This window comes from Dendropsophus ebraccatus, chromosome 4, assembly GCF_027789765.1.
Source record: "Dendropsophus ebraccatus isolate aDenEbr1 chromosome 4, aDenEbr1.pat, whole genome shotgun sequence".
Classification (NCBI taxonomy): domain Eukaryota; kingdom Metazoa; phylum Chordata; class Amphibia; order Anura; family Hylidae; genus Dendropsophus; species Dendropsophus ebraccatus.
This window is the reverse complement of record NC_091457.1, coordinates 83355385-83932100: the sequence shown is the minus strand read 5'-3', so window position 1 is coordinate 83932100 and position 576716 is coordinate 83355385. Positions and strand designations below refer to the sequence as shown.

General features: G+C 42.4%; 1 protein-coding gene across 2 annotated transcripts; it reads left to right on the top strand.

The window, feature by feature from the left end:
• Positions 1–194700: 194700 nt before the first annotated feature.
• On the top strand, positions 194701–531885 carry CHST8 (carbohydrate sulfotransferase 8). Of its 2 annotated transcripts, XM_069968555.1 has the most exons (4): positions 194701–195048; positions 307801–308038; positions 524156–524193; positions 530522–531885. In XM_069968555.1, the coding sequence occupies exons 2-4, from the start codon at positions 307924–307926 to the stop codon at positions 531653–531655; spliced, it is 1287 nt and encodes a 428-aa protein (XP_069824656.1). In that variant the 5' UTR covers positions 194701–195048; positions 307801–307923; the 3' UTR covers positions 531656–531885. The 2 variants fall into 2 exon arrangements, with proteins under 2 accessions (XP_069824656.1, XP_069824657.1); XM_069968556.1 differs by lacking the exons at positions 194701–195048; positions 307801–308038 and adding an exon at positions 520391–520460.
• Positions 531886–576716: the final 44831 nt, after the last annotated feature.

Here is a 576716-nt window from a genome sequence, read left to right as displayed (position 1 = left end):
CACTAAGCCTGTATATGCCTACGGACGACGCATAGAAAGGAGCATGATCCCATGCTTCCCTGTTCAATATTATGAACAGGATTGCCATTCGGCATACAGAGCAAGATGGCACAGCATGGGGAGGGGGTTTTAATAGCACTATGGGAATCATATCAAGCTATTATGTCTGTATATCCCTATAGATAACACTAAAATAGGAGCATGATCACATGCTCTTGCATGCTCAGCGATATTATAAACAGGATGGCACAGCATAGGTGAGGGGATTCTTATAGCATCATGGGGTGCACAGCAAGCTATTATCAGAGTTCAAAGCTTACCCTTACTAATACAGTAATGCCCTTACTAATACCATTACTATAAGCTGGCCAACCTCTTTAGTGCAAAATATAATCCTGTAGTTAGGGGCATACATTTGAGCAGTATTATAGTAGTTATAGTTATATATAGTTATATTAAACACAATCAGTATATATTCTTGTAAATACAGGGCAATATCATAATATTTATATTCTTCTATATAGAGATCAGTATTTAAGAATTTAGATTCTTGCATATAGGAGGCAGGACACCCTGTAAAGAAGCTGGGATTCCCCTCATTATGATGGGATTCCCCGCTTCTTTACAGGGTGTCCCCCACAGCTGAGAGGAGCAGGAGCACGGCGGCAAGTTCAAATAGCTGCCCGCTCCTGCCTCTTACTGGGGGACGCCCTGTAAAGAAGCCGGCCGCACTGCTCACTGTCAACTGACCTGTCGCTCCACACCCCCCTCCTCCGGCCCGGAGCACTTCCTGTATGCTTCTCCAGCCTGTTGCAGGCCTGTGCTGTTGAGCCGGTGGCCCCGCTCACAAACTCCTTAGCTAATTGCTCCCACTGCTCCCTGCCGCCTCTGCAGACTCTTCTTCACCCTGTAGAGGTGGTGGTGAGCAGCAGGAGCAAGCGGCTAAGGAGCTGATGAGCGGGGCCGCAAGCGCAACAGCCGGGCGTGCGACAGGCTGGAGAAGCATACAGGAAGTGCTCCGGGCATCCCCCCAATGAAAGGCAGGAGTGGGCAGCTATTTAAACTTGCCGCCGTGCTCCTGCTCCTCTCAGCTGCAGGGGACACTGTGTAAAGAAGTGGGGAATCCCGTCATAATGAGGGGAATCCCACTTCTTTACAGGGTGTCCCCTGCAGCTGAGAGGAGCAGGAGCGCGGCGGCAAGTTTAAATATCGGCCCGCTCCTTCCTCTCACTGTTCCCGTACACCTCTAACTGTCAGCTGAACATCAGATCAGCTGAGAGTTATCCCCCTGATTTTGTTTGGATACCGAGCAATGTTCGAGTACCAAGCTAGACTTCAGGGGGAAATTAAGTTTGAATACCGAATTGTTCGAATACTGAGATAGGTATTACTGTACTGTACTTCTACACAGGAGCAGTATTATCGTAAGTATATTCTTCTACATACAGGGTAATATCATATTTATATTCTTATATATAGGAGGCGGCATTATTGTAGCTATATACTTGTACACAGGAGCAGTATTATTGTATTTTTTTTTTACATACAGGGCAATATCATATTTATGTTCTTGTATATCAGAGATCAGTATTTAAGCAATTATATTCTTGTACATGGGCAATATTATAGTAATTATTTTCTTGAAGATTGGCAATATAGGCAATATTATATTATTATTTTTTTGTAGATTGGGGACAGTATTATAGTAAATACATTCTCATACACTAGGGGTAGTCTCTCGATCATCTATAAAACATATTCCCTCTTTGGACATTGGTCTGTTATTCTATGTCCCGAACCAAGCTTTAATAATCATTTTGGGTTCACTGGAGCACATGTGTCCACTTTAGCTCTATTATCCATTAAAAATACCAATTGACATTTTCTTTTCTCATTTTTTCCCAAATGACTACCCTGTCATTTATGACCTGGCTGCTTGATGGAGATTTTGTCCGAAATGACATTAAAATTAATCTGCCATGAATTTATTTGCCATCTATTTCGGATCCAGAGAGCAGCAAAATTCCCAGGAGATCACAGAGGAAGAAAACATCTAATTTAGAAGCCAATAAAGTTGGATAAAAAAAAATTAAATCACAAATCCTTTATTAACTATGACAAATAATGAGGGTAACGTGTCCTGTGATATGCATGGCAGGCCCTGTCAGCGTGGATTTGCACCCAAGTTCATATAATTGGCCAATATAAGCCAGAGAAATCTATTTTTTATAGTTCGTTATTACATGTCTACATGTCATCTGTGACACTCATTCATCTTTAAGACCTTCAATGCCAATATTCTTTTACCATTGTCATTACATAACATGTCAACCAGTTACCACATGTTTCGAGGAAATATAAAATGGTAAATAAACACATAACTGGTAAAGTCTCTGTGTGTGTGGACCAGACATCCACTTATCTATATAAATTGAATAAACACCACATAGAGGGTGCAAGACTGCCCTAAAATAAGACACCAGTCCATCGATTTCAAACATTTGTTCAATATGAAGTGTTACCATTAGATCTTACCTTCCCTATGTTTTTGTTATCATTAGACATTTATTTCATGCCGTATGTGGACAGGTTAACAGAAATTAGCCCTTAAGCAAGCTTTTACTCATAAAAATAAAACTTGGCAGAACTAGCAAATTTCAGATGAATCTACTAATGATCTTACCCATATGGTAGCCTGACATCTGTCCCATAGCAGCAGATGCCGGGTAAAAAGGCTTCAGCATAAAAGGGATTGTACATGTTTTGAAATCCCTAAAAAGCTTTGAACTAACAGGTTTTCCAAAGGAAAGAAGACAAACAAACAAACTATAATTTAATTATATGACAATAAGATAGCAAATATATAAAATATAGAGCATTTTAAAGCGACTCTGTACCCACAATCTGTCCCCCCCAAACTACTTGTACCTTCGAATAGCTGCTTTTAATCCAAGATCTGTCCTGGGGTCCTTTCGGCAGGTGATGCAGTTATTGTTTTAAAAACAACTTTTAATCCGGCAGCGCTGTGTCTAACAGCCGGGGCTTACATTTGTATATGCATTAGGCTGGCACCACCTCTTTGTCCCTTCTCCCCGCACTCCTCATGATTAGGAATGCTCAAGGCAGATTGCTTCCTATTCCCCTTCTGTGTGCATAATGAACATGGGCTGGATTGTTAAGACACCTGTGCAAAGCTGAACAGCAGTAAATGTTCCTGGATCATTCCTAATGCTGAGGAGGGCGGGGAGGAGGGAAGGAGAGGTTGTGCCAGCCTAATGCATATACAAATGTAAGCCCCGGCCGTTAGACACAGCGCTGTAGGATTAAAAGTTGTTTTTAGGACAATAACTGCATCACCTGCTGAACGGACCCCAGGACAGATCTTGGATTAAAAGCAGCTATCTGAAGGTACAAGTGGTTTGGGGGGGGTCAGATTGTGGATACAGAGTCGCATTAAGATTGGTAATTGGCAATGTAGGTTCTGTATAAATCACGGCCATTGCGACAACGTGATTAGTACAGTCCTTACGTTGTGTGAACATGGCCTTATAGTGATAGAAAATAATCATCATGTCGCAACAAATTTTGATTCTGATACTTAAATGCTATGAGTAAAGTAAGAAGAACAAAACAGAATACAAAACTAGAGATGAGTAAACTTACAGTAAGTTTGGTTTCACAAAACCCAAAGATGGAAATCTTCTCCAACCACCGGCAGTCAAAGACTGAGCGTTGGGGATTTTGTGAACCCAAATTTGCTGTAAGTTCGCTTATCTCTTTACAAAACAATATAAAATTATCTTATAGCACAAAGAAGATTGGCATAGGATTGGCGACCCCTGGGTTGCACCCTCCCAACCCATTCAGTAAATGTAAGATGATGGCAACGGATACAGTATATTTATCATGGATTATCAGGGGTGTACACAGGATTTTATCATAAGTTAGAATAAAAAAAAAAAAAAAAAAAATCATACTGTTATTAAATATAGGGCAGTCAGTAATATAGTGCTGCAGCCCAGTTTTTTAAGAATATACAGCTCTGTCTCTTGCGAGTCCCCCTGTGCAGCTATACAGCTCCATTGACCATTAAGATGGCTGACTACACAGTAACACGTGATGATACTTACCACTGTGCCCAGGGCCAGCGTCAGCATGTCCTACAACTGAATGTTACACTCTAAATGACAAAGAGAAGAGCCATTGGCTTACAAGAAGCCACCCTCTTCCCTGACACACAAGAAGATGCCAGTAGACTGTGCAGAATCCAAGGGAGTATGGGGGCCTATATGAGGAAAAGTACCCACTGTGGGGGGAGAAGGGGCTATATACGAAGGGGAATGCCTACCTATGGGGGGGATACAACTTAGCGATACTTACTACTTGAATGCCTACCTGCATAGAGTGTTTTTACATTTTGATCACAAGACATTGCTGCAATTCTAAAAGAAAAAAGAAGTTCAATAAATGTAACATATTAATACATCTAAACCATATAGTTATAGGTTTAATGAAGGTGGCTTATAATATGCTCCCATTAACCCATTTATATCATTTAATGAATGGGTACAAAGTTGTCAACTGGGAATGGTTTTAATCTCCCAGGGACTTATCTAGAAATGCAATCCATAAAATGCTATAAATGTCTTAATGTGATCGATTTGCAGAATATCCAGTAGGATTTTTTATTATGTGCATTAAACTTTTTTTTTCACATTTTTACAGGATTACAGTTTGTAAATAACAGAAACAAAGAAAAATACAAATTTTTTAAGTTGTTGTACTGTTTTAGGACCTTCGTTTTTCCGAAGGAGTAATATCTATCTATCTATCTACTACCCTTTTTTCTATCTATCTATCTACTACCCAAAACTGCGGGGTTGAACACCACTTTGTTTTTACTAACTATGAACATTTGGGCCTTTTTCAACATTGTGAGAACATAGAGCTGAATCCCAGTTAAGGTAAGTTCACACATTTTCTGTAGGTATTTTTCATTACAGCCAATTATGAATTGCCAATATATATTTTATTCTCACTGTATATTCACCTATGTCATAACCAGCTGCACAATGATATGGATTTTCATGCCTCTGTGTACACATAGGACAGATAAAATATTTCAAGGGATACTCCAGTAAAGCTGTTGTATGTCTGGAAGGGGTGTTTTATTTCTAGTCTGACATGTGCTCCCTACTGCCCTCCTGTCCCTGACAGGAACTGTTCTCAGCAGGAGAGGTTTTCTTATAGGGATTTGTTACTGCTCTGTGCAGTTCCTGTTACAGACAGAGGTGGCAGAAGAGAACATCATGTCAGACGTGAAATAAAATACATCTTCCTATATGACATACAGCAGCTGATAAGTACATGAAGTACTTGAAGTACATGAAGTACATAAGTACAATGAAAATATTTAGTAATTTACAAATCTTTTAACTTTCTGACCCCAGTTGATTTACAATTCTGGAGTACCCCTTAAATAAAATGATATTAACTAGCTATTTGCCTTTTCCCTTTCCCTATATACAGGCAGCCTATACCCTAGTCAGTGTGCTTTTTTTCTGTCCTTTATGGACATAACATAGATGGTGCAAAAGATACACTTAAAGGGAAACTCCACATAAGGAAAACTTGTTTTTTTACTAAAAGTACATTAAACGTTATATAGATGTGTCTATGCAATGTATTACCTTATCTGTACGGTTCTGCCACACTGTTAACTGATAGAAATCCAGGAAGAGAAGAGAACTGGCCTCTGTGCCAATCCACATTGTCTCCTGCTCCCACTGCTCTCCCACCTTAGGAGACAAACATACCACGCCTCTGTCTCACATTGTGTGTGTTTGCTGAGCACAGGCTGATGATGCAGACAGGGGGCAGGGCGTGATCTCGCAGGAGGCTTGGCTGGATCCCCCAATCCCCTGAGTGATTTACCATCTCTGACCGGCCAGAAGCAACTTCACTGGTGCAAAACTCTGCAGTGAAAATAGGGCTATGTTCACACATGTTGGAATTTCTTTGCAGTACTGCAGCCGCCAGGGGCAGATTAAAGGAGAAGTCCGGCGAAAATTATTTTTTTATATGTTATTACTTATGGAAAGTTATACAATTTTCTAATGTACATTAATTATGGGAAATGCTCATATACTGCTATTTCCCTTAATTTAGTGTATCAGGAAGTGTTAGAATTATCTCTGAAGCAGTGACGTCACGACCAACGGTGTAATTCCTATGGAGTGTCCAGCAGGGGGCGCTCTATATAGAGAAGTCAATGAGTACCATTGACTTCTATATATAGTGCGCCCCTGCTGGACACTCCATAGGAATTACAGTGTATGTAATGTAATGTAATGCACTGTACTGTTGTGACTTTATGAATACATTTATGGAATACTTTGGGGAGCAAGTGTCCTTGCTCCCCAAAGTATCCCATAAATGTATTCAATGAATACATTTGCAGGGCACCGAGCAGGGAGGGAGAGAGGTGCCATCTACCTCCCCCCCCCTTGCTCGGTGCTGGGAACATATACAAAGCACTACTCCCCCATTATCTACAGATAATGGGGGAGTAGTACCTTTTGCTATCCCTATCACCGCCCGCGCCGCCGCCGCTCACACAGGGGCTGCTATTCATCGCGCCGCTGATTCCCCGCCGCCCGCGCCGCTCCTAACTACCCGCCCGCTCGCTCGCCCGCCCCGTTCCTGGCCGCCGCTCTCTGCTCATGCCGGCCGCGTCAGCCCACCCCCACCCCGGCCGGGAGCACGGCGCTTCCTGGTGTCCCCGGCCGGGGTGGGGGCGGGCTGACGCGGCCGGCATGAGCAGAGAGCGGCGGCCAGGAACGGGGCGGGCGAGCGGGCGGGTAGTTAGGAGCGGCGCGGGCGGCGGGGAATCAGCGGCGCGATCGTAAGTTTGATGCCGGGAGGAGGAGGAGGGGGAGCGGCGGGGGGCATGAATAGCAGCCCCTGTGTGAGCGGCGGCGGCGCGGGCGGTGATAGGGATAGCAAAAGGTACTACTCCCCCATTATCTGCAGATAATGGGGGAGTAGTGCTTTGTATATGTTCCCAGCACCGAGCAAGGGGGGGGGGAAAGGTAGATGGCACCTCTCTCCCTCCCTGCTCGGTGCCCTGCAAATGTATTCATTGAATACATTTATGGGATACTTTGGGGAGCAAGGACACTTGCTCCCCAAAGTATTCCATAAATGTATTCATAAAGTCACAACAGTACAGTGCATTACATTACATTACATTACATACACTGTAATTCCTATGGAGTGTCCAGCAGGGGCGCACTATATATAGAAGTCAATGGTACTCATTGACTTCTCTATATAGAGCGCCCCCTGCTGGACACTCCATAGGAATTACACCGTTGGTCGTGACGTCACTGCTTCAGAGATAATTCTAACACTTCCTGATACACTAAATTAAGGGAAATAGCAGTATATGAGCATTTCCCATAATTAATGTACATTAGAAAATTGTATAACTTTCCATAAGTAATAACATATAAAAAAATAATTTTCGCCGGACTTCTCCTTTAACTTTACTATGGGCCCCGGGCTGTTCACCAAGCTTGGGACCCCCCAACCCACTGTAACTATGGCGGCACTGACTTATGTCTTTTTCCTCCATAGTGCAGCCTGTAAAGGACCTGTGATGACATCATTGTCACATGATAAGATCCTTCAATATATTCTCTAATGTTACTGCATTGTCTCCTGGTTGCAGTTTTGGCCTGATTTGTGCAAAATTGTGGAAAAAAGCAGCGATTTTTAATGCAAATCATGGCTGAACTGTAGTCTGGAGATAAAACACCACTGAAAGTATAAGTCTGTTTGGGGGGCCATGGGCCCCTCAGAAGCTCAGGGCCCCGGGCTACCGCCCGAAACGGACCTATTATAGTCCGCTACTGGCAGCTGGCACTGCCAATCCCTAACAAGGCATAAACAGTTTATCTCATGTAAGATAATATCAGATAAAGTTCTTATTTTGGGGCTCAACTTCAAAGATAAAAGATGCTTGATAATATCTGCATGGAGATGGAAAAAAAAATTAAATTAAATTCAAAAATTTCTTTACTTTATTCCAATATCAGCGTTACAGGTAGAGAATACATTGTGCTATGTGGTGTTACAGGTAGAGAATACAGGGTGCTCTGTGGTGTTACAGGTAGAGAATACAGGGTGCTGTGTGGTGTTAAAGGTAGAGAATACAGTGTGCTGTGTGGTGTTACAGGTAGAGAATACAGCAAGCTGTGTGGTGTTACAGGTAGAGAATACAGCGTGCTGTGTGGTGTTACAGGTAGAGAATACAGCGTGCTGTGTGGTGTTACAGGTAGAGAATACAGCGTGCAGTGTGGTGTTACAGGTAGAGAATACAGTGTGCTGTGTGGTGTTACAGGTAGAGAATACAGTGTGCTGTGTGATGTTACAGGTAGGGAATACAGCGTGCTGTGTGGTGTTACAGGTAGAGAATACAGCGTGCTGTGTGGTGTTACAGGTAGAGAGTACAGTGTGCTGTGTGGTGTTACAGGTAGAGAATACAGGGTGCTGTGTGGTGTTACAGGTAGAGAATACAGGGTGCTGTGTGGTGTTACAGGTAGAGAATACAGGGTGCTGTGTGGTGTTACAGGTAGAGAATACAGTGTGGTGTGGTGTTACAGGTAGAGAATACAGCGTGCTGTGTGGTGTTACAGGTAGAGAATACAGCGTGCTGTGTGGTGTTACAGGTAGAGAATACAGCGTGCAGTGTGGTGTTACAGGTAGGGAATACAGTGTGCTGTGTGGTGTTACAGGTAGAGAATACAGTGTGCTGTGTAGTGTTACAGGTAGAGAATACAGTGCGCTGTCTGGTGTTACAGGTAGAGAATACAGTGTGCTGTGTCGTGTTACAGGTAGTAACTGTGTGCTGTCTGGGTGGGACCACAATGAAATGATAAAGTACTGCAAATAATTCAGTAACACAATGAAACTGCAATGTGTGAACACAGCCTAGATGTTCTGCAACAGATGAGGGCGGGGAATGGGCAGGGTGGAGGACTGTGATCAACAGCTGAGGGAAAGCATTGCATTCTGGAACCTGTAGTACCAGGAAGTACAACCACACAATACAGAACAACCCCCCCCCCAAAAAAAAAAACCAAACAAACAAACAAAAAAAACAAATGGATTTTTGGTAGTTTCAAAACTGAGATAGATAGGTAATGCTATTTGCTTCTGCAGAAGGGTCATTTTTTTACCTCTACCTGGAGGGTCAGATGCATCATCCAGCCGTACTTGCCTAGGTGCTGATGATGGCCCAGGCTGGCTATTGGCATATTCGAAATTCCGGACAGTTTCCAGATGCACATCTGGAGCTGTCTGAAATTCCGGATGGTCCCATAGACTTCTATAGGTTCATCCATACCTAAATTCCGGACAAAAATATGACAGGATCTATAATTTCCTGAACTATTTTGCAGAACAGACACCCTTTTAAAAAAATACTAAAGGGTATCCGTGCCCAATAGAAGCTTATGGGTCCAGAAATTTATGTGGCTTCTCTGACCCATAAACCTGACACTTCAATCATATGTTAGTTTACATGTGGCAAAATTCCTGCAACATGAGGGTAAGGTATATTAATGATCTATTAAAATCTCATAGACTGTCCACAAATCTGTCCACAAATTCAGATGAAAAATCTGCTGCAAAGATGCTAGATTTGAATTTAACTTTGGCCCACCACTAACCATTTTAGAAGAATGGGGGGGGCAGGTTTAAATGAAAAAGACACTAAGTTTATCTGTCCTCGGGCCATTGTTGTACTGCATGACCGGGCTCCCATACCCCGCCAGCTGTCATCTCCCGGGTTCCAGGTACGTCACAACCCAGCTGCAGGTGTGATTTAGGCCAATCAGTGACTGCAGCAGTGTCCCGCCCTAGTCACTGACTGGCTGAGCAGGGCATCTGTTAGCTGGGTTGTGACGTAGCCGGAGGGGAGCTAAGAAGACAGACGGCTAAGACGCATCGCTGCGCTGGTGCCAGGACAGGTGAATATGACCTCTTTTTTATGTTCCCCCACCCCCAGCCTAAAATTACTTTTTTGCTCTGCACCAGACTTCTCCTTTAAGAAACAATATCTGATATTTAACCTTAAATGTGACTACTTGCCTTTAAGGAATGTCATTATTAACATTTTATGTTGAAAAACAAATCCAGCCCATTACATTCGCACTACTCTGTGTTATGATTGTTATGCTTGTAATCAATGAAACCCAATTTGCTAAATGGAACATCTGCTTCACAAATAACTTGTGTGCATTAAATAGAGGGAAACGACGGTGATTAGCGTATCATCGCTTACAGAACAAGCTCGTCGCTGACAGAACGAGCTATGAGCAAGAAAGCAAGATGTGAGACTTAAACTAAATGAGAAAATAATAACTGAATCTGGCATCTGTGGCCGATACACTGTGGAAATGTGCGGAATAACCATCAATTAATACTGAAATTCACCATAAATAATTATGTTGGGAGAGTTTTGATAAATTATTGTCACCTCAACACTTTTATAAAAGTCACTTTAAAAGTTAATGGAGACATGAATTCTAGGATTGGGTGATTTAGAATTTCCACTGTAAATATTTTATCTAAACCCATAGATGATTTTTACAATGTCTACAGTCATGGCCAAAAGTTTTGAGAATAACACAAATATATTTTCACATGATCTGCTGCCCTCTGGTTTTTATGTGTGTTTGTCAGATGTTTTTATCACATAAAGAAATATAATTGCAATCATTTTATGAGTGTTATATTGACAGAATGAGTTAATGCAGAAAGCTAATATTTGCAGTGTTGACCCTTCTTCTTCAGGATCTCTGCAATTCTCCCTGGCATGCTCTCAATCAACTTCTGGACCAAATCCTGACTGATAGCAGTCCATTCTTGCACAATCAATGCTTGCATTTTTCCAGAATTTGTTGGTTTTTGTTTGTCCACCCGTCTCTTGATGATTGACCACAAGTTCTCAATGGGATTAAGATCTGGGGAGTTTCTAGGCCATGGACCCAAAATCTCTATGTTTTTTTCCCTGAGCCATCATGCTGAAAAAGGCATTGTTGATCGCCAAACTGCGGTTGGGAGAAGTTGCTCTTGGAGGACATCCTGGTACCATTCTTTATTCATGGCTGTGTTTTTAGGCAAGACTGTGAGAGAGCCGATTGCCTTGGCTGCGAAGCAACCCCACACATGAATGGTTTCAGGATGCTTTACAGTTGGCATGAGACAAGACTGGTGGTAGTGCTCACCTCGTCTTCTCCAAATAAGCTGTTTTCCAGATGTCCCAAACAATCGGAAAGGGGATTCATCAGAGAAAATTACTTTACCCCAGTCCTCAGCAGTCCACTCCCTGTACCTTTTGCAGAATATCAGTCTGTCCCTGATGTTTTTTCTGGAGAGAAGTGGCTTCTTTGCTGCCCTCCTCCAGACCAGGCCTTGCTCCAAGAGTCTCCGCCTCACAGTGCGTTCAGATGCACTCACACCTGCCTGCTGCCATTCCTGAGCAAGCTGTGCACTGCTGGTAGCCTGATCCCGCAGCTGAAACACTTTTAAGAGGCGCCCTGGAGCCTTTTTGGCAACAATAAAAACCTCTCTCCTTGAAGTTCTTGATGATGTGATAGATTGTTGACTGAGGTGCAATCTTTCTAGCTGAGATACTCTTCCCTGTTAGGCCATTTTTGTGCAGTGCAATGATGACTGCACGTGTTTCTTTAGAGATAACCATGGTTAACAGAAGAGAAACAATGATGCCATGCACCAGCCTCCTTTTTAAGTGTCCAGTGGCGTCATTCTTACTTAATCATGACAGATTGATCTCCAGCCCTGTCCTCATCAACACCCACACCTGTGTTAATGGAGCAATCACTGAAACAATGTTAGCTGGTCCTTTTAAGGCAGGGCTGCAATGATGTTGAAATGTGTTTTGGGGGATAAAGTTCATTTTCTAGGCAAATATTGACTTTGCAAGTAATTGCTGTTAAGCTGATCACTCTTTATAACATTCTGGAGTATATGCAAATGGCCATTTTAAAAACTGAAACAGTAGACTTTGTAAAAATTAATATTTGTATCATTTTCAAAACTTTTGGCTATGACTGTATTATTCCCAATAGGATAAAAAAGTGAATCTCCTGAGATATATTTTTAGCCTGTTGGGAATGACAGAAATTTCAGAAAACACAGAAAGGCTCTGTCCACACAATGTTGAAATTGAGTGGATGGCCGCCATATAACAGTAAATAACTGCCATTATTTCAATACAACAGCCTTTGTTTTAAAATAACAGCAAATATTTGCCATTAAATGGCGGCCATCCACTCAATTTCAACAGTGTGTGAACGAAGCCTTTCTGTGTTTTTAATCCACTCCTGGTTTTGGTTGCAATATGAGGACCACAATACTGACTGAAATATACGTAGTGTGAACCCAGCCTTAAGTCGCCATAGAGTTCTAGCCTTTAAGCGCACTTTTATTTACATTGGGTAATCCTATGCTCATATATATGGAATTGCACAAACAGCAATTCACTAATATACCTTTATTATTGGAAGTAAAGGTTAGTCAATTATAATTGAGTAGATACATAGCAGAGAATACAGAGCTGCAGTTACAATTGGGCAGGTTTTCTGAGCTGAAGTCTACTAGCACTACCTGCTTGCCCGGTGTCTCTACACTAAGCTTCCTCTGGCTGTTTGCATGCTGGTAATTGATGACGTTGTGCCAGGCACTGTATCTGCTGTAGGAAAAAACTAACTGTCCCTCAAAAAAAGTTCAGCTAATTTACAGTAGGGGTCCATCTAATAAAGCGTTTGTTTACCAAAATATTTTTTCTTTTAAGTCATCTAGTGAGATTTGTAATTTACTTCCATTAAAAAATCTCAAGTCTTCAACTGGACAGTTCCTGACATGGACAGAGGTGGCAGCAGAGAGCACTGTGTTGGACAGGAAAGAATACACCACTTCTTCCAGGACATACAGCAGCTGTTCAGTATGGGAAGACTTGAGATTTTTTTAATAGAAGTAAATTACAAATCTCTGGCACTTTCTGGCATATTTTGTGAACTACCCTTTTGTTGTTTGTTGCAAAGTTTCTAGAAGCAAACAGGAAAGTAAAAAATCTACAGTATGAGGCTGGGTTCACACTATGTATATTTGAGGCTGTATTTGGTCCTCATGTCAGGTCCTCATAGCAACCAAAACCAGGAGTGGATTGAAAACACAGAAAGGCTCTGTTTACATAATGGCCGCCATATACCGGTAAATAACTTCCATTATTTCAATACAACGGCCATTGTTTTAAAATAACAGCAAATATTTGCCATTAAATGGCGGCCATTCACTCAATTTCAACATTGTGTGAACAGAGCCTTTCTGTGTTTTTAATCCACTCCTGGTTTTGGTTGCTATACTGACTGAAATACACTGACTGAAATATACATATATACGGACTGAAATATACGTAGTGTGAACCCAGCCTGATAAGGGTATAAACACACACACCGTATACACAGCGTATTTACTGCTGCGATACGCAGCAAATACGCAACAAATACGCAACAAATATGCAGCAGATTAGATCAAAGTAACTGAACACAGCATCAAATCTGCTCCTGCAAATCTGCTGCAGATTTGCTGCGTATCTGCTGCGTATACGGTGTGTGTGTTTGTACCCAAGAGCCCATTTACACAGGTCGATTATTGGCAAAAAGCGTTCCTAGAAACTCTAATATGGCCAATAATTGGCACATGTAAAAGTATCAGCGAGCGAGCGGAAAATGGCCGTTTGTTGGAAAATTACATCTTTTTGCTATTGGCAACACATCGCTCTATGTAAATGGGAGATGTGAAGCCATTAACATTAAATGTTAGAGGCGGCACAAAAGATACAGCAAACGCTTATTTGTGTCTGTACAAGCTCCCCTATCTGGCAGTGTAAAAGGACCTTAACCTCAAAGCCAATTTTCGTTTTTGCACTTTTGCTTTTTCCACTTTATGTTTAAAAGGCCATAGCGCTTGCATTTTTTCACCGAGAGACCCATATGAGCCCTTATTTTTTGCGAAACCAATTGTACTTTGCAATGACAGGCATTATTTTTTCATAAAATATGCTGCAAAACCGGAAAAAAATAATTTGCCCTCTCAAATTGAAAAAAAAAAGGAATTTGTTTTGCATTTACGCCGTTCGCCCTGTGGTAAAACTGACATGTTATCTATGTTCCTCACATCAGTACGATTACAACGATATTTAACATGTATAACTTTTATTTTATCTGATGGCTTTTAAAAAATTCAAACCATTGTTAACAAATATATGTTCCTTAAAATCGCTCCATTCCCAGGCTTATAGCGCTTTTATCCTTTGGGGCTGCGTGAGGTGTCATTTTTTGCGCCATGATCTGTACTTTCTATCGGTACCTTGCTTGCATATATGCGACTTTTTGATCACTTTTTATTAAATTTTTTCTAGATTTGATGCAACCAAAAATGCACAAATTTGCTCTTTGGAATTTTTTGCGCTTACTCTGTTCACCGTGCGAGATCAGGAATGTGATAATTAAATAGTTCGGGTGATTACGCGCGCGGCGATACCAAACATGTTTATTTATTTATTTATAGTTATAAAATGGGATGATGGGGGTGATTTTGACTTTTAATAGGGGAGGGGATTTTTTATTAATAAAAACACTTGTTTTACTTTTTTTTTTTACATTATCTAGAAGTCCCCCTGGGGGACTTGTATATACACAGCAAAGATCCTTCAGATCTGTGATCCATTGCACTGGCCTGCTGCAGGCCAGTGCAATGTATTGCCGAGATTTTACTTCTACTTAAAAATCTCAAGTCTTCCAATACTTATCAGCTGCTGCATGTCTTACAGGAAATGTTGTTTTCTTTTAAGTCTGACTCAGTACTCTCTGATGACCGAGACAGGAACTGTCCAAAGCAGGAAAGGTTTTCTATGGAAAAACATTTCTTGCAGGACATACAGCAGCTGATAAATATGGGAAGGCCTGAAAATTTTAAATAGAAGTAAATTACACATCTATACAATTTTCTGAAACCAGTTGATTTTAAAGAAAAAGCTTTTCGCTGAATAACCCCTTTAATAAAGGCTATACCTCATTTACAAAGCTTCTCAACTTTTTATATAGATTAAACCTAAACTTCCACTGTTTTCAAAGGCGAACCTAGCCTTTAAACTAAGAATAATACCAGGCAATGAGAGCTTCACAGAGACTGACATAAATGCAAAGCCCTGATCATTCCATAACTATCCCTTCCATAGGGCACAAAATAAAGGCCTACAGAAGATATGGTGAAATGATTCTACTGTAAAGGTCATTTTTTTCATTCATGTCAGCTGGAACAATATTAACCTCGTTAGAATTGAGCTTTTATAACAAGGACATATTTCATCGTGAAAGCACAAACAACACCATTGTTAGGAGAAAAAAAAGTTGCTGCTAGTCAGAAATATCCTCACATTAAACCTATCAAAGCAAAGTCGATCAATATTTCTCTGACGTTGCCGTTTACAAAGAGAAGAAACATTGGTGATATACATCAAGTAGGATACAAGGCCAAAATAAAAGTCATTTTAATTACTGTGTAAATTGGCTCCAGTCTGAGGGAAGAATCCTATTCATTAATTTGCTTACGTCGTCGTGTCACATTGCTCTGATAGTAATCTGACTAAATGTGTAAAAATAGGTGCGCTTACAGCAGCCTTTGTAACTGACCTTCCATCTTGGCATTGTATGGTATCGTCTTACATAATTCTAATTAATCTCCGTCTGGGACGTGAATTTATAGCACCTTGTCTGGTAATAGAAGACATCAGTTTATCTGCATAACCTTGTTCTGACTTAAAGGGGTACTCAGTAGAAAAAAATCAGTCGGTGTGAGAAAGTTATACAGATTTGACATGTCAATTCTTTGAGCGGACAGTGGAATCCGCCCGACCATAAAATGGAGTCTGTGGCACGGGTGGAGATGTGCGCAGGTGCAAGTGGGGACGAGCGGTGAAATCCGCGGCAGGTTATCCTTCCGGATTCTGTAGTGTGAACGCACTCTTAGGCCATGTTCACTTGGCGCAAGACACCGGCTGTTCTGTGACTCAGCCGGGTCACAGAACGGCCGCTTTCAGAGAAGATCATCCCAACTAATGCTGCAGTACTAGCCAGATGATCTTTATTTCTGATGAATGGGGATGCAGGCACATCCGTGTGCGCCTGCATCCCACTTTACCGCTGCACACAAAAGAGCGTGCAGATGAAGCCGCACACTCCACTGTGTGAACTGACATGTCTTGTGCGCCCGCTGTTCTATGTATAGCGGCCGCAGAAAACTGACATGTCAGTTTTTTGTGAGGCCAGAGCGTATAATATGTGTATACCCTCCGGCCGAGATTCCATTCATTCAAATGCAATGTATGTTTTGCATAAATCACGGCCGTTGATGCAAATTACAACAATGGCCATGATTTATGTAAAACATACGTTGTGTGAACATGGCCTTAACGGTACCTATCGCAAAAAAAAATTTAAAAAGTAGTTTTTAACTACTGAGACCCCACTAATCAAAAATTCTGACATATCTCAGTTATTAAAAAAATAAAAAATGACCAGGACTTCAATACCATTGTAACACTAATCAGGTGCATACTCGTGGTGTCCCACCACGGGTGTTGCTAGTCTGTACACCCCTCGCAAAAGCCTGTACTCAAAGTTCAGTGGTAATGAAGTTATGTCTAAGATTTGCTACTAGATGTCGCTAGTATATATATTTGTACTTGTATATTGCACAGCTATAGTGAGCAAGGGGTTACTGTTTATTTGTGATCCAATGAGATCTCTTCCTTTCCTTCACTTATCTCTATCTTCTTCTTTTTCTACACTTTCTTCTCCACCACTCACAGCAGTTATTACATAAAACACAACATTATATAAAACACCCACAGGAGATATGGGGAGTGCAATCCAAAATGAGGTAGCCACTGTAGGTGGTAAACCATAACAGTAAGAACCCCCCATTTCAGAGCAGAGAGTGACAAGAGTGATTGGCAGGGCAGGAGCCAATGGTTTCTCGCTCTGTCGATAGGAGTGAGGCAGAGGAAGTTTAACTAAAAGTGTTTTTTAGGAGCACTTTCAGTTGAAGGACGTGTGCAGCAGGTGCTGATGCAAACTGTGCTCTCTGGGGAGGACGGCCCACTCTATTTCAGGGCCCATCAGGGGATCCCCAGTGGGCCAATCTGAGCCCAAGCCTATACCAGCCGGGTACAGATAAGTCACAAATTGTGAAAGGAAGTTCAATAGTAAGCCAGGGGCCAGAACCAAGAGAGCAATGCCAGAAACAAAATAATGGACAGAAAAATACCAGTAACAGAGATAGATGGTAGCGAGGTACAAAGTCAGGAATGCAGTCAATACTTGAGCATATACACGTTTTAATATTTTCCTCCAGATGCCAGTCAGAAGCCCCAGGTCGCTTGTAATTGATGAGGACAGCTAAGCTTATAAAAATGAGATTTCTTATTTTATTATCTACGTTGTAGACTATCATATGTGAATTGAGGTAATTTTACAAAATTTCAGAATAGCTTACTATAATAGGATTTTTTTTTAGGAATTCCAGTTTGTATCTACCAGCTGAGCTGAGCAAGGTTTGTTTTTTAAATCTTGTAGTCTGTGTCACATTTGCTCCCAAGAGACGATTACTCCTTATTGTTCTGACTTCACCTACAAAAAGTGGTTTACGTAAGGCTAGGTCCAGATAAATAGATTCCGACACATTGCAGTGGCTGGCCAGTAATCAGATCTTATTAGCCGCTCAATAAACTCCATAAAGATGCCATCATTAAGCATGTATTTCCAAGGGAAGACTCTTCTTTGATTACCATCACTTATGTTTATTTCTGCCCTAATTAAAATGGTTCCATGTTGTGCCAACTGAACCTCGCTTTCTGACCTTTAGAATAATACCAGAGTTGGGGCAGAGCAGAAAATAAAAACTCTCAGCTGTGAATTGTAATTCGGAGTTGGTATGAGTAGACTTTGACTAGCCTACGGACCTGTCACATCATTAACTTGTAATGGGCATGTCAGAGCTGAAGGGAAAACAGTGTATTCTTTTGTGAGGATTTAACATTTTCGTTGTCACAGTACGACTTGGATTTTGCAATTCTTTTTTTTTTTCTTCTGAGGTCCTTCCTGGAGGGTCTGCCCTTCAAATCTGAGCTGTGCTTTAAAAATAGTACAAATGGATCATACAGGCCTGACTTTACCTATAAGCGTGCACATGACAGAAGCCTAGCTGAAGGGGATGGAAGGTTTAGGAAGTAAAGGAAGCCTCATTGTGTAAAATAAAGTTCCGCTTGATACCAGGTATAAAGAAAAAGCAATGTCATTATCAAAGATAGCAAGGCCAACCAACATTACTGCCGTCACTTTACCTCCATGAAATGTTTACCTTTTGTGAACTATAGCTTGTATTATAAGCAATTCTCTAATATACATTACTTCTTTACTAACTGTACTGAATAGGGGCAGCAGAAGAGAGAGACATAGGACAGTCTCCCCGAACCCTTTTCTCAGCTACTTTACGTAGAAGGTTGTTGTATTGTTGAGGAAATCTTTCTTAGCACTTTAAATTGTGTTTGGGTATTGTATGTTCTATGTACTGCCACTTTATTTGTCACACTGCTACACACTGTTTAAAGGGGAAATATCAGCAGGTTAACGCTAAGGAGTAAGGTATGTGTCTTACCTTCCTCCTCGGCACCGGTCCCACTCTGTTAGTCGGGTGTTAAACTCCACTCCGGAGGACCTTAAGAAGCACTGCTGCATCATCCGGCCCACCCCTTCTAATGATAATCAATGAAGGGGGTGGGCTGGATAACGCAGCAGTGCTCCTAATGGTGTTCCGGAGCAGAGTTTACCACAAATAACATTGTGGGACTGGCCCCAAGGAGAAAGGTAAGACACATACCTTCCTCCTCAGCCTCCCCGGCGCTATAGGGGGCTATCAGCAGGTTAGATCAATCTTACCTGCTGATACTTCCCTTTTAACAGTATACACAAAAATTTATTGTCAGTTCAGTGGTCAAAGGGAACCTGTCACCCCCCGAAAACGCAAAAATCGAAATTGGCTCTGTCCTTAAGGGGTTAATGTACAAATAGCCAATGGGACACTCCCAAGAAGCCAATCAATAATCAGCTCATGGAATATATGTAAAAGAAATCCATCAAACAGGAAATGGTAGGGGCTGTACACATTAATTTGAGGACCGATGCTGCCCCAAGCACTAACTGGTTAAGGCATCATACATGATCAGAATGATGTTGAATCACATGTGGCAATTTGTAAATACATACATGCACACTAGGGTTATGACTTTTTAACCGTTTAAAAATGTTAATTATCCTGGTGTGTATATACAGTATGTACAGTATTTCATATTTATAGTCTTTTTATGCTTTACATCATGAAGTACTATGATTTTTCATTTCGCTATAGGGCAAAAGTGAAATTACAATGCTGGAAGTTTTTCAATGAAAATAACAAAAGAATACCAGAACACTAACATATGGGCAAAAGTTAATCAAATGCAACATTAGGGTAATTAAAATACTATATAGAGTCACAGAAAGAGAATAACTACTATTTGGGGGGACAGGAGGTGTATTTGTAAGTGCTTCTTTTAAAAGTAGCTTTTTACACAGGCTTATGTCACCCTAAATATATCAATGGAACAAGAGTTAGGGGCAGCGTTCATCCAGCACAGAACCAGAAAGATAAACTTACTCACTGGGTGATAGTGGGTGAAATTAACCTCCACATCACCAGAGAGCCACGTAAGCACATCTATTCATCCATCACGAATGTGATATCCCCTAGGGAGAGCAAGCAAATCCAGACACCTAAGATGGTTCGAAAAGATGGGCAGTAGTCAACTTACAGAAATAAAAGAAAACAAGAAAACCAGTATAACAAACGAATAAGAGAACCAATAAATCTGTTATACCCACTCCATGGGGGGGACAGATAAACCACCTTATCTATATCTCCCTCCAAGCCTGCATGTAACAGATCCACACATAAGTCGCCATTGGTAAACAAATTTATTTCAGGTCACAAAGGATAAGTCCAACAAATCACAGGCAACGCGTTTCGGTGATCACTTATCACATTTTATCAAGCCTAAACAATGTCATCTATTGCACATCTATATATACAGCAATTTACAATCATGTTGATCTGTCGATTGTCCAAAGGCCGAATGAATTGGCGGTCCTGATTGGCTTGGCATTCCAGACTTCTGATTGGCTTGGTCACCTCATACCATGTGCTAGGTAAAACAGCAACTCCATCCCCTGTCCTTTTCAATGCCAATCTGGTGGATGCACTAAAAGTTTACTTTAACCCCTTAACAACCCATGACATATCTCATACATTATGGTTTCATTAGGACGGTTCAGAGAGTGGCCGCACCACGACCCCGCTCTGAACTTCTGCGATCCTGGCTGCTTTCTGCAGCCCGGGACCATGGTTATTAGGACATTTAAACACAGCTGTCAGACATGACAGCTGCATTTAAATGCCCTGTGGTGCCCCTCCATGGTGGTCTAGTGGGGGCGATCGCGGAGGGGGGAATCCCTTCTCCTTAAGGCCCTATTACACGAAACAATTATCGGCTGTTGATGAAGGCCACAGGCCGAAATGCTGTGTCCTCCTTGTTTGTACTTGCATGATGTGACACTGCAATAAAAGTATTCTAAGAACTTGGTGAGTGCCAGGATTTTCCTTTACTAATATTGGCCGTTACAGGCGCTAATCATGTTGTGTAATAGAAGGCAACAATCAGCTGACATTAACAATGTCGGCTGATCGTTGCAGTCGTTTGTCTTTCAACATGTTGAAAGACTAACGACTAATATAGCAACAATCTGCTGTCATCGATCCGTGGAACAGGTGCAGCGGAAGCAGACCGATGCTATCTGCTATGGGCTGCCCGGGTGATCTAGCGATCATTTGCTCCTCTCAGTCGCCCCGTGTAATAGAGGATTTACCCGACCGGGCCTCAGTGTCCCAATGACGCTGATCCCAGCTCGGTAATCTATATATCTGGTCTGCAGCAGACCAGAGTAATAGAGCACTGGTCTAATGGATCAGTGTTCTGTTATGTACACAGCATTGATCTCAATGGGAGATCAGTGCTGTGTATATATAGAAGTCCCCAGGGGGCTTCTAATTAATGTGTATGTTTAAAAAAAAGTTTTTTTTAATTAATAAAAAATCCCCTCCCCTAATAAAAGTTTGAATCACCCACCTTACCCCATTAAATAGATAAAAATAAATGAATAAACATATTTGGTATCACTGCATGCGTAATCACCCGAACTATCTAATTGTACCATTTTTGATCATGCACTGTAAACTGCATAAGCGCCAGAAAATTCCAAAATGCTATATTGAGCATTTTTGGTCGCATCATATCCAAAGTGATCAAAAAGTCGCATATACGTAAGTAAGGTACCGATAGTGAGTACAGATCATGGCGCAAAAAATGACATCTCATACAGCCCCATAGACCAAAGGATAAAAGTGTTATAAGGGTGGGAATAGAGCAATTTTAAGAAACATTTAGTAATGTTCTAATCGTAACACGTTGTAATCATAACAACTTAAGGAACATAACATGTCAGTTTTACCAAAGGGTTAACGGCGTAAACACAACCCCCCCAAATAAAAAAAATAGTGTTTTAATTTCAATTACGCCACACATATAAATTTTTTCTCATATTTCTCATAAATATATTTTACTCGTTGCAAAGAACAATTAGTGACGCATAAATTATGGGCCCATGTTGATCTGTAGGTGAAAAAATACAAGCGCTATGACCTTTTAAACACAAGAAGGAAAAAACGAAAGCGCAAAATAAAAAATTGTCTCAGACCATAAGAGGTTAAACAGGTTTCTGGGCATGGGCTAGACAATTGCGCAAAAATTTAAAGTCGTACATCATAACTTAACACTGCAAAACTAGTTTATGCTTAAAAATAACTTATTTGTAAAGGGCTTTTCAGAGTGAGAAGCATTTGCACAATTACATGATTATGCAAAAATTGGCAACTTTTTAAACAGATTTACACAAGAAACTACACGAACAGCAATAATACATTCCCTCCATAATGTTCAAGACCTTGACCCAAGCTATTTATAACATTGCTATTTATAACATTGCTGCATTGCTGTGTTGTTTAAATTGTATTATGTGACCAGGGAGCACGCTTATTGCCTTCTGAATTATTCTGTCTATATGGTTACACAGTGGTTGTGTTGAGATCATGCAATTTAAATATTGGCATCTCGTCATGAACTTTACTGGTTGCTATGGACACAACAGGTGTATATATCACGTTTGCTTGCCTCGTTGGCATGGAAACCAGCCACCTTCTGAACAGGGATGAAGGACGCCTCCATCTTGTTGCCACGGTGATACAATAAAGCTACTATCCTCTGTGATTCGAAAGACTCATTATTCTACAAAACGAGAATCCCTGTGTCTAGTCTACTGTATGTTCTGTGTGGAAAAGAAGAGACTTTAAAACTTTATAAAGCTTTAGGTTGGCTTGCAGATATATACATACACAAACACACTCATATGGGGGCGGGATGCTACACTAGGGTAAACGTGTAATGGATTATTATGGCGGTTTAATTTTTATTAAATTCTTTTGTAGAAAGAGAAAGAAACTGGATAACCCCAGTGCAGGTCTAGATGTCACTATGCCTCTTTTCTCTTGATGCATATGGCTAATATACCCATAGACCTCAATCACCAGTAAGACACCATGTGAATGAGAGTACTATTTGGCCTAAGTTTGGGTAGGCTTTGTCAGGGTTCTTATACAGTATACTACTATTTTCTTAAATTTTGGCTGTTGATCACTAACATCAAGTTTGTCTGAATTCAATGTCCTCTCAGATGATTTGCCCGCAGTGTAAAGCATGAAGGAACAGCTTGAAACCCAAGACAGATAAACTGAAATTTTATAGAGCAGAGCTAAAACTAGCCAAAAAGCCAACACTACGGGTTACATTTATTAAGGAGTCTAATTTGTGCAACTATTCTAATGGGGATTGGTGTGCATTTTGTTCCAATAGCTTGTGACCAGGTACGTAACTACTACTGTAGCAGCCATAGCGGCTGCTATGGGGCCCACCCTATCATCACCCCGTGGCCCACTCCATCAGGGGGCTCCATGGCCTGCTCCTGCAATACACTGGGCCCCCTATGCTGTCATCATTTACAGCATGAGTTGGCCGAGCAGGCCTCCCGGGATCTACAAATGTCCCTCTAACTGAAAGCAATACTGTTATGACTACACTTCACGGCTTAGTGGTCAGATGGGAGGGGGCCCAATCAAACATTTGCTATAGCACTGCCATAGTGAATGCATCTACGTAAAAAGTCGCAAAAATTGTGCAAATACACTACAGTTCAAATGTTTGGGATCACCCAAACAATTTTGTGTTTTCCATGAAAAGTCACACTTATTCACCACCATACGTTGTGAAATGAATAGAAAATAGAGTCAAGACATTGACAAGGTTAGAAATAATGATTTGTATTTAAAATAATATTGTTTTTACATCACACTTTGCTTTCGTCAAAGAATCCTCCTTTTGCAGCAATTACAGCATTGCACACCTTTGGCATTCTAGCTATTAATCTGTTGAGGTAAGCTGAAGAAATTGCACCCCACGCTTCTAGAAGGAGCTACAAGAAGTTAGATTGGTTGGATGGGGGCGTGGCTTAGCGATGTAGCTGTGAGAACGTGCTTCACAGGAGCTCCGTTCCAGCGGCCGCCTGCAGACACAGCTGCGGATATAATTACCGGCTATCTGTCATGCCCAAACCTCCGGGCACCCCTGCAGACCCCCTGTGCCGCCCGATGACAAGGTCTGCCACCTCCACCCCCGGCATTGACCGATTTTTCAGGCTGTCCCCGGCAGCACAGCAGACCTCCCAGTGCAGCAAGATGGCGCCGGCCTCTTCCTCTCAGCGCGGGACCGAGGAGTCTGCTCCCGAGGCTTCCTCTGTGGTGTGGAGTGACCAGCTACCCTCCGGCTCTGCTGATGTGGGGTCCCAGGACTGTCATCTACCTGCTCGGGGGTCCCCTTCGACGTTGGGGGCGACGGGCATAGACTCTTCTGGACATGTGCTGCTGGACTCACCCTCCGCCATTGTACACAGTGAGTTACAATTGCTCCGCAAGCCTCATACAAGCTCTCCCCTCCAAACAAGACCTAGACCAGGTTGTGCAGAGGATAGAGGCTGCACAGCAGCAAGCTTTAGAGGCTGTGAGGGAAGATGTGTTGGATGCCCGTACCATGTCTGCTGAAGACGCCATAACTGCCCTCACCTCCCGAGTTTCCTCTCTGGAAGCTGAATCCTCCCGCTCTAGGAGCCGCTTACAGGCCATGGCCCTTTTAGTGGATGACCAGGAGAACCAAGGGAGGCGTAATAACGTCCGGCTGAAGGGTCTCCCTGAACGTGGCCCTCAAGATGAATTACTTTCACGGGTCCCTGCCATCTTTAACCAATTACCAATCGCCCCGCAGACGCAACTTATGTGATAGACCGGGTGCACCGGGTGGCGAGAGCTCAGCCTGCCGATGGGCCGCCCAGAGACATTTTGTGCCGGCTGCATTATTATGTGGACAAAGAGGCCATCCTAAGAGCTGCAAGGGACTACGGGGAGATAACCTTTGAAGACACCGCTATCCGTTTATTCCCTGATGTGTCGTCCCGCACCCTTTCTATGCGCTGATCCTTACAGCCCCTCTTGGTGGCCATTCGGGAGGCAGGAGCCTCGTATAGATGGGGCCATCCTTTTCATGTTATTGTAAATAAACAGGAGAACACGTTCTTATTACGCTGTCCGGATGATCTTCCAGACCTGTTCACTCTCCTTGGGATTCCACCGATTTTGGTTCCTGATTGGCTGTCCCTGGATCGTCTACAGCTGCCTCAAGGCCGATGCCGGCGCTCGTTCCCGATGGAGGATCTGCTCGTGCCATCACCCCCACTGGACTTTAACTCTGGCCCAGACTTATCCTCCCCTATGCAGAGAGAGGCCTGACCGCTGACTCCCCTCAGGGGTCTCAAGGACATCCATCCTGTCTGACTGAAGGGTGCCCCTTCTGCGCGGTGTTTGTCTGTGGGGTTGTCTGTGGTGGGTGTATGAATCTTTATGGCTGAGGTTTATTGTTTCTCTTCCATGTTTACCCTATTTTATGTCATGTCCCTGTCTGGTTTATATGCTCCTTAAAGTATCTCTGTTAGTGACCTCGCCTTACTCAATTATGTTTCACTAGCCGTAATGTCTCCACCCAGGCTCCACCATATATACCTCTTGCTTATGATAGCTAAATGATCATTTATGGTTTCAATATTCCGCTAAGTATTGTGCCCCGTGGGGCACTGCCCCTCCCAGCTTTCTGGGGGGGGGTGCAGTGTTCCTTCGGAGATTGTTCTCGCCAGTTATGGCGGTCGCTGGACACGGCTCTCCCCATGGTTTTCTACGCTCTACCTTTTCTTTCTCTTCCCGGGGACCTCGGTTAGGTGGTCTTTGGCAAAGATTCTTTCGGGCGTTGCCCACCGTCTCCTCTTACTTGTTTTCTTCTGACTGTTGCTTCTAGTGTTCTCCTTTTGCTTTTTCCTTTTTTTCCCCCTCCTCTACCTGTCCTGGGTGGTGCGGGATAACTGGTCTAACCCTCCCCCTTACTTTTTCACAGGCTTTCCCCTTTCCCTTTCTCTTTTACCTCTCTCTACCCTCCCCTTTTCCTACTCCGGTCCCTAGCTTTTCCCTTTCCCCTCCCTGCCTCCCCCCTTCCCCACGTCTGGCGGCATGACTTCACCCCAGATTGATCTCCGGGTGGGTTGTTTGAACATGAAGGGCCTGCATGACCAGGGCAAGTGCTCCATTTTAGCCAATTTTTTGCGAAAACAAAAATTACACGTAGTCTTTTTGCAGGAGACGCACATGATGGAATCCCAACCAGTCTCTATCTCTAATGTATATTTTCCTTTGCATACCACAGCTTCTCTCCCACCCCGAAATCGTGTGGGTCAAGCATTCTGATATCCAAATATCTTCCTTGGGAATGCATGGACACCAGGAGGGATGATGTGGGTAGGATGGTGCTCCTTAAGGGACGCATTGCTACACATGTCTTTACATTCGCCTCACTCTATCTACCCAATGTGGGACAGGCGCAAGCACTGGCCGCCATGCTTGACTCCATGGACGACTTTGTGGAAGGGACCCTTGTGGTGGGTGGGGACTTTAATGTTGCTCTTGACCCGTCGGTGGACACGTCGTCTGGGTCCTCACACCTTAGCCTATCCATGCTATGCCGATTCCGACAGACACTGCATGACCACCGCTTGGTAGACATTTGGCGACTTGGACACCCATCTGACAGAGACTACACCTTTTACTCTCCGGTCCACAATTCTTATTCCAGACTTGACTATTTCTTCCTTCAGCATAGGGACCTCCCCCTGGCTAGGGTATCGTCCATTGACAGCATTACCTTTTCTGACCATGCTCTAATCACACTCACGCTCGACCTCCCCCCCTTGCGGGCCTCACAGTGGCAATGGAAACTGAACTCATCCCTCCTACAGGACCCCTCGGTCCGGATGGATGTACAAAACTCGTTGGAGAATTATTTCCAAGAAAATTCTTCTTCCGAGGTTTCTCCCTTGACACTGTGGGAAGCACACAAGTGTGTGGTACGAGGTGTGCTTATAAAGCATGGCTCCAGACTGAAAAAGGAATACACAGCTAAAACTAAAAGACTACTGACTCAATTAAAAGATCTTGAGGTGGCGCAAAAGAGAGCACAGGACCCGGACATGACTACCACATTGCTGGCCAAGAGAGAGGAGTTGAGAGCACATTTACAACACAAGGCAAAAGCCACCCTCTCAAAGTGTAGGCATTATTACTATGAGCATGGCAACAAGCCGGGGCGGGCGCTGGCCCGCACTCTCAGAGCACAACAAGCCAGATCCTACATACCCAAAATAAACTCCGCTGCACAAGTCCCCCTACACATGCCGGCTGATATTGCAAGTGCTTTCAAGGATTTTTATGCCGCATTGTATCACATTGATGCTTCAAACCCTAACACACCAGGCTTGGGCTTCCGAGAACGCATTAGACAATATCTGCTGAGTTCGGGTATGCCACGGCTTGAGGTTGAGGCGGTGGAGGCACTGGAGTCCCCCATAATTAGCAAAGAGCTCGCCCTGGCGGTCAAGGAATCTCAGACAGGCAAAGCTCCTGGCCCAGACGGGTTTACCCTGGGCTACTATAAATTGTTTCTTGGGAAACTGTCCCCACATTTCTTGGCTGCCTTCAATTCCTTGTCCGCGGGGGGGGGGGGGGGGGGGGGAGTTGCCTCTGGACACCACTCGGGCACACATTGTGGTCATACCTAAGGAGGGGAAAGACGTAACACAGTGTAGTAGTTACCATCCGATTTCTCTTCTTAATGTCGACCTGAAACTATTTTCTAAAATCCTTGCCTCCAGACTTGTTTCTGGGGGAGGTGATTCACCCTGATCAAGTGGGCTTCATGCCCTGTAGAGAAGCCAGAGACAACACCATCAGGGCGATTAATCTTCTTCATGGAGCCAAGTCCCGGGACCTTCCGCTCATGGTCCTCTCCACCGATGCTGAAAAAGCATTTGACCGTGTGAACTGGTCTTTCATGTCGGAGACGCTCTCCTATATTGGCCTGGGACGGGGCTTCCTGAATTGGATTCTCGCGCTTTATCACATGCCATCTGCTAGGGTCGGGGTGAATGGCCTCCTCTCGGGAGACTTCCACATTCGGAACGGTACTAGACAGGGATGTCCCCTGTCGCCCCTCATTTTTATACTCACCTTAGAACCGTTCCTTTGAAGGATCCGTGCCAACACTGATGTGGGAGGGGTCCCGGTGCGCGACACCATCCACAAAGTTGCAGCCTACGCCGATGACTTACTTTTTTTTATCTCTAACCCTACAATCTCCCTACCCTCTCTCATTAATGAGATGGACGTCTTTTCCCGCCTCTCAAATTTTAAAGGGAACTTTGGCAAGTCTGAGGCACTGAATGTGGGCCTTCTGGATCGGGTGGTGTCTGCTCTACGGTCCTCTTTCCGCTTAAGGTGGGCGTCTGGCGCCCTCAAATATTTGGGCATATTCCTCCCCTCTGATCTTAGGAAGCTCTATGAGCTGAACTTTCCCCCTCTCCTGTCCAGTATTCAGTCTAGTTGCTCCGAGTGGTCCAGAGGCTATTTCTCCTGGTTCGGCTGCTGTGCCATTCTGAAAATGAATATTCTCCCCAAGCTCTTATATAGATTCCAGTGTGCCTGTGTCCATCCCCCCCTCCTTTTTCAAGGCCCTGATATCCCTCCAAATAAAATTTGTATGGAATAACAAGGCCTCTCGGCTGAAGAGAGCCCTACTGTGCCGCCCCAAGTCCCGCGGGGGGGGGGTGGGCCTCCCTGACATCCGCCTCTACCACTTAGCTGCTTTGCTCACGTTTGTGGTGGACTGGTGCAGACACTCGGCCTTTAAGCCATGGGTTGCGCTGGAGCAGTCCTTTGCCAGCGCCCCTCTCGCCTGTTTGCCGTGGATCCATTTGTCGGGGATGCCCTCCCACTTTAACAGAAAGTCGGGATGATCCTGATTTGGGGGAGAGATCAGGAGAGAGTATGTTAAGGATAGTGAGTGTCGAAGCAGCTCTTTGTCCAAACACATCGCTTCAAACGGCGTCCTGGAGGAGCCAAAGGCAGACGGCATCGGAAGCGAGAGTAGCTTCTATAACGAGCTTCTGTAACGAGCTAGACTGTTTTCAGATGTGTGAACATGATTGCACAAGGGTTTTCTAATCATCAATTAGCCTTCTGAGCCAATGAGCAAACACATTGTACCATTAGAACACTGGAGTGATAGTTGCTGGAAATGGGCCTCTATACACCTATGTAGATATTGCACCAAAAACCAGACATTTGCAGCTAGAATAGTCATTTACCACATTAGCAATGTATAGAGTGTATTTATTTAAAGTTAGGACTAGTTTAAAGTTATCTTCATTGAAAAGTACAGTGCTTTTCCTTCAATAAGGACATTTCAATGTGACCCCAAACATTTGAACGGTAGTGTATATTCACTTGGTACTGACCAGACGTAAGCCTGCACCTGTTTATGCGACTTTTTAAAAAGTCGCAAATGATAAATTGGGTGCTAATCCCGGATTATGTGAACTTTTGGGTAAATATTCAAAACAGGCAGATTAAAAAATATTCACTCTTCAAATACTGGTTCATGAATAGAATTTAGACCAAAATTGTGCGAAAAAGCCAATTATTCACCTAAAAATAGGCGCAAAACCCTTAATAAATTTCCCCCTAAGTACTGTATTAAATGACACGATTAAGATAAGGAAGAGAGTGCTGACCTGTCAGCTGTCAGATCAGCGCTCGCTTCCTCCTCATTCCCTGCTCACTGCCTGTGCTATTATGCGCACAGACAGCAAGCTGTGGAAGGGGCTGCCTGAATGATCCTTAGATTGTCCGGTTGGCCCATTGAAGAGAGCAGTGGTCTGCTGCTGTCGCTCCTATTACACAGGTGTGCAGCAGACTGTCGCCATTGACCATGGTGAACATGGTCTTTTAATAGGGACTATTACACCAATAGCCTGTTTGCCGTGGATCCATTTGTCGGGGATGCCCTCCCTGAGGGCCCATCCGACAATTGGTCCCACATTACTTGCCTGCTCGACCACTATCTGTAGACAACACCTACTACCACTTCCCTCCGGGGCTGGAGGATCCCGTGTTCCGCGCATGGGTCAAACACGGTAGGCTCCGGGTCCTGGACTTCTTAGTTAGGGACGAGTGGATCTCCCCTGAAGCTCTGGGCGAGATTACGGATCCAGTGTCATTAGGTCCCTGGCGTGTACAACAATTCCGCCATTTCCTACTCTCGCTTCCGATGCCGTCTGCCTTTGGCTCCTCCAGGACGCCGTTTGAAGAGATGTGTTTGGACAAAGAGCTGCTTCGACACTCACTATCCTTAACATACTCTCTCCTGATCTCTCCCCCAAATCAGGATCATCCCGACTTTCTGTTAAAGTGGGAATCTAACCTCAATCTGACACTTACCGACTCCCAACGTGACAGGGTTCTTCTTCTGGTCCACAAGTCGTCCATGAACTCAGGGTATCAGAAAGCGGGTTATAAGATTCTTACCCGTTGGTACAGGGTGCCTACCCGCCTGCATGCCATATGGCCACATGTTGATTCCACGTGCTGGCGTTGTTGCACGGGAGAAGGGTCTCATCTTCATATTTTTTGGATGTGTGTTTCTTTGCGTCCCTTTTGGGACTCGGTCTGCAATCTGATTCGGAAAATTACCACTTTTCCCTCAGAACTACCTCCTGCACTGTTCCTCCTGCACCACTGCAATATTCCGATCCGAAAATACAAAAAATCATTGCTTTGCTTTTTGGTGATGGCTTCCCGCGCGTGCATCCCCCTTTACTGAAAAAGGACCAAAACCCCACCGGTGTCTCTCTGGATCTCCAAGGTGAATGACCTAATGCTAATGGAGGACCTTACGTCCTCCCTGACGGACTCGAATAAGAGGCTCACTCAAACTTGGATGGCGTGGATAGAGTTCCGTAGTACGGCTGAATATGCCGCCCTTCTCGGGAGCTCAGACTAACATAGACAGCATGGTCCTCATCCTTGGTTGGTCCTCTTTTATTGGACACTGTGGGGGTGGCGACCTTGGGGTGTGATTTAGGCCCCTTGACCGCCGGCGTGGTGGAAGGGAGAGACATCTCCTTCCCTCCCCTCCCTCCTATCCACTTCCCCTCTTTTTGCCTTTGTCTTTTCCCCGTCTTTCTCCTTTCCCGCTCTCTTTGTCCTTCCCTCCCCTTTGATCCTTCTTCTCTTTCTTGGCCTTCTGGCCCTATCTTTTCCTTTTAGATTCTGGGGGCGTCCCTTCCTGGTTTTAGGGAACCCTGGCTCTGCTTTTTCTTATTCTTTCCCTTATAAAATTGGGAGATGCGGGGGAGGCTGGCGACACCTGGTGTGTTGTGTGTTCGATTTACTACCCCGTTATTTTCTTTGTTTTCAGTATTTTGTTATGTGCAACTGTTCTAGATTTTCTTGATTATGTATGTATATTTCCAGTTGCCTTCGGGCGCAAGTGTTTCTCATATGTCTGGACGCTCCGGTGTGTTGTTAGTGTTCCCTGCTCTTTCTCTAAATAAAGAGTTTAAAAAAAAAAAAAAAGATTGGTTGGATGGGCACTTCTGGCGTACCATACGGTCAAGCTGCTCCCACAACAGCTCAATGGGGTTCAGATCTGGTGACTGTGCTGGCCACTCCATTACCGATAGAATACCAGCTGCCTGCTTCTGCTGTACAATTTGGAGGTGTGTTTAGGGTCATTGTCCTGTTGTAGGATGAAATTGGCTCCAATCAAGCGCTGTCCACTGGGTATGGCATGGCGTTGCAAAATTGAGTGATAGCCTTCTTTATTCAGAATCCCTTTTACCCTGTACAAATCTCCCACCTTACCAGCACCAAAGCAACCCCAGACCATCACATTACCTCCACCATGCTTAACAGATGGCGTCAGGCATTCTTCCAGCATCTTTTCATTTGTTCTGCATCTCACAAACGTTCTTCTTTGTGATCCAAACACCTCAAACTTGGATTCATCCATCCACAACACTTTTTTCCAGTCTTCCTCTGTCCAATTATTAGGAAGAGCTCCGCACTCACCAAGTAGATTATGCTTCTTTATTGTAGTGTAGCAAACATATGGTACAAGGACGCGTTTCGGCCAAGCATGGCCTTCATCAGCTTAGGGGTGTACAATGCAGTGAGGTCATCAACAGGTATATATACATAACAAAAAACGGCAAAGTATATGGGCGGGGCCAACGTGATGACGTCACAAAGTGGGCGGGGCCCAAACGTTATGACATCACAAAGTGGGCGTGGCCAACGTAAAAACTCCAGGAAGTAAACAATATGCGGAAAACATCAATGGGAATGGGAGGGGAGTAACATAGTAAACAATGGGACATGTGTCACATGATAATAAAGAGTATACACTGCAAGGAAGTACATATAAACATAAACAAACATGTTGCTAGAGACGGCAAATAATAATATCTTAAAGCAGGTCAAGGGGGAGTGGTACAAAGCGGGCCAGTTGCTCCGATCGCAAAGTGAAGTTCATGAGGGAGAGCCGTGTTACAGCGCTGCTGTCAGTGAACGGAGTGTGTCCGTCGGCGCATGGGCATGGGTGCGCGGATCGGGCTGCTTGTGACAGTCAGCTGCTCTGCGAAAACAGGAGATGCGGGACATCCATATGCAACAGAGGAGTGTGGATATGCCAATGTCGGGCTCAGTCTTATGGTAAGTAGAGTCCTGGTACCGCGATGGAGCTGGTAGTCACCATGAAGAGTTCATAAATGTTCCGAGGGCTACGATCTGCTTTAGGATGTGGAGTAGGACGGGGGACAAGTGTGGCGGACACATAGGAGGCGGTGCGTCCACCTCAAGGCTATAAGTAGAGCACATATAGATACATAGTAGGCGTACCATATAGTAAACAGCAGTATATACAATATGTACAATATATACAAGAGTTACAATAATATACGAATAGGCATAACATGTTGTATACAGGCCATATGTAGGACAGATAAAGATACTAGATAGCTAGAGGATCACAGCAATTACAATAGTAAGATAGGCAAGGGGTCGTACCTGGTACATCATCAGCTGAAAATCATAATAGGGTCGAGGGAGTCTCAAGATGCTTGGAGTGCCTGTAAGGCAGAAAGGAAGCAGTTAGGTATATGAGAATAAGTTAGGAGATGATGCTAGATAGCTCGTATTCCCTGTTCAGCCCCCTGGGAGTGAGAGTTTGCAGAGTGTGTATCCAATATGCTTCTCGTTTTTGAAGCAGTTTTTTGAGATTGCCACCCCTCTTGGGTACTCTAACTTGTTCCAGTACCTGGTATTTCAGTTGAGCTATAGAGTGGCCCCTTTCTTTGAAATGATGTGGTAGTGGGAGCAGTAGATTCTCACATCTGATGGTGGACTTGTGCTTGCTAATGCGGTCACGGACCATCTGCATGGTCTCCCCAATATACAATAGGCCGCATGGGCATTTAATACAATGTCTGTCCAATGTCTGTGTTCTTTTGCCCATCTTAATCTTTTTCTTTTATTGGCCAGTCTCAGATATGGCTTTTTCTTTGCCACTCTGCCCTGAAGGCCAAAATCCCGCAGCCGCCTCTTCACTGTAGATGTTGACACTGGTGTTTTGCGGGTACTATTTAATGAAGATGCCAGTTGGGGACCTGTGAGGCGTCTGTTTCTCAAACTAGAGACTCTAATGTGCTTATCTTCTTGCTTAGTTGTGCAATGCGGCCTCCCACTTCTTTTTCTACTCTGGTTAGAGCCTGTTTGTGCTGTCCTCTGAAGGGAGTAGTACACACCGTTGTAGGAAATCTTCAATTTCTTAGCAATTTCTCGCATGGAATAGCCTTCATTTCTAAGAACAAGAATAGACTGTCGAGTTTCAGATGAAAGTTATCTTTTTCTGGCCATTTTGAGCGTTTAATTGACCCCACAAATGTGATGCTCCAGAAACACAAACTGCTCAAAGGAAGGTCAGTTTTGTAGCTTCTGTAACGAGCTAGACTGTTTTCAGATGTGTGAACATGATTGCAAAAGGGTTTTCTAATCATCAATTAGCCTTCTGAGCCAATGAGCAAACACATTGTACCATTAGAACACTGGAGTGATAGTTGCTGGAAATGGGCCTCTATACACCTATGTAGATATTGCACCAAAAACCAGACATTTGCAGCTAGAATAGTCATTTACAACATTAGCAATGTATAGAGTGTATTTATTTAAAGTTAGGACTAGTTTAAAGTTATCTTCATTGAAAAGTACAGTGCTTTTCCTTCAATAAGGACATTTCAATGTGACCCCAAACATTTGAACGGTAGTGTATATTCACTTGGTACTGACCAGACGTAAGCCTGCACCTGTTTATGCGACTTTTTAAAAAGTCGCAAATGATAAATTGGGAGCTAATCCCGGATTATGTGAACTTTTGGGTAAATATTCAAAACAGCCAGATTAAAAAATATTCACTCTTCAAATACTGGTTCATGAATAGAATTTAGACCAAAAATGTGCGAAAAAGCCAATTATTCACCTAAAAATAGGCGCAAAACCCTTAATAAATTTCCCCCTAAGTGCTGTATTAAATGACACGATTAAGATGAGGAAAAGAGTGCTGACCTGTCAGCTGTCAGATCAGCGCTCGCTTCCTCCTCATTCCCTGCTCACTGCCTGTGCTATTATGCGCACAGACAGCAAGCTGTGGAAGGGGCTGCCCGAATGATCCTTAGATTGTCCTGTTGGCCCATTGAAGAGAGCAGTGGTCTGCTGCTGTCGCTCCTATTACACAGGTGTGCAGCAGACTGTCGCCATTGACCATGGTGAACATGGTCTTTTAATAGGGACTATTACACCAAACAATTATCGGCCGGAACAGCCAGAATTCAGCCAAGTGTGGCCGATAATTGTTTGGTGTAATAGGGCCTCAACCTCCTTTTTGCAATGTTATATTTACTCAGTTTTTATTACTTCTAAAAATCAATAAAAACTATTGAAAAATAAAATAAAAAAGTAACATGAAAACAATTACATTATATTTACTCTTGCCTTCCTCCTCCCCCTCCCCTCTCCATAGAACAAACAGGACCCGACTGCAAACCCTCACCCTTGGGTTTGGTCAAAGTTTGCTTGCTCAATCTAGGGTTGCCTCCTAGCCACACATATTTAAATAGCTCACAGGCACACAGATGGGAACTGTTTGAAACAGATATAAGAACCGAGGTAAGATGTCCATATCAAAAACACACATGCGGCCAAACCAGGAAAGACATTTTTTGTGATGGTCCTTTAAGTAATCTAAGGTTTTCCTGTTTAGCGGAGTGTAGTTCAAAGGGAACAAGAGTTCCAACTTTGAGGAAATGCCCAAATATGTAATGCTCTCTGACTGCCATCTGAAGCTAAAGTTAGTCTGTATCAGGGCCAGGTCTATATCTGCTAAGGAGATATTAAGTCCCTCTGTCTTGTTGCAATGTTAGGGTATTTTCACACATAGTATTTTGGTTAGTATTTGTAATTAGGAGTGGAGCTGATGGAGAAAAACTAAAATGGAAAGATTTGCACAGTTTTTGTGTTTTAAATCCTCGTTTTGGTTGAAAAATACTAACCTAAATACTGAGCAAAAATAATGTGTGTGAACATCGCTTTAGGCTATATTCCCACACTGTATTTTTTCTCAGTATTTTGCATCCAAAACCAGGAGAGGATTGAAAACACAGAAAGGCTATGTTCACTTACTGTTATATTTGAGTTGATGGCCGTCATGTAATGACAAATAACTGCCATTATTTTAAAATAACGGACGTTGTTTTGAAATAACAGCCCTTATTTGCTGTTAAATGGCGGCTATCCACTTAATTTCAACAGTGTGTAAACATACTGTAGCCTCTGGTCATACTCATAAAACTCCCTTTACAGTATTTGAATATTAGGTGGGAATCACTAAGTTGACCAGGTAGCCTAAGAATCCGAGCAAAAGTATGTTGGTCTCTAATGGCCATATAAGAGGCAGTGTTTTAATGAAGCATAACCTGTATTTCTCTAATGAAAACCAGGAAGGATTGCAGAGCTCCTATACAGACTGAAGTGGTAATTATGTCGGCCTGATAAGATGCTCATAAGGAAGAACACTGTGCTACATGCAAATTGAAATTTCTTTTATGGACTACTAAACTTTAAGTACAAATTTCTGCTTTAAACTAATGAGCGAAGATTTATTCCCTGGCAGTTTCCAGAGAAGCGTCTGTAGTAAGTAATGTGTGCGATAAACCATTGTAAATAGGCTAATCCGGTCACAATGCAATGCTGTGTAAAATAAAAAGGAGCTGAATTTGTTTCACATTTATTTTATTAAAAGCGTCTTCTTTTGTTATTGTTATTTTTACTGGCACAGTTCCTTTTTATGTGATGATGATATATCTTTTCTTTGGGGTCTAAAGGTTGCCATACAGCCAACTGTCAGCTGAACGTTTGACCAAGACTTATCTCTTCTGGCCTCCCCCTACAATTTAACTTCTGGCATGGCTGTACATTCATGAGTTTTCTATGAGGATGGTTAGTTCACAGACAAACAGCTCTTGCACTGGCTTATTCCTCCTATAGCAAAATGGTCAAGCAGCAAAAGTCCAGCATCCAGCAGAATCCAAACATAGTTATATATACAGATGAGCGAACTTAAAGTCACTCTGTACCCACAATCTGACCCCCACCAAACCCCTTGTACCTTCGGATAGCTGCTTTTAATCCAAGATCTGTCCTGGGGTCCATTCGGCAGGTGATGTTATTGTCCTAACAAACAACTTTTAAACTTGCAGCCCGTTCCAAACGGGAGTATCTGTGACCTAACTTTGCACCACCCCTCCGTCCCTCCTCCCCACCCTCTTCATCATTAGGAATGCCACTGAAACATTTTCTCCATGCTGAACATTGCACAGGTGCTTAACAATCCAGCCCATGTGCCAGGCTGACACAGGTGGGGAATAGTAGACAATCTGCCTGGAGCATTCCTTATGATGAGGAGGGTGGGGAGGAGGGACCACCTGATGAACGGACCACACGACAGATCTTGGATTAAAAGCAGCTATCTGAAGGTACAAGTGGTTTGTACCGATTGTGGGTACAGATTCGCTTTAAAGTATGTAAGCCTACGGCTGTATCCATGATTTCCAGGCAGCACTAGGGCTGCATTGATCTTCTCCAGGCTGTGGGAGTTAAATGCTTAGCGATAGGTTCCCACAAACCTAAACTTACTGTAATCTTTTGGGGAGGGAGGGGAGGGGGGTGTCACATTTATAAAGCATAGAGCATGAGCCACTATGAAAAATTTGGAGCATATCTAATCTGTCTATTCCGAGTTTATTCTTTCTAAGCTTTGCAATGAATTACTAAATGTGCCCCATTGCCTTTTTCTTACATGGAGCAGGTTTCCCATTTGCAAATCTGCTTGGAACATTTGCCAAATCTGCATCCTATGTGAACATACCCTTTCACAGTCTTTGAGTTCTAATCAAGGAACTCACCATGTAGAATATATCTATATGCGAAAAGGCAAATGTATTTTGTACATCAATGTTTCTTTACTAGTGGCTCAGCAGACACTTGTGGCTTGTGACCTTCACTTTGTGGTTCCCCATAGGAACTCTTAAAGGGGTTATCTAGGACTAGAAAAAAAACAGCTTTCTTGCAAATACAGCACCACACTTGTCCCCAGATTGTGTGTGGTATTATAAGTGAACACCATTCAGTTCAATTGAGCCAAGCTTCAAAACCACCAAACTAAAGTCAAGAGCAGTGCTGTTTCTGGCAGAAAGCGGCCATGTTTTTTTAAACTTGGATAACCCCTTTAAGTATTTGCAATGGTTGCAGAATGATATCCAAACAATATTGCAGACATTTTCTAACCTTTAAACGGTGCTTATTTGGATGGTATTATACCTGCAAATGTGTCACACTGAAATTCCAAGATATCTTCACATTTAGGCTATGTTCACACACTGTAAAGTAAAGGTAAAATATGGTTGTATTATCATATATTGTTATATACAGGCTCTATGGAAGTCAATGGGAAATTGGGGCGGCAGTGCACACACTGTATAGAATACCAGCTGTAATGGATTATGACCATTATTTACCACCTGCTTATGCAAAACGCCGCTATTTTTTCCCATCTGGTCATTGGTTCTATTTTCTTTCAAAACCATAGTTTTCTTTAGCCTTTATTTTACAGTGTGTGAACATAGCTTCAAAGGTGAATGTGACTCCTGACTTCCTCCCAATGTAGAAAATGGCTCACAAGGTTGGCGACCTCTGTTTTACATGAAATACATAGGGTATATAAAAGGACTAGGCCTGCCGAGGAGAATCTTTATTACAACATCATTACTGATAGTAAAACTGTCCTATAAATTGAAGAACTAACTTGGACACAAAAGAGTTTTCGACAGAAGCTCTGCCTGTATCCGTGGCAAGATCACAGTGATGTTAGTAGCCTTCTTGTATCATTTAATAACCAGGCTTACTTTTTATAGAGATAGACTACTTAGTATGCAGACGGGAAACCCTACAGCTCTGACAAGAACATAAAAGATCATTATGTCGGTTTAAGAAAAATAATGATCCCTCTATTTTGCTCATTCTGTATGGACTGTCTCCTAAATTACTTATAACGTTGTGTTATTTCACAATATCTCCAGTATAAAGATTTACAAATTCTTCTACAAGAGGACAACCGGATGCATAAGCGGAAGGTCATCTGGCAACCAAGCTCCTTCAAATCAATAGCATTTGGTAAAAAAAAATACCTTTCCTGGCATAAATAATATGATCTTCTTGCATTACTAATTTCCACAGCTCTGAGAACTTCAAAGAGGAAAATCCTTCTCTATACAGAAATGAAATAAACAAGTTTCTGTAATATCAACCCACTTCCTTCCACCATGAAATTCCAAGCAAGCTTGATGGATGGTCGTATTGTGCCGTGACGTTTGTGAATACTTGGAACACTTGGAAGTGGTTATCAGAAAGTAAGAGGATTACAGCGAACAAGCTTCTCCGCCCACAAGCCAAAGCTTGGGTTTCAGAATTAAAATTGGTTACAGTTTTATTTTGCAGATACTGCGATTTTGCAAGTCAAATCAGAAAGTATATATGAAGTGTGTGGATGGCAGGAAAGTTGATACTTGGATTTAAGATCATCAGAATTATTGACTTCAGGAAGCTCAGATCTTTCGAATATGCCAACTTTGAAGATATGCAAAGGCAATGCACCAAAACACTGGGGAAACCTATCTAGGAACCACTTCCCCACAATAAATAGTAAAATGTATTATTCAGAAACATGGAAAAATTGGGTGAAAACCACTTGAAAAGCTATACTAAAGGTTGCAACATATTGGTTGTCACCCAGCCATAGCAGATATATTGTACTTAGGGGACAGTATCATAGTAGTTATATTCTTGTCCATAGGGGAACAGTATAATAAAAGTTATAATCTTGTACAAAGAGTTCACACTGCGTTTTTGCTGTCCATTATTTCATCCATTTTATGCAACAAAAAAAAACAACTGAAAAAATGGATGCATATGTATTATAAAAAAAGTATCAAAAACAAATCAAAACACATCTTTTTTTAGCATACACAAAAAGGCAGTTGATCAGGGTTTTGTGTACACTAAAAAAAAACGTGTTTTGATCAGTTTTTTTAATCCCTTTTAATAATGGAAATCAATGTAAAAATGATCAAAAACAGATGCACACAAATTTGTAAGTTTTTTTGAACCGTTTTGAACCTATTGTATGTAAAGAGATCTGGACTCTGCTGCAGAGACATCCCAGTTCACTACAACTAGCACTGGCCTAGAGTGATGATGGGAAGCCAGTATGTGTGTACACTATGCAGCACACCCCAGGAACAAGAGACCAGTGGTGGACTGGACACAGTGGGGCTGGGGAGCCAGGAGCAGTATGTCCATGTGTAGGAGAGCGGTGGTGGCAGAAGGGAGAGAAATGGTGGCCATGGCAGTGAGAAAGAGTCACAATGAAATTCTTGTGCATTGGGGGTATCTCTTATATCCTATAGAGGGGCTATTATTATTGTTGTTGTTATTATTATGATTATATTCTTGTGTATAGAAGCACTATTATAACAATTATATTCTTGTACTTAGAGATCAGTGTAATAGTAGTTATATTCTTGTACAAAGCAGGCGGTATTATAGTAGTTACTGGAATATGTTTGTTTGTAGCAGGCACTGTTATAGGTGTTATATTCTTGTACACAGCGGGCAGTATTAAGTAGTTACTGGTATATATTTGTTTGGAGCAGGCACTATTATAGGTATCATATTCTTGTACATAGAAGGCAGAATTATGGTACTTTTTAATATATAACAGTACTAATGCTTTCAACAGGGGGCAGTATAATAGTAGTAATGCTACTAATAAGGTAATGTAAAAGATAATTATGTAGGGCAGCTAAATTTCATTAACCAGCAGGGTACAACTATGAGCAGAAGAAAATTGGAAAAGTTACTGAAGCTGAAGTTTAATTACCCCCCTCCCCCCATCCAAACAATATCTATTACTTCCTAATTCCAGCCTCCGGCATCCCCTTTGCTATATATCTTTTTCCTCCTAAATGACATTTGTTTTGCAGTTTGTTTATGTGTTGTTGTTTTTTTTTTACCACTGACTTAATTTGTTTTCTTCTAGAAATCCTTCCTCTTGGGTCTTCTTAGTTCTTCTGCTACAAAAAGATTACTAATATCTTTTTTTACTAGGAAGTTTATAAGACAAAAACTGTCTCTAATGTTCCTCACTGTTAAACATTATAGCTGTTTTATTTATACATATTTACAAGTTCTCTCCCACCAGTAACGCACAAGCTTTCTATTACTGACATCACTTACTGTCAGACAATGAGTGCTTTAAAGTGAATCTCAACTTCTGCTGCTATTACTTTTTTTTTTTAAAGAAACATCAAATGGCAATTCCATGCTAAGAAGTTATTATCCAAATCTGAACTATTATCTAAATGTTTTATTTGATTCCACTTGAGCTTGATGGGAGATTATTTCTTCTGTGTCTATCTGCCCTGACTGCAGACAGCAATTCCCATAAGATAATATTTGGCAAAAGCAGTGATTTAACAAATGGTACCAGGATCAAGTACGCTGGGTTGTTGTAATTGGGTGCCACAAAGGTACAAACATGGGATTCCCTTCAGCAAAACTGGCTAGTGACAGGTAGTACAATCTGCACCACCATCTGTGTGTCAGATCAGGGTGTACCCTGTTGATCGTACTATCTGTCAATAGACAGGTAGTGGATCTATTGTTTTTACTCAGTATAATACAGAATGGCTGATGACAGCAATCTTCCAGTAGTTTACGGAAACTAGATGACCACTTAATAGGCCATCAATTTTAATAGGGTCCTATATCTGGCACCCAAAAGAGGTTACGGTGCTTGTGCAATCGCCACAGCCCCTACAAGTGTTCAAACTTGCACATGCCATGCTATTAGTAGCAGTCACACAAGGAACTACTGTGTTTTCCAATTTAAATGAACAGAATAATGCTACAGTTCCTTGCACTGCCACTTAAAATCATGGCATGTGCAAGGATGAGCACTGGTAATCATTGAAAAGACTTGGATTCTTCCAAGAAAGCTGATGACTAAAGAGCTGATTAGGACTATGTTCACACATGTTTTTGTGGCCATTTCGCACTCAAAAGGACGTGTGCCCAAAAAACATCAGAGAAACGGCCACAAAAACATAGCCTAGTGAACATAGCTTAGTTTGGGGTGCTAAGTGTCAGACCCTTGCTAGTCAGATTTTGATCCAGCCATCATTTAAAATAGTAAAAGAAATAATCGCTGTATCGTTCGTGCGGCCATTAAAACTCATTGTTATTGGCTTCACATATCCTGTTTACACAGAGAGATTTGCGGTGGATAGTGATAGATTTTATTACCTGTAAAAAGGTCCAATCAGCCACCAAGTAGGTGTTTTCCTGCTCCTCAGCTGATCGCTGACACTTTTACATGGGCCGATTCTCATCCGAATTAACAATTCTAGGAGCACTTGTTACGGATAATCGCCCTGTGTAAGGGTGGGTTCACACTACGTAATTCTCGCGGATAAACTCAGTGGAATTCCGGCAGCTGTTCTATGGGCCGGCGTATTTGCTATCCGCCAAAAGAAGTGACAATTATCTACACAGGAAAAAATTGCATTTTTTCCCTTTTTTTTTATTTTTACTTATGCAACGGACGTTGGGTCTTTTCATGGTCTTTTTTGATAATTTATTCTGAAAAAAAAAAAATCCTTTATGTTTATATTTATATTTAAATATGACACACATTTTGAATCTTGTACAAGCCAACATGTGCCTATAGCCGTGTTAACCCTTTTGCTTTAAAGCAGCCTTATCAGACGCCTTACCTCCATATCTGACAATTCTAAATCATAACGATCTGTGATATTATCATCAGTAGTGACAGCAGATAAGCTGTAGAATAGAAGGCATTCATCCAGGCATCAGAAGGCAACGCTCGGATTGTGAATGAGACTCACTAACTGCAAGGCGCAGAAGTCGGAATTCTTTTTATAGTTTACTGCCTTGGAGGCATCTGAAATAACACCTAAAATGTTCAAGTTTTCAGCGTGATATGTTTTTTATGATATTTCACTGACACTGTCTCTGTCACTTCTAAGTTATCATCACAGCCTCCAAGTTCTTCACTGCATAGGCGACTTTATGAAGCAGATAAATTTGTGAGCAAATAAAAATAAATAAGTAAAAAGTAATATGTCACTTTGATCTTGAAGTTATTCTTGAAGTATTACACAGAGCTATGTGAGGACTCTTTAGACTTTCTGTTTCTGGTGACCCAGATATTGTGAGGATGGGAAGGGATGAAATTAAACAAAAGAGCTGAAACATATTAATTCTGTGATGGAGGGAGACAGGAACAGCCCCGTGGTGTGTGAGGGGATTTGGTCCTCAGAAGTCTTGCTGCAAAGAAGTCTTATGACAAGTCCCTTCCTGATTTATTGTAGTGAATATTTGGCAGCTATTGCAGGTTGTTGTAATAGAGATAGTGGTTGGGTCTTTTTGACATAGTGGTTGCAGTGATGCTGATGTTAACAGTTCCTATTAAACTGATGGAATGCAGTATTAAAAGAAAACAGCAGAATATATGACACTGGGTATATGGGAAAAGTGCTGGCTGTTTTTTGAAAATCCTGCTTTAATTTTTTTTTCCTAAATTGACTGTATTAGAGTTGCCCAAAGATTTGTGACCTATAATATACTAAGAAGGGCCCATTTACATCATCTTTTGCTCCAACGTTCAGAGTATACTTTGGCATAATGGTACTATAAGTCTCACTAAGACCCAGCCCTTCACTAATAGGTAGAATAAAATTATAATCTTAAAAAACGTGTTTTGAAAAATGAGAAAAGGGTCCAAAAAGTTTGTTAAAAACACCAGGCAACCAGCATACCATTACAATCAGTATGGGTATAATATAGACATCAACATGTCTGTTATTGGTATACAGCACAATGTATACACTGTATGCCTTAATTTAAAGTTGCTATTATTGCATAACTTGCTGTTCTCTGGAGCTTGTTAGGTGGTGCCTCATTGTGCCTCGGCATGGACAGCACAGGCCTAATTTACTCGTCATGGACAATGTACCTATTATTGCACACTGAGAAAGTCAAAATCCCTGAACTGAGAGTTCTTGATTGACAGCTCCAGCAGATCGCTATGCACACAGTCAGTCAGCACTGTTCAACACTGCATGTCCCTGTAGTTGGAGGATCAATGAGAAATTGGAATGAAAGCAAAAGGTGCACAGAGGCAAACTTCTGCATGGGCAGATTGTTAGATTAGCAGAATCATGCACAGTGATCCATTCTGTCCTGCGAATGAAAATGGACATCACACACAAAGTCTAGGGGACTAGTGACCAGTCACAAACCATCAGAAGGCACTATCACACCAGTGGGCTACAAGCCAGACTTCCAGCTACAGAATTCATCTGTCTCAGATGCAATGATACCAAAAGGAGGCCATGTGGCCCAGGATTATGGTTTGCTGTAGCATATGGTCAGGTAGCCAGATTTGGTGGAACCAGTGGTAAAGCCATTAGTCCATGTTCCAGAGACAGCCCTTTTTATTTCCATTTCAATGTTGTAGAGTAGAGATGCTAACACTAACAATAGATCACTCAAAAGTTCAGTGGACACTTCTGGGCCCCACAAAAAATCTACATTTCAGAAATGGACTGAACATCTATCATTGCTTTAGAACAAATGAACAAGTAGACTTGACACAGATATAGACATGAGACTGTAGGGTAATAGTAAGATTTTTAACCAGATGTAAAATGTAAATATGAACTGTGCTATATGTTTCTAAATAGTGATTATTGGCATATGGACAATAACATAAGTGGATGCCTGTAACCTTGCACTCCACATCTGTAAATCTCCAATGGTAATTCAGTTTATTGCAACAAGGGCAGTAGGATATGTTTACCCACTGGGTTGTCACATTTTTGGCTTTGACTAAACCTGGGGATGGAGTATAAGGGCTGTAATACACAGCCCGATATTCCGGATAAGCAAGCGCTGACGTTCCCTTACATAGCCTTTTACACTGCTCAATTTTTGTGCAGCCCTTGTTTTGCTGTGAAAAAAAATAAAAAATAAATAAATATATATATATATATATATATATATATATATATATATACTTACTTGATCAAGTTCCCTGATGTCCTCAGGCCTTGTCTGTGGGATTTCTCTGCAGCTGCAGCTCTCACTCAGGCCACTCCCGTCTGGGTCAGTGATTGGCTGAGCGGACTGTCACTTTAGAAACAGGACCAGAAGTGAGAGCTGCGATTACTGTAAATCCCACAGAAAAAGGCTGGAGGGAACGGGAACATGGAAAGGTAAGTAATAGCTTTATTATTTTATGCTATCAATCATTAGCCATCAGCTGCACTACCTATTACATGTAGCAATGTGCAGCCTGCTGTCGCTACTTTTTAAACTTGCCAAAAGACAACAATCAGCCGATGATCACCTCTTCCAGCATAGTATAAATGGTGGACTTGTATAAAGGAAAGACTGAAACTGACTTCTCTTTTCAAATCCTTTCCCAGGCTTTGTATTCAGTGATTGCAATTTGAGGGTACACTGAGTAATTCTGACGGAAACTCTGTTAGGGAATTCTCAGCTCACGCCTGTTTGCGGTCTGCGCCAGGCGCATGCGTCTCCGCCCGTGTCATAGACTCCATTTTATGCACGGGCGGATTCCGCCCTCCGTCCAAAGAATGAATTTGATCATTCTTTGGACGGATGAAAGAATCCGCCCGTGCATAGAATGGAGTCTATGACACGGGCGGAGACGCATGCGCCCGGCGCAGTCCGCAAACGGGCGTGAGCTGAGAATTCCCTGACGGAGTTTCCGTCAGAATTACTCAGTGTGCACATACCCAAAAACGGGAATATGTAAAAACACCTTTTTACATTGTATATGTCCTCTGTTTATGTTCCTGACTTTGGATTCATTCATTTCAAATAAAAACCTGAATGCGTGGACACAGATTTAGCAGATTAATACTTCACGTGAGCCTTGCTCAAATGAATAGCCTTAATAAAAAAAAAAGAATCAGAATATAAAGGCCGTGCTGACGCGCTGTGGTTTCATTGCGGTTCTATCGCTGTTTTGCCCCGATTTTCCAAAATTGTACAAAAAGTTACTGTTTTCCCATGACTGCACAAATCACAGTAAAACCATGTTTTTCCTAGGTAAAACAGCAGCTATGGGGCACAAAGGAGACTAAGGAAAGGAGTAAAAGACTCAAAGGAAAATGTTTGGCTATAAAGATTCTAAAGATTCTATAGTTACTTGTTCTCTAAGTTGTCATTCCCTGGGGAGATCTCATCTAGTTTCCATAGCTGGCACTGATGGGAGCTAATAAGCAAAACTTACAGTACAGATAGTCGCTTAGCCATAGATACACAAAAAAACCCATATTTATTTGGCACTGTTTGATAAAAGGTTATAAATTATTTCTATACCATCAAGGGATCTTAATAGATTTTACTGAGCAAGCACACGTTTAGCAGGCACATCAACAAAGTTAGCTGTAGTGCATAAATGACAATGGACATGCCATAGAAATATATCTTGTAACCTACCTGTGTGAAGTTTTCTACACTACCGTGACATGTTTTGGCGCAGTCTTATCGTCCCCTGACTAAGTCACGTGATGTGACGATAAGCGTAGGGTGTGCAGTCCAGAGCCCCATTTCCGAGCCCTGGGTGATAAGTGATTCATTACCTATATTATATACTGACTCTTTTTGGGATATAGACAATTTTGTCATTAGGGTGTTTCTGTTCCTAATATTGTTGGTAGATTGTTATTTATAAATTTATGGTCTCTTCATGAATTTGTCACTTATTTAGTTATGTGGGCACTTGCACTTTAAACAGTTATTTTTCAAGGGTTGCAGTTTACAATATATGGATTTGTAATGTAATTTACAGGGCTTTGATAGAATATTGTTTTGGTGCTACGGTGGGCACGTCACACATATTTTTACACGTTTCCCCTGTGATGGTTTACCCTTATTGAGTTTTTAGGTGGTTTTAATTGTATGTCCATTTTCTATGTTCTTTTTGATGCATATGTAATAATAAAGTTGTTATTGATTATTCATTTGATATTTGTATGTGGGTGCGCTAGTTATTGTTTCTCTGTCTTTCACTGATGGTATTTCTTTTCACAATATTTCAATTTCGTCCTCCTTTTTTGCTTCATATCTTTGTTGGCTAAGTGTATGGGGCTTTGGTCTTGCTTTTTAAGTTGATTTAATTTGGCAGCTAATAATGATGAAACATCACTATACATATTTAGCCTCTCCATAAGTTTTGACAGTATCTGATCCTGCCTGCTTACATGGCCGAAGCAGGGAAAAGAATTGATCTGCGTAACTCTGGCCACTAAGGAATAAGGTTTAAACCTTATGGATGGGTTTACCTTTTTCGTTAAAGGGAACCTGTCACCCGGCATTGCGGCGCAGATCCCGCCCGCCCGCCCCCCGGTGGAGCCCCGGATACTTACCCTTTGCTGCAAGTCCCACTCCTGGACCCGGTCCCCGGACGGAGATATCGGCACCAGAAGCTGAGCGCGCGCTGTATGCTTATTACCAGAGATGAGTCTGATGCCCATAGAGAATGACTGGAGCTGTCATTCTCTATAGGTGTCGGACTCATCTCTGGAGCGCACGCGCAGGGCTGCCAGCGGCGAGATCTCCGTCCGGGGACCAGGTCCAGGAGCAGGACTTGCAGCAAAGGGTAAGTATCCGGGGCTCCACTGGGGGGTCAGGCGGGCTCTGTACCGCAGTGCCGGGTGAAAGGTTCCCTTTGAAGAGACAATACTTTATTCCACTGACTTCTATTAGAGGCTTTTTGGTTTATTCTCCCCCTCCATAATCTTAGCGCTTTTTCTGTCATACAATATATTTATTTAATGATTTAACTAGTTATATAAACCATAAATGGCGCCTCCTGAGTTTGTGCTCTGTGTTCTTTCCTTCTTGTCATTTAATAAAAATGCTGCTGTTCTGAAACTAGGAGGAGAAAGGAGATCATGGGGAGTTTGTCCTATGTTTCAAGGTGCATCCAGCTGAGATTTATTCTCTTGCCAAAAATATGCTCAGCTTCTGATAAACACCTCATGAAAAGTTTCCCTTTTATTTCACTGTTTAATGGAGCCGACCTCTCTGTACATAACCAGTTTACATATTTATTAGGGAAGCAAGAACATCTTCACAGATGTGCTAAGAGGGAGCTGAGAAAGGTCCTATTCCTATTATGCTTGTCACTTATGTTGCAGATAAATATTTTTTTCTGTCTTTAATTTAGGGAAGAAGCAGGACAGATGTGAAGTTGAGATCAGGGACATGGTGTGCATTTGAAGGGCATAAAGGGAAAAAAAGAACAAGGATTGTTTGAGGATATACTGGTAGACAGTGTATTAGAGGGCCACAGGGTAACTTGCTGTATTTATCTTATTTCTTGTTATGTAAAGAGTAGACCATACATTCAAGCCAAAATATTGAATTTTGACTGAATTAATCAGACATTATGACACACTATCATCTGAGTATCTCGATTTATGATGCAGGCAATGTCACTCATTTAAAAGGGAAATAAACAGCATGTCTACATATTGTCCCACAATTGGAACAGTACCATGCTTGGAACTTTCATTCATGGCAACATTATATAACTTACTTATTAGCTTAGGCTAATTACCAGAGAGTGACCATCAGGGCCGGGACAAAGAGTAGGCAGGGGTAGGCGATGGCCTAGAGCGCAAAATGAGCGCAGTCTGGATTAGTAAGTAATTAATTTATTTACCCATTCATCCAACCAGCCTCGCCCTCACCCGCCCCTGTGAAAACCCAAATAAGAATTGAAATGGCATTCCCTGGATTTTCAACCTAGTCCAACCATACCTCATGAATCAAATACTTGCTATTAGGCATGGTCCAAACGCTCGGCAATGATTCCCGATGTCTGCCCTCTCCGTGGAGAGGGTGGATACAGCGGGAGGACCGCCTGAAAAACTGGGTTACAGCCATAGCCATAGGCTGTATCCCAGTTTTCCAGGCGGTCCTCCCGCTGTAACCTCCCGCTGCACGGAGCGGCCAGACAGCGGGAATCTGATGCCGAGCGTTCAGGTTCATACGAACCCGAACCTCGGCAGTTTCGGACCATCCCTACTTGCTACAAGATGTGCATCGTCATATAAAAGATATATTTACCAGATTGACCATCTGAGACCATTCTGTAAGTATAGCAGGTGTCAGTGGACTTCCAAGGCATGATGACCATTAGAGCTGAGTGAACTGAATCATACGAACTAAGAACTTTGAAAATTTTTGCAATGGTCGCACGATAAAATACAAATAAAAAACAATAAAAAGGTATGCTCACCTATCCGTGCTCTTTGCACCAGGTGACAGAATTGTAGAAAAAACAAGAGGGAGCAAGAGTGAGAGAGAGGATCTGTAAGGACCTAAAACATTACAAGGGTCAGGGTACAGGGAACATGTGATTCGAGACTTAAAGAGAACCTATCACCCAAAATTCACTATCCATATTATCAAAGGTAATCTCTCCCTAAGTCTATCTATGAAGATACAGACTGCCTTTGCAGTCTGTATCTTATACTTTACCTAATCCTCTTCTTCGGTGCAGTAACGCCGGGCACCGCCATCTTGATGACGTCACGCTGGAACGCACCGCTGAAACGCAAGTGACGTCATCAAGATGGTGGCGGCCGGCATTACTACACCGGAATAAAGGATTAGGTAAAGTATAAGTTACAGACTGAAAATGCAGTCTGTATCTTTATGAAGTCTATTTATGAAGATACAGACTAAAATTCACCTAAAATTCACTATCCCTATTTTCAAAGGTAATCTCTCCCTAAGTCTATCTATGAAGATACAGACTGCCTTTGCATTTTCAATCTTATACTTTACCTACTCCTTTGTTCCGGTGCAGTAATGCCGGCCGCCGCCATCTTGATGACATCACGTGCATTCCAGCTGTGCGTTCCAGCGTGACGTCATCAAGATGGTGGCGGCCGGCATTACTGCACCGGAAAAAAGGAGTAGGTAAAGTATAAGATACAGTCTGCAAAGGCAGTCTGTATCTTCATAAATAGACTTCATAAAGATACAGACTGCATTTTCAGTCTGTAACTTATACTTTACCTACTCCTCTTGTTCGTTGCAAGGTCGGGTGCCACCATCTTGATTATGTTACTTGCGTTCCAGGGAGGTAAGGGTTCATCCAAAGAGGCATGTAGGGACAGTGAGTGGGGGAGGTGCCATGTAGGTACAGTACTTACAGGTTGCACCCCTGCCAGAGCAACAGTTTGTACTGGAAGTAGTGGAGCATCCTTAGGGGTCTTGTAAAGAGACAGGGCCCGTGCGCCTACATGCATAAATTGGGATGCTGTGTGCATTGCCTCTAATCCACTACATTTGCTGGGCCAGGAGCTCTGCACCCAGCATAGAGAATGTTAACTGAATGACAGGTCACAGAGTACTGCGTTATTCACCATCAGCATACAGGAGCAGGGAGTTCAGCTTTTGTTGGTGACACTTACTTCAGTACCATGGTTACTGCTCAACACCATATTCTGGAAGAACCAAATTGTGCGAGATTTTGTTGCAGATTTGCCACTGCAAATCTTACTGCTAAAAAAAAATGGAACAGCTGCAATTGCAGACTTTACTGAGGATCTCAAGCTTTTACACAGCAAAATCCACTGAAGGGAAACTACGCAATGAATAATCTACAACATAAAACCACATGTTGTAGATTTAAAAATCCATACTGCTGGACCATAATCTGAATATCTCATACACATGGCTGCTACTAGAATACACTGCAGAATTTCTGTGTGCTAATCCGCACAGAAACTCTGACAGATGTGTCCCTTGTGCATTTACCTATCATAAATACAATGCCAAATAACCTTTGAACTGTAAAGGAATCTTCCATGGACTGTTGAACACTAGACCTCAAGTTACAATATAACAATTCTGTCTACTTATCATTTCCAGGAATCATAAGTATGAACTGTTCTGTTGAGAAAGCAATAGGCAGTAATTACCCCAGAGATAGAAAGCTCTGTTTGTCCTTCTATTCAGTGTCCTGAATATGACTGTTAATGAGCAGTATTCAATAGCCTTCTCCATGGGACAAACAAGGTCAGGCCACATGAAGTCTGTGAGTCTCATATATCTCAATTGGTCTCCAGGTTCAGCTACCTGTAATAATAGAAATGACAAATGGATCTCAGTGGGGATTATAACATTGTCTTTATTAAAGCAGTTTCAATATTTACTCATGTAAAACTTTTTGGAGACTGAATTCACCCCCTTCTTTCTTGTCCTTACAGGACCTAGAAATCCCTGCCTTTCACATAAATACAATCATTCTGTGCTAGTGATTGCTAGGGATGCCTTATCATACATGTGTATACATACATATGCATTTTTGAGAGATGTAAAAACTTTACATTTGTACATTTTTACAATAGTATCTTTTTTCCAATCCTTCTAAAATAAAAGAAGTTTTCAAAATGTCAAAAAAATTGGAGGGGATTTATTACGACCAATGCATCTTTACACCAGTCCTACATAAATCCCCGCCCCCATGTCCAATGCTGAATATATTGAGATACGCATGTCAGTCCAGCCAATCTGAGGCTGTTGTGTAACAATGCACATGAGCTCTGTGCTGGTGTAGATCCTCACCATGATCTGGGTTGGGGAAATGTCACTACTAGGTGTCACATATATGCGTATGCATAGGTGGCGATGAAAAAATGGCAAATGGGACGGTGCACAGAGGAGCTGGGGAACCCCCCTCCCACACACACACTCCACACCAATGCTCCAAAGCTGCTAATTTACATATTTGTTTTTTAAACAATTTCTAAATTTCTAAAACTGCACCATAAATCCAAATACAAAAGAAGATCATTGGAACAAATTTATTCAGGACCAAGAATCTCACAATATGTCTTACAGGTCCTAGGACCATGTTGGCAATGCAAGAGGTTTTTATGTTTTTTTTTTTTAAGAGAAAGAACAATCAGGTATCATTCCCTCTAGAGCAAATGTAACTAGTATTATATGCTAACTTATTTATTTAAATGAAATATTTATCTAATTCCAACCCATTCCACTGCACTGAGCACAGTGTTTGTAATTACTTCCATCTGTCCCATGTCCCCAAAGGGGCTCACAATGTAATTTCACTATGTCATATACACACAACAGGGTCAATTTTATAGGGAGCCAATTATACAAACTCCATGCAGATGTGAACAGTGTTGTTATGTTGTATTAATATATTATAATTAATAACACAATGTATTATATAATGATGATTATTATTACTACTACATTTTGTATCAGATCTTTTATGCTTTTCTATGCCTCTATGGCTTGAGAATATCTGATTTCCTTCTGCACATCATGTTTTCACAGTTCTTAAAGCAGACCTGTCAGCAGGAAAACCGGGTTGTGAATGAACCCATGGCTAGATAGGGCTTCTCATCAGGATTGCAGACATACCTTGGTTATTTCAATATCCTTTCCATTGGTGATATAAAGAGGTATTGTGAGAATCCTGGTGAGACGCTCTATCTAGCCATGTGCTTATTTACACCCCTGGTTTCCTGCTGTCAGGTCGACTTTAAAATGACATTCCAGTTCCAATTAATATTGGTATCAATAGTGCATCAGTCTTAAAGTGATATTGTCTTCCTCTTTCCATATAAGGAATTCTTAGCACCATTCCTAAGTTTATATTATGGACATTTCATCTTACTTCTTGGTGGTCGCTCCCCTCAAAAATGCATATTATTGTTGGTGGACAGTGCGTAGGGCCAGGGCTTAATGGTCGTTGTGCCTCAAATCTTAGCCCATTGTTGCCATAGCCCCGCCCCCTCCATGACGCGATTAGCATCTAGACACCGCCCACTCCACAGCCTCATCAGACTTGGCCAACCTAGAGACATAGCCCTCATCCTCTCTGAGACAGCCTGATCAGAGGCGGCGGGGCCTAGGCCTCTAGGTTTGGCTCATTCCAATGATGCTGTGGAGGGTGAGGGGCCTAAACAGTGATTATATCACAGAGGGGGCGGGTCCTGTGGCACCATTGTGGGCTGAGATATGGGGCATGATGGCCATGAAGCCCTGCATTTTTGAGGGGAAAAAGAAATTCTTTATACAGTAAGATATTAAGATAGGAACAATATAAGCTTAAGAAGGGTGCTGAGAACTCCTGATATGGAAAGGGGATGATAATATCACTTTAAAGGATTTGCTTTGAAAGGAGTTTGAAAAATATATCTTTATTTAATTCTGAATGTTCCTCCCATTAAGCCTCACCATGGAGTAGAGATTTCATGGAAGCTTTCTTTTGTGCTAGCTTATTTACTTTTATGAGCTGCCAGATAAGTGGCAAGAGGGAGATGACAACTTGCTTACAAATGTGGTTGTCAATTGTCATGTCTAGTCAGCCACCTATAAATCTGCATAGGTAGAGGCTTTTTATATCTGACGGGAATTGGCCTTTAAAGCGACTCTGTACCCACAATATGCCCCCCTCCCAAACCACTTGTATTTTCGGATAGCTGCTTTTAAACCAAGATCTGTCCTGGGATCCATTCGGCAGGTGATGGAGTTATTGTCCTAAAAAGTAACTTTTAAACTAGCAGCACTGTGTCAAACTGGTGTGGCCCTTCTCGTCATTAGGAAAGCTCCTGGGCTGGATTCCTCTTCCTTGTCCTGTCAGTTCTGTGGCTTATTACAGTGCATGTGCAGGAGCTTGAAAACTCTGAAGAGGAGGAATCCAGTCCAGGGGTGTTCCTAATGATGAGGAGGGCGGGGAGGTGGAATGGAGAGGTGGCGTAGGCCTAGGGTATGGGTACTCTAGGCCACTCCAGTTTGACATGAACCTGCTAGTGTAAAAGTATTTTTTTTTTAGAACAATAACTCCACCACCGTCTGAACAGACCCCAGGACAGATCTTGGATTAAAAGAAGATATGAGACAGTAAAAGCTGTTTGGGGGGCAGACTGTGGGTACAGAATCACTATAAGGCTGTTTTCACAAAACATATCCCAGATCCCAATCACCCAAGGAAGCCAAAAAAATTGTAATTTTGGCCTCTGTTATATCAGGGTTTACATTTTTCTGTTTGGTGGATCAGTGCAGAACTTAACCCCTTAAGGACCGGGCCTGAAATGGCCTTAAGGACTGGAGCAAATTTTATGAATATGACCTGTGTCACTTTATTCATTAATAACTTCGGGATGCTTTTACCTATCCGGCTGATTCTGAGATTGTTTTCTTGTGACATATGGTACTTCACATTTCTAGTAAATTGGAGTCGATACTTATAACAAATCTTTATGAAAAAACCCAAATTAGCGTGAAAAATTGTGAAAAAATGCATTTTTCCAACTTTAAAACTTTTCTGCTTATACAGAAAATAGTTATACCACATAAATTATATATTAAATAGCATTAGCAACATGTCTACTTTATGTTGGCGGCATTTATTAAACTATCTTTCATTTTTTTAGACAATAGAAAGCGTAAAAATTTCAGTAAAATTTCAAAATCACATATTTTTAGGGACCTGTTCACGTTTAGGCTAGGTTCACACTATGTAACTGTGCGGCTGTATTTTTTATGTGGCTGTAAATGTGCGGATGAAACTACGGCCGTGGGAAAAAATAGACATGCGGCTCAAAACATACGGTCATTTACTTTGAAATCTGGTTCAACTAAAAATAACAAATAAAATCTTAAGAAAGTGATGCAAACACCTCTGGATGCATCTGGGAAAGCAGAGAACACAGTTTACATGAATTGCTATTACCGGGGTTTGCGATCCTCTGCACTAATGCCGATGTCTCTCATGGTTAATCTATTAAAATAATAAAACACATTTTCGTTGTAATAAAGTGCCTTTCGTTGTTCAATAATTAAATTTAAACTAATCCATCATTTTGCAATTAAATATACTGTTAAAATAAATATATATATAAATAAATGTATATTTATATATATATATATTTTTTGACAGTATATTTAATTGCACAATGATGGATTCGTTAGAATTAAATTATTGAACAACAAAACTGAATTTATTTAATCGAAAATGTGTTTTATTAATTAAATATTAATTAGTACAGGAAGCTCCATAAGCCGTTAATTCATATTGCCGGCAAAAGAGCATTCTGTACTAATTATCACTTTACTTTAATGAAAACATCAAATGTTTCTTCTAATTATGTTATCACAATAGCATTATTAGAAGAAACATTTAGAATTATATGTGCGCTCAGCTGATTGGCTGATCGGCTGAGCGCACATATAAAGAGCCGGTCCGCAGTACAGTGACTTCATTGTGCTGCGGACCAGCGAAGAGGACACATCAGGGTGAGTATAGAGCTCTCCCCACCCCCTCTCCAGCACTGCACCCCTCCCAGCAAGGAAGGGGGGGTCAGTTAACCCCTTCCTTGCTGGGATGGGTGCAGTCTGACATCAGTCTGGCCCCCAAGGGGTTAAGGGGGATGCAATACATCCTCCCTTAACCCCTTGGGGGTCAGACTGTAAGCAGCGATCTGTAAAGATGCTGCATACTGTAAGGTGCACAACACCGCTCACAATGATGGGTGTTGTGCTCCTGTTTGTGTGTTTTTTGTGTGTTTCTCCCTTTTTGTTTTTCAGATATCGGTATCCTGTGGATTACGTCGGATTCCGTGGACTACGTCGATGACCAGCGTTTTTTTAATGTTTTTTTTTTAATAAAATGGTCAATGAGGGGTGTGGGGGTGTTTTTATTTGAATAAAAAAAATTTTAAACTTGTGTCTTGTCTTTATTTCTTTACTTTGGTAATAAAAATAGGGGGGACCCTATGCGGTTTTTTTTTAAAATAAATAATTAAAAAAAAACGCATAGGGTCCCCCCTATTTTTATAACCAGCCGGGTTAAAAACCAAACGACAGCAGCCTGGTAACACCAGGGTGGGAAGAGCCATTGGTTTAGGCCCTCCCCAGCCTAAATCTTACCAGCCTGCTGCCGCCCGGTCCAGGTGCGCCAATTTTGACGCTCCGGGACCACTGGCACCCGACTCTTCCCAGTACCCCTGGTGGCATTGGGTACTGGGGTAATAATAGGGGGTTAGTGTTAGCCATTTTAGACCGGATAACACTAGGCCCCAACTTAGTAATGGATTCCGTCTATTAGACGGCTTCCACTACTAAGTCTATAAAGTAAAGAAAAATAGACAAGACACAAGTTAAAAATTTTTTTTTATTCAAATAAAAACACCCCCACACCCCTCATTGACCATTTTATAAAAAAAAAAACATTAAAAAAACGCTGGTCATCGACGTAGTTCACGTAATCCAACGTAATCCACAGGATACCGATATCTGAAAAACAAAAAGGGAGAAACACACAAAAAACACAAACAGGAGCACAACACCCATCATTGTGAGCGGTGTTGTGCACCTTACAGTATGCAGCATCTTTACAGATCGCTGCTTACAGTCTGGCCCCCAAGGGGTTAAGGGAGGATGTATTGCATCCCCCTTAACCCCTTGGGGGCCAGACTGATGTCAGACTGCACCGATCCCAGCAAGGAAGGGGTTAAGTGACCCCCCTTCCTTGCTGGGAGGGATGCAGTGCTGGAGAGGGGGTGGGGAGAGCTCTATACTCACCCCGATGTTGTCTCTTCGCTGGTCCGCAGCACAATGAAGTCACTGTACTGCGGACCGGCTCATTATATGTGCGCTCAGCCGATCAGCCAATCAGCTGAGCGCACATATCATTCTAAATGTTTCTTCTAATAATGCTATTGTGATAACATAATTAGAAGAAACATTTGATGTTTTCATTAAAGTAAAGTGATGATTAGTACAGAATGCTCTTTTGCCGGCAATATGAATTAACGGCTTATAGAGCTTCCTGTACTAATTAATATTTAATTCATAAAACACATTTTCGATGAAATAAATTCAGTTTCGTTGTTCAATAATTTAATTCTAACGAATCCATCATTGTGCAATTAAATATACTGTCAAAAAAAAAAAAATATATAAATATACATTTATTTATATATATATTTATTTTAACAGTATATTTAATTTCAAAATGATGGATTAGTTTAAATTTAATTATTGAACAACGAAAGGCACTTTATTACAACGAAAATGTGTTTTATTATTTTAATATATTAACCATGAGAGACATCTGCATTACTGCAGAGGATCGCCAACCCCGGTAATAGCAATTCATGTAAACTGTGTTCCCTGCTTTCCCAGATGCATCCAGAGGTGTTTGCATCACTTTCTTAAGATTTTATTTGTTATTTTTAGTTGAACCAGATTTCCAAGTAAATGACCGTATGTTTTGAGCCGCATGTCTATTTTTTTCCACGGCCGTAGTTTCATCCGCACATTTACAGCCGCATAAAAAATACAGCCGCACAGTTACATAGTGTGAACCTAGCCTAAGACTATTCCCTAGAGGAGAAGCCTATAAAAATAAATAAAAATACCATGTAGATAAATGTTTTTTTTTTTTTTACATTGGACTCTAAAAGTATTCGTTAAAGTGTCACTGTCGTCATAACTTTTAACCCCTTAACGACATCGGGCGTAAATTTACGCCCTGATGCCGGTAAGGAAGTTCAGAGCGGGGCCGCGCGGCGACCCCGCTCTGAACCGCGCCGGTCCCGGGTGCCGCGAGTAGCCCGGGACCGTAGGTATTAGCGGGCACGGTCCGATCGCCGTGCCCGCTAATACAGTAATCAGATGCAGCTGTCAAACATGACAGCGGCATCCGATTACCGGATTCAGCCGTTCCCTGGTGTCTAGTGGAGGAGATCGCTCCTCCGGGATGTTATCCCGGAGGAGCGATCTCCGTAACTGAAGCCGGCCGGGGACGCGTCCAAGATGGCGCCGTCCTCGGCTCGGCACTCGTTTGTTTCCGGCTGCAGCAGCCGAAAGCAAACGAGTGCCGATCTCATGGATCTCTGCAGCATATCTATGCTGCAGAGATCTCAATGAGAGATCAAAGCACTTATACTAGAAGTCCCCCAGGGGGGCTTCTAGTATAAGTGTAAAAGTAAAAAAAAAAGTGTTGTTAATAGTAAAAAGCCCCCTCCCCTAATAAAAGTCTGAATCACCCCCCTTTTCCCAGGTTATAAATAAAAGTAAATAAATAAATACATAAACAAACATGTTTGCTATCGCCGCGTGCGTAATCGCCCGAACTATTAATTAATCACATTCCTGATCTCACACGGTAAACGGCGTCAGCGCAAAAAAATCACAAAGTGCAAAATTGCACATTTTTGGTCGCATCAAATCCAGAAAAATTGAAATAAAAAGCGATCAAAAAGTCATATATGCGCAATCAAGGTACCGATAGAAAGTAAACATCATGGCGCAAAAAATGACACCTCAGACAGCCCCATAGACCAAAGGATAAAAGCGCTAGAAGCCTGGGAATGGAGCGATTTTAAGTGACGTATATTTGTTGACAATGGTTTAAATTTTTTACAGGCCATCAGATACAATATAAGTTATACATGTTACATATCGTTTTAATCGTAACGACTTGAGGAACATATATAACAAGTCAGTTTTACCCCAGGGTGAATGGCGTAAAAACACATTTCCCCCAAATAAACAAAATGCGTTTTTTTTTTCAATTTCCCCACACTTTGAATTTTTTTCTGGTTTCGCAGTGTACTTTATGCAAAAATTCAGCCTGTCATTGCAAAGTACAATTAGTGATGCAAAAAATAAGGGCTCATGTGGGTCGCTAGGTGGAAAAATGCAACTGCTATGGCCTTTTAAGCAAAAGGAGGAAAAACCGAAAACGCAAAAATCGAAATTGGCTCTGTCCTTAAAGGGTTAAAATATAAATTAACGGTAGAAGTGATATAAAGCAAGTTTGCAATTTTCAATATTCAATATTTTCGGTTTTTAGTTATCATGCTGTAAAACAAAGCTATACTCACCAGAAATCAAGGTCCAGTCTCATGAAGGCAAAATTTTGTGCTGGTCCTGGTTGAAAAAAAGAGACCAAGAAATCCCAGCCAGTACAGAGAGTCATGGCTCAATGAGTCAAATGCCTTCTCTGTGAGTGCCCAGATGATTGTGACTTCCAGCTTTTAGTCTCCTTTATCAGCCTACACAAGACTTAAAAGCTGCCTTCAGGAGACTGGACCTGGATACAATTAAGTATAGCTTTGTTTTATAGCACGATAACTAAAGAAAAAAATCTGCAAATTGCAAACATGCTTTCTTTCACATCTACTGTTAATTTGGATGTTAAAAGTTATAACAACAGTGACCCTTTAAGGAGTCCCCGAGAGATTATGTACAGCACTATGGTATATTGTGGTGCCTTTAAATAAATTGTCAATAAATCAAGTTCAGCCAAACACAGGTCATTCTAAACCCCATTACAATTTTTGTAAGACTCTGCCCACATACCTTTTATGATACTGGTGTTTTCTTATACTGTATAGCAGATAGGTCTTCGGTCACCTCAGGCATCCGCACCCAGGTGTGAATGTCACCTTTGCAACTTTACATAACAATACCCCAGGTCAACAGACTGCATACTCACCAGTACCATAGAGGGCCTCATGTATTATAGCAAAGGTGCTGATATCAGCTTTAAAAAAACCTGTCAGCTATACATGTCTGCTACTTCTCTTACAAGCAACATAAATCATTCTGAAGTTCCACCATACAACCCTAAAAAAATATTTCACTCCAAGGGCCTAATTACAATGCTGAGCAATGGCTGCTTGAATTATTAGCGGTGTAGGCATTGATTCAGTTGTAACACTTGGCGTTTATTTATTGGTCTCAGGATTAGGATTACAATACAGAGATAAAAAGGCAGACTGGAACAGCAATGTGCCTGCCACGTCAAGCAGCGGATGTAAAATTCTAAGGGGGATGCGCGTTATCCTCAATAAAATGTAAATGAGATATGTTGAGGCGCTCAGCTTCAATGCATCAAAGAGCCTGGAATCAGCTGTGGCCACCTTAATACTTTGAGTGCATGGAAGCAGGGAGATGTTTATTTAACAATAAAAGGAGTTGACGAACTGAATGTTCATGAACGTTTAATAATGTCTTGTATCAATTTCTATGTTCCTCAGGATTCTTTCTTTTTCACAGATAAGCAGCTGCATGGTGTCTCCGATGATTTCCTCCAGCCTTGGATATTGATTGGTGATTTGCATAGGACCTCTGCTTGATACACAGCCTTCCCACTGGGACTTCTCTTTACAATCCCCTCTTAATCCATAGTGTTATTTTAAGAATTAAGGAATTATTTATTAGCGTGACACGCAGAGCAGTGTAATACTTCTAAGCCTTCCAAGGTTTCGACTGAACGCACTTTAAGCCAGTCTCTCACGGTACCGTCATTTTTATCTCTGGGTCAAGAGATCAGTCTTAAAATTTTAGGCTTAAAGTCAAAATAACAACTTTTATATTGTTTGTTTGATGTCGGCTCACTTGGAACCAAGCCTCTAATAAATACTTTATCTCATAATGGGCCATAGTTGGTCATAGTTGGCTGGTCCAGATAGGGAACTATGTAAAATATAAAACAGCTAGGACCTAAAACATCTTTCTTTTATACTGTTAAAGTATATCAGCAATTGTCATAAGTTGAAAGGCCAGGATTCCACAGTGTGGCTGCTGCATGTGAACAAAATCACACAGACATGTAGTGGCCAATAGCAGCAGGATTTTGTCAACATGTGACAGCCACAGTCATGTGATGACTAGGGATGAGCGAACCGGCCAAGGTTCGGGTTCGTATGAACCTAAACTATCGGCTTCTGATTCCCGCTGTCAGCCTGCTCCGTGGAGAGGGTGTATACATCCTGAGGACCTTCTAGAAAACTGGGATACAGCCTATGGCTATGGCTGTATCCCAGTTTTCCAGGCGGTCCTCCGGCTGTATCCACCCTCTCCACGGAGCGGGCAGACAGCGGGAATCATTGCCGAGAGTTCAGCTTCATACGAACCCGAACCTCAGCCGGTTCGCTCATCCCTAGTGATAACCGAGCCAAAACTAAAAATAATTGTTAATTCTATTATGACTACCTGTAATCGACATTGATGTACCATTCTAGCTTGGTATCATGGCAAGAGAAGACAAATGGAAGAGAGAAACATATGAAATATCAGGAGGTTTGTTTGTAGTCTGTGCAGACGTCAGCATTATTGCTATATGCACACATTGGTAGAACATTTCTAATCAAAACTAATTTGTAATAATGCAGTTAGTGCATATACCCCTTAAAGAGCAATATCTGCACAATAAAAACACTAAGAAAGTTTTATACCTAGGGACTAGCCCAGGCTTACATTACTCCACCCATTTAATGACATGTCACACCTCTATAGGGTTTATAAGAGAAACTGATCACTGCCATAACACTGCTCGCTTCTGGTTAAAGTGCTCAATATAGTGAAAACCCAGAGCGTTTTAACCAGCAGCCAGCAGTGTTATATTTGTCTGGTCTCCCTAAGATCAGCGATCTGTTTCTCTTATGGCTCTACTCAGGGCAAAATCGCTGCGTTTTTACCGCAATTTTGCACAAATCAGGGCTAACACAGCAGCCAGGAGACAGTACAGTAAAGAGGTGGTAAAGGACCTTGACATGTGACTATGATGTCACCGCAGGTCCTGTATGTACACTGCACTATGGAAGAGGAAGAAAGAAGATACAGGTGTGTGGGAAGGGGGTAGTGACTAAATCCCATGCCGCAAAGGGACCTTGCTGCCGGACCCCCGACCCTAATCCGAGCGTTGAGTATTAGGGTTAGGTTTGGGGGTCGGCTTAGGGTTACGTCCCACGGATTTCTCATGTCTAACCCTCCCCACAGCCCCAACCCTAACCCTCCTGATTAGCACCAACCCCGAGTGTTAGGGTTGTTGTGTGGGAAGGGGATAGTTAAATGTTTGGAGTAACCCTAAGCCGACCCCCAACCCTAATACTAAACGTTCGGATTAGGGTCGGGGGTCCGGCAGGGTCTGATTTTGACTGCTAGGAAGCCCGTAGTGGAGCAGCCAATGAAATCTGTCCGGGGCGGGGCTTGTCTCGGAGCTGTGTGCCCGCCCCTAGCAAGGTCCCTTTGCAGTATGGGATTTAGTCACTAATGTGGGAAGGGGAGGACAATCAGGGGGGTACAGGGTGACGCAAGTCTGGGATGGGGGGAGACACATAAGAGAGTGTCCAGTGTCTATTTAGGGGTCTGGTCTGGTTGTACATTATTCCATACTTAACCCCTTAATAACTGCCCTCTCCAAATATATATCACAAATGTATAAACCTTACCTACTACCTGCAGGGGTAGGGAACCTTGGCTCTCTAGCTGTTGCAGAACTACAACTCCCATCATGTCTGGACAGCCAAAGTTTTAGCTTTGACGCTCCATGTATGATGGGAGTCATAGTTATGCAACAGCTGGGGAGCCAAGGTTCCCTGTGTCAATCTATATAGCACCTGTATCTGTATATACAGTGACCATGATACAAGAGTAATTTTTCTAAATTATTTCTATTTTGAGTTTGGTGATGGAATACCTTACTGGAGGTGTTACTGCTGTTGTCTCCGCTGCTGAGTGGAGTTGATTGAACCTCAGGAAATCCTAGGTTCTATAGAACTCAAACATTCATGAACCTGCCGTATTAGATTGCTGATGCCTTCCTGGACCATGGGGAAGGAGGAGACTGCCCGGGTACCGACTGGAATTCCGGGATTCAGCCTAGGTAATAGCCAGTCTCCTCCTTCCCCACGGACCGGGAAGACATCAGCAATCTAATGCAGCAGGTTCATGAGTGTTCGAGTTCAATTGAACCTACGATTTCCCGAGGTTTGATCGACTCTACTGCTGAGCGTACCTGTGCATTAGAAGACGGCACCATAGAATCACATTACACTGGGTGTCACACTGGAGATAGATCAGGAAGCTTCGCCTCCTAATTCACAGGAACAGAAAGCAGGGAGTGGAGACAACTGCGCCTCCACAGGTACAGACAGCGGGGAGCGGAGACAACGGCGCCTACACAGGTACAGACAGCAGGGAGTGGAGACAATGGCGCCTCCACAGGTACAGACAGCAGGGAGCGGAGACAACGGCACCTCCACAGGTACAGACAGCAGGGAGCGGAGACAACGGCACCTCCACAGGTACAGACAGCAGGGAGCGGAGACAACGGCACCTCCACAGGTACAGACAGCAGGGAGCGGAGACAACGGCGCCTCCTCAGGTACAGACAGCAGGGAGCAGAGACAACGGGGTCTCCTCAGGTACAGACAGCAGGGAGCGGAGACAACGGCGCCTCCACTGGTACAGACAGCAGGGAGCAGAGACAACGGCGCCTCCATTAAGGTACTTAGGGACCAAATTTTAAATGGGAAAAATGGAAGTACTTTAAAAAATGCTGATTGAGCCCAGAGCTGCTTGATTATCATTCTTCATAGAAACATTCCAGGTACACAGTAAATATGACATTATTTATCCCATAGTGTGAACACCACACTAGTGATGCCAGGAGAGATGAGCGAATCGCTCATCTAAACTTCATAAAAAAAATATTATTGAATCTTTGCCCCGGGTGCAGGAGACCCTAGCTACACCTCTGGCTCTTCTGGGCATTGCTCCCACCTAGCCAGAATCCTGCTCCACACCGAAGAGGGGCAACACCCCAAAAAAACTGTCTATGGATGGATTGTTGGCCATGGTTTTTCCCTCGTTATTACATTGACTTATAGGGCCATTTAATATGGTGGGTTTGGAGGTTTCCCTAAAGGAGCCACCCATTGGCTGGGTCCTTTCCCGGAGGGATATCTGGCTAGATGTTAAGAGGACTGTGTGTTCGGCTCCTGGCGGCGCTGATGTGTGCAGCCAAAGCATACATAACAACCACTCAGGCCGGTTGCTAGGGGCACAACAACGGGATCCATAGCAGCCAGACTGTTTTTTACTACTCTTCTCTGCTGTTCCTTGTTGTAGCAGCGTCCAGGGTTTCACTCTACTGGCCAATCAGCATAGGTGTAGTGTGTTTTACTGATTGCTGATTGACAGCTAACACACCATTCAGCTGTCGGTATCTGGGCAGGACCTGGAGCCTCAGCCCCAATCACACCTGGGGTTGGGACTACAGTTTCCAAGTACCTTCCCCTGTTTCCATTCTTTGCCTGCAATAGAGCCTAGTTATCTGGCGTTTCTTGACCTAGCAAATTACTCTGACTTGTACTCCTGATTACCCGACTTTTGGCTTGTACCCCGACTATTCTTTGGATCTTGACTTTGTACTCACATTGATTGGCTGTTACTGACTCAGACCTCTGACTATCCCCTTTCTGTGTGTACGTCTAGTCTATGTTTTTTCAGGTTAGGGAACGCCGCCCAGTTGTCCGCTGCCATTTTAGGGCTGTCGATGCAACTAGGCAGGGACAGCTGAGGCGGGTGTCAGTTCTAGGGCTGCACCTGTCTGTTGTCATCCCAGCCCCCCTACCTGACACTAGTCCTGTGTTTCAAGACTCTTAAATGAGGCTCCACAGGCTCTTTTTTTTTTTTGGGATCTTCAGGGTTTAGGCTGATACACATGGCTGAAATTCTTTTTTGTTCTTTCTGTTTCTCTTTATTTTTTATTTTTATTTTATTTTATTATTTGCTGGAGTAATGGGTCAACACCATGTTTTTGTTGTCTCATGCCTGACATAATTAGTTTATTTCTAAAATATGCCCATTTTTGGAATTTCAGGTCTGGTCATATTACTTGACTACTATGAACATTCTGGTGTAAGCTATCTGTACTAGGCTTTCTCCAGCTGCTCCCACAAAAAATGAATGGCAACATATATGTGCATCCTGATGCTACACCCTGACAGGAGACTCAGCAGGTAATTGTTCTCGAGATTATGAAGGGGTCCCAGCAGTCAGACTTTCCATGATCGGTTATTCCCTGAGTACTGGGAACCACTGTTAGAACCCCTTTAAGGCATAACTGTAGTAAAAAAAAAAAAAAAAAAGTACATTGTATTCACTAAGTTTGATATTGTTTCCTTTCACCTCTTGACAAAAAAAGGTCAATTGAGGACAGAAAACAAAAAAGCTTGCCTCTTTCCTGTTTACTGAGAACCTCCAGAATCTGCCAACCCCATCAGGGCTAACCATGATGGAAATACAATTACAATGATAGATGATGTATCAGCGCGACTTGTATTAATTATACAATTTCCATGCTATGAGGGGCTTATTCATCATAAAACCAGAGTGCTGTACATTTCTCTACAGTTTGCTAAGCACTAGATTTAATGTGGTGACATAGCTCCTAATTATCGAGCACCCACTAATTCATCCTCCATCTGAGAACATTACTGATTATGTCATTCAATTAACACGGGGTATGAAGAAAAGCCAGCATTTGTTGTTTTAATACCTTGTTGCATTCAATAATTACCCCAAACTCAGTCATAATTTATGCCTTGCTTGCCAATGGCAGCGATGTTGATTATGCTAGATCTGGGATTCGGGAAATAAGTGAAACTGCATTGTTAAGTTTTAATTGGCTCGGGTCCCTGGTGATATACAGTAGTGCCACTTTTCTGTTGTGGATTTAAGTAAGCCTGACGGAATGCAAGAGCGGTTTTGACATATGTCACATTTATAGCTTGTTTTTATGCACAGAAAGTACGATTATTACCAGGTACTAGTGTATTGGATGCTAAAAGGTTGCATGTCCTGATTTTACAGGGTTACTATATCCCTGTCTTATATGACCCAAGTACTTAACCAAAGGTTCCTCTTCTTATTTGTATTCTTTTATATATCTACAGCATATTTCTATTTATATCCTAAAACATAGGGAAAAAAAGTTGTTGTTGTAAATAATAATAATAAACTATGTTAAAAAAAAAAATCAAATTTAGTAATATTGGCATTACTATAACAGAAAATTACCAGAGCATAATGCGGAAATAAAAATCATGAATAACATTAAAAGGAACTCTAAAAGGAAGAATGAACCTAATGCGCTGCTAATCAATTTATTAATGTTTGGTTCTGTTTTTGTGGGGAGCATGTTTAAATCACTGTGATTAGCTATTGGCAGTCAAATTCTTTTTTCAGTTATTACATACACACGTACAGTATGCAGCACTGCTGCACACACACAGATCTGCTGAACACACATACACACAGATCTGCAGTAGACCAGTAGCGTAGCTACCATAAAGGCAGACCACCCAGCTACCACCCAGCAACCACCCAGCTATGGGGCCTGTGCACTGGGGTTGGGGGGGTGTGGGGGCGTAAAAGTGTGGTCTGCCTTCATGGTGTTAGCTAGGCCAATATGCACAGTGCCATACAAAACGGGAAAAAAGCATTAGCTGGGCCCTGCAGGGCACTGTGGGTTGAGGGAAGCGCTGATGCCACAGCAGTGCATGCTGTAACAGATGGCATGGTGACACCTGCGCGAGTGAGGAGCTGCAGGTAAATGATAACCCCCCCCCATTCTTCTTAGCGTTTACTCGCTTGTCGACACAAGCTCCCCCCCCCCCCCCAAGTGCCCTGAGTTTTAACCGGTGGCATAATAATGTGTGTGTGTGGAGGGGTGGGCGTATAGTTCGTTGCTATCGGGCCCTATGCATCCTGGCCCCTGCTGTAGACACACTGATAATAATAAAACAGTTGTTTTTTTTTCATTTTTGATGTCGACAACAAAAACAGATTCCTCTATCAGTCAATGGGAACTATTAGTATTTATTGGGAGTTTTCAGCCTTTGGCTTTGTTCACACAACATTACATTGTGTGAACAGCTAATTTTTCGGTGGACAGTGTCCAGAAATAATAGGCAAGTACAATATTTTAAAGTCCGTTCTGGGGAACGGGTGTTAACATAACTGTGTGTGAGCACAGCAGGCAGCATTGCATTGACTTCAGTGCAATGCCGCCCCTGCAGTACGGACGATGATTCTATTACAATCAGCGACCGTTCTTTACCTAAAAGTTACATTGTGTGAACATAGCCTTTTCGTGCTAACAAGCTATTCTTCCTTTTTAAAAATAGACGAAAAATTCAATAAAGATTTATAAAAAAATAGAGACGAGCGAATAGTATTCGACCGAATAGCTATTCGATCAAATACTGCAGTATTCCAAAGGTTCGATTTCGATCAAATATGTGATCGAATATTCAAATCTAAATTAACTTTACTAAAACAGTTAAACAATTATTTAGCTGTTTTAATAAAGTTTACTGCTCCCTGGGAAAGCAGGGAAGCAATATTACAGGGATCGGTATTACTGGGTTAGCGATCCCCGGCAAAAATGCCGATTCCTGTAATAGTTAATATTTAATTAATAAAAAAAAAGTTTCGTTCTAAAAAAGTTATTTTCGTTGGTCAATAGCTTAATTAAAATGAATCCATGCTTTTGCAATTAAATATACTGTTAATAAAAATAAATAAATAAATATGTATATTTATTTATTTATTTACAGTATATTTAATTGCAAAAGTATGTATTCGTTTTAATTAATCCTTTAAGGACGGGGCCACTTTTCGTTTTTGCTTTTTCGTTTTTTCCTCCTTGTATTTAAAGGGAACCAATCACTTAAAAAACGCATGTTAAGCTATGGGAATGTGCTGTAGCAGCACCCAGCACACTTCCCAAACATGCTTTTATACCCACCATCCCTGCAATGTACAAGCCAAAAACGTACTTTATAAACTCGGCGCCCTGTATGTAATTTACCCCCAAGTAGTCCTCTGGGCGGGGAGCTGACGGTCCCTGGGCGTTCTGCAGTGCTAATCACGCGTTCTTGCTGTGCCGCTCATGCGCAGTACAGCGGGTCTGGTCTGCGCCGTACTGCGCACGTGCAGAAAGCCTCAAACTCATTGCTGGAGATCCGGCAATGAGTTCGAGGCTATTTTGCACCTGCGCAGTACAGCGCAGACCGGACCCGCTGTACTGCGCATGAGCCGCACAGCAAGAACGTAGGCGTGCTGACGTTAGAGACAGCGCGCCTCCGATGACGCCGCCACAATTATGCAGGCTAATCACGCCCAGAGGGGCCCAGGGACCGTGACTACTTGCCCGCAGCTCCCCGCCCAGAGGACTACTTGGGGGTAATTTACATACAGGGCGCCGAGTTTATAAAGTACGTTTTTGGCTTGTACATTGCAGGGACGGGGGGTATAAAAGCATGTTTGGGAAGTGTGCTGGGTGCTGCTACAGCACATTCCCATAGCTTTACATGCGTTTTTTTAAGAGATTGGTTCCCTTTAAAAGGCCACTTGCATTTTTCCACCTAGTAATTCACATGAGCCCTTATTTTTTGCGTCAATAAATTGTACTTTGCAATGACAGGCTGAATTTTTGCATAAAGTATACTGCGAAACCAGAAAGAAATTCAAAGTGTGGTGAAATTGAAAAAAAAACCACATTTCTTTTATTTTGGGGGGATTGTGTTTTTACGCCATTCGCCCTGGGGTAAAACTGACTTGTTATGTTACTCAAGTCGTTACAATTAAAACGATATATAACATGTGTAACTTTTCTTGTATCTGATGGCCTGTAAAAAATTCAAACCATTGTTAACAAACATACGTTCCTTAAAATCGCTCCATTCCCAGGCTTATAGCGCTTTTATCCTTTGGTCTATGGGGCTGTGTCAGGTGTCATTTTTTGCGCCATGATGTGTTCTTTCTATCGGTACCTTGATTGCGCATATACGACTTTTTGATCGCTTTTTATTACATTTTTTCTGAATTTGATGCGACCAAAAATGCACAATTTTGCACTTTGAGATTTTTTTGGGCTTACGCCGTTTACCGTGCAAGATCAGGAATGTGATTAATTAATAGTTCGGGCGATTACGCACGCGGCGGTAGCAAACATGTTTATTTATTTACTTTTATTTAAAACCTGGGAAAAGGGGGGTGATTCAAACTTTTATTAGGGGAGGGGGCTTTTTACTAATAACAATACTTTTTTTTTACACATATACTAGAAGCCCCCCTAGGGGACTTCTAGTATATATACTTTGATCTCTCATTGAGATCTTTGCTGTATAGTTATACAGAAAAGATCAATGAGATCGGCACTCGTTTGCTTTTGGCTGCTGCAGCCGAAAACAAACGAGTACCGAGCCGGGGATGGCGCCATCTTGGAGCGGTTCCCGGCCAGCTTCAGTAACGGAGATCGCTTCTCCGGGACAACATCCCAGACGAGCGATCTCACCCACTAGACACCAGGGAAATGCTGCATCCAGTAATCGGATGCAGCTGTCATGTTTGACAGCTGAATCTGATTACTGTATTAGCGAGCGCGGCGATCGGACCGTGCCCGCTAATACCCGCGGTCCCGGGCTACAAGAGGCACCCGGAACCGTGGCGGTTAAGAGGTTAAAGGGGTAGTGCGGTGCTAAACAATTATTCACAAAATAACACACATTACAAAGTCATACAACTTTGTAATGTATGTTATGTATGTGAATGGCCCCCATCCCCATGTTTCCCCCCACCCACGCTAGACTGGGAAGTGTGGTGCATTATACTCACCGTATCTCCTGTCGACCCCCGTCCACCATCTTGGGACAATGACATAGTCTTCGTGAGGCCATCCGTCCCTCATGCCGGCCCCCCTCTGCCACGTCATAACTGTGCTGAGCCGCGATTGGCTGAGCACAATTATGCTCAGCCAATCGTGGCTGAGCTGATGATGACTCGGCAGAGGGGGGCCGGCATGAGGGATGGATAATAATAATAATAATTTTTAATAATTTTTTATTTATATAGCGCCAACAGATTCCGCAGCACTTTACAATTCTGGGGGTACATACATAGACAAAAAATAGACATTACAGAGATATACATATAATTATCCATACATGAGGAGTGAGGTCTCTGCTCGCATGCATGAGCTTACATACTATCAGGAGGGGGTTTGAGACAAAATGGCAAAGTGCATCATTATTCTTATGGTCCGGACATCTTTATAAATAAGGCAGTGCAGGGTGAACCTGTCACCAGCCAATGCCTGCATGCACAGGTCTAAGTGCTTAAATGCTTGGCGTGTGTGTATGTATGTGTCTGTGTGTGTGCGCGCGTGGTGGAGGTGTGTGTGTCTGTGGGTGTGTGTGTGGGGGGGTTGAGGGTAGCAGTCAAAATTAGGAAACCTGGTAAGCCTGCTTGAACAGATTTGTTTTGAGGGCGCGTTTGAAGCTTTGTGTATTGGAGGTGAGTCTGACAGTCTTGGGTAATGCATTCCATAGAACTGGTGCAGCTCGGGTGAAGTCCTGGAGACGGGAGTGAGAGGTGCGGATCAAGGTGGATGTTAGTCGTAAATCATTAGAGGAGCGTAGGGCATGGGTAGGACGGTAGACAGAGATGAGGGAGGTGATATAGGGAGGTGCAGCACTGTGGAGAGCTTTATGGGTGAGCACGAGGACATTGTATTGTATCCTGTGTTTAATAGGGAGCCAGTGTAGTGACTCGCACAGGGGGGAGGCATCGGTATAGCGGCAGGACGATTAGTAAGGAATTGCAGTAGTCTAGACGGGAATGAATCAAAGCGAGAGTTTAATGGATTCGACAGTAAGGAAGGGACGGATTTTAGAGATGTTTTTTAGATGCAGATTACAGGAACCTGAAAGAGATTTAATATGAGGAGTGAAGGAGAGATCTGAGTCAAACATAACCCCAAGGCAGCGGGCTTGCTGTGTAGGGGTTATGGTTGCACCACAGACAGAGATGGAGATGTCAGGTGGAGGGTGTTTAGCAGAGGGAGGGAATACAAGCAGCTCAGTCTTAGCAAGGTTTAGTTTTAGGAATAGGGAGGACATAACATTAGAGACGGCAGACAGACAGTTACTGGTGTTCTGTAGAAGAGCAGGGGTGATATCACGGGAGGAGGTATACAGCTGGGTATCATCAGCATAGAGATGGTACTGAAAACCAAACTTGCTGATGATTTGTCCGATGGGTAAAGTGTAAAGTAAAAAAAGGAGAGGGCCTTGGACTGATCCCTGGGGAACCCGAACTGTAAGGGGAAGAGAAGATGACGTGGAGCCAGAAAGTGATACACTAAAGAAGCGGTCAGAGAGATAGGAGGAAAACCAGGAAAGAGCAGAGTCTTTGAGCGGAGCGTGGAGAGGAGGAGCTGGTGGTCTACAGTGTCAAAAGCTACAGATAGATCCAGGAGAATGAGCAGAGAATGAAGCAGTTCGGCTGGCCTCCCGAAGACTACGTCATTGTCCCAAGATGGCGGACGGGGGTCGACACGAGATGCGGTGAGTATAATGCACCACACTTCCGGGTCTAGCGTGGGTGGAGGGAAACATGGGGAAGGCGGCCATTCACATACATAACATACATTACAAGGCTGGGTTCACACTATGTATATTTGAGGCTGTATTTGGTCCTCATGTCAGGTCCTCATAGCAACCAAAACCAGGAGTGGATTGAAAGCACAGAAAGGCTCTGTCCACACAATGTTGAAATTGAGTGGATGGCCGCCATATAACGGTAAATAACTTCCATTATTTCAATACAACAGCCGTTGTTTTAAAATAACAGCACATATTTGCCATTAAATGACGGCCATCCACTCAATTACAACATTATGTGAACAGAGCCTTTCTGTGTTTTCAATCCACTCCTGGTTTTGGTTGCTATACAGCCTCAAACATACAGCCTCTAATATATACGTAGTGTGAACATAGCCTAAAGTTGTATAACTTTGTAATGTGTGTTCTTTTGTGAATAATTGTTTAGCGCCGCACTACCCCTTTAAGCTATTAAACAACGAAAATAACTTTATTAGAACGAAAATGTGTTTTATTAATTAAATATTAACTACTACAGGAAGCTCTATTGCCTTCAAAACCTATTGCCAGTAATACAGCTGAATGTAATAATTAATACTTTACTTTAATTAAAACAGCAAATGTTTCTTCTAATGATGCTATTTTTTTTATCACAATAGCAACATTAGAAGAAACATTTAGATTTATATGTCCGCTCAGCTGATTGGCTGAGCGGACATACACTCACCGGCCACTTTATTAGGTACACCATACTAGTAACGGGTGGTCTTCTGCTGCTGTAGCCCATCTGCCTCAGAGTTCGACGTACTGTGCGTTCAGAGATGCTCTTCTGCCTACCTTGGTTGTAACGGTTGGCTATTTGAGTCACTGTTGCCTTTCTATCAGCTGGAACCAGTCTGCCCATTCTCCTCTGACCTCTGGCATCAACAAGGCATTTCCGCCCACAGAACTGCCGCTCACTGGATGTTTTTTCTTTTTCTGACCATTTTCTGTAAACCCTAGAGATGGTTGTGCGTGAAAATCCCAGTAGATCAGCAGTTTCTGAAATATTCAGACCAGCCCTTCTGGCACCAACAACCATGCCACGTTCAAAGGCACTCAAATCACCTTTCTTCCCCATAATGATGCTCGGTTTGAACTTCAGGAGATTGTCTTGACCATGTCTACATGCCTAAATGCACTGAGTTGCCGCCATGTGATTGGCTGATTAGAAATTAAGTGGTAATGTGCAGTTGGACAGGTGTACCTAATAAAGTGGCCGGTGAGTGTATAAAGAGCCGGTCCTGTCACACTAAGCTCAGTGTGCCAGGGAACGGCGAAGAGAGAAGATAGAAGAGAGAAGACATCGGAGGGTGAGAAGAAAGCTTCTCCCCCCTGCACTACACCCATCCCAGCAAGGAATGGGGGTCACTTATCACTTAACCCCTTCCTTGCTGGTATGGGTGCAGTCTGACATCAGTCTGGCCCCCAAGGGGTTAAGTGGGGACCCTTACTTAACCCCCTGGGGGCCAGATTGTTCAGTATGGCACCCAAAGGGTTAAGGGAGATGCAATGCATCCTCCTTTAACCCCTTGGGTTCCACACTGTAAGCAGCTATCTGTAAAGATGCTGCATACTGTAAGGTGCACAACACCGCTCACAATGATGGGTGTTGTGCTCCTGTTTGTGCTTTTTTGTGTGTTTCTCCCTTTTTGTTTTTCAGATATCGGTATCCTGTGGATTACAGCGGATTCGATGGACTACGTCGATGACCAGCGGTTGTTGGGAATTTTTTTTTAATAAAATGGTCAACAAGGGGTCTGGGGGTGTTTTTATTTGAAAAAAATATATTTTTCACTTGTGCCGTGTATTTATTTCTTTACTATATAGACTTAGTAGTGGAAGCCGTCTTATAGACGGAATCCATTACTAAGTGTTTTGCTAATTCTTAAGCAAAAGGTTCAGATACGTATTTAGAGAAGGCGACTAATTCAGATACAACGCAATTTTATTAAACAAATGATTAAAAAGATGGTAGAAATCTATAAAAGGATTATATACAGATGGTATATCAGAAACACAATAACCAGGTGTTCTTAGTATGAGAACCATAAAATGGCTAACACTAACCCCCCCCCCCATTATTACCCCAGTACCCAATGCCACCAGGGGTACTAGGAAGAGCCAGGTTCCAGTGGTCCCAGAGCATCAAAATTGGCGCTCCTGGACTGGGCGGCAGCAGGCTGGTAATATTAAGGCTGGGGAGAGCCAAAAACAATCGCCCTTCCCACCCTGGTGTTACCAGGCTGCTGTTGCTTGGTTTTTAACCCGGCTGGTTATGAAAATAAGGAGAACCCTACACTTTTTTTTTTAATAAATCAATAATTTAAAAAGCATTTTTAATTGCATATTTAATTGCAAAAGCATGGATCCGTTTTTATTAAGCTATTGAACAACGAAAATAACTTTTTTAAGAACGAAACTTTGTTTTATTAATTTAATATTAACTATTACAGGAATCGGTATTATTGCCGGGGATCGCTAACCCCGGTAATACCGTGCCATGTAATACTGTTTCCCTGCTTTCCCAGATGCATTCCAGAGGTGTTTGCATCACTTTCTAAAGATGTCTTGGACTTGGTGACCTCCAATTCGTCGAATCTTGATTTCTAGGTCCTAAGGATTTTTCGATATTCGATCAAATAGTCGAATATCGGGAGCTATTCGAATTGAATCGAATATTTCACTATTCGCTCATCTCTAATAAAGAATTAAAAATAATAAAACGAAAAAATTTAAGAAAACTATATATAATTTATAATAATAATAACCTGCTACACTGGGAATGTACTGATCCCATCCTATGAGATTAGTTATTCTCTGTGAGTTGCATGTGAGTGTCTAACACTGGCACATTTCCTGCCACACAGTGCCATACACTGCCTCTGGCAATGACAGGGCAGCACGGGTGACTTCTGCTGGACCTGACTGATCAGATGAATTGTGCGATTGTAACAGTCACACTAGGTAATGAGAGCACTTACCATGAGATAGACGCTGATATTTATCGCTGTCACTGGATGACCTCCTCTACGTCAGTTGGATTTTTCAAGTATATTCTAAGCAGCTGTCTTATCTTAAGTGCCTAATGTATTCAATGTATTTCAATGCACTATTGTATTCCAAAGCTTGTAAAGTCTTATCAGGACTATCTATATATTACGCTGTTTATTGTGCGCAATCAGGAATGTGATAATTTAATAGTTTGCACAATTTTGCGAGCGTTTATTTATTGATTTATTTTTATTTATTTATTTATAAAATGGAAAAAGTGGGGTGAGTTGGACTTTTATTAGGGGACTTTTATTAGGGGGACTTCTATATATACAGCACTCATTTCTCATAGAGATCAGTGCCGTGCATATACACAGCACTGATCAATAAGATCAGTAATACATTGCTCTGGGCTTCTGCAGCCCTAGAGCAATGTATTGCCGAGCCGGGATTAGCATCAGTACACCAAAAATGCACTTGAATGTGGTTAAAAATTCTGCCAGACTTCAAGGCAGGTAATAGGTGGTGATGTGAGGCATCTTATTTTGCAGCAATTTTTCCACACTTGCCTAAAACTTTTACACAGTAATACACATCACTTATATGCCACAGTGAGACTAACTTCCCTGCTTCTAATAGTTGACTAGCGCCATAATAGGGGTATAACTCAGCGCTGACAACAAAACCTACAAAAAATAGCTGAAAACCCAAATAGTATTAATAAAATTACTTTTTATTGGTTCTCAATTAAAATACAAATTAATAACAGATAAAAGAATCAGAACTGGATTGGCAGAGCACATGGGCTATATGATAGGTAATGAAGAGAAATCTGCTAGAGGTTACACAAAAATATATACACTGGGAGCATCATAATACAGCTTCCCCTTAGTAATCAAACAAGCGAGACTAGTAGCATCAAGAAACACCAAAGGATACAATATTCAATACCTCATACGTGTTAGTACACAGAAGCCCAGTGCCGTGCGCCCCGACGTACGTTTCGGCTTAAACGCCTTTATCGAGGGGAATAGAACACAGATGTTGAAAGTGAGACATTTTATTCTGTTATGAAAAAAACTCAGAACTTGATGGAAGCAATAAATAGGACAGCCTCTAATACATTATACCAGCAGCATGAGCCTCCTGCCAGCCAGGGGTGGATTAAAGTCCTGTTTACACTACAGAATCCTGCCTGCTATCTGTTTGAATAGGACCCTTTTCATTCAAACAGATAACTATAACTATGGCAGCACTAGCATTGTACTCATAGTACGGGATATATAACGTTATATTTTACATTTTGAGAAAAATGATTATCAGGCAGCACTGTGCTCACTTTTCACTTTCTAAATTACTTCTATTTTGCATTTGGTGCTTAAATAACCTAACAGAGGTGCCATTGTCTCCGCTCCCTGCTGTTTGTACCTGGGAAATAGGAGGCAGAGCTTCCTGATCCATCTCCAGCTTGAGCCCCAATATAATGTTATTCTATGGTGCAAGGCTGGAGACAGGTGTCATCAAGGGGTTAAAGTAAAAAATAATGTACTACCCCCTCCATCCCAATTCAGTTGACAACATTATTCCAGACCTCAACCAGACCCCTAAATACCCCCTGTCCTCACATATACACTGCTCCTATGACCCTGTTCTCTGTGTCCCTACCCTCACCCCAGACTAATCACCCTGTATCCCCCTATCCCCACCCCAGACTGGTCACCATGTATCCTCCTGTTCTCACCCTAGACTGGTCATCCTGTATCTCCTGCCCTCACCCCAGACTGGTCACCTTGTATCTTCCTGCCTTTACCCTAGACTGGTCATCCTGTATCCCCCTGCCCCACCCTAGACTGGTCACTGTGTATCCTTTTGCCCACCAGACTGGTCACCCTGCACCCCTCTCTTCACTGATCGTCCTCCCTGTCCCTTATCCACATACCTGTAGTTTTAGTATTCCCCCTATAGTGTAGACTGTACAGGACCTGCAGTGACATCACAGTCAAATTGTAAGGTCCTTCAGTATGTTCTCTAATGTTACTAAATTGTCTCCTGGCTGCTGTTTTGCCCTGATTTGTGCAAAATCGCAGTTTAAAAAAAACGAACAACCCTTTTGCAAATAATGGCAGAATTGTAGCCAGAAGATAATACACCACTGAAAGTCTGGGCTTCCAGGAGCTCAGGACCCCGGGCTACCGCTTAAAACTGACCTATTATAATCCAATATTGCTGCCAGCTGTAATACTATACAGTATACAATACTATACAGCCAGGCCAGCTAGGGGGGATAGGTTTGTTAATGTCGCTCCAGCATCACATTGTAGCTGCTATGTGAGGTTAACATGGCCAGCAGCAGAAGCTTCACTGTATAAGAGCATCTTGGTAGCTGCAGGAGACCCTCTTAAAGTTGGGTATTCTGGGAAATTACCAAGTTCCTCCCCTTCTCCAGCACCAGCCCTACCAATACCACCAGACTTTTAAAGTATGCTCTGATGTGCCCTGTGTCCTGTTTTGGCCCAGAGAAGACAGTGTTTTGGATCATGTTGGCATATGGTTTCTTTTAGTTTTAAATTGCATTTGTGTATTGCATGTGAACTGTGTTCACAGACAATTAATTCTGGAAGGGTTCCTGAGCATGTGCAGTGGTCCTGGGGCCTCTACCCAGTGGCCATATTACGTGGTCTGATGTGCCAGGAAAGTGCTCGCTTCCCCTTAGATCCCCCACTCACTGCACTGATCTATTACATGCACTTTTAGGCTATGTTCACACTACGTAAAATAACGGCCATTTTTTTCGCCGGCAAGACTTTTGCGCTCAAAACTACGGCTGTAGAATTACGAGCGTACGGGCTAGTCGTGAAACTACGGCCGTTTTTTAATTTTGCTTCCTAGCATGTTTATAAGCAGGTCATTTACTTTAAATACTGCACCCAGCCCGAGAAACCACAGAGAAAATTTTTTACATCAAAATCAAGTTTAATTCAGCAGATATAAGTTTTACGTTCGCGGACGCATTGAAATCCACGGCCGTTGTTGCAGCATTACTGGCCGGAAATAATTGACATGTTCATTTTACACGGGGACGTATAAACAACAGCCGTTATCTGATACATAGTGTGCATTCAACGGCCATAGTTACATTGCATTGCAGTCATAATAGGGAACCTCAAAATAACAGCCATAGTTTTACGGGCGAGGACTACGGCCGTTGTTTTACGTAGTGTGAACATAGCCTTAAGACATACACGCAATTGATTGAGGTTACTAGGACTTCCAGCACAGGCAGCATCTATAAAGTGACTCTGTACCCACCACTTGTACCTTCGGATAGCTGCTTTTAATCCAAGATATGTCCTGGGGTCCTTTCAGCAGGTGATGCAGTTATTGTTCTAAAAAACTACTTTTAAACTTGCAGCCCTGTGTCAAACTGCCATGGCCAAGAGTATCTGTTCCCTAACTTTGCACCACCCCTCCGTCCCTCCTCCCCACCCTCTTCATCATTAGGAATGCAGCTAGCAGGATTTTCCTATTCCTCTGCAGTGAACACTGCACAGGTGCCTTAACAATCCAGCCCATGTGCAGTGTTCACACAGCTGATGAATAGGAGAATACCTGCCAGGGGCATTCCTAATGATGAAGAGGGGGGGGGGAGGAGGGACAGAGAGGTTGTGCCAGTCTAATGCACAGACACTCTAGGTCACCCCAGTTTGACACAGGACTACAAGTTTAAAAGTTGTTTTTCAGGACAATACCTGCATCAATCGACGAACAGACCCCAGGACAGATCTTGGATTAAAAGCAGCTATCTGAAGGTACAAGCGGTTTGGGGTGGGTAGATTGTGGGGACAGAGTCACTTTAATACACTACCTATGTCAAAAGAGAAGAAAGCAGAGTGTGCCCCTGTTGAGCAGCATCATTGGGAGAGTATGTGGGAAGTGAGTTAATTTTTTTCCATTAAAACTATAGGGGGGTTAACATTATAGAGGCGGCAACACAAAGGGGGTTAAAACTAGATGGGGTTGCCCAGACAGAAGAGGGTAATACTATAAGTATGTAATACTATAGCACTGTATATATCGGGCTGCACAAAGAGGATTAATATTAGATGGGCAGCCTAAAGTGGGTTAATAGTATAAGGGGCTGCACAAAGGGGGTTAATTCTATATGGGGACTGCACAGTGGGGTGTACTACTATAGGGTGCTGCACACAGAGTTCATTTTATTTGTGACTGCACATAGTGGTTAATACTATAGGGGGGCAGCACAGATGGATATAATATATGGGGGGCTTCACAGAAGGTGTTATTTTTATGGGGGACTGCACAGAAGTGGTTCATTCTATGGCAGTCTTCACAGAAGGGGGATAATACTTTGGGGATTGCAAGGAGGGGGTTAATACTATAGGGGATACACAGAGGGGGGATATACTATGAAGGGGTAAACAAATTGGGATTATACAGCGGCTGCACCAAAGGAGTTAATACTATATTGGGTTGTACAGTTGGGATTAACATTGAAAAGATGCTGCACAGTGGAGATTAATACTATAAGAGAGCTGCACAGAGGGGGTAAATACTATACAGGGCTGCTCAGAGGGGGTTCATACTATATGAGGATTGACAAGAGAGCTTAATACTATAGGAGGGCTGCACAGAGCGGTTAATATTATCTGGCGTCTGCACAGTAGGGGTTTATACTATACAAGGCTGCACAGAGCGGTTAATACTATATGGGGCTACACAAAGGTTAGCCTAACTACTATATGAGGGCCTAAAGGGAACAATACAGATGGTGGAATGAGAAGCTTAATTGTTTGGCAGATTCTGTGGAGATGAGTCGAGGCCAGGAGAAGTCTTCATTATGGTCCAGGCCAGATAGCCAGATAGAGAGGAGAAGGAAAAGAAAACTTCACCTGTGATTTACTTGGACAGGACGCCTCTTGTGAGTCACCAGATGTAGCTGCACTGTAATCAATACAGGGCCTGTGTACTGTTGGTCTTATATACTGGACTTGGTCAGTAATAATATGGTGGAAATTTTAGTGAACATGATGTGTCAGTAATATTTGCCCCTTATATACTGGTATTATTGTTAAACGATATTATCATACATGGAGAATTGTCTAACTATTTCTAACTATGTTAATGTTTTATATTTATGTGTGAGGTAAAAGCGGCTATTACTGTAGCTAGTAGACATGCCATGTACTAGGCATGCCTGCTAAATGAACCGGTACCTGATGGCCAGTGTCGGACTGGGGTATCTGGGGCCCACCAGAGGAAATGATCCTAGGGGCCCACCAATGAAGAACCAGTGAGAAAAGACATGTCAGTCAGAGCTAGTGCAGTTTCTAAAGCTGGGGGCCCACCGAAGGATCCTCTGGTCCTCTGGTGGGCCAGTCCGACACTGATGAAGGAGACTACTTACTTGCTGCTCTGGTATTGTGCTACTTGCCATCATTACTAACTTCCCACCATTCCCAATACTTCAGAGGCACTGTACTGTGTCAGAACCACCCTGAGGGGGTAATATAGACACATGTACTGTGTGCAGGGACTGTAAGGAAGGGTGGACATGGCATGCCATAGCATTATATGGGAGGAGTTGTATAATGTAGATCATATACACTATTATACAAATCGCTGTAAGGTTTTTATTATATGAGTGCATGGGGATTCACTGAATCTGTGTGCATTGTAGACACATGGAGAGCACACTGTATAAAAATATGTGCATCAAGTGGATGTCTTTTATATTGATATAATGTACATACAGCTATCTAGTATGCACCCCCATATGTACAGTACAGTATATAGTGCACATAAATCCAGTTAAATCACAAGCCCCGATATAATGCATACAGTATGTTCTGTTTTTACTCAGTGCACTTTATAAGGAAAAATAACATTTTATATTTATTCTTTAGGTCAGCTTAATTATAATAATATCCAATTTATATAGATTGTATTTTGTGTTACTGTCATTTATTGAAATTTTTATTTATTTTATTATTTATTGAATATTTTATCCAGACATGTGAAAAGTTTAGATCATGCCAGGTCTTAGTCCTGGATCACTAAATATGAGCAGTACACAGTGGTGTGCTCCACTCCCTGTCCTAAATGGCTGTAATATGGTAAAATGCGGAACTTGAGCGAACGAATGTGGAATTACAGTGAACGACTAGTGAGCGATTAACGATGATTTTAGGTTCAGATCTAAATCAACGATTAACGACACACGAACAATTTTACCATTTAAATTCGAATGTTATAACGATTTTTCTCACGATAATCGGCCCATGTAATAGGGCTCTTAGTTTCCTCTATAAAAGGAACGTCAGTTCTTTGTCTTTGTTAGTGAGCTTATAAGGCTTATGAGAAAGAGACACAGCCAGAGAGAGAGTTCTTGTTGCAGTGAAGCTGGTCCTGGCCTAGGCCAGGACCCTTGTCAGGAACTAGAAACAAGGTTGATTCTTTTAAGCAAGTAACCTACTCCAGTATGTAGTGCTAAACCCTCGGGAGGGGTAGCCGTCCTCAGAGGACCTCCCACGACTGGGAACCTATTTCTCTATTCTCAGGGAAGTAACCAAAGCTAGGTACTGACCCCCAGTAGGACAAATAGCTGGAAGCTGATGTATCCTACTGACTTCGCACGGCACTTCTGAGAAGTCTCAGAAAGTCTGCTACACCCAGTTTTAAAGGCCTGGAGCTCGTACTACCCAATCTGGCACTTGATGAACTTTTTAGTGAGAAGGCTGTCATATAGCACACAATATAAACGTGAGTACAGGTTTTCTTCTCTTCTCTATGTGTGCCAAGCTCCATCCTGGCAGAGTACACTACTACTTGGAAAAGGCCCCCAAGACGGTCCCCATACTTACTTCTCAAGCTACTTCAACCTTTAGTCTTCTCTTCCTCTGTAACCTGCACCTGCTCTTAAAGTTATCACAACTGTATTGTATTGCACTGAAGTTATTCCAGTAAAGAAAGTTACCCTGGTTAAGCCATTGGACTCTACTCTATTTTTGTGTTGACGCATCTGCATCCATACTTTACACATGGGTTATCCTTTTTTACCTCAAACGCAGTGCCCGTGTGTCCAGGGGTGGGTTCCAACAACACTCCTGGCCACCAAGACAAGTGCCCAAGTAACCCAACAGCCACCTAGCTGCAACACCACCTAGCAACTACACTGGCATACGGTAAACACATACATACACACACACACACATATATATTCACTATATCCACCGCTGGGAAAGATGGCACATTAACCTTACATTACAACAGATTACAATAATATAAAAAGTAATTGATAAATTAGGGTCTCTAACAGCATTCTGGTCAGCTCTCATAAAATGTTAACACTAAAGCTACTGAAAACAGAAATCAAGCAGCAAGAAAATGACATCTACAGAATACAGAAATTAGCATTGATTTGGAAGGGAATTTAATGATCACTTATGGTTAGTACTTAACATTAAAAATTGGTATATGGATTCATTATCCCCTTATCAACCATTCCAATTTTCTTATTTCCTTTTTGCGTATTCCTTCTTATGTTCTAAAAACCATAACTATCTGTACTACATCAAGAACAAGATATATAGAAACAAAACAATAGCTTGTATAACTGGCTTCTGCTCCAGGGGCAGGCTGGTGCTCCCGAAAAGGCCGTGCACAGGAACTGGAAAGCGGTTTTTAACCCCTTCACGTCAGCCATCTGTATATATACGTTCCTATTGCACATGCCCCGTGCAGTAGGAATGTACATATACGTTCCTGACTTGAGGGGGCTTTGTGATGAGAACGGGATCGCTGCAGGGACAGCGATCCCGCTCTCATCTGTGTACAGCACCCCAGATTAGCTATAAGCACTTCACTCTATCCGTAACAATTCTAGATTGTCTGTAACCAGCACCTTGTCTGTATGACCACCGCACCTTGCATCTGACCACCGCACCTTGCCTCTGAACACTGCACCTTGCCTCTAACCACCCCAAATTGCCAGTGACCCCCTCCAGATTGCCCGTAACCACGCCAGATTACAGGTACCCACCTCAGATTACCTATTAGCACTTCAGTTTATCCGTAACCACAGCAGGTTGCCTGTAACCACCCCAGGTTGCCCGTAACCACCCCAGGTTGTCCGTAATCACGTCAGATTGCACGTAACCCCCCAGATTACCCGTAACCACCGCACGTTGCCCGTAACCACCCCAGATTGTCCGTAACCACCCCAGATTGTCTGTAACCACCCCACGTTGCCCGTAACCACCCCACGTTGCCCGTAACCACCGCACGTTGCCCGTAACCACCGCACGTTGCCCGTAACCACCCCAGGTTGTCCGTAATCACGTCAGATTGCACGTAACCCCCCAGATTACCCGTAACCACCGCACGTTGCCTGAAACCACCGCACGTTGCCCGTAACCACCACACGTTGCCAGTGACCCCCTCCAGATTGTCCGTAATCACCCCAGATTGCCTGTAACCACCCCAAATTACATGTAACCACCCCAGATTAGCTATAAGCACTTCACTCTATCCGTAACAATTCTAGATTGTCTGTAACCCCTCCAGGTTGCCCGTAACCACCGCAGGTTGGGCATAACCACCCCAGATTGCCCGTAATCATGCCAGATTACATGTAACCCCCCAGATTGCACGCAACCACCGCAGGTTGCCTCTGACCACCGCACCTTGCCTCTGACCACCGCACGTCACCTCTGACCACCGCACGTCGCCTATGACCACCGCACATCGCCTATGACCACCGCACCTTGCCTCTGACCACCGCACGTCGCCTATGACCACCACACGTCGCCTATGACCACCGCATCTTGCATCTGACCACCGCACCTTGCCTCTGAACACTGCACCTTGCCTCTAACCACCCCAAATTGCCAGTGACCCCCTCCAGATTGCCCGTAACCACGCCAGATTACAGGTACCCACCTCAGATTACCTATTAGCACTTCAGTTTATCCGTAACCACAGCAGGTTGCCCGTAACCACCCCAGATTGTCCGTAACCACCACAGATTGTCCGTAACCACCCCAGATTGTCCATAACCACCCCAGATTGTCCGTAACCACCCCAGATTGTCCGTAACCACCCCACGTTGCCCGTAACCACCCCACGTTGCCCGTAACCACAGCAGGTTGCCTGTAACCACCCTAGATTGTCTGTAACCACAGCAGATTGCCCGTAACCACCCCAGGTTGCCCGTAACCACCCCAGGTTGTCCGTAATCACGTCAGATTGCACGTAACCCCCCAGATTACCCGTAACCACCGCACTTTGCCCGTAACCACCGCACGTTGTTCGTAACCACCACACGTTGCCAGTGACCCCCTCCAGATTGTCCGTAATCACCCCAGATTGCCTGTAACCACCCCAAATTACATGTAACCACCCCAGATTAGCTATAAGCACTTCACTCTATCCGTAACAATTCTAGATTGTCTGTAACCCCTCCAGGTTGCCCGTAACCACTGCAGGTTGGGCATAACCACCCCAGATTGCCCGTAATCATGCCAGATTACATGTAACCCCCCAGATTGCACGCAACCACTGCAGGTTGCCTCTGACCACCGCACCTTGCCTCTGACCACCGCACGTCACCTCTGACCACCGCACGTCGCCTCTGACCACCGCACGTCGCCTATGACCACCGCACATCGCCTATGACCACCGCACGTCGCCTCTGACCACCGCACCTTGCCTCTGACCACCGCACATCGCCTATGACCACCGCACGTCGCCTATGACCACCGCACCTTGCATCTGACCACCGCACCTTGCCTCTGAACACTGCACCTTGCCTCTAACCACCCCAAATTGCCAGTGACCCCCTCCAGATTGCCTGTAACCACGCCAGATTACAGGTACCCACCTCAGATTACCTATTAGCACTTCAGTTTATCTGTAACCACAGCAGGTTGCCTGTAACTACCCCAGGTTGCCCGTAACCACCCCAGGTTGTCCGTAATCACGTCAGATTGCACGTAACCCCCCAGATTACCCGTAACCACCGCACGTTGCCCGTAACCACCCCAGATTGTCTGTAACCACCCCACGTTGCCCGTAACCACCCCACGTTGCCCGTAACCACAGCAGGTTGCCTGTAACCACCCTAGATTGTCTGTAACCACAGCAGGTTGCCCGTAACCACCCCAGGTTGCCCGTAACCACCCCAGGTTGCCCGTAACCACCCAAGATTGTCCGTAACCACCCCAGATTGTCCGCAACCACCCCAGATTGTCCGTAACCACAGCAGGTTGCCTGTAACCATACCAGATTGTCTGTAACCACAGCAGGTTGTCCGTATTCACCCCACGTTGCCCATAACCACCCCAGGTTGCCTCTAACCACCCCAGGTTGCCTCTAACCACACCAGGTTGCCTGTAACCACCCCAGGTTGCCGTAACCACAGCAGGTTTCCTGTGACCACCCCATGTTGACCGTATCCACCCCAGATTATCCGTAACCACCCCAGATTACCCGTAACCACCCCAGACTGCCCGTAACCACCCCAGAGTGCCCGTAACCACCTCAGACTGCCCGTAACCACCTCAGACTGCCCGTAACCACCTCAGACTGCCCGTAACCACCTCTAGATTACCCGGAACCACCCCAGACTGTCCGTAACCACCCCACATTACCTGTAATCTAATTTTTTTTATTGTATTTTAGTAACTGCGCTATTCTAATAACTGTTACTAGCTGCGGTTTTGCTCCAGCAAATTGGCACTCCTTCCCTTCTGAGCCCTGCTGTGTGCCCATACAGTGGTTTATGCCTACATATGGGGTACCGTTGTACTCAGGAGAACCTGCGTTACAGATTTTGGGGTACATTTTTTCTCCTGTTCCTTGTGAAATTTAGAAATTTCAAACTAAACCAACATATTATTGGAAAAATTCAAGTTTTTCATTTTTACTGGCCAATTTTGAATACTTTCCTCTAATACCTGTGGGGTCAAAATGCTCACCACACACCAAGATGAATGCTTTGAGGGGTGCACTTTCCAAAATGGGGTGACTTATGGCGAGATTTTACTCCGCTGGCACTACAGGGGCACTGCAAACCCACCTGGCGCTCAGAAACTTCTTCAGCAAAATCTGCATTGAAAAAGCGAATTGGCGCTCCTTCCCTTCTGAGCCCTGATGTGTGCCCATACAGTGGTTTATACCGACATATGAGGTACCTTTTTACTCATGAGAACCTGTGTTACAAATTTTGGGGTACTTTTTTTCTCTTGTTCCTCGTGAAATTGAGAAATTTCAAACTAAACGAACATATTATTGGAAAAATTCGAGTTTTTCATTTTTACTGTCTACTTTTGAATACTTTCCTCTAATACCTGTGGGGCCAAAATGCTCATCCTACCCCAAGATGAATTCTTTGAGGGGTGTACTTTCCGAAATGGGGTGACTTTTGGTGGGGTTCTATTCTGATGACACTACAGGGGCGCTGCAAACGCACCTGGTGCTCAGAAACTTCTTCAGAAAAATCTGCAGAGAAAATGCTAATTGGCGCTCCTTCCCTTCTGAGCCCGGCTGTGTGCCCATACAGTGGTTTATGCCCACATATGGGGTACCATTCTACTCAGGAGACCCTGCGTTACAGATTTTGGGGTGAATATTCTCTCCTGTTCCTCGTGAAATTGAGAAATTTCAAACTAAAGGAACATATTATTGGAAAAATTCGAGTTTTTCATTTTTACTGTCTACTTTTGAATACTTTCCTCTAATACCTGTGGGGTCAAAATGCTCACCACACACCAAGATGAATTCTTTGAGGGGTGCACTTTCCAAAATGGGGTGACTTATGGCGAGATTTTACTCCGCTGGCACTACAGGGGCACTGCAAACCCACCTGGCGCTCAGAAACTTCTTCAGCAAAATCTGCATTGAAAAAGCTAATTGGCGCTCCTTCCCTTCTGAGCCCTGATGTGTGCCCATACAGTGGTTTATACCGACATATGAGGTACCTTTTTACTCAGGAGAACCTGCGTTACAAATTTTAGGGTACTTTTTTTCTCTTGTTCCTCGTGAAATTGAGAAATTTCAAACTAAAGGAACATATTATTGGAAAAATTCGAGTTTTTCATTTTTACTGTCTACTTTTGAATACTTTCCTCTAATACCTGTGGGGTCAAAATGCTCACCACACCCCAAAATGAATTCTTTGAGGGGTGCACTTTCCAAAATGGGGTGACTTATGGCGAGATTTTACTCCGCTGGCACTACAGGGGCTCTGCAAACACACCTGGCGCTCAGAAACTTCTTCAGCAAAATCTGCATTGAAAAAGCTAATTGGCGCTCCTTCCCTTCTGAGCCCCGCTGTGTGCCCATGCAGTGGTTTATGCTCACATGTGAGGTACCGTTGTACTCATGAGAACCTGCGTTACAAATTTTGGGGTACTTTTTTCTCTTGTTCCTCGTGAAATTGAAAAATTTCAAACTAAAGGAACATATTATTGGAAAAAATTTGAGTTTTTCATTTTTACTGTCTAATTTTGAATACTTTCCTCTAACACCTGTGGGGTCAAATTGCTCATCCTACCCCAAGATGAATTCTTTGAGGGGTGTACTTTCCAAAATGGGGTGACTTATGGGTTTTTTTCTCTCTGCTGACACTACAGGGGCACTGCAAATGCACCTGGCGCTCGGCACTTCTTCAGCAAAATCTGCAATGGAAAAGCTAATTGGCGCTCCTTCCCTTCTGAGCCCCGCTGTGTGCCCATGCAGTGGTTTACGCCCACATATGGGGTACCGTAGTACTCAAAAGAACATGTGTTACAAATTTTGGGGTGCTTTTTCTCTCATGTTCCTTTTGAAAATGAGAAACTTTAATCTAAATATATATATTATTGGAAAATTTAAATTTTTCATTTTTTTACGGCCTAATGGTGAATACTTTCCTCCAGCCCCTGTAGGGTTAAAATGCTCATTATACCCCTAGATTAATTCTTTAAGGTGTCTAGTTTCCAAAATGGGGTCACTTATGGGGGTTTCCAGTATACAAACCTCCTAAATCAACTTAAAATAAGAACTGGTCCCTAAAAAAATCAGTTTTGGAAACTTTCACGAAAATGTGGTAATTTGCTGATACATTTCTAACCCCCGTAACACCCTAAAAAAGTAAAATATGTTTATGAAATGAAGCCAGAATAAAGAGGACATATTGGTAATGTGACTTAGTAACTAATTTATGTAATACAACTTTCTTTTTTTAGAAGCAGAGAATTTCAAAGTTCATAAAATGCAAATTTTTTAAATTTTTCATGATATTTTGATGTTTTTCACAAAAAACACACAAAGTAGTGACCAAATTTTGCCACTAATATAAAGTGCCATATGTGACGAAAAAACAATCTCAGAATCGCTAGCATACGTTAAAGCATCACTGAGCTATAAGCGCATAAAGTGAGACAGGTCAGATTTTGAAAAATGAGCCTGGTTTTTTAGGTGCAAATAGGCTTGGTCTTGAAGGGGTTAATAAGGACCACACCGATCTATTAAGGTAAAAAAAAACAGAAGCAATGTACCTGATGGTACATTCGCGTTAAGGCTGGGTTCACCTTACGTATATTTCAGTCAGTATTGCAACCAAAACCAGGAGTAGATTAAAAACACAGAAAGGATCTGTTCACACAATGTTGAAATTGGGTGGATGGCTGCCATATAACAGTAAATAACTAATATTTCAGTATAAGGGTACAAACCCACTTGACGTATTTGCTGCGTGAATCAGTCTTAAAAATAAGCAGGCAAAACGCAGGTTGGCTATATACAATTGTTCTGCGTTAAAAAACGCAATTGCGTATTTTTGAAGCGTGAAGCTACATGCGTTTTTCGCACAGGTTGTTAACAACTGATGCTTTGCTAACAACAAGCTTCACGCTTCAAAAATACGCAATTGCGTATTTTAACGCACAACAATCATATAAAGCCAACCTGCGTTTTGCCTGCTTATTTTTAAGACTGATTCATGCAGCAAATACGTCAAGTGGGTTTGTACCCAAACAGCCGTTGTTATAAAATAACAGCAAATATTTGCCATTAAATGGCGGCCATCCACTCAATTTCAACATTGTGTGAACAGAGCATTTCTGTGTTTTTAATCCACTCCTGGTTTTGGTTGCAATACTGACTGAAATATACTGACTGAAATATACATATACTGACTGAAATATACGTAGTGTGAACATAGCCTAAAGGGGTATTCCTCCCAAGGGGTAAAAAATTAAAACCTAGCTCCCAAACCTAGCTGCTCTTACTGACCAAACCCCTCTGAGTTTTTTTGAGCAGTCTCCCATCTTTCTAGCTGCTGCCGTTCCTGAGTTACAGGTTTTTCTCAAAGCGATCTATATCCAAGATGGCGCTGGCCAGGAAACTACATTTCCCATCATGCATTTCTTCTCCTTGATTGGTCTGTGATGTAGCAGAGTGATGATTATGTAGTTCTCTGACAGCAATCTGTGAGCAAAGAGCTGCAGTAGAGGTGTGGAGCTGGCCGTCTCTGCAGTACATGAACACTATGCTGGGAGTTGTAGTTCCTCAGCAGCTATCACTAATAGGAAGCTCTCTGCAGTCATATTACTGAAGAACTACAGCTCCCAGCACAGTGCTCAGCAGGACAGAGAAAAGCCAGCCAATCTTATACTACCGCTATTGCTGAAGTACTACAGCAGCCAGCAAGTGCTTAGCAGTGGAGAGGGCTGGGGGGGGGGGGGGGTTGCGGCAGCCCAATGACAGGGGCCGGGGGTGAGTGTGAGTCTGTGTGTGTGTGGGGGGGGGGGGTGCAATGCCAACGACAGGGGCCGGGGGTGAGTGTTCACAGTTGTGTTCACAGGGGGTTGCGCAGCCAGCGGGATCATCAGGTGGTGCTGTGATGTCAGATGTGTGCAGGCGTCGGGAGGCTGTTACTACTGCAGGCCAGTCATTTGGGGGGGGGGGGGATACATCCAACGGGTGATGATACTAGCGGTTACCGGAGATGCTGTGGTGCATTTGTGTCGGTACAGGGGGAATGTGGGATGGGAGCTGGTTACAGCTAGTGCTGGGAAGCATTTGTGTCGGGAAGGGGGGGAGAGCTGACATGCAGATGTCACTTGATCATTGGCTCTCATTGGTAAGCTGGGTTGGCTCTCATTGGTAAGCTAACCCTGCCCATGAATCATATGACCCCGTCTCCAGCGGAGGGAGGTTAGAAGAGGAGCGTGTCGGAGTAGACCTGGATAGAAGCTAATTTCTTCATCTGAGAGTAAGAATGGCCACTGCAAGCTGAGGAACGGTGCAGAAACTAAAATAGAAGTATATTACAGAATGCAGGTAAGTATACTTCTACATTTTACGAGCTAATAAAAGTTTTGAGGGGAATACCCCTTTAAGTAACCTTTCTGGCACTCTGTTCTGTGTGCATATAGTGTAACAGGAATGATTGCATAGGTGACTGGCAGTGTGCTAGCATTGCTGGTCACATACACAGCTATATACAGTGTTGCTGTACTAACGTTAAAGGTTTGGCACTCGTTTTATCTTCATATGTATTGTAGGCCCCTAGAATTAGTTTCCCTAGTGGACCCAAGGTACCCCAGTCTGACACTGAATGGAGTAGAGATTGTGGCTGCCAGTGGTGCTTGGCCTGAAAGTCTATAGTAAAATGTTTTTTTCTCACAACTTTCAAAGATGAAATAGAAAAATAGGAGGCAGCATTCATTGTACAGTAATTATTCTTGCTTTTATTCACAATCCAGAAAGGGTGCACATCAAGTAGAGACAAAAGTTGACAGTATCAGCTGAGTAGGTGGCCGTTTCGTGAGTACACCGTTTCCTCTGGCTTCTACTTTCCATTTCATCATTGCAACTTGTGTGACTTGTTAAATGCTGCTGTCAGCTTTGACAATGGAATTTTAACAGTTAAACAACCAGGATAAGTGATTTCTCTGAATGACCTATTAGCGGGGGCTGGCAGATGCTGAGTCAGCAGTGTGTGTTTTATTTACATATTTACTTTATTTCACTGTCCCACTATGTCCCAATAAGGTGGATACATGGGGGGCCATCTATAAGGGGGATAACATGGGAGCCATCTATAAGGGGGATACATGGGGGGCCATCTACAAGGGGGATACATGGGGGGCATCTATAAGGGGGATAACAGGAGGGTCATCTATAAGGGGGATACATGGGGGGGCATCTACAAGGGGATACATGGGAGGGCCATCTATAAGGGGGATAATATGGGGCTATCTATAAGGGGGATACATAAGGGGGGCATCTATAAGGGGGATACACGGGGGGCCATCCATAAGGGGGATAACACAAGGGGGGCCATCTGTAAAGGGGAAAACATTGAGGGGCCATTTATAAGGGGGAATACACGGGGGGGGGGCGTATACAATAGGGCATGCACAGAGGGATGCATGTACAATAGTGGTCTACACAGAGGGGGTATGTACTATAAGGGGTATCACATAGAGTCAGCCTACCCACTAAATGAGGACACAAAGCGGCCAATACAGATGTGCAGTGTGTAAAGAGATGAGGATGGTGCCAGAGTGAGGAGCCTAATATGTCTGTCTGGCAGATTCTGTGGATTCGTGGCTTGGAGAAATTCTCATAACGGCCCAGGGCGGAAGAAGAAGATGAAAAGGGAAAAACTCTGATCAGAGATGTCCCCTGTGAGTCACCTGATATAACTGCACTGTAATGTACTGTATATGGTGTACAGAACCTGTGTAGGGCTGGGTCAGCCTCTATATGACTGGATGAGGTGATAGTGATCTGTGTACAGTGGATGTTATTTAATAATATTTTGTAATATTTGTTGCTTGTAATGTGGTACTGTGTTTTATTGGATTTAGTATACTGGATTTGGTCAGTAACAATATGGTGGTGATCGTAGTGGTTGTGGTAGTAATATTTGCCCCTTGTGTACTGGTATTATTGGCAATATTGGTCTCAGTATACAGAATTTGGTTAGTAACAGTATGGCGGTAATATGTATGGTGATAATATTTCCTATATACTGGTATTATTGGTGATATCGGTCTTGAGATATACGAATAGCATTGCTTGGTCGAAAAAGGGGGGGCTCAAGTTGACCTCTTGCACCAGGGCCCAAGAGACATTAGCTACGCCCCTGGTGTGAGTCATTCCTGATAAATTATTATGATGCAAAACTCCAGGGGGTTGCCCTTTAAAGTGTCACTGTTGTTTGTAAAAACTTTTGACATGTCATAGAGAACACTAAAGACTGAGAGAACTGTGTTAGAAAAAAAGAGTCAAGCTCATAACGTAAGTCTATGGAGCCCAACACTTTTTTCTTAGGCATGGTTCACCCTGCATTTTTGCAATTCGTTTTTTTTCCATCATTTTTTTTCAAAAGACGGATGAAAAAAAGGATGCATTTGTGTGCATTAATTTTTATCCGTTTTTCCATTATTAAAGAACGGATCAAAATGGATTCATTTTTGCTTAACATACACAAAAACTTAGTCAACCTAACTTTTGTGTCCGTTAAAAAAAATTGATCCGTTTCTTTATAATGGAAGTCGATAAAAGAACGGATCAAAATGGATGCACACACGTAGTGTGAACCCAGCCTTACACAGATCGAGGAGAGGACACTCAGACACTGAGACCTGGACTGATCAAAATTATGACATGTCAAAAGTTTTTACAAACGACATGTACACTTTAACTTATAGTGGAATACAACAATGCATTCCTAAAAGAATAAAACAACTGCAGCGGCTCTGCTTCATCTATACATATCAGTCCTTTACGTCTGTTCTGATGTTCTGACTGCAGGGTTAAGCCTCGATCACTATAGAGTCAGTGAAGGTTACATAGTCTGCAGGGGGTTAATTAGGACCGGCAGGCAAGGGGATAATCAATTATCAAGCTGATATCAGCCGCCGAGCTCAATATTACAAAATGATAAGTTAAAAGAGGGAAATAAGAATTATGATTGTAATTTTCTGTAAGAGATTAGTCATAAGAAACAATACGCTTTTGTTGCCGTTCACATATAAAATGATTTTAAATAATGACAGAGATTTGAAAGGTTCTAATTATTTTTATTCTCTCGTGTTATTTGGGGAGTTATAAATTATGCCATGCTATTTTTTTAATGGATTTTTTGAAGATTAACATAAAACCCCTTATTTAGTCCTCTCTATTATTTTCCTTTCATTCAATTTATTTTATTCAATGCAAGACACAATAATGTCTTTAAGACAACCCCGCTGTTGTGTGTGCGTCTCAGATATATACAGTAATTATACCAAATGATGGCAAATACTATTGTAAAGAAGCGCCTTGTAAAATGCTAATCTTCCTCCAGGACAATTGGATCTGGAAAACAGAGGCTGCCAATACAGTCATAGACTGACAACTGAAGAGCAGAGATAAAAACAGCCATGGATGTACTTTATATTTGAGGATGATGCATGTCGATAATGTTCAGAATTAGGTAAACAGCAGACAAGGGAAAATGTGTGTGTGAGAGTGTGAGTCCTTTTGTGCTAGTATAATTGCCTTTAGGCCACTTTCACATGGCAGTATTTGGGTCAGTTTTAGAGATTAGCAAATTTACAGTAAGTTCAGGTTTGCAAAAACCCTAAAGGCTTGGCATTTGACTCCCGGTGGCCAGAGATAATGGCAGCATCCCTAGATCCACCTGGAAAACATGGATACATCCATAGGCTGTGTCCATGTTTTGCAGAGCAGCTCTAGGGCTGCATCCATCTTCTCCATCAATCTTCTGTGGAAAATCCAACCCATGTGAAAGAGCCCTTAGGGGTACGTTCAACATTTTGTTGTGAAATCCACAGCAGAAATATGAGGTGTACCTTGATATTTCGGTCACATATTGGCAGCTTGTATGCTGCAGATTTAGACTTTACATACATACAGTAAATTAGCCCTGCGTATCTGCATCCAGGATTTTTTTTTCACAATGTGGCTTTACTATGAAAACAAATAGGATGCAGAATTCATAAGTTTTAATGAAGATTCCAGTATGGAATCCATTGAAAAACTTTGGGCGGGGGGCGTAGTTAAGGCAGGGAGGAGGCACTTGCAAACAGGCGTATATCATGGCATAGATCTACACCTGCTCCAGAGTGCATCAGGCCAGTCGTACATCAGGTGCAGGTCCCAGCAGATATACTCAGAGGCACCCGACTTTCATTAAAGTCGGAGGACTGCATGGGGGTGGGGCTTTATTTAGGACCGGTGTAAGAGTATGCTGGTCTTGATAAATGTCCTCCTATATGTTTTAAGTACTGTCAGCACTGTTAAGTACTGGAGCTGTCATTTAAACACCATATGGCACTATTTTTGTATCTTTATAAACAATGGTTACAACAAACGTGAGTGAATTACATGCACATTTTTGTATCCATAGGAAAAAAGTCCTGGCAAAAGTCCAGGCTTTACAGCTGTCAGTCAGGCCAGGACTCGTGTGTGTAATATAGACACAAAGGTGGAGATTTATCAAAGGGTGTAAAATTTTGACTGGTGCAAACCGTCCACAGCAACCAATCACAGCTCAGCTTACAGCTCTGGTGAAAGGAACAAGGGGCTGTGATTGGTTGCTGTGGGCAGTTTGCACCAGTCTAAATTTTACACCCTTTCATAAATCTCCCCCAAAATGTGCATGCAGTGTGCTTGTGTGAAACCAAGCTAAAACTGTATGGCGGCATCAGCTGTGTGTAGAGGCACAGCATGGCAGTGCTAGTATGATATTATTTTCACTTATGCCTTTTTATTGTGTATTTTTGCTTTTCTTAACTTAACAGAGTTTACATTGAAAAACATAAACAGCATCACAAAACAACCAGAAATAGATCTGTAATGTGCACCGTGGGATAAGATTATATCTCTAGAATAATAGTGAGCCTCAGGAAAATTCTGCATTAAATAACTAATTGCAGAATACTGACAGCTTGTTTTTTTTTTTTTAATATCTTGAAGATTTAATGTTAAAGATGGGCCTCACCCCGATAGGCCTCTCCCTTTCATTCTTTTCTTTGTTATTTAGAATTCTTCATCTTCGTAGGGCAGATGCTTCCCTAGTGAGTATAGATAAATCTAAAGATTATTGTACTGCAAAACCTAATGAAGCCGATCCATGTTCTAACTAATAATAGCTGTACATGGGTAAACAGTATTCCTATGGTGGCTCTTTATAAGCAGAGGAAATAAACAAAATAAATTATTAGTGCTTTATGGTGGATCGACTCCTTCTTATGAAAAGAAATGCTCTGGTAAATGTATTTAATATTGCAGAAAACGTACCGCTATATCTAAGCCTTGTGAGCATGGCCCTCAATTCCATTGTTTGCATTACTGAATAATCTAGTTGCTCTCTAATATCTGATTTTTGTCTGTGTATATGTTTGCTATGCAAATAAATATATATTTTATTATTATTTATATTATTATTATTATTATTATTATTATTATTATTATTATTATTATTTTATTTGACAGATTCTGTAGGTAAAGTATATGGTCCCTTCTGTAACAAAACTAGAAAGTAATGCAGTCCAATTATTAGTTCCATATTGTACTAAATAAAACCAATTTACTGTAGATTGGCAAATAGCACCATTCAGTCCCCACAGATACTTACATAAGTGTGCCCTGCAGTGAAGTTTTAGAACAAGAACAGACAAGTTGAGACCCAGTAACAAGTACTGCGGAGCTGAGCTGTAATACAGGAACTACAAAGCTGGGTTTGTAGCTCACAACATTCAGGTAAAGCTTCAGACTGATTTATAAGGATACAGGAGCCAAGATACAAGCTCAGGTCTAGGTCTGCGCATGACATTCAGACACAAGGGGGGAGATTTATCAAACATGGTGTAAAGTGAAACTGGCTCAGTTGCCCCTAGCAACCAATCAGATTCCACTTTTCATTCCTCACAGACTCTTTGGGAAATGAAAGGTGGAATATGATTGGTTGCTAGGGGCAACTGAGCCAGTTTCACTTTACACCATGTTTGATAAATCTCCCCCAAGGTGCTTACTTCTCAGAGGTGCAAACTTTAAAGGGGTATTCTGCTTAAACATTACTTTTCATATGTTGCTGCCCATGATGAGACTAAAAAATCATTCCATACTTATTATTATCTATTCAGTCACCTTCCCCTAATTCTGAGCTGCTGCTTTCGGCTGAAAGCTGTGTGTGAGCTTTTTTCTCCATCTCCCTTTCCTCCCCCACCCTTCCAATATGGCTGATGTAAACAGCTAGCTACAGGACACTGCAATAGCCCAGATTCATCAATCTGTCTAATGCTACGTTTACACGGAGCGATAATTCGCCCGATCGTACGATTAACGATGTCGGAGTAACGTTTTTTGTTCATAACGATCAGCATTTAGACGGTACGATATATCGTACGGAAAATTCATTTTGGAATCGTTTTGCGAGCCTATCTCACGCATTGGTTAAATCGGTGAACGACCGTTCACACGGAACAATCTGCGAATTTTTTGCGAACGATCAACGACGATTTGAGAAGTTGTTGAAAGATCAAAATGAACGATTTCTCGCTCGTCGTTTGATCGTTCGCAGCGTTTACACGTACGATTATCGTTCAAATTCGATCGTTATCGTGCAAATTCGCACAATAATCGTTCCGTGTAAACTCAGGATAGGATAAAAATGTAAAAGGTGCAACAGAAACCCACAGGTGCAGGGGCTCACCGTATATACTCCTTCCAGCTTACACGATAAACACCTGCTTACTCACTTTTTAATATCTACAGAGCAGATGTTTACCGTGTGTACGCTGGGAGGAGTATATACAATGAGCCCCTGGACCTGTCGGTTGCTGTTGCACCTTCTGTTTCTTTTTGTCTGTACTTTGGCCACATGCAGCGTGGAACCTTCTTTTTTCTAAGATAATGTGTCTGGAAGAAATCAGTCACATTTTTATCAGGAATGTGGCTCTGCACTCCTCTGTTAGGGGTGTGCATCGCAGAAGGCACTGAACCTGGTGTGAACAGGGCTCTGTACTATGTGTTCAGCCACACCCACCTTGCCTCTCAGCCTCTGGCAAGGATAGGGTTACTGTGTTCTCTGCAAGCTGATTCCTGCAGCTGAGCAGTCTTGTGTTTGAGTGGCAGGTGCTATCTGAGCTCCTGTCCAATGAAGATCTGGACTAGGCTCCTTCATCTCATAAACAGTCTGTGTGGCTATTAGTATATACTCAGCTAATGGTGGTTTTACACGGAACGATTTAACGTTCGAATTTGCACGATAATGATCAAATTTGAACGATAATCGTTCATGTAAACACAGCAAACGATCAAGCGACAAGCGAGAAATCGTTCATTTTGATCTTTCAACATGTTCTCAAATCGTCGTTAATCGTTCGCAAAAAATTTGCAGATTGTTCCGTGTAAACATTCTTTCAACGATTTCACCTATGTGTGAGATAGGCTTAAGTGAACGCAAAACGATCACGTAACAATTTTTCCATATGATGTATCGTTCCGTCGAAACACTGATTGTTATAAAACTGATCGTTCTGATCGTTCATTCAAAATCGTTAATCGTGCGATTGGGCGAATTATCGCTCCATGTTAAACCACCATTAGTGTTCTGTCTGTGTCTGGTGTATCTGCTCTGACCTTTGCCTCTTTATTCTCCTGTGTAGTCTGCCGCCTGTCCTGACCTTATTTTAGTCGCCTGTCCCCGACTATTCGACTGTTTACCGATTGTGTACTTTTGTTGTCAGCTGTTACCAACCCAGACTGTTGACTTTGGCTTATTGTGTTTGGTACGTCTGTCTCCGTTTTATGTTTGCACTGCTAGCAGTGTAGGGACCATCACTGTGGTTGCCCGCAGTCGGATAAGACTGTGGTGAGGCAAGTAGGTAGGGACAGTGGGTGGTTCCAGTCAGAGCTCACTGTCTGTCCTGTTCTATACCTCCATTTCTGACACACATAGTAACCAATTAGAGCTCAGATTTTGTATTTCAAAATTAGCTGTGATTGGTTGCTATCTTTCTCGGACAAACTTTTAACACATATTAACCCTTTAACCCCTTAAGGTCAAAGCCTATTTTCGTTTTTGCGCTTTTGCTTATTCCATTTTAAGTTTAAAAGTCCATAGCGCTTGCATTTTTTCACCTAGAGACGTATATGAGCGCTTATTTTTTGCGAAACCAATTGTACTTTGCAATGACAGGCATTATTTTTCCATAACATATGCTGCGAAACCGGAAAAAAATCATTTGCGCTGTCAAATTGAAAAAAAAACGAATTTGTTTTGATTTCGGGGAGTTTTGCATTTACACCGTCCGTCCTATGGTAAAACTGACTTGTTATGCATGTTCCTCAAGTCGTTACGATTACTATGATATATAACATGTATAACTTATATTGTATCTGATGGCCTGTAAAAAATTCAAACCATTGTTAACAAATATACGTTCCTTAAAATCGCTCCATTCCCAGGCTTATAGCGTTTTTATCCTTTGGTCTATGGGGCTGTGTGAGGTGTCAGTTTTTGCGCCATGATGCGTTCTTTCTATCGGTACCTTGATTGCGCATATACGACTTTTTGATCGTTTTTTATTACATTTTTTCTGGATTTGATGCGACCAAAAATGCGCAATTTTGCACTTTGGAATTTTTTTGCGCTGACGCCGTTTACCGTGTGAGATCAGGAATGTGATTAATTAATAGTTCGGGCGATTACGCGCGCGGCGATACTAAATATGTTTATTTATTTATTAATTTATATTTATAAAATGGGAAAAGGGGGGTGATTTGGACTTTTATTAGGGGAGGGGATTTTTTATTAATAAAAACACTTTTTTACTTTTTTTTTTTACTGTAACTAGAAGTCCCCCTGGGGGACTTGTATATAGACAGCACTGATCTCTCATAGAGATCAATGCTGTGTATATACACAGCAAACATCGATTAGATCGGTCATAGATTACTATGGCCTGCTGCAGGCCATAGCAATCTATTGCCGAGCCGGGATCAGCGTCATTCCGACGCTGAGGCCCGGCACGGGCAGAAGAACGGATCTCCCCCCCGCAATCGCATTGCGGGGGGGAGATCCGCCCCACTAGACACCAGGGACGTGAGGTCTGAAGCCTCTAAGTGCAGCTGTCAGGTTTGACAGCTGCACTTAGAGGCTTAATTAGCCGGCGCGGCAACGGGACCCGCGCCGGCTAATAGAGGCACTGCCCGGCTGCACGTGTCAGCCGGGATCAGCGCCGTTCAGAGCGCGGTCCTGGCGGGACCCCGCTCTGAACACCCCGAGCGGCACCATGACGTATCAGATACGTCATGGGTCGCTAAGGGGTTAAAGACCGAGACAATTTTTGGTTTTTGCACTTGTGCAATTTACGATTTGTGTTAAAAAGGCCATTAATAAAAACAAACAAACATTTTTTTAACTGTAACTTGAAGTCTTTGCTAACTACACTGATCTCTCATAGAGATCAATGCAGTACATATGTATTGCATTGATCTATGAGATCAGTGCTCGATTATAATTGGCTACTGGAGCCCATAGTAATCAGGTGTCAAGCCAGGATTAGCAGCGCTGATCGAACGCTGACTGACGGCCGCAAAGATCACCCCTCTGCAACTGCTTGAAAACGCCACCGATGGGGTTTTTAAGCCATTTAAATGCTGCTGTCAGTTTTGACTGCAGCATTTAAGTGGTTAATTAGCCAGGCACTACAATTGGCACTGTTTAGAGCGGGGTCACGACGTTACCCCTCTCTGAACCGCCCTAGCAACGATAGGGTGTAAATATACAACCAATGTCGTTAAGGGGTTAATACATATACACATTTTAATACAATCATACATTACCAAATTGTGACGCTATACTGTGCCCACATAGTCCTGCCATATTAGAGCCTAAATGATACCACTATATAGAGCCTAATGCAATAGTGTAATATGGCGACTATATAATACCAAAACCAATGCCACAAGCTATGAGACGATCCAGCAAACAAGGATATAGTAATTTATACAATTTTTAACAGCTTCACAGGCCAGGACAACCTTCATTTACTGTAAATGTCCTGTGAATTAATGAAGCTTAGGGATATACTAGAACATTTTAAGATATTGGACAGAACAGAGAGAAAAACTGAGGCTGACTGAAAGCGACCTGAAAAATCCCATTGCTATCTGTCCCTGTCCAGCATAGTTATCTGGTACAAAAGTACAAATGCTATAGAGAGAAGTGGACAGAGATGAATGTTATGAGCACAGAGAGGAATAGGCTAGCTGTGGTAAATCTGACTCCAGTAATTGAGGAATAAGATACTGTACAAAGGAGAGGAAACCAGGCATCCGAAGGAGATTACAAAAATAACCTTATGAATTATTAACTTGGTATAACATAACCAGAGAGCAGGTATCTGCCAAACCGTATGTGTCATGTGTCTCCCATCACATATAGTAGATGGTAACACTTTAAAACTGTGCGCAAAATATCAGGATTAAAATATCAATGTGACATTAATCGATTTAACACCTGTCTCTAGATCTATCTATCTATCTATCTATCTATCTATCTATCTATCTATCTATCTATCTATCTATCTATCTAAGGGGTATTAGCAGCACTCTCCTTATTTTCTATGAACAATGGTGCCAGCAAACACGATCTTGACCAAAGATCCACGTAGATAAGGAATGGATAGTTCGCAGCACTCCACTTGAAATTCAAACAAGTGTCTTTATTCCATCAAAACAAGTAAAATTAACAGTTCAGCACAGCAATAATCACAAAGCGATGTTTCTGTGAATCAATCGCCATTTTCAAGAGTTGAAAATGGCGACTTATTTGTCGAAACATTGCCTTGTGATTATTGCTGCAAACTATCTATTCCTTATCTATCTATCTATCTATCTATCTATCGTAAACCTATGTATTTCAAATCTATCAAGTTTTTTTTTTCAAATCTTTTATCTACATTTTATATTTATTTATCTGTATATCTCTCTATGGCTATGTTCACACAATGTTTTTTCAGCTCAGTTTAAAATGACGTCCAGTATTTTGAGTGTAAACTAACGGATGTTATTTAGCTGTCTGGCCTCCCTTTAGTGCAATGATGGGTGTTTGCACATTATTTTATTTTTGGGATTACTAATTGAACTTTCAGTGTGTCTTAATTGAAAAGTCCATTGAATTTAATTGTAAAGACGGAGAAAGAACGGTGGAAAAAGGAAAACTGTGTGTGAACTACTAATAAAAAAAGTCTGATGTTTGAAAAAGATGTCCAAAAATAATGATCATGTTCATTATTTTCATGTCCGCGGCAAAAACGTCCGTTATTCAATACACTGTGTCCATTGGACGTCCGTCTTTCCATTGACTTCAGTGCATTGCCATTGCAGTCATTTAAATTGCGGGAAAAACGGCCGTTATTTTAAATATGAAAATTGGCCACCTTTTCTCTATTTTTGACGTTGTGTGAACATAACCTTAATGTGTTTATTTTTAAAGCTCTGTAATGTCTGATTTTGTCTGTATATGTATCAGCACTATACAAATAAATTTTTGGTGTTATTATGATTGTTATTATTATTACGTGGGCCAAGGAAGAAAATACTCAGTCGGCAGCACTTAGCAAAGCACGATAGTTGACATCTGCCCATCAATTAGATATCAGTGTTCTGATAGATGGGGTCTGTGTCACAGTTATAAGAGTTCAGAAATGTACAAGTAAAGAATGAATATCACGGCACTGACTGAAACTATCCAAAAGTTTTTCAGTATTACTAGGTTATAGATGCAGCTATGGCAGAAACAGCTGTTCTGTGCTTTATCAAGGCAAAATTTATCATGGTTTACACCCCCACAAACAGGTGTTAACCATGCAGAAATTTAAACCTACTCCAGAGCAGGCGTAGTTTTTTGCGCAAGCCTTGCAAGAGGTACAGGCCCCACCAGCTTTACTTAGAGGTGTGGACCTCTAAGGCCAGGGCTACACTGCATTTTTGCATCCGTTTTACTTTCTTGTTTTTACAACATTTAATTTTAACAGACAGAAAAATGTGGTCAACCACGTTTTGGTGTGCATTAAAAAATGTAAAAGACAAAACAAAACAAAAACCTGATCCATCAGGTCTGTTTTTTTATAATGTAAGTTAAAGGAAATTGATGCTGCATGCAACTGCATGAGTTTTTACCATCTGTTTTTCCGTTAAACAGGTACATTAAATGGACATAAAAAATGCAGTGTGAACCTAGCCTTAGTAAACCCAGCTGGGTAAATGGGAGAGTGGCTTTATTTAGTACTGGCATACAAGAGTCTTGATAAATGTTGGCCATGGTACTTACTACTTAGGGTGGTATTACACGGGCCGAGCAGGGCCCGATAATACCTGTAAACGAGCAGCGATCTGCTAGATCGTTGCTCGTTTACTGGACCTATTACACGGCCCGATAATCGTTTGACAAGAGCTGCAAGGACATCGTTACCGATGTCCTTGCAGCCCTTGCTAAACTGGCATACATTACCCATCCACGTTCCAGGGCTGCTCCTGCGTCCGCTTCTCCCGGGGGTCCCGCGCGCTCTCTAGCGTCACAGCAGCCTGTCAGCTGGTAGGCCGCTCAGCCAATCACAGGCCGGGACCGCCGCGGCCTGTGATTGGCTGAGCGGCCTATCAGCTGACAGGCCTCTGTGACGCTAGAGCGCGCGCGGGACGCAGGGAGAAGCGGACGGCAGGAGCAGCCCTGGAACGTGGATGGGTAATGTATATCGTTAGTCGCCGGCCACGCACCGCTATTACACGCAGCGGTGCGCGGTCGGCGCCCGACGAAAATAGGTTCTAAACTTTATCAACGATTAGCCGATGATCGTTGTCATCGGCTGATCGTTGCATTTATTACACGGAGCGATAATCGGCCGAATCGGGCCAATTCGGCCGATTATCGTTCCGTGTAATACCACCCTTAGAGGTGCAAAATATAAGATTCAGAGCCAGAGATGCCCAGGAAAGCATAAACACTGACTAGGCTATATGTGAGTGGCAGCAGTAAGGGTCAACAAAGGCTTTTCTGCTGCCACCTATGTTCGTGTCAGGAACTGCAGGACTTTCCAAGCCCTGGTTCTCACTCCCCTGCTCTGATCAAGCGGGGAAATTTATCAAGGGCTTTGCTACTTTTAGGTGAACAGTTGGATTTTTCGCCCATATTTGGTCTAAGTTCTATTTATGAACCAGCATTCGACAGGCGAATATTTTTTAGATGTGACTTTTTTTTTAATCTGCCTGTTTTGAGTATTCACCCAAAAGTTTGCATAACCCGCCATTAGCACCCAATTTATCATTTGCAACGTTTAAAAAAGTCACACCAACAGATGCAGGCCTACGTCTGGTCAATACCAGGTGAATATGCTTGTGCAATTTTTGCTACTTTTATTATTAGATACATTTACTATGGCAGTGCTACATTTTGATAAATGGCTGTCAAGATATTGGAACAAAGTCACAAACTTTAGAGTCCTTAGTAAATGTCCCCCTACGTGTATACACTTTATACACAGGACTTTTTGTAGGATCCTGTACAGTTCCTACTGAGTTCCAGAAAAATGTAATGGAGCTGCCCTCACCTAGAATCCCAAGGAGCAGCTCATCCCAGCACAGGTAAAGGGCAATACAGAACATGTAGTACTGAACCGTTACAGAGGCGCTACTAAACACTCTATACACCAGTAATACAGGGGTTTGAGAAAAACTCACCTTTATTGGTAAATTATCTAGTCATTTACACATGTAGTAGATTTGGACTTTTTGCAGCCTTGTATGTTGAGTATGGTCTCAAATTACAATAGTCCAGGTATGTTAAAAATTTTGTGACCTAAGGTCATTATAATGTAAGGGAGTCATTGTAAGTCAATGGACCACTGTATTATTACTGATGAAAGTGGCAAAAAAAGATATATAACAATGGGAACTCAATCACATCCCACAGATCCTGAAAATAATACTGATTTATTTTAATGTGGCAATGCATACTGCTGTATAAAAATATGGAGGTCTACAGAGATTTGTTGTTTGCTGAGTCCACATTAAAAACACAGTATGATCTATTGAACATCATCCATTTAAGTGGTTGTAAGGGAAGACACGCTCTATTATAAGGCATCAAACATAGAACTATACTTACTTCTATATAGTATGCTAAAAGCTTTAGTAGCTGCAGAATGAGGCCTTCTGGTATAATTCTTTATTTAATGTTTGCTTTGTTCTACTAGTAGAAATTTTACAATGCTATCTTGAAACAGCTGCCTCATGAAGGCAACCCCAGTCCATATGCCCTATAAGACATACAGTATAGATGTCAGAGGAGTGTCTAACCTCTATGAGCCAGAATAGAGAGTTGCTTGTCCCTTCTGCTATGACAACCCTGAACATCTACGCTTGGATAGTCTATCTTTGGCTAGCATAAAATACCACAGGGCAAATGTATGGTCAGATGCAGTTGTTCAGGGTATTAGAGAGGTTGGACCCATGGCCATCAGTTTCTTCAAAAAAGGGTCTGTCTGCTAGCGATAACACCATTTACTTTGGACTAATTAATAGATTTGGACTAACTGATAAATCTTTAGGGTCTGTTCACACGTACAGACTCGCTGCGTAAAACTCTCACAGAACTCGCATCAAACTCGCATGAAAGTAGCTGCGTTTTTTGTGGTGTTGAAGTTGCCTGTGAAAATCATGTGAAAATCAAAACTCGCATATAAAAATTGCACCAAACACGCAGTGAGAATACATATACATTGACTTGATAGCAATCAGTATCGCTGTGGATTTATGTGCGAGAAACTCACAGCGATAAATACGCAGCGAGTCTGTACGTGTGAACAGAAACTTAATCTGATTATATTTACATAATGATGCACTTATTTTCATGTATGTCTAATAAGCAACTTTTATTATTTCTTTTCTTTTTGGTTATAGTTTGCCATACACAGTCTTCTTCTCCTGGCAAAAAAAAACATTAATAAAAATTGAATTTTAACCTAACAAATAGCATTTTTCTTATTTCTTTGATGCTGATTCTTGGTGACTTTAACCAGATTTATTAGGCAGTAAAGATCTCTTCCTATCTATCTTGCATGGTTTGGCATCAGTAGCAAAAGTTAATTTTCAGAATAATTGATTTATGTATTCTGCCTCATAGAACACGTTATAAATATTCACATTCAACATTATTAAATAATGGGAGCTGTAATAAGCCGGTCTTTCTTTACATCAACATTCATTTGGAGTTTTAACCTGCGCACAGTTTGCCAAGCAGATTGCACGTCACCTAGGTCTGTGTAATTAAATATTCTTAGATGACATTTGTGCTGGTCCACAAGAAGCTGAAAACAACAAGATAATTTCATTTCTTCAAAGTCATCAATTTTACAGGCCGGTTCCCCCTCTCTGGGAGATGGAACAAGAAGTCAACCTTGCCACAGCGACCGCACACTGATGTTGAACAATGCACGTGGGTTCTGTAAGGGGTCACAAGGCCAAGGCTATGACAGTCATTTAAATTCTATGTTCAATGAAAAATATTTAACCTCTTTATGTCTGCAGTATTGTTCCTACACTGAAAGCCCTATTTATACCTAAATAATAAAATAAAATGCAATACAATGCAATCGTAAAAAGAGAATGCAGTTGGGATCTCGGCTACCTAACAACAGATCTGAAGCATTATGGCAAGATATAGCAATTACGTGATGATATACAAGCTTATTATAGTATGCATAGCTTTTGTAATCACGTTGCAGTGCCATATTTATGGAGTCCAGTTACAATGGGGCCCAGGTACCTGAAGAGTCCCAAAGGTCTCATTTTCTCATAAGAGAAAAACAGCTTTTTAAAGGGGCAGTACAATGTTAAACTAAATTATATGGAGGCCCTAGTAAAAATCTTGTGTCAATGCTGAAAAGATTTAAATGGAAACTAACATCAGGTTAGAAGAATCTAATCAGCTGTTACGTTCAGGAGACAGGAGGACAGGAGGTGTTGAGGAAGAAGATAGTTTTCTTACCTTAATCCTCAACACAGTTCTTTATCCTCTGTTTTTTTTTTTGTTGTACCGCCCCCAGTACATCGAACTGCTTCATTAACATATTAGTAAAACAAAGAATCGCAGGAAAACAGCACTGAGGGTGAAGTCAAGAAAAGTCAGAGCAGGCACCATAACCTTTTGTAACTGTCTGAGATGCAATTGCCTCAATACAATGCTTTTTATTGCAGCTTTGATGTGTCATAGAGTTATAGCCAGGGTATTTAGTATAACTTGTACAATTTCTATTTAAATTTTTGTTCAACCTAAGCTTAGGAGTCCAGTGGGAATTCCTGTTAAGGGATGGACTAAGTGTCTTTGTGTGCACTATGGAAGGCTGTCAATATGAAGCACCACCCACTGGCCTCTTAAACCCAGAATTAGCAGGAATTAAAATGAATGAATTACCCATTTAGACTATTTTCCCATATTTTAAATAAGTACCTCTCTACCACTTGCACCACACTGCCAGCCCGCCATACTTTACTGTGTTTTTTTCATACAGGGCCAGAAACATGGGCAAAGACACAGCTCTACGGGGCAGAAACAAAGGGGCAGAGATGCATATTTCTTATGGTGTTTAGCAGGCTTTTCTGGCACTGTTTTTGATGCGTTTTTGTGTGTGGTGCGAGAAATTGCACACCTAAATGCTGAAAACAGCTGCTTCACCCATGAAAAGCAATATGACTGTAGCAGCACGTGGTTCTATCCGTTATTCCATAGCTGTTGCAGGCCGCTCTATCCCGTGGTCATCTGCTTTTTCTTAGTATGCTTCTTCTAGCAGCTTCTCCTGTTCTGGGCTGTTGTCACGGCCGCGGCGGCTTCCCGTGTTCCGGGCCGCCGCCGCGACCTCCTCCTGCCCCATGCAGCCGCCGGGGTCCTTGTGCAGGGACCCGGCGCTGCTGCTAGTTCGGCCCCTGGGGGCGCCTCACCTCTCCTCCGCTCCTGTCTCTCACTGTGCCGGCCGGCGCGCGCGCCCTAGGAGGCGGGGAGGAGGCTGTCTCAGATTTAAAGGGGCAGTGCGCTCCTAATTGGTTAGTTGCACCAATCACTCCCTATATATTCCAGCCCTGCCCCACTACAGGTGTTGGAGCCTCTACATGCTTCCCATAGCGTTTGGCCCAGCTCCCTGTTGTTCCTGATTCCTATCCGCTACCCGGTCCCTAGTCCTTGTTCCTGGTTCCTGCTCCCCTGTTACTCCATTGCTACTGTGTTCAGCCTGTCACCTTCGGTTTCGCCTACAGACCTCTGCCAGCACCATCTCCTGCCTACTGCTCCTGCCACGCCTCGCCTGCCGTCACTAGCAACCAAGCCAGGGGTAGCGACCTGGGGGTCGCCTGCCGCAGCAAGTCCATCCCGCCTTGCGGCGGGCTCTGGTGAAAACCAGCAGCCCCTTAGACTCCGCTCCCTGGTGAGGTTAGTGCCATCGCTGGTGGCGGCCCAGTGGATCCACTACTCCAGGCGTTACAGTAGGCTCCAACCATGGATCCCGGTGAGGTGCCTGATATCCGTGACGTAGCCCGTGTGGTCGCCCAACAGGCGCAGCAGATCCAGCAACTCACTGCCGCATTACAGCAGCATACTACAGCCCAGCGCACACCACCTCCTGCTGCTTTTTCTACACTTCGACTGGCTCTCCCAAGCAAATACTCTGGTGACTCCAAGTTGTGCAGAGGATTCCTGACTCAGTGCACCATGCATATTAAACTTTTAAGTAGTCAGTTTCCCACCGAGCGCTCTAAAGTGGCTTTCATCATCAGCCTATTGGAGGGTAGAGCTCTGGCCTGGGACACGCCGCTGTGGGACCGAGATGACCCTGCTGCTGCCAATCTCCGAACCTTCCTAGTCGAGTTTCGCTCCGTCTTTGAGGAACCTGCCCGTGCTTCTTCAGATGAAACTGCTCTCCTCAACCTCTCTCAAGGGAGCTCCTCTGTTGGCGACTATGCCATCCAGTTCCGTACCCTGGCGGCAGAATTAGACTGGAATGAGGCCGCTCTAATAGCCACCTTCAAGAAGGGCCTGTCCAGTCGGGTGAGAGACGTGCTTTCCGCCCGAGACCTACCTACCTCCCTGAACGAACTCATCCTACTGGCCACCAGAGTTGATACTCGTTTTTCGGAGAGGGAGGAGGAGGTTCGGCATGAACAACGACTAAGCCTGTCCCGTCGCCATCACCAGCTGGCGCCGGTCTTCCAGAACCCTGACATTCCGGTGTCCCAGCCCTCTCCTGAGATTCCTATGCAGGTGGAACGGGCTCACCTGACGCCTGATGAAAGAATTCGTCGTCTGGAGCTGAATCTCTGCCTCTACTGCGGTGGTTCGGATCACTTTCGGCTGAGATGTCCCCAACGTCCTCAAGCGTCCGGGAAATGCTTGCACCTAGGTCCGGTGGGACAGGTGTCCCTAGGTGTGAATGCCACCTTTCCAAGTTTGTCTATGCCGGTTTCCATCCAGACACCCTCAGGACAAAATCACCAGACTACTGCCTTTCTCGATTCTGGGTCAGCAGGAAGTTTTATTGCGGCAACATTGGTCCAAAGATGGCGGCTACCCGTGACCCAACTAGCCAGGCCCCTGACTATCTCCTCGGTCATGGGCGAGATTCTTACCGACCATGTGTACTACCAGACCGCACCTCTAGTCCTCCAGGTGGGTCCTTTACATCAGGAAAAGATATCCTTCTACGTCCTGCCCCATTCTTCTCCCGCCATCCTCCTGGGACTTCCTTGGCTGCAATTACATGCCCCTAAGCTGGACCGGAGAACCGGGGAGATTCTCAGTTGGGGTCAGGACTGTTCCAACCAGTGTCTCAACTCACCTCAGACCAAGTACTTTATGTCATCACCTGACCCCGCCAAGCCTCTATCCGGCCAACCGGCGGAAGACCAAGACTTGGCGGATGCCTTCTCTGCCGAGGAGGCGGACTCTCTACCATCTCACTGGGCGTACGATTGTCCCAAAGACCTCTTTCCTGGTACTCCTTCTCCTCGAGGTCGGGTGTACCCTCTCTCCGTACCCGAGACTGAGGCCATGTCCTCCTACATCCGGGAGAACTTACAGAAGGATCTCATCCACAAATCCACATCCCCTCGCCACATTATACCTCCCGATTGCCTAGTACCAGTCGTCACCTCTACTCTTCAGAGAATACCCCCTGGAAAGACCCATGTTCACCCTGCGCTTCGAAGAAGGATTTTGAAGTGGGGACATTCCTCATTGGAGGCCGGGCACCCTGGAGTCCAAATGACCGGGCAACGGATCTCCCGCCACTACTGGTGGCCCAGTCTGTTCCAAGATGTCAAGGACTTTGTGGCTTCCTGTACCATCTGTGCCAAAAACAAGTCCTCCCGACTAAGGCCTGCCGGCCTATTACAGCCTTTGCCAGGTCCAGACCTTCCCTGGCACCACATAGGGATGGACTTCATCACTGATTTGCCGCCATCTGCAGGAAAAAAAGAGGGGGAGGCCAAAGGGGGGGGGTACTGTCACGGCCGCGGCGGCTTCCCGTGTTCCGGGCCGCCGCGGCGACCTCCTCCTGCCCCATGCAGCCGCCGGGGTCCTTGTGCAGGGACCCGGCGCTGCTGCTAGTTCGGCCCCTGGGGGCGCCTCACCTCTCCTCCGCTCCTGTCTCTCACTGTGCCGGCCGGCGCGCGCGTCCCCGCCTCCTAGGGCGCGCGCGCCGGCTGTCTCAGATTTAAAGGGGCAGTGCGCTCCTAATTGGTTAGTTGCACCAATCACTCCCTATATATTCCAGCCCTGCCCCACTACAGGTGTTGGAGCCTCTACATGCTTCCCATAGCGTTTGGCCCAGCTCCCTGTTGTTCCTGATTCCTATCCGCTACCTGGTCCCTAGTCCCTGTTCCTGATTCCTATCCGCTACCTGGTCCCTAGTCCTTGTTCCTGGTTCCTGCTCCCCTGTTACTCCATTGCTCCTGTGTTCAGCCTGTCACCTGCGGTTTCGCCTACAGACCTCTGCCAGCACCATTTCCTGCCTACTGCTCCTGCCACGCCTCGCCTGCCGTCACTAGCAACCAAGCCAGGGGTAGCGACCTGGGGGTCGCCTGCCGCAGCAAGTCCATCCCGCCTTGCGGCGGGCTCTGGTGAAAACCAGCGGCCCCTTAGACTCTGCTCCCTGGTGAGGTTAGTGCCATCGCTGGTGGCGGCCCAGTGGATCCACTACTCCAGGCGTTACAGCTGTCCTCCTGGACGACTGGTCTCCCACTAGTGGCAGGCATGCGCCTGTTCCCCTGTATTTATAGCTCAGCCCACAGGTTCTGAAGAATTCCATTCTGATCACCTGAGGGTATATATTGCCTTTGCTCAGTTGTTGGTGTGTTCCAGTCAGCAAACCACATCTGTGTTCCCTAGCTATTTGCCTTTTCCTTCCTAGCCCTTTCTAGCCATTGTATCTTTCTCTATTTCTAATTCTCAGCTCAGCTCCAGTCTGATTAGTGCCTTCTCATATGTTTCAAGTGTGACCACAGAAAAAAAGCATCTAGTTCTGTGCTCCTGTACTTCTTCACTATTGTTAGTCGGTGGTCACCAGGGACCTTCTCTGAGTTTCCTGCAGTGAAGCCCATCCTGCCTTGCAGCATGCTTTGGTGAAAACTGGGGACTCCTTAGACTTTGCTCCTTGGACAAGGTACATCAGCACTCCTCGGTGATCCAGGAGATCCACCTCCTCGTGTCTGCTTCATGTATTACAGTGACATTAAAAATAACTTTTTGTATGCAATTTTTATTATAAAAAAAAGTCCCACTAGTGTTGCTGTGGTTTATTTAAAGTTCCGTTTGGATGCACCCGAACTTTATGCCAAAATTTGCCATTGCTTGCTCAACTCTAGTAGAGAGGTATCCCCGTTATGAACTCCAATACAGTGAAACTTCTTCTTTTAGAAGAACACCTCCTGTTATCCAAACTGTTTATGCATAGTGACCATTTTCTTTGAAAAGACCATCCGCATAAGAGACCACTTTTCTATGCAATCTTCTCAAAGAGGTTTTACTGTACCTGTGCTGGGCGTTGGTTATAGCCAGGGGTAGTGGGCAGTAGCATGCTTCACTCCCCAGCTCAGTGCTCAGTCTGACTGATTACAGGATGAGCTCAATAGCCTTGAATGGAGCCCATCTCTTGTATTATTGCCTATGCCAGTCTAAGAAAAGCAGACTGAGCAAATCTGCCAAATCTTTTCTTCAAGTATACTTGTCATGAAGGCCACTTCCGGATCAGTGATGAAGTCCATTCTCCTGGTGGAAGTTTGGGGTTTCCTTATCTATGAATATACATGAGACTGTAGCTTTGGAGACCCGAACTTCCACCCAGAGTAGACACTATAAGGGAGATTTATCAAACTGCTGTAAAATAGAACTGGCTCAGTTGCCCCTAGCAACCAATTAGATTTCATCCTTCATTCCTCACAGATTCTTTGGAAAATGAAAGGTAGAATCTGACTGGTTGCTAGGGGCAACTGAGCCACTTCTACTTTACACCATGTTTGAAAAATTTCCCCCTATAACTTTAAGATCTTGTTGCTTCCTAAAAGCCATCCCTTGTTGTCCCTTTTCAAATCTAGGGAGTGCTGGAAAAAGTCACATTTTTGGGCAAAAATTTGGCATGCGTCATGGTTTGCAACTTCATTAGGCACAGTTTATGCCAAAAGCCATAATAAAGTGATTAATAAATATGGCCTTTAGTTTGAGTTGAATGATTTATTCATCTGGCATCACTTGTCTTAGTGGGGTCACTGCAATGCAGAGCTATTAGCCAGGCTGTTCAAATAATTGTTCAGCGATCCAGGAGCCAGAGCAATGGAGAGTTTGTCACCTTTGTATTTTTAGATACTTTCATCTTCAGTTGAGTGATTTTTAAAAGTATTAACCCTTTATCTGCTATAGGGCACAGTAGTAAACACGCTGCTTTTCTGTGCTTTATATAAACCAATGTCCAACACATTACAGTTACCAAAAGAACTCTATCTAGTCTAGGTACACAGTTTGCAGTGGCGAAGTGTTTGGACTATTGTGCAGACCAAACCATAGTCAGACTGAACCACTAAAAAAACCACTAAAAACACAAAAATTGTCACCACTTTTTTTTTTTTTAGTTAAGAGTCAATAGGAAAAATGACATGTAATACCTACAAGGAGTTTTTTGCTATGGAGTTTTTTCAAGGCAGTTTACTATATTTCAGTGCATTCGCAGTTCTGTGAAATTGCAGCAGTACCTGAACTCTACATTTTTTTCACTGAAACTTTGGCATTCCCCCCCGATAGATTTCTACAGGAGGTTAAAAATGCCAGAAAAAAATGTCATGTCTATATGGATATCGGCATTTATTCCGCAATTCTTAAACGCAAAACTTGGAATCACATGATAAAAAAGTCACATGACTTGTACTGTTCCCCCTTGAATTACATGAATTACATGTCAGACTCCAATAGTTACTTATTTTCACCATTCATTTCTGTTGGGTTGTAACAGTAATCAGCATGTCAAAGCCTGCACTTACTCTAAAGGCAAGTGAATAAGTCTATGGTTATGAGCGAAAAACTTTTTTGCAAATCCAGGTACCCATATCAGATGCTAAAGTTGATGTGTGGCTGAAAAATACCTTACTTAGAATCTTAAATTGTGTTTGGGGATTGCATGTTTTTATATGAACTGCTTTTTAACTTGTTACACTGCTGAACAGCATCCTCTAAGAAAGTGCTTCTCAGACTTTTTGTTCTCTGGTCTTACCCTGCGATCCATGTTAATGCTGGGACCTCACCAACAAATACGAAACGAAAAATCATTCGTATGTGGTTCGTTGATTTAGAGCTAAACCTAAAATTATTGTTAATCGTTCGCTAATCGTTTGGTGTACCTCCACATTTGTTCGCTCAAGTTCCACATTTGTTCACTAGTCGTTCAGTGTAATTGTGCATTGTTCATAGTTTTGCTGGGATCAGAAGGAGTAAACTATCATAGTAACAATCGTAATAACGATCGTAGTAATGATCCTAACTAACGACTATCGTCCTGTGTAATATGGTAAATGATTTCAGGTTAATGATAAACAATCTCGTTTGCAATCATTTATCATTAGTCGTTAAAAATCGCTCCATGTAATAGTACCCTAACACTTTAGTGTAGGGTAAAGGAAAATTTAGGGAGGAAAGTATCCACATCAATGCTGCAATTACTGTCCATGGCACACCACCCATAATGCATCCCCATAAAGTATCTACCCCATTATTTCCACCTAGTAAGCAATCCCATAATAGGTCCCCATTTACTAGTTAATTATAGTGCCACATAGTTTTACGACCACTGGCAAAGAAGTCAGGAGCATGCCTACAATAGAGACACAACCACTCTACTACAGGACCTGTAAAAAGAAGAGGCTAAGCACAATACTGCCTCTTCTACATTCACACATAGATTTATACAGTTAACAGTGTATTCAGCTGGAGCTCTAACAAGGCTACAAATCCATATATACCTAGCTAGCTAAGAAGTATGGTATTCAGGTATTCAGTCCACCCCTTGGCCGAGAGGCAGGGCTATACTTACCTTTCCTGGCTCCCACACTGCAACCTGTATCTATTGCAGACAGGAAAATTGTCTAGTTAAGAGAGGTAACATTTCCTCAAGGACTCTCTTGCATTACTGAACTTTTGTCAGTAAAATTCAGAATTAGTACTTAGTGACTCTACAGCTAATTCTATGTTACTTAGATGACATAACAACAATATCACCCTTACCAAATTTAAGCTGCATACACTACCAGCAACACTTAAAGGGAACCTGTCACCCCCCGTGCCGGGGTGACAGGCTCCCGACCCCCCGTTAGAGCCCCATATACTTACCTAATCCCGCCGGGTCCCGCTTCTGGAGGTGGTCGGGTGACGGAGATCTCAGCCGCTGCAGCCCGGCGCGCGCGCTGAGAGATGAGTCCAACGCTCATAGAGAATGACGGAGCGCTGGACTCTCCTGTCATTCTCTATGGGTGTTGGACTCATCTCTCAGCGCGCGCGCCGGGCTGCAGCGGCTGAGATCTTCATCACCCGACCACCTCCAGAAGCGGGACCCGGCGGGATTAGGTAAGTATATGGGGCTCTAACGGGGGGTCGGGAGCCTGTCACCCCGGCACGGGGGGTGACAGGTTCCCTTTAAGGGCTCCAAAAGCATTCAGAGAGGGGAACTTTGACCATATGTCAGAAACAGTAAAGTTTTACAGTTGTCTCACAGAATGCCTGTGTCCAAAGTCATTCACCTGTATTTTGCACCACTGAAACAGCTTATTTACAGTCTATAAATTGCAACAGGAAGATTGGGTTGGCAACACTACCCTGCTGCTACAGGACACATAAAAGCCACTTCTGCACCTAGCTAGCCTTACATAACATAGCATCAGTTGCCCTCTGTGGTTGCAACATTTTTTCTTAGCTGAAACACATTTTTACAAAATATATAGGTATCAGGCTGGGTTCACACTACGTATATTTCAGTCAGTATTGTGGTCCTCATATTGCAACCAAAACCAGGAGTGGATTAAAAACACAGAAAGGATCTGTTCACACAATGTTAAAATTGAGTGGATAGCCGCCATTTAATGGCAAATATTTGCTGTTATTTTAAAACAACGGCTGTTATATGGCGGCCATCCACTCAATTTCAACATTGTGTGGACAGAGCCTTTCTGTGTTTTTAATCCACTCCTGGTTTTGGTTGCAATATGAGGACCACAATACTGACTGAAATATACGTAGTGTGAACCCAGCCTAAGATGGATACACAATCTGAATCCATGTTGACTGGTTCACTTCAAGCAGAATTTATAATCTCTGTTCTCTCTGGCATTGTTACCCCATATCAGATGTGGGAAAATGAGAGATCTAAAGCTCTGATAAACCAAACCACATCAGCACAAATTCAAGGCTTAAAAGTGTTGGCAACGTTCCTAGTTAGCATTAAAAGAAACAAAAAGGGCAGAATTGATCTATTCATGTTTTATATTGAGCGCCAGTCTCTCTGTATGTGGCTCTTTACAATGTATACAAATGTGCTTGTTGCAGAGGAGAGGCAATGTCTTTAGTGGCAATGGATAATGCTGTGTGGCATTGTGTTGCTCTATGCTGCATTAAAAGCTACAGTGGACTTTAGCATGGGTTGAATCCATCCCTTTCCAACCATCTACATGACACAGACTCTCATGTATTCCATGTACGCCCCTGAGAATCCTGGTGCAGATACAGTAACCATGAACCCCCTCAAATTCATATTTTATTAATTTGTAAGTGATCTATTGTAGCTTATTAAACTTCTGCATTTGCAGAGTGACAAACCAGAGATATATACCACATGGAAACCTTCTGATATCCGGAATACAAAATAACAGCTCCCTCTCCGCCAGTTACGCCGCAGTTACAGCAGTGTTCTAATCTCATTCGGTCTGCTTTTCTATCTACTTTGGCTGTAATGCTGCCAGTCAGATGATACAGAACATGCCTCCAGGTTATTTAGTTTACAATTTGTACCTGAATAAAAACAGAAGCACTTGTCAGCATCCTGCATGGTATAGTAGCATCAAAAGCTCTTGAGTATTGCATTTACATGGACACTGCATGAATACATAAGCATTACTCATATTATTGCTCAGTCCTGATTCATTACAGCAAATAATCTCCCTTCTACTAGAGCAAAGCAAAATATATATTTATATATACACACACATATATATATATATATATATATATATATATAAATATATCACATGATCATATGATCACTGCGCGACTCCGCTCCGGATCCCAGTCAACGCCTGCCGTGGTTTCACTGTCCGACGCCTGTCTCCCCCGAGCCTACTCGGGCCCCAGTCTCATTCGGACCTCCAGTTACCAACCAGACCTACGGGACACTACCCTGCCATCTACAAACAGCTCTCACATATACAGAACCCTGATAAAGGTGTCACCACCGAAACGTCAGATTTATGTCTGTGATTACACTTTATGCAAAAATAAAATTGTGCACAAGAGCACTTGCATCAAAACTACAAGCATTTCTTCTATGATCATTGTCTACACAGTGGATAATTTTCGAAATAAGAATACCTCTATTTTCCACTTGGAATTGAATAACTGAGTGCTACTCCTTACGCCTACACTTACATATATATACAGTGGTGCCTTGGATTACGAGCATAATTCGTTCCAGGACCGCGTTTGTAATCCAAATCCACTCTTAAACAAAAGCACATTTTCCCATAAGAAATCATGTAAATGCAGACAATTGGTTCCACACCCCCAAAATAGTGAATTTTTATTTTGAATAACATGTAGAACAGATGAAACAAACATTTAGAAACAGCAGAATATGTGATATTATAAGTTACTGTACAGTATAGCAATCAGCATATGGAGTATAATGTATAGTAAAGGGCATAAACCTGATAACACAGCAGCAGTTTGTAGATACAGGATGGAACTGCAGATACCCATAAAGCAGTAGCGTAATACAACAGGCTAGAATTACCTCCACAGTCTTGTCCCCCGATGTAAGCCCCAGCCTGAAGTGGATCTGCTATGATTTGAAAGGTGAGGGAGACTTCCTGGGTCAGAGTACAGTGCTGTAGACCCCGCTATGCAGCCCATGCCCCTCACCCGCTCCCCCTCCCACCCAGTACAGGGAGCTCTTTAACCAAAGCAATGCTCTTCAAAGTTACAATTTTGAAAAACTGTGAGCTCTTCTTGCAAACGCTCTTAATCTGAGTTACTCTTAAACCAAGGTACCACTGTATATATATATATATTGCATGGAGGGAGGTCATTTGCTATAGTAAATCAGGACTGAGCAATTATGAGAGTAATCAAATGGGTTAGGCTGGGTTCACCTTGCATTTTTTGCAGTCCGTTTAACCTTTACGTTTTATGAAAAAACTGATACATTTACGGATGCAATTGTGTGCAATCCATTTGAATCTATTTTATTAACCCATTCTCTGCCTGCAACAGAGAAATAAAGTACAAATTATTATAAAATTCAACCAACCCTACTTCTGGCAATAGGGCCCCTTCCCTCTCAAAAATACCTAAGGGCCCTATTACACGGGACGATTATCACGCAAATTTTTTTTATATAGTTCGAATTTAAACGATAATCGTTCTGTGTAATTGTAGGCAACAATCGAAAAGTCGTTTGTATGTCGTTGATTTAGATCTGAACCTAAAATTATTGTTAATTGTTCGCTAATAGATCGCTGTAATTCCACATTCATTCGCTCAAGTTCCGCATTTTTTCACTAATCGTTCAGTGTAATAGCACATTGTTCATTGTTTTACTAGGATCAGATGGAGTAAAAGATCGTAGTAATGATCGCAATAACGAACGTAGTAACAATACGTATGCAATTGTGTGCAATCCATTTGAATCTATTTTATTAACCCATTCTCTTCCTGCAACAGAGAAATAAAGTACAAATTATTATAAAATTCATCCAACCCTACTTATGGCAATAGGGCCCCTTCCCTCTCAAAAATACCTAAGGGCCCTATTACACGGGACGATTATCACGCAAATTTTTTTTATATCGTTCGAATTTAAACGATAATCGTTCTGTGTAATTGTAGGCAACAATCGAAAAGTCGTTTGTATGTCGTTGATTTAGATCTGAACCTAAAATTATTGTTAATTGTTCGCTAATAGATCGCTGTAATTCCACATTCGTTCGCTCAAGTTCCGCATTTTTTCACTAATCGTTCAGTGTAATAGCACATTGTTCATTGTTTTACTAGGATCAGATGGAGTAAAAGATCGTAGTAATGATCGCAATAACGAACGTAGTAACAATCGTAACTAACGATTATCGTTCTTTGTAATATGGTGAACGATTTCAGGTTAACGATAAACAATGTCGTTTGCGACCGTTTATCGTTATTCGGTAATCGTTAAAAATCGCTCCGTGTAATAGGACCCTAAGCCAGAATCAGCTGTGGTATCTAAAGGGTTAAACAGGTGAAAGTAATCATTGCTGCAGTGTAATATACTGTACCATTGACACCTTCTGCCAATGATGCAGACTAATTCTCTAAGCTCATTGGTGGCAGTGTCAGATGCACAGTACATGCCAGTAGAGGGTTAAATGATAACTTTTTAAAGTTATCATTTAACTTCATGTTTAGGAATTGGAGCTTTTACTACTTTATTGGATAGAGCCTAGAAGCTTAATGCACACATTAAGCTCAATAATAAACCAGTCTGCAGTATGCTACTTCTGGTGGAAGTTGCAAGCAGCCAAAATGTTATCATTTGATTCTTTCTAAGGAAATGGAATGAAACCAGAACAGAACCACTAAAAAATATATATTTAAAAATTGCACTGCATTTAGACCTGCAAAAAGAAATTGCACCACATTTTATAATATCGATACAAATTCTACCTATATTTTCTGTCCACTTTATATCAATGAGTTACCCTATGTTACTGCATTTCGTGAAAACTGTGCCAAATCCAGAATTTCATGCAAATTGGTATTTACACTGAGATCAGCTAAGAATGGAACCCATGAGACACTGGTGTTGGACGAGAGGGCTTGGCTCAGAATCTGGCTATGTTCACACAACGTTTTTTCAGCTTAAAGTTACATCCGTCATTTTGAGTCTAAAATAACGCACGTCATGTAGCTGTCTAGCCTCCCCTTAGTGCAATGACTGCTGGTACATTATTCTAGTTTGGGTTACTAATTGGACTTTGGGTGCGGCTTAATTGAAAAGTCAATTGAATTTAATACTAAAAACGGAGAAAGAACGATGAGAAAAGAAAAACTGTGTAAACAACTAATAAAAAACATTCGCTGTTTGCAAAAGACGTTCGAAAATAATTGTCATGATCATTATTTTGACGTCTACGGTGATAACGTCTGTTATTCAATACATTGTGTGCATTGGACGTCCGTCTTTCTATTGACTTCAATGCATTGCATTGCAGTCAGTTAAATTACAACAAAAACAGACATTATTTTAAATAGCAAAATCGGCCACCTTTTTCTCTATTTTTGACGTTGTGTGAACATAGCCTCTCGGTTCTAGTTCATCCCAAAGGTGTTTGAGGAAGTTGAGGTGAGGGCACTTTGTGCAGGTCAGACAAGCTATTTCCCATCAAACGCGGACATGTCTTTATGGACCTTGTTTTGTGCACTGGGGCACAATCAGACTAAAACGGAAAAGGGCAGAACCCAAACTGTTCTCACAAAGTTGGAAGTATACAACTGTCCAAAATGACTTGGTGTACTGGAGCATTAAGATTTTCTGTATCTGGGGCAAAGGGGCCTAGGCCATACGTCCTCCACCAATAGTTGGCACAATGCAGTCAAGCAGCTAATTTTCCTGTCATTTTCTAAATTCAGGTCTGTCCATCAGACTGCAGGATAGAGAAGCCTGATCCTATCACTCAACAGGATGTTTCTATTTCTCTAGGGAACAGTGGCAGTGTGCTTTATACTACTCTATATGATGCTTGGCATTATGGTTGGTGATGTAAAGCTTGTATGCAGCTGCTTGGTCATAGAGAGTTATTGCCATGAAGCTCCTGGGATGCATTGATAATAAGCCCAACTACTGCATGCCAGGAGCTTTATTGCATAGCTCTCTATGACCAAGCAGCTGAGACACACTGCTTCTCTGTGTTAACATCATGGAAAATCAGCCAAGATATCAGGAAGATAACTGTGGACTTGCACAAGTCTTGTTCAAACAATTGGACACAAGTCCAAACAAAATGGGAATGTCCAACCATCATACGGCTCAGGAAGAAGACGGGTACTGTGTTCCAGGGATGAGTGTGTTTTGGTACGACATGTGCATATAAACACAAGAACAAAAGCAAAAGACCTTGTAAAGATACTGGCTGAAGCTGGGAAGAGTGTGTCAGAGTGAAACAAGTATTCTATTAACATAGACTAAAAGGCTGCTCTGCCAGGAAGAAGCCATTACTCCAAAATAAAAAAGCCTGATTAATGTTTGCAAATGCACACGGGAACAAAGACATGTCCTGTGGTCTGACGGAACTAAAATGGATCTGTTTGACCATAATGACCATCATTATGTTTGGAGGAGAAAGGGAGAAGCTTGCAAGCCTAAGGACACCATCCCAACTGTGGAACACAAGGTGACAGCATCATGTTGTGGGTAGAGATGAGCGAATCGGGTTCGGGTTTGAGTCCATCCGAACCCGAAAGATTGGCATTTGATTACCGTTGGCTGCTTAACTTGGATAAAGCTCTAAGGTTGTCTGGAAAACATGGATACAGCCAATGACTATATACATGATTTCCACATAGCCCTAGGGATTTATCCAAGTTCAGCAGCCACTGCTAATCAAATGCCGAAAGTTCGGGTTCGGATGGACTCGAGCACGCTCCAGGTTTGCTCATCTCTAATTGTGGGGCTGTTTTGCTGCAGAAGACAATGATCCAAAGCATACTGCCAAACTGGTTACAAAATGGCTTAAAGGGGTTATCCAGCGAAAATCCTTTTCTTTCACATCAACTGGTGTTGGAAAGTTATATAGATTTGTAATTTACTTCTATTAAAAAATCGAAAGTCTTCCCATACTTATAAGCTACTATATGTCATGTAGGAAATGTTGTTTAATTTTCAGTCTGACACAGTGCTTTCTGCTGACATCTCTGGCCGAGACAGGAACTGTCCAGAGCAGGAGAGGTTTTCTATGGGGATTCATAGAAAAGCGAGACAAGAGTTGCTGTCTCGGCCAGAGATGTCAGCAGAGAGCACTGTGTCTGAATGAAAATAAAACAACACATCTGCATGACATACAGCAGCTAATAAGTATGGGAAGATTTAAGATTTTTTAATAGAAGTAAATTAAAAATCTATATAACTTTCCAACAACAGTTGATTTGAAAGAAAAGGACATTTGCTAGACAACCCCTTTAAGGATAACAAAGTCATGTTGTGGAGTGATCATCCCAAAGCTCTGATCTCAACCCTATTGAAAATGTAAGGGCAAAACTGAAAAGGTAGGTGTGAGCAAGGCAGCCTACATACGGATATTACAAGAATGGCTCAGTTACACCAGTTCTGTCAGGAGGAATGGGCCAAATTACTACCAACTTTGTGAGAAGCTTGTGGATGGATATCCCAAGCGTCTGACCCAATACATTCAGTTTAAGGGCAATGGTAGCAAATGCTAATAAAATGTATGTAAACTTTTAACTTTGTGGAAAAAAATTCAAAATGCCTTAAAAAAATATATTCTGGCATTTGTAATTTTGTTAATCCTAATTGACCTGAAATGAAAAAGGTTTATTCTGATTTCTGATTTTATATGTATATAAGTTTGTTTAATACATTATAATAAATTAAATAACATCTTAATTTTAAATAATATATACTAATATTACTTCATATGATTTTTGCTTTTTTTTTTTTAAATACAGACATTCATTTTAAAGTTACACATATCAAATATTTTCCCATAGCTTCCTTGTTTATTCTTTATATAGAACCTGTAAGACTGTACAGATCAATATGAACCTTCATGTTGATTACTGCTCCAGAAAATGAACTAAACCTTTAATATAATCAATATCCCAAAAGGTTAAAACTTCTATTCTTCAATTGCAAAAAAGGACCCATAGTGTCAGGTTATATTCATACACTGTAAAATAAAAAAGGCCATATATAATATAATATATACTTTAATATAACGCATAATTAGATTTAAATTACCAGATTCTTATACCTTTATAACAGTTTTTTTCAATTTGACTTTACAGTGTGTGAATGTAGCCTTAATATGTGGTATGTATAGTATTGTTTTGCTTAAGATTTTATAAAGAAGGTTTTAGTAGCAGAGATGACAATGCTGTGTGTAATATACGGTATAGTAAAATCACATCCCAGAGATTGCCCCTAAGGCCCCGTTCCCACTGAGCAAAGGTAGCGGAATTCCGCAACAGAATTGTCCGCTGCGGAATGCCGTTAGCCTCCCGCTCATAATGGGAGTCTATGGGAGGCGCGCGCTCCTGCTCTGTATGCGCTGAAGAATCAACATGTTCATTCTCCAGCGCGTACAGAGCAGGAGCGCGCGCCTCCCATAGACTCCTATTATGAGCGGGAGGCTAACGGCATTCCGCGGCAGACAATTCCGTCGCAGAATTCCGCTACCTTTGCTCAGTGGGAACGGGGCCTAAGGCTGGATTCACACATAGGGGCAGATTTATCAAACTGGTGTAAAGTAAAGCTGGTTCAGTTTCCCCAATAAACCAATCAGATTCCACTTTTCATTCCTTACAGATTCTTTGACAAATCAAAGGTGGAATCTGATCGGTTGCTAGGGGCAACTTAGCCAATTCTACTTTACACCAGTTTGATAAATCTCCCTCGTAGTGTTTTGTTGCTCTTCTAAGTAAAATCAAGAGTGGACTTGCAGTGGGCCATATGTACAAGAGGGCGAGCAGGACGATGCAGGAGAGGATGGTTATGGGGTAGTAGTAATGGACTTACAGGGGTACTCTTCTATTATGTCCTGTAGGGAGTAGTGTATTCTCTTCAGTTTGACACTATGCTCTCTGCCGCCTCTGTTGGTGAAAGGAACTGGTCAAAAGCAGTAGTTGGTCAAAGCAGTAGTAAATACCTATAGAAAACCTTTCCTGCTGTAAACAGTTCCTGTCATGGACAGAGGTGGCATCAGAGAGCATTGTGTCAGACCGAAAAAAATGCCACTTCCTGTAGGACATCCAGCAGCTGATAAGTACTAGAAGACTTGAAATGTTAAAATACAAGTAAATTATAAATCTGTATAACTTTCTGACACCAGTTGATTAAAAACAAAAACACTAGAATACCCCTTAAATCCCTGGATAGTTTAGTGGATTTGTTGTTGGCTGAAGGATAGATATCAGGGGGTTGTTGTTAATGGTGTATATTCCGAGCAGAGACTTATGCTGATGAGGCGATACATGTTTGCCATCATCCATTCATGAGACCAACATTTTGATATTCTGCCTGGCAAACCTTTTTCCCATATTTTCATTTCTGTATCATGGGTCATACACAATAGGGCGATGCAGGCTGTGCAGTTCCTTAGCCTAGTGAATGGGAACCCAGAGGCAGATGCAGGATCTGGCCATGCATTCATATGATGGTTTTAAGTGGTTTTAAGTTTTATCTTACACTGTAATTGAGTATACTGTTGGGTCTATGGGACCTACGGGGTCCGTTTATTTGTATGTCCTAATTTCTCTTGTTATTTATAAGAAATTTTATTGGGAATGCGAGTATTTACTAAAATAGACGGACAGGAATTCATACATGTCATCTACAATTACCTGATTTTGATAGAGAACCCATATCCACCAATATGATTAACCATCCATGTAATACAGGAACTAGACTATGTCTGCTACGGTAAGAATTGCTGCTTATTACAGGGTGTCTACTTTGACTAATAGAGGTCAGTCCCGGGCAAGGGACTCTCATCTGTCACCTCCATATGCAATAAAAGGACATATAGACAGGGTTTCCTCACATTGAAAATCCTTTCAATCGTTGCAATTTAAATTTCTCAGACGATAGTTGCAAGAAAGCAGGGATTTCTGTTTTTTTGGGGGGGGTTTTTTTGCACAGTGCTTTTTTTTTTTTTTTTTTTTTCATTTCCACTTTATTTAGACCCTTTCACTGATCACTGTTGTTTCAACATACTTTGCATAAATATTTTTAGCACCAATGAACATAAGTGTAGTTTATCTTATTAAAAAAAATAAAAAATAAAAGCCCTCTCCCTTTTTAGGCTATTTGCTGTACCCCCCCCCCCCCCCATTCATCATTCACTTTGAAAAGAAGGATCACATGCTCCCCATATAAGTTTATGGATGGAGAAGTGGGAAGAAAAAGCTGAGAGTTAGGCTGGAAAGAGCCAGAAGCAGACAGAGATAAATTAGAGAATGTACACTAGCTTACTGAGTGTATTAGATCTAAATCAAGTGTTTTATTCAAAGCTTAAACTGCTCAGAACTGCTCTATAACACCCATGCTGCAGCTGCCTCCAAGGGTGTCCTATAGATATACAGGGGGGTCTGATCTCCTTGTGTGTGTGCGCGCGCGCATTGTATTGGCGCCAATATAGATGTTAGTTTCCTGAAATTACTGGTACACTTTAAGGCTATGTTCTCAAAGGGGGAGATTTATGAAAGGGTGTAAATATACACCTGGTGTAAACTGCCCACAGCAACCAATCACAGCTCCTCTTATATTCTACTAGAGCTGAAAGCTGAGCTGTGATTGGTTGCTGTGGGCAGTTTACACAAGGTGTATATTTACACCCTTTCATAAATCTCCCCTAAAATGTCAATTTTAAAAAACTGCCTTTATTTTTTAATAGTGACTGCTGTTAATAATCTACATGATCATTTTAACAGCCATCACTGTGAAAAAAAGTAATTTGTTTCAAATAAAACATCGGGTGCAGCTTAGCTGGAAATGCTAAGAGCCGGAGCCGCTCGCTTCATAGTGTGCACTGACATTGTTTTCTGCGGACGCTATTCACTGAATAGCAGCCGTAGAAAACTGATATGTAAGTTTTCTGCGGTGCCGCTAGGGATCCTGGCTGGAGTGTATACCATGGGGAGATTAATGAAAGGGTGTAAATATACACCTGGGTGGACAAAATGTCCCCGCAGCTCCAGAGCTCAGGGGATTTATGTAGAGACGCATTGCCTCTACATAAATCCCGATTTCACAGAGCCTCACCGTGCGAAAATTTTGAAACCTACGCCAGCTCTGACCTGGCGTAGGTTTCAGTATCGTTTTTCGTTGCGAAAAATGATAAATGCAGCAGACCCTGGTTTAAACTACCCACAGCAACCAATCACGGCTCAGCTTTCAGCTCTGGTAGAATATAAGAGGAGCTGTGATTGGTTGCTGTGGGCAGTTTAAACCAGGTGTATATTTACACCCTTTCATAAATCTTCCCCCATGTGTATACACTTTGGCTGGGATCCCTTCAACCGGCAGCACTACGTAAGTTCTGTGGAAATCACGGCCGTTGAAACAACAACCGTGATTTCCACGGAACTTATGCAGTGCGAACATAGCCTTATATTGTATTTCTATATGATAGTACGTTACTGCTTGTGAATGTAAAATGCACAAGCCTCAGTTAGGGTATGCCTGAGGTGCATAATGGGTTAAATTGCTAGGATGTAACTTCTTCTGATCTCAACCATTACTGCTGAAGAGCAGCAGTCAATCACAGCCATCCTCCAGAGGATTATCATATGGCCACAGTTTCTGTGCCCTGCATGACCACCACCACACATATACTCTGAGACATGGGGACCCTTTTGGTAACCTACATGTTTGTGATGATGCACAAAAGTTAAGCTTAAAAGGGTTGTTCAACATTAGCAAACCTTGTCTGCTTACCAACCTTGTGTATGGTATTATACATTCCCTAAGCTGCAATACCAGGACAGGACAGGTGTGCAGGGCCGGCGTTAGGGGGGGGCAAAGAGGGCAGTTGCCCAGGGCCCCCATCCCCCAGGGGCCCCCTGCCCCAGTTACAGTGAGTGTTAGGTGCAGGAGTGCACAGACAGCGTCCTGCAGCCTCTCTCAGTGATCCCTGGCTGCAGCTTATGGCTGCTATCAGGGGTCACACAGAGGCTACAGGACGCTCTGCTCCGGAGTGTGTAGCTTCCCCCTCCCTTCTGTACCATGTGATTTCCTCTCTCTTCCTGGTGTGGAGCTGTCGGGACGATAGAGGAGAGGGCTGTAGTGTAAGGAGCAGAACCTCCTGCTGCTGCTGCCATGGACAAGGACAACTACACCCAGCATGCTGTTAGAGGGGGTAAGTATACTGTACATGTAGTGTGTGTATGAATGTAGGTGTATAATGCATGAATGTAGTGTGTGTTACATGTCATGTGTGTAGTGTGTGGGCTGGATGGTTTGGATTTGTATAATGTGTTTTTATGGATGTGTTAGAGTGTGTGTGTATGTATATATATATATATATATATATATATATATATATATATATAATGATGTGTGTGTATTAGCACTGCTGACTCCAAGTGTTGAGGTGAATAGACTGTATATAGGAGCTGCAGCCATTCTCTGGTGACAAAAGGTGATGGTCCCAGCACTCCGAGTTAAAAATATGCAAAATCTTTATTTCATACCAAAAAGTAAAAACAGCTCATGTGCGGTATACAGGAAGAACCTACGCGTTTCGCGCGCATGCGCGCTTAATCACCACCATGATTAAGCGCGCATGCGCGCGAAACACGTAGGTTCTTCCTGTATACCGCACATGAGCTGTTTTTACTTTTTGGTATGAAATAAAGATTTTGCATATTTTTAACTCGGAGTGCTGGGACCATCACCTTTTGTTATTTCCCCACGAATTGGCAGTTGGCCGAAGCCGGACCCGTGCACCCTCTTTCAACATACGAGGATCCGAATTGACCCAGCTTAGAGGTGAGCTGACTACCATTATCTTTTTTGTTATTCTCTGGTGACCACTGAGGCCGCTGATTGGCTGCAGCTCCTATGTATAGTGTATGATGATGTCACTAAGGCAACACGGTGTATTTTATTGAGAAAAAAATAAGGTGGCGGTCACTGTATGGTGGTAATATTGGTCCGTATATAGTGTATATAGAGTCATTATGCAGTGGTCAGTCTATGGTGGTAATATTGGTCTGTATATAGTGTGTATAGAGAGTTATTACCACCATAGAGTGACCGCCACATAATGACTCTATATATACACTATATACAGACCAATATTACTGCCATAGACTGACCGCCACATAATGCATAATGACTCTATATACACACTATATACAAACCATTATTACCACCATAGAGTGACCGCCACATAATGACTCTATATACACTATATACAGAGCGATATAACAGCCATAGACTGACCGCCACATAATGCATAATGACTCTATATACACTATACAAACCATTATTACCGCCATAGAGTGACCGCCACATGATATTGGTCTGTATATAGTGTATATAGAGTCATTATGTGGTGATCACTCTATGGCAGTAATATTGGTCTGTATATAGTGTGTATAGTGTCATTATGCAGTGGTCAGTCTATGGTGGTAAAATTGGTCTGTATATAGTGTGTATAGAGTTATTTCCGCCATAGAGTGACCGCCACATAATGACTCTTTATATACACTATATACAGACCAATATTACCGCCAGAGAGTGACCGCCACATAATGACTCTATATATACACTATATACAGACCAATATTACCGCTATACAGTGACCGCCACATGATATTGGTCTGTATATAGTGTGTATATAGAGTCATTATGTGGTGATCTCACTATGGTGGTAATATTGGTCTGTATATGGTGTATATATGGAGTCATTATGTGGTGGTCATGGTGTGTGCTGGTCTGTATATAGAGTCATTATGTGGCGGTCAGTCTATAGCGGTAATATTGGTCTGTATATAGTGTGTATATAGAGTCATTATGCAGTGGTCACTCTATGGCAGTAATATTAGTCTGTATATAGGATCATTATGTGGTGGTCACTCTATGGCAGTAATATTGATCTGTATATAGTGTATACAGAGTCATTATGCGGTGGTCAGTCTATGGCGGTAATATTGTTCTGTATATAGTTTATATAGAGTTATTATGTGGTGGTCACTCTATGGCAGTAATATTGGTCTGTATATAGTTTATATAGAGTTATTATGTGGTGGTCACTCTATGGCAGTAATATTGGTCTGTATATAGAGTTATTATGCGGTGGTCAGTCTATGGCAGTAATATTGGTCTGTATATAGTGTATACAGAGTCATTATGTGATGGTCAGTCTATAGTAGTAATATTGGTCTGTATATAGTGTATATAGAATCATTATGTTGCGGTCATGGTGTGGTGCTAATATTGGCGTGTATATAGTGTCATTATGGGGCGGTCACTTTATGGTGGTAATATTGGCCTATACATAGTATGTTTTCATCAATAACGGTATGGAGGTAATATTTGGTCCTGATATAGTGATTTTTTTTATTTTATTTTTTAAAACCATGCATATAGATAGTTTTTGTGTTTACACCACTAGCGGCGGTGCTGACATGTAGCGGCGGTCCTGACATGTAGCGGCAGTCCCGGCAGGTAGCGGCAGTCCCGGCATGTAACCTTCTGAATTGACTCAATGTGACTAAGGGCCATAATACACGGAGCGAAAATTGTCCTAACCTGGCCGATATCGCTCTGTGTATATAGAGACAACAGTAATCAAATGATCATTGTCTTTTGGCAAGTGTAAAAATCATTGTCTGCTGATTGTGCGTATAACATAATAAAGCTGGTACTTACCTGATCACGTTCCCCGGTGTCCTCAGGCCTTGTCTGTTTGTTACGGCCAGTGATTGGCTGAATGGCCGATCACTTCAGAGAGAGGACCAGAAGTGAAAGCTGGGACTGGGGGATCCCACAGACAAGGCCTGAGGACACCAGGGAATGTGGTCAGGTAGTATATATCTTCATTGTTCACTATATACAGCAAGGGCTGCACACACATCACTAATTATATATATATATATATATATCTATATATATATATATATAATCTCATCTGGCCCCATCCTCCCCATACACAGGAATGTTCGGCACAGCTGAGCGTTTCTGTGTTCTCTATAGGAGGGGTAAGCCATAGCCAGACAGATCTGATGACGGCTTGTCTCTCTGAGAACAAAGAGGTTGGATGTTGATTTTCCATCAAGCCCAACCCCATATGTCCACTGATATCATGTCAGAGGACTGTACAAAGAGCCCCATTCACTTTACACTGATGGCCGAACCCACCACGAGCAGCAGGTACCACCAAAAAGTGTATGGGAACCTTAAATTGCTGCTACAATATTTCAGCATTTGGGGCCCCACCTTCAACTTTGCCCAGGGCCACATTTAGTCTAAAACCGGCCCTGCAGGTGTGGCAATGTTTCTGGAAGCATTTGCTTCTTTAAGGATTATATGAAAAATTCCTGCCTCCATAGCCAGATAGATGATTATGAAGCAAAAGTCCTTAGCAGTAATCATTGCTAAGCATGTATCGTCTATTACCAGACTGGGAAGGGGGCAGGAAATTTACATTAAATAGTACTTATTTCTTTGTAGTCTATGCTGATCTATATCTTCTGTCAGTCAGCAAAAAAAAAAAATGTTCTTTGTCAGTGCTCATGTTTTCGCAGGATATATGAAGTGCGTGCACATGATTTGTATACATAGTACAGCATCGGCAGGCATGAATACATTAGTTTTTCAAGGCATTGTGAGCAGAACATTGTTCAAACAGTACAGCCCTGAACACCGATGTACAATTTGTTCGTTCTTAGCTTCTTTTGTTCTGAAACTTCAAATGTTTCTAGAAAATAAAACGAAGTGCATTAAGATGGACGCAGTAGAGAGCCCCAGACAGAATTCAGATTTATCCTAACACAAACAGAGAGATGTCTCAAGAATCAATGTCTTGTCATTCCAGAACTTATATAAATGGCAAATAGAATTATAATGATAGAAGACCATGTGTGCCTGGGCTGCTCTCACCAGAAAAACAGATTGAAGTAACTCTTCAATCAATATCAATAAATATGTCTCTGGAATCATAATACATAAAATGTTTAATTTATTGTCATTGCTATGGAAACCTTCAATAAAAATGACCTATTTTTAAGTTCTTTTGAAATTTCTGAGTTGTAAAGCAAACTGGGAGCAAATCGGTAGATAAGTCCAATAATACACAATTCAAAAAGAAACTAGAGACTAAGGCAGTAGAAATCCCTAAACAAAGTAGATGAAAGAGATGGGAATATTGTGAAAAAGGGATGATGGGACATTGACACAATTACACTTGGAGTAACAAGACAGTAAAACACTGACACTTGGAATCTATAGTAGGGATATAATATGTGATATAACAGAACAATGACACACTGACACTTGTGGGATAGATGAAAGACACACACTGACACCATGGGGGAAATCATTATGACAGGTTGACATGACATATCAGGTGACACACTAATACTTGAGGTCCAGTACACTGACACCTAAGGCCCCTTTTACATGGGCTGATTATGTGGAAAATTAATGCCCCTAGGAATGCTCATTACCCATCACTGGCCCATGTAAATGAGCCGAGAAACAACCATTTAATTTAATCTTTTGTGCAGCCACTTGCATTAGCATTATCTTACACACATGCCTGTCAAAACAATCATAAACAATTAATTTAAATGGGCCACCCAAAAGACCCAGAAATCATTCATGTGGCCCAGCCGATTGTTTGAACTTAGTGAAGGCAGTGCAAATGAGTGCCAATCTCGCTGCTGTCTCGCATCAAGCAGTATGAAAAAGACCGCTAGGATGAAAGAGCAAACAATGATTTACTGATATTTGGGGTTCAGCTCTATGACACACTGACAATTGGGTGACAACACAAGGACACACTAATATTTAGGATGACAGAACAATGAGACACTGACACAATACTGACACTTGGGGGTTATCACAATAACACTCACATATTAGATGACACAACAATAACACACTAAGGCTGCATTCACACTACGTATATTTCAGTCAGTATATTTCAGTCAGTATTGCAACCAAAACCAGGAGTAGATTAAAAACACAGAAAGGATCTGTTCACACAATGTTGAAATTCAGTGGATGGCCGCCATATAACAGTAAATAACGGCCATTATTTCAATATAACAGCCGTTGTTCTAAAATAACAGCAAATATTTGCCATTAAACGGCGGCCATCTACTCAATTTCAACATTGTGTGAACAGAGCCTTTCTGTGTCTTTAATCCACTCCTGGTTTTGGTTGCAATACTGACTGAAATATACTGACTGAAATATACATATACTGACTGAAATATACGTAGTGTGAATATAGCCTAAAGGTGCTTAGCCCACCACCACTGGCAGGCTCAGCCTACTCTCTGATATGTATGGCAGCCTCCTGACTCACCATCAACAGATAATGTTGGTGAAAAGAAGGGTTAAGTGTATTGAATGTTTGTTACCCAACACTTTTGTTGTCAATGCCAGAGCAGTTTGGCTGCAGCTAACCCATCCCTACCCATTGAGAAAACATGAATGTTTGGCCGTACCAAACGTTCATGTGTATGGGAAGGCTGATAGAGATAATTGATGGCCGAATAAAGTTTCAGCCAACAGTTATTGAAGGTATATGGCCAGTTTAATACCTGGAATCTAGAACAATGATACAGTAACACTTGGGATGACAGAACAATAGCACACAATTAAACACTGATATTTGGCGTCCAGCACAATAATACACTGAAAGTAAGGGAAATGGACAATGAAACCCTGTCATGTGGCTTGACAAAACAATAATACATTGATACTTGGGGTCCGGAACAATGACACTAAAGATACTTGGAGTCTCAGTGTACCATTGTGTTGGGGTGTCGTTGTCCTGTCACCTTAAAGAGGTTATCCAGTGTGGGGGCACTTTTTTGGGGGGACCAGGGAGGAGGTGGCTGAAATAAAAGACATCCACTCACCTCCGCGGTTCCAGCGGCGGGTCACTCTTCGCGGCGCACTGGTCCCCGGTTCCCGGCCACTTCCTGGTGTCTGATGCCACCCGAGACGCTACGTCTCAGGGCCGCTCAACCACTCAGTGAAGGAGGCGGGATCTGTTTGAAGTCCGCTCGGATCCCGCCTCTTTCACTGAGTGGCTGAGCGGCCCTGAGACGTAGCGTCTCGGGCGGTGTCAGACACCAGGAAGCGGCCGGGAACCGGGTACCGGAGAGCCGCGATGAGTGACCCTCCGCTGCAATCGGGGAGGTGAGAGGACGTCTTTTATTTCAGCCACCTCCCCAGAGGTCCCCCCCCAGAAAGTGCCCCCATGCTGGAGCCCCCCTTTAAGTGCAATATTAGTGTGTCATAGTGCTATCCCCAAGTGTCAGTGTCATTGTTTTAGACACCAAGTATCAGTGTATTATATTGCTGTACCCCAAGTGCCAATGTGCCCTATCACACAGACAGATTATCTGACAGATTTTTGAAGCCAAAGCCAGGAACAGACTATAAACAGAGAACAGGTCATGAAGGAAAGACTGACATTTCTCCTCTTTTCAAATCTATTCCTGGCTTTAGCTTCAATAATATGTCAGATAAATCTTTCTGTGTAATAGGGCACATTGGCACTTGGGGTACAGCAATATAATACACTAATACTTGGTGTCTAAAACAATGACACTGACACTTGGGGATAGCACTATGACACACTAATATTGCACTTGAGGTGACAGGACAACGACACCCCAACACAATGGTACACTGAGACTCGGGGTGCTCGGATAATGGTACAGTGACGCTTACACTCTGATGCTTTGACATTTGGCCACAGAACCTATGCAATGGCACCAAAACAAAGTGTGCCTGTTGTGATGTATGCTGACCTGACCGCCATATCCAGGGATCCGACTACGTGGGGTCGGTTCCATGCATAAGTCCTATTGGATCAGAATGGGGCTCATGCTGATTGAGTCGAACACTTTCATGCTGTTTCTGTGTGCATTGTTGTCATGTCTAACATGCCTATCGCTCAGGTGAGATTTTTTTTTTTAATTTGCCTCGGGAATTAGAATATCGTTTTTCTCAGACTCCAGTTTCTGTATGTCATATTCCTGGCTTACCAAATGACCTGCCAAGAACTGCATATTGCAATTAGCATTGCCCCCAGATGCTGCAATTATAGATATATTTTTGACACTTCATGACAGATGCACTTTAAGAAAAAATGTTGATTCATAAAAAAAAAAAGCTTAAACATATATAAGAAGTTGTAAAAAATAACTGCATAGCAGTTCTCCGGGAAACTGAGATCACACAGACAACTACTGCAATTACTTTTAAAAGCACCGAGGACAAACTACTGTCATACTGCAGTAACCATTTACTGCGATCTTTTAGCTACTGTCAACTAGTGTAGTAATGACACTATAGTAAGCGCACTAATACACAAGGCCCCCTTAGGCCCACTTGCAGGAAGATATTCATAGCTGCAGTGCTGGCAAGCTTACCTATCACAAGGGCAAGGAAATGACTCTGTTCTTATGGGTACAGGATTTATTCATTCTAAGGAAAGATTTTCTCTCTCTTAGGGCCCATTCTAACACCTGCAGTCAGCTGCTATCAGGGTTATGTGGTATAATGAAGGCAACGGCAGGAGTTGGTGATCGGTATCATGTATCCGATTATATATTCTATACTTTTTACTACAAATCCACCGTATTTTGTAGTTAGAACAATACAGTGCTTGCTGAAAAATCAGAAAATTAATAAGCGTCAACAATGTGGCTTAGTAATATTTAATGGAAGTATATCTGTTGGTGAACATTCAAATACTTTAGACCCAGACTGATCAAAACTTTTGTCTCAATGTCTTATCAGTTTTTTAAAATGATAGTGACACTTTAACACTGTTGCTTTGCCTCTCTCAATGCATTAGGCTATGTTCACACTACGTATAAGTACGGCCATTGTTACCATCGGCAACAACGGCCGTACTTTATGCGCCTGTAAACATTGCCTGTTTCTTTATGGGATCCCGGCTGGAGCGTATCGTACACGCTCCGGCTGGGATCCCGTGCGGCGCCGCAAATAACTGAAATGTCAGTTTTCTGCGGTTGCAATTCAATGAACAGCCGGTCTCTGCCCGGATCATCTCGTACTTAAGTACCGGCTGGATGATCCGTTTGGCCGCAGAGCTCTGATGCGGGAGCCGCTCTCTTCATAGTGTGAACTGACAGAGTTTCCTACAGCCGCAATTCATTGAATTGTGGCCGCAGAAAACTGACATGTCAGTTATTTGCGGGGCCCCACCGGATCCCGACCGGAGCGTGTACGATGTGTGTACGCTCCGGCCGGGATCCCATTGAAACTAAGGCATAGTTCCACCCCGCAAAAACCCTGTTTTACGTAGTGTAAACATAGCCTTACACTGCAGCTTTCTTTGACCTCTACATGTACTGTAAGCTCGAGCTTGGCAGGCATTCAATGAATGGATTCTAAAATTCTCCTACAGCAAGGCTAAAATGGTTGTGTGTGTGTGTGTGTGGGGGGGGGGGGGGGAGCCAAAAAAGCCCCATAGACGCAAAATTTAAAACTGGCTGTGTCCCCTAAGGGTTAAAAGTATATTTTCACCTGGGACATTTTTGATGTAAACAGGAAAGTGCTACAAAAACTTGCAAGTGCCAGGACTTATTACACACACTCCCCCAGCCAACACACGATTAAAACATGTTTTAAAGATTTAAAAAAAAAATTATTCTTAGCAAATTATTTGATCAAACAGAATGTGCCATCTTAACACAGTAAGGTGCGTTGGTCCTACTCTTACAATTGCCTCTCATGGGGTCACATTAAGCCTACAAACTGGGCATGAAGGATCTAACTAACCTCTGGTTAAAACACCCACAGGAGATGTGGTGGAGTGCAAGCCAACAGGGGGTAGCCACCCCCTACATATAACACAAACTGCAAAGAATGGCTAGCTCTCCAACACCTCAGTTCACACTATGCAGTTTGCATGCCATCATGGCTGAAATACAGACAGGAGTATGTGCGGCACTTGAGCAAGTCCTGGCACTTGCAGGTTGCTGTTGCACTTTCATGTTTTTGTCTGTATTCTAGCTAAGGCAGTGTGCAAACTGCATACTGTAAACTGAGGTGTTGGAGTGCTGGCCTGTCTTTGCATTGTGTTAAATTTTCCACGTATCCACTGAATATGCTATAAAAGTCTGATAAAAGGAGATACCACCTCTGGGACTCACATGCTTCCCCTGTCCCATTCAGTCTGGTTGCATTTGGTAGACGTGTGGGGCCCCTTACTGTCAGACATTTCTGACATAATAACCTTTTAATCTGATTGTAGAGATGCCAAAAAGCACTTAGTTTCATATACATGCAAGAGCAAGCCTTTATATTCTACTTTGTGTTTCAGCAATCATTTTTCAGTAACGTACAATACACACCAGTAGTATCCCACACATCTTCAAAAGGTGAGCAACACCAAATCTTAGCTACTTTATAACACAATCTGCTGCAGCATTACGCTATGTGCGCCTGGTGCTGTCTCTTTCTTCTTCTAGTACTGCCCTCCTTAGTAACATGGTCCTGCTTTCTACCCATAACAAGATGCTCACATTGCTGCTCATAATGTTTTCTTTCACTTGTAAGAACCGACTTTTTGACAGGTACATTCATGCATAGTCCTGTATATTGATCATCTATGTGTTGTCATAATTATATTTGCAGGTCTAGTGCACAGTGGGATCAAGAATGGCCCTCTGCACCTGCAAATCAATAAATCAGAGAAATAAAAATGTTTTACATTTACAAGTTGATAACAGACAGCAAACATGCATATATACGTACGGAAATTAAAAGACCAAACACCCAAAACACAAATCACCTGAAATAACATAAGAAATATAAGGGTGGAAAAGTCAAGGGTACGCGGAGAGCGGCGGGTACGGAGGCGCGCAAACCCTCCCATAAAGAGACTGCAAGACACTGAGGCAGGTGCAATTCTGCCTATTTTGCTCAGAGTAAAATTACCCTAATGTGGCGGATATCCTAGAATATTGCTTAATGGTGCGTTCACACCTACAGGATCTGCAGCTGATTTTCTGCAGCAGATTTCAGTTAAATAACTGAACACAGCCTGAAATCTGCTACAAATCTGCTGCAGATCCTGTAGGTGTGAACGCACCCTTACTAAGGGTGCGTTCACACCTACAGGATCCACAGCAGATCCGCAGCAGATTTGATGGTGCAGATTTGATGCTGTGTTCAGTTAATTAAATTAAATCTGCTGCGGATCTGCTGCGGATCTGCAGCAGAAAGTCAGCTGCGGATCCGGAAAGTGTGAACGTACCATTAGTGTTAATTCAGATGTGGCAGAATTCCTTCACCACAAATCTTGTTACAAATCCATGTCAGTTCCTCAGCAGAATCCATGTGGATTTTTTTTTGGGTGGGGGTGGGGGGGCTGCACATTTATTGCTTATTTTAGATTCAATGCTATACACTGAAGGGGTCATATACATAATAAAATTCGGATCTGCATTTCTGATAGAATAGGCCTAGTGTGGATTTGTAAAAACTGCACTAGATCATATGCACAACAAACATGCAGACTCCAGCACAACTCACCATACTGAAACACAAGATGCATAAAGAGCCATAGTGTGTTACAATATTAAACAATGCATGTGAACTTGGCCCACCATACATACACATCAAAACCTGACCAACAAGCTGTATGGTAAAACTTTAGTCTTGACTCTTGAATCATGGTTAGGCACAATGCCACCTCCTTAACCTGTATCACCTAGTGTCCACACTCGCCCTCCCCAGCGTAAAAGGGACAGAAGTCAAGGATTCATGTGGTCCCATAGCAACAAAAACTATACAGGGCCCCATGAATTGTGTACCCCCCATACAACACCTGGCTTGGCACAGGTCTCTAGCATTCTTTTGTTCTTCTAGCTGGGATAACATACATAGGGGGACTACTTTGGGCCAGGTAAGTATGTGTATGGGGGTGGGGGCTCTTGTGGCTTGAGGTGCAATGTTGCCTCTGACCACAACGAGAGACTGGCAGGGTAGGAAGCAAATACCACCTTCTCCTGCCCCCTACAGTCCACCAGTGATAATTGATGCATGGACACCTTTTTTCAATGGCAGTAATTGGTGTACCTTCAGGAGTTGCACAAAAAATGTGAATTATTTATTAAAGGATGATCCAGACATTTTTTCATTGTAAACTGAATTGTGCCCACAGTGCCCACATAGCAACCACAGAGCTCCCATAACAGTGACAACCACAGTGTCTCCATGTCAGTGAAAGTCCCAGTGCATTATTGACAGTGAAAGTTCCATTTACACTGTAAAAAGTGACAGGCACAGTGCCCCTTTTTAAGGTATGTTCACCCTAAACACTAAACATTTATACCTTTTTCCTCCTGTTGTCTTTCAACTGGAGTAGTAAAGTCTCTTCATTGTGAACAAGTTAAAAGGGGTTTCTTGCAAAGGTGCTTTTATGCATATGAGCATTAGATTGCCAGCAGTCATGCCATCATCACATAGATGACATGATCACCGATGCTCAAAAACAACTCACATACTGTATGTGCAATGGCAATGATAAATGGGCAGGAGACATGATAATGATGTAAGTGTGTCTCGCAGCAGATCATGCTTGAAACCAATTTTATAAGTTACACTTCCACATAGGAGCACCAGGTTAATGCACATGCAAGTGTGAGAGTATCACAGGATGAAAAAATGGAGGAATTACACCTCCCTCAAGAGCAATAAAATGGTAAAGGCTGTTGAATGCCTTATTGTGAAATGCATAAAGTGTCTAATCACCTATAACACTAGCGAGTGTTAGAGAGGCAAATAAATGTAAAGTGGGGTACTAAGTCACAAGGTTCTAAAAGATCAATAGACACAGTTGTTTCTTTACGTGCTTCTATATAGTAAGGCCAAAGGATGAGTAAGAGGTAACAATAAAACGATGGTACTTTCATTAAATCGTCAATAGATGTAGAAACATTTTATAGCTCACTTAATAAATTGCCCAAACCATTGTCATAAAAGAAAGATACAACATCCAAAGGTTAAATCTAAATGCCCTTTTACATTGGATGATTGGTGGCTGAATGGCCAATTGTTGACCCCTTGTAAGACATAGTAATTAAAGAGTATATGATACTGAAAATAATAGAAGTAAATGGCTGCATGAAATATCCATCATTCGGTTGCACGGCCGTTCACTACCAACAACTCTACATGGTCCTTTTAACAAGTGCCAGTCAACTTTCAGTTAATCGACACTTATAAACCTACATAACCTGCCCTTAAAGCAGAAGTCCGGTGAGGAGAAAAAAAAAATCAGTTCGGGTAGGGGGTAGGGGAACCTAATTAAGAATGTATATTTACCATTCCCTGTGCCCATGCAGCGCCACACTCGTTGGTATTCTTCATCTCTCCCCCCTGCTACATCACTACCCAGCTGACGGATGCCCCACTCAGCCGCTCAATTACTGGGGCGTTACTGAGTGGCTGAGTGGAATATCCCCTACCCTTTCCTGCTGTTCCAGCCCAGTCATGACATACCCTGAAGCCGGGAGAAAATGACCTCTGGTGGGGTACGGGAGCCTGGTGATGCTGTGTCGCTCGGACACAGGTCTGCTAACTATACTTTCTTTATTATGTTTTCCCAACCCACTGCCTGCAGTTTAATTTTGAATTGCATCGGACTTCTTCATTAAATCAATCAATGAGACATATTAATTCCAAAAATATAATTGTTTATTTTTTAGACCAAAACAAAAAGTACCCCAAAAAATATCCATATGAGACTAAATTAAAAACTAGTAGGTGGATGACACTGGGTGAATACAATAAGTAATAGAAATGCATATACTGTGGTTAACCAACATGCAGCTATAATAAAAGTAATCATAATTAACATACAGAAATTTATATAGCTCTATTGCAATAGCCCCATTTCTAGAAAATAAAGTATTAAAATAAGTATTGCACCTGCCCAAAGAATGTCGTGCTTATAAGTGCTACCATGTATGCTCATCTAGCCATACTAGCTTGAAATGGACACTTATGTACCTCCACTGTTAGGACCAGGTATGGCAAAGGCAGTCTGACAAGACGCAGACAGTGAGAGGTAAGCTGATCCCGCCCACTGTCCCTGCCTACTTGTCACAAGACAGTCCTAGGCGACTGTGGACAACCACAAAGACGTTCCCTGCTCTCAATACGTGGAACACAGAACACTGACAGACAAACAAACACAATAAGAGATGTCAGACAAACCAGGTCAGCACAGTCGGGCGGCGTGTTACAAAACAGTAAGCAGGAGAATAGTCGGGATCACTAGCAAGAGGTCTGGGCTGGCAGCAATGAGCAAAGTTGAGGATGGCTATAAAGGTCAGGATTACAGAGCAAGTGCGAGTAAACTCTAATAGTCAGCAGGGGACTGAGGAGTCTACTGCTATTTACCCAGGATCAGGGACTGGGTCCAGCAGCTCATTGGACCAGCCCTGATCCCAGCACCAAGCTCAGCTGAGCAGATCTAGCAGTGCTGTAACCCCTGCACTACCAGAAGTCTGACAGGAAAGGTGGGTGTGGCTGGCAAATAAAAGCACAATTCAGACAGACAGATGCAAAAAGCAGACAGAACTCAGCACTTCATCAGTCACATTCCTAACATCCACCTTATATTCCAACAGTTTCACCCCCTTCCGCTGGGAGTGATGAAGTGAAAGAACAGGGAGAAGGTGTTTTATAGAAAATGCTAGTATATGGCCAATAACTACCCAAAGATGTGTTGACAAACATACCTGGCACTTCTGTGCTCCTGTGTCCGCCAAACATCCCCAGAAACACACTCCTACATCAACGAGAGCACTGTAGCATCGTCATCAATATGAGGTGACAAATACTAGCAGGACCAAAGTGCACATCGACTTAACGGCCAGAGGCGACAAGAAGGTATATTATTAGGGCATATTCAGCAAAAAACTGTGCCCTCACCATATAAGAATGTTCCTATTATTGACTCCTGATTGCCGGATCACCAAAAGGCAGTGCCTTGTTCAGACATCTCCCGCTGCTGCCTCACCTTGCCTACCAGCAGGTACCAGCACCAACAAGTTTGCAGCCAACAGAGGAGTTGTGTGTGGTTGAAGAGTTAACTGATTAACACCTTTTGTACCGATAGAGTGGTTTTAAGTGATCAAGTACTCCTTACCTACCCTATTTTTAGGTTGTAGATTTGGATTACAAGCATGTTCACCGTAAACTATAAGATAAATTCATGTAAAACAAAAGAACATGAAAAAAGTGACATAACTTAAGTGCAAGAAGAAAATTGATGTGTAAATGTCATTTAAAAAAAATCTGATGTATGACAAGCTCACAAAGCAAGAAAATAAATGTAAGCAACCGTGACTGCGCGCAAATAGAAGAATAACGTGCAAGGTGAACAAAAGTGCACAGTAAACATACACATTTTTTCTGCTTTATTTAGTAATGAAATATAAACATAAGAAAAAAATGTTTGTAATGCAAAAATTGTTACTGTAATCACAATATAAAAATAGATTTAAAGTGCATGGAGCAAATCTAGTGCAAAAACACCTGACATCCAGATGATCTTACAATACTAGAATATAAAATGAATATCTTATATATAAAATATATACCACCAAATCTCCAGGGCTACTGCACAAGAAATATAAACATAATGATACCCCCCACTGCGAGAATTTTATTTTAATACCTTTCTCTGGTCTTTTTTACTTCTCCTTCATCTGGTTTTGAAGAAAATTTCTCTGTCTTTAGCCCAACGTCCTGCATACATCCTGTAACAGACTTCCTGTTCCTGTGTACAGGACACTCTAGCCAGGAATGCAGCCACAGTGTAGTGGGAAAGAGATAGAGATGGCTAGAATGTCCTGTACACAGGAACCAGAAGACCCTTACAAGATGTACATCAGAAAGGACATTGGGCTGAAGACAATGCAGCCAACAGTTCAAATCAAAAGCAGAAGGAAAGCATGAAACTCCCTACAAAGTAGTAAAATAACCTTATTTACCAATATATGTTGATTTATTAGACAGTTGAAAATAGGTTTCATCAATAGACAATCAAGGGACAAAAATTAAGTGTCCCATTGATGGTTCAAGTTGCCTTGTACTCCCGTCCATTCACAATTTGCAAGCATAGAACAGAGGGTCCCCCAAAGGTAACGTGGGACTTCCAAGGACCTGTTTGTTACCCTCTTCATGATATTGAGTCCAATTCTTCATCCTCTTGCTTGGTAGTCCTCTGTGGTACCTATAACCTTTGCATTGACCATTGATAAAATCAAAGCAAACCTACTATGTGCAGAGCTTGTTTTCACAAACATTTCAGCACAGTAACCGTGTCATAGTAGTTCTCACTTTACACACAATATAGTAGTCTTTTAATACCCAAACTTTGCCCTTACCACCATGTAAGTGGCAGGAACAGAACTTCCATACCATCTGTCAGTCCTGATCATATCTACAACTTGATTGAATTATATTATTTAGGCAAGTCGTCATAACAAGCTTACCTGAAAAATCGAGGAGAATATGAATTTTATGCTTGTCTTATTTCTATGTATTTTCCTATTGACAAAGTCTGGATGGAATTAATTAACGGGTGTTATAAAAAGCCTTTAACATCAATTATGCATTTTAGCAGGTTACTGTAACTCAGATAAAAGACGGGAAATATAACAGGATAGCAGGATATAAACACACTATGAAATGTAACAGGTCGACAGAATTTTGCTAATTAGTAAGATGTAGCAGAATATGCCTTTTCTTCTAAAAGAGACCATTATCGATGTCATAGTCATTGAATTTGGCTTGTCATTGTACACTAAGAGTATGTTCACATGATGGATTTGGAAGAGAATCCACACTGTAGTTCATTAGAAACAATGGGAGGAGTATTTAATGTGCTTCAACCATTGCCTCCAAAAGTTATACAAATCCCCAATATACACTTATTACGAGAAATGCTAATAAAGTGCTTTTTTCCCTGCACTTACTACTGCATCAAGGCTTCACTTCCTGGATAAAATGGTGATGTCACGACCCGACTCCCAGAGCTGTGCGGGCTGTGGCTGCTGGAGAGGATGATGGCAGAGGGATGCTCAGTGTCCCTCCAGTGTCCTGTGTCCCTCAGTGTCCCCCTGCCATCATCCTCTCCAGCAGCCACAACCCTCCAGGAAGTTAAAGTGACTGTGTACCCACAATCTGACCCCCCCCCCCCCCCCCCCAAACCACTTGTACCTTTGAATTTTAATCCAAGAACTGTCCTGGGGTCCGTTCAGCAGGTTATGCAGTTATTGTCCTAAAAAACTACTTTTAAACTTGCAACCCCATGCCCAACAACCGGGGTTTAGAATATCTGTGCCCTAACTTTGCACCACACCCTCCTCCCCACCCTCTTCATCATTAGGAATGCCACTAAAAGATTTTTCTCCTGTCTGAACATTGCACAGGTGCCTTAACGATCCAGCCGATGTGCCGGGCTGACACAGGTGGGGAATAGGAGACAATCTGCCTGGAGCATTCCTAATGATGAGGAGGGTGGGGGGGAGGGAGAGAAAGGTTGTGCCAGCCTAATACATACACAATCTAGGCCACGCCCGTTGGGCACGGGGCTGCACGTTTGAAAGTTGTTTTTTAGGACAATAACTGTATCATCTGCCAAACGGACCCCAGGAATGATCTTGTAAAAAGCAGCTATCTGAAGGTACAAGCGGTTTGGGGGGGCAGATTGTGGGTACAGAGTTGCTTTAAGCCTTGATGCAGTAGTAAGTGCAGGGAAAAAAATCACTTTATGTGCATTTTCCGTAATAAGTGTATATTGGTTATTTGTATGCAATACTTTAGCCTTTTTTCTGATTACATTATAAGGCTATGTTCACACTGCGTATGATTCCTTCCGTAGTGCGAACCGCGAATATACGCACATAGTTTTGAGGTTGATGCGTTCGCTTGAAAGTATACGATATACGCCCGCACAGTGCACACTACGTATGAGCTTACGGCTGGATCGTATACGGCGCCGTGAAAAATGAACAAGACCATTGTTTGAGGACGGAAATGTTGAAACTTACGGCCGTGGATTTCCTTGCGGTCCCGTACGGAGTACTTATTTCAGCCAAATTGAACTTGATTTTTTGATCCAAAAGGTTCTGTGAGTTTTATTGGGCTGTGCGAAGATTTCCAAGTAAATGACCTGTTTCAGATCGATTCGAATCAAGCTAGGGAAGCATAACTGTACTACGGGCGTATGTTCGCGGTTCGTACGCATACGGCCTCATGTCGATTTTTCCCACGCCCGTAGTTTCAGCCGCACATGTATGGCTCCGTACGAACTACGGACGGACTCATACGCAGTGTGATCATAGCCTAAAGCTGTGTTCAGTTCTAGGCTTTGACTATCAAGCCTATGACCAGATCTCCAGGTTCTCTTGACCTGTAACCATTGTCACTCACAACTTATTACTCGCAAAGTAATACATTTTTTTGACTGTCATTGAGGAGTGAGGGATGGGAAACGATAAGTTGTCTGAACACATATCTGACTCAAAAAGGGACTGTCACCCTTAAATTCCATGTAGCTATTGCCTTATTTATATGGTTGAAAGAATGTACGATAATCCAGCATCTTTGAAATAGTCAATAGTTTTTATTATAATCCAAGTAAGATCGAACACATCACTTAAAGGGGAACTACGGATAAGAAAAACTTGTTTTCTATTAAAAGTACATTAAAAGTTATATAGATGTGTCGATATAATGTATCACCATATCTGTACGGTTCTTCCACACTGGTAGCTAATAGAAATCCAGGAAGTGAAAAAAATGGCCCCTGTGCCAATCCACAATGTCTCCTGCTCCTTCTGCTCTCCCACCTTAGGAGACAAATCTTCCATGCCTCTGTCTCACATTGTCTGTGTTTGCTGAGATCAGGCTGATGATGCAGACAGGGGGCAGGGCGTGATGTCCCAGGAGGCTTGGCTGGATCCCCCTGTCCCCTGAGTGTGTTGCACTGATTTCTCTAACTGTGCAGAAGTGTTCAGTGAAATTAGGGCTGTGTTCACACATGTTGGAGTGTCAGTACTGCAGCGTATTCACAAAAATGATGCAATAACACAAGTAAATGATGCTAAACGGCAGAGAGGATCAAAGCCTTATTGTGGGGCTCAACTTCAAAGATAACAGAAAATTCAGCGTGCTGTGTGGTGTTACAGGTAGAGAATACAGCGTGCTGTGTGGTGTTACAGGTAGAGAATACAGCGTGCCGTGTGGTGTTACAGGTAGATAATACAGAGTGCCGTGTGGTGTTACAGGTAGAGAATACGGTGCTATGTGATGTTACAGGTAGAGAATACAGCGTGCTGTGTGGTGTTACAGGTAGAGAATACAGCGTGCTGTGTGGTGTTACAGGTAGAGAATACAGCGTGCTGTGTGGTGTTACAGGTAGAGGATACAGCGTGCTGTGTGGTGTTACAGACAGAGAATACAGAGTACCGTGTGGTGTTACAGGTAGAGAATACGGTGCTATGTGATGTTACAGGTAGAGAATACAGTGTGCTGTGTGGTGTTACAGGTAGAGAATACAGTGTGCTGTGTGGTGTTACAGGTAGAATATACAGTGCTATGGGATGTTACAGGTAAAGAATACAGTGCTATGTGATGTTACAGGTAGAGAATACAGTGTGCTGTGTGGTGTTACAGGTAGAGAATACAGTGTGCTGTGTGGTGTTACAGGTGGAGAATACAATGTGCTGTGTGGTGTTACAGTTAGAGAATACAGCGTGCTGTGTGGTGTTACAGGTAGAGAATACAGCGTTCTGTGTGGTGTTACAGGTAGAGAATACAGCGTGCAGTGTGGTGTTACAGGTAGAGAATACAGCGTGTTGTGTGGTGTTACAGGTAGAGAATACAGCGTGCTGTGTGGTGTTACAGGTAGAGAATACAGCGTGCTGTGTGGTCTTACAGGTAGAGAATACAGTGTGCTGTGTGGTGTTACACGTAGAGAATACAGTGTGCTGTGTGGTGTTACAGGTAGAGAATACAGCATGCTGTGTAGTGTTACAGGTAGAGAATACAGTGTGCTGTGTGGTGTTACAGGTAGAGAATACAGTGTGCTGTTTGGTGTTACAGGTAGAGAATACAGCGTGCTGTGTGGTGTTACAGGTAGAGAATACAGTGTGCTGTGTGGTGTTACAGGTAGAGAATACAGCGTGCTGTGTGGTGTTACAGGTAAAGAATACAGTGTGCTGTGTGGTGTTACAGGTAGAGAATACAGCATGCTGTGTGGTGTTACAGGTAGAGAATACAGCATGCTGTGTGGTGTTACAGGTAGAGAATATAGTATGCTGTGTGGTGTTACAGGTAGAGAATACAGCGAGCTGTGTGGTGTTACAGGTAGAGAAAACAGTGTGCTGTGTGGGTGGGACCACAATGAAATCATAAACTACTGCAAATAGTTCAGTAACACAATGAAACTGCAATGTGTGAACACCGCCTAGATGTTCTGCAACAGCTGTGAGCGGGGAATAGGCAGGGTGGAGGACTGTGATGAACAGCTGAGGGAAAGCAATGCATTCTGGAACCTGTAATACTGTGTACACCTGATAAACCAGGAAGTGCAGAAACAGAAAATGGAACAAAACAAATGGATTTTTGATAGCTTCAAAAATGAAATAGATAGGTCAGTAATGCTTTATGCGTCTGCAGAAGTTTCATTTTTTTAACCTCTACCTGGAGTTCCCCTTTAATCTGCCTCATTTTAGGCTGCTGCTCTGTTTAGCTCTTAGTCACCCTTCAACCCAATTTGGCCCTTTGACATATTTCTATAATAGAAAGAATGTATGATAAACCAGTGTGTTATTCAATAGCTTTAATTATAAATACATGAGTTCAGCATTGCTATAACTGCTTTGTTTAGCTCTTGGTGATCCTTCAGTCCCATTTAGCCAATTGACAAATTTCTATACAAGGAATAATGTATGATAAACCTGTTTCCTTAAAAGGTGCAATAGCTTTAATTAGAATCTACATACAGTAACATTCAATGCATTGGCATTGTTAAAGTTGACACATTTGATCTCTTGGTCACCTTCCAATTCCATTTTTAAGGTTTCTATAATGCTTATCCACTAGGAGGAGCAGTGCACATTGAGGTTGTGCAGCAATGTACAAAGGCCCCACAGTTCCATTGTTTACGGATACATGGGCTCCATGTGCTGCTATAATTAAAAAAAAAAAACATATATATATATATATATATATATATATATATATATATATATATATATATATAATTTCTCTTGGGGCATCCATTCTTTCTGCTTTGATTCTATACCCTATACAATTTACAGCATGCAAACAATTGTTTCAGGCATAGGAATGATTTACAATGATTTGCCTCTACCTAGGGCCATATTACCAGCTGCTGCTGCCCTAGGCATCGAGCTTGCAGACGCCCCATCTTCTCTCACCAATTAGCATCATGAATTTCTGGTTTCTGAATATCATATTGACATCTGATTAGTCTTAGGCTGCCTTCCCACATTTACTGTATGTCACCACATACAGCTGACGTGGGAGAGTAAAAAAATAAAAACAAAAAAAAGTTGTTTTCTTCACCCTTGCTCCCTGGTGCTGCCCCCTTGCAAGGTGCTGCCTTAGGCACTAGACCACAGGTGCATAGTGGTAAAAGACGACCCTGCCTCTACCACCTGCTCTGTCTGCAGTGCAGACCAAGCAAGACTATGCTCAGTATCATAACAGGGCCTTACTCATGTCATACTAATACTCTGTTCATGGAAAATACCTGCAACAATTAAGGGCTTGCAGAACCACTGGCACAAAAATGACATTTTTATTATTATGTTTAGGGCCATCTTAAAGGGAACCATTCACCCCGTGGCCCCCGTTAGAAACAGACATACAGTGACATAAAGGTCAATATACTTACCATATCGCTCCCGGTCCCGTCCCGGATCTCGTTGTTGACACGGAGAAATCGACGATTCTTCTTCTCGCGCCCATTATGGTAATGAGCACCGCCGGCCCGAAGTCCAGCCTTCTCCCCGCCTCCGACACTTGATTGACGCCGGGTCTTCTTCCTCCTCGTCTTCTTTCTTCTCGCCGAATCCCGCGCAGGCGCCGTGACGGTCGTTTTCGGCGCATGCGCAGTTCACAATTGAAGCCGCTCCACAGCTTCAATGTTTACTGCGCGTGCGCCGATTGTCAGAGCTGAAGTGACGTGCTGGACTTCGCGCATGCGCGGTACACAGGAACGTCACGAGCACGTATCCTGTTTACCGCGCAGGCGCAGAAGAGATGACGAGACCTTCGCAACGGCGCCTGCGCGGGAATTCGTGAGGAGACTGAAGACTGAAGACGTCAATCAAGTTCCAGGAGGCGTGGATGGGCGGCGACGAGAAGAGGACCTCATGAATAAGTTGGACTCGTCCGTCGTTTCCTATGGACGTTGGACTCATCTCAGCTCATTACCATAATGGGCGGGAGAAGAAGAATCGGCGATTTCTCCGTGTCAACAACGAGATCCGGGACGGGACCGGGAGCGATATGGTAAGTATATTGACCTTTATGTCACTGTATGTCTGTTTCTAACGGGGGCCACGGGGTGAATGGTTCCCTTTAAACAGAGATGCCCTAATGAATGTACCAGATCAGTGAGCAGTGAATAAATGGAAGACGTGCCTAATGTATTAAGACAGTGAGCATGAAACACACTGAATACACCTGCAAATGGAGTTTCTAAACTTTGGATTAACTACACCTATTCCAGCAAAGCAAACATAAAATTAAGGCATTGGCTGCACAATTAGTTTGCACAGGAAATAAATGTGTCACATACTTTTAACTCCCCTCCTTATCACCTGCAGTATAACAGAGCCAAGTGTTCAATAAGATTCACAGAGTGTGTCTTGCACTTAAATACGCTGTGCAGTTTAATGGGCCAGTGACCAATGGTAAGGAACAAGGAAAAAATTTAGGGACTCAATTTCTTGACACTCCCAGCAATTCACTAGGGACAAATGACTTTATCTCTCTGTACTTCTGGTTATCCAGCTGCAATTTGGGACTAATAACACTGATGGGCTCTTTTATCCTCTGTGAAGGCTGCAATTAAAGGGAACATTGCTGCACCAAGAAGTCATCTATTGCAGTATGTTTAAAAAAAATCAATAACCTTAACCCATACAGTGCTAGCTGGATTGTTATATGCTTTGCAGTTTAAAGCCTAATGCAATTACAAAGCATATAGCAAGTATTGTAACAAAAACTATTCAAGGTTTGTGTGTGAGGATATGCAATAAAACTGTTACTTGTGTTTGTCAAAAGAATCTTATGTTGTAAATTATGTTAGAGGTTTCAGTAGCGCCGTAAAGGCGCTGATCCCAGCTCAGCATTTAATTGCTTTTGGCTGCATCAGCCGAAAGCAATCCAGTGCCTATCTCAATGATCTATGCTGTATAACTATACTGCATGGATCTCAATGAGAGATCAGTGTGCATATACTAGAAGTTCCCCAGGGGGGCTTCTAGTATATGTGTAAAAAAAAATAAAGTGTTATTAGTAAAAAGCCCCCTCCCCTAATAAAAGTTCGAATCACCCCCCTTTTCCCATGTTTTGAATTAAAATAAATAAATAAACATGTTTGGTATCGCCGTGTGCGTAATTACCCAAAATATAAATGTATCACATACCTGATCTCACGCGGTAAACGGCGTAAGCGCTAAAAAATCCCAAAGTGCAAAATTGCGCATTTTTGGTCGCATCAAATCCAGAAAAATTGTAATATAAAGGAATCAAAAGGTCGCATATGCGCAATCAAGGTACCGATAGAAAGAACACATCATGGCGCAAAAAATGACACCTCACAGAGCCCCATAGACCAAAGGATAAAAGCGCTGTGAGCCTGGGAATTTAAGGAACATATATAACAAGTTATACATGTTACAAATCGTTGTAATCGTAACGACTTGAGGAACATATATAACAAGTCAGTTTTACCCTCACCCTGGTGAGTGGCGTAAAAACAAATCCCCCCCAAATAAATAAAATGCATTTTTTTTATTATTATTTCACCACACATTAAATTTTTTCTGGTTTTGCAGTGTACTTTATGAAAAAATTCAGCCTGTCATTGCAAAGTACAAATAGTGGTGCAAAAATAAGGGCTCATGTGGGTTTCTAGGTGGAAAAATGTAACTTCTATGACCTGTAATTATCAGACAGTTCTTTAGTACTTTTCTTTCAGCTGTGCAATACAAGATCCAAGACAAAGTGACATCAAGTGGCAGGAGCAGCAAAATAGAGGCCTTCAGCCCAGAGCATACTTTACACTGGTATCAAGATACAGGTGTGCTAGAAAAGAGCAGTGGCACACCCCCTGTGGGACACTGCACTTTTGTTTTGTTTTATGCTAACGAAAGTTAGTATACTATTGCCATAAGTATATTTGCAGTGATATTGAGCCTCAGCAGTGTCTGGTCTAAGGGCAGTCATTTGTATTTGGTCCTGCTCCTCATCTTCTGCCAACATCATAATTAAAGGACAACTCCGGCGTCAGCAAAAAGAAAAAAAACAAGTAACAGACACAGATCCCATACTCACCATACCTCCCAAGTCGATCACCATTCAAAAATCCCACCGGCCACGATCCCTGTTAACCCGTATGCGTCTTCATCTTCTTACTCACTTCCGGCGTCCTACGGCATGAATGAGACTTTTCATTGGCTGGATCGCATCACATGGCTTCCAGCTTGCTCGGAGGACAGGGGTCGACAGTAAATTCGTAAGCAGGGCCGTCTTATCCATTGGGCAGGGTAGGCGGCTGCCCGGGGGCCCTTGCGTCCTAGGGGGCCCCCTGCCCTCTGTGACCTGTGATTTTTAGCTTTATAAGACGCACTTATAAAACTAAGTGCGTCCTATAAAGCAAAGACGGCTCCCAAGCAGTGCTGAGCACCGCAAGGAAGTCGTCCCGCCCGCCCCCTGTATTGCTGCTCACTATGCATATGCATAGTGAGCGGCCCTGAGCGACCCCCTCCGCCCGCCCCTTCTATCGCTTCTCAGCTGACAGCTGATCAGAAGCCCAGGAAAGTGCAATGAGCAGCACTTTCCTGAGCTTCTGATAGGCTCAGCTAAGCGGCGATAGAAGGGGCGGGCAGTCCAGGAACTCACCCGTCCGCCGGCCCCAGCAGCTCCTCTCCCGGCAGCGCGCACTCCCGACATCCTCCGGCACAGGCAGCGGGATACAGAGACGCTGCCTGTGTCCTGGATGTGTCGTGCAGCAGGTCACTTCCGGCACAGGCAGTCTCTCCGTACCCCGCTGCCTGTGCCCGGAGGATGTCGGGAGTGCGCGCTGCCGGGAGAGGAGCTGCTGGGGCCGGCGGACAGGTGAGTAACTGGTTTGTTGTTTTGGGGGGTCACTGGCTACTATGGGGGCACTGGCTACTATGGGGGGCACTGGCTACTATGGGTGGCACTGGCTACTATGGGGGACACTGGCTACTATGGGGGCACTGGCTACTGTGGGGGGCACTGGCTACTATGGGGGCACTGGCTACTATGGGGGGCACTGGCTACTGTGGGGGGCACTGGCTACTATGGGGGGCACTGGCTACTATGGGGGCACTGGCTACTATGGGGGCACTGGCTACTATGAGGGCACTGGCTACTATGGGGGGCACTGGCTACTATGGGGGGCACTGGCTACTGTGGGGGGCACTGGCTACTGTGGGGGGAACTGGCTATTGTGGGGGCACTGGCTACTATGGGGGCACTGGCTATTGTGGGGGCACTGGCTACTATGGGGGCACTGGCTACTGTGGGGGCACTGGCTACTATGGGGGGCACTGGCTACTATGGGGGCACTGGCTACTGTGGGGGGCACTGGCTACTATGGGGGGCACTGGCTACTGTGGGGGGCACTGGCTATTGTGGGGGCACTGGCTATTGTGGGGGCACTGGCTACTATGGGGGCACTGGCTACTGTGGGGGCACTGGCTACTATGGGGGGCACTGGCTACTATGAGGGGCACTGGCTACTATGGGGGGCACTGGCTACTATGGGGGCACTGGCTACTATGGGGGACACTGGCTACTATGGGGGGCACTGGCTACTGTGGGGGACACTGGCTACTATGGGGGCACTGGCTACTGTGGGGGGCACTGGCTACTATGGGGGGCACTGGCTACTATGGGGGCACTGGCTACTCTGGGGGGCACTGGCTACTATGGGGGGCACTGGCTACTATGAGGGGCACTGACTACTATGGGGAGCACTGGCTACTATGTGGGCACTGGCTACTATGGGGGGCACTATATGGGGGGATTGGCTACTATGGGGGGCACTATATGGGGGGGATTGGCTACTATGGGGGGATTGGCTACTATGGGGGGCACTATATGCAAAGATGTGGGGGATTTGATGGTGGCGGTTGGGGGGGGGCCAATTCGCACCTCTGCCCAGGGGCCCATAATACTGTTAAGACGGCCCTGTTCGTAAGTATGTTTTTTTTTTTACTTCCGGGGGGGGGGGGGGGGGGGAGGCAGAACGGCTCCAAACAGGTGACTAACATACATTACAAAGTTATATAACTTTGTAATGTGTGTTAGTTAAGGGGGGAAAAAGCGCCGGAGTTGCCCTTTAATTTGTACCATCATCCACCGAATTATCTCTGATTCCTTTTATCTGGTTGTGAGTTGCTATTCTCAAAAGGGTGGTCGACTATGCTTTTGAGTCCTGCACAAAAGCCGAGTACGTCCCGCAAATGAGCAGAACACAGTCACATAATGACTCCGTCCTGCTCATTAAAGTCAATGTGGCCGTCATGTGGCCGTCGGTCAACGTGCGAGATATGAACATACCCTTACCTGCCAGTATTGACATGTGCTTTGTATACTTTTCATGCAACTGTCTGTGTGACATACTTTTACCCAGGAAATTTGACTGGACCCAGGATACTTGACTATTGTAGGGGAAAATAGGGGAATGGGTCAACCCGATTGAGTTCTATGATAGATAAAAAAAATAACTTAAAGTGCCACTGTCGTTTAAATTTTTGGGGCAGAGATCAATAGTACAGGCAATTTCCCCCCCTCCCCTCTCCATAGGTTACACAGGGCTCAACTAATGTAAGAGTCGAGATTTCCTGATAATGAGCAGTGAATGTGAGAGAGGGGGGGGACCTGGGGGAAGTCTTTTTGAATGCAGATAATGGCATATTTGCCTAATAAACCCAGTTACAAAGTTGCTTAAAAACGCCTGTACTATTGATTTCTGGAAGAAAGAAAAAAATACGACAGCGACACTTTAAGAAAAAGAAGTCATATTTAATCACCCCATTCCCCCGCAGTGACCTCTGCTGTGCTTCTTTAGCTCTCAGTCCCATGACCCAGGCATTGCGCCTCTGTATAAATGCTATGAGCTTAACACTGCAGGGACATTTTTAAGCCTGGCGCAAGAAACACCAGACTTAATAAATGCCCCCCCCCCCCCCCGCCAGTGTTCCACCCATGAGCTTCAGCCCAATTTCAATGTATAACTGAGATATGACTGATACTTTGTGATATTTCCAATTCCAATGTAATCCATTGCTTGCTTTGGCTCAAAAATGTGTTTAAAACTGCATTGCTGTTTTGTGTTGTTGTTTTTATGCTGTATGTGAAGTCCCCCCCCCTCCTACCCCCAACAGAGGCATCTATTGACTGCTTACTCCATCTATAACAATAATAACAATCATAGCCTCTATGGCATCTAGTGTGATAATATGTCATTCACAGACCCTCAGCTGGGCCCTTCCCGGAGGGATATCTGGCTAGTCCTGTGTTTTGAGACTCTTTGATTAGGCTCCACGGGCTCTTCTTTTGCATATTCACAAAAAGGCCACATAGCAAAATACACAAATTAGGCCAGTTTAACACTGTACTATAGCAGCACATCTTAGGTACTGTATCCATCAGCATCCCACAAAAACTGGAATACTGACATACATTGTAGCTGCAGTTGGCCCATATTGCTATAACTCAGTGTAAGCATAGCATTTTACTGCGTGTAAAAGTGTGAGCCCTAAAAATGTATTATATGTTGAGATAGACCTTTAGCAATAATCGAGACAACAATCAGCCGATAAAACGGCTGGAATATAATTTCTTTAGGTCCAGACCTTAAATTGACAGTCGCTGACCGTGCATCTCTATTACGTGTAGCCATAAACTGTTCATAAATGACCTGTCTACGCTCCCAGCCTTCTCCTGACCTCTGCTTGCTTCCCAAGACCGTACGCTGCAGCTTCTCCGAGCTGACAGACTGCTCAGGCAATCACTGGCCGGGACCGCCGTGGCCAGTGATTGGCTGAGCTGCCTGTCAGCGCAGAGAAGCTGACAGGCCGCTGCTTATGATGCAATCAGAGGACAGGAGAAGGTCAAGAGCATGGACAGGTAGTGTAGGAACAGTTTAGGGCAATGGGCTACACGGACATTGTTATCCCTTGCTAAACGATAGTCGAGCCATGTAATAGGCTCAGTAAATAGGCTCCAATCTAGCAGACTTGCACTCATTTATATTCATCAGACAGGCCACCAGCCTGTCTAATAGATTCCTTATACCCTACCTATATGTCCCTAATGAACCCAAGTGCATGTCAGGTCATACCCGTCAGGGCAGATGAGCCACTATCTGCTAGAGATCTGCAGCCTTTGGCTATGTTCACACAACGTCAAAAATATTGAAAAGGCGGCTGATTTTGCCGTGAATCAATAGAAAGACGGACGTCCAATGCACACAATGTATTGAATAATGGCCGTTTTTAGCGCAGATGTCAAAATAATGAACATGAACATTATTTTCAGACGTCTTTTGCAAACAGTGGACGTTTTTTATTAGTTGTTCACACAGGGTTGTTCTTTTTTCACCGTTCTTTCTCCATTTTTACTATTAAATTTAATGGACTTTTCAATTAAGCCGCACCCAAAGTCCAATTAGTAACCCCAAACTAGAATAATGTACCAGCAGCCATTATTTCACTAAGGGGAGGCTAGAAAGTTCAATGACGTCTGTTATTTTAGCCTCAAAATGACGGATGAAAAAACGTTGCGTGAACATAGCCCATTAATGGTTGAGGATTGCATCAAACCAGAGATATTCCAGAATGCTTTGTGCATTAGTGCATAAGTGTTAACAAATTAGCCTCTCAAGTGATAACCCCAAAGATTCACTAATACACAGCTGCAAATATACAACCCTATGTAAGACACTTTCAAGACAAGAATCTTATCACAATCTATAAGTCTATGTGTTGTGACTATGTGTCTTTTCAATGTTCAAACCATTTGTTAGGATTATACTTGACTGATGGCGGGATGATGGCTCTAGACAAGACATCAAAAAACAAATCTGCAAGATAATTATTGTCAGGACCCAGCTGTGCTCTCATAACTAAGTACATAGCCTAGGAACTGGGAGCACATTCAATTCATTAGACTCAGGAATCAATTCACCCCAGTACTGTGAACCTGCACTGTGGTTCCTGCTCCTGGCGACAGTGACAATTAGTGGGCCCATTCATTTTCTCTTGGTGGGATAGTATTATATAATAAAACCAGCTAGTACATGCAAGAAAATGACAGAGATACAATAATGGCATCTCTATCTTCATTTTACTTGATTACAAAGGCAATGTCTGAGAGCAATTCCAGGCAGATATCAAAAAGACCATATTCATTTAGAGATGTATGTTCACACTGAACATCACTATAGTGAATGATATTATATTAATTATATTTGTGCACATAGAGTACAGTATTATAATTGGTATTTTCTTTAATTTTGGGGACAGTTTTATAGTTTTTATCTTCTTGTTCAAGGAGGTGGTTTTACAATATTATGTTCTTTAAAGGGGTAGTGCGGCGTTTAACTTTTATTCACGAAATAACACACATTACAAAGTTATACAACTTTGTAATGTGTGTTATTTAAGTGAATTGCCCCTTCCCTGTGTTCCCTGGGGTCGACCCCAAATACGTAAGTATACCGCACCACACTTCCGGGGTGGTGGGAATACGGGAAGGGGGCCATTCACTTAAATATCACACATTCCAAAGTTGTATAACTTTGTAATGTGTGTTATTTAGTGAATAAATATTAAACGCCACACTACCCCTTTAATAAAAGTGACAAGGTAATAGTAGTTACCTTTTTGTACTATGGTAGTTGCTTTTACTTTTTTCACATTTTACTATGTTATGGCATTATCGTAAAATAAATTCAATAAGTCAAGTTTATCCCCATCATTCACCACTTATTACCCCATAATGGGAAAGTTTAAACAGAATGTTAGAAATCTCGAAACAGAAAAACTAAAATATTGCATTGACATAAGTATTTAGACCCTTTACTCAGTACTGAAGCAGATTTGCTGAAGCAGATTTGGCAGTGATTACAGCCTCCAGTCTTCTAGGGTATGATGCCACAAGGTTTGCATACCTGGATTTGGGGATGTTCTGTAATTCTTCTTTGCAGATCCACTTAAAGGGGAACTATGACCAGGTTAGATTAATCTGTCCCTATTGCACAGGAGACGCCTCCTCGGCGCTGTTTCGGTGCAGTTAGTCTTTTGCTCCACATTCTGGTGAGACTTTTAGGAGCACTGGGGTGCCAATTAGGAGCACTGCCCACCACCATAGTGCCAATGAGGCTGCCCCCAGCCAGCCTGCTCCATTCATTATCATCTGGCTGGGGGTGGATCGGCGGTATGGGAGCGGGTAGTGCTCCTAACGGGTGCCCCAGTGCTCCTAAAAGACTAACTGCACCACAACATAGGGACATATCAGCAGGTAAGAATTGTCTAACCTGCTGATAGTTCCCCTTCAAGCTCTGTCAGATCAGCGGTGTACACCATTATCAGGTCTCTCCGGATGCTATCTGCAGTCTGGGACTGCTGCGATCGCCGATCGCTGCACCCGCTAATTAGACATTTAAATGCAGCTGTCACAACTGACAGCTGTATTTAAAGTCTTGTGTGCCCCTATCCCGGTGTCTAGTGGGGGGATCTCCCCCCCACAATGCAATTGCGGAGGGGAGATCCCTTTTTCTTGCTCGGCTCAGCAATCTGTACATATGGGCTACAGCAGCCCAAAGTAATACAGCACTGATCTAATCAATCAGTGCTATATTAAGTATACTGCATTGATCTCTATGAGAGATCACTGCAGTAATAATAAAAGTTCCCCAGGGGGACTAAAAGTTAAAATACAAAAAATAAAATAAAGTTTTTTCAAAAATAAAATTTTTTATCACCCCTCTTTTCCCATTTTATAAGTAAAAATAAATAAATATACTTATCTAAAGGACAAAGCTATATAACTTTGTAATGTGTGTTAGTCACCTGCCTTGGAGCCGTTCCTCCTCTTCCCCCCGGAAGTAAAAAAAAACATACTCACGCATTTACTGTCGACCCCAGCCTCTTCTCCCGCCGCCATTTTGTGACAATGTCGTCACAAGCGGGGGGGCGGGCCTGGTCATCCTCTTCTTCGGCATCTTCCTTTATAATGAATGGAAGCGATTTATAAATTTTTTTGTGTTACATAATTTAATAAAATCAGCAATCCTGGTGTATTTTTCTTTATTCCGTTTACGCCGTTCACCGTGTGGGAACAATAATGTTATATTTTAATAGATCGGACAATTCCGCACACTACGATATGTAATATGTTTGTTTATTTATTTATTTATATTTTTATTTTTATAATGGGCAAGGGGGTCTTTTAAGGGTTTTTTTAATACTTTTCAAAACTTTTTTATTACACTTTTTTTTTAACACTTTTATTTACTGTAAAATATGCAATCATTAGATTGCATATACTGGTCTATGCTATGCCATAGCATAGCGTAAATCAGTGTTATCGGTGATCTATGTATAGAGCCTGCCTGAGAGCAGACTCTTCACATAGATCGACAAACCGACAGGACGGAGGTGAGGAGCTTACCCCCACCTGTCGGCACATGTGATCGGCATGGCTGTGGGGGTCCTGATCACTCAGTGACAGATGCTTGATCTGTCACTGAGCACCTTAAACTCCGCGATTGCTGTAGATCGTGGTGTTTAAGGGGTTAATAAGAGTCGGCTGCGGGATCGCAGCTGACTCTCATTACCTGTGGTGCTGGACACAGATAAGAACGGGATCGCTATCTCTGCAGCGATCTCGCTCTCATCAGAAAGCTTTCGTCAGTGTGGGAACGTATATATGCATTCCTACTGCACAGGGTATGTGCAGTAGGAACGTATATATACGGATTGCTGACGCGAAGGGGTTAAATTATCACATCCCTGGTCATGCATGGTAAACCGTGTAAGCACAAAAACCCGCCAAAGTGCAAAATTGCTGATTTTTTGTGACATCAAATCCAGAAACGTTATAAAAAGTGATCAAAAGCTGCATATACGTCGCCTATACCCAAAAAAAGTACCAACAGAAAGAACAGATCATGGAGCAAAAAAATTACACCTCCCACAGCCCCATAGACTAAAGGATAAAGCATTATAAGAATATTAATAGATCAATTTTAAACACATTTAGTTTTTTTTTAAAGGTTTTAATTCTTTCAAAGCAGTCAGGCAAAATAAAAGTTACATAAATTACGTATCGTTGTAATCGAACAAATTCCTTTTTTTTTCACTGTGCAAATATTTATTTTCCAGTTTGACAGTATACCTTATAGAAAAATTAAGTCTGCCATTGCAATGTACAATTGGTTTCGCAAAAATTAAGGGCTCATTTGGGTCTGTAGGTGATAAATGCAAGCGCTATGGCTTTTTAAACACGGAGAGGAATAAATGAAAACGCAAAAGTGACAATTAGCCCAGTCCTGAGGGGGTTAAACAATAGTCAGACAAAAGCTTGATCATTTATTTCTGAACAAGCTTTTTAGAGTAAATATTCTCATACGATTGTCAGAATATTCCAACAATACTCTTATAAAGTTCCCAGAATATTCCCAGAATTTGTCCTTACGCAGAAGCCAATAATCATGCAGGGCAAGTTTGAACTTTGTTGGCAACTTTGATGGCCAGTACGGACTAAAATGTGTGTGGCTGTGTCTGCAAAATGATCATTTGCTCAAGGGTTATTCAACCACCCACCTACCTTTATCTAATGTCTATGGCCACCATAAAGGAGTTGTATTAAATTAGAAAAACATGACTGCTTTCTTCCAAATACTTCCACATCTGTCCACAGGTTGTGTGTGGCACTGTAGTCTCATTCACTGAAATGGAGCTAAGCTGCAATACCATGGATGTTCCCTTGTGTTTGGAACAAACCAGCCATGTTTTTCTTATCCAGTAGCACTCTTTGGGCTGCACTTAAACATAGTGCTACTGGCTGCAGCTAGTACTTGCAATAAAGAGAACTGCAGATGGGACCTGCACTTACCACTGGGCCCCCGCCTGCCTTTCTCTTTATTGCAAGTATTAGCCGCGGGCAGTAGCACTGTGTTTAAGAGAACCCCCAGTAGTTGCTTCCCTCAGAAAAAACACCAGATTGTTAATGAAAGAGTCAGCGAACAGCGGTTGACCGATCTTTGTGTACGTTTACTATAGAGGATACCTGTGTCAGGTAAACACACACATATATATATATATATATATATATATATATATACACAGATGTTGGTGATTTAGATAATGTCTAGCAAATTGTATGGTGATGCAGAATTGTTGATGTTTTAAAAGTGTATAATCGCTATAATAACAGCTTGCAAATTGCAGAAAAAGAAGGCCAACTAACGTAATAATATAGTAATGACAATAAACTGAGGAAAATACCTCGGATTGTAGTGGAGACAGCTTTACAATTTCAGGTTACACAATAGGCTGCTCCGCTGGAAGTGAATAATGACGTGATTTCTATTTCTTGCTCACAAACAAAATCAAATAATAATTACATACTATTCAGTCTAATCAGCCGGCAGTTGAGATGACACATCTCTTATTATGATGAAAATACTGAGCCGCCGTACCAGGCTGTGGAGCTCAGATACTTTCCCAAACTTATTGTGTTATTAGAGCCATTAGGAAACATTAGTAACAAAAGCATATTCCCTCTGATGTCAGAGCCCCCTACTCCCCCCATCCTCGTATTATAATCTCCTCATTTCTGTGATCCCACACACAAAACCTAATCCCCGTCACTTCAATCTTTCATCAAGCTTTATGTAACAGAGAACCAGGAAAGAGACTTGATCAGTGAATAGACTGCTAATAAAAGTATTTTCCTTTAACTTTTTAGAAAAAAGAAATCTTAAAGGAAAATTCTAATTTTAAACAACTGTTTTCAACATTTCTCAATATGCAAAAACCATTAGCATCTAATTGTGATGCTGCTGGGTATCTGTCTCCAGAGAGGAATGCATTGTGGGAGCTCGAAAGATGTTAAACAGAGCATCAGAGTAGTGATAAACTGTTGTCTGTCGTCTTAGACTCGCGAACATTGGTGGACTAATAATCTCCTTTTGAGTGGTGAAGACAATTTGTATTTATTAACCAGCTTGGAAAGTAATTTCAGTCATGTCCCTTGATGGACTTTATATGAGCTGCCAAGAATATTTAGAATTAGCAGGAGTGCATGGAGGGATAATCTATAATACTGACCTTTAATTGAAAAGAATATAACTAACATAGTACTGCACACCATGTACAAAAATATAATTGCTATAATACTGCCATACTATACACACGAGTATACAATGCATACAGAAAGTACTAAGACTGGTTCCGTTTTTTTATATTTTGTTATGCTTTGGTATTCAATCATCATTCTGCTTTAAATACCCTATTATGAGAATATAAAAACAGAATTGTAGAATTTTTCAGCTAATTTTTTATAAAGTAAAAACGAGAATTTTAGCTCTGACATATGGTAAGTATACAGACACTTTACTATAACACTTGACAATAAAGGGGTTGGCCACTAAAATAGTTCAGTGTACAGTATTAGTAACTTTACTCACTGCAATTACTGACAGCAGCTCCCTGTGTACCTCATACAGCTAATATCACACTCCTTTCCTCCAGGCTGAGCTGCCCTTCTCTGGGGGGAGTCTGTCCATAAGATTGACAACATGGAGAAAAAGGTGGACATGCCCCGCCCCCCACCTGACACAGGTATCCTCAATGATAAAAGCACACAAAGTACACTGAGCCTGTATATGCCTATGGTAAAGACTGTATATGCATATTGGGGGCAAGACTTATATGCTCTTTGAGGTAACAGGGAGCTGCTGTCAGTGCAAGTGCAGTAATTACACTTACTAAAACTCTACACTGAACAATTTTACTATAAAGTGGCAACCCCTTTAAGCTCTGGGGTTGTCCCATTTCTCTTCATTAGATGATTGGAATGATACATATTCTTTACACATAAGGAGGCATGTATATCATTCTTTTTGCTCCAGTATTCTGGTGTATTCAGGGAGACACAAGGACAGGTGAACCCTTAAGCTGACACCCGCCCCGTTGTCCCTACCTACTTGCCTCAGATGCTCTAAATAGCAAACGGACAACTGGACGGCAGTACCTAATCTCACTGAGGTGAAACACAGAACAAAGCAAGACAACACACAACTCAATGAAAGGGAAGTATGGAATCCAAGTTGAAAACCAGCCGAGCAGCAAAGTACAAAATCGTGTCCCAAGGGGTAGTTAAAGGGTCATTAGCAGAAGTCAGGTAACCAGAATACAAATGCAGGGAAATGCTAGGTCAAGTAACACTAGTCTAACTAGGCACTTTGATTTATTGAAAGGTAATACCATAATGCCTGCTTCATAACTGGTAACTTTGGCATGTACATATGCATATATGTGCTGTCAGTTTCTCTTTAAGAAACATTCATTTTTCCTTGTATTTGGCCCACTCTGCAAGATGACAGACTCTGAAGTATCATTGTCATCAGGGACGTAGCTAATGTCTCCTGGGCCCTGATGCAAGAGGTCAACTTGGCCCCCCCCCTTTCCAAGCGATGCTATTGACAGATAGATAAAATCTCAAGACTGATATTACCAATACCACCAGTATATAGGAAATATTATCACCATAAATATTGCCGCCATACTGTTACTGACCAAATTCTGTATACAGAGACCAATATTGCCAATAATACCAGTATACCAGTAAGAGGCAAATATTACCGCCACACCACAACCACTACCATATTGTTATTGACCAAATCCAGTATACTAAGATCAATAAAACAAGGTACCAGATTACAAGTAATAAATATTACCACCGCATACTGACTAACCCCACCGCTGCTACTGAATTATACCACCACATACTGACTAACACCACCACTGCTACTAATTAATACCACCACATACTAACACCACCGCTGCTACTGACTAATACCACCACATACTGACTAATACCACAGCTGCTACTGAATTATACCACTACATACTGACTAAAACCACCACTGCTACTAATTAATACCACCACATACTAACACCACCGCTGCTACTGACTAATACCACCACATACTGACTAACACCGCAGCTACTACTGAATAAAATCCACTGTACAAAGATCACTATCACATACAATCTCATACAGTCACATAGAGGGAGACCCAGCTCTACACAGACTCTTTACACCATATACATTACAGTGCATATAGATTTAGTGACTCACAGGGGACGTCTTCTCTGATCTTCTGATCTGAGTTCTTCCCTTTACATTTTCTTCTCCATCTGCCCAGGGCTGTTATGAGAACTTCTCCAAGCCACAAATCCACAGAATCTGCCAGACAGAAATATTAGGCTCCTCATTCTGGCACCATCCTCATCTCTATACTAACTGCACATCTGTATTGGCCCCTTTACACCCTCGTTTAGTGGGTAGGCTGACTCTATTTAACCCCCTTATAGTATATGCCCCCCTCTGTGTGGTCCACTATAGTACATGCCCTATTGTATACACCCCCGTGTAGTCCCCCTTATAGATGGCCCCCCATGTATTCCCCTTATAGATGGCCCCGCATGTGTTATCTCCCTTATAGATGGCCCCATGTATCCCCCTTATAGATGGCCCCCTGTTAGCCCCCATGTAATCCCCCCAATAGATGACCTTCAAGTTCCCCCTTATAGATGGCCCCCCAGGTAATACCCCTTATAAATGGCCCCCCAGGTAATACCCCTTATAGATGCCCCCCCAGGTTATACCCCTTATAGATTGCCCCCACAGGTAATAGCCCTTATAGATGCCCCCCCCAGGTAATACCCCTTATAGATGCCCCCACTAGGTAATACCCCTTATAGATAGTCCCCCCAGGTAATACCCCTTATAGATGGTCCCCCCAGGTAATACCCCTTATAGATGCCCCCCCAGGTAATACCCCTTATAGATGGTCCCACCCCAGGTAATACCCCTTATAGATGGTCCCCCCACAGGTAATACCCCTTATAGATGGTCCCCCCAGGTAATACCGCTTATAGATGGTCCCCCCCAGGTAATACCCCTTATAGATGGTCCCCCCAAGGTAATACCCCTTATAGATGGCCCCAGTCTGTGCAAAAAAAACAACACAACTCACACAACTCGCTCCCCCGCTGTGTCTCTTTCCTCCTGCAGTCCGGTCTGGCTGTCGGCTGTCGTGCGGCTCCCCGACTCTGTCCCGTCTCCGGCAGCACAAGCATCAGTGAGCTCAGTGTCCACGCTGGGGATGTTACTTCTGGCACGCGGGTGCTTGTTATAGATGAACCCTGCGCCGGAAGTACTTCCCCGGCGCACACTGACCTCACTGATGCTTGTGCTGCCGGGGACGGGACAGAGCCGGGGAGCCGTGCGTTAGCCGGGGGAGCCCGTCCCAGCCTCCCTCTTGTGACCGCAAGCAAAATCCTGCTTGCGGTCACACGAGGGAATGGGAAGGGGCAGTGCGGTGGCAAGGGGGGGCCTCGTGGGACCCCCCCTCTGGCAGCGGCCTGGTCGCAGCGGCGACCGCGGTAGCTACGCCACTGATTGTCATTATAACTTCCAAAATCTAAAGAAACAGGGGGTGTGAAATAAAGAATGTTTGCAATGTACATATTATTATTATTATTATTATTATTATTATTATTATTATTATTATTATTTTTGTTATCATGCAATAAAACACAGCTATACTTACATGTATCCAGGTCCAGTCTCCAGAAGGCAGATTTTCAGTCATGTGCTAGTTAAAAAAACAGACACCAAACACGGGAAGTAGTGGTCATCTGCATGTTCAGTACTGGCTGAGACTGGGACCTCCTGCTTTTGGTCTCTTTTTTTTCAACCAGCACAAGACTAAAAAGCTGCCTTCAGGAGACTGGACTTGGATACAAGTAAGTGTAATTTTGTTTTAAAGCATGATAACTAAAAATAATAAGTTTAAATTGCAAACATGCTTTATATCACATCCCCTGCTGATTTAGATTTCAAAAGTTATAACAACAGTGACTCTTTAAGATCTGTAAAGTTTTGACCTCTTATAAAAGTCTGCAGCTTCTCTTTTGTCAATGCTAATTGTTCACACATTAATGCTTTCAGTGTCTTTTATTCATCATTTTTGATGGGTAAGTAAGCTGCGCACAGAGCTTCTACAATCAACATGCCATACCCTGGACAATAGATCTCACAATCATATTTTTGAAATCATAAAAGCTTGAACTGCAGTCTCTTTGGGTAATTTAGTAGTGGTTACTTGGTAAAGCTCTCCAAGGGCATGTGATAAGAATGTATCATTATATTTCAATCACCTCTGAATCCCCAAAACTGTATTACAGTTAGTAGTTCCTATTTAATTTAAATTGGCAGTGTCACTTAAAAATAGAGAAAATTCCAGTCATTATAATGCTTAATCTTTTTTGAGACATTTCAAAAGTTTTTATTGAACAGGGTTCTGGTGTTCATAACCTCATGATCAGAAGATCATGAGGACCAGAAGAAGCGCTGTGCTAAGTGCTTCACTCTCCAGTTTCTGTGTAATTTCCACCTATAGAGACCATCTCCTGCATCAAGACAGAGATCACATTGAGCCGGGAAGTTTAGTGCTCAGTCAAGCACTTCTCTCTGCTCTAATGATGAGTGGACACCCAGACCCACTTTAGGCTCATCAGTCACATGACTGCCTTCTCTCTGTGAGTGCACAAATGGCCTGGGATACACAGGACTTCCTGTTTTCTGACTGTTTCCTGTTTTTTGAGGAAAAAAACAAAACATCATAAAACAGGAAGTGATGTGTTTTCCATGATTACAAAAAAAAAAAAAAATTATGTAAATTGCAAACTTGCTTTATATCACATTTACTGCTGATTTAGATTTTGAAAGTTATAATGACAGGGACACTTTAAGCATATTTTTGCTTTAATAGTGTTCAAGCCCTGCTTGTAAACGTCATTGGCTATTTATTCTGTAATGGTGTGGCTTCCATCTGGACATGGAGGCATATCTTGTATTGCTCTCACAGTTTCAGAATTCACTTTCACTCCATTTGAGGTTTCAATTTGCAGTTTCAATTTTTCTTCAGCTTTATTTGATTATCTTTACATTTGTCCAATACATGTATCATCTTTTTATGCTTCTCTGATACAGATTCCAGACCTTTACCTTTTTTCCGCTATTAGTATATCATCTGCCATTGCTTTTACTCCAGAGAGTTCATCCAAGGGCTGTATCAATTTCTTCTGGAACACTTCTGGAGCAAGACTTTATCCTGTAGGCATTCTCAGCCATTTCTATTGGTAAAAAGGAAGAAGAACATGCTGTCAATAAACGTGATTCTTTCTCAGTTACACACACCAGTATTCATTTAACTGCACTTTTATTAAATATTTTGATTATACAAGAAATGATGAAATAATTTGCACAATATCTGTAACCAAATTTAAATTGAACCACTTTAGAGAATTCTAACAGTCTCAAATATCCATTAATATTGACTCCTGCAAGGTTTAAAAATGTGTTATATTCAAGCAGCCTCAGACAACAAAGTAGAGGATACCCATTAAGAAATAGAAGGGAGGATCCAATATTAGCTAATAAAAGACACAGCAGGAGTAACAAGGGAGAGGGGAAAAAAATATGTTTTTAAATTCGTTTTTTAGGATGAGTAACACTAGGTTTACAATTTTGGCTATACAGTATTTAGTCTGTATGTTGTAATAGTGAGGAAACACATTGAAATGTATATGATAAATGCAGCCATTGGCTTTGTTCACACATCGTTTTCTATTAGTAAACAACAGACGCTGATTGCAATGGCCTCAGCGTCCGTTCTTTACTGCAGGGGCGGCATTGCATTGAAGTCCGCTGTGTTCACATATCGTTATTCTAACGCCCGTCAATTATTTCCGAACGCTGTTCACTGAACAGCGCCCAGAGACATCAGCTGTTCACACAATACAATGTGCAGCGGCAGCCGTACATTACATTGAGGTGAATGGCTAATTGATTTGCGGGCACATCCGACAGTGCCTCTGTATCGGCTGCAGGAATGGGCTGATCGGTGTCTGGCTATTTAACAGCGTCTGTTGCTATGCAACGGACACTGTAAAACGATGTGTGAACATAGCCATTGATTTACATTGTGTAAAAGATACTAATGTTATTTCTATGTTTGCCTATGTTTTATGGGTATAGGCTTCAGTATGTTTATTTTTGCTGTTCATTAAGCTATTGTACAAAGCCAAAAAAAAAAAAGATTCTTTTATATAGCATCTATTTTCAGCATCCAGTTATCATGTAGGTTTTTATCATTTATATATCTGAAGTTTAATGTAAGCATAACTACAAATGCATTGTGAAACCTTATCTCACATGATAATGAATCCAGAATCAGGTTTTCACATCACATATAGAAAACATACAAGCTTTTGATAGATCTGACAGAATTTCTTCTATTGTAGGCATTGGCTAATTATTTCTTTTCAGGGCCTTGTTCAGTGGCTTAGGATCAATACATATTCTTGTTTATTAATACCATAAGCACTTGTCCAGTCTCTGTTCTTATGAACAGGTGCTGTCATGCTTTTGCTGTACAAATGCTGCAGTTGCTCTATGGCTGGAAACACACATGGCTGTTCTTTAGAAAGTGGATTCAAATGGGATGGAAAATATAAAGGGAGGACCCGTACTTCTCTCTTCTTGTAGGTCAGTGTACTGTGTGATCAGGGGCGTAGCTAAAGGCTGATGGGCTCTGGTGCAAAATTTTAGCTTGGGGCCCCCCCTATGCCATCTGATGAGGCACAGTCAGGCAGTGAAGTTTGTTGGTTTGGCTCACATAGTAACATAAGGCTTGATCAGCAATGTGGCTGACTATGTATCTATCTATCTATCTATGCTCATTATCATCATATTGTTAGGGCCTGTTCACACAGAGCAAAAGATGCAGAATTTCAAGCGGAGTCCCCACAGGAGACGCTGCTTGAAATTTCGCCTGTCCCATTGTCCTCTCAAAGAATTGACAATCAGGCATATATATATGTGTGTGTGTACAGAGTATATGTACTGTATATGTGTGTCTCTATGTGACTATGTCTTACACATACAGTCACATAAGTACATATGGTCAGGCACGTATATACCCATTTAGATACACATATGCTATACACACAAGCACATACATATTACAGTCACATATATACCAATACACATACATGCTGTACACAAAAGGTACGTACATACAGTCCCATATACACATACGGACATAGATATACATAGAGACACATACAATTACATATACACAGGCACATATAGTCAAGCACATATATAAGCATACAGAGACACACAGACGCTGTATAACAGGCACTTACATACAGTCTTATGTACACATACAGTCAGGTATACCCATACAGGGGGGGGGCATGCATGCATACATACTGTACACAGAGGCACATACAGTCTTATGTACACATACAGTCAGCTTCATAAATACTCATACAGGGACAGAGAGACACACACACAGCCACATTATATATATATATATATATATATATATATATATATATATATATATATACTCATACAGACACACACACACAGCCACATATACTCATACAGACACACACAGCCACATATATATATATACTCATACAGACACACACACAGCCACATATATATACTCATACAGACACACCCACCCACACACAGCCACATATATATATATACTCATACAGACACACACACAGCCACATATATGTATATATATATATACTCATACAGACACACACAGCCACATATATATACTCATACAGACACACACACACAGCCACATATATATATATATATATATATATATATATATATATACTCATACACACACACAGCCACATATATATATACTCATACAGACACACACACACAGCAACATATATATATACTCATACAGACACACACACAGCCACATATATATATATATATATATACTCATACACACACAGAGACACATATATATACTCATACACACACACACACACACATACACAGCCACATATATATATATACTCATACAGACACACACACACAGCCACATATATATATATACTCATACAGACACACACAGTTCTTTACACTGAAGCACTTACAAAGTCCTCCTCTCCTGTATTTTCTAGGTACTGTGTGGGAGGAGCTTCTTCTGCAGGGGACAGGACTGCTCTGTAACCCCCTGTATGCTGTATCCTGTCCTCTCCCCACCGATCAGCATGAGATATGCAGCAGCAGCAGATCGTTCCTGTTCCTCCTCCTGGAGCATGTAACAGGGTCGGCCAGGGCCTCCTGCTGCTGCACAGTCAGTGGAAGAGTCTGTCAGGGCCCTCAGCATCTGCTTTAGAAAGCAGGGGGCCTGGGAGGGAGGGTGTCCGCTGCACTGCCTGTGAGGTTTTTAATATGCAGCCTGATTAATGCTGTTCTCAAAACCCGCCTGTTATTATCGCAGCTGATTGGGGAGAACTGTGAGTGACAGGGGGTGGGGAGGGGGAGTCGGCGGGCCCCCACCGGCGTCGGGCCCGGTCGCCATGGCAACCATGGCGACCACTATAGCTACGCCACTGTGTGTGATGCATTCTAGTTTGCTTTACCTTCCAGGTAAAATTATCTTTAAAGGGAATCCGTCAGCTCCCGGGCACTATCTAGGGTGCTGACAGTGTGCTGTAGCTGACAACCCCCAGTGAGCATGGTGCCTATTTGGTAATTTTCCGTGCAGTGGATTATGTACAATCTTATGTCTCCTACTGTCACAGAGCAGTTGTTCATGCCACACTTGTCATGCATCCTCCTCCCTCTTCATGAATAATCAATGCTGCCCGGCCTCCTGCTCGCTCAGCTGTGGCAGATCAGTCCTCTGTAGGCAGGTTATATCTGAAAGAATCTTTCCTCTGTAATGTGTTGGAGCTGTGGTCTAGGGGTAACTCATCTGTCTAGTGACAGCAGTTTGTTCTCTGGTTCGAATCCCCTGATGGAAATTAAATTGATGTCTTTTTTTCCTCCTCATTATTGTTTAATTTTTAAGGCTATGTTCACACACACACACACACACACACACAGTATTTTTGCTCAGTATTTTGCAACCAAAACCAGAAGTGGATTGAAAACACTGAAAGGCTATGTTCACACACTGTTGAAATTGAGTGGATGGCTGTCATTTAATGGCAAATAATTAGTTTTTTTTAAAACAATGTAACAATGGCAACGATATTTGCCATTAAATGCCGGCCATCTGCTCAATTTCAACAGTGTGAGAACATAGTTTTTCTGTGTTCTCAATCCACTCCAGCAAAATACTGACCAAAATACTGAGTAAAAATACTGAGTGTAAAAATAGCCTTAAAAATGATACAATAATGAGAAAAAAAACAAGATCTAATTAATTTCCATGAGGGGATTTGAACCAGAGAATGAAATGCTGGCAGGTCTTTAGACAGGGGAGTTTCCCCTAGACCACAGCTCCAACACATTAGGGAGGAGAGATTCTTTCAGAGATAACCTGCCTACAGAAGACTGATCTGCAATCTGACAGCTGAGCGAGCAGGAGGCCGGGCAGCATTGATTATTCATGAAGAGGGAGGAGGATGCATGACAAGTGTGGCACGAACAACAGTTCTGTGACAGTAGGAGAAATAAGATTGCACATAATCCACTGCACGGAAAATTACCAAAAAGGCACCATGCTCACTGGGGGCTGCCAGCTACAGCACACTGTCAGCACCTTAGGTAGTGCCCGGGAGCTGACGGATTCCCTTTAGGCTATGTTCACACAACGTAAGTCTCCGGACGTAGCGCGTTCCGTGAATAAGCGGCCGGAGACTTACGTAGTTTGCGTACAATGGAAAGTATACGATGTACGGCAGCACAGTTCACACTACGTACGAACTTATGCCCGGATCGTACGCGGCGCCGTAAAAAATTAACCAGACCATTGTTTGAGGACGAAAATGCCGTAACTTACACCCGTAGCGTAACATGCGGTCCCGTACGTAGTGGTGATTTCTTCATTTTGCAAGCTTTTTGTGCCGATCCAAAAGGTTCTGTGGGGTGTCCGGGGCTAGGCGAAGATTTCCAAGTAAAAGACTGCTGTCAGATCGCTACGTAGGGCGCTCAGGAAGCGTAAGTGGACTACGGGCGTAAGTTCGCGGTCCGTACGTAGCCGTCTTTTTTAGGTGAAAAAACGTCTGTTGTTTGATAATGACGGCTGTTAATAATGATCATTATACTAAAATAAGAGCCGTTATTTCACAAACTATGTCAAGTGCTGGGGAATCAGTTGACACTATACAAATAAATGCATTATATTATTATTAATAATAATAATAATAATAATAATAATAATAATAATAAAATCTTACAAACTTAAAGCCTGTGTACAATCAAACCACTTATAGCATCCTGAATAATTTATAATTTAATAGTGGCTTTTTTTTAAATTTAGGGTAAAATGCTACATTTCTGTACTCATCTGCCAATATGTTGATTTATTTACAGGTTATTAGGGCATATCCAGTGTCCTTAGAGGTCAGGGCAGGGCAGAGTCCGGTACAGAGCATTTTTGCATTTGAATCACAATTGCAAGTTGATGGCTTCCTAAAAGGATCCCAGAAGGACATGGTGACACTCTGGGAAGGAAAGCATTGATGTGATCTACTAAATAAAAGTGCAAACAGCTGTTATGAGACATGCTTGTAAAATGTGAGATACTAAGCAGATATTAAAAAGAAAAACTTACAAGACAGTAATAATCAGGTTGTACTAGACTGTATGTCAGAGGTGGTTTTACACATGGAGGGATTAAATGAAAAGTCCGTGGGGGTGTCATGATCGCGCCTGAAAAGGCATCAGTGCCACCCTCTGCTGCGAAGATTAGACCTCTGCGCCAAAAACTGCTATTTTGGCCATAATATTTCATTTATTCTGTGTTTTGTTTGCCTTTGTTTGTGCCCTGTCTGAACTGTGTCTTATTCCTTCTGGTCTGCTAATTGTTTTCCCTGCCCCACCCGTGTCTGTTCTGCTAAGTTTCTTCTGGTCTTGTAACAGTTAACCTGCCTTTGCCTCAGTGATTGACAGCTGGTCCCTCCTATCACTTTCTGGACATGGTTCCTGGTCTCCTATTTAAGATTTCAGCTTCTGCCTGTGCCTTGCCGGTTATTGACTTAGTCTCTGCCTGCTTGTGTGTTCTGTTTTCTGGTTTCTCCTGACTCCTGCTTAGTATTTTTGACCTCCCTTGTTTGCCGCCTGCCCCTGACCTCATTGCCTGTTTTCTGACTACGCTTTTGGATCCGATTTTGTACTTTTGCTGCCAGATTGTTGTGACCCGGACTGTCGACCATTCTTTATTGTGTTTTGTCTGTCTGTCTGTCTTGTCTTTTTGTCCCACCAAGCCAGTACAGGGACCGCTGCCCAGTTGCTGCTCTAGGGTTTAGCCTAGGGGGGCAAGTAGGTAGAGTCAGTGGGCGGGGCTGAGCTCAGGGCTCACTGTCTCTGTGTGTCTGGTGTCACCGGTTCCTGACAGGGGGACATTTAATAAGACCACCGTTCTTGTTGATGGATTTTCTGTGACTTTAGGGACACAGTCACTGCACAACTCTATTCACTTGTATAAATAAGAAGGTTGCACAGCAAGCAGTACAAAAGAGTGCACGGACATTCCTGCTCATGCCACTGGGAATCATTGTGCAGCCCCAGCCCTAGGCTATGTGCACAAGCAGGATTCTGTTCCTCATTTTGTCCCTAATTTTGGTTAGTATGTTTAACAAAAGCAAATAATATATATTCCTCATTAGTTCTGATGTTTTTTACTTACTGTAAGCTATGCGCGCTGTCTACGTATTTTTTTTCCCTATGCTGTGTCGCTCTTGTCCATGGCAGTGGCAGCCTCATTCATACTAGCCCATTCCTGAAGTACATGCTAACAGCATAAGCGCACTTGTAGGTACTCCATGACTCGTTCTTTTACAGTATACCCAATAAGCACAGTATGCACTAATCTATTACGAGTGCCAGTGTTTCCTCGGTGCATATTAGTAACAAGTACACCTAAAATGATTATCCCTATTCTCACATTTCTAGGATCACATGTTGGTCAAACCACACCCTCATGGGTTCACCAATATTCATTCGATGTGGCTGGCAACATTGTGCCACATGTGTTCCTAGGTATGGGAGGACATGGTCTACAGATCCATTTACATGGCAATTAAAAAAAACTGTCTCAGTCTACAAAATCTTTGTGTTTATGTGGTTTTCTCCAAGTCCCATCAATTTAATTAACTCCAGGCAGATTAATGTCATTTATATTCAATAGCTTCTATTTTTTATCAGATATTAGATTCCATGCTGTTTGCTATTTTCAGACATGTCTATATATCCCTAATAAATGATTCCCAGGCTGGTGTCAGGTCCAGAATTATACCCTGTAATGATTTCACTTGAGGCCCACAAAGAGAATCCATCCTGCAGAGCTAACTCATTTCAATGTGACGCTCCCACAATTCCCACTAATTACTGGAGGGCGCAGCAGCCTTGTGTGATACGTATTGCATTCACCATTACAATTAGACTGCTGAGAAAAAATGAAAAATGCAAAGAAGTAGACATGAATGAAAAAGACACAGAAGAGAAAATTGTTGGAACTGATAGGGTTTATTCAGACATAGGAGGTGAGATGCAAGTCTTGCTGCAAGGCCAAGAACCATGTGGCATAAAGCACACATAGCCTTACTGCAAAAGTTTATAGACTCAAAAACTTTATAATGTATTGTTTGGTTTAAATAGTTCATTTCTAAATACTAAAGACATTTTGGGCTATTTTAAATGCGGACAAATGTTACTCCCAAGTCTAAAGTATATTATTAAATCCACTACATGCAAAAAAAATTTTTTTGCTATGACATTTCTGCTTTGCGTTTTGGAGTAGCACATTAGATAATACTTTTCCTTTAGACTTCTCTATGGAACTTGGAAAACACCAGGAAAAAGTTTGCTTTGAGGCTAGTGTCACATACAGTGTCCCTCTTTTATTAAAGAAAAATGGCACTGTTTTCCACACTTTTTGCATCAGGAGGGTTGATACAACTTTTTCCCAAAACACTTATCAATCCATTTGACAGTAAAATGTGACGATCTTGGCAGTTCTCCTTAAAAATACTTGAATTGTGCCCATAAGGTTGTCAAAAGTGTGTCATATTTATGAGCAGGATTGAACCTTTGCTTGGTGCTTAAAATGAACCAAGTAGAAAGTGGTCTGTTTTCCTGCAGTCATCAGCAAGTGCATGGGACAAACCAAAGTTACTTTTTAACTAATCAGAGCAAAGCCAATAAAAATGCCACAGCTGGCACTTGCCATCTTTAGGGAATAGGGAAATACAGTATGAAACGCCATACCCACATTTCAGCATAATGTTCACTTTGATAGTATAATCTTCAAATAGACTGATTTTGTTAACATAAAATCTGCTGTATTTCTGCAGCATTTACCCAGCCATACTCAAAGGCTGGTTTCACACTGCCTTAAATTTTCAAAAAAACGCCAAAGAATGCCTTTTTTTGTAAGAATGCCAGCAGCCAAATGTTGGCTGGAACTCAATGAAAATTTGTGAAATCCTCCCTAGTGTTTTTGAGGCTCTGTGGCAGTTTTTCCAAGCTGCAGCAGGCTGAGGGTGTGGCGTTTTTTTTCTGCAAACTGAGGCGCATCTCCTCCATACAGTTTAATAAAATTCCTTCTGTTCATCTAAGGCAGTGCCTTTGTGTATGCCGTTTTTTTAGTGATGTTTTTGCACCCAAAAAGAAACCTCCAGAGTGTTAAAGTAAACCCCTGGAGGCCAGACTGTGCTCCATTGGGCTGGACTCCTGCAGTTTCCACTCAGCCAATCAGCGACAGCGGTGGTGTCCTACCCCAGCCAGACCCTAGAACATATCAAGCTCAGTGTGCAGGGTCTTGTAAAGAAAGAATACATTTAATGGTTAGTATGAAAGAGGATTCCACCCCCTTCCCACGATACTGGTATTATTAGGTTGGGGAGGGCCAAAATAAATGGCTCTTCCCACCCTGGTACTACTAGACTGCTGCTATTTGGTTTTTTACTTGGCTGGTTATGGAAATGATAGGAACCTTACACGCTTTTTTTTATTTATTTATTTGAAAAAAAATTAAGCATGTAGGTTTCCCATTTTTTCTATAGGCAGCCAAGTAAAAACAAACAAACAGCAGCAGTCTAGTAATACCAAGGTGGAAAGGGCCATTTATTTTGCTCCCCCAGCCTAATAATACCAGCCCGCCACCATCTAGTCCAGGAGCACCATTTTTTGATGCTCTGGTGCTACTGGTGCCAATCTGTTCCCATTACTCCTGTGGTGGTGGGTAGTGGGGTTATAATGTGGGGTCAGTGTTTGCCATTTTCCCGGATGACACTAAGGCCCCACTTAGTAATGGATGCCGTCTATTAGACAAAAATGCTAAGATCAACCTTGCCGTTTATTCTGGTGTTTTTTATGGAGGCCAGAAAAATGCCACACAAAAGTTGTGTGAAACCAGTCTAAGAGGACTAACCTTTTTGCTACGCAATCAGACTGTTTTCACACACATTACAGTTTGATTGCAGTGCTGTACCATTTTCACTGAAAGTACCATACAGTACTACAACAGTACTACAGTAGTTAGCTGCAGAAAGACACAGATGACTGGCACCAATCCTAAATAGTTCAAGCTGAATGGGTAATGTGAATTGTCAGTATAAATGATTGATGATGGTGGTGGATACTCAGGATACTCTGGTAATAGACAGAAAAGTTAAAGACCGGAACTCACAGAGCTTATAGATTGATACAATTTATTTCATAGAAAGCACAGCAAGGGAGAGGGATTAACAGGTACGCTCACTCCTGTTACAGCCTGTTTTAGGCACATGCCCTTCTTCTGTCCAGAATTACATCTGTGTGAGGGAGGTGAATATATATAGAGTGCTAAACTTTTACAAAACAAATGTTCATAGAAACAGTAGTGTTACAAAAAGACATTCAGGTTTCTACAATAGTTTAGACCAATGGCTGCCGCAGCGTTCAGTCTAGAAATCCATCTTGATTCCTTCATTGATAAAAGGTGATGTTGATCTCCACCACTACTAGGGGGATTAACTCTTATGAGTCCCAAAAACTGTAACTGTTAAGTGTCCCCACCGTGCACTGCTTTGACATGGTTATTGTGGTGAGGGACACCCTTGCTGCTACACACTGAATAACAGTGCTCTTTTTGCCATTTTGTCTTTCCAATATAGTCCTTTTGCACAGACATACAATGGCACTAATGACAAAATGCATCTTGCAAGTTATAAAGTCCTTAACACAGCAGTCAAATATAAGCTGTCACAAGCACTTGGTTACTATATTGGCATTGTTTACAACGTACATTCCCTTGAGGCGCTGCTTGCTGTAACCAATTCAGATTATTATTTTTGTGTTTGCCTACTCTTTTGATAGCGTCCCTTATAATTATATTTTTAGGATAAGCTATAATAGGTATGTTGGCCACCAAACCTTATACATTTTGTTGCAATAAAAAACAATGTTTTTTATGGTAGTACTGTATTGAAACTGCGATGTGTAAACACAATCTTAATCTAGAGCTAAACATTATGCAAAATGTAGATACCCCCTCGCCCTATTAACAAGGCATTGATCTGAAGATTAAACCTTCAGTGCATTTAGCTGTAACTAACTGCATTTCATTAAGATCTATGGACCTGGAAGCAATGATAAAGAAGAAGAGCAGTGGGATTCCAATTTCCACTGTTAATTATTTTATTACATGATATATACTAATAAATATGGATAGGAAACAAGATAAGTATTGGATGTAATATTCATTTTCCTTCCCCCTGGAACACTGTCAAAGCCTTATGTGCCCAGCAAATTACTATGTACATATGTTTACATAAGCTGCAAAATGTATGGTTTTATCCTTGATGTATGGTTTCAGTGGTGCTTTATATTATCTAATAGCAGCAGCTGGAGAGACGATCGGGACGTTGCTCTCTGTCAGTAATTGGACTTCACATCGGTGTTTTCCCAAGCAGACAGAGTCTATAGGCATTTTAATGCTGGGACTGAACATATCCCATGCTCATTTCGTAAATATTCAAGATTGAGATCACACTACATTTACTTAATGTACTGTACATTATCCTGCTCCGGAAAGCAAAAGCGATTGTGTCCAATTGATGTCTTTTCCAGTATTGTAAAACAAGGATTATGTCTAGCTCAGAAATTATGTTTTCAGGCATACAGATAGCTAAGTGGCTTTTATTTTACAGACATAATTCTTTATAAGGTGCATTAGAAATGAGCAGACTGTTTGAATTTCTTTTTGATGTGCGGCATAATGCCCTTACAGGCCATATACCTTCCACTCATTTGTTATGGTCAAATGCAAAAGAGGAAGTTACAAGGCCATTTCAATCATAGATGACTACTTTAGAGTGTGTTCCTAGGCTATGTTCACACATTGTTATGTTAACGCCCATTGTTCACTTTTGTAGCTATAAAAAATATGGCAATTTTTGTAAAATTTAAGGAGAATACACAATCAGGTACATAGCTTTGGGTTTCTTCCCTTACTGGATCTATTCCCGAGCACCAGCATGGAGCACTGGAGGCGGGCCTGCCAGCCCCCAGTGTGACGATCTCCCTTCCCTCCTGTGATTCTAATGAAGCCACGTCACAGAGGGGAGGGAGTTTCATCACACTAGGGGCCTGATTTGGGGCGGGAAACGACTGGCACAATGTATAGGAACCAGCGGCAGTTCAAAAAAAGGACACCACCACCAGCGCCAATCCGTTAAGGTAAAAAAACAAAAGTGATGTACCTGATGGCATATTTGCTTTAGGGTAAATTTACACACACTGTATCGCACACTGTGACCCGGCTGGATCACAGAAAGGCCAGTGTTACTGAAGATCATCACAGCCGGTACTGCAGGATGATGTTCCCTTCTGTTGAATTCGGATATGTATCCAAATTTACCACTGCACATAATGGAGCATGCAGCCGGAACTGCACGCTCCATTGTGTGAACTGGCATGTCTGTGCGGCCACTATGCAATGAATAGCAGGCGCAGAAAATTAATATATCAGTATTCCGTGCGACCAGATGGAATCCCAGCCGGAGCGTATACTATGTGTATACTCTCCAGCCGGGATTCCATTTATTCACATACACACTACTGTATGTGTTGTATGAATCACAGCAAATTGCAACAGCCGTGATTTGTAAAAAAAAAAAAAAAAAAGTTGTGTGAACATGGCCTTCCATGTTAAGAATACTCAATAATGCCACAGAGCCCCTGCATAATAAATGTACATTCAGCCTCCCTGTTCCCTGCCCTAATAGACATTAATCAGCAGATTTGGATGTCCTTACTTGCTGATTTTTAAACCAAAAACAGCCAAGAACATGCTTATTAATGTAATGTTTTACTATTGAGTTAAATTGAAATAGTTTAAAAAATTTTGACCAGTTTTCAAAAAGTAGAACCACAGTTTTACAGGGCAAAAATACACTGTTTGGACATGGACTGAAAAGGAGTTCCATAAATTTCTGTAGAAGCTGGAGAGCAGCTGATTCATCACGCACTGTGTTATTAAGCAGAATTAATTAATCAAATACTTTACATTTGTTTTGCATAAACACGAGAACACACCATGCAACTAATTAATCTGCAAGATTATTTCTTGTAACATATCCTGTAGATGGAAGAATCATTCATATGTCAGAGTTTGGTGTGTTTGGTTATTACACAGTGAAACTAAGTGTGATTGGAAAAAAGAGTACAGGTTCTGATGGGAATGTGTCTGACAGTTAAAGGGGTTGTCCGGCGAAAAAAATTATTCACAGAATAACACACATTAAAAAGTTATACAACTTTGTAATGTATGTTATGTCTGTGAATGGCCCCCTTCCCCGTGTTTCCCCCCACCCACGCTAGACCCGGAAGTGTGGTGCATTATACTCACCGCATGTCGTGTCGTCCACGGTCTCCGATCGTCAGCAGTGACGTCTTCTTCGTAAGTTCGGCGGATCTTCCCGAGTGCCGGCCGCCCTCTGCAGCGTCATCCGAAGCTCAGCCGCGATTGGCTGAGCATAACTGTGCTCAGCCAATCGCGGCTGAGCAGCTGATGACGTGGCCGCGTCATCAGCCGCTCAGCCGCGATTGGCTGAGCACAGTTATGCTCAGCCAATCGCGGCTGAGCGGCTGATGACGCGGCCACGTCATCAGCTGCTCAGCCGCGATTGGCTGAGCACAGTTATGCTCAGCCAATCGCGGCTGAGCTTCGGATGACGCTGCAGAGGGCGGCCAGCACTCGGGAAGATCCGCTGGCCTCCCGAAGAAGACGTCACTACTGAAGATCGGAGACCGTGGTCGGCACGTGACAGGTAATGTATAGCGCACCACACTTCCGGGTACACGGGTGGGGGTGGTGGGACACGGGGAAGGGGGCCATTCACAGACATAACATACATTACAAAGTTGTATAACTTTGTAATGTGTGTTATTCTGTGAATAATTTTTTTCGCCGGACAACCCCTTTAAAGTGGTATTACCATCTCAATAAGTTATCCTCTATCCACAAAATAGGGGATAACAAGCTAAATGGTGGGGGTCCAACCACAGGGACCTCCATGGATTTTGAGATTGGGAATAAAAATGTCCTTGGAATGAACATTGGACCAATGCTTCACTCTCTGTGTATAGGGTATGTGCTAAGCTTGGGTCATATTCACAGTCAGAAGATGTGGCTATGACAACTTTTATTTTTTAGGAAAAGGAATGTTGTTTTCCCCTCCTTACTAAGGGGTTGTTTGCTTTATTTATTTATTTTTTTTAATCTCTGCTTATAAGAAAGTTAGCCATGCAACATATCAGGGTCATTTTGCTGATAACAATAAAAATCTATAGTACAAGCAATTTTAAGAAACTCTGTAATAGGTTTTATTTAGCAAAAGAGTTTCCTTCTGTCCTGAAAAAGCTGTTTTCCTAGCTCCCCCCTCACTTAAGAAGAAGAAGGAATTTTGTGTCCATTATGCTCTATAGAGAGTGGAAGGGCTGAGAGGAGTGAGTGAGCACGGAGCAGTCCTGCACAGCACAACACCCTGCAATCCTCTCTCAACAAGTTCCTAGATAAGCACTGACCTTTCTGACCCCTGAATCCAGCGTTTTTGGTGCCCAGAGAGTCTACAAACAGCTGACCTTCATGTCTCCTCTTTCTGCTCCCTGTCAGGAATGTGACTTTGCGCTCCTCGGTCCGTGCTGGGCGACCGAGGAAGCGCTGAGCCTCTGGTTGTTTTTTGTTTGCAGTTCTGTCTGAATGCTGTCTTAGTTTCCCAGCCACACCCGCATTGCCTGTTACACTCTGGCAGTGCAGGGGTTACTCCTTATAAGACCTGTCCAGCTGAGCTGGGTGCTGGGATCAGGGCTGATCCAATCAAGTGCTGGACCCAGTCCCTGATTCCAGATAAAAAAGCAGCAGGCTCTTCATTTCCCTGCTGGCTATTGAGTGTTACTCAGCTAAGCGCTTCAGCTCTCCTGGTTCTGTTACTTCTGTTGCCTGACCTATTGCTTGATCTTCCAACCTGCTTTGTCTGCTGCCTGCCCCGACCTCCTTGCCTGTCTCTGACTCTTCTTCTGCCTTACGTTTTTGTACCTCGCTGACCGCCGTTGCTCACCCGGACCGTAGACTTTGCATTATTGTGTTTGTTTCGTCTGTCTTGTTTTGTGTATCACCTGGTGTAGGACAGGGACTGACACCGTGGTTGTCCACGGCCGTTTAGGGCCGTTGAGGCAAGTAGGTAGGGTCAGAAGGTGGGTTCTAGTGGTTAGGGCTCACTGTCTCGTTCTTTTCCCTACCTACGTCCGGCGCAATTTGTGACACTCCCTCATCTCCCTCGGCCCCTCCACCCTCCATAGGATATAATTGACCCAGCAGAACCCTTCTTTACTGGCTTCTCTGTCATGAAGACTGATACACAGATAAGAAATAAGGGGGCGGGGAGGCTGGGAAATTGCTTTCTGAGAACAGAAAGAGGCTTTTTTGCCTAATAAAACCTAGAGTTTCTTAAAATTGCCTATACTACTGATTTCTGCAAAAAAAAATAAGACAGTTACATTTTAATAATTCTCATTTACAATATGACTACTTTATGTTGGCATCATTTGGTGAGCCTTAGGAGATGAGCTAACCTGAGCATACTCAGGTTCGAACTGGAGCGTGTGGTATTTGATCACCGGTGGCTGAAGAAGTTGGATGCAGATGCATCATCGGGCTGCCTAGAGATACAGCAGTGTCTACTGACTGCAGCACTGCAAGCACCAGTCTCAGCAGCTTCGGCAGGACCCTATGATTCACAGCTGGCTCCTGCACCGTGGGCTAAGCTTGGCGTCCACGCAACAAATAGTTAAAGCAAATGCAGTACATGTATTGCACAGGAAATGAAGGGGTTAATAATCTGAGGCTATATATTGTGTATATATTTTTTATGCATGGTCACGTATTATTTTCTATAGTGTGGCTGGTGGGTCCAGTGCACAACATTTTTTTTTAGGGTTGTGGAGAGGAAGTACATACAGACCTTAGTCTCTGGGGGTGTTTTTAGGTACCTAACAGTGTCTGCAGTTTGGGACAGGAACATAGTAACATAGTAAACAAGGTTGAAAGAAGACAAGAGTCCATCAGGTTCAACCTAGGGAAACTTTACTGTGCTGATCCAGGGGAAGGCAAAAACCCCTATGAGGCAGATGACAATTGCCATATCACAGGGAGAAAATTCCTTCACAGATTAATTTTACAGATCCGCTATATTTTCTATATAAACATAACAATTGCAGGAATACATTTAATGGAGGAATTATGCACATTTCAGCCTAAACTAATAAAATTGTAATGTCATAGGGAAAATATTGATCTACTGGTTGCTAGCTGTAATGGATATACTTGTAATTTCTTTCCAGCAGCAGCAGGGCCTCATTATATTCTAGTCATCTATTACATGTGCTGGGGGCACATTACAATGTACGCTAAACCACCGCCATCAATTCAAAAATCCAAAGATGATGTGACAGTGAAAAGGTTAAAGAAGTTTATCTCTTCAATTTCTTCAACTGGAACATACATGCACCTGCCTCCCTCCTCTCTGGGGAACGCTTCCTTCATTAGATTTGCATTCATTTGGTTGAACAAGACTTTTGTTCAAATAGAGCACATCTGTTTTACAGGTCCGAACAAATGCTCAAGCGCATACATTCTATCATGGCTGAAAAACCAACAAAGATCCACTTATCCAAGTTCTGCATGAAATAGGGAACACAGTTAGCCTATGGTGAGTAGGATGCAATATGTGGTGCAATAGATGCCTATTATTTAGAGACCTTTCCTAAGGATTCTTGGGGAGGATCTACTTATTTGTTGTACTCAGCCACTCGCAATCTCTTTTCTTTTTTGTAATTGCGTGTAAGAAAAAATTACTACAAACTAAAACTAGGGAAACGCCAAGTTAATTACATGTTTATCTGTATTTTTTAAAGTCAAGAACTCAAGTATAAAACACACTTTTTTTCTTGTACTGCATTTTTGGAATTGGTAATATATTTTCCCAAATGCTGCAGGTAAAAGGGGTTGTCCAGGGGAAATAAAAATACTGGGCAGCAGGGGGCGCTGTAAACATAATAAATAAGTGGTACTCACCATCCCTGTCCAGCGCATCTCTGTTGCTTGTTCTGGTTCCTGTGAGGTCACAACACCATAGGAACCGCCAATTGGTGGCCAAAGCAGTGTGCCGCTTTAATCTCTATTTGGCTGAGTGGGAAGCTTCTGTGGAGCCGCAACGTCACCAGAATGTGAACGAGATCAGGGAGACAGGGAGTGGTGCCGCGGCCGCTGCACTGAGCCATGATGGATGAGCGGCACTTGTTTATAATGTTTTTGCCACCACCCATAAGTTTACAGCGTTTACAGCATTCTCCTCCAATAAATCGCCTTTTTTTTCACATACATGAAGGGAAGTCTGTGAATTTCAAGATCAATGAATCACATGATTTGTAAAGGGAAAAAAAACTGCCCTCCATTTAAATCTTTTTTTTTAGTCAGCGTGTGAAGGAGTCCTTAAAGGGGAACTGTATCATCCTAAAATATCTTACTCTTACCTCATGACACTCCTCTGGTGTCCTCCTACAGCATGGGTCTCCAAACTGTGGCCCTCCAGCTGTTGCAATACTTCATTTCCCATCATGCCTGGACAGCCAAATCCAAAGCTTTAGCTGTCCAGGCATGATGAGAATTGTGGTTTTGCAACAGCTATTTGGAGACCCATGTCCTACAGTATCTCAAGGTCCCCTGCTGACCTCTGTCTCCATGGTCAGTAATTGGAAGGAATGCTTCATAATGGATAAAACACTCACAGAACTTGTTCCACAGAGTGGGAGCATTTGGTTTCAACAGTTCCAATAAAGGGTACTTGTGAAGGCAGGTAGTGACTAGTAACAAGGAGTTAACCCATGTTGAGTCAGTGAATTAAAGAGTTAGTATCTGAGATAGAGAAATCGGGCCCAAGTCATGGTCTGATTAATAATGTATGATCGAAACGCATCTGATTTTCTTGTGTATGAAAAATTGGTGTTTTGTCCCCTGGACTGCTGGCTTATATCTACATTTCAACCAATCAGCAGTCCAAAAACAGCTGAGGGTCCCTCAAAATTGCTATCCTGTCAGGCTCAGGTCAAGGTAGGGCTGATATGCAGAATATTTTTAATAAGTTTACCTGGTAGCGAAGCTTGGTTACCCACAATCCTTATAGGCCTTGACAACTAACTTGATTCAAGAAGAACAACTCAATTAAAGATTCAAAGTGTGCCTGTCGTTTAAATTTTGCAGAAATCAATAGTACAGGCGTTTTTAACAAACTTTGTAATTGGGTTTATTAGCTGGAAAATGCATTTTTATCATGAAAAAGCAGTTTGAAGCTCTCCCCCTGTCTTTTAGTGCCCCTGAGAGTTAATTTACAGCTACATCACCAGGCTATCTACTCTGAAGTCAGCACTGACCTCTCTGACCTTTGAATAGCGGCTTACACAGAGCTCATGCTGCTGTGTAATCCTTTGTTCTCTGCTCTCTGCTGGGCACTAATCTCCCTCCTCCCCCTCCCCCCTCCATAGGCTACACAGGGCTCCACTGATGTAAAAGAGTCGAAATTTCCTGATAATGAGCAGTCGATGAGAGAGAGGAAGGAGGGGGGACCTGGGTAAAGTCTTTTTGAATGCAGATAATGGCATATTTGCCTAATAAACCCAATTACAAAGTTTCTTAAAATCGCCTGTACTATTGATTTCTGCAAAAAAAACTAAAACAAAACAAAACAACAGTGACACTTTAAGACTAGAGACTCTAGAGTTAATTATATATATGAGGTAATAAGATTAGCACCACCTTTTTGCCAGAAAGTTCTAGGTTATTTTAAGATGTTAAATTAAGTTACTGTCCACCAAAAGTGGCAGCAGAAAGCAACAAGCAATTGTGTTAAAAGTAAACAGCAGGTTAGAAGACTCCAGATTGTGTTATGTTCCTATAACTCAAACAGAGAATGAAGGCAATTTCCTCGCTTTCATCCTTAGCCTTCTTCCTTCATCCTAACCTGCAGTTAGTTTTCCTTTAAGTAACCTCCTTTTCATCATATGGCAACACGTGGTACAAGACAAAAAGTGCAAATAACTATTATAAAGAGCAGTATATAATCAGGATTTAGAAAAACAGTGATTACACTAGATATGCTTCCTCAGACTATAAGAAACCTTCTGTAGTGGGATACTGAACTTACATAGTATTTTGTTCAGCATTTTTAGCCAAAACCAGGAGTTGAGCTGACCTTAAGAAAAACTAAAATGATAAAGTTTGCACATTTTTCTATGTTCTGGACCCTGCTTCTGTTTTTCACATGAAAATAAAAATACGGAACAAAATGAGGCCCAAAATTCAGTGGTGTAGCATAGGCACAAAGGTCAAAGTAACGTACTACATGCCCCTTTACCAGTGCAGTGAGTGAGTGTAAAAGTAAATGGCAATGCATACAGTGTATTGATTTTAAATGTATTACTACTGCATGACTAAATAATATCATCACACTGTTATTAAATACAATCCACTTTATATACGATCCAGTATCACCTGTAATACGACTGTACAAATAATTCTGCCACACCATGGTCACTATGATTAACACTTTTTTTTTTTTTTACATACTTTATTAAATTTTATAAAAACAGCCAACAATTACAATATGCCATTAGCATCAAATTTTCCAAAAAAAAGAAGAAAATCACCCCATTTCCCCAATAGTCCTCTTACCCACTAAAACCATGGATCAGTATAAAAGACCTGTTGTTCCCATGGAGTCATCTCCGCGGGGCACCCGCTAACCCCGATAACAATCTCGGGAGAACTCACCACTACCTCCACACCACCTCCCTCTTACTACTAATAGCTACAGTCACTAGCCCCGCCCGCGCGAGAACCACCCCCCGGCCCGGGCCCCGCCGGACCTTCGTCCATCCAATATAAGTAAATATCATCCAAAATTATATAAAGTAACTACTATGATTAACACTACATAGTGACAGACTGATACTGAAGAAAATTCACTCTTCACCGATAACATACCTATACCCAGGAAAGAAAACTTCCACACCATGCCCACTACCATTAAAATCACAGTGACTGGATAATATGTCACGGACTGTAAGGTGGGAATGGAAGACACCAGACAAGTGCTGCCCTGGTACTGGCACCCACCCCAGCTGTCCCTGCCTACCTGCCCTGACTGCCCTAGGTAGCAGCGGACAACTGGGCGGCTTTCCCTAACCTAATCAAAGTGTGACACAAAACGAAGAAGAGACAAACAAACACAATAAGGGGGTGGTCAGTGGTCGAAGTAACAAAACAGTGAAGTTTAGAAACAGAGTCCACAGAATAGTCAATAGAGTTTGCCAAGAGAATCAGTCAGAACAGATGCTAGGTCAAGAAACCAGTCACTACTGAGGCTCTATCGCAGGCAAGATACTGAGAGAGGGGATTTTACTTATGGGACCTGTAGTCCCAGCCCCCAGGCATGAATGGGGATGAAGCTCCAGGTCCTGCCCAAATACTGACAGCTGACTAGTTAGTCAGCTATAAGTCCATAATAAGTGAACTCACTATGCCTATGCTGATCTGTCAGGGAATGAATACTGGCCACTGCCACAACCAAGAATAGCAGAGCAGAGCAAAACCTGACATGCAGTCTGGCTGGTATGGACGCTGAGCCAAACACATGGCCCGAGTCCTAACCTAATACCACCATACTGAGGCAAAAAGAACATTAGGTTGAAGCAACAAGGAGGTGGATAACTCCCCTCCATTAGGTAGATACTCCCAGTAGACAGGTAACCTCCCCAGTAACTAGACGCTCCCAGTAGTTACAGGTAAATGTCTCGTCTTCCAGGAAGCCCCTATTAGATCCACTTAAAAAAAATCCCATTCACCTTCCCTCCATGCCAGTGCTGAGGCCAGGCCCTCTTCTCCCTACATGCTAGCGGGACATTGCAGAATACTGTGTGTGCACATAGAGCCATCATGGATCCATTTTGCAATACTACAATTCTGACAAATCCCATTAAATTATGATGATCCTATTAGGTTAATGTTTTCTTTATGCGAAAGAATAGTCTACATAGAAGACTACTGTGTTGGAATGGAAACCCGATAACGAAATAAGTGAACAGTGTGTGTGTGTGTGTGTGTGTGTGTGTGTGTGTGTGTGTGTGTATATATATATATATATATATATATATATTTATATATTTATATTGTGGCTGTTGATGCAGTTTAGTTCCATTTACACAGACAAGCTGCAATACCAGGCATTGCCCATAGGTAAGAGCAGTGTTGTTTCTGGAGAATAATTACTTTCGGACAGCACCCCTAATTGCATCTCTAAAAAGTTAGCTAGCCATTTGTACCACTGACTCAGTAAATACTGTAGCAATTTCTCCCTGAGATTGATAGTAGAGCCCCAGGATACTACATTTCAGATTAAAGACTGTGAGAGATTAGCTGGGCAAATAGCGTGAAACAGCAGTCAGAAACAGTGACACAAAGATACAGATTAAAACGGATTCTCCTGTTTTGTTTTTTTTAGAGCCCAATCTAAAATATGACCTTTACACACAGGCATAATATACAGTACAAAACATACACTGCTCATCAATGAGTAAACAGTAATATTCCCTTACTATGCAGGTGACTTCCTGCCTATCACCTGCTAAACAGGCAAGATGTGTAAGGGGCCTATTCCACGGGAGCGATAATCGTCTGAGTATCGCTCAGTGGAATAGAGAAAACGATCAGCCGATGATCGTGTCATCGGCTGATCATTATTTAGGGCCAGACCTAAAATCATCGGTCCCCCACCGCGCATCGCTACGGTGGAATAGCGGTGCGCGGTGGGTGACCGACGATTTGAGAAGCAGCATACATTACCTGGCAGGACTTCTCCTCCGCTCCGTCTTCCTCCCCTGGTCCCACGGCACAGCATCAGCAGCTTCGGAGCGGCTTGACTGAGCTGTCAGACCGCTCAGCCAATCACAGGCCAGGAACGCCGCGGCCAGTGATTGGCTGAGCGGTCTAAAAGCTCAGTCAGGCCGCTCCGGAGTTGCTGATGCGCCGCGGGACTGGGAGGAAGACAAAGCCGAGGAGAAGTCCTACCAGGTAATGTATGGTGCAAGGGCTGCAAGGACATCGGTAATGATGTCCCTGCAGCCCTCGCTCAACAATCATCGGGTCGTGGAATAGGCCCAGTAAACGAGCGCCGATCTAGCAGATCGGCGTTCGTTTACATTGTTGATCAGGCCCCCATCGGCCCGTGAAATAGGACCCTAAGTCTATTAGATCTCAGGCCTCATTTACATGTCCTTAGTGCAGTAAAGAATTGCGGGCCACACTACGGATGTGCATCTGTTCGGGGTAGATGTCTGCTAAGTGGTGATCTTTGCAGCAATGGGAGTCTTTACTAGGACCTCCCCATTTTTTTCGCCATGAATCATGGCCATGTAACATGTAAGGGCAGAGAGACAAGGCTGGAGGACTCCGGGGGAGCCTGGACAAATAAGATACAGCTTTATTATTTTATACACAAAGCCGTCAGCCACACTACCTATTACATGTAGCAATTTTTAAACTTGCCAAAAGACAACGATCAGCTGATGATCAACTCTTTGGCTGACCATTGGCTTGATTACACGGAGTGATATTGGCCTGATTTGGCTGATTTTAGCTCTGTGTAATAGGGCCCTTACGCTTACGTTTACACGGAATGATTATCGTTCGAATTTTCCCAATAACGATCGCATTTGAGCGGTATAATCGTTCCATGTAAACACAGCAAGCGATCAAGCAACGAGCGAGAAATCGTTCATTTTGATCATTCAACATGTTCTCAAATCATCGTTCACTAAAAATTCACAGATCGCTTCGTGTAAACAGCAATTCAAAGATTCACCCTTTGTGTGAGATGGGCTTAAGCGATCTTAAAAACAATTGCAATAACAATTTTTCTTACAAACTTCCTAATGATTTTTTTTAACAATTTATTCGTCTAACCACTGATCTTTATAAAAACCAAATTGTTGCTTCAAAACCGTTAAACGATCGATTGGGCAAATTATCGCTTCGTGTAAACGCAGCATTAGTCTCACAAACTCCAATTCCTAGTATAGTGTTCTTACAGCTTCTCAGTGTAGACGGCGTGCATCCTTTTAATCAGAGTAATATGAAGCCTCCAGCTCCTGGGCTGCATTGGGCCAAAGTGAGAACCTGGACTGACCGGGAAGAGAATGACGAGTCCCACTACCAACCTGCACATCATTCCATAAACATTTAGCAAGTTTACTTTGCTAGGGATTTCCAACTACTCCTGGATTTCTCATATCTCACCTAACATTCTCTGGATAAGAAATGCACTTTCTGAAACCTACTGTAGTTGAAACATTTGACATTTTAGTGAAATATAGTGATCTCTGACCACTATTCCTGTCACTGTCTGACAGGACATATAGATTAAGTGACCTAATGTATTCACTATTTTATGGTCACTTTCTGCTCAGCTTCAGCTGTAGAAATGAACACACAGAGAAGTACTTAGTTTCATACAGGAGAAGTTTGATGTGTATCCACTGCAGAATAAAGTAAATTTTAAACATTTGTGTAGTTATCCATTGTTTTGCATCAAACGGCAGAACATTTAATTTGAAACATTTAATCAAGAACCTGTAGAGAGAAGCCAAAAGAGAACAAAGACAGGTAGACTTCCTTTGTTCCTCAATATATACTGTAAGGACGGGAATTGCAGGTTTGGTTGCTAAGTGATTGCACAGATGTAAAGTTGCAGGTTTAATGTCGTATACCCTATTATTTAATGTTCTCATAAGGCAACAAATACAATACAGAAAATAACCTGTCTCTGACCAGAAGATAGCCTGTGCCATGGCTTCTGACAGTGGGGTTTATAGCTAAGTATCTGAAACCTATCAGCCCATTTGACCAAACTTAATTTCACAATGTTGAAATTTTGCTGAGGAAGATTAACTATTCTGTGACCCTTAAGGGCCAATCAGGAATAAGCTTTCCAGCTATTGCAAAATTAGGAATGTCCCTCAGCTGAGAGAGAGGCGCACACATTATTTAAAGCTTTAATATTTTGGGGAAAACTATGGGATAATGGCCTTATACTGTCACATATAAAAGTATTTAAAGGAAACAAACTATTTCTGACTTATATAAACATACTAGACCATAAGCAAGGAGAATTCATGCACATGTCAGAGCTGTAATGTAACTGCTTATATTCTAGGGGCCAGTTCACACGGAGTAAAAGAGTTGGAATTCCGTGCCTCTCCACTCAAAAAATTGACATGTCAATTCTTTGAGCGGAGAGGCACAGAGAGAGGAGATGCGCAAGCCCTCTCATAGACAGCCTGTATGACACTGAGGCTGGCAGGATTCCGTGGTGGAGAGTTCCATGGCAGATGTCTGCCTCTTTTACTCTGTGTGAACTGGCCCTTATACTTTATATCAGGAGCTTTGTTATATCTCTACTCAGCATCTATTTTTGAAGAATTAAAAGACTTTCCTGTCCACTACTGGAATTAAACTTTATGGGGGAGATTTATCTAACTGGTGTGAAGTAGAACTGTCTTAGTTGCACCTAACAACCAATCAGATTCCACTTTCCATTCCTCTCAGATTCTTTGAAAAATAAAAAGGTAGAATCTGATTAGTTGCTAGGGGCAACTAAGACAATTCTACAAGTTTGATACCTCTCCCCCTATGTTTTTAAGCCAGTTCTCCAGGGAAAAATACATTTGTTATGACTCTGTGAGATAAAAAAAAAAGCATACTCACCTCCCCTACTTCACATAATTGGAAGATAGAGGGGGGGGGGAGTCGCATTTGTCTCTGTATAAATGTCAGATTCTGACATCATAATGTAATGTGTACATTGTACATAAATAATATATACAGACATGCCAATGGAATCTCCATGGATGCAAATAATAATAATAGTAGTAATAATAGCCGCTTCTTCCTATGCAACATTATTCTATTCCCCTTACATATTTTTTATACAGGGAAGAGCAGATGCCATTAGTATCAAGTGTCATTATTCTACAGTTGTCATCGTTTTGATAGATATAATTAGAATTGATTTCCTCCAAGTCATATCGTAAAGCTAAGACTCCAGTTGTCATCTCTTGGGGGAGGGGGGATAGGACTCTTGGGTTTTAATTTGCAGATACCTTGTTGCAGATTGCACTTGAATTAGAATGATAATGAAAGGGAATGAGGCACTTTTTCTGTTCCTCCTATGCAGTCTCCTACATCTATAATATAGCTCAGGCCTCATGAATTGTGTGATGTTCAGCAGCCAGAAATAGAGAAGATATATATTCTGCTTACAGAAAATTAAGATTATCTGACAGCAAGTATGTGCAGCTATCCCCAGTCCTCTTATGAGAGTGATATATGAGTGAGTAGAAAGGCAAAGACGTATTAAGCATCTCCTGTTGCTATGGTGGGAGTCAGATGAATCCCATCGGAGAGACTGAGCTTTGCTGAGGTTACCATTGGGCTCTGAGAAGATCACACAATCCTGCTGGGACCACTATTCCAGGCATTGCTGGAGGCACTGATAGCTCTTCCTATGCACAGAAGACTTTCCTAGCTGGAACATGGGTGATGAGCTATTTTAACCATAGAAACTGGAAATAATTGTATATTCCTCTACAGGAATAAATATGTATGTACAAAGTATATTGTATTGTAACCTATACTTACCTTAACATATAGTATAGTATGTATATGTGAAGTTGTATCAGTAAGATATATATATATATATATATATATATATATATATATATATATATATATATATATTATGCAGGCTCTTTATTAAATATTAGCATTATGCATCCTAGAAATCTATATTATCCCTATTTAACTGTCACAAATTTGAATTTATGAATTTATTTCGGCATACACCTCAATGGAGAGAGAAGTGCACATGTGACCACTTCTCTCTTCAGTGTCCCTGTGGATGTGTGGCTTGCTAAACAAGAGACAGTGTCCCTACCATATTCCTAAAAGGTAGGGGTCCCAGAGATGGGTCATATGAGTATTTTATAAGTGTCTAAGATTGGGAAGACATGTAAATAACATTATTATAGACCACTGCTGATAATATCATCTTTATCCTGGTAAAAGAAGAGAAGGTAGAAGTATTGTGTGGGGTGCTCCTCTTCAAAAATGCTGAGAAAGCATTAGAATTCACCCTTGCAGAACTGTGTTACCAGTGACTTATTGCGGTAATTAATAACTATATAAGCATTCTCCATAGCAATATTGTACATGAGAAATGCTTTTCTAAATGCCTGGATGTCTGCAGAGATTCTCTGCATAATGTTGTGGGCTGCCTTAAATGGAACATACAATGTCTAAGTAGCTCTTGCCGTAATTTAATTTCCCAATGAGGATTAAAATGTTCCTGTACATGTGTTTGTTGTGCAGAATAGATTTTTCTGAAGACAAACAGTTATTATCCAGTCCTGGGACTAACCAACATGACCAAAACTACCTGGAGGCCTGAACATCAGCTCCAGTGGTGGTTGCTGAACATTTTATTCAGGGGTTGGTGCTTTAAAGAGGCTACCCAGAGATTTTTGTTTAGAATTGTTCTAAGACATGGGCCAGATATAAAAATAACCTGTACTTACCTTCCTCATTCCCTGGCCACAGCTGTTGTCACTGACCCCTGGTCCCACAGCACAGCACTTCTGGGGTCAGGGTTGACATGTGCAATTGCTAATGTGGCCAATCAGTGGTTGAGACAGGATGCCTCTTTGGCTACTGATTGGATAAGCAGGCAATTGTATGTGCCCCCCAATTCCAGAAGTGCTGCATAACAAGACAAGGGGGGCTTTGAAAATGGTGAGTAAGGGAAGTATGGGGTTATACTTCCATGTAGCATCTGCCTGAGCACAATCAAAAAAGAAAATCTCCAGACAACCCCTAAAGATTTTCTTCTCCTCCACCCCCTCCCCACAAGAATTTAGTATATTCAACCATAAAGAATCTACAAGTCATTGCACAAGAAATTATTTTCTGATAAAACTCTGATAGTTACATGCAAGTTAGATGTGTATTACAGAGCTCTTAAAGTGCCACTGTCCTTATAATAAAACTTTTGACATGTTAGAGAGATATGTCAAAAGTTTTGATTGGTCCGAGTCTGAGTGTTCAGACCCTGACAGATCGTGAGAATGAGCGGGGAGAGGACCACACAGCCGTCATAGACTTTTATTATATGATCCTACTTATCATGTGACACAGAGTAAGGAGAGGACTGCACTGAGAGTGGACTTCCCCTGGCTTGTTCTCACAATTGGTATGGGTTTGAACACACATGTCTCTCTTACAAAAGGCAAAAGTTTTTTTTCATAATGACAGACACTTTGAAAACCTTTCATACAGTCCAGACATTTCTGTTACTGAGGATATAACCCAACATTCTAAGCAGTGTCAGATTAATTTCATGTTGATTTTACAGCTACGGAAATCTATGAACAGGGTTTGGCCTCACTGTATAGATGGGATCTCCAACCTGTGGTTCCTCAGCATTTGGAAGCTACTAGTTCCATTTTAGGCCACTACTGGTTGGCTAGGAGAAATCATCTATAGTTTCTATAGCCTTTTGTTACTGTGTACAGATTTATGTCACTGTAGATGTGGCCCACCATTCTAAGCAAAGAGTCAGAATAATGTCATTTTGCTTTTACAACTGAAATCTCTGAGCCATGCCAAAGGGTTTTGTCTCTCCCTATAGATGGGATCTCCTGCCATTGTTTCCACAGAAGTTGGGAAGCTACTAGTTCCAGCATTAAAGGCCATCAGGTTGCCAGGATAAATCAAGTACAGCTTCTATAACCCTTTGTTACCGTGCAGAGATTTCTGTTACTGGAAATCCAACACAAAATATGAAGAAAAGGGCCACTGAAAGAAAGGTTATGTCAGATTTACAGTAACAAAAATTTCCAAGCAGCAGCAAAGGGTTTTGTTCCCTCTGTAAAGCGCTTAACTCCAACCTGTGGCTCTACAGCTGCTGGGAGTTGTAGTTTTCCAACATCTGGTGAATCATAGGTTCAAGTCCTCTACTGTGGAGGAAGACTTTTTGATTTACAGTCTAATGATAGTGGTTTTATATTACTCCAGCTGTTTCATGCTTAACAAATGGTGTTGTAATGCTTATGTATGCTGCTCAGCCATCGGCTAATGTTTCTTTTAGATTTACCTCGCCAATAGCAAGGGTTAGCATTAACTACATCACTTCTCAAAACCCTTATAGTCAGTTGTCGCTATATAAGCAGCAGGAATAATTAGAAAAAATAAGAATAATTACATTTCACTAAGTGTTTAACATTTTCAATAGCCTAATGCTCTAGTTAAGGGGCGACCATCAGTCTATCCAGCTAGAGCTGCCCACATCAGACACACACTGGATGATCGCTCCACTAGTGTCCCTGTGGTATACAGTCCTGAATGTCACCAGAAGACATTGCATAGAAATTCTTCATAATCATTTGATGCAGTTGTCTTGCTGGCCAGTCTCTAAGCTCAGGGCTATTTGTCTTCAACTTGTCCATGGACCCTTACCTGCTCCCCATATTCCCAGATGGTTACAGGGGAATCAATCTAAATGACAACGGCTCATTTACTCACCTGGGGGTCAAATAAAGGACATTTTTTTAATTCCTGGCCAGGGTCCCCTGAAATATTTATCTTGACTAATTATTGGTTATTTATATGGTGCCAGCCTGTTCTGCAGTGCTGTACAGTGATTGTAATATATTTCATATAGTGCCAATTAAGTTGCCGGAAGATTGGTAAGATTGATCCATTTAGTCTAATGGGGGACATATTATGGATCTGTTGACCATATAGGCTGTGTTCACACATGCATTTTCATTGCGTTAATGCATCACTTAATTGCAGTAATTAATCTTTTCTTTGGCGTCCAGCCATCCTTCATTGTGTTAAAGCAATGAAACTACAAAGATTGTGAACATACCAATATGACTTGTACTGCATAGTAATTTCTGTCCTTTGCCTCCTGGTTCTGCCACACAGAACCAATAGTCTGCAAGATTCTTTAAGTCTATGAGCTGGCACCTCAATCGATGCTAACTCCTAACATTTTTTAACTCAACAGTCCATCATATAAAAAATAAAAGGGCAGTATGCCTGAAAGCAGTCAACCACCATGACTGGCATTTACAGTCTTACTATAACTAGGGAACCACAGGGTGCAGATTATTTTATGTCGTTACTCATCATTTTGCTACTGAACTAAAATACTGTTAAGGGACTTCTCAATGGGTGATCATATATTAAACAGGCCCATTATTGCCCCATGTAAATGACCCAACAATCAGTTGATGAATACGCAATTGACCAGAGGTTTACCACCGCCCAATATGTGGTCATTTTGATACCAGTAATTCCTTTAGTGACACAATTTCCTTATCTAGGATTGGGAATGGTACTAAGTACAGTATGTAGTTATCTTGCAGTATATTCCCTAAGAGCACACACCAGTTGATAAATAGAATAATTGTAGCTAAATGAGTAGATCAAAGTCGCTCTCGGGCCAGGTAGCAGGACCTGGGGCAAGGTATTTTGGTACCTTAAAAAGATAAGGTGAATCCATTCTGCTAAATCAATTCTGCTGCAATGATATAGTCCCCCCACCTAATTGTATTGCTGCCCCCCTCAACACTTCTACCCTAGGCACAGGAACATGAGTGCCTAATGGCAAATACAGCCTTTATGTTATGCAGATTCTATAAGAGAATACAGCACTGATCAGACCCAGTCCAAGGCAGAATACATAACAATTACATCCAGTGACTCATAGGAGACGACTTCTCTGATTAGTCAAAATAACAGATAGATAGCATATGTGGGAGTGCAAAGTTGCCTGGGAAGGGAAATTACATGTAACAAATATCTTTTACAGTCCTTCTTAACAGGCACCTAAACTTGTATTTTATTCATAAATCCTTAATGTTAAAATAATTGTGAATGGGTCACAAAAGAATTATGTACAGTACTAAAACCAACAGTTCAAAGTACAGTGCTATTCTATAACTTCATATACTGATGTATATAACACACAATTATATACTGAGGTGCTACTGCATCCACATCTGCCAACCACCAATGACTTGACTACCTCTGAGGTATATAAAATAAGTCCTTCTAAGGAGGATGTGTGTATTCTTTTACACCTATCAGTGGCAGTGCAATATGTAACTGGTGGTTGGCAGGTCATATTTGTGGGCGCTATATACACCCAATATGAAGTTAAAGGGGTTATTCAGCACTACAAAAACATGGCCACTTTTCCCCCTACTGTTGTCTCCAGTTCAGGTGCAGTTTGCAATTAAGCTCCATTTACTTCAATGGAACTGAGTTTCAAAACCCCACCCAATGTGGAGACAACAGTAGGGGGAAAGTGGCCATGTTTTTGTAGCGCTGGATAACCCCTTTAAGTGCAGCCATATTCCATGAAAATTCCAGCTGACTGACAAATCATATTCCTCCTGCCCTAGTGCCATTTTTATCCTTTTAGCTGTACTGATAGCATGACACTGGGTCTCATGAATCACAGGTAAAAAAAATTAAAGGAAAAGAGCTTCCTAATGGTGCGTTTTCACAGACAGATTTAGCTGACAGATTATTGAAGCCAAAGCCAGGAATCAATATGAAAAGAGGAGAAATCTCAGTCTTTCCTTTATGACCTGTTCTGTTTCTAATCTGTTACTGGCTTTGGCTTCAAAAATCTATGAAATAAATCTGTCTGTGTAAACACGCCATAAGGCTAAGTTCACACACTGTATTTGGTATCAAAACAAAGGCTGTTGTTTATTAACATTGCTTGCTTGAATGCAACAGAATGGGACCACGTCCGTGGAGTATACACAGCTTTTGTTTACTACGGCCAGAGAAAATAATTGTCACGTCTGTTTTCTAAAGTAGAACAGCAACCATAGAAAATAGCCTGTTCTCACAATGTAAAGTTCGGCTCCTGGGTGTACTTTACACTGTGGTCAATGGTAATTTGGAGTGCGGGCACACTCGAATGTGGCCACATTCTAATTAAAATCAAATGATGTTCTTCCAGCTGATAGATGTAAGACAGCCGCCATTGTGTGACACTGCTGTAAAACAAGGGCCCATGTTCATACAGAATGTGAATGTGTACAGTATATGCAAAATACTCCTGACTGGTTCCCTTTGAAAAAAATAAGTGTTATTAGTTTATTTTTATCAATGAACAAAATACAAAGTGAATGTACAAACGAGAAACTTTAGATAACTATTTGGTGTGACCCCCCCCCCCCCCCCATTGCAGGTTATCTGTACACAATCTGTACACAGGATTTGATGGAACTCATCTAACAGATTGTTCCAGACATCTTAGAGACCCAAGAAGTGTAGATCCTCTGTGGCTGTACAGTAGTCTTCCTCAGATCCATGTCTCTTCATGTAATCCGCACAGACAAGGATGAGCAGGGTTTTGTGGCCTCCATATCATCACTTCAATGACTCCTTATTCTCCTTGATGCTGAAGGACCCTGTTAAACACAATTCAATATCACTTTTTAATGTAAAATCATTTCACTGCAATAACCCGAATCAATTGCTGTAAATCAGTGTGAATAATAAGACGCTGCATTCGCCGTCTCCGGCCTCAGAGCTGCGATCTGGGGCTCCAGCGCGCAGTACACACGGCCGCAGCTAGAGGGCGCTGTAAGGTAAGTGAGTTGTTGGCGGAGACGCGAGCGGTGTGAGTGCGTGAGGGAGAGGCGCGTCCTCGCCGGCTGGGCTCATCCCTCCTCGTGTAGCCGGCAGGTCCAGGGCAGTGTGTGTGTGTCCTGTCCTGAGAGCGGAGACCCCCAGAGCTGCAGTCACCGGCGGAGCTCCGGGCAGCTGCTACTTGTCACAACTTCAGTGCATTGCAGCAGCCGCCGCCGCCGCCGCAGGGGAGCGCAGAGCTGCACCTCGTTACCTGGCTGCCCAGGATGCCACAGCGGGACCGGGAGCTCCTGTGACTCCCCCGAGGACCGGACACCGTGCTCACCACTGCATGGGACTACAAGCACCTGGCGCTTCTCCCGGCGGCCACCGGACTGCCCTGCCAGCCCTGCACCAGGTGGGTTCGTGCATGCAGCTGGGGGCACACTGCACAGTCATGTTACTTTACGGGCAGCCGTCAGTGCCCACCTGTCTGTGAGCCGGGAACTTATGGAGGAGGGCACAGAGACTGGTGCAGGTGGCATGGAGAAGTTACCGCTCGGTGTGGACACTGCCCATAGAGCGGCACGGAGCGCTAGGGGCGGGTTATAACTGTTCCAGCTGCGGGGCACAAGGTTGGGTGCAGGTCACGTGGGCTGGAGCTCAGGAGTTATAGTGTCAGACACAGAGGGTGCCAGGGTTACCCTGACTATAGGGCAGGGGCTGGTACAGGAGGCATGGCAGCAGGGGGGCTGCACTCCCCTCATACATCCCAGGACCTGTTTCTATATACATTGTAATGGAGGTAGAAGCAGGGCTGTTACCTGCTGTGACCCCCTGTACATGATCCTATGTATGCCCAGACAATAAAGCATTGTAAGTGATAGTTTAGAAACTCCATGATTACTGGTTCTTATTGCTATGGACTGATGTATAGAGCAGCGGTCACCAAACTACAACTCCCAACATGCCCTACCAGCGGCATGCCATTGGCTTGTTTGGACTCCGCAGTGTAGTAGTACAGGTAGTCCTGGAATGTTGCTACGGGGAGAATCACTGAGCACCTGTCTCTTCTTGCAGCTTTTCACAAATTTAATTCACATGGAACACCTGGATACCTGTATAGAGAAATGTTCCCTGTCCTCCGGCTTTCCAGCTGTTGCAAAACTACAACTCTCATCATACAACCAGTCAGAACTGCTTACTATGTAGTGGGAGAGGCATGGTGGTAGTTGTAGTTGTGCAACAGCTGGAGAGCCACAGGTTGGGGGGCATTGGTATAAGAAGATGGTGATTTTACGGACTAGTTTTTGAAGCATAATATTTTCTAGCAATGTAGCATCTTAGGTATAGATTATAGCTATCTTACATGAGGAATAGAATATACAGCGGGCACACAGATTATTTTCTCTCGTTACAAAGACTATACCAACTACCTGTCAGCATAGCATTAGGGTTTATGCTGCTTTTAAGACTTGATGATTTCTATTTATTTCAATGGAGAGTGACCACATGTGTCCTCTATGATAAGGGAAGAGGGACTGTCTCATCTTTCAGACTTACATGCCTTCTAGTTTGACCCTTAGGACATATCATGTGTGTTTTATTGGGTTTGTGTTGCAGTCTTCTATCTCACAAAGAAATAAAGTTTTTAATAGAAATCTACGTACCGCACCATAACAGTGACTTCTGGAGTCTGAGACCCTGACGCCCTCTACCGCACCATAACAGTGACTTCTGGAGTCTGAGACCCTGACAACTAGAGATAAGTGAATCGGGTTCAAGTCGATCCGAACCCGAACGTTCGGTATTTGATTAGCCGTGGCTGCTGAACTTGGATAAAGCTCTAAGGTTGTCTGGAAAACATGGATACAGCAGATGACTATATCCATGATTTCCACATAGCCTTAGGGCTTTATCCAACTTCAGCAGCCACCGCTAATCAAATGCCGAAAGTTCGGGTTCGGATGGACTCGAGCATGCTCGAGGTTCGCTCATCTCTACTGACAACCCCTGTCACATTGGACCACTGACTTCTGGAGTCTGAGACCCTGACGCCCCCTACCGCACCATAACAGTGACTTCTGGAGTCTGAGACCCTGACACTCCCTCTCACACTGGACCAGTGACCTTTGTGAATAAATGTCCGAGACCCAGAAGGAGTGGTGTTGGATGTATTACAAAGTGCTGCAGTCTCCTATTTTTTTTTTTTAAAGTTTTGTTGGAGACGTGAAAAAATTATTTTAAAGTGGAACACCCCTTTGTTTTGTATGTGTGTATTTATAAAACGTACGTAGAATAAGCAGATGGGGTATACCTTCTGTTCTCAGGGCTGTGAGTGATGCTTTCAGCTTTTTCACCAGCTATTGTTATGTCTAAACAATTGGGTTTGTTTGATTATGCAGATAAGGCTATAAAGTTGCCGTTTTTATGTAGCCTGGAACCTTAGGACATTGCCCGGAAATGTCATTTTTGCTGGCCTGGCTGAAATGTGTAATGTGTCCAGTAAGTCGTAAAATGTTACAGGGCACTAAATCAGATGTCTTGTTGAGGGATCGATGTATTCGTGGCCAACAGCAGCTTGTGCTTTTCTTCATTATCCCTTATTGTCCTAAGTAGCACTGCTACCCTAAGGTGAAGGGCAGAATGAAAAAAAAAACAAAACATATATTATTATTATTATATATATTTTTAATTGAGTCATATATCTGTTTCTGGGAAAGCGGGCTGATTTTAAATTTTTTTTATTTACCGCATCTCCTCAATGGGAATAGCATTAGAAGTAGCTATTGTTATCACCCTGCTTACCCAGATACAAGCAATAAAGCAGTCAAACAGGTGTTAGCTGTGTGACAGCAAAGGACAACTTGCAGACTTTTATTTCCTGGTGATTTATATACATCTTATTTAAAAAGCATATTCTCTTTTAATATCCACCTCTCTATGTACTAGGCACAGTGGCGACTGCTACCCATATCAGTGCCTTCTGCTATGGCCAAAGTTCAGTGAAATCAATGACAGAAAATAGGATTTTTAATTAAAAACAAAGCCATGGCTGCGTTTCGAGGGGATTTCCATCCTGTCTCTGGTTTTCCGTATGACAGTTGACTTTAGCAATTAAGGAGAAGTACACAGCGGCTCTATAAGATGTCTGGTGAAAGTTTATAAAGCCAGATCCCCCCGAGGTAGAAGCAGTAAAGTTTTCTCCAACTCCAAGGACCTCATATAACTCTGCGGCTTTGTTTGTTTATTATACCTGGATCTATAGGGAGTTTTGCTTTTAATCCCATAGCCGGGAGCTGTGTATGCTGCTAACCAACAAGTTCTCTCTCTGTGGCCGAGGTCCTTTATTCCTTTCTTCTTTCCATCTCTTTGCTGTAGCACACCATGAAATATGATAGATTCTTATTGGATCATGAGTGCACATTACAAGTGGCAGTCACTGGTGTCAGGTGTGAATTCCCTGCTGGAAATGATAGAATTTTAATGAAAGGCTCACTGACACCTGCTACCTGCAAGCCGAGGTTGCAGAAGACTGACAGATTGGAGAGATCCGCAGATGAATGAGTGGATGATGTGTCAGCTCTTGTGCCTAGTCTTAAATGGGTTATAGGTCGATACAGATCATTTGTTGTAGCCATGCAGTTTTATAACATAAATTCCATGTCAGCTCCTCACTGTTTCAGATCTCTTCTTATTGTCAATGAATATAAATATTCTTATTTACATTGTTTACCGACCTGATCTAGTCTTTCTTCCTGTTGAGTTTGCTGCTGTTGTATCCAATCTGGACTAATTTCTCTCCTGTTACAATGTATTAGCCTGGTGTCCTGGACCTGGTGGCTATGACTGTGTATTACATCAGCATTTCCTGACCTGTGGCTCTCCAGCTGTTGCAAAACTACAACTCCCATCATGCCCTGGCAGCATTTAGCAACTCTGTCGCTAGGTTCTGTGTTATATGGAACGTGAGAATAAGCCCTAGTTCTTATTGACTAATGAATAGGGCAGTGTGCATCCTATAGCTTTCAGGGCATGATGGGAGTTATAGCTTAGCAACAGCTGGAGAGCCACAGATTGAGGAGCGCTGCATTACTTGGTCCGCCATTAACTTCACTGATAGGTGTGTGGAACTACAGGTACATCTTATATAATCTTGCAGATTACCACTGACATAACATCTGGGTGCTGCAGTTTTTCTTCTGTTTAAAAAAAAAAAAAAAAAAAAAAGGCTCAGCGGAGTTAGTGATCCTTCCTTGTCAAAGTTGTCATATTTTATTTTCAACCCCATCAGCCTAAATATTGCAAATATTTAATGCATGTAATCCACTTGCACCAGTTATGTGTGGATGTATGTGGTATTACAATTTAGCTCCATTCACAGCAATACCACACCCAAACAAAGGACAAGAATAGTACTGCTTATAGAAGATAGTGGCAGTATTTTTTAAACTTTGATAAACCCTTTAATTTTATTCAAGAGCAAAGTGTGAAATGAAAGTTCAAATGTGACTGGTTACCATAGCCGACGAAAAATTAGATTCTTTGAGGTATATTGGTAAACCATAACGGAGAGTGTCTACTTGTGCACCACTTTTTTTTTTTTTTTTTTTTAATACCAAGAGCATTGAGTATCACTCCTGTTTTTGGTTTTTTTTATTTGTTTTTTTTGTGTGTGGGAATATCCTAGCCCCACACACTCAAGGTAATGATGCCATGTCAAGTCAATATCCAAAAAGTGTCTCTAATCGGAAAGCCTCTTTAAATGTATGTTTGTATGTTCAGGTTTTTAAAGGGGTGTTTTCATATAAACTATATTGTTATAATTTTAGGACGAATCAAGGTAAATACATTAATCTATCAAACTTGCCCCCTTCTCCTGATATGCTGCTTTTTCCAGGATATTGTTGACAGATCACTGTCTTGGTTATAGATCACCGCCCGCACGCTCAGATTCGTACAAACTCGAACATGCTTGAAGTTCGCTCAACACTAGAGAATACCCCTTTAATTCTCATTATTTAATACAAAGCTAGAAATGGATATGAAAGGGGAAGTTTCAGCCTTTCCTTTGTATCCTCTATGTATGATCTCTCCCTGGTTTTGTATTCAATAATTGCACTGAAGACCATGCCATACCATATTGAAGAGGAGCTACCATTATTCTATGGCCCTTTGGTAAATACAAGCAGCCTGTTGGTTGGTTGCCAGGGGCATCAGTACGTGAGCTCTGTGTGTATGGGTAACTTTACATATGTAGGTGTTAAAATAAAAATAGGTTCTTCTGTGTTGGAAGCTCAGATGGATTATTTATATCTCAAGCTAATTCTTAGAGGGACTTGTTTGAGTCTTGGATATAGCAGGAGAGGGGGCTGGGGGGTTAAAGACTGTAAAACAAATCCCTTGGGAATTAAGTGTTACACAAGGCAGACAATTAAAATCCGTATCCCTGCACCTGATGCTGCGGCGTCTGACCTGTCTCTTCCTTGTTAGTTGTGCTTTCTCCTCCTTGTAGAAGGTGCAGAAGTGAGAGTGCGATCACATGGCTGTCTTAATTATTTATAGGTGCACATCAATCAAGGAGCGCCAATAATTTATTTATACATTGCCAAGACAGACTTGCCGAGTCCAGAGGAGGATGCTCCTTGATCCTGCTCACTCTGTTACACAGCCAAAATTGCCTGCAGATGGGAAATAATCTGTTCACATTTTTGTTAGCTTTTGTTTACTGGGATTATTTATTTTATTTCATTTATTGTTACCTGCTCTTCTGATCATGTGCGTTTTGGCCCTGAGTTTTCTCTTTTATTTTATTTTTTACTGTACACAGGCCCTCATCCCAGGAGAGGATGGAAGAAAGCCTGTCTCTAGATATGCAATGTAAAGCCTCATTCATACAAGTGTATGTGTGTTTATGGTCATATTAAACTATATTTGGAGGATCCTAAGGCTATTTTCCTACAACGTTCTAAAGATTGCAAAGAACGTCCATTGATGTTAAACAATCAGCATTAATGATCATGAACATTATTTCCTGTTTTTTAATAACAACGTCCGTTCTTTGCGATCTTAAATACATTGTGGGAACATAGCCCAGTGGAGTGCATGTAAGTCTGAGACCATAAAGACATATTTAGGGTATGTTCACATGTACCGCATTTGCAGCGGATTTAATGCTGCAAGTTTTGCAGTAAGGTATGCTTTGTACAATTGCAGACTATCGCCCTTCTCGCAGTGGGTTTTTAAGGCAATAGACTGTAATAGTACTGAGCATAGCAACGTATTTCACTGCAAAACTTGCTGTGTGAAATCCGCTGAATGCACCCTTAAATGTATGGATTTAGCATTTCATTCATATTTGTACCAGACTCCTCCTTATAGTGGAATTGGAAACTATAACATGAAGTTATCGATATGGACAAATATATACTGTATGGCTATACAGCGGTGCCTTGGATTACGAGCATAATTCGTTTCGGGACTGTGCTTGTAATACAAATCCACTCTTAAACCAAAGCAAATATTCCCATAAGAAATCATTGAAATGCAGACAATTGGTTCCACACCCCAAAAATAATGATATATTATTCTGAATGTAAAACAGAAGAAACATTCAGAAACAGCAGAATATGTGGTATTATAAGTTACTGTACAGTATAGCAATCAGCATATGGAGTATAATGTATAGTAAGGGCATAACCCTGATAACACAGCAGCAGTTTGTAAATACAGGATGGAACTGCAGATCCCCATAATGGCGAGGATGGGAAACACAAGAGCTGGCAGAGACTGCAGGGAGTATGACGGAATGAGCAGGACAGATGTGGGCACATACTTGCAGCACCATTTGTCTGGAGAGAGAGGAGTTATAGCTATGAAGAGATTACCTCCGCAGTCCTGTCCCCTGATGCACGCCCCAGCGTGAAGTGGATCTTCTATGATTTGGAAGGTGAGGGAGACTTCCTGAGTCACAGTACAGCACTGTAGACCACCTATGCAGACCATTCCCCTCCCCCACTCGCCCTCCCACCCAGACAAGGATCTCTTAAACCAAAGCAATGCTCTTCGGGCCCTATTCCACCGGACGATTATCGTTTAGATTATCGTTAAATCGTTCGAATCTAAACGATAATCGTTCGGTTGAAATGCAGTTAACGATTAACAACCGAACGAGAAATAGTTGATCGCTGTATAAGACCGGGACCTATTTTTATCGTTGCTCGTTCGCAAATCGTCCGCATTGAATAAGACATCGTTCGGTCGTTCGCAATAGATACGAACGCAATAGCGAAGAAAAAATTATCACAATTACGATCATAAGTAACGATTATCGTTCCATGGAAATGAGTAAACGTTTTCAGGTCTTTCGCAATAGCGGTCGTTTGAGATCGTTAATCATTAACGATTATGCAAACGATAATCGTCCGGTGGAATTGGGCCCTTAAGCCAAGTTACAATTTTGAAAAACTGTGAGCTCTTAAACCAAAACGCTCTTAATCCAAGTTACTCTTAAACCAAGGTACCACTGTATTTGGGTTTTCTTGATTAAAGGGAACCAATCACGCTAAAATTGGCCATAAAGCTAAGGAAACGTGCTGGTACATCACCCAGCACGCTTCCCAAACATCCCCCTGTAGCCTCTGTCCCCTGTACATACAGACCGCAAAGTTAGTTTAATAACCTCCAGCGCTCTATGTAAATTACCAGCCAAGTAGCCACAGTGGGCGGGTGGCTGGTTATCTAGTGATGGTCCTGGGCAGGTTCACGCCGACGTCTTTACTATGCTGTGCATGCGCAGTGCAGCCGGAGAAGACGCTGCTTGTCTGCGCGGCGTAGTACAGCAGCGTCCTCACCCACTGTACTGCGCATGCGCAGCATAGTAAAGACGTCAGCGTGGCCGACGTGCAATGCCGCCCCCCCCCCCCGAGTGACGTCAGCATGCGGCGCTTTCCAACACGCCCAGCCGTAACCTGCCCAGGACCGTGACTAGATAACCAGCCACCCGCCCACCGTGGCTACTTGGTTGGTAATTTACATAGAGCGCGGGAGGTTATTAAACTAACTTTGCGGTCTGTATGTTCAGAGGACAGAGGCTACAGGGGGATGTTTGGGAAGCGTGTTGGGTGATGTACCAGCACGTTTCCTAAGCTTTATGACCAATTTTAGCGTGATTGGCCCCCTTTAAAACAGAGAACCAGTTAATGATGTACATGAATTTGGACACACTATGTAAAAAATATATTCTAGTTCTCTGCCTGTGGCAGCACTGTGAGCTGAACATAGCAGGGACAAATTTTTCTTCCTGGCCATATAATATGCACTTTATTCATTATATATTTTTGAACTTCCTAAAGCTTTTATAATATATCTGATTCAGAATTATCTTTTGTACCAGTGGATGTATATTGAGCTCCTTTGTCTGATTATTGTTCAAAGGGGATTTTGGCATTGGGTGTTCACAATCAGTATTTGGGGCCTCATTTTGAGATGTAAATTGCTTCATAAAATAGGCAGTTTTTTTCCCCTTGAATTCATTGACCTCTCATTGCACATTGTTTCTCTTCAAGGTTGTGTTCACATGTACCAGATCGCAGCGGATTTCATTTGATATGGGTTTACATACTCGCAGTGGATTTTTAAAATTTTACTGCAAGTATGTAAACCCTGTACCCCTTAACCTGCCACAGCCCGGTGAACACTTTACCTATCTGCGCTTCTGTGGCTCTCGACTCCATGATATGCCGCTGCTAATCAGTGGCGTCTGCAGGACAGCACACTGATTGGCTGAGCGGGACATCAGGGAGCCAGAGAAGCAGGCGGGAGCACGGACTGGTAAAGTATTAAATGGGCAACAGTTGTTTAAAGGGGACCGGGGTTTACATACACGCAGCTGAATGAAAAATCCACTGTTAGTATTTAAACCTATATCAAATGACAGTACTTGTTAACCTACTCTAAAAAAGAAATTTCTTGCCATGTTTACAAATAAAATTTTAGGAATATGAGGAAAAACAAAACACAATACCCTGTTTCTTGCTATGGTGTTTTTTTAAGGGCAGCATTTCAGTGTGTATACCATTCTGCTTTTTACACAAAAACATTGGCAGTTTTTCCCTTTTGATTTCTATAGGGAGGTAAAAACACCAGACATGTCAATTCTTTGGGCGGACAGCGGAATCTGCCAGAGCATAGAATGGAGCCTATGGCACGGGCGAAGAGTCAAGCGGGAGTGAGCAGCGGAATCCGCATGAAGTTAAACCCAAGAATTCCATAGTATTCATAGACCCTAAGGGGGCATTCACATGATCTCGGCAGCCTGTCCATAGCTTGGACGATATCCTGCTGGAGGCTCCGATACTGTTTAAATGTTCGCGCTTGTGTACTGACACCACCGCGTGGCTTCATGGTTAATTGCACAGCCCTGGTTTTATCCCTATTTACTTAGTAAAAAACCTGGAATCTCATGATAAAAATCACATGACTTGTACTGAAAGAAATGGAGGGGATAAAACGCCAGGGATAAAAATGCCTATAGTAGTTTTAGTGGTTGTAAATTGCTACGTGCTAACACTGTGAATTCACTCATTTCTAGTTTTTACCAATGCATTTTTTTTTCTATTAGATGGACAGCAAAAATGCAGTGTGAACCTAGTCTTATCCCCATAATAGGAGAAAGCAGTTGCGATTTTTCTTTAAAATGTTTTTTGATATTTTATTATTTTTATCCTAAACATGTTTATTCTTCCTCTGAATTGTATATTTTGGCCACTAGGGGAGCTGATCCTTTACATTCTATGGGAAAACTTCTACCTGGTGGATATCATGCAAAATAACTTTGATAGTAAAATATATATTTACTATAATCACCTAATTTATGTAAATGTTTTCTCTATAATGAAATGACTGCATTTGGTAGATGTGGAGTGTAGATGTAACCTCTGGATCTGGTTCATAATATACTGCCTACTACGACTGATACGTTCCTATACAGCAGGGGTGGGGAACCTTTTCCATGTCGAGGGCCAGTCGGGCATTAATAAAATCATTCGAGAGCCGCATACCATGCGCGGCAGTTAGTAGCGTGTTTGCAGCACCCGGGGCAAGGCAAAGTATTGTTCCCCTAGTGCCCCTGCTATTGTAGTTAACCCCCAGTGCCTGTCCCTGGTAGCCTAGTTAACCCCCAGCGATGCCTCTGGTAGGATTAGTTAGCCCGCCCCCCCCCACAGGCATGTCCCTGGTAGCCTAGTTAACCCCCCCAGGCATGTCCCTGGTAGCCTAGTTAACCCCCCCCCCCCCCCCCCAGGCATGTCCCTGGTAGCCTAGTTAACCCCCCCCCCTTCCCCAGTCATGTCCCTGTTGCCTAGTTAAAAAAACAAACATCCCACTCACCTTTCCTCCACTCCCACGCTGTCCAGGTCCTCTTCTCCTGCAGGCGGCGCGCGATGAAATGACGTCATCGCGCGCGGCCCGCAGGAAACGGAAGACGTGCGCCGCTCTAGTGGGGAAGAAGACGGCACAGACAGCATCCTCCTGGCAGCTATCACAGACACGGGAGGATACTGTGTGCGCCGGCTCCCTTCCCTCCAGTGCGGCGCGTGTCACAGGGGAGCCGCGGGCCGCATCGGGCGGTCTCGGGCCGGATGCGGCCCGCGTGCCGGGGGTTCCCCACCCCTGCTATACAGTATGGGGGAGATTTATCAAACTGGTGTAAAGTAAAATTGTCTTAGTTGCCCCTAGCAACCAATCAGATTCCATCTTTCATTTTTCAAAGAATCTGTGAGGAATGAAAGGTGGAATCTGGTTACTAGGGGCAACTAAGACAATTCTACTTTACACCAGTTTGATTAATCTCCCCCTATGTGTCTATATATTAGCAAGTTTCTGATGTGCTAAATAATAAGTTATATGTACTGTAAAACATCTGGACAGAATGTAGGTCTGCATTAATATTCTGCAGGCAGCTCCTACAAGGCATGATCTGGGAATTCATAGTTCTCTAGTACTGCATGGTGTTGACTCGCTACCATTTTTAAAGGGAGGATTTCTAGTAATAACAAAAATGTTATATTGGGGAACTACTGTATAAGGAGTCTTGCACCTGCCTCATTAGGACATGATCAGGGCAGATCCTTAGTTTGTGCTTGCTGTAAAGAAAAGAAAACCACCTGAACACACAGATATAGACACAGAAAATAGAAACCTTACAATAAAAGAACATGATTTAGTATCTGACTTAAAGTGACTCTGTACCCACAATCTGACCCCCCCCCCCCCCCAAACCGCTTGTACCTTCAGATAGCTGCTTTTAATCCAAGATTTGTCCTGCAGTCCGTTCAGCAGGTGATGCAGTTATTGTCCTAAAAAACAAGTAAAATGGCAGTCCTGTGCCCTACAGGTGTGGCCTAGATTGTGTATGCATTAGGCTGGCACAACCTCTCTGTCCCTCCTCCCCGCCCTCCTCATCATTAGTAGAGATGAGCAAATTTGCCGAAGTTCAGGTTGCCCTAACTTTGCACCACCCCTCCGTCCCTCCCCCCCCCCACCCTCTTCATCATTAGGAATGCCATTGGAATATTGTCTCCATGCTGAACATTACACAGGTGCTTAACGATCCAGCCCATGTGCCGTGCTGACACAGCTGACGAAAAGTAGGCTGCCTACAGCATTCCTAATGATTAGAGATGAGAGAATTTGCCAAAGTTTGGGTTCGTATGAACCTGAACTATCGTTTTCTGATTGCCGCTGTCTGCAGCCTCCGTGAACAGGGTGGATACAGCCTTACGCACCGCCCGGAAAACTGGGATATAGACATTGGCATAGGCTGTATCCCAGTTTTCCAGACGGTCCTTGCGCTGTATCAACCCTGTTTACAAAGGCTGCAGACAGTGGCACATGGGCACGGCACATGGGCTGGATCGTTAAGCACCTGTGTAATGTTCAGCATGGAGAAAATATTCCAGTGGCATTCCTAATGATGAAGAGGGTGGGGAGGAGGGACGGAGGGGTGGTGCAAAGTTAGGGCACAGATATTCTAAGCCACGCTCGTAGGGCACGGGGCTGTAAGTTTAAAAGTTGTTTTTTTAGGACAATAACTGCATCACCTGCCGAACGGACCCCAGGACAGATCTTGGATTAAAAGCAGCTATCCGAAGGTACAAGCAGCCTGGGGTGGGCAGATTGTGGGTACAGAGTGACTTTAAACACAATGAGACGTTGCTCTGTTCATATTTTACAAGAGGAATTTCAAGCGGAAATTAAGAGCGAATTCTGCTTCAATTCCTCGCCTATTCCTCAGTGTAAACATATCCCTCACTAAGTACCACTCAGTCTGTCATCTCACTTGTCTTCATTAGCTTTCTCATGTTATACAAAATATGAACAGAAATTCTCTGTGCTGCTCTAAGACTGTCCTTCCATCCATGACCTCTATTTTATTTTCTAAGTAATACGTATATCCCTGTCCAATGCAGCTATGCCCTTGCAAACACAGTCAAACAAGTAGACATGTTCATGCTGCTAACAAAGATTGCCACACTCTACTCCCTAAATGCTTTGTGCTGTTAAAAAAAACCTCTCATTGAGAGATTTTTCAGCATAAATGAGAGATCACTTTCTGGCCAGTAATTGGTGATACCATCTCTGGAGGCTGGTAGGTGATAATGGTTAGTGACAATAAGTCACTACGAGGATTGTGTTAATTGAAATATACGTCACTACCCTGACACCATGTCCGAAACTTTTCCCCCTCCCATTCAAGCTGGAAGCAAATGTATCCAAGCTTTTGCTTGAAGTAATAAATAATTCATGCAGACCTACACTCCATCAAATGTGCATTGTTAATGGCTTTTAATGTGGAAAGTATCTTTGGCCATAGCTGTGATCGCACCCTCTCCCCCGCTCTCTGAAATCGACTATGCAAATCTCTGCCGAAGTGACAGACAGCAGCATCCAGCACTTTGTTTCAAGGGTATTCTTCCAATGAAGAGATTAGTCTAATTCTTGTTCTCCTTAGGCAGTGAAATGGATAAGAGGGTGCGGGACGGGATGTATTTTCCAGTGATTGATTTATACAATTTCTTTTTGTGCTTTATTCTAAATTGGCCTCTAGGCAGCGAAAGCCGAATCAAAATGGGATAGAGTCACAGCTGCAAAGAAAACTTGTCACCTGATGTATCCATGTTATCATTAATCTATCTTTATTTTCTAAGGGAGGACGAGGCGGAGGACTGATAGCAAAATGCATCTTGGCTCACATTGCAGTAACTGTGCTTGGAAAACAGCAACAATGTATGTTTGCTGGGGGAGGTAGTGTAATGTCAATGGCAACTGCCCAGTATCCTACAATTTTATCCTGTTTGATCCTATTGTTTCTCCCAAAATCTTATTCTTCCTTCTGCTATAACAGCATGGTTGGCTGACAGCCATCACTTGTCTGTTGGTGGATTAAAGTGGTTTTCTGGGAATACAGTGTTTTTATATAAGGCAACTCAGTTATATAAATTATACCTTGTTGTCAAAGGAATGCCCTGTCCTTTTGAGAATCTATTCTCATGTAGAAGTTGAATTGCATTTTGTATGTATTTCTGTACTGCACCAGGTACTGGAGAGTGTGGTTTTTTTTTTTATTTGCCTAAAATGCAAGCAGGTGTGTAACATTAAAGTGGTGGCAGGAGGCAGAGGCTTACTCAGAGGCAGAGGCTAATGCTGGGTTTACACGAAACGATAATTGGCCCGATCGTACGATTAACGATGTCGGAGTAACGATTTTTTTCATAACTATCAGCGTTTAGACGGTACGATATATCATATGGAAAAATCGTTTTGCGATCGTTTTAAGATTGCGCACCCGTAGCCCGACTCCACGCTCGCTCGCAGCCCGGCCCCACAGTCAACCGCAGCCCCGATTGCCCCCCCATTAGGGTGCGTTTACACAAAGATTTATCTGACAGATTTTGGAAGCCAAAGCCAGAAATGGATTTGAAAAGAGGAGAAATCTCAGTCTTTCCTTTATGACCTGATCCCTATTTATAGTCTGTTCCTGGCTTTGGCTTCAAAGATCTGTCAGATAAATCTGTAAACGCACCATTACTCTGCTCAGCATACTGGAGGCATGGCCCACTGAAGCTGATGTCGGTGTGTCATGTCTCCTCCCTCTCTTTAGAGGGCAGGATTATAATTGCTAACCCAGCCCATTGAGAGGGAGGACACATTATCCACTTCTCAGAAGGGGGTGGCTAGGAGGAAGAAGAGTGACAGGGGACTGCATCTAGCTGTTTTTTGGCATCGGGAGTGGGTGATTCGAGGTAAAAAGCCGAAAAATGGTGCAGAATACATAATTACTTCATCTTACAAATATATTATGCTATGGGTGGGCTATGTATTAATGTAAAAATGTAAAAATGTTTTTCAGTGGAATGCCCCATTAATGACCCTTAAATTACAAAATATTGTACAATCACTTGATATGTTGATATGGCCATAGTAAAGGTAACTCAGAATGACAGATATAGATTGGGTTAGTACTTGATAGAAAAAAAAAAAACTTTATAAAAAAAAATCCTCTCCTGCAGACATAAAACACATTTTTATTTGCAGTGACAAATTCACACCAAAATTTGTACAATTGATTTACAGTAGGTGCATATTGGCTGCTGTAGTTACATGCTAAAACGGTAAATATTTTCAGCAGTCTTTCGTGTACCTATCCTATGTAAAAGTACACAAAGGGTAAACACACAAGCAGCATGAATGTAGAAAATCTGCCAACGTTTTGTGGAGTTTTTGTTTATCTGTAGAATTTCTTTTGTAAATTGTGTAAATGTAATAAAAGAACAAAAAAAAACAAATGTTGCTGCCAAATGATTCTGTAGTATCTCCTGGACGAGATTTCATTCAATATGAAATCCACGCCACAGGTCAATCCTGGCCTGTTTTTTTACACCACACGTGACATTTTTAAAAAAACTCATAGATTTTGCTACTACTATAAATGGATATCTGCATTGTTTTTGCTTGAGTATGATCCCTAAGTACTGTATGGTTCCTGGCATGCCCAGCAGACAACAGGTCCTGAGAGGGGGAAAATGTTTGACATTCAGAAGGTGTGCTCATCATTCTGCTGCAGACTATTACTCTATCCTTTCCTTTTTATTAGTTCAGTCTTAGGCTGCATTCCCACGTTCCGTGATCCTAACGGATCACGGACGTGGAATGCATGTACCGGAGTCCCCCTGCGCCCGGACAGCATCTGTAATTAGATGCTGGGAGCGGGGGAGACTTTATTAAGCGCGGTGCTGTTACTACAGCGCGGCGCTTATGGATACAGTCTCCCCGGCTCCCAGCATCTAATTACAGATGCTGTCCGGGCGCGGGGGGACTCCGGTACATGCATTCCACGTCCGTGATCAGTCAGGATCACGGAACGTGGGAATGCAGCCTTAGGCCTTAATCACAAAAATAAATCTTCAGCAGCACCAGAGGTAAGAAGGTATGGGTTGCACGTCTCACCAAACCGGACCCAGGTTCGTATGTAGTATCAAAGAAGATGGAGGAGACCGCACATCCAAAAGAAGAATCCACTTTTAATCACACCAGTGCAAGTTTCTATTTTCTAGTCCTAAAACAACCCGCTAAAAATTACGGATTGTACATCCGTAGTACATCTGTAGCACATCCGTAGTACATCCGTATTTCCGTAAATCTGTTTTTAATACTGACTGCTTTATACAAGTTAATAAAGTTGAGTAGGTTAAAAAAAATAGCACCAGTTTGCCCAACCCCTAAAATAAGTCACATGATCGCTTGTCAGCCATTTTACTTTGCCATTTCTGGTTTGCTTTACTGTGAGACAGTTCTGTTAATTATGAATTAACCTATGTCATCCGTATTTTTTGACGGGAATACAGAAATAGGGATGCCAAACATGTTGCAATCCGTAAATTTCAATGAGAAATTCGTAAAAAAATCTGGACTAGGGCATGTACTTTTTTTTTTTTTTTTTTTTTACGGCATTGATTTTCATCTGTTTAATCTACTGATAGTGTGAATAGCCCAATAGACATCAATGTGCACTAACTCTGATACGGAAATACTAATCCGTAAATTACAGGACGTGTTAATTTACATTTACACAGAAAGATTTGAAGCCAAAGCCAGCAAGGGATTTGAAGAGAGGAGAAATCTCAAGCTTTTCTTTATGACCTGATCTGTTTATAGTCTGTTTCTGGCTTTGGCTTCAAATCTCTGGCAGATAATCTGTTAGATAATCTTTCTGTGTAAATGAACCCTTATACAGGTTTGGGTATTAGCCTGCGAATGCCCCTGTGATTTTTAGGAGTCTGGGTTATAAAGCCTTGGTCCACAAAGCAGTACCTGATTTTGCGGCGACTGTGATTTTTATTTTTGGAGCCAGCAGTCTGAAGTAAGAAAAAAAAAATGTAGTGTAAAAAAAAAATCCTAGAGAATAAGAAAAGGAAAAAGCAGCCTTAGTCCTCCTATATGTCTGGTTTGTAAGTGGATTCGCCTGCAAGCTGCAGAGCAAATGATGAACTGTACACATTAAAACAGTTCACAATTTCACATTTTAATTGCTCTTAAATTCAACATATTCATCACTGGCGAGCAGCAAAATAAAGAGAGATAATGTTTTGTTTGCTATAGCCTGAAGACTAATTGTGTCTCGGAGATGGTCGCGCAAGATTGCTTTGTGCAGATCACTAATGCGTTTCTCCAGGATCAGGGCCGTTCTTCAACGTATCAGCCATTTAAAAAATAAATACATTTTAATAAAAGAACCCAAACTATTGTGTACGTTGTAGAGAGGAGATTGTAATTATGTTTACATTTAAATGTCTTTGACCTCTGATATAGATATTAATTTACGCTGTGCGGAGGAGAGGAAAACATCAATTTTAATGCTGAAGGGGGATTTCTGGGAAGGTAATAAATGAACACGCTCAAATTCATTCTAATGATGGAGCGCATCAGCTGAAATTTCTATGTAAATCGGAATATTCCAGTTCCATCTATAGAGGAGCGGGTGATTAAAATAATGTATTTTTTCACTATTATAGTGGTTACATTTTTGTACATTAGGCAGTCGCAGTTATATGTCTCTATACATAGCAGAGAGCCATGATATGGTAGTTATAGTCTTATAGTAAATAGGGGGTAATATTAAAGCAGATAGTGTACGTAGGGGACAGTTATAGTAGTTGTATTCTTGTACATGGTGAGAAGTGTTACAGCAGTTATGTTCTTGTACATAGAAAGCAGTATTATATTATAAATAGTGTTAATGTAATTATATTCTTGCACATGCGGCGCAGTATTAGTTATATTCTTATACGTAGGAGGCAGTCCTATAGTACAAAGGAAGATCCAGTGTCTTAACAAGGATCTGTGCAACTTCGAGACTTTATAAGAACATATGTTCCATAAAGACTTGATAGCAGATACACGTAACATCAATGTGTGTCAGGCACAGGTGCCCCTAAAGGGGTTATCCAGCGTTAGAGAAACATGGTCACTTACTACAGTATGGCCTGTTCATTTCTCTGCAAAGTTGGTGACGGCACGTCACTTAGTAAAAGTCCCTTCTGCTCCCGCGTTGGCGGCTTTTGCTTCTCCAGTCCATGCCGCTAAAGGAATCACCTTTAGCTGGGATCTGGGGGAGCATTGGGAGCCGGCAGCTGCCAGACTAGCGGTGCAGAGGGTTGTCAACATAGAGGTGGAGGGGAAGGATGGAGGGGGTGATCCCTTTAGCGGGACGGACTGGAGGAACAGAAGCCGCCGGCGCTCGAGCAAAGGGGACTTCTACTATGCGATGTGATGTCACCAACTTTGCAGAGAAATTAACAGGTCATGCTGTAGTACTGTAAGTGCAGGAAAAATAGGTGCATTTCCTATAACACTTCTTGGGCAATAACATATCTTAAAATGTATTTTTGCCCGGAGTTCTACTTTAAGCTCCATTTACTTAAATGGAACGGAATTGGAAAACCCCACCCAAACTGGAGACTAGAGTGGTGCTGTCTCTAGAAGAAATAGGTCATGTTTTTCTAATGCTCGATAAACCCCTTAAAGGGGTTATCTTATATTAGAAAAAGCACGATTACCTTTTACAAAAAACTGTCCTTAGGTTGTCTGTGATATTGCAATTCATTTCCATTCACTTCGGTGTAACAGACTGCAGAAACTGCACCCAAACTTAGGACAGGAGAAGTGCTGTCTCTGGAAACTGCATGGGTAACCCTTTTAATCATGGCAGAGATTGTTATACAATTAGAATCTTAAAGAGTCACTGTCGTATTTTTTTTTTTTTTGCAGAAATCAATAGTCCAGGCGATTTTAAGAAACTTTGTAATTGGGTTTATTAGCCAAATCTGCCATTATCTGCATGTAAAAAGCCTTTTCCCAGGTCCCCCCCTCCTTCCTCTTTTTCATCCACTCTGAAAAATCTGAAAATTGTGACTTGTTGCAGGAGACGTCCCCTGTCTGCTCTAGGGAGAGGGGAGGGGGGAGGAGGAAGGAGGGAGTTAGCCGGCAGCAGAAAGCAGATAACAGAGGATTACAGGCATGGAGCTGGGTGACAGCTGTAATCTGAGCTCAGACAGGTCACTGGTGATGGTCAGAACAGATAACGGGTGAGGGATTTGTAGATTAACTCTTTGTTGTCCTGTTTTGGTCTTTTCTTTAGCTCTCTCCATAGGAGAACAATGAAGACAGGGGGGAGAGCTTCAAACTGCTTTTTCATGATAAAAATGCATTTTTCGGATAATAAACCCAATTACAAAGTTTCTTAAAATCGCCTGGACTATTGATTTCTGCAAAAAAAAAAATTCACGACAGTGACACTTTAATTAAACCTTATGTAACTTTAGGTAAATGTTAACCCTTTACATACTAGACAGAATGTAGGACCATGGGATGTTAGATAAATTGAACAACGAAAAAAAAGAAAAATAGCCAACAATAGTTTAAGGGAGCCTTCACAAGTACCGGATCCGCAGCGTGAAATCCGGTACGTGTGAAGCTACCCTAAGGGAAAACCTCATGCCTGTAGATTAATCATGATTTCATAAACATATGGATTAAATCGTTTTTTTTTTTTTTTCAATCATATCACAAAGTGCTAAGAGTAGCACTCTTCATTGCAGTTCACTCAAAGTAATCTGCTTAGATGGGGCAACAAATTACGCAGAAGAATATGCCCACAGTTGTAAGAGGATATGAACTTTTCAGACTAAAATACAGTTTTTAGGAAAACCTAGTTTTTGCCATTACTGCACATTGTATTTTGGGAATGTTTCCTGCACGATTGATGCTAATATCAATTGTGACTGAAATTGCTCTTTAATACTGAGTCGCACTGGGTAATAGAACTAGTGCCATGCTGAGATAGGCAGATGTGTGGGTGAAGAAAGCAGGTTTGCCAGGGCGCCTCCATCATTAAAACGTAAACCTCCAGCAATCCTGATTTTCCGTCCAAGTCCCTGTAGCAGCTTTGGCTGATACATTTACCCCTATTAAACAGTGCTGAGTTCTGCCAAGCTAATGCACTGCAGCACTTTATTTTTTAATAGTCATTACACAGAGAATTATACTTAATTGCTGTGATTCCTAGCGCAATGTGCCAATATGAGAAGTGTATTGTAATAATGGGCTTTTTTCTTTTTAGTGAGTGTATATACCAGCCCCCCTTCTTTTAATTGATTCTCTAGTAGTAGTTTCTGGGAGATTCTGAGGTAAAATAAGGATTTTTCTTTCCAGTAAGGGGAAGAAACTGCAGCTGCCATGAATTTTTAAGAGAGACCAGCTTTGAAAATGCTGCCGTTTCTCCTCTTCAGTTCTTTGTGAGTCACTAAAAATGCAATATGCACGGTATATTCCTGAGCATTTATCACTGTCCCTTTACTCTCTCAAGCACATTATTGAAGGGAAAAAAGCGCATAAACTCACATTGAAGTTTAAATGCCTTAAAGTGCGTCAAGCGAACACACGTCAGTGTTCAGACGCCTTTGCATGTGACAGCTCCAGCCCTATGTAAAGCAGACTGGAGAGATCATTTCTTTATTTTTCGCCTTAAGAGAGAGACGTCCATTGGAGACTGGAGATAAATCTCACTCCTTATATCAGTTATGTACCAGTTTGTCTTCTGATATCTTAGACATATTACAGACCTATTGGAATAGTGAACATGGCTGCTATTGGTAACTTTTATTTCTGAGTTACTTATTACATTGGCCTTAGGTAGCTGGTCAGAGAAGCCATATATTTTCACACTCCTGAGCTATTCTTTCTGTTGCCACGGTACAAATTGTATACTGATTTATTATTGAGATCAATAGATTTTATATAACTCCCTCTAGTGGCAGTTGAGGTTAGACATTTGACCAGATGGCCGTATGTATGAAGGGAAGTAGGGGAGTTGGAGCTCTGTATCAGAAAGCTATAGCTCCAACCTCTAAAAGTTTTATTTATTTTTGCTAATACATTGTGTTAATAAAGGTATATTACTTTGTATAACTTTATTAAAATGTTTATTTTTTAATTTAAACATATACACTTCTGTTGACTGACTATTTGTGCTTTCCACCCGTATGCTGTATATTGTTGTATACAGTGATGGGGTTGAGGCTGCCCTACACGATGAGCAAGTGCACTGTAGTGAGGCTGTTGCACACAGTAATGGTGTCGGGCAGCCCTCCCTCGGTAGCTGTATATAAGAATATACAGTACACGAGGAAATGGGACCCTTCTCTTTATAGCACTGTGCGGAAGCGCCTGAGCAGGGCAGTTCCTGACATAAATGTTTGTGGTAGCTGGGGGGAGGGAGCAGTAAGGGGGGCGGTGTCACCCCTCACTGCTGTCAGTAAATGGGAGTGTATATGTAAATATAACTTTATGTATAGTTTTTTATTAGCAATGTATTTTTAGTCTCCGGAGTACCTCTTTAACTGATTTAGATTAAATTAAATCAAGTTATAAGTAGATCTCTGGAAATCTACATATTAATCCTTACATATTTTAGACATTAAAGTGACTATGTACCTACAATATGCCCACGATCTGTCCTGAGGTCCGTTCGGCAGGTGATGCAGTTATTGTCCTAAAAAACAACTTTTAACTGCTTCGGGGGTCCGGGCTCTCAGCCAATCAGTGCACTGTGGTGGGACTCACAGCGTGATATCCACTGTGGATACGGTATGTGTGAACCCACCCTAAAGGAGAAGCCTGGGAGATTTTTTTTCAAAAGTGCCTGGGGCGGGATGTTAGGGATAAAAAAAATAACATGCACTTACCTATGAAGATTTCTATGGGATTTGCTACTGCTGTGACTATTTTCTATAAAGGTGGCAGCAGAGAGCACTGTGTCAGATTGGAAAGAAAACACCACTTCGTACAGGACATACAGCGGCTGATAAGTACTGGAAAGCTTGACCTTTTTTAATAGAAGTAAATTGCAAATCTATATAACTTTCTGAGACCAGTTGATTTAAATGAAAAAAGAGGCCTGTACATAGGGTATTATAATACATATATTTATATGCATAAGAGCGTATATTAGCAGTAGTATTCTTCAATGCCATATTAATACTGTGTCTATATGTCACCAATCAACAATTTAATACTTTTGCTTGTGTCATAATATGTATATGTGCTGGACTTTCTCCTGTATTGCCATCAGCCTCAGACAGTGCTACCTGTCATGCAAAAATTGTCTTTACCCAGCAGAAAGACAATTATAATGTGATCCTGATTGTAGCTATTGAGGTTGGCTGTATTCCAGTGCCCTGTAATTTATCGTTCTCACTCTTTCTCTCTGGCTTGTGATTTTCACCTTGGAGCCTTCTTACTGAATTCTTCATTGAATTCACATGGAATAATAAAAAGCCATTTAAGTCATCATCTTAAAGAGGACCTGTCACCCCCTCCCCCCCCGTGCCAGGGTGACAGGCTCCCGACCCCCCGTTAGAGCCCCCTATACTTACCTGATCGTGCGCATTCCTGAGATGATTTCGATGCCCATAGAGAATCAGGGATGTCCGTCTCAGTCAGTGATTGGCTAAGCAGGCCATCTGCCAAGATGAGTCCATCTCAGAAGTAGCAGCCCAAGCATTCAGCAGGGGACCATAAGACTTTACAGGGGAAGCCCCAAGGGAGCGAGGTAGGAGTATGTCATAGCACCAGGAGAACAAGCCAGGAGAAAATTTTCTTAGCTGCTTCTCTCCCGGCTGTGTGTCTCACATGACTTAAATGGACGCATAATGTAAATCTATGGGGCCATTCATCTGAAATCTGTAATATTACATGTTGACACTCTGCGATGACAGTAATGTGCTCGTCATGGCCTATTTAATTTTAACTTCACTGATTGTGTAAAAGTCTGCAGTGAAATAAGGGCTATGTTCACACATGCCCGAGTTTCATTGCAGTACTGCAGCATCTTCACAAAAATGATGCAGTAACTCAATTAAAATGATGCTAAATGACACAGAGCAGACACTGCCAATCCCACCTGGTCAAAAATCAAGGTATAAATAATATATCCCATGTAACAGAATATCATATGTCCTTATTAGGGATGGTTCGAACCTGCCGAGGTTCGGGTTCGTATGAACCCGAACGCTCGTCGTCTGTATCCACCCTCTCCACGGAGCGGGCAGACAGCGGGAATACTTTCCGAGAGTTCGGGTTTGTACATAACCGAACCGAAGCAGGTTCGGACCATCCCTAGTCCTTATTGTGAGGCTCAACTTCAAAGATAAAAGATGCTTGATCATAATTTGCACGTGGAGATGAAAAGAAAAAAAATGTACATTTAAATTAAAAAAGTTCTTTACTTTATTCCAATATCAGCATTACAGGTAGTAACAGTGTGTTGTTTGGGTGAGAACACAATGAAATAAAGTACTGCAAATAATTCAGTAACACAGTAAAACTGCAAAGTGTGAACACAACATAGATGTTCTGCAACAGCTTTGGGCAGGGAATGGGCAGGGTGGAGGACTGTGATGAACAGCTGAGGGAAAGCATTGCATTCTGGGACCTGTAGTACTGAGTACAACTGCTCAACCAGGTACAACTACACAATACAGACCAAAAAGCCCCAAAACAAATGGATTTTTGGTAGTTTCAAAACTGGGTTAGACAGATAAGCAAGGTTTTTTTTTTTTTTGTTTTTTTTTTACCTCTACCTGGAGTTCCTCTTTAATCGAGATTAGCTCCAAAACCTGGCAGGTGTGGTGTGATTTCTACAAGGCAGCAGCCATATTGTTCTTATTCTGTACAGCCTCTTTAGTCTTCTTCATGTTCCTCGCTTGTTTTAAAATGACTTTCTTTTGTAGCTATAAATAACCATTTTCTCACACGTTTGTAATGTAACACCTCTCTTTTTTTATAGGAAAGTGTGGACTGAAATATTCTCCTTTTTTTGTTGTACACAAATCGTCATTCTGCTCCATAAATGGTACTGAGCGCTATTTTCGTTAAAGGTGTAAAAACACCTCATGGTACATGTACATCAGTCTGTTTAATCATGTTCGGCATAATGACTCTTTTATGTGCATATATTATCTATACTTACTACATCACACAGGAGAACTGACAGACCCTCCATACTGTACCACAAAGGAGAGCAGACGGACCCTTCATACTGTACCAAATAGAGCAGATAAATCATCTTGTCTGTACTACACAGGAGATATGACGGATTGCCCATACTATACCACAATGGAGTGCTGACTGAGCCTCTATAATACACTCCCTCTATAATAAACTATCCCGAATCCGGCAGGACAGTCACAATTTTGGGGTGATCTCCCGCTGCACTGCACCCCTCGCAGAAGCCCCTGCCCCAGCGTTTGCATCGGGAACTGTTAAGAGCCCTCATTGTGAGGGCTCCTGATGAACGCTCATAGTGACACTGACAGAGCAGGAGCCATTGGCTTCCTGCTCTTCCAGTATGCTTGTTGCTGAAGGCATCATTATGCCTTCAGGCACAAGAGGCCGCTCCCTCCTCCAGGCAGTGCACTCAGAGCAGGGAGAGGAGACACTGAAACACAGCGGAACTAAGCTGCAGAGTTGAGTTTTTTCGTGTTTTTTTTTTTTACTACACAGGGGACAATGTCTACATGGGAGGGGGAGGGATTCCTACAAATGGACAGGACAGTGTCTGCATGGATGGGGGGGGGGGGCTTTCTAGAAGGGGAGAATGTATTTATTTACAAGGGGGACAATATCTGCATAGAAGGGGGGCTTTTTACCAGGGGGCAGTGGCTACATGGGGGGCCTACTACCAGATGACAATGACTGCATGGAGGGGGGTTACTGTCAGGGGGCAATGGATACATGGGGGGGGGGGCTTACTACCAGGGGGCAATGGCTACATGGGGGGCTTACTGCTAGTAGACAATGACTACATGGAGGCTTACTACCTGGAGACAATGTCTATATGTGGGGAAGAGGGGCCTCTTACAATCAGACAATGCCTATATGTGGAAGGAGACTGCCCACAGCAACCAATCACAGCCCCTCTTTCCTTTCACCAGAGCTGGAAGTTGATTGGTTGATTGGGTGATTGGTTGCTGTGGGCAGTTTGCACCAGTCTAAATTTTACACCCTTTGATAAATCTCCCCCATAGTCTATATGTGGAAGGAGAGGAGTTTAACTACTGTATGGGATGACAGAGAGACCTAACTACTATATAGAGGCACAGAGGGGGCTTATCTGCTATATGAGGGCATAGAGAAGCCCAAGTACTACTTGAGGTTCCACATTAGGCTTAAACACTGTATGGGGGCAGAGAGTGAGCACTGTAACAGTATGGAGCAATACAGATGGGGACTTAAAGTGACTGTACCACCAGGCCCAGGCTAAAGCACTGGAGGCGGGCCGACCCACCCTTAGTGGGAGGAAACCCTAGCCCCTCTATGTTAGGGTTCCATTGATTCTAGTTTCAATAGTTTTTATCAAAGAAATTTTTGGTATAAACAATTTAAGAATATTGAACGGAAAGGTACAATCTTACTTTTACATAGATTTCAGTTTACAAGTCTAGAATTTAGAATAGTTCTTTCATAGAATAAGTGGTTAATAGATTTTGTTACAAGTCTCCAAATTAACCATTTAGTTACAATAAGAACATAAAACAGAAAAACAATGACTATATAGCCAAAAGTGGTATGCATTGGGATGCAGTTGAGATGGTATATGTCGTGCATAGGAGAGGAAATAGATAGTAAATTCTAAATCTACTTATGGAGGAGGGTTTATGCAATGAGTGGAATTCATCCATGGGGACCATTCCTCTGCAAATTTACAGTATCGTATAGAACCTAAGGCAATGATAATAAATAAGGCAACGCTCATAAATAAAGGTATTATTGATGGATTCAATAACTTCGTTCAGTTTAGGAGTTTCAGGGTTTTTCCAATGTCTGACCGGTTCGATTTTTCATATAATTAGGAATTTCCAACAAAAGGGTCTAAAACGGTATGGTAAGCTCTCCATATTGATTAACAGTAAAACAAATTGAGGGGACCAGGTAAGTGGGATAGGTTTTACGGATTGTAAGAAATCTCTACATTTTTGCCAATATGAAGTAATAACTGGGCATGACCATAAAATATGTAAAAGGAAGCCTTTTTCAGAGCATAGTCTCCAGCAGAAATCATCATCGTTGGCGTCTATGGTTGCTAGTTTAGCTGGAGTAAAATACCAACGAAGAATTGTCTTGAATGCCGACTCTACGTGTGAACTGCATTTTAAGATATTTGTGGATACAACGGAATGCGCTATGCCACTCAGAGTCTAGAAAAGTCATACTTAATTCTTGTTCCCAAGATTTCAGTGGGCGGGTTTTATTAAAATGTCTAGCTGATTCTAGTTTGCCATAGAGATATTTTAGGCCTTTCCCACCAGAAGAGTAATAGGAGGAGATTGCGGAATCATAAAACCCGAACAGAGGGGGTCAAGTCTTTTAATTTATGACGTATTTGAAAATATTTAGAAATCTGTTCTTGGAAAGTTGTATTCTTTCATTAGTTGGGTGTACGGTCTGAGGAGGCCGTCTGCATATAAATGGGTTACTTGGCTAGGGGTGTTGAGTTACTGTTTAATTTATGAAATAGACGCATGTATGGAAGCTTTAATTATTGGGGATTGGGGTGTCTGACCAAAATGGATGTAGTAGGAGAGATTTCAGTGAAAAAGGCTGAGCATGATGGGCTTCTATGTCAACCCAAGGGAAAGTAGTGTCATTAGTCCACCACTTACGAAGTATGGATACAAGTGTTGTGAAATAGTAATTTTTAAGGTTGGGAACTCCCAGGCCACCGACAAATCGGTTTCTGCATAATATTTGGGGCTGTTCTTGCCCTATTATTGGCCCATACCAATTTACCAACAATCTTTTGGAGGTTAGTGAAAAAAGAGTTAGGCAGGGAAATGGGTAGTGTTCGGAAAAGCTATTCTGCTTCTCTATGAAAGTTCATGTTTAAGAAGGGTTTGTGAATCAGAGTTAGGTTCCATTGATTCTAATGGAGTCACGTCATGGAGGGGCTGGGGTTTCTTCTCACTGGGGGTGGGTCGGCTCGCCTCCAGTGCTTCAGCCTGGCCCTGGTGGTACAGTCACTTTAAAATGTTTGTCAGGAGATTCTATGGAGATGATGTGTCACCAGGAGAAGTATTCATGATGACTAGGCCAGGTGGAGAAGAAAAGAACAGGTGAGTAAAGCTGGTCAGATGGATGTACCTTCATTGTAACCTTTTTATATGGTGTGCAAAGCCTGTGTAAAATTTGCATCTACCTCCATATGGGTTAGTGTATAGCGAGATACTGGTTTTATATAGTGGATGTTGTGTTTTAACGGTATGGGGGTATAAGTCACTATGTGTTGAAGCTGTGGGGATATTTTTTTTTATACAATGGTAATAGGTGATGTGAATATAGGCATGTGGCTATAGTGGATGTGGTATATTGCCGTGACTGTCCCTCTTACCTCCCAGCAAAAGTTGGGAGCTATGTACTGGGAACCTGATAGTGGGTTGTATAATATACTGGGGACCTGATACTGGGGTCTGTAACTCTCCCTTTTGTGGTGGTCTATCTGGAAAATTCTGGGGAAAAAAACAATGGTGACAAGCCTTACACCGCAAACCGCGCCACAGTAGGCCACAGACCACACCCCTTGTTGTCAATGCTAAGCTGTCGCTGGAAAAAAAATGTTTCAAATGTTGGCAACTATGACAAAGTTGAAAGCTACACATGACTGGGAATCTCGGACAGGTGCCCTGGGTTCTCTAGAGGGCCTGCAGGAGGTGATACTTGTCCCTGCTGTGTGAAGATGTCAGGCACAGGTAGGGACTCTGCACTTTACTAAACAGTAAACTGTGTCTCAGTTTGGGACCTACTGCTCTATACTACACCACACAGGAACAGCCAAATATACTACATAGGAGAGCTCACAGATCCTCTATACTTCGCCACCCAACAGAGCAGAAAGATCCTCTATACTACACAACACAAAACCTCTGTGCAACAACATATTCTGTTATTCCTTCTGAAAATGTGTAAATAAATTTGACAGCTGGGTGGCAGCGTTCAACTCATCATAGACCATTGCTGTAAACCCCTTAGTTTTTGTTTTGCAGTGTCCTTGATGCAAAGTGCATACAAAGGGATTATTAGTGGAGGTACACTTTAAAAAAAACCAAGTTCTGAACTTATAATTATAACTTCATTTTCCATTCTTTGTGTCATTAGTAATACAGTTTTAAAGAATGAATTTTCATATAATTTCTTATTAGAACAACTTTAAGATATATGCTTTCCCCATATTTCAGCCAAATGGATGTACTATTTCAACAGCACAATTTAAATATTAAAAGGGAAAGGAAAATGTGTGTTTCATAATTTTGTAATGTGGAATGGGTGATGTAATGCATGTCTATGACAGAATAATGCATCTGTGTAAATGGCCTTCATACAATAACATCACACAATAAAGGTGAATTATGGTTCAAGGTAGGGCTGGGCGATATGGGCAAAAAATAAAATCTCGATTTTTTTTTTTTTTTTTTTTTTTTTTTTTTCCTTTTTTTGCTAAATAAACAGAACATTTTCTCCCTGCAGCATCAGATACTATTTTAATATTTTAGACAACTGTATTGATTTCCAGTGTAACAGAGGCCCCATATAGTATAGGAAATCATGTTTGTGCCTCCATCTACGTAGGGTGTAGTAGTGGAGGTATAAAGGATAAGGGGTGTAGTAGTACAGGTATAGATGAGGGGTGACTGGGGTAAAACTGAAGGGGACTGGGGTGACACTAAAGGGGACTGGGGGGCCACTAAAGGGGACTGGGGGGCCACTAAAGGGGACTGGGGGGCCACTAAAGGGGACTGGGGGGCCACTAAAGGGGACTGGGGGGCCACTAAAGGGGACTGGGGGGCCACTAAAGGGGACTGGGGGCCACTAAAGGGGACTGGGGTGACACTGGGGGACACTAAAGGGGACTGGGGGACACTAAAGGGGACTGGGGTGACACTGGGGGACACTAAAGGGGACTGGGGGACACTAAAGGGGACTGGAGGGACAATGGGGGACACTAAAGGGGACTGGGGTGACACTAAAGGGGACACTAAAGGGGACTGGGGTGACACTAAAGGGGACTGGGGTGACACTAAAGGGGACTGGGGTGACACTAAAGGGGACTGGAGGGACAATGGGGGACAATAAAGGGGACTGGGGGGGGACACTGAAGGGGACGGGGGGGACACTGAGGGAACAATGAGGGGACGGGGGGGGACACTGAAGGGGACTGGGGGGGGGGACACTGAAGGGGACGGGGGGGACACTGAAGGGGACGGGGGGGACACTGAGGGAACAATGAGGGGACGGGGGGGACACTGAAGGGGACTGGGGGGGGGGGACACTGAAGGGGACTGGGGGGGGGGACACTGAAGGGGACTGGGGGGGGGGACACTGAGGGAACAATGAGGGGATTGGGGGGACACTGAGGGGACTGGGGGGTGACTGGTGCAGCTGGAGGTGATTGGAGCAGGAGGGCACATACTTCTCCTCCTCTCACCTCCGCACACATGCTCTCCTCCCGGCCAGATATGGAGGTCCCGAGTCTGTGGAGGAGGAGGCCGCAGGGACTACAGAAAGTGGTGATTGCGGCGCTGCGGGTCACGGAGCTATACAGCGGGAACGGGGGTCTGCACCGAGCCCCCCGATCCCGCTGTATAGCTCCAGGACGAGCAGCGCCGCGATCACCACCTACTGTAGTCCCTGCGGCCTCCTCCTCCACAGACTCGGGACCTCCATATCTGGCCGGAAGGGGAGCGGGACGCTCAGTGGAGGGGGCGGGGGCAGGTCAGCGGCGGCGCTGTCAGTGGCTGGAGGCCGCCGGCACTGCACCGCCCCTCTCCAACCTGGCCACCCAGCATCTTCTCCCCGCTCACCCACACCGCCCCTCTACAGCTCTCCCGTCGGCCCGCACCGCAACCCCCCTTCTCTCAGCTCCTCCCCGGCACCGCAGCCCGAAATGATTTTTTGTGAAAATCGAATTTACGATTTTCACAAAAAATCTAATCGATTTCAACGTTCTGGACGATTAATCGAATTAATTCGATTAATCGCCCAGCCCTAGTTCAAGGTGCAGATTTCCCTAATTATATACTGTATGCCTGTACTTGCACTAGATTTACAATGTTCATATTTACATGATCTTATAATGCAACACCTACGTATGTGTATGGAGAGGAGAATATGCGTTTACCAATACATTTACATCTGTGTTCATTTTTATTTATTTTTTTCTGTTCCTTTTTTTATTTATTTTTTATTTAATTTTTAGTACATTATGAAAGCAGCAATCTTAGCAAGCCCCACACACTGTACATCTGCAAAGCTTTTGTATATTTTTCTCATGTTTGGGTGCGTTTACTCTGGTTCCTCCCACACTTGGGAAACAACCCTTGGCTATATACTGGTGTCACCTTTTGCTGTAATTCTGTACAGGTCACTTTCTAGCAGTGTTCTCCTTTATAACACACAAAACAGAAACTCTCACTCAGCTTAGGATTCATTCACATGTATTTTACATCAGTAACATGTCAATATTTTTCATTTATTTGAACCCATACATTTCTGTGGTGCTATTTACATATCCTGTAAATTTGTGGATCTGCAATCCACGGTGCAAAAAAATAGTATAGTTTGTAATTTGGTCCGCAATTGCGGTACAGACACTCTTAATAGATGTCTGTGGGAGCCTCCACATTTTGCAGAGAACACCTAGGCAATCTGCGAAACCATCCCCATTTTATTTATTTTTTATTGCACAAAATATGAAGCACAATACAGATGCACGGCTGTGTCAGTACACTAGCACGAAATTTCAAACAGTATCGGATCTCCCAACATCATTATTAATCATGATGCTAGGAGCTCCAGGGTCCAGTCCGCAGAACACGCACAGAATTCTGCAGACATGTGCGTAAGCCCTTACTCTGCTGCCATCTTTGCCAAGTTTCTGGGCGGCGGGACCGAGCAAGAATCATGGAATTTTTTTGCCATATCTATCATACCTGTGACTGCTGGACACAGTGTCAGAGAGCTGTGCCCGGCAGTAGTTAAGTTACTGGGGCCATGCCACATGCCCTCTGGGAGGTTATTGGTTATTTGAAAGACATGAACACTTTATTCCACAAACAACACCACTCTTGTCCTCAGTTTGGGCGTGGTTTTGCAGCTCAGTTGTACTGAATGGCACTGAGTTGTAATACCACATACAATCTGAGGACAGGTGTGGTGCTGTGTTTGCGAGAATGTAGCTGTGCTTTTTCTGATCCTGGATAACACACCCCAATATCTGGTCCAGTAAAATAGACCCCAGTATAACAGACTACAGTTTAGCTGCTCCTTTATACTCAACTTCAGAATAACAGTATAACAGAATTCGTTGAAATTGACCATAGTATTTTCTCTAGCATAATAAACCCCAGTATTACAGTCTTAGCGTTATAGACTGCATTATACAATATTATATCTCAAGGATATTAGACCCGGTATTACTGTAATTTTTTTTTTTTTTTTTGCATTAACAGTTTTTTAGTTTTTTTACGTTGCGATAATTTTCAGTGTATTTTATGCTATGATTAAGGGTTAAGGAAAAACTTTAAATGCACTACTTCAATGTACTACTTTGTGTACATATGGATTGTTGCAGTTCTTTGCTCCCCCTGTGCTCTCCTAGCATACTGTGAAAGTTACTTTATCGTCAAAGGGCTCTGGGTAACAAGTGTAGAGAAGGGCTCACAATTTTTCAATGTGTATAATGGTACTTTTACACGGAGCGATAATTCGCCAGATCGCACGATTAACGATTCCGAATGAATGATGTGTTTTTCATAACTATTAGCTTTTAGACGGAACGATATATCGTATGGAAAAATTGTTTTGCGATTGTTTAAGCCTATCGCACACATAGCTTAAATTGGTGAAAGACTGTTTACACGGAACGATCTGCGAATGTTTTGCGAACGACCAACGATGATTTGAGAACTTGTTGAAAGATCAAAATGAAAGATTGCTCTCTCGTCACTTGATCGGTCGCTGTGTTTACACGCAACGATTATAGCTCAAATGCGATCGTTATTGTGCAAATTCAAACAATCGTTCAGTGTAAAACCACCATTACATGTGTATTGTACAGGCATTATGGTGTGATATAGAGTAGCTGTCAGCTGCCCTGTATGATATAGTTATAATATCTCCTGTCTGCTGAAGTAAAGAGTCACTATCAGCTCTTAGTGTATTATCAGCTCAGTCCAGTTTGGAGGGGAGCAATTCCATGGGCCTGTGCCCAGTGTTCCACTTCCTAATATTGTCTCCTACATAGTAGCCATAAAGCAGCAACGTAACATGCTGATTACATATGTAGAATTAGAGATAATAACACTGTTCTTGTGCCTTCTTGTCATCCTGTGTTCCCACTATGATTATGTCCTAGTAGTTGGCCCATGTAGTTCAAAACATATTTCCCCTTTATTTACCATGTACAATGTAGATAAAAAACCTTAATGGAAAGAAACAGATGCATGGTGTTAAAGAGGGAGACATTGTACATCTGTATTTGTATTTCCAATTCTCAAAAAAAAAAATCTACTCATTATTTTTCTTATTTTTTTTTCCTGGCTGTCGTGCCGTTCCTTTTATGTCTCTGTAATGAAAAGTGTATTTCAGCTTGTTAAAGTTTGATATTCTGAACCTTTTGGCTACCATCCAAGTTGAGGAAAAATTGCTCTATTCTACTTCTCCGAGTGGCCAACAGTGATAAAATATAGCTGCCGATGACATTTTTCTTGCGGTTTGGATGTAAAGACGTATCCTATTATCAGCGGTAATTTAATCTATCCCTTTATGGCAATGACCTTCGTAATGGTTTCTGTCTTGTCGTGAATATTATAAAGCAATTTAGTGCACATTTGCATGATTTCTAAAATTGATTTCTCTTTTTTTGTCCTCAGTCAGTCTAAAAAGAGTCAAGACCATCAACCCCCCCCCCTCTAGCACCCTCTTGCTATCGTCATTAGACCACGCAAGTTGAATTTGACAGTAATACTATGAGAAATTAGCTTTTGACGAATTGTAATGAAACTCTATAGCTCCTGCTGTTAAAAATAAATTATATATACTGTATTATGTAGACACATAGGAATTAAACATGCTTCAACTAAGGAATCTTTATTGATGCTCTAATATAGGGTTCAGTTTATTACTTGTTTACTTGGTCCTAATTGCTGTAGATAATTGTAGATACGTACAGTGGAAGGATAAAATTGCAGGTTATTGGACAATTTGGTGATTTTTTTTTTGTCTTTCTTAGTACTCACTGCATAATAAATACCCTTGCCTATGATGTCATGCTGGGACATCAAAAAGAACCTACCAGGGAGTCTGCAGGGTCATTCAAAATGGTGAGGACTGTCCATACTGCTGTTCTACTTGTATAGGGGCATCACTTGCCACTACTAAAGGCCTGATGCACAAGACACAAATGCCTGGCTACAAGAGATGCGAACGTGTCGCAAGTTTGCCCATTTCTACTGGGTACCCAGAGCAGTAGTATTAACAGAAAATCTCTGTTTAGGTTTTAAAAAAAGAGAATATACATGTGCGAATATAAAGGGAATGTTAAAGTATATACTTTGGATATGACAAAAGCAATGCAAATTATAAGTAAAAAAAAAAAGGGAAAAATAATGACACTAGAAACCATTAGAGATGAGCGAGTACTAAAATGCTCGGGTGCTCGATACACAAGACGAATATTTCCTGATTCTTGGGTACTCGTTTTGAGTAACGAACCTCATTGAAGTCAATGGGAAACCCGAGCATTTTTGCAGGGGACCAAAGATCTGCACAGGGAAGGTTGTATGAAAACCCGGAAACCTTAGAAAATGATGAAAACACGGAAATTGACAGGAAACAGCAGAGGCAGCACAGGTGAGGATAGGTATAGCTGAACTGAAGATCCCAGCCAGCAAAGGTAATGTCAGCAACAGGACAAATGCTGCAGCTGCACTACAAGTACAAGCCAGCAGCCAAGAGTAGCAAAAAAAAAAAAAGAATGTTTAAAATTTTTTAATCCCTTAGAAACTAGACTGGTTCTTCATGTTGGACTCCTTCCTAACCCTCTCCCTGACAGACAGCAGCACTCGCCCTAATCTCTTCCAGCCCGCATCTGAGGACCTGATTCTTATATGCCCAAGTCATCTGATCTGGCCAGCCAATCGCTGCTATCGACATGTAGGGTTCCCACTTGATGCTACAAGCTCCCAAAGCCTCCCCTGCATGTTGATTGGCTGAGAAAAAGACGCCAAACATGCAGGAAGAGGAAGATGCCATTGTTTCGAGTATCGCAAGATGCTTGTCCGAGTAACAAGCATCATTGAGTACCCTAATACTTGAACAAGTACTAAGCTCGGACGACCACGCTCGCTCATCACTAGAAACCATATATCTTGTGGGTAGAGAGAGGATCGAGAAAACAAGGAAGAGGAGAAGGAGTAGAGAAGGGAAAGAGAAAAAAGGGGTTGGGGGAATTATGAGGGATTCTAATAGCAAGAGACAGTAATTCCAGCCAATTAAAAAAAAAAAACTGCTTCCAGAGCAAGGGGGCCGCCATCAAAAGCATGGACTTGAATCCATGGGTAAACCTAGGAGGGTATGTGTTGGGGGTCAATTAGGAGTTACGGATTAGTAAATAATAGAGTCCTAGATCAGTAGTAAGACCCTAGTCACAAAGGTAATAACTGCTGGCAAAAATCAAAGATCTAAGTGCAGACTGTGGCCAGGTTGTACAGTCAGATGTGTGGTAGGCTGATACCTCCTTTCTCCTTAGGTCTAATGAGTAAATGGTGTTTAAAGGGAACCAGTCACCATCTTTTCCCACAAAGATGTATATCTATTTGCTCTATTCTTTATGCTCTAAAACATGATGGCGATTAGATGGCATTTTCTTGGTGACAGGTTCCTTTTAAAGGGATTATCCAGTGTTAGAAAAACATAGCCACATTCTTTCAGAGACAACAGAACTCTTCTCTCCAGGTCAGGTGTGGTTTTCAATGAATTCCCATTCACTTCAATGGTACTGAGCTGCAAAACCTGCACACAAACCTGCACCCAGACAAGAGTTGTGCTGTCTCTGGAAGAAAACAGCTGGGTAACCCCTTTAAGCCTAGGGCCACCTGATGACCAACTGGGGTAAATTAGCTTTATATAGATCATAAAGGTCAGGTACTAGTGTTGTTGAACTTTAAACAACAACTGGTTTTCAATCCAGGCAAGAGTGTCAGATGATAAGGAGACATTCATTATTTCAGATTTGTGAGTGTGGACTTTGTAAAAGCTTAAAGGGTTTCTGTCAATAAGAAAATGCTTCAGATCTGCAGGCATTTCTGAAACGGTACTGTTTGAGAGATTTAGACCCACTAATGCCCCGTTTATTATTATTATTATTATTATTATTATTATTATTATTATTATTATTATTATTTATTATTATTTTTTTTTCAAAGCACCCTTGATTCCAGAGCGCTGTACAAGCAATAGGGGCTGACAAACAGAAACATTACAAAATCAAAACACAATGCATGATTAAGGTAAATGGCAGACTGGTACATGGGGATAGAGGACCCTGCCTGTGAGGTCCTACAAGCTACATGTGTCTTCTTTGCTTTAAGACCTTTTGCTCTTGTTCATAACCCACAACCAGGTGGGTCAGGCATGCTTAGTTCAACTGCAATCTCCAGCAAGTTCTGGCAATTGGTCTTTACTAAGGGTCCTTTTAGACATAAAGATTTCTTTGCCATGGGGGCCACAAACAAGTGCTGATCCGCGAGTTTGGCAGCTCATTTGCATTGAGTGGATGGGCTGCATGGATGATACGTTTAGCCTAAGGGTAGCTTCACACGTACCGGATTCGTAGTTTGCAGCGAAATCCGCTGTGAATCCTGGTACAGTGAAGTTCAATGGGTCACATACCTGCAGTAGAATTTTCATTACGCTGCCAGTATGTTACCTGGCCCCTTTAACCCCCCCCCGCAGCCCGTGCCCAGAGCATACACAGCCGCGGCACAGAGTAGGTAATGTATGCTTCGGGCTGCGGGGGGGGTTAAAGGAGCCGGGTCACATACTGGCCGTGGAATAAAAATTCACTGCAGACTCGCAGCATGAAATTCGTCATGTTTTGAAGCTACTCTCTAAGAGGTTATCTAGGTCTCTGGTCCCCAGGCCACTGTTGCATCTTCAGGCCTCACCTCAAGTGTCTATTAATCACTATGCAGCAGCCTGAAGTTACAGCAGTAGCCTGGGGTCCAGAGAGCCAGATGCTAAATCACATGCAGCGTGGCTGGTAGGTATAGACCTCTTGCGATCTAGAAACTGACAGCACGAATATGTACATATCTGTGCTGTCAGTTTCCCTTTATCTTTCCCAGCTGCACAAACCCTATTTACACAGGACGATGTGCGGCTGATAAAGATACATTTTAAAGCAGGTTTCCGAACAGGCAATCATTCGAAAATCGGCATTTGACCGGTCTCAGCTTTTCGCTGTCACTTTTACAGGGGATGTTTTTTGCCCACAGGAGCGTTTCTAGCGATGCTCCTGTCTAATAATCGCCCCTGTAAAAGGCCCTTCAGCCTGCAAGCACGGGATATTGTAGGAAAGCGTGTGCACTGTTGCATGGCAACAGCAGGGCCACAGTTCAGAGAGGAAACAAGGGAGTGATTAAATGGGGAAGAAAAATGGTAAAATGATGTAAGCTACATGTGGCATAATTCTGAGAATTCCAATAGGAGTGCCAGAAAAGAGATACCCGGGGGGAAGTGATGTAAAGATGTAATATCAATAGTTTAGAAATAGTTTGTATGGTATACTTTTGATAAGACCCGGGGTGGATTTTGTCTCAGGAACACCTCCAGGTGCTCCATTTATTAGGGTGAATAAAAGGAGAACCTTTGTCTTGTTCCATTATGTATGGAAAAAGTAGAAGAGAAAGATCCATTGACTCTAACTTGGGCAGAAGCCTGCTCTGTATCGGCACTGGATTAGAGCAGGGGATTAGGAATGGGAACTGCAGAATTTACAGTCCTGCAGTTCTCAAAACGAACTTTGGAGCCAGCAGAGAGGCTTGTGTTGCCCCTTACTGTTATTACTCAACAGAAGTTTATGTAAAACAAACTAAAATACACATTAATATAACAATGCATGAATACTAAGTCATTACGTTCTGGAAAACCCCTTTAACGTTAGGGAGAGCAGTAAATTATTTAGTCACCTCTCTGAAGGGTTAATGTAACTAAGCTTAACATTTTTGAAAACCTTTTGAAACTGAGCAGGTGTGTTTTAGACATTCATGGCAAATCTCCAGAATATTTATACTGTAAGTGTGTGAAGTGGGGAAACATCGTCCATTTCTATCGTGGTAAAACAGTTTGTGTCACATTTTATTCATTTGCCCTTAATTTCCCCAAATGTCTCTAGGTGGATTTTATATTTTATGACTGGTGTTTTTTTTGCTACCTGCTGAGACATGAATTGCATGAAGGACATTGATTATTGACAGCCAGAGTCATTAAGGGATGATCCATGTTTAGATCTGTAGGGAGAGCTAAACTTGCCTGTTTTATCAGTCATTGATTGTCATCCCCATCCATTTGTATCAAGGGTTGGTGATACGGTCTTCGGCAACTAGTTACAGTACATTTGACCCTGCTTACCTAAAGCAACATGAATCATTAGGAGCCCTGCCACTGGAGTTCTCTCTTCACTTAAAGGGAACCAATCACCAAAAAAAAATGCCTGTAACACTACAGGAATGTGCTGTAGCAGCACCCAGCACACTTCCCAAACATGCTTTTACACCCCCTCCCTCTTCCTGGAATGTACAACCTGAAAACTTAATTTATAAACTTGGCGTCCTGTATGTAAATTGCCCCAAGTAATCATCTGGGCGGTGAGCCTACGGCAAGTAGTCGCTGTCCCCTGGGGTTTCAGAGGGTTAATCACGCCCCTCTGGGCGGGATTAGACTGCATAATTGTGGTGACGCCACTGAGAGGCCCCCCCCCTCAACGTTAGTGCGCCTACGTTCTTCCTGCGCAGGTGCAGAATAGCCTCGAACTCATTGCTGGAGATCCGGCAATTAGTTCAAGGCTATTCTGCACCTGCGCAGTATGAAGTGGTCCGGACCAGCTGTACTGCGCATGAGCAGCGCAGTAAGGACATAGGAGTTCCAATGTTAGGGATGGCACGCCTCTTGGTGACAACACCACAATTATGCAGTCTAATCACGCCCAGAGGGGCATGATTACTGCTCTGTAATGCCCAGGGGACAGTGTCTACTTGCCAGGGGCTCACCGCCCAGATGACTACTTGAGGGCAATTTACATACAGGGCGCCAAGTTTATGAAGTAAGTTTTCGATTTGTACATTCCAGGGAGGGGGGGAGGGGGTGTAAAAGCCTGTTTGGGAAATGTGCTGGGTGCTGCTACAGCACATTCCCATAGCCTAACAGGCATTTTTTTTTAGGTGATTGGTTCCCTTTAATGCCTTTTACAATTGGATAAGTTTTACCTACCTATGTTTCAAGCAAGTATAGTCCATTTAAATCTCATGTGATCTATAATATATTTATAATTAATTTCATTAACTAAAAATAACACCTTGACCCAGAAAAACCTCAGAAGTCTTGCCCACTAAGGCTTCATTGCAATCTACTGACCACTGTTTGTTATTGGGAAATCTGTCTCTTTAGTAACAGACACTAAGGGGGTATTCCGGAGAAATTAAATTTTCCCCTATACACAGGATAGGGGAAAAGTAGGAGATTGACCCCTGAACCCCCCAAAGATCTCAGTATTGGACCTTGCCTGCTCTGTTATGAATAGAGCCCCTGGTCGGTACGTGACCAGTGGCTCTATCCATTCCTATGGAGCAACAGAAAGAGCTGAGTATAGCACTCTTCCGCCATACTCTGCTCTTTTCATTGCTCCATAGGAAAAGGGGAAAAGTTACTTTTTCCCGGAATACCCCTTTAAGACAGAACACAGAAAGTAAGGATCGGGTTTAGCTACGGTTATGTGCCTCCAGGGGATAATCACTGTCCCTGAAAGATAAATCAAAGTATCCCTTCCATCTCAGAAGCAGCTTTAGTTCAGTCCATAGTATAGCTACTTACTTGATGCATTGCTGCCCTTTCTTGCTGCAGAGCAGTAGCAAATCTCCAAAGAAAACCTCTCCTGCTCTAGACAGTTCCTGTCACAAACAGAGGTGGTGGGGGAGAGCACTGTGTCAGACTGAAAAGAAAACTTTTTTCTGTTTAATAATAATAGTAAAACATTAACTGTTTTACCATTAACTGCATTACTTAAACACCCCCCCCCCCCCCCCAAAAAAAAAAAAGTGCAGAATTGCATTTTTTTTATCCTAATTTGACCCCATAAATTTATATTTTGGGGGGTTCACCATGGTAGATTGAAAGGTGCCATATAAAGTACACCTGGAAAAAAACAGACCCTTACATAGTCCTGTAGATGGAAAAATAAGAGTTATAGCTCTTAGAAGGCAAGGAGGAAAAAAACAAAAATGCAATGAAATGAAAATTGGTGCAGTCATTAAGGCCATTTTAGGCTCTGTCCTTTAAAGGGGTACTCCGGCACGGATAAAAAAAAAAACAATCATAAACATAGTTTTTACACTTGCCATCCCTCCTGAGTCTTGTCTTCATTTGAATTTCCCGATGTTTGCAGGTCCCTGAACCTCCAGTTGGTGCCTTCATTTTTCTTTACTTCCTGGTTTGGGCTTTCCCATGATGCACTTTGTCTCCTGTGATGTCTAACTGACTCTGTAAAACTGTTAGATAGCTTACATCTTGTTCAGCCAATCAGAGCTGAGAAACCGGTGTCATCTGACAAAGGGAGGCTGGCCTAACAGGGCTCAGACCCGCCTCCCTCTTGATGATTTTATTGTCACAAAATGGCTACCACAGAACAGCCTGGGGTCAACAGTCATTAGGTAAGAATGAGTTTACTTCTTCCTGGTGGGGGATTGAGGGGGGAAAAGATAGGGAAGGGGGCAGAAAGGTGATTGAAGCATATTACAAAGTTATATTACTTTGTAGTGTGTTTCAATTGCTGGGAAAAAGCTTTTCGCTGTAGTACCCCTTTAAGGGGTTAATTGCAAACCGCACCTGAACTGGAGATGAGTCAACTTGTCTCTAGAAGAAAATGGCCATGTTTTTCTAACGCTGGATAACCCCTTTAAGGACGTCTATGCCACATCCTGGATTTACTTGGGAATCTTTTGGTGGTTCTGTCCAATAGAGACTTGAAGGAGGTTGATCCTTCTGTCAGGACTGTGGAATTTATCATTGTCCTTTAAGTTACATGTGGTTTGCACTGTTGCATTGAAGCACTGGGGTTCAAATCTCACAAAGGGCAACATCTGCAAGAAGTTTGTATGCGCTTCTCATGTTTGTGTGGGTTTTCTCCCACACTTTGTCTCAGGAGTGCCAGCCTGCTCAGCGAGTTACTGACTGAGACCGCTCGGTTCTGCAGCCAGTGATTGAGTCGGTTACTCATGAGACTGGTTTGTCTCAGAAGTGGTGGTTGCCGCAGTCAGTGGTGGAGGCGCTGGAAAGGATGCAAGAGGACATTGTGGGATCGCAGAGCGGTAAGCATGACATGCTTATTGTGTTTTCCAATGGGGCAGTTTTATATGAAAGATTTCCTAATGCCGGTTAACCCATTTTTAAAAGATTAAAATGCTGGATAAAAGCATTTGAATATGGTGGATAATATATTAAGGTTAGGGATATACAAATATGTATGTCAAGTGTTTAGCCAATGTGAATCTTACAAAAATCTTTTTCTTGGAGCAGAACCAGCCTCTTTACTGGCATCATGAATCTGTAGCCGCGTTATGGAAACGCACTGTTAATTGGCAGCTAAGAGCCCAGGTTTCCATAATAAAAGCTGCAACAGCTTCCGAGTCATACCGCAGCAGGAGGTGTAAAGGTCAGGCTGAATATTTCTCTCTAATTTGACAGACACTCTGAAAGTATCGCTGATCTCATTTATGGGTAGATAATGCAATGTTCTCCTTCCAAAGTTATTATAGATTTCTCCCCCTCCCTTTTTTTCCCCATTGTGCTAATAAAACTGTAGACTTTCCTTGATTGACAATGGTAACACGATGACCTGAACCCATTAAATCTGTGCCTTACATTATAAATTTTAACGTAACATGAAACATTCTTTTTAATAAGTCGTGGAGAATAACTAGGTCATTATTTTTCCATTTTTCCTTTCATTAAGCAGGTGCGATCCCTACAGAGAGAGATTCATATGTGCATATTTAGTGGATGCCTTGTTTGAATGGACCCTGCAAAAGCTGGGGGGGCTTCTCTGTGGGGGGTTGGAAGATGTTCTGTGTGTGGTAGAAGTTGAGAAATACTGAGATGACACATTGGTTAGTACAGAGACCCAAGGTTTAGTTAATATTAATTGTACTGGTAGCAGCATTTTCCATCCACTAATTTGAACTGGGATATCAATGATTATGATAAATCAATAGCCTGTACACACTTACTAGTGTCTCCAACAGGGATAAGGCCCCTCAGCTAAATAAGAAACAGTAGTATAAATTGCAGGCAACAGACTACAATTCCCATCATGCACTGCTCACATCTACTCCAGGCTGTTCTTTCACCTAACAGAAAGACAAAAGATATCAGCTCACCGCTATTATGCAATCCTTTGGTGCTTGGATCTGCACCTGGCTAGTGCGCTCGTGGAATCCAAAGAGAAGGCAGTTATTTTGGTTTGTAAAGCATATGCATAATAACAGCATAGTGCAGGGATCCACAGATCATCAGCTGATTTGTCTGTGGGGTCCTTGCCCTATGGTGTTCATGCATATGTTTTATGAACTGAAATAAAGCATTCATCTTTGCAGGTGCTGGATCAACTATCTTCATTTGTTTTTACCTGAATTCCCTGATTGCTAAAGAGTAGTGATGAGCGAATAGTGAAATATTCGATATTCGTACGAATATCTCCCGAATATTCGATCCCATTAAAGTCTATGGGAACAAGTATTTTGATTATTGAAAAACATCTATTCGACCACTTGGAGGTAAAAACTGGAAGGGGATTTGAACGCTTATCGAAATATTTTTTGAATATTCGGCGAATTATTTGATAATATTCGATAGATCTAATACCTTACTATTCGATCGAATATCTATTTGATCGAACAGTATTCGCTCATCACTACTAAAGAGCACACCACAGCATCAAACTATGGCCTTCAAGCTGTCGCAAAACTACAATTCCTATCATGCCTGGACAGCTAAAGCTTTGACTTTGGATGTCCAATGATGATGGCAATTGTACTTTTGCAACAGCTGGAGGAACGTGCATTTGAAACCCCTTGATGACAATACAAATCAGCAGTCTGGTATGCGTTGCTTTATTGCAGATCTGCTGATACTACTGTAATATATTTTACGCATGGTCTGTAGAATCCACTCTATAAGTGTTATGGCATGCAGCCGTGTACGTTATCCTGTACTGTGGGCCAGACTGCGCTTTGGTCACCTGTTTGCTCTCCTGCTTTTTCTTAGTGTACTTTTCTTCTGGCATCTTCTCACCTGGGCTGGGCAGGCTTTCTGGGGGATTGGGCTCCCTCTAGCTGCAGCCGTATGTCTGTTCTGTATTTATAGGCTCAGTATACAAGTTCTAGTGAATTCTAGGCTGATCACCCGAGGGTATTTATAGCCATGGCCTCCAGACCTCTAGCTCAGTTGTTGGTGGTCTTCCAGTCAGCAACCATGGCAGTGCTTCTTGGCTTTCTGCCATTTTTCTCGCTTCCTATCGACATTCTTCACATTTGATTCTTTGTTTCAGCACCTTGCTCTCTGCTCAGCTTAAGACTGGCTAACGTCATGACACTGAAATATCGAAGTTTAGACACGGAAGAACATCTAGTCCCAGGCCGCATAACTCCTTTATTCCTATCTGTTGGTGGTCACTAGGGACCTGCCTTGTGGCAGGCTCTGGTTAAAACCAGAGACTCCTTAGTCTTCGCTCCTTGAAGAGGGTACATCAGCACTTCTTGGTGATCCAGGGGATCCACCTCATCGTCCCTGCACCATCCAGTACAATAAGTACTTGGATGGTAATTGTCAAATTACTTTTATAGTCTTCACCTCTTTTTCCAAACTATTTCCTATTTTAGCAATGCCTTTTCTGTTCCATAAAAATGCAAAAATAAAATCCTTTGTGCTCACAAATTGAGCCATTTCTTCATATCTTCAGATTATATGAACGATGTAATAAATGTGGAATCATTCTGAGTGTGCCAAAGAGGTGATAATTTCACTGTGTATATTGTTTTTCTGCTTAATAATGTTTTCTACCGGCAAAATAATTTTTGAGATAATCAGGATTGGAAATGACAAGCAAATTAAAATGCATTTGATTTGTGATCTATAACATTTAATTGCTGCTGCATGAAATCATATTGATGGATTTCTGAGATGATCTGCATTATTGATTCATGAAAGGCAGGGTGCAGCCACGTGTGTGCTGGAGGTAAGCGTCTTGCTTCCATTCACTTTAATATATGTTGCAGTCACAGCCCAATAAGTATGCAGCACGGAGCAGCCATTAAGGATTTTAGAATATTTTTACCCCATCGTAATAAATATCTTCACTGTTCTTAATGGATGTTAATGGAACTGTGTCCTTCCCTAGAGAGCCATCACGGCTTACAACAAATGGATACTTTACATGTTTTTTTTTGCTTTTTGCCAGATAAAACACATGTATTGCCTTTTTTCTCCCGTGTTGACCGTGCCTTGCATTTACATTGATTTTTATTACCTAAAGTTAGTTATGTGTTTGTTTTTTTTTTTTTTATTTGCAAAGACTCTGTTTTGGTGAATGCCCATTATTTTCCTTAAAGCGACTCTGCACCCTCAATCTGACCCTCTCCCCCCCAAACCGCTTGTAAATTCAGATAGCTGCTTTAAAACCAAGATTTGTCCTTGGGTCCATTCCGCTGGTGATGCAGTTATTGTCCTTAAAAAACAACTTTTAAACTGGAACCCCCTTGCCCAACGGCCATGGCCTAGTTTGTGTATGCATTAGGCTGGCACAACCTCTCTGTCCCTCCTCCTTACTCTCCTCATCATGAGGAGGTAGATTGTCTCCTATTCATCACCTGTGTAAGCACGGCACATGGGCTGCATCGTTAAGGCACCTGTGCAATGTTCACTGCAGAGGAATAGGAAAAATGGTGAAGAGGAGTGACGGGAGGGGTGGTGCAAAGTTAAGCCACAGACACTCCAAGCTGCAGCCGTTGGGCACAAGGCTGCAAGAATAAAAGTTGTTTTTTTCGGAAAATAACTGCATCACCTGCCAAACGGACCCCAGGACAGATCTTGGATTAAAAGCAACTATCCGAAGTTACAAGTGGTTTTGGGGGGGACACATTGTGGGTACAGAGTCACTTTAAAGGGGTTTTCCAGCATTAAAAAACATGGCCATTTTATTCCAGAGACAGCGCCACTCTTGTCTCCAGTTGCATTGAACTGAATAAAGCTTAATTTCTACCATTGACAAGAGGTGTGTTGTCACTGGTAAAAAGTGGTCTTATTTTTCTAACGCTGGATAACCCCTTTAGGCCTTGGGCAAACCATGCCTGTTGCTTAGGACACTGTCCCAAAAGTGTATTTTGTATACATATTTTGCAAACTGTTATACTAATGTTCAAGGCGTACACCAACATCAGGTAGAAATAGAGCTCAGAGAAGATGGGGATATAAAATATAAACATGCCACTTTTTTCCATTTTGAAGATAAAAAATGCCTGTTGAAGTCTGTGGAGAGGGATTAAAATATGGGTTCATCCATATGTGTTTAATATTCAAACTATATTGCATCAATATATCAGTATATTGTGATGAAATCTCATCTGTAATATGTCTGTATTTTGAAACCGTATTATGAATATATATATATATATATATATATATATATATATATATATATATATATATATATACACACACACACATACAGATAAGCTACCTGGTGCATCTTCTCCCCTGTTCCTAGTTTATATTCTGTTGACACTACAGGGGTACTGCAAACACACCTGGCGCTCAGAAACTTCTTCAGCAAAATCTGAACTGGAGATGCTAATTGGCACTCCTTCCGTTCTGAGCTTTGCTGTGTCCCCATACAGTGGTTCATGCCCACATATAGGGTACCATTGAACTCAGGAGAACCTGCATAACAAATTTTGGGGTGTTTTTTTTTTTTTTTTTTTCTCATCCTGCTTGTAAAAATTAGATACTTTAAACTAAACAAATATATTATTGGGAAATTTCTATTTTCCATTTTTCATGGCCTAATGGTGAATACTTTCCTTAAGCCCCTGTAGCATCAAAATGCTCATTATACCCCTAGATTAATTCTTTAAGGTGTGTAGTTTCCAAAATAGTTTGATAATTTGCTGATACATTTCTAAGCCCTGTAACACCCTAAAAAAGTTAAATATGTTTATGAAATGAAATTAGAATAAAGACATATTAATATTGGGACTTAGTAACTAATTTGTCATGTGACTTTCTTTTTTTAGAAGCAGAGAATTTCAAAGTTCGTAAAGTGCAAAATCTTCAAATTTTTCATATGTTTTTCACAAAAAAATAAAAACACACGAGTGACCGAATTTTGTCAAGTACCATGTTATGAAAAAACTATCTTAGATTCGCTAGCACATGTTAAAGTATCACTGAGCTATAAGCGCATAATGTGAGACAGGTCAGGTTTTAAAAAATGAGCCTGGTCATTAAGGCCCAAATAGGCTTGGTCACTACGGGGTTGAAGGACCACTCCTGCGCTAATTTAAAGAAATAAAAGCAATCATAAATATATTTTTCACACTTACCATCCCTCCTGAGTCTGTCTCCATTTGAATTTCCCCCTTCCCCAACAAACACACACACACACACACACACACACACACACACACACACACACACAGTGAAACCTGACAGCTATTAGCTCAGTGCTGAGGGAGAGAGGAGGGGGAGAAAGGCAGCAGTCACAGAGGTAAGAGCAAATGACTTAATTTACTGCCTGAGCTCCGGGAGAGAGAAGTGCTTATCTGCATGGAGGAAAGAGGAGATAACAGGATTCATTTACTCACAGAGGCACAGAGAGAGGCACAGAGAGAGGGGGAGGAGGAGGTCCCTGTAACTGCTGGGGAAAGAGAAGGAGATTCATTCACTGACTCTGTAGAACTGTTAGATGGCTTACAGCTTGCTCAGCCAATCAGAGCTAAGCAAGCTGAGTCATCTGACAAGGGAGGCTGGCCTAACAGGGCTTATAGCAGCCTCCCTCTTGATGACATAATTGTCACAAAATGGCTGCCACAGAGCAGCCTGGTGACAACAGTCATCAGATATGAATGAGTTTACTTCACTTCCTGGTTGAGGGGGGAAAAGATAGGGAAAGGGGGGCAGATAGGTGATTGAAGCATGTTACAAAGTTATATAACTTTGTAACATGTTTTAGTTACTGGGAAAAAGCTTTTCACGGGAGTTGTCCTTTAATATATCTTGTTTAAACAAAAAGCACAATCTTCTTGCTTCGTCTAAATGGGGCTATGCAAAATCCTGGGAAAGTACCGAGCTTTGCTAGTCTGACTGTCTCAGTTGGCCATGGTAAACACTGGCAAAATATATATAGTCCTGGGAAAGTATCCATCTGTTTATGCATGCTTAAAAACCATTGTTTATTGTCTATGCATCTTCTGCATAATAGGGGATATGCAGCTTTTGCGGGGAAAGCCATGCAAAAGGTTTCCTAAACTAGAGCAGATCCACAAGATACGGTAAGCGCTTGCATTGTTACAGGTCTGCCAAGGTAGTACTACACCAACTACCTTCCTGCTGAGCTTGTGTTTATATACAGTAATGTAGCTTCAGTATAAAAAATGGGGGACAGAGCAGCAGGTGAAATTCAGGCTTTCCTTGACTCTTAATGGACGATAGGACAAAGGTTAGTCATCAGTTGTAGATGTACTTAAGAACAAAAAAAAAAACACAAAATATCAGATGAAAACTGCTAAGTGAGTGGATTTTTGTGTGTTCGGGGAGGTGTATGATTAAGTTAGTAATCAGATTTAATTGTACAGATTCTTTAACAGCCGCCTATAGCACATAGTTATTATAAATAATGAACACGTTCCATACACTCATGAGCCCCTTGTTATGTACTTTAACAATACTCAGGAATATATTTCCTTTCAAACCTTTAATAAATACTTTCCTTTCCCCTCTGTGATAGACATGACAAGCAGGAATAACTTTTAAATGCAAAGCTGCATGGAGTGTATATAATGAGGCAGCTTTACCTTCTGTACAGAGGCTCAACGCAGTGGGGATTTTTTTTTCAAAATTCTAAGACAAAACAATGTGGCACCTCCCCAATGCAAAGTTTCATAAACAAAGTAACATTGAAGAGAAACATTGTATGCCACATTGTATACCACTGTATATTGGTAAACTGTATAGCAATCAAACTATATTGTGTAAAATAATTTGAATAGGAAAATCTGGGTTACTTGGGTGCATGGGCTTAAAGGGGTGATACAAGGAATGGCCTATCCTCAGGTTAGGCCTTCAATTTTACATCCACCAGGGCCTATACCTGCATTGCTAACAATAGCATTAGTGTAAGTTAATGCAGCATTGTCCCATTTACTAGAAAGGGACAACACTACTGTACCTTGCACCACCACTACTAGGTAGTAACAGTATGATGATGGACGTGCGTGGATTATTGCTGTGAGCTTTAAAGCAGCTGATTGCTGGGAACTGAACTCTTTGTGATATAATATTGATGGCCTATCTTGAGGATAGGCCATCAAATTTAGCTAGTTGTTGAGTTGTGACAAAGAACATCTCCCATACACAGAGATCTTTGTTATCAATGTTAAAGGACAACTCCCGCGGGACCCCAAAAAAAAAAAAAACATAGACACCATACTCACCATCTCTCCGGTGACGATCGCCACTCGATTCGCCCGCCGTCCGCCTCTCCGTCGCCGCCGTTCGCCATCCAGCGATGTCTCCAACTTCCGGGTCCAGGGGATGGAAAAGGCTGCCAGTGCGCTTGCGCACCGGCAGCCTTTTCATTGGCTGGAGCGCATCACATGGCTTCCAGCAAGCTCAGCCAATCAGGGCTGAGCAAGCTGGAAGCCATGTGATGCGCTCCAGCCAATGAAAAGGCTGCTGGTGCGCATGTGCACCAGCAGCCTTTTCATCCCCATTCACTTTGCATGAAGACGCCGAGGAGGAAGAAGACCCGGACCGCCCCCGGCTCTGACGTCGTCGTCACCAGATGCCGCCCCGGAGAAGAGGACCGTGACGATCGTAATAGGTAATGTATACATTCCTTAACTTCCGGGGTGGGGGGTCGAGGGTCCGAAAGTGGGGGAAGGGGGCCAGGCCGGGTATTTAACCACATTACAAAGTTATATAACTTTGTAATGTGTGTTAAATGAGCAAAAAAAAATTTTTGTGGGAGTTGTCCTTTAACTTTCCCTGTGGTGGTTCTCTAGGAAATTTAACTTTTTGCACCCTTATTGATCCACAGTTAGGGCTAACAAGAGGTGCTCAGTAACAGGACACTTTTTATGACTGACTTTTTTCAGGGGTCACTTAAAAATATAGTGACATTGTCACCCCCTTTTTGCATTATGACTTTTCTACATGGGTGTAAAGGGTAAATTTTGCAGTTTTCATACCTTATTTTATATCATAGGTCATGGTGCTTGTTCCAGTAAAAAGCAATGTTTTTTCATCTGCGGATCGTGCTATCTGGGCGGGGCTTCGTGGGCGCAGCACCATTTAGTCCCACCCACATTGCCACCGTAGGTCACCCCTCTGTAACATCATCGCCATATAGGCCCCGACCCCCTCAGTGGCCGTTGGTATGGGCCAACCTAGTGGGGGTGGGGCCTAGATCTTTAGGCCCGCCCTCCCAATGGCTGATGGGGGCTGGGCCTATGTGGCGATGACTCCACAGAGGGGTGGGGCTACGGTGGCGATGATGTATGATATAAAATAAGGTATGAAAACTTCAAAATTTACCATTAACACCTGTGTAGAGAAGTCATAATGCAAGAAGGGGGTAACATTGTCACTTAAAAGTGTAACTGACATTTAATTTATTTTTGCAAAAATCAATAGTACAAGCAATTTTAACTGATCCCATTTTTGTTTTTGCGCTTTCATTTTTTCCTCCTAGTATTTAAAAGGCCATAGCACTTGCATTTTTTTACAGACCCACATGAACCCTTATTTTTTTCAACACCAATTGTACTTTTCAAAGACTTAATTTTTCCATAAAAGTTGCTGTGAAAAATATCTCAGGCCGTTTTGTGTTTATGCTGTTCGGCCTATGGTAAAACTAAAATGTTACCTATGTTCTTCAAGTCAGTATGATTACTACCATAGGCAAGTTATACAACTTTTATTTTATGTGAAGGCTTTTAAAACATTTAAACTTGAAAAAAAAAAAAATGTTCGTAAAATGGCTCTGTTGCCATTATAACATTTTTATTTATTGGTCTGTGGGGCTGCATGAGGTGTCATTTTTTTTCCGCCATGATCTGTTCTTTCAGTAGCTCGCTTGCGTATATCCATCTTTTTGATCACTTTTTATTACAAGTTTTCTGGATTTGATGTTACCAAAAATCAGCAATTTTGTGCTTTGGCATTTTTTTTGTGCTTACCGAGTTAACCATGCAAGATCAGGAATGCCATAATTTAATAATTTGGGCGATTCCCCACACAGCGATACCAATGGTATTTTTCTCAGTTTTCTTTAATGCCTGAGCTTTGTTAGTGAAGTTGACTTTAACTATGTATGCATCACATCCCTTTGTGGGAATTCATTTTCTGGATATGTGTCTATACATTTATGCTTAGTTTAATTTTTTGTGTTATTTTATCACTTTAATTCCTTCTTTGTATGACTGTTCTATGAAAACTCTAATAAAAACTACAGTTATAAAAAGAAAAAAAGCACTTGTACTATTGATTGCTGCAAAGGGACATTTAAACAACAATTACATTTTAAGGGTACTTTTACACTTGGTGTCACTGTCGTTATAGCTTTCAGAATCTAAATCAACAATAGATGTGAAATAAAGCAAGTTTGCAATATATATTCATTATTTTTTTTATTATTATTTTATAAAACAAAGCTCAACCAAAAATCCAGGTCCAGTCTCCTGATGGCAGCTTTTTAGGGTGCCTTTACACAGCGATATTTATCTGACAGATTTTTGAAGCCAACAGGTGGATTCACACTACGGAATTCTCGCGGATAAACTCCAAGGAATTCCACTGTCTGCCTGCGCGCCTTTTCGCCGGCTCCATAGACACCATTCTATGGGCCTGCGTATTCCGCTATCCGCCGAAAGAAGTGACATGTCACTTCTTTTAGTGGATAGCGGAATACGCCATCCCATAGAATGGTGTCTATGGAGCCGGCGGAAAGGTGCGCGACCGGCCGACGGAATTCCGTGGATATTATCCGCGAGAATTCTGTAGTATGAACCCACCCAAAGCCAGGAATGGAATTGAAAATAGGAGAAATCTCAGTCTTTGCTTTATGACCTGTTCTCTGTTTTTATAGTCTTTTCCTGGCTTTGGCTTCAAAAATCTGTCCGATAAGTCTCTGTGTAAAGGCACCCTGAGACTTTTTAGACTGCTGACTAAAAAAAAAAAACAGACTAAACACAGGATGCCTGACCAGTACACAGTGTCACGGCTCAATGTGTCTATCAATCATATGACTGCCTTCTCTCTGAGAGCACACTGATTACCTTGGAAACATGTGACCTGTGTTAAAGGGGTAGTGCGAAGCTAAAAAATTATTCACAGAATCACACACATTACAAAGTTATACAACTTTGTAATGTATGTTATGTCTGTGAATCGCCCCCTTCCCAGTCTCCCACCACCCCCGCACGTGTACCCGGAAGTGTGTGGTGCATTATATATTACCTGATCTGTGTCGAGCCCATCCGCCATCTTGTGCCAAACGTCATCTTCGGACAGACGGACGAATCGCTGCCGCCGTCCCCCCTCTGCCACGTCATAACTGTGCTCAGCTGCGATTGGCTGAGCACAGTTATGCTCAGCCAATCGCGGCTGAGCGGCTGATGACGCTTACATTGCTTACATTCTGCATGCAGTATGTAAGCAAGATTTGGGGGGCAGATGAATGGCAGTATGACTGCTGAATTAAGCTCCAGCTTGTTGTTGTTTTACCATGGAGACTTAGATCTAGTTTTATTCAAGAAGATTTGCAGAAGTTGTTGCTTCATCTTATGCGCCTTGGAGCAACAACTAAAAAATGTTGTGAAGATAAACTTGATCTTTAAAGGGGATTTCCTATCATTTGTGATTCATATTACCAGCTAGGTTCAAGTAAGGTTAGCACATGTCAAAGTTTAGGCAGGGTTCATACCACAATTCTGTCATGCGAAGCACAGATATGCAGGAACCTTGCTATAAGGCTATGTTCACACAATGTTTATTTTCGTAAAAGTACGGCCGTTGTTGAAATCGGTAACGAGCCGTACTTTTTACGGAAATATAAGTTGCCTTATTCTCTATGGGATAGACATAGTATACGCTCCAGCCGGGATCCCTAGCGGCGGCGCAAACAACTGACATGTCAGTTTTTTGCGGCCGCTATTCAGTGAATAGTGGTCGTAGAAAACCATGTCAGTGCACACTATGGAGCGAGTGTCTCCAAGCTTCATAGTGTGCTATGGGGAGTTCTGATGTGGACGCACATGAATGCGCCCGAATCAGAACTTTTAGGCGTGAAAGATCATCCGGCCGGGATGATCTTTTTAGAGACCAGCCGTCCCATGACTCGGCAGGGTCACGCAACGGCCGCTCCAAAATGTTGTGTGAACATAGCCTAATGGATTATGTAACGAGGTCCTGAAAGGCCAAAGTAATACCGAACTGACAGCTCTGTCCGTTTGGTTGGGTTTTACTCTGCCCATTTGGGAGCTCACTGCATCATAACTCATTGTGATGCCTCAAGTTGTGTTTACAGATACGTGTTCAGTCTGTGAGATTTGGCCAGCACTTGGGAGGCTGAACTCTGTTTTTCAACAATGTTTTTTTTTTTTTTTTTTTTTAATTGTGCACATAGTAAACCATCTATTAAATGTCTTATCCATCTACATCCACTATATGTTGCAAAATTAGGTGAAAATTTATACACTTAGGGCGGGTTCACACTACGGAATTCTTGCGGACAATGTCCGCGGAATTCCGTCGGCTGTTTGCCCGCATGGGCACGCGCTTTTCCGGCCCATATGGGGCCGGCGGAAAGGCGCCCAGATGTGCGGGCGGACAGCTGATGGAACTCCGCGGACATTGTCCGCGAGAATTCCGTTGTGTGAACTCACCCTTACACTACAAAATTGTCAAACAGGCTTAAAAAAAGGCACAAAGTTGTGTGCAATGCTTTTTCCACAAAAGACAGAAAAAAGTTTTTGTGCAAATTGTACATTTTTTTTTTGTGCCATGCATTGCAAGCTTTGATAAATTCACCTCAGTAAGTATATACAGGGGTAAATGCATATTTTTTTCAAGTCCTGTATCACACATTTTTACAGATGATGGTGTACGGGATAGTTAAAATATTGATGTAATATCTCTGGGTGTCTATAGTAAGCTATTAATACCTGTAACTAGGCTCTCTCATTGAATCTAGCAACTCTGTATACAGTGATCACCACTTATGATGAAAACTGGTCTTCCAGAGGAGGGGTCTTTTTAAAGGAAGTCATTATGCACAATATATGGTGAAACTTAAAAATCAGTCACAAGAAATCTGGTCTAAAAAGGGAGTGATCTTCTTAGAGCGATAAGATATATCCTGGGGTCTGTTCGGCAGGTGATGCCGTTATTCTCCTTAAAAACATCTTTTAAATTTGCAGTCCTGTGTCAAATTGGCGCCGCCTAGAGTACCCATGCCCTCCTCCCCGCCCTCTTCATCATTAGGAATGCCCTTAGAACAATTTCTCCTATTCTTAACCTGTGTGAAGACTGCACATGAGCTGCATCGTTAAGGCACCTGTGCAGTGTTCAATTACGTGATGAACAGGAAAAAATCCTGCCGGGGGGGTGTACTCCTATTGATGAGGGAAGAAGGGGCGTTGCAATCCTAAGGCATACACATTCTAGGACACACAATTTGAGACACGGCTGCAAGTTTAAAGAGGGTGTACCATCAGGTACATCCTTTTTAATCTGACTCAGGGATAGAACGGCACCGTCACAGGAAAGCCGGTGCCGCGGTCCGTTTTTTGAACCGCGCCCCCGGTTCCCATGGGCCAGAACTAAAGCACAGAAGGCGGGCTAGCCGGTCCCCAGTGGGAGGGAATTCCCTCCCCTCTATGACGCGGCTCCATTAGAATCAATGGAGCCACATCATACAGGGGAGGGGGATTCCTCCCACTGGGGGCAGGCCAGCCCGCCTCCGGTGCTTTAGCTCCGGCTCGGGACCTGTTGATAGAACGGCGCCGTACACGGGAATCGGGCCGCGGTTCAAAATACGGACCGGGGCACCGGCTTCCCTGGGTCAGTTTAAAGAGGTTGTACCTGATGCTGCATCCTCTTTAAAAGTTGTTTTTAGGACAATACCTGCATCACCTACCAAATGGATCCCTTGACAGATCTTGGATCAAAAGCAGCTATCCACGGTTTGGGGGGGGGGGGGGGGGGGTGTCAGATTGTGGGTACAGAGTCACTTTAAATATGTGGTCTTTTGGAGAGGTCTCACTTGTGCTATGGCTCAGGTCTGTGATGTGTTTGAATTATAGACTGTATTTATTTGCATGTCTATTTTGCACCAGAATATTGCCATTGTGATGAATTTTTTCAATTAGCTGTGTATTGGAAATTAATGTATTTATTGAGCAGGTGATGTCTGTGTGAACTCTGTGTGTATTCAGTGTTCTGTCAGCAACAGGAAGCAAACAAAGGTGACATCTGATACTATGGTAACCATTCCATCCACTTTACTCCATACATAACTCAATAATAAAACTGAAGAAGAGAGGCAGTTGGCTCCATTAGTAAGAAAGGCCCTTTGGGACTATTTAAGTCAAATATATCAAAGGTTCTAAAGTTGTTCTTATATTTAAGGAATGAAGAGACGGATAACTCTTCTCTATAGCTGATCCCAGTGACACCTGTGAGCTGCAACTCTGCTATACGGAGGTTAACTTATTACTGTGTGCGATATAACAAATTTGGTTCAGCCATTTCTTATGTTTAGCTTTTTCTTGGAAAGCCAGGAGATTACAGTGCTGAAGGGCATTTATACATACCAGCATTACTACTGTAGGTGTATATGCCATTAAGGAATCTGCGTTGGGCTGGCCATGGTCATCTGCCATGTACAAGTGATTTTAAGAAACTCTATAATAGATTTAGTTAGGCAAAAAAGCCTCTTTCTGTACTCAAAAAGCTATTTTCCAGCCTCCCCCTCTTCACCACTTATCTGCTCATTATCAGACAAAACAATTTTCATTACAGAGGAGCAAAGTAAGACTGGTTTGCTGAATACCATTATAACCCATGAAGGGGGGAGGGGTCAAGAGGGATGAGTGAGCAGAAAGAGGAAACAAGAAGCTGTAGAGTTTGCAGACTGTCTGGGCACATAAGGCGCTGGATTCAGAGGTCAGGAAGGTAGGGCCTTTTTGGAGACTTGGCGATAGAAGATTGCAGGATGTAGTGTTTTGCAGTTCTGCCTTTTCTCCTCTCTGTGCTCACTCATTCCCCCCCCTTAACCCCTCCCCTCTCCATAGACCATAATAAACATAAAAAAATTATTGTTCTTCTGAAGTGAGGGGGAGGTATGAAAACTGCTTTTTGAGTACAGAAGGAAACTCTTTTTCTTAAAACCTATTAGAGTTTCCTAAAATCTGTTGTACTTTTGATATTTATCAATTTCTGAAAAATGACATTTAAATGGCAGTTACGCTTTAACCCCTTAAGGACGGAGCCTAAAATGGCCTTAAGGACCACTCCAATTTTCGTTTTTGCATTTTCGTTTTTTCTTCCTCCAAGAGCTATAACTTTAATTTTTCATCTACAGGGCCATGTAAGGGCTTGTTTTTCAGGAACAACTGTACTTTGTAATGGTGCCTTTCAGTCTACCATAAAATTTTACAGAACCCCCGAAATATTATTTATTGGGGGGGGGGGGGGGATGCAATTCCACAATTTTGGAGAGTTTCCGTGTTTAGGTAATGCACTTTACGGTAAAACTGACATAACATATTTCTCAGTCTGAATACAGCAATATGCATGTTTACATCGCTTTTCTAATGTATTACTGTTTTATTAACAGTAAAACTTATTTTTTTGCAACTAGGAATATTTTAAATGGCCCTATTGTAACTCGTATAACACTTATTTTTTCGGGGCTTTTTAGGGGTAAACCCCGGTAGGGCTTAAATTTACATCCTCTTGCATTAAGGCCCAGGTGCTGAGGGTGTAATTGTACGATCACGGTCATTAAGGGGTTAAATGCTGCTGTCAAAATTTACAGCTGAATGTAAATGCCCTGTAAAAGGCATCCCCAGTGGGCTAGTGGCCAGATCAGCTTCCCACATTGTGATTGTGAGAAGTTGGGCCTCCGTGATGTAATGAGGCTGATTCCGACTCTGAAGTCACTAGAGGCTACCTTCAGCAGCCCTTACTTATTTACTGCTTTTATTCCTATGAGCAATCATGGAATTGCTCATAGGAGTCCCCTTGGGAGACTACAAAAGAGTGTAAAAAAATGTTTTTAGGAATAATTTCATAATTAAAAATCCCATGCCATAACAGTTTTACCCCTACTTTTCCGCTTACAGAATTGCCTGAACTATGAAATATCAGATTCCTTAGTGCCACATTGATGATTTTTGGTCACATCACATTCAGAAAATGTTCACATTTTCAGAAAAGTCGCATAAACTCAACCAAGATAAAAAAAAAAAATAGATCATCTCACAAAATATGACTCCTCAAATAGGCTCATAGACCAAAAAATAAAATCAATCATAACAGCAATTTTTATCCCTTAAGGACACATGCTGTACGGCATGTGTCCGCTAGGGGCATTCAGAGGGGGGGTCACGCCTCGAAATCGCTCTGTATCTCGCTGCTATTACCGGGCACGGGCCGATCACCACGTCTGCTAATTAGACACTTAAATGCAGCTGTCAAATGCACTACAAAAACATGGCACCTTTCTTCCAAAGACATCACGGCTCTTGTCTCCTGTTCAGGTGTGGTTTCCATTTTTTTCAATAGAATGAAGTTACAAAACCTACACCCACACTGAAGACAAGAGTGGTGCTGTCTTTGTAAGAAAGTGGACATGTTTTCGTAGCGCTGAATAACCTCTTTAAAGGGTTTATCCAGTGCTGCAAAAACATGGCCTTGTCTACAGTTCAGGTGCGGTTTGTAATTAAGCTCCATTCACTTCAATGGAACTGAGCAGTGAAACCCCATCCAAGTTGGAGATAACAGTGGTGGTGTCTCTGGAAGAAAGTGGCCATGTTTTTGTAGCACGCGACAACCCCTTTAAAGTCTCTCTGTTGTCCCAGTAAGTGGATGCACATTGAAGGTCAGGCATTCAGATTATGGTTAGCAGGCCTACTGGTCTATAGTAATGTCAGTCCAGGGGATAACCCCTTTAAACTCGCAGTTAATACACCTCTGGTTGAGGAAAAAAATGACGCTAGTAAGCATACTACTTGTCAGGGGGTTTCTGTCTCTAGTAAAAGAAACCCTGACCAAAACACAGGAATCGGGAGCAATGCTTAGCGGCAGGAGAGGAAGAAAACCTGTACTGGATACCTGCAGGCTGAGCCAGTCTGCCTGCTGAAGATGATCCACTAAGCTAAAACAAGGCTTGATTTAAAAGGGGAACTATCAGCAGGTTAGAGGAATCTAACCTACTAATAGCTCCTTATTGCACATGGAGTATTGATAAAGGTATGACTCTTACCTTTATTCTTTGGCGCCGTGCAGTTTTATTTTACCTTTCTGTACTGAAAGGCTGTTTGGAGCACTGGGGGCTGGATAGTGCTCCAAACTGTCTTACCGGAGAGTGCACTACATTATAACTGCATGGGAATGTCGCCAAGGATGGAAGTGATATCTTTATCCTCAGCATCCTGTGCGCAACAGAGAGCTATCAGCAGCAAATATTTCACCTTTTAATCTCTGACCATCTATATAAAGATCAGGGAAACTGACACTTTTTAAAATACTAGTGTTGTTGTGTTTTTTTTTTTTTTTTTTTTTTTTTTTTTTTTTTTTTAAACCTTTATAAATTACAGATATGCCTTAGGGTGCCTTCACACATACCGACTCGCAGCAGAAAATTCCCTGCGTGTTTCTGCTACGAGCCGAGGTCCTGGAAGGCCCCTATCACTACATACAAGCAGTGGTCTGAAAGACCGCTGCGTGTATGTAATGCAGCCGCCCCCGGGACCCCGTGCAGCCAGAGCCAGGTAATGTATGGAGACAGCGGTGCGGGAGCCGAAAGGGTTAAGGGGGCGGCTGCATTACATACACACAGCGGTCTTTCAGACCACTGCTTGTATGTAGTGATAGGGACCTTCCAGGACCTCGGCTCGTAGCAGAAACTCGCAGGGAGTTTTCTGCTGCGAGTCGGTATGTGTGAAGGCACTCTTAGGCTATGTGCACACTGAGGAAAAGGCGAGGAATTCAGCTTGAAATTCAGCTCGAAATTCAGCTTGAAATTCCTCCCGTAAAAAATGTACAGAGCAAAGTCCCATTGTGTTCAATGGGTTTTCTGCTCTGTTGTTCACACTGCAGAATTTCCGAGCAGAATTTTCTGCTGTAGATCTGCTAGAGGAATCCTATAGAAGTCAATGGGGGGTTTAAATTCTGCTTGAATTCTGCCTGAAAACTTTCAGCTACAATTCCTCGAGAATTGCTCAGTGTGCAAGGGCCCTTAAAGAGTTTATACTAAATGTTGGTATCTAATGCAATGTTCCCTGTCGTCCCATTGGCAGCACAACAGATGGGGTGTCTCCGCCCCTGTGAACCCGCAGGACGATAGGAATATTTAATAAAATTACCATAGCTCCTCCCCATCAGGCATAAGTAGCCTCCCCAGCCACAGGCTCAGTGAGTTTTTTTTCGTCCTTGGGCCCGCAGGCGTTTTGCACCAAGGACAGGTGTTTTTGTACAAACCGAATCTGTCAGCTAGTCTGAGGATTCGGCTTTATGTTACCTGGTCTCCCTCTGCCCTGCGGTCTACTGTGCCTTCCCCTCTCCCTCCGGCGCTACTCTGTATAACAACGCGGGGATCCCAGGTATTTCTTTTACAGGTCCGTCTGGCCGGCAGTAATAGCTTGGATGGCGTGTCCCCGCACAGGGGCGCCGCCATCTTTCCGGAGTCCGGAGCGCCGGAAGTGACGTCGGAGCTATAGGTCATAGACTCCGTACACTCCGGTGAGCGGCGCACGGAGACTCGGGATACCGGAGGCCAGGGAGCGTTCTCAGGGGTAAGTGAGAGCTAGCACGAGTGAATCTCTGCAGGTTACCGGAATTGCTGGGGGTAAGGGGAAAGGAGCACAGTCGCAGTGGCTGGGGGAGGGGCTAAGGTTTGGCGCCAAAGCGGCCATATTTAAGACTGGCGTCAGTAACTCCTAGTGCTGTCAGTGATTTGCAGTAAGGAGTGGGTGCTACTGACGAGCTATCAGGATCTGGTTTGTGAAGTTGGAACTGACTTGCGGTATAGTAAGTACACTATAGCTTTTTTCTGCTAATGCTCAGTCTGCTGGATACTTATTGGCATGTATACCCTTAGATGTCTTCTATGGAATCAGGAGGCAGAGGGTCAGGAGGAAGGAAGGCCACTTCCAAACGTAAACACCTAGCATGTAATCGCTGTGGTGAGTAGTGGGATATATATATACATGTATATATATACATACAGATTTGTTGCAGCACAGATTTTATCCCAGTCTTATGGCCCCTATCTTTAATTATAGAGGGACCTCTACCTGATGGTTGGGAATCTACTACCTGCCAGGACTGTCGCCCCAGAGTCTCTGATAAGGAGGAACCAACCATACAGGATGTAGTGACCTGGGTAACGGATTTTGTACAAAAGTCCATTTCTGAACTAAAGGACTCTTTAACTCAGAAACCCAGGAAGAGAGCCAGAAGGGCTCAGTCCTCTCCCCTGGACTCACAGTCGGAGCAGGACTTCAGAGTACTGGATGAAGTTGGACCATCATCCTCATCATCCTCTGAGGAGGGTGATCTTCAGCCTGGAAGGGTCTATTTCCCAGCTGATAAGGCTCAAAAACTGATTAAAGCTGTACAGCTAATCAACCAGCCAGAAGAGTCAGCTGACTCATCTTCTGCAACAAAGGGTTCTAGAGCATTTAAGCTTGAGGACCGTTTATTGGATCTAATGAAGTTTGAGTGGAAAAAACCGGAGAGGGCTCCGGTATTGAGTCGCAGGTTTAAGATGCTTTACACTATACAGGAACAGCAGGCCAAAGATTGGGCTATACCACCTAAGGTGGATGTAGCCATTGCAAAGTTATCAAAGCGCACGCTAGTCCCAGCAGAGGATGGTTCTAGCCTTAAAGAGCCAATGGACAGACGTCTGGAGGTTGCGCTTAAAAGAACCTACGCTGCAGCTGCAGCACAAAACACTGTAGCCGTATCCTCCTCTGAAGTGAGCAGGGCACTCAGAAAATGGTTAATAAAGATTCAGGAAGATCTGGAATCTGGCGTTAAAAGGGATGATATTTTATCCGCATTTAAGCAGACTGACCTAGCCATAGATTATTTGTGTGATGCTTCTGCCCAGCAGGTTAGACTTGCCTCTAAAACCATGGCATTATCCACCGCGGGACGTAGGGCCCTGTGGCTAAGACCATGGTCAGGTGATAACCTATCTAAATATCACCTGTGCAACCTGGAATACCAACCAGGAAGGCTGTTTGGGACAGAGTTGGACAAGCTCATGGAGGAGCTGTCCGATAAAAAGGGCAAGTCTCTGCCGCAAATCTCGAGGAGATTTCGGAGACAATATAGGAGAGATAGATCCCCCCAGAGAGGAAAACAACCCCGTTATTCTTCCAGAGGTAGAGGAGCCTACGCTAGAAGAGGTACCTCAAGACAAGGACCCAAGTCCAACACCAAGAAACCGGACTTCTGAGGACGAAGAATTACCGGTAGGAGGTCGCCTAATGTTTTTTTCGCCAGCCTGGGAGACTGCAATTCAAGACCCTTGGGTGTTAGGCACAATCCGGTCAGGATACGCTCTTACGTTAGACCCTATTCCCCCAGAAAAATTTTTAATTTCCTATCTACCAAGACCTCCAAAGCAGGAGATCATTCAGGAACAAATCCTACATTTAATTTTGATTGCTGCGGTAGAGGAGGTTCCTCCCGCAGAAAGGGGGAAAGGGGTATATTCCCCAATTTTTTTAGTACCAAAGCCTTTGGGAAAATGGAGGCTCATAATAGACTTAAGGTACTTGAACAAGTACATGAGGAAGAAAAGATTCCGCATGGAAACCATAAAGACAGTCAGGTCAGAACTACTGGAGGGGGACTTCATGGCATCCCTGGATCTCCAGGATGCCTATTTCCACATACCCATCTTGCCCGCCCACAGAAGATTCCTAAGAATCGCGGTCACACTCGAGGGTCAGTTACGCCATCTCCAGTTTCGGGTCCTGCCTTTCGGCATCACCTCGGCACCGTTTGTCTTCACCAAGGTGATATCAGCGGTGGTGGCCGTTTTACAGTTACAGGGAATCAGAATAATTCCCTACCTGGACGATTGGCTTATCCTCGCACCCTCTGCAGACCTCCTCAACACGCAGGTCCAGACCACACTTCAGTTCCTCAAACAGCTAGGCTGGTTGGTGAACTTCAACAAGTCAGACTTAGCTCCCTCTACAACAAAGACTTTTCTGGGATTCATCGTGGATTCAGAGTCCATGAGACTCTACTTAACACCAGAAAGAAAGACCAGAATTCAGAATGGATGTCAGTTTCTTCTATCCCCAAGACAGGTCTCTCTAAGGACTTTAATGAGGTTTCTAGGCCTTCTGACATCAACATCAGAAGCCGTCCCTTGGGCTCTCTTCCACATGAGGCGTCTACAGAGGGAGGTTCTCGACCTTTGGGACAGAGATGTCAAATCCTTGGACAACCAACATGCCCTTTCCACAAACACAAGAGTATCACTTCGGTGGTGGAGGCAAGTAAAAGATGGCATGGACATCCGAGAACCAGAATGGGTTACGTTAACCACAGACGCCTCAGGTACAGGATGGGGAGCCCATATACAGGATATGGAGGCTTCAGGTCTGTGGTCAGAGGAAGAAAGGAGTCTTTCTTCCAATTTAAGGGAGTTGAGAGCTATTTACAGGGCACTTGTCCGGTTTGCACCACTGCTGGCGAATCAGGCAGTGAGGATTCGGACAGACAATATGGCGTGTGTTTGTTACATAAACAAACAAGGAGGTACTCGATCCCAGTCTCTTCTAACAGAAGTGGAGAGGATCCTGAGGTGGGCAGAAGAAAGGGTAACAAGGTTATCTGCTGTCCACATCAGGGGAACACAGAATGTGCTAGCAGACCGGCTCAGCAGAGGTCTCACAGTACCGGGGGAGTGGTCATTGAACGAACAGATATTCCAACAGATAGTGGACATATGGGGGTTACCCCAAATAGACCTAATGGCCACAAGAATCAACTCCAAACTCAGCAACTTCGGTTCCCTATACAAGGAGGACAATCCAACCATACTGGATGCAATGTCAATACCATGGTCCTTTCAGCTAGCCTATGTGTTCCCTCCGGTCTCTATGATACCCAGGGTATTAGTGAAGATCCGGAAGGATCAGGCCTCGGTAATAGCCATAATTCCATTCTGGCCAAAGAGGTCCTGGTTCTCCCAACTGATGCTGATGAGCAGGGGGATATATTGGAAACTACCCCTCAGGAAGGATCTCCTATCACAAGGAGCCCAGGTATGCCAGAACCTCAACACATTCGGTCTAGCAGCCTGGAGGCTGGCTCCTCCCTTTTGAGGGCTGAGGGCCTCTCACAAAGGGTAAGGGAGACACTGTCTCACTCCAGAAGTGAGGCTACGAATCGTTCTTACAACAGAATCTGGAAAATATTTCAGACATGGGCTGTCTCTAAGGAGGTTAATCCTGCAGCTCCCACAATTTCCCAAATACTAGAGTTCCTACAGGATGGTTTTGAAAAGGGGCTAAAACCAAACTCTATAAGAGTACAGATTGCGGCTTTATCAGTCTTTCTCAAAAAGAGACTACTACAGGTCCAAGAAATAAAGGACTTTACCAAGGCAATCACAAGACTAAGGCCTACTGTTACTAGGCCTGTAGCGGCCTGGGATTTAGTTTTGGTTTTGAAACAACTGTGTCAGGCCCCGTTTGAGCCTCTGGAAGAGGTGGACTTAAAACATCTAACACTTAAGACTGTTTTTTTGTTAGCAGTAACAACAGCTAAGAGAGTGGGAGAGCTGCAGGCATTGGGGTCTGAGGAACCATACACATCTATATCATCAGATAGAGCCGTGCTAAGATTGCTTCCATCATTCAGACCAAAATTTGCTTCTGTGTCTAATCTTAACCAATCAATTGTACTCCCAGTATTCTCTCCAGGGACTCCTGTGGACGGTGTGGACTCTACAACTCTGGATGTGGTGAGATGTCTGAAAACATACATACAGAGAACTCAGCAATTCAGAAGAGAGGAAAATCTTCTGGTATGCTTTCAAGGTAAAACTCGTGGGAGAAAAGCATCTAAGCCATCAATCTCTCGGTGGATCTGTGAGTGCATTCACATCTGTTATTCCATAGCAGGGGTTCAGAGTCCGGAGTTTACTAGGGCTCACTCCACAAGGGCGGTGTCCACGACTTGGGCTGAAAGATGTAACATCCCCTTAGAACAGATTTGTCAATCGGCAACATGGGCTACCCCACAGACTTTTGTGAAGCACTATAGGCTTGATTCTTTTTTGAGTAGACAGACCGCTTTCTGCAGGTCGGTCCTGAATGCTGTAGCAACGGAGGGCCCTCCCTATGGGGGTTCTTCTTGCTAACTCCCCATCTGTTGTGCTGCCTATGGGACGACAGGGAAGTTAACATTATTATGTTAATGTGTTTTCCCTTAGTCCCATTGGCAGCACAAACGTCCCGCCCTATTATGGTTGTTTAGTAGTTTTTTCTTTTGCATTAACTCACTGAGCCTGTGGCTGGGGAGGCTACTTATGCCTGATGGGGAGGAGCTATGGTAATTTTATTAAATATTCCTATCGTCCTGCGGGTTCACAGGGGCGGAGACACCCCATCTGTTGTGCTGCCAATGGGACTAAGGGAAAACACATTAACATAATAATGTTAACTTCTCCAACCATTGGCTCACCAGTTGTTGTAAAGCTAAAACTCCTTAAGGGGGGGGGGGGATCGATATTCTTTTATCAACAAATACATCTTGTTTAAAGGAAAAGTCCAGCGAAAATGTTAAATAAAGTATTGTATTGTCCCCCAAAAGTTATACGAATCCCAAATATACACTTATTACAGGAAATGCTTATAAAGTGCTTTTTCCCTGCACTTACTACTGCATCAAGGCTTCACTTCTTGGATAGCATGGTAATGTCACGACCCGACTCCCAGAGCTGTGCGGGCTGTGGCTGCTGGAGAGGATGATGGCAGAGGGATGCTCCCTCCAGTGCCCTGTGTCCCTCAGTGTCCCCCTGCCATCATCCTCTCCAGCAGCCACAGCCCTGGGAGTCGGGTCGTGACATCACCAAGTTATCCAGGAAGTGAAGCCTTGATGCAGTAGTAAGTGTAGGGAAAAAAGAACTTTATTAGCATTTCCAGTAATAAGTGTATATTGGTGATTTGTATAACTTTTGGGGGGCAATACAATGCTTTAATAAAAAATTTTGCCGGACTTCTTTTTAACTGTATAATGATTAGAATACCAGCGTCATCTTTTTTTAAAATCAAAACCTTAGTTTTCAAGTTTTCTGCTTCCAGATTTTGATTGTGAATTTGCATGATTTCTATCCAGTGGAGGATGAACCTTCTACTCGTGTGATGCATACACAGTTGCATGGTGTGTTACAGAGCACAGATAACTACCGTCATCCTTCCAACTGATGATTTCTTCTTCACCAGTCCCATCTTAAAAGTTGTCTAGCCCTAGCTTTAGACATAGACAGAGCGTCAAGCACTGCAATTCCTTCCATGATAGACCCTTGGAGGTTCCTCTGTTTCTGTAGAACAGTTGTCCTTTGATCTAGAGCCTGGAGCCTGCAATGCCTTATTTCTCGCCCCGAGATAAATAACCCTGTGATATAATCACGCTTTAATAGAAAACACTTAGCTGTGCTTTATCTAATATTTATAAGACTCATTTTGTTCAGTTTTTTTCTTTCCCCTGATTAAAGAGAAGACAAATACGAGTCATTTATTTCTGCTCTGGTGACTTGTAAATATTTATCTTGCATTGACGCACAGATTACAGCTCTCATTAGAAGTGCTCTAGCTTTCTACCAGCATTGTATATGGGTCTGCGCCTGCGTTTTATTTATGTAAAACACCCACTTTTAATGTTCACTTTGGTGTCAGGAAAGATCAATTGTATTCATAAGACTTTCAAGTGCAACAAAATGACTCCTGACACCAGAACTGAAATGAAAAACACAAAGCAGCAACTACTGATTTCCAAATAAAGCTGTAAGCACAAAAGTTTAGTAATTATCATAAATTTTCTGCTTTTTAATACAAGTTGCAAGACTGTCAACCACACTATTGTTTTCAGCAGGGAAATATACCCCTTTTAGCAACAAAGGCTTGTTTTTTTTTGGAATGAATTTTTAAAGAATGTTTGAATGTACAATTGTTGGTGTCCATTCATGTTAAAATTTTACTGCTAGAACACTCCTCCTTTCTGCTGAAGGTTGGTGTCCAAGATAGTTGAGCACGTTCCACTTTTTTTTTTTTTTTTTTTTTTAATAAAATATATTTTACATGCTTTTTCAGAATAAAAGTTGCTGCACAAAGGGAATTTTGGCTTATGGCACTTTTACACGGAGCGATAATTCGCCCGATCGCACGACTGTTTTGAATGAACAATGTTTTTTTTTTTTTATAACGATCAGCGTTTAGACGGAACGATACATCGTACGGAAAAATCATTATGCAATCACTTTAGCCTATCTCACACAGAGGTGAAATCGTTGAAAGAATGTTTACACTGAACGATCTGCGAATTTTTTGCGACCAACGATAATTTGAGAACATGTTGAAAGATCAAAATGAACAATTTCTCGCTCGTCGTTTGATCGCTGCGTTTACACGTACGATTATCGTTCGAATTCGATCGTTATCGAGCAAAAATGAACGATAAATTGTTCTGTGTAAAAGGACCATTAGTGTGGCACACAGAAGCGGACAGGTAATGACAAAAAAGTAGAGCAAGAGGTTGGCCTTAAACAGTAGCAAGTTAAAACCTAAGAAACACTATTTGGTATTATGGAGAACACAGCGTGCACTTCAGCATCCATCCCCATCAATAGAGAGATGAATCTGCGATCAGTGGCTATGAACCCATATCAGTAAGGGGACTGGTCAGAAAAATACGGAAAATCAAGCCGTGGCAGCTAAAGGAGACTATGGGCACCTAAAGAATTCTGCCTTGCAATACTATTCTGTGAGGGACAAGGGCGCATAATGTCTGCTATAGCTGCCTGGTCATAGTGTGTAACAATAAAGGTCCTCCACTTCTGGAAGAATTTCTTAGCCCTCTTATTTTTCTGACTTTCTTTGTCTATACGGTCAGCTCCAAAAAATTTTTTTGAAATTGAGCTACCACCATTGCGATATTAAGAGGTGTATCCGACAACCAATTATGGAACAAGCACCTTAGTGCCACCAATAAAGCCACACTAGCTGTTAAGAGGCACACATTTCAGCCTCCCCTTCAGGTGGCCTAGCTGATAAAGTAGTGTTTGGGGGGTCTTGGCTAACTTAACTTTCAAATGTATGCTATGTCATCTTGCCAGAACTGGACCATAAAATGGCAATCCCACAGTCCATGCTACATACTGGTAAGGGGAGTTCGGCATTTAGGGCCAGAGGTTATCCTGTCCAGGAAGGAAGTACTGTATGTTGAAACCCGTATAGGGCTCCATGAGCCATTTTGAAATAGGTTTCACGCCACTGCTCATTGATCACACACTTCCGGACTCATGCCCAGCCAGACAAAATAACATCCTCTATCTCTGGGTTATGAGTCAATCTCGACCAAGTTTTAAAAAGGCACAATTTATCCAGTTTTAAGAGATATTTCCGGAGGGCTATATACAAGAAAGAGACAGAAAATTAGCTTTATTCCGTGCCAAGAAGGTTGTCGAAGGCATTTGCAAGTGACTCGTGTAACTACTGGGGATTTGTATAACTCTTGGGGGGCAACACAATACGTTAATAAAAATTTTCGCCATATGTAATGTAAACTGTTTGAATAGTCAGCCGCCACCCGATTTTAGTTCAGGGCCTAATGAAATAATCAACCGATTATCGTTTCATTGCCTGATCGTTGTCTCTATTACACAGAGTGCTAATCAGCAGAGTTAGCTGAATATCGATTTGTTTTATAGGGCACTTACACTGAACAATTATCAGCCTGAAAGGTTGGTAATCAGCCAAGGACAATAATTGTTCAGTGTAATAGGGCCTTAACATGTTGGGTAGATGACAATCTGTTCTTGCAATATAAGGTGCATATTAAATATTAAAAGGCACAGGTCAAATCCGAACCCGAGTCAGGTCTTATTTAATGAAGACAGTCTCCTCCTCGGAATGGGTGGAAGCATCAGCTGAACAGATCTGTAAAGCTGCTACATGTCTTTCATGAAAGCACCAGTGCATTCTATTCTTATAGATATGTTTATTTCTTATTGTACTCTAAAGTTATAATTTGGAAACCACTGAGGTGATTGAGCGGGGAGGCTTTTTCTACTCATCTGTATCCTGTTAAGAGACAAGCGGAGCATGCTCCTGTCATGAACGATTAGCGGTAAGTGAATTAATACTAAGAATACAGTGGTACCTTGGTTTAAGAGTAACTTGGTTTAAGAGCATTTTGGTTTAAGAGCTCACAGTTTTTCAAAACTGTGACTTGGTTTAAGAGCATTGCTTTGGTTTAAGAGCTCCCTGTGCTGGGTGGGAGAGCAAGTGGGGGAGGGGCATGGTCTGCATAGCGTGGTCTACAGCCCTGTACTCTGACCCAGGTAGTCTCCCTCACCTTCCAAATCATAGTAGATCCAATTCAGGCTGGGGCTTACAACAGGGGACAGGACTGTAGAGGTAATCTCTTCATAGTTGTAACCCCTTTCTCCCCGGAGAGAGAGTGCTGCTAAACTTTGCCCACACATGCCCTGCTCATTCCATCATGCTCCCTGCAGTCCCTGTCTGCCCTTGTGTTTCCCATCCTCTCCATTACTGTACAGTAACTTATAACATCACATATTCTGCTTTTTCTGGATGTTTGTTTCATTAGTTTTACATGTTGTTCAGAATAATCATTATTTTTGGGGTGTGGAAATAATTATCTGCATTTCTATGTTTTTCTATGGGAAAATTTGCTTTGGTTTAAGAGTGGATTTGGATTACAAGCGCCGTCCTGGAACGAATTATGCTCGTAATCCAAGGCACCACTGTACTACTTTATTTCACCTGAAAAGAAGGTTGCAATGGGGGACTGAGTAGGGATTAATTTACAAAAAAGGGAGTGGAGTTGTGGGTATTTGGAATGAATTAAAATAGAAGTGGATGATGAGCTTTATGGAGTTATTATTGGAGTGATGATGAGCTATATGGAGTGATTATTTTGTTGTTGTTTTTTTTTCTTGTAATTTTATGTAGTGTAATTTGCCATGCCATACTAAGGCTTATCCAAAGACGGCACTGTTTATATAAATAGACACCTTTACAGCTCACAAGACCTTGCCATATCTTGCTTGCTAAGTGACACCGTCTTAAAGATGAATGACTGACTTGTGACATTTACCTGTGGTTTAGCATTCTGCCTTGATATATGCAGAGTAGCTTGTAGCTGTAGGTTATCATCTAATGTGGAGACTTTGTCATGTATAAGTCTGTGTGTCGCAGACACGTGGAATAATCATAGCCAGAAATTATATCTGCAGTCATTGAGCACTGACATGCTCATATATTATATTGTCACTGTAACATTTGAGAGAAAATACAATTGTAACATGTCAAAACCTAATGCAAACAAGCAGCCAGTGCATTTCACAAAGCTCATCATTCACCTTTCTGGAGACATAAGGAAGTCTGTGCAGTTATACCAGTAAATATGCACTGCAACAATAAAATCTTACTACAGTGTGTGAGTTAAAGGGGCACAAACTACAATCTATTTTCTGATTTGCTTTGCATTTTAATGTGATCTATTGTTCTGTTATTAGCCATTACGGGTTGGAGAGAATCTGACTCTATAGATTGGCACTTAGAGCAGAGCAAGTTCTCGGATTCTCTATTGTCACTCAATGGCCTTATGAACTATATAAAAAGCGTACTTATTTACTTACAGACTCCTAGCCTCTACTGATTGGCATGACATCACATATAACCCTTGGCTTCTTATGCCACTTTATCCCTAACAAATCTGTCTTTTGAATAGGAGGAAAATTTTGTTAGGCATATAAGGTCTTGTTAACCATTGCTCTAAGACTTGCATGTCAAGTAGCATTTGATTTCATAAACCCCTTAAGTGTATAAACATTTCATAGTTTAACCCTTTGATGACCAGGCCAATTTTTATTTTTGCACTTTCGTTTTTTTCCCTCCTTGTGTTTAAAAGGCCATACGCTTGCATTTTTTCACCTACAGACCCACATGGTGCCTACAGACCCACATGGTGCCTTTTTTTTTTTTTTTTTTTTTTGCAATTAACAATTGTATTTTGCAATTACGGACCTAAATTTTCTATAAAATATGCTGCAAGGCCGGGAAATAAATTGTGTGATGAAAATTAAAAGCAATATTTTTCATTTCAGGAGGTTTCATGAAACTGACCTGTTATCTATGTTCCTCAAGTCAGTACGACAATAGGCAACTTGTATAACTTTTTTTTAAATTTGCTTTTAAGGGGCTGTGTCAAATGTGATTTTTCAGTGTGACTTTTTATTAAAGTTTTCCGGATTTGATGTGAGTAGTAAAAAGCAATTTTGCGCTTAATTTAATAGGTTGGGTAATTTAGCACTCTGCAATAGCAAATCCGGCAATGAGTTCAAGGCTGTTCTGCACCTGCGCAGTACAATGCTGATTGGGACCGCTGTACTGGGCATGCATGGCACAGCAAGAATGTGGACGCACTGATGTGATGCGCGGAGCACGGCCCTAAATGATGACAGACTAATTATACAGTTTGAATCATGCCCAGAGGGGCGTGAATGACACACAGGAACACCCAGAGGACTATGATGCCAGCGGCCTAGGTGACTACTTGCGGAGGATTTGCATACAGTGCGCAAAAATAAAAAGCAAGTTTGGGGAATATACATTTAAGGGAGGAATGTTAAAAAAAAAAAAAAAAAAAAAAAGAATTTCTCGGAAGTTCGCTGGACGCTACTGCAGCACATTTCAATAGCGTTGTACCGATATTTAGGTGATCGGCTCCCTTTAAAGGAAGACGTCATGGCTCCAGTACTGGCATACTACTAAAGCTAGGGTACTGTATACAGGTTACCAGAACTACAACTTCCAGCAATACATGTTGCTTGGGCAGTTGGCTCCATCCCTCCCACCCTGCCTAGTCCTTTCCATTTTTTTTTTACTTCCACAGCTGCATGACCATGCTCAAAATGTGAGGGAGACAAAAGGGCCAGGAGGATGGCGCCTCCTGTTATCATGTTATATATAAGGTGTATGCATGAACAAAAGTGTAGATTGGCTCTCACCTTTTAACCCCTTGGACTTTGTGCAGATAAGCCTGCTGTGGAGTAGCTCAGTGTCTGATGAGGCTGCTAGTTAAAGGATCCAGGGAATGGGGCTCTCCCAATGTCAGGGCCCATAGAAATGTGCAGTATAATGAGGAAAAACAGGATTCCAGGATGAATTTCCTGACACTGATTGGAATCTGAAGAAGGGTTTTAAAGGGGTACTCCGGGGCTGATAAAAAAATCAATCATAAACATGGGGGAGATTTATCAAACATGGTATAAAGTGAAACTGGCTAAGTTGCCCCTAGCAACCAATCAGATTCCCCCTTTCATTTTCCAAAGAGTCTGTGAGGAATGAAAAGTGGAATCTGATTGGTTGCTAGGGATAACTGAGCCAGTTTCATTTTACACCATGTTTAAGACTCCCCCCTGAGTCTGTCTCTGTTTGAATTTCCCGCTGTTTGCAGGTCCCTGAAGCTTCAGTTGGTGGCTTCATTTTTACTTTACTTCCTGGTTTGGGCTTTCCCATGATGCACTTTGTCTCCTGTGATGTCTAACTGACTCTGTAAAACTGTTAGGGTAGCTTCACACGGGCGGGCTCGCAGCGAGATTCTCGCTGCGAGCCCGGCAGGTCCTGTCAGTTTCCATAAACTACATACTTGCTGCGGACCGCAGCGAGTATGTAATTGTACCGCGCTTAACCCCTTCTACTCCCGCCCGGCTCCCCCGCTGTAAGCAGCATACATTACCTGTCCTTGCTGCACGGGTCCGGCGTCCTGCTCTCCCGCCCGGCCAATCAGTGGCTGCGGCTGGGCAACACACTAATTGGCCGGACGGGAGAGCAGGACGCCGGACCCGAGCAGCAAGGACAGGTAATGTATGCTGCTTACAGCGGGGGAGCCGGGCGGGAGTAGAAGGGGTTAAGCGCGGTACAATTACATACTCGCTGCGGTCCGCAGCAAGTATGTAGTTTATGGGAACTGCCAGGACCTGCCGGGCTCGCAGCGAGAATCTCGCTGCGAGCCCGCCCGTGTGAAGCTACCCTTAGATGGCTTACAGCTTGTTAAGAAAATCAGACCTGAGCAACCTGAGTCATCTGACAAAGGGAGGCTGGCCTAACAGGGCTTGGACCCACCTCTCTCTTGATTATTTTATTGTCACAAAATGGCTTCCAGGGGTCAACAGTCATTAGGTAAAAATGAGTTTACTTTCTTTCCTGGTGGGGGATTGAGGGGTGAAAAGATAGGGAAGAGGGGCAGATAGGTGATTGAAGCATATTACAAAGTTATATAACTTTGTAATGTGTTTCAATTTCCGGGAAAAAGCTTTTAGCTGGAGTACCCTTCTAAGACTCAGGAAATGCGTTATTGCGGTTTTTATGCACAATTTTATACTGTTTCTTTTGTTTGTTTTCTGTTTGTTTTCTACCAATAAATCAGCTTCTGCATTTAACAATCATGTGAGAGCGTTTTTATGCCAGTTTATGCATTATGAGTAGATGACGTAAATAATTTAATGTCCTTCCCCTTTACTCATTATACGTGTTGCATCTTTAGTGTATGGCATAGATACATCCACCTTTCACATACAAAGGCAGAATTCTTTTCATATCTCTTTTCAACCAAGGCCACATACGTCTGTGCATTTCAGGCTGGTATGAGATGTGTCCTAGTAAAAGACATTTCATACTATTCAGACAGTAAGAAGCAATGTAAAGTCTTTCAAGGTCACCTTATTTAGACTTACTAAAGGTCTTTTGTGACTGAAATGGCTATGAAAAAATCCTTTGCAAATGTTGTGCTCCTGTAGTTTTTGTTGCTAGTGAGAAAGCATATTCCTAGCCAAGTTCCGACAATCATGACAGGAGAGACTGCTGTAATAATATGTATGGGCAGTCACTAAGCAGTAAAGTTGCTGCATTGGCACCTATACATAGCCAACAGTGAAAGCCCTGTGTTGTCTACTCTGTAATGGTGGCACCTGTTACTCTAGCTCAGCACCTATCAAATTAAGCAGGAAATGAGCTTCAGTAACCCACACCAACACTACACAGTAGATGGCGCAGGTCTTCTGCCACTCTTCTCTGGGCATAGGTGTTGATGCCACCCTTTCCTCAAACAGCTTATGGTCAGGGGAGCTGAGAATGGGCATCCTGCCTGTGAGACATTAAAGGGGAACTCCGGGTAGAGGTAGAAAAAAAATGAAACTTCTGCAGAAGCATAAAGCATTACTTACCTATCTATCCCAGTTTTGAAACTACCAAAAATCCATTTGTTTTGGGGGGGTTTGTTCTGTTTTGTGTTTCTGTATTTCCTGGTTGAGCAGATGTACTCAGTACTACAGGTTCCAGAATGCAATGCTTTCCCTCAGTTGTTCATCACAGTCCCCCACCCTGCCTATTCCCCACCCAAAGCTGTTGCAGAACATCTAGGCTGTGTTCACGCTTTGCAGTTTCATTGTGTTACTAAATTATTTGCAGTACTTTTATCATTGTGCTGTCACCCACACAGCACACAGTTACTACCTGTAACACCACCCAGCAGACTGTATTCTCTACTTGTAATGCTGATATTGGAATAAAGCAAAGAACTTTTTAAATAAACATTTTTTTCTTTTCTTTTCCTTTCCACACACATATTATGATCAAGGATATTTTATCTTTGAAGTTGTTTCACACAAAAAGGACTTTATTATTTGTGCAGGTGGGATTGGCAGTGCCTGCTCTTATCCTCTCTGCTGTTTAGAATTATCTATTTGTGTTACTGCATCATTTTTGTGCAGATACTGCAGTACTGCAATGACACTCCAACATGTGTGAACATAGCCCTAATTTCTCTGTAGACTTTTGCACAATCAGCGAAGTTGAAACACCTGCTTCTGGCCGGTCAGGGATGGTAAATCACGCCCTGCCCCCTGTCTGCATCATCATTCTGTGCTCAGCAAACACACACAATGTGAGACAGAGGCATGGAAGATTTGTCTCCTAAGGGAGGAGAGCAGTGGGAGCAGGAGACAATGTGAATTGGCACAGCGGCCATTTTTTTTTTTAACTTCCTGGATTTCTATCAGCTACCAGTGTGGCAGAACTGCACAGATACAGTAATACATTCTATAGACACATCTATATAACTTTTAATGTACTTTTAATAGAAAACGAGTTTTTCTTATCTGGAGTTCCCCTTTAATGGCCTAGCCTGTGGATAAACCATTAATGTTATAAACTTAGGGTTCATTTACACAGAAAGATTATCCGACAGATTATCTGCCAAAGATTTTAAGCCAAAGCCAGGAACAGACTATAAACAGAGATCAGGTCATAAAGGAAAGCCTGAGATTTTTTCCTCTTTTCAAATCCTTTTCTGGCTTTGGCTGATAATCTGTCAGATAATCTTTCTGTGTAAATGAACTCTTAGACAACCCCTTAAACTAAACAGGCAATTACAAGCTGTTTGTGCTAGCCTCTAAAGTCTTGTGATTACAGCAGTCTATGCTCTATTTCACAGCGTATGAGATTGTAGAAGTGGAAAGGTGGCTAGTGCACTGTAAATGTAACCAAAAGTGGCTTCTATCTAGAAACATTTTGTGGACCAGGGCTTACAGGGGATGAGGAGGTGTATTGAGTTATTGTACGTATTATGAGTTCTTTATGCTGATTTCCCCTCTAGAACACACGTCCTGACATAAGGATTGATTGTGCTTACAACAAGGATCCCTGATGTACAACAGCTGGATGCAGGTGCCACAAGCAGGTGTACAGAACAATACTCAAGATTTACTGAACAGCTGCAGCACCTAGCACTTCTTTATATAGATACAATTTGTTAAGAGATGTCAGGATTCTGTATTAAATGTGCTTTGATCAGCATTGTGGAGCTAGGCAAGGCCTTCACTTATTAAAGGGACCACATGATTATGTGATGTACTTGGAGGAAAGCATCTCTTAGTAGATTGTTGTGCAGTGATGTAATTTTTCTTCCCATCCTATGCTGCAGATGTATATAACTGGTAGAAGAGTCATTGAGCCCAGGGACTGATCCCAACCAAAGTTCTCAGGCCTGTCCTATAATTCTCATTAGTGTATGTTATTGCCTTTGACCCTGCCTGTGTTTTGTTTACATGCACAGGCATTAATTCATTGGAATATAGATATTACTATGCATTATAATAAAATTAAGTGAGCTTCATTATAATTCTAGCTAATCTTTATATTATATTGTTCTCTCTGTGAACAGGAAGAAGTAATTTGAAGCAGGATCAGCAGTCCATAATACAGCTGTCTTTTTTTTCTAGCTGGTTCAATAACTCATAAATTCCAACAATCGTAAATAGAAATTTTGGCTTCTTTACCCCTTTCCGCAGAAGGATGTACTTTGTATCTGGTCTGCAGCAGACCAGCGTAATAGAGCACTGATCTAATGGATCAGTTCTCTATTAAGTATAGTACACTGATCTCTACGAGAGATCAGTGTAGTTGTATTAGAAGTCACACAGGGGGACTTCTAATTAATGTGTGTATAATTTTTTTTTTTTATAAAAATCCCCTCCCCTAATAAGTTTGAATCGCCCTCCTTTTCCCATTTTATAAATAAAAAATAAACTTAGTTTGTTATAACTGCATGCATAAACGCCTGAACTATTACATTATCACATTCCTGCTCATGCACAGTAAACGGCGTAAGTGTAAAAAAAATTCCAAAGTGCAAAATTGCTCCTTTTTGATCGCATCAAATCCAGAAAAATTATGGTAAAAAATGATTTTAAAAAATCACATATATTCAAGTAAGGTGCCTATAGAAAGTACAGATCATGGTGCAAAAAAATTACACCTCACAAAGCCCCATAAACCAAATAAATAAAAGCGTCTGGCCTTTTAAGCACGGGGAGGAAAAAACAAAAGCACAAAAACAAAAATTAGCCCAGGAGGGAAGGGGTTAAAGGGTGTTACCTCTAAAATAAAGGAAAAGATGTAAACCCTTGAGTTTTCCCTATATTTCTACTTGTTTAATCTTCTATTCTTACCCTTTTAATTACACTTAAAGGGAACCTGTCACCCCCCTGTGTCGGGGTGACAGGCTCCCGACCCCCCGTTAGAGCGCCCTATACTCACCTAATCCCGCCGGGTCCCGCTTCTGGATCCGGTCGGGTGATGAAGATCTCAGCCGCTGCAGCCCGGTGCGCGCGCTGAGAGATGAGTCCAACACCCATAGAGAATGACAGGAGAGTCCAGCGCTCCGTCATTCTCTATAGGTGTTGGACTCATCTCTCAGCGTGCGCGCGGGCTGCAGCGGCTGAGATCTTCATCACCCGACCACCTCCAGAAGCGGGACCCGGCGGGATTAGGTGAGTATAGGGGGCTCTAACGGGGGGCGTCGGGAGCCTGTCACCCCGGCACGAGGGGTGACAGGTTCCCTTTAAACATGTCTTTACATAAATATGACCTCCATTGTGGCACCTACTAGCATTATCACCCACATATCTTTACTATCCTAAATTGATGACATAGCTGTAGCTGACTTAATGACTGACTTACATAAAATTCTGTAATAACACCTTTATGCGTTCTCATTCAAAAGGCCTCGATGTTTTCCAAGACTGCAATACCTTGTGTTTGCTTTAGCTCTATATTAGGTTCAGTAGAAAAACCTCATATCAGCCCTAAAATGTGTGTACCCATGGAGGTCCTAGATTTTCTAAGAACATTTACATTGAAACCTTTTTTCTTTTTATAATTCTGATTTATGTGAGTTCACATGGCAGCCATTGACAGAAATAAACTGGTGTACCCAGTGGCTAGATAAACTTCATTTGTAGCATACATGTTCAACAATCCCAAACAATTACAAGTACAGCGGCGGCTGTAATTACATTCTTTAGACTGAGCAGCTCATTTTTGCACTTGGCAAGGACAGATGTGCCATATCCTTCCTACCATAGTTTCTCATTTAATCTCTGTGCGCTGTAGAACATGTTAGATTTATTTTTCTCCCTAATTACTATTAACAGACATAGTTATTATAGTGGTCGCTGTTTATATCCCTGGTGTAAGTAGCCAATGTTCTTTGTGGTGAACACAGAAAAACAGTATGAGAAGCACAAGACGTGGGGCTAACATATTGATATCACTGGCTGTGTGTGGGGAGGCAGATATCAATAGGAGTAAAACATTGGCTTTGAGGTTTTACATTATAAAGAATGGGGATCCTATCCTGATTCTGCTTCTATGTCCATATTGTGTGTTTTGGGGAGTCAGGGGAATGTCATTGATCAGAATAGCAACTTCTACACATGTAAGAACTTTGATAAAACAGCAAAGTCTTGCACATCAGTGGAATACGTGGTGGTCAGACTTGTACCTGCGCAGAGGTACAGTATTTCCTGGGTTATTTTGCAGGGCAAGAATGGTTGTGTACCTCCTAGCTCAGTGAGCTTCACATTGTAAGTTCTATATCCCCCATCACTTTGTTTAGTTGCTCTGCTCTATTGCAATTATTCCCCTTTCTACAAAGCATTAAGGATTTATTTATACTTGTTATATGTCATACTGATATTTGTCATTAATCATTATGTATATTCCTAGCATTCTTAAAGGGTCACTGTCATAATGAATTCCTGCTTGCCCCAGGCAGTTCAGCCTGGAGAGAAACAGCACCGAAATGTGATCTGGATTGCTGAGTCTGTGGAGGGCATGTGGGGACTTTTCATGGCGAGACACTTAAAAGGATTGTCCAGTTTTATGCAAATAAAGTGATTTATTATCCACACTCAAGATCTCTTCTTGCTGTCAGTAAATTGAAACTTTTTTTTTTATTCTGACCTAGTTCTGCTCCCACTTCTGTCAGAAGGATTTGTGCTTGTGCCATGTTTGTATCATTTAAAATTGCCTTGTTTTCTGATACAGCGTAACAAACTCTTAAACTGTATAAACAACACTAGATTGGGACTGATACTATTATGGCAGATTATGAAAAACAATAACAAAAATAATAATGGTAGTCATTATCAGGCAATGGGTGTGACATTATAGTCAGGGACGCATATGCCTACTACAAGCTTGTCAAATCCCTTAATTGATCTTTACCGCTATTATTAACTGCGTACTCCTGAAAGCTATAGATACAGTATGTTTGTGTGTGTATTTGTATTGCTAGGGTTGCATAGAAAATGGTTAACAACTCATACTCCCCTAAGACGCTCACTCAGGGGTTCTCCTGTGATGTATTTGTGTTCCCCTTTGAACATTCTGGGTGCCAATTACTGCCTAAAGCTTGGAAGTAGTGGCCAGAGTATGCAGCAGGAGAACTGAAGACGTCACAGGAAGAGGCCTGGAGTATTTGTTGTTTTTTCTGAAATGTCTGAATTGTCAGACAAATTATCAACCCACATGTCTCAAGAAACTCGAAAAAAGGTGTGTATTCGGGGCATCCTAGGCTAATTAATCGTAATAACATAATTTTTCTGGGTTGGCCACAGGTCCTTTTTAAACCCTTGACGTCAGTAATCTGTGTATGTATACATTCCTACTGCACATACCCCGTGCAGTAGGAATGTATATATACGTTTCTGACTTCAGGGGCTGACTGATATGTGCGGTACCACTGCAGTGAGAGTGGCCCCCGCACACATCAGTGTGTCCAGGGTTGAGGAGAATTGGAGGCAGTTGCATTAACCCCTTAAATACCACTATCGATCGTGGCGTTTAAGGTACTCAGTGACAGGAGAAGCATGGTTGCTGGGGTCCCCATTGCTTGTACCGACGGGCGAGGGTAATCCACTTACCTCTGTCCTGTCGGAACGGCCATCCATGCATAGAGTCTGCTCTCAGGCAGGCTCTATACATAGATTGCCAATAATACTGATCTATGCAATGCTATGGCATAGCGTAGATCAGTACATGCAATCTAATGATTGCATGTTTTACTGTAAAATAAAAGTGTAAAAAAAAAATTGTAATAAATTTTTAAAAGTATTAAATAAAAACTCTTATAAACACCCCTCTTAATAAAGGTTTAAAATACCGCCGAAATACACTATGATATAAACATATTATATTTCATAGTGTGTGGAATTGTCCAATCTATTAAGAAATTACATTTTTGTTCCAGCACGGTGAACGGCGTAAACAGAAAAAAAAACACCTAGATTGCTGATTTTTTATAATTATATATCACAAAAAAAAATAATAAAAAGCGATCAAAATTTTTCTGTTACACCAATATGATATTAATAAAAACTCATCATGGCGCAAAAAAATTACACCCCGACCATCCCTGTAGGTGGCAAAATAAAAGCGCTATGGCTTTAAGAAGGTGGGGAGGAACATTGCATTAATTTGACCTGGACATCCATGCATTAATGGGCTTGGTCTTGAAGGGGTTAAACAGTGGCGCAATTTTTGAGACCTTGTCACATTTTAAGCCACAGAGCTTTATGCAGGTCATCTCAGACAAGAAGCACCTGGACACCACTGCAGCCTTTGACTAGCTTGGTGGGCTTGCATTGTCACAATCGCAGAACCCATAGGTGGCTGCACAGTGTTGTATGATACCATTAGTGGTGCACAAGTCAGGGATATAAGAGTAGTTTATGATTTTTAATCTCCCTCTCCCTGGGTATATAGCTAAAAAGTACTCTGCCCAGACAATCCTCCTTATGTGATTTCTGTGCCCCATTGATTTCACAGTTAATGTGGAACAGTTTTTTTTTTTTTTTTTTTCCGTACAAAAATTCTAAATCCTGATCAGGGAGAAAAAAAAAGACATAACAGGTCACTTCTTGACATAGAAACCAGGTTTGATAGCCGGATGCAGTTTAGCTCCATTCTTTGGGGCTAATCTGTGGCAAACCACCTAGTGTACGTATTAGTTCCTGCTGTGGATTTAGCGGTGAAATTTTCCATTGTTATGCAGTAAGGAAAATTGTGTTTACATTCAATTTCTTTTGATATGAGAATGTATCATTTTACTTGTGTCAATAGAGATGCGTTAATAGATAAGCATACGATCGTGTGAGAATGGGTTTGCAAAGTTTTTCCCAGAAGCACTTGGTACATGTGCATGACTTATTATTACTAATTTTCTTATATTCTACTATAGGGAAAATGTTTGCAGCTCTAAGTAATATCAATTCCTAGAGTCAGGTCCTTTATGTGCACATCTGTATAATGTATGGGATACATGCATGGATAGTATGCATTCATCTCCACAGCTGTATGGTAATTTATCCTTGAAACACGAAGTCCCTGTCATGCTGCCAAGGTTACTGTCAACATTCAGTGCAGCCATCAAGATTCACTTGCCTGTCACTTCATGGCTCCCTCTAACTCTGCGGTTATGGGTTGTCGAAATGGCAATGAAGCATTAGAACAGAGGACACTGCTGCATGATTTTTCTACTTTATATGCACTTTTTATTTAATGGTGCTTCTAGGAAGCAGCGATGATCATGGCAAACGGGTGCTAAACCCCAGAGACTACTTGGACATTAAGCAGTCAGGTATCACAAGAGGTATCCAGTTGTTGTTTTTTTTTGTTTTGCAAATATCATTGTGCAAATTTATTATTTTTCCTTGTTCTACTAGACAAAGTTCCCAGGCTAATATCTTGCCCACTTTTTACAAATACAAATGTGCATCAGCATTCCCTGAGCACTAAGGTTAGATTCATGCAATGTTTTTGCATATTGTTTTTTTTTCCCTGTTATATCTGTTTAAAGGGGTACTCCAGCAGGGGGGCTATTTTGGGATCTGGCCGGGAAGGAGGTGGCTGAGAGAAAAGATGTCCACTCACCTCCCCAGATCCAGCGGCGGGTGCCATATCGCGGCGCTCCGGTTCCCGGCCGCTTCCTGGTGCCTGACGCGGGCTCATTCTGCTCAGCCAGTCGGTGACAGAGGCGGGATCTGAGCGGACTTGAAACGGATCCCGCCTCTGTCACTGACTGGCTGAGCGCACTTGAGACGTCGCGTCTCGAGCCCGTGCCAGACACCTAGAAGCGGCCGGGAACCAGGGACCGGAGCAATGCGATACGGGGCCCGCCGCTGGATCCGGGGAGGTGAGTGGATGTCTTTTCTCTCAGCCACCTCCTTCGCGGCCAGATCCCAAAATAGCCCCCCCCCCGCCCCGCTTGAGTACCCCTTTAAGGCTATGTTCTCACACAGTATTTTTGCTCAGTATTTTGGCCAGTATTTTGCAACCAAATTCAGGAGTGGATTGAAAACACAGAAAGGCTCTGTTCACACATTGTTGAAATTCAGTGGATGGCCGCCATTTAATGGCAATTAATTGCAGTTCTTTTAAAATGGCCATTGCTTTGAAATAATGGCCATTATTTGCTGTTAAATGGCGACATCCACTCATTTTCATCAGTGTGTGAACATAGCCTTTCTTGTTTTCAATCCACTCCTGAATTTGGTTGCAAAATACTGACCATAAACTGAGCAAAAATACTGTGTGAGAACATAGCCTTAAACAGATATAACAGGAAAAAAAACAGTATGCAAAAACATTGCAGGAATCTAGCCTTACTGGGAATGCTGATGCACATTTGTATTTGTAAAAAGTGGGCAAGATATTAGCCTTGTTTTCAATTCACTCCTGGTTTTGGTTGCAAAAATACTGTGTGTGATCATAGCCTAAAACATTTTTTTCTCCTTTTTTAAAGGTGTTATGTGAAATGCAAGTTTTATTTAAGAGAATGCCAAAGTTCTATTAGGACCCATTTTTGTGTACAATCCAAGACTATGGCACCAGAGACAAGTGAACATCTTTAACCTCAATGCTCTGTTATGTGCTTCTGTCAAAGAGGCCATAAAAAATACTGTACAACATAGCGCTGCATTTTGCCCCTTAAAATTTAAGATACTTAACCATATTGAAGTTTGGGATCCATAGAGCACTGTTGGTGAAAGAGATCCACCAGCACTGTGTTTGTTTTTTTTTTTTGTTTGTTTTTCTGCCAAAACTGACCTAAATAAAGAGCGCTGGTGTGAACCCAGTATAAGGCTGAATTTACATTGTGGATTTTTTTTTCTGTTTAATGTATATGTTAAAAAGGGCGGGGGGAGGGAAACAGTTTTGTTAACTGATGGCAAAAACAGGTGTTGCTGTATATGGTACTGCAAAAATCTATTTCCGATCCACTTATATTATTAAAAACTATAACTACTTAAAACTGAAGGAACCAAGAGAGAAGTAGGTCTTGTATACAGTTACACTGTAGGGACCCATGTAAGCAAAGTCATGCCAAGTTGGGCTCAATTTGATCAAAAGGTGTATTTGGAACCTCAATTATAGTACATTTTGCACTCATACAATTTAATATATATTTATCTTGGTACCTGCAGGATGCTGCTGCTGCATCTTTGTGTTTTGTCTTCCTTTTTATTGCAGTCACAGCACATTTGCACCTGCTTGTTCTGCTTGTTTATTTCTCTTTGCCAGAAAGTGCTGACTATATGTTTTGCAGTGTTTTGTCTCACCAATAGATGTGCTTTAGTCGTGTGACTGTATCAACCAATGACTGGTGGTGTGCAGTGCCAGAGCCACTGGATAATCTAGTTACATAATTGTGGTCTGTAGCTTATTGATGGTAACATTCATTGAGAACAGACCCTTAGAACTTTGTTAAAGCCATTTTACTGTTTTTTTTTTTTTTTTTAGGTAATTGGTTATGAGAAGTGGCATGATGTGATTGATGCTAGGCTTCACTTTTTTTTTGAACAGTATAGTGTATAGTATTGGTTCTAGATAGTCTTGTAGCTAGGGAAATGCTGACACACAATCAGTCTTTGAAACTAAATCAGAAGGTCTGGCCATTTTCAAAAATTGGCAGGGAGGAATCTAATCATTCATAACTTACCTCTCCCCGTGCCTACAGTGAGTGGTGGGACCAGCCTGGGAGGCATTTTCCCTTGAGTTGTGATGACGTTATGAATTGGGGGATGGGGGGGAATGCTTGTCCCTGGTGATGGACAAGCCTGCTCAGCCAATCAGTGACTGGAGCGGTGACCCACCCCACTCACTGACTGGCTGAGTGGCCAGTGCATTATCTGGGTCGTGACGTGCAGTGCTGGAGATCCCGGGGCAGCGATTTGGGGCTGAAGAGGCACTAGGAGAGGTAAGTTACTTTCACCCTGCCTTAAAAAAAGGAAAAAAAAAAAGGGAAGCCAGACTTTTCCTAGGCAAGCAGGAGTTCTGTGGAGCAAATTTTTGAGAAAGAACCCCTCTAACCTAGACCATACATAAATTTGCCCTGCATCCTAATATCTTGGCCATCAGCAACTATCTCACAGACACATATTTATGGTCTCTGGCACAACCTAAATGCAAAGATTTATGGATGCTCGCTTGCTGCACTCTTATTACATTTCGCTTCGCTCCACTGTAAGTAAACTTCAGTATAAAAACTACATGTTTAAGACTGAAAGCTAATTTATAATACTGCAGCCAAAATTGCTATGTAGTGCCTTATTTTCCCGGAACGTGCGGGCTTTATCATTATCAGCGTGAACACAATTACCACACTTCAAGGTTTCTTGCTGGAAAGAAATTGAGCGTGCTAATACTCTTTCATCATAATCACCCTGACTGTGCAGAGCCATTCATAAAAAGGGGGCAGAAATGTATTGAAATTCAATATTGTTTTAGTCCAAATCAATTATAATAATTGTTTGCATTTTTAAAGTGTAATTTACCATTGAAAAATGAACAAAGATCAACTAACAGTTGCTAACACATCATATTTTCCTATTAGACCGGACTCCAGGCTTTAGGCTTACCCCAGGGTTGAATACAGCTTCTGTAGTTATAACGCATCTACCCAGTATGCGCCGGACACACACAAGTGTAACCAGGGATGTCGGGATACTGTGTGTTCATAGTAGTTTGGTGATGGTAGCTGCTGAAAAGAGCTGCCGGGTATATACAAAAGGAACCATTAAGTTTCATGCACAGTTTTGCAACAAATGAAGCAAATAAAAACAATACTTTGCTCCTTTGCCCTAATAGTCACATATTTGCTTGGAACCCTCCTTTATGTACCTGAAAGAATAGCAGCTTGCCGTGGGTCTAGGAGTGGTCATGATGGCTCCAAACCAAAAGATTTGTCTCTGGGGTGCTTAAAGTGACACTGTCACCTTCTTTTTGCATTCTGACATCTCTACACAGGTGTAAAGGGTAAATTTAGCGGTTTTCATAACTTATTTTATATCATACGTCATGGTGCTTGTTCAAGTAAAAATTCATCTTTTATAAACTGCAGATTGTGTTAAGAGGGCGTTGCCTTGCGGCATTAGCGCCACTTAGTCCTGCCCACAACGCCACCATTGGCCCCACACCCTTGACGCCCATTGGTTGGCCGACGTAAAGGGGGTGGGGCCAACGGTGGCATTGTGGGCGGGACTAAGTGGTGCTAATGTCGCAAGGCCACACCCACTTAATACAATTTGCAGTTGATAAAAGGACACTTTTTACTTGAACAAGCACCATGACAAATGATATGAAATAAGGTATGAAAAACACCAAATTTACCCTTTACACCTGTGTAGAGATGTCAGAATGCACAAAGGGGGTGACAGTGTCACTTTAAAGTGAATCTGTCAGCTGCAGTTCATGTTCCGAACTGCTGACAGGCGTTACCTGTGCCAGAGAGGGTTTCTAAGACCCTATTCAAATTTCTGTAAAATATAGTCCATGAATGGACCGTATACAATGGACCGGAGCTCAAAACTTCTGGCATCATCATTCATTATGCTATGAAACTGTTAAATCTCCCTCTGTGCTACTGTGCTTTGTCAGTACAGTAACTAGAAAGTTTAACTCTTGTTAATGAGTGATAATGCTGGGAGTTCTATTATACAGTCCATGCATGAAACATATGTAACAGACTAGTTTGTAGGGCCTGAACCCCTAAGTTGTTGTGTGGTGTCCCACTACGGGTGTTAATTGTCTTTACACCCCTCGCAAAAGCCTGTACTTCAAAGTAATAGTGGTAATGAAGTAGTACCTAAGTTTTACTACTAGATGTCGCTAGTATGTATATTGTATGCCTAAGTATTGCACAACTGTAGGTAACTAAAGGGTGATTGTTTCTGTGATTTGTGCACCAATGAGAGCTTTCTCTCTTCTCCACCTATCTCCTTTCTCCTTTCTTCTCTTGCACTCTCTTCTCACCCACTCACAGCACATGTTACATTTGCTGTAGGAAGTTGTCTCATGGGGAGAGGAAGTGTAGCCACACTAAGTGACTCTTACTCTGGTTTCTGTAGAGGTAGGACGCAAGCCAGGATGGCCCCTACAGCAGTCAAGCTGGGCCCTGGCTTATGCCAGGTCCCCTGTTAGAGGACAAGTCCAGTGTAGTCTGAGGTGTGGTACAGAACAGACGCACGTGGGAACAGACACCCGTTTCTTGAAAGTAGCACTTGTACACACTATGCAGTGCTAAACACCCACAGAGGACAAAGTCATCCCAGCCCACGCCGAGAACCAGTCTAAAGGTGCAAGACAGTATTCTGAAGCAAGAGGAACTGATCCAGATAGAGTACGTAGGCTTCTAGCAATTTTGCTCTATCTCACAGTGCGGGTGTAATCAGACAACTCTGACCACTCTGCTCATCCAAGGTAACAAGGTCTGGGGCTTGTGTCGCCCTCTAGGATGGGTCGCCCGACACTGGTGGGCAATAGCTGGTGCAAAGATGAAGGAGTCAAAACACGGGCACAAGTATTCTGTCTACTCAAGTATTCTACTTATTCTACTTATAAAGTTCTGGCAGAGCACAGTACTACCTTGGGTTGGGACTCTCTTGACATCCTCCTCTCTACTTCTCTGAACTTACTCTACTTCTCAGCATGCAGCCCAGCCAGCTGGGCTATTCTGCCTCCTAAGCTCTCAGTACAAGTCTTGTCCGTCAAGTCCAAAGTGTGCTATCAAGGCAAGAAAGCCTATTGTGTATCACTGTATCAAGTATTCCTGCAGTAAAGAAGAGTTTATTTATTGTAACTGGACTCTTATCTAAGGTCATCTCCCCTTTCTGTGGGTGGCGGTAACAATAGTCTGAGTGGGTCACAACTCCACTTCGGACCACCGTGATAAACGCCCAAGGGACCCCCAAACAGCCCGGCAGGTTACTGAACACAGGGGAAGGGGTATAGCCAGCTTCACTAAAATAAAAGCAGGTGATGTGAGTTATAGCGGACCTACAGTATGTTGTCTTTCCATTGCTCTTTTTGGGGGGAGCTGGGTACCCACCTTCTCACTTGGGCATTCCTATACTCCTGAATAAAATATCTGCATAGCTTTTGATTGTCACATCTTCTCTGCTGTATAACCAGGCAGATTGCTCTTCAGGAATCTAGCAGAGGAGCAAATAAAAACTCATACCCATTCTCTCATTAGACAGTGGGATATCCACAATGTACGTGTCCTGTAAGGTGTTTCATAGTCAATAATTTTCAGTTTGGAGAATGGGGAACAGCAGCATTTGTTTAGGTTGCTCATCAATATTTCACTGTAAAATGTCTCATTGAGCTGTTTCCCAGTCTCCTGCTAATACCTACTTATATTACAGACAAGGAAATAAGATCTGGGTGCAGAGTGCATGTGGTCATATTCAATGGACCCCCTCCCCTCCTTTTTCTTTTAGAATGCTTTAAATTATACCACACTTTGTCTAATGTTACGTGCTATGTCCGGTGATGACACTTTGGGATTTATTACTCTTTTTTTCCATAGAGCAAATTTAGATTTTAGCATAAAATATGTGCAACATATTTAGCATTTTTTTTTATGTACAATACATGCCTAATGGAAAAATTGCTAAATAATAGGCATGTTTACATGGTATAGCAATATGAGTACAAACACAGTTCTGGAGCATTTATTTTTATTTTTTCCTTAAACAGGCACTGTTGTGATTTTTTTTTTTCTATTTACAGAAATCAGCAGGGCTGTGATCACAAGCAGTTTTGCAATATAGTTACATAGTTAATGCGATTAAAAAGACACATGTCCATCAAATTCAACCAAGGAGGGGACGGATGCAGGGAAGGGTGATATACAAGGAGTGGATGGATGCAGGGTAGGGGGATATATAAGGAGGGGATGGATACAGGGAAGGGGGGGTGGATGATAGGTTCTATACATATGCATTTGTTATTTTGGTCTAAGAACTTATCTCTGCCTGTTGTGAGGCCCTCTACTGTTTTTGCTGTTTGTAGACTATTCCACAGATTCACAGTTCTCATGGTAAAGAAGGCTTGTCACCTCCGGAGATTGAACCTTTTATTCTCCAGTCGGAGGCAGTGCCCTCTTGTCCTTTCAGCAGGTTTTACCCGAAACATCTTTTCCCCATATTTCTTGTAGGAGCCATTTATATATTTAAATAAATTAATCATATATCTCCTCATACCTCTCTTCTCGAGACTAAACAAATTTAATTCTTTTAATCTATCATCATAACTAAGATGCTCCATTCCCCTTATTAGTTTAGTCATACCTCCAACTTTTGCTGGGAGGAAAGAGGGACAGTCACGGCAATGTGCCACGCCTCTATAGCCACGCCCCCATAGCCGCATCCCTCTTACCATTATATAGGAAACAAATATTACCACCAGATCTTCACCGCATAGTGACTTATCCCCCCCATACCATTACTACACCATACCATTTAAAGGAGGAGTCCGGTGAAAATTTTTATTAAACTATTGTATTGCCTCCCCAAAAGTTATACAAATCACCAATATACACTTTTTTATTGTTACACACATCTACACCACACTGACATCTGCCTCCCCCTCTAGTTTTGTGACGTGTTATTTCCCATATTCCACTTTTAGCTATATATTTTTTTATATATATTTCAACAATGTCGAAATAAAAGAATTTGTTATATTTCTAAAAGTTTGTGTAATTTTCTTTTTTCATTTTTGATTGCACCATTAGATGTATTTGGCAGGACTTTCTTTTGAGTTTATGACTTGGTATTGATTTCCTGAGCATGTACAGTGTGGGACAAGTTTTCACTGTGCATGTGTACAGCAGCTACCCGTTCACATTCAGTAACAGAATCCTGAGGATGCTCACATTTTATGGTCAGCTCTCCTGTCACACAGCACCAAAACCTCTGTAACCACACAGTGACATTTTACTGACTATATTGTTGCGTAACATAAAGCATTGTCTCCTGGTAAGCACGTTTAGCTGATAATATAATTAGCCTAAGTTAATTCCCTTCAGTTGACATGCAACCTGCGTAATTAACGTGTCTGGGACAACCATCAGGGCTGTAAGATCACTTCCCACACCCCTGATGTGAACAGAGGAAGAATGCTCCCTCTGTTTTGCCCTATAGATGCTATTATTGCACTGATTGCAGCACCTAACTGTCGCAGTCCTGACAGCCGACACCTACTGTAGATGGCATGGGCATAGCTTCTGTGCCCATTTCATCCAAGGATGTAACTTAGTTCCTGCTGCAATGCACAGCAAATAGGGTCGTACAGTTACGTCTTGAAGGGGTTATAAAAAAAACCAAATAAGTGAGTATATTGCAAAACTGCTTGATCATGATCTTGGTTTTTTAAAATGTTTCACAACCGTGGATCTTTAAACATATTTAAGGGGGGACCCAGCATAACTAGATGGAATATTTTCTTGCCTGGAGCCTGAGGCTGACTCCGCATGAGGAGCAGTTACTGCAATCAAACATTTAAAGGGGTTATCCAGTTAGGTAAAATATATGTTGAGTCATCTCCTTCTCCTGGAGACTAACAATTCATTTCATACATATCTTTACTTTTCCTGTCTCCTTCCATCAGTTTTGAGCTGATATAAAGAATAAAGCTGTTGGGTACTTCTCTGCTCTCAACTTCCTTCTCCCTCCTTCCATTCTGAGATGGCTAATGTAAACAAGTCCCTATCTGCAACTTTGTAATGTCTGAAGGATTAATCACAGTGAGTTCAACAGCAACTTGACCACAGATTAACCCTCCCATTTACAAAGACACTATGAATTTGCAGATAAAGCCTGTCAGAGACATGTTTACATCAGCCATCTCGGAAAGGAGGGGGTTGAGAGGGGAGACAGACTCAACAGCTCAGACACAGTTTTCTTTGTCTTAAGCAGAAAGTAGCAGACTCAAAGCAGCATCTGTAATGCTTTATAGAAAGTCTTCTTTCTGTTTATGGAAACTCCAGCCATTTTCCTTTAAATTATCTGATCTGCATTGACATGTTTAACCTGAAAACAATCCACCCAGCATTATTAGAGGAGCAGAGTCTGTCTCACAAGCTATATTCACATTGTTAGGCATTTGGCATCTGTCTTACAGGCTGTAGTCACATTTAGAGATGTATGCCACCTACCTCATCGTGTGAAGTCTTTTTAAAGGGTCACTATAATGCAGATGCATTGCTATGTTCGCACAATGTTTTTTCCTCTCCAGTTTTGAAAAGAAAAAATTAAGTTCATCATTTTGAGTTTAAAATAACGACCGTCTTTTCGCTGTTTGTTTGCCTGTCAGTGTAATGACGGCTGTTGGTACATTATTCTAGGTTATGTTGCATTTACAGAGGCAGATTTATCTGAAAGATTTTGGAAGCCAAAATCAGAAATGGATTTGAAAAAAGGAGAAATCTCAGTCTTTCCTTTATGACCTGTTCCCTGTTTATGGTCTGTTCCTGGCTTTGGCTTAAAAAATCTGTCAGATCTGCCTGTGTAAACGCACCATTAGGTGGACTGATTGCTCTTGGGTGTGTCTTTAATTGAAAGTCAATTGAATATTAGTAAGAACAGTAAAAGGAAAGTGAAAAAAAGTAAGGGGAAAAAGAAAACTAAAAAGTAGCATCTGCTTTTTGCAAAAGACGTCCGAAAATAATTGAAATGAACATTATTTTGACATCCGCATACAACTTTCATCATTTTTTTGACTCTGTGCATTGGATATCTGTCATCCCATTGACTTCAATGCAATGCAAATCGCAGCAATGTCTTTTTAAATTGAAAAGGCAGCTTTTCTTTTTTTATATTAACATTTTGGGAACATAGCCCTAGAAAGCTGCTGGACTCGTGTCACTTGTTTTATTTTGGATGTCCTGCTTGGAGATAAATTGATGCAGAGGCGCTGTTATATTGTGGCTGTGCTCATACACACTTGTTCTGTGTTTCTGAGCATCACACGTGTTGCTCATTCTCCTTTGGTTGTTTGTACAGCAAATGAGTGGAAAAATACATATAAAGGCTTAAGATAAAGCTTGCTGTTTTTCCCAAATTGCTAACTGCATACTGTGGACTGACAATGGGAACAATGCAGGTCCTTCTGTTAGCGGCCTGTGTGTTTTAGTGTTTTTTTTTTTTAATCGGTTAACAGACAGATCACAGAGAACTATTTCGAGAACAAATAGAGTGAATTCCTGTTAGGGTGCACAGGACGCTGGTGTATTTATACCTGCTGTTATATGTTTACAGTAGAATTAGTAATACAGATTTGACTGTCATTTTCTGTTGGTAATCTGCTCCCTGACACCTTGCCATGTTTGAGGACAAATTTTAACTATGTTCACAAATACTATTTGTCAATCTTTTGGCCAAAAAGAAACTGTGCAAATCTTTCTATTATAATTTTGCAGTCAGTTCCATTCCTTATTTTGGTTGAAAAAATACTAACCAAAAGACTGACTGAAATACTATGTGTGTACATAGCCTTACACTGCATATGTGCTAGATCATTAGGGCATCAGTGTAGTGTTCAGACATGTGATGAATAGGAAAAATCCTGCATTCCTAATGGTGGGGAAGGACAGAGAGGTGTTGCAATCCTAGGGCACCGACACTCCAGGCCATGCCAATTTGACACAGGGCTGCAAGTTTTAAAGTTTTTTTTTTTAATGACAATAACTGCATTACCTCTCGAACAGACCCCACAACAGATCTTGTATTAAAGGCAGCTATCTGACGGTACAAGCGGTTTGGTGGGGTGGGGGGCAGATTGTGGGTACAGAGTCATTTTAAGGCAGAGTCTGAGCAGCCATGCTTGTGACAGGCATAATACACTGCAGTGCAGAATGGAACGACTGTGTAATTTGCCTGTCATCTGGCAATCAGATAGTCCCCCAGTGAAGAAGTCAGACAAAAAAATAAAATGTAAAAGTACAGAAAACACACACAAAAAAGTAAAATAAACACACAATTTTTTAAACACATTTTTTTTTTTTTAAAGATTTACATTCTTTAAAAGCAGTCGAATAAAAAAAGTTATATGACTTGCCTATCATTGTAATTCTACTGACTTGAGGAACATAGATAACATATCAGTTTTTCTACAAGGTGAACGGCGTAAAGATGAAACACCCCCAAAGTGAAAGAAATGGTTTATTTTTTTTTTAATTGCACAGCGCAAATATTTTTTTTCTATTTTCGCAGCACATTTTATGGACAAATTAAAGAGGTTGTCCAAGCAAAATTAACTTGTCCCATATCCACAGTAAGATCGCATGGGGTCTGACCTCCATACCCTCCGCTAATCTCAGTATCAGACCCATGGCTTCTTTGTTATGAATACACCCAAAGGTCACATGCCATCACATGCCATCTTGTGGATAGGGTACTAGTTAATTTTGCCTGGACAACCTCTTTAAAGTGTACCTGTCGTTACACCTTCCAAAATTTAAATCAACAGTAGATGTGAAATAAAGTAAGTTTGTTTTTTTCTGTTATCTGAATTTTTTCCCCTCAGAGAGTCAGAAAACAGGAAGTTACGTATTTCCCAGGCCACTGCGGATATGTAAGCCGGCTCCTTTAACCCCTGGCCGCTCAGGCCCGAAGCATACATTACCTGCTCGGCGCCACGGCTGTAGTGAAGCTTCTTGCTCCCCTTGCTCTCCATCAGCCAATCAGTGCTGCCTTGCACTGATTGGCTGATGGGAAGCGAAGGTAGCTGGTAACTTCACACAGCCGTGGCGCTGAGCAGGTAATGTATGCAGCGGGATCCCGGGGGGTTAAAAGGGTCGGGTCACATACAGGCAGTGGAATGAAAATTCCGCTGCCTGTATGTGACCCATTCAGCTTCACACTACCAGGATCCACAGCGGATTTTGCTGCAAACTCGCAGCGTGAGATCAGCTGCGGATCTGGTACGTCTGAAGCTACCCTTAGTCTAATTTTTTCAACCAGCAAAACTTGTTTTACTTCACATCTACTGTTGATTTAGATTTTGAAGGTTATACCGACAGATACACTTTAAGTCTGTCATTGCAAAGTACAATTGGTGTCTCAAAAAATAAGGGGTCTGTGGGTGAAAAAATGCGATCGCTATGTGTTTTTTAAAAAAAAACAAACCAACACAAGGAGGACAAAACAAAAGTCCAAAAATTAAAGGTGGCTAATGAGGGAATGAGTTAAAGGCTACCTGTCGTTTCAAAATCTAAATTAACCCCTTAACGACGCATGACTAGTATACCCGTCATGCGGCCGTTAAGGGTAAACAGAGAGGGCTCCCGGCGTGAGCCCTCTCCGCAGCCCGCGGTCCCCGGTTGCTATGTGCAGCCAGGGACCGCAGGTATTAGCCGCCGCAGCCGGCTAAATAACTATTCAAACGCAGCTGTCAAAGCTGACAGCTGCATTTGGATAGTACATGTGCACCGTGTCCCTGGTGTCTAGTGGGGGATCTCCCCTCTGCAATGCGATCGCAGAGGGGAGATCCGTTCTAATGAGCCGGCCGGGGCTCAGCGTCGGAATGACGCTGACCCCCGCTCGGAAATCCATTTAGCTGGTCTGCAGCAGACCATTATAATAGAGCACCGATCTAATGGATCATTGCTCTATTATATACACAGCATTGATCTCAACTGTTGGTGAAAAATAATAAAGTGTTTTTATTAATAAATAACCCTCTCCCCTAATAAAAGTCCAAATCACCCCCCTTTTCCCATGTTATAAATAAAAATAAGTGAATAAATAAACATGTATCGCTGCGTGCGTAATCGCCCGAAATATTAATTTATTTAATTCATGATCCATCACGGTAAACGGCGTAAGCATCAAAAAATTCCAAAGTGCAAAATTGTTTGCATTTTTGGTCGCATCAAATTCAGAAAAATTGTAATTAAAGCGATCAAAAAGTTACATATGCGCAATCAAGGTACAGATAGAAAGAACACATCATGGCGCAAAAAAGGACACATCAGACAGCCCCATAGACCAAAGGATAAAAGCGCTATAAGCATGGAAATAGAGCGATTTAAAGGAAAACTTTCTGTAAAACGCTTTAATTTTTTATGAGCCATCAATTAATATAAAAGTTATACATCGTACTAACTTGAGGAACATATATAACAAGTCAGTTTTTCCATAGGACAAACGGCGTAAGAACAAAGCCCTCCCAAAGAAAAAGAATTCTGTGTTTTTTTTCAATTTCACCGTGCATATAATTATTTTCTAGTTTCGCAGCAAAGTACAATTATTGACGCAAAAAATAAGGGCTCATGTGGGTCCATAGGTTTAAAAATGCAACTGCTATGGCCTTATATACACAAGGAGGAAGAAATGAAAACGCAAAAAAGAAAATTAGCCCGGTCCTTAAGGGGTTAAAAGTAATTTCCTTAATTTATTTTAGTTTTGCTTCAAAACAAAGCTATACTTGCTTGTATCCAGGTCCAGTTTCTGAATGCAGCTTTTTAGCCTTGAGCTGATTGGAAACAGTCACGGCCAGTACAGAGTGTCACAGCTCAATGCGTCTACCAGTCAATTGACTGCCTTCTCTGTGAGCTTGCAAATGACCGGGACTTGGTTTTTTTTGTTTGTTTTTTTTAACCAGCACAAGACTAAAAAGCTGCCTTCAGGAGACTGGACCTGGATAGAAGTAAGTTTAGCTTTGTTTTACAGAATGACAACTAAAAAATAATAATAAATATAGTAAATTGCAAACATGCTTTATATCACATCCCCTGTTTATTTTGTTTTTGAAAGTTACTGCGACTGTGCCTGTTCAAGGGCTGGTCCTGAAAGGGTTAATAATAGGGAACATTTTTTTCTGTAGGCATGTTGTATCAGTAGCTGAGCCAAGCAGTCATGGAGCCTTAAGGCCCTATTCCACCAACAGATCTGACGACCGATTATCTGACAAAGATTTGAAGCCAAACCCAGGAACAGATTATAAACAGAGACCAGGTCATAAAGGAAAGACTGGATTTCTCCTCTTTTCAAATCCACTCCTGGGTTTGGCTTCAAATCTTTGGCAGATAATCTGTCGTCAGATCTGTTGGTGGAATAGAGCCTTTAGTGAAAGCAAGTGGGGGTGGGGCAATCCAAACCACTACACTACAAATGTTTACTAAGGGCCCTTTTACACAGAAAGATTATCTGACAGATTATCTGCCAAAGATTTGAAGCCAAATCCAGGAACAGACTATAAACAGAGATCAGGTCATACATGAAAGCCTCTTTTCAAATCCATTCCTGGTTTTGGCCTCAAATCTTTGGCAGATAATCTGTCAGATAATCTTTCTGTGTAAAAGGGCCCTAAGGCCATTTAAATGATGTCAGCTGCATCTAACTGATTAAATAGCCGACACAGCAATCCCTTTTGGTGGCTACTAGTGGCGGTCCTCAGCTGCTTAAAAGCAGCAAGGAGTTGCCAAGTATGGAGCCAGCCCACTCTTAATGACCCCATGATGAAGATAAATGTAATTAAGATGTTAATTTTCCAATGTTCTACTTTCACCTGTGTTTCATATATCTAGGAATGCGACCAAGACACCCCCCCCCCCCCCCCCCCTCATGCATTCTCCAGTAGTCACACAATGTTGATTGGATTCATCAGCAACATTGCGCAGCTACTGGTGGAGGCATACGGGCTTGGTTTCAGATGCATACATTCTTACATATCTGAGAATGCGGCCTTTGAATTTATTTAGGATATTCTTTTGTGATCTAATGATTGGATAAATTGTCTTCAGGTAAATTTAAATCACCGCTGGGAATTCGCTTTCTTTGTCAACTAATTGGGATCCTATCTTGTTACATTGGTAAGAGCATAACTAACGCTCTGTGTAACAAGCTTTGATTTCCATGCAGTGAATAATAGCCCATTTGCTTAAAGCATTTCTTTGCATTAGAATCTTCTTTGAGTTTATAGTTTATAATGATTCTGTTCTTGCTGGTGAAGCTATGAAGTGTCATAGCTTTTTAGCCGAGTTGCGTCAGAGCTGTATTGAGGTCTCCTTGCTACCACCAATCTTCATACAAGGTACGGCCTGAAATGGGTTTTTCCATTAATTACTTTCCTTAATTCTCCTTTAGGTTATGTTCACACAACGTATGTTTTGCATAAATCCCGGCCGTTGTTGCAATTTGCAATAGCGGCTGTGAATTATGCAAAACATATATTGTATTGGAATGAATGGAATCCCAGCCCGAGTGTATACACACAGTGTACGATCTGGCCGGGATTCCATCCGGCTGCACGAAAAACTGACATGTCAGTTTTGTGCGGGCACTATTTATTAAATACATCCGAATTCAACAGAAATGAAGATAATCCGGCCAGCACTGCAGTACCAGCCAGGATGATCTTTAGTAACACCAGCAATTCTGTAACCAGGACGGGTCACAGAATGGCCTGTGTTATACGTAGTGTGAACCCGACCTTAGGAATCAGACTAGACCTTTTTTTGGGGTCAGAAATGCCGTGGCGAGATGCGATTTACCTGCTTGAGTTTTTCCACAGAAATGATGGTGCTTTTCCCCCATAGACTTCTATATGGGTGTAAAAACTGGAAATATCATGTCTCTATAGATATTGGTGTGTTTTATTTTGCATCCCTCCCTTCTTTAATAGAATCCTGGAATCACATGATAAAGATTCACATACAGGGAATGAAATGTGAGGGAAAAAAAAGCCTAAACTAATTTACACCAAAATGAGAGAGTGCCAGAAAGCTCTCAGTAAAACCACAAAAAAACACACAAAAAAAATCTGCTGCTCAGTCAAAAAAAAAAAAAAAAAACTGTGCAAAAGTTGTGTCTGAGGGATTCTGCAGCACTTCATACAGTTTGTCAGTTTTGGTCTCTGTCCTCATTAGGGCTCCCAATCTAAATTTACCTATCTGTATGTTTTTTGGGTGTGGGAGAGAACACACAAACTCTTTGCAGATATTGCCCTTGGTGGGATTTGAACCCAGGACCCCAGCGCTGCAAGGCTACAGTGCTAACCACTGAGAAAGTGTGTCCAATATTATTCACATTTCTATTCATCACAGATTTGAAGATCTTTACCTGTTGTCGACAAATGTGAGCATTCACTAGGCCAAATACTAACCACTTGTGAATCCAGGTTAGACAATTCTCTATAATCAAAATCCACCTTTATTCAGTGTTAGTTGTTTGCTACTATGTAGTTGTGCAGGTACGGGCTCGTATGGAAAATGAATAAAATCCAGTAAGGCAAAACACGAAGACAACAGTACAGGGTTAACCAAACTCCTACAATATTTATTAATAAATTATCAAAATTGTATTTGTTTAGAACATTCAGTTTGCAAGTTGCTGTCCTATTTAATAAACCTGTGGCTTCCTGGTTGTACATGACCTTGAGGTCTGCTTGCCTGAATATATTGAGCATGCATCAACAATTTGCTCTAATACAGAACATGAGTAGTATATGAATGTGTTATAATGCAGAGCAGGAAGGCTCTGGCACATGATTTATAAAGCCGTGTTTGCTGTTCCCCCAACTTTCTCCTTTTCAGAACGACAAGCAGAGATACATTATTGTTTTATTTTCTTTACACAGTTTGAAATAATTTTTCTCACCAAAATAAAATCCCTTCTTGCAAGTTCACAAAATGGAGATGTAAAGTGCCAGGTTTCTAAAACAATATTGTCAAGGTAAAAAGAGAAGGACACTAGGGAATGGGATCTAAAACTTTTATATTGTATGAAACATATTATACACATGCTGTGAAGCAGAAGCACATAGTATTTTTGGAGAAAACTTATTGTAGAAACGTATTTCCCGTAAATCTAAGTATAGCTACATTACTGTGCCTGTGTGGTGTGAATGGGACACTATGGTGTCCTAATTAGAGATGAGCGAATCGGGTTCGAGTCGATCCGAACCCGAATGTTCAGTATTTGATTAGTGGTGGCTGCTGAAATTGGATAAAGCTCTAAGGTTGTCTGGAAAACATGGATACAGCCAATGACTATATCCATGTTTTCCACATAGCCTTAGGGCTTTATCCAACTTCAGCAGCCACCGCTAATCAAATGCAGAAAGTTCGGGTTCGGATCAACTCGAGCATGCTTGAGGTTTGCTCATCTCTAGTCCTAGTATGACAACACAATGTGGCCATTATGCCTGTATGGAAATCTGCATCTTGTATTACAGTACATGTAAGCAGTTGAAATTTCAGGAATGAGGTGATTACACAACTGGTTTGTTCGTTTTATCACTCGTTCAGTGTGTGGAACCCTGAATATTGATCTATTTATCACCTGTCTTGTGGATGGATAATACATTTTAAATGTTGGAGAATCTCTAATACATCATCATCATATTAAAAAATGTACCTTATGTTTCAAATGTCTTTTAGGGGTATGAAAAAAATTCCATGATTTATAGTATGGCTGCTAAGCGGCCAGCCTGTAAATTGCCAGGGCACTTTTGAAACTCATGAGGTTATTTGTGAAATCTTCTCTCACTAGTACAGCATGAATGGATGGTTGACCTAAGCCTCATTTGGCAGAGGAGTTACTAAAATCTGCCTGTGGCTTCACTTGCATGTTGACGGAGTCGTATTCCTGCTCATTGCTCTGGAGAACACAAGCAACTTTGAAGCGACTCTGTACCCACAATCTGCCCACCCCAAACCACTTGTACCTTCGGATAGCTGCTTTTAATCCAAGATCTGACCTGGGGTCCGTTCGTCAGGTGATGCAGTTATCGTCCTAAAAAACAACTTTTAAACTTGCAGCCCCATGCCCAGCGACCAGGGCATAGAGTAACTGTGCCCTAACTTTGCACCACCCCTCCATCCCTCCCCCCCCCCCCCTTTTCATCATTAGGAATGCCACTGGAACATTTTCTCCTGTCTGAACATTACACAGGTGCCTTAAAGTGACTGTACCTCCAGGCCCAGGATGAAGCACTGGAGGCGGGCCGACCCACCCTTAGTGGGAGGAAACCCTAGCCTCTATAATAGGGTTCCATTGATTCTAATGGAGTCACGTCATGGAGGGGCTGGGTTTTCTTGCCACTTGGGGTGAGTTGGCCCTCCTCCAGTGCTTCAGCCTGGGCCTGGTGGTACAGTCACTTTAACAATCCAGCCCATATTGAGTATTCACACAGCTGAGGAATAGGAGACAATCTGCCTGGAGCATTCCTAATCATGAGGAGGGCAGGACGGAGGGATAAATTCTGATGATCTGTACTTTTGATACATTTCCACTTGAAAAGCGGGTTAGATAAGTTACTAAAATAGGGTTTTTTCTGTAGTTGAATCGGCAGACTCAGTTTGAAGTTCCACCTGTCCCATTGACTGAATGATATTCTGAAGCTCAATCTGCAGTCCACCCAAAGATTTTACATGTCATGTCAAGATTTTATGAGTCAATGGAACAGGAGGAACTTCATACAGAGTGTGCCATGCGTGCTTCGCTTGGTTTCCACACAAATTCCGTAGTGTGCACATACCCTTACTAGATAAGTGGTCAAACCAATGGAAACCGCCATAAAGTGTCTCCATATGTAAAATATTGCACTTATGGAGAAAGAATCCTCTTTATTGACAGCTCAATGTTAGCAAAGATGTCAAAAGAGAAGCATTTAGGAGTTTCTGACAGCCTCAAAATGAGTCACCAGTGCGGTCAGGCAGTAGGTAAAGCATGTTGCATGCTTGGCTGCAAAGCTAAAGGTAAAACCAGTAGGAAAAGGAAGATTGTCATTCCGCTGTTTAGATCTCTTGTGATGATCATCTGGAATACTGTGTTCATTTCTGGGGAGATCATCTACAAAGAGATATTGATAAAACAGAAAAGCTAGGCTACAAAAATCCACCTAAGATCTTAAAAAATTAAATGCTCCCAAACCTACAGTATTTGGTCTTAGGGCCCTATTCCACCGGACGATTATCGTTTGCATAATCGTTAACGATTAACGATCTCAAACCGACCGCTATTGCGAAAGACCTGAAAACGTTCACTCATTTCCATGGAACGATAATCGTTACTTATGATCGTAATTGCGATCGTATTTCTTCGCTATTTATTCGCTATTGCGTTCGTATCTATTGCGAACGACCGAATGATGTCTTATTCAATGCGAACGATTTGCGAACGAGCAACGATAAAAATAGCTCCAGGTCTTATAAAGCGATCAACGATATTTTGTTAGGTCATTAATCGTTAACTGCATTTCAACCGAACGATTATCGTTTAGATTTGAACGATTTAACGATAATCTGAACGATAATCGTCCAGTGGAATAGGGTCCTTACTCACCAATTCCCCCCCCCCCCTTCCCATGGTATTTTTAACAGTCTCATGTCTTTCTAGCTGCTGTCATTTCTTAGCTACAAGTTTTCCTAAAACCTGATCCATATCCAAGATAATAAACTACATTTCCCATCATGCATTTCCCTGATTGGTCCGTTTGCCCCCTTAGCTTTCTTTCCTGCAAACCTACTGTCATTACTATTGCACAGTTAACACAGGACTGTTTTTTTTCACTGATTTTGAATTACATCACCCTAGTATGTATTCCCTACTAGCTGATGATGTAGTAGAATTGACATGCTCATGGTATAGCAGAGCTTACATGCGCATGGTATAGCAGAGCTGACATGCGCATTGTGTTCTTATGTGGTGCATAATGGGTATCTGTTTATACTTTTCATGTTACAGAAACCTAGGCTCAGGGACACACAAAAATCTACAGAAGCAGCACTTTCACTAGTGAACAGGTGTATGGAGATGATGTGTTCAAGTCAATAGACAGCTAACCCACCCCTCAGAGGAGATAACATGTCCTTTGTCTACAAAGAGAGGGGGAAAGAGGGAGCAGCGTGTTGTCAGAATGGACACAGAGAAGATGATTATAGATGTACTGAGAAGGTAAGTATGAAAAAAAAAAAACAGGGAAAGGGTATAAGGTTATATATGTATATTAGATATAGGGTGATATTGGAATGGGGAATTGTTTGGAATATTGTTTGTTACCTGGATTTCCCCTTTAATTGCGTATTGTGTAGTACCATAATGCCTTCCCTTACTGCTGCTATTTCTAACAAACAGAATAAAAAATCCTTTTCTCTAGTAGTTAAATGGTAGGTACTTTTTAATTTACACTGTGTAGAAAGTTGCTTCATTTTGCAAATCAACAATAAAAAAAGAATCAATTCAAAGGCGTCCACAGCCTATATGTTAAATTATTATATGAAACTGACATGCTACTGACCAAAACTGCAAATCACAACAAAGTTATTGAGCCCTTATACAGTTCTGTAGGTAGAAAAATAATAAAGTTATTGGAAAGCAAGTAAACATAAGCCAAAAAGCTAAATTCAAGGGGTCTTAGAAGGGTTAAGGGTTTAATCTTGCCACTGTGTTCTTAGTCTATCACACCTTTGTGTTCTGTCCATGTCTGGCTTCCACGTGGACTGATCGTCGTAAGTATTATTTGTGATTAGGGTCTTGTCACTTGGAGGCCACTTAATGCAGATCTAATAATGTGATCTATCAGCTTTTTCTGCAGCCATGGTTGGCATCAAACGTCTTTGTGCCAGGTTTGATATTCCATATTCTTTGCTGCCTAATGATCTCAGCCAGATGCAATCAATTTGCATTACTAGGCAGCTGCTAAAAGGCAATTCTATGTAGGTGGCAGGAAAATCTATACATATTTCAGTTTAAAAAGAGCAAAACCAGCATCTGTTTCATTATGTGTACGTCCTAATAACGTCCTGTGCAAGCCTCTTACAATTAGCAGCTGCCAATAAGACAGACCCTGACATTTGTGGGAGTATTTTTTTTAAACAGCAATCTATTATTATAGAGTGGCTGAGAGATGCAAACTGTAATGTAAGTTAATAGAAAAGTTTGTGTGCTAAAAAAAACACAAAGTTTACAGATGAAGGAATTTACAGTGAAGATTTATCTCCTAAAAATCCTACTTATGTTCTGGGGATTGGCATATCTGGAGTGTGTCCCAATCTTCTTAGTTTAGTGGTAATTTGCAGAGAAGTGAACGCTGTAGGCAGAAATGATACATTGGCCCAAATTTACTAAAACTAAATCTTAGTGCAAACTTGGACAAACTTCAGATGCACCAGATTTATTGCCATGTATCATGTTAATAAAAATGGTGCATCTGAAAACTGTCTAGTTTACGTTTAGATCCACTGTAAGGCTGGGAAAAATGCCACTACAGTTTTTGTGTCAAAGCCACAAGTAGGTTCAAATGGAAAAAAGGGAGCAAAAAACTGCCTTGTGTGATTCCAGTTGGCTTAAACATACCCCCGAAATTGGGTTTACCAAGGCATTAACAGAAAAGTGTTGTTAAGTGTCAGAAACGCATAGTAAATGTGACTGAGTATATAGGACTGATGCAGTTGCTGAAAAGTTTTATTAAAATTCTTGCAAGCTTGCAATTGTAAATCTGGGCCGTTGTGGCAGATTTACTGAAACGTAAATTACATAAATTTTTTTTTTGTCACCTTAATTCATTCTCTTCCTTAATTCATTCTCTTCCTATATTGTGATTCCTTGCTAACCAGTCTTCCCTATTTTAAAATGTGTCATCAGAAAATGGCTTATTGTTTAAAAAATGTTTTTATGTTAAACAGATTATTAGGAATTTTTAATTCTGATTCTAATTTTCAATTTTTCTCTCTATATTATAAAATAATCCTGAGATCTTGCAGTTTTCATTCACACCACTGGGGTCAAAATTAAAGAGGATGGAGCCGCGTCATACAGGGGAGGGAATTCCCTCCCACTGAGGGCGGTCCGGTCCGCCTCCAGTGCTAGAGCACCGTCCGGTTCCGATGCATAGAACGACGCCGTGCACGGGAACGGTGCCTCGGTCTGAAAAATGGACCACAGCATCGGCTTCCCCGTGCCGGCGCCGTTCGATCAGTGGGTTTAGGTTAAAGAGGATGTACCAGGTGGTACATCCTCTTTAAGCTAGATTTTTCTGACAGATTTCTGAGCTTCTGTGGTGAAAAGAAATGGCAAGTTTCAGTGATACAAATATTTATCAGTGCTGTGTCTCATGGTGCTTTACACAGAGAGATTTGTCAGACAGATTTTTGAAGCCAAAGCCAGGGCCAGACTTTAAACAGAGAACAAATCATAAAAGAAAAACTTAGATTTCTCTTATTTTTAAATCCATTCCTGGTGTTGGCTTAAAAAAAAAAAAAAAATCTGTCAGATAAGTCTCTCTGGGCCTCTATTAAAGGATGTCTGTAGCTATATTGCATTGACATCCACTTAAGATAAGTACTTGGAGTATAAGAATGTAGTATCTGACTCAGATGATGAACTCCAGAGCTCTGTGCAGATACACTGAAGCATAACTACTCCAGTTATGCAGGAGAACAGTGTCCCTCCCCTTCATTTTAGTGTATCAGCTTGGGATACATGGAACTACATGCACGCCAACATTTCTCCATCTGGAATTCGCTAGGGTGAACAGTGCATGTCTGACACCACAGATGGCGAGGGATTACAAGTATTTTCTTTACTTTCCATTGTTAGCAAATAAAATTACAACTCAATGATTCCTTAAAGATTTTAAACCATTAATATCCAGAATAGTAAAACACTACTTTAGTCTGACATCCCATAACCCAGCAACACTAGTATTTCGATATATATAGCATAGCGCTCCTTTGAATCTGATAAGAGATGTAGTTTCAGCAGAGGAAAATTTAGTTTATCGCTGTGTTCCTACACAGTATATTTGCTCAGTATTTTGCAACCAAAGCCAGGAGTGAATTGAAAATGCAGATAGGCTATGTTCACGCACTGTTTCAATTGAGTGAATTGCCATCATTTAATGGACGGGCAGCACGGTGGCTCAGTTTTTAGCACTTGCAGCACTGGGGTCCTGGGTTCAAATCCCACCAAGGGTAACATCTGCAAAGAGTTTGTATGTTCTCTCTGTGTTTGCGTGGGTTTCCTTCGGGTACTCCGGTTTCCTCCCAGACCCAAAGACATACAGATAGGTAAAGTGCTGCAGAATCAGTGTGCGCTATACAAATTAAAACATTATAAAAATAATGTCCGATTTAAAATAATAGCAATTATTTGCCATTAAATGACCAAAATTTCAGCACTGTGTGAACATAGCCTTTCTGAGTTTTCAATCCTTTCCTGTTTTGGTTGTAAAAAATACTATGTGTGAACATAGCTTAAAGGGTTATTCCAATCTCAACTACCATAATTAAACTTGTAGGTCACTTAAAGGGGTACTCCAGCGGGGGTGCACTTTTATGCTGGGACCGGGCAGGAGGTGGCCGAGGGAAAAGACATCTGCTTACCTCCCCGGTTCCAGCGGCGGGTCCCGCATCGCGGCGCTCCGGTTCCCGGACGCTTCCGGGTGTCTGACGTGGGCCCGAGATGATATGTCTCAGGTCTGCTCAGCCACTCAGTGACAGAGCGGATCTGAGCGGACTTGAAACGGATCCCGCCTCCTTCACTGAGCGCCGCGATGCGGGCCCCCCCCCCCCCCCCCGCGCTGGCACCGGGGAGGTGAGTGGATGTCTTTTCCCTCAGCCACCTCCTCCCCGGTCCCAGCAAAAAGGTGCCCCACCCACTGGAGTACCCCTTTTAAAGATGAATACTTTAACAAATATGTTTATTTAGTAAACTTTCCACCTGTTCCTGTTCTGCTGTTCTTTCCCTCCCAACAGCTCCCATAGCTGTTAAAAAAATAAATAAATTATATATATATATATATATATATATATATATATATATATATATATATATACACATACATACATATACATATACATAATCTGGCATGTGTACATAGATAATATCTATTTATATTTGAGAGAGAGATATAGCAGGTGTACATATAGTTATAATGTATATTACTAATGTGTGTGTGTGTGTATATATGTATATATATATATATATATATAATAATTAATATCGGAGGGAAAAAGTGCGAACATCAGGAGAAGGAGGCAAGTTTACTAAATGAATGTATTTGCAAAAATATATAAGTTAATAAGCCCTAGATAAGGTATGATGAAAATAAACATTTAGCTTCACACGTACCATATCGCAGCGGATTTGCGGATCCGCAGCAGTCTCCAGAGGTAGTTCTCTGTAATATGATACAGCCTTTATCACTGATTGATATTGATTAAGTAATATGATACTATTAATATCGGGTTACATCAATGTTAACCTTTAGCCACACCAAGGCATTATTGTAGGTACCATTGCGGCACTACCAGTATAACTGGAGATTGGGAGCCGACCTCTTATTATATCAGGCAGCCCTCTGTTTCTTGGCTTGAATTGGCATGAATTGATCCCTTGGATCCCATTTTCAAATCTGAAAATGGGCTCTAAATTCGGTACCTGATCAATCTTTTTTGGATGTTGAGGCAGCAAGCATCACGTGACTGTGTGTGGGCTTTACGTCGCGATGACTGATAGAGGATGCAGGAGAGGCTTACAGTATAAGAAATTAAAGGATTCCTTACAATAGTCTCCTATGGGGATTAAAAATGAGGGGGGGGGGGGGGAGTTTTGTAGAGTAAAAAAAAACACACACACAAAGGGTTAAAGTTCAAATCACCTGTCTTTCCCCATTTCCCAAATAAAGTGTACACAAAATAATCAAATATGTGCACACGTAATTGCCTAAACAAGGCAACAGGCGTTATCCAGTGCTACAAAAACATGGCCACTTTCTTTCAGAGACAACACGACTCCAGTTCAGCTGTGGTTTGCAATTAAAGGGGTTATCCAGTGCTACAAAAACATGGCCACTTTCCCCCTACTGTTGTCTCCAGTTTGGGTGGGGTTTTGAAACTCCGTTTCATTGAAGTAAATGGAGCTTAATTGTAAACTGCACCTGACCTGGAGACAAGAGCGCTGCTGTCTCTGGAAGAAAGTGGCCATGTGGCCATTTTGTAGCGCTGGATAATCCCTTTAAGATATGATAATTTCATATGGTGAACGGCATAGATGGAAAAAAAATTCCAATCAACAAGATTGTGATTTTTTTGTTAAAAAAAGGGGGGGGGGAGGGGGGGGGGTGAAGAATAGTCTGCATTTGAAAAGCCAAAGTGGTACCAATGTAAAGTACAGACCATCTCTCATATAGCTCCATAGGTGAAAAAATAAGTTATAAGGGTCTGAATTGGGTACTTTTAGGCCTATTAATTTTTCGGAAAATGTTTTTAATTTCTTAGGTTCAAAAATAAAATAAAACATATATGAATTGGGTAATTTTGTAATCGTAAACAACCCAGAGAATGAAAATTTGTTATTGTTACTATAAATTGCATTGCGTAAAAATGGAAGCCCCCAAATTTTCCAAAAATGCTAATTTTTTAAAATTTTATCTTACCTTTCTTCTCGCCATGCATTTTATGGTAAAATAAAAGGTTTTGTTACAAGCTAAAGAGTTATGGATTTTAGAATGCAAGGAGAGAAAACCTTTCCTTCCCTAATTTAAGCATGCCCTATTAAATGGAAGCTTATAAAGACTTACATTATGGTCCACACTAGACACAGACAGGGCCGTATTTACCACTAGGCACCCATCGTCTGGTGCCTAGGGCAGCACCTTGCAGGTGGACTGCACCAGGGAGCAGGGGGAAGAAAACAACTTTTTTTTTTTTTTGTCTCCCACCTACCGTTCAGATTTGCCAGTAAATCTGATGTCTTTTCAAAAGGGGGTTGGGGTATAGTGGTATTAGGTCTGGTGTGGTGGTGTTAAATATGACCCCTGGAGCTATCGCCTACCAATCTACCAATCCTGTGGTGAAATTTGTCGATGTTTTAACCCTTAGAGGACCTGGCCAATTTCAATTTTTGGGTTTTCTTTTTTTCCTCCTTGTGCTTAAAAGGCAATAGCAGTTGCATTTTTTCACCTAGAAACCCACATGAGCCCTTATTTTTTGCGCCACTAACTGTACTTTGCAGTGACAAGCTGAATTTTTTCATAACGTACACTGCTAAAGCAGAAAAAAATTAAATGTGTGGTGAGATTGAAAGAAAAAACAAAAAACACTTTTTAAAAAAATTTGGAGTGGTTTTGTTTTTACACCGTTCGCCCTGGGGTAAAACGGACTTGTTATGCATGTTCCTCAAGTCATTACAATTACAACGATATGTAACGTGTATAACTTTGATTTTATCTGATGGCTTTTAAAAAATTCAAACCATTGTTAACAAATATGTTCCTTAAAATCGCTCTATTCCCAGGATTATAGCGCTTTTATCCTTTGGTCTATGGGGCTGTATGAGGTGTAATATTTTTGCACCGTGATGTGTTCTTTCTACCGGTACCTTGATTGCACATATGCAACTTTTTTATCGACTTTTATTAAAATTTTTCAGGGTTTTGATGCGACCAAAAAATGTGCAATTTTGCACATTGGGATTTTTTGGCGCTGACGCAGTTTACCGTGCGAGATCAGGAATGAAATAAATTAATATTTTGGGCGATTACGCACGCGGTGATATAAAACATGTTTGTTTATTTTTATTTATAACATGGGAAAAGGGGGGGGGGTAAATCAAATTTTTATTAGGGGAGGGGGCTTTTTATTAATAACTTTTTTTTTTTTTACACTTATACTAGAAGCCCCCCTGGGGAACTTCTAGTATATCCACACTGATCTCTCATTGAGATCTATGCAGTATAGTTATCCCCCCACTAGACACCAGGGAATAGGCTGCAAGAATTATTCAGTTGCAGCTGTCAACTTTGAGAGCTGCATCTGATTACTTAATTAGTGGGCACGGCGATCGGATCGTGTCTGCTAATAGCTGCGGTCCCGGGCTACAAGCGGCACCCGGGACCGTGGTGGTTCAGAGCGGAGCCCCGCTCTGAACTCCCCTAGGTGACCCGGGACGTACTGGTACGACCAGGGTCGTCTAGGAGTTAAGCTATTAAACATGAAAACGTGATTCAGACAATAATTGTACATGTAGAGAAATGCATATGGCCGAAACCAGACTCCCATTTCTTCATGATGCTAACTGGTGCGTGAATATGGGGCGTCTTCAGGTTTAGTGCCTAGGGCAGCAGCCGCTATTAATACGGCCCTGTGCACAGAAAGAAAAGATGCCTTAGTGACGGAGTATATCACTACCTGAACACATATCACTATGTGTGCTTCATCTTTGTATCTTATTACAGCCACACAAGTTTAAAGAGTTTCGTTGCCACTGATGAGAGAGCCCCCCTCCCCTTTCCCCTCACATATTCTAGTGAATCAGTCCTGTTCATTTGAGATTATTTGTATGCAGGCAGCAACATTTAAGGGAGCCTGGTGGCAGAAAGCCAAGGATTCATCATCCAGCAGCTGAAGCTTTAGCTCAGCATCACCTGCACAGGAAACCCAGATAGAGGAGATGAGGCAGAGAGTGGTTGTCTGTGCTGCAGAGCTGCACTCCCTGACCTACTGAGATAATGGATGCTCTGTCAGGTTGCAAGTAAATAAAACAGTGTTCAGTGTGACTAGTTTCCTTTGTCACTGTATATGCCTGAATTAATTACTGTTTGATCAAGAGTTAATTTGTTGATTCGGCTTCATGCAGTCCTCCTCCTGGGTAGCTGGACCATGTCACTCAGTCGTCAATAATGCTGAGTAATAGAAGACTTTCAGCAGAAAAAGACCACCTGGTCCATCTAGTCTGCCCTTTTAGTATTTCCTTTCTTATTATCTTAGGATAGATGTATGTTTATCCCAGGCAGTTACTGTTGATTTACCAACCACATCTGTAGGAAATTTATGCTTCATTCACATAGAGCATTTGAGTTTTTCATCTTGAAGCAGCATGTTGGACTAATATGATTACACTGTATTTTGGCAGAGGGGGTGGAGACATGTTTAGTATTGTCATGCGTGGAATTGTCACAGGTAATTATATAAGGCTATGTTCACACTACGTAAAACTACGACCGTTGTTGCCGATGGCAACAACGGCCGTACTTTTGGCGCGGTGGAACAATGCCTTACTTTCAGTGGGATCCCGGCCGGAGTGTATACACATCGTATACGCTTCAGCCGGGGTCCCATATGGGGCCGCAAATAACTGACATGTCCGTTTTCTGTGGGCGGAATTCAGTGAATTCCAGCCGCAGAAAGCCCTGTCAGTTCACACAGTGAAGCGAGCGGCTCCGGCCACTTGCTTCACTGTGTGCTATGGGGAAGCTCTGATGCGCCCGCATCAGAGCTCTGCGGCCGGAAAGATCATCCGGCCGGTACTTAAGTACCGGCCGAGATGATCCGGCCAGAGACCGGACATTCCGTGACCCGGCCGAGGTCATGGAACGGCCGGTCTCTTACGTGGTGTGAACATAGCCTAATATTTCATAACTATATATAATATATATAACTTGTGAATGGTGTAAAAAATAACAGTAGAATTTGAGATTTTTGGTCACATCAAGTCAGAATAAAATTTATTAAAAGTGATGAAAAATTAGCCCCTAAAACGGCTCTGGAAAAAATAGTTATATAGGTCAGAAGAGGGCTATTCAGGCCATCATATGTTGCGCCCCTATAGACGCACACCCCATAAATTTAGGTCTCATTTAAAAATACTTAAACGTAACACTAAAATGATCCCTTGTCGGAACGGGTATCGCTGCCTGTTTTGGTCTTATGAATGTGGTGATTTTTGTGTTGTGGTGTTTTTCATCCCTGCCGTTTAAGTTTAATTTTTTTCAATCAATGTAGCTGTCTGGGGTTTTAATTTATTGTTTCACTATTTAAAAACTACAAATAAAAACACTTTAGGGTAGATCCACACTTACAGTGTTTATAGTGGATTTCACGCTGCAAATTCAGCAGCAAAAATTCTTTTCATTCCACTGCGAGGCAACGAAAAAAACAGCATGGCAGCGGATTTTGCTGCTGAACTTGCAGCGGGAAATCCGCTATAAACTCTGTACATGTGAATCTACCCTAAATGTGTGAACGTGCCCTAAAGGCGTTATCCAGTCTTCAGTGTACCTCTTATCCATATAATAGGTGATCGAAAGGGTCTAACTATTGGAACGAAAACAATCAAAAGAATGAAGTGGTCCTGACTACCCCTGTTTGAGTGTATGCAACCTTCTATGGGTCAGGTTAGCTCTGCTTCTGAGCCCACGTGATTACCAGGACATACCAGTAAGTACATCATAGAGCATCAACAGTCCTGCTAGGAGGCACTGGTACTTTCCAGAGCTGAAGGTGTTAATCAGTGGTTTTCTTATTTCAACTAACATAGGTAAACTTGTAGGGCTTATCTAGTTAAATATTTTTGCAAATATTCATGGCATAAAACAAACTTTCCTCCTTCTCCTGATATGCTTCTCTTTTCCTTTCATTATTGACAGCTTGTTGTCAAGGTTATAGGCCACAACTCTGCTCTAAAAACAGTAGTCTGGACGGTGCATATATAGCTATAATATAGACGTATAGCGAGATATGTATATTATAACTAGATAATATATACTCTAGCAAGACCACTGCTTTTAGAGCAGAAATGGATGTATTTATTAATATTTAACATTTTTTACATTACTGTAGTCTCCCTAAGGGATTTCTATGAGCAGTACCATGATTGTTCGTATGGATCAGTGCTGTAGATATCTACTGCATTGATCGATCATTTCTGCACGTTTGCTTAACATGCTGTAGACAGGCCAAAACAATCACCGATGTCATGCAGTCCGAGGGGCCTTACATGGGGCTCTATAGACTAAATGCAAAATTAGCGAGCCATGTAATAGGCTCAGTAAGTGGGCGCTGATCTAGCAGCTTAGAACTCGCTTACCCTCCATGTTGGGACATCTAATATGACCCTTAGCTAAGACTGGTGCACAGGTCTTGACCCCAGTGTACTGAATAAAATACATAAAGGTTTGACATTGTTAGTTTAGTTTGATTACGTTTTTCTATAATTAGGGGAAAACAATTTGACTACATTTTTAGTAATCAATGCAAAATCTAGGCAGCCCCAAAAGGTTCACAAAGTACCTTATTTTCACTTGTACGAAGGACGTATTCAAAGTTTGTTGAACGATTAGTGCTCCTCTACTAATTCATATTCAGTCTCTGGAAACTATAAAGATGAACAGAGAATTCTTTGGAAGCACTGTAAAGCTAATCTGAGATGAGAGAGGAGTCCTCTGTACTCTTACTGTGTCTCACAATGCCCATGTTTAATTGAGCATGGGCGGTAAACTGAGTGAAAGCCAGACGCCCATAGCCTGCAGATTTAGGAACTTAGATGGAATGCAGGAAATCACATTTAGACTCCCCGATATCCCACATGCCAAGTGACTGTGACAAGAGAGCGTGGCTGTTAAGCTTTCTCCCCCCCCCCCCCCCTTCATACTTATGAATTAGGATGTCAGCCCCTGCTGGAGAAAGCTTATCTGCATGAGCTGATCCTGAAAGGACCAAACACATGAAAAAGGAGCGCATCCATTAATTCCGAAGTTGACTTGACAAGTGATTTCCATATCACTTATTGGAATCTAATCCCTAAAGTGGGAACTTTGAAAGGGAAATAGAGGTGTCACTTCTAATGATGCGTGTGGAGGGCGCCAGACGGAGAGGAGACAACATAACAAATCAGAAGGGAAAGAGCTTGTCTATTGGATTTAAAAAGAAGGAATAGTTGCGAACTAAAGTTATAGATGAAGTATTTTTGTTGATTATATATTGATCATAAATAAATTCCTAGAAAGGATAGTTGATAGGCTGTTGTTTGGCACTAAGTACCCTAATAAATGAGGCGTAATGTGTTGAAATTGAACCTATAGGGAATAGGGATACAAGAGAGGGACATTTAAAAAAAATATTTGCATACATGCTTGTTAATTGGATAGCAGAAAATTGTTACCTCCAGCTACTCACATGGTTGACTGTGGCTGCAACTTCTTGTCTGTAGTAGAAAGAAATACACAAGCTGCAGCTCTACCAAGAAAACAAGGTGCAGGTAGCAAACATAAATTCAAATTCCATTTTGTGGGTGGGAAAGGTATGTGTCATTTTACTTGAATGTGAAGGAGACCCTTAGACACAAATGGCACTTATATTTAGCACAACTGCAGAACACCCATATTCCTCCTGTTTCTTCTCTTGATTTGTATATTCTCTATGAGCTCAGGAAGACTTTTGAAGGTGTGTGGGGGAAAAAAGATTATAGCAAAGATTATATTCTCAGGCTGGAAATTAGCTCTGTGTTAATTATTTAAATTCAAAACTCAAAACCTAGAATCCTATTTGAAAAATGGATAATGAGCATCATATGGACTGAAAATTGGGGTGGGGGGGGAGTGCAAAAAATATTTTTCTTTTTTGCATCTACTGTCTGAGTATAAATAATTAAAATAAAAAAGCTATAAATAAAAAGAACATATTCAACATTTTTTGCTTGCCTACCAATTGTTTTGAAATAATATTTTTCAACAGGCATGTTAGAAGTTATTTATAGCAGCGGGTCTCACTGCTCATACCAACTGAGATGGAAAAATATATCCAGAGAAAGAATATGGCGGCTGTGCCATCCACTCCCTGTCTGCTTGCTAATTCCAACAATGTAGCCTCATAGACTGACATTTTCGGAACTGGCCGATCAAGAGAAGCTGGGAAGTGGATGGCATAGCTACCGTGCTCCTCAGCTATATATCTGCGATTTAATAACTTTTGACATGCCTGATGACATGTTATTTTTAATGACTGTGACTCTTTAAACTTTAGGGATTTTGTAAATGTATCTCCTTTTATTTATTCTTAGGGAGGTTGTGATAATGACTGGCAGTGCCTTGCTGATGAATGCATTGTGTTTTGTCAAGGTTTCTGATGGAAGGTAAAATTCAGATTTTACTACAGCCGAAGAGACCTCTCTAGGTGATATGTTCCTGTTAATAAAACAGATATCCAAATGTAGCACTTCTATGATTGGTGTCACATCCATGAGACAAAGTGTACACTCTTGTTTTTCTGTGCCCTTATACCATCCTGCATGTTATATTTCAGCCTCTGATGTATTGATTGCATGGGCGATAACACGGTGACAGGTGAGCTGTACCTGGAATTGCAGCCAGTTCTAATAAGCGTGGTGTGGCTGCACTAATGTGCGTTCTGAGGACTGGGGCTCTCTTACAAGTGGTTTTCATTATCACTCCCATCTTTTCTTAGCTGTTTGATCACATCGCTCAGCTTCAGTGATTGTGTCAGGAGTGACATTTGCTCTGACCCAGTTTTTCTTGTGACATTTGCCGGCGGCCTGGTCTATACATAATAGTAAAAGGGTGGTAGAGGTGAGACTGAGATGAACCACATCTTATAACCAGTTTATTAAAAAATGAAAGCCTTAAATCCATCTCTTCTTGCAAGTAAATGTGTTAAAGCAAACCTCATTATTGGTAATATTTGCTATGCGCTACCTAATCTGGCATTAAAGACGACCTATAGCCTTGATGCTTCACAAATGGCAATTCTGTGTGTTGAATTGGCTTGAAGCTATACACGAAAACACAAAAAAGGGTTGTCTAAAACTATTCAATTGATTGATGAAATCCCTCATACTCATATTATGGCAATCCATTTCCTAGGAGTTAGTGAACTATGCAGTACTTTTTAATTCTTTTACATAATGTACAGTATTGGGCCAGTTTCATAACAGCATATTTTGTGTATATGTTACATCTTTTTTTTTTTTTTTATCAGACTGTAATACAGAACTAATGTTAAAGGAGAAGTCCAGAGAAAATTTTTATTAAGGTACTGTTGTGCCCCCCCCCCCCACCCCAATTATACAAATATACACCAATATACACTTATTACGGGAAATGCTTATACAGTGCTTTTTTTTCCCTGCACTTACTACTGCATCAAGGCTTCACTTCCTGGATAACATGGTGATGTCACTTCCTGCAGAGCTGTGCAGCCTGTGGCTGCTGTAGAGGATGATGGCAGAGGGATGCTCAGTGTCCCTCCAGTGCCCAGTGTACCTCAGTGTCCCCCTGCCATCATCCTCTCCAGCAGCCACAGCCCGCACAGCTCTGGGAGTCGGGTCGTGACATCACCATGTTATCCAGGAAGTGAAGCCTTAATGCAGTATCAAGTGCTGGGAAAAAGCACTGTATAAGCATTTCCTGTAATAAGTCTATATTGGTCATTTGTATTACTTTTGGGGGGGCAATATAATACCTTAATAAAAATCTTTCCCGGACTTCTCCTTTAAAGGGCTTGGCTCCTTTTTCATGACTTTTATAAATAGACATTGATTATTGATAGTATTGATGATAATGATACACACACTTCACTTCTACTCAATGCTGCATTTTGAAGCCCTCTCCTCCCTTGCCAGATGGATTACTTTCCTGTCCATAACATGGCACACTATGGAAGAGCATGTGACCGTACTGCACCTGTTTCCTTGCTGCAGTGTACATCTAGGGAGGAGATTAGGTGCCATGGTATGGACAGGAGAGGCAGCTGGTAAAAGGAGATGTGGGAATGATGGGTAGAGCATCATAATGCAGCATAAAGGGGCAGAAGTGAAGTCAATGTATATAAGTAAGTTACATGTTATTAATATTATCACCACCTAAGTGGCCAACAACTTTTAAAAAACATTGTAATCATTGGTAGTTAGTGGGTTCCTGGCCAGTTACCCTCTCCCCGGCGCCACCAAGCACTGCAGTCTGCTCCTCTCGTGACGTTTCCAGGGTTGGAGGGGGGATCCAGTTTCACCACAAGTGATTTCTTCTGCCCCGATCAGATGACCGTGCTTGTGGTGCATCTGAACCTCTCTGGCCCCAGGAATCTCACAAGAGAAGTGGATGTCAGCCCTGGACACCAGCAGGGAGAAGGTAACAGATTCGGGTTTGGTAAGTATTTTTGCTTCATCAGACGCACTAACTTTGTTCTCCCACTTTGAGAGGGAAAAAAGTGTGTCTTATAAAGTAAAAAAAAAATCCAGTATATTATTGTACATTGAGTCTGTATTATATTTTCTTACTTAGGGGACAGTAATGTAATGGCTGTACCAAAAAGTGACTCTGTTGTTGTACATAAGGGACAGTGTTATAGGAATTATTTTAGTACATGAGGCAGTATTATAGTACCTATATTACTGTGCATAGGAGGCACTTTTGTATCGCTTACATTCTTGTACATGGTGTAATAAGAATTTGTTGACCATATAACTTGTCTTAGACATTTGTAGAGATCTTTTAGGGCTCATCATATTCTTTCCTTGTTTTTGCAGGTGTGAAGCCCTTTGGAGCCCAAAGGGGAAACAATGAGAAGATGAAAGCTAGTAACTCCCAGGAGATAGCTGGCATGGTTTATTTTCCTGGATCAATGCGGAATTGATTTAAGAGGAATAATTATGAGGTTGACGTGCATGTTTTCCTTTATCGTTCTGTTTGGAGTCGCCGGTCTCGTCGTTTTCATTCACTTGCAAGATCCTGAAGAAATGGTCAACCAGCAAGGACTGGCAGCAGGTCAGATATTTATCATTATCTTTATCCATTCCTCGTAGCTAATATCCTCAATAAGCTATTAATTGTCAATCTTATCAGTGGATACCATGTAAAAGATCATTTAAAAGAAGCTTCCATTTTTGTTCCCATGGCCCATAACAAAAACACAGAGTACTGATGCTGGAGGACGTGCCTGTTCATTCATTAGATAAATGTTTGTAATACTTTTCTTCCTCAGTGGAGGCACTGCAGGTAAACGTAACGCTTGTTGCCAGATTCCCAACAGATTACAGCGGGCTGCTGGGGTTCTCAGTAATAGGGACCGCATAATTAACTTATCTTTGGGCACTTTCGTAACTAAATAGAATTGTTTAAGCAGAGACCCTCTTAAATAGTTGTGTTCTTTGGAGTTCAGTGGGTGCATTTTTAGCCAGGCAGCTTTTGTCAAAGGAAAGATTACCTCATTGTATCCTAGGATGTTGTCACATAGCATTTAAAGGGGTAGTGCGGCGCTCAGAAATTATTCACAGAATAACACACATTACAAAGTTATACAACTGTAATGTATGTTATGTTTGTGAATCGCCCCGTTCCCCGTGTCCCACCACCCCCACCCGTGTACCCGGAAGTGTTGGTGCATTATACATTACCTGATCCGCGTCGAGGGCCGTCCGCCATTTTGTGCCAGACGTCATCTTCGGACAGACGGCTGAGTCGCTGACGCCCGTCCCCCCTCCGCCGCGTCACAACTGTGCTCAGCCGCAATTGGCTGAGCACAGTCTTCTTCGGGCGGCCGGCGAACAGCTCCGACTGTCCTGAATGCCGGCCGCCCTCTGCAGCGTCACAACTGTGCTCAGCCAATCGCGGCTGAGCACAGTTGTGACGCTGCAGAGGGCGGCCGGCATTCGGGACAGTCGGAGCTGTTCGCCGGCCGCCTGAAGAAGACGTCACTCGCTGAAGATCGGAGACTGGTGTCGGCACGTGACAGGTGAGTATAGCGCACCACACTTCCGGTGCCATTCACAGACATAACATACATTACAAAGTTGTATAACTTTGTAATGTGTGTTAGTCTGTGAATAATTCTTTACCGCCGCACTACCCCTTTAACATATCCTAAAAGGTGTGTACATGTCTATGGTTTTGCAGTTTTAGGTGAAAAAACAGATGTTTCTTTATAATGACGGATGTTAATAATGATTATTATGATCATAGCTTCACCATCCCAGTGTATTTTCTTTTGCTCTGCCTTTAGTTTAGTATATTGCATTTAGTTCGCAAACCCAAAGCTAAATATGTGCTGCAGAGCATGGGATTTTGGGGGAAAAGGAATTATAGACTAAATATAAATACATTAATTGGTTAGGGATATCCATTAATATTGCTGTATCTAGGACTAAAATCACATTTGGCCCCACTAGAATTTCTCCTCGTCTTGGGGCAACTGGGGGTGCTTCTCTTTGTTACTTTTTGTTTCTTTTGAGGATGGACCACTAGAATGAAACAATTAAATGTGTTCTTTTTGCATGCTCAGCCAGTGCAAGAATCCTGCTTGCAGGGGATCACACAGTGGTTTTCCATACCCTAGGCAAGCATACTTATGCATTCATCGTTTGGCCACCGGCAGATGTCGAGGTCTGTGCCGCAAATGTTGTTCAAAGCTTTGCATACAGTTTTTATAATGTAATATATATGCAAATTATAGTTAAATGAAATAAAACCCAAACTGATGCCATTTGATATGGAATACAAATAACTATTCTGATGCAAGTGGCCTGTGTAAACAAATTTTTACTCCTAAGGTTTTCCTAATAACCCACCAGCTGAACAATTTGTCGCTAGCAATTTATACATGAATTCCCAGGGATTTTCATGATCTCAGGGCACAGTGAATATTCCTTGTATGTTAAAGCATATTTAATGGAGACACATTTCTTGAGGTGATCTTGTAAAGCCATAAAGGCTTTGGTTTACGGGTTCATAGTTTGCATCACCAAGGCCAGGTGGGTTGTAAGGGGAATCCAACTTGATTTATACAGATCCTGTTGAGCTTCAGAGCCAGCTCCAATGGTGGATCTGTGACAGCCAAAATTATCCTACATATACAGGGTGTATTTAGCTCTGAAGCTAGTAGCTGAAGCAATCTAAAATATGGAATTCATTGGCACAGAACTTTGAACCTGAAAACTAAATGGCAAAAACATTGCTTACAAATATGTATATTATTAGCTTGTCTGAATACGTGCAACCATTCTCTTGGTAACAAAACAGATGCATATGTTGTCTGTGTTTCAAAACCCCATAAAGAACTGCCCACTCAGCTATTTCTGAGGTATGGATGGTGTCATGCTTTTGATTAACTCTTCATACAGTGGGGACCGTTTGCTGAGGTGCTGTATCTAAACCGGTCTTAGGTTTTTAATGGCATTAAAGTCTTTTTTTTTTTTTTTTTTTTGATGGACAAAACTATTTAAGGGTACGTTCACACTTACTGGATCCGCAGCTGATTTTCTGCAGCGGATCCGCAGCAGATTTCATTTAAATAAGTGAACACCGCATTAAATCTGCACCATTAAATCTGCTGCAGATCTGCTGCGGTTCCTGTAGGTGTGAACGCACCCTTAGAAGCAACACATTTTTGTGCGTGTTGAGGGGTGGAGGAGGCACAGCAAGGTGTGGAGGGACGTGGCTTCCTCCTGCACCCATTTTAACATGATTTACGCCTACAAATTTGGAGCTGGCAAAGATTTCTGAGCCTGCTGCACATGAAGCCCGGAGCTGTGGGAAGCACAGAAAAAAATCAAAGTGTAAGCCTGTGGCCCTGAAAGGGCATTCTATGCTGTCAGAATCGGCCCACGTTCTGAGCTGTAATTGTAGTGCTACCAGGATGCTCATAATGATGTCAGGCAGTGAACTACTGAAACATATACAAGACAAAAGAAATAGCCTGAGCTAGATAAATGAGATACATGAATCATGCACATCCAAATGATCATAATAAAAATGTCTTTATTGAACACACAAGCTAAAAACAATCTGTGTACAGAAAGTATGACTAAGGGGGAAACAATGCATCCCAACCCTATAACCAGCAACAAAGCAAGTACAATATAACGCACTATAGAACCTACATCCCCATAAATAGATTAAAGCATAACCCATGGATGGATGAGGACCATATGGACGCGCTGCATTTAATATCGAGGAAACTAAAAAACATGAGAAGCGCCATAGAGTGATACCATAAAAAACAGTAGATTTAAAGATAAAGCTGGATCTGCTCACCTTTAAAGTGACACTGTCACCCCCTTGCATTCTGACATCTCTACACAGGTGTAAAGGGTAAATTTAGCGGTTTTCATACCTTATTTCATAACATACGTCATGGTGCTTGTTCAAGTAAAAAGTGTCCTTTTATCAACGGCAGATTGTATTAAGTGGGCGTGGCCTCGCAGCATTAGCGCCACGTATCCCCGCCCACAATGGCACCGTTGGTCCCGCCCCCTTGACACCCATTGGTTGGCCGATGTAAAGGAGGTGGGGTCTAGACCTTTCGGCCAGCCTGTTCCAATGGTCGACGAGGGGGCGGGGCCAACGGTGGCGTTGTGGGCGGGGCTAAGTGGCGCTAATGCCGCGGGGCCCCGCCCACTTAACACAATCTGCAGTTGATAAAAGATGACTTTTTACTTTAACAAGCACCATGACGTATGATATAAAATAGGGTATGAAAACTGCTAAATTTACCCTTTACACCTGTGTAGAGATGTCAGAATGCAAAAAGGAGGTGTTGTACTAAGAGCACAACATCTAGATGCATTATCAGTAAAGATTGAACCTGGCTGCAACTGCCGGTCCCAGCGTCATCCAAGATCCAGAGCCAGGGGATCGTGGATGAGCAAAAGCACATGTGTGTCAACTGCTGGGAGCTTACTAGGTAGGCATGCAGGATCCTTGAGCGCCGATGGATGGCAAAAGCAGACAGTGTTGAAGTAACATATAAATCAATTTATAAAAGAGATGTCTCTTTTAGCGTGAGAAAGGGGTACACCCCAAACACATTGTTTATAAGACTAATTGCATTATATGCTACTTCTACAATGCCTGCTTGTGCCATTCAGCGCCACTCAAGGTTCCTCCATGTCTCCCCAGTAAGCGCAGAGGAATTGACTCTTATCTGTACTTATTATTTTGGACATATCAATGTATTCAAAAAGTGTCTAGTAAATCAACAAGAGAAAATATATATGAATGTAAACAATTAGATATTAAAAACTGCAACATGTATAAACACACAATAGGTGTGGACCACAGGGCAGACTTCATTAGTCCCCCGGGGTTACCATGGAGACCATCAGGGGAACGGACGGTCCTGTGGGACCTCCAATTACGTGGGTATACCCGCGGCAGCCACAGGAACCCCTTAGATGCCACTGTCATGATTTGACATCATTTAATGGATTAAACTACCTGGAGCAAAGAATCCTCCGCTCGGGTTTGTTTCAGGGGGAGATCAGCTGTCACACGCCACAGGGGGGGCGACAGAGCATTCCGATACATGCGCTGTTAAAAGGTGCATGTATCTGAATAAAGCCCATTAGTGACCGCTGTAAAAATACGGATGGGCGCTCACCAAGGGGTTAAACGGGTTTAATATTCATATATTTCGAATGGTCCAGCATTTTTTGTATATAGGATTTTTGTACAATAAAAATGGTTGCAAAAGTGTACTTAACCTTTTAGGTTTGCTGTATAATAATGAAAAATGCATTTTAGGGCAACTGGGGAGAAGTAGGCATTGCTCTGTGGGCTGGCATCACTTGTTAGATCCTAAAATGTGCTCTGGAAGCATTGGCTTGTATAGTATACCTAGTAGAAGAAGCCTGTGTGAGAAATCTCAATACACTTTTGCTCTGTATGTGAGGAAAGCGCAATTTCTCCTCTGTGGATGCATGGAAAGTACCTGACACCCTCCCCTTAAACGCCACTGCTCCTTTTATTATGAAGTAGAATTGTCACTCCTGGAGCTGCTAATTTGGTTATTGCTCAAGTAGAGAAAAGAGAAACATCTCCAGCTGGTAGGTTGAGCCCGAGCGGATTGTGCAGGCTTGTCGAGAAACCTTAAGTAATGCTTACATTACTCTCTGTCAGTAAAGTGCTCTTGACAGTGGCTGTTTGTGTTGATTTGTTTGTATTCATCCCCCCCTCACTTCTCCCAGTGCATCCCATTCCAGTCTAATTGTGATGCCGTCCCGAGCAAGCAATATCCAAGTCATTTTCCACAACATTTAGTTACAATTTTCTTCTGATCTTTCCGGTGAAACAATCCTCTTCTGTTGGCTTCTCTGAGCATATAAACTTTGATTACATTTATCCATAGCGAAGCAATTCTTGCTAAAACATATGCACCCTGCATTCTTGGAGACGTAAGCCCCCTCCTATCTTCCCTACTGATGGATTTCAGGTAAAGATTGTATTGAAGCCAGAAACAAAATGTGCTGAGAGGGGAAAATGCTTTTATTGAAATGTAAGATTTGGGATTGTGGCGCCATAATAACTGCTATTTACAGGGATGTTGACTACTGTGGTACAAGCAACAATGGTTTCTCTAAGCAAACAGCAGTCCCTTTTTTCATTTTCTGGCAAATAACACTTAGCTCTAAGTTCTCATCTGCTTACAGAGATTAATTCATGGATCTAGACACAAAATATTTCACAAATTTCTTAAGATCCCTATCTATACTGGTCTGGAAGTTAGGACCCCCACAAGGGAAAGAGGGACAAGCCATCTCCAAGGAACTATAAGAAAGGCAAGGTGAAGTTGTGAGGTAGATGGCAGATGGTGTAGTAGGTCTTAAGGCCCTATTATACAAAATGATTATCGGCCATTATGGCCAATAATCGTCTTGTGTAATAGAAGGCAACGATCACCCAACATGAACAATGTTGGCTGATCATTGTTGTTGTTAGTCTTTCAACATGTTGAAAGATAAACGACCAGGATAGCAGCGATCTGCTGCCGTCGCTCCGTGGAATAGTAGCAGCGGGAGCAGAGCGCTGCTATCTTCTATGGGCTGCCAGGACGATTTAGCGATTAGCCAGCCAGCCCCCCCATAGCTCCCTGCACCTCTCTGCGCCCCCCCAGCTCTCACCCTCTCGTGTGTAATAGCGGCGGCAACGAGCGGGGAACGAGGAGCAAACGAGTGTTGACAGCACTTGTTTGCTCCTCAGCATCGCCCCGTGTAATAGGGGTTTTAGGGAAGGGGGGGGAAAAGGCTCTTTATAGATAACAGTAATCATCAAGATGTCTGGAGGGAATGCTTGGTAAGACAATAGGAGCAGAACAGCAGAAAAGAAGGTGAGAATTTAGTGGGTTGGAATAGGGCTTAGCCATTAGACAAAGGCAGAGGTCATCCTCACATGTAGAAGCAACCCTTGTTGTCAGAGGAAAACTGTTAATGTTCAGACATTTCCCTGTCTATAGTCTGTTAAAGGGGTTGTCTTTAATTAAAAGAAAACCAAACAGTGTTTTTCAGAAACTGCACCACTATTGCCCATAGACTATTCTATGCTTGTTGTTGCTTTACTTGCAGTTCCAGACACAACCAATAAATGGGAATGGTACAGTTTCTGGGAATAATCCCAGCCTATTTTTGTAATCTTCAATCCCGATTGATAACGCACATTCCCGTTGCTATGTGGTGTTGATTTAGGGGTAAATAATGGGTTAACGTGAGCCTGGATTAGTAAACAGGAAGCGTTTTTTATGCACTTTCCAGTACTGCTAATGAATCAGAGAGAGCCAGGTCGTCCTGCACCGAAAGATCATTACTCATTATTCTGGATTTAAGATCTCACCCTGGATTCCATTTCCTGCAGGACGAGCCTAATGCAAATTGCTTGCATGGTTGAGCACTTGTCCACTTGTCTTGTGTGGTGTACTGTGGACTGGGTAACGTTTTCATTTACAGAGATGAAATTACATGTAAGATAATTATCACTTCATACCTGTTTTTTTCTTTCCTATAGGGTTGATAATCTTGCAGTCTTCCTATACAAGCAGATTTTTTGTCCGCTTACCGGCGCCACATAGATCACATAGTGGCTTAATGCATTTTAAACTACTTTTTTTTTTTTTTTTTGTGTGTGTTTTCTCTCTCAAGATGATGCTATCAAATAATGGCCCAGGGCCAGTTTCTAATCCTGGCTCAATACGTTATCTGTCTCCATTTTAAATTTATAATAGTCTCAAAATGACATAATATGCGAAATTGGCTTTGATACTGAATAGGAAAAGAAGTTGCTCTGAAAGAGGGCTCATCACAATATCAGAAGGGATTTGTTGTGATGAATGTCTCCTCACTAATAATTGATTATTGGTATTGATTTTGGGTTTTTTTTTTCTTTTTGCAATAATTGAAGCACATTCCAACCTAAAATTATTGAAAAGAAGAAAATTATGTTTATTAGTTATATGACCATTTCAGTTTATAAAGGGTTGATGCCCAGCTTTCTTAAACCTACTGAAAAGTTAGGCCATTGAAAAGCGGCGTTCATCAAAACTACATAGGTGGCCTGTATGTCTTGTAACACAAGGTTCCCAAAACAAGAATGGCTTAAAGGGGTGAAAATCCAGCAAAAAACTTTTTCTTTCAAATCATCTGATATGAGAAAGTTATATGGATTTGTAATTTAATTCTATAAAAAAGTCTTCAAGTACTTATTAGCTGCTGTATGTCATGCAGGAAAATTTGTTTTATTTTCAGTCTGACACAGTGCTCTCTGCTGACCTCTCTGGCTGAGACAGGAACTGTCTAGAGCAGGAGAGGCTTTCTATGAGGATTCATATAAAACAGAGACAGAGTTTCTGTCTCGGCCAGAGGTGTCAGCAGAGATTTTTTAATAGAAGTAAATTACAAATCTATATAACTTTCTGACACCAGTTGATTTAAACGAAAAAGATTTTCTCTGGACAACCCCTTTAAGAATCAGGAATTGAGAAGTAAAAATAAGCCAATGGCTTAAAGGGAATCTGTCACTAGATTTATGCTGCGTTAAATAAGAACAGCATAAACTATTGACAGAAATGCTGAACAGATCGGTATATTACTAACATCATTCTGTTCAGCCGTTCTCCTAATATGCAGGAGAATTCTTGCCACACTTCTCCTACCCCCAGCTGCTCATTGACAGTTGACTGCCTATACACAGCATGGATAGATAACTGCTAATCAGCAGCTGGTGGGCGGTGTTTTCTGCTTCTCATGAATATTGAGGACTACTGGGCTCATGCACATTTTGGAGAGAACTACTTTGTTATTTAGGAGGATATCTCTGGATCAGCCGCACAGAACAATGTAAGTGATACATAATTCTGCTCAGCTTCTCTCTCATTAGATTATGCTCCCCTTAGGTCAATATAAACCTACCGACACAGTCTCTTTAAAAGGGTTCCCCAGTGCTACAAAAACATGGCCACTTTTCCCCCTCTCTTGTCTCCAGATTGGTTGTGGTTTCCAACTCTGTTCCATTGAAGTAAATTGAGCTTAATTGCAAACCACACCTGAATTGGACACAAGAGAGGTAGAAAAGTGGCCATATTTTTGTAGCACTGCATAACCCCTTTAATTTCAAATAAGATTTACCATTAATATTATGTTCCAATGTTGAGAAAAATTTTTAAAGATTCCCCTTTACAAACTGTAGTCGGTCATAAATATGACGGTGAACATCATCTCTGTTACCCATAATCATGTTTTGGGGTTTTCCATGAGAATTAAAAGGGGTTGTCTGGCATTTGGTGTTATTTTATATACCGCTGCTGGTGTATATAAAACAATAAACGCCTATGCGTATCTCTCAACGCTCCCTCAGTGTTCTCTTCTGGAGTTGCCGGTTTTCCCCGTTGACTGCAGAGCCTCCACAAACTCTTCTCAGGAGTGAAAGCCCATTTAGCCAATCACTGGCTGCGGGAGCTGTCTTGTCTCAGACAGTGATTGGCAGTCTCAGACAGTTTGTCTTGGAGGTGAAGGCTCCGCAGTTAGTGGGCGACACGGGGGAAGCATGGGGAGCGGGGCGGGAGCAATAGGATGCTTATTGTTTTATATGCAACAGTATGTAGTAAGTATACAGTTAAAGAAACCGAACACCGGACAACCCCTTTACGGAATGCTTTAGGGAAAATCAATTCAACGTCTTGTTATATGTAGTGCAGGGTCTGAGGAGTGGAAAAGGACAGTGATTTTGGTTGTGGTTGAATTCTTGTATCATGTTCTTCCCCCTCAGACCTTGAACTGGACACAACAGTTCTGTGTCTATTTAATACTTCCCAGCTACTTCTCTTTAGAATTTATTTTTTTCCTTTTCTTTTCTTGAAGCATAAAATGGTTCTCCAATGTGATTTTTCCCATATAGGGACCTTATATAGATAAAGATGTTATAATAAACAGATCAGTTGACAGGTAAAGCTCCTTTAATATATGACTAATAGGATTTGTAAGCTTTTAGGACACACAGTTGCCGCTCTTATTCCCAATATTGTCTATAAATATATGTGTATACCTCTGGCCTCTGTAAGCTTGTTTCTTCCATGTAATAACACAGCCACTAAATTCAGCTTTTATTGTCTTTCCTGCATGGCTAACACTGGCTACAATGTTACTGCACTTTATTCAGAAATTGTCTTCAAATGTTCAATTCCCCATGCATGGCATCTACTAACTGACTTCTGCAGAATTACAAACGCCATCTTTGTGTTTTTAGTTATCTTCAGGGTGAGATTGCAAGGTCTTTTCTAATGTTATATTTATGGAAACCGTATTGTACCATAGTTTTGCTAAATCTGAATGTAATACATTGCATTACTTTAGTACTGAGCCTGAGTTAAGAGTTTACAGCTTTAGCTCGGCACTGTCTCCATTTATTATTCTGCTCCTCCACTTGTGAAAGCAGAGCGAGCGATATATGGATTTTCAGAAAGTGTTGCAGATATGGCCAAGCAATACCATGTTTCCCTGAAAATAAAACACCCTCCTAAAATAAGACACCCCAGCTACTCTACCTCTAGCCTAAAGTAAGGCATCCCCCACGAAAATAAGGAACCTCCTACTCTAAACTAGAGCATCCACCTAAAGTTAGGAGCCCTCGAAAGTGAGGCCTTCCCTTGCCACCCTCTGCCGCCACCCAGGACTCTTCTAATCCCCTCGTAGACCTTCACAGCCAGCGCCACAGGCAGCCTGGTCCATGGCCTCTGTGCCCTACGCACGTCCCGCCGCATGCCTGACCCACCGCTGATGCGTTCTTGGTGAGTATTCCGGGGAGGACGTCCTATTTCTCTGCCCCCAGCCGAGGGGAGAGAAATAAGACATCCCCAGAAAATAAGACACAGAGGGAGACTTATAAAAATGGTGTAAAGTTGAGTTGTCTTAGTTGCCCTTAGCAACCAATCAGATTCCACCTTTCATTTTTCAAAGAATCTATAAGGAATGAAAAGTAGAATCTGACTGGTTGCTAGGGGCAACTGAGACAGTTGTACTTTACACTAGTTTCATAAATCTTCTCCATATTGCCTGTTTTTTTTGGGGGGGAAAAATATATGGCACTGTTTTATTTTGGGGAAAACGCGGTAGGTACCCTTTTACTAGACTTTGCAATGCAAAGGCATCCCGCAAAAATTATACGTCATTTTTCAGCAACAATCAGGTCACAGTATATTTTGGGTTAAAATATCCTTATCTATCTATCTATCTATCTATCTATCTATCTATCTATCTATCTATCTATCGGTTTCTCATTGTGACCATGGACATCACATCCCATGCTCTGTAAAGTAACCACACTGGACATGTGGCCTTCTCCAGAGATGACCAGCTATTGATGTAAATGTCATATTATCTGATCTTACCCACCAGAAGATGATGCATCACCAGAAGATGATGTATAACCTGTCTGGTTTTTTTTTGTTTTTTTTTTGCCTCAAGATATTTGTGGGGAGTTTATGAAAAGAAAGTGAGAATCTCATTTGGCGGCTCTGCGTTGTATTTTTTCCTGCATTTTACAATTACACATCTATCACTGAAGACCTGCATTGCAGAGCTGTTTTGCTGTTTTATTTTTGTTAAAGTCTTGGCTGTGCAAAATAGTCAAACTTTACATTTAAGTTGAATGAGAGAGGTTCTCCGTGTTCATGACACTTGGGTGGGCATGCTATTAACTCCGTTTTTATACCCTGACAAGTTTGGTCTTGTAAATCTTCACATCCAGTTTTGTATGTAGATAAATCCCCTCACTGAATGGATTTGGTCTACACTGCTGGTGTTAGGAAGATTTATTATAAGACTCCAGCACATAGCGAAGCACGTAGCAACGGATAACAATCCCCCCCCCCCCCCTCCTTTCAATCCTTTCCTGTTGTTCTTAAACCAGTTTTCTTCACCTAAATCTCTCATAGTTTGCACTGCCTAAAAAGTGTGTGCATAATGACTGAAAGGAGTTTGGAATATTTTCAGCTAATTTTTAATGTACTTACAAATATGCCATCTTGGCAGGTCAATAATTGTAACATACCTGTTTAATGGGTTACTAACCTCTGTGGTGCTTAGTGAGGAAGTCCCACAGCCGTACCCGGTCTTCCCGCTGCAACATCACGGCCCAGGTGAGCAATTGCTCGCTCAGCCAGTCAGTGACTGGGGTGGTGTCCCAACCAAGTCACTGATGTGTTAATGACATCCTTTCATTTCATTCCTAATAAGGTCCCTGGTGTCCAGTGGGTTACTAATAAGAGCCCTGTTCTCATATATTGTGTAATATCATCCCTTTTATGTGGGGTAAAGGACGGAATCTGCTACCTGGAAACTGAGGGCCAAGGTGAGGGCAGTATTAGGCAATGTTCACACAACATTAAAAATAAAGAAAAGGCGGACAATTTTTCTGTTGAACCCTTAGAGGACCTGGCCAATTAAAATTTTTGCATTTTCGTTTTTTTTCCTCCTTGTGCTTAAAAGGCCATAGCACTTGCATTTTTTCACCTAAAAACCCACATAAGCACTTATTTTTTGCGCCACTAATTGCACTTTTCAATGACAGGCTGATTTTTTTCATAGAGGACGCTGCAATACCAGAAAAAAATTCAATGTGTGGTGAAAATGAAAAAAACAACAACACAATTTCTTGCGGTTTTTACGCCGCTCGCACTGGGGTAAAATTTACTTGTTATATATGTTCCTCAAGTCGTTACGATTACAACGATATGTAACATGTATAACTTATATTGTAACTGATGGCCTGTAAAAAATTCAAACCATTGTTAACAAATATATGTTCCTTAAAATCGCTCTATTCCCAGGCTTATAGTGCTTTTATCCTTGGGTCTATGGGGATGTGTCAGGTGTCATTTTTTGCACCATGATGTGTTTTTTCTATTGGTACCTTGATTGCGCAAATACAACTTTTTGATCACTTTTTATTACATTTTTTCTGGATTTGATGCGACCAAAAATGCACAATTTTGCACTTTGGGATATTTTTACGCTTACGCCATTTAAAATGCAAGATCAGGAATGTGATAAATTAATAGTTTGGGCGATTACAAACATGTTTGTTTATTTATTATTTATAACATGGGAAAAGGGGGTGATTCAAACTTTTATTAGGGGAGGGGGCTTTTTATTAATAACAACACTTATTTTTTTTTTATTTACTTTTACACTTATACTAGAAGCCCCCCTGGGGGACTTCTAGTATAAGCAGTCTGATCTCTCATTGAGATCTATCCTGTATACTAATACAGGATAGATCGATGAGATAGGCACTGATTGCTTCCGGCGGCAGCAGGATGTGTGGACAATGTCCCGGAGGAGCGATCCACCCCACTAGAACCAGGGATGGCTGCATTCAAGTAATCGGATGCAGCTGTCAACTTTCACAACTGCATCCTATGACTTTATTAGCGGGCACGGCGATCGGACCGTGCCCGCTAATAGCCGCGGTCCCAGGCTACATGCCGCACCCGGGATCGCAACAGTTCAGAGCGCGTCCCCGCTCTGAACACACGTAGGCGGCCCTGGATGTACGGGTACGTCCAGGGTCGTCTAAGGGTTAAAATAACATCCGTTTTTGCCGCAATTTAACTGACTGCAATGGTAATACATTGAAGTCAATGGAAAGAAGGACTTCCAATGCACACAATGTATTTAATAACGGACTTTTTTTTACTGCGGATGTTAAAATAATGATCATGATTATTATTTATGGACGTCTTTTGCAAACAGCAGACGTTTTTTATTAGTAGTTCACACACACAGTTTATTTTTGTCAACGTTCTTTCTCTGTTTTTACTAATATATTCAATGGACTATTCAGTTAAGCCACACCCAAAAGCCAATTAGTAACCTAAACTAGAATAATGTACCAACAGCCGTCATTGCACTTAGGGGAGGCTAAAGGACGTCTGTTATTTTAGACTCAAAATGACAGATGCCATTTTAAATGGAGCTGAAAAAACAATGTATGAACATAGCCTTACATAGATCTTGGGGAAAAGGTATACCTATTGCCTTGAATTTAGCTGTCCATGACTTCAATATGCTACAAAACACTGTTTTATGCTGCAGTAAAGTGCCCAAGAGGTGTGGCCCAGGCTCCAAGCTCCCTGGACCACATCTCTTTGGCACTTCACTGCAGTGTAAAAGAGCATTTTTTATCAGATTACAGTCACAGACAACTACATGATGGGCAGCTTGTGTATCCTTTCCCAAAGACTCATGGAACAGTGACAGCACTTTGGTACTTACTTTCTAGATGCCAGATTCCCTTTGTCAGGTAAGTTACAAAAGCTTTCCTCTGTGTCTCCTGTAGTGTTTTGTTGGCTCTCTGTTTGCAGATTTCTTTCTGTCATTTTGAACAAGAAGAACTGCACAGTAAAGCATAGGCACTGACAATGGCTTGAGTTTCAGAGCCAAAGATTTCAGACTTCCAGTAGACTATGCAGCCAAGTTGGATTTACCTGAAGTGGCCTATGTCCCTGGTGGTCCAGTGGTTATGCAAGGTAGTGGTATGGCAGCTTTAGTTCTTTACACCAGCTGGTTGCTGTGAAACAACAAGTTCCATCATGTCTCATCACTGTTTATAGAGTTTTAGAGTAACCCAGTTTTCACCTCACCAAACGCTTTTTTTTATATATATATATCTTTTCACAAGCGCCTTTAGTCGAAGTTTGGTCTTTTGTTCCTTGCAACCATCATGTTCTTTATCTTCCAAAGTTTTATTTTAGCTGTATCTGATTCTGTCAGACGTAACTTTAGTACAAGTGTTCTGGAGCAGCCTTTGTTTGCATTATGTTGGAAACTCTGCTTCAGAATGAGGATGTTAAGAGTCTTCTAAAACATAAAGCTGATATTGAAGCAGGAGACAGGCTTAGGTGCTTCTGTTGTGCTCTGTCTCTTGCACTTGTGGAATGAATAGAAGATGTCTGTATCTGTATTTAAAAGCTCTGATTAGCTTCCTTCCTAAAGTGAATGTTCCTGGCGTACTCCAAAGAGCGCCCCCTCTCAGCTCCCCCCCTTCGTGTTGTTACTTTTGCCCTCATTATCTGCCGCGATTGTAGGTTTGGAGAAAGGATGAAAGGAAATGTATTAAATAATTCTCTTAAGCCTTCTTCTCACATTCCAGGAAAGGTGATGTGAAAAAAAAAAAGACATTGTCAATGAAGCACATGAAAGGATGCGGTCTGCCTGTAATGGGGAATATACCTGCAATAGAGAGATTGGGGGGAGCTGTCACTGCTCTGTAGGTAATTATGCTATAGAGGGACATGTGTTGCAGTCCATGAGGGTGGCATCCGACACCTCACATAAAAGAACCCTCCTATTATACAGTATGTCCTCCTCACAGCTTCTCGCTCAGCATCTTTGTGTAAATGTGTCCATAACCGTTCATTCTGTTTTAACATAGGGATACCTTATTCTGGCAACATAAAATCCAAAGATTTTTCCAGTTTGGTATTTGTTTCTATAAAATGTGTATTTTTAGTAACAGGAACAAGTTACGCTTTATGCCCATCTTATAATCCAGCACTCGACTTGTGTCCGATAAAAAGAATCTCAATTAAAGGCCCAAATGAATCGTGGAGTCTGCTACTTAATGGGAATGTATCTCCTAGATGATTATTTTTATTTATTTTTACTGACTAGTGCTAGATACTAAAGCATGTGCATTTTTTCTCATTGGTTTCTGTTTTCAGATTATAATTTTTTTTTTATAATTTCCTTTTTTTATACATTATTATGAGGGCAGCCATCTTTCTTGAGCTGTTTTTAATATTACATTGCTGCGAAGATTCAAGCACTTTCCCCAGCTCCTGGCATATTGATACATGATGCCAGGTGGAGAAAGAGTCCACTACGTGACTTTTCCGTCCATAGGATTGGAGTAAGGTATCGTTACTACACAAAGGCAGCATTAGTGATACTAAGAATGTCTATTCTAATGCATATTAGAATAGATGTTACAACTAGGGAAGTTGTCTGAGTTACTAATGCTGCAGCTACCACTGTACAGTGATGCTTAGCAAGCGGGGATAGCTGTCAGTCACCCCTCGCTCTGCTCCATTGTGCAGAAGATGCAGCGCTGCTGACACAGGCTTCTTCCCCAGTTCTAATGTCTATTCTAATGTTTCTGAAGCCCTGCAGTTCTGGACACAGCCACTGGTGGCAGCAGAGGGGGCGGAAATGTAAAATAATATATATACAGTGGTACCTTGGTTTAAGAGTAACTTGGTTTAAGAGCTCACAGTTTTTCAAAATAGTGACTTGGTTTGCTTTGCTTTGGTTTAAGAGCTCCCTGTACTGGGTGGGAGTGTGAGTGGGGGAGTGGCATGGTCTGCATAGCGGGGTCTTCAGCACCATACTCTGACCCAGGAAGTCTCCCTCACCTGCTAAATCAGTGCTTCTCAATTCCAGTCCTCAGGCCTCACCAACAGGTCATGTTTTCAGGATTTCCTTAGTATTGCACTACTAAGTATTGGTGATATAATTATACTAAGTGCATCAGGTATTCTCACAGGTGTCCTTTGTATGGGATAGCCTCAAAACATGACCTGTTGGTGAGGCATGAGGACTGGAATTGAGAAGCATTGCTCTAAATCATAGCAGATCCACTTCAGGCTGGGGCTTACATCAGGGGACAGGACAGTGGAGGTAATATCTCCATAGCTGTAACCCCTCTCTCCCCGGACAGAGAGTGCTGCATGTATGTGCCCACATCTGCCCTGCTCATTCCTTTATGCTTTCTGCAGTCTCTGTCAGCCCTTGTGTTTCCCATCCTCTCCATTACTGTACAGTAACTTATACTATCATCTGTTTTACATGTTATTCAGAATAATAAATCCTTATTTTTGGGGTGTGAAACCAATTGTCTGCATTTCCAAGATTTCTTATGGGAAAATTTGCTTCGGTTTAAGAGTGGATTTGGATTACAAGCATAGTCCTAGAACGAATTATGCTCGTAATCCAAGGCACCACTGTATGTATGTGTGTGTGTATATATATATATATGCAACGAATTTGGTCTGGGTCCGCGGAAACTACACCACTAGATGCACAGTCCTCCCGGGGTACGGCTCTATCCCCCAAAGTTATGCAGAAAAGAAGGAGATTGAGGACAGTATCATCTTCCAAACGCGTGCTAATTCTTTATTGTGCCAGTTCACATAATACAGTGCAACGTTTCAGCTCGTTATCTTGAGCCTTTTTCAAGCATATTTATGATGGCATCACACAGTTGCCGCAGATTTGTCGGCTGCACATCCATGATGCGAATCTCCCGTTCCACCACATCCCAAAGATGCTCTATTGGATTGAGATCTGGTGACTGTGGAGGCCATTTGAGTACAGTGAACTCATTGTCATGTTCAAGAAACCAGTCTGAGATGATCTAGCTTTATGACATGGCGCATTATCCTGCTGAAATTAGCCATCAGATGTTGGGTACATTGTGGTCATGAAGGGATAGACATGGTCAGCAACAATACTCAGGTAGGCTGTGGCGTTGCAACGATGCTCAATCGGTACCAAGGGGCCCAAAGAGTGCCAAGAAAATATTCCCCACACCATGACACCACCACCACCAGCCTGACCCGTTGATACAAGGCAGGATGGATCCATGCTTTCATGTTGACGCCAAATTCTGACCCTACCATCCGAATGTCGCAGCAGAAATCGAGACTCATCAGACCAGGCAACGTTTTTCCAATCTTCTACTGTCCAATTTCGATGAGCTTGTGCAAATTGTAGCCTCAGTTCCCTGTTCTTAGCTGAAAGGAGTGGCACCCGGTGTGGTCTTCTGCTGCTGTAGCCCATCTGCCTCAAAGTTGGACGTACTGTGCGTTCAGAGATGCTCTTCTGCCTACCTTGGTTGTAACGGTTGGCTATTTGAGTCACTGTTGCCTTTCTATCAGCTCAAACCAGCCTGCCCATTCTCCTCTGGCATCAACAAGGCATTTCCGCCCACAGAACTGCCGCTCACTGGATGTTTTTTCTTTTTCGGACCATTCTCTGTAAACCCTAGAGATGGTTGTGCGTGAAAATCCCAGTAGATCAGCAGTTTCTGAAATACTCAGACCAGCCATTCTGGCACCAACAACCATGCCACGTTCAAAGGCCCTCAAATCACCTTTCTTCCCCATACTGATGCTCGGTTTGAACTGCAGGAGATTGTCTTGACCATGTCTACATGCCTAAATGCACTGAGTTGCCGCCATGTGATTAGAAATTAAGTGGTAACGTGCAGTTGGACAGGTGTACCTAATAAAGTGGCCGGTAAGTGTATATGTGTGTGTGTGTGTATATATATATATATAAAATTATAAATTATAATAATTTTAATTATTATAATTATAATAATTATAATTATAATTATGTTTTGCTTTCATCTTCACCTTTTTAAGGTGCTTGCTTTGTCTTTGATCCACTGCATCACCTGTTCACTAATGAAAGTGCTGCTTCCATAGACTTAGGGTGCGTTTACACAGAGAAATTTATCTGACAGATTTTTTAAGCCAAAACCAGGAACAGACTATAAACAGGGAACGGGTCATAAAGGAAAGACTGAGATTTCTCCTCTTTTCAAATCCATTACTAAATTTTGACTTAAAAAATCTGTCAGAGAAATCTTTCTGTGTAAACATACCCTTACATGTGTCCCTGAGCCCATGTTTCTGTAATATGAAATGTTATGGATCTATCTCTGCTTGCTGTCAGTGAATGCAGGCATATGTACCTGTCTTTGTGTCACAGCTCTTTATATTGTAAATGTTATAGATGTTCTTAGAGTCTGGATGGAACTAGGAGGTTTTCATTCACAGTCAGCAAGCAGAGATCTAAACCTAAACTACAACCCCCAGCAAACAGATGCCCATTATGCAGCACATAGCTACACCATGCGCACATCAGCTTTGCTACACCATGTGCGCGTCTGCTCTGCTACATCATCAGCTAGTATGGAATACATACTGGGGTGATGTGATGCAAAATCAGTGAAAAAAACTGTCCTGTGTTTACTGTGCAATAGTAGTGACAGCAGTGGGCAGGAAAGAAAGGTAAGGGGGCGAGTATGCAAATGGACCAATGATGGGAAATGTAGTTTTCTGGCCGGTGCCATTTTGCATATAGATCGGCTTTTAGAAAAACATGTAACTCAGGAATGGCAGCAGCTGGAAAGACAGGAGATTACATTATTTATAAACCTGTTTACATATCTGCTGTAAATTGTGCAAAGAATTAGGTTTCTAATTTCTCCCTGTGTGAAACTACAAGTACCAGAATGCCATGTTTGCAGTTTCACAACAGCTGGAGAGTCACAGGTTGTAGACCACTGCCACATGTAATATCCCCTCACCTACACAGTGAGGACGCAGGTGTTTGTATTATTGGCTTGGATGTTTGCCTTATCCCATAGTAAATTAGTTTTTTTTTCCTGCATCTCTCAATATACCTCATTGTTCGGGACTGTTGCCAGTGGCAACACACTGCATTTTAATACTTTTCTGACCTACTTCCATTGTTTGTGTGTATGGTTGTCCAGTCCAGCCGTGATCTTCACAGAACATGCACAGTTTTATAATGCAGAGTGAATGGTATTTATAGAGTACCTGATAATACATAGCCCAGCACTGTATAATGCCAATAACATTGCTTTAAGAAGCAACTGTTATGGATATAAGCAATAACCACACAGATATCAGGAGATATAATCACATTATGGCTTTATATGTTCATTCTTTCATTCTTCTATATAGTAACGCTCCCTGACAGTTGTTTTAGTTAAACCAGCCCACAGCGATGAGATACATAGAATGGTAATGCAAGATACTATATATCTACCCCGGTTAGTGACCTGCACCTCTACTAAAATTGTAATTGAAAAAGTGTTCCCATTCACTGACCCAATAGCCTTGACAGTGGTCTTGAATGGAAACAAAAATTACTTTATAAAATTGTAAAACGTTCATTTATATGCTAAATATATTCACAAACACTCAGCAGATGAGTATATGATTGGTTGGATAGAACAAGTATAGCGGCAGCACTCTATACTGTATAAAAAAAATTGCAAACAAATATTATAAGCCAAAGACAAAACACCAATGTGCTACAAAGACTCTGTAAGTGGGATTTGTTTAGGCTTAAAGTGACTGTACCACCAGGCCCAGGCTGAAGCACTGGAGATGGGCCGACCCACCCTTAGTGGGAGGAAACCCTAGTCCCTCTATGATAGGGTTCCATTGATTCTAATGGAGTCACGTCATGGAGGGCCTGGAGATTCTTCCCACTAAGGGTGGGTCGGCCCGTCTCCTGTGCTTCAGCCTGGGCCTGGTGGTACATTCACTTTAACCATTGGGACCCCCTGACAATAACAAGAATGGAGTAATGGTTAAAAGGATGTGCATGCTGCTATTCTTTTCAAATGTTCTCTTCTAAATGTTGGAACTTGGACAGGCTCGTAGAGTTGCATGGAGCAGTAGCATGTCCAACACTGCTCCATGCAACCGGGGGGGGACACATTACCTGTTCTTGTGAATGGTGGTGGCCCCTTGGTTGACCAATCACCACTTATCTGTAGGATAGATGAGTGTATGTAGAAAAATCCTACTAACATAAATTTAGTATGCACAGATACTCACAGATTCCACGAATAGATTCATTTTAGGCAAAATTATTCTAACAGTTTATTATCATTATTGGATCCAAAGGGATGCAGGGATTTCCTTTACAAAAAGAGTCATTAGGTCTTATGATCATTTGGGCCTAGAGGATGCATTGGGGTCTTCGTCCTGTGCCTGCCCTTAGTTGTCATCTTCTAGATTCACCTTCAATCTGGTGACACTGAATGAATTGCAAAGTATCTGAAATCTTTGGGTTGCATCCAACTGAGTTTAAAACTTTTTCTTGTGCACTTTTGCTACAGTAAGTGCTTGCAGGACAGACAGGTGTTAAATATTGAATGAGGCCTTGGTTATGTCAGGATTAATAGAACATGCACCTAGAAAACCAATGCATTTCACAGGAAATGGATTAGCACAGTTTATCTTTATGAGCCTATCAATATGCATCACTGTTATTGAAATGTCCTTTGCGCACCTTTGCAGGGACTACTGGGAAACGGAGACAGCGCTGAAATGAAATAATTTGTCTGCACAATGATGACTGCTGAAGCCATGATCATACTAGGCAAATGTGAATATACAAATGTACAATTAAATCCTGCCCACCCCCTAACAAAATAATGAATTGGATCAATCAGTTAGGACAATCTAGCCAAAACGGAAGACCGTAGAGGAGGGCGGAGGGAGGGCTCAAGGCAAAAGCTGTGTTTTTCAGTTTCACCAAAGGCATTGATGACTAGATAAAAGACACAGGAGGATGGTGGCTGGACTAATACAGTTGGTCTTTAGGTCGCACCCACAAGGGATCTCCAGTGAGGTACAGTATTTTAGAACAGACTGGGTGACAAGAATCAATATACATCAACCAGAAGTTATCATGTGGCTTTTTTCTGCCAGGCATCTACTTCCTATCTCAAAAGCTGAATGGCGGGGTCTGGAGGACTAACTGCTCATTGATAAAAAACAAACATAAATGGACTCAATAGTACAGGCAAGTTTTAATTTTTGGCTTAAAGTATACTTTAAGTGGAAACATTGTTTTTAGTTTTCATTTTCCTTGGGAGTTTCTTGTGCATCTCCAGTACATCAGCCTAAGGGGGTATAACTGTGTTGTGGTAAAGGAGACTGCGGGTTTATTCTTCTCCCATATTTACTGTAGCCCTATACCAAGTAAGACAATAGAGATAATACAGCAGAGTCTCTTATTAGAAGCCATAAACAAACCTGGGCCTGGAGCTTTATTTTCAGACATTGCTCAATGACCAAGCTAAACCACGTTTCAGCTCCAGTATAGCACATTATAGGCGAAAAGTGATGCACAAAAGTTTAACCTTTTAGATTGTCTGGTTTATGCTTCAGCTCTGCCTTTAGCATGGTGAGTTGTGTGAACTCCACCCAAGAAAAGGAGAGAAATACTGCTTGTGTTTTGTGTGCTCTCTATCAGAACATAGCAAAATTAGTGCTTGTATTTGCGATTACAGTATAGTTTTTCCATCCTAGCAACAGGAAACTGTTCCTTCCATGACTTCTACTCTTCCCCCAGTAACCACTTAAACTAGTAAATGGGCCATCATACTCCCTTTACCTGCCATACAGAGTTCTCAAAAATTAAAAGGTACCTGCCATTCTGTTGTGCAGCAGGATAACTCTTCAAAACTCCGGCAGCTCTGCAATTCGCTTCTAAAGTGAGTGTTGTATGGACCTGCCAGAAGCGCCATAGACTGCAAGTGTATTACCTCAGTGACAACTGATTTAGGTATTTTGGAGTCTCGTGATAAACTTTGATTTGGTTAAAGGTTAGCTTAGATTGTTGATCAGGAGAACACAAGAGTGGCAGGGGATGAAGACCGAGCGTTAGATCAATTCCCTTATTTTGACAATGATTTTGCGTTCTGCAACTTGCGTACTGTGATACATACATCTGCAGAAGCCAAATGGTTGAGCATTTCCGACAAAATCCAATTACAAATGATTTTAAGTCAATAGCTTTTAAGGGGAATACATATAAAATATTTAAATCAAACTGTCCACATAGGAAGCAACACAATTAGCAAAACACTCAATAAAGGAATGGTTCTGCAGGTGGGGACCACAGGCCACTTCTCAGTACGCTTTCTGGCTGATGTTTTGGTCACTTTTGAATGTTGGTAATGCTTTCACACTTGTGGTAGTATGAGATGCACTCTACAACCCACACAAGTGGCTCAGGTAGTGCAGCTCATCCAGGATTGCACATCAATGTGAGCTGTAGCAAGAAGGTTTGCTATGTCTGTCAGGCTGAAGGCGCTACCAGGAGATGTAGATGAGGCCGTAGGAGGGCAATAACCCAGATACAGGACTGCTACCTCCGCTTTTGTGCAAGGAGGGACAGGAGCAGCACTGCCAGAGCCCTGCAAAATGACCTCCAGCAGGCCATAAATGTGCCTGTGCCTGCACAAACTGTTAGAAACCGACTCCATAAGGATGGTATGAGGGCCCGACATCCACACATGAGGTTTATGATCACAGCCCAACACCGTGCAGGTTGCTTGGCATTTGGCAGAGAGGCCAGGATTGACAAATTTGGCACTCACGCCCTGTGCTCTTCACAGATGAGTAGGTTCACACTGAGCACAGTGTGTTGCTGCCTGCAACACCCTTCAGCATGACTTTGGCAGTGGGTCAGTAATGGTGTGGGGTGTCATTTCTTTGGAGGGCTGCACAGCCCTTCACGTGCTTGCCAGAGGCAGCCTGACTGCCATTAGGTACCAAGATGAGATCCTCGGACCCCTTGTGAGACCATATGCTGGTGCAGTTGGCCCAGGGTTCCTCCTTATGCAAGACAATGCTAGACCTCATGTCTAGTAGTTGGCGGATGCTTTAGTCCAGTTCTAGGAGGAGATCCCTCAGGAGACCATCCGCAACCTCATCAGGAGCATGCCCATGCCACGTGGAGGCCACACACAATACTCAGCTCTAGTGTGTTTTTCCCACTTTAATTTTGTGTGACCCAAAATCCAGGCCTCCATTGGTTAATAAATTTGTTGTCCATTGATGATTTTTGTGTGATTTTGTTGTCAGCACATTCAACTTTGTACAGAACAAAGTATTCAAGATTTCATTCATTTGGATCTAGGATGTGTTGAGTGTTGCCTTAATTTTTTTGAGCAGTGTATATATGTGTATATATATATATATATATATATATATATATATATATATATATATATATATATATACTCACCGGCCACTTTATTAGGTACACCTGTCCAACTGCACGTTACCACTTAATTTCTAATCAGCCAATCACATGGCGGCAACTCAGTGCATTTAGGCATGTAGACATGGTCAAGACAATCTCCTGCAGTTCAAACCGAGCATCAGTATGGGGAAGAAAGGTGATTTGAGTGCCTTTGAACGTGGCATGGTTGTTGGTGCCAGAAGGGCTGGTCTGAGCATTTCAGAAACTGCTGATCTACTGGGATTTTCACGCACAACCATCTCTAGGGTTTACAGAGAATGGTCCGAAAAAGAAAAAACATCCAGTGAGCGGCAGTTCTGTGGGCGGAAATGCCTTGTTGATGCCAGAGGAGAATGGGCAGACTGGTTTGAGCTGATAGAAAGGCAACAGTGACTCAAATAGCCAACCGTTACAACCAAGGTAGGCAGAAGAGCATCTCTGAACGCACAGTACGTCCAACTTTGAGGCAGATGGGCTACAGCAGCAGAAGACCACACCGGGTGCCACTCCTTTCAGCTAAGAACAGGAAACTGAGGCTACAATTTGCACAAGCTCATCGAAATTGGACAGTAGAAGATTGGAAAAACGTTGCCTGGTCTGATGAGTCTCGATTTCTGCTGCGACATTCGGATGGTAGGGTCAGAATTTGGCGTCAACATGAAAGCATGGATCCATCCTGCCTTGTATCAACGGTTCAGGCTGGTGGTGGTGGTGTCATGGTGTGAGGAATATTTTCTTGGCACTCTTTGGGCCCCTTGGTACCAATTGAGCATCGTTGCAACGCCACAGCCTACCTGAGTATTGTTGCTGACCATGTCCATCTCTTTATGACCACAATGTACCCAACATCTGATGGCTACTTTCAGCAGGATAATGCGCCATGTCATAAGGCTAGAATCATCTCAGACAGGTTTCTTGAACATGACAATGAGTTCACTGTACTCAAATGGCCTCCACAGTCACCAGATCTCAATCCAATAGAGCATCTTTGGGATGTGGTGGAACGGGAGATTCGCATCATGGATGTGCAGCCGACAAATCTGCGGCAACTGTGTGATGCCATCATGTCAATATGGACCAAAATCTCTGAGGAATGCTTCCAGCACCTTGTTGTATCTATGCCACGAAGAATTGAGGCAGTTCTGAAGGCAAAAGGGGGTCCAACCCGTTACTAGCATGGTGTACCTAATAAAGTGGCCGGTGAGTGTATATATACAGTACAGCATTTTTTCTGCCTTGGTAGTTCATATTACACTGAACTAGGTTTTTTTTTTTGTCCAAGCAGTGGGACTTCTAGACCAAAGATGTTTAATGGTATTATAGTATATAGCTCACATTTTGCTTTTCCATTGATCTTAGGAACAACAAAGTAGCTTATGGGAAATGCTGCATACAAATGATTATAGACATGGTTATGTTTTGAAAGAGCCTGAGGCTTTCTCTGCTGTATACTATGGTAGCAGCACCGAATCACATTGAACACTGGGCAGAAGGGGACATGGGGACATATATATATTCAATCAAAAGTCACTGAGTTTGTTTTCATTGTTATCTGACAGTTTTCTTTTTTTTTTTTTTCTTTTTTTTTTATATTTGACCTTAAATTGACATGTCATTGTGTGTACTGACTGTCGCATTGTTGTTGAACTCACTGATGGAGTGAGGGCAACAAAAAAACACAATACTTCCACCCACACACACAGATTTAATAATGTTATATGTTCATTATATTAAATCTCATCTGGAGTTCAGTCTCCAGTTTCCCCTTCTGCCTCTCTATTACTGCGCTTATTTACCTTCTGCTACCAGAGACTTTGTTACATGCATTTAATTGTATTTTACCGGACTCCAGCAGATGTACACTACAGGCTTTATCATTATTTACTGAATAGATTTGCAATTTGTATGTTGGAATGCTAGTACTTATTTATGGATTCTATCTATCTATATCCATATTTTATCATCAATCTCATTTCTGGTTATCACCTATTTATTTATCAATCTATCTATCCATCTGTTTTTTATTTTATATCGATCTGTGTATCTTCTATCTCTCTCTATCCACCCATTCATACATCCATCACCTATCTATCTATCTATCTATAACTGTACATCTATTATTACTATTAAGATTTGCCTCCGATCTATATTTATTATATCCTATTGCCCCCCCCCCCCCCCCTCTTTTTGTGTTCTTTGCTGCATTCTGTACATTGTGCCCTTTTCTCAGCCATTGTGCGCATTGGAGAAATTGCCTTTTTTTTTTTTTTTTTTTTTATGGAAGGCAGCAAGAAGAAAAAGGAAAAAAAAAAAACTTTTGACTGCTTTAGGCCACATGTCCCTTACAAGGTAACTTTTCATGATTTGACTTCATTTAGATTTAGTGTTCTTTTAAGGGCAAACTGTAAATTGTGACATAGGAACCCATGTATAACACCTTTAAATAGCAAAGGTGCTCTTTCATGTACACACGAGAGTCGCAGTAAGTACTATGGTACTATCAAAGAGAAGACAAACCTATAGATGGCGCTGCAGGCAAAATGCATTGAATGTAACCATAGCCATAACATAGCTTTTACTTGGAATGGTCTAGGCGGCTGCAGATATATTTTTAATTCTCCTTGTAGTCTCTTCTAGGACACACACAGTGATGTGTTTTACAACATCAGTGTCCTTCACAAACCCTCCAGGAGGTGAACTTCCTCCGAATCTCCAGTCTTTATCACGTTGCCGTTTCTGTAAGCAAGGATTATGATTGTTTGTGCTCAGGAATTAATGTTTTTTCTCAAAGGTTCTTTATAAGAACAATAAAAATACATTCCACTCGCTTTATATTGAAGTGATCATATCCATGCTTATATATGCAAAGGTTTCAGCAGCTTATCTCAGCTTAAGATATTTGAGATATGGGTTATATCACGGAGGTTTTAATTCTGTCTCTATGCACATTAGTTTTCCCTATCCGTAACCACACTGGAAAATATATGAAGGATACAGCAGCAGCTGTTTGCTAAAAAGATTCATTTCATTAGATTTGAGAAACCTGGCTGCTGCTTTCATAAATAACGCCGCTCTAAAGGTTGGGTCTGGTATTGCAACGCATTCCTATTCTATCCTAAGCAGCAATACCACACCAATTTTCATTGTTTCAATAACTCCAAAATAAAAAATACCAGGTTGTGTTTACAGCTCCAGGGTAGATCTTTGTGTCATCATGGTTACAGGCTACAAACAAATGAAATATGTAGTATGTCCCTGCTGCTGGTCATTCCTTTTGTCTCACCCCCTCTTCAGCTGTCTGTAGGTTGACAAGAAGCAGCAGGAGGGGGGGAAATAACATATGGCTGCATGATCACACTGCATATATAAGCCACAAAAATCAAAGCTTTGGGCAATTATAAAAAAAAAAAAAAAAAAAAAAAAGTGGTTGCAAAAGTACACATATCCTGTAATACTTGACCTTGTGTACTTTAAGTCTTTAACTTTGTAAAGGGGCAATGAATGCACAGTAATCGGTAATAGATGTGTATAGTGATAGATGTATACAGCACACCAATAAACAGCAGCTCCCATCATTCCTGTAATTTGATGTCTCTATGTGTTACCGCTGTCTATACATAGCATCCAAGGTCATCACAACTGAGGGTCATCTGGGACACATCAAGCTTTGCGTGTTAAGACGTCTCTTCTATTATGTTTAGTTTCCTGGTGTTTGTGCCCACAGGAACCTTTAAGCTGTCAACGCAGTCTAATAGGTTGGTATCTATCGCCATTAATGGTTCTCTTGTTTAATATTTAATTTGAAAGAACTGTGAGTGGTGACCCTGCACAGTCACAAGCTTTATTGACCTGTTGTGGGAAAGTAAGGTAAAGTCACGGAGCTTATTTTAAGGCTATGATTATCCTTGGGCAGTGAAGAACTCACAGGATCTTTGGGTCACCAGCTATGGAATAGTAAGGGATTAGAGTGCTGATATGTGGCTGAACTATAAATACCAGTTACAGTATATACAAGCAATGACTGATACATTTTATTGTTCCTATGTTGACCGCATTGTTTTTGTATTGGGTGGGTGTTTAACCTCTTCCCGCTGCCGTACAGTAAAATAACATCGCTGCAGCCTATGCCTGATGCTGCAGCAACGTTAATTTACAATCCAGGATGACACAGGTACAGGAGCTGTGCCTGTGTCATCTGCGGCAAAGGGGCAGACACAGGGACATCAACTTATGGGATCATTATGATCCCATAAGCTGATGTCCTAAAATGACCTGGGCATTGAGAAATCCATGACCCCAGGTCGTGAAAGGGTTAAAGAAGTTGTCTATTAAAAAATCAAATTTTTGAGAAATCTTAAACCCTGAGAAATATAATCCTGACAGTCTGAAGCCACCACTCAGGGGAAGTACCAAACTCAATGGGAGTTGTATAAACATGTATACAGTACCTTGTTCTCCCCACAGTGGGAACGCAGGCAGCCACTATGATGATAATAGTACAAGGGGAAGCATGTCCATGCTGAGGCTAGTAGAATTGTATAATAGGTACTGTATACTACTGAGAAAAGGAGACAGACAAAGCTGATGTACACATTAGACATGCCCAGTAAGTAATTTTTTGATGACAGGCTGACCTATCTAACGTGTATGGCAACCTCCCAGTTCTCCCCCTATGGCAGATGTAAGGGAGGGAAATAATTGGGCATGTTAGGTTTTAACTTCCCGATCCTCTAGTTGGCATGCAGCTAAGCTGCTGCCAGACCTACTCTCTGTTGGGAACATGTGTATGGGGAGAACAGGAGATATAGCTGTCAGCTAGGTGTATGGTCCTTTTTAGTGTGGTGTCTCTTTAATTAACATGGGTACCTACAGTGACACACAGGCAGAACAGAGGTCTTACACCGGCTAAGCTAATCACCTTGAATGTTTTCCTCTTGTAAGGTGATGGTGGTGATAAATCTGGAAGCCTCCTTTCTGGCCTTTATTTATATGTCATCTTGAAGACTTGTCGTGACATTTTAAATCCTCCATAGTTTTCACATTTTTGATGATCAGCTGTGCTCAAGACCTCGGTAAATGTTACGTCTCAGGGAGGCTAATTCCAAAGCACTTGTGAAAATGGTCACAAATTCCACACACTGTTACCTATCCTGTCACTCATGTCTAAGAAAGGGAAATGTTAAAAGCAAACAATGTAGAAACCTCCTGAGGTCCTTTTGACTAAGTATTTCACAGATAGATACATACATTTGATATTTTGTTAGAGGAACTCTTATCACATTTTGAATGTTTCTTATATTTATGTAGCAGATGTATGCTGCCTTTAGAATACTTTGCTTTTATGTTCACTGTTACTTTTCTACTATCCAACAGCAAACACAGGCTGCAGAGATTGTTCCCAAGGCCCCATAACCAATCCAAACCCCACTCTCCTCCGCCATATAATTGATTACAGTGACTTGAAAGTGATACTTTTACCTCTCTTTTCTAGCCATGAATCACTTTTACAGAACCTTCCAGAAAAACAGGCTCCTGACTCCAGCAACCTCCCCACCTCTATACATACTCCCCATCAGTGTTTTCCACACAGTAATAGTGCCTATTTTATGCCCCCATATTATAAGTCCCTTCTGTGTCCCCGTCTAGTAATTAGGTCCTCTCTGTTCCCCTATATAGTAGATAAAGGAAAACGATCAGCTGTTTTGTGCAAATGAACCTGCTGATATCCCCCTAAATCTGAGCACCTCATCTTTCTGGCGCTGGTGTGTGTGTGTGTATATGTTGTTTTTTTTTTTTTTTCTCAAACGCAAATAAGCTAGAGCAATCCCAGTGGCCCACCTGCTGCCTCCAGTAACACTGCATATTTATATATACATAATAAGGCCAGACTTTGACATGCATGTGTAAGAAGATCGCCTGTACGATGACGGGCTGCTGTTTCTGCGCATGCGTGTCAAAGACCATCCTGATTGTTCATATATGAATATGCATATGTAGGCTTCACTGGAGGAGGCAGCAGGCGGTACAGGGGGGTGCTTGGAGGTGATGAGGAACGCCCCCAGTACTCCTAACCAGCACTCCTAACCAGCTTATTCTTATGTTTGCGTTGGATTAAAATTTTTCAAAAGGGCGGGACCTAAAAAAAGACTAGCGCTAGAAACATAAGGTACACAGCTGCAGGGGGATATAGGCAGATTCATTTGCATGGCTGAGAGAGCCATGAATGCCAATTGTTTAAAAATGTAATTCCGCGAGAGCCATACAATATGGATATAACGAAATTAAAAGTAAATGTGTGCATTTTATGTTAGACCAACATTTATAAAGTACAATAAGTCTCTGAATCCTTTTTTTTTTTTTATAAATACCGTTATGCTGTTGCTAACCAATGAAGAATTACTACTTACCATTATTGTGACTTCTGGTGCTGCATGGTTTTGCTGATGGCTTTGTAATTCCCCCCCCACACACTACCTCACCTCACTACACCCCCCCCCCCACACACACACACACACTACCCCACCTGACTACCCCCCCCCCACACACACACTACCCCACCTGACTCCCCCCCCCCCCCCCACACACACACACACACTACCCCACCTGACCCCCCCACACACACTACCCCACCTGACTACCCCCCCCCCCCCCACACACACACTACCCCACCTGACTACCCCACACACACACACACACTACCCCACCTGACTCCCCCCCCCCCCACACACACACACACACACTACCCCGCCTGACTACCCCCCCCACACACACACACTACCCCACCTGAATACCCCCCCCCACACACACACACACACTACCCCACCTGACTCTCCCGCCACACACACACACACTACCCCATCTGACACCCACACACACACACACTACCCCACCTGACTCCCACATACACACTACCCCACCTGACTCCCCCCCCCCCCACAAACACACACACTACCCCACCTGACTCCCCACCACACACACTACCCCACCTGACTCTCCACCACACACTACCCCACCTTACCTCCCCCCCACACACTAAAACACCTTATCTCCCCCCTCACACACACACACTACTCCCCCTCCCCCCCCCACACACACACTACCCCACCTTACCTCCCACACACACTACCCCACCTGACTCCCCCCTCCCCCCCCCCACACACACACACTACCCCACTTGACCCCCCCCACACACACACACACACTTACACACACTACACCACCTGACCTCCTCGCCACTACAAACATACACTACCCCATATGAGAGATGGGAGGATGGGGAGATCGGCTGCCAGGAAAGCTTGGTGACCACATATATGGCTGCCACTTAACTTGCAGTAAATGGTTGCAGAGGCGGAGCAGGAGCATGGGGCCACTGCCGACGACCGTAATGCGCACGTGTTTAATGGATGCATGCCCCACGGCCTGCTGCATCGGCCCCGTGCTCCTGCTCTGTTTTGATTAGAGGAGCACGTCCAGGAGTGGGCGGGAGGTGAGGCTGCAGCTACTGTCATTGCAGTACGGACGGGCGGGCTGAGAGCCAGATGTGGCCATCAAAGAGCCACATCTGGCTTACAAGCCATAGGTTCCCGACCCCTACTTTAAAGGGTACCTATCATTTAAACAAACTTTTGACATGTCATAGCGACATGTCAGAGGTTTGTATTGGTCGGAAACTGGGTGTTGAGAACACCAGTGCACGCTCTGCCTCTTCATGTCCGTCTCACTTCTAAAGTAGCAGTCGATGGAATTATAATGGAGCCCTATGGAACATCCAGTAATAAATGTACCAGAAGTTCCATTTACCGCTACTTTAGCAGTGAGACAGAGATGAAGAGGAAGAGTGCACGCTGCTGCATGCCCCTTCATTTTAACAATCAGCAGGGGTTAATACTGGACCCCTACCAGTATTAACCTCTGACATGTTACCTTGACATGTCAGAATTTTTTTTTTAAAAATTGTACATTTTAAGCCCACGCTGTGCTCCTACATAGTAGTTAAGACCCTTTGAGCTCCCATACATTGTTCGACCCATCTGTGCTCCCACACAGTAATGTGCTATGACCCCCATCTAGCATTCTACCCAGTGTGTCTTTTATATAGTATTAGGTTCCTCTGTGCCCCATATATTAAACACACACCATTCTTCCATATAGTCTTAGGCCTCTGCTCAGCTGACCATAGACAAGTGATTAAAAGAAATATTTTACTGCAATTTACTCATAAACATGCACAATTGACTGGTCTGCTGTTTAATGAGATGTCCCTGTAAAACAGAACACAATTAGTCCTAAAATAAGATTTTAGCTTCATCAAACCTTTTAATTTCTCTCACCCTAATCTATTGTAGCAAATATTCCTGTATCGGGTACTTTGTTACCCCTAGTGATAAGATGTGGAACTGTAAGGGCCAGTTCACACTGAGCAAATTCAGCGGAATTCCAAATTTGCTCTGTGTGAACTGGCCCTGAGTGATGAGCATTTTTTGACAATAGTTTATAATATCCGAACTTTAATAAAACTGTTTTTCATATGTTAATGTGTAAAATGTTTATGCAGATAAAAAAGCTCCAGTCAATAGCTAAACAGGGTGAAAAAGAATCACAAATTCAGTGTAACAGATTGCGATTACATTTGTGTCAAGTTATCTTGTCTAATCTCCACCTCTTACGTCCACGTTCTGTAGTAGATAGATTCATACCTAATGTCACATGCAAGATGGAGCAATGGAGAATACATAATGGTTACACCTATTGACTGGATTAGCAATTCATAGAGCGCATGGGGCACAAATAACTAGGTGTTCGGTCTCTGTCAACACTCTAAGGCATTGATTAAAGTTTTGCACTAAGCTGTCACTCACATTTCCTGTGTAAGTCAGTAGTCGAACGCTGGTAGCTTGATGTCATTGCTCTGACCGCTCCAGCTTCTCTTCATCCTGGCAGCTGCTTTAAACAATGAAGCTGGCACCATGGAATAATCAATTAATCTAACATGCTTACATGGACTGCTTGACTGAGCCCTTTAATTGAATGTTAGCATAGGAACCGTTGTCTTACAGTGCACTGTTTGCATTGGATGGATGTGAAGCTGTGTATCCTATGCAATATTCTGCTGCAGTTGCCTTCTGTGGGAAAAGATGGAGACCATAGAACACATAATATTGGTCTCACCTTGTACAGTAGGTAAGATCAATTGTACAATGAAATAATCTGCAGCTTTTTAGTATGTTTTATACTTCAATTTCTCTCTGTTTAATATCTGTTTGATTCCAGTGAATTAGAACAGTTTTTAAGGCTATTAAAGGGTGATACCATAAAAAAAATCAAATGCAAAAAATCAAAAGCATATACAGTATGTGCCCTTACCGATCCCACCGATTGTTTGACACCATTCCCACCTGTCTACACTGCTCCTAGCCCCAAATGTTTACAAATGATCTCAGTTTTACATCATGGTACCCAGCCAGTAAACTCCCATCATGCACTGCACCTCAGAACCAACTGCCGGGTACCCGTCCCTGTATTGTAGTATCTGCCCAACCCTGGCTCAATCTGCTTCTGCTTTGCACAGTAAACACAGTGTCTATCTATTCTTCTATCTATTCATCTACATAGATACAAAGAAATGGCATTTTGATAATCCCTTTTCATGCACCCCATTGTATCATATTATGAGATTCAAAAGGCGGCTGTGCTTTATATGTCTCTTACTGTTATTTTTTTTTATTTTATTTTACTGTGTGTGAACATGCCCTTAAGTGTAATTCTTTATTTCTCCTGTAGAGGCTGCACTGAGTCCCCTGGCAATCATTTCACCTCTGAGGCATCTGTATTTGACTATATAGCCAGCTTCTGTCCCTCTGCTTGCTTCTAGCTTCTGTCCCTTGCTTCTAGCTGTGCATAAGTACATTATATTTACAGAGAAGCTTACTACATTCATTCTGCCATAGACCTCACAGAACTTTGCCTCCTGTTGGTGAGAAAGCTTTGTCCTGTTTTTCTTCCCTATGTTTTGTGTGTAAAGTCTTTGCACATTTGCAACAACATTGCTGGTGACAAATAATAAAGCAAGTAATGCCCACCTTACCAAATCCCCGTAGTCTCTGCAGTTCCAGCTTTTCCTGTGTCTCGCTGTTCTCTGTACAAGTTCTGAAGCTGGGGGCCCACCGGAATATCCTCTGGTGGGTCAGTCCGATACTGCTTCCAGTTATGGCTGTAGTGAGTTATTGTTGTGGCCAGTGATAACCTGCAGCAGTCATATGTGTATGTCTAGAGGGACTAGGGAGTCCTGTAACTGAATTGGAGGATTATAAGGTATAATTTTTTAAATTATTTTACACCATATTAAGTTGCTAAAAAAATGGTTGCATTACCCTTTAAACTTACAGATTGATGCATAGGCAGGTTTTGAGCCCCACAGTGTGTGTATCCTTGTCTGGTTGCTCAGCAGGCACTGACCGTGTGTTATTATTAAAGTAATGTCAGAGATTCCACAGTAAGTGCTGTAATCATCTGCTGAGGGGATCCTCTGCCTACCCGCTGCGCAGCCCTAACGTATGATTAACGGATGTAATAAGGGTTTCCTTACCGACAACTAGAGTTTACAGCGATTACATGATAACCATAGCTCTTTTTTGTGCAGGATTTTAGGAGCATGATCAGACTGCTAAGCAGCTGTGTGACTAAGCTTCCTTCCCCTGCATCTACTTCATTATTCTTCAATAAGCAGATGTGTATATGATGACTCCAGTAACTACATGTAATCCAGGGTGTATTAATGGAGGTGTTACTGTCACATGGCTTCCTATTCCTGTATAGCTGTAGCAGAGCTGAACCTGTCATTTATCTCCTTGAGGCTGTATAGTGTGTAAACAACTTACTGAGTATATGTGATATAATAAAGTAGATTTGCCTGCAGTTTAGTTGAAGATGTTGTGCAAAAACTGTGCCCAGCTGTATGCGGTTGGGTTTATGCACTGCAGAAAACTGGTAACTGAATATGGACTGGTATGTTTTACTGTTGCAGAATAATTGTCCACATGTGTCTCCATGAAAGAATATCCTGAGATGTTAGAGACAAGCATTTAGTAATATGATGCTCTGAAATACTGATATTACTAAATGCCTAACATTTGTTCAAGATTTCCTAGTTTTTACTACTTTAATTTAAGCAGCATAATAGCACAGTTTAACATACAGTATACTGCAGAAAACATGGTGGGCACAAGATGGGTACCTGCTATGTTTTGTGTTTGCTGCCCCTAACCTCACTTCCTCAACCGCACCACTCCAAGGATTTAGGCGTTTTGTTAACCCCTTAAAGTGGTACTGCAAGCTTATACCTGTATAAAACTTGGCTGTGTCTTCTCTCTGCTCTAAAATTGCTTCATTTTATTGGTGAACATTGTCCTTTAGAAGAGGGGTCAAACTGTTGTGACACAGGGCACTGGAGGCACGCTAAGAATCCCCCTGCCATCATACTCTCCAGCAGCCACAGCCCGCACAGCTCTGGGAGTCGGGTCGTGACATCACCATGTTATCCAGAAAGTGAAGCCTTGATGCAGTAGTAAGTGCAGGGAAAAACACACTTTATGTGCATTTCCCGTATTAAGTGCGTATTGGTGATTTGGGTGATACAATACTTTAATAAACATTTTCGCTGGACTTCTCCTTTAAAGGGAATGTGTCATCAGAAACTAACTTGTTTCTAAATGTTTCATCAATTTTTTTTTATGTTACACATATTTTTTAAGAATTTTTTGTGACATTTTTCCTAATTTTCTATGTTTGTCTATATTGTCAAATAATCCTGAGATTTTGCAGTTTTCATTCTTACCACTGAGCCCAAAACTAAGCTGGGACTTTCTAGTCTGTCTGTAGTGATAAGAGGAGACTGCTGTAGTGATATCTACAGAATTACAGCGACTTGTGACACCAGTAGATATAGAAGACAATAGCAGCTCCCTGTGAAAGAACACATCAAAGGTCACAAAATAAGCTTAGTAACATTTCATTTTCATTACAAGTTGACAGACTCTGGCTATAGTGGTCTATGTCAATGAGGCTTGCTGTAAAGCATGTCACTTAATGCTGTTAGGAACAGCCCAGGCAATATGGCTGCCCCCATAAACAATGTACAAAAAGTGAAATAAAAAAAAAAATACAGTCAAAGTAGAAATAAACAATTTTTGTATCTGACTCTAACAGTAAGAGAAAATTTAGGTGAGACATTCCCTTTAAAAAATTATTCTAGGGGTGCAGTGAGCACATAGACCACCCCACTTGTTTGAGGAAATTTCAAGCATTGGGTCATTGGCTCAATTAGAACACAAGAGTAAGAGTACTGCAAGACGTTTTACCCACTTGCTCTTGTGTATGACCTCAAATGTGATGTAAATCAAAAATAACCTATTAAGGATACACTGGGGAAAACACCATTAAAACATCAACTTTTAATAATACAGTTAAAATAGAAAACCCCCACAAACAATTAATACCACATACGTGGCGAACACAAAGTACAGGTAAGATTCTACAAGGCCACGCACCAACCACGTGGCACTCCTGGACCCTAATCCACACCAAGGTTAATGAATGCGCTAATAAAGGATAAAGATACGATCTGACCCATTCAGTTGTCCAACTCGTTCATGGTGTGTCACTCCATGGTCCAGTGTAAAGCAGGAGTATACACTCACAATTAGCAGGCCTCCTTTTCTCTCCCTATATGCCCCTAAGTACTTGTGTGTGTGTATATATGTATCTACCCCTGCTCGCACAGGGTCCGTCGGGGCACTCGCCCTAACAAGGGCGACCCCTGCCCCGATCTACCCTTTAAATTCCAATCCCTATAGAAACCCTATATCTGCCTGCCGACGTGGCCCGTTTCTATTGGATTTGCCACTTATCAGGGGAATGGCAAACAAAAAGGGAATAACTTAATCTGGGTATTAACCCCTTAGCGACCCATGACGTATCTGATACGTCATGGTGCCGCGGGGGGTGTTCAGAGCGGGGTCCCGCCTGGACCCCGCTCTGAACGGCGCTGATCCTGGCTGACACGTGCAGCCGGGCAGTGCCTCTGTTAGCCGGCGCGGGTCCCGTTGCCGCGCCGGCTAATTAAGCACTTCAATGCAGCTGTCAAACCTGACAGTTGCATTGAAGTGCTTTATGCACACTATCCCTGGTGTCTAGTGGGTCGGATCTCCCCCCCGCGATGCGATCGCGGGGGGGGGAGATCCGTTATTCTGCCCGTGCCGGGCCTCAGTGTCGGAATGACGCTGATCCCGGCTCGGCAATAGATTGCTATGGCCTGCAGCAGGCCATAGCAATCTATGACCGATCTGATGGATCTTTGCTGTGTATATACACAGCATTGATCTCTATGAGAGATCAGTGCTATGTACATACAAGCCCCCCAGGGGGGCTTCTAGTCCATGTAAAAAAAAAAAAAGTAAAAAAGTTTTTTTTATTAATAAAAAATCCCCTCCCCTAATAAAAGTCCAAATCACCCCCCTTTTCCCATTTTATAAATATAAATTAATAAATAAACATATTTAGTATCGCCGCACACGTAATCGCCCGAACTATTAATTAATCACATTCCTGATCTCGCACGGTAAACGGCGTCAGCGCAAAAAAATTCCAAAGTGCAAAATTGCGCATTTTTGGTCCCATCAAATCCAGAAAAAATTTAATAAAAAGTGATCAAAACAGCCCCATAGACCAAAGGATAAAAGCGCTATAAGCCTGGGAATGGAGCGATTTTAAGGAACGTATATTTGTTAACAACGGTTTGAATTTTTTACAGGCCATCAGATACAATAAAAGTTATACATGTTATATATCATAGTAATCGAAACGACTTGAGGAACATGCATAACAAGTCAGTTTTACCATGGGACGAACGGCGTAAATGCAAAACTCCCCGAAATCAAAACAAATTCGTTTTTTTTTTTTCAATTTGACAGCGCAAATGATTTTTTTTCCGGTTTCGCAGCATATGTTATGGAAAAATAATGCCTGTCATTACAAAGTACAATTGGTTTCGCAAAAAATAAGCGCTCATATACGTCTCTAGGTGGAAAAATGCAAGCGCTGTTGACTTTTAAACTTAAAATGGAATAAGCAAAAGCGCAAAAACGAAAATTGGCTTTGACCTTAAGGGGTTAAAGTGCGTAAATAACAGAGTACCTAAATATGATCACAGTGGTGACTACAAAAAAGTGTCATGTGCAGGTAAACAAATCCCCATGCTAAAGTGCTCAATGCTGTAAACTATACAGGGGATCATTAGTTCAGTCTACAGGTAGCCACTGCACCAGACTGCACCTCGGCAGGCCCCGAAGCGAATATAGTGCATCGGCTCATTACTTACCCACTGGTATAGTTTACAGCAGGGGTGGGGAACCTTTTCCATGTCGAGGGCCGGTCGGGCATTAATAAAATCATTCGAGGGCCGCATACCGTGCGCGGCAGTTAGTAGCGGGGGTTTGCAGCACCCAGGACAAGGCATAGTATTGTTCCCCTAGTGCCCCTGCTATTGTAGTTAACCCCCAGTGATGCCCCTTGTAGTCTAGTTAACCCCCAAGTCATGTCCCTGGTAGCCTAGTTAACCCCCAAGTCATGTCCCTGGTAGCCTAGTTAACCCCCAGCAGGCATGTCCCTGGTAGCCTAGTTATTCCCCCCCCCATCAGTCATGTCTCTGGTAGCCTAGTTATTCCCCCCCCCATCAGTCATGTCCCTGGTAGCCTAGTTATTCCCCCCCCCCCCATCAGTCATGTCCCTGGTAGCCTAGTTATTCCCCCCCATCAGTCATGTCTCTGGTAGCCTAGTTATTCCCCCCCCCCCCATCAGTCATGTCCCTGGTAGCCTAGTTGTCCCCCCCCCCCATCAGTCATGTCCCTGGTAGCCTAGTTATTCCCCCCCCCATCAGTCATGTCTCTGGTAGCCTAGTTGTCTCCCCCATCAGTCATGTCCCTGGTGGCCTAGTTATCCCCCCATCAGTCATGTCCCTGGTAGCCTAGTTGTCCCCCCCCCATCAGTCATGTCCCTGGTAGCCTAGTTGTCCCCCCCCCCATCAGTCATGTCTCTGGTAGCCTAGTTGTCCCCCCCATCAGTCATGTCCCTGGTAGCCTAGTTGTCCCCCCCCCCATCAGTCATGTCCCTGGTAGCCTAGTTATTCCCCCCCCATCAGTCATGTCTCTGGTAGCCTAGTTGTCTCCCCCATCAGTCATGTCCCTGGTGGCCTAGTTATCCCCCCATCAGTCATGTCCCTGGTAGCCTAGTTGTCCCCCCCCCCCCCATCAGTCATGTCCCTGGTAGCCTAGTTGTCCCCCCCCATCAGTCATGTCCCTGGTAGCCTAGTTGTCCCCCCCCCCCCCCATCAGTCATGTCTCTGGTAGCCTAGTTGTCCCCCCCATCAGTCATGTCCCTGGTAGCCTAGTTGTCCCCCCCATCAGTCATGTCCCTGGTGGCCTAGTTGTCCCCCCCCCCCCATCAGGCATGTCCCTGGTAGCCTAGTTATTCTTCCCCCCCCCCATCAGGCATGTCCCTGGTAGGAAAAAGGAAGTTTCGGTCTCCAGCTTCTTAAAAAAATCAAAATTTTATTTAAGCGTCATCATCTAAAAATCTCAGGTTAAAAACACGCCGACGCGTTGCGAGGTGGACACCTCTTAATCATGGCAAAGAAGATATGGTTACATTCAAGTTTAAATACCTTATGCATGCTGTGACGCCCTCTGGGGGATAAAACCCCACCTCCGTGGGTAACACCTGATCAGAGGGAACCACATGAACTGTTTACATCAGAAGGGAAAAACAGAAAACATGAGCTGGATCAATATATAAATAATAAATCATTCCTGTAATTTAAACCATGTGGAAATCTGGTATTGAATTTTAATATCCAGAAAGCCTCACGTTTTCTGAGCAGACTTTCCCAATCGCCTCCTCTTTTAGGCTTATTCACTCGTTCAAGGGCACTCACCCGTAGGGTGGCTATACTGCTATTGTGGCATTCAATGAAGTGTTTTGAAAAACCCGAAACGGAACTACGTGGGTTATCAGAACTGCCTCTCCTAATGTCTCCCAAGTGTTCTCCTATGCGGGTTTTTAATTTTCTCACACTCGAACCTATGTATTGTAATCTACAATCAGTACATTGGGCAATATAGACAGTATGCGTGCTTGAACAATTCAAAAGTGATTTTATAACGTAACTTACCCCCGTATTGTAAGATGTGTTGGCTGATTGTTTGGTAACTAACGCACACATACCGCATCGCGGTTGTGCGCATCTGAAAAAACCGGTAGTAGAGAGCCAATTATGTTCCCTGTTACAATTATTTTCACCATTCAGAACGCTCGGGGATAATAAATTACCAATCGTCCTACCTCTGCGTGCAACACATCTAACCCCCGAAGTTAGTACCCGTTCACACTTCTGATCTTGGTATAGCATGGGTAAGTATTTACGTATGATGTTACACACATCCTTGTATTGGGGGCTATACATAGTTGAAAAGGTCAGAAGAGGGTTTTTGATGTTTTTATTGTAGTTGTTGTTAGATTTCTTATTTTGTCTTGTATTAGTTTTAGTTTTAGCCTCTGTATCCTTTTTAACCCTGTCCATCAGATGGTAAGATCTATTTTCTCTTTCTGCTATTAATCTAGCCCGGTCAATTACTTCCTTTCTGTATCCTCTGGCTACTAGCCTCACTGTCAACTCCTGTACATTTTGGTTGTAGCTATCACTGCCTGAGCAATTACGGCGTATTCTAATAAATTCTCCTATTGGGAGATTCCGTGTCACATGTGGGGGGTGACTGCTTTTGGCGTGTAATAAGCCATTGCCCGCACTGGGTTTGCGGTGCAAACTAGTCTGGATGGTGCCATCCACCCAACTCAAAGAAAGATCTAAAAAAGAAATAAGATCAAGTTTGAACTCAAAAGTAAATTTTAAATTAAGTGTGTTAGCATTAATGTATTGTACAAAGTCCTGTGCTTGAATTTCTGTGCCTAACCACACCAGGAGGAGGTCGTCAATGTACCTACCGTACCACCCTATGACCCCTAGATATGGGTTATGGGTGCTGTACAGGACGACCTCCTCCCAGTATGCCATGTAGATGTTTGCCAGAGATGGAGAAAAACTGGCTCCCATCGGACAGCCCACCAACTGAAGGTAAAAGGTGTCCAGAAATTGAAAAAAATTGTTAGAAAGCAAAAACTGAGTGACTTTTAGAATGTAATCTTGTAACAACAAACCGTAATTGCTATATTTTCGCAGGTGGAATTTTAGGGCTTGTAGGGCCTTATCATGGGGTATACTTGGATACAAGGCCGTTCCGTTTCGGGTTTTTCAAAACACTTCATTGAATGCCACAATAGCAGTATAGCCACCCTACGGGTGAGTGCCCTTGAACGAGTGAATAAGCCTAAAAGAGGAGGCGATTGGGAAAGTCTGCTCAGAAAACGTGAGGCTTTCTGGATATTAAAATTCAATACCAGATTTCCACATGGTTTAAATTACAGGAATGATTTATTATTTATATATTGATCCAGCTCATGTTTTCTGTTTTTCCCTTCTGATGTAAACAGTTCATGTGGTTCCCTCTGATCAGGTGTTACCCACGGAGGTGGGGTTTTATCCCCCAGAGGGCGTCACAGCATGCATAAGGTATTTAAACTTGAATGTAACCATATCTTCTTTGCCATGATTAAGAGGTGTCCACCTCGCAACGCGTCGGCGTGTTTTTAACCTGAGATTTTTAGATGATGACGCTTAAATAAAATTTTGATTTTTTTAAGAAGCTGGAGACCGAAACTTCCTTTTTCCTATATTTCACACGGGACACGGCCCGCAATATAGGTCTCTCGTGCTTCTAATTCCGGAGAGCCTCAATATAACTATTACTGAGGTATGGAGAGCTGATACTACCTTGTTGCAATGTCCCTGGTAGCCTAGTTATTCCCCCCCCCCCATCAGGCATGTCCCTGGTAGCCTAGTTGTCCCCCCCAATCAGTCATGTCCCTGGTAGCCTAGTTGCCCCCCCCCATCAGTCATGTCCCTGGTAGCCTAGTTGTCCCCCCCATCAGTCATGTCCCTGGTAGCCTAGTTGTCCCCCCCATCAGTCATGTCCCTGGTAGCCTAGTTGTCCCCCCCCCCATCAGTCATGTCCCTGGTAGCCTAGTTGTCCCCCCCCCCCATCAGTCATGTCCCTGGTAGCCTAGTTGTCCCCCCCCCCATCAGTCATGTCCCTGGGATCCTAGTTAACCCCCAAATAAAAAAATAAACATCCCACTCACCTTACCTCCGCTCCCACGCAGTCCAGGTCCTCTTCTCTCCCAGGTCCTCTGTGCCGGTCTTCTCCTGCAGGCGGCGCGCGATGAAATGACGTCATCGCGCGGCCCGCAGGAGACTGAAGACACGCGCCGCTCTGCTGGGGAAGAAGCCGGCACAGACAGCATCCTCCTGTGTCCGCCAGCTGTCACAGACACCGGAGGATGCGGTGTATGCCGGCTTCTTCCCCAGCAGAGCGGCGAGCATCACAGGGGAGCTGCGGGCCGCGGGCCGCATCGGGAGGTCTCAGGGGCCGGATGCGGCCCGCGGGCCGGAGGTTCCCCACCCCTGGTTTACAGCATTGAGCACTTTAGCATGGGGATTTGTTTACCTGCACAGGACACTTTTTTGTAGTCACCACTGTGATCATATTTAGGTACTCTGTTATTTACGCACTTTAATACCCAGATTAAGTTATTCCCTTTTTGTTTGCCATTCCCCTGATAAGTGGCAAATCCAATAGAAACGGGCCACGTCGGGAGGCAGATATAGGGTTTCTATAGGGATTTGATTTCAAAGGGTAGATCGGGGCAGGGGTCGCCCTTGTTAGGGCGAGTGCCCCGACGGACCCTGTGCGAGCAGGGGTAGATACATATATACACACACACGTACTTAGGGGCATATAGGGAGAGAAAAGGAGGCCTGCTAATTGTGAGTGTATACTCCTGCTTTACACTGGACCATGGAGTGACACACCATGAACGAGTTGGACAACTGAATGGGTGAGATCGTATCTTTATCCTTTATTAGCGCATTCATTAACCTTGGTGTGGATTAGGGTCCAGGAGTGCCACGTGGTTGGTGCGTGGCCTTGTAGAATCTTACCTGTACTTTGTGTTCGCCACGTATGTGGTATTAATTGTTTGTGGGGTTTTTCTATTTTAACTGTATTATTAAAAGTTGATGTTTTAATGGTGTTTTCCCCAGTGTATCCTTAATAGGTTATTTTTGATTTATATGTGATTGCTGTAAGGGGAATTTATTCCAGCATTTAGCTGGATTTGGTATTTTTTTACCTCAAATGTGACCATAAACCGCTGTTTATGCTTACGGCAGGGCTCAGAAGGGTAGGAGTGGCATTTTTAGTGCAAATTCAGCTGGAAATGGTTTAGAGGTCTGTGTGCATTTACATTACCCACATAGTTTGAATACAGTATAAATCTCCCAGAAATTACTCCATTTTTTTAAATCTCTCATTTGTGTTTGCTCTAAAATTAACCCCTCCCGCCGCCCCACTGTTAATTAACGTTGATGCAGCCTATGCCTGATGCTGCAGCGATGTTAATTAACGCTCTAGGATGACACAGGCGTAGAAGCTGCAACTCTCAACTCCAGAGCCGTGCTCCGGTGCTGAGAGTTAACACTATAGATACTGCAGTCAGCAAGACCGCCGCATCTTTAGGGCTCCAGAGAGAGAGTTCTCCTTCTACAGAGGGAGAATTCTCTCTCCGTTGTCCATCGGGGCTCTGCACACTGATCGCAGAGCCCCGATGGTAGCCATGGAAATCAGAAGCCTCAGTTTTCCGGTTTCCTGGCTACAGAAGCCGGCGGGGTCGGGAGGGAAGGCTGGATGCGCGCCCATTAGCTCTGCCCCTCCCCTCTCTCCCCTGCCGCTGATACAAGATAGTAACAGCAGCAGGGGACAGCGGAGAGGGGGCAGACCTACGGACATCATCTTATGGGATCATTATGATCCCATCAGCTGATGTCTAATCACGACCTGGGCATTGAGGCATCAATGACCCCAGTTCGTGAAAGGGTTAAGTGGATTCAGCTCAAAATGACTACTTTCTAGAAGAGTGTGTGAAAATTTTACTGCAGATTTAGCTAGAATAGTTTTAGGGTGGTTTTGAGAAATAATTAAAAAAATTATCTTCGTTAATAAAAATTAAAATGTGATACTAACCACTGTTACGGAGCCTGATGCACAGCTCTTCCATGATCAGAGTTGGCACCAGACATTGCCTGCTTAGCCAGTCAGTGGCCGCAGTAGTGTCCAAACATTTAAAAATCTAAAAAAGTTTAAAAATCTTGTGTCTCCCCGACTTCGGGCTCTATTTTATTGCGGTGGGAGCCCGCGGTTTGGCGAGGGGGACCTCTTCACCCGTTTTGAACTACACAATGGGACTTATTGGGGAGGGCGGTAATGTGCTTGAAATAATGGAATCAGGGAGGACTTCATTGGGTGAAGGGTCTTCTTTTCCTTTTGTGCATCTGTATTTAAGGGTATGGGCCAGGATTAAGAAATTATGTGGGATTAAGGGAGGCTTAGCATGTACACCTATTTGGGGGCATATAGAGTATAGAGAATTTATGGGAGAAGAGATGGCTAGTTTTTGGAAGGTTAGGGGGGTTACACGAGTAGGTCAACTATTTAAAGAAGGGAAACCTATCCCGTTTGAAGTGTTAAAGGCTAATTTTGCACTAAATGATAGTCACAAGTTTTGGTATATTCAAGTTGTATATGCGTTTAATGCCACTCAGTGTAAACATAAGTTTGTTATTGAATCACATGAGGTGATAGAGAGTTTAGAAGGGGGGAGTAGATGTAAGATTCTCACTAAAGTTTATAAATTACTCATAAGGGAAACAAATGTGGTGCAACTTACTAGGGTGAGAACTAGGTGGGAGAAGGCATTGGGCTCAATTACAGACGAAACCTGGAGTCTGTGTGTTAAAAGTGCTGGCATTGCTTCAAGCAGTATGGCGCATAGGGTTATTTTTTTAAAAATGTTGTACTGGCTTTATTATACACCTGAATCCCTGTCTAGGTTTCAGGGTAATGGGATCATCTGCTGTAAGAAGTGTGGTGTTGAGAGGGCCGATTTTGTTCACTTGATCTGGGAGTGTCCAAGGGTAAAGGACTTCTGGAGGGGAATAATACTATATATGGAGAGATGCTTGAAAAGGGCTCTACACTTGACGGCTGTGGAGATTGTTTTGGGGGGAATCATGGATGATGGGGAGAATGGTACTTTATTGTTAAGGGCTTTCGGCTGTGCCAAAGTGCTGATCGCAAGGCACTGGGTGAATGATGATCCTCCTCAATTGAAAGAGTGGATTAATTTAGTGGGGAAAATTAAAAGATATGAGTATATATCCGCCCGGGCCTTAAGGAGAGCAAGCAGTAGACACAAGAAGATATGGGGAAAGTGGAGTGAGCAGCAAAGCTAGGTGGAATGCAACGTGATTGGAGTGGTTTCTTTTTTTTTTTTTTTTTTTTTTTTTTTTTATACCTGTTGTGCCGAATGGGAGGGGGGGCGGGGGGTGAGGGGTAATTGTATGTATTTTGTACTGTACGTATTGTGTATATGGTATAAGTAGTTCACTGTTGAAAATTTAAAAATTAAAAAAAAAAAAAAAAAAAAAAAAAATCTTGTGTCTTCTCCTACCTCTGTGTCCCACCAATGTAGTTTTCTTTCCTTAAAAATAATTTTTTTTTTAGTTAAATCATAAACCTTTTACATAATAATAATATAAATAATAATCCATTTAGTATTTCACTCTAATGGTAATGTTTATGATAGCTGTAATGGTACATTGAGACCAAACGAGGGAACCCTGCGGCCAGTAATAGCCTGGCTGTGTCTGGACGGCAGCCAGGCCAGCAAATTAGCTGGGTCATCTATTGCATTCTCATACTGGTTGAGGGTAGAGACATTAAATTGATGCTGGATTATTGGACTGCATGATGCCGCTTTATCCATGAAATGCAGAGGTCTGAGTTTTGCTGCAGATTGCACAGAACTGTATTACAATGGTATAGCCCCAGCTCCTACACACTTAGTTACATAGTGGTTGAAAAATTACACAGCCATCAAGTTCAACCAAGGTGAAGAGAAGGACGGGTTATGGGTGGATAAAGGGGAGGGGATGTTATTCTATACTTCTACATACGAATTATTGTTATCTTGTTAAAAGTACTGCACTTGTTTAATAGTCTCTTGAAGCCCTGCACTGTTTTGTTGAGATTGGCTCACACACACTTTTATTTTTTATTTTTTTTAAGAAATATTGATACACTGAGTAGCTGGTTTACAGCACTGGTGGTAGCTCGGGTGATGTTTTCTGTTTACTGTGCAGGTAAACATCATGAAGGGTCAAAGGGAGAAGTAAACCTTGGGAAGGATTCAATCATTCCTCACTTCTTCTTTTCTAACTCCCCCTCCATTTTTTTCCTTGCTTGCTTGCAAATCTTTCATGAGGACAGTCATAAAGCCACAAAACAAATTCAGACAGTGGTTGGTGAAACTTTTTGTATTATAGAATTTAAAACACCACATAGTTTTTAAAGCTATTTATTTACCAATAGTTACCAATGTTTTTAACAGCATATAAATATATTAACTATCATCATGGAATGCATGGTGTCACTGACAGGGACCATCCACAGTCACTTTCCCGCTTTGATTGTATGTTTAAGCCACTGTGTCTTTTCACATTGTCCTGAATTTTATTATTAAACTATCCTGCTAATCCATCCCTTACCTCTATATGTCTTCCTAAAGCTTACGGGACAAGTGTGCACCACAAATTCTACCAGTTTGCTCCACCTATAGTAAGTCCTGCACGGCATCCTCTATAAATAATAACACATTTCGTATCTCTGTAACCATACAAATCTACAAAGTAAAGTAAATATTTTGGAAAACAAAAATGGTTCAAATGCTTTTACCTATAATAAATGTTAATACAAATTGAATGCTTAGGTGCACCCTTGGGATCACAGAAGAACATATTATCTGTTTTTGCATATTACATCATTATCTGAAAGTCGGTAAAAATGATACTTCAATTCCATGACCAATGTTTGGGTTTCAGACCAATGATCGCAGGAAAATGTATCACTACAATGTTTGGGATCTTTATACCACTAATATTTTTTTTTTATTGTATGAATGTTGTTTTACAGAACAGCCGCTCAGGTCTGAAGACCATACCACCTGACCAAAATGTATCTCTACAAATCAGATGCTTTTCTGCTTTGACTAAGCAGAAGTGTTAGCCTACTCATGGATGGAAGGCGGCAGAACCTAAAATGCCTCCTACTGATACTACTTTATATCATGTATGGACAATGTCCCTGATATACATGGACATTGTCCATACATATATTACAATGTAACACACAAAACGCTACAGTGTGTAAAGTAAATACCTCCTCCCCAGCCCATCCAAATCACTCATAGTCTGTCGGCAACCGCGTGCTTCATCTGTACTGTAGACTACAAGTCCAAGAGCTTCTTAAGTAGGATCAAACTTCTCGTGGGAGCGCGATCGGCCTTCAGATGCTATTCACAAAAGCTCGATGCGTGTTATAGTTACGTTCATTGTGTAGATACATTGCTCAACTTGGATACATTTTATCCATACTTTACACTGCATACAGTTCGCCGCTTGCACTAATACAAAATGTTAACTAGTTGAGCGATCAGACATTCATTACATGTGCACCAAGTGTAATATGGCTGTTATAGATATTTTAAATTTGTCAAAAGTTTATCTTTATATAAATAAAGTACTTTTTCTAAACCATTATTGCACATATCCCTTAGTAATACCTTATCCTAAGATGATAATGATTAAAGAAATAAATATAAATCAATCTAGTTTTATGACAATCTGTGTATAATTAGTTCACTGACGTCCTGCTCGGCCAATCACTGTGCTGTCCCACCACGGCCACTGATTGAGCGGGACGCTTGTTACTCGGGGGCTGGAGAAGCAGCCAGGAGCATGGGCAGGTAATGCATTAGCTTGTTTAAAGCCCGACAGCTGATGGCTTAAGTAGGCCATAACAGTACAGTGTATTGCAGCAGACTTTGCTGTGAAGCTTGCATCATGAAATCCACTGCAATACTGTACATGTGAAGCTAACCTTATAGGGGATTGTATGAAACTAACAAAAAAAAGAAGACCGCTTTCTTGCAGAAAGAGTGCAACTCTTGTCTGTGGGCTATATCTGGTCTCTTAGTCCCATTCAAGTGATTGAGGCTACCATGGCCTGTAAACAAAAAGTGGTTTCTGTTCTAAATGAGCAGTATTTTTCATACAACCTCTTTAAAGAGAACCTGTCGGGTCCCTGGGACCTCACACTGGCACATGACCTGACAGGTTAGGAGAACAGCATTCTAACGGTCTATATGATAATATGCCACACAGAACTGAAAAATAACTTTAGCGCTTTTCTAGACTGGTATCCAGTCATGTGGGAGGGGATGCAGCAGGCTTCCAGTCACGCGAACTGTGCCCTTGTGTGAGGTCCTGGAGACCTCACACATTGTCTTTTAGTGTGTCACATGGTAAATACATAAATATCATTGCATTGTAAATATAGGGTTTGTGAATTCTTTTTCTTTCCTGTAGTTAGACTTAGCACTATCTTCTCCTTTTATTGTAGGTTCATCTTCCCCCAACAACAGACAGAAAAATGCATTGCATTCACTGTCCTCTCCATCACTAGATATAAACACACATAAGAGTGTACTATCTAATGAGTGATCTGCCCAGCAAAGAGAAGCTCTGAATCACAGTTTGTTTCTCCACCACTGATGGAATAATGGAAGGGGAAAATGCACTGGCCTCTTTCAGTAGCTCCAAATCATTAAATCACCATGTACAAACCCTCTGCAACATTTATGCTTAAAGATTAGGGAAAGCCACAAGAGACAACTAAAACTCTAGCGCTTAAAAGTTTGTCTCTCTGAGAATCTTCTATAAAACCCATAAAAATGTATTTTGTGGCCCAGCTAAAATGAGATGCCAGTCAGGTGATGGATCTCATTCTAAGTCAGTTTCACCCGTAATAGCTGTGATCGTCTAGTGGCATTGTAAGGTTTCGTTTTTTTAACTACACAAATAGAAAAAGGCCTGTTCACCCAAGGTTTTCTATGATGCACATAGGTTCTGGGCAACACTAGATATAGAATAACTCAGACATTCATTAACCACTTGATGTAGAATAAAATTGCTTCTTTTGTTAAAAGGATATTTAGAGAGCAGAAAAAGCTTTTCCTTTTCTGCTCCCTGGCACTCTACTCCATCTGCCCTTCTGTGCTGATACTTCCGTAGATGAGAGGGGAGTGGGAGCATATTGCTGACAATGTCCAATAGCTGCCCGATGTCATAGCGACATTAATAACATATATTGATCACTGCCCGCAATATGCTCCCGCCCCCCTCTTGTCTGCAGAAGTTATTAGAATGGACGGGTAAAGGGGAGGGGGGGGAAGAAATGGAGTGCCGAAGATCTGAAAAGGTAGGACCTTTCCTGCTCTAGGGATATCCCCTTTACTGCACTTTATTATGTATTTTAATTGCTTAGAGCTCACCAGTTTTAGTCCGTCCTTGGTCACCTTAGGCTATTGCTCTTACACGTTATTTTGGTTAGTATTTTAAATTAGTATTTATAAGTCTAAACCAGGACTGGGTCCAAAACGCAGAAAAGCTGGGTTTACACACATTTTTGTCAGTATTTCGTCCTCATGTTGGAGCTAATTTTGGTAAGTATATTGACCCAAAACCAAGAATGGGTTCAAAACAGAAAATTGGTGTTGATCTTTCTATTTTATTTTTTCTCTGTGTTGGTTCCACTGTTGGTTTTATTTAAAATATAGGTAAGTAGAAAGAGATGGTGCACTCACCATTCGTTGCGGTCTTTATTGATTCATATGCGGTACATGGCCTGGGGGGGAGGATGAAGGTGTGCTGGAGCTAGTACTATATGTTTTTATTTAAAGTATACTGCTGCAGATCTGGATTTTTCACCCATTTTTCGTCTAATTTCTATTTATGAACCAATATTCAACAGGTGAATATTTTTTAAATGCGACTTTTTAAAAAACCTGCCTGTTTTGAGTATTCACCCAGAGATCCGCGTAATCCAGGATTTGTGCCCCATTTATCATTTGCGACTTTGAAAAAGTTGCAAAAACTCGTGCAGGCTTACGTCTGGTCAGTACTGAGTGAATATGTTTTTACTTAGATGCACTTACTAGGACAGTGCAAGTTTTCCATAAATCACACAATATATTGGAACAAAATAAACACGAACCAACATTAGACTCCTCAGTTAATGTGCCCAAATGTGTGCATGGCTTAAGGAGAAGCAAGGTCTGAAATAAATGGTGTAATATCACCCTGTTCCCGAAGTGCAATCAAAAAGTCATGCATCCCAAAATTCTACCAATAAAATCTACAGCTTGTTCCAAAAAGATCCTTTATAGAGCTCTGTAAATAAAAAAAAAAATGAATAAAAAAGTTAGATAATAATGCAAAGCAAGTTTTTATTTTTAAGTTTCTTATTTAAAGAGTCACTGTCGTTAACATTTTTTTTGCAGAAATCAATAGTACAGGCGATTTTCAGAACTTTGTAATTGGGTTTATAAGCCAAAAAATGAATTTTTATCATGAAAAAGCAGTTTGAAGCTCTCCCCCCTGTCTTAATTGCTCTCTATGGAGAGGGGAGGGGTGGAGGGACATGAGACACCAAAACGGGACAACAAAGAGTTAATTTACAGCTAGATCGCCTGTACTATTGATTTCTGCAAAAAAGAATGATAGTGAAACTTTAATGAATCCCCTAGCATCTATCATCTAAATTATGCACCTTTGAGCCACTCAAGACAAACCTCTGTTTGTGAAAGACAAGGTTTGGTATCATTTTTGGCCTTGCTGAACGCTCCAGTGTATGGAGAAGACAGGCAATTGGTCAAATAATCCTTCAGCCCACTGTTATTTAAGGTGTATAGACACCTTACGATAACCAGATACTACTTCATTCAATTCTTACTAGCTAACATCTCCTCCCACAAGTTCAGCATCTGTTTGTCAGCACAGGGCTTTCTAACTAAGCCACTGCTCTAAAATCTAACAGTTTGGAGAATAAGAGCAAAACCTCCCCTATGCCTTGCTGCTGCACAAAATGAACACAGTTAAGCATGAAAAAATATACATATAACATTTAGAACTAGATTTGCATTTCCAGGGAAATACATAGTGCTTGAAAAGAGCGCCCCTTTACTAGTGACTTCCTTTTAACTTTAATCCTGGGTGCCGTCCCTTTAAGAGCGACTTGGGTCCTATCCCTTTAAGAGCAACTTGGCTCCCGTCCCTTTAAGAGCGACATGGGTCCCTTTAGTAGCGACCTGGGTCGCGAGCGACGCGGGTCCCTTCGCTCTTAAAGGGACCCAGGGATATTTCGCTCATAAAGGGCCCCAGGTCGCTCTTAAAGGGCCCCAGCTCGCTCTTAAAGGGACCCATTTCGCTCTTAAAGGGACCCAGGTCGCTTTTAAAGGGACCCAGGTCGCACATAAAGGTACCCATTTCGCTCTTAAAGGGACCCATTTCACTCTTACAGGGACCCAGGTCGCTCTTAAAAGGACCCATTTTGCTCTTAAAGGGACCAATTTCACGCTAAAAGGGACCCAGGTCGCTCTTAAAGGGACCAATTTCGCTCTTAAAGGGACCCATTTTGCTCTTAAAGGGACCCAGGTCGCTCTAGCGACATTGGTCTCTTTAAGAGCGACATGGGTCCCATACCTTTTGGAGTGACTTGGGACATGCGTCCCGTCCGTTTAAGAACAACTTGGGTCCCGTCTCTTTAAGAGCGACTTGGATCCCTTTAAGAGCTACATGGGACCCTTTAAGAGCCACTTGGGTCCCGTCCCTTTAAGAGCGAATTGGGTCCCGTCCCTTTAAGAGCGACTTGGGTCCCTTTATGAACGACTTTGGTCCCTTTTAAAAACGACTTGGGTCCCGTCTCTTTAAGAGCGACTTGGATCCCTTTAAGAGCTACATGGGACCCTTTAAGAGCGACATGGCTCCCGTCCCTTTAAGAGCGACTTGTGTCCCTTTTAAGAGCGACTTGCGTTCCTTTAAGGGCGACCTGGGTCCCTTTATGAGCGATCTGGGTACTTATAAGAGAGACAAAATCGTTAAGGACCTTCCATGTATTACATCCACAGGGTGTTCCCTGGGTTGCAAAAGCCTAGCATAGTTCTCCCCTTCACTGCAAACGAATGTCCTGTGGGGTTTATCCTTCTAGCTTGCATACTGTTTCTATATCTTATATCTATGTACGGGATTAACCCCTTAACGACAAAGGGCGTATATTTACGCCCTATTGCCGGTAAGGGCGTTCAGAGTCCCGGGTGCCACTTGTAGCCCGGGACCGCAGGTATTAGCGGGCACGGTCCGATCGCCGTGCCCGCTAATACAGTAATCAGATGCAACTGTCAAACATGACAGCTGCATCCGATTACCGGATTCAGCTTATCCCTGGTGTCTAGTGGGGAGATCGCTCCTCCGGGATAACATCCCTGGAGCGATCTCCGTTACTGAAGCCGGCCGGGGACCGCTCCAAGATGGCGCTGTCCCCGGCTCTGCACTCGTTTACTTCCGGCTGCAGCAGCCAGAAGTAAACGAGTGCCTATCTCATGGATCTCTGCAGCATATCTATATCTATATCTATGGTCTGTATATAGAGTCATTATGGGGCGGTCACTTTATGTGGTAATATTGGCCTATATATAGTGTTTTCTTCAATAACGGTATGGAGGTAATATTTGGTCCTAATTATAGTGATTTTTTTTATTTTATTTTTTTAAAGCAATTCATATAAATAGTTCTTGTGTTTACACCACTAGTGGCAGTCCTGACATGTAGCGGCAGTCCTGGCATGTAGGGGCAGTCCTGGCATGTAGGGGGAGTCCTGGCATGTAGGGGGAGTCCTGACATGTAGCCGCAGTCCTGACATGTAGCGGCAGTCCTGACATGTAGAGGCAGTCCTGACATGTAGAGGCAGTCCTGACATGTAGAGGCAGTCCTGACATGTAGCGGCAGTCCTGACATGTAGCGGCAGTCCTGACATGTAGCGGCAGTCCTGACATGTAGCGGCAGTCCCGCCATGTAACCTTCTGAACTTAGTATGGGCCCTAATACATGGAGCGAAAATTGTCCAAATCAGGACGATATCGCTCTGTGAGGACACTGGGGAAACATGATCAGGTAGTATATATCACAGACAAGGCCAGAGGACACCGGGGAACGTGATCAGGTAGTATATATCTTTATTGTTTACTATATACAGCAAGGATTGCACAGACATCACTAATGATATACTGTATATATACACATAGGGGGAGATTTATCAAACATGGTGTAAAGTGAAACTGGCTCAGTTGCCCCTAGCAACCAATCAGATTCCACCTTTCATTACTCAGATTCTAAGTAGGTGGAATCTGATTGGTTGCTAGGGGTAACTGAGCCAATTCTTCTTTACACCAGTTTTTTAAATCTCCTCCATAGCTTTTGCTGCATCATAAAAGAGCCATGTGGTAGGCTCTCTTAAGCGAGCTCCATTCTACCAGATTGTTGCTCACTTCTGCGGAATATCAGGCCGTGTAATACGAATAATCCTTCAGCTGACAATTCTCTCTCCCATCCGGTCCCGTCCTCCCCATACACAGAAATTTGGCACATCTGAGTGTTCCTGGGTTCTCTATGAGAGGGGAAAGCCATAGCCATACAGATCTGATGGCGGCTTATCTGTCTGAGAACAAAGAGGCCCGACCCCCTATGTCCACTGATATCATCTGTCAGAGGACTGTCCAGAGAGTCCCATACACCTTACACTGATGGCCGAACCCACCAGGAGTAACAGGTACCACCAACAAAAGAGTAAAATGTATGGGGACCTTAAATTGTTGCTAAAATATTTCAGCATTTGGGGCCCCACCTTCAACTTTGCCCAGGGCCCCATCTAGTCTAAAACCAGCCCTGCCCCTTAAATGCTGCGATCTATAACGATTGCAGCATTTAAGGAAGTGATTGACAGGATAAGCACCTGTCACTGACTGATCAGGACTGTAGGGGTCCTGATCACTTTCCCTGACAAGCAGAAGAGGAACGCTCACCTCTGTCTTGTTAATTCAGCGATCTTCTGATGTAGTCTGCCTTCATGGCATAGCATTAATTAGTATATGCAATCCAATGATTGCGTCTGTAACTGTAAAAAATAAGAAGTGTAAAAAAAAAGTTTTTAAAAATGTTTTAAAAAACCCTTAAAAGATAAACCCCCAATAAAAGTTTAAATCACCTCCTTCTCCATTGTAAAAATAAAAATATGTAAAAAAAAACAAAAACTAAACATCAGAATTGTCGGATCTATTAAAATGTAACAATATTGTTCCACGCACATTGGTGTAAACAAAAAGAGTGGAAAAAAAATTAACAAAAAGCAATCATGGGGAAAACAATGGACACCCCAGCCCTATAGATAAAATAATAAAAGCGTTATGGCTCTTATGGGGCGCAAGGAGGAGAGCGTTGCTTCATTGTGGCCTAAACATCTGTGTATCAATGGTCCAAAAAAGAGATGTTCAAAAGGGCTGGTTTGCATCCATCACACATAGGTACACAGGTACTTAGTGAGGAATTCACTAGCACCCCCCCCCCCCATCCGGACCAAGGCCCTGCAGCCTCTCACGCAGCTTAGGAAACAAGATCTGTGAGCTGACGGCCATGATGTCTAGAGAGGATTTGGACGTAGTTGCTGTAACACAGACCTGGTTCAAAGAGTCTAATGATTGGGAAATAGCTATACCGGGATATATTTTGTACAGGAAAGACAGAGCAGAGAGAAGGGGAGGCGGGGTAGCCATTTATGTTAGGCATAGTCTTAAATCTACAGTCATCCAAAATACATATAAAGAGCTGGAGACTCTGGGTTTGCATGCAGTCCAAAGAGGGATCTGTTATTAGAATCGGTGTTATCTATAGGCCTCCGGGGCAAAGTGAGGACTATGATAACATGCTGATGGATGAAATTACTAAAATGTCATTAAAGGGGACATTGTAGTTATGGGTGACTTCAACATGCCAGATGTGGATTGGAATATCCCTTCTGCACTTACATGTAAAAGCAAGAATATAATAGGAGACCCTTACAGGGGCATCTCTAAAACAGCTAGTGAAGTCACCAACCAGAGGAGAGAACATTCTATATTTAGTATTTACTAATGAGGATCGGGCTTCTGAAGTTAGAGTGGAAGAAAATTTAGGTTCCAGTGACCCCCAGTGTTTATGGTTTGACATACAAACTGACTGCGTCCAATTCCATACTACAACAAGAGTACTAGATTTTACGAAGACAGATTTCAAGAAAATGGGGGAGTATTTAGATAAAGAATTAAGAGGGTGGGATAAAACATCGGGAGCGAGCACTCAGTGGGCAGTATTAAAAATGCCATTAAAAAAATGCCATATTAAAGGCAACTAGACTACATTGCGAGAAGTTAGCAAAAGTAAAAGGAAGAAGAACCCAATATGGTTTACTAGAGAGGTTAAGGCCATTGTAAAGGGGAAAAGGCAGCGTATAGGAAGTATAATGAGACTGGAAATGAAGCTGACAGAGAGACGTATAAAATTATACAGAAGGAGGCAAAGCAGATTATAAATGCTGCTAAAGCCTCAAAAGACGAAGAAATGGCAAAATCTGTTAAAGGGGTAGTGCGGCGCTCAGAAATTATTCACAGAATAACACACATTACAAAGTTATACAACTTTGTAATGTGTGTTATGTCTGTGAATCGCCCCCTTCCCCGTGTCCCCCCACCCCCACCCGTGTACCCGGAAGTGTGGTGCATTATACATTACCTGATCCGTGTCGAGGGCCGTCCGCCATCTTGTGCCAAACGTCATCTTCGGACGGATGGCTGAGTCGCTGCCGCCCGTCCCCCCTCCGCCGCGTCACAACTGTGCTCAGCCGCGATTGGCTGAGCACAGTTATGCTCAGCCAATCGCGGCTGAGCATCGGATGACGCTGCGGAGGGTGGCCGGCATTCGGGACAGTCGGAGCTGTTCGCCGTCCGCCCGAAGAAGACGTCACTCGCTGAAGATCGGAGACGGGTGTCGGCACGTGACAGGTGAGTATAGCGCACCACACTTCCGGGTACACGGGTGGGGGTGGTGGGACACGGGGAAGGGGGCCATTCACAGACATAACATACATTACAAAGTTGTATAACTTTGTAATGTGTGTTAGTCTGTGAATAATTCTTTACTGCCGCACTACCCCTTTAAGGAGGGGAATAAAACCTTCATTAGATATATGTCACAGGAAAAAGAATGGTTGCAGCATTACTAAAAGAAGTAATGGGGAGAATACGTTTATTGATGGAGATAAGGCGGTTGCTGACTATTTGAATAGTTACTTCTGCTCAGTGTTCTCAGAAGACGGCCTTCACAATCACAGGATGTCTGGACACAGCACTGCCTCCAGCTAAATGGGTTCAGCTCCAGTATTTTCAGAGGCTGAAGTTGCAGAGGAAACTCTTCTAAAAAAGAAGATAATGGATCACCTAAGAATCAACAATTCGATGGATCCAAACCAGCATGGCTTTACTGAGGGCCTATCATGTCAGACTAATCTCATTGATTTCTTTGATTATGCCACAAAAGTACTGGATGAAGGTGGTGCTATGGATATTGCCTATATTGACTTCAGCAAAGCTTTTGATACAGTTCCCCATAAAGAGCTGATAGAGAAGTTGGAGAAAATTGGACTTAATCCCTGGATAGTTCAGTGGATTTGTGGTTGGGTGAAGGATAGATATCAGAGGGTTGTTGTTAATGGTGTATATTCCGAGCAGAGACTGGTTACAAGTGGTGTGCCACAATGGTCTGTTCTGGGTCCTATTCTTTTTATTTTGTTTGTAAGTGACATAGAAGGTGGTTTGGTAGGTAAAGTTTGTTTGTTTGCTGACAACACAAAAGTGTGCAATAGGGTTGATATTCCTGGAGGTGTCAGTAATATGGAAAATGATTTAGCTTTGCTAGACAAGTGGTCCAAACAGTGGAAATTGAAGTTCAACGTTTCCAAATGTAAAATAATAAACTTGGTTAAGAGGAATCCTCTATCCGAGTATCACATCGGCAGTACTGTGTTGGAAAAGACTTCAGAAGAGAAGGATTTAGGGGTAGTGATTTCTGACAGCCTTAAAGTGAGTCACTAGTGCAACCAGGCGGTGGGGAAAGCAAATCGTATGCTGGGGTGTATAGCTAGAGGTATAACCAGTAGGAAGAGGGAGATTGTGATCCCGCTGTATAGAGCGCTGGTGAGGCCACATCTGGAATACAGTGTCCAGTTCTGGAGACCTAATCTAAAAAAGGACATTGATAAAATAGAACAGGTCCAAAGACGAGCTACAAAAATGGTGGAGGGTGTGAGGCATAAACCATATCAGGAAAGACTTAAGGATTTGAATCTGTATAGTCTGGAGGAAAGAAGAGAAAGGGGGACATGATTGAAACCTTGAAGTATGTTAAAGGACTAAATAAGGTTCTAGAGGGGAATGTTTTTAGTAAAAAACTGAGCTCGAGAACAAGAGGACACAGTGAGAGGTTAGTTGGTTAATTAGTAGATACCTGGAACAAACTTCCAGCAGATGTGGTTGGTAAATCTGCAATAACAGAATTTAAACACGCCTGGGATAAACATACATCTATCCTGAGATAATAAGAAAAAAAATACTAAAAGGGCAGACTAGATGGACCCAGTGGTCTTTTTCTGCCGACAATCTTCTATGTTTCTATGACCTTTGGTCATGAAAAATCACAGAAAAACATTCCACATATTTCTTATTGCTGCTTTTGTACTATACATTAAAAAAGATAAATAAAAAATTGTAAAATCGAAACCCAAAAAACATTTTGTTTTTATTACATTGTCCTCCTCCCACCTCAAATTTTTTATTGTGTGTACAATGTACAAATCATGGCTCTCAGAATGCAATTTTGTAACAATAACAGAAAAACTGTGTTGCCTTGAAGCCTAAAATAGCTGTGTTTTGTAAAAGGGGATTGTCTGGAATTGGAAAAGCATGGCATCTGCACATCCGTCTGTGGGTTATGTAATGGTATTGTAGCTTAGCTCTATTCACACTTAATGGATACACTGAAGAAAAAATAATTTTTAAATTAAGTGGGGAAATTCCCAGTGGAAGCTCGCCGTGGACTCCCACCCGCCTCAGTGTCTCTGTGATGTGTTGAAACATGTCAAAGAACTGACATGTGCGTAACACATCACATTGAGACCCTGAGGCAGACGGGATTCCGAGCAGAGTCCACGGCTCTGGTTCCACTCGGAATTTCCACCTGGTTTACTCAGTTACTCAGTGTTAACAGGCCCTTACCACTATAAAATACAGAACTATGACTCCTGAAACCTTTAAAACCTCATACCATTGACTTTGCCTTGTGTATAGAGTGATGATTAACCCTTAGGCGACCCTGGGCATATCTGTACGTCCAGGGCCGCCTTCATGTGTTCAGAGCGGGGCCGCGGTCCGATCACCGTGCCCACTAATAAAGTAATCGGATGCAGCTGTCAAAGTGGACAGCTGCATTCGATTACTTGATGCAGCCGTTCCCTGGTGTCTAGTGGGGTGGATCGCGATCCACACATCTGTTACCTCCGGGGGTCAGCGTCGTAATGGCGCTGATCCCAGCTCAGCACTTGATCTTTTCCGGCTGCGGCAGCCAGAAGCAATTGATGTGCCTATCTCATCGATCTGTATGAGAGATCAGTGCACTTATACTAGAAGTCCCCCAGGGGGCTTCTAGAATCAGTGTAAAGAGAAAAAAAAAAAAGTGTTATCAATAAAAAGCCCCCTCCCCTAATAAAAGTCAGAATCACCCCCCTTTTCCCATGTTATAAATAAAAATAAACATACATGTTTGGTATCGCCGCATGCGTAATCGCCCAAACTATTAATTAATCACATTCCTGATCTCGCACGGTAAATGGTGTAAGCGCAAAAAAATCCCAAAGTGCAAAATTGCACATTTTTGGTTGCATCAAATCCAGAAAAATTGTAATAAAAAGTGATCAAAAAGTTGCATATGCGCAATCAAGGTACCGATAGAAAGAACACATCATGGCGCAAAAAAATTACACCTCACTCAGCCCCATAGACCAAAGGATAAAAGCTCTATAAGCAGGGGAATGGAGCGATTTTAAGGAACGTATATTTGTTAACAATGGTTTGAATTTTTTTCAGGCCATCAGATACAATAGAAGTTATACATGTTACATATCGTTGTAATCGTACAGACTTGAGGAACATATATAACAAGTCAGTTTTACCCCAGGGCGAATGGTGTAAAAACGAAAAAACCCCAAATAAAAGAAATGCGTTTTTTTTTTTTCAATTCCACCGCACATTGAATTTTTTTCTGGTTTCACAGTGTACTTTATGAAAATATTGCATTGCAAAGTACAATTAGTGGCGCAAACAATAAGGGCTCATGTGGGTTTCTAGGTGAAAAAATTAAAGTGCTATGGGCTTTTAAGCACAAGGTGGGAAAAACGAAAACGCAAAAATTTAAATTGGCCCGGTCCTAGAAGGGTTAAAGAGCACAGCCTAGAGTAAGCATGGGACCACTTCTCACACTTTATGGCTGTTGCCGCTGCCCTTACATTGTAGGATCAACCGGTGCTTCTGTTTACAATAATGATGCCTAATCTGGTTTAACAACTCCCAGGTACTTAAGATCTATAACATGTTATTTCAAGAATCCCCTGCATACAGACAATGTTTATTTCTGGAACATCAGCGATATGACACCTTTACAATGCCAAGAGCTATTTCTGCCTCTAAGTGGCTAAACGCAGACCAGATTTAACATTCAGGAAAATTGCAGCACTGTTTTGTGTGTGTGTGTGTGTGTGTGTGTGTGTGTGTGTGTACACAGCCAATGCTGAGGCTATTTATTTTGCATCGATATTACATGTTTATGTAGGCTGGTAAAATTAAAAGCATTAAAATTCCAGCACCATTCAGTCAGCTTTACAGGAAGCCGTAGCTGATAAATAAGAAGGCAAAAAGTCTCCGCTAGTTTTGCCCAACATTGCTGTGTAAACAAGCTGAAACGCAGCACATTGTAACATACCAACATACTCACCGATTTTGTAAAATATGCCCACCCAAATGTTGCAGGTGATATGATTCTTATGTTTTATTTTTCTTATAACTCTTAAATTTTTGAGTTATTTTACATAGTGTACGGACTGCAAATCTAAGGGTCCTTTTACACATACAGATAAATCACTTGTGAGGGTATTACACTGAAAGACTTGCGAACGACTAAGACCATGTTCCCACGTAGTAAGACACTTCTGGTTCCGTGACCTGGCCGGGTCACAGAACGGCAGGTGTCAGAGAAGATCATCCTGGCCGATACTGCAGTACCGACTGGATGATCTTCACTGCCACTGAATTTAAACTGATGCGCACACTGATTCGCCCACATCCGAATTCACCACTGCACACAATAGAGAATGCGACCGGAACCGCACACTCCATTGTTTTCTACGGCCACTATTCACTGAATAGCGGCTGCAAAAAACTGACACGTCAGTTTCTTGCAGCAACACTAGGGATCCCAGCCGGAGTGTATACAATGTGTAATACACTCTGGACGGGATTCCGCAGAAGGCAGCACTACATAAGTTCCGTAGTAATCACGGACGTTGTTACAATGGCCATGATTATTATGAAACTTACGTAGTGTGAACATAGCCTTAGGGTACGTTTACACTTACTGGAACCGCAGCTTATTTTCTGCTGCGGATCCGCAGCAGATTTCATTTAAATAACTGAACACGGCATCAAATCTGCACCATCAAATCTGCTGCAGATCTGCTACGGATCCTGTAGGTGTGAACGCACCCTTAGGATGATTTTGAAGTCAGCTCAAAAGATAAATGATGAAAAAAAATGTGTTCGGTGTTTGATTGTTGACGAACAATTTAATGATTTATTGAGTGAAACGGCCCGAGTAAAAGGCCCTAAGAAGATAGAGGTTTGTAAATGTCAGACATTATAGCAGAATGTTCACTGAAGAATACAATAGCTTATGCTGTTTGAGTCAGACACAAATGTAGAAGATAATGCTTTAGCATAGCTTAGAAGGATCAGAGTATGTACAGATGACAAACATTTACTCCATTTTATTACTTTTATTACTGATTGGGATGGATTCTGAAGCATTTGAATATATACCGTCAGATATGTTTTTGAGCCGAATGTGCTTTTTTTTTTTCTTCGCAACTCGTGGTATCATGAAGTGAGTGGACTGCAGGTACAAAGTTTTTATCACATATACACTCACCAGCCACTTTATTAGGTACACCTGTCCAACTGCACGTTACCACTTAATTTCTAATCAATCACATGGTGGCAACTCAGTGCATTTAGGCATGTAGACTTGGTCAAGACAATCTCCTGCAGTTCAAACCGAGCATCAGTATGGGGAAAAAAGGTGATTTGAGGGCCTTTGAACGTGGCATGGTTGTTGGTGCCAGAAGGGCTGGTCTGAGTATTTCAGAAACTGCTTATCTACTGGGATTTTCACGCACAACCATCTCTAGGGTTTACAGAGAATGGTCCGAAAAAGAAAAAACATCCAGTGAGCGGCAGTCCTGTGGGCGGAAATGCCTTGTTGATGCCAGAGGTCAGAGGAGAATGGGCAGACTGGTTTGAGCTGATAGAAAGGCAACAGTGACTCAAATAGCCAACCGTTACAACCAAGGTAGGCAGAAGAGCATCTCTGAATGCACAGTACGTCGAACTTTGAGGCAGATGGGCTACAGCAGCAGAAGACCACACCGGGTGCCACTCCTTTCAGCTAAGAACAGGAAACTGAGGCTACAGTTTGCACAAGCTCATCGAAATTGGACAGTAGAAGATTGAAAAAACGTTGCCTGGTCTGATGAGTCTCGATTTCTGCTGCGACATTCGGATGGTAGGGTCAGAATTTGGCGTCAACAACATGAAAGCATGGATCCATCCTGCCTTGTATCAACGGGTCAGGCTGGTGGTGATGGTGTCATGGTGTGGGGAATATTTTCTTGGCACTCTTTGGGCCCCTTGGTACCAATTGAGCAGGATAATGCGCCATGTCATAAAGCTGGAATCATCTCAGACTGGTTTCTTGAACATGACAATGAGTTCACTGTACTCAAATGGCCTCCACAGTCACCAGATCTCAATCCAATAGAGCATCTTTGGGATGTGGTGGAACGGGAGATTCGCATCATGGATGTGCAGCCGACAAATCTGCTGCAACTGTGTGATGCCATCATGTCAATATGGACCAAAATCTCTGAGGAATGCTTCCAGCACCTTGTTGAATCTATGCCACGAAGAATTGAGGCAGTTCTGAAGGCAAAAGGGGGTCCAACCCGTTACTAGCATGGTGTACCTAATAAAGTGGCCGGTGAGTGTAATTCTTAAGGCCCTTTAATGTTGCGTTTACACAGAGATTTATCTGACAGATCCTTAAAGCCAAAGTCAGGAACAGACTATAAACAGAACAAGTCATAAAGGAAAGACTGGGATCTTTTCAAATCAATTCCTGGCTTTGGCTTCAAAAATCACAAGTCAATTATCTCCAACTAGCATCTCTAGTAACACTCAACCAATAACAGGCCCATGTAAAATTATCAGAGATCACCTGACAAACTAGCAAAAAAATTATCAGTATCGGACACACATTTTGATCAATTACAATGCATGTTAATGGCTGCTCAAATAAAGTGATTGTACATTTCACCTGCTCAATTTATTGTGCCTTTATAATGGCCATGCAAGCAAACGCAGATCAGTGCTTTTTTGCGTCTGCACCCTGCCACCTGTTGGACCGCTTAAAAGAACCCTAAGGGTCCCTTTACACACACACAGATTATCTGTCGGGTATATGGCAGATTGTTGCAGCCAAAGCCAGGAATGGATTTGAAAAGAAAACAGATCTCAGTCTTTCCTTTATGACCTGTTCTGTTTATAGTCCGTTCCCTATTTTGGCTGCAAAAATCTGTCAGATAAATCTGTGTGTGTAAATGCAGCCTTAGGAAGCTAAGCCACTGCTATAGGTGTCAGCAATGGCTATCTCTTCTCTCCAGATTCAAGGTACATTCATGCAATGCTGAGCCAAGTCTGCATGTGTATAGTGAGTCTTATGAGAGATTCAACCACTGGCATGTGAATTGTTGGTGTTTATCCAGTCGATGCTATTATAACCTCCATATTACATTCCCACTGACAGGTGTTAGTTCTAATAACATACTTTTATGGATGGGACTTTCAGTAACCAGGAAGCTGGAGATGTGGGGACTGTAAAGGCAAATACACATACATATCTGCAAGGCAATTTGCAGTGGGAAATCTGCACCAAATTGTAAAGATTTTAGTGTTAATTTACAACAGCACATTTCCCTGCAGATTTCCCTGCAGATTTCCCAAAAAGAAGGAAAAAATAATAAAAAGGAATATTTAAAATAATTAAAAACCTAAAAAAATGTAGATTTTTCTGCAGATCTTTGGGCGATCTGCAGTGTAACTATCAGCAATGAGGAGCAGTCAGCCAGAAACTGACTTACTGTGGTTATAATAATTGGCACAACATGGAAACTTCTGTGCTGATAAGAAGGGATTGGTGAGGAGCTTTCAGTCTACAACTTTCCAAATGAAATATAGTGCTATAGTTTTCTTTTCTTTTTGTGAAGAAATAAGAGCTTTGTTTGGGGAGGTGAAAGACTTACATTTTCTGTTCTGTGCCAGTCTGTCAGAGCCGTGAGCACACATGGTCCAAGAGCAACATCCCCCTGAATGATTTGACACGGTCAGAAGCAATCTAGCTGATGCAAGAGGGAACTATTCTTTATTTCTCTCTTTAATATTTGTGAATTTATATTGAAAACGCTCAATCTGGACATCTGCATATTTACTGCCATTTACATATAAAACTTTATTTGTTTTTTTTCTCCCGTGTAGACTTTGAAAAGCAGCTTCTATTCACCATTGTGTCTCTTACTGAGCTCTATCACATACTACTTTTATTCATACAAACTCATGTTCCTCTGTGAAACCCCCATAGCTCCAAAGGCATATGGATGGAAACAGCAGCTCAGCTGCATCAGGTGAGTACGTATGGGAACAGAGCTAGCAGGGAGGGAAGTCTGATAAATATACAAATAGTTTGGTATTTGGTGTCAGGTTGCCCAACCTAAATATGTGATTTTTCTTCTTCACTGAGGTGTCCCATAGAGAATATCAATAATTTTCTTTTGGGAGGAGAGCATGGGAGCGTAATGTAAAGTACTACAGAGCTTTATGCGACATGGAGCGAAAGGGGCTGCTGCACATCACACCTATGGCTGATACTAATGCCGCTAGGCTATGTTTAAAAACCAACACCAGGATATTGGTATGTAATTTGATCAAACCATATTGCCCGATGTACCACATGCCAGTCTCCTGGTTTACATGGGTCCCTACGCTAACTCCAGACTGTGTCGGTCAGCGACCGCCAACCCTGCAAAGCGTGCACATGCAGGGAAGGTAGGCCATGGAATGGCCCTGCAACCCCAATGTCACAGGACCAAACCCAAAATGCCCCCCCCCCCCAAAAAAAAAAAACAGCCGGCACCACCAGCGGAGAAGGCTGCCCTCAAACAACACAAGTATGAATATGGTATTGCACTCACCATTACTGCTGCAGACAGAATGGGAAAGATAGGAGATACTGACAGGTGAGCACAGGTACATCCAGCTAATTTGGGTCATGTGGGTCTTATGAAGGTGAGTGCCAGCTGCTCAGAAAAGGAAAGAAAAATAAAATGGGACATGGAGAGAAAGGAGCTGCTGCACATCACACCAATGGCTGATACTAATGCTTAGTGAGAGTCATGGTGCTTCACTTGAAAACTTTTTGCCCTTGTGCTCTTACCACAATACTGCCCCTGTGTACAAGGATATACCTACTACAATTAATCCCTCTATATAGAAAATTACTTTAATACTGCTATAAAGCTGTCCCATGGTAAATAGATTTGTTTACTATAACACCGCCTCCTATATACTTTCTACCCCTTATGTAAAAAAAGCAGAAATCTAGAAAGAAAGAAAAGCATGAGTCGCACTCACCGAAAAATATTTCATTTATGGTAGATCCCTCAGTCCGTCAGATGGCACACATAGGGGCAGGGAGAGAGTAAGAAACAGTAGCTGCTATGAACACAGGCTACAGCCGTGGTTGGCCATTCCCGCTTAATCTGGCCACCTGGTGAAATGAGAAATGGCTGTAGCCCACGTTTGTATTAGCTACTGTTTCTCACTCTCTCCCTGCCCCTATGTGTGCCACCTGATAGATTGACAGATCTGCAATAAATGAAACATTTTTCGGTGAGTGCCACTCATGCTTCTTTCTTTGTGGCTTGTGTTATATAACTATTATAATACTGCCCCCTCCTGTACATGAATAGAACTACAATACTGCCATGGGTACAAGAATATAACTATAATTCTGCCTCCCAATGTACAATATATAATTTCTATGATGATGTACCCATATAAAAGAACTGCTGTAATGCTGTCCCTATACACACAAATATACCATAATACAAGAGTTACTACTGTAATACAGCTGTCTATGGACAATAAATTGATCTGAATGAGTCAGTTGGCTTGTTGGATGTGACTGTGTCTGCTTTTCTCTATCATCCTTCCTAAGATTCTTGCAATAAGCATTCCGAAAATAACAAAGCAAATCAACATTAAAGTTTCCTTCCATCCTTTTAATTTTGATGATGTGTATTTGTTTTGTGTGGTCTTTATCTCTTTAATATGGAGCAGTCCTGAATTTTTAATGCAGGCATGTTTTTCCATTTGCATTACCAGTAATTCAATATATTTTCTACTGAAATCTCTTGCTCAGGAGAGACAGCCGGGAGTTAATGTGAAGCTTTTGTATTGAGACACACTGAATGCCTTGTGCTACTATGGATACGCTCTCCCTGACCCAGCAAATGTATGAACTTCATATACATCTCACAACAGACAAGACACTTTATTTTCCAGACACTGACTTTTTTCTTCATCCTTTCCTTTTTTTTTTTCCCTTCATGACATTGTTCATCTTTTATCGGAGAGATAACTTGATTTAGTCTGTAGCACAGGGGCCATTTTGCAAAACAAACATACAACAGTTTGCTTCATTCTGCCAAACAAAGGACATTCAGCAATAATCTATGATCGGTGAGCAGGTCGTGCTGTGAAGGTGCCATGACATTCTGCATGATACATCTTGGATAGGACAGGAGTGGAGGGTGAGGGAGGACACTGGATGGGCTTGCAGCTCTATTCGCCGACCTCGAAGAGGGTGTTTGAAATGCGTGCTGGTGACTTTGCTTCCATCATTGTGACAGATGGTGGAGCACGGAGTTACTGTATGAGTCAGTGTTAAGATAAAAACTGTGTGCGTGCTTAAACCAGCTATCAATTATATTGTGCATAGAATTGTTCCCACTGGCACTCCACAGACATGAATGGGGAGTGCAATCTAGGGCCACGGTGACAACGGCAGATGTGCCACTTAGCTCGGCTACCATCCTGAAAAGGACAGCTTTCTGGCCTTGAAGTTTTTTGTAGAATTACAAAACTGTTAACATTTCACTATACCTATATGTGAGATACTCTTAAAGAGTGTATTGCAGACTGGTTGGTTAAATAGGTGACTTTACTTGTTTTTTTTTTTTCCATCCATAGCTGTGGTACAGAACTGTGAACTTTGTACCTTCCTCCAGAGGATACACATTGTGAATGAAAGGTAAATCAAGGCTTTCTTCACATTTCGGACCACAGAGAGAATTCTGGGCAGGTATCCCTCATGTTCCTACTACTACTACTACTACTACTACTACTGTATATTTACAGTGCTGCCTTCTGATTGTAATTCCCTCTCCCACTCTCTTTAGCTTTGTATTACCCTCTGAAGCAGCAGCATTTCAGTTTTAAGTGTAACCCCTTTCTTGCTGGGTTGCTGTATTTTTTTTTTTTTTGCCCTTAGAGCACCCTAGAGCAAAGTCAGCACATCAATAACCCCTTCTCCCTCCACGTGACATCTATAGTCATGTACTATGTACTGTGTAAGGCCATATTCGAACATCCGTAGCGCTGTCTGCAGTCGTGGACAGAACTATGGATGTGCACCTGTAGATGTCCGGATTAGCAAAGACCATTCATTAAGAATATGGCATGGATACCAAACCCACTAGTGACCAGTAACACATACAGGTGTGTGTATGGGGCATTTGAAAAGAACGATTCCTTATTCTGTTCGCATTTGTAGACAGCATAAGTGGATGTGTGAGAGGACCCTAAATAATTCCCATAACAATGGCAGCCTGTCCAGTCCAGTGCACCAGCATTATTGAATACAAGTGAGGAGTAGGCATGAGGAATCTAAACATCACCTTGTCACTAACCTAAAAGCTTAAACTGACTCTGTACCCACAATCTGACCCCCCTCCAAACCACTTGTACCTTCAGATAATCCAAGATCTGTCCTGGGGTCCGTTCGGCAGGTGATGCAGTTATTGTCATAAAAACAACTTTTAATCCGGCAGCGCTGTGTCTAACGGCCGGGGCTTACATTTGTATATGCATTAGGCTGGCACACCCTCTCTGTCCTTCCTCCCCACCCTCCTCATCATTAGGAATGCTACTGGCGGATTGCTTCCTATTTCCCACCTGTGTGTATAATGAACATGGGCTGGATTGTTAATACACCTGTGCAAAGCTCAAACAGCAGTAAATGTTCCTGGATCATTCCTAATGATGAGGAGGGTGGGGAGGAAAGACGGAGAGGTTGTGCCAGCCTAATGCATATACTAATGTAAGCCCCGGCCGTTAGACACAGCGCTGTAGGATTAAAAGTTGTTTTTAGGACAATAACTGCATCCCCTGCCGAACGGACCCCAGGACAGATCTTGGATTAAAAGCAGCAATCCGAAGGTACAAGTGGTTTGGGGGGGTCCGATTGTGGGTACAGAGTCACTTTAAGGCTGGGTTCACACTACGTTTTTGCAATCCGTTTTTTTTCCCAAAAGACGGATGAAAAACGGATGCATGTGTGTGCATCCGGTTGATCCGTTTTTCCATTGAACTCCATTATAGAAAGAAAAAACAAAAAACAGATCAAATCTGATCCGTTTTTTACCATACACAAAAACATAGTCGACTTTATTTTTGTGTCCGTTAAAAAAACAAATCAAAACGGATTGCACACACATGAATCTGTTTTTTCCATCCGTTTTTCATCCGTTTTTTTGCAAAAAACAGATTGCAAAAACGTAGTGTGAACCCAGCCTAATCTAACAAAACTATGCAGGGTTTTAAAAATCTTTTGAGAAGATAGGTTCAATGTATGACTGAATTTGTTTTCTAAAGTGCCTGCCTGCTTGATTCATAAATAAGAATAAGAATATTATTTTAAACATTGTAGCATAAAGTCTATACAAAATAACTTACAGACACTTCATAGAAACCAGATCATAATAGAAGAATGGGCAATCTGCATATAACCAGCATTCTAAGCTCACGGATCAATCTGCCACCTGCAGAACTTGGCATCAATATTCCAGGCATCATAGATATCCTGTTTTAGTATGGTTGCAGGGCTTGTATTTGAAGGCTCATAATGAGTTATCAAATCTATTTGTGAATGCCAAAACAAAATTAGCAATTAATAGATAGAACAGATGAATTATATTAGTATGGGAACACAGAAGCCTTGGTCTGTGCACCAAAGGGGGAGGGGAAGGATGTGGCACACTGAGTTTTGCACTTATCTGTTGCTTTATATGGGAATATGAGGACAACTTTTTGCATTAACTAATATTATGATTATAATGCAATGTCCCAGAGCATGTTTGCCTTTGCTGTTCTGTTATATGTAGTTCGGCACATAGGCATTTGCTGGGCATTATCAGAGGCCTTATTTTGTGTCACAGGGTCTGTTTTCTCCAATCACAGAAGATCAGATTGCTCTATATAAAACCCTGCCAGGAGTCTGAAAGAAGTACTACAAGTCAGCAGTCATGTAAGTGCAGATATAGCTAAGAACTGTGCTGCCAGTGCTAGGATTCCTAAGGGGTCACGCTGATGGCTAGCTTACCCAAAAGTGGGGCATGTGTTCCTGAGTTTGTGACACTCTGTTGCCACAGACAACAAAAGGCATAATGTCATACTCGTGGACGCAGGTACTATTATCATCGCCACACAAGGTGGTCAGAGCCCTTCCAGTTGAGAATCCAAGGGTCTGGATACGTCCCATTCCTTTAAGTATCTCACTTCCAACTAAAGTCAAATTAACTAAAGCACCCAGAGACTTTGGCTTAATATTCTCAAGTATATTCACAGTCTATTCTACAGTATAGAGATATTTACAAAAACTCAGCTCACCCAAGGGATCTCACTCAACCATGTAATTTACTGTATTGCATTGTTAAAGAGAACTGTTACAGTGTGTACTGCTCCTTTAAGAAGAAGTTCCGCAAAGTGACAAGTGCCTCAGCGGTACATAAAATCTTGCCCTAGCTAAGTTCACCTGGCTCCCCCGGGTCACCACAAAGACCCAGACCCAGCTTTCTTAGAGTTCTGAAAGGTACATTTGCACCCAAAGGACCCCTTCACACTGAGTATAACAGAATTCCGCGCGGAGCCCCTACCGCGAACTTCGCTTGGAATCCCGCCTGCCTCAGTGTGTCAATGAGATGCCACGCATGCACCTCTGCTCTCTGCCGCTCTTTGCCCAAAAGAATTGACATGTCAATTCTTTGAGTGGAGGCGCATGAGGCATCGCATTGACGTACTGAGGCAGGTGGGATTCCGAGAAGAGTCTGCAGCGGGGGCTCGGTGCGGAATTACACCACTTTTCCTTAGTGTGAACGTATCCAAAGGCTAGGGACAGATAAGAGTGTATGGGACCTGGCTTTCAAATCGCTTATGATTGTGCATCTCAGTATTTTTAACAATCCACCAGTATATGTGAGCCATAAAATACATTGTTCAGTTCCTGTATGCAATAAAATAGAAAATACTAATCTGAAAGGTGAAAGGGGGCTCTTTTACCTACAGTCACCCTGTGCAAATGCACAGTTTGCATAAATGGTTTGGCCCTGCAAGTTTTGTTTGACGTTCCTGAGGACCTTCATTGTCCATGACTGGTGGTGTGTTTTGACAAGCCCCAGCTTTTTCCCTTTAAATCCTAAGGTCTTGTTGCTCATAAACTCTACTTAGCTATGTATACTATTGAAAGACATTTGATTGTAATTATAATCCCACTTACAGGGAAATCTTTAAACATGGATGATGGGTTATAGGAGAGGAGGAGAGGACATGATTTAAGCTGTTATGGCATTTAGTAATGGTCCCAATCTCCCCCTTAAGTGTAATTTTAAGGGCAAATCAAGAATTTCCTCTTAATGGTGAAATCCTAGAGCAGTGAATATTGGATGGCCAATAAAGTGCTCGTTCTCCTCAATATATTCGGGGCTGTTTGCTGAAGTAAAGGATCTGGTGGAGGGATGTTTAATAGCTATGCATTTACATTATTCATCTATTCAGAGGCATGCTTGTGAATTTAATTTCCCTCTAAAGAGCGTTATTTATGAGGTTAGATAAAAAGTTACTTCTCTGACAATCTCAGTTTTGTTTTTTTTTCTAAAATTCTATGAATTGTATTTATGGGTATAAAGTGATCAAGTGATATGTTTACAAAGCGAAGAGTTTTGGTTTAATTAATTAAAGATTGTTTCTGGAGTTCTGCCAGAGAACATTGTACATCATCCATCTCTGCGCTGAGTCACTTGGCTCCAGATGTCTGCAGTAGTTTTAGTGTTATCTGAAAAGTTTTGATTGCAATAGACCTAGACAAACTTTTGGTTTAGGAGGAGTACATAGACTAATCACACTATCACATACACACACAGCTTTTTGGGCAGATTTTTACCTGTTATTTTTTTTTTTTTTTTTAAGCCAGAAGTGAATCCAGATTAAAGAAGTTAGTCCTTCCTATATTTTTATTTCTCCTAAGTCTACTTCTGGCTTTTGCTTAATCAACAAAATAAAAACTTGTGTGTGAAAGCACACTAAAACTCCAGAGCTGTACTCACAGTTCTGCTAGTTCCATTCACCCCACATTTTCAGTGTAGGTTGCAGGGAAATGCCGGGAGGTTTTATCAATGTCTTCCTTTAGTGGATGCCAAAAAAAGTGAATATACCAAATGCACACAAAGGCAACCAGCAGTGCCCTCTCTTTGGAATGGTGTGTCAGACTGTGTTATTCTACCCAGTTGAAAGTGGAACTGAGCTGCAGTACGATACAGAAACTAAGGACAAGAGTTTCACTCTTTCTAGAAGTAAGGGGCCTATTCCACAGAAGCGATAATCGGCCGAATCTGCCCCATTCAGCCCAATTCGGCCGATTTTTGCTCCGTGGAATAGAGAGAACGATCATCCAATGATCGTGTCATCAGCTGATTGTTCATTTAGGTTCAATAGCGGTGCGCGGCGGCGACCGACGATTTCAGCAGAACCATACATTACCTGTCCGGGGAGCAGGTCTTCTTCTCCCGGTCCCGCGCGGCAGCATCGGCTTCAAAGCGGGGCTGTCTGAACTGACAGACCACTAAGCCAATCACTGGCCGGGACCGCCGCGGCCAGTGATTGGCTGAGCGGTTTGTCAGTTCAGACAGTCCCTCTCAGAAGCTGCTGCGGCCCGGACAGGTAATGTATGAAGCAAGGACTGCAAGGACATCGGTAACGATGTCCCTGCAGCCCTTGTTTCACGATCATCGGGCCGTGGAATAGGCCCAGTAAACGAGCGCCGATCTAGCAGATCGGCGCTCGTTTAAGTCGTTGATCGGGTCCTACTCGTCCAGTGCAATAGGACCCTAAGCAGCTATATTTTCTAATCCTTAATTACCCCTTTGAAGTAATATTGTCACCCACCCCCTCCCTTACTCTACTGTATGTACTGGTATCCACATCATCCGCAAGCCTACATGATATACATTTGATCTATACCTGTATAAAACTTGTCTGTGTCTTCTTTCTGCTATAAATTCAACTTGATTTCATCCGTTGGCAGCATCACCCAGGCGGGGCTTCATGGTAGTTGTGCCCCCTCTTCCAGGAGAGATGACCTAACTGCTGTGAGGCCCCACCTAGATGACACCATTTCTTTGGTGGCCAGTGTCATTTTATCGGTGAATGGTGTCATCTAGTTGGGGCTTGCGGCAGTTGGGTCTTCTCTCCTGGACGAGGGGGCACAACTGCCATGAAGCCCCGGCTGGGTAACGCTGCCACCTGATGAAATGAAGTGATTTTAGAGCAAAAAGGAGATACAGACAAGTGTTATACAGGTATATATTGTATATGCAGCATTTAAGCTTGTGGATGCGCTGAGAACTGCACATAGAGTCAGGGGGTAACAATATCACTTTAAATAAAGTTCTCTTAGGAGTTTTATATATAATGTACTTTGTATTGTCTTACTCACAGGGTTTCCAGTTCTAGCATGTGTGGAATTAAGGTCATGCCAAATTGTGTATAAACAGCAGACAGCTGCTTAGCAAAAGGAAACTTTTGTAGAACTCAAGGTTAACTGTCCATTACCTATGACTGTCTGAATCAGTTATACAGATGTTTGTTGCTTCTCTTGGTTATTATTATTTTTTTTAATTGGCACTTTATTTACCATAGTATGTTTTATGGTATGATGTCGAACCTTACCCTCTTCCTGTCATGGATTTCATGGGTTTTTGTTTTTGCTGTTCAATTTATTTATTTTGCTTACAGAATAGGCTTTCCATGTTCTTAGTATAGCATGTCTATAGGTGCAGGGAATGTAGTAATACTTTGTATCCGTCATAATGGTATTGTTTTGCTATGATTAACAATGTAAAACCTAAATGATTAACAATGTAAAATCTGAAATGCATTGGTGTTTAATTTGTACATATACATGGATGGCACTTTGAAGTGGATTTTTAACATGAAGAAATAAGCTTGTTGTCTTGTAGTCTGAGAGCTGGAGAAGATTTTTTTTTTTTTTTTTGGCGTTCACATGGTGATTACTGAGAGTTGTTTGGAGTAATGTCCTCCATTCTTCTGAAATAGATTATTTTATCAACAAAAGGCCAACAGATGAACTTCTATTTTTTATTGTTATGTAGCGAGTTGATGTGGAAAATGTCTTTATACCCTGTGCATAAATGGAACATATATGGAGGCATACAAAGTCTGTGCATACTGTATTAATTAAAGGAGAAGTCTGGCGAAATTTTTGTATTGTATGGAAGTATTGTATTGCCCCCCAAAAGTTTTACAAATCACCAATACACTTATTACGGGAAATGCTTATGAAGTGCTTTTTTCCCTGCACTTACTACTGCATCAAGGCTTCACTTCCTGGATAAAATGGTGATGTCACGACCCAACTCCCAGAGCTGTGCGGGCTGTGGCTGCTAGAGAGGATGATTTCAGGGGGACACTGAGGGACACAGGGCACTGGAGGGACACTGAGCATCCCTCTGCCATCATCATCTCCAGCAGCCACAGTCCGCATAGCTCTGGGAGTCGGGTCGTGACATCACCATGTTATCCAGGAAGTGAAGCCTTGATGCAGTAGTAAGTGCAGGGAAAAAAGCACTTTATAAGCATTTCCCGTAATAAGGGTGTAATGGTAATTTGTATAACTTTTGGGGGGCAATACAATACTTTAATATGATTTTTGCCGGAATTCTTCTTTAAGGACCTTAAGTAGGCTTGCAGCTAGGAATACACTGCTTTAATTATAGTTAAAACGTGCCTTAGTAGCGTAGAATACAAAATTCTCATTTCTACATTCCTAGGATATGAACCTTGTTTATAGGGTTTGTCTAGATAAAGGCCCTATTCCACAGAACGATTATCGTTCATAAACTCGCTCCAACGACCACTCGTTAACGATCACTAAACAATTTTTTTTTAGCGAACAATAACATATACTGTGAACGATATATGTAGCGTAGCGGTTATTTTGCGTTTGTTACATGGTCGTTTAAAACGTTCGCCGGGGTGATCATGACCATACGACGCACCTACTTTTTTAAAACCTTTTTTACGAACAACTGAAAGATTTCTAATTTTACGAACTGATTAGCGAATTATCTTTCAAAGACCTACGATTTTTTTTCGACATGCTGAAAAACAATTTTGAGCGACAATATAACGTTTTCACCTTTTGTCGTTTGCGCGTTTAAATCAGTTCTACGAATCTATTATCGTTAACGAGCGGTCGTTGGAGAGAGTTTATGAACGATAATCGTTTCGTGGAATAGGATTTTAAAGCTTTGGCTGTGCAGGCATGATGGGAATTGTAGTTTTGTATTAGCTGAAGGGCCCGAGTTTGACACCTGTGTGGTATCGGCTATGGCCAAGGCATTTTGTTCTGCTTACGTTTATGTTGCATTACATTATTATTCTCTTCTGTTGATTATTTGATATGATATAGTTTACCTTTTCAAAGGGGTCGTTCGGGACTTTTCAATAAACTATCAGTACATTGACTTTTGTTGGTGGTAGAGGGGGTTAGATATACTCCTTTTTTATTTTCAGTGCTGCTTGTGTTTTCAGACCTGCGTTGTCTTTTTTTTTTTCCACCGGTGATCCTGATCAGAGGAAGCTGCAGCGGTAAGGGCATCATGGTGTGGAGGAGACCAGGAGCTAGCTACCTTCTGGGTGGCTCATAGCTTTGCACTGTTACAGCAGTAGTGTCCTGGAATCAATTCAAGGGGTTCTTATGTTCTCCCCATGTTTGCATGGGTTAAATTTGGAGTGTACTTTATTGAGGACAGGGACTGTAGTGAGTGATTATCTCTACAGCACTTTGGAATAGACTGCCAGTATAGAAATAAAGGCATTATTATTGTATTATAAAGATCTACAGTGGCAGGGCAGTGCTGCCCGTCTGTAACAAGGAGGTAAGAGAGGCTATTCAGCTTGCTTGTCTGGCACCAGATATCACCATTGTATTTATTGCTAAAGTAAACTTGTGACAGTATGCTGGGTCATTTAAACTCCACCCCAGGGCTGCCAAAACTCCTCCTCACCCAACCCACCTATAGGCTGGCCATTTGTAGTGCGTATCGATTCTTGGAATACAGCTCCTAGCATACACATAATGGGGGGGGGGGGGGGGGCTTAAAAATGCTGCTAGCCACTAAATTATCAAACTGCTGACATGAACTTATGGTAACACATGGTTAAAGTGACTGTATCACCAGGCCCAGGCTGAAGCACTGGTGGCGGGCCGACCCACCCTTAGTGGGAGGAAACCCCCGCTCCTCTATGATAGGGTTCCATTGATTCTAGTGAAGTCACGTCATCGAGGGGCTGGGGTTTCTTCCCACTGGGGGTGGGTCGGCTGCCTCCAGTGCTTCAGCCTGGGCCTGGTGGTACAGTCACTTTAAGAATAAATATTTATATGTACATATATATACACCACCTCATGGCATGACCCTACAGACATATACATAAAGTAACTTGTATTCCATTTAGAGGAGGGTGTGGGGAGCAGGAAGCTTGCAAAGCTGACTCTGATGACAGCACTACCGACCCCTGAGACCCAGATATGATGTCAGCAGCAAGTTCTGTATATACTGTATATAAACAAGCACACATTGGAAAAGCACCAATAGGTAAAATAAGGTAGGAGGAAACAACTAAGGGTGTGCTTACAAATGATGGTCTATCCCAATAATAAAAAGAGGTCAAACAACCCATTTAATGATCACATAGTACATTGTTACTGTCTGTGGATTTATGTCAATTTATATCTCTGCAGCTGGTTTATCCTGGTGACTATGCAGCTCATACAACCAACCATTAACCTCATTTCTGAATTTTTCTATCCGACAGCCCCATGAAAGCTAAGTTACTAAAGTTACTAAATTTCTCACTGCAATTTCCAGTGTGTTCTGCAAAATTTGCTTTCTGTCTCTCTTCCTTCCCCAAAGCAAAAACATGAAGTTCCTGCAGAGGCTCTTTCTGATCCCATAAAGGTTCCGTAGCAAAGAGGCAGCATTTTTCATGAGCTGCTTTGTGACACAGAACGACCCTTCGGGGCATCAGGGATGAAGTGCTGTGCAGGAGATGTTGTTGACAAAGCACTATTACAGTGTTTTATAGACTTGGTATTCAAATCCAAGATTTTTTGAGCTTGAAAAAGAGCATGGCAGAAATGCAGAGGTATTGATCCAAAAATGGAACTTTACCCTTTTGCTTCATATACCTTCTGCTTTCTAAAACACTTGTTAGCAAATGTCTGTTGATTTAGGGTGTGTTCACACGTACAGGATCTGCAGCAGATTTGATGGCACAGATTTGAATCTGCAGCAGATTTGATGGCCCAGAGTTACTTTGCATTGAATCTGCAACTTCAAATCTGCGCCGTCAAATCTGCTGCAGATCCTGTACGTGTGAACGGACCCTTAGAAAATCAGTCTTTGCAACTTTTATAGTATATCTTGGCAGGAATAGAATACTCTGTCAAGTTAATTTTGCCTCTTGATGGCCAGCTCTAAATCTGAATTCTGGAAATCCTTTCATATCTTAGGATCCGTTTCTAGAGCTATATATCAACCGTTTTACATTGCTTTTCGTGTGTTGGAGTATTTACAGATATCAATATCTGGATAGATAGAGATGAGCAAATTTACAGTATTAACAAAGCCGCTCTGCTCCAGATGTCTGGGAAAGCTCGATCAGGTCCTGCAAAAGCAGAAGAGGTTTCCCAGAACTGGATTCAGCTTTTCCAGGCACCCAGAGCGGAGCTGCAAGAGGCGGCACAGAGTTCAAAGTCAGCATGCTGATAAGCAGACTGCTAAGCTAATGAAGTGCTTTGCTTTGCTAGTACTGTAAATTCACTCATCTCTACTTAACTTGCATTTCATATATGTTGTCTAAATTTTTGAGTCCCTGTGTGCTACAACTGATATTAACTGTGAATCCTTATATGAATTGTGCCAGCAGAGGGACAGCAGCAGTTTATATTCTTATGCGGTGCTCTCTTAACATGTTTTGCAGGTACTTGGTGTCTTCAGGGGGGCTGGGCTTTAGTTTCAATTAAACGTTTACATTTGAATAGCCTCCTATTATCTGCTTCAGTCACTGTTTTAGCACATAGCTCCCCCTCTGCCAAATAAGTTTTATAAGTGTCATATTTAGCAGCTTCCCTGACAATGAGCTGATCATCAAATTTCTAGCTGCTTTATCCTCTAGCTTTCAGCCGTCATTAGCAGGCAAATGTGCCAGTGCCCACTCATTATATATAAAATATTACATAGACAGTTATTGAAAGAAGAGGTGATCATGTAATGACATGATTATATGTGGTTCTTCAGAGCAGAAAAGCTGCTCTATGCACTTTTATGTTGCCCATATGCCTTACTAGGCCTCATGGTTAGGATTTCTATTAAGGATAATTTGTACAAAAATGTGCATGGTTTTGTCACAATTTAGTCAGTGTGGTAGTGTTTTTGCTGTAAGCAGAGGCAACAGCTGTCTTTCAAATTGAATTTGAAGATGGTCCGCGTTAGTATGCATTTTTATAAGTGGCTTTTTCCCTAATAAAAAGTTAGCAGCCATTTTGTTAAATTCAATACATTTAAGAGAGTTTGTGCCGTAGATAACAACTGTTTTGTGTCACTGGTTTTTACATATATTGGCTATGTTCACACAGCGTTTTTTTTTTCAGCTCCATTTAAAATGACATCAGTCCTTTTGAGTCTAAAATAACGGACATCATTTAGCTGTCTGGCCTCCCCTTAGTGCAATGACTGCTGTTGGTACATTGTTTTACTTTGGGTTTACTAACTGACCTTTGGGTGTGACTTAATTGAAAAGTTCATTGAATGTAATAGTAAAAAAGGAGAAAGAACGGTGACAAAAGAAAAAGTGTGAACAACAACTAAAAAACAACTGTCCGCTGTTTACAAAAGACGTCTGAAAATATTGATCATGTTCATTAGTTTGGCGTCCGCAGTAAAAACGTCCATTACTCAATACATTGTGTGCATTGGACGTCCGTCTTTCCATTGATTTTAATGCATTGCCATTGCAGTCAGTTAAATCGCAGTAATCACAGACTTTATTTTAAATTTCAAAATCGTACGACTTTTCTCTATTTTTGACATTGTGTGAACATAGCAATTGGGTGAAAATACCACATTGTAGGTAAAACATTATTATGTATTCAGTCATTTCATTCAGGGTTTTTTTTTTTTTTTTTTTTTTTTGCTCCCGTATGTTTATACTCCCTTGGTAAAGGAAGAAATGGTTATTGATGAGCTGGCTCCTCCAGGATACTTGAATGCATTATGAGATTCACACACAGAATGATGCTTAATGTGAGGTTTATGAGCAAGAAAATGATAAATCATTGATTCTGAAACTGGTTTCTTCTCCTCCAATTTGTCACACAGAAAACGCTTATCCAGAAAGATGTATCCAAATGACTGTGTATTATCCGTGTCTCCATACAAAGCCTTAATGACCGTACCTAGCTTTCTCTTTTTCTTAGAATGCTGATTTTGTGGAATAGACACAGGCAATGTAGAATCAAATAGTGCCTCCAGTGGATTGTAAAGCTCACTGCACCCAACACTGGACAACATAGGATTTTATTGCTACTGATGATCAAATGCATCTGCAATGTAAAAAGAAGTTACTTTGCATATAGGCTTCATTGAAAATTTTGTACTGTTTTTTTTGTTTGTTGCCTGTTCCCAGGGAGGTGCATAGGTCTGTATAGCAGCTACAAACAAATCCTTTATAGGTTTGGCCTTAGTTTTAGCCCTTAATATGTTTTTATATAAGGCAGTGTTCCCACACAGTTTTTTTTTCATACAAATATACATATGGCTAAAACCACCAATATAAACCTGAATGCTAGTACACACGCTCAAATGAACTGTATGGGCAAAGAAAACAAGCAAGTATGGGGACACAGCCAGATTAAATTTTTACTCAGATAAACCCTAAAATATGCTGTGAAACAAGAAAAAAAAATTGTGAAATTAAGAAAACATTTTTTATTTTTTTTTATTGGGGGGGGGGGGGGGGTCGTTTTTACACCGTTCACCCTAGGGTAAAACTGACTTGTTATACATGTTCCTCAAGATTACAACATTTTGTAACTTGTATAACTTTTATTTGATGGCTTTTAAAAAATTCAAACCTTTTAAAAAAAATATATGTTCCTTAAAATTACCATGATCACCAGGCTTATAACGCTTATAACGATTTTATCCTCTGGTCTATGGGGCTGTGTGAGGTGTCATTTTTTGCAACATGATAGATACATTTGTAGATATACTGCATAGATCAATGAGATCTGTGCTCTATTGCTTTCGGCTGCTGCAGCTGAAAGCAATAGAGTGCTGAGCCGGCATTACGGCGCAGACCCCGGACAGTAACAGATACGGGTATCGCTGCTCCGCGATTGCGGGGGGGGGGGGCTGATCCCCCCCACTAGACCATCAGGTATGGGGCACAGCAAGTATTTAGATGCAGCTGTCAACTCTGACATCACCGCGGTCCCGGGCTGCATACAGCACCCAAGATAGCGGCAGTTCAGAGCAGGGTCGCCATGTGACCCCCCCCCTCTGAACTCCCCTAGTGGCACCAAGACAATCAGTAATGTCCTGGTGCTGCTAGGGGATATATGGACTGCAATTAAAATGAATATAGTATGACAAATCTACCACTTAAAAACCATATAACAGTAGTAAACATAAGAGCATGAGTAATTATCTGTGCCAAACAAGCAAGTGCTGTATGACAAGTCACAGTGCGTGATTGCAAAGGTAGCTGTGCAATAAAATGTATCAAACAAATGAATTGCTTATTCTCTCCAAAATGAACAGGGTATAGAACCCCACGAGTTTTATTCAGGAAACTTCCTCCAAAGTCTATTCCTACACGGTTATTCCAACCATATTTTGCCCTTGGTTCATTTTTATTTTTTTTTTAGTAGTCTATGGGATCTGTATTTTTTCCGGACGTCACAGATGTCATATCTGTAACGTCCGCAAAAAACACAGATCAAATCTATACAAACTAGTACTATTCACATATTACGGAAACTGATGCAATTGTGGATGCAAATACTGATGATTTTCGATGGATCACAGAAAAAAAATAGCAGGAGGTTTTGCGGCGCAGAAAAATAACTGAATGTGTGAATGAGGCATCAGGCTATCTCTATCGACTCCTCTCTTTTCTCTACTTTATTACTTTAATATCAGAGGTATTAACTCCTTTGTGTCCACAATATGTACTGTATATATACGTTTCAGACCACCTTCAGTATGAGCAGCCCTGTGCACATTAATGTACCAGGGGCTGGGCGTAATGAAAGACAGCAGGGATAAAACTGCTGCCTGTCATTAACTTCTCAAATGCTGTAATCTATAGCAAACACAGCATTTAAGGGAGTCTGTGACAGGAAGTAGTACCTGTCACTGACTGACTGGGACACCCACAGTATACAAAAATGGTTAACCTCATTTTGTAAATATTAAGAAAAAAAAAGGGACAAATCTATTGTGTTAAGGGGGTAACTGTCAATTTAAGGGGTTAAGGGGGTACTGTCAATTTAAATGAAACCTTCATTCACAATTTTTTTTACAGTCTTTGTTTTGGTGTTCAGACCTTCACAATCATTAAAAAAGAGTCACAAGAAGTGAGCGGATGTGCATTACGCTCCCTGGCTCACTGCTTTATCCGACTTATTGCAGCAGTCTGGTTCTATAGAGTCTGTGGAGTCTGCTTGTAAGCTAAGGGTCCTTTTAGACACCCTTCGACCGTAGGGGCCGCAAACAAGTGCCAATCAGCAAGTTTGGTGGCTTGTTTGCTGTGCCTTTACACAGCAGAAGAAATCAAGCAAATGCAGCCCTGGAAACTGACTGCACAGATGTGTATTTCATTTCAGAGGAGGCGGCGAACTAAAGTTACAGCAGCAGCCAGTGGACCAGAGAACCACATTCTGGATCACAAGCAGTGTGGTAAGTATACACTGCTTGGGACCTGGAAACTGACTGCACAGATATATACATATCTGTGCTGTCAGTTTCCCTTTTATCCTTCTCGGCCGCTTAAACCTCTGTTTACACAGGATGATGTGCGGCTGATACATTTTAAATCATGGTCAAAAGATGCGATCAGCCAATAATCAGGCGTTTGCCTGTATTTAGCTGATCACCGCAGATTATTGGTCGCAGGAGCATTTCAAGTGACATTCCGGGCTAATAATCTGCTTGTGTAAAAGGACTTTAAAGGTGCCCATGCACCTTTGATAAAAGTAGACGATTTGATCCAAAAGGGACTTGGCAGAATTTTAATAAAGAATGATTGTTTTAGGTAACTGATGGCAGACTGTTTTTACCTTAAAAGAAGTTGCTGGACAAAAGTTCATTTGTTTAAGAAACATTTTTGGGGGAAACATCTTTTCAGTACTTTCCCAGAATATTCTCAAAATAGTTCCAAGAAGATTGTTCATCTTTGACCAATTTCATTGATGTTGTACAGGAAGTTTAAACAGCTTTAATGGTTAAAGTGAACTAAAATGAGTGGCTATGTCTATAAAAAGTAAAAATAAAGATTGTTTGTTCAAGCAGCAATCCTACCTTTATCTAATGTGTATGGCCACCATTAGATGAGTACAACATAAGAAGCCACAGATCATTCAGTGCCTGACACTGTGCTTTCTGGCGCTGCACAGCAACGTATTTGATTGAAAGCATCCCAAGCATGTCTATCTAGTCTGTGCAATTAACTGCTGTTTATCGTCACAGATGTATAATTTCAAGAACTCGCCGCTTTGAATTGTTACCTCATTAAAACAAGTTTCTAGTTAAATACATTAGGAACTTTTTTTTTTATTATTTCAGAATGTGTTAGGAAATGCTCATTATAATTAATGAGGACCCCCCCAAATCTGTACTTAGTGTTACAGTTGGGCTCTATGGTGTGTGACTAATGAGTCAGTTCAATAGAATTCTTCCAGACAAAGGGTTGACAGATCCTCGAAAATGTTCTTCCGCACTTGACTTATTTCTTTGTTATAGTAGTTTACGCCTATGTGAAAATAATATTGTGAAAGTTTAATAAATCATAATATTTAGTGCAATATTTATGTGCAAAAGGCCTTAGGTTAAAACAAATGGTACTGTTCCCTTCATCCACACAGAAGAGGGAGGGAACATAAAGCCTCATGAATTTTTTAGTAACTACTTGTATTCCCCATGAAATAACAATACAGCACCTGAGGTCCGTGAATGGGGTTGCATCGAGACCCACTAGTTTCTGTAACAATGATTCAACATTTGCAAGGACTACATCTCAAATAGTTTTTTTTTGTATCTGCCGGGCCGCAGTTGCTAGCACTTCTGGGTTGAAGTACAACCCCATTTACTGCAGTCTTTGGTCATTCCTGTTATGCCAAATTTGCCATATAGCCTCAGCCTCAAAGCAGATAGGTTAGAAGAACTAACAAGTTCCCTTTAAATGTTACAGCTACACATGTGGATGCAGCTCCCAAGATCCCCCAGCAAACCACAAATTTTTAGAGGATGGGGATGTAATACATGGATGGCCTGAATCCACAAGAGTGAACACCATTGCTTGTTAGCCGCAGCCCTTGAGACCAAAGCTCTGGGAATAAATTGGAGCACACAATGTATTATAATGTGTGAAGCGTGTACTGAGCTCGCTTCAATAAACTTTATTTATTCAGTCCTGGAGAACTCCTCTAAATGTTGATAGGACTGGGAGCTGGAATACACAGATTTCCGCCTCTGCTATACGCTCACCAGTGTTTTTCTCTTGGCGACAAGTACAGGAGTGAGATTATCTGCCGCCTTTGCCAGGCTCGCTCCATTGTTTTTCTAGGTTTGATTGTTAAGGGGACCTGTTGGGGATTTCATGTCCAGTAACTTTTCAATCAAGCACAGCTGAGAAAAACCTGAAATCTGCCCAGACCGGCTTGATTGCACACAGTATAAGCGCACGGCGGGGGCCAAGCACAGCCAGCACTACGGAACAGCATGAAGCAGACCTGTATGGAAAGTCTGTGATCACTGTGTTTATTGAAATTATGACTTCTATTTTCTGTGCCTCGCTTTGGGAAAGTATATATCTAGTCATATTCCCCACTCCCCTGTAGTCAGCAGCCAGAGGAGTAAATGAATAGAACTTTAGTATCCATTATCTAACCGGTTCATCATGTACTGTGCAAATCACTAGTGAAAAACTACTACAATACATTTTCAGATTATGATGTTTTAAAAGAAAGCTCCAGTTATAAACTTCATTCTCCAGTAGAAACTAACATATAATGTTTTTGTCTCGTGCTGATCTTGTATGTCATAATGTCAACGCCATTCACATCCAGAGCAGAATTCAGCTGTCTGTCACTTGGTGTAGCACCAGCTATACTGTAGTGAAAGACGCATCTCTGACAATAGCTAAGCTGTCACTTTGAATTGTGCACAATGCACGAACCATATACCCCTTAATCTTGAAAAGGTGCAGCCTTCTGGCCAACAGATGAGGGTTCTAAATGAGGGATTTCCATTAATTAAAAGCCTCTATAATAATAATGCTCCCTTTATTATAGACTTGCCAGCTCTTCATGTTAAAAATGGATTATGTCCTGGCTCACTGTATCCCATGCAGCAAAACCTGTGCTTCTTCCTTCTGTGTATAGGTAAATAATGAATGCTTACATTGCCCCTAACCATTGTCTGGCTACCCCATTTTACCTGATTGGCTTTGTGATGTAAGTGGTTTTGTCATCCATGATATTAATGAAGACCTTTTCCTGCAAAAAAAAGACTCTTCGTTCCCATGTTCATCCATCTCCGCACAGAGATCCTGACGTCTCCTAACGATTTCTACAGGGAAATATTTGGGTCTGAAGGTCCAATTTTGTGAGCCGGAGAATATCTTGTATGAGAGCAGAGGAAATCATGGATGACTTGTGATGTGTTCTGACACAATGTGACATTCTGAGAATCTCCATCATATTCTATCTAGAACAGGCTGTGGCATTGAATTCAAAGCTCTATGTGAACCTCTCAGTCCTTACCAGGTTATTGAAGGATTATTTCTTCAGGTTACTGTACTGCTCTTCACCTGCTCAAGAAATCGTAACCACTGGCGTGGAAGGTGGAGATATTCACCTCACTATTTGTATAAAGGTCCATCAGTATAAGAGAAACCATGATCTGCATTCGGTAAAACAATTATATTGCTTATTTTTTTGCACAAATGAGCAGGATTATCATAGTTATATTTTTCTACATCCGGTGCAGTATTATAGTAGATTTCTTCCTATACAAAGGGGCAGTATTATGTAGCTTTTTTCTTGTACACAGTAAGCAGTATTATAGTAGTTATGGATCAACAACTGAAGACAGCAAGGACCAGCACCACTCTGGCCACTCAATCCGCAGCACCAACAGGTAAAAAACATGTGACTTGACAGTACAGCAATATGGATCTAGTACAGCTTTGGGGTGCACCTTAGGAAAAGGGCAATATATGAACTGCAACAGTAGAGACAGTAAAGTGCACTCACTGCACCAGCTGGAAATACGATCCTTTATTTCATGGAATCCACATACACATGGGGGAGGGAAGTGCAGGTTGGCGTCCAAACAGTGAACGACCGTTTTCACGTCACATGACGCTTCTTCAGTCGGAAGAAGCGTCATGTGATGCAAAAATGGTCGTTCACTGTTTGGCCGCCGACCTGCACTCCCCTCCCCCATGTGTATGTGGATTCCATGAAATAAAGCGTTATATCTTCAGCTGGTGCGGTGACTGTGCTCTATTGTCTCTACTGTTGCAGTTCATTATAGTAGTTATATTCTTGTACATTATGAATAGTATTATTGTTTTTTATATTTTGTTCATAGGAGGCAGTATTCTAGTACTTATAGTATTGTACGTAGGAGGCAGTATTTTGTACATAAGATATAGATTTAGTATTTTTGCATCCAGGGTTGTTATATTCTTGTACATAGGTAGCAGTATTTTTGTAGTTATAGTTTTGTACATAGGGATATTATTATTGATCGTATCCTGAGGCTGTAATTCTATAAAAACTAGTAATTGGCAGTAATATAGTAATATGTGTGTTCTTTTTCATCAGGGGCAGCAGAAAATTATATTTCTGCAGTACATTATTTATATCCAGTTTACCCAACCAGCATACAGATGCATGGAAGTGTCAGAGTCACTTGCAGTAAGACAGAAGTAGCAAAGATACGGCATCCGGTGAAATATTCACAACTTTGTTGAAAGTTCATTAAAAGTCCATCAGATAAGCTCAGATGCATAAGCATTGGAAAACCAACTGCATTAGCAGAATTAAGCCCACAATCTGAGAACCTGGAAAGTTATTCCCATTCAGTGATCATTATTAATGAAAAATTATATTCTTTCTCCTGTTGAGGCCATATGAAACACATGACCTGAGTGATAATATCCAGTATGTTCCTCAATTTACCAATTTTCTATAGTGATCGCCTTCCTTGGTCATCTGCTGATTCAATGCCCTGTATTTTTACAGAGAGAATAAATATTCCCATCATGAACTTCGGTAAAGACCATGTGCAAGTTATTGCAGTTGTTATCGTATTCACTAGTGAATTACAGCAAGCACCGTTATTATGCCCTCTTTTTCTAGGTACTAATATAACGCAGATAAGGAATTGCCACTGGAAACAATCATGATATAAATTTGGCTGTAACATTTGACCCAATGTAGGTGTTTTTCCCCCCATACATTTATACTCCTCTTCTAACAGTGTTTTGCTTATATTGCTTAGAATATAACAAAATCTGTAATCTCATCCATAAACGTGTACCTACAGTATGCTCCTTGATATATTCCTTATCAGTGGTAATCCAGCCATGAATTCATTTAGCTGTGACCTTGTGTTATATAGCCACATATAAAACGAATATAGAAGCTATAAATACTACCATTGTATAAATGTAAGGGCGACAACACTGATCTGTACGCTATGCTGTACAGTGTTGTCAGGGTTCAGATCCATTGTTACCCGCCTGCACTGCCTGCTGCTTGGCATATATAAAGACCTAACAATGTGGTGATAATGTCAGAGGCATGACATATAGACTCATATTTATGTACAGTAAGTGAACAAGCAGCCCAGGACATAATCTGTGCGGCAGCCCATCAATAACGATGGCGTGTTCCTGTGTCGCAGCCTCAGATTCTTATTACCAGACAGAGCAGTAGGCAGATAGCATCTTACAAGTATTGTGATGAGGCTGTTTAGCTGCTTATTACAAGCACAAAACAAGGTGCTCCATTAAAGCTTTCCAGCAACCTATTATAAATGCAGAGGCAATTTTTGAGGAATGGCTGCTGGGAAGAGCATTGCGTTTGTAATTCTGTTGTATTCATCACAGGGTTAAAGAAAAACCACTTTAATCCCGTTGTACTACTTGAATTCTCCTCAGTGGGCTACAGAAGCCAGTTTGTCCTGCATGGGATGGACGTCTGGTGGTACAAGGCTCCCCTTTATCATGTTTGGTGGCCTCTAGAAGAGCTTTGTAGTCAGCCCTGCTGGCAGGACCTATAAAGTGCTACCATGCCACCATGCATCTCAACACATTTGGTGTATGTGTTGTAAAAGATCCCAGTGCATACACTAAATGTAGCAATGTTCACCAGATAGTATCCTTATGGCTTTCATCAGGTGCACTAGCATACTTTGTTTATTTGTTGAGTATGTTTAACTATTACTAGAACTTAAGGCCCTATTACACAAAATGATTATCGGACGTATTCGGACGACAATCATCTTGTGTAATAGAAGACAACAATCAGCCGATATGAACGAAGTCGGCTGATCGTTGCAGTTATTTATCTTTCAATATGTTGAAAGACAAATGACTTGGGTAGCGGCGACATGCTGCCGTCGCTCCAATAGGGTTCTGCTATCTGCTATGGGCTGCCCGGACAATCTAGCAATCACCTGGGCAGCCCGCACCCCCCCCCCCAGTACTCACCTGCTCACTGCCGCCGCGTGTAATAGCGCCGGCAGTGATCGGGGAATGAGGAGCAAACGAGCGCTAACAGCGCTCGTTTGCTCCTCTCCGTCAACCCGTGCAATAGGGGATTTAAGTGTGATTCTAGGCCTAGCCTCACAGTTCCAGCAGTACTTCGGTGTCCTGACACAGAGAAGTTCCCCTCTCAGCAATATGCATAAAGGGGGCCAGCTCTGTTCCTTTGCAGCCCCCATACAGAGAAAGGGGAAAGCTTTACTAATTGACTGAGCCAGACAGCCAGCCCCCTTCATACATGTCACTTATATTTGAATCAGTCGGGATTCATTTGGGATTCTAACATTTGTTGGTACTACAGAATATGCATTTCTGGCCTTGAAAAATAACACATCTGACAGAAACTGGACTGATCAGTAAAAACAGGATCGGTTCAACAACAGACTAAGCATTGCTATCATATGTCCCTTATAAATTGAATGATTTGCAAAGTTCTGTGTATACTCTGTTTATTATACCATAAGTAATTCAAAGGAGTTCCCCTTAGAAAAGAATCTCCAGGACATGTATGGCTACTCAATAGAGATCCTGCACACACAAATTTTTCGACTCATTTTGAAACCTAAAATGCCCAGTTTGTGCCCCATAAATGGCTGATTTTGTCCCATGAAATTAATTGAGAACAGACCTTTCGGTACACATGTAATTATGGCAGGTGTAAAATGAAGGACCGTACAAGAGACCTTTGGGCTGTATTACTTTAAATGAGACATCCTTTTTTTTTTGTAACATTTTTAGGCAACTGCTTTGCAAATGGCCTATTGGCGATTGCTGTAATAAAATAAAAATAAGAAAGTAGGAGGTGGTTAAGATAACAGAAAAGCATGTGAAAGTTAGAGATACTTGTTGCCTGTAAAAAAAACAAACAAACAAACTTTTTTTTAGCCTTTTTTGCAGCTCATGCTATTCATATGAAATGGACTAAGCTGCAGCCCCCCAAATTAAGCACTGATGACTTGAAAACGTGTTACTGTTGTAGGGTTCCTCTTCGACATTGCATAGCCATGACTGATTGTTGCCTGTCATCTCAGAGCACATTGTTATAAGACTAGCGTCTTCTTTCTGTAGCTAAAATTTAAGGGGGAGTTTGCTTCATACCAACAGATGGCTCCTGAAATGCCTCTATTCAGAGAGTCATCACACTGGGATGTCATCGGCAGGATAAATCCTGAGCAGCCAAACAGGGCAGCATCAGGATGAAAGATGGCGCCTAATAGCTGATTAAACTGTAACTTTGTAACCTTGGCAAGTCAGACAAATGATATGTGATGGCGAGATATGCTGCGGCTCCTGATTTAATATTGCTTCTTGTTTCATTTCCTACCTGCATTGGATTATTAGTCACTGGAAATGTTTATTTTGGGGATTTCTCACATTGAATATGGATATAATGTGATTTAAATTGTAAAAAAGATGTTCCCTGTAGGGATGTTGGCTCAGCAGTGGCCTATACATTAGTGGGCAGTGGTGCTCAGCTTTATGTGGATATATAGTTGTACATCTTCCAGCTGTAGAAGTTACAGTAAATACAAGAAAATCCCATTAATCTGGTGATAATGGGACCAGGCAGGCACCAAGTTATCAGGTCATCTGGATTATCAACATCAACAGAAAATACTTTACTGTTACTTTGTGTTTTTATAAACTTTTTATTTAGGTTTATTAAACGATAAACATAAAAAGCAAATCTGAAATCTGCACAGAGCCACAAATGCAGAGAATGAAGCAATGGAGTTATGTGATTGGAGAGCTGTCCGAATATCTAAAATACTGGATGCCAGATTAGAAGAATTTTGCAGTGTACACATCTAGGATAGATAGATGGGAAGGGTCCATTCACACAAAAAGATTATCTGACAGATTATCTGCCAAAGATTTGAAGCCAAAGCCAGGAATGGATTTGAAAAGAGCATAAATCTAAGGCTTTCCTTTATGACCTGATCTCTGTTTATAGTCTGTTTCTGGCTTTGGCTTCAAATCTTTGGCAGATAATCTGTCAGATAATCTTTCTGTGTAAATGGATCCTAAATCTGAGTCATTTAAGATCAGCTCAATTCCAAACAAATATATTTTCCAGATGGAAGTTTGTCACCCTCTGATAAGACTGCAGAGATTTTAGGACATTAGCATCACAACCCCTCTAAGGTCCATTAAAAGCACTCACTGTTCTAATGCCCCTGTATACAGGGCCGTCTTACCCATTGGGCATGGTAGGCGGCTGCCCGGGGGCCCTTGCGTCTTAGGATGCCCCTGCCCTCTGGAACGTACCTGTATTTTTCGCTTTATAAGATGCACTTATAAAACTAAGTGCGTCCTATAAAGCGAAAACTGCTCCCAATCAGTGCCGAGCACCGCAAGGAAGCCGTCCTGCCCGTCCCCTCTATTGCCACTCACTATGCATATGCATAGTGAGTGGCCCTGAGCGACCCCCTCCGCCCGCCCCTTCTATCGCCGCTCAGCTGAGCCAATCAGAAGCCCAGGAAAGTGCAATGAGCAGCACTTTCCTGGGCTTCTGATCAGCTCAGCTAAGCGGCGATAGAAGGGGCGGGCGGTCCCGGAACTCACCCGTCAGCGCGCTCCCGTCATCCTCCAGGAACAGGCAGCGGGGTACAGAGACGCTGCCTGTGTCCCGGAGTGTTGTGCAGCCTCTTTCATTCATGATAGAGGCTACAGGACACTTCCGGCGCAGGCAGCGTCTCTGTACCCCGCTGCCTGTGCCGGAGGATGACTGGAGCGCGCACTGACGGGAGACATCAGCTGCTGGGGCCGCCGGACGGGTGAGTAACTGGTTTGTTGTTTTGAGGGGCACTGGCTACTATGGGGGCACTGGCTACTATGGGGGGCACTGGCTACTATGGGAGGCACACTATGGGGGGATTGGCTACTATGGGGGGCACTATATGGGGGGATTGGCTACTATGTGTGGCTTTATATGTAAAGATGTGGGGGATTTGATGGCGGCGGTTGGAGGAGGGCAATTTGCACCTCTGCCCAGGGGCCCATAATGCCTTTAAGACGGCCCTGCCTGTATACAGCCTGGCAGTATAGGGTATATATACTATGTTGAGTTTATATACTCACAGCACCGAGGAGAGAGACTCAGGACAAGTTATCAACATTTTGTAGATTTGCATAAGGATGATGTGAGGGGACATAACAAATTCTTAATTAATAACTAATATTTATCATTAACTCTTTATTACTAGGCCAGCTGTCATACTTTGTTGGTTGGCAGATCTGGAGAAAACAGTTGTCTTCTCTTCCTGCTCCTGTGGTCATGCCAGCAATTTATCAACTTTAATATAGAAGATGCATGTGATGGAGGAATTGTGCCATAGAATGTGGGTGCAGTACATCTTGGGCGGCAGATGGGCTGGCAGCAGTTACCATGGCTTATGTCCACTTCTGTGCTGAGTGAATGTGCTTGTATGTAGTGAATCTATCATGAGCATCTATGACTGGTCTGTTACCTTTAGTATGTGCTTAGGACAGTGATGGCAAACCTATGACACGCATAGCCATTTTTGGTGACATGCAGCCAAGTGCAGTAGCCAAGGCTGGGAGAGGCCTGTGCTATGGGTAAAATTTGCCACCATTAGAAATAACAGCAACCATCTTAATTTACATAAGGAGCGCCATCTTGCAGCACAGTGCAGACTCTATCACACCATTATTACTGTTGTGCATCCTTATTAACCTCTATTTCTGCTTATTAACCCTGCCCTTTCCTAAAAGTCAGTTACATGTGCCATCCTGTGGTCATTTAGGCTAATTAACCCCTGATTGCCTGCAGGGCTAACGAAATATAATTCTATCTTCTGTCACTGCCCCCCTGATGGAGACCCCCCCCCCCCCCCCCAAAAAAAAAAAAATAAAATAAAAAAGGCAAAGTAAAGGAAGTGGGACATGTACCAATATGTATGCCATTGTACAAAAAAATGGCTGATTATTTTGCGTTCTATGTACTGAAACGGTTGCCCATCACTGGCTTGGGAGGTGCCTGTGGGCATTAGGATGCTTTTCTCAGAATTGACAACTAGTGGCTGCAGTTTAACTTTGAATAATGTATGCTGCTTTTTTAGGCTATGTTCTCACACATTCGCCTTATAAAAAAAAAAAAAGTCCAAAAAAAGGCTGTTTTCTCTCACACCAGTCTTGTAACCTTGTGAACAGTTAAGACTATTTCTACTACTTTGCTAGATTGACTAATAAAACACAACAATCACTGAACTCAGGGAGAACAGTGAAAAATTCCAATGGAGTACTCATTTACGAGTCTCCATTGATTGTCCCATACAAAATTTGAATATGCAAAAAAGGGGTCCGTGGAGCCTCAGTTACGAGTCTCAAAACACGGGAATAGCCAGATATCCCTCTCTCCAGAGAAGGAAGCCCATTGCCAAGAGGTGCCTCCTAGTGGGGAGAGCACCAAACCACCCTGATACGTAGTCCCTCAGGTCCTCACTCTGTTACGAGCTTTGGGACCTAAACAGGGAAACACCAGGGTGGCCCCTGTAAGTCAAAGTCTAACTCTGTGGCGAGTATAACGACAGATATGCTAGATTGACTAATACATTTAATCCAGTCTTTAAGCTGTTCTTTTCAGGACATTTCATCCTGTTTGGTGTGCACTGCTTGTTGCCTTTAGGCCACTGGATTCCAGCAGTGTTATAGAGTATATGTTTTATATGTTTGTGAGTTCCCTAAGGTCATAGCAGCTCTGGCAATCAGTTTAGCCATTTGTTGTAATACTATAAAGCATAGCCTTTTCACATACACTGAGTAGTATATACATCTGCATTGTAAGGTGCTGTTCCCCTTCTGCACCCTCTCTCCTTCTTTTCTACTTGTGGACAATCAGTCTTGGCTGTATATTCTGTTCATGAATCAGGGAGGTGAACAGTCCCATAGGTTCCTTCCAAGTACTGAATGTTTCAGTTGTAAACTCACTGCAATCTTTGCGAGCTCCTGGTGTGCTCTAGTACTTTTAGATGTTGCCAGTGGTGTACTTGTAGCTCCAGCACATTAGTAAGACTTCAAGGGCTTACTATTTTACGTAGCTGTGAATCCACACTACATAATCCTATAGCTGTATAAAAGCTCAAATAGCCGCTGGCAGGTCTCTGTGCATGTTATCTACATTGGCAGGTGGTGATACTGTTGAGGGTGCTTTACAGGGAAGAGTGAGACGATAAGAAGTATCTATCTTTCGCCTTTATTATGTGAGCTGTTTGTGCTTAACGTGTACCTGTCATTATAACTTTCAAAATCTAAATCAACAGTAGATGTGATATAAAGCAAGCCTTCAATTTTACATTTATAATTTTTTTCAGTTATTATGGAAAACATGTTTTTCTCAAGAAACAGGAAATAGTCAGAAAACAGGAAGTCCTGTGTATCCCAGGCCATCTGAGCGCTCACAGAGAGACGACAGTCATGTGACTGATGGACACATTGAGCTGTGACTCTCTGTACTGGCCGGAATTCCTGTGTTTAGTTGTTTTTTTTTTTCCAACCAGCACAAGTCAGAAAATCTGCCTTCAGGAGACTGGACCTGGATTTCTGAACCTGAAGTTCAGCTTTGTTTTACAGCATGATAACAAAAATTATTGCAAACTTGCTTTATTTCACTTATACTATTGATTTAGATTTTAAAAGTTATTACGACCGTGACACTTTAATAACCCTATTTTGTGAACTCATTCCCAATACATTGTTTTTAGAACCCCAGTTTGGCTGGTCATACTGTTCAGATATCTATTTCAGATAAGGATTGGCTGTAGGAACAGGTATCACCAACAACTCTCACCCCACCCCACGGCCTATGTATCCATGTTTTCCAGGACTCCCTTGGGGTGGCATCCAACTTCTTCAGCTGCGGAAGTTCAAGTTTGGAAAACATTGCCAAACCCAACAGTTCAGCAAGTTGTCTCAGCGCTATTTATAACCCTACAGACAAAAGGATCACACATATTGAACTCTTACATGCCCAACTGTTCTCTCCCCTGACTACTGCTACTACTGTAGCAAAGTACATGGATGCTATGGGTCCTGTGGAGAGGGAGCTTTTCCATAGGTTAGTCTTCTCTGTGCTTGCCCATATCGCCCCTACAGTGTATGGAAAGCAGTAAAAGGCCCCACCTGTTGTCTACCTACCTATACGCTGAAGATTGTAAGCCCTCAGGAGCAAGGTCCTCTTCCCCTATGTACCAGTCTGTCATATATTTTTTTCATGTTGTTTTTTTATGTTATGTTACATTCTGTATGTTAACCCCTTTTCATATGTTTATTGCTCTAGAATTAAGGGTACTTAACAAATAATAGTAATAAGAGTGCTATATCCCCCTGTTAACCAGCACCAACAGGGGCCTGATTTTAGTTATGTGACCCCTTTTTGTCATTGTGTGGAACATAAGGTCGGGATACAGTGCCATGGGTTACACATCCTGCTGTAGCATAGTCTAGGCCTCGGCCTGTGGATTGCTGCTTTATGTGCAGCATCAGTCTCTTCCCCTTAGCATCATCCTCTGTGAGCGACATGCTCGGAATGAACTGTCCCCTTGTAGAGTTTTAATAAAGCCATTACACAGACAATAGGCAGGGAAACGGGATGTGCACTAGATTAATCGTCCTGTTAAACTGTAAACACGCTTGCTCCTCAATCATTGTCACTTTTCTGCTGGCTGTAGGCTCTGGTGAGTCGCTACAAATGGACCCATGACAGATCTGTTAGTAACTATCATATCATAGTTAACTGCGCGATCACCTGGGTGTTCCTAGAGACGGCAGAGCAATGATTTATCTCCACTGAGCTGTTGGTACAAGCAGCTATGATTTCTAATCCTGGTAGGGTTCTTGGTAGGGGAAGGCTCGGGGAAGGCTCAGGAAAGGTCTCAGCTGTATTAAACTTTAGAAGAGTTGCTAACTTTGGCCAACGGTAGGGTAATGTTTTGCTCTATCTGACCCTATCATATGTGATACTGTCTGTTAAATTAGTGTATTTAAACTTAATATGTATGATACAGTCTCAGGGAGTCTTTGATTTTCTTATAACTGCCTTCAGGTTGCACACAGTTTTATTATTCTTCAGCACATTTATTTTGCCGTAATTTCAGCTTCTTAACCTCAGTCACCTGTTTATATATCAGAATTTTCCTATAATTTTCTTTTCAGTTTGTTTTTACAAGCCTTCATATTTACATAAAAAAGAGCACAATGAATATGCTGCAGCAGGCAAAGGACTCTGGGAAGTGACATGAAAATTGGAATCACCGATTGTGAAGCTGACAATAGACAATACCTGTAAGATGAATGGAACACCCCGCTGCTTCTCCCCCTGCTGGGTAGACTATTGTTATCCCTGAATAAGTGTGTGAATGGATGTATATGGCTTTACTCCATCACATGTAACAAGAAGTCAACAGAATAAAAGTATCTGCAGCAAAGAAGTATAAAATAGACAATCGGTTTACTAATGAACATGCACAAGCTGGGGTTTGTAGCATGAGCTGCCTTCAATGCTAGCTATTCTGATACTTGTAGTACTGTGGTGTCCTGGCACAGCATGCTTCTATGGCACCTGAGTAAGTACCTCCCTCAGGTTCACACAAGTGGGAGATGGTGTGCTGTTGTGTTTTCCCCACTAGGTGTCACTGCTGTTTTTATTTATCCTGTAATATGCACACCTGAAGGAGTAGAAGGGTTAACTCTTTTTGTTATATATTAACTAGAATCACAGGTGCGAGTGCTTCTCTGTCCTATCCTTTCTTCTCTCTCTCTCTTACACACTCAGCCCCACCACTCACAGGAGGGTTAACATAGCCTCTGTAGGAGGCTTGGTGGGGGTAAGTGGTAAGTCTTAACCTAGTCTTCAGTGTGAGAGGAAGTTTGCTGAAGAGTCTCTGGAGAAGTTAAAGAGGTTGTCCAGCGAAAAACTTTTTCTTTCAAATCAACTGGCATCAGAAAGGTATAAAGATTTGTAATTTACTTCTATTCAAAAATCTCAAGTCTTCCCATACTTATTAGCTGCTGTATGTCATGCAGGGAATGTTGTTTTATTTTCAGTCTGACACAGTGCTCTCTGCTGACATCTCTGGGGCTCATATTACCCACCTAGGATGGGTAGCCTGCCACTAGGGGGCATAAGGCGGTTGAAGACTAGAACAGTCATCTGTGAGTACAAGTATTCTTTCACCTCTTCTGTTACTTCACCTGTTCCAGTAGAGCACATTGGCAGGGCCCCTCTGGCAACTCCTCTACTCTACACACACTCTTATTCTCTACCATAGTACAGTAAAGAATTATCCCTCTCACATTTTATACTGCCTTCTCTCTACACACCTAAAGGGTATTTTCTCCAGTGCAGCAAAAGACAGTTGACAAGGCACCCATAATATACAAGTCATTGGATTTAGGAAAAAAAGATCTGCTTCTTCATTGTGGTTTAACTTTAATGGGAGAAATGTTTACTTGAATCTCCGTGGCACTGTAGAGATAGAGCTGCACGACCGTGTCATTACAGTGGCTGGGAGATTCAAAGCATTTCCAAGCTGCCGGGCGGGGAAACATTCCATGACAGGGCTTCTCCGTCTGTAGGACTGATCATTTACAAGAAGTTCAGAAATTTTCAAGGTCTGTCTGTGAAAAAACATCTTTTTGTATCCTTGTTTTTTTTTTTTTAAGGATTTGTTTAAAGCGATTTACGGATTACACGGATGTACATGGATGTCAGGTCTGTACAATGTGTGAAATATGGGCATTTTGTGCCGTGATTTCATCCGAGTTATGACATATGCTATTTTTTCACAGAACGGATTGTGGATCTGTGAAAAAAACTAAACGTGTGAATAGCCCAATAGAAAGCAATGGGCTATAAAATTGTCCTTGGTCACAGATCCGTGATCACAGACAACTTTGCGGAACGTGTCAATGCAGCCTTATCACCTATCCAGTGTATAGGTGTTTAGTATTGATTGTGGGACGACCCCTTTAAGGACATATTAATATATAATCAGAGGAGACGGAGTTCCCTGATGATTAAATACATTTCAGAATATAATGTCGGAGTGGCTCTTTGCAAACCTGTATGGAAATCCAGCGGTTTATTACAATGTTGTTCTTTTATGTAATGAAAAAGCTGTTGTCGGCAGATGGAGTAAGGAGGGAGCTGGCATTAAAGCGCTTTTCGTCTGTCAATGGGATTCAGCTACAGTGAGAGAGTCATATTGAATGCAAGTTTGTCATTTATGGCTCTTTACAGCTGCTTCGGCCGTCTTGTAAAACAGTGACCCTGCAATTGTAGATGAGCAAGAGTTAAAACTAGTAATGGTCATGGTCTGGCGGAGCACGAACTTAGGATAGTTTGAGGTTGCAATTGCTAATCAAATTAATTATAGGAAATTGCTATGTACAGTGTATGGCTATTATGTGCTTGATCCTGAAGCTTCTCTGATACAGCTCATTTAGTTTTATCCAGATAAAATAGCAGGGAACGTGGATTAATTAATACAGCAATTGTGGGATGGCTCACATGTCATGGGTCCCTGCACCCCATAACCCATTCTGTTTAAAAGGTGGAAAAATCTTAAAGGGGTTATCCAGAAAAAACCCTCTGCGCAGCAGTGAGTCTCCCTTCTCAGTTGTCAATCAAATCCAACTCATTCGCATCATTAGAGTCTATGGAGTGATTGAGTCAGATGTTGTGTCGGCTGAGAAGTGGAGCATACTGCTGTGCACTCCCTCCTGGCTGTATCTATGGATTGGAGCAGGTCTGGAGAGGCAGTCCCAGTCTGATCAATAACTTTTTAATTCAGTTGACAGGAAATTGACAGGAAAAATCGAACTTTTTCAGGAGTTTGGTCTGAATCTACAAAAGAATTATTGTAGCACCAACAGGCTAGCCTTTACTTCACACACATCAGTAAGGGTCCATTTACACAGAAAGATTATCTCACAGATTATCTGCCAAATATTTGAAGCCAAAGCCAGGAATGGATTTGAAAAGAGAAAAAATCTCAGGCTTTCCTTTATGAGCTGATCTCTGTTTATAGTCTGTTTCTGGCTTTGGCTTCAAATCTTTGGCAGATAATCTGTCAGATAATCTTCTGTGTAAATGGACCCTTAGTCTTGGGATTGCATGGTCCTGTTGGCAGTCCACCAGTTCTGCTTTCTTGGACCACGTTCAGTGGGTGCTAAAGACTATGTACTGGCAACATACCCCAAGACCGGCAATTTTGGTTGCAAAGTTGGTTAGGTCCTTATACTTGCCTGTCTTTTCTGCATCTATCAAATGACTGTTCACTTGCTGCCTAATACAGTATATCCCTCACCTTCGACAAGTGTCATTGTCCTAACCTAATCAACTCTCCTTTATTAAGGGTATGTGCACACTAGGGAACATAGTGTGATAACTCAAGTGCAATCCGTGATCCGCCCAAAGTATTCAAATCATCACCAGTCATGATTAAGGGTGTGATACCTGAAACGTGTTGACTACCAGTCCTGGGTACTCCATGGCATGTTTTTGTTTATATGGGTCCATAACTAAGGAAATCCTACTTGTTCACAAGACCACGCTGATCCTGTGTATCCTTGGTATTTTGTTTATTTGGTCTATACTGGCACTTACTTACAGTGTATTTACATATTGCATGTCACATTTGCCAACACCCATTTGTTTACTACATTGGCTTGTTTTCTTGACTACATTTCTTTCTTCTTTGCATATGGAGAGTTTTAGTGGACCAGTGCATCCTCATATGACATGCTCTCCTGGTGCCTACCCTGTCAGCTGTATACTGCGCTTACGCTACTATATAATCATATATATATGATTTATGGTGATAGCTCATATCCATCTTGATTGATATAGCATCACTGTTCCGGTATGCGCCTTAATTAAATTGCAGACCTCATATGTTCCTGTACTAGCCAATTGCTTAACATGTATATAGGTATAACTAGGAAGGGGAAACCCTGAGCAATATGTACATGAGGGATCAGTGCTGCGGTGTGGGTATTTTATCTGGTATGATTTGAACTTTTGATGATTTGCAGTTTTGTGTTTATAATACTGTTGTCATTGCTATCACATATCTGTTTTTTCCAAAGTCTTTGTACCCTCTGCGGTATGATAATCTACATATTTTTACTTTTGAAATGTTTGTTTTCAATATGGAATAATAAAGATGCAATATTTTCCACTGTTGTTGCGTGCAATTGTTTGGTGTTGATTGATGCTAATGGTGCACGCGCTCATACTTGTGTAGTAATTGCATCTTGTGAAGTTTGTGATTAGTTTAATTTACTGTGAGGCTTTCTTGTAAACGGGGGTGGTTTTCAATGACATTAGAGATTGTGGTATATTGGTATAACTGCAAAAGCCAAGCTGATGATGTGAGGATGGAAGTGGCAGAACCTGAAAATTTAGTTTAGTGATCCATGGGGTGAAAAAGGGTGTATTATTAGTGTGGAGCCTCTTGTAGCCAGGAATATGGAAAAGATGATATTGACACTTTACATCCTAATCTTCAGCTGTCTCTGTGTAACATTTAACATCTACATTTGTTACCAGTTGCTCATTAATTCCTCCCCAGTAGCGGGTGTGCAGGTTTTTGGAGAGTAATTGTTAGTACAGAATTCTGTTGTCAGGGATAATGAGGCATCATCTGATAATCCTCCATCTTCAATACACAGAGAGCACATATACCTGCCAAGTATAAAGGCTATTGCAGCGCTTTATTATGTTGGCTGCACACTATTAATTCCACAGTTTAACACTGCAGGTACAAATGATGCTGGATTCTCCCCTATTCATCTATTTTTTATTTTTTTTTATATCCTGCCGCTCCTATTGCTTTTCTCTTTTTTTTTTTTCTTTTTTTTTTGTAAAGAAGCTTGATTTTTATAAAAATAAAGGTTTTAAGTTGGAGTTGTTCCACATGGATGACCTTAAATGAAACATACAGGGATTGGGGTCCATGCATATTGCACATTGTGTTGCCATGCACATGGTCCCTAGTGGCACATTGATTTCCTGTATTGTTGGGAAGCAATACTTCTAGGGTAACAATGCACCATAGGATGGCGTACAAATTAACATGCCACATATAATATCATAGGCCTATAGGAGGCTATAGCAATAAGTGTGTATGGCAGGAATTTTGTTTAGTTTACAGTGTACGATATTAAGATTTGGTCACCACCTAATATCTTCAGTCTCAATGATCAGTGCTATGCAGAATTAGAAAATTGCTAGTGCTAGTTTTATCCTACTGTGTATCATTGGGCACATCCTTTTATCTCTCTCTCTCTCTCTACCTCTGTCAGAGGTATCCAGACCTTACCTAATGGCGGGCATTCTGCACTGGCTGCTTATGTGTGAACATGTTTTTCATTTTTGGCAGTGGTGACCCTGAGCCCCTTATTTAGATGATATTTACAGTTTCTCACCTTTCAGGGCTGAGATTTATGATGAATCTGTTCTATAGATAGCTGTCAAATGCCTCTTCACGTGTCATCAGCTGTGGTCAACAGGGATTTGAGATGTCTCTGCATGTTTTGTGTCTGTCTTTTACAATATAACTGAATCTCCATTGTAGCTGCTAAAGGTTGTACCTGATTTTAAAAAGTAAAAAAAATAAATAAAAAAAAATTACAGTCTATACATTTATAGATTACATTAGTATAATATTGTAACTTAGTGAATCTATCAGCAAATATGCTTATAGAAGTCTTTTTATACTTACTGATTGGCACCAAACATTCAGAGATCAGCGCTCCAGTTCTGAAGACAAACTAATTAGCGGAATATAACGGAAAACATGGTTAACATAACGAAAAACGGCCATATCTGCAGAAAACGGCGGCAGATCTCTGTATGATTGGCACAGCTGGAATCAGCAAGGCACTACCAATTTGTAATTACAGTGGTGCCTTGGATTCCGAGCATAATTTGTTCCTTAAACCAAAGCAAATTTTTTCCATAAGAATTAATTGAAATGCAGACAATTGGTTTCACACCCCAAAATAATGATTTTTTTTTTTTATTCTGAATGACAGGTAACACAAATGAAACAAACATTCAGAAACAGCTGAATATGTATTATTATCAACTACTGTACACTAATGGAGAGGATGGGAAATACAGGGGCTTACAGAGACTGCAGGGAGCATGAAGGAATGAGCAGGGCAGATGTGGGCACAGTATAGCAGCATACACTCTCAGGGCAGAGAGGGGTTACAGCTATGAAGAGATTACCCCCACAATCCTGTCCCCTGATGTAAGCCCCTGCCTGAAGTGGATCTGCCATGATTTGGAAGGTGAGGGAGACCTCCTGGGTCAGAGTACAGTGCTGTAGACCCCGCTATGCAGACCATGCCCCTCCTCCACTCCCACTCCCACCCAGTACAGGGAGCTCTTAAACCAAAGCAATGCTCTTAAACCAAGTCAAAATTTAGAAAAACTCTGAGCTCTTCTTGCAAAACACTCTCAATCCAAGTTACTCTTAAACCAAGGTACCACTGTACCGCTGATAGATTTGTTTTAACAGCACTGTAAGGAGCCTCTTACACCCCCCCAATACTGTAGAAAGTCTACCCCCCTATTCAGAACTGTAGACACCACCTCCCTTTCACCAGTTTCTATGTAGAGAGCCCATTGGCACTGCAGAGACCACCCCTGCACTATAGTGAGAAGCCCCTTAGCACTGACCCGCTCTACTTCTCTGCTGCAGCCTCCAAATTAAAAAGTGGGTGACCACAGACAGGGTGTAAATATATATGCTAAAGGGTGTAAATATATATACTGGGATCTTTACTGGGGTTGTTTTACATTATAGAAACTGTGTTGCACAGTAAGATCATGTTCACACGGCGTATGAACCCAGCCGTTCTGTGACGCAGCCAGGTCACAGAATGGTCGGTGTCAAAGAAGACCATACTGGATAGTACTGCAGTAACAGCCGGATGAACTTCATGTATGTTGAATTAGGATGCAGGCGCACATTTGATTCACTGCTGCACACAATGGAGCGTGCCGACGAAGCCGCACCCTCCATTGTGTGAGCTGACATGTCTCTGCAGCCGCTATTTAATGAATAGCGGGCACAGAAAACTGACGTGTCAGTTTTTTGTGTGGTCAGAAGGAATCCCAGCTAGAGTGTATACTATGCGCAAATTGCAACAACGGCCGTAATTTATGCAAAACATACGTTGTGTGAACATGGCCTAAGGCTGTATTCACACGTCTGTAGATTTTGCTTCCACGCCCAGCATGATGGATCGACATCATGCAGGGAGCTGGAAAACTGTTTAAATCTCTGCTGCTCCGTCACTACAGTACCGTGGATGAAATATCATGCCAGGCGGTAAAACGATCCAGGACAGGTATTCACCGTCCGTAGGTCCGTAAAATCTACGGACATGTTAATACAGCCTAAGGTTTAGGCTAGATTCACACTGCATTAAGTGCATTAGGTAGTACATCCAAACGATATATCAGTACCCCATATAGAAACACACACTGTGATGCACTTCATCGGTCCCTATTCACTTCAGTGGCCTCGGTAGTCAGCCACTGACTACATTTGAGCTATTTTTTTTTTTTTGTAACCTAGCCTGATTATTTGTGCTTGGTTATGTCTTATGGAGGTACTATGAACAACATCCTGGATACAATGCTATGGGGGGGGGGGGGGGGGGGTCAGGCGGATATTTGTATCAGGGCAATGAGCCTCTAGCTATGCCCCTGAATAAAATCACTATTACTGTGGCAGATGAGCTGGAAATATTGGTAGCAGAGCTACTTTCTAAAGCCTTTACAAATCCAGTTGTCTGAGTCATATCAACTGCTTATAATTCTATATACAGCCAATGTAACAGCTCTGTGTACCATTTGTTTTATTATGTAATGTGGCATAGAGTGCTAGGAATCCCATATTGTGCTTATGAATGTGTCCCTTGGGTGCGAGCTGGGCACACATTTTACCACTCCAGCAGTGTGATGCTAATGAGGGAACAATTAGCCCCCTAAATAATTAACAGCCACAGTGATCTAATGCCACACACTGCAGCTCACTATCATTTGTCCACAGGCTGTATCTAACCTAATGCTGGAGGAGGGTGCACTAAGCTGCCTGAATTAGCACCACTATGACTTGTCACTTAGGGCTTCTGTCAGCTTTACTGTCACTCATGTGGACCAGAGGTACTAAAAGTCACAGCATGCTATGGTAGATTGATGAGAAATCTGTCAGGATGTGCATCTTTTTTTGGTGCAAGGGCCAAATTCAGTGACTGATAGGAACACATCAGTTTCTTTATATAATAGATGACGCACACTTAGAGGGCAGTGACTTATTTAGATAAAATTAGATCAAGGTCTACTAGTTTACACAGCAGCCTTCTTTTTGGGGGACTAGACCCGCTTCTATGTTCCATGGTATCCTAGATGGGAAGCGTCAAAACAATGAGCAGGGTGCCAGTAATGCTCTGCAGAGAAGCTGCCAACAGCACTACTGCTGAAATAACCTAATGCTGCCATAGACTACATAATATTGTGCCGCTATCAAGACCTTGTCACTCCAATAGTCATGGTATGGAACTATAGGTGCACCACCTGCCTCAACATGGTATTTAGCTAAGGGTCAGATCACAAAAGAAACTCACTCCTGGTCATTCTTGTGAACGTTGGTTACTTGCATCTGTGCATGGTACCCTCTGACTCCTCAATATTAGATATAGCATAGCTGAATTTGTCATTTGACTATTTGAGGTTCTGTACTTTCTGCATCGTGGTTACTTATGTAGTAATATAGGTGTAAAGCCATTAAAGAGTTTTTTTATATGACAAATACAATAGTTTTAGAGGTAGACCATGCATCTTAAATCCCCATCCTCCTCCTATAACTAGTTCTTGTTCTCAGGAGTCTCTCCCTCTCACTCTCTCATATGTAATTTTTATTTAGTGCTCCCAGGATGTTCCTATTTTGGAATTCTTCCTGCCTCACAGTACAAATGATCTCTGGGACTCGGTAGTTGTTGTATCTTCATTAGGAGGTAAGAGCTGCTCACATTATGCATTCAGTTTAGATGATATTTTTCAGTATAATGACCTTTTAATGACTGTGGATTTTGTAATTCTTCTTGCCCTGGACAGTTCTTGGGTCTCATATGAATTCACTTTAACATGGTGGATAATTAACAGAAAGAAAAGTGCCTAAAAGATAATTCCACTAAGGAAAGATAGACTTATAACATCACAGATATAACATGACAATAACAGTCTGGCTCTATCCTGCTATCTTATTGGGATTTATACATGTGCACACAAGTGACTGGCAACTGACCTGTGGCGGTGGATGTGTGAATGGACACTTAAAGTGTACCTATCATTTAAATAAACCTCTGACATGTCATAGCAACATATCAGAGGTTTGTATCAGTCGGGGTCTGGGTGCTGAGACCCCCACCAATTATTAGAATGAAAGGGCCGACGCACATAGCAGTATACGCTGCTCTTCTTCATCTCCTTCCCACTGCTAAAGTTGCATTTGACAGAATTATAATAGAGCCCTGTGGAGCTCTCTATAATGTATGGCATTTACCTGTATTTACACCTTTTAGGTGTTACCATCTGAAAACTACTTCAAGACGTAGACTGCTGCTCTGCCTCTCCACCATACTTTACACTGCAGCTCTGTTCAGATCAGTTGCTGCTCACAAGCACCAGTCCACCAACAAGTCAGTGCACAAAGAGCGATGAGAGTGACTGGTCTGCCATCATTGGGATGGAATAATTATTGCTTCGTCCGTGCATGCAGCAGATCAGTGAATGTCTGCAGGTGGGGACGGTTTGCATGGTCATGTTTTATAGTTCATTGCATAAGGGTTCTTACTGAAGATAATAAGGTTGAAGATAAGGTTCGGTATGTGGTCTATAGAAAGCAAGTGCAGATTATCTCAGAACTGTACATGTTCTCCAGGAATTAATCCTCTTCCTCCTCCTCCTCAGAGTCTCTGTAGTATTTTAACATTTCGCTCTAAAGAAAAGACCTTTACACCGAGTGAAGACATTTATCTGGACGCAGGGGTGCAGTCACCGCTAATTGTCAACCGCTGTGCTCAGCGCTAGATCTTCATTTTTCAAAGGTTAAAGACTCGATCAAAAATCGAATGAAGCTTTTAATAATAAAAAGAAGAAAAAAAACAGCTCCTGATCTGTGTTTTACAGCTAATTGCTTGTTCCACTTGAAAATATTAGTTTCAGAAAAACCTCTCTGGTTAGTAAGTAAAAAATCTAATTGACCAGAGTTTGTGCCAAGTGATTTGGTAATAATATCAATAGCTCCCTAAAATCTGCCAGATAGGCCAGAGAGGTCTAACTACGACTGCATATTCTATTAAGTGAATTTTACCCCGATCTCCTTTCATATATGAAAAACGAATTTCAATATGTTATACTTATTTCTTTTTTTCCCAGTTAATTTCAACTAAAAGAAAATGGAAACCATTAGCAAGTAGGGTACCTGCTGGTGATGGATCCTATGATGGGTATATTTCCTGCCATTACGTGTATTTTTTTTAAAATATGTACTGAAGCTAGGTGCCTGAAAATCATTAACATTAGACCACCTAGTCTGTAATACCTTGTTCTTCAACACTCCTAAGCCAAGTATCCCCTTAGATTTCATCAAGGTACCCACAGGGCATTAGCGATCATCTGTGCCACTTATTAATAGAGCATTAGAAACATTATTAAGTACATTATTAAGCAATATTACGGTATATTTGCCTAATACTGAACTCCAGTTATATACTAGTTAACTATCATTTATTTATCCGGTATCATTCTTGTCAGATTGTAACTATAGAGCTGAAGACGAGTAATTAGAAAGTGACTCCTGTGAAATGTAGATAACAGAGGCAGGATTTCAGGTGCACTGTGGGTAAAGTTACAGTGTTCTCTTCCAGAACTGACCTGACCCAGTCACTGTCTGCATTCCCTGAGCCTCTGCACAGTCTGGAAGGTTAAGATGATCTCATTCCTGTAGGCAACTTTTCTCCAATTTTTTGCTGTCTTTGTAGATAGAACAAAATTATGACACCTCTCCTGTTACACATTTGGTCTTTGCAACATTTATTATTTGATTTACCAAAAATATTACATTGTTTTTAACAATTGTTAGAAGACAGACCACAGGTTTTCCCTCATGTAGGAAGGGTTTTGGCTTTTTGCTACTTTAGAGCTGCGGCCTCCAACCTCTGGCTTTCCAGCTGTTCCAGATCTACAGCCCACGGCACATTCTGACATTTAGTAGTCATTCATTTCTTATGATATCTTATCGCAGTCAGAGCTCTGTTCTGTTGATACATTCCTCTAAATCCCCCTGCATACAATAAGGTTAACATTCTGGTAGCCACCACTGGAGCAAGTTTATTGGATACTGTATTATTACTGACATCCTTGTATAAATAGTTCCCCCTAATGGTACAGACAGAATTTATTAATTAAAAAGGGTTGTACGACATTAAACCAACCAACCAACATGTCCACACAAAGTAAAATAATACTATAATACGGTCATAATTTTGCGTTAAAAATACGGCTGTACTTTAAATGTAATGTGCTCCAGTTAAGTCAATGGGAACTTAAAGAATAATTGCTGTAATATATTTCTTTCATAACCAGCACCATACACTTAGATGGGTCTACAGCACTTCTCTATCAATATAAAATGGGCTGAGATGCAATACCACATACAACCTGTGGACAGATGTGGCACTGTTTTTGGAATAACACATGTTTTTTTCTAATTCTGTACAACCCTTTAAACAAGCTGTGATCACTGTAATGATACATTATAGCAGTATGTAATTAAAAATACTGGAGTCTAATGGCACCATGGGTTCTAGATCCAAGAGGCCACTGTTGTTGTGTTTGCATGCTAGAACACCAGCAATTCCAAAAGCCATTATGTAGATATATTATTATTTATTGCATATCCCGATACAGTAAAGTTTTATATTTTGACCTGGTAGGTCTTTATCAAGCAAAGACCTACCAGGTCGAAATGTTGCTTTACTGTACCAGGATAGGCAATAAAAAATGTTAACACAAATTTGGATGCTGTGTGATTTTCACTTAAGTATGTAATCACTAGGGGTAGGTACTCCAAACTAAAGGGTTAAGAGCACTTTAGACACAGGGCTTGTGTGGCAGAAAGTAGTACACTGCTATAGATGTTTATAAAGGGAAAAGACCCATACTTCCTTAATAAGTATTTAAATCTCAATATTATATGCACGTCTAGTGCCTGTACCACAAACTCTGGTATGGTCAATAAGTGCGGTTGTAGGGGTAAATGACTAATCTCCACATGTTAGAAATTCACTTGTATTCATTCAATCTCCAGTAGGAAGTGGAAGTCGAAAGGGCTGGGAGTGTGCAGCTGGCCGCGCAGCTTCTACCAGCTTCGGCGTTCCCTGAGTGTTCCCTGTGTGACGTCACAATGTTGCACTACGGAGTCTCTGAAGGGCCAAAATTCCATCCAACGCATTTTATCGTAACCTTTCGCCTTCGTCAGGGATGAAGATGTAAAGGGATGAAGTTGTAAGGTTACGCTGAAATGCGTTGGATGGAATTTCAGTCCTTCAGAGACTCCGTAGTGCAACTGACGTCACACAGAACACTCATGGAACGCGAAGCTGGTAGAAGCTTCGCCACGGACTGGGGCATGCTCTCAGCCCTTACGACTACTACTTACCACTAAAGATTAAATAAATACAAGTAAACTTCTAACCTGCAGAGAACAGTAAGTCATATACAACTATAACCACACTTATTGACTATACCAGAGTTTGTGGTTGAGGCGTTAGATGTACATATAATATTGAGATTTAAGTATGTAATTAATTGAGACAGAATAATAAAAAATAATAATTTTCAGAAATTAAAATAAAAGATTAAAATAATGACAAAAGGTAGGTTAGCTAGGGCTAGGTGTGTGTGTAGTCTGGTAATCTGATCTGCTAATAGACTATAATTTACCTGCACATTCTGAATTAGTGGTTTACTGTAAACTTTCCGACTGTCTGGGTCCACTGTATGCTGGAAATGAATGTGATGTAATTCGGCTCTTCTCCATTTGCACTTCACGGAATGATGCAGATATTTCCTTCCCATCATCTTCTGTGACAAGTGGCTGCAAATCCCATAAAGTAACCTGGAAACTATAACCGAGAGAATAGATATGTGACACCAGGCTGAGATAAGGAGCATCTTGACATTTAATTCCAATTACCCTTTTTCCTTTCCTGATGAGAATATTTCAGCTGCTGGAGCGCTTTGCCTCATGATACATATGCATCATATTTCTTCCTTAATGCTCCTGTGAGAACAGTCCCTCTCTTCTATGTATGAAGGAATCAAACATCCAGAGCCACAGGTGCTTTTAACTTGATCTCCAGCAGCAAAAGGGACATTTGAATTTCTGTTTGTGAAAAAATAAAGTAAAAGAAAAAAAAAACTTCTTCTGAAACTTGCTGCTTCCTCCGAGCTGCACAGTCTAATTGGAAGTGGGGATAAGCAAAAGATAGAGTGCTGCTCCTTGTAATGAATTAAAGTGTCAATCACTAGAAGCACCCATAATATCAGGCGATTTCCCCAAGCTCTCAGATTGCAGGCCGCGTTTCATTTATCAGTCTTCTGCATGTGAAACGGGATTAATTAAACGCATTCAAGTATCACAGCAAAGCCTCATTTCTCCATGTGCCAGGGAATAATTGACTCCAAATGAATTGGAAAAAGAGTCTAAGTGATTGTGCCGGCGCTGTTATTATTATGATGTAAATATTAGCACTCTTATGACAGGGGCACTGATTTAGCACGGCCACATGTCAGTGACACACATCATTATGTCCACAATGCCAAGCCTTGGTGACAGATACTTCACAAAGTTCCTAATTCCTCCACATCTTTATTAGTTGTTCTCGCATTGAGCACAAAATTTTGCCTGTTGTTTTTTTTGTTTGTTTTTAGCATGGTAACTGACATGGCAAAGCTTGCAGGTGCAGCTAAGCCTTTGTGTCTGACGGGGCTGACAAGTTCCTTGGACAAGAAAGAGGGGACATGATAGTTTGGTACAAATTTTGCATTAAGTCCAGGAAGTTATAACCTACTATGGAACACATGATTGTTCGCTCACTGAGACAGTGTTGAAATTGTAAAGTGAATATCAGGGGCAATCACTAAGGTGGAAAGACCACAAGGCAAAATTAGAATAGTGTCAGCAGCTTGCAAAAATAAACAGAGACCCAGTCCGCTACACACAAAAAATCTGTACTAAAAAAAAATCATGTGCCACATGATAAATTATTATAGTCAGTGGCTGATGAACCAATACTACATCCACCAAAATAATGTATAGGCCATGAATAGTACTTTCCATGATGTATCCCCATACTTTGAATTAAAAGAAATATGGAGGGGGGCATACAGCCATTCAGATCACTTTGTTTGCAATAGGTAACTCTTCCACTTTTTCTTTTTATGGAGTCTTTAAAGCAACTCTGTACCCACAATCTCATCCCCAAACCGCTTGTACCGTCAGATAGCTGCTTTTAATCCAAGATCTGTCCTGGGGTCCATTTGACAGGTGATGCAGTTATTGTCCTCAAAAAACAACTTTTAAACTTTCAGCCCTCTGCCAAATTGGCGTGGCCTTGAGTATGTGTGCCCAAGCCTCGCACTGCCTCTCTGTCCCTCCTCCACGCCCTCCTTAGGCTAGGTTCACACTGCGTTTTCAGCATCCGTTTAACGCATCCTTTTTTTTCAAAAAACGCATGAAAAACGGATTGCAAAAAACGGATTCATTTGTGTGCATCCGTTTTTCCATTGACTTCCATTATAAAAAAAAACGGATCCGTTTTTTTTGGCGGACCAAAACGGACCAAAAAACGTTGCTGACCCTATTTTTCTGGACGTTAAAAAAAACGGATCCGTTAAACGGATGCTGAAAACGCAGTGTGAACCTAGCCTTATTATTAGGAATGCCCTGAGCAGTATTTTTCCTATTCATCACTTGTGTGAACACTGCACAGGCGCTTTAATGATCCAGCACATGTGCAGTGTTCAGACAGGTGATGAACAGGAAAAATCCTGCCAAGGGCATTCCTAATAGGGACAGAGAGGCGGTGCAAGGCTTGGGCACACACACTCTAGGCCATGGCAATTTGACACAGGGCTGGAAGTTGAAAAAAAAGTTTTTTAGGACAATAACTGTATAACCTGCCAAACGGACCGCAGGACAGATCTTGGATTAAAAGCAGCTATCTCATGGTACAAGCGGTTTGGGGGAAGGGGGTTCAGATTGTGGGTACAGAGTCGCTTTAAATGAGCCCAGTTTTTATTTTCTGGCTCTTAATGTTAGAACACATCTAACTTAGCAATGGTCTCTTATTGTGTAATGAATTTTTCATTTGTACTTTTCCAGGGTTCATCAACTTTTCAGTTACTGAAAGATTTCCATTTTTCAGAAGACCGTATGTGGTTTAATTTCCCCTGTGCAGGCAGAGCGTATCCCACCATCCATGCCTGTATATTTTATTTTTACCCTCTAGATAGAACAATGGGAAAACACGAGGACTGTCTATGACTGACGAGGGCTGAATGTTACTGTTATATTTTGTGTTAGGTTAGTAAGTCTTTTATATTAATCTCATAAATATTATCTTCTCTAAGATGCTTTTATGCTATTGTCGGAAACTAGGTAACTTTTTTGTTTGTTGTTTTTGGTTGATTTGTTAGGAGAAATAAGCTGCTTTAGCCTCTGGTGCAGGGAATAACTCTCCCCCCTAGAGGTCCTCTCTACTCCCAGCCAAGTACAGTTTAATGTTATTTTCTTGCACAACCCTTAGCCCGACAGGTCAGCATTTCAAATGAGTTTCTCGCTCTGTGCTAGAGTTCAGCTGAACGCAGAAGTCAGAATCCAGACCCCCGTCTAATCACTACAGAGCTGTCAGAGGGGAAAAGGTGAAAGGCGAAGGGTCTCTGGGAAATGGTACCTGCCAGCACACAGAACATCACTGTGGAGACTGTAAGCATGAATGACCATGCTTATGTTATGTTGTGTCTTCTACACTCATCCTGAAGAAACAGCTAGTGAGTGTATATGGAGAGATTTACAGTATACTGTATGTGTGGTTAGCTATATGTGTATTTTTACAGATTATTATTTTACTGTATTTAAAGGGGAAGTCCATGATCATAAAGGTGGACAGATGTTTTTTTCATCAGGTATGTCAGCATCCAAGTGAATGGAATTAAGCCGTATTACGACATGAAGACCAGGGCTGTGGAGTCGGAGTCGTGGAGTCGGAGTCTGAGCTAGTTTTGGCTGGAGTCTGAGTCTGAGTTGGAGTCAGAAAAAAATGTTCTGACTCCAGCTTTAAAAAAATCTTTAAAAAATGTAGAATTTAATTTTGATATGAATTTTACAAGTTTTGCTCATGAATATATATTATGAGCAACATTCTAATTGGACACTGTCCCTATTACATAAGGGGGGTCAGGGAATATATCAGTAATAGGACACTGGCCTTATTAGATAAGGGTGGTCGGGGAATATATCAGTAATAGGACACTGTTCCTGTTAGATAAGGGGGGTCATGGAAAAGTTGTCGGTCACTATTTGGCAGATTGTTTCTGAGCTGGAAGAGTCCATTGTGTGGGGGGAGATCTGTGTTGGTCTCTTCCTGAATGGTGGATGACTGTATATGAGCAGCAGTGTAATATAAAGATATCCTGTGTAATATAGAGGAGGAGGAGAAGACATAATTAGTGTAGCAGTAACCTCTGTCCTCAGTGTGGTGTTTTCTCTCTGGGAGAAGATTGTGTGTTTTTCTTCAGTGTTCTGTGGCTGCAGCTATGTGTGTGTGTGTATGTGTATGCTATGGCTGCAGTAGGCTGTGTGTGTATGCTATGGCTGCAGCAGGCTGTGTGTGTGTGTGCGCACTATGGCTGCAGCAGGCTGTGTGTATGTGTGCTATGGCCGCAGCAGGCTGTGTGTGTGTGTGTGTGTGTGTGTGTGTGTGTGTGTGTGTGCGCTATGGCTGAAGCAGGCTGTGTGAGTGTGCTATGGCTGCAGTAGGCTGTGTGTGTGCGTACTATTGCGTGCCCCCACAGTGACCTTCTATATCACTATGTGTGACCCCTCTATATCACTATGTGTGACCCCTCTCTATATCACTATGTGTGACCCCTCTCTATATCACTTTGTGTGACCCCCTGTATATCACTATGTGTGACCCCTCTATATCACTGTGTGACCCCTCTCTCTATCACTATGTATGGTGAATATTTAGTTAGAAACATAGAAGACTGTCAGCAGGAAAAGACCACCTGCTCCATCTAGTCTAGTTGTGAGTAGTTCAGGACATGAAGGCTGGAGACTGGTTGCATCCACTGCACACACAGGAGAAGCTTCCTTTGTATGTTTCATGAGTCGCCCCAGGATCATGTAATACATTAGGGAGAAGCTGCTGAGCCAGTGTGATAATAAACTCCCCTGGTACATGACTGGCCATTTATGAAGGAGTCGGGAGTCTGAGTTGGTCCTGATAAAATTCAGGAGTTTGAGTCGGAGCTGCAGCTTACCGACTTCACAGCCCTGATGAAGACCATGGAAAAGAGTGGCACTGTTTCTGGAAGACAAGCAATCCTCGACAACCCCTTAAGGTGCCTTTTCACAGAGAGATTTATCCGACAGATTTTTGAAGCCAAAGCCAGGAACAGACTATAAACAGAGAACAAGTCATAATGGATAGACTGAGATTTCTTCTCTCTTCAAATCCATTCTTGGCTTTGGCTTAAAAAATCTGTCAGATAAATCTCTGTGTAAAGGCACCATAAGATGATGAATTGCTTAGATTACATTTATATGTTATGGTGTGTTTACACAGAAAGATTAGCTGACAGATTTTTTAAGTCAAAGCCAGGAATGGAGGAGAAATCTCAGTCTTTCCTTTTATGACCTGTTCTCTGTTTATAGTCTGTTCCTGGCTTTGGCTTCACAAATCTGTCAAATCTGTGTAAATTCACCCTTACGGTATGTCCACACTACAGAATCCCTGCGGATCACCCGCTGTGTACTCCGCAGCTTGTCCCCTCTCGCAAACACGCGCATCTCTGCTGGTCTCATAGGCTTCATTTAGTGGTTTGCCAAATTCCGCCAACCGTCCGAAGAATGAACCCGCTCATTCTTTGGAGGATGGCGGAATCTGCCAAACCATAGAATGAAGCCTTGGGGACCAGTGGAGACTCTAGCGGCAGCAAGCTGCAGAATCCGCGGCCAGGTGGTTCGCCAGGATTCCATAGTGTGGACTTACCCTTGCAAGAGTGTGAGATAGAACAAGGTCACGTTCCTGATATTTATGCTATCACACCCTACTGGATTTTAAGTGCTTTTTTTTTTAATCACATTTATAATAAAAGTTACATTTTAGACGTAGATGTCTACATAATAAGGGTTTTTTGTTCCCGAGGATTGGGCCTGCAGCTAGTTGGTGATGAAGAAATTTGAGTAAATTTGCAGCAAAGAACATAGCCATTTGCTTATATCTCAATTGATCTGTGGCACTAATACATAGATCAGTGTGAACTGTTGTGATTAGTGGGGTACCCAACTCACAGACCCCCAACTAGTTGATATGTCCATCCACTTCTTATAGTGTAGTACCTGTCTACATAAAATGTTCCAAGTTTTCAAAGCCTAAAATCATTAGCCTGTAAGTTTCCTGAATGGTCATATAGTGTTGTACAGTATATTGTCGGCTGTTAGTCACGCTTTCCATCTTGTTACAGACATTTAATGATCACAGCTACTAGTCTATTTTCAGATCTCAATGAGTCATTTCTATTTTCACTTTATTTTTAATACATCTCCACTTTCTTTCTCTCTATATGTCATTAAAGCGATTAATTAGTGTTCATTTCCATGGTACGCTTAAGTAGCCGGATTCATTGCAATGCACGATATCTCTATTGCTGTTTAATTTTCACTTTGCAGTTTTTTTTTTCTCCCTGTCTTTAAATATGTATCGTACAACCCCTGTTGTTACCTGCACAACCTCAGGACACTGTCACTTTATGAGAACACTTTTTTTTTTTATATTGCAGACGGCTTCATGGAAGAATTCATTAGGCTGATCAGCTGCAGTCTTCTGTTTGCATTTATAATATTAGGGCATCTTCATTTAAAAAATGCATTATCTACTTCACAGTTCATTATTTGAAAGGGACCTTCAAGGCAGTTTATGTAGGGGCCCCATTCAGTTACTAACGCTTCACTATATTATGGTATATGCACACTGAGTAAATGTCGCTGATAACTGCGTGGATTCCGCCGCTTGTCCCCGCAAGCTTTTGCTTGGCTCTACACCCATCTTATAGACTCCATTCTATGTTCAGGCGGATTCCTCTGTCCGCCCAAAGAATTGACATGTCAATTTTTTTGGGTGGATCACTGAAAGCGCACGAGCATAGTATGGAGTCTATGGAACGGATGGAACATCAAGTGGAGTTGCAGGGGGCGAGCAAATGAATCCTCGACATTTACTCAGTGTGTATATACCCTAAGGGCGGGTTCACACTACGGAATTCTCGCGGACAATGTCCGCGGAATTCCGTCAGCTGTCCACCCGCACGGGCACGTGCTTTTCCGCCGGCTCCATAGACACCATTCTATGGGCCGGCGTATTCTGCGATCCGCTGAAAGAAGTGATATGACACTTCTTTCAGCATATAGCGGAATACGCCGGCCCATAGAATGGTGTCTATGGGGCCAGCGGAAAGGCGCCCAGATGTGCGGGCGGACAGCTGACGGAATTCCGCGGACATTGTCCGCGAGAATTCTGTAGTGTGAACCCGCCCTAATACAGCGAAACATGAAGGGGGAGTTCCAAAAGCAGCAAAGTTGGACTAGAGCACATTTTCTGAGCGAGAGATGAGATAAGATTGCAATGTGCAATTGTTACTTCTCATTTTTAAGGAGATTGCTTGTTTAAGCCAAGAAAGTAGTGCGAGCACATTTTTTGCACACATGCAGCATCCACACCTTGTGGCCTGACTAATATGGTGCGTTTACACAGAGAGAGATCTATCTGATAGATCTTTAAAGCCGAAGCTAGGAACAGACTATAAACAGGGAACAGGTCATAAAGGAAAGACTGAGATTTTTTCCTCTTCTCAAATCCATTCCTGGCTTTGGCTTCAAAAATCTGACTGATAAATCTCTCAGTGTTAACACACCAGAAGTGTATAATTATTAGTTACTTAGTAAGCTTGTGCTAAAATATGCTGTGTCTGCACACCCTGCCCTTACTAATTTCTTCTGAATTATGAAGAGCCATCATATGGCAGCATTAGTATTATATGTATACTGCATAATGGGCCTTTTATGGGAATACCATGTGACTTTTATATAGCAGCAGTATACAGAGATGTCTAAACTGTGGCATTGTATGGCAGTATTATGTGGACAATAAAAGTGCATATTATTTTTTTCTCCGTTCCAATTTACAGGAACTGTAACCAAACTTTTTATTGCATATTTAATTCAGATTCTGACCTATTGAAGCCATTCAGAAAAATGTGTAGTTTGCTGCAATATAAATTAACATGCTACAGTTAAAGTGCACCCCCTCTTCGGTTGGTTTCTGCACAGATCTTTACACCTTTAATATTTGATGGCCAAATAGCTGTCTGTTATATCTCACACCCGCCGCCTGACCTCCCCATGTTTGGCACAGCTGAGCGTTAGTTTTCTCTCTCTGGGGAGGAGTAAGCTGTAGTGAGAGACCCCTGACTGCGGCTTATCTCTTCCTGAACAAAGGGGTCGGGTGGTTATTTTACATCATGCCAGACCTCTATCACAACCAACATCATCTGATGGTGGTTGTTTAGAAGAGTCCCATACACTTTAGTTTGCTGGGCAAACCTGCCGCAAAGGGTGGGTACTGCCAACCTAAAGTCTGGGGTATACCAGGACCTTTTTTATGTTGAATACTATTTTATTAAACCCCCTTTACACAATGTGCAAAAACACCACACTGAGGTACGCATTTTAAAGCCACAGCATGGTAGTTTATATAGTGGATACACTGGTCATTTTCCCCATTTACTTCTACAGCTAATGTGCAATGAATAAGTTATGTTGTGGAATTTTCAGCAGATTATTTTTCCTATGTTACCTACAGTATTCTGCAGCAAATTGCAACAGCAAGTCTGTAACAGATCCACACACGCACACACAATAAAACTATACCAAAATGATGCAATGTTGATGTAACCTTACATCTGAACCAGGTAGAATACTTTTGCCATATAGACTCTCAAAAAAGACATTGACTTTTAGCCAAAGACTTTGTTACTGTCCTTCAAGTCTCGAAGTCTCAGGTTTATTGAGAACAAAGACATTTCTGTGTTTGTCCAAGTTCAAGGTGCAGCAAAGCCAAAACACAGATGTTACGGAGGTAAGAACGAGGCAGTAAGCGTAAGCTGTCATATTATAGAGCTAAAATAATTCCCCAGAGAGAGACAGTAGAGTATCGTCCTCTAGATCAATAGGCCTGGGAGATTATGTGCATCTAGGCCTTCTGCATGACAAAGGACAGACTAATCAGTCACTTGTAGAAAGCTCGGGAATCTGGCGGCCGGCGGTGTCGCACAAGTTTTATGTCTTGCCTGAATGTGTCATTATTTAAGCAGGTTTCAGGCTGTGAATGATGCTATCTTACTTCCCCTTTACTTTATGACCACTGTTAAATGTATTACTTGCCAGGCAAACAAAGATAATCAATCAGGATGGGTAAAAATTGGGACAACTAAATCACAGATGGAAAAATGACTATGGGAATTAAAAAAAAAAAAAAAAAAGATTTTTTTGTTTTCTACTTTATAAGTTTATCTGATAAAGTATAGAAATACTGTAAAATTGTGAAGAAATCAGGAGCCAATAAGTACATTATCTCAGAGACAGAGGTTGTCCAGGCACTAGTATATTTGCTTTTACTATACATTAAATCACTCATGGGTGTCAATATCTATGTACGGCTGGCTTCACAGTGCCTTAAAATCATGAAATTTTTATATATATATATATATATATATATATATATATATATATATATATTGTTGCAAAAATGCCAGGTGTTAGCTGAAAGACAAAACAAAAGAGAGGAACATGCACGGCCTCTAGTAGCTGGTTGCTCAACATGCCTAATACCGTATCTTTATTGACTTTAAGTGGTTTTTTTTTTATTTAAAAAAAAAAAGTATCTCAAAGGAACACACAAAAATATATAAATGTATAAAACAAAAATGGGCACTTGCCCCAAACCATATTAAAAACACTTAAAAATACCCAAAAGAGGAAATTGTAAAATACAGAGGTTCCCAAGGACACACAACCCTTAGTATAGGCTCACTCCTATAAGATGCCAAACAGAGATGGAATACATAATTGCATGATACAGTAAAACCCTGTGAAATAAAGTGCTAAGAGGCTGTGCAAATAGAAAGCAGCAAACAATATAATGCTGAGCAAAATGCTAACCAGGATGAAAAAAACACCCAACCAAAGAAAAAATAATTTAGAATAGCCAGAATGTCACCATGCTCAAATAGAAGATGAATGGAGTGAGACAGTTGGGGTCCATGCACACCTTACGCGTTATGTTCCCATACTGTAACTTCATCAGGGATTGCTGATCAGGGGATAGATGCCCATTTATATACATATATCAATTAGGCACACAACGCCTGCAAAAAATTGTACTTACTGTCTGTGGTGGCCTGGCAAAACACATTCATGTATGTAAGAAAATGGCATGGCAGCGGTGGCGTGCTTCAAGAATAATGCGCATGTGCTGATGCATAAAATCACATGATGTCGTCGTAAAGGACTGACGTAATTTCGACAAGAAAATGGCAGCGATGTGCAACAGGAATAGTGTGCATGCACTAATATACAGTACAATCTCACGTGATGTGATGTAAAAGGTTGACGTCAAGACGTAAATACGTCGAAAAAATGCGCTTGTGCAGTTCATATTAAGGGCGCTGCCCACAGTACACATGGCAGATGGGTGCGCAAAAGATAATGCTGAACAGTAAATAAATCTGGTACAGAAAATATATAGACATGCATGTACATAAATATGATGCCAGGCCACCCCAGACAGAGCAGGGATGAAAGGGAAGTAGAGCAGTTATACCACACTTGTGCAGCGATGGGATATAGGTGATATTAAATATCCATTACCTGCAGGTTACAAAATGGAAATTAAGTATATACAAAATAAAGCTATATACAATGGGAAAATCCATAAAAACCTTAATATCCTATCATAGATTCCTTAAAGGAGTCCGGATAGAAAGGAACAAAAAGTTTATATGTACAACTTCCAAGAACAGAGGGATCCAAGGTGGAGAAACGTCATTCTAAATTATTTTTTTCTTTGGGTGTTTTTTTTCATCTTGGTTAGCATTTTGCACAGCATTGTATTGTTTGCTGCTTTTTATTTGCACAGCATCTTAGACTTTTATTTTGCAGGGTTTTTCTGTATCATGCCATTATGTACACCATCTCTTTTTGGCATCTTATAGGAGTGAGCCTACATTGAAGTTGTGGGCCCTTGAGAACCTCTGTATTTTACAGGTTCCTCTGTTGGGTATTTTTAGCGTTTTTAATAGGGTTTGGGGCTAGCGCCCATTTTTGTCTTATACATGTAGTGTGTTCCTTTGAGATGCTTTTTGTATTGTTATTCTTGGTGTGCTTTAGAGTATCATAACATACCTCTTTTTTTCTTTTTTTTTCTGGGATATTAGCTGAAAGTCAGTAGAAGTTCATATTATGCCTTTCACAGTGTTTTTCTTTCCTCTCTGGCAGTTTTGAGGCACTGTGGTAGTTTTTCCAAAATGCAGCATGCTGAGGGTGTGGAATTTTTTTGCAAACTGTGGTGTTTTTTACCCATAGACTTCAATGGGAATGCCATTGCTGTGTGTGTGGCATTTTTCCCTGCCATTTCGGTACCCTTTTAGTCCACCAACTAAAACTCCGAAACCACAAAGAATATTTTTCACGCACAGTCAAAAACTCCAGAGAAAACACAAACCATGAGGCCAAAAAATTCACGACAAAAACCTGTGTGTGAGGGCTCCCTTTTATAAGGTGGGTTAGTGTTTCCTAGCACTAGGCCTAAATAATAATAAAGGATACTGGAGCATTACTTTTGATGTTACCATTATTATCTCATCCTGTCTAAGGTTTTTGTTGTGCCCAATTCAGAGAAGTGACTATTCTTGAGAAATATTCCTTTCTCAATAAAAAAAGTGTGTTTTTAATAGGATTTAAATGAACCATCCAGGAAAAACTGATACAAATAGACAATATTTCAGGGTGCAAGGGGGTGGAGTATGACTCCAAAGAGATGTTCCAGCTTCTTAGGCCTTGTACTCTGCAACATTGTTCTTTTAAATGATAAGATAAAATTAATAAATCTAGGCCTGAAAGGTGACACACTATTCTGTTTCAAAAAGGTGTTAAGAATAGTTGTTACTTCCTATGTCATCTTGTAATCTCCTTTTTAAACCGCATAAAAGCTGGGAATCATTTGACTGGTGGAAGGTACAGATCTTCGGAGATCACTTTATGTGAATAGTGCACATATTATAGTATTACTTTTTTGAGAGTGTGAAGTTCTCTGTGAGGGAGGCAAGCATCATTCAGGTACAATAGTGCTGATAGCTGCATTTCTGTATCTATCTAGGTGGAGTGTCTTTACTAAGAATGTACTGATACCTGTTATTCCTAATAATGTAAGGATCAGATGGAGAGACGGCATCCTCTTTATGCTATAATTGTATGAATCCGTCTCCTGCTGTGCATAGTTGTGTGGGCGTGCTTGTTAAATCTCTGCTTCAGAAAGAAAACCGCTTCCCTCGCTGTCTATTCATATATCTATGTATGTGGAAGGAAGAAGCTCCATCCTCTGACCACAGCAGTAGTTCTGGTGATCAGCCCACACTGATCTCAGATCTTTATATTTTTACCTTTTATTATTACATTAGGCATGGTAACTGAGAGAGTGCTGCAACTTTTCCTGGCCAATGAACCAAAAGACTGCTGTCACCTGCCAATTGTATTTTTGGTGGAGCTCTGTACAGAAAGGACGCTCTGACACCTCCGTCTATTCTTTGCATATTTGCAGACCGAATAATGACCCATTCATTTCTATGTCCCCATACACAAAGGTGTTACCAGTCCATGTTGGGACTGTGATCTGTGCCCTCAAAAAACAGTCAAGCTATTGTGCACTCAGTATTTGAAGCAAGGATCACCTATTCTGAAAGTGTAAATCCTTGTCAACCAAATAGCACATAGAATATCCTGCAGTGGCCAGGAGGTAAGATTGGCATTCAGATCAGGGGTTACTATATAAACTGCACTGGTGGAACATAGGACTTGATGATCAATTCTGTAATATATGAATAAGCAACTTGTAAAGACGTATATTACTACCAAGGAAAGAAATGGCTCCTACAGAACCCTGGCTACTATATTTTCTTCAGAGATTTGCTTTATATGTAACTCGCATAATGTTTTCCTCATAGTGTCCTCATAGTGTGCTTTCTGCAGCTGATCTATTAATACTGTCCTCCTCCTCCCTGTATGTCTTATGTGGTCCCCCCTCAGTGGACCGCATTTTTCCATCTCATCTGGGAGTGTTGAATTGTCAGGAATTACTATGACAACGAGATGTATGGGGTCTGTATGTTTCACAAACAACAACTCTCCTTAAGTGAGGGGGAAAATATCCAACAAATAATCCTAATTAATGTTACTTCACAGATGTGAATAAAATCAGGGATCACCATATGTCATGGAGGTGGTAGGAAATGGTGGCTGTCTGACAATACAGAAGAAGCAAGTCATTGATAGGAAAGAAAAATGTATTTAGGTGGAGGAGCAGCTTTATTAGCAGAATTTGACTACAGATTTATAAAGGAAAGAAATTATTTAGAACTGTTAATTTCCCAACACAGTTTTATAGCTTTTATAATTTAATATAGTTCACTAAAAAATTGTGATTAACACAAAACAGCCCTCATGTCTCAAACTACAGAATATTGCCACAATCCATGGACTGGATACTATAGTATCAAACTCTCACTGATCTTAAAAATGATGAAGAATTGAAGCACAGAGTTAAAATGGACAAAGAGGTTATAGTTCTGTAAGCACACACCATAAAATAGGGTTAAGAACAAAAAGTCAGCTTCTCAAATAAAATGCTGGACTCCTTGAAGCTGACCATGCACATGAGATGTGTATAGTCTTCACTAGCCACTGGCTGATGATTGAATGTGCAACGCAATAATTCCCTCATTGCAGGTAAAAAGGAAAGGTCAGCCATGTTGGGTTTTAACATGCGTCACCCTTTGTTCATGTAGGGAATAAGCTGATGCCAGAGGGGTCTAGAAGAAACTTCTTACCCTCACCCCACGAAAAAAGGTAGGCTTAAGGGCTTTTTACACGGGACGATTATTGTGCGAAATATCACTAAATCATTCAAATTTAAGCGATAATCTTCTGGTGTAAATGCAGCAGCAATCAAACTACGAACAAAAAATAGTTTGTATGACGATCACATCTTTTCAACTAACCTGAAAATCGTTTTTAATCGTTCTTTTTAGTCTTTCAGTGTAAACACGCATAGTAAATAGATATGAACGCAATTCTGAATATTCACCGAATGTATACAAACACCAGCATGATCACATTACCGACTTTTCATAGCGATTTATCGTCTCATCGTCTAAAACAAAAAATGATCACTTGTTCACTGAACAAGCGATTTATCTGTGCGTGGAAAAGGACATTAGTGCAGTGGTGTAGCTACCATAGAGGCAGGAAAGGCAATTGCTATGAGGCCCTTGGAGGGAGGGGGCCCAGGGAAGATAAGAGCCTCCTGTGTCCTTTTGCTTAACCCCTTATGTACTGCAGTGTGTAAGTGATCCAGTGTTCTCTTACATGCTGCAACACAAAAAAAGGGTTAACAGTTAGCTCTCTGCCTCACTACTCTGATAACCTCTGAGCTTTTTGCAGAGGTCAGGGGTTATCAGTGCAGGAGTAGTGAAGGAGAAAGCTAATTGTCTTCTGTATTAACCCTTTGTGTTGCAGCATGTAAGAGAACACTGGGTCACTTACACACTGCAGTAATTAAAGGGTTAAGCAAAAGGTAGTGTGCTCCTGCACCTATGTATATAACCATGAGGCTCCTAATACGCTGTTATAGTTAAATACAGTGGATGGACAGAACAAGCAGAGATTGGCTTTCTCTTCTGCCAGTCACTGTTGTGGCTTCACGCAGGATTCTGCCTCTGGCCACAAGAGATTTTTTTTTTTGCGACATCACCGTATATATTTTAGTATATATTATAGTATGTAGGAGGCCCCATACAGTTTTTTGCTATGGGGCCCCATGAATCCTAGCTACGCCCCTGCATTAGTGTATTCATAGGTGCTTGTTTATATGGAAGGTCAGAGAGGTGAGAGCTATTGGCAAAGTAAATAGTAAAGTAAATTACACAAAGTAACTATTGGCTGTACTTGGCTGATTATCGGCTGTTATGGCCGTCCTGTTAAAAATTTGGAATAACAACAGTCTGCTGGCTGTCGCTCCATGTAATAGGAGCATTGGCAGTAGACCGCCGTTATCTTCTATGGACTACTCCCTCAGCTTCCTGCGACACCCCCACTCCTACCCGCTTGCTGTCGGGGCATGTTAATAGCATCGAAAGCGAGTGCTGATCTCACAGATCGGCACTCATTTACGCCTCCAAATCTGCCCCTGTAAGAGGGCCTTAAATGTGTATAGCTGCTCCTAAGTCTCCTTGCTATTGTGGTTGCGAGAGGGTGCTCACTGATTCCAGAGAGGAGACATGTAAGACTATACCAGATTTTTTTTTTTTTTTTTTTACTCAGTTTTTTCAAAGCATAAATGGAAAGATTGCCACAACCGCAGTGAGTTGACCTGGAATTATTAGTAAATGAAGGACACAGGAAGATGAGGCTGATTTTCATAATGTATGATTTCTTTACACACAATACATTGCAGAGCTACAAGCAATGTGTAAATATGGCACATTTCACCCCCAGCCCTTTTCTGCATATCTCAAGTGGAGAAATCTCTAACGTTGAAATGATTTACCCAGTAAATGAATGCCGGGATTATATTACATTACTTAAACATAATTGATTCCTGTGGAGTAAATGATATAGGTATTGTTCAGTTGTGCTTCCTGTAGCGCCTTCCTTGTTGCATCTCCTCGTTCTGGAATGTGTTTTCTAAGATGGTTATTTATATGTTAGATGGAAAGATGTCGAATGTTTGATACACAGTTTGATAATTAGTTGGACATCTTATTTATTTTTATTTTTTTGTATACCAGATTCAAATTGAACTCCCTTTTCTGACCTTGAAGAACTTGGCCCAGACCTTTCAATTTTCTTACCAGACAACAAAAATAGTGAATAATGCAGACAAGTTGTTACATCTGTATATAATATGTGTTGTGTTATTAGTTGCTTATAGAAGGTGTATGCAGCTTTATGGATGGGTTAGTGACACTGTTTGTGTTTAAGGAGGATGTACCACCAGGTACATACTCTTTAACCTGAACCCACTGATCAAACAGCGCAGGCACAGGGAAGCTGGTGCTGCGGTCCGTTTGCGGTTCCCGTGCACGGCGCCGTTCTATGCACCGGAACCGGTGCTCAAGCACTGGAGGCCGGCCGGGCCGCCCCAAGTGGGAGGGGATTCCCTCCCCTGTATGACGCGGCTCCATTCATTCTACGCGTCATACAGGGGAGGGAATTCCCTCCCACTGAGGGCGGCCCTGCCTACCTCCAGTGCTTGAGCTTGGGCTGGTTTCGGTGCTTAGAACGGCACCGTACACGGGAACCTTGCCGGCGCCATTCGATCAGTGGGTTCAGGTTAAAGAGGATGTACCTGGTGGTATATCCTCTTTAAGACAATGAAGACTTCGGGAGTTTAAAGCCCCATTTATGTAAAGCCTTTACTAGAATCTCTAATATTTAGTAACCTACTACATGCAATGCAAAACCAAATTCCTATACTACTAAATTTATAGATGCTAAAGTGCTAAAAAAAAAAATACGCAATGGTAATTAGAAATAAAAACACTCAATACCCCTTGTTGACCAATAATTAAAAAAAACTGATTCTAAAAGAAAAAGTAAACAATAGATAAAGCATTCTTACCTTCCCCCACACCCCCTTTTGTTTGCTTACTGGTGCAGGGATTTCTGGGAAAAGGCAGAAGGGGTGCTGATTTTGGCACACAGTCCCAGGGTGGTCCTGCACCAAAATCTTGTGTGTTCTCTGTTTGCCCAGGAAACCCCGTGGCATTACGCAGAAGCAGCTAAGCCAGCACTGTGTAGTTTAAGTTAATTTGCCCATTAGTAGCACAGATACATAAATACATTAAATGATACAAATACAAGAAATTGGAGGGTAGCGTATAGGAGGGTTACATTTTTATTTTGAATGAACTTTTTTTTTCCTGCCAGTATAAAATGTCTTCCTTGTTTCGTCTTCTCTGGATCTTGGTAATGGCTTGTTGCCTGTAATTAATTGGGGTTGACTATCTAAACATGTCAGGGTCGCCCTTCTTTCACCAGGAGAGAACATTGTCATATTTCTTCTGTGCCTCTTCCAGCCTTGGAAGTCCATCAATCTTTTATCTCATCTTCCCAGTGCTCATTTAGTGTCAGATCAAGCTGGAACAAGGCTGTGAGGAATCACGACAGAACCCAGTCCCCTGTCTCTAATGTACAACATTGTCCAAAAACTTTGTTATTTTACTGTGCAGTTGCCATGCTGAAGAGGGACCAGTCATTTGCATATAATCCCACATCCTCTACCTCATCATAGGACAGGGTTGTGTTGTCGCAGATAAAGATAAGGGATGAATGATGTCTCTGCCTTTCTCTTGTCAGACCACCAACTCTGTACACACCGAGAGGCAATTCAATTAGAGGCAGTCAGTCTAGATGCAAAATGTCATTGGGTCATGAAATATATTCTGCTGCCTGTACTTCCTGCTTAATCATCTGAGCTTGGTAATGTTATGCATTTGGACAAGTCTAGAATTTGTTTCCTACCTAATAATCTTTGTTAGTATGCAAATCTCAGCCATCTGACAAGCACCCCCCCCCCCCCCCCCTACACCAATCTCTCCGCTTTCAGGTTGGTCCTTTGTCTCTTTGTGAATCCTCCTGAATTTCATTAGGATAGTAGATTACTATGATGCTCCACATCAGCTTAGGATGGAAGACATGCTTGAGTGGATGATATAATCGGTTTAACTATTTCTAATAGTCACATAATTATATTTGGGCAATAGGTCCCACTTCTAAAGCGGCAGAAGGCGGCTGCACAGGATTAGTAAAACATAGCGGACTACTTTACACTACCACACCTGTCTGTGGGTTTTGTTTTTCATCGCATTTCAGTTCAACTGAAATGAATGGATTTTATCTGTACTACCCCACGGAACTTGTAAACCAGTGTGGCATTGTTTTTGGGAAAACTGCAGCCATGTTTTCCTGTTCATGTACAATTCTCTCTAATACTGTAGGAGCACTGCTCTTGTGCTCTTTCATAAAGCTGTCTTGATATGTGTCTGTATATATACAGTGGTGCCTTGGATAATGAGCATAATTCGTTCCAGGACCATGCTTCTAATCCAAATCCACTCTTAAAAGCAAAATTTCCTATAAGAAATTACTAAAATACAGACAATTGGTTCCACACCCCAAAAATGTTTTGAATTTATTTACTGAATAACGTGGAATAGATGAAACAAACAATGAGAAACAGCTGAATGTGTAATATTATAAGTTACTGTACAGTATAGCAATCAGCATGTGGAGTATAATGTATAGTAAGTGCATAAACTGAAAAAACAGCAGCAGTTTGTAGATAGGGGATGGAGCTGCAGATACCCACAATGCAGTAGTGTAGTACAGCAGGCTCGAATAGAGAAGCAGGCCTGCTGTCAGAGGTCACATGACAACAATGGGGGAGGGGTGTGTGTTCAGCATGCACCATTCAGGAAGTGAGAATCGCAGAGCTGTGCAGCAGGACAGTAACAGAAACTTTTCTATACAGCAGTGTGAATGGCTTAGTGTAAGTGCAGGCACATTATGGCAGAGGGTGGATAGTTGAGTGTAAGTGCAGGCACATTATAGCTGAAATAGAGAGCATGGGAAACTCAAGGGCTGACAGAGAATGAAGGGAGCATAAAGGAATGAGCAGGGCAGATGTGGGCACATAATTGCAGCACCCTGTCTGGGGAGAGAGGGGTTACAGCTATGTACAGATTACCTCCACTGTCCTGTCCCCTGATGCAAGCCCCAGCCTGAAGTGGATCTGCTGTGATTTGGAAGGTGAGGAGGGAGCCTTCCTTGGTCAGAGTACAGTGCTGTAGACCCCGCTAATGCAGACCATGCCCCTCCCCCACTCCCCCTCAACCAGTACAGGGAACTCTTGAACCAAAGCAATACTCTTAATCTAAGTTACAATTTTGAAAAACTGTGAGCTCTTCTTGCAAAACGCTCCTAATCCAAGTAACTCTTAAACCAAGGTACCACTGTATGTGTGTGTATATACAGTGGTTTGCAATAAATTATATCAACAAAAATTTTTCCCCGGTATTTCAATTCAAAAAGTGACCTCATGTATTCTATAGAGTCATTACATACAGAGTGAACTTTTTTAAGCGTTTATTTAAGTTAAAGTGTATGATTATGGATTACAGCCAAGAAAAACCCAAAAGTCAGTATTTCAGAAAATTAGAATAATTAACCCAAAACACCTGCAGTGGCTTCCTAAGTGTTATAAAAGGTCCCTTTCCAGAAACACTTGTTGCTGATGATCGTCTTGTGTAAAAGGATCTTAGAGTCACTGTTATAAGTTTCAAAATCTAAATCAACAGTAGATGTGATATAAAGAATGCTTGCAATTTACATTCAGTATTTTTTTCTTAGTTATCTTGCTATAAAACAAAGTTATACTTACTTGTATCCAGATCCAGTCTCCTGAAGGCAGATTTTAGTCTTTTGGTGGCTGAAAAAAAAAAGAGACTAAACTCGGGAAGTCCTGACCAGTACAGAGTGTCACGGCTCAATGTGTCTGACAATCAGATGACTGCCTTCTCTGTGAGCGCTCAGATGACCGGGACTTCCTGTGTTAAGTCTTTTTTTTTTTTGTCTTTCTTTTAAAGCAGCACAAGACCAAAAAGCTGCCTTTTGGAGACTGGACCTGGATGTTATAAAGCATAAGAAAAAAAAAAAAGAATGTAAATTGCAAACGTTTTATTTCACATCCCCTGCGTATTAAGTTTGAAAGTTACAAAAACAGTGACACTTTAACTCCTACACAAGCAATAGAGTGCCTCTGTTTTTTGGCTGGAGTTCCTCTAATTGTTTATGCTTCAGTGTTCCCAGGAACTTAAGCATAGTTCCTTCTCAGGAAGATCTCTGTATTTTACTTTCTTCTTGCTGCTTTGGCTTTCTACTGATGTGCCGCTCTGTAGTGGGTTCCCTTGCGTGCTTAATAAGTCACACAGACACCTATGTCTTTAGTATGCTTGTGCTTCAACAAGCCTGCTCTTCAAATATTTTCCTTGAATTAAGACAGCAGGTGAATAAATCAGAAGAATGCAAATTGCCACAGCCAGGAGATTCATCATAAAGCAGAGAATTCAAAAACACATCATTAAAAATATATTTCATGTGATAATGGAGAAGCCACACTGGTCTTAAGACACTACATAGAGCCAGAAATCGTAGAGGCAGTTGTATTTTTCTGATGCATTTCTCAGCTGTGATTTGCTGCAAGAGTCAGTGCTACTGTATATGTAAAGACAGCAGCTTGGTGTTTATAATCTATAGCTCTTATATGGTCTCAATAACCCCTTAACCCATTTTGATGTCCAGGAACATCATCATTGGTTCAAGGGGATACAGAGAGGGCTTACAATGCGAGCCCTCTCTGTACTGTGCCTCCCTAGTATGCTATCAGCAGCCAGCAACTGTGGCTAATTAACCATTTAAACGCTGCTGTCAAAACTGAAGCCATCACCTCATGCATGAAGTAATCATCTAGGGACGATCCCTGCTTCTTGCCGGGCCAGGACTCCTCACCCCAAAGATGCTGATCACAGCTCGGCACTTGATTACTATGGGCTCCAGCAGCCCATTGTAATCAAGCACTAATCTCTAAGATCAATGCAGTACATATGTACTGCATTAATCTCTATGAGGGCTTAGTGCAGTTATAATAGAAGCACCCCAGGGGGACAAGTTACTGTAGGGAAAAAAAAGTTTCTTGCATTAAGGGTGGGTTCATACATAACGAGATTGCACGCTGCAAGTTCGCAGTGAAATCCGCTGCAATTCCCCTCCTGTAAGTTTCAATAGGATTACATATTTGCAGAGGAATTGTCATCCCACTGTGGGTATGTAAGCAGCAGCCCCCTTAACCCCCCCGAGGCCCGATGCATACATTAGTTGGTCGGTGCTCTGGCTTGTTCTGTGGCTCCCGATGTCTGGACGTCCCATTTAGCTAATCAGTGGGTGCGGCGGCAAAGCACGCTGATTGGCTGAGTGGGATGTCAGAATGCCGGGAGCCACAGAACAAGCCAGAGCGTGGACCGGTTAAATGTATGCATCGGGCCGCAGGGGGTTAATGGGGCTGCCGCTTACATACTCACAGCGGAATGCAAGTATGTAATCCTATTGCAACTGACAGAAGGGCAATTGCATCGGATTTCGCTGTGAACCCATAGCTTGAAATCCACTGCGATTTACGTTTGAAGCTACCCTGAAAGGCTATTCCTGCATTCTAAAATGATTGCTATAATGCTGGGTCTGGCAAAAAATATAATTTCCTCTCCCCATAGCTGCCTGCTCAGCAGTGTTCAGCAGTGTTGTCATGTCTTATCCAGTGATTGGCTAAGGGGGGAGGTCCTGCTCTGACCTCTCATCTCAGGGGCACTGAAAGGAGCTGCAGGGGACCAGTGAATAGTGAAGAAAAAGACACAAAAAATCTTAAGCGTATGGATAGCCCAGTACTATCTGTGATAATAAGGAGTACGAATGTGGAAAACATTGTCATCTCCTGCGTCGTCGATCTTAGCAGAGGTAATGCTCTTCAAATATGTTATTCTCAATGCTGCAAATGAAGTATTGACAGGCTGGCACCCCTACAGAAAATGACCGTGGTGTATGTATTGGCTGAGATTGTGAGGAATGTACATTAATGGGGACTGGCTGGTGGAACAGTATAAGAAACCTCCAGGGTTGTTTATGTTGCGATGTTTTCCCATCAACAATGCAATGGAACCTAGGAATATGGGCAAAAGTTGTATAAGGCCTCAAGCATACAACTGTATTGTAGATCAGTGGCCTACAAATCCACAATGTGGCACTTACAGACCTCCCGTTTTTTACTTTTTCTTTTTTTATAGAATGAAGGAACATAAGGGAGCACTCAAAATGTATAAAAGTCTGCACTGCCAAATAGTAAATTTTTCAAGCAGCAGTGTTTAATAACATAATTCAGTGATTATGATGATTTGTTTGTTTAGCTACAGACAGCCTACGGAAGTACATTTGTAGGTTGTCCGCAATGCATGGATATATCTTATAGAGAATAGTGAATCCTGACGCAATTGTGGAACACAGCCCTGTCACACATACGGTATGTGTGGATGAGACATTCAAATGAATGGGTCCATAGTGCTGGCTGTAATTGCAGCCTGCCTTACGGAATGTGTGATTGAGGCCTTAGGTCCCTTACTCACATCTGTGTTTGGCTCTGTGGTGCATGTGTACTTGTGAAGCAGTCTAAAGTCTATGAAGCCCCGGCCATCCATGGTCATGTGCATTGGTCCATAGATACATGGTTTATATACTGTCTGTAATTGTGTATGTGTGTAAAGGCTGCATGATAGAACACTCCTGTATGGTAAAACTTTGTAAATGTTTGAGCCCATAAAAACCTCATACATGGGATTTACTCTTTACCTTTAATAGCAGGTTTGTGATTGTGGACGGCCCTTGCAATCACAGGGCTAAGTTATATCCATGCGTATAAAATTTTTGTGTCTTAAGGTTGCTTTGTTTTTTGTAATTCCTCTGAGACAATGATCGTCAATCTTAAGTATCCTTGATCAGATTACAGCGTGGAGTCGGGTTTACCAATATGGATTAGTCTGACAAGAATCATCTTGCAATGTGACCTATATAATATAGGAAGGGATGAGGCTTAATGTATAGAAAATCATTAAAAATTGTGTTATGTGCACACCACAGATGTGAAAAAGAGTGTGACTTCTCAGGTCACATATAATTGCTTGCTGAGGATTTGTGTGACTATAGTGTAAAATAGCATTTGCTTTTTATTACATATATTTTTACATATATATTACCATTTACAGGAAATTGTTTTTCAATACCCCTAGTAGGGGGAAGAGTTTGGGCATAATTGACATTTGTTCTATAGCCAAGGTCATTACAAAGTCATCACCCATTTACCCTGTTGACACTATATCCAGATTTCTGGTTGTTCTTGTAATCCATATTGCTTTTCCTGTCCCCTCTTCCTGCATCTTCCAGATCTTTACAGTGAAAATAAATTATTTACTGCTTGGAAAGCAGAGAAAAGGTCACTCTCTGTGGCCACTTCTATTCATGTCAAGTTAAACAGCTGAGAGTTGGAGCACCCTCCTGGTTATGATAGCTGCTGCTGGAAAAATAAGTGTTTCTTGCTTCAGCAATGGAAAAAAATTGCTATGAAATTACAGACCCCCTATGGTCTGGATAAATGTCTGAGGACAGCAGAGTGCATGCTCAGGGGATATAGATTTGGGGCTGATTTACTGCAAATGTATGTTGACTAATGGTGTCTGACTACTCCAAATAATAAAGTAAGTCTCCGGTTTTAAACACCAGCACAAATCTTAATGTAATAGGCAATATATAAAGTACCTACTACTCTATTCACATTCAAGTTAAATATCTCACTGTCGGCATCTTTACAGAGAACATTTTAATGGAAACAAAATGAGCACAACCAACATTTTAAATGGATGTGAATGATGTATGTGACAAACTAGCTACTCAATAAACATTTAATGAAATGTAAAATTATGTTCAAAAGCAGACCTACACCTTAAAGTGTCTAGATGCATTAAAGGAATTGTCCAGGCTTAGAAAAACAGGGCTACTTTCTTGCAGAAACAGCGCCACTCTTGTCCTCAGTTTAGGTGTGGTTTTTTAGCTTAGTTAAAGGGGTTGTCCAGCGGGAAACAAAATATTTTTCAAATCAACTGGTGTCAGAAAGTTATATAAATTTGTAATTTACTTCTATTTAAAAATCTCAAGTCTCCCCATACATATAAGCTACTATATATCCTGCAGGAAGTGTTTATTTACATTCAGAAACAGTGCTCTCTGCTGACCTCTCTGGCCGAGTCAGGAACTGTCCTGAGCAGCAGCAAATCCCTATAGAAAACCTCTCCTTCTCTGGACAGTTCCTGACGTGGACAGAGGTGGCAGCAGAGAGCACTGTGTCTGAATGTAAATAAACAATTCTTCCTGCAGGATATATAGTGGCTTATATGTATGGGAAGACTTGAGATTTTTAAATAGAAGTAAATTACAAATCTAAATAACTTTGACACCAGTTGATTTGAAATATTTTTTTTTCCCTGGACAACCCCTTTAAGTTAGTGGATGGAGCTAAATTGTAATGTCACACCCAACCTGAAGACAGTGGTGTTGCTGGTTTTACAAGAAAGTAGCTGCCAACAAATGTCTTACTGGTAGTGATGGTTTGTTGTATTCACTATCAGTTACTATATCTCTCGTCTACGGTTCCCTTTTGAACATATATATATCGAAGCTGCAATTCTGGAAGATACTTTAAAGTGTCACTGTCGTGAATTTTTTTTTTGCAGAAATCAATAGTCCAGGCGATTTTAAGAAACTTTGTAATTGGGTTTATTATCCGAAAAATGCATTTTTATCATGAAAAAGCAGTTTGAAGCTCTCCCCCCTGTCTTCATTGTTCTCCTATGGAGAGAGCTAAAGAAAAGACCAAAACAGGACAACAAAGAGTTAATCTACAAATCCCTCACCCGTTATCTGTTCTGACCATCACCAGTGACCTGTCTGAGCTCGGATTACAGCTGTCACCCAGCTCCGTGCCTGTAATCCACTGTTATCTGCTTTCTGCTGCCGGCTAACTCCCTCCTTCCCCCTCCCCCCTCCCCTCTCCCTAGAACAGACAGGGTACGTCTCCTGCAACAAGTCACAATTTTCAGATTTTTCAGAGTGGATGAAAAAGAGGAAGGAAGGGGGGACCTGGGAAAAGGCTTTTTACATGCAGATAATGGCAGATTTGGCTAATAAACCCAAGTACAAAGTTTCTTAAAATCGCCTGGACTATTGATTTCTGCAAAAAAAAAAAATACGACAGTGACTCTTTAACCCCTAGACGACCCAGGACGTAGAGTTACGTCATGGAAGTCTGTCCCCAGACGACCCTGGACGTAACTCTACGTCCTGGGTGTTTCTCCCGCTATGAAGCGCGCTTCATAGGAGGTGGGGGCCGGCTGCAGTGAGCAGCCGGGACCTCACCGGTAATGACACGCTGCAGCGATCGCGCTGCCGCGTGTCATTAGTCCCCTGTCACTTACCGATCGGGACCCCCGCAGTGTGACTGCGGGGGTCCCGATCGTTGAAACGGACTGCCGGAGGTCTCTCACCTGCCTCCGTGCGGTCCGATCGGCGATCTGCTGCACTGAACCTACACAGGCAGGCTCAATGAGCAGATCGCCGATAACACTGATCAATGCTATGCCTATGGCATAGCAATGATCAGTGTACAAATCAAAGTAGTGTATGTAAAAGTCCCCCAAAGGGACTTCAAATGTGTAAAAAAAATAAAAAGTTCAAAACACTATTACACTACCCCAAAGCCCCTCCGCCAATAAAAGTTGAAATCACCCCCTTTCCCATTATATAAATAAAACATATAAAAATAAATAGATAAACATATAATATACCATAGCGTGCGTAATTGTCCGATCTATTAAAATATAACAAGCGTCAACGTGATCGGTGAACGGCGTACACGAAAAGAGGGAAAAAAGTGCGCAGATTACCGATTTTATGTTACATTATATATTTTAAAAAATCAATAAAAAGTGATCAAAACGTCCGATCTTCACAAATATGGTATTAATAAAAACTAGAGATCATGGCGGAAAAAATGACACCCCATACAGCCCTGTAGGTGAAAAAATAAAACTGTTATATGTGTCACAATAGGCCCATTATTTAATTGCCAAAAAAAAAGTATTTCATAAAAAAATATATATATAACATTAGAGAATCTGCGTAACCTGCATATGGTTGTGTTCGGACTGACTTATAGAATAATAGTGTCATGTCGATTTTACCATATAATGCATTACGTAGACACAGGAACCGACCAAATGTTACCATATTGCATTCTATTTTACGATTTCACCTATTTATATCTTCATAAATAATATATTTGGGATTCCATCATACATGTTATGGTAAAATGAATGACGCCATTACACAGTACAACTATTCCTGTAAAAAACAAGCACTTACATGGCCTTGTAGATAGAAAACTGAAAGTGCTAGAGCTCTTAGAAGGGGAGGAGGTAAAAACGAAAACACTAAGATCAAAATTTGCGCGGTCCACTGGGTCATTTTGGGCCTGGTCCTCAAAGGGTTAATTTCTGTTACTATTTCCTTCAAGACAAGATAAAATCCAGTAAAAGAATGATACTGCCCGGGGTTCAGTTTTGCTCTTGTCACTACAGGAATCTACTGAAAATAGAAGCTCTCTTCACCTATGGAGCGGCTTCCCTGTTAAATTTTCAGATTGTTCTTTGCAGAAAGGTGTAATTGGCATGGTGTAAGTATTATGGAATTGCCATTCATGCAGCACCCTTACATAGGGTGTATGTTCGGGTAACTTTAACTATACTGCTGATTTACCTCTTCAATCTAAATGCAGCAGCAAAGAGCTAAATGACATGGCATCATATTTACTGGTAGGAACAGAAAATAACAGATTGCTCACAGTCTGAGCAATCTGCCCGGCCTGAGAGCCCAAGAAGCGCTGCAAATAAGGTATATATAGAAGAAACAATACCCAGAAAAGTCAGTGCAGCACTAGTTTAATGAAAGTCCTGGACAACCCCTTTAAGTTAAAGTACATCTATCTGTGTATCTATGTGCATGCAGCAGATGTATTAGCATACATGTGACCCTTCAAAAGACCTGTTTATGCCCCTTTAGAGTCTCCCTTTAGTTTTCTATGCTACATGATGATATCAAGAGACTAATAAATTCGTATTAATATGCCATATCCATATGATTACTGCAAGCAATATGATAAAACCAGAATACTTCCTGAAAAAGAGAAGTGGGAATAGTAAGCTTATAAATCACTCTTACACACAAATATTCCAGAAATATAATTATATGTGTCAAGCAATACCCAGATCCCCTTTTATTTGAGCTCCGCAAACCGGATTACTCCTCGCAGCATCCTCACAATGAATTATTGTAACAGTGTTTTGATCTGGGCAGGGGACACAGTGGGTATAAATCATATTATTAGGCAGGATGGCATTTAATCCAGCAGAGCGCGTTCGGTCAGGCAGACGAGCCGGTATCTAACGTCAAACTCATTACGTCCTCCCAGCACATTTCTGGATCAAAATGAGAGCGGTTATACTGGGTCAGTACTTTATACCTTGGATAATATGTGGCAGCATCTAAATGCGGCGTCCCTGATTTTTAATTTTAGTCTTATCTCGCTGTTCCTGAGTCTCTATTTTGCTATTGTTGCAGCCCTTATGCGTAATAGTGTTTGGTGGCGGGAGGTTAAATGTCTTGTCTCAACGTAACTGTGTCCTATGTTTTTTTTTTTTTTGCAGTCTGCTTAAGCTTTAGCTAGTGCCCCAGGAAGCGGTTCAGGCATTGTGCGGTGCATGAAAAGCTGCCTGCATCCTGGATTATTTAGGAACACTTGAGAGAACCGCATAATAGCTCTGCTTCACTCCTGTTTGTTGTGGCTCTTTATACGTTTTGCAAATAACTTAATAACCAGCCACACTCTTTGATTTGGGCGAATAAATTCTCCTGGGTTGTTTTTCTCGCCCATAGAGACACAGCCATCCTCTTCTTTCATTGCTTGTCTCAGGTGTTGAGTTCACAGCTCAGAGTCTGGCAAATCAGGACCATTTGGTAACAATGAACAAGCCGGATGCTCAGGGTTCAGTCAGAAATAGAAATAAGTCTGTTTGGGGGTCAAAAAAATATTCTGTCTAAAATGACTTCTCTGCTCTGTGCAGTCTCCCTTGCTGAGTCAACCTACTTTCTTCTTACCTTTAAAGGAAACTTAAAAGGCAGTAAGAATCTGAAATTCACCAGTATAGATCACTTGCATCTTATTTGTGATTTAGAAGGATCCGTCTGCTCTCCTGCTCTTTCTGTTTTAGTAAATGGTTGAATTCCTTATTACATACTCCCTCCGAGGCTTCCTTTCTTTATTATTCTTGTAAGGTTCCTTTGTTATTCCTCCTTAAACGTATAACTGAATGGAAAATTGGGTGTTACTATTGCCCTTGTCAGTGTGGCCTGCACAGTCCAGTTAGTGATGATCATGTCAGAGTGTATAGGGGCAAAGCCTATAGGCAAGGGGAGTTAAAATGTCAAGTTCTCCAGTTATGTTAACGTTTCCAGAAGAAATGAAAGAGGAAAGACACAATGCTGATGTAAGGATGCTCCAGCATTATCGAATCGGGAAAACAATTATAATCTTTATAGTGATAGCCTGCTGACTACATGAGAGGGTTGTATAAAGAGCAATTCTCTGTTATATTTTCATAATTGCACTTATTTTAATATGTCATGTGCTTAAAGGACAACTCCCGCGGGACCCCAAAAAAAAAAAAAACACAGACACCATACTCACCATCTCTCCGGTGACAATCGCCACTCGATTCGCCCGCCGTCCGCCTCTCCGTCGCCGCCGTCCGCCATCCAGCGATGTCTCCGACTTCCGGGTCCAGGGGATGGAAAAGGCTGCCAGTGCGCTTGCGCACCGGCAGCCTTTTCATTGGCTGGAGCGCATCACATGGCTTCCAGCAAGCTCAGCCAATCAGGGCTGAGCAAGCTGGAAGCCATGTGATGCGCTCCAGCCAATGAAAAGGCTGCTGGTGCGCATGTGCACCAGCAGCCTTTTCATCCCCATTCACTTTGCATGAAGACGCCGAGGAGGAAGAAGACCCGGACCGCCCCCCGGCTCTGACGTCGTCTTCACCAGATGCCGCCCCGGAGAAGAGGACTGTGACGATCGTAATAGGTAATGTATACATTCCTTAACTTCCGGGGTGGGGGGTCGGGGGTCCGAAAGTGGGGGAAGGGGGCCAGGCCGGGTATTTAACCACATTACACAGTTATATAACTTTGTAATGTGTGTTAAATGAGCAAAAAAAAATTTTTGTGGGAGTTGTCCTTTAAGCCAAATACTTCAGAGCAAGAAACTCCCTTGGCATCAGCTCTTCTCTCTGACTTGTAGATGGGTTCCTCATGCAGGACCTTCAAAAGGGTTGGCCAGGTCAGACCATTTTCAAACATAAAATCTGTTTACTACTTCTTATAGATTGTATAGTTATGAAAATAAGAATGTCATATGCTAATGACTGCTCTCCAGTTACAGGGTAGGGTATACATATATAAAGTGGCCTCCAGTTATTCTTGTTGCATAATAAAGAGAAATATAATACAGCAAACACTACTGAAAGCATATTAGGTACAATAAATCATCACTTACCTAGATTAACTAGATGAATTGGGTATGCAGTGACAAAAAAGTGCACTCAAAGACAGATACAAAAAAATCTTCAATTTTATCAGTAGGCAGCCAAAAAGGGCATAGACCATGAGCAAGTTAAAATCACTAATAAAACACCTGAAGTGTTTCATACAAAGAAAAGGCTGCTGCAGTCCTGATAAACTGCTCCCCACCCAGGACCTGGGCCAAGAATGAGACATAAAGCATACTAATGTGGTGTCCCACCACGGGTGTTTTTCTCTCTCCTGTGCACCTGTCAAAAAAAGCCTTTTCTTTCAGGTTAAGTGTTCATGAGGTATTCTAAAGTTTCGCCACTAGGTGTCAGTATTTTCTATATGTTTTTGTATTGCACAGCTGGTCAGTATTGGGTTAATCTTTTTTGTGTACTATGTGTTTATCAACCAATAGGAGGTGCTCTCTATTTCTAACCTCTTTTCTCATTTCCCCGGCAAACACTCATCTCCACCACTCACAGGTAAGCACACAGAGGCCCCTGTGGGAGGAGTTGCATAGTGGAGAAAGTGCAGTACAGTTCCTGTAGGGAAAAAGGTGGTCAGACCAAAGTCTAAACACAAAGTAATCTCACTACAAAGTATATACTCTGGCAGAGTACACAGCTACATTGGGTTGGGGCTCCTCTGACTCACTCCCCTCCTCTTTACTTGTCACCGCTGTTCTCTGTTCTCTCTTGCTACTCTCAAGCACCTCCTCAAGCACAACAAGGTCAAGTACTAAAAGTCTGTGTGAAAATTGATCTAGTTAGTAAAAAGTGTATTGTTATATTGAAGAACTTAAAGGGGTTATCCAGTGCTACAAAAACATGGCCACTTTCTTCCAGAGACAACATGACTCTTGTCTCCAGTTCAGGTGCGTTTTGCAATTAAGCTCCATTCACTTCAAAGAAAATGAGTTACAAAACCCCACCCAAGCTGGAGACAAGAGAGGGGCTGTCTCTGGAAGAAAGTGGCCATTTTTGTCTAGCGCTGGATAACCCCTTTAACAGTAAAGCTGTTTTATTTTTATACTACTGGGACTCTGTCATATTCTATATGCACCCTCACTTATACACACAACGCCGTACACCTTAGGTTATTTTTCCCGTTTCTGTGGGTGGCGGTACTGATAGTCCACATGGGTCAATTGCCACTCAGGACTACCGTGACAAGAGCCCAAGGGACCCGCAACAACCCGGCAGGTTACTGACCATCTTGGGGACACAAACCGGCCATCTACAAAATAGGTACCAACATCACACCTGTGTGCTGGACTAGCACTGGCGTCACGACAACTAACATCCCTAGCCGTACACAACAGAATTGGCATCACGGTTAGCTCAACTACTGGCCAAGTACAAGTATTTGTATTTGTATTATAAGTATTTGATACACTGCCAATTATGCATGTCTTCTCACCCACAAAGAATGGAGAGGACTGAAATTTGTATCATAGGTACAGATTCAAACTGTTTCGGGCCTCCCGGCATCATCATGAATGATGGTGGGAGTTCAGAATTTCAGTCCATAGCTTGTCAACCGTGTACGAACTAATTATGGAATGTGTGAATGCCCCCTTGGCGTCTCGCTTCTCTGTTAATAGCCTGTTCATAGCATGTAAGACTTTATGTAGCTGGGCTGTTTTTTGACTTCCCTATAATTAAGAATGCACTGAGCATGCATGGTTATTGCAATTGGAAAATGGGGTAAGAGGCAGTCTGACAGTCCTGGCGTCCCTTTATCTCCTCAGAGAGTAAAGGATCAGACAGGGAAAAATCCAGTCTCTCTCCTTCCATTTAACTTCCTAAGATGTGGATAACAACTTGGTACTATGGCAGTGTCTTACAAGATAAGTGGTGTGATATCTGAAAATAGTGAAATAGTTGCTCTTAAGTGAGCTCTGATTTATTGGTGTAATTATGTGCCGTGCAGACTTTTAATTTGCTTTTCTCTTAATAGAGAACATCTACTGCCCGGAAAACATTATCTTTATTTGGTCCAGAGATGTCTTATATACAGAGCAGGATCAGGAAACAACTTTTCATAAAAGATTTTTTATTAGATCAACTACTGCACTGTAGCCAAAGCACAGCGTGTTTTGAAAATGTTTTTCGGCACATGTCCTGCACATCGGCTTGGAAGAGTTTTAGCCCATTCCCCTGTTTAAAAAAAAAAAAAAAAAATTTAGCATGTTGGTGGGTTTCCTCCCATGAGCTGCCTACTTCAGGTCCTTACATAACATTTTTATTGGATTAAAGGGTTATCAAGGATTAAAAAAACATAGCTGTATTGTTCCAAAAACAGCGCCACACCTTTCTTCTGATTTTGTGTAGTATTACTGTAGGCTCCATTCATTTAAAGAGGATGTACCATCAGGTACGTCCTCTTTATTCTGACCCAAGGATAGAACGGCCGGTGGCGTGGTCCCTGTGTACGGCGCCGTTCTATCCATGGGTACCGGGCCGGGGCTGTAGCACAGGAGGCGGGCCGGCCTGCCCCTAGTGGGCAGAATCCCCCACCCCTGTATGACACAAATCCATTGATTCTAATGAAGCCATGTCATAGAGGGGAGGGAATTTTCTCCTACTGGGGGCGGCCCTCCTCCTGTGCTTCAGCTCCGGCCCAGTACCCGTGGATAGAATGGCGCCATACACAGGGAACCGGGCCGCGGTTCAAAAAACAGACCGCGGCACCGGCTTCCCTGTCCCGGGGCCGTTCTATCCCTTGGTCAAATTAAATAGGATGTACCTGATGATACATCCTCTTTAAATTGAACTGAGCTGCAAAACCACACAAAAACCAAGGACAAGAGTATCACTGTTTTTGGAAGAACTGTGTTTTTCTAATCTTGGATAACCCCATCCCCAGGTCAGCATTTTAAACTCCTTTATTTACATTTAATTTATATTTATAAAATATTAGCAAAATTTAGCTCTGTGCTACTATACTCTCTCTAGTGCTGGGAGCTCCAACACAGTCTCTCTGCTGCCCCCTCTGGCTGTGGCAGGAGTTAAACCTACATAATCAGTTAAAACGTTCTTGTCATTAGGCGGTTTATCCAATTATGGTGTAGTCACTCATGCTGCCAGAAGATCTGGTAACTATGGACACGACCACCCAGCATGATAGCACAAAGCTACCAAATTAGCAATCTTGTCTGCAGGGAATCGCTGTGCATAGCAGAGGATTAGTGTGTAGAAGTGTAGAAGCATGGCATTGCCAATCCCCTGTTTTAACTATACCACATGTCCCAACTTCAACACTGCTACACGGCAATGCTCTGGCAGACAGGACTGTATGTACATTGGCAGGGGAATTTGTGAGTATGGTAGCACCAGTAGTTACCCTGTACCATGAAAAGAAAAAAAAAAAAAAAAAGAAAAAAAAAAAAAATATATATATATATATATATATATATATATATTAAAAGTTATATAGTTATAGTCTCTATATAATGTATTACCCTGGTAGTTGACTGACATCTAGTAAGTAAAGAAAACTGGTTTCTGTGCAGTCCCCTCCGTCTCCTGCTCCCAATTGCCCCCAGTCGTTTTTTAATGTACCCAAAAATGTGGTTGACCATGTTATTCTGTACATTAAAATTAAAAATACTGTATAAGATGCAGTCTTGTTGATTTCTTCCTGTTTCTTCTTGTATTGTATTGTTTTCATTGCAATTACAGAACTACAGTAAACTGACGCCATGTTTTGCTGTAGTTTTGTAAAATTATGGCAAGAATGTATTAAAAACACAATGTTTGAGCGTAGCGTCAGGTTGCATTCTTATATTTGCACTTGAGAACTGCAAAGAAAACACATAATAAATGTGTTTTTTAGATTGTGCTTTATGAGCAGTAGCTAACAAATCATGATTTTGCATCACTCTTTCTCTGTTATTAAACAATGTGAGGCACATGGTAATGCTGATCACATTGCAGGGCTCAGACAACCCATTTAGGGTATGTTTCCACATGATCGGAATGCGTTCTGAAAGTAGTGGGACCCACGCTCCCATTCTCTTCCAATAGCCGCACAATGCTGCCACATCAAGCGGCTATTGGTTCCGAGCACATATGTGGAACACAGAAACTTTGCGTATGTGGGAACAAAGCATAAAGGCATCTTTCACACGTTCCATAGCTATGCTTCCTGAAGACGCTGCTTCTCACAAGGGGCTATGTTTTTGGTTGTTTTTTTTAATTGCTACTCCAAGTGCTGTAGATATACTATATATAAATCAGTGACAATAACTGATATAACAAAACTTTTTCTGTGCACTAGTGCATAAGCACTGGAGTGTGTGTTTTTAACATTTTTTGTTAAATTTCTCGACCATATACATTTTTTAATGCATTGAATAAAAGTAAAGTTTTAGTCAGGTCCCTAAGGGGGCTCTATTCCCTGGGCCTCACAGCCAGTGAGACAGGTGTTAGTGGTCATATTAGACCCCTGACCTCTGACTTTAAGGATATGTGATTGTTGTCTTGACCTAACAAATTTACTACATAAGCGATGAATCTTTCCAACTGAACCTTCCATTCTCTGACAGCAAGCAGAGATTTTGTTCATTGTGAGGAACTGAAATATAAAGTACTACAAAGCTTTTCATTACACAGATATGAACCTCTCAACAACCACCCACAGTATATACTGTATATGTCAGCAACTGTGAGGTGGTGTATAGAGTGGGCATAGGAGCTTAGCTCGCTCCATACACAGTGGGCACCTGCTGCTATGTGCAACACACAGCCGCTGCAACTGACTGATATGAATGACTTAGCTGATTTCAGTCACGTAACCTTTTTAATGCTGCGATCAATAGCAGTCTCTTAATTTAAATATCAAAATAACAGTGGCAACTCTTGTTGGATGTCTGATCGGCAACCGCACCACAATGCATGTAATAGCACAGGCAGAGAGTGATGAACTGGCAGGTCGGTGCTCACTTTCCCCTTATTATTGTGCCGCGTGATGCGGCCTCAACTCTTCGTGTCTGCCGTAGTGACTCTGCTCTTAGCATTGCATGTATTAGTAATTAAAGTTATAAATATAAAAAATACCCTCCCAAAGACTAAATAACTAAACTAACTAGACTAAATAACTAAAGTTATAATGAATACAAGTAAACTCTAAGAATAAATGATATCGCTGTATTTAAAAATCTGAACTAGTAAAAAGTCCAGGTGTTTAAAAGGGAAAAAAAATTGTGCCAGAATTGCATTTTTCTGGTTACCCTCACACATACCTCACATAGACTAAAAAAAACAATAAAGGTATGAGCTTTTAGAATGGAGCAATACAAAGCAAATAAAATCTTTGTTTTCATAAAACATAGATGGTGCCATGGTACATCAGGTTACTGCAATTAAATAGGAGCTGAACGGCGGTAATGCACACTGCCACTACTCTACAATTGTCATTGTCATCAAATTGCTAAGAATTATGATTCCTAATAACTCAAGCAGATACTGTATAAGCACAGTCACTTAAATACAATAAGGCAGTAACCTCACAATAACAGCCAAATGAAAAGGACCTGTGTAGCTGACGCCTAGCTGTACGCAGATAGCACAATGGCAAGAGCTGACCCATGTGCGCCACGTCTCTGCCAGTCCAGGTGTTTGGATTTAATTAGAAGGTGAGTCTGTGGGGTTTCTGCTGCTATAGACAAACTGTCACTGAACCTGGAACACATCTATCCGCACTGCGGGCTTCACACAATAACTTTATAAATGGAGATGTCTCTGAATGTGTGTAATATGACTGGAGGGAGCGCAGTAATAAAGAGGAATAATGTTACTAGCGCTGAGCTTTGTAAATACTGTGTTTAGGGAGATAAAATGTGGCAGATGCTACCAGAAGTATAGCTGCATTCTGGAATATAGCTATATATATGTATGTATGTGTGTATATATATATATATATATATATATATATATATATATATATATATATATTAGTGTTACCTTGGTTTAAGAGTAACTTAGATTAAGAGAATTTTGCAAAAAGAGCTCACAGTTTTTCAAAATTGTAACTTGGTTTAAGAGCATTGCTTTGGCTAACGCTTCGGCTGTCCAGGCATAATGGAAATTGTAGTTTTGCAATAGCTGGAGGGCCGAAGGTTCCCCATCCCTGGTTTAAGAGCTCTCTGTACTGGGTAGGAGTGGGGGAGGGGCATGGTCTGCATAGCGGGGTCTACAGCACTGTACCCTGACCCCAGGAGTCTCCCTCACCTTCCAAATCATAGCAGATCTACTTCAGGCTGGAGCTTGCATCAGGGGACAAGACTGTGGAGGTAATATCTTCATAGCTGTAATCCCTCTCTCCCCGGACAGAGAGTGCTATATGTATATGCCCACATCTGCCCTGCTCATTCCTTCATGTTCCCTGCAGTCTCTGTCAGCCCTTGTGTTTCCCATCCTATCCATTCCTGCTATAATGTGCCTGCCCTTACACTCAGCTATACACACTGCTGCTATAATGTGCCTGCCCTTACACTCAGCCATTCACACTGCTGTATAGAAAAGTCTCTGTCACTGTCCTCCTGCACAGCTCTGTGATTCTCACTTCCTGATTGGTCCATGCTGAACACACACCCCTTCCCCATTGTTGTCATGTGACCACACAGACCTCTGACAGCAGCCCTGATTCTCTATTCTAGCCTGTTGTACTCCATTATGGGGGTCTGCAGTTCAATTCTGTATCTACAAGCTGCTGCTGTTTTTTCATTCTTATGCACTTACTATACATTATACTCCACATGCTGACTGCTATACTGTAACTTATAATATCACATATTCAGATGTTTCTTAGTGTTTGTTTAATCTGTTCTACCTGTTATTCAGAATAAAAAAAGATTATTTTAGGGGTGTGGAACCAATTGTCTGCATATCGGTGATTTCTTATGGGAAAATTTGCTTTGAATTAAGGGTCATTTGGATTACAAGCACAAGTCCTGGAGCAAATTATGCTCATAATTAGAGATGAGCGAGCCTGCCGGATTTCTGGAACCAGAAATCTCGGCATCTGACTCCCGCTGTCTGCTGGCTCCGTGCAGCAGGTGGATACAGCATAAGGACAGCCTGGAAAACTGGGATAACCCCCCGCCATCGCAGCGCACTGATTGGCTGAGCGGGACGTGAAAACGTTGGGAGCCCCAAAGCTTCGCTTCGGCGAGGGGGGGGGGGGGGTGTTTGGTGGCTGCTGACATACAGCAAGTTTTTCTGCCCATAGAGTGTACAGGGCAGGGATCTGCAGCGGATCTCTCTGCGAATTTGAGAAATCCGCTGCGGATCCGTTACGTGTGAACACACCCTAATATCGTATGTTGATGGACCACTGTATTACAAATACATACACACAGAAGAGTCACAATATTATGACCTGTTGGCAGCAGATCTATCAGCATTCACCTGGACACAGAGCGATAAACAACAGAGATTTAGTCAAGGAACAATACATATGACCTGTCACCATCGTCAGAGTTGCAGCATGTCTGCTTGTATCTCATCCCCATGCTTGAAGAGCAGCAGCAGGAAAGCAACCCACACTTCCTGTCTGTCTGCACTTTTACGTTTTAGTAACAAAGCTTTATCAACAACATAACACGATGTCTGAATACATAAAATACTTCCCAGTAATGTAGTTGTTGTAATAAACAGAATAAGCAAGGAATATTCCAACACCCCCACTCAACAACTACTTATCCTGTTATTCCCATGGCAGGCCTGAGTTTTTCCAACTTGCATTTGGGTAGCAGTTTCGTCATAGCATCAGCTACCATCGTTTCAGTCTCACAGTAGACAAACACAATTACCCCTTGTTCCGCCAAGTCACGCAGATGATGGTACTTCGCATTAATATGCTTGGTTCTTTCACTGATCTTCTCATGCTTGCAAGTTTGTTAAATCCTTGGTTGTCCTTATGAGCAGCTTCAACCCATTTCTGTTTTTCATGTATTAGTAAGCGTTGCATGTCTTCCCATGGCTTTGGTTCGGAATCTGTTAGTGTCCTTACCAGATAAGATAAGCGCTGAGCTGGGATGCCTTTGTTTGATCCTGTTGATCTTCTGATTTCAGGTTGACCCTCTGGTAGCTCTGTCCTTTCCTCAACTGAAGATCCTAACCGGATTTCTGTATCTTTGTTCTATTTGTTCTCTGATTGCAAATGAAGTTGTATTTCAGGTCCCGCTATTGGTGGGATGTCATGAAATTTGAATGACACATGCTTCTCATGAATTACCTCATCTCTACTTATAGTTATCTTGTTGGTCTCTGGATGCAATATTCTGTAACCCTTTTGAGATTCACTGTAATCTACTAGGATTCCTTTAGCATGGGATTCCCACCTGATATGTTCTTCCTTATAAACAAATGCCTCGCTTCCAAATGTTCTTATATGTTGTAGTTTAGGTTTCTTGTTAGTCAACTGCTCATATGGAGTTTACTACTAATATGGAGTATACCACTATATATCTTAAGTAATCCTCAATAAACCTGAGAAAATATATTTTCTTGCTGGGGATCAATGTATTCAATGGACCACAAACATCTGTGTGTATTAGGTCAAGTGGCTGTTCTAATTTTGTGGCACTCTTTTTAGAAAATGTGTTTCCAGACATTGACCATTGCATTCTAACAACAGAGTCTACCCACTCACTGGGCAGTAGTGGATTATAATAGGGGCATTTCGGGCGGCAGCCCGGGGCCCTGAGCTCCTGGGGGTCCCATGACCACCCAAAAAGACTTATACTTTCAATGGTGTACTTTCTCCTGGCTACACTTCTGCCATGATTTGCAAAAAATCACTGTTTTTTTTATGGCAATTTTGCACAAATCAGAACATCATGACATTATCTATCCTGTACTATGAACACCAGGCTAGTGCTGCCATAGTTAGAGTGGGGAGGCCCAGGCTTGGTGACCAGCCCGGGGCCTATGGTAAAGTTAATCCGCCCCTGTCACTGGGCAAAGGCAATCATTCATCTCCCCACAAGCCCTCAAGCCCTAGTATAAGCTAGGTATCTGCATGTCCGGCAAATCAACCTGTGGGAGGAAGCATGAAAGAGCGTGTCCCCAGTGTGGAAAAAAAGGACCCAATGCGTATCGTCCCTTGCTGGAGCTTCATCAGTAGTACATTGATTATCATTAGAAGGGGCAGGCTGGATGACACGGCGGTGCTCTAGAGCAGAGTTTACCCCGACTAACAGTGCAGGACTGGCCACATACCTTCCTTCTCAGTGTCCCCTTTAATGACACAGTAGGCTCAGCTAGAGAGTGGCCCATAAACAGTGTCACCTAGAAGGTGCCCCATCGCTTTTCATCCAGAGCATGCCTCTATAAACAGTGTCACCCATAAATAGTACCAGCCAGCAAGTGTATGAGCACTGACTTTTACTTGTCTGATCTTATGAGATAAGCATCGTTAGAAGTTTTTGACAGTCCTCCGTTCTTTTCTGAAATGACCTAGACATTATTAGAAATTGCCTGTTAATGGGGAAGTACACCGTGAACTATAGAGACATAATGCTATAATAGAACACTACTCCACATAAAAACAGTTAATTTATTAATGCACCAGTGACAGATGAAGTAAAGATTGCCCTGTTACTAAATGTTTCTTTTCCTCCCAAGGTGCCAAACAAGAAGTCAGTATTTTTATACAAATATGCCTATAAGAGCCGCAGTCCCCTCTATTTATGTCATCTTGTTACCTTTTAGTAAATGGAAAAAGCAGTAATAATCACTCTGCCTAAGCTGCACTTATCCCAGTGGGGACTATAGATAGGTGACTGCTAATCAGGCTACATATACACACACACACAATACATTTCCCATTAACCTGATGTCAAGAAAGGAGCCGAGTGTCATTTGAACTGTGACATGTTCACCAAGCTGACGTCTAGATTACCTCCCTGAAAGCCCCGGTGTAATGTCACTTAAACCATCATTAATGCAGGGAAAGTCTGTTTTCTCCTCGACCAGTCTTGGATTCAGACAGAAGTTCATATCTGGTTATTGGGAATGTGATGTACATATTAATTAGAAATTGATTAGCTCTTGGCATGAGGGGGGCTAAGGAAGGATTTGGCAGCTGTTGTTTCCTAGTACATTGTGTGGAGAACACAGCTTAGCCTAGGCTGTGTTTTGCTCATACAGATGCAGACTTGATTACCTCCAATTCTGATTTGTGCTGATATCCCAATGTTCTTGCCAACCTGGTTATATAGGTTCCACCTGTACACACTGAATTATTATAAAAGTAGTTATCACAAGTGATCAGCATTCTTATAGTGATCACTAGGTACTGCAACTACTTTAATACACTGGAAAATGATTATATTGATACAATCACCATCAAGTGTCAGACTGCAATTTATATCTCTGAGGGACAGCTATTGAGTTATAGAGAACGTGTGCATATCCATAAACACTGTTTTTCACATCTTGCAACTTTATCTACTGTGTGCTGCAAATGACAAAGTTTGTATGAGGGTCTGCTAATAAGTCTTTGGCTTTACCCAGAAAGAAACGAGACAGGAAGATGAAACTTTACATTTATTCCACATACAGTACTCTCCACTGATGTCAACACACTTCTTACATCAGTATTCCCAGTTCAGTAAGCCTTGTAAAAAGATGATTTTGGTTGTGCCCCAAACCAGTCATCTGTAGCAGCCATGGCATCAGAAATGGTGTGAAACTTGGTTCCCTTGAGGTGTTTCTTCAGGTTTGGAAACAGATGATCATCAGAAGGAGCTAGATCTGGGAATAAGGTGGAGGGTCAACTAGCTGGAAACCTAGCTCCACCAGTTTTGCCTGGTCGCTTGTGCAGTGTGAGCGGAGGCGTTGTCTTACAAGAACAAGATTCCTTTGAACAACTTGTCGCACCTTTTGGCCTTCAGAGCTGCCTTCAGTTGGTCCAAAAGTTCAATATAATGCTTTGCAATGATGATGGAACCATTTTGAAGGTAGTCCACTTGCATCATGCCTACCTTATTCCAGAACACCGATGCCATAACCTTAGTGGCAGATTTTTGCACCCTAAACTGGACCAAGAGAACCCCTTTGCCTCCATTCTTTTGACTGCTCCTAGGTTTCAGGGTCATACAAATAAATCCAAGTCTCATCCATAGAGACCAGTCGATCCAGAGAGTTCTTATTAGTTCGGAAACACTGACAAATAGACTCTGAAGTTGTCACTCACATGCTGTTCTGAGCTGTTGTCAGACATTTGGGGACCCAGTTTGGAGACAGCTTCTTCATCTTCGAATGTTCATGGATAATGACACAAACACATTCATGAGATATCCCCATGATTTCTGCTATTCCTTTAGCTGAAATTCGCCAATTCTCTAGTATGAGGTTGTGCACAGCATTAACGATCTCCAGAACAGCAATCACTTTTGGTCGTCCAGGACGCTCCTCATCTTTGGTGTTGAAGCGGCCCATTTTAAATTTGGCAATTCAGCTCTAAACTGTAAAATATGAAGGACATTGCTTCCCCAATGTCTGTGACATATCACCATGAATATCCTTTACGTACTTTCCTTGCAGAAACAAGAATTTTCTCACTCCTCATTTGCTGTGAATTTCGCCTCAGACTCGGCTATTTTGTTTTCCTGCGTGCCTAGATCAATGTTGCCATGAGCTACATACACAAAATTTGCAAAACATATATTAGACACGTAAGGCTTTCATGTGATGTAACATTCTTTACCATAGAAACAAAAAAGGAACACAAAGCCAAAGCCTTACCAGCAGCCCCTTGTATTCAGATTGGGTTTTGCTGCACCCATTGGGTGTCTTTTTCATGTTGACCCTGGAGGATCATCTGACTGGCCTATCTTAATAATGTCTGAGCTAGAAATGCTGTATCTGATTTTCTTTTAATATAGTTTTCTTGTTTTTATTGTGTTTGGATTGGGCTGGGATTTAGGGACTAGTTTATCCATTTGAGAGGTCAGGGTGCAGCTGCCCATAGTAGTTTATAGAGAGGAGAAGGGAAGCCGGAAGGAGGTCGACACACACTGATACACTTACAGCTTTTATTAAGTCTATTGTCTGATTCATAGCTACACTGCACAATACTTCTGTAAAATGTCCCCCATGCCACTGGTTACTGAGTGAGTGATAGCGGAGCAGGATCTCCTCCTCTCTGCATTCTGTGTTTCAGAGATATCATAGTAGTGAGTCTACACCCATACTACAGGTCTACCAAGGTGAGACTGAATATTTGACATGGGACACACAGAGGTAAAAAATATAGGATACAGGTAATAGTCTTATATTCTGATTTTCTTTACATACCCATCATTTGTAAGTTTAGTCACACTTCCACATTATTGAGGAAGAAGATGCATTGTGTCTCAGACAGTTAACCAGTTCCAAGGCTACAGCCAGGCAGGCACCCAGGAGTGCAGAACACTTTTTCACATAACAGCCATATTAACAAAAACACAACAGGAAAGCATTAAATAACAGATTATTTGTAATAAACTCTTAAAGATGACATCCCTCTGCATCAGATTACAAGCACGTGTGCTCAGAGCTGCCAATGGCACATCTATTCGGAACCCTATTGTTCTGGATTTTTGGTATATATGAGGTTGCACCTCTAATCCCATACTTGGTGCACACATTTCTAGAGATGTAGCTGAGAGGATTCCCTTGTTTATTGATTTTACAGCTACGAAGCAATATTGTTTAAGGAACCATGTGGGCACCATAAAGAAGAGGAAGTGTGAATAGAAGGTACTACATAGGGAACCTACCATCCTATGGCCTACCCTGCCCTAAAGCTGACCATGAAGATGTAATATTCATACATCACACCAATGTTGAGGGAATCTGCACATCATTTACTGTCTGTAGTGAGCTAAAATCAATTAGAGGAGTCTGACAACAAATGTATCAAGTACTGTATAAGAGCAGCTTTATTATGGCCTAGGCCGATAGATTACATTATCTGTCTCTATGCCATGTAGGCTATGGGCACATTTTAATAAGTACACTATTTAACCTGTCTGTAAAGCAACTCTGATTCTTGTGCTACTGGAATTTTGAAAAGTTTGAATATTATTTTTACATGAGACTCTATGAAATATTGATAACTTTAAGCAGCGTTCTTCGTCATAATGGAAATAGTGAGCCAGCAATCTACAGCAAGAGAAGGAAAGTGTTCAGGGCCGTAGGAGAGAAACAGCACATGAAACTGCTTCTCAAATCTCTCATGCATGCTTTAAAACAAGAGGTGGCATATCACACAACAAAATGCATTGTCACACCAAGGGATGGCATGAAAGATTTATGAAAGCCTTAATCAAATCTTACAAAGTGATGTTTAGCCCTGTTGGACAGCAGCATGTTCTGTACATGGCCCTTAAGGCTTATTCCCTATATGTTCTCACCAGAGTCATCTATTAAATGTATAAACCTATGTCTAAGCAGAATAAATGGCATAATTCTCTTCTAACAACTGTACTGTATACCCAGGGTTTTTGGCTATTTTTTGTGACGCTCAAAAAAAAAATAGTCCAAAGTTTAACATCACAAAAAACATTTGTTTTTCCAAATGAGGTCTGTGGCTTTTCTGCCACACGGTAAAAAGAGTAAAAAAAATGGACATTGCTGGCTTTTTTATGCATACCCTTTTAAAATACATTAATAAAAGCTAATGAATAAATTATTTGTTATCCGAAATGATGCAATGAAAAAATTAAGATATGTCTCTTGGAAAATGACAATGAAAAAACTAAGAAAATACCTGGTTTTCACGCCAAAAACAGACAGCAACATAGGGTTAATCTCTGGATATAACCATTTACTGCAGATCCTGAAATACAAAATATATTAAAGGGGTAGTGCGGCGCTAAACAATTATTCACAAAATAACACACATTACAAAGTTATACAACTTTGTAATGTATGTTATGTATGTGAATGGCCCCCTTCCCCGTGTTTCCCCCCACCCACGCTAGACCCGGAAGTGTGGTGCATTATACTCACCGCATCTCGTGTCGACCCCTGTCCGCCATCTTGGGACAATGACGCAATCTTCGGGAGGCCGGACGAACCGCTCCATCCATTCCTCATGCCGGCCCCCCTCTGCCGCGTCATCAGCAGCTCAGCTGCTATTGGCCGAACATAACTGTGCTCAGCCAATCGCGGCAGAGGGGGGCCGGCATGAGGGATGGATGGAGCGGTTCGGTCAGCCTCCCGAAGACAACGTCATTGTCCGAAGATGGCAGACGTGAGTCGTAACGAGATGCGGTGAGTATAATGCACCACACTTCCGGGTCTAGCGTGGGTGGGGGGAAACACGGGGAAGGGAGCCATTCACATACATAATATACATTACAATGTTGTATAACTTTGTAATGTGTGTTATTTTGTGAATAATTGTTTAGCGCCGCACTACCCCTTTAACATAATTAAAATGTTACAGTGATAAAATGATGATGATGTAGATATGTCATACTTTAATACTTTAATAATTTCATACTTTTACCTTTCTGAAAGTATGCAGTTTTTGTCTGTTCCCATGGATGTTGGATGGTGAACACCAGAAGTTTTCAGTCAATACTGTCTCTCTGCATCAGTCTATATATCATTTTCATTATGGATTCATCACTAATTGGCAGATAGGAAAATAAAAAAAAGTTTATTCTTCTTTCCATTTTTGTCACTTCCACATAAATTGTGGAAAGATGCTGCATCCACTGCTCTCAGGATCACAATATAATCATTGAGGATTTTTTTTCTGAGGCCCTTATAGCAGTAAATAATGCACATTATAGGTTTGTTGCTAGTGATGTTAGCATCTATGGCAGTACTGGGGACTTCAGGTGTGACACACATCACAGCGCCAACTAGAAATTCTCTAAGATTACATTATGTCAGTGACCTTTTGTTATGGTATTAAGTAAGGGCTTTATTACATGGAGCGATAATCACGCCGATTTGGACGATTATCACTCCGTGTAATAGAGTCAACGATCAGCCAGTGAAACAATTATCGGTTGGTTGATTCCTTACGGCCAGATCTAAAATCATAATAATTAAAATCATCATTAAATAAACTGTTTATACATTACCTCTCCATGCTCCCAGTCGTCCCCTGCCTTTAGCTCTCCTCCCGGCATCGCACTCTGCAGCATCTTTGAGCTGACAGGCTGCTTAGCCAATCACTGGCCGCGGCAGACCCGGCCAGGGATTTGATGAGTGGCCAGTGTGCGATGCCGGGAGGAGAGCAAAACGCAGGAGAAGACTGGGTGTGTGGAGTGGTAATGTATGAACAGCTTGGGTCAAGGGCTGCACGGACATTGCTAACTATGTCTGTGCAGCCCTTGCCTAAATGATAATTGAGCCATGTAATAGGCTTATGGTGCATTTACACAGGCAGATTTATCTGACAAATTTTTGAAGCCAAAGCCAGGAACAGACTATAAACAGGGAATGGGTCATAAAGGAAAAACTTTTCAAATCCATTCCTGGCTTTGGCTTCCAAAATCTGTCAGATAAATCTGCCTGTGTAAATGCACCATAAGCCTATTACATGGCTCAATTATCATTTAAGCAAGGGCTGCACAGACATAGTTAGCAATGTCCGTGTAGCCCTTGCTCCAAGCTGTTCATACATAAATCTGCCCGTGTAAACGCACCATTAGTAAACGTGGGCCGATCTAGCAGATTGGCGCTCGTTTACATTATTGATTGGGCCACCATCTGCTCGTCTAATAGGACCCTAAGGTTATCCCTCTAATGCCCAACCAATTTCCACAAAGGCGAGCAGATGGCTGAAAGAGGGTTTTTAATTTTCACCATTACAAAACACAGAGTCGTTGACTGCAACTTCTAGTTGAAGTCAACCACTGTTGGCTGTGATCAGTGCCTGCTAGGGTGATCAGTGCCTGCTAGGGTGATCAGTGGCTGCTAGGGATGGTCCGAACCTGCTGAAGTTCGGGTTCGTACGAACCTGAACTCTCGGCAATGATTTCCGCTGTCTTCCACCTCCGTGCAGCCGGTGGATACAGCCGGAGGACCGCCTGAAAAACTGGGATACAACCATAGCCATAGGCTGTTTCCCAGTTTTCCAGGCGGTCCTCCAGCTGTATCCACCCTCTCCACGGAGGTGGAAGACAGTGGAAATCATTGCTGAGAGATCAGGTTCGGACCATCCCTAGTGCCTGCTATACTCTACTGCCTTGACCACAGTCCTGCCAATAAATGAGATACAATGAAAGTGCAGAAAAGTGGAAATTGCAAACCTGGAAAATTACATTTACAGGTATGTTTTTTTTTCTATGAATATCTTAAATACTTTTATAGTTTTAAATGTATAATCAACCATCAAAACAATTATATAGTGGTAATATGTTAACTATATGAGGAATATCCGGTTGCATACATTCATACATTATTTTTTCTCTCAGACCAAGGCCCCCTGGGAGACACAGAGTCAATCTATATTTATTCAGTTTCAATTTTCCCCTACAGATAATTCTTTCCTCTGATTTTCCAGGGGTCCTCTGATTTTAAGGGGTCACAGAAAACTCCCCTGATAACATAGTTACATAGTTGCATAGTGTAGTTAATACGTTTGAAAAAAGACACATGTCCATCAAGTTCAACCAAGGAGGGGATGGATACAGGGAAGGGGGAGGGGTGATAGGTTCTATACATATGCATTTATATTATTTTGGTCTAAGAACTTGTCTAGCCCTGTTTTGAAGCCCTCTACTGTTTTTGCTGTGACCAGATCCTGGGGTAGACTGTTCCACAGATTTACAGTTCTCATGGTAAAGAAGGCTTGTCGTCTCTGGAGATTGAACCTTTTTTTTCTCGAGGTGGAGGCAGTGCCCCCTTGTCCTTTGAGGGGGTTTTACCTGGAACATCTTTTCCCCATATTTCTTGTAGGGGCCATTTATATATTTAAATAAGTTAATCATATCTCCCCTTAAACGTCTCTTCTCCAGACTAAACATATTTAATTCTTTTAATCTCTCCTCATAACTAAGATGCTCCATTCCCCTTATTAGTTTAGTTGCCCGTCTTTGTACCCTCTCCACCTCTAGAACATCCTTTTTATTAATCTGATTCCAAAACTGGACAGCATACTCCAGATGAGGCCGCACCAAAGCTTTATAAAGCGGTAATATCATATCCCTGTCCCTTGAGTCCATGCCTGTTTTAATGCATGACAATATCCTGCTGGCCTTAGAAGCCGCTGACTGACATTGTGTGCTGTTCTGTAGTTTATTATCTACGAGTACACCCAGATCCTTCTCCATCAGCGACTCTCCCAGAGTAACTCCCCCCAGGACATATGATGCATGTGGGTTATTAGTACCCAGGTGCATAACTTTACATTTATCCACATTGAACCTCATTTGCCAAGTGGACGCCCAAACACTCAGTGTGTCTAAGTCATCCTGTAACATCTGCACATCCTCCATAGACTGTACTGTACTACAAAGCTTGGTGTCATCTGCAAAGATAGAAACATTGCTGTTAATTCCATTCTCAATATCATTAATAAGCAAGTTAAACAGAAGAGGGCCCAGTACTGACCCTTGGGGTACACCACTTATTACCGGGGACCATTCGGAGTAGGAATCATTGACCATCACTCTCTGGGTACGATTTTTAAGCCAGTTTTCAATCCAGTTACACATCAAACTTTCTAAACCAATAGACTTTAACTTACCCATCAGATGTCCACGAGGAACTGTGTCAAACGCTGTAGCAAAATCCAGGTACACGATATCCACAGCCGCGCTGCTGTCCAGGCTTCTACTTAACTCCTTCATAGAAACATATTAGGTTGGTTTGACAGCTTCTGTCCTTAGTAAAACCATGCTGGTTATCACTTATAATACTATTAGCCACTAGATATTCCTGGATGTAGTCCCTTATAAGCCCCTCAAATAGTTTCCCCACAATGGACGTTAAGCTTACAGGTCTATAGTTACCTGGGGAAGTTCGAGAGCCCTTTTTGAAGATCGGCACTACATTTGCCTTAAGCCAGTCCCTCGGCACAATACCAGTAAGCAAAGAATCACTGAAAATTTCATACAAGGGTAGAGAAATTACAGAACTGAGTTCCATAAGAACTCTGGGGTGTAATCCATCAGGCCCTGGAGCTTTGGTTACATTGAGTTTATTTAATTTATCTTGGATCATATCTATAGTAAACCAGTTCAGTACATTACATGTGTTAGCAGCACTGGCCCCACCCACCTCAGTACTGGCCCCACCCACCACAGCTCCATCCTCTTCTTTTGTATATACAGAACTGAAGAACCCATTAAGTAACTCAGCTTTCTCCTGATCCCCAGTTATTAACTCCCCGTCTCCATTATTTAGGGGTCCTGCATGCTCTGACCTTGGTTTTTTTGCATTATTATATTTGAAGATTTTTGGGGGGGTTTCTTTTGCTATCTATAGCTACCTGCCTTTCATTGTGAATTTTTGCTGCTTTTATTACATTTTTACAGGTTTTGTTGACTTCTTTGTAATGTTTAAATGCTAAAGCTGACCCCTCTGATTTGTATTTTTTTGAATGCCCCTTTTTTTCTCATTTATAGCCCTTCTAACCTCGGTTGTAAGCCATGTGGGATTTGATTTTAACCGTTTATATTTGTTACCCATAAGAATTTATTTGGCAGTACAGTTATTTAATGTGGATTTTAAGATTTCCCATTTATTAGCTGTATCAGTATGTGACAGCAGCCGCTCCCAGTCTATGCCCTGAAGTTCAGCCCTTAACCCAGGAAAATTGGCCCTTTTAAAATTAAGTTTTTGCCCTCCCAACATGTTTTTCTTTTCTACACTTTAAGCTAAAAGTCACTATATTGTGGTCACTATTACCCAGGTGTTCATGGACAGTGACATCCCCAACCAGCTCAGCGTTGTTAGAAATATCCAGATCCAACAAGGCATCACTTCTAGTTGGCTCCTCCACAAACTGGCCCAGAAAATTATCCTGCAGGAGGTTAAGAAATTCCCTCCTCTTTGTTTCTTGAGTTTTTGTCGATAGTGGGCAGACTTGAGTTTTAAGTCTAATAATTACTTATTCACCGTCCCATGTATAATATACAGTACCTATCCCATGTATCTGGGGGATGGAGGAAATGGTGACAAAGTAGAGTAAGAGTAAGGTAATAGTGGGAGGAAGCAGAAAGGCAAGGAAGAGAGAAAGATAAATAAAATTAAAATATTAATTTATACTTTCCTCTTCACCTGCTATTTCTTAGCTTCTTAGTTTACTTTCTATGTTAAACTCTTTACCCCTTAGACTCGACTACCCGACTGAGCAGAGGGTGTTCCCAGACTTCCTAGCAACTCTGTGTATGTGGAGGCTATTATCCTCTCAACCCCCTGCCCCCCCCCCCCCCTTTCACCGGTACGAGCAGCTCTCCTTTAATATATCTTTATATTTTGTTAATTGTTATCTAATACTCACATATCATTAAAGTTTTGCAATATGATTCCCATGGGAACCTAGAGGAACTTTATGCTTTATAAGCAATCACGCAAAAGAAAAATGAATTAAATAAAAAAGAAAAATTAAAGAGCTAAAATAATCAAATAAATATTAAATAAATAAACAAAACAATAAATAAAATCTATTATAAATAACTGAAAAGTTAAATACTAAAATTTTTAAATGCTATTAGTCCCCGTCCCCCCATGGAGAAGACCGTAGCTCTCCAGTTATGTTATTTATATGAGAGAATAAAAGAGACAGGCAGAAATAACCACCAAAAGTATTAGACTAAGGATGGTCCGAATCTGCCGAGGTTCGGCTTCGTATGAACCCAAACGCTCGAGATCAGATTTCCGCTGTCTGCCCGCTCCGTGCAGCGGGTGGATACAGCGGGAGGACCGCCTGGAAACCTGGGATACAGCCTATGGCTATGGCTGTATCCCAGTTTTCCAGGCGGTCCTCCCGCTGTATCCACCCTCTCCACGGAGCGGGCAGACAGCAGGTATCATTTCCGAAGGTTCGGGTTCGTACGGACCCGAACCAGGTTCGGACCATCCCTAATTAGACTATGTTCTACCTGCAGCCCCCCCCCGGCTCTTAGAAGCCCAATGCCGACGCGTGTAATAAGGAGCAAGCGATCGCTGACAGCGCTCATTTGTTCCTCTCCGTCGCCCTGTGAAATAGGGGCTTAAATCTGTAATTTAGATCTTTCTACTTAATCGCAGTCTTCAGCTGTACACCTGCAAACAAGACTTGCTGATGCATAGAGAAGGCTACTTAATCTCAGCGATGTAATGAAGAAACTGTTTTTTGACTCCTGCAGTTCCAGGCTTACAGCCGAGGATTCAAATGAATAGAAATGTAAAAATGACAGTTTCAGAAATTCTGAATCAGTGTCTATCAAGCGATTTAATGATTTCTGTATTGTTGTTTTTTTTTTTTTTTTTTGGGGGGGGGGGGGGCGCCATGGCCATTTTTAACCCCTTCATAACCAAAAGTCATTGCACTGATGTGTCAAAGTACTCAGATAGTATTGTTATATTTTGATAATTTGGTCAATTCCTCATGCTACAGTACCAAATATGTTTGTTTTTTTATAACTCTATTTTATTAAAGGGGTAGTGCGGCGCTAAGAAATTATTCACAAAATAACACACATTACAAAGTTAAACAACTTTGTAATGTATGTTATGTATGTGAATCGCCCCCTTCCCCGCACGTGGACCCGGAAGTGTAGTGTACCATACATACCTGACGCGCGTCGACCCCGATCTTCTGTCAACGACGTAATCTTCGGGAGGCCGGCCGAATCGCTGCAGCCGTCATCAGCGTCATCAGCTGCTCAGCCGCGATTGGCTGAGCACAGTTAAGCGGATGACGCGGCAGAGGGGGGCTGGCATCAGGGACGGCTGCAGCGATTCAGCCGGCCTCCCGAAGATTACGTCGTTGACAGAAGATCGGGGTCGGGGACGACGTGCCTCAGGTATGTATGGTACACTACACTTCCGAGTCCACGTGCGGGGGTGGGAGAACACGGGGAAGGGGGCCATTCACATACATAACATACATTACAAAGTTGTATAACTTATGTGTTATTTTGTGAATAATTTCTTAGCGCCGCACTACCCTTTTAAGGATATGCACAATATCAAGGATCGCATAGGGAGAAATAAATAATGCATAGAACTGTAGGTACACAACATGGAGTTGACAGCACATTGCACCATTAAATCGTGCCAAGACTATAGGCATAACGGTTGTCTAGAATTAACATGTCAACAAAACAACGTTTAATATATTTGAAAGTTGGAAGGTTAACAGAGCTGAAGTCGAAGTCCTGTAGAGACATATCACTCAGGTTTGCATAGCTTGATTGCAATGTGAGAGGAGATATAATTACTACCTCTTAGACTGGCATCACAGATACCAAACTTTATGGTATTTTTGGGGGCATTTTCTATGCAAATAAAGTACCTTCTCCAATGCAGCAATTTTATTAATTTGGGTTTTAAGTATTCCAAGAATGGGAGAGCGGGGGTCCATCCACCCGATGGCTATTGACTTCCTAGCAACAAATAGTCTCCCTCAGCATTATACATAGGTGATGTGCCAAAAATCTGCAGGCGCGAATTACCACTTCAAACAAGTAGGTGAAGGCCTATACGGCCCATGTGATGCAATCTAAGAGGAGTGAGGTAGGCCTGATGGATATGATATAGTTGTGTGAACTTAAAGGGGTTGGCCACTTTATAGTAAAATTGCTTTGCTTGTAGTATAAGTAAATATATTCACATTACTTACTGATAGCAGCTCCCTGTGTACCTCATAGAGCTAAAATAAGACTCCCCTCCTACAGGCTGGGCTTTCCTGCTCTGTGGTGAGCCTGTCCATAAGATGGCAGACATGGAGGAACATGTCACCATGCCCCGCTCCCAGTGTACTCCATATGCATATGCAGGCTGAGTGGTGGACACTGGGGGATGGGGCATGGTCACATGCTCCTCCATGTAAGCAATCTTATGGACAGACTCACTACAGAGCAGAGCAGCCCAGCCTGGAGGAGAGGAGTCTGATATTAGCTCAATGAGGTACACAGGGAGCTGCTGTCAGTATATACAGTGAGTACACTTCATAATATTGTACACTGAACAATTTTACTATATAGTAGCTAACCCCTTTAAGGTTAATGGCTGGGACCCCTATTTGTGGGATTCTAATTGAGACTGTCAGGACAGGTCAGGATACACACAGATAATGGAGAGACAAGTGCAGCCCTGACGATGTCCCACGCCCACTGTCCCTTCCTACTTGCCTCAGCATGTCCTAGGCGACACGGGACAGTTTGGAAATGTTCCCTACTCTATTATAGGTGAAACAAGACACAAGACAAATATTAAGAGACAAGGACAAAATACACAATGGTGGGTGATCAGCAAGCTAGGATCAAACCAGGAGAGGCAGATGCTAGTACAAAGTCGCTAGGCAATAAACAGTCAATGAGGCAAACCAGAGTCAGAAAACCAGAGGACTTAAATACAGCCCAAGTCAGAAGGCAAACATGTAGTCAAGGACACAAGCCAGAGTCAAGAAACCAATAAGTCAAGATACATATCACAGGGTAGGAAGCGAGTATAGGCACACAAGGTATACACTATTGCAAGCATCAGGCACAGTGAGTGAGTCTTAAAGGAGGCCAGGTCCTGGTCTCAGAGGTGATAAGAACAGACAGACAAAAACTAAGACAGGAGGATAGCGCTGTCAATCACTGTCAGGGCATGGAATTAACTGTTAAGGTGCTGGTAGAATTCACTCCAGAAAATGCACAGGCGTTAACCAGAATGTATTAATTAGGTCAGAACAGAATCTACCTATGTTCCCACCAGTGAAATGCAAACATGAGAACCAGCAAGTACGTGAATTTTGGTGCAACTGCCAGAGCCGGCGTCCAGAGCTCAAAATCAAGGGTTTATCATGACAGACTCAGTCTCTCCTCATGGAAGGAGACATATATATGTGTTATGATGGAGACATATATGTCTGCATAAGAGCTGTATATGCCAAGCTGCATATACTTGTATTAATAGAGCTTTTACTGTGAAAACAGTGACAAACTTAACGTATACCAATATAAATGAAATATAAAACTTCCTACAATTATGTGTGCCCACCTTCTGATCTCCATGTCATTTAGTGTTATCCGTGGTGCCATCCCTGTTTAACCAGTGGAAAATATATCCAATCTTTGATCACCTAGCTTAGTCATTTTGCTCATTCTTTGACGACACCAATGATCTACGTGCTTACTGATCTACTGTTGATCATCCATCATTTGCTAACTTTTATTTTAATATAAAATTCCGTTGTTTAAAGCCAGTATTTATTTTAATTGTGTGTGTCAGGAGCAAACACATCATGGAGTTCCAATCCATCTCCAGCCAGGAGCCAAACGTGAAACACACTTTCACAGCTATAAATTGCTGCAGTAGAATATGCCAGCTTGACTCTGTAAGCTTGTTTGGATAAACTGTAAACCTGTAAAAGGTTTTTCTCCTTAAACTGTATTCATTTTAATTTAGCTTAATTTAACAAGCTGCCCACAGGAATAGTATTATGAAATGAATCACATTAGATTTACGTGTATCTACAAATCCAGGAACTGCTTCATGCTGTAAGAAGCACTTAGTGTAATTATAAATGTGAGTTTACCCACTAGTAGACTGATGTGTTGGCCATGCTTAACTTCATCTTGTTTATGCGCTTCTTTTTTTTTCCTATGAAGTAACTATAAGAAGAAATAGCTGATAGAATATTTACTGAATGTGCTTTAATGCCTCTTTACGTTTTTTTACCGCACCCACCTTGCTAACCGAAGTCTGAGTTCTCTTGTACAGGCTTGGTCAAACTAAACTTACCCCAACTCGGAGTCACACAGGAATAATGAGGAGGCTTCACTGTTGTGAAATAACAGCTGATCACCCATAAAAACCCTTAATTTATGCAAATAAAATACCATAAATGCTACAGCACCACCTACAGGCGACGACTTGTACTAAAATGTTTTATTCAATAAATAATAGAAAATGGCAAGCACACCATCTTTAGTGCCCATTGTCTGATTTTTATCGCATTGCAGCAACATAACACTCTCCAGAGCCCTCTGAGTTGGTGAAGCTTAATTTTGCTGTATACTAGCTACATCTGACTTCTCCTTTTAGTAAAAATACTACCAATGTGTTCAGCCTCCCCTTTGTGGGAGTTCTTGCTCAGACAAATTGCTATTTAGTTCTACACAAAACGTCACATTGTATCACTATGCTGTGGCCCGGGGTGCAGGTGTTGTGTGCAGCTGGTGGGCTCTGGTGTCTTGGAGCTACTTGTCACGGTGGCTAGGAGTGGTAGTACCAACACACGGGCACCGGACCTTTAGAAGAACAATTATGAGGTGCAAGTGCGGCAACAAGGATAACAGAATCCTGACTTAAACAGTGCTTAGCTTTACTGAAAATTATTAGTGCAATACGAAAATATGGGAAGAGTTCTGGTAACAAGTACTAGTGCAAAAATACTTTTAGCTTTGAGAACTTCAAAGGTAGACTTTAGCAGATAGTGATAGGAATGAGTGGTGTAGGGGCCTGGTAGGAGCCCTTGCCTAATTAGTACAGTACTCTGCCAGGTGTGTGAAGAAAGATACTTGAATCTTGTAGTAAAATTCTCATACTCACGTTTAGATATGTCCCAGTTATCTTATCTGACCACCTTCTGCCTCCCAGTTTCAGTGACCACCCTGGAAGGTAGTACATGTCCTAGGTCTTTGTCTCTAGGTGTAGCTTTCACTGAAGCCTAACCCCAAGTGAACACAAGCAGCTGTCAGTAACTTGCCTCGGCTCTTAGCTCTTTTGACTTACTGGGGATAAGTCCCTCTGCCTCTTCCTTAGGGGGTGGCTGTCCTTACTGAAGAATTTTCTGTGTAGGCAAGGGGGTCTTTCCTGTGGTCCCAGTTACCCCATCTCTTGGCTTAACACTGAATCTAGCTAGTTACTTGCTCCTAGCCAGAAGAAAAAGGTGTAGTCCCTGGCAAGGCACTGACCTAAACGAGGCCTGTTTAAAGTCACTTCAGCAGCAACCTGTTGCTTGTCCTACCCACACTATAGAGAAACTAAACTTCTACTGCCCACCTGACTCGAAATTCCTACCTTTATAGAGGGTGGAGTGACAGGCAGTGTGTGTGAGAGAGAAGTGTACAGAAAGTCTGTTCAACAAAACAATATACAAACACATAGCATAACCTTTGTCCACATACTGCAGCTGGGCACAGGGAAGTGAGACACCTAGTGGCTGCAATAGAGAATGCTGCTAAAAATCATTTGGTGTGACACCAGAATGAACTAGTTTTACCTCAGTGTGTTAAGACAAGAAGAAACCCCCACAGTTGGGATATTACACTTATGTCTGCATAGCGATTTCTCCACTTTGTTGCACTGCCTTTCATGCGACTCCATCACTAATACAAATGAATGGGATTGTGTTACAACTCAGAAACACCCCACAATGACAAAAAGTTACACTACTTTTGAGTTGCATTGTGACCTCATTAACTTGTATGAGTGATTTCAGTCATGCAACCAGACAGTGCAACACTGATTGCTGGTTGCACTAATGGTAATCGTTTAGTGTAGTGTAGCACTAGCCTAAAGGATATTCCTAAAATGGAATACCATTTTACAGTAACAAGATTATTGACTTTGTAATGACATTACTGGTCCTGAGTTACAGCCTATTATACTTCAGAGCTGCATTTATAATTATGTTGGTTGTTATTGGAAACTGATGTACCAGGCTGTTTTTTAATGGAAAATATATACTGGTTTGGTGTATATTTTGGTGTATATTAATAGACACCACCATTTAGTAGGGATCCCCAAGATCAGCTTTTTGTGAACTGAATAGCACTCAGAGCACTGTACCTTCAATACATGGTATTGACATACACCTTAAATCCCCTATAAAACAATTGAATAATATACATTTTAGATTAAAGTGTAATATGTAAAACCTTTGGGAGACACTGACCTTTAAATCACAGTAACTTACCAACAAGACCCATAAAGCATTAATGATCTCACTTGTTGATTAGAATTTATAATTAAACATAATGGTTTTTTTAATTAATTCCACTGCATTGCTTCTCAGTTCATCATCGAGAATGCCACTTATTGTTAGTGAGTGGTCTGTGCACTGACAATGCGCCCCCACTTACTCATTAGGCCTTTTTTACATACACTTTTATTCAACCTTTTTATTGTAAAAAAAATGCTGTGAAGTAGCAGTATTATAGAGAATGTACTGCAATACTGCTATAATGCAATGCCTTACTGAGAGCATGCTACATTTTGAACAACATGCCATAAGGAGAAATCACCTAGTTAGCACCACTGATAACAAAGTACGCAGTGCTAGCCCTCCTGCTCAAAAACATGCAATTTCCAATACAGAAAACGAGCAAGTATAAATGGGCTGCACCTTATGATACACAGCCAAAGGCCACAATATATTAAAAAAAGAGAAAATGTATTCCGTACACTGGTCCCAAAAAGACAGTGTAACCCTGTACACGCTAATGGTACAAATGAGAAGTGCAAAAAATCACAATATCTTGAAAATTAAATAAATACTGCAGAGGTCATAACAATAACAAAAATTGTCTGTGCAATAAATGAGAAATCAAATAATGCAGTATCCAAACAATATATAAATACTGCTCTTGCGGGTGTATAAGGTATACATTCCCTTGTCCTACGTCATATACATTCTGTCCTCTAGACTTCTTCACTGCTCAACCCTAGAGGGGTGTAATATGCCGAGCCTTGAGGTTCGGAGAATGTTACCGAACTCTAATTTTTAGGTCTTCTCCACTTAACACTATTTGTCACCAGTCTCCGAAAAAGCCATAAGGACCTTAACCCTCTCTTGCCGCTAGGCAGTAAATTAACGTTGCTGCATTGACGTTAATTTACGCCGCAGGATGACACAGGCATAGAAGCTGCGCCTGTCATCCGCAGTGGGTCCAGGCTATCAGTGATAGCGCAGACCCGCCGCAACTCTCAGCAGTGGAGCCATGCTATAGATACTGCGGTCAGCACGACCGCAGCATCTATAGCGCTTCTGACAGAGTATTCTCCCTCTACAGAGGGACAATTCTCTGTCTGCTGTCTGAGGCTTCCAGTTTCCTGGCTACAGAGGCCGGAGAAGGGAGGGAAGGCTGGGAGCGCCCGTGATCTCTGCCCCCTCCCCTCTCTCCTCTGCCGCTGTCACAAGATTGTAACAGCGGCAGGGGACAGTGAAGGGGGCAGACATAGCGACATCAGCTTATGGGATCATTAATGACCCATGGTCGTGAAAGGGTTAATACAACTTGCTAGAAAAGGATACGTTTTGGTTTTAGGTAGAAATGCTCTTTAAAGTGGTGTTTTCAAGTCATACTATGATATACTACTATACTAATATAGTTATAATATAGTTATACTTGTCAAATTTAAGACTTTTTGAAATTACATTCATTTAGCAAAATTCCTGCCTTCTCCTGATATGCTGCTCTTTATATATAGTTATTTTGTAGATATAAATAATCATATATGTATAATATATATATATATATATATATATATATACATACATACATACATACCCCAGCCAGATCATTGTTGTTAGAACAGAATGGTGATCTGTAACCTAAACAATGGGAAAAAAAACAAGGAAAAAAACAGCATATCAGGAGAAGGAGTCGAGTTTGCTAAATGATTGTATTTACAAAAGTATTTAACTTGATTACCTTTTACAGAGATGATTAAGGGCCAACACAAAAGGATTATGGATTGGGGCAACAGTACGCAGCAGTCATCCCCCGCATGTGACGAGAAATCTCCCTATTCGGAAATTTATCAGTCTCAGACGCAATTGTTCTGACACTGATACGTATGTAGTACATGCTGAGGGTCTTGAAAAACGCCTTTTGGCAAACGGGTCCAGGGATCATGTGATAAATAGAGCTAGGGAGATTGCAGAGCGTAAAAACCGTATGTATTATGATAGAAAACCCATGCACACTGAAGTACAGGGTAAAAAACATTTTGATGCAGGAAATTCAGATATGTTTTTTACTATGTAGAGTCCCCAGTTCCAAGATATTAATAAGATCATATGGAAATATGTCACTTTACTTTTCAAGATGCTTAATGTGAACAGATTCTGAGTGCCGGGGTTAAATGTGTGGCACAACGGGGTGAGACCCTAGGTAATCTCCTTTCCCCTAGTGATGATATGGCCAAAGAACATCTTAAGAAAGGCTGTAATTTGCTTTCCATGCAGGTTTTTGTGGGGGTATGCGGCACCAAGCTGCAGGATACAGTATGTGTGTATACAGCCAAATGCAACTCTGTTACATCAAGTAGCGCAGGCCGTACTTTTAAGATCAGGTCATTCATTAACTGTAACTCTACCCACATAGTCTATTTTACACATTGCACTACGTGTAATTTGCAGTACGAGGGGTCTAGTGCCCGTAAGTTAAAAACCCGTAAAGATGAGCACCTTACTGATATCTGTTCATATTCTCTAGGTAGATCTAACAGATCATAGTCTAGACTATCAAGTCACTTTGCAGAATACCATGATGGCAACTTAAATAGTTTGAAAATAAGTGCCATAGAAAGGGTTAATAAACCCAGGAGGGGAGGCGATTGGACATTACTGCTACAAAAATGGGAAGCCTTGTGGATCCTTACCCTAGATTCTAGGATTCTGAAAGGTTTCTAAACAGATCTCATGTATATGTATTAAATTGTTTATTTTTTTTAATTCTTTGGTAATTTTTTATATAATTGTACTGCACTCTCTCTTTTTTGTCTGTAAGCAGACTATGTGATTCACCTGATCTGAGCTTCCTCCCCTTTTGCTTGGAAGCGGAATAGGGCGTCACTTACAGCATGTTAAAAGGATATTACTAACAATTTTTTACTCTTTGTGATGCTGAAAAAAGATGAATGAATTTTTTGTGATAATACACTTTTTTGGACACTTATTGGGTTGTCGCCCGCAATATTTTTCACGTGCTTCAGGATGCTACCACCATAAGTCTACAGGTACACAGCATTCGGGCTTTTTATATAACTAGCTTAAAGGGGTTATCCAGTGCTACAAAAACATGGCCACTTTTCCCCCTACTGTTGTCTCCAGTTCAGGTGCAGTTTGCAATTAAGCTCCATTTACTTCAATGGAACGGAGTTTCAAAACCCCACCCAAACTGGAGACAACAGTAGGGGGAAAGTGGCCATGTTTTTGTAGCGCTGGATAACCCCTTTAAACACACAGAGCAATATACTGCAAACAAAAATATGTTTATGGTACAGAATCACATGACTATGTGACACTTTATTAATATGCATCAATACTAGGAGGGGGAAAACAGGGAAAATATATTTAAACTCTTAACAGAAACATTGGTTGATTTAAGATCCAGCAAAAAGCAAATATGGGGAAAAGATTGGCCCAATCTCCAAGGAGTGGGATGTGTTGGGTAACACACAAAAGGGTGTCATTAATAAGGATCATCAACTAATATAATTTAAAACAAATAACAGGTTGCACTATCCACCCTACCAACTATACTATACAAGATGAGATATTGAAATAGTAATAAATGCCCCAAATTTGAACAAGAAAATGCCAACTATATACATGAGTTGTGGCACTGTCAGTCCTGGAAGTTTGTTTTAGAACATAAGTCATAAATTGGAGATTTCTCTACCCCATAGCGCTTTGTGTATTATTCATGGGTTGCACGTTAGAGGTGATAAAATACTGTATAAAGACATGATTCTTAATATATTATTACTGGCTAAGTTAATGGTACTACGGAGTTGGATTGCACTGAATCCACTATTATTTTTAGGATGGGAAAATCTTATTGCACCAGGCCACAAGGTGATTAGACTGGGTTAAGGAGTTTCTCCCGATTGTTGTGTTTTTTTTTTGTTCTGTTTGTTCCGGTTTGTCGGATCCTTCTCTCTTGAAGAATGTAAAATATATGTTGTTTGCTGTAAGCTGTGAAGTGGTATAATATTGAACGCAAATGACATTTTTAAATGAAGAAAAGGAAAAGAAATAAAGGAATTAAAAAAAAACTTGATTAGTTGAGATGGAAATACCCCTTTTATATCATAATATCTTAGCTTCAAGAATATATATAATGACATGGTGACTTTAATGCAACATTTTGAAAAATAAAAAAAGCAATCCGTGTTTTAGCCTGTAGAGTATATACAATGGAGACATCTATGTACACGCAGCATTACCCGTAATAGTTTTATTATAAAAACTCAGCCATATTCTTATACTTTATTGCTCAGGAAATAACGATTAAACTTTCAGACAGAAGGACAAGGGGGAAACTAATGGCAAGATGTAAAGGCTGCACAGTTCCTGGGGTAAATCTGCTGATGTATGTTCATTTTCTATGGTTTTTATGGCACATAATGAGACAGATGCGTGACATAATTCCAATGCCACAAACCTGGGGCATTGAGTGATTGAAGCAGACTTTAGAAAATGCCACTGCTATGAGCTGTGCAGTAAGTGGGGGAGGCAAAGCCATTATTTAGTATGGTGCAGGCCTCATGTAATTGTTTGGACATTTCTCTGAGATTACTAAAATAGAAGGCTTCCTGCCAAAGAAGAGAGAGAATACAACTTATCAGTAATGTTACTTGGCTGCGGCTTCTTGTCATTAGTCCTTAGAGTAAGCTTACCTTCTCACATCATCTTTTTTAGGCAAAAAACTGCTGTTTTTTTATGAAAGACCATAAAAATCATCATGATTATTTACAGCCGTCATATTTTGCCAAAAAAGACGTTGAAACATAGCCTCAATGGCATTTTCTTTTTTCTTTTAGTTGATGTTTTTAGTAAACTCTGATGTATTTATCTTTATCAGACAAGGGTGTTTCTGCCATACTCTACATAGTAGCCTTGATTTACTAAAACTTTATCTAATTCTCTGTCTACTCTAATTACCAGTGTATACTTAAGGCCCTTTTACACTAAACGATTATTGGCCGTTATGGCCGATAATCATCTTGTGTAATAGAAGACAATGATCAGCCGACATTGCTTTTGTTTTTTCAACATGTCGAAAAACGAACGACCAGGATAGCAACCATCTGCTCCTGTCACTATGTGCAATAGGAGCAGCGAAAGCAGGCCGCTACTATCTTCTATGGGCTGCCCTGACTATCATCCGAGCAGGCCGCCTCCCCCGCAGCTACTGCGGCTCTCACCCGCTCACTGCTGATGCATGTAATAGCGCCAGCGGGGAGTGAGTCAGTCAGCCAGCACTGTCAGTGCTCGTTTGCTTCCCAATATCGCCCTGTGTAATAGGCGCTTTAGACTAGACAGTGTAGGGGGCACTATTACACAGAGCGATTGTGTGCTGATTTGGGACGATATCACTTTGTGTAATAAACACAACGATCATGCAAAGAGCTGATCATCAGTTGATCCTTGTCTTTCAACATGTTTAAAAATCATCAGACGCCAACCCGTACCATCTAGGCCTTTGATTGGCTGAGCAGCCTTTCACTTCAAAGACTGGTTCAGAAGCTTCAATGGTGGCTTTGGTGAGTGGGGAATGGGCAGGAGGACAGCAGTGAGCCTGGACAGGTACGTATATTTTTTCTTACTTTCCATATACAGCAAGGACATTACTAACATGCATGTACAGCTCTTGCTGCACGATCATCGAGCCCTTTTAATAGGCTGTGTAAGCGAGCGCAGATCTATCAGGTGCTTACTGCATCAATTGGGCCTAATCGGTGTAATACAGCCCTAAGACTAGACTAATTTCCTACTTTCTTTGATAAATTAAAGTTATAAATAAGTTTAATAAATGTGACTTTTTTTGTGCAAATGACGCTAGCGTTCTTTCTCAAAATGTGCCCAAAGTTAGAGGTTGACTCTATTAAGGGGTTGTCCAATGTTAAACCTTTTTTTAACTAATAAATTAACATATATTGGTTATTTTACTACTTCTGTAGTCTTTAATACTATCCTTCAGCTATTCATGCAAACTGTCAGTTGTCTTCAGCCCAGACTTTCTGCTCCTGTGTACAGGAAGCCAGGAATTTTTTTATAATTCTTTCTCCCTTTCACTGCAGTTTCTTGACTATAAAGGGCCTATTACACTCAATGATTATCAATCTTACTTGGCCGATTAGTGACCGTTCAGGCTAATAATTGTTTAGTGTAATAGCACAAGTTGAAAGGCAACAATCAGCCAATATGCACAAAGTCTGCTGATTTTGGTCTTATAACGTGTTGAAAAATCATGGTCAGTGTGCTGTATGTCGCTTTGTGACTTTAATGGTCTACCCGGACAATCTAAGAAACATTCAGGCAGTTGCTTCCACTCGCTCTCTGTGTGTGTAATAGCACAGTGCAGTGAGTGGTGAACTAGGTGGAATCGAGCGCTGAGCTAGAATGTACTCAAGAACAGGAAATCTGTTGATACAAGATTTACACCAGAGTGGAAGTTGGGCTGGAGATAACATAGCAGACAAGTTACATCAAAAGCTAAAGGAAAGCTTGAAAGACCCCCACAAAGGTAGTAAAATAACTTTACCAATATGTGTTCCCTTATAAAATGGATGAAAATACGTTTTGTCCCCCAACAGTTCCATTAAGACTTCAAGGAGCTGACATAGTGTTAAACAGCTTCTGTCCAGACATTCAGCATCCACATAATGGCTTTCCATAAATGTGTAGAGTAACCACATATTCCGGAACTCCTTTTTACAAAGCCTCTGTTTTAGCAATAATCTACTCCATTTTCAAAAATCCTATTATGAAATTATTAGATTCTTAGATTGAGGGCTAGGATAAGCCATAGTGGAGAATTTCCCTTTTTGTGGGGAATCTAGCATGTCTACGCCTTACTGTCACTGTCCACTGACTTCAATGGGAACAGTGTGGTACTCACAGGTGTCCCCTCTGATGGTGCTGGGTGGGAGAGCAAGAAGTCGGGACCCCGTACAGCAGGGATTGAAGACAGGTAATGTGTACAACGGGAGCTGATTAAGGAGTTAAGGGGCGGGTGATTTACATACGCTGCGAGTATTTATTCACAGGGACCTGCCAGGACCTTACATTGTAGCGGATCTCGCTGCAAAACTTGCAGCAAGATTTCCATTGCCATATGTCCTGTGTGAAGGCACCCTAAAGCAAAATTCAAGCAATGCCACAGATATGACATTATCACTTATGAGACAACCTCTTTAAAGGGAATCTGTCAACTACCGGGCCCTACCTAAGGTGCTGACAGTGTGCTGTAGCTGGCAGTCCCCTAGTGAGCATGGTGCCTTTTGGTAATTTTTTGTGCAGTGGATTATGCACAATCTCATGTCTCCTACTGTGCTGAAGAGGCAAAGAGGGGCTGTTTGTGCCACACTTTGGCACACCTCACCACTCCTCCTTCCTCCCTCTTCTTCATGAATAATCAATGCTGCCCAGCCTCCTGCTCACTCAGCTGTCAGCCAGTGTCTCTGTTTGCAGGTCAGTCCTCTGTAGGCAGTTTATGTCTAAAAGAATCACTCAGATATAGTTGAATCTCTCAGCCCAAATGTGTTGGAGCTGTGGTCTATGGGTAACTCACCTGTCTAGAGACCTGCCAGCAGTTCATTCTCTAGTTCAAATCCCCTGATGGAAATGAAATAGAGGTCTTAATTTTTTTCTCATTATTGTATCATTTTTAAGGCTATATTCACACACAGTATTTTTGCTTAGTATTTTGGTCAGTATTTTGCAACCAAAACCACTGTAGAAATTGAGCCGATGGCAGTCATTTAAAGGAGAAGTCCGGCCAAAATTTATTTTTTATATGTTATTACTGATGGAAAGTTATACAATTTTCTGATGTACATTAATTATGGGAAATGCTCATATACTGCTATTTCCCTTAATTTAGTGTATCAGGAAGTGTTCTAGGGGAAACTCACCTGTCTACAGACCTGCCAGCAGTTTGGTCTCTGGTTTAAATTCCCCAGATGGAAATGAAATAGAGGTATTTGGTTTTTTTTCTCATTTCTCATTATTGTATCATTGTTAAGGCTATGTTCACACAGTATTTTTGCTCACTATTGTTGTCAGAATTTTGCAACCAAAACCAGAAGTGGATTGAAAACACAGAAAGGCTATGTTCAAACACGGTAAATTGAGTGGATGGCAGCCACTTAGAGGCAATTGATTATTAACAACGGACGATATTTGCCATTAAAGGAGAAGTCCGGCCAAAATTTATTTTTTATATGTTATTACTGATGGAAAGTTATACAATTTTCTAATGTACATTAATTATGGGAAATGCTCATATACTGCTATTTCCCTTAATTTAGTGTATCAGGAAGTGTTAGAATTATCTCTGAAGCAGTGACGTCACGACGAAAGGTGTAATTCCTATGGAGTGTCCAGCAGGGGGCGCACTATATATAGAAGTCAATGAGTACCATTGACTTCTATATATAGTGCGCCCCTGCTGGACACTCCATTGGAATTACAATGGATGTGTATGTAAATGTAGTATACAGTGTTTTTGATTGAATACATTTATGAAATACTTTGGGGAGCAAGTGTCCTTGCTCCCCAAAGTATTCCATAAATGTAAGCAATCAGTACATAATAGTAAGCCCGCCGAACCGCCCGCCGCTCTGGACTACTGAACTACTACTCTCCCCACCTGCTCATAGCATGCACAGGTGATGGGAGAGTAGTAGCTGGGTTATATCTCTGAGATCGCCGCTGCCGCTGATGCCGCGCAGGGGAGCCGCTAATCACTGCAGCCATCATCCCCCTCCGCTCCCCCCTCCTGCTGCTTCCTTACTCTATCTGATGGCTGACTCCCCGCCCGGCCGCCGCCCTCCGATCACACGTCCGATCTCCGATCACTATCCGATCAGATAGTGTAAGGAAGCAGCAGGAGGGGGGAGCGGAGGGGGATAATGGCTGCAGTGATGAGCGGCTCCCCTGCATGGCAGCATCAGCGGCGAACTACTACTCTCCCCACCTGCTTATAGCATGCGCAGGTGATGGGAGAGTAGTAGCCGGATTATATCTCTGAGATAGAGTAAGGAAGCAGCAGGAGGGGGATGATGGCTGCAGTGATGAGCGGCTCCCCTGCGCGGCATCAGCGGCGGCGGTGGCGATCTCAGCGATATAACCCAGCTACTACTCTCCCATCACCTGTGCATGCTATGAGCAGGTGGGGAGAGTAGTAGTTCAGTAGTCCAGAGCGGCAAGCGTTCGGTAGCGGCGGGCGGGCGGCGGTGGTTCGGCAGGCTTGTTGTTATGTACTGATTGCTTACATTTATGGAATACTTTGGGGAGCAAGGACACTTGCTCCCCAAAGTATTTCATAAATGTATTCAATCAAAAACACTGTATACTACATTTACATACACATCCATTGTAATTCCAATGGAGTGTCCAGCAGGGACGCACTATATATAGAAGTCAATGGTACTCATTGACTTCTATATATAGTGCGCCCCCTGCTGGACACTCCATAGGAATTACACCTTTCGTCGTGACGTCACTGCTTCAGAGATAATTCTAACACTTCCTGATACACTAAATTAAGGGAAATAGCAGTATATGAGCATTTCCCATAATTAATGTACATTAGAAAATTGTATAACTTTCCATCAGTAATAACATATAAAAAATAAATTTTGGCCGGACTTCTCCTTTAATGGCAAATATCGTCCGTTGTTAATAATCAATTGCCTCTAAGTGGCTGCCATCCACTCAATTTACCGTGTTTGAACATAGCCTTTCTGTGTTTTCAATCCACTTCTGGTTTTGGTTGCAAAATTCTGGCAACAATAGTGAGCAAAAATACTGTGTGAACATAGCCTTAACAATGATACAATAATGAGAAATGAGAAAAAAAACCAAATACCTCTATTTCATTTCCATCAGGGGATTTGAACCAGAGACCAAACTGCTGGCAGGTCTGTAGACAGGTGAGTTTCCCCTAGACCACAGCTCCAACACATTTAGGGTTAGAGATTCAACTGTATCTAAATGTTTCTTTCAGACATAAACTGCCTACAGAGGCCTACATAAACTGGCTGGCAGTTAGTGAGCAGGAGACCAGGCAGCATTGATTATTCATGAAGAGGAGGGAGGAGGAAGGAGTGGTGAGGCGTGCCAGAGTGTGGCACAAACAACTCCTCTTTGACACTTCATTACAGTAGGAGAACTGAGATTTTACATAATCCACTGCACAGAAAATTACCAAAAGGCACCATGCTCACCAGGGCACTGCCAGCTACAGCATACTGTCAGCACCTCAGGTAAAGCTCAGGAGCTGACAGATTCCCTTTAAGGGAGAGAACATTTTACATAATTCCATTTTATCTTTTTATTTATTGTTACACTGTCCCTTAAAGTGCTTTTAGTTTTATAGTTACATGCATATCTGTGCAAACCTGAAATCAAATTTTGTCTTTTGTTACAAGAATTTATCTTATAATGGGTACTATATAGCGGTTTTCAGGGCAGACCCATGTATACTATATGATTCCTATGTCCGTCATTCATTCATCATGTTTAGGGCCTTTATATGGTCCAATTATCAGCCAGGAGTGACAATAATCAGCTTGTATAAAAGTCACAACGATCAGCTGAAGACCTGCGAATGCCCGATTATTGTCTAATCAGAAACTGCTTTAAAATGTATCTTTATTGTCCGCACACTTTCCTGTGTAAATTGGTTTGTGCAGCTGATGAAGGTAAACTGACAGCACAGATATGTGTATCCATGCTGTCAGTTCCCAGATCACAAGCAGTTTATACTTACCATCTGCTGTTTGTGATCCAGCATCTGGTTATGTGTTCCTCCGGCCACTGCTGTAACTTCAGGCTGCCACCTTCTCTGGAATGATTGACAGACGGAGGAGGTGGGGCTGAAGATACAGCCAGCAGACAGAAGAATGGAAAAGCCAGATCACAAGCAGCGTGGCAAGTGTGGACTACTGGTCATTTGGCAACTGGCAGCACAGAAATACTGTATACATATCTGTGCTGTCAGTTGTCTGGGCTGCACAAATGATACAAGGATCGTTTGTGTTTGACCACTGATCAGCGCTCATTTGTGGCCCCCGCTTGTGACAATTCTTTGTGTCTAAAAGGCCCTTAAGTGTTCCAATGCTTCCCCATGAGGATAGAAAATACGGTAGAATCCCAGCATCTTTTCACTTCTTTGCAATTTGTAGTTATGCCAGACTGTTCCTCTGGAGTTTTTATTTTTATAACATATTTAATTAGAACACGTAAAACACTGAGACAATGAACCAGTAAACCTGTTACTTGTTTGTTTAATCGTATGACAGTCTAAACTGTGCACAAAATAAAAACCAATGCATCTGGGAGACGGAAGGATTATAACAGCTGCCATTTTGATGACCTCACAGAAATTATACTATTTTCCATTACTTTTGTTTTACACACTGCAGCTTTTATGCTGACAATATTCACACGACATCTGAGAAAAACAAATTCTGTGTAAGACCTCCATGAGTTTGTCGGATCAGTTGCTTCAGCCTGTCTCAGAATTCCTAATTTAAGAGTATTGACTTGTAAATACTATAATCACATATTCTTTATAGTAAAATAGTAGAGATGAGTGAATTTACAGTTCAAACAAAGCGAATCGCTTCATTAGCTTGGCAATCAGCCGGCTGCCGCTCCACTCTAGGTGCCTGGAAAAGTTTAATCCAGTCCTAAGAAACTTCTCCCAGGTCTTTATCTGGCTTTTCCAGGCACCCAAGGCGGACTTCAAAGGAAGCTGTCTGATAAGCAGATTGCCGAGCTAACAAGCAATTCGCTTTGTACAGTAAATTCGCTCATCTCTATAAAATAGTTTGGTGCACTGTACAGTGTAGGTACGTGTGCTCACTGTATATACTGCCAGCAGCTCCCTGTGCACATCATAGAGCTAAAACCAGGCTCCTCTCCTCCAGGCTGTGCTGTCCTGCTCTGTGGTGATTGTCTATAAGATGACCATGCCCCACCCCAGTGATCTACTAATACTGTACACCAAGCTATTTTACTATAAAGTGACCAACCCCTTTAAGTAACAGCCAATAAGAATCCAGATTCAGCATAGCTGAAAAATAACAGGGGAATTGAATGGGTTACCAATTTCCTCTGTGACATTTATTTGAGTATAGCACAGGAACAGAGTTGTAATGGTGATATAGACTGAGTAATCTAGCTATTATGCTTTCAGGGCAGGCTGAGAGTTTATCTATGTTCACTGTGTAGTGGTTGGACCTGGTTACTGCAGCTCAGCTGCCATTTACTTGAACATAAGCTGAGCTGCAGTTACGCATCACCCCCGCAGCACAGTGAGTGGAGCCAACTGCTTCCAAAGTTAACTGTGTAGTATGGGGAGGTGAATGGTGTCAGGTGTCAGCACCCCACTGATCATTGACTGGTGGCCTATCCGGAGGATAGCTCATCAGTCTGTTTTGCCCGAAAAACCACTTTAAGGAAACCAACAATATGTGAAATTTCTTGTAATGTGATCTCTGAACCCAGGAATAATGGACAGGAGAGGTAGAAAAAAAATCTTTTTCAATATAATTATTTTACAGCAGAGCTGCTATAATGAGGATCGCACGCTGGCAGGAGCAGTGTCCTCTCATCCAGCTGTCACAATTACTGTGACACATCGCCTGTGGATTGGCACGGCTCTACTAATCAAAGAACCCTCATCTGTGGCACGCTTAACCAATTAAATCTGCTGCCTGTTAATGCTGGGCTGGGTTAATGACACGAGAACACAAGACACATACATCATGTTACTTTGTGTCGTCTTCTCAGTAATAATTTGCTTTTAATAGTATTACATCAGTGCTGCAGTGAGAAAACAGTCATGTTCTCCAGCCTTGTTCCAGGCCATTTGGGGAATTGCTTATTTTCCCTGTCAGTTGGTAGCCAATGATATTTGCTCAGTATAAAATGATCAATGATTAACATTAGCTAATGATCTTTTCATACTTAAAGGAATATTACATGGAAAAAAAACATTTACTGTAAAGCACATTTTATAATGTTCAGAAAAGGCTCCATCTGTCATTGATTTGGCACTAGTGCTCATGTATTTTATTTTCCATCCGACCCATACACATGTACACTCAGGGAAACATATACTCGTATGCTGGTCTTAAATAAAGCCCCACCGCTTTTTCCTGGCTAAATTTACTAAGAGGCGCACGTCTCTTAATAGGCCCGTCGCAGGCTCTGAGCAACAAATCTGCACCCATCAGACAAGCGGGGGATAAGGCAGGCGTACTGTAACACCCCCAACAGCGGGAGGAAGTGAATCCTGTATCTTGTAGGTATTAAGAACAAATTCAGAGACATTTATCATAACAGATGAAGAAAAAGTGGAAGTATCTAGAGATGATCGAACCTGGTTCGGGTTCGAGTCCATCCGAACCCGAACGTTCGGTATTTGATTAGCGGGGGCTGCTAAACTTGGTTAAAGCTCTAAGGTTGTCTGGAAAACATGGATACAGCCAATGACTATATCCATGATTTTCACATAGCCTTAGGGCTTTATTCAAGTTGAGCAGCCACCGCTAATCAAATGGCGAAAGTTGGGTTCAGATCGACTCGAGCATGCTCCAGGTTTGCTCATCTCTAGAAGTATCCTGTTGACGTAAAAAGGAGCTGCCCCACCACCACACAATGTATGGGGCCAAAGCTGCTGGCTCTCACACACTTTAGCGGGCTGTTCTTCTCAAACTTCCACACCATGCAAAAATAAAAACTATTGCTTAGCGTACCCTTCATTTGGCTCAGAAACTCTGTATAACATTAAAATAAGTACAAAATAGGTCAATAACGTTCTTAAACCAGAGATTTGTTACAGCTGGATGAAGGACTGTGCAACTCTACTGCTGAAACCCTCCCAATCGACTAGAAGAGCAGCATAGGTGTTTTTATAGGTTTCTGCTTTTCAGCAGGTGATTAGAGGAATCAATTGAGACTTGAGAATTGCTCTTTACCATTTGTCTCCAAGGTGATGAGTGTAAGATGGGCCTTTCAGTAGATAACTCATTAAACAGTGATAATTTTTTTTCAATACAATCACTAACTGCATAATAAAGTATACCTTTAATAATTACAACAAAATTCCAGAAACCCAGCACTCAATAGAACAATGGCATCCTAATACAACAGATTTCCTGGATAGAAAGCCAAGATTCCAATGATTCAGTAAAGATACTCTTAGGTCGCCTTTACGTTCAGATGTTTCTTTTTCTGTTGTGAAATTATTTTAACATTGTGTTTTAATGCCATTTTTTACTCCTAAAACCTGCTTATAGAAAAACTAAAAAAACAAACAAAATAAAACTATACCTACAGCATACAGTTACAGTAAATACAGTACATTGTAGAGAACACCATTAAAAGACACACAAAATACTATGTGTATTAACCAATCTTATTTAAATACTCCAGCACTTTTAAAAATGAGTACAGTGTACATCCCAAAACAGGAATTCCCATACTTCGTAATATTAAATGGGAACTGTCAATTTAAAAAAAAGTGACGTGTCTAAAAAATTTTATTAGTCATGGTCTGGGCACTCAGACCTCCACTGATCGCTAGATCCCGCAGGAAGTAATATCTACAAAATCAAGCAGCTATTGGTCATCACGTGGGGGCATAGTTTCACCTGCATGCAATGGTCCGGACATACACCTGCCCCCTTGTCTCGAAAGGTATACTTCTGAGACATGTGAAGAGCGGACATAAGTGCCAGGAATCAGAATGACATCAGCTTGAATGCATCCACTAGATCAGGTAAGAGCAACCAGCTGCCCTCCAGCTGTTGCAAAGCTACAATTCCCTAATGCCTACACAGCCAAAGCTTTGGCAGTCTAGACCTGATGGGAATTATAGTTTTGCAACATTGGGAGATCTGTAGGTTCCCTTTCCCTGCTTGACATGATCAAATCTTAGATATTTTAAAATAAAAAAAATAGGGCTGTATAGTAGAGCTGTAAATTGTTAAATAAGGATTTGCATGTGTTGTGGATAGGATGCAACCCTCATTCTATACGCTTTACTGCTGAGCTATTGGTAGGTGTAAGTGTAGGTGTGAGGTCCTTGCAAAGACGGAAGGGGGCTGGGACTGACAGTCTAGGCTCTCACAGACAGACTTGGAAATATTGCTGCTGCCGATAAGGAATAAATTCTAACAGTGCAAAAAACATTAGAACAGATGTCATGGCTGCCTGAAATACTTTGTCGCCGAAGAGAGAAATGTAGAAAGATCCTCCATTAATTTAGTATTTAATGCTTAGTTAAGATGCTGGGGTATCGCAGCAGTACTTAAACTTTGTGTGTGAACATAGCCTTAGCTGGCTCTTTTACATGAGCCAATTATTGGGTAAATGGAAACATTCATTAGCGATCATTTACCCATGTAATAGGACCCTTAGGTTGTGTTCACACTACATGATTTACGGATGGTATACCAATCGCATGCTGATTGTATATCATGGACTGAACTGTTCACCTCTTATGGGACTCCCTGCATTATCATTTATTATGATCCAGTAAGCTCCAATACATTTAAAGCACTACGCTATTGAACTGACGCCATGTCAGTTCAGCAGTGTATAGCTCTAGCTGTTAGGGAGCTCAATGTATCATTATAAATTATGATGCAGGGAGTCCCATATGATGCATATGGCCCGTATATCACGGATGTGTGAACGCATCCTTAGTCTTGTCCAAAGTGCTCTAGATCTGTGCATATAGACATGCACTGAGCTTCACCCGTTTTCAGTGCTGGTAAATTCATTTGCATCTGTGCTGTGTACTGTAATACATATTTTTTATGTAATTTTTTTATTAGTTTTGAAGGCATTTTCATTTTGAATGTATAATTTTAATTTATTTCTAAAAGATTGTGGTTTATAATGATGTAACTGGAGAGAGGATGAAATGTAACTCCATCACATAAGCGATGATGTGCTGTACTGTCTCCATGATGTAATGATGGTAATTATCAGTCTTGCGTCTTCCTGGGGTTATTTAAGTTTGTATTTATTTCTATTACCTCTTGTTGAGAAATAATCCATGTGTTGTCATTTATCACTGTGAAATGAATTTTCTGCTTCCATATATTGAAGTTACTATTTTATCCTGAATAATTAATGGGTAGTGGCTCAATAAGTTATATTGCCAACATTTATCGAGAGCCTGATGCATTGTAAAAGGGGAGATGTCATTATCCATTGCTTTTCTTCTGTTTTATTCCTAAATTGACTTCACCACTCAGCTTTTTCTGTAGGTTAATTAATGTTTTTTCTTTATTTCTCCCTTACATGCTGACTGACTTATAGGTAAGTTATATTCCCTAATAACAGCAAATGATTAAGACCGTTTACCCCATAGGTGCACAAATCTTTACTCCAACTAACCTGCAGCAGCAAACTGAGACCAGTGCGCTACAGATAACTTTTTTGAACAATCTTAGTTCTCGATTATGGTAAAAGGTGTATTTATATATGAGATGGAAAGATTGCAGATGTATAGAGATAAAGTGTATATATACTGTTTATATCTATATATATATATCTATATATTATTTTTTTTTAGCCAGACCAGCCACTACCATTAGAGCACCGTTAGAGCACAGACTTCTCATGATCTTAATGGATTAAAATTTTTTTGCAAGTTATCTGGTGAGTGCTGCATTTTCCTTCTCACCTATGTGACTTGGAGAGAGCACCACTGGACAATCATGTGAGCAGTCTGTAATAAGTGTCAGCACGTGTTCCAAGCAACATATATCATAACACTTGAGTTAGAGTAGTGCCGAGGGAATACTTCTTTCTTGCTGTGAATTAAATTTGTAGATTGCTGGGGCCATAGATGTAAAAAAAAAGGAAAGAAATCTATACTTATCGACCCCTCTTTCTCTTTGCTTCACTGCCCCTGTCTTCTACCTGCTTCCTAGCAGAGCAATACGGCTACTTTAAGCCAATCGCTGGCTGAGATGGGACACTATCGCGGCTATTGATTGGCTGAGCCAGCAGGTCCTGCCCTGAGTTCTCATCAAGCAGACTGAAGCAGTGAGACATGTGATAGATAACTATAGTTTTTTTCTATTACCCTAGCAATCTATGATTTTTTTTTAATATTGCAGAATACTCCTTTTAAACCTTTAAGCTCTCTGATGCTGTCCCCGGCAGTCTACAGCACGGTGACAATTTAAAAAAAATACAAGTTTAAGATTGGGTACGCTTGCATGTGATTTAGTAGAGCCTGTATTCCGAATTTACCTGCCAGCCTGCAGCCTTGTAGGATCTAGGAAACACCTTTCTGGGAATGAACTGAAAAGTTCAGACATTTTTCTATGTTATGGAAGCAGAGATTGATATTTGAAAGGTACTATGTGTTTCGTTGACCTAAAAGCTATCTAACAGTGTCAGCAGTTCAGAGAATGACTGGGAGCTGCTAGAATCACTTAATAGGCACTGTCTTTTTAACAAATCAAAAGTAAAACAGTTAATTAGAAACCCTTATCAGACAAAAATGCTGCTTCTTCTGTTGTCAGGCATCCCCCATGCCCGTCTTCCATGCTGAAAAATCAGCATAGCCTCCTCCTTATTTATATCCTGGAGCTAGCTCAGGGATCATATTACAAGCAATACAAATCTCTGGAGTGGTGATGGGGAGTGCCTGGGGGCACAGGACAAGAAAAAGACTGCCAGGAGACAATCTGTAAGAGATCACACCGCATGGCTTTATACAGACTGCTCACTATAGCTTTATTGTTCCTTCCATGCTGCTGCTCTTTAGGGTCCTATTACACAGGCCAATGGGGGCCTAATAATAGTAAACGAGCGCCGATCTGCTAGATTGGCGCTCGTTTACTGGGCCTATTACACGGCCTGATAATTTAACAAGTACACAACAACAAAGGACAATAAATGGCGCACCCACAATCATATAATAATAAATTTAATATCTTTATTTCCAAAATATATGTACAAAACAGCAAATGGACATACACTTAAAAACACCTAAAAACCCAATACGGGTAAACCATCACAGGGAGTACACTTAACAATGAATATGTCCCTCCCACCACAGCCCCAGCAAAGCAATAACTACCAGGCCCTGTATGCCAACCAATCAGATTGATATCAAACCTGGATATTCCACATATTCTCCTCCTAAAGTGCACGTGCTCACAAAAGATATATCATTAAACAAATAAATGAATGATCACATGTGAACTATTGATAAATAATGATAAACCAATCCATAAACATATCAAAAAAGTGACAAAGTGCTAAACCGCCCTATCAGTGGAGAGTCAGGCTGAATCAATAATAGTATAGTAACAGATCACCCAGGGCTCTGGAATGGCGCTCCGGTCTGCACACCCTACGCGTATCGTCACATCACGTGACTTCGTCAGGGGTATACAAGCTGATAATTTAACAAGGGCTGCATGGACGTAGTTATCGGCATACATTACTTATCCTGAGTCCAGGGCCCCTCTTGTAACCCGCTTCTCACCGGGACCCACGCGTTGCAGCTTCAGAGCGGCCTGTCTTAGCTGACAGGCCGCTCAGTCAATCACTGACCGCGGCGGTCCCGGCCTGTGATTGGCTGAGTGGCCTGTCAGCTAAGACAGGCCGCTCTGAACTGGAGCGTGCTGGATCCAGGTAGAAAAGGAGCAAGAGGAGCCCTGGACCATGGATAGGTAATGTATTTATTTTGTAAATTTTCAGCCGCTGGCCGCGCACCGCTATTACACGTAGTGGTGCGCGGTTGGTGGCCGACAATTATAGGTCAGAACCTATAGCAACGATCAGCTGATTACAATGATCATCGGCTGATCATTGTGTTTATTACACGGAACGATAATCGGCCTGATAGGGCCGATTATCGTTCTGTGTAATGGTACCATTAGGCTATACATCCTGTGGGTGCAGATATAATAGTATGTAAGTTCCCCCACCGGCTCTGTAGGAACTGAAAATAACAAACTTAGCTTGCAGGATGTCATATACAGGAAGCTGTTTCTAATGCCCAGTGTTGCTTCTCATGTACACACATGGCAGCTTATCCTGAACAGTCACTTGAATTGACAGCTTCCCTTTACGTACCTCAGAGAGAATAAAGTTTAGGTTGAGTTGTAGCCTACTTCATTGGCTTCTGGAACTTTTAAAGGGAATATATTTTACAAACTGTAGACTCTCTTACATGGCTGTCAGGTCAAGGAGACACATCTTACCTTTCATATATCCAGCTGTGCTTCCAGGATGTTGAAAACTGCATTGATTTTATGGTACAAGGAGTAAAAGACTAGATGTCTCCTCTACTGTCTCCCTGCAAGAGTCCCAAGCAGGATCAGGTATCACTGACCGATATATGACAGGTACCAGGTGTATGCCTGTTCTAACAGCTATCCAACTGTTTTAGCAGTTTTAAACATGAATATGAGCTGCCAGATTCCCTTTAATTAGTATGCCATTCCTTTGCTGGGTGGATTTGGCGAGGCCTAGAACTATTTCCCCCCACTCCTACTTGACCACCATCCACATACGCTACAAACTCTACTTGCCATTTAAATAGGATTGCATAGTAGGCTGTTCAGTTATTGAAGCTTCTCTCTTTATAGGGAGACATGCAAAAACAGTATAATGAATGTATGTAATATCTAGCAACAATTTATGATCTTAAGGTTCGCTCATATTTTTCTTATGTTTCTATGCAGTCACTGAGACTTAGTGCTGAACAGAGATAATATACCTCATTTTTTTCATGTCTTTTTTATGAGATCATAAAAAAACTCAGATGTAAAATATTTTTCTGCTTAGTTGCATCCAAAATGGATAAGTGCCCATGAGGGCCATAACCATTGTACTTCATTTTTAATTAACCTTTATATAACTGATTAGTTTTTACTGTATTTACTAAGTTGCATTGTTTGAGGGGTGGGGACCATACATTGCACTGGCTTGCTGGTCTCCTGTATAAAATTATTTTTTCTTGGTGGGGAAGTTTAAGGCTCATTAAGTGAATTACACAGCAAACACCATAGATGGTGTTCACTTGCATGCTTCTGGTAGGGTACTGCTATGGAGGGTGACCGGAAGCTTGCATAAGAAAATGTTAGTTCTTAGATTTGCCTTTAGATTAGTGTAACCCAGGCGGATCACTGACCTAAAGTCTTAAAAGTAGATAAGGCAGTTTTTATGTTAATGTGTATATCACCAAGAAACGCAATGTTGAATTTCCCCCATGCAGGTGACAAATTAGCTTTTTTTATTTTATTTTTTTTTTATAACCAAAGTTTACTGTCTTGAGTTCTGAATGTAAATGTACTGTAGTAGAACACAAGCTGTACCATAATTACCCAACTGCCTGCAATAATTTCATCTAAAAAGCTTTCATTCCAGCATTTTATGTGCAGAAACAAACACGCTGTACAAAGCTTTGTGTTTATGCATGTAATTCCTCAGCAGTCAGCAAATAAGCCCATTTCAGAGATGGTTACGGGAAGTCTTCCCGGCACGGTGTGCCCTTTAGTGAATGAACACAATACTGATTGCATACAAAGTGCCAGTGGTCTGGTTTACTGAATGAGGCGCTGATATGATGGGAAATATGCAGCACTAAATAAAAAAAATAGAACACATTTTCACACATTTCCTCTACTCTTAAAACCTTCAAATATGTTTTACTGACTTAGGGTATGTGCACACTAAGTAATTCTGACGGAAGCTCTTGCTTGCGCCCGCTTGCGGACTGCGGCGGGTGCGCGAGTCTCCGCCCGTGTCATAGACTTCATTCTATGCACGAACGGATTCTTTCATCCGTCCAAAGAATGATCAAGTTCATTCTTTGGACAGACTGCGAAATCAGCCCGTGCATAGAATGGAGTCTGATATGGGCGGAGACGCGAACTGAGAATTCTGCAACCGAGTTTCCATCAGATTTACATACCCTTAAAGCGACTCTGTACCCATAATCTGTCCACCCCAAACCACTTGTACCTTCGGATAGCTGCTTTTAATCCAAGATCTGTCCTGGGGTCCGTTCGGCAGGTGATGCAGTTATTGTCCTAAATAACAACTTTTAAACTTGAAGCCCTGTGCCAAACGGCCGTGGCCTAGAGAATCTGTGTTCTAACTTTGCACCACCCCTCTGTCCCTCCTCCCCACACTCTTCATCATTAGGAATTCCACTGGCAGGATTTTTCCTATTCCTCTGCAGTAAAAACTGCACAGGTGCCTTAACAATCTAGCCCATGTTCAGTATTCTCACAGCTGATGAATAGGAGAATACCTGCCTGGAGCATTCCTAATGATGAAGAGGGTGGGGAGGAGGGACAGAGAGGTTGTGCCAGCCTAATGCATCCTCTTTATTGTTTACCACTACACTTGCAGTATTGCCTGGTATTACAATTTATTGTAGCTTTATCCCATCCATATGAATGGGGCAGAGCTGTAGTACCAGGCACTAATCTTGAAGATTCCTCAGTGCTCTCATAAATCATTTGATTACATTTTTATTCAAACAGCATAATGTAGAATCAGGCTGACTGGTATAGTACACGATACAAAAGTTATGAACACTGGAAAATACCAAACGCGGACCCTGTGTATAGCCAGTCTGTTTTGTTTTAACATTAATCCTTGCTCTAATGTATGTTTCATTGTTAACTTTAACAAACAATTATATTTAGTGGACCAGAGTATATAATGAATATGTTGCCTCCATTCTATACTTTGACTATATGGTTTTTGTGGCTGTAAGTCTCGTAGTCCAGTGAGAATGAAGGGATTTGGCTTGCTTCTTGCCAGTGTTTCAAGCTGTACCCATTTGACCTGACTTCTGATGTCACGTCCCTTGCCTTCACTCTATTACTGTCCCTCTACCCACACCTACACCTTGCCAGAGATGCCCGTGCATGGCTACTTTTCTTGTATTTTTCAGAATTTAAAAGCAGAGACCATGGATGCAGTCACATGGTTGTGTGACAAGACCGGAGGGACAGGAGGAGGATTTTTTGGAAAACCAATTGTCACGCACCCAATCAAAAAATTGTTCTTATTAACTTAGAGAGAAGCTCAGCTATGAATCTAGCATGTCCATGCTTAAGTCTAACATTGTGTTTATTTGTGTGGTAACATTTTATTTTGCCTGTTGAGACACTAGGCAGGGTAAGACTATATTGCTCTCAGAGCAGGGCACACATTCCTCGTGTCTCTCCCCCGCCGTATAACCTAGCTATCCATATTTGGGTTATACCTGCCCTACATCTTGTGTTGTCTAGCACTGTGTACTGTATCTTTTGTTGATGTGTTAGTGTTTGAGTGTTCACAGGTGTGTATCATTATAAGCGTGTACTTTTAATTTAAATAATTAATAATTTAGAAATAAAAGTTACGTTTTAAGACTAATTGACCTACGGTGGTCTATTTGCTACGGTGACTTTTTGTTGAGACACTGCAGAGGAATTGAATACTTACTGCTGGGGTTAAAAACATTATCACAAGGATGCAAGAATGTATCCAAAGGGCACTATTCCAGTGACTGCCATATACCTATACCATACAGCTATTGTATATCTTCATCATCTTTAATGTATGGAATAGTGGAGATAACTACACTATTTCAATCAAATGAATCTTTTAAAAATGTATGCTATATGGTATCTTTTTTCAGCCCAATTTTTAACACCTTCGAAAACTATCAAGGTAGCTGGAAAGGATGTCTAAAACGTAATACATCAGGAGCATCTTGCTGTGTTGCAAATGGAGACTTTACAAAGATGTTAATAGTTGAACATATGAACGTCTCATTGCAGGTTTTATATTTATCCGTGTACTTGTACTTGGTTTTGCATCATTTAGAAGTTGAGTGAAGGAAAAGTACTGCTTGAATTTAGGATTACACTGCACTTTGTCCAGAATGATGAGGCAGGCAAACTGCACTAGCTTACATGATCTTGACAGCCGGTTGTTAGACTTGGCTGCCTTTAGACAGATGCGCTTAAAAATTCTACTCTTTGTAACGTGAAGTAAAAAAGTATATTTGTATATATGAGGAAGGCCTCCCAGCGAGACCCAATACAAGAGCAACAAATCTGCTGTCTATAGCTGTGCATGAGCAGTAGTTTCTTAGGTCAGGACCCCAGCTTAAAACCTAAATCTGCCTAAAACAGACACTGCACAGACTGCAAAAACTTTTCTTTACAACAATGGAGATAAGTAAAAATGTATGGATTTAGTTTGACTGATGCCGGATTAGTGTTGTAGGCAGATGCTTAAATGACAGGCACATGGCAGTTTGTAGATGATTTTAAGGGATAAGAAAATGCATTTTCAGGATCATTAATTCTACTTCATGCAGATTGTTCCTAGCACCCCTCCTTTCTTCTTTGTAGAACTGGCACTGACTGGTGAGACTATCACAGGGTATTGTTAACTTCTGTCTGAATGAAAATAGCTGCAACTAATCTTCGGGTCGGGAAATGCTGTACTATCTTTGATGTTCTGATTAATAGTCACATATAATAGTGCACTTGCAGTAGGCAGAAGAAGTAGTCAAGGTATTGTTTAACAACATAAAGGACCCCACCATTGTTGTAAGGCACAGTTCCCATCCTCTCGTCTTTTAAAAGGAGCAAAGCTTGCACTAAGGTCCTGATTTTATCTATTTTAAACTACGTTGGTCAGTTCGGCTAAAACTTCGGCAACTTTCTGTCATTTACACTAAATGAGAAACAGAGCCTATTTACAGTGTATACAGTAGGGGAAAAAGTATTTGATATAAAACCTGCAAATAACAGAGAGGTCTGTAATTTTTATTGTAGGTACACTTTAAGGCTGGGTTCACACTATGTATATTTCAGGCTGTATTTGGTCCTCATGTCAGGTCCTCATAGCAACCAAAACCAGGAGTGGATTGAAAACCCAGAAAGGATCTGTTCACACAATGTTGAAATTGAGTGGATGGCCGCCATATAACGGTAAATAACTTCCATTATTTCAATATAACAGCCGTTGTTTTAAAATAACAGCAAATATTTGCCATTAAATGACGGCCATCCACTCAATTACAACATTATGTGAACATAGCCTTTCTGTGTTTTCAGTCCACTCCTTGTTTTGGTTGCTATACAGCCTCAAACATACAGCCTCAAATATACGTAGTGTGAACCCAGCCTTAGGCTGCGTTCACACTACGTATATTTCAGTCAGTATTGCAACCAAAACCAGGAGTGGATTAAAAACACAGAAAGGCTCTGTTCACACAATGTTGAAATTGAGTGGATGGCCACCATTTAATGGCAAATATTTGCTGTTATTTTAGAACAACGGCTGTTATATTGAAATAATGGCCGTTATTTACTGTTATATGACGGCCATCCGCTCAATTTCAACATTGTGTGAACAGAGCCTTTCTGTGTTTTTAATCCACTCCTGGTTTTGGTTGCAATACTGACTGAAATATACGTAGTGTGAACGCAGCCTAACTGTGATAGACAGAAACTATATAACAATCCAGAAATTGTATAATTTTTAAATAATTGATTAGCATTTTATTGCATGAAATAAGTATGTTATCACCTACCAAACAGCAAGAATTCTGGCTCTCACAGACCTGTTAGTTTCAGCACTCATTACCTGTGTTAAAGGGGTACTTTGGGCCCGGGGGGGTATTTTTGAGGATCACCGGGGAGGGGGTTGAAATTGAAGCCGGAGGTCACTTACATTCCCCATTCCTGGGCCGGTGCCCGGATCGCACTGGCTGGTACGTGATGTCTCAAGGCAGCTCTGCCAATCAGCGGCCGTAGTGGAGTCCCACCTCGGCCGCTGAATGTCACGTCTCATGCGGCAGCTCTGACCAGGAAGCGGCCGCGGAATGGGAGTACCAGGCGGCGCGCTCCGGGCACCTGCGCTGGAACGGGGGAGGTAAGTGACCTCCGGCTTCAATTTCCTGCCCCTTTCTGGAGATCCTCAAAAATACCCCTCGGCCTGGAGTACACCTTTAATTTCATCTGTCTGAACTTGTTACCTGTATAAAATACATAAATCACATTTCAGCCTCTCTACCATGACCAAGACCAAAGAGACCAATGGGCTAAGGACACCAGGACAAAACTGTAGACCTGCAAAAAAACTGGTATAGGCTACAGGACAATAGGCAAGCAGCTTGGTGAGAAGACATCAACTGTTGGCACAATTATTACAAATGTTATACTGTATAGTGCTTAACACCAGGTACATCCTCTTTAACCTGAACCCACGGATCGAACGGCGCCGGCATGGGGAAGCCGGTGCCGCAGTCCGTTTGTCGGACCGAGGCCGGGTTCTATGCACCGGTACCGGCCGGTACTCAAGCACTGGAGGTAGGCCGGCCCGCCTTCAGTGGGAGGGAATTCCATCCCCTGTATGACGCGGCTCCATTCATTCTAAGGGAGCAACATCATGCCGTGCCGGTGCCGTTCGATCCGTGGGTTCAGGTTAAAGAGGATGTACCTGGTGGTACATCCTCTTTAAATAATAGGTACATGGTTGGCTAAAATATAAAAGCTATACAGTGATTCCCCTATTATACAGTGCACAAACAATATACTGTACATTGCAGTGCCATCATAGAAGGACCAGGTAACGCCAACATACAGGGGCTAAATAACAGCTGACAGTCTGTGTATAAACAGTAAAATATTAAGATTTATGGTGGTCATGCATCATGTTCTTTTAATCTAGGGCTATTTTGGATGACCCTTTTAACAGGGGGTGACTAATGCACCCTTCACAACTGCATAGATCACAAAGGCCCAAGGCCATCCCCTAATGTGCTAGCTTGTGAAGTTACTGTTATAATTTTAAGAGGTATCCAGATGCTCAGGGATAAACCAGTGCACATGGAGCATGCTGAACAAATACAAGGTTATGGCTGAGTGACCCTTCACAAACAAGACATGCAGCATTTCAGATGTGAGCTCCTGTTGTGTAATCCTCAGAGAATGACAAGAAGGGTCTGTATTACAGGGGTAAGGGAGACTATTCTCTTTCCTAGGTGAATGGCAGCCTATGTCATCTCCCTTAACAGTCAGATAATCCCCTGATTTATCACTGATCCAAACCGTCTGAAATTTTCCATGTTAAACTTCAATATTTTGACAAGGTGGTTTAACCTTTCTTGAAATCCAGAACAAGAGCAATGTCCCCTGAAGCTTCTGAGACAGAAAAGGAGATTGAACAAAGACCTTGAAGTATTTTTATTCCAAAGGACTAGTAGATGCATTTCCCCCTTAAAATTTTTTGAAGGGATTCAGCCGTTTTCCGTATTACAAGAAAATCCTGAAGGCAGGGTATTGAATTGAAAGTGTGCATCTTATAGGAGAGAATGGCTTGTGTGAAAATGCCCGCTGAGCTTATCAGTCACAAGGAGTTAACATTGTCATGTCCTTGGAGGAAGGACAGAAGAAAGCATATACAGGGGTTATCCTGTACAATAAGCCCAAAAATGAATTAGACAAATAAGAAGATAAAAAGACAATATGCAAAAATGTGTCTGTGTAATAAACAAGGAATTAAAGCGAGACTGTACCCGCAATCTGACCCCCATAAACCATTTGTACCTTCGGATAGCTGCTTTTAATCCAAGATCTGTCCTGCGGTCTGTTCGGCAGGTGATGCAGTTATTGTCTAAAAAAACTACTTTTAAACGTGCAGCTTGTGCCAAACGGGAGTATCTGTGCCCAGACTTTGCACCACCCCTCCGTCCCTCCTCTCCACCCTCTTCTTCATTAGGAATTCCACTGGAACATTTTCTACATGCTGAACATTGTGCAGGTGCTTAATGATCCAGCCCATGTGCCGGGCTGACACAGGTCGGGAATAGGAGGCAATCTGCCTGGAGCATTCCTAATGATGAAGAGGGTGGGGAGGAGGGACGGAGGGGTGGTGGAAAGTTAGGGCACAGATACTCTCGCTTGGCACAAGCTGCACATTTAAAAGTTGTTTTTTAGGACAATAACTGCATCACCTGCAGAACGGACCACAGGACAGATCTTGGATTAAAAGCAGCTATCTGAAGGTACAAGTGGTTTGGGGGGGGGGGGGGTCAGATTGTGGGTACAGAGTCACTTAAAATAATGCAGTGTCCAAACAATTTGTAACACTCCTGGACGAGACTCGCCAGCGGCAGCACCGTCCTGCCTGCTCTTTTGCTTCACTCCATGCTCGTCTAGGGGCTGCTTGAGTCTTCCTCCTTCTGCTGCAGTGACACATCTGGCCAATAGGGTGTGCAGGCAGCCAACTGCTCTGGATTTAAAGAGGCAACTTGTCTCCACCTGCTACTGCCATCTGTTAATCCAGAGCCACCTGCACCTATTCAAACCAGCTTTGCTTGCCATTAACTTGCCTGAGTGTTGTTGGAGTCTAGCAATCCAAGAAAAAGTATCTGCCTGCTGTTTCTGCTGTATTCCTATGTATCCTGACCTGTGCCTGTTTTATGCTTTCTCCTTGACCCTCATCTGTACTACCTGCCTCCTGTTGCTGACTGCCTGTCCTGCCTCTGAACCCGCCTGCCCTGACTCTTTGCTTGGTCCTGTGCTGACTCTCCTGCTGATGACCCGGCTTGTTGACCACACATACTCTGTCTGTTCCCTGGTACCTTGTTGCTCACACTGGGACCACACTTGTGGAATGGCCTGGTGCCCTCTTATCATAGACATCCAGCTTCTGCATCCTGGAACAGGATAAAGGGTGAAGATCTAGAGGGTATTAAGACTCTGCTCCCCAGTGTGGCCCAAAGCCAAACCGTTTGAGCAGCACAGCTGGTCCACACTCCGTCTGTTACTCAGTATATAAATACTGCTCTTGTAGGTGTATAAGGTTTACATTACTGTGCGTTCCATTCTTAAGACTTCTTCAGGGGTTAAACCCTAAAGCCGTAAGGAGTAAAATAGAGTTCTGAGAATTTTGCTGAACCCGAACAGTTCGGCAAGTCCACTCAACACTACTTGTCAATCATGCCTTAATAAGTGTGATCACAAGCATGGCTAGTTCTTAGCCCCAATGACTATATGCAGCAAATGTCTATAAAATTTTTAATTCAGAACATTTGGGCTGCTGACTGCAAGACATGGTCGGGATTATTGGCACAGCATGCATAATGTGTTCAGAGTTCATTTATAGGGTAAATCCTAATTTGTGTCGAGAAAACTTGCCGGACTGTTGGGTTTTGGCAACTTTCTTCCGAACCCAATTGCTTGGGTCCAAAAAAAAGAGGTCCAAGGGGAAAACCTCATGTTGCTGCATAAGCTCAAATGACTGCCTCAGTGTCCGTGTACAGTTGTTCTTGGACCACTTGAATAATAGATTAATCAAAGTGACAGAATAAGGAGTTTTTATATTAACCCTTAGACGACCCAGGGCGTATAGTTACGCCATGGAAGTCTGTCCCCAGACGACCTAGGGCGTAACTGTACGCCCTGGGTGTTATTTCCGCTATGAAGCGCGCTCCGGAGCGGAGCGCGCTTCATAGCAGGTGGGGGCCGGCTGCAGTGAGCAGCCGGGACCTCACCGGCAATGACACGCTGCAGCGATCGCGCTGCCGCGTGTCATTAACCCCTTAAACGCCGCGATCGCGGCGCGACCGCGGCGTTTAGGTGTAAGTGACAGGGGGAGTCCCCTGTCACTTACCGATCGGGACCCCCGCAGTGTGACTGCGGGGGTCCCGATCGGTAAAACGGACTGCTGGAGGTCTCTTACCTGCCTCCATGCGGTCCGATCGGCGCTCTGCTACTCTAAGCCTGCACAGGCAGGCTCAATGAGCAGAGCGCCGATAACACTGATCAATGCTATGCCTATGGCATAGCATTCATCAGTGTATAAATCAAAGTAATGTATGTACAAGTCCCCCAAAGGGACTTCAAATGTGTAAAAAAAAAAAAGTTAAAAACACTAACACACTACCCCAAAACCCCTCCCCCAATAAAAGTTGAAATCACCCCCCTATCCTATTATATAAATAAAACATATAAAAATAAATAAATAGATAAACATATAATATACCGTAGCGTGCGTAATTGTCCGATCTATTAAAATATAACAAGTGTCATTGCGAACGGTAAACGGCGTACACGAAAAGAGGGGAAAAAGTGCGCAGATTACCGATTTTATGTTACATTATATATATAAAAAAATTAATAAAAAGTGATCAAAACGTCCGATCTTCACAAATATGGTATTAATAAAAACTAGAGATCATGGCGGAAAAAATGACACCCCATACAGCCCCGTAGGTGAAAAAATAAAACCGTTATAAGCGTCACAATAGTCCCATTTTATTTATAATTAATTGCCAAAAAAAAGGATTTCATAAAAAAATACATATATAACATTAGAGAATCTGTGTAACCTGCATATGGTTGTGTTCAGGCTGACCTATAGAATAATAGTGTCATGTCGCTTTTACCATATAGTATATTACGTAGACACAGGAACCCCCCAAACGTTACCATATTGCATTCTTTTTTGCGATTTCACCAATTTATATCTTCATAAATAATATATTTGGAATTCCATCATACATGTTATGGTAAAATGAAAGACGCCATTACAAAGTACAACTATTCCTGTAACAAATAAGCCCTTACATGGCCTGTAGATAAAAAACTGAAAGTGCTAGAGCTCTTAGAAGGGGAGGAGGGAAAAACGGAAACACTAAGATCAAAATTTGCGCGGTCCACTGGGTCATTTTGGGCCTGGTCCTCAAAGGGTTAAAGGAGATTTCCATATATTTACCTTCAATGTCTTCACATGAATGTATAATGGAGAGGCGGATGGGACTCCTATACAGCCTATTGATTTCTAGGTCATTAAGCTAAATTTGCTCTGAGACAAAAAAAACCCCATAAAACTCCTGAACTACAGTAGACTTGAATCTAATCCGATTTCCCTGCTGGACACCAAGATACATTTATATTCCTGACAAGAGGGTCCAGATACAGTAACTGCTATTAACTTCACATATCAGAGTGACCTGCCAGTGCAAACTGCAGTGAGGCTCCCTCTGCTAACCCTGGTGCACCTACGTTCTGGGTGTCGCATAGAGAACCGTAAATGCTATTTTATTTTTCTCCTGTGTGTCTATAAGAGAAAAAAAATGATACAGCTATACTATTGATCCTACCAAACATGTTTGTTTGTTTATTTAGTTTTATTTATAAAATGGGAAAAGGGGGGTGATTCATACTTGAATTAGGGGAGTTTTTTTTTTTTTTATTGCTTACACAGTAATTGGAAGTCCCCCTGTGGGGGGGGGGGGGTATCCCGCCACTAGACACCAGGGAAGGCTGCACATAAGACTATTAAATGCAGCTGCATTTAGGCTGGGTTTACATATATAGCTTTGCATCAGTTGCGTTTTTTTTTCTTCTAAAAACTGACCACAACTGATGCCAAAAATGCATCAGTTGTCATCAGTTTTTCTGTCCTTCTTTTCATTTAAAACCATCAGTTGCCATCAGTTATCACAAGTTGCTCTCATCAGTTGACATTTTTTTCCCAAGTATGTTTTCCTGTCATTTTCAATGGGATTTGCAGGGGAGCGCACAGGGGGTCTATATACTAATTGGGGCAGCTCACAGGGGGCTATATACTACAAAGGGAGAGCGCACAGGGGGGCTATATTGTAGGGGGAGAGCACACAGGGGGGCTAATTGGGAGGGGGAGAGCGCACAGGGGGGGTAATTGGGAGGGGGAGAGCGCACATGGGGGGCTATATACTACTGGGGGAGAGCACACAGCAGAGCTATATACTACTGGGGGAGAGCGCACAGGGGTGCTAAATACTACTGGGGGAGCAACAGGGGGGCTATATACTACTGGAGGAGCAACAGGGGGGGGCTATATACTACTGGGAAAGCAAGAGGGGGGGCTATAGGGGAGGGGGAGAGCACACAGGGGGAGAGATATTACTGTGCTACTCTTTGGCTGAACGCCGGATGCCAAAGCCGAACGGCATGCGTCCTGCCCGGCGAGGCATCCGGCACTTTATTTGTTTCAATGAGTGCGGCGCCGCATCACCGTAGCGGCGGTGCGTTAGGACGCTGCAAGACACGTCCTGACGCACCGATGGTCCGGCGATGCGGCGACCACTAGTTCACCTGAACGGTCTTAATTAGCAGGAATGGCGATCGGCCGATCCCTGCGCTCCGTGCTGCAGATAGCAGTCGAGATTGCGGCAGTTCAGAGCGGGGTCACAGCATGGACAGTTACGTCATGCATCCTTAAGGTTAAGTTAGCGTTCTCACTTGACTTACCACACAAAGCTGAATTATTGTGTATATCCCTTAATGTTACTGATTTAATGGGGTTATTATATGGCCCGAGGAAAATATGTATTTTATACTCCGGGGTATAAGCTCAGCCTAGGCCATTTTAAGCCAAGGTATACTCTGGCCTGTTACCACGGCAATGGGCAACAGATTAATTTCCCCTTGCACTAGTTTTCATAAGTCTCCCCATTGGCTTAGAAGATACAGTACATCCTGTGTTTTTATCTTCCTATTACATTTCATGTGCGCAGGGCTCTTTAGTGCTGCCTAAGGCCTCATTGCACATTTCAATCTTCCGCTCCATCCCCACTACACATTATCTGCATGACAACTATATGTCCCATTGAAAGAGTGTGGCCATAATTACAATATGCCAGACAGCTTATAATCAACTCTGAAGTCAGAACACTTCTGTTACCATAGACTCCAATTATACAGCTCAACAAAAACAATATTTCCTGTTTTTAATTGCCAGTGAAGTTTGAACAAATTTGTCAGATAATCTTTCTGTGTAAATGGACAGGCTTTGTTTACAGTACATACAAAAAGAACCCCAGAAAAGGCGTCCGCTTTTTCTATTTAAAAAGTTGTCCAAATTGCTGCATTGCACTTCATTGAAGTCAATAAAATGATGGACGTCCAATACACAGTGTTTTAAATTACAGATGTTGTCAGCGTGGACATCAAAATAATGATCATGACAATTATTTTCAGACGTCTTTTGCAAACACCGGACGTCAATTTTACTTGTTTGCACACAGTTTTCTTTTTTCACTGCCCTGAGACCACCCAATGGGCAACCAGTCCACCTAAACTAGAATAATGTACCAACAGCCGTTACTGCACTGACAAACAGCCAAACACTGAAATAACGGAAGTCATTTTTTCTTTTCAAAAACAGAGAGAGAAAAACGTGGTAAAAACAAAGCCTTTGTCTGTGTTTATCTATTATACTCTTTAGATGCAATCTTCAACCTAAATAGACCACTGGTACTCCATGTTAGTCAACACATGGCTTCTTGCCTGGGCAGCAAAGTGGATACACAAAGTCCCATTGTTATAGCTGCATGTAGTGTAGTAGAGGAAAGCAAGATCACTGGAAAAAAGTGACATGGTATTCAAGGAAAAACATGACAGAAGGTGCAGTGAACGTCAACAACAAGCCATAGGTGGCCCTATATAAAGCTTGAACTGATTAACCCCTTAACAACCACAGGCGTACATTTACACCCCCACTGCCTGGGCCTTAAAGCAGGAGGGAGTAAATGTATGCCCTGCCGGCGTCCCGAGCTGAGCTCGCTTCATAGCCGGTAAGGCCCTCACCTTCAATGACGGGCTGCTGCAATCACGTGGCCACCCACCATTAACCCCTTAAACACCTCGATCGCGCCACAACCATTTAAGTATAAGTGACCAGAACATCCCGATCGCATTGCCTGACTGCTGGAGGTCTCTTACCTTCCCATGTGCAGTAAGGGCTTCACTCTGCTGATGATTTAGAAAATGCACCATAGCCCCTCCCCCAATAAAAGTGAAAATCTCCCTCCCTTCCCATTTTATACATAAAACACATAAAAATAATAAATTTAATTAACATATTATATACCGCAGTAATGCGTAATTGTCCGATCAATTAAAATAAAACAGTACTATTGCTTTTTTTAATGACATTTTATGTATTCAAAAATTTATAAAAAGCGATCACGTTTTATCTACAAAAATTGTTACTAATAATAACTACAGATCATGACGCAAAAAAAATGACACTCCATACGATCCCGTAGGTGCAAAATTTAATGCGCTATAGGAATTACAATAGGGCCATTTTAAATATGCCTATTTGCAAAAAAAAGTTCCACTGCTAATAAAAATAGTAAAACGTTAAAAAAAACTATGTAAACATGCATCACTGTGTTCAGACTGACCCATAGATTAAAGAAGTTCCAGTTTTACCGTAAAGTGCATTACGTACACATGGAAGCCCCACAAAATTTGCGGAATCTCATTTTTTGACTCAAGTTCACCAAATAAATGATATTTTGGGGGTTCCGGCATTGATTTTATGGCAGATTACAAAGTACACCTGCTCCTGAAAAAAACAAGCCCTCACATGGTCCTTTAGGTGTAAAAATGAAAGAGTTATGGGTCTTAGAAGGTGAGGTGGAAAAAACAAAACCGCAAAAGTGACAATTGGCCCGGTCCTTAAGGGGTTAAGCAAAGTTGAGACCGTGAACAAAGTGGTTGCTTTAAATGATGTTGATGCTTCTGAATGGTGTTCTTGAACACCATTACAAAGTTTGTTATTCTACATAAAATTTACTTTATAAGTACATTAGCACTTCACAGTATAAAGCAGGTTACTGGCTCAGCTGTAATCAGCAATCATCTAACCATGGACGGCAGCATCTACTCACAGCTATGGATGTATATCACTCACAGGGTGCTCTGCGCAATCCACAAGAGGCAGAAATCTTTCACCATAGAGGAAGTTTCAGCGGCACTCTCCAGTAAGATAAAATGATGCTTTATTGGGACAGTCTATACAGACATGAAAGTGTGTTCCACCAAACAAGAAGTTTAGTGGAACACACTGTTTTATGCCTGTAAAGGCTGTCACAATAAGGGTGGGTTCATACTGAGGAATTCTCGCGGATAATGTTTGCGGAATTCCGCTGTCTGTCCGCGCGCCTTTCCGCCGACTCCATAGACACCATTCTATGGGCCGGCGTATTCCTCTATCCGCCAAAAGAAGTGACATGTCCCTCAGTTGATTACTGTTTGTTGGTGAACTTTGTATTTTTTATTTATTTATTTATTTTTATTTGAATGTGTACCCTTAATATAAAAGATGAATTACTGCAGAACTTAGCATCAAGTGTTAAATTTCCATGGAATTTCACCACACTGCAAACTAAACTTTGCATTGTACACTCTGAATTCACTGAGCTATCTGGGTAATACACATGCTAAGTCCTTAAAGGGGTACTCTGGCATTGTAAAACTTCTTCTATAGTGCTGTCTAGATATAAAGCATAATAATCAACTTATTTATACCTTATTATGCTCCTGGGGGCCCATGGCTTGTGCCTTCAGTGATGTATTGTTCCCTGGCTATAGTTCTGCCATGATTTGCAAACAATTGCTGATTTTTTTTATCTCAATTTTGCACAAATAGTGCTGTCATAGTTACAGTGCGGGAGGGGGGGGCAGGCTTTGTGAACAGCCCAGGGACTATGGTAAAGTTAATCCGCCCCTGTCCACATGGTAGACATCTAGCATGGTTCTTGACAAACCATCATACAGCCATGTCGAGGCATGCTCAAGGAACATCCAGGCAATGATCTGCCCTTGTCAAAGTCAAAGTGTCTGCTCAGCTTGTCTATATGCAAATATGAGATGTGACAATAGAGACAAAGTTAAAGGTGTTTAAGTGGAAACCATAAGAATGAGCCGACAGCATCTGAAAACTAATGATGTTAATTAATGATATTCCCATGGACGAGTCCGGTAGAGACAGGATGGGAGATTGAGAGAACACACAAAGTTATTTCCGCCTTCCTTACCAGATTCTTGCTGAATTTAAATTAACAGCAGAAAATGTCAGACTCTAATTAGGAACCTAAAATAACTTAGCGTGGATAGAAAGATGCGCCTTGCCGCCTACTCTGGACAAGATTTCACGGCAGTACCATGCCATGTCCATTCAATCATGCATCAGAAAAGTCATACTGTATAATGAAAAGAGAGGAGAAAGCATAGGATAAAAGCCAGCAATCCTGGGATACGTCCAAAATTTGGTCTTTATTAAATCTTTACATACAAAAATAACAAACCCAGCAACAGGTCTCTCGACCTTAGTCAGGTTACTCAGGTTTTAGTCTCTCAAGCTTACTCATAGCTAATGAAATACATAAAAACATTTTTCTTTATACACTTCAAATAAGCCAATAGTTCACGGAATGGGAGTGGCGATGGGCGTGTATATCGGATTACATGCAAACCAATGTGAGTTCACAATAATCCGATATACGCGCCCATCGCCAATCCCACCCAGTGAACTATTGGGTTATTTGGAGTGTATAAAGGAAAATGTTATTATGTATTTCATACAAAAAAAAAAAAAACAGCAGAAAATTGTTGTAGTTGTAGTGGGTGCCAGCCCCAGCACTAAGGGTCCGTCGTGCACGAAATATGAGTCCAGCAGAGGTGGCAGCACTGCTAAATAGTAGTTCCGTGGTTTATTAACTCATAAGGCACACAGCAGCAACGTTTCAGTGTCACAATAAACACTGTTCTCAAACCCTTCAGTCAGGGTATTTATACACACAGGTGAATCCCCCCCCCCAAAAAAAAAGGGCTTTAAAAAGGGGTATTGTGAACATTTTGATCCTTACAGGTGTTTTGTAGAATCTTGCTGAAAATATTTTTTAAAACATTTCAAATTCAATGTCCAATATATTGAGCTAAGCTTGTGCCAACATGAAAATTCTGCCCTCTAATAATTATGCCGCATTTTCAGATTTTAGAAACACCTCACATGTTCTCCTAATATTTTGCCTAGAAGGCTCGGGAGTGAAAGAGCTCCATGTGCATTTAAGGCCTAGCTTTGTGATTTACACAGCAATGACTGAAAGCTTATGAGGTGAAATCTAAAAAGAATACATTTAAAAAGACATTTTGCCATACTTCTGTAACAATGGGTTGTAAAAAGGAAAAGTTCTATTTTTATATATGTTTTTTGTAAAACCTTGGTGTAGCCGCAACTTTTTTTTATTTTGACAATGAATAAAAAGAGAAATTGGGTAACAAAATGTGGGGTGATTTTTCTTCTAAGTATGGAAATACCTGATGACTTTTTACATTTTATTTTGACACTGTAAGGGGTTACTCACATGTCTGCAATCTATGGTCCATGCACAGACTGTATACTGCGGACCAGACCTCGGAACTCCTGGGATCATCATTCATTATGCCAGGAACTATGAAACTGTTCAAATATTTCCGCTACTGTTCACAGCATCTGACAAAGAAAAATGCTGTAACACCTCCTCAGGGTCTTATTAGATGGACTAATATTAAAGGGCAACTCCACATAAGGACTGCCCAGACGACCCTTAGATCGTGCGGGTGGCCCATAGAAGATAACAGCAGTCTGCTACTGCTGCAGCCGCTCCATTTGCATGATGTGATGGCCGGCAGCTCGTTGCTATCGTTATCTTTTTGATAGGTTGTGTTTTAAGACAATGATCAGTCGACATTGCGCATGTCGACTGTTGCTTTTTAACGTGACCTATTACACCAAACTACTATTGGCAAGAACTCCTCCCAGTCAGGGCCATTTTAATACATTGGTGGGCCCAGTGCACAGCCCTCAAGAGTGGGCCCCCCCTTCCCTTTCGGCACATTGTATAATGTACTGAATTTGCCCCCACACTGTATGAAGAGCCCCAATACATACAGTAGTTACCTTATAACACTATTTCCACCATACAGTGATTACATATTACATAAAAACTGCACTAAACAAAAAAAAAGATATCACCAATAATACTATTACATAATACCGCCACATTATGACCCCTAACACTACAACCCTATAACAGAGTGCAGTTACATCCAGTGATTCACCGGGGGCGTCTTCTCCTATCAGAGTCTGTCACCTTTTCTTTTTCTCTCCATCCAGCCTGGGCCACCTTTAAGTCTTCTCCTGGCTGTGAATCTTCTCTCCAGAATCTGCCAGAGAAATATTTTAGGCTCCAACACATACAGTAGTTAGGTCCCTTGTACCCCTATACAGTAGTTACACCCCTCTGTACCCCTACATAGTTACACCCCTCTGTGCCTCTATAGTTTTAAGGTGTCCCTGTAGTATATAGACCCTCATGTGCTCCTCCAGTAATATACAGCCCTCCTGTGCGTTTCCCCATTAGTATATAGCCCCCCTGTGCTCTCCCCCAATAGTATATAGCCCCCCATGTGCTCTCCCCAATAGTATATAGCCCCCCTGTGCTCTCCAATAGTATATAGCCCCCCTGTGCTTTCCCACAATAGTATATAGCCCCCCTGTGCTCTCCCACAATAGTATATAGCCCCCCTGTGCTCTCCCACAATAGTATATAGCCCCCCTGTGCTCTCCCCCTCAATAGTATATAGCCCCCCCTGTGCTCTCCCCAATAGTATATAGCCCCCCTGTGCTCTCCCCAATAGTATATAGCCCCCCTGTGCTCTCCCCAATAGTATATAGCCCCCCTGTGCTCTCCCCAATATATAGCCCCACTGTGCTCTCCCCCATAGTATATAGACCCCTGTGCTCCCCAATAGTATATAGACCCCTGTGCTCCCCAATAGTATATAGCCCCCTGTGCTCCACAATAGTATATAGCTCCCCTGTGCTCCCCAATAGTATATAGCTCCCCTGTGCTCCCCCATAGTATATAGCCCCCTGTGCTCCCCCATAGTATATAGCCCCCTGTGCTCCCCCATAGTATATAGCCCCCTGTGCTCCCCCATAGTATATAGCTCCCCTGTGCTCCCCAATAGTATATAGCTCCCCTGTGCTCCCCTATAGTATATAGCCCCCCTGTGCTCCCCCATAGTATATAGCTCCCCTGTGCTCCCCCATAGTATAAATCCCCCTGTGCTCCCCCATAGTATATAGCTCCCCTGTGCTCCCCCATAGTATAAAGCCCCCTGTGCTCCCCCATAGTATATAGCTCCCCTGTGCTCCCCCATAGTATATAGCTCCCCTGTGCTCCCCCATAGTATATAGCTCCCCTATGCTCCCCTATAGTATATAGACGCCCCACATAGTATATAGCCGCCCCCCCATAGTACATAGCTCCCCTGTGCTCCCCAATAGTATATAACCCCCCCATAGTATATAGCTCCCCTGTGCTCCCCCATAGTATATAGCCGCCCCCCATTGTACATAGCTCCCCTGTGCTCCCCCATAGTATATAGCCGCCCCCCCATAGTACATAGCTCCCCTGTGCTCCCCAATAGTATATAACCCCCCATAGTATATAGATTCCCTGTGCTCCCCAATAGTATATAGCCGCCCCCCCATAGTATATAGCTCCCCTGTGCTCCCCCATAGTATATAGCCCCCTGTGCTCCCCCATAGTATATAGCCCCCTGTTCTCCCCCATAGTATATAGCCCCCTGTGCCCCCCCATAGTATATAGCTCCCCTGTGCTCCCCCATAGTATATAGCTGCCCCTCCCATAGTATATAGCTCCCCTGTGCTCCCCCATAGTATATAGCCGCCCCCCCCGTAGTATATAGCCCCCTGTGCTCCCCAATAGCATATGCTCTCCCCCTCCCATATAATATTGAAAAAAACAAAACACTTTTACTCACCTAGGTCCATGCGTTCCTCTTCTCTTCCCTCTTGTGGCCGCACTTCCTGTGGTCACAAGAGGCTACACTCCCCTTACCCTCGCGCTGACGCTCTAGTGACGTCGGGCGCTAGAGGGAGAGTGCGGCCTCTTGTGAATGCAGGAAGTGCGGCCACAAGAGTGACTGACAGGGAGGGAGCCAATGGCTCTCTCTCTGTCAGTATCGCTGCTGCTGAAGCGCAGCAGCGGGCGGGCAGGGGCAGCGGCGGACGGGGGGGCCCTGCAGGGGGCGCCATGGAGGGGTAAGTAGATTACCCATCCATGGCGCTCCCCCCTGACAGGCTGGTGGCTGGAGCCCTGTGCGACCGCACTGGTCGCACATAGCAACGGCCGGCCTGCTCGGGGGGGCCCCTTTAACCAGTGGGCCAGGTGCACCATGTGCCCTCTGGTTAAAGCGGCCCTGCTCCCAGTAATTGGCCAGGTACGACCAATAAATGTTTGGTGTAATAGGGCCTTTACTCTGCCTCCCCCCTCTCATACCTGACCCTGTATGGGACCCAGTTTCTAGGTGTCAATCAAGCAGGGAAGGGGGAGAGAGGAGGCTTTGCAGGAACTTGGAAAAGCCCATTTGACTCTTTGTGCTCCCAGAACATAGAAAAATGCTTTTATTCTCTGGTACAGACAGAAATATGAAAGGTACCATGTGTTTCCTTGACCTAACAACATCAGCAGTTTGGAAGGCTCTGAACCTTAAATGGGGCCAAAGGTTTACCTTCCAACAAGACATTGGTTCTGAACACACTCAAGACAGCACAGATTTAGCTTAGTGACAACTCTGTTAAGGTGGGCAATAAAAACTTTAGTCATATAACATTTTGCCCAGGTTATGTTAGATATCTATTCATTTCCATAAAAGTCAATTAAAAGTTATAGTGCCCTCTGTCATGCAGTAATAGCACATCACACAACAGTGGTAGTCACTCCGTATCTCAATATGTTGGGTGTTGTAGTTTTGCCAAAGCCGGAGAACAATAGGTTGGACACCACTGCCATAGTGGATAATTTTATTGATCTCACATCTTCCAGCAGTTGAAAAATTGACTGTTGTTTTTTTTTCTTTTTGTCTTTGTTGATTGTCAGTAAATTTATTTTAATTTTGTAAAGGAACCCTGTTGTGCTTATTGTGAACATCCAACATGAGAAATGAAAGACAAATGAAATAAATTTTTTCTTTGAAGCCATCATGAAAAATTACTGTTTATAATCGCTCCACGCAGCAAGTTACAAGAGATGAATCTCCAAAATGAGGCCAGAATTTGACAAAACTGGACATGGTGCCATAAATTTTACACTTAAAAAGCTGCACTGGGGATGAATTCACAACCCAAAGTTGTGGTGTATTGTTTTGTTTTTTTCTTTCCCCTCTTTATAAATATTCAATGCTGTAGGACACAGTCTAAATTGTTATATGCCTGCTCCACCATGCTGCTGATTTACGTATCGAAATTCATAATTAGCCAGAGTGCATTATTCAAAGGCGAATACCATATTTATTCAATGACAAATAAAGTGTGGAGGAGATCCATTATTTATAATGAAATAGCACTGAAGCAGTTATTAAAAATCTATGAAATACAAGATTCCCTGCAGCGACACCTCCCACAATTTCTTTAATTTGTTTTCCAATTATATTGCCAAACTCTCGGCATGACGTGACACTCTGCTCCTGGGTCTCAATTAGCCTGGCTGAGTCAAGCTTTCGCTGTTTACTAATGCACAGTCAATGCCTTGTCAGCTGATCGACAGGTCGACGGGACCAGTTAACTAGTGATAATATTAATTATCAAGAATGCTGCGCTTACCATCTGGAGGAATAAAGGGATGGCAGCTTGATAATGTTGCAAAAACGATCTGATCGGGAGCTTGTACTGTCAGTGTCAAAGAGTTTTTATGTATGCTGTTTATATTGGCAAACTGTACTGCCATTATTAAAATAATTGTTAAAGGGGTATTTTGGTCCCCAAAATTGTACCCTTTAAGTGCCTGATCAAAGTAGATCAGACTTCTGGGTCACCTCCACAATCTCGAGAACTAGAAGCCGTTCATACAAATCTGGAAGTTGATTCAGAATTTTATTAATTTTTTAATTTTTTTTTTTTTTTTTCACCTCCGTTCCAATCTCTGGCTGGGTACACTGGAATGGTGGCTAATTTTTTTTTTCACCGCCATCAAAGCCTGTATAAAATATTTTAAAAAGTACTAACAGTACAGGTTTACACAAGCTAAATGAACCAGCCACAGCACAGCTTTCACAAAAAGAATAATATGAAATTAAAGGGAATCTGTCAGGCATAGAGGTGCAGACATAGGCAGATGGATGAAAGGGAGATAAAGCAAAAGATGTCTTTGTGTTTTCTGATGGCCATTTGCAGAGTTATAAAATTGTATTTTTTCTTCTGGTAGCTGAAGTGCCACAGAAGTCATGCTGAGCCGCAGCATGCACTCTCCCAGTCTTTACCAATTGACATACAGGGTTGAGCCTCCAGTTAGTAAAGGAGGTCCAATTATCCCCCCTTCTTTCAGGTCTCTCATTTGTTCAGAAAATATATACAATATATAATTCTGGAGACTATAGGCCCGTAAGTCTAACATGTATAGTGGGTAAAGTATTTGAGGGGGTTATAATGCTATACTGGAATATCTTAATGCAAATAATCTTATAACACAGCACCAGCATAATCTGATCAGCTTCTATGAAGAGGTCAGTTATACACTGGACCTGGGGGAGGCTGTGGACGTTGTGTAATTGGACTTTTTAAAGGCATTTGATACTGTGCCACATGAAAGGTTGGTATATAAAATGAGGATGCTGGGACTAGGGTAGAACATATACAAATGGCTAAGTAACTGGTTGAGTGATAGGAAACAGAGGGTGCTCATTAATGAATCATACTCTGATTGGATAACAGTTACTAGTGGGGTACCACAGGGGTCAGTATTGGGTCCACTTCTTTTTGATATGTTTATTAATGACCTTGTAGAGGGACTACAGAGTAGAATCTCCATTTTTGCAGATGATACTAAACTGGGTAAAGTAATCACCACAGAGGAGGATAATATATTACAGAGGGATTTGGAAAAGCTGGAGGCTTGGGCAGATAAATGGCAAATGAAGTTTAATGTTTATAAATGTAAGGTTATGCATTTGGGCTGTAGAAATAATAAGTACAGTTATATGCTTAATAATAAAAAACTGCTTCTGAAAAGGACCTGGGGGTATTGGTGGACAGTAAACTCAACTGTAGTGAACCGTGCAAGGCAGCAGCTGCCAAAGCTAATAAAATAATAGGATGCATCAAAAGAGGCATAGATGCAAGAGGCAAGATGAAAACATAGTTTTGCCTCTTTATAAGACACTGGTCAGACCACACATGGAATACTGTGTACAGTTTTGGGCACCGGTATATAAGAAGGACACAGTTGAACTGCACCGGGTACATAAGACGGTGACCAAGATCATTAAGGGAATGGGTGGCTTACAGTACCAATACTGATTAACAAGCTTGGGTTTATTTAGAAAAAAGACGTCTTAGGGGCGATCTGATCACAATGTACATATATGAATGTACAGTACTGGGATCTTTGTAGTAATTTTTTACTCCTAGGTCTGTAACCATGACAAGGGGGCATCCTCTACGTCTAAAGGAAAGAAGGTTTCTCCATCAGCACAGACGTGGATTTTTTACTGTAAAAGCAGTGAGACTATGGAACTCTCTTCCACATTATGTTGTTGTGGCTAATTCACTAAATAAGTTTAAGGGAGGCCTGAAAGCTTTTCTTGAAAAATGTATTATTACAAGTTATGGGCAATAGATTTCTGGTGATACATTGATCCAGCAGGGATTTATTCTGATTGGCGTTGGAGTCGGGGGAGGGGGGGCAGAATTTTCTCCATGTGATGGGCCAATTGTCATCTGCCTCATAAGGGTTTTTGCCTTCCCCTGGATCAGCATAGTAGGGTTACTCTAGGTTTAACCTGATAGACTCTTGCCTTATTTCAACCTTATTAACTATGTTACTATGTAATTTTTTTTATATTGAGATGGGCCATTTGGGGTATTGTACATATGTCCTAAACTAATGGGAACCTACTCTGGTGACAAGTTCCCTTTATATACTGTAGGACACCTAAGCTGCTGTATTTGTTTACTGCTACATTTAATAAAACAGCACGCAAAAAAAGAAAATTGATGGGTCCTTTTTAGGAAGTCTGCTCATAGATATTTTTGATGTTGATTTGTGTCTGTTCAGGCCAGTTTATAATGTGCATGTTGCGGAAGCACATCTGCATAATCAGTTCTGCTCTATGCTACAACATGTTTCAGTAAGGGTCCTGAGCATAACAGGGAAATCTGATGCAAATCTTCATGGCACACTTAGCAACATAGCAATAGCTTTGTTTTGAAGCCTGTGCCTATTCTAATATCATTGGTTAAGCATCCCTCAATGGTTTCTCTATCATGAAATGATGTCCTGTGCTCAGTGAACTGTACATTAGGAACTGTTTTGGAGGTGTTCTAAACTTTGTCGCCACAGGATGCATTTATTAATGGAATTATTGCTGCCTGGATATCAGGTGTTTTTGTTATGCAGTTGGGACAGAACACTGGACACTACACAGATCCTGTGCTACGAATAAAACTATAATGCTGCTCCCTAAGCTAAAGACACATCCACTAGAATCAGAAAACAGATGGTGCAAAGAAAAGAACGGATTTTCTAGAAGCTAGGGAGTGCTAGATCACAGAGAAGCAATTCACATGTAAAAACAAAAAGGAAAGCACTCACCCAAATATTGCTGCAGTCACTTGGGGGGAGATTTATGAAAGGGTGTAAATATACACCTGGTGTAAACTGCCCACTGCAGCCAATCACATCTCAGCTTTCAGCTCTGGTAGAACAAAGTGGAGCTCTGATTGGTTGCTGTGGGCAGTTTACACCAGGTGTATATTTACACCCTTTCATAAATCTCCCCCTTGGTGTTTATTTTCAACTGTGCATAGTATGGGGGGAGCAGGCAATCAGTGCCGGGTGGTGGCAGTTTCACATCAAATGATGCTTCTTCCGGCCAGGTGAGTGCTTTACTTTTTGTCCTTACATGTGGATAACGATAATACTGTCCACTGTGTAAAATTTACAGTAACTAATACTGATCTATATTTATAGGAAAACACATTGCATTAAGAGTCTTTAGGCCCTTTCACTTATTTTTACAGTTTGTTTTATGGCTGTCTGCTAAAATAAAAATATTTTAAAAAATCATGCTTTCCCCTAAATACCTAGTTTGGTGCGGCGGTCAGTTCAAGGAGGAGTTCTGGTTGTTCCAAATGTCCATTTGAGAATTATGTAGGCCATTGTGCTTTTGGGAACTTTTAGAGCAGCAGAATTTTTTGTTTTACCCTTCTCCACATCTGTGCCTCTACACAATCCTGTCTCTGAGCTTTGTGGGCAGTTCTTTCCTCCCTATAGAGGTATGACACAAACTGTGCAATAGGGTTGATATTCCTGGAGGTGTCTGTAATATGGAATTTGTAGTTCAATGTTTCTAAATGTGAAATAATGCACTTGGGAACGAGGAATCCTCTATCGAAGTATCCTATTGGCATTTCTGTGTTGGAAAAGACTTTAGAATAGAAGGATTTAGGGCTTATTCCCACGTTTCATGAAACATGGACAGGAACGCCATGTAGTGGAGTTTTTCCAGCAAAGCATGATGTATCAATATGCCAAGAGCGAGTAAAGTGTTTTGAATATTCCCGGCACTGTAATGCCACAGCAGCGAATTTTCAAATGCTTTTCCCGATCCCGGCATGATATTCATACATTATGCCGTGCGGGGAAAGACTCCACTACTGGATATCTATCCTACAGAAAGATATCAAAATTGGAGGGAATTGAGGAAAATATTGTGTCTTAAGCTTCCTTGGTGGATTTTTTCCCCTCTCTTTCCCACCAGCGGCGCAATTAGGGAAGGTTATAGAAAAGTGTATTATCATTGCCACGCTGCTTTGGAATTAAAATAATTTATAATGTAAAAAATATATGTATTTGTATATTTGTAGTATAATCTGGTCCTTGTATACTGGTATTGTTGGTCTTGCATTTTGGTCAGTAATAGTATAAGTGAAGTTTATATTTGTTTCTTGTATACCTGTGTGATTTGGTAATCAAACTATAATGCATAGATACACTATACAGTATATAGGTATACATTCCACTTTGCTAATCTACTGTAGAAAAATTTAGTGTAGAGGTTTGTGGAATTTCCAAAAAATAAATAAAAATAAAAAAAACACCTGATGCAGATGTTCTAGTGACAACCCTTGGCTCTTTACCTAAAGTGGTTGTGTCACAAAGAAAACTAGGTCTATACCACTGATGATGAACCTTCGGCACTTAAGCTGTTGCATAACTACAATTCTCATCATGCCTGGACAACCAAAGTGATATCATTTGGGGGCACATGATGGGTGACAAAGTGGTGGTTTCATTTGGTTACTGCTGGTATGGGAGTGGTATAAATGTCAGTTTAGAAACAATGTCATTGTGGGTGCAATTAGACATGTTTACTTTGAGCATTGAAAGAGAGGATGTCTACGGTACTTAGAACCTAATGTAAACAGAGGGGGGAACTTACTAACCGGTCTAAGTAGGCTCCCCACTGCCAAGCTGGGGTGGATTTATGCCTAGACTAGGTTACTGGTGTAAAGCATAGCAAATGTGATGGGTCATCATGGTTATCCCCTTTTATGCTGCACTCCGCCTAGTGGTGACAGTCATGTAAATCGCTCAAAATTCTTATACTTTTTCTGGTAAAAATGACTGATAAATCCCCCTCATAGTGTATAATAAGTTAGAGTGTGTGTTATGTTGGATTTCTATTTATCTATTTATCCACAGTTACTATTAGGAGACCAATGAGATGTATTTTATATACTTTATATCTCATGTGATGGATAACTTTACCCATCCAAGCTCTGTTTATCAGTTCTGCAAAATGTCCTTTTTTTAGTGAGACTTGTTAATACGACTGTCCAGCTCCCTCTGTGACATTTTAAATCCAGATCTGTGGAACATGTCCTTTAGTGAGTCTGTTTGCACCAAGTAATAGGTTTTCTCTGCAAATACCAAACCAGCAAATGTTACATTATTTTTTAATTACTGGGTGACTTGGTTGTAAAAATTATTTACACTAGACACCTTTAGGAAAGCATATGCTCTGCACTCTGATGTGAGGATGAATTTTATATTAGTAATACAACTGCTTTTGTACAAAACCCATGAAAATGAGTGATGCCAAAATAAAGGTTCCCTGGAGTGAATGATGCAATAGAGGAATTAAAGGGCTTTAACTTTTTTTTTATATGTATTGTCTAAAACAGTCCTTCGTGAGATAAGATAATCTAAACTGGCATTGGTGTTGCTATAGGCACAGTGCAAGCTTAAATTTCTGTCTGCCACATAAGAGTAGAGTCCTACAAGTAGTAAAGGTCCTTTTTAGATGGCCTGATTTGCGTGGCATGGTTTATTTGACACTTCAATGCAAAATTAGAGTATCATATGATTAAAGGCATGGATAGTAAAAGTGAAGGTATTAATAGTATCCTTTTATCAAGACCACTGTTGACGGTTTGGTACGTTTTTTTTTTCCCCCCAGGTGACCGATGCATATTAAGGGTCCATTAACACATACACATTTGAAGCTGCAGATATCAATGTAATTAAATGATAACACACAGCATATAAACCTGCAGCATCATATATTCAACATCAAATCTGTTGCAGATCCTTTACACGTTCCTGGAACCCTAGAGGGATACTCCAACTCCTTTGTTTTGAATTAAGCAGGTTTGCACGTACCGACTCCATCTCTCAATTTAAAACAAAGTTGTTTGGATCTCAAAATTATCCTCCACCCTGTGTACAGGGTATAGCTGTTAATTTAAAGTGGTTGTCCAGGCTAAGAAAAACGTGGAAGCTTTCTTTCAGAAACCGCATCTCTCCTGTTCTCAATTTGGGTATGGTTTGGGAGCTCGGTTCCACAAAGTAAACGGAGCAGAATTGCAATACCACACCCAACCTAAGGACAGGTTTGGTTCTGTTCTCACAGGAAAGTAAATGTTAATTTTGCACATTCTGGGTATCACCTTTTAAGTTGGAATACACATGGCATATGACTGCTAGGGGACCTGTTTATAAAGAAATGTATTTGAGTGTTGTTGAGATTGCATTATTTGTCTAGCAGAGGTTCATCAAAGGGCAGAACATGAGTAGTGATGAGGGAACCGTACGAACTCAAACCACTGGCATTTAACTCTATCTTCCTGTTTGTGGGGAAGGTGGAAAAAGCCCGAGTCCCGCCTGGATAACAGGGATACAGCCTAAGATTTGTTTTCCAGGCAGGGCTCGGGCTGTCTCTGCCTTCACCGAGGGGCATGAAAACATAAAGTCAAATGCCAATGGTTCACGTTCGTACAAACCCGAACCTCGGCATGGTTAGCTCATCACTAGACATGAGCTCATATCACAGGCTAAATATGCCCTTTTTCCTGCATGCTGTATGATCCATCTGATGAATAGGTTCACAAGTATAGATGAGCCCAACTCAAGCATGCTCGTCTCTGTCCGAACCAGAGCATGGAGCTTTTCATTAGCAGTGGCTGCAGCCCTGAGACTGCCTGGAAAACGTGGATAAAGCCATAGACTGGTTTCCTCTTAGCAGGGAGTTCAGATGGTCATCAGACATGTCTGATGGTTGGCTGTTTCCAGTAGTATCCAGCTGAATTTTAAATAATAATACTTTTGTATAGAAATGGGGGGGGGGGGGGGAAACTGTTTAAATATCAAACAATATCAAATGGCCACAGCCCAGATCAACATCATCTTTACATTGCTATGGGCCCCTGATGTCTGAGGAGGCCCAAAGACCCCTCTGCCATGTAGTAAAATGGCTCATATTAGGAGAGAGCCCTGTTACAGATGTTGCACCTCTGGAGATATACAATAAACCATAGCACATACTCGTGGTCTGCCCCTAAAGTGAGTGGTATATGGAATTGCTTCAAGTCCTATGCCCTCCCCTTACGAGTGTGTGGGACTTCCAGTTATTACATATACTGCTCGCTTTACAAGATGACTTCGGAGTTCCCATGAGTTTTAACTTCTATCCTGTCAAGACAATAAAACAAACAGTGGTAATACTCTTGGCAACCAATCGGATAGCAATTGTCATTCCCTTGAGTTAGATTAGAACATGAATACTTAGCACCTAGAACCGGTTGCTATAAATAACTGTTCCATTCCTCCTTGCAAACCAATTTTTATAAGTCCATAATTATAGAAAGTCTCCCCTTCCCATGAAGAAAGTCAAGTGACATTACACTGCAGTCACCCTATTAAATCAAACTCATCACTTTAGAAGGTGGATATAATTGCTTCAGCATTAAGAGAAATGAGCTTTCTCTATGCCCAGTGGGGGCATCTCTTCTGTACAGCTCATGATAATATAATTTACAATATCCAGCCTTGTTGCGCCGTAACTCAAGGATTTAGATGCTGAGAATGTCAGAGATTCTGTAGAATACTAAACTGAGATTTGATTAGAGGAGATTTAAGCAATGTAATTTTACTGTCTTGAGTTTAGACCACTTGAAGATGTTGTTCAGTATGTCTTCAGCAACCTGAGGTGACATGTCGTTGGTGAATGCTCACTTGCTGGTGAAAGAGAAAATATTTGGAAGCCATCTGTCTTATGATGCATCAAAGTGCTCTTCAATCAAGGGCAATGCATGTCCTCCTGATCCGTGTGCTTGAGAGCTGGGAACAATACAACCGGACAGTGGCCTACACGGAGGACATCCAACAATTAGTCCTGTTCATAGTATTGACTGATTGGAGGACGTGCTTGTCTGCACCTTCTGTAATTGCTGCAATCACTGGCCAGTCTGTGCGAAATGCAGCACATGAAATCCTCAAGGAGGGGCATGAAATCCCAAATACACCAGTATAAGACTAATATAATAATTAAGTCACTGATACTAAAACTGCTTAGGGTGGATAGGACGGTAGTAAACATTGATAATGGAAGGGATCTGCAGCCTTCTGCATGAACCCCATGGAATCCCTCAGCTAAACATAAGTACTGGGCCACTGTTCCGAGACCATCAGCACTTGGTATTTCCAGACCACTGGCACGCTGAAACGTCAAGGATATCTAAACTGTTGCAATGCATCAGAACTATATAAAAATTATGAATTTATAATTTTTTTGCAAATCTGCTTGTTTTTGTGTACACAGCTCCAGTGCAGACCTATATCTATATGTTTACAAATTACTGACAAGCCTCCCTCCCAGGGCACACATCATCATGTGATGTCACAGGAGGCTTGGCTGGACACCGTCTCTGAGCACTAAGTCCACCCACTAAGTGATGTCACTGTCTCTGACCAGTCCCTACAGTCTAAATCACCATTTACCTGTTATATACACAGATACATATATATAAATATATCTTTATTGTGACATTTAGGAGGAGTGGTGTGTGAGAGCTTGCTGCCTTGTGCTGAATGATGCTACAGAAACAGCAGACAGGGAGTGCCTGCAGCAGGTGTTGCATCCACTGTGCAATAGTTTGCAGTGAAATTAGATGTTCTGCAACAGCTTTGGGCATAGAACTAGAGTACTGAGGGAGGAGAGTAGGCTGAGTGGGAGGGACATGATGGGGAGCTGAGGGAAAGCAGTGCATTCTAGGGTTTGTAGAAGTGAGCACCTTTTCAACCATAAAGTACCCATGGGTACATGATTGAAAAGTTAAAGCAATACTCTCGAGAAAAAAATGTTTGCAAATCAACTGATGTCAGAAAGTTACAGAATTGTAAATTACTTCTATTTTTTTTTTTTAACTTAACAATTTCCTGGAGGACATTCAGCAGCTGATAAGTACTGGAAAGCTTAAGTTTTTTTTTCAGTCTCACAAGGTGTTTTCTGCTACCACTTCAGTCTGTGTGAGGAACTGTCCACAGCAGGAGAGGTTTCCCATAAGGATTTGCTATTGTGGACAGTTCCTGACATGGACAGAAGTGACAGCACAGAACAATGTGTCAGACTGGAAAGAATACCCCACTTCCTGTATGGCATACAGCAGCTGATAAGTACTGGATGCAGTTTAAAAAAAATAAAATTCATTTACGAATATGTATAACTTTCTGATACCAGTTGGTTTGAAGAAATGTTGGTTTTTCAATAAGAAACTGAACACAAGAAGAAGGCAACATCTGAGGTCAGTTGGGGGAAAGATCAGGAGCAACATGTGGTTAGTAAGTCCACAGTAACTAAACATATACCTGCTTTTTTGCTGACAATCTTCTCCATCCCCATGAATCTGTTCTGTGTTATACAATATAAAAATTCCAGAGGGGAAATTCATAAACTTCCACTTTTTCATGGACCGCTGCCACTATTACCATCCTGGGTGGTAAATCCCCTAGTGCCAAGATTTTCTAATTTATAATGTGTCCATTTCTACTGTTTGGGCTCCTGCTGTCCACACTGAGCACAAGCTATAAGTATTCACCTCACAAATCACAGGCGACGGACAATGAAGCGGCTATTCCCCAGTGTAACTACTGCGTCTGTGCTCGGCTAAAAATACATTTTGCCTCATTTTCTATGTGAGGTAATCTGATCACAGAGAACAGAGGAGAAGTGGTAATTTATGTTGTCCCTGCGAATATGCACCGAGGAAATGATGATCTTAGCATGTTACACGAGGTGAAGAATTTCCCAGGTAATGAACTCTTTATAGCAGCGTTTTCTCTGACTTTCACCTCACAATCTGTGCTTCAGGAGGGGAGAAGGTGACTGTATCACAGCACATTTATAAAGATAGGGGAGAGCGCAGCCTCAATTTGCTGGGAAAAGCTGCATTACAAATGACTAATATACAAATATTCACCCCGTTTATTTCATTTCCTTGACCCTGTGCATAATAAATAATAATCTAGCGAGGGGAATACAACTTCTTGCCTTTTCTCCCACTGCCACACTGCATTTGTCCCTGTTAAAAAGTATATAGTCTTTTTAGAGTTTTTTTTTTTACTGTCTTAATGCATCCAAAATAAAAAAATAAAGTAACCTGGCAACTGGGATTAGAAAATGCTACAGTTTTATGTTTGCGGCTATGCAGACCTTTTCCTTGGTTACACCTGACAAATTTTGAGTGTTGTCTGATCCAGCAGTCAGGCGTTAGTTAACACTTTACATTGTTCTGCATAGGAGCTGTATGCTCTAAACCAGGAGTCTTGAGCGGAGAGCAGCGGATACGCGCAAGCTCTCCCATCGACAGGCTACGGCACAATGAGGCAGGTGGGAATTCCGCCTGATTTACTCAGTGTGAACATACCCTTAAAGTGTAACTGTCATTTAAACCAACTTTACAGAAATTAATAGTACAAGCGATTTTAAGAGTTTGTTTTTGTACCCCAAAAGCTGTTTTGCAACCTCTCCCCCTCCCCCCCCCCCCCCCCCCCACTTGTAAATCTGTGCATTATCAGGCAAAGTAATCTACGTTACAGAGAAGCAAAGTGAAGATGGATTTGCTGTGTCCATTATAACCTATAGAGGGACTAAGGGGGATGAATGAGCAGGAAGAGGAGAGAACCAGCCCTGCACTGTCTGGGCACATAAAATGCTAGAGTCACAGGTCAGACTGCTCAGTGCTGGTCTAGGAACTAGGTGAGGTAAGATTGCAGGATGTTGTGCTGTGCTCTCATATACACAGACTATTTCTCTCCTCTCCCTGCTCCCTCATCCCCCTCGACCACTCCCCACTCTCTAGACCATGATGGACACTGCAAACCTGCTTCTGAGGTAAAGGGGGGGGGGGGGCTGGAAAACACCCTTTTCAGTACAAAAAGAAGCTCCTTTGCCTAATAAAAACGATTACAGAACTTCTTAAAATAGCTTGTATTATTAATATCTGCAAAATTGTTTCTAAGTGACAGTTACACTTTAAACACGCATGCAGCTCCTAAGGCTGTCATCTGCAATAAACAGGGCACAGGACAGGGGCATTACTAGCATTGGGCCTTTTGAGCCCTTTGCCTCAGATCTCTGGGTGACCAGCTCCCTTCTCGGCATCTGCTTCCTCCAGATGTTTATGCAGTGAAGTATGATGGTGGAGCAGGAGCTGTAAGCTTCCTGCTCCACCATTTTACCAAGACATAATCCCCACATTGTCAGGAAAATGATATGGTTATTGCTCCTGACAAGTAAGTGGGTACAGGGGACACTATTACTGCATGATGGCACAATATGCATTATAACTATATGGGTGCACAGGGGCATTATTACTGTAATTAACAATAATTTCGTGTTGAATCGAATGTGAAACCAATGCTGCTCTAATGCCAGGTTGGAGACCCCTCAACTATTTTTTTTTTTTGTAATCTGTAATTTTTCTAGGTTGAAAATGTGTGTATCTTCTTTTAAAGCTTACACATCTACAGACTTACATAAATACATCTACCTGTCGTTACATTGTGGTGTGTGCAATGTTTGGTAAATGGGAACATATAAAGCCTTGTCTTGATATGGTCATTGCTTTCAGTGGAGAAGGTGTGTATATGTGTGGTGAGTCTATTTTGAAAGAAATGGGATTTAAAGGGGTTGTCCCTTGAGAACAAGTGTGAGGCAGTTTGTGTGGACATCCCCTTTGATGCAGCCACACATACGTAACCCCTATTGTCAGCTTGTACTAAGGGAACCTATTATCCTGGTTAGTTAGGGCAACCCTTTAACCCCTGTATTTGCTGCCACCAATAAGAGAGTCAGTTCAAGATCAAAGATCTATTTTAATATTGATTAACCAAGCAGCTACGTTCTTTTCTGTATCGTACTGTCTCCCAGAACGTGGTATTTGCTCACTTCCCTTAATCCATTTAGCCATTTGGTGAAATAATACATATTTACATATGTAAATTACCATCTTGCCCGTGTTGATATTCCTGACAATGAATTTAAATGTTCAGTCCTTGCAGCTGAGCTCACTGCTGTCATAAAATTAATGGCATGAAAATACAAATATTCTCAGTGGCTCCCAGTCGATTTCCTTTATTTTATTTTAGATGCTGTTTATAGGAAGTGCCTTGTTTCTGCTCATTGTTTACATGTACAATGTCTGAGAAAAATGATGATATTACTACATTTAGAGGATATTCCCCAGCTCTTTACTGCAGAGCAAATACATAAATCACAGACGTGACAAAAAACAATATTTAGTAGCTGAACCTTCTGAAATGTCATGTCAAATACATGAAAGATGTTTACTATTATTATTGGCATATGCCTGTTCAGGTAAAGAAAAGGAAAAAATTATGGAATCATTCAAAAATCCCAGTTTGTACTTTGTTGCTCCTCCTCAGATTCTATAATGCCCTGAATTCTTCATATGAGCTTCACTGATTCTAAACAATATTCTACATGAAGATGGTTCCAGCTTTCTCAAACAATGGTTGACTGAACAGCTTTACGGCATGGATTGTGACCTTACTGCTTGCTGGCTATGTCAGTGCCTGGAAGAAAAGCTTTTACCACTCTTGTTTTGTGGGAAGGTGCATTAATAGCCTGAATTATTACTGTATTGTCTACAAAACACTTTTTTTTATCAAAAGAGAGTTGTGTCCAAAATGTCCATTTATGCCTTAACTGTTGACTGGTCCTTAATCTAGCATTTCTCTTGCACCTCTCCTCTCCACTCAAAGTATGAACATGGTTATTCTGTGAGCGGAGAGGAGAGGCGTAAGAGAAATCCAGTTGAAGTAATAGAACAGGCAGAATTATGGGCCAAATCCGCCGAGCGGTCTCCGCTCATAAATTTATCTTCTTTTACTCAGTGTTCAAGGGCCCTAACCTTGTTTTCTTCTGTCTGGCTTTCCTCGAAATTCACTATTTTCCTATGTCAAGACATTTTCTTGCTATGAGTTTTCTATCCTAAAGCTTTGAGATCTTTATTGGTTTGCCTATATACAGTATCTTCCTTCCATACCTTTTGCATTCTTATGCTTGCATGAAATCCTCCACACACCTAATGGAACAACCAACATCTTTTGCCATAAGCGCTCAGCTGAGCACTGTGCCCATTCAGGTCCGCTTTACTCTCCAAACAGAGCGGTGCAAGTGGTGTCTGGTTTCATAAAGAGTTTGAGGGATGTTCCAATAATCCAGAATGTTCAGATGGATTAATCCCATATTTTTTTTGTCAGGAAATACAGATAATATACATAGATGCGAATAGCCGCTATGATCATGTTGCTGTGGTGTTTTATTTAAGTATTTATTTATGTATTGAGGGGGGGTGCTTTGTTGCTTTTTTCCTGTTCGGACTTAAAATAAATATTTTGTTACAATACAAGTTGATGATTAAAATATTTAATTATTGCTGACAATATGATGAGATTAATTTCCCCTCAATTTCTTTTATAGGTGTAAAGTTTGAATTTGCACTACACCAACCCAAAAAGGTATGTTTGATGTCCAATATTCTTGGGCTATGGTATTGTGCTCTGTGATGAAGTGTATATGTTTGGGCAGCATATGATATTCTCAGTAATTCATTTCAGCCAATAGAATAGATTTATCAGTCATTCTGCCATTGCTTTATATCGCTGCTGTTCCTGGGTTTATAAACTGTTGTTTTCAGTTTTAAAAATAAGCATTGGGGGATTTTAAATTCCTGAAAGAATGACTAACCTCTTTGATTTGCAAATTCATTTTTTTTTTCTCTGTTGGAAATGGTTATCAATGTTTGTGAAAGAAACACTGCTCCATCTAGTGGCTGAAATACAAACTGCAGCATCACATATAAGGGCAGTTGAATTGTATTTGTTCATGACATTACAGAATTATAAGTTACAGAATATGGTTAGCTACATTATTGCATGCATGATAATTTTGGGAACAATGTAGGTGTAGCCTTACAGTCTACGGCAATGACATACATACACATGTGCATAAGAGGGATGTAGTTTTCTAACAACAATACATGCTCATTAGTATTATCATTTTAGATGTGAAAATGAAGTGCTATATTATGTATGGAAGTCATCGAGCTCCATAACTTATGCTTTTGTTATTTTCTAAATGCATACATCCATTTCTCACCTAGATTTAATGCCACTAGAATGGGTGGACACGTGTTCTAGAGGAATGATCTTGTTTCCTGACCATGGCCCAATCTCCCTTGCTATCTGTCTCTTCACACACACACTTACATGGCCATGGAAGTTACTTAACTCTGTAGGTGAGTGCTAGTCTAGCAGGTCAGCGATCACTTACCCCTTAAATTGGGCCGTCTAATATTGCCCTTAAGCTTAATTTGCACAAATTAATTAAAGGGTTATCCAGGATTAGAAAAAGTACAGTTACTTCCTTGCAAAAACCTGCACACCTGTCCCCATGTTAGGTGTGATATAACAGTTCGGTTCCATTGACTTTAATGGAACAGAGCTGAGCTAAGCTAAGCCTGGATATGACCTTTAAAGGCTTTTAGAAGAAAAATTTCATTAAAAGTAAATTGTACATGGTACATTGCTAAAGAGCTACTCTGAAAATGCAGGAGCATTGGGGCAATTAAGTTGCTTCCTCCACAAAGACTATAGGGAACTTTAGGGAGAGCCTTGACTTTTGTGAAACATCCTGGGTTTATGCTGACCTGGATCCTTGCCCTATGTCCTTCCTCGTCTCAGTGATACCATGGCTGTAGGTCTGAGTTAGTGCCTCTTTAAAAACTATAATTAGGGAAGGACCACACTAGATATTTACTATGAGACAGATATCTAGCATTAAATACCTTCAGGTTGGACCCCCCTTCTGCATTCTTGATGTAATGAGGAAGGGACCTATACATTCAGCTACCCCCATACAAAGGTTTGGGGAATTTCAGTTTTCTCGTGTTTTAAATACACAGAATATCAATGAACTTTGTCCACCTGCTGGTATTAGGTTTCCACTGTTTTGCATATGATGTTCCGTCCTGTTGGTGATGTGAACAACAGGAGACAACAAATCTTTTGCACCTGTCCAAGGCTCCAACAATTCTGGTATGTGCTATCTGATATCATGGCACTCTTTCTCCTCCAGCGTCTATTAAAAATACTATGGACACACATTAGTAAGCTGTACAGACCTTGCTCAGTGTATGCCCTCTCCCATCTATTTGTTCTAGTTCATATGTTTGTTCTTTCTGCTAGTTGTTGGTACTTTTTCCATCCTCTCTCTCTCCTCTGTGTAGGAGGCCAAAATCTTTTTCTGTTGTTACATTGTTAGTACATGGAAATGTTGAGGGAGTATTCCTGTTAAATATACCTAGTGTCTAAACTTCCAGATGTTTATTGCTGGTTGGTATATAAAAAAAAATCTTCATGTGCACCTTTGAATTATTTTGTAGATGCATCAACCTAGATGAACTAAGTTCTCTGCTCAATACTTTCGGCTTATTTCTGACTAATTTTGTGTTGCACAGGTTTTCCAATGTGTGCCATAATTCCGACATGTTAATTTTATTTTTAAAAAGAGGGTGTGTCATGGCTCTGTGTGATCTACTGGTCAGATTTAGGGTGCGTTCACACCTACAGGATCCGCATCAGATCTGCAGCAGATCCGCAGCAGATTTGTTGGTGCAGATTTGATGCTGTGTTCAGTTATTTAAATGAAATCTGCTGTGGATCTGCTGCAGAAAATCAGCTGCGGATCCGGTAAGTGTGAACGTACCCTTATAAACCAAAAGTAACAAATTATGAAGCATTATTCTGTAGCACAATTTACCAATTGGAAAAAAAGTATAAACAAGATTTAGACAAGCAGCCTTTTAGCCCGATCAGACTGGTAGCTCCCAAATTACTGCAGCCCATGTGGCACAATAGTGAATCTACTACCAATAAAACGAAGACATACTCGAGACAACAATATTATCGCTAGGCCATTGTCTCTTCTCTTAAGTTAAAGCTTGTCATATACTCCAGGGCTGCACTTGCAATTCTGCTGTCTTTCATTAGGAAAAGCATGCCAATGAACAATTGTGAACAAGAATAGAGGTCCTACAACCTAGAGACACAGTATTCCCACAGCAGAGTACTTTATAACACTGCTGCCTAGTGGAAAGATGACACCAAACCAGCAGGAAGCTAACAGATTCCAGCTATGGAGCTTGCAGAATTATGTATGCAGCTGTGATGTGTAATACAGGCTGTAAATACTAATCACTACAAGATGGGTATTCAAGGTTTTATGTAGATTGTATGTTATATGGTGTTCAGAGATGAAGTTTTTATCATAAACCTAACAGGCATGAGAGGAAATTCATATTAGAACTCATCTGTACACCAACATTACCCAGTACATTTTTACATAATAAGCTATACCTATTCAGGCAATAGTCTCTCTAACACAAAGGTGATGTCCATCTTATGTATTAGGGACCTTCCCTTCCCTCATTTATTTTGCAGACATTGCAAGTGAATATTCTTATTGTTTCTTAGGAGTCAGCTTGAGGTTTGTCCACACTCGACTTTCTGTACCAGTGCAGATTGTAACACAACAGCTTATTTTGCATGAAAACAGATTTCATAGACATCAGCTGAGTCCTGGCCCAGCTGGAGCACAGCCATCTTTTATCACAGCAAATGTCACTTCCAAGACTTTTTTTTTTTTTTCCGTGCTGAACTGTACACCAGATGCTCAGAGTGTGGACAGACACGTCTAGAGCAGCAATAATTATACACTGGGCCGCTATTAACCCTTCTTCCACTGCTGTCAGAAGCCACTTTATGCTGAATTGTATATGCAATCTATCAGCAGAATACAGACTGCCTTTGATGACAGTCTGTATCATGACTATGATTGTGTTTCTCAGACTTTCCAAGGTTAATACCCTCTAGAGACAAGAATGTCCCACAGAGTACATCAGCTGCAAATGTTAGCATAATAAATTAAGAATCACAAAATAAATAAGTCAGCGTCATTATACAACATTGTGTATGTTCTGCTTTATTATCCAGTCCAATTGTACAAGTAGTAGTCATGATAAACAAGCCATCCTGCCATCCATGTTCCTGTCGGTTCAGATATTACAGTACGTTTACATGGAACATTTTTCCAATATTGGAAAAATATAAGGCATTTTGCATTACAATTTCCCTTACAAATTTGCAATGTGCATTCAGAACAATATAGACAAAGGTGCGCACATTTCATACAGTTTTCAGAGCATATTTGGCGAGTGTTATGCAGCAAAATGATTACTAAAAAAAATCCTGTGTGAATCCTGCCTTTACATCTATTCTTTTCTAGACTACAGGTTGCCAGGTTTATTGTGGGCCATAAGGAGATGATAATTTTATGTTTATTTATTTATTTTTATTATTATAGGGCACAAACTCTAGATTGAGTCAACTTTTATGTGACCACTTTTTTGCCCATCCAAATAGAAAGCATTTGAGTAGATAACTGGAACACAAGAGGGAAAGCCTTAAACCAGAAAAAGATAAAGAAATCTGTGCATGGCTATGAAGGTCCATGAATCCCTGTCCGTTACATCACTTAGTAAGTGGCTGGAGAGCTCTGCGCGTTTTCAGCTGAACGCAGCAAGTTAAAAGCCTACGCTTGTTAGGGTGACATGAGGGTCACACAGAAAAGATCTGTCTTCATTTTACAAACCTGCAGAGAAAAATGTTACATGGAGCTTTCAAGTTGGACAATATCTCCATCCTCCTCTGCAGCACAATTTTCTTTATTAAATATCTTTAGTAATGTAATTTTAGTGACCTCCATATTCACAATTCACCTGATCAAGACATGTGATACATCATAGAATAAATACTTTTAGGAGCATTTATCAAGAGACGGTAGTGAGGGGGCATGGGATCTTTAGATTACTCAATGCAGCAAGGTTAGGGCTAATCACTAGGAGTCCTGAAGTAAAGCAGTTATTTCAAATGTAAGGTTTATAGTGATAGAGAAAATCTCAGAGGCATAAGATAGTATTTACATTGTTAGCGCATAGGCCAGAGTGATACATACAACCACATGTCACCAGATTTGCCACTATACTTGGAAAAATGCTGAAGGAGTCATGGCGCTCCAGAAGGCCTCCTTGTTTTGCCTCTTGAGAATCTTGGGATCAGACCCCTTCTGGACATGAGCACAACTCCAGCTTGCTTGAGTCCAGGTGTTCTGCATTTGAATACTGGTGGCTGAAGAAGTTGGATGCAGCTCTAGGGAGTTCAGGAAAACATGGATACAGTCATAGGCTGTATGAATGTTTTTTCAGACTCTCTAGGGACTTGAATGCCAAATATTTGGGGCTTCACATGCCGAATGATTGGACTCAAGCATGCTCGAGTTGTGCTCGTCTCTAATCCTTACCAATCCGTTGTTGGTTTGGTTTGGATCTATTAGACACAGAAGCCTTGATACCAGAGTAAAAATAGCCTTAGGCAAATATCACCTTTCGCATTTTACACACACAAATGACGAGTGGCATGAAAAATTAGCCATTTGCTTTTATTTTGCATTTTTTGTCACACCTGACAGTGGAAAGTCAGATTGCTAGACTGTACAGTTAAACATATATAGAACTAAATAAGACTGAAAAGGCAACTAATAGCAACTCTAAGCCAGTTAACATGTGATGGGTTCTCGGTCCCATTGGCCTCCTTCATTCTTACAAGCCAGTCTCCCTTAGTTCACCATGTTTATGTATCCCCTAACACCTAAGTATTATTGCAGAATGAATGTAGGAAGCAGGAAGCTACATAGTTTAAATGAATAGTTACTCTACCATATATTTATGATGCCATAACCTATATTCACCAGAGCAAATAATTAATACATTTTACAGGGTCACATGAATTTCATCATAATCTGAATTAAAGGATATTTCCAGGAAAAAAAGAAATCTTTAGGATCATGGTGAGATTGGCGGGTGTCTCACCCCCATCAAATCAGCAATACAAAGAATCCTCAGCAGTCTTTTCAGTGTTTATTCCAGCACAGCAGCTCATCTGTACATGTGGCTGTGCTCTGTATTGTAACACTAACCCATTTAGAGAGCACCACTGTCCCTCCATTTCAATCCTTTGACTATGACAGACAGTCTATGTTCTTCCAAAGAAAGTCTTTTTTACAATGCTGCCCTGCTGGAGAACATAATAAGCATGTTATGCGTACCTCTCCATGCTCCTCTGGTGTCCTGTGGTGGCATTTCCGGTGACCACCTACTGACTGCAGCTGCCACCCCTTTTTAAGAAGAACTTGTCTCTGATCAGGCTGTCACTCCTGAAACAAGTTCTTCTCAGAATTGGCAGTGGCTGTAGTCAGTGGTAGGACACCAGAGACACCACAACAGGACACTGGGGGAGTTTAGACAGGTAAGAACATGTTTATTATGTTCTCCATCTGGTCAGCATTATATAAAAAAAAATGTTCTCATGCTAGATAACCACTAAAATATATATATATATATATATATATATATATATATATATATATATATATATATATATATTGTGACCTTCTTTTCCTTAATCTTACAGGATATGTTTGTTTCTGGTCTTTTTGTGTAGCGTTCCCATATTCCGTCATCTGCAGCAGCTGCTTAGTTTTGTTAAAAAAAAAAAAAAAAAGCTATTTGTTTGCCCCATATCATGAATACACAAATAATAGTGTGCTCTAACATGGTGCCTGCTGGAATGGTGTTTTGATTTGTCAGACAAGATGAGCAATGTTCTTTTCTATGTGTTTTGTAAGCTTTTGTGCTGCCGGATCCTGAATAATTCTCTATTCTGTTCACAGGACTGTACATCCAACAATCAATATGGAACTTCAATAGAAGCTGCTGCCAAACAGCTGCTGAACATTAACCAAGACATACCGTCGTATCCTCCTTATCAGTACCTGGCTAGTTTACACAGCACAAGTCGCAGGCGGAAAAAGACTATCTTTCTAAGACGAGACAATAACATATATTCTGAGAAAAAGCTTTTGAAAAAGAGGAAGCATTTCCTATTGAAAGAGACTCCCATACTGATGCCCTTGAACGGTTCAGCTGTGGACCTCATGCCATCAGATTATGAGGACAGCAATGGCAAATGGAGAAAGCTATATGAGGTTCAAAGGCAACGCAAGAAGCTTATGCAAGACATTTGCTTGAAATACAAGAGTGGTAGCAGGAGGATTATCACCCCTTATCATGTCTCCCGAATCTTTGTGGAAGACAAGCACAAAATACTCTATTGTGAAGTTCCGAAAGCTGGTTGTTCCAACTGGAAACGGGTATTAATGGTTCTTAACGGCTTGGCTTCCTCCACTAAGGATATTCAACATAACACTGTTCACTATGGGAACTACTTGAAGAGACTGGACAGTTTTGACAGGAAAGGAATCTTCAATCGTCTTAACACATATAAGAAGATGATCTTTGTCCGAGAACCTTTCGAGAGGTTGGTCTCTGCTTTCCGGGACAAGTTTGAACATGCAAATAACTATTACCATCCGGTGTTTGGTAAAGCTATCATTTCTAAATACAGAAGGAATGCCACAAGAGAAGCATTGAGGACGGGCTCTGGGGTACAATTTAAGGAGTTTATCCAATACCTGTTGGATGTTCATAGACCAGTAGGCATGGACATCCATTGGGATCATGTTAGCAAACTTTGCAGTCCATGCTTGATAGATTATGATTTTATTGGGAAATTTGAGAGTATGGAAGAAGATGCTAATTTTCTTCTACACCTTATAGGAGCGCCTCAAAACTTGACATTTCCCAGATTTAAAGACAGACATTCCAATGAGGAAAGGACTACAAATAAAATCACACAGCAATATTTTGCACAATTGTCCCCATTGGAAAGACAACGTACCTATGATTTTTATTACATGGATTATCAAATGTTTAATTACTCTAAACCATTTGAAGATCTGTATTGATCACATGTAAAATGGGGAAAGTGTTTTCTAGAAAACGTCCACTAAGGGCAGCATTGTGCTACAATATGTGAACTAAAAAAAGTCTTTGGATTCAGAGATGACCTTTTTAGTTTGCTTTTCTTTTTTTTTAATTGAAACAGGTTCTAAAGATATTTTACAATCTCTCTACAGTCAGATTGCACTGAAGCAATTGGTCATGGGGATGCAAACCTCAGATAAATCAAATTCAATTAACCCATTCTTTCTATTCTGAGATTGAAAGAAAATATTTAAGATTCTCTATTGTATAGATCTTATTTTTGCTGGTTAAAAATAAAATTGGTTTTTAAAAATAAGGGCTTCATTTTTCTATATAGTTCTGAAAATTTTTTTCTTAAATAGGCACTTTCATTGCCAAATAATACTGTTAAATGAGCAGGGGAGGTGATATACTACAGCTCTGCAATTTATTTAATGTATTTTTTTTACCTGTTTTCTATATAATATACAATGCTGTAAATTCAGTCATTAGGTGTCTCACTTACTGGAAAGTAGCGGTCAAGGCTCCATCACTAAAGCTATCTGGTGTATGGTAAAAGCAAAAAAAAGACCCCGAAGCAGGTAGGAGTGGGGACCTGGTACAGTATCTTCCTGGGCCTTACAGGGGGTATCTGGGTAACAAAAACAATATTCTAAATGATCCCCCTTCCCAATACCACTCTATGTCTAATATACATGTATAACCTGTCTTGCACCTTTTCCCTTTTTTTTTCCTCATACTTCCCTGCTCTAGATGTTTAAAATGATCTTCTCTGTGTCCTCTCTGACAACACGCTGCTCCCTATTCCCCCCCTTCCTTTGTAGACACAGGACATGTGATCTCCTCTCTGGGGGACGGCTTAGCTTTCTACTGCATTGGTAACCTGGCCCCCAGGAGACGACATCTGCATCATCTTCATGCACCTGTTCACTGCTAGCGAATGTAAAAGTGCTGCTTCCATACACTTACATGTGTCCCTGAGCCTAGGTTTCTGTAATATAAAAAGTTATAGTTCTATCTCTGCTTGCTGTCAATGAATGCAGGTATATGTACCTGTCTTTGTGTCACAGCTCTGTATATTGTAAGTTTTTATTTACAATCACCCACCATGCACGGCTCAGTGAAAATCAGTGAAAAAAAAACAGTCCTGTGTTTACTGTGCAATAGTAATGACAGCAGTGGGCAGGAAAGAAAGCTAAGGGGGCCAGTATGCAAATGGACCAATAAGGGAAATGCATGATGGGAAATTTCCTGGCCTGAAGTTGCAGCATGAGTGGATAGAAAAAAAACAAAATTACCTTTAGTTAGTATCCTGTCCTAATTTCACGACAACCAAAAACATCAGAAAGAAAGGAAAAACAATGGCAGCACATCTATGACTCTGTTCACACTGCAGGTTGCACCCTGCTTGTGGCTTAAAGCGTAACTGTCATTTTTTTTTTAATTGCAGAAATCAGTAGTATAAGCGATTTAAAGAAACTCTGTAATAGGTTTTATCAGCCAAAAAAGCCTCCTTCTGTACTCAAGAAGCAATCTCCCAGCCTCCCCCCTGACTTCTTATCTGTGCATTATCAGGCAAACACGTCTTCATTACAGAGAAGCCAGTGAAGAGGGGCTCTGCTCTCTCCATTCTATCCTTATGGAGGGGGGAGGGGCCGAGGGAGAAGAGGGAGCAGGAAGAGGTGACATGAATCAGGTCAGCTGTTTGTAGACTCTCTGGGCACCTAAAACGCAGGATTCTGGGGTCAGAAAGGTCAGTGCTTATCTATGAACTTACTGAGAGAAGATTGCAGGGTGTTGTGCTTTGCAAGACTGCTCCGTGCTCAGTCACTCCTAACAGCCCCTCCCCTCTCCATAGCCACATAATGTACACAGAAATCCTGCTGCTTCTGAAGTTAGGGGGGAGGCTGGGAGATTGCTTTTTCAGTCCAGAAGGAAACTCTTTCGGTTTATAAAACCTATTACAGAGTTTCTTAAAATCGATTAAAATGGTGATATTTAATGTTTTCAAAAAAATGGCCCTGAGATGACAGTTACGCTTTAAGTACATACAAAAAAAACCCCAGAAGGTGCAACAGCAACCCACAGGTGCAAGGGATTACCGTATATACTCCTCCAGGTGTACACACGATAAACTTCTGCTCTGTAGATATTAAAAAGTGAGGATCTTAGCAAACTATTTTATCAAACAGAGTGTACCATGGTGCCACGTTAAGGCATTTTCACACTAGCAATGGCATCTCCTGGGCTGAATAAGCCTACAACTGGGCAGATAGGAACCAAATGATCTCTTTTCATAGCACCCTTGGGACCTGGGTGGAGTGCAAGCCAACAGGAGGTAGCCACACACCCCACATTTAACAGAAAAAAGGAAAAAATTGGCAACACATCTATGACTGTTCACACTGCAGGTTGCACGCTGCTTGTGGCTTAAGTACAGGCAAAAAAAACAAAAGGTGCAACAGCAACCCACAGGTGCAAGGGCTTACCGTATATACTCCTCCCAGTGTACACACGATAAACACCTGCTCTGTAGATATTTAAAAGTGAGGATCTTAGCAAACTATTTGATCAAACAGAGTGTACCATGTCACCAACGTTAACCTCTTAAGGACCGGGCCAATTTCGATTTTTGCGTTTTTGTTTTTTCCTCCTTGTGCTTAAAAGGCCATAGCACTTGCATTTTTCCACCTAGAAACCCACATGAGCCCTTATTTTTTGCGCTACTAATTGAACTTTGCAATGACAGGCTGAACTTTTTCATAAAGTACACTGGAAAACCAAAAAAAATAAAATAAACGTATGGTGAAATTGAAAAAAAAACCCTGCATTTTGTTTATTTGGGGGGTATTTGTTTTTACGCCATTCGCCCTAGGGGTAAAACTGACTTGTTATATATATTCCTTAAGTCGTTACGATTAAAACGATATGTAACATGTACAGTGGGGAAAAAAGTATTTAGTCAGTCCCCAATAGTGCAAGTTCTCCCACTTAAAAAGATGAGGCGTCTGTAATTTACATCATAGGTAGACCTCAACTATGAGAGACAAAATTAGAAAACAAATCCCGAAAATCACATTGTCTGATTTTGTAAGAATTTATTTGCAAATTATGGTGAAAAATAAGTATTTAGTCACCTACAAACAATCAAGATTTCTGGCTCTCACAGACCTGTAACTTCTTCTTTAAGAGTCTCCTCTTTCCTCTACTCATTACTTGTAGTAATGGCACCTGTTTAAACTTATCAGTATAAAAAGAAACCTGTGCACACCCTCAAACAGTCAGACTCCAAACTCCACTATGGTGAAGACCAAAGAGCTGTCAAAGGACACCAGAAACCAAATTGTAGCCCTGCACCAGGCTGGGAAGACTGAATCTGCAATAGGCAACAAGCTTGGAGTGAAGAAATCAACTCTGGGAGCAATAATTAGAAAATGGAAGACATACAAGACCACTGATAATCTCCCTCGATCTGGGGCTCCACGCAAAATCTCACCCCGTGGGGTCAAAATGATCACAAGAACGGTGAGCAAAAATCCCAGAACCACGCGGGGGGACCTAGTGAATGAACTACAGAGAGCTGGGACCAATGTAACAAAACTTACCATCAGTAACACACTACGCCGCCAGGGACTCAGATCCTGCAGTGCCAGACGTGTGCCACTGCTTAAGCCAGTACATGTCCGGGCCTGTCTGAAGTTTGCTAGACAGCATTTGGATGATCCAGAAGAGTATTGGGAGAATATCCTATGGTCTGATGAAACCAAAGTGGAACTGTTTGGTAGAAACACAACTTGTTGTGTTTGGAGGAAAAAGAATACTGAGTTGCATCCATCAAACACCATACCTACTGTAAAGCATGGGGGTGGAAACATCATGCTTTGGGGCTGTTTCTCTGTAAAGGGGCCAGGACGACTGATCCGGGTACATGAAATAATGAATGGGGCCATGTATCGTGAGATTTTGAGTGCAAACCTCCTTCCATCAGCAAGGGCATTGAAGATGAAACGTGGCTGGGTCTTTCAACATGACAATTCGATTTTTGCGTTTTCGTTTTTTCCTCCTTGTGCATCAAAGGCCATAGCACTTGCATTTTTCCACCTAGAAACCCACATGAGCCCTTATTTTTTGCGTCACTAATTGTACTTTGCAATGACATGCTGAATTTTTGCATAAAGTACACTGCAAAACCAGAAAAAAATTCAAAGTGTGGTGAAATTGAAAAAAACGCATTTTGTTTATTTGGGGGAAATGTGTTTTTACGCCATTCGCCCTGGGGTAAAATTGACTTGTTATGCACGTTCCTCAAGTCGTTACGATTAGAACGATATATAACATGTATAACTTATATTGTATCGGATGGCCTGTAAAAAATTCAAACCATTGTCAACAAATATACGTCACTTAAAACCGCTCCATTCCCAGGCTTATAGCGCTTTTATCCTTTGGTCTATGGGGCTGTGTCAAGTGTCATTTTTTGCGCCATGATGTGTTCTTTCTATCGGTACCTTGATTGCGCATATACGACTTTTTGATCGCTTTTTATTACAATTTTTCTGGATTTGATGCGACCAAAAATGCGCAATTTTGCACTTTGGGATTTTTTTTGCGCTTACGCCGTTCACTGTATGAGATCAGGAATGTGATTAATTAATAGTTCGGGCGATTACAAACATGTTTGTTTATTTATTTGTTTACTTTTATTTATAACGCCCTTTGTCGTTAAGGGGTTAATAATGACACTTTTTTTTTTTTTTACACTTATACTAGAAGTGTACGGAGACCCCGGCAGGTAATAGACATGGAGATCGCTCCTCCGGGACAATGATCTCAGCCACTAGACACCAGGGATCGGCTGCAGCAAGTAATTGAATGCAGCTGTCAACTTTGACAGTTGCATCTGATTACTTGATTAGCGGGCACGGCGATCGGACCGTGCCCGCTAATAGCCGCGGTCCCGGGCTACGTGCGGCACCCGGGATCGTAAATATACGCCTGAGGTTGTTAAGGGATTAAGGTGTCCTCAGAGACATGGTCCCTACTCTAGCATTTTCACACTAGCAATAGCCTCTCCTGGGCTGAATAAGCCTACAACTGGGCAGATAGGAGCCAAATGATCTATTTTATAGCACCCTTGGAACATGGATGGAGTGCAGGACACCTTAACGTTGGTGACATGGTACACTCTGATCAAATAGTTTGCTAAGATCCTCACTTTTTAATATCTACAGAGCAGGTGTTTATCGTGTGTACATTGGGAGGAGTATATACGGTAAGCACTTGCACCTGTGGGTTGCTGTTGCACCTTCTGTTTTTTTGTATAAACCAAAAACATCACCCATACCACTTTACCTGATGTCATTTAAATTGCACAGTGCTGTTTAGAGCCAGTATGACACCCTAGAAGCAGAATTGTCCCATTGGAGAAGGGAGGATAAGACAGCATAAAGATTGCTATATAATAATCCAGCCATAGACCACAACCAGTTTTATCCCTCTAGAACTAGTAGTAGTTTTTTGGCAACAGCTAATAAGCTGCAGTTTGGAACTATTGCTCTAACTGAATGCATTGGAAACTCAGAAGGTGACCTGTTCATTGCAAACAGGACTAAGAGGATATGATTGACAGATGACTGGTAATGGAGCCATCTTAATTATTAATCAGCAATAACAGTCCAAGATTGTATAGAAGCTCCATTCAGTGCACAGAGGAGACTGAGGGTTTGTGTACTCTTATCTAATCCTTAATACATTCTATTGATTTCTCACCCATTGTGAAAGTTGTCTCTCATTCTACCAAGGCATGTTCAATATCAATCAGTATTATCTCGCTTCTGTTATACACCCCAGTGAGCAGCGGAAATTGTGTCACTAAATGAAAAGGTTTGTTATAAGGGGTCGGCCAGTGCATGACATTCCTACCCAATAAAAGTAAAGACATGAATAGGATATAATTTATACTGTCTCTTTATTCTGTTAAAGGAGAAGTCCAAGGTCCGTAATTTTTTTTAAAACAGCCGGGGAGGAGGTGGCTAAACATAAAACACTTACCTCCCCGGCTCCAGCACAGAGGTACGCTGTCCTGTGCTCTGGTACCCGGTCCCCTGGTCGCTTCCTGGTCTGAGCGGGGACTCGGGATGTCATGTGTCAGCTAGCGGCCATAGCAGGGTTCCGACCAAGTGCTCATTCGCAGTACCTTTAAAGCCCCCATGATTAATAATGCCGCGGAGCTGCATGAATGTTCACTATCATTTGTACAGCCATTTGGATATATTGCTAATGGCCGCACATCACTCTGTTTACAAGGTGCAATCAACTAAGAAGCCGGGCATTTTCCTGCTCCTTGGCTGATCACTAGGGGCATAGCTAGGGGTTCAGCCTAGGGGGGGCGAGTAAGTCTCAGTGGGCCCCCAACCAATTATGTTACCCATAGGGAACCTCAGCAGATGACAATGCTTTCTGAATAATAAAGGGTATTTTCTACTACATTATTCATAGTGAACAGGGACTGAGAACAGTGGAAAAGTATAACCATGTAAAAATTAAAGGGGTTATCCAGCATTTCAAAAACATAGCTGCCTTTTTCCAGAAACAGCGCCACTCTCCTCCAAAGCTTGGATGTGGTAGTGCAGCTGAGTTCCACTAAAAGAATGGAAACAAGTTGTAATACCACAAACAACATAGAGGAAGCTATGGCGCTGTTTTTGTTTTTGAATTAGCCATCCATCCATTCTTCTATCTCTTTCTCATATCTATCTGTCTAATATCTATTAGACAGCATGAGGACTACACCATAGCTGATGGTCAATGACCAAATAGGCAATACCTGAAGGGTATACCTGTAATACTAAGAGTAAATGTATAGTACAAATGCTGGGTAATAACAATAAATAGTCCCTTGACGTTCAAGGCAACTATACTAAATAACCTATATACAAAAAAAAAGCCAAACTACTGCAACATAACTAAATGGAATAATTACTTTACTAATTCATAGAAACAATACATGACAATACATTAAAAATGTAGGAGAAATCAGCCCGGATAATCATGGTGTACAGCTCATATGAGAGCAGCCAATTTATGCCTCCATGTAGTATTTAGACCCAATTCTAGCCCTCATATAGTTCGCAGGGTCCCTCTATGCTCTCATTTAGTAAAAAAGGCCACCATATAGAAGATAGACCCTCCCTGTGTACCCCTATATTGTAGTGAGGCTCCTCTGTACCTTCATATTGAAATTCAGCTTCTCTGTGCATCCATATAGTAGTTAGGCCTTTTGTGCCCCAATATAGTTATTATTTCCCTATCTATCTATCTATCTATCTATCTATCTATCTATCTATCTGTCAATCAGGCAATCCCCCCCCCATGGTAGTATCCTCCATGTAGGCATCCCCTCCAGCAATCCAGCCACCCCCTTCCCCAGCAGTAATCTCCCTGGTAATCCTCCTGGTGGTTAGACACCACCACCACTGTGAGTAGACTGTACCTCCAAATAAGATCCCCCCTTTCAGTTAACCAGCACATCCCATACCCCAACCCCCATAGATAACATCCTTTTCAGGAGATAGCCCCACCCACCCCCATAGGTCTCCTCCTCTATAACTAAGGGGAAAAAAGCCATACTTAATGGCTGTGCGGTTGCAGTACCGTAGTCTTCAGATGTCAACTCTCTCCCTGCTCTGTGAGCGTACAAGTGACAACACTCATGTCCTACAGCTCTAAGGGAGGGAACGGCCTCTTGTGGGCACAACAGTGATTGGCAGGGTGGAAAGCCAATGCTCTCCTCGCCTTGTCAATCACCCTGCTGCATTCAACCGTATGTTCTCCTCGCATACAAGCGCATACAGCTAAATGGTCAGACACAACATTCGGTAGCCGGATGGGCCCCCCAGGAGCTCTGGTTGCTGGCCAGGGGCCACCTACAGCCAATAGACATTTGTTAAGTCTTTCTGCAAAAGCAATAGCATTTGCGGATAGCATTAACTAGAAAAATCTTTAGTGGGCCCCCTGCCTGTGGGGGCCCGGGAGCGGCTGCCCCCTCTGCCCCCACCAAATTACGCTACTGCTGATCACTGGTGCTTTTACTTTGGCTGATTATCAGACAGGAGAGGTGTATATCAGCCCCTTTGCCTGATGATTGGCCTGTGTAAAAGGCCCCTTAGAGTATCAAAACACAGTACTACTCACCCTGTGTTAAAGGGGAACTATCAGCAGGTTAGACGAATCTAACCTGCTGATAGCTCCCTATAGCCCTGGAGACGTTGAGGAGAAAGGTAAGACACATTCCTTTCTCCTCATCACCGGTCTAGCGCTGTTAGAGTAAACTTGCCTCCATAGCACCATTAGAAGCAATGCCGCGTCATCCGGCCAGCCCCCTCCATTGATTATCATTAGAAGGGACGGGCAAGATGACGTGGCAGAGCTCCTAAGGGTGCTCTGGAGCGGAGTTTACTCCGACTGACAGCGCAGGAGCGACACAGAGAAGAAGGTAACACACAGACTGACAGCGCAGGAGTGACAAGGTAACACACATACCTTCCTCCTTGAGAAAGCCACGGTCTGTGGTGAAACGTCGGGGTGGTGGTGGGATGTTGGTGGGATTTTAACTATTGAGATGGCTACATAATGAATGGATACTTATACTCAACGTGGTCCGGTTCTCTTACTAAGCGGTTGCTCAGCAGTTCCGGCTCTGCTGAGCAAGACACCATTGCCTTTGCTGCTACCTTGAGTATACACCTAGGTAGACAGTCAGATGTGGACCCCTTATAGAGTCATTTGTTAACTGGCCAGAGATTGAGCAGCGCCTGTGTACAGAGGCCATACAACTGTGCCTAACGGCACTCGCTACAGGGCTGCTGTACTCACTATACTGGCGGTTTGGTGATCCTATGGAGGCTTGATATAAATATCTGTCAGATATAGCAGTTGGTCAGGATGGCATCTGCTGCCGTGGGCTAACTGGTTGACAATCAGTCGTCTATTACCTTGGTGGCTGTAACGCCCGGAGTAGTGGATCCACTGGACCGGCACCAGCGATGGCACAAACCTCACCAGGGAGCGGAGTCTAAGGGGCCGCTGGTTTTCACCAGAGCCCGCCGCAAGGCGGGATGGACTTGCTGCGGCAGGCGACCCCCAGGTCGCTACCCCTGGCTTGGTTGCTGGTGTCGGCAGGCGAGGCGTGGCTGGAGATGGCACAGGCAATAGTCTGCAGATGAGAGAGCACGTGACAAGCTGGACACAGGAACAGGTGGAGTGACAGGGGAACAGGAACCAGGAACAGGGACTAGGGACCAGGTAACGGACAGGACTCAGGAACAGGGACTAGGGACCAGGTAACGGACAGGACACAGGAACAACAGGGAGCTGGGCCAAACGCTATGGGAAGCATGTAGAGGCTCCAACACAGGGGACAGGGCATGCTGGGATTTATAGGGAAGTGATTAGGTGCAACTACCAATTAGGAGCGCACTGCCCCTTTAAATCTGAGACAGCCGGCGCGCGCGCGCCCGAGGAGGCGGGGACGCGCGCGCCGGCCGGCACAGCGGGAGACAGGAGCGTGGAGAGGTGAGGCGCCCCCCGGGGCCGAGGTGATAGCAGCGCCGGGTCCCCGACTCTGGACACCGGCTGCTGCATGGGGCAGGAAGCGGTCGCGGCGGCGGCCCGGAACGCGGGACGCCGCCGCGGCTGTGACAGTACCCCCCCCTTTGGCCTCCCCCTCTTTCTTGCCTGCAGATGGCACAGGAAGCCACAAAGTCTTTGACATCTTGAAACAGACTGGGCCACCAGTAGTGGCGAGAGATCCGTTGGCCGGTCTTACGGACTCCAGGGTGCCCGGCCTCCAACGAGGAATGACCCCACTTCAAAATACCTCTTCGAAGCGCAGGGTGAACATGAGTCTTTCCGGGGGGTACTCTCCGAAGCGAGGAGGTGACGACTGGTGCTAGGCGATCAGGCGGTAAAACATGGCAGGGGACTGTGGGTCTGTGGACGAGGACCTTCTGTAAGTTCTCCCGGTGGTGACAGGACACGACCTTAGTCTTGGGTACGGAGAGAGGGTACACCTCGGCAGAGAAGGCATCCGCCGAGTCTTGGTCTTCTGCCGGTAGGTCGGGTAGAGGCTTGGCTGGGACAGGAAACGACATAGTACACTTGGTCTGAGGTGACCTGAGACACTGGTTGGAACAGTCCTGACCCCAACTGAGAATCTCCCCGGTTCTCCAGTCCAGTTGAGGGGCATGTTCTTGCAGCCACGGGAGTCCCAGGAGGACCGCGGGGGAAGAATGGGGCAGGACGTAGAAGGATATCTCTTCTTGATGTAAAGGACCCACCTGGAGGACTAAAGGTGCGGTCTGGTAGTACACACGGTCGGTAAGAATTTCGCCTGTGACCGAGGAGATAGTCAGGGGCCTGGCTAGTCGGGTCACGGGTAGCCGCCATCTTTGGACCAATGTTGCCGCAATAAAACTGCCTGCTGACCCAGAATCGAGGAAGGCAGTAGTCTGATGATTTTGTCCTGAGGGAGTCCGGATGGAAACTGGCATAGACAGACTTGGAATGGTGGCATTCACACCTAGGGACACCTGTCCCACCGGACCTAGGTGCGAGCATTTTCCGGATGTTTGGGGACGTAGGGGACATCCCAGCCGGAAGTGATCGGAACCACCGCAATAGAGACAGAGATTCTGCTCCAGGCGCCGGATTCTTTCATCAGGCGTCAGGTGAGCCCGTTCCACCTGCATAGGAATCTCAGGAGAGGGTTGGGACATCGAAAGGTCAGGATTCTGGAAAACTGGCGCCAGCTGGGGATGGCGACGGGAACGGGTTAGTAAATGTTCATGCCGAACCTCCTCCTCCCTCTCCGAAAAACGAGTATCAACTCGGGTGGCCAGTAGAATGAGTTCGTTCAGGGAGGTAGGCAGGTCTCGGGCAGCGAGCACGTCTCTCACACGACTAGACAGGCCCTTCTTGAAGGTGGCCAATAGGGCGGCCTCGTTCCAGTCCAATTCGGCTGCCAGGGTGCGGAACTGGATGGCGTAGTCACCAACAGAGGAGCTGCCTTGAGAGAGATTGAGGAGAGCAGTCTCGGCTGAAGAAGCACGGGCAGGTTCCTCAAAGACGGAGCGAAACTCAAATAGGAAGGCCCGGAGATTGGCAGCAACTGGATCATCACGGTCCCACAGTGGCGTGGCCCAGGCCAGGGCTCTACCTTCTAATAGGCTGATGATGAAAGCCACTTTAGAGCGCTCGGTGGAAAACTGACTACTCAAAAGTTCAATGTGCATGGTGCACTGAGTCAAGAATCCTCTGCACAACTTAGAGTCCCCAGAGTACTTGCTTGGGAGGGCCAGTCGGAGTGAAGAAGAAGCGTCAGGAGGTGGTGTGCGCTGGGCAGTAGTCTGCTGCTGTAAGGCGGCAGTGAGTTGCTGGATCTGCTGTGACTGTTTCTGGATTTGTTGCGCCTGCTGAGTGACCACTCTGGCGACGTCACGGAGATCGGGCACCTCGCCGGGATCCATGGTTGGAGCCTACTGTAACGCCCGGAGTAGTGGATCCACTGGACCGGCACCAGCGATGGCACAAACCTCACCAGGGAGCGGAGTCTAAGGGGCCGCTGGTTTTCACCAGAGCCCGCCGCAAGGCGGGATGGACTTGCTGCGGCAGGCGACCCCCAGGTCGCTACCCCTGGCTTGGTTGCTGGTGTCGGCAGGCGAGGCGTGGCTGGAGATGGCACAGGCAATAGTCTGCAGATGAGAGAGCACGTGACAAGCTGGACACAGGAACAGGTGGAGTGACAGGGGAACAGGAACCAGGAACAGGGACTAGGGACCAGGTAACGGACAGGACTCAGGAACAGGGACTAGGGACCAGGTAACGGACAGGACACAGGAACAACAGGGAGCTGGGCCAAACGCTATGGGAAGCATGTAGAGGCTCCAACACAGGGGACAGGGCATGCTGGGATTTATAGGGAAGTGATTAGGTGCAACTACCAATTAGGAGCGCACTGCCCCTTTAAATCTGAGACAGCCGGCGCGCGCGCGCCCTAGGAGGCGGGGACGCGCGCGCCGGCCGGCACAGCGGGAGACAGGAGCGTGGAGAGGTGAGGCGCCCCCCGGGGCCGAGGTGATAGCAGCGCCGGGTCCCCGACTCTGGACACCGGCTGCTGCATGGGGCAGGAAGCGGTCGCGGCGGCGGCCCGGAACGCGGGACGCCGCCGCGGCTGTGACAGTGGCTAAAGGTTGTAATTGGCATCTACGATACGTGTGTTATTAACACTTAGTGCCAGTCTAGACTGAGAGTGTTACTGCCACCTAGTGGTTTGACTGTAAAACAATACTGCAGATGTTTTCTTGCTAAGTATATTGAGCCATCATTTGACTCTTAATAAGAGGGTGATCTCCTAGAGACATAAATACTCAAATATATCCGGACTACATATCCAAATATATCCGGACCACATATTGATTTTAAGCTTACTCTATTGTTCGCACCATTTTATAAATATTATTAAATGTTAAGTTTTATTATTTTGGATCCTAACAGCATTTGAGTTAAATTTATGGTGGTTGTTTTTTTTTTTTTAAAGGGGAACCATCAGCAGGTTAGACGAATCTAACCTGCTGATAGCCCCCTATAGCGCTGGAGACATTGAGGAGAAAGGTATGTGTCTTACCTTTCTCCTCATCGCCGGTCCAGCGCTGTTAGAGTAAACTTGGCTCCAAAGCACCATTAGAAGCAATGCCGCGTCATCCGGCCAGCCCCCTCCATTGATTATCATTAGAAGGGACGGGCAAGATGATGTGGCAGAGCTCCTAAGGGTGCTCTGGAGCGGAGTTTACCCCGACTGACAGCGCAGGAGCGACACAGAGAAGAAGGTAAAACACATACCTTCCTCCTCAGTGTCCCCGAAGCTGCAGGGGGCTATCAGCAGGTTAGATTAATCTCTAAATTCCTCTCCTATTCAGCTCTGGCAGAATAGGAGCTGAATTTGGGCGAAATGCAAGCAGAATTCAAGCAGAGTTTTAGGGTGCGTTCACACGTAATGGATCTGCAGCGGATTTCTCGTTGTGAATTTGCAGCGAGATCCGCTGCGGATCCCTGCCCTGTTCACTAATGGGCAGACAAACTCGCAGCATGATGGACATCCTGCTGCGAGTATGCCAGCAGCCCCACCGCCACCGGAGCGTATAAATCACCTTCTCTCCGCTCTGGCTTGCTTCGGGGCAGCGCACTGATTGGCTGAGCGGGACCTGAAGACGCTGGGAGCCCTGAAGCAAGCCAGAGCATGGAGAATGTGATGTATACGCTCCGGCGGCAGGGGTTTTAATAGGACGGGCTGCGGACATACAGCAGGATGTTCATCCCGTTGCGAGTTTGTCTGCGAGTGTACAGGGAAGTGATCCGCAGCGGATGTCGCTGCGAATGCGCGGCGAGAAAGCCGCTGTGGATCCGTTACGTGTGAACGCACCCTTAAGCAGAATTCAAGCCCTATTCACTTCTTTAGGAATTCTCTAGCGGAATCCGCCCAAAGAAGTGACATGTCACTTCTTTGGGTGGAACGCGGATCAGTGACGGAATTTTCCTGGCGGAAATTCCGCCGTGTGAACAAATGAGTGGAAAGGCCATCCAACACAATAGAAAAATTAAATGTTTATTTTTTACGGACGGAATTTTGAGCGGGAATTGAGCAAGAATTGCTCAGCGTGAACGCACATGTGTGAATTTATAATTAAAATACACCTGCCCTTCAAAGAAAATGGAGGTCTAAATATCAGGAAATTTCAGCTATTCAAAATGCAGGTGAATAAAAGTAAGGTCCAACAGGGCTTTGCTGAAAAGTTTTCCTTATTGTTATTTGGGGGTCCCTTGCATGCATGGTAACATGCATGGAAAAACAGTAAGTTTGCAGAATATATGATATAGGTTATTAAATAGACAGTGGTGAAATTGACTTATAGCAAACAGCATGAGGTACATTTGTGCTACAGTGTTTATATTGTTTAGTCTCAAACCCATATTGGAAATGAGCTAAGTTGACAGACAAAATTGACAGACAACATATACTGTACATCTGGCACTTCCACATTTGAAACTGCTCCTAATGTGTTGTAAATAATAATAATAATAATAATAATATTTATTTGTATAGCGCCAACAGATTCCGCAGCGCTTATTTAGATATATAAATACATAACAGGTTATATTTTAAATTATACAATGAATAAATTAAAATACAAAATTAGAGACCTGCTCTCAAGAGCGTTCAGACTAGGATGACTTGGAGTAACATGAGAGGCAACAAGTGCTTTATTTGTCAATGTTCCAGTCATTGTACATAGAATCTGGGCAAGCCAGTCATAAGCTCTGAGTTTAGATAACAAGGACAGTGCAAATAGCACCAACGAGGTTGTAGAGAGGATGGAGAACGGATAGCAGAGGGAGACGAGATTACGAAATGTTATAAGCACGCCTGAAGAGATGAGTCTGTAGGGCACGCTTGAAACTGGGGATGTTGGAAATAAGTCTGAGGTCTTTGGGTAGGGAGTTCCAGAGAACTGGTGCAGCACGAGAGAAGTCTTAGAGGCGGGAGTGAGAGGTTCTGATTATGGAAGAGGTTAGTATGGGGTCATTAGCAGAACGCAGAGCACGGGAAGGATGGTAAATGGAGATAAGGGAGGAGATGTATGGAGGGGCAGAGTTGTGGAGAGCTTTATGGGTAAGGGTGAGGAGTTTGAACTGTGTTCTATATTTAATCGGTAACCAGTACAGTGACTGGCACAGGGGAGACATCAGTATAGCGGCTGGAGAGGAAGATGAGCCTGGCTGCTGCATTCAGGATAGACTGGAGAGGGGATAGTTTAGAGAAAGGAAGACAGATTAGTAGGGAGTTACAGTAGTCAAGACGGGAGTGGATCAGGGCGACAGTCAGAGTCTGAGTGGTGTCAGTGGTGAGAAATAGACGGATTCTGGAGATGTTTTTGAGATGTAGATGACAGGAGCATGCAAGACCTTGAATATAAGGAGTGAAGGATAGATCTGAGTCTAGCATAACCCCCAGACATCGAGCTTGATGCACAGGAGTGATGCTAGTACCACAGACTGAGAGTGAAATATCGGGTTTAGGTTTGTTAGAGGGCGAGAGTACAAGAAGTTCAGTTTTAGAAAGGTTGAGTTTGAGGAACAGAGAGGTCAGTGTTAGAGCAGATAAGCAGTCACTTGTTTTTTGCAGGAAGGCAGGGGAGATGTCGCGGGAGGAAGCATATAACTGGGTGTCATCAGCATAGAGATGGTATTGCAGGCCAAACCTGCTGATGGTCTGTACGATGGGGGCTGTGTAGAGGGAGAAGAGGAGAGGACCCAGGACTGACCCCTGGGAAACCCCAACAGAGAGAGGTAAGGGAGAAGAAGTAGAACCCAAGAAGGATATGCTTAAAGAGCAGTCAGAGAGGTAGAAAGAGAACCAAGAGAGAACAGAGTCCTTAAGACCAAGATAGCTGAGCATGGAGAGGAGGAGCTGGTGGTCCACAGTGTCAAACGCTGCTGAAACATCCAAGAGAATCAGCAAGGAGTAGTTTCCTTGTGACTTGGCCTTCAGGAGGTCGTTTGACACCTTGGTGAGAGCAGTTTCAGTGGAGTAAAGGGGTCGGAAGCCGGACTGTAGAGGGTCAAGAAGAGAGTTATCAGAGATAGCGAGTAAGGCGAGAGTAGACAAGACGTTCCAGGAGCTTAGAGATGAAGAGGAGATTGGAGACAGGTCGATAGTTGGCTGCACAGGAGGGGTCTAGAGATGTTTTTTTCAGTAGCTGGGAAATTAGTGTGTTTGAATGAGGAGGGAAAGATACCAGAGGAGAGGGAGAGGTTGAATATTTTGGTGATGTTAGTAGTGAGGGACTGGAGGAGGTGTGAGGGAATAAGGTCACTAGGGCAGGTAGTGGGACGAGAGGAGGAGAGGAGCTTGGAGACTTCTTCCTCTGTCACTGGATCAAAAGCAGAGAGTGAAGAGAAGGTGGGAGAGGGGATGGGATCTATGGGGCTTTGGGGCTGGGAGGTGGTCAGAACGGATGGTGTCAATTTTGGATTTGAAGTAGGAGGCCAAATCTTCAGCGAAGAGGTCAGTGATGGGTGACTGAGCTTTGGGCTTGAGAAGGAGAAGGTAAAGGAGAAGTCCAGGAATAATTTTTATTTAAGTATTGTAATGCCCTCCAAAAGTTATTAAAATCACCAATATACACTTACTTGCTGTGCGGGCTGTGGCAGCTGGAGAGGATGATGGCAGGGGGACACAGGGCACTGGAGGGACACTGAGCATCCCTCTGCCATCATCCTCTCCAGCAGCCACAGCCCGCACAGCTCTGGGAGTCAGGTCGTGACATCACCATTTTATCCATGAAGTAACATCACCATGTTATCCAGGAAGTGAAGCCTTGATGCAATAGTAAGTGCAGGGAAAAAAGCACTTTATGTGCATTTCCAGTAATAAGTGTACAGTATATTGGTGATTTGTATAACTTTTAGGGGGCAATAATTTAATAAAAATTTTTGCCGGACAATTTTTTAAATTGGTGTTATATTTTATTTTTTAAAAAAGCTCATCCATGAAATAATTTCTGTCCAATAGAAATGCACCTGTAGTCATATTGGAAATGCGCTCTGAATTCCTTGGAAACCACATCACCTGTGAAATACTAAGAATATCCTCAAAACATGCCCTGTTGGTGAGGCCTGAGGACTGATATTAAACTAGTTGTCACGGCCGCGGCAGCTTCCCGCGTCCCGGGTTGCCGCCGCGACCGCCTCCTGTCCCGTGCAGCCGCCGGGGCCCTTGTGTAGGGACCCGGCGCTGCTGCTGCTTCGGCCCCTGGGGCGCCTCACCTCTCCTCCGTGCATGTCGCGGTCTGTGCCGGCCGGCGCGCGCGTCCCCGCCTCCTAGGGCGCGCGCGCGCCGGCTGTCTCAGATTTAAAGGGGCAGTGCGCTCCTAATTGGTTAGTGGCACCAATCACTCCCCTATAAATCCCAGCATGCCCTGTCCTTAGTGTTGGAGCCTCTACATGCTTCCCATAGCGTTTGGCCCAGCTCCCTGTTGTTCCTGTTTCCTGCCCGCTACCCAGTCCCTACTCCTAGTCCCTGGTTCCTGCTTCCCGTCTCACTGCTGTTCCTGTGTTCAGCCTGTCACCTGCGGTACGCCTACACGCCACTGTCAGTACCTACTCCTGCCACGCCTCGCCTGCCGTCACCAGCAACCAAGCCAGGGGTAGCGACCTGGGGGTCGTCTGCCGCAGCAAGTCCATCCCGCTTTGCGGCGGGCTCTGGTGAAAACCAGCGGCCCCTTAGACTCCGCTCCCTGGTGAGGTTAGTGCCATCGCTGGTGCCGGTCCAGTGGATCCACTACTCCAGGCGTTACAGTAGGCTCCAACCATGGATCCCGGCGAGGTGCCTGATCTCCGTGACGTCGCCAGAGTGGTCACTCAGCAGGCGCAACAAATCCAATAACAGTCGCAGCAGATCCAGCAACTCACTACCGCCTTACAGCAGCAGACTACTGCCCAGCGCACACCACCTGCTGACGCTTCACTCCGACTGGCTCTCCCAAGCAAGTACTCTGGGGACTCTAAGTTGTGCAGAGGATTCTTGACTCAGTGCACCATGCACATTGAACTTTTGAGTAGTCAGTTTTCCACCGAGCGCTCTAAAGTGGCTTTCATCATCAGCCTATTGGAAGGTAGAGCCCTGGCCTGGGCCACGCCACTGTGGGACCGTGATGATCCTGTTGCTGCCAATCTCCGGGCCTTCCTATTCGAGTTTCGCTCCGTCTTTGAGGAACCTGCCCGTGCTTCTTCAGCCGAGACTGCTCTCCTCAACCTCTCTCAAGGCAGCTCCTCTGTTGGTGACTACGCCATCCAGTTCCGCACCCTGGCAGCTGAATTGGACTGGAACAAGGCCGCCCTATTGGCCACCTTCAAGAAGGGTCTGTCTAGTCGAGTGAGAGACGTGCTCGCTGCCCGAGACCTGCCTACCTCCCTGAACGAACTCATTCTACTGGCCACCCGAGTTGATACTCGTTTTTCGGAGAGGGAGGAGGAGGTTCGGCATGAACATTTACTAAGCCGTTCCCGTCGCCATCCCCAGCTGGCGCCGGTTTTCCAGAATCCTGACCTTTCGATGTCCCAGCCCTCTCCTGAGATTCCTATGCAGGTGGAACGGGCTCACCTGACGCCTGATGAAAGAATCCGGCGCCTGGAGCGGAATCTCTGTCTCTATTGCGGTGGTTCCGATCACTTCCGGCTGGGATGTCCCCTACGTCCCCAAACATCCGGAAAATGCTCGCACCTAGGTCCGGTGGGACAGGTGTCCCTAGATGTGAATGCCACCTTTCCAAGTCTGTCTATGCCAGTTTCCATCCGGACTCCCTCAGGACAAAATCATCAGACTACTGCCTTCCTCGATTCTGGGTCAGCAGGCAGTTTTATTGCGGCAACATTGGTCCAAAGATGGCGGCTACCCGTGACACGACTAGCCAGGCCCCTGACTATCTCCTCGGTCACGGGCGAAATTCTTACCGACCGTGTGTACTACCAGACCGCACCTTTAGTCCTCCAGGTGGGTCCTTTACATCAAGAAGAGATATCCTTCTACGTCCTGCCCCATTCTTCCCCCGCGGTCCTCCTGGGACTCCCGTGGCTGCAAGAACATGCCCCTCAGCTGGACTGGAGAACCGGGGAGATTCTCAGTTGGGGTCAAGACTGTTCCAACCAGTGTCTCAAGTCACCTCAGACCAAGTGTACTATGTCGTTTTCTGTCCCTGCCAAGCCTCTATCCGGCCTACCGGCAGAAGACCAGGACTCGGCGGATGCCTTCTCTGCCAAGGTGTACCCTCTCTCCGTACCCAAGACTGAGGTCATGTCCTCTCACCACCGGGAGAACTTACAGAAGGACATCGTCCACAGACCCACATTCCCTTGCCACGTTTTACCGCCTGATCGCCTAGTACCAGTCGTCACCTCCACTCTTCGGAGAGTACCCCCCGGAAAGACTCATGTTCACCCTGCGCTTCGAAGAGGTATTTTGAAGTGGGGACATTCCTCGTTGGAGGCCGGGCACCCTGGAGTCCGTAAGACCGGCCAACAGATCTCTCGCCACTACTGGTGGCCCAGTCTATCCCAAGATGTCAAAGACTTTGTGGCTTCCTGTGCCATTTGCAGGCAAGAAAGAGGGGGAGGCCAAAGGGGGGGGGGTACTGTCACGGCCGCGGCGGCTTCCCGCGTCCCGGGTTGCCGCCGCGACCGCCTCCTGTCCCGTGCAGCCGCCGGGGCCCTTGTGTAGGGACCCGGCGCTGCTGCTGCTTCGGCCCCTGGGGCGCCTCACCTCTCCTCCGTGCATGTCGCGGTCTGTGCCGGCCGGCGCGCGCGTCCCCGCCTCCTAGGGCGTGCGCGCGCCGGCTGTCTCAGATTTAAAGGGGCAGTGCGCTCCTAATTGATTAGTGGCACCAATCACTCCCCTATAAATCCCAGCATGCCCTGTCCTTAGTGTTGGAGCCTCTACATGCTTCCCATAGCGTTTGGCCCAGCTCCCTGTTGTTCCTGTTTCCTGCCCGCTACCCAGTCCCTACTCCTAGTCCCTGGTTCCTGCTTCCCGTCTCACTGCTGTTCCTGTGTTCAGCCTGTCACCTGCGGTACGCCTACACGCCACTGTCAGTACCTACTCCTGCCACGCCTCGCCTGCCGTCACCAGCAACCAAGCCAGGGGTAGCGACCTGGGGGTCGTCTGCCGCAGCAAGTCCATCCCGCTTTGCGGCGGGCTCTGGTGAAAACCAGCGGCCCCTTAGACTCCGCTCCCTGGTGAGGTTAGTGCCATCGCTGGTGCCGGTCCAGTGGATCCACTACTCCAGGCGTTACACTAGTCCTAGTTAACAGACTCAGAATGTAAACTTAGGGCCATATTACCCACCCAGAGCTGCAGTACAAATGAGCACCAATCTGCTAGATAGGCACTTGCTTACTGAGCCTTCTAAATGGCTTACTGATGGCTCACTTTTGTCTGCACATCTCCTGTGTGTCTGGCAGCAGATTATTTTTTCAAAGGTTTGAGCATCAGCTGACCGATGGCTCTCATTTGGCAGATAATTGCTCTATGTAATAGGGCCTTTAGACTAGACCAATGCTTCTCAAACTTTTTGTTCTCTGCCTCACCTGGCAAACATATTACTATGCAGCGTCAGATAACGCCATGTAGTGCACATAATGTCCCAGAGCAGCACCAAAACACCACCAAAGTGCAGAAATAAATACCACATTAAATCAATAAACACTGCCCCCTGTGTTTGCCCAACACCACACTGCAGCAACAAATGTTGTTCCACCTTTAGTAAGCTAACACCGCAGTGCCGGAATAGATACTGCTCCACCTGCAGTAACCCAACACTACATATTGCTTCACCATAGCACCACGGTGGAGCACTTCTTTCTCTATAACCCACCCCTCTACTCACCTGGCAGTTTACGCACATCCGCATGATTCCATCCTCAGGGTGGGTTCATACTGAGGAATTCTCGTGGATAATGTCCGCAAGAATTCCTCAGTATGAACCCAGCCTTAAAGTGAATGTACGATCAGGTCCGCACTGAAGTACTGGAGGTGGGCCAACCCACCCCCAGTGGGAGGAAACCCCTACCCTTCTTTGACGCGGCTCCATTGATTCTAATGGAGCCACGTTATAGAGGGGTGGGGGCTTCCTCCCACTGGGGGTGGGTTAGTCCACCTCCAGTGCTTCAGTGCGGACCTGATCGTACATTCACTTTAAGGCTGGGTTCATACTGAGGAATTCTTGCGAACATTATCCACGAGAATTCCTCAGTATGAACCCACCCTGAGGACCCAGGCCTAATGGTACATTTACTTTAACCTACTCTTTCTGTGTCAGTGCTCTCTCTCCTCCTTACCCCATTTCTGTGCATGCAGCACTCCTGGCGCTGTCAGAGTATTCCAGAAATAGGTAATTCCCCCACTAGTGCCTCACAATTGGTAAAATCCCCCACTAGTGCACCACATGGCTTGATCCCTGAGGTGTCTGTACAAGGCTAAACTTGCCTATACCTATGTCTGGCTCCTGCACTGCGGCTCCTCCGTCTATAGGACGTATTTGGTGATGTCATCATGCTGACTGCACCAGGATGCGACTCGCTAACTTTTACAGCTATGAGTAGACAGATTAGTAGTGTGATGCAATGTCGTGCCCCATTGTGGCTGTGCCCTCTACTTGTTTTGCTCTCCTCCTGTTGTCTGGATTCCCAGCATCTCACCGATATGTGAAGCTGCAGGTTAATGTTATGTTGCTCCACCCCTTGGCAACAGTCAGATCCTGTCTCCCTGGTGACAACATCCTCCTCAGCTTTTTTCTTTGGCCTTCTCAGCTGCTAGGCCTCTAGCTGGTAGTCTCCAATCAGCAGCTGGTCACAGACAACTGACAGCAGTCCCAGCTCGTAATCGGCTCTAGGCCACAGGCTTAAAACTGCCTGTGGCCTAGAAGATTATTATATCCATATAATATCCAATAAACTATAATCTATATCATTATATGCTGCCACATTCTGCGGGCCAGCTTAAGGAAATCAATAAACTTCCTCAGCAATCTGTAAACCCTGAAGTCCCTGTTGAGTGCCGATGTTGGGCACAGGCAGGGACCCTTCGCCTCACCAGACTCCGGGCTGCGCCTCACAGCTTGAGAAGCACTGGACTAGACAATCTAGTAATACATCAGATACATTACCATGCAAGACGTAACACAATGCGAGCTCTCACCTGCTGGATATGATCTATTGGTTCACAGATACCAAGGAGTGCCAGGTTTTTATTGCATTGTAAAAAAAAAAATGCATGTCATCCATGGGACATAAACACAGCAACAGAAATCTGACGTGTCTATGGAGCCTTAGTCATAGATAAAATTCAGCATGCAAACACTATCTTTAAAACAGGTTACTAAAAAGTCACATTATGTAATTGCACAAATCACACTTCACTTCTTCCCATAGAAAACCTCTCCTGCTCTGGACAGTTCCTGTCTCGGCCAGAGATGTCAGCAGAGAGCACTGTGTCAGACTGAAAAGAAAAGAAAAATTCCTGCAGGACATACAGCAGCTGATAAGTATGAAAAGACTTGAGAATTTTTAATAGAAGTAAGTTAAAAATCTACATAACTTTCTGACACCAGTTGATTTGAAAAAAAAACAATTTTCGCTGAAGAACCCCTTTAACCTCTTAGGGACATACTGTATGCTGGCTGCAGCTATTAGCGGGATCGCCGCTCCCGCTAATTAACACTGTTAGATGCTGCTGTCAAATATGACAGCTGCCTCTTACAGTGTTAAATGCAGCCCATCCCTGGTGTCTAGTGGCGTGGCGGGACCCCCCCCCCCCCCCCCCCCCCCCGCGATGCGATCCCTTGCGAGGGGGGATCCCTTGGTCTTACCGAGCCGGTCCTACGCGACGTAATGACGCTGATCCCGGCTCAGTATTCTATTGCAATGGTCTGCAGTAGGCCATAGCAATAGAGCACCGATCTGATGGATCGGTGCTGAATTATACAGCTACACTGATCTTTATGAGAGATCAGTGTAGCTGTATTAGAAGTCCCCCAGGGGGATCAGTGCTGTGTATATAGGGACTTCAAATAACTGTGAAAGTGGAAAAAAAAAAGTTTTTATAAATACAAAGCCCCCTCCCCTAATAAAAGTTTAAATCACCCCCCTTTTCCCATTTTATAAATAAAAATAAATGAATAAACAAACACGTTTGGTATCGCTGCGTGCGTAATCACGCAAACTATTAATTTATCACATTCTTAATCTTGCAAGGTAAACGGCGTAAGCGCAAATACCCACCAAAGTGCAAAAATTGTGCATTTTTGGTCGAATCAAATACAGAAACATTGTAATGATGAGCGATCAAAACGTTGCATATACGTAATCAAGGTACTGATAGAAAGAACACATCATGGCGCAAAAAATGATACCTCAATCAGCCCCATAGGATAAAAGCGTTATAAGCATGGGAATAGAGCAATTTTAGGGAACTTTTTTTGCTGTAGAAGGTTTAATTTTTTTAAAAAGCCATCAAATAATATAAAAGTTATGCAAGTTGCATATCATTTTAATTGTACCGACTTAAGGAACATATATAACTTGTCAGTTTTCCCATAGGACAAACGGCGTAAAAATGAAAAAAAGAAAAAGAATTGCGTTTTGTTTTTTTTCAATTTCTCCGCGCATATAATTTTTTTCTGGTTTCACAGCATATTTTATGCAAAAATTAAGTCTGCCATTGCGAAGTACAATTAGTATCGCAAAAAATAAGGGCTCATGTGGGTTTCTAGGTAAAAAAAAGTGCTAAGTGCTATGGCCTTTTAAACAAAAGGAGGTAAAAAAACCCCGCAAAAACGAAAATTGGCTCTGTCCTTAAGAGGTTAAATCTTCAAGGTACTGACACAGCCTTCTTGTGATCTTGATGCATTTTGTCCTATGGTAATAAATTTGCTTGGGTTATAACTAGAGATGAGCAAACCTCGAGCATCCGAACCCGATCGTTCAGCATTTGATTAGCGGTGGCTGCTGAACTTGGATAAAGCACTAAGGATATGTGGAAATCATGGATATAGTCATTGGCTGTATCCATCTTTTCCAGACAACCTTAGAGCTTTATCCAACTAAGGCAGCCACCGCTAATCAAATGCCGAACGTTCGGGTTCGGATCGACTCGAGCATGCTCGAGGTTCGCTCATCTCTGGTTATAACAATAAACACTTTCATCCTATACAGAATGATTCAGGTAACAAGACACAAAACAATTTAACTGATGATAATAGTGCTAATTTATCAGTATCAGGCTATGTTCACACTATATGCACGTAGTTTTGAGGTTGATGCGTTCACTTGAAAGTATACGATATACGACCGCACAGTGCACACTACGTATGAGCTTACGGCCGGATCGTATACGGCGCCGTGAAAAATGAACAAGACCATTGTTTGAGGACGGAAATGTTGAAACTCACGGCCGTGGATTTCCATGCGGTCCCGTACGGAGTACTTATTTCAGGCAAATTGAACTTGATTTTTCGATCCAAAAGGTTCTGTGAGTTTTATTGGGCTGGGCGGATGTCCAAGTAAATGACCTGTTTCAGATCGCTTCGAAACAAGCTAGGGAAGCATAACTGTACTGCGGGCGTATGTTCGCGGTTCATACGCATCCGGCCGCATGCCGATTTTTCCCACGCCCGTAGTTTCAGCCGCACATGTACGGCGGCATATGAAATGCGGCCGGATTCATACGCAGTGTGAACATAGCCTAAGGGTGCATTTACACACACAGATTTATCTGAAAGATTTTTTAAGCCAAAGTCAGGAATGCATTTGAAAAGAGGAGAAATCTCAGTCTTTCCTTTATGACCTGTTCTCTGTTTATAGTCTGTTCCTGGCTTTGGCTTCAAAAATCTTTCAGATAAATCTCTCTGGGGGACATTTAGTAAATCCTGCGTTTTCTGCGCCTGACTTAAAAATGTCCCTGCAACTCCGATGGTACGGAGATTTATGTAGAGGCGAACTGCCTCTACATAAATCCCGTGTGCGCCAGTGCGGGCGGCAGGAAACCTACGCCAGCTCAGAGCTGGGGTAGGTTTGCTGCTTATTTTTATGGCATAAATGGGTTGACTTACCAGTCCTGCGTGCCACTAGAAATGATTAAGGAAATAAAGTTGAGAAACATTTTATTCTAGCAGTTCTACTGTTATCGCTAGAAAAGAAGATTACAGTAGATATTTTTTTCTGTGAGCCAGCATAACATTGAGAGGGTCGTTTAAATATATTCAGCTAAGTTTCTCATTGGAATGACTGAATGGCACAAACATTTACCTTCCCTCACTCTTCTTGGTTGTTCATACAAAACAATGTCTAAAATGGACCACAGTGGTTATTTAACCTCTTAGGGACATATGACATACTGATACGTCATATGTCCGGAAGAGGAGTTCAGAGGGGGGCCACGCAGAGGGGGGCCCGGGACCGCGGCTATTAGCGGGCACGGTCTGATCGCCGTGCCCGCTAATTAAGTTATCGGAGGCAGCTGTCAAAGTTGACAGCTGCATCCGATCACTGTATGCAGCTGTCCCTGGTGTCTAGTGGCGGAGATCAGAGATCGACGTTGTCCCGGAGGAGCGATCTCCATGTCAGTTACCTGCCGGGGTCTTCGCCAAAATGGCGCTGACCCCGACTCGGCAGCAGCCGAAAGCAATCAAGTGCCGATCTCATCGATCTGTGCTGTATAACTATATACAGCATAGGTCAATGAGAGATCAGAGTGCATATACTAGAAGTCCCCCAGTGTAAAAAAAAAAAAAGTGTTGTTGTTGATAAAAAGCCCCCTCCCCTAATAAAAGTTTGAATCACCCCCTTTTCCCCATGTTATAAATAAAAATAAAGTGCACAATTGCGCATTTTTGGTCGCATCATATCCAGAAAAAATGTAATAAAAAGTGATCAAAAAGTCATATATGCGCAATCAAGGTACCGATAGAAAGAACACATCATGGCGCAAAAAATGACACCTCACACAGCCCCATAGACCAAAGGATAAAAGCGTTATAAGTATGGGACTGGAGCGATTTTAAGGAACATATATTTGTTAACAATGGTTTGAATTTTTTACAAGCCATCAGATAAAAGAAAAGTAACGATTTGAGGAACATGCATAACAAGTCAGTTTTACCCCACTGCGAATGGCAAAATACCCCCCAAATAAAAGAAATGCATTTTTTGTTCAATTTCACCACACATTGAATTTTTTCCTGGTTTCACAGTTTACTTTATGCAAAAATTCAGCCTGTCATTGCAAAGTACAATTAGTGACGCAAAAAATAAGGGCTCGTGGGTTTCTAGGTGGAAAAAATGCAAGTGCTATTGCCTTTTAAACTCGAGGAGGAAAAAACGAAAACGCAAAAACGAAAATTGGCTCCGTCCTTAAGGGGTTAAAAAAAAATAACTCCCCAAAAAGTCAGAGTTTTCTGCTGTATTCTGATGTAATGTGGTGGGATAAAATTGGAAAGTTTATGGTAACTAATGTAAAATAAACTATATACAGCTGCACCCTAAGAATCAATTGTTTATGAGAAGCAGAACTACAACAGCCCGTGATGGTCACAGTAAAACTGATCGGGTCACTGATTTTCACTCACTTTATCTTCCCAGGAACTCTGTACTCCCTAGCCGAAAATCAATGCCAATAGTGGGTCAAGAACTGACTCTGAAAAATAAAAATAAGTAAAACCTTTTATCGCCATGAAAGGAATCCAAGAAAGGTCTCCCTGCAGCAAGCCTTTGAAATGTGGTGTCAGTGCTTCAAACAGCAAAGAAGCGTGCCGTCCTCCAGAGAATCAAAAACACAAAACTGTTTCTGGAGATGAAATGCTTGAGCGAGGGAATGTGCTGTGTTTATTTGTGGAATTTACTGAAACACAATACAAACTGTAGGTATATGATCAGGGCCGGATTAAGGTTGGTGGAGGCCCCGGGCGACAATTTTGTTGGAGGCCCCCACTCCAACCCCCCACCCCCCCAAAAAAAATTAAACTATATCACGATGTATATAGTAATGTCCCCTGCTCTGCCCCCATAGTAATGTCCCCTGCTCTGTCCCATAGAAATGCCCCCTGCTCTGCCCCAATAGAAATGCCCCCTGCTCTGCCCCATAGTAATGCCCCCTGCTCTGCCCCATAGTAATGCCCCCTGCTCTGTCCCCATAGTAATGTCCCCTGCTCTGCCCCCATAGTAATGCCCCCTGCTCTGACCCCATAGTAATGTCCCCTGCTCTGCCCCCATAAAATGCTCCATGCTTTGCACCATAGTAATGTCCCCTGCCCTGCCCCCATAGTAATGTCCCCTGCTCTGCCCCCATAGTAATGTCCCCTGCTCTGCCCCCATAGTAATGTCCCCTGCTCTGCCCCCATAGTAATGTCCCCTGCTCCCATAGTAATGTCCCCTGCTCCCATAGTAATGTCCCCTGCCCTGCCCCCCATAGTAATGTCCCCTGCTCTGCCCCCCATAGTAATGTCCCCTGCCCCATAGTAGATGCCCCCTGCTCAGCCCCTATAGTAATGTCCTCTTCCCCAAAGTAATGCCCCATAGTAGATGCCCCCTGCTCTTCCCCCATAGAAATGCCCCCTGCTTTCTCTCAATACAAGAACATAAAAAATAAAATCATACTCACCTAATGCAGGTGGGGGACGGGTCCTCTTCTCCCTCCTGTCTTTTCCCTTGTGTGCGCCTTGTGGATCCACTAGCAGGGATGAGACTAGAATCAAGTTGCTAGAAGGAGGTCCTCCCCCTGGAGTCTGTATTCTAGCTTCTTCACCTTAGAGCAATGGACTTGCTAAAAGGAGTTGTAAGACAGTATTACAATCAGGAGGCATTACATGAGGTAGACCGGGGGAAACTACAACTCCCTGCATGGCCAACCTGTTATTATTGGAGATCAGAGGACATTACAGGAGGATATATAATAGGACTACAACTTCCAGCATGTCCAGCCTGTTATTATAGGAGATCAGAGGACATTACAGGAGGCGGTATGAGGACTACAACTTCCAGCATGTCCAGCCTGTTATTATGGGAGATCAGAGGACATTACAGGAGGAGGTATAAGAGGAGTACAACTCCCAGCATGGCCAACCTATTATTATGGGAGATCAGAGGACATTACAGGAGGAGGTATAAGAGGAGTACAACTCCCAGCATGGCCAACCTGTTATTATGGGTGATCAGAGGACATTACAGGAGGAGATATAATAGGACTACAACTTCCAGCATGTCCAGCCTGTTATGGGAGATCAGAGGACATTACAGGAGGCGGTATGAGGACTACAACTCCCAGCATGTCCAGCCTGTTATGGGTGATCAAAAGACATTACAGGAGGCGGTATGAGGACTACAACTTCCAGCATGTCCAGCCTGTTATTATGGGAGATCGGAGGACATTACAGGAGGAGGTATAAGAGGACTACAACTCCCAGCATGGCCAGCCTGTTATTATGGGTGATCAGAGGACATTACAAGAGGAGGTATAAGAGGACTACAACTCCCAGTATGGCCAGCCTGTTATCATGGGAGATCAGAGGAAATTACAGGAGGAGGTATAAGAGGACTACAACTCCCAGCATGTCCAGCCTGTTATTATGGGAGATCAGAGGACATTACAGGAGGAGGTATGAGGACTACAACTCCCAGCATGGCCAGCCTATTATTATGGGTGATCAGAGGACATTACAGGAGGCGGTATGAGGACTACAACTTCCAGCATGTCCAGCCTGTTATTATGGGAGATCGGAGGACATTACAGGAGGAGGTATAAGAGGACTACAACTCCCAGCATGTCCAGCCTGTTATTATGGGAGATCAGAGGACATTACAGGAGGAGATATAAGAGGACTACAACTCCCAGCATACAGAGGGGAGGTATAAGTGAACCCCACCCCCTCAAGTCACATGACAATGATCACCAGCATCCTTCATCCACCAGCATCCTCCCATTCTCAGTCCCGCCCCTTATGACGTCACCACAGGTCCTTCCCCATCGCTTTGCTGCAGACACGGCAGGTCCTTTACACCTCCTTCTAACAACTCCATTCTAGGGAGGGAGGGAGGGCCCCCCCTAGCCTGAATCAGCCTGAACCCGGAACTCTGCTTCCGGGTTCGGGCTGGTGGGGGCCCCTGTGTGGTGGGGGCCCCGGGGCACATGCCCCTTGTGCCCTCCCTTTAATCTGGCCCTGTATATGATTATGATGATGTCATATGAAGTATTGGGAAACCTACACATTACACCAACAGGAGCTTGCGCTTTGGCTGTCCAGGCATGATTGGAATTGTAATTTTTTGTAATGGTTCCCAATATCTGTTTAAGGACATCCTATCCCATATACATCTGAATAAATACAGTTTGCTATCTCTGTGCCCCCCTCCCCCTTTTTTTGCAGTTAAAACAGCATCCACTCTTCTGGGAGGAGTTTCTACAAGATTTTACACTGAGACTGTAGGACTTTTTGTCCATTCATCCAGAAGTGCTCTTGTGAGGTGAGACACTGATGTTGAACATGAGGGCCTAGCTCACAAACACCTTTCTATTGCATCCCAAAGGTGTTCGATAGGGTTGATGGCAGGTATGTGTGCAGGCCAGTTAATTCTTTCCACATGAACCTCCCCCAACCTTTTCCAACTTGCTTTATTCATGTGGCACAGTCATGGTGGAACAGAAAGAGGTCAAGCCGAAACTGTTCCCACACATTGAAAGCATTCTATTATCCATAATGTCTAATTCACAGAGAAGCTACAGCACTCAAAGTCACATAAAATATTTGTTCTTTATTGTCACAGATAAAATAAAATCCACATAAAAAAACTACAATAAAGAACTAAGATTTTATGGGACTTTAAAGCGACTCTGTACCAACAATCTGACTCCCCCAAACCCCTTGTACCTTTGAATAGCTGCTTTTAATCCAAGATCTGTCTTGGGGTCCGTTCGGCAGGTGATGCCGTTTTTGTCCTAAAAAACAACTTTTAAACTTGCAGCCCTATGTCAAATTGACGTAGCCTAGAGTGTCTATGCCCTAGCCTTGCACTGCTCCTCCCACCCTCTTCACCATTAGGAATGCCCCCAGGCAGCATTTCTCCTAATCATCAGTTGTCTGAACACTGTACATGTGCTGGATCGGTAAAGCACCTGTGCAGTTTTCAACAAGTGATGAATATGAGAAATGCTGTCTGGGCCATTCCTAATGGTGAAGAGGGCAGGGAGGAGGGATGGAGGGTCAGTGCAAGCCTAGCGCATAGACACTCTAGGCCACGCCAGTTTGACACAGGGTTGCAAGCTTGAAAGTTGTTTTTTAGGACAATAACTTCATCACCTGCTGAATGGACCACAGTACAGATCAAGGATTTAAAACAGCTATCCGAAGGTACAAGCGGATTTGGGGGGCAGATTGTGGGTACAGAGTCACTTTAAGTGCTGCAGATTCTCTGTGAATTGGACTTTAATCTATACCCAGTGTACTCTGTGGCGTTGCCTACAACCCCCCAGGATCCAACAAGTCTTAGACAGGTATTCAAACGTAGCTTTTTGATCAACGCTAAAGGAGTAGAGAGGTATATCTTGTGTTTGATGCAATTTATTATCCATAATGTCTTGGTATGCTGAAGAATTAAGATTTCCCAACACTGAGCCAGGAATAAAAGGAAATAAGACTCCAAGAAGACAGACAAGTACGAAATATGTTTTATAGCTTGTTTGTATTTGTTAATAAACTGTGTTATTTAAATACAAGTGTTTGCATCATGTAACTTGGGATGGTGAAAGGCAGGCTCTCACATAATTTTATCTCAGTTGTTGTCTGGCATTTGATACTTTTTAATATACAACTAGATTTGCATTTCCAGGGAAATACATAGTGCTTGAAAAGAGCGCCCCTTTACCAGTAACTTCCCTTTAAGAGAAACTTTAACCCTGGGTGCCGTCCCTTTAAGAGCGACTTGAGTCCCATCCCTTTAAGAGCGACTTGGGTTGCGTCCCTTTAAGAGCGGCTTGGGTCCCGTCCCTTTAAAAACGACATGGGTCCCGTCTAGAGATGAGCAAACCTACAGCATGCTCGAGTCCATCCGAACTCGAACGTTCGGCATTTGATTAGCGGTGACTGCTGAAATAAAGCCCTAAGGCTGTGTGGAAAAGATGGATATAGTCATTGGCTGTATCCAGGTTTTCCAGACAACCTTAGAGCTTTATCCAACTTCAGCAGCCACCGCTAATCAAATGCCAAACGTTTGGGTTCGGATGGACTCAAATCCGAACCCGGTTTGCTCATCTCTAGTCCCGTCCCTTTAAGAGCGACTTGGTTCCTCTCCCTTTAAGAGCGACTTGGGTCCCTTTAAGAGCGACATGGGTTCCTTTTAAGAACTACATAGGTCCCTTTAGGTGTTAAACGCTCTTAAAGGGACCCATTTCGTTCTTAAAGGGACCCATTTCGTTCTTAAAGGGACCCAAGTCTTTCTTAAAGGGACCCGGGTCACTCTTAAAGGGACCCATTTCGCTCCTAAAGGGACCCAGGTCACTCTTAAAGGGACCCGGGCCGCTCCTAAAGGGACTCGGGTCGCTTTTAACCCCTTAACGACATCGGGCGTAAGTGGACGTCCCGGCATCGTGGTACCTAACGCTAACGGGTGTACACTTATGCGCGATGTCTACCAGATCCGGTTTACACACAGCGATCCGGTAACGATGACTGCTGTAATACACAGCAGGCCATCTAAGCTTGTCGGCACGGTGGGTGGATTACACCCCCCGTGCCGACGAATGCTGTAATTGGCTGATTTATTCAAATCAGCCAACTACAACGATTTTCCGGTTCTCGGACAGCACCAATCACCATTGATTTCCGGGGCCCCGGGTCATCGGTGACCCGGGGCCCCGGAAATCAATGGTGATTGGTGCTGTCCGAGACAGCACCAATCACCATCAGTGTGTATAGTGAAGGGGGCCATGGTGCCACCCTCCTGTTCGCCGCTATTGGCCGGCTAAGCCTGGCCGGTCAATGGCAGCGAACTAAGTAAAAATAAATATTATTACTTTTCTCTGCACCCCTCAGTTACTTAGCTGAGAGGTGCAGAGAAGGTGTGTGTGGTGTGCAGGCACCATACTCACCGTATCCCGGCGCTGGAGAGAAGATCCATGGTCCCCCGGCGTCTTTGTGCATCTCCGTCGACTGCGTTCGGCTCTTGTCAGTTTTTCGTCGGTTTGTCTTCAGCAATCTTCGTCCAGGCACTTGTACTGCCCCCTAGCGGCTGATTAGTGTATATAATACACTAATCAGTGGCTTTGGGGTGAAGAGGTAGCTTTTTTTTCCCATTTTTTTTTTTTTGCGCCCTTCTGCCGCTGAGTGCTGATCGGCATCGCACGCAAGCATCTTTTTTGGCGTAGGGTTCCCCCCGCCTTTCCCCCCCTCCCCCTTTTTTTTTTTCTATATCCTACCGCCACTGTCTGCTGATAAGTACCACACATAAGTGCGGCATTTACCAGCAACTCCTGTTTTGGCGTAGGTTCCCCCCCCCCCCTTATTGTAAAAAACACGTATATTACACTACACTACCCCACATTACACATTACATTACTTGAAATAAAGTTTTACACTACGCCACTACACTACATTACATTTACATACCCCCTTTACCAATCCCCGTATGAAAATGTCCCAGAGAGTGTTTTCGGTGGAGGAGGCATACGCGCTTATTGCCTCCGACACTGAATAGGCCAGTAAGGATGAATGGGGGCATCCTTCTTTCCTCTATTCATCCTCATCATCATTATCATCATCATCCAGTGACGATGACTTTCCACCTAGGCGTCCAAGAAGAACGCCTCGGGCTGCCCCCCAGACACGTCATCCCATCCCGTCCCCTGTCCCCCAGACACGTCACCCCATCCCACCCCCCGCCCCCCAGATAGGTGACCCTAGGGCTGGGCGATTAATCGAATTAATTCGATTAATTCGCCCAGACAGTTAGAATCGATTTGATTTTTTGTGAAAATCGTAAATTCGATTTTCACAAAAAATCATGGCGGGCGGCGCGGTAAAGTGTGGGGCCGGAGAGAGTTGCAGGACGGCGCGGTGAGGTGCAGGGCCGGCAGTCAGGAGAGATGTGGTACTGGCGGCTCCAGCCTCTCCACAGAGCCGCCGCTGACCTGTCCCCCGCCCCTTACACGCAGCAGAAGGAGATCGCGCCGCTGCCCGCTGTACAGCTCCAGGACCCACAGCGGCGCGATCTCCTTCTGCTGCGATCCCTGCCGCCTCCTCCACAGACCGGTCAGCTGCACGTGTGACAGGAAGAGAGCGGGACGCAGCTCAGCGCGGCACTAACGTGTAAGGGGCGGGGAACAGGTCAGCGGCGGCTCTGTGGAGAGGCTGGAGCCGCCAGTACCACATCTCTCCTGACTGCCGGCCCTGCACCTCACCGCGCCGTCCTGCAACTCTCTCCGGCCCCACACTTTACCGCACCTGCCTTAGTCCCGCATACCCCCTCTGTCACCCCCAGTCTGCCCCATAGCCCCTCTGTCACCCCCAGTCTGCCCCATAGCCCCTCTGTCACCCCCAGTCTGCCCCATAGCCCCTCTGTCACCCCCAGTCTGCCCCATAGCCCCTCTGTCACCCCCAGTCTGCCCCATAGCCCCTCTGTCACCCCCAGTCTGCCCCATAGCCCCTCTGTCACCCCCAGTCTGCCCCATAGCCCCTCTGTCACCCCCAGTCTGCCCCATAGCCCCTCTGTCACCCCCAGTCTGCCCCATAGCCCCTCTGTCACCCCCAGTCTGCCCCATAGCCCCTCTGTCACCCCCAGTCTGCCCCATAGCCCCTCTGTCACCCCCAGTCTGCCCCATAGCCCCTCTGTCACCCCCAGTCTGCCCCATAGCCCCTCTGTCACCCCCAGTCTGCCCCATAGCCCCTCTGTCACCCCCAGTCTGCCCCATAGCCCCTCTGTCACCCCCAGACTGCCCCATAGCCCCTCTGTCACCCCCAGACTGCCCCATAGCCCCTCTGTCACCCCCAGACTGCCCCATAGTCCCTCTGTCACCCCCAGACTGCCCCATAGCCCCTCTGTCACCCCCAGACTGCCCCATAGCCCCTCTGTCACCCCCAGTCTGCCCCATAGCCCCTCTGTCACCCCCAGACTGCCCCATAGCCCCTCTGTCACCCCCAGACTGCCCCATAGCCCCTCTGTCACCCCCAGACTGCCCCATAGCCCCTCTGTCACCCCCAGTCTGCCCCATAGCCCCTCTGTCACCCCCAGTCTGCCCCATAGCCCCTCTGTCACCCCCAGTCTGCCCCATAGCCCCTCTGTCACCCCCAGGCTGCCCCATAGCCCCTCTGTCACCCCCAGGCTGCCCCATAGCCCCTCTGTCACCCCCAGGCTGCCCCATAGCCCCTCTGTCACCCCCAGGCTGCCCCATAGCCCCTCAGTGAGCCCCAGTCTGCCCCATAGCCCCTCAGTGAGCCCCAGTCTGCCCCATAGCCCCTCTGTCACCCCCAGGCTGCCCCATAGCCCCTCTGTCACCCCCAGGCTGCCCCATAGCCCCTCTGTCACCCCCAGGCTGCCCCATAGCCCCTCAGTGAGCCCCAGTCTGCCCCATAGCCCCTCTGTCACCCGCAGTCTGCCCCATAGCCCCTCTGTCACCCCCAGTCCCCCCCAGCCCCCCTCATCTAGTCCTGTACTACTACACTCCCATCTATACCTGTACTACAACTACACCCATCATCTTTACCTGTACTACTACCACACTCCTCATGTTTACCTGTACTACTACACCCCTTATCCACTATACCCCCATTACTACTCCCTACCTAGATGGAGGCACAAAGAAGATCTCCTATACTATATGGGGCACATATTTGGGAAAACTACTTATATGGGGGCACAGGGGGAGCACTGGTACACTGGGAAGCAATACCGTTGTCTCAAACGTCAATAAAATAGTATCTGATGCTGCAGGGAGGAAAATGTCCTGTTTATTTAGCAAAATGAAAAAAATCGAGATTTAAATCGAGAATCGTCCAAAATTTTTAAAAAATCGAGATTTTATTTTTTGGCAATATCGCCCAGCCCTAGGTGACCCCATCTGGACCCCAGACAACACAACTATCTTTTATCAAAATTATAATGAACTTTTTCAAGCTCTATTTCTCTGGTGACCTTGTAAATTTGATGGTGGCACAAACAAACTTGTACACGCACAAATTTATAGCCCAGAACCCCTCCTCTTCTTTTGCTAGGCCCATGGTGTGGACCCCTACTGATGCAGCCAAAATGACAACATTTTGGTGGCTCCTGCTGCATATGGAGTTCTAAATTTTCTAAATTCTGTCCCTTATTCCTATTTCAGGGGTCACGTTAATCAAGGGATTATTCTGATTGCCATTATGGAATCGGGAAGGAATTTTTTCCCTGTGATGAGGCTACTGTTGTCTGTCTCACAAGGGTTTTTTTTGCCTTCCTCTAGATTAACACAGGTTGAATTTGATGGACTCTTGTCCTTTTCAACCTTATAAACTAAAAATTGGCCTAATACCCCCAAATAAATTAAAATAGTCCCTTTTCCCCAACTAAATAGGCATGGCCGCCATTCCCATTAGAGACTTGCCATGTTGCATTTACAAAGCCTCTGTGCGGCCAGGACAGTAGAAACCCCCCACAAGTGACCCCATTCTGGAAACTACACCCCTTAAAGTGACTGCACCACCAGGCCCAGGCTGAAGCACTGGAGGCGGGCGACCCACCCTTAGTGGGAGGAAACCCTAGCCCCTCTATGATAGGGTTCCATTGATTCTAATGGAGTCACGTCATGGAGGGGCTGGAGTTTCTTCCCACTAAGGGTGGGTCGGCCGCCTCCAGTGCTTCAGCCTGGGCCTGGTGGTACAGTCACTTTAAGGAATCTAACAAGGGGTGCAGCGGGGACATGGCCCCCTGGTGAGTCGCACATTTGTGCTGTGAAAATGAAGAAAATTGTATTTTTCATCTTCACAGCACATGTTCTACATATGTGCCCGTCACCAGTGGGGTTCAGATGCTCACTGCACCCCTTGTTAGATTCCTTATGGGGTGTAGTTTCCAAAATGGGGTCACTTGTGGGGGTTTCTACTGTCCTGGCAGCACATGAGCTTTGTAAATGTGACATGGCCTCCATTCTCCATTCCAGCCTCTAAATGGTGCTCTGTCCCTCTGGTGGCTTGCCCTGTGCCCATATGGCACATTATGTCCACATGTGGGGTATTTTTGTACTCAGGGGAAATTACCCTACACGTTTTGCATTTATTTTCTCTTTTAACCCCTTGTGGAAATGAAAAAAAATCAAGGCTAGATCAACATTTAGTGTAATTTTTATTTTTACACTAAATCATTGATCTAGTCTTTATTTTTTCATTTTCACAAGGGGTTAAAAGATAAAAAAAACACTAAATGTGTAGCGCAACTTCCCCCAAGTATGAAAAAACCCCACATGTGGACATAAAGCGCCATGCGGGTGCAGGGTAAGCCTTCGCAGGTAGGGAGCACCATTTGGCTAGAATGGCTAATGAATGCCATGTCGCATTAACAAAGGCCCTGTGTTGTCAAGACAATAGAAGATCCCCAAAAGTGACCCTATTCTGGAAACTGCACCCCTTAAGGAATCTAACAAGGGGTGCAGTGAGGATATGGACCGTTTGATGACGCGCACATTTGTGCTGTGAAAATGGAAAAACGAAATTTTTCACTTTCACGTCAAATTGTTCCCCATTCGTGCCCGTCACCAGTGGGGTCCATATGCTCACTGCACCCCTTGTTAGATTCCTTGAGGGGTGTAGTTTCCAGAATGGGGTCACTTGTGGGAGTTTACCACTGTCCTAGTAGCATAGGGTCTTTGTAAATGCAACATGGCCCTTGAAATCCATTCTAGCCAAATCCAGCATCCAAAAGCCAAATGGCGCTCCTTCCCTTCAGAGGCCCGTCTTGCGTCCGCATGGCGCATTATGTCCACATGTGGGGTATTTTCGTACTCGGGACAAACTGCTCTACACATTTTGTGTTTTTTTTTTTCTCTCTTTTAAACCCTTGTGAAAATGAAAAATTCACGGCTAGGCCAATGTTTAAGTGTAAAAATTTTTAATTTTACACAACGCCATTGATCTAGTCTTGACATTTCTCATTTGCACAAGGGGTTAAAAGAGAAGAAACAGAACAAAACATGTAGAGAAATTTCCCCCGAGTACGGAAATACCCCACATGTGGACTTAAGGCGCTTTGCAGCCGCAAGGCAAGCCTCCAATGGGAAGGAGAGCCATTTAGCTTTTTGGGACTGGATTTGGGTAAAATGGATTTCGAGGGCCATGTTGCATTTAAAAACTCCCTGTGTTGCCAAGCCAGTGAAACCCCCCACAAGTGACCCCATTAGGGAAACTACACCCCTCAGGGAATGTAACAAGGGATGTGGACATAAAGCGCCATGTGGGCGCAGGGCAAGCCTCTGAAGGGAAGGAGCGCCAATTGGCTTTTGGAAGCTGGATTTCACTGGAATGGATTTAATGGGCCATGTCGCATTTACAGAGCCCTCGTGCTGCCAAAACACTGGGAACCCCCCACAAGTGACCCCATTCTGGAAACTACACCCCTCAAGGAACCTAACAAGGGGTGCAGTGAGGATATGGACCCCTTGATAACAGGCGCATTTGTGCCGTGAAAGAGAAAAAAGGAATTTTTTTCACGTCACATTGTTCCACATTTCGTGCCCGTCACCAGTGGGGTCCATATGCTCACTGCACTCCTTGTTAGATTCCTTGAGGGGTGTAGTTTCCAGAATGGGGTCACTTGTGGGGGGTTTCCAGTGTTTTGGCAGCACGAGCCTCTGCCAACCTGAAGTGGTACAGTCAAAAATGACCAAATATAACTAAGGTGTTGAAATTTACTAGGCGCTCCTTTATATCTGAGGCTTGTGGTTGCGTCAAATAGCGTAATAGGGCCACATATGGGGTATTTCTATAAACTGCAGAAAAGGGGCAATCAATATTGGGGTGCATTTCTCTGGTAATAGGTTTATAATTATGAAAATATATATGGATTACAATAAAATCTCTGCACAGAAAATTTCTAATTTCTTACACACTTAGCTTTTATTTCTGTGACTCCCCTAAACGGTTAAAAAAACTTTCTGGATGTGCTTTTGCAGAGTGTGGGGGGTGCAGATTCTGAAATTGGGTGCTTTGTGGGGCTTTCTAACATACAGTCCCCTCAAATACACTGAACAGGTCCCTAAAAATATCTGATTTTGAAATTTTACAGAAAATTTGGAAAACTGCTGATAATGTTTTAAGCTTCCTATTGTCTAAAAAAAAATGAAAGATAGTTTAACCCCTTAAGGAGAGAGCCAATTTCGATTTTTGCGATTTCATTCTTTCCTCCTTGTGCTTAAAAGGCCATAGCACTTACATTTTTCCACCTAGAAACCCACATGAGCCCTTACTTTTTGCGCCACTAATTGTACTTTACAATGACAGGCTGAATATTTTCATAAAGTACTCTGGAAAACCAGAGAAAAATAAATGTGTGGTGAAATTGAAAAAAAAAAATGCATTTTGTTTATTTGGGGGTATTTTTTTTTTACGCCATTCGCCCTGGAGTAAAACTGACTTGTTATCCTCAAGTCGCTACAATTAAAATGATATGTAACATGTATAACTTTTCTTTTATCTGATGGCCTGTAAAAAATTCAAACCATTGTTAACAAATATATGTTCCTTAAAATCGCTCTATTCCCAGGCTTATAGCGCTTTTATCCTTGGGTATATGGGTCATGTTTTGCGCCATGATGTTTACTTTCTATCGGTACCTTGATTACGCACATGCGACTTTTTGATCGCTTTTTATTACAATTTTTCTGGATTTGATGCGACCAAAAATGTGCAATTTTGCACTTTGTGATTTTTTTGCGCTGGCGCAGTTTACCGTGCGAAATCAGGAATGTGATTAATTAATAGTTCGGGCGATTATGCACGCGGCGATACCAAACACGTTTATTTTTATTTATAACCTGGGAAAAGGGAGGTGATTATTTTTTTACACATATACTAGAAGCCCCCCTGGGGGACTTCTAGTATATACACTCTGATCTCTCATTGAGATCTTTGCTGTATACTTATACAGCAAAGATCAATGAGATCGGCACTCGTTTGCTTTCGGCTGCAGCAGCCGAAAACAAACGAGCGCCGAGCCAGGATCAGCGCCATCTTAGCGGAGACCCCGGCCGGCATCAGTCACGGAGATCGCTCCTCCGGGACAACGTCCCGGGGGGGGCCATCTCCACCACTAGACACCAGGGAACGGCTGCATCCGGTAATCGGATACAGCTGTCAACTTTGACAGCTGCATCTGATTACCTTATTAGCGGCACGGCGATCGGACGGCGCGGCCCTGTTCTGAACCCCTTACTGGCAATAGGGCGTAAATTTACGCCCTTTGTCGTTAAGGGGTTAATAAATGCTGCCAACATAAATTAGACATGTTGCTAATGCTATTTAATATATAATTTATGTGGCATAACCATTTTCTGTATAAGCAGAAGAGTTTCAAAGTTGGAAAAATACATTTTTTTTTTTACAATTTTTTGAGTTATTTTATTTTTTTTTTTCATAAAGATACCAGTAAAGGTAAAGTACTATAAGTCACGAGAAAACAATCTCAGAATCAGCCGGATAGGTAAAAGCATTCCCAAGTTACTGTATTAATGAATAAAGTGATACAGGTCATATTCATAAAATTTGTCTCTGTCCTTAAAGCGTAACTGTCATTTCAGGGTCATTTTTCTGAAAACATTAAATATCAATAGTTCAAGCGATTTTAAGAAACTCTGTAATAGGTTTTATTTACTAAAAGTTTCCTTCTGGACTGAAAAAGCAATCTCCCAGCCTCCCCCCTCACATCAAATGAAGCAGGATTTCTGTCTCCATTATGTGGCTATGGAGAGGGGAGGGGCTGTTAGGAGTGACTGAGCACGGAGCAGTCCTGCACAGCACAACGCCCTGCAATCTTCTCTCAGTAAGTTCATAGATAAGCACTGATCTTTCTGACACCTGAATTTAGCGTTTTAGGTGCCCAGAGAGTCTACAAACAGCTGACCTTCTTGTCACCTCTTCCTGCTCCCTCTTCTCCCTTGGCCCCTCCCCCTTCATAGGCTTACAATGAAGAGAGCAGAACCCGTCTTCACTGGCTTCTCTGTAATGAAGACGTGTTTGCCTGATAATGCACAGATAAGAAGTCAGGGGGGGAGGCTGGGAGATTGCTTCTTGAGTACAGAAAGAGGCTTTTTTGGCTGATGAAACCTATTGCAGAGTTTCTTAAAATCGCTTATACTACTGATTTCTGCAATAAAAAAAAACATGACAGTTACTCTTTAAGGCCATTTCAGGCTCTGTCCTTAAGGGGTTAAAGGGACCCACTTCACTCTTAAAGGGACCCAGGTCGCTCTTAAAGGGACCCAAGTCGCTCTAAAAGAGACCCAGGTCGCTTTTAACCTCTTAAGGATGCATGCGTGTAGCCCGGGACCACGGCTATTAGCGGGCACGGTCTGATCGCCGTGCCCGCTAATTCAGTAATCGGACGTAGCTGTCAAAGTCCTACTCCTACTGCTGCCGGGGTCTTCGCCAAAATGGCGCTGATCCCGGCTCGGCACTTTGCTGCTTTTGGCTGCATCAAATTCAGAAAAAATGTAATAAAAAGCGATCAAAAAGTCGTATATGCGCAATCAAGGTCCCGATAGAAAGAACATATCATGGCGCAAAAAATGACACCTCACACAGCCCCATAGACCAAAGGAGTGATTTTAAGAAACATATATTTGTTAACAATGGTTTGAATTTTTTACAGGTCATCTTGTCATATAAAAGTTATACACTCACCGGCCACTTTATTAGGTACACCTGTCCAACTGCACGTTACCACTTAATTTCTAATCAGCCAATCACATGGCGGCAACTCAGTGCATTTAGGCATGTAGACATGGTCAAGACAATCTCCTGCAGTTCAAACCGAGCATCAGTATGGGGAAGAAAGGTGATTTGAGGGCCTTTGAACGTGGCATGGTTGTTGGTGCCAGAAGGGCTGGTCTGCGTATTTCAGAAACTGCTGATCTACTGGGATTTTCACGCACAACCATCTCTAGGGTTTACAGAGAATGGTCCGAAAAAGAAAAAACATCCAGTGAGCGTCAGTCCTGTAGGCGGAAATGCCTTGTTGATGCCAGAGGTCAGAGGAGAATGGGCAGACTGGTTTGAGCTGATAGAAAGGCAACAGTGACTCAAATAGCCAACCGTTACAACCAAGGTAGGCAGAAGAGCATCTCTGAACGCACAGTACGTCGAACTTTGAGGCAGATGGGCTACAGCAGCAGAAGACCACACCGGGTGCCACTCCTTTCAGCTAAGAACAGGAAACTGAGGCTACAATTTGCACAAGCTCATCGAAATTGGACAGTAGAAGATTGGAAAAACGTTGCCTGGTCTGATGAGTCTCGATTTCTGCTGCGACATTCGGATGGTAGGGTCAGAATTTGGCGTCAACAACATGAAAGCATGGATCCATCCTGCCTTGTATCAACGGTTCAGGCTGGTGGTGGTGGTGTCATGGTGTGGGGAATATTTTCTTGGCACTCTTTGGGCCCCTTGGTACCAATTGAGCATCGTTGCAACGCCACAGCTTACCTGAGTATTGTTGCTGACCATGTCCATCCCTTTATGACCACAATATACCCAACATCTGATGGCTACTTTCAGCAGGATAATGCGCCATGTCATAAAGCTAGATCATCTCAGACTGGTTTCTTGAACATGACAATGAGTTCACTGTACTCAAATGGCCTCCACAGTCACCAGATCTCAATCCAATAGAGCATCTTTGGGATGTGGTGGAACAGGAGATTCGCATCATGGATGTGCAGCCGACAAATCTGCGGCAACTGTGTGATGTCATCATGTCAATATGGACTAAAATCTCTGAGGAATTCTTCCAGCACCTTGTTGAATCTATGCCACGAAGAATTGAGGCAGTTCTGAAGGCAAAAGGGGGTCCAACCCGTTACTAGCATGGTGTACCTAATAAAGTGGGCGGTGAGTGTACATGTTATATATCGTTGTAAACGTAACAAGGAACATATATAACAAGTCAGTTTTACTCCAGGGCGAATGGCGTAAAAACAAATACCCCCTAAATAAAAAAAACATTTGTTTTTTGTTCAATTTCACCCCACTTTGAATTTTTTCCTGGTTTCGCAGTGTACTTTATGCAAAAATTCAGCCTGTCACTGCAAAGTACAATTAGTGGCGCAAAAAATAAGGGCTCATGTGGGTTTCTAGGAGGAAAAATGCAAGTGCTATGGCCTTTTAAACAGAAGGAGGAAAAAACGAAAACGCAAAAACAAAAATTGGTTCCGTCCTTAAAAAGTTAAACGGATCCAGGTTGCGACTTGGTTCACTTTAGGGGGCCATGGGTCACTTTAAGAGTGACTTGGGTCCCGTCTCTTTAAGAGCGACATGGGTCCCTTTAAGAGCGACCTGGGTCCCTTTAAGAGCGACATGGGTCCCTTTAAGAGCGACATGGGTCCCTTTAAGAGCGAAATGGGTCCCTTTAAGAGCGACTTGGGTCGCTTTAAGAGTGACCTGGGTCCCAAGTCGCTGTTAAAGGGACCCAGGTCGCTCTTAAAGGGAACCAAGTCGCTCTTAAAGGGACTCAGGTCGCTCTTAAAAAGACCCATTTCACTCTTAAGAGCGACTTGGTTCACTTTAGGGGGCCATGGGTCACTTTAAGAGCGACTTGGGTCCTGTCCCTTTAAGAGCAACTTGGGTCCCTTTAACAGCGACTTGGGTCCCTTTAAGAGCAGCTTGGGCCCCTTTAAGAGCGACATGGGTCCCTATAAGAGTGACCTGGGTCCCTTTAACAGCGACTTGGGATCCAGGTTGCTCTTTTTTTTTTTTTTGTTATTCAAATGCTTTATTAGAAAACATCATCGGGTACAAACCTAAGTATACATTGGCATGGCACGTAAACAGTACATAAAGAACGACGTTATGCGGCTATGAATCGGATAGTTACATAAATAACTCTATGTTGAAAAGTAGTACGGAGTCCCCAATATAGGGGTCATGATCCATAGGACCCAGCGGGTGAAACAGCCATAGTATCATTTAGTACACAACGTCGTAAATCGACTAGCTATATACCCAGTACAAAAGAACTCAAACACAGCAAAACTGAAGTTAGGTGTAAAGTACAGTAGAAAGAAGAAAAGGTAGAAGATACCAGCACAGTCCCCGGGAGGGGTAGGGAAGGAGAGAGGGCCCGGTCCAAGTAGAATCCACTAAGAGAGCGACCATACATGTTTGGAGTACAGCAGTGCTATGTGCCAGCCGGAGGCGACCCGTATGAGCGGTATCGGGGGGTGTCCATGAATGCCATCCATAGCGCCCACATGGCCGTAGTGGTTGGGGGCGCGCCCATATGTTCCGCCCTAAGCTCCTCCATACGATGGAGGTGCTGAATTTCTGCAAACCAGTCAGAGACTGAGGGTGGGGTCTCCGACTTCCATTTCCTAGGTATCACGGTCCTGGCTGCCAAGAGTAAGAAGCGAGTGATGCCCTTTCTACACTGCGAGAGAGTGCCCGGAATCATTGTAAGTAGATAAGTGGAGGGATGATTTGGGAGGGACACTCCAGCTATCTCACGAATCAAGTCTGCAACTGCCCCCCAAAAGCTTGTTAACTTCGAGCATCCCCACCAGATATGGCTCATTGTACCCGGGCTGTGTCCGCATCGCCAGCACAGCTCCGACACTGATGGATAGTAGGAGTGCAGTAAAGTCGGCACCCTGTACCATCGCGCCATCACCTTAAAATTAGTCTCCTGGGCCTTACAAGCCACCGATGCCTTATGGCAGAGAAAAAAGGCTTTCTCCCATTCGGTTTTCGAAAAGGTCTGATTCAATTCCAATTCCCAGCCCACCTGGTACGGTAACTTGACATCCGGAGATGGCTGCGTCAAGAGGGTATAAACCAGCGAGACTACATGGGTAGGCGCTTCTATCAATGCACAAAGCTCCTCAAAAGGCAGCAGGTCTCTATGTAGTCGCAGCGAGCGAATTGAAGTGTTATAAAAATGTTGTAGCTGCAAATATTGCCAGTCATAACGCTGGGAGCGAACAGGTTCAGGAATCAGCGCCTCCAGGGGGAGCAGAGCTGAAGCTGTAGTAACCTGGCGAAATAGGAACCTGCTGTCCAGTGAGCGCAATAGAAAGTCCGCGCCAAGTGAGCCGGGAGGGAAATCAGGGTTGTTGAGGATCGGGGTGAAGGGACCATCGGGAGTAAAAAGCAGTGTCTGAGCCTGCTTCCCACGAAAGATAGACAAGGATGTGTGAGTAATCAGGGGTATGCGTCTCAGCGTCGCAGTACACCAAGCAGCCGGACGTACCCAAAGAGCAGAGGGGAGGGCAAATCTGGAGAGGGATTGTTCCAGTTGTACCCAGAGTTTGGTCGAGGAGTGGTGGAAAGCATCCAATGTCCGGGCTGCAGCTGCCGCTAAGTAATACTTATACGGGTCAGGAAGTGCTAAGCCACCATGCATCTTCGCCAAGGTCAGGGTACTTCTCGCTATTCTAGGACGGGACCTCATCCAAACAAACCGCGAAAACATTCTGGAGACTGCTAAGAAGAAGGCCCTAGGAAGGACGATAGGTATCGTCTGAAACAAGTATAGTAGGCGCGGGAGTAGGTTCATTTTAATAATATTTATCCGCCCTAACCAGGAAAAGTCTTTACGGTCCCATTTAGCGAGATCACCTTTCAAATTAGCCAGGAGTGGGGCGAAATTTAAATCATGCAATTGGGATAAGTCTGCTGGAACATGGATACCCAGATATTTAAAAGAAGTGTCGGACCATACAAAAGGGAAGCGGCGGCGCAGCGCAGAAATTTCATCTCGCGGGAGAGTTACCCCCAAGGCCACACATTTGGTGAGGTTTATTTTGTGATTGCACACGATACCAAATTCGTGCAGGGCAGACATGAGTGCTGGCAGGGAGGTATTAGGATGCGTGACATACAGCAATAGGTCGTCTGCAAATGCAGAGCACTTAAAATGCAGGTCCCCCACCCGTATCCCTGTGATGTTAGCATCCTGGCGGATGGCCTGTAGGAGGTGCTCCATTGCCAGAACATACAGTGTCGGGGACAAGGGGCATCCCTGCCTGGTGCCGTTTCGTATAAGAAACGGCTCCGATAGGGCTCCATTCACTCTAAGCTGTGCCGAGGGGTTACTATATAGGGCTAAGATCCGATGGATCATCATTGGCCCCAGACCCATGTTGCGCAACACCCCCTCCAGGAACGGCCAACCCACCCGGTCGAAAGCCTTCTCCGCATCCAGTGAGAGCATCATGTAGGA

What these genes read in the sequence shown, in the direction of transcription:
- CHST8 (XM_069968555.1), top strand. Translation starts at nt 307,924, where the DNA reads ATGAGGTTGACGTGCATGTTTTCCTTTATCGTTCTGTTTGGAGTCGCC. An exon ending in CCAGCAAGGACTGGCAGCAG is followed by an intron (nt 308,039 to 524,155) that starts GTCAGATATTTA and finishes TTTCTTTTATAG; the next exon opens with GTGTAAAGTTTGAATTTGCA. An exon ending in CACTACACCAACCCAAAAAG is followed by an intron (nt 524,194 to 530,521) that starts GTATGTTTGATG and finishes TTCTGTTCACAG; the next exon opens with GACTGTACATCCAACAATCA.